We start from the raw sequence: 548,934 nt of genomic DNA, 5'->3' as shown, positions 1-548,934 counted from the left end.
GCTCCAGCCCCCCCAACCCCCCACTGGCCCCGACGTCAGCACAGAACTGGAGCGACAGCGGCTTTTGAGGCACTGCAGGCTTGAAGAACCGAAGTGCTGCCAAGAAGCCGCTCCTTTCCAATGAGGCGATGGCGAAGACTCGCGTTCGCTCAAGCCCAGGGCTTAAAGTCAGGGGGGGATCGCCCCCCCCCCCTTTTCCATTTTAAGGAGGGGCTGGTATGTGTGTATGTAGGTACGAGGGGCGTTCAATAAAGATTTCCCCTGACTCACTTCTATATATTGCAGGATGCTGAAACTGCGCATGTGTAATGACATAGCCTCATAGGTCACTGTAGGTTACGTGCCAATGTGCAACTCTAACTAATAACGGTCTATCTTTTAGAGGTGCTGAAGTAGTGTGAGGTGTGATAATGGATGCAGTGGAACACAGAGCAGCCTCTAACTTGTGGTGGTGTCGACGCTCAGCACCACCGCGGTTCGAGCACTGGGAGCTTCATGCAGGTTGCGCGTCCTCGTTCGTCCCGCGCCCGTGTACCGTTCGAACTGCTGCGCGCGAGAACTCGGCGTGTCACCGCGAAGGGACGGCGAGCCGTCGCGCGCAGCGAGGGAGACCCTAGGCGACACTCTCCAAATCAGTGATTTATTACGGGGGATTTTAATACAAGAGAACAATAATTCGTTACAACCAATCGCACGTAAGATAGTTACACAGGACACCAATCAGCTAATACAAATGTTTCCAAATTTGGCCGCGAATGGCACACCCACAAAACGAACAAAGAAAGAAAGAACCAGGTTTGGAGAGCCGACCTACCCTTCGGCCAGCGCTCCCGCGATCTCGCACCCCAGAGCAGAAGACACAGAACAGATAAAGCAACACTTAAAAGGAACATACGGTGCACGATCGCGAGGCGCTGCCTCGGGACTTCCCACGCGTACGGAGATTGCCCTAACCCTCGCGACCAGGCCCAGTGGTCATCGCGAGAGTGCGCAGCATAGCCGCGAGGGACCTTTTTCCCGAGCGGCGTGTCAAAGCTCGCCATTGCGAGCTGCGACGTGCTTCGCGGAACCCCTTTGTGTATTCCGTCCGCCTGCGGGGACCCTTTGCTCCCCGCGCCCCCGGGAGCGGACGCTGTACTGTGTGTGTTGGGGTGCCGCCGAAGGCAAATAAAGTGTTTGTGTGTGTGTTATCTCGAACGCTGTGTTTATGCCGCGCGGCGCTCGACGCCTTGCTAGCTGAGCGCGCGCGGAGCGGTGCGCTAAACTAAGCAGGCGACGGTAGACGCGGCCCTGTGGCTCGCTAAGCCTGAACCCGCGGTAGTCTTCGGCTCCGGTGAGCATCGAGGCTACCACACTGGCGCCCAACGTGGGGCGCCAGAATGTGGTGGTGTCGACGCTCAGCACCACCGCGGGTTCGAGCACTGGGAGCTTCATGCAGGTTGCCGCGTCCTCGTTCGTCCCGCGCCCGTGTACCGTTCGAACTGCTGCGCGCGAGAACTCGGCGTGTCACCGCGAAGGGACGGCGAGCCGTCGCGCGCAGCGAGGGAGACCCTAGGCGACACTCTCCAAATCAGTGATTTATTACGGGGGATTTTAATACAAGAGAACAATAATTCGTTACAACCAATCGCACGTAAGATAGTTACACAGGACACCAATCAGCTAATACAATTGTTACCAAATGTGGCCGCGAATGGCACACCCACAAGACGAACAAAGAAAGAAAGAACCAGGTTTGGAGAGCCGACCTACCCTTCGGCCAGCGCTCCCGCGATCTCGCACCCCAGAGCAGAAGACACAGAACAGATAAAGCAACACTTAAAAGGAACATACGGTGCACGATCGCGATGCGCTGCCTTGGGACTTCGAGACCGCGGAGGGTAGCGCGCGCCCGCTGAGGCCGGAGCCCCGACAAAACGACGTAACCGCCGGCCGGCGGCGAAGAACAAAGAACAAAGGATCGCCGCCGGCCGGAGCGGCCAAAACGCGTACGCACCCTTCGAGGTCCCCAAGTGGTCTCTCTCGAACCTCGGCGCTCGCCCGCCGCTTCTAGGCGAGCGCGAGCAAGGTCTAAATCCCGCCAAAATTGGGCCAATCGGCCACCGTGTTTAACCTTCGAGGGCAGGGTGTCAGCAAAGTGACAGCGATTTATGACTAGCTGCCACCCGTCCGGTCGAGAGGAGAGGGACACAAGATTTCTCCAAGGAAAGATGGCGTCGAGCCACTGGCGCGGACGCCTGAATTCCCACAAACTGTCTATCATTTAGAGGTGCTGAAGTAGTGTGAGGTGTGATAATGGATGCAGTGGAACACATAGCAGCCGTCATGTTCCTAAGGCCGCACTCCAAGGGAGACGTTCGATGATATAAAAGAGGTTTATGGGGAGGATTCCCCGACATATGATGTAGTCAAGAACTGGCATTGTCAATTCAAATACGGTAGGACTTCGGTGGAAACGGCTCTGCTTGCAGGGCTACCCCACTCCGCTATCGATTAACACACCATCCAGCAGGTGGAGACCGCCATTTTGGAAAATCGCCGCGTAACCGTTCGAGACCTAGCCCAAAATGTCAAGATTAGTGTGGGGTCCATGGCAAAAATCATTCAGGACCATCTTCATATGCGTAAGGTATCCGCACGCTGGGTTCCCCGGCTACTCACACCTTTCCAAAAGCAGGAATGAGTCGAATGCTCCCAGGCTCTTTTGACCACGTGCCATGGAAACCAGCAGGACTTTTTCAACAGACTGATTACACAGGATGAATGCTGTGTCCATCACTGTGATCCGGAGACTAAAGTCCAGCCGATGCAATGGAAGCGCTTGGAGTCACCGCCTCCAAAGAAGACACGCAACCAGCCCTCAGCGGGCAACGTCATGCTCACAGTCATTTAAGACCATCACGGAGTAGTGTTGATGGATTTCCTAGGAAAGGGTGCCACGATTACTGGGGCATACTATGCTTCACTGCTGCGGAAATTGCGGGAGGCCATCAAAAGCAAGAGACGTCGCATGCTCACCAAAGGTGTGCGCCTTCTGCAAGACAATGGCCCAGTTCACAACTCACATGTTGCCCAGATCTTTATTGAACGCCCCTCGTATAAAGGTCCCCGCCCACTGAGGGCCCCCCTCCAATGAAGGTAGACTTTAAGCCCATCTGCACTGGACTGCAGATGACTGGCAAAATGTTGTGTTCACGGACGAATCCACGTTTTGCACTCAGTGGAGCCAAATGCAGAAGGTCTGCCGACCACACCTCATGAGATGCGTATTCATAGGCGTGCGCAGGGTTCCCCATCAGGGGGGGGGGCAAAGGTTCATCGCCGCCCCCCCCCACCCTACTAAGTCAATGTCCGGGGCAGATTTTGCGCCCCCCCCTTCTTAGGTGACCAGAAGGGTCAATGTACGTGGGGCAGATTTTGCGCCCCCCCCCCCTCTCAGGTGATTAGGGGGGGCGCCCCCCCCCCGCCCCCCCTGTGCGCACGCCTATGTGCGTATTACAGCTAAGTTTTTATCGGACATTATTCCCGACGTTGTCCCATTTTTCTCACTGTATGTTTTCAGTGGTCTGTTAATTTTAAATGAGATATACACACGCACGTGCATCGAAAACTACCACCATGCTTTATCGAAGTAATCGCTCTGATGTTTTCCAGGTACGACTTCCTCTGCGTTCAGCAAGTGAGGACCAGTGGGCGCAAGAGCGTGAATGTTTGGGGCGTGGTAATCAAGGATGGCCTTGGATCTCTGCGAAGGATTGACGGAGGAATGTGCAGTGAAGCATATATAGAAATAATAAATCAAGTTCTTCTTCCCTCTGAGCTAAATGGTCCTTCCGGCTAGATACTGGCTGCAGCATGACTTGTCGCACGCCGTGCGAGCGCACCTGGAAGAACTCGGCGTCATGACACTATAGATTGGCCACCATTAGGAGCAGATGTTAATATTATTGAGGACATTTGGGGTATCACGAAATTCAGTCTATCAAAGAAGCAGCTCCACTGCGCTAGTTGTGATGGATTATGGGCAGCCGTTTAAGAACCATGCATGGGTAACCCTGAAAACTGAACCTGACATTGTTCAAGCACTGGCGCCCTGCCGCGTCGTCTCTCAGAGGTTGTCGCATCTGTTGAAGGTTTTGTTCATCATACTGTGACCATAAAGACCACAGAGGGAAACATTCTCTAAGTTCTTTTTTTTTTTCGGTAAACAACAGAATAAAGTAGTATTTGTCACGACAGAAGTGTCTTCATCAATACTTCTTCGCTTAGAAAAAGCGAAATCGTACATTTTCAAGATCAACTGAGGTGCGCTATTACGTCCATATTCTTCGTGGAAACAAGCATAACTAAATAAATTGAACAAACAACGCAAGGGATAAAAAAGTTTAATGAGCTCTGTGGGCGCCTGTCGACACCTCGAGGCTGCTCATGGCTTTAGGCGTTCAGAGAAACAAGCCTGAAGGAAGAGTGCAGCTGGGTGGCCTTCTTTGCTTCTCTTTATTTTTCTTTCATCTTATAAATGCGAAGAATTTCTTGGCGAACCAAAGGCACACTTTGAGCGTTTCTATCTATCTATCTATCTATCTATCTATCTATCTATCTATCTATCTATCTATCTATCTATCTATCTATCTATCTATCTATCTATCTATCTATCTATCTATCTATCTATCTATCTATCTATCTATCTATCTATCTATCTATCTATCATCCATCCATCCATCCATCCATCCATCCATCCATCCATCCATCCATCATCCATCCATCATCATCTATCTATCTATCTATCTATCTATCTATCTATCTATCTATCTATCTATCTATCTATCTATCTATCTATCTATCTATCTATCTATCTATCTATCTATCTATCTAGATACGCAGATTAGGGTGGCATTCTAGCCACCCTACGCAGATAGAAACGCTCAAAGTGCCAAAGGTTCGCTAAGAAATGCTTCGCATTTAAAAATCACGATTTAACGAGGAATCAAACTCAAGCATTCTGCGCGGCATTCTATGCCTGTCGGTGCAACGTCATTTATGGTTACGGTGCTGGCTATCTAATTTTATAAGCATTACATATGTACAACTATGATACAGGCGTCATGTCGGGTTAACGTCAATAGTGGTTCCAGTGTTGGCTCCGCTTTCATAGCAGTCTAATAAACATTACATTTGTATTACTATGATTCAGCAAGCTATATTCAAGCGTTGTTCGACCCCGGAGGAACACGGTAACGAAAGTTACGCATGATATTCACACCTTCGCACCGTAAAGTGCACTTCGTTTCGATAATACTGACGCTTGTGCTTTAACGCGAGTGCTGACGTTACGTCGGACCATAAGTTACCCTTTAAACGCAAGTGTTGGCGACATTCCTGGTAAGCCAAAAACACGTCGAGCCACCTCGTAACGCTTGGCTCAAAGCCAAAAAATGCAGCATAGGCAATTATTTACTCGCCGACCGCTTCGCATGAAACCGATTCCCACGAGGCGTGGGATCAGCCGAACTTTTTTCTTTCTCTCTGTTTCTTTTATGGATTTTTTGTATCTGGTCTCTTTCTATTTCTCTCCATCTATTTCTCTTTCTTGCTCTTCCTTTCTTTCTCTTTCTGTCTTGCTCTCTGTTTTTTTTTTTCTGTCTCTTTCGTTTCTGAATCCGTCTCTTTCTATGCACTTCTATCTTTTTATGTTTTCGTTCTCTTGCCCCTGTACGGAAAGCTGGGGAGTCGTTTTCGACAGTCTTCTTCGTGTTTCGGGCGAAAAGTACAGTACATCGCAGTAAGCCCATTTCGTTGCTCTAAAGGACCCTTTGCAGAAAAGCCATGTGTGTGTCACGGATTGCCATTTTTGCGACCCGGCGCCACGCCGATTAACGGACGCCGCGCTGCCCCGCTGACCGGCGCGACCGCTGGACCATGAGAGGGTTGTCTTTAGAGCCGAAGGGGTATTCTTCTTCGCACGTTCGCCACTGCTGCGCCGTGCTCCCGACTGGGCTGCAGAAATAAGCGTCTCTTCCTCTACATAACCACAAACAACAACAACAACGTTCGCCACTGACGTTTGATCCTTTGTACCTGTACCGGCGGCGACGGCAGGGTCGTTGAAGGCCGCGATGTACCCCGAACCAGGCATAGACTGCAAGACGCACCGGCTGAGAGCCAAGGAAACGGACCATTCTCACGGTGAAAACTGCAGGTGGGCAAGCCGTATGCGATCGCCTTAGCAGGTTGTCACTCTCGCTCATTTGAGTAGCCCCCATAATTAAAAAGGGACGCGGTCAATATATTTTAGGGCCGAGTTGGTAACAATAAAACGCGCATGATTGGACCCATATGGAGTTCCCTCTTGCTCCAGTAAGAGAAGCGGGGGACACGAAGGGATATCGCCCTGCTAATCAGTCTAGTTGCTTGTGCAGAAACTTGGTGCAGAAGCAAATCAGCAAATATCCCTTCTGGTAGTTTTTAGTGTGGCTCTGTATCGGCTGGCCACCTAAACTTAGCCGTTCATCTAGTTGATACGCGTAATTAATACCTGCAACGTAGGCATAGGAACTGCAATCTCAAGTTAGCTCAACTTGCTTGAGATCACTTTCAAGCACCAGCCCCCGGAAAGATCAACGTTGAAACTCCGCCGACATCGCAATCGTGCCAGACCTCTCTGTGGACTGTGCCTTCTCTCATCCGATCGTCGGGGACTCAACGCTTCCGGTCATCGCACGTATGCCTCCATCTGTTTATACTTTCCAACTTTCACATCTTTAGCTACTGTTAACTCAATTAACGCCCGCAGTTAACCTAGATGTACAGCCTGCGTTGATATCTACTGTTAATTGTGATACTTGCCTCTTGTAAGCTGATTGATCGATTTTATACGTTTGTTAGTTATGTTGGGTTTTATGGCTCAAAAATACGTATGTTAGTTTGCTTTAAGTGTTGTACTGCTGAAATTACTTGAGCTGCGATATCGCTAGATTGAAGTTGTTCTTTAGTCTTCCAAACACATCTCTGATCTGTTCGCTATGTTTGCTTGCGTACGGAACGACCTAACCTACCGACTTTGCGCTGGCGACGCTAGAGTGGCAACTTGTAACAGTGATCACTGCACATTAAGGACTTTCCGGAAGATGTCCCCTCACGTAAAGCACTTTAGAGTGCCCTTGTGTCAGGGCTATAAAACGATGAAATCGCCGTGTGCCGCGCGGGCTGGGAACGAAGAAAGCACTCCATTGAGTCCATTTCCATGAGAAAATCGCAGGTGCAGGATGTACACATCTCTTTGGATGCAAAAATGTTTTAAAATACGGGTGAATTCATTATTGTAAAATGTTCACTCCAATTTAACAAAACAATTATTAACAAAATGACATGGACTTTTCGACACACATGCACCCATGCACACGCCTGCAGAGGACATAGCTTCGACTCAAACGATGCGACGACGTTAGCTCGGGAACGAAAGTGGGGCAAAGGAAAACTACTGGAATCGTGGTTCATTCGTCTTAAACCATCGGCTTGCAACTAAAGCCCCTTTGCAACAACAGCGGCGCCCCCCTATTGGACGTTTACAAGGACGTATGCGACACTGGTCGATTTCCACTCAATACCACCTGCACAGGTGGCGAAACTAGACTCCCGAGAAAAACTGCTCTGCAATGCCATCCGCCGCAAGAACCCTCGCAAGCACTCTTGCAGACTGCTCGACTCCTTGGCGCGTCGCACGCTAGCTTTTGTTTACTTTCGAACTTGTGTGATAGTTAGCCACGGTTAAGCATATGGTTTTGAACTGTTAGCGAATTGCGACTCGAGCACGCACACACGCATTCTCTCCCCATATATGTATATATATATATATATATATATATATATATATATATATATATATTGACATGCCAGCCCCCCCCCCCCCCCCCCCCCCCCCGCTCGAAAAAAATTTCTGGCTACGCCACTGCCGCGGAGATAACTCGTATGTTGAAGGGATGCCTGCCCAAACGAAACCATCGAAGCCACCGGACAGGCGCCACTGCAGCCCCCACGCCCACTGCGTTTCGGTCCTCTTCCCCGCTATCCACGCAACCGGGTGTCAAAAGACAGATTTGTCGATAGCTGCCGGTGGCATGCACGAGATATTAAGGGACGATCGAGCCAGCCGCTAAAGACCATGCGACGAGAGAAACATTCCCAGGAACTGGGCCGAAGCTTCGCAGTCAGCAGCGCGCGAACATAAAACCAATAAAACGTCGCAAGAGTACGCTGCACGCGGCAAGGCGCTGACTCCCAAGGGGTAGGTAGAACCACGTGTAACATCGCCACCGTTACGTTGGGGCCGAAGACCATTCATGCGCAGTGGGAGGTCACCGCGCGGGATTTCAGTGGTTAGCACGTCGGTGCTTCACTCATCTTCTGCGGCCTTTGGCGTTTTGGTTGGCTCTGTCCCATGCGCGTCAAACACCAGATTCACGACGATGATTCGCGCCGTTCTAAAACTCCGCGGAACCACGCGTAGGCGCCTCGACTACCGTAAGTCGGCTCCCACACTTTTCCCTATGCCGACAAGGCCACGGGGCCGCGCAGCAGAACCGCCCGAATACGCAGCCCCCCCCCCCTCCCCCCACGCACACACAAAAAAAAAGCTACTTTCGAGTTGGCCGAATAAAATAGTCACCGAAGTAAAAAAATTGTGTGCCCTTTCCTGGCGGCAGCCTCACAATGGGGTTGTGACAGGCGAGCGGTAGATTCTTGCGCCTCACGCGGTCGCTCATCCACCCTGTTCTGCATGATGTTCTGTGTGTGGGCGCCTGTTCAATGCCGAGGAACGTTTACAGAAGGAACGCCGTTCACTATGCCGTTCCTACGTAAACGTAACGAGTTACCGTTACAGTTCCACCACCGATCCTCAATGGAACGGTGTCGTTCCTCCAAAAAGGAACTAGTTCCTAGAACGCCGTTCCGTACAACTGCCTCTCGTCTTCGTCCTGTTCTAGAGCTGTTTCTTCGTTCAAAATCAGTATGTACCAACAAGCCCAATTCAAGAAGCTACCACGATATGATTATGAGGGACGCCGTAGTGGAGGGTTCCGGAAGGTACACGGGCCTAAAGAATTTTCGCCTCCACCGAAAATGCGGCCGCCGCGACCTTCGGCTCAGCAGTCTATGGCACCATAGCAGGCAAGCGAACGAGTTCTTTGCACTTTCGAGTTTAACAAAGGAACGGAGAAGCACTATACACCAAACGCAAATAAGCGGCCCAATTCGATATTTGAGACGATTTGCTGTTTTTCCTGACCATATTCTGCTGCGACGGGGCTTTTTTTTTTTTAAATTCGTCACGTGGTGTTATGGTCTGACGTAACACAACTGCCCACATACTGCGCCGTTGGTGCACTTAGTTTCGGTATCGCCTAGATCGGGGTCTTGAATTTCAATCATTATCTGAAATTACGTGTGCTTTAAAGAAAAAAGTGCATGCCTTAAATTTTCACGTCCTACAACTCTTCCATATAAACAACGGCCTCAAAGATAATAATTTAAAAACTTAATAATTAACGAGTTTTTGTTAATATACTATAGTCGGATACAACTTTAGAAGGCAGCGGCATTTCCTCCTCAAAGGCGGATGAACACAAGCCTGCACTAATGGGCGCGCACTCGGGACTGACGTCATGAGCGGGACGGCCGGGGGCTACGCCTTCGGAGAACATCGGCGCGTGCATGAGCGGGACTATTTCTTTAGCCGCGGAGGCGATCGGCTGCCGCACTTCGGTCGTCTGGGCGGGGCCTCCTCGGCATAGAGTTCGTTTAATACAACAGGGGCCTGGCTGCCATAGCATTTTTATTAAAAATCTATTGTCTATAAATTTCTGACCGCTCCGATCAGCGTGAAATTATCATCTTTAGCTGGTGCTCACTTGTGAAATTCATGACTCAATCATCGAAATGCACTCCACTTTCTACCCTTTCAACGCGAAAAGAAGAAAGAAAGAATGACACAAGGCTTTCTTCCCCCTTCCCCCTCTCGACTTATGTGGTTTGGAGGTGAGTGTACGATGCATACACATACGTGCCACACGAATACAACTTATGAAGTCCGGAGAGGCCCCGCCCAGACGACCGAAGCGCGGCAGCCGATCGCCTACGCCACTAAAGAATCAGTGCCGCTCATGCACTCCGCAATGTTCTCCGAAAGCGGCGTCACCGGCCGTCCGGCTCATGACGTCAGTCAGGAGCGCGCGCCCATTGGTGGAGGCTTGTGTGCATCCGCCTTTGAGGAGAAAATGCCGCGGAATTCTGAAGTTGTATCCGACTTAAAGTAACGTTGCGCTAAAGTAGGCATTCGCTGCCTTGAGGAAGGCAAGACCGCTTGTCAAAACGCTGGCTCCAGCGACACCGCCTGTTCCAAGGATTTTTCATCACTTTCCCCCAGGGGCGTAGCCAGAAATTTTTTTCGGGGGGGGGGGGGGGGGGGGTTCAACCATGCTTTATGTATGTTCGTGCGTGCGTTTGTATGTGTGCGTGTATATATACGCAAGCAAAATTGAAAAATTTCGGGGGGGGGGGGGTTGAACCCCCTTAATCCCCCCTCCTGGCTACGCCCCTGCTTTCCCCGGACAGCATAGGGTGAGCAGTTTCCACTTGGGCATGTTAGTACAACCACAGCCGCTACATAAAAAAAAAAAAAAAACGAATGTAGCGGCCATGGTACAACATGGTGAATGACCTTATGCCTTTCCATCGTCCTCGTCAGTATCTGCGCTGTTCCTTTCACTAAGCATAGGGTGAGGGGCACGTTTTCTTTCCCATCCGCCGGCTTCTTCGTTTGTTCATCCCTCGGTCAGCGCGCCTACTCATCGTACTTGCGGTAGAACGTGTTGTTGGGCGAGTTGGTGCTTGCTGAATGACATAATGCAGCGCTAAAAACACACACCACAAAGTAAGGAACGCGCCTGTCCCGTCAGCGCCTGTCCCGTCAGTTTGTGTTCCTTACTTTGTGGTGTGTGTTTTTAGCGCTGCATTATGTCAGTGTCGTACTTGCGGTACCCTGCACTTGTGCCTATTCCGTGCCTTGTGATGCATCGATCCGTAAGAAGCACACCGGCTCTCAAATGAGTGCGCCGGCATGCCGTGCGGTCAGGGGCGGATAGAGGATTTTTCCGAGGAAGAGGGGGGAGGGGTGGTTATTCAATGTGCATGGAATACAAAAACTGACACTCGGATGCTTGAGTTTCGGCGGGAAATTCAAATATGGAGATTTGACCGCTTACTTTTCCGATGATGAACCCATCATTGCGGAATTAATCGCATTTAATAGAGTTGTCAAAAAAAAAGCTTTATCAGTTCTGACTAATTTGGTGTGTCACTGTGTGCGTGAGAAGTTTCATGTGGATCTTTCAAGATTTCACAGTGGATGCCAAAAGATCGTGCTTGAAATATTTGCATTCTTGGTCATGCACAGTTGCAGACAGCTTCCTAAGAGCATCAGTAACGCAATTTCGGAGCCACTCGCAAAATACGATAATTAAGTTTCCTTTACATAAAGCTTTATTGGCTGCTATTTACAAAAATAAGTTCACAGGGAAGAAGAGATCACATGGCCACCCCTAGATCACAGACCCTTGAACACTTTGTTCCATGTGGCTGGCACAAATGCACAGAATCACTTCAGTCTCGGGAAACATAAGAAAAATTCACATAATGCACTGCTAAAGTCAGATCAAAATGAGTACAGTCACTCTCTTATGAACTTTACAACCAGGGGCGTAGGCATACATTTTTTCGGCTTAAAATAACAGAGAGCTGAGCTAGTTGGTAAGTATTCATGTTAAAGAGACAGGGCATGCAAACACGGACACAAGAGAGAAGTCAAGACACCCCAAACACCGCGTTTGTGGCGTCTTGACTTCTCTCTTGTGTCTGTTTGCATGCCCTGTCTCTTTAACATGAAATTTTTTCGGGGAGGGAGGATGGATTCAGCGCCATTTACGTATGTTTACGTATGTGCTTGTATGTGTGTGTGTATATAAATACACATGCCAAATTGAAAATTTTCGGGGGCTTTGAACACCCATGGCTATGCCAGCGTTTACAACATATGCTCACATAGCAAGGGCCAAAATGAGAATGTCTGAATAATAAATAATAATAAACAATTAAAACGGTGCCGAATGAGTCAGCACTTCTCTTGCAGGCAAGCAGATTTAGCTTGCCATGATGCTCCTCACCACCCAACCCACTAGCATTTAATGAAGAAAACTAGATATTGACTCAACAAGCCAATATGATGCAAGTTTACCAGGTTCACGTCGAGTTTCTAAAAAAAGCGTCAGACACTCACAGGTCATCGGCTTTCTGTTCACATAAATGTTTACAAAGGAGTGTGTGCCATGCCTTCTTGCATGCGCTGCAGCTGAAGGATCATTCACCAGTGTGGATTCTCTCGAACTCCTCCACACTAGCTTGCCCCTGTAAGGCCTTGGGGCAGTATTGACACCGGTAACTTCAAACAGCGTGGTGGGATTTAAGGTGCTTTGAAAGCCAACCTTTGCTCCTAAATGTGGCATCACATTGTGGGCACCTATGAACTGGTTCCTCGCCGTGGATTTGTAAATGACTTATAAGCTGTTCCTCTAACGGAAACCTGTGAAAGGAGGACAAGAGAGAAAAAGATTTAAACTCAAGCATCAAGACAAACAAGGGATAACACATGCAAAAACACGTGACATCGACCGGGTTAGTTGTCATAGTATATACATACATACACACACGGAGCAATACTACTTTTATCACAGAGTTTCATAATAGTACACTAGGGGGAAATGTGGCATCTATGGGAGCTGCAACACATGGCGCTTCAGCCAGCATGGGAACAATGGGTAGTACATGGATTTGCCTAAGCTTCGTTCTTTCTGCTCTGTATTGCCTGCAGCCGCTTTGTCGCAAGACGAAGTTCGGCAAAAGTTCAGCAGTCCCACTTCACCACCTTGACCCTTTTAGGCTCACCAATTCAAATCAGCTTTTATGCCTGCCCTATTTGCAGAAGCTTTCACAGAAAGAGATAGAAGAAAGGTTAACCACATTAACAGCCCAGCTGCATACTCTGCACTTCTCAGCTTTAGAAAAAAAGAAGACATACTAGCACGTTCAGAGCAGTTCGGGCTGACGACGGCTGGGGCCTGGACGTAAGAATTCTAGTACACATAAAGGGATGGTTGTCAACCCTGTCTAGTTAGGTATCAAGGGCCTTTCTTTGCACACCGATGCGGTGCCAGTAAGAGAGAAGATGTGTGTTGCTTGCTTGGGGAACAACAAAAACTCAACACACTCTTTTTTGCAGTCCTTTGCACTGATGCTGACTGCAAGTCTTCGCAGTAGCTTCATCTTTCCCTGTGGTAACACCTCCGCCTCAACAGCAAATTTTGACAACTGGGGCAAGCAACAGTTATGAAAAAGCAATTCATCTAGCAGTAAACCTGGTCATGGCAAGAGACATTATTATATGGGATAGTATAGAAGTCACTGCACAAAGCTGGCAAAAGTCACATAATATGCTTGATAGAATTCAGTTAAGTCTATGCTTAGGTGGAATAATCTGCTGCAGAGCAAGCTGTAATGCAATGACTAGTGGGAAACAAACTTTCTCTATTGGAGGAGGACAACCTTTCTAGTCTGACAATCGACATTGAGAAAGTAAAACAGAATTCTTCAGTGCATCACTATGGGAGCACACTGACCACAGGTGAACTGGTAAAATATACATCAAGCACGTATTGCTTCATTTGAAATGGTCAAATTCAGAGCAAGTATAAAAACAAGCTGAGGCAGAAGTATCACTGTCAATTGCACACAACTGCACTGTTATGTGTAATAAAGTAGAGGCCAGATTTTTAGGCACTAAAAGAGCTGGTTTTAGGCGCCAAAAATAGACAGGCAAAACAATGTTTTAGGCTTCCAAAATCGTAAATATAGGCACAATAAATTTTCACATAAATGCAGATAATTTCAAACGTATACGTGCGTGACCTCTATCTATGACATGAAAACAAAAATGTTATTGCTTGAACATAGCCTGCTTTGTCCCACGCGGTTCGCACTCCCGTGTTCTGCAGAGTGAGTCAAGTGTCCACTGACTCACTCCTGAGTCAACACACTCCTGAGTGTCTTTCCGGCATGACTGAGAAGTGCAGAGCAGGAGAAGACAGCCAGATTGCTAAAAGACTAGAAGGGAAGGATTCCTCCTATTGGCGGGTCGAATCGCATAGAGCGAATCTCTCCCCTGGAAGTGAACCACTGGCGTAGATAGGTGGGGGGTGGTGTTTCAACCCCCCTCCCCTAAACTATTCAGTTTTGAGTGTGTGTGTATATACACGCACACATACAAACGCATGCACGAACATATATAAAGTATGGTTGTCGCCCCGTCCCCCCTGCAAAAGATTTCTGTCTACGCTACTGCAGTGAACACCCTAAAAGTACCATGGCCAGCGTGTCCCGCTTCACTGCTGCTAGCGGTTGTTGGTTGGTTGAACTAGAAGACTAGGTTGAACCCACTGAAACCTAGTGGAGATCAGTGGTTGAACCCCATAATTCCCAACAGTCAATCTTACGCGGTAACATGAATAAGTCTCAAACAGCACCCGGGAGCGAAACTTGAGGCTAAATATAGCGTTCATATAAGCGCCAATTTTGAAAATAGGCATTTATAGGCATTTGTAAGCATTTAAGCACGAACGCCAAAAATAAGCATTTATAGGCACTATAAGAACACTATAAAAGCCCTTCTTAACCTCTAATTCATGCTCATATATCAAAATGGCGCAACAGGAGTGCAAGGAACAAAATAGGCATTTGCCTAAAATCCGGTCTCTAGTAATAAGTTGTTTTTGTTGCATCGATGCAGCAGTCACCTTAGTTGTTACATTTAGCAATGTCAATAACCGCATCATCGCAGTGCGAAGAGAAAGATACCCACAACACCGGTGGGCTTACATGTCCTACGGTGAAGGGAAGTTAGAGGTTGGTTGTGCTATGCACTTTACTCAGGCATAGTGTTGCCACATGATAATTGGTGTAGGATACTGTGCACCATACAAGCATGAGTGGTGGCATCTGCACCTGCATTTCAGTAGTAGCAGTGGAACAATACAGTAGCAGATGAAAACATTATTGTGCATCCCAAAGAAATTATCTTCATAACATGGCAGCATACACTGCAAGTCTGCTACTGTCAAGCTAAATTAGCTTAGAGCTCGTTAAGATTTGGCCTCAGAGGTAAGCAAGCAATCATGAATAACCCCCTTTCGCCTGGGATGCACACATTCGCAGCCCTAATTAGAAAATGCTCTCAGTTCTAGGCAGGTGGTATACAACTGGAATGAACCTTGCATAAATAACCTTTCAAGTTGTTATCACAATAATGACAATGCCAATGGCACACCCATGCTGATGCCCAAGCCTCTAATGAACACAATGGTACCAAGGTCTGCATCAAGTGTAGAAGAGAGAGGCTTCATAGATGTGTTTACAATGAGAATTCTGCATAGACATTGACGTAATTGGTGCTACATTTGTGCACCACAGATGTAAACGTAAAAAAAAAAGCCTCATTTAACATGCATTCATACACACTTGTGCATTCTGACAAATGAAAAAAAAAATGGCTTAAACACTAAGCCAGTGGTGCTGCCAATTTGGAGCTGTTCTACCGTCTACCTACCGCTCATGTAAGTGAGCATGGCACTGATATGGTCTGCTTCACTTTCATGTTTGTTGTGAGATTTGCATATCATTTGAAAAAATTTATAATTTTCAGTATGCTTTATATGTCTGTTGGCTTCTTTTGGTTGGCACAGTTACACGCAAGTGAAGCTGCTTGGTTACCTTTAGAAGACCAAAGCATGCCACACATATGCCTTCCTAGCGGCTCTAAAATTTTTCAGACAATTTATTTACACAGTACCGCTAGCTTCCAGATGAGGCTGTAAGCAGAAGCGGTTGGTATAAAGTACTAATGTATAGCAAAAAACCAAGATATAACAAGCGTGTCAATGGTTCAACCATACTTGGAAATGTGAAAATCGGTGAAAAATCACAATGCAATAAGCAAGAAGAAAATGAAAGGTTTACCTTTGCTAGTTTCCATCTTAGTTGTATACCAGTAAACTAAATTCTGGTGTTCTATTGTGTTTTACATGTCCAAATTGCAATCTGTTAACAAGGCAAGTCACAGTGGAGAATTTCACGTTAATTTTCACCATCTGGGGTTCTTTAGCATGTACCTAAATGCAAGTACAAGGCTGTCTTTTGCACTGCACTTTCGTTGAATTGCAGCTCCTTCAGCCAGGAATTGAACCAGTGTCCTCGAGTTCAGCAATGCCACACCATGGCCATGGTGGCTGTATATAATGATAATATCTGAGGCTTTACGTGCCAAAACCATGATATCATTATGAGGCATGCCGTAGTGGAGGGGTGCGGAAATTTTGACCATATGGTGTTCATTAATGCGCACTGACATTGCACAGTACACGGGGCTTCTAGCATTTCGCCTTCATCGAAATGTGACTGCCGTGGCTGGAATCAAACCTGCGATTTTCGGGTCAGCAGCCCAGCACTGTAACCACTATACCACCAAAGTAGACACGGTTGTACATAGCAAGTACTCCCCTTGTCAGTAGGATCCTCATACAAAGATTGCCTGCTGCATCACTCCTTCTATAACAGGGTATAAATGTAGACAAGTATGAAAGACACACAACTCACACCATAGGGCACAAGTGGCAGTCGAACGAAGGCTGGCCATAGTGTTCCAGAATGTGTAGCCGGAACATTGTCTCATTCAGGCACAACATGCCGCACCTCACGCACTGGTGCACCTCCTTGTCGGTGTGTGTGCCCTCGTGCTTCTCCTTGTCTTCCCGGCGCGCAAACACTGCTCCGCAATTTGAACACATGAACGGAACCTCCTTGTAGTGCACAACGGAATGCTGAAGGAGGTGCAGGCACGTGTTGAAGATCTTGTGACAGATGTCGCATTCGTGCTCGTGACCGTCTACTGTTGTGCAGGTGTCACAGCAGCCACTGACAGACGAATCATCTGCAGTGTCCAGAGGTTCAGTCTTGACGACAACGTCTGTAAACACAGGCTTAATGCACACTTGAGGTTCGTTGATGACATCTACGGTTGCAGGCCGTTTGCTTCCTGCAAAAAGGAAAAAAAAAAAAAAAGATGTTAGAAGTTTGCTTAACTTACAAATGATAGACATCAACAGAACATCGGTTGAAGGAACAATTGCCGCAAAAAAAAAGAATGACAAGCCCACAGTCATTGTAAAATAAACAAATTGTTTAACCATTTCCTTTTGCTTCAACTCGGGAAAACAATACAGATTGGTACGGGTTTTAAGCAAAAAGTTCCTAAAGGATTCTAAGAAATCTAACTTCACATGCAAGAAAAGTGTAGAATAATTTAGAAAATTTTGCAATGGCAAACATTTTTGGGAGTAGTAACAGATATTTTGGCATGTTTCGATGAGCACTGATGAATAATTTGATGTATGACAGTGGGTGACAGCAAACAAGTAGAACCATAATGCCAGGCAAATACGGTTTTTTAATAATAATAATATCTGGGGTTTAACGTCCCAAAACCACGCTATGATTATGAGAGACGCCGTAGTGGAGGGGCTCCGGAAATTTCGACCACCTGGGGTTCTTTAACGTGCACCTAAATCTAAGTACACGGGCCTCAAACATTTTCGCCTCCATCGAAAATGCAGCCGCCGCGGCCGGGATTCGATCCCGCGACCTTCGGGTCAGCAGTCGAGCGCCATAACCACTAGACCACCGTGGCGGGGCCAAATACGGTTTTTTTCACAAAGCACAGGAATGTCAACATGCCAAACTGCCACAGTTAACTGTTATCCACACCTTGTAACTTCCACAATTCAGGGAACTCAATATCGATAATTCCAAGAATGTGCATGCTTTTTTTTTTTTTTACAAAGTAAGGGCACAGTCACGTCACGTGAGCAATAAATGACGTCGATCAGGCTGTAGCACACAAAAAAAGAAAAGAAACGTTTGTCGAGCGATATCTCGGTCATGCTTGCTTCGTGAAAGTGACATATTCGCTCGCACTAGGTTGCGGCGTCGTCACCTCGTCGTTCGGCGGCGAGATTGGCGCGCCTGCGAGCGTGGTAACTTCGCCGACCGGCCGCTAGTCTCGCTTCTCGTTCTTGTGGCGTTTCGGCAGCGATCTTCACGCGCATCCTCTCCCTGTTCTTCGCGAGTCGCATGTCTCGTCGAGCTCTGTCGGCGGGATGATCCGATTGGGCTTGCAGTTTCCGACGTTCCCGGCAGTACTCGTTGTGAGCCTCGCGACGGCTCGATGGAGTCGCTGCTCGACCTTTTTTTTCCTCCATGCCTGGGTCTGGCCTTTTTGTAGCGGCAACTACCGCATCTACAACCCTACAACTGCGTCACAAAACGCACGGGTAGGGTGGCTAGCACGGGCACTGCTCAGCGCGAACGCGCAGCGATCTAAGGATGGATTGATGCTATGATGAGTTTTGTTTCTCTATGCTATTTGCGTGAAATTGTATGCAGTCGGCGCCTCTGGCGGTGGCGACGCAAAGGACTGACCTTCGTCGCCTTCGTGTCGTTCTCACTCAACGAATGTCACAGTTTGACCTTGGCTGAGCTTGAAGGTCACATTTACGAAACCAGGCGTTTTCTGGGTTTGTACCTGTAGTAGCGTGCGTTACCAGCGCTTGTACTTTTTCTCGTGTATTACGCTGTTGAACGCTGCCCAAGAATGGATAAAAAAAAAAAAAAAACCGAGCGTTCGCACCTCCCATAGATCTACGGGCACGTCGTCGTTCGCGTAGGGCTTCCGTCGCTTCGGGGTCTTCTCGCAGCCGACGTTGCCTTTCCCGTTCTCTGGCATTCTCTCGTTGTACGTACTCGGGGTTTTCGGCCCGCCGTCGTCGCTTTGCAGCCATTTCTTGGGCTAACCGCGCCGGATCCGCTCGTCGTCGGCGCTGCCGTTCTCGGTCGGCAGCGCGCCGCGCTTCTCGGTAAGCAGCCTCTTCCTCGGCAGTGCGGACTTTCTTCGGTCTTCCCATGGCTGTGCCTAGCCTAGCGCACCGCTACCCCGCGCACAGGCGGCACAGGCCGCCTACGAAACGGGAGAGGAGGAGCGCATGCGTAGTATAGTAGCTTCTGACGACACGACAATCGGAGAATAGCTGTTGAGCGCAGTGTCGAGGTTGGTGGGCGGAGTCACGCACGGCGCCTCGCGTTGGCTAGCAATGCGACGCGCTCCGAGGCGGTTTTCTGCGGACACCAAAGCTTTAACGGTCGGCTTAACTTCGCTGTCAAAATTTCGGAAGTGGGGAGGGGTGACTTTGTCGTCGCGCTCACCACTGATCTCGTACAAATTGTTGCTAAACCACAGTATTTCACAGACTTTGCAACTACCAAACTCCACATCGAGAATCTCGCGTTGAAACCTTCCGTCAGCATCTTCAGTTCTGATCCGTTGACGTCGCTGGAAGTTTTCCATCACAGACATTCCGGGATCGGCGAGTCTTTGCTGTCGCTGGGAATTTCGAACTTCATATCAATGTCCTTCATGCTACCTCCATGTCAACGCCCATTCCCTTGCGAGAGACACAGGATCTTCCTTTCTTCGCCGACGCTTGGTCTCCACCTCTCTCGCTCAACCATCGGCAGCTTTGTTTCTTCACCGACATTGAATCTCGGTCTCCCTCCCTCGAACCTTTGGATCCTCTCTTCTGCGACGTCTGGCTTCCGCTTCTGTTGCCCATTGCTCAGCATCAGCTCTCCGTTGTCTAGCGCGCTCACAAGCCGCTTCTCTACGGCATTCCAACCAGGCAGCTTCTTCTATGGAAGTTCTAGCGGTCATCTTCGCCACTGCACTCTGTTGAGAACTGGCGACATATGAGGAATGAAAGTGAGCGCAAACCTGAGCGTGGAATCGGTGTTTTTCAAGGTGTTTGCTGGCAGCGGTCACACGAGTACGGCAACTGCGTCAATCAGGTGACGGTCTAGACATTCTTGAAAGAGGCTCACCGATGCGACAGCACACTTTTTATCGACAAGTACTGACGTCATTACTATCATCAAACCATGTGCGATCAGCGCAGCTTCCCATTGGCCCCTCTCTTGACCATCCCTACCTGCTCACCTGCTTTGCTATGCTGCGAAAAACAATGCTATACTGTACACACACTTTAATCCTCTGTAAAAAAGCTGCCCGCATCTGCAATCCTCGCGGATTGAAGCACAATATCAAAGCTTTTTGTATAAAATGACTGGTATGCACAACTGCTCGAGATCACCACGTCATGTCACTACGAATTTGGCCACTACAGATAAGGTTGGCTGTGGTGTAAATGTTCGAGTCGAAATTACACCGACATGACTCGAACTGAAGGCGATGGAAACAAAATTACGTGCATTACTTCACTCTGAATTGTTGCATTTCAATCCGTGAGTACTGCACATCACTTTTCTGAAAGCATGTGTCTTCGATGCAGTGCACACCATCGTGTGATGTATATGCGACAGACTTCCCAGCAGCGCTTTTAGATCCTTTGCTACCGTGCAAGATTATAGACATAATGAAATCAACAGGTGTGGCCAAAGCCATAAATAAATAAATAAATGTAAAGAGCGAGATGACGCCAACCACACACACAAAATGCCTGCGGTTTAGCTCGGCGAACGCTGGCTTGGCTAGGCCTGGTTAGGCAACTGAAAGCTAAGCAGTTTGCCAACTGAACGATATGGCTAGTCGAACGTTCCGTATACACTGAGCACTCACTAGTCCTTTCGTCAGTTCCCAAAGCTGTCTTCGGAGGCGAGGCGTCCGCTGCTGCCTCTAAAGCTCATCGCTGTCATCTCTCTGCATCCTTCTCTCGACGTTAAGCTCGCCGAAGTTCCTGTTCTTCACTTGTTTTAGCCTGCCACTGTGCGTGCTCATACTCACGTTTCCACTTTAGCTCATTAGCAAGTTGAGTGACATCTCGAGGATGGTCCGACGCAGCTTGCCGCTGGGACCGCGCAGACAACTACGGCACAGATGCACCAGCGCACTGACTCCCTCCTTCCATCGCACAACAGCTGAACTGTGCTGAGAGGCACCGCATCCTATACTCACTGAAGCATGTGATGACATGCACTCTAGTGACACCTGCACTTTGAAATAACCTTCTTTCTTTTTATGGCGATCATAACAGTGGCTGTGAAAGCATTCGCAGAAAAAGGTTCGCTCAATAAAACGTCACTGTCCTACAGAAAATCAAAGGATTTTAACCTTTGATTTGAGCCAATGATTTGATGCCGCACTTACAGGAGAAAGCAGATTACAGCAAAGACATCTGAAGTATTGCAATGTTTAACAATGGATGAACGAAGTTCACCTGATTCACCGAAAAACTTCAGAGGCTGCTAGAAAGAAATGTCGGGAATTACCAGTCCTGCAAGATAGTTTTGAATTGATAGTGCGCACTACTCATTCGGACCCAGCGATGGCTACAGCTACGCAGTGCCTACTTATTTGATGCAGCGATACTGGGCTTGTACTAAACCCTCACGGAAAGTCCATCATTGTGGAACGATGGCGAAGGCAATGAAAACGCAAAGCATGGACTATGGTTTTTTAAGAGGCACGGGGAAAGAATGCTGCTTTTCAGAACAAGGACAGTTGAAAACATGCAAGCAGCACAATTCTAACATGCAGACATAAAACATAGAAAGAGCACAAAGAAATTTCATGATGCAAGTGTACACATTTGAGAAAGCATGGCTGCATGCTTGTTCAAATGTATGCAACCGCATTCACATGGAAACCACATGACCCTTAAAGAATCTATCACGTGTCAGCGAGCGCCAATGATTTGAGACCACGAGTGTTAGCTGCGTAGTTAACAGCTACTTTTTTTTTTTCTGCACAGCTTGTTCAATCACAGCCTATGAAATCACCACATAGCTGAGCAATGCAAGAACGCCAGCTTCTTGGTGTCACAGAAAGAACACAGGCTCTTTATCCATGAGAGGCTGCATATCTGTGATGAAGAAACACTTATCACTAAAATGGCATGACGGCATGCAGAGATCCAGAGACCTGGTCCACTTACTGCCAATCATGTCATTATGACATCTTGGTTCTAATGAAAAGTTCTAGTACAGTGCGATAAGATAAATGATGCACGAGCGCCAGTGATTGTACAATGTCCTTTAGGGCAAGCCTGATTAAGCTGTGTTATTGTGCAGTGCTATTTTGGAATTGCATATGTGTGAAGCACTGCAAGACTTTATCCTCTCAATCTGCATCTCTAATTTCTTTCCAAGTTTTTAAAATACAAATATACAACACCAAAATTAATATAGTATAGAAGATTGTTCGGTCAATCAGAAATTCTGACACAATGATAATGTGTTTCGGAAACAATGAAGGATAAGCAAAGTGTATACTGCTTATTGCTATGCCAACATGGCTGCTCCCACAAAAAAAAGGATGCATTAATGCTCACGTGCAAAGTTCAGATGACAAAAAACAGCCATCTGGTGCTTTTGTAGCCAGAACCAATGCGCGAGAAAACTTTCATGGGAATCGTACAATTACATGACATGTGTCAATGAGAGTGCCCTTACTTAAGTGACCTATAAGCACATGAGCACTGTGTGCTGCAATAGCTTTTTGCATGCCCATTCGCAAATCACAAGTACAATCTGCTGCTGGCAAAACAGTTGTGCCACTTCCTGAACAACCTGTAGTGGTTCCAACAATTTCTCGGCCTATATTGCATTAGATTTAGTGCTGTACAGTGCAGTTTACTGTTAAAAGGGACATGCTAATGCGCAGCTCCCACTTTACTGGCGTTCTGGCAGGAAGTGACAGCCAAATCTATGCAAATGAACTGCACAGGCGTGCAGAAAGGTGCAAGGGCCACCAACCAGAGGTTATGAAAGGGAAATTGACAACCACCCATTTGTAGCACGAAGCCACACAGAAATTCATACAGATTTCTCAGAAATAAAGCCTCTTAGCTGCCAAAAAATTCGTCCTGGTCCGGGGACCAAACCTGGCACCAACGCCTTTCCGAGGCGGTTGCTCTAACAAGTGAACTAGCCAGGAAGCTAGCAATTGGCAGCGCGAGGGCGAATACATCTAGAACTCGAAGCACATGGGCACATATTGCAAATCAGTTCTTCGGAATCCAGCAAGGTGGCGGAAGGGTTAAGAAATGGAAATTGACAACCACCCTGGGTGTTTGTAGAACGAAGCCACAGAGAAATCCATACGAATTTTTCAGAAATAAAGGCTTTATGCTACAATTAAGCGGTTGTCAATTTCCCTCTCTTAACCCTGCCACCACATTGCGGGATTTCACAGAAGTGATTTGCACCAGAATTTATCTGCTGCAAAACCATGGCAATCGTACACTTAGAAATGTGCGTGTTTAAGCTATTTGGTAGTCCATGATTAGCACAAAAAACATTAACAAGGGACGAAATGAACGTGACAGACACAATGTGCGCGTAGTCGTAGCATCATTTTGTTCCTTGTTAAGCTTGGCTAAGAAGAAAAGTATGCTTATCAAAGGGTCACACATGGAGATGCTCTACGCTCGTGTTGCCTTTAGCAGGGGACCCCACTGTAGATAATACTAATATAAACCAATGTTCATAGTTCCGCAGACATAATTCCTGGACACACAATCTATATGTAATCTGTTGAAGTACTACTCATGGCAGAACTAGCCACAAGCATTTACTTGCATTCATATCAGAAGGGCGGACCGTGCTGACATCTGAAGTAACAGCAGTCGCGTGATATAATAGCAAGAGAATTTTCTCCCATTGTTAAAGGTGGCACTCACTCTGTGCACAGATTATTTAGTGAGAGAAGCCTGAAGGCATGACATGGCAATTCCTCTTACAACCTCAGAATGCTTCAACGAGAAGATAGTGGTTTTGAAGATACAGCAGAATACTGCCAGATCACGCGGTATGCATCATAGGCAATTCTTCATAGTAAAGTTCAGCCCTCCTCAACTTAATTCAAATTGTTCGGTCCTGAGGTAACCATGGATTCAAATTCGTCACCACTACAAAAGATCAAGTAATCGTCCACGTAACGAAAAACATTAATGTTACTTAAGCCGTTCACTAAGCGCCCTTGTCCGATATTTGCAGCCATATGATCACACACACGCACAACAAAAAGAAAAGGCTGAAGCCTGTCGATGCCCTCAGATTATTTTCGTTTGTGTGATATGTTTATTATCTCGAAGCTTATTTATCTGGCAATCACAATGAGGTAAATTGTGTCATATACACGATGCAGAGGATTACCTGACCGGCATAAATTGAATTCTACTAAGTTTTGCTGGTTCGCGTGTTACCTCAACACGCCACGAGCATGCGGCTGTGAAAACTCCTCGTGTCATGTGCAAGCTCACCTGAGACTTTTCGGATGACCGCACATCGAAATTCGCTTACCCATTCTTTCGGAAAGCACGCATATTCACCCCGAAAATGATGCGCGCGCCTCAGAATGTCGCGCGTTCCACGAAGCTGTGACCGCTAGATAAACTTGTGACGAGCCATCGAAGCAATCTTCATATTTCGCGCTGCCGCCGCTGCCATTTTTTTCTGACACCACCAAAACGCATGCGCGACTGCACTATCGCGCGCGCGTGTAGGCTTCCTACCAAAATCTCGCACTATTATTAAATTCTAACTAAGAAGTTATGCTAGACGTTCCCCCGTTTTCTGTACACAAGTCGTCTCTTGCTTAGCCTGTTCAGGCGCTGTCAGAACGCGGCGCATCGGCGGAAACGCCAAGGATACCGTCATCGCCTGATCTACGCGTTGTTGTTCGTTGTTCCTTCTGGAGTTTTGTGCTGTGGGTCGACGTTGCAGCGCAGGGCCGTAGCATCTTCTTAAAGAAGGCGGCGCTAAATACACAGGCGAAGTTAACGAAACAAACAGAAATAGCACCGTTTCTTTGTGTTTTCATGCCTTCGTTTGTGTATTTTACGCTGCCTCCTTCACCCTTCCGATGTGGCATCTTTGTTCAAACATGCCGAATGTGAACGCAGTGAACGTGCGCGCACGTTTTGCACCCTGCAGCGTCGTTTGTTTGGCGTTGTGGCAGCTGCGACCACCGAGATTCCAGTGCGCTGCGCTTGAGGAGTACAAAGATCCACCGAGGAGTCCACCGCTCGGAGCGCGCACCACATCCTTTGTCGCGGTGAACGGTCTGATCTTGACACTTAAGCAATATCCACACTCTACGACCTGTAATTTTTGAGGTAAGCGCGTTCCGGGGAGTATGCGCCGAGAAATTCCCAGGTGAGAGCTCTTTTGACGCGGTGGAGGTGTCGGCCTTGCCGCTGGTTTCAGCGTCTTGAAGCCCGTACCACACAACCCGCTACCTCGCTGGTGTAGAACTTGGCTGAAAAGTTAATCAGCAGTGCCCATTCAACGCCGGTCCATACTCGGGCTTGTCCAGTTAAAACTGTATCTCACGTACGAAACCCGATTTCACGAAGTTCCCGATATAACGAAGGAATTTCCATTCCCGGCAGCTTGATGATGATGATGATGTTGGTGGTCTCGCCCTTTTTAACGGGTCGCCGTAGTTTGGTGTCCAAAACCGGCGTGACCAAGGAAAAAACACGCGCACACACACAAAAAAAAAGGGTCGCTAAACTGGCTAACAAGCTGCCACTAAGCATGTAGTGCTCCGCGCCGCCACCAGTACTCAAGGCACCTCTTCGTCACTTCCACCACCTTCCGCAGCTCTCCGCCCTCTACACCGAAGCCAAGCGCGATGGGCAGCGCCGCTGTGCCGGCCGGCGGATGAATCTCGCAGCACTCGAGGACGACATGGCCGAGCGTTTTGTCCGATCCCTCACAGAGGGCGCATGTTTTCGTGAGACCCTCTGTGAATCGCACTCTCCAGAGTCGCGTCCGCAGCACACCCGCCCTCGCCTCTGCCAGCAAAGCACTTCCCTTCGAGTTGTCGTATATCCTTTCTGTGCTTATTTCAGGTTTGTCGCGGCCGAGTCCCGCCATGCGGTGGTTTCTACCTCGCGGACTTTGAGCCGCACTCCCTCTCTGGGTTTAGTCTTCCCCTCCTCGTTTGCTCTCTCCAAACACACTGCCGGCAACCCGAAACGTCGGCGTAGAGCAGCTGTGCGTCTGGTCCATCTCGTAGACCTACCGGCGAAGATGGTGTGGACGAGCATCCTGCGGGCCACATTCTGTTCAGGGAGCCTCACCAGCCGGTTCTCACACCCTGCCTTGGCCACTGCCTCCCTCGCCGTGAAGGAAGACCAGCCCATCTCCCCTTGTATGGCCTCCACTGGTGTGTGCTTGTGTACGCCCAGTGCTAGCCTTCCTATTTCTCTCTGGCGCCTCTCCAAAAACTCCCGAACGCCAGTGGAGAGGCAGAGCACAGCATTCGCGTACGTGAGGCCCGGCACTGCCACCATCTTCCATAGCGCTCGCATGACTTCATACCGGTTGTACGATCACAGCGCTCTCCGGCACAGAATCCCCTTGTATCGGGCCGCTCTCGCCCTCAGCTCCTTCTCATGTGCAGAGATGTAGTCTGCACCCGCTGTCAGCCGAACACCCAGGTATTTAGTCGCGGCGCTTCTATGGATGTCGTTGTCCTGTAGTCTCCACGTTGTGCCCTGCCCATATGGTGCAATGCAGTGTTGCCAGGACCCGCGAAGCGGCAGTCAAAATTGGGAGGTTTTGTAGCCGAAACATAGCCAAAGCTGAAAGAGGCGCGGAAAATTTTGTAACCAAATATAGCCGTTTTCATATTGCCCCCCAAAGAATGTACGGCATTAATTTTGCGCAAGCAATCATTGCAGTGTATGTATGACTAAAGCACTACTGCGTCCATCTAATATTACATTTTTAGTGTTCTTCAGTAAATGCTCATGTGTAGTTACGTCCCGTTGGCTTTTTAGGGAGACAAAAGCAGTGATAGGGAAACACCGCCATCACATTGGATTCACGCATTTCTCGCTGCCCAAAGAAAATGTTGCACTTGCTTTTAATACTCATTAGAGCACACGAGTTTCTTACTATGTGAAAGTCTGTGTATGGAAAGTTCACCGGAAAAAACCAGTAAGCCAGAAACCCAAGCTGGGACTGCGTCTTAGCTACATCATGATCCAGTTGTCTACCTACAGATTTGTTATACCCTTAATTTGTTGCATGTAAATACAAAAGCTCGCTATCACCTGTCACAACACCATACAGGAAGGAGCCAGAATCATGTGCACATTTATTCTGCTTTCCTTACTGAGTAGCATGTGTCACAAAAGCCATGCTCTGCACCCCTTCCCTACTACGTATCGCCAACACCACCACGCGCATGTGATGATAGTTTTTTCGCTGGCAAAATAGCCGGCAACTGATAGTTCGTCCATCGTGATGTTGCAAACGAGTTTTATGCCAGCATACTGACCGCGGCTGACAGCTCTTCACCTTCAGCAGCTTCCACCACGTTTCACTTTCATGATGTTGCATGCACATTGCATCAGGTTAAAGCACAGCTGCCAAGTGCCGGTTCTGCATGTTGCCAAAACCGTGGTCACTAACTGACGAAGATAGCGATGCGGACAGCAATGCCTCGTTTCGGTACCATGCGAACGCTGTTTTCGCCCATTTGTGGCGCTTTGCGCTTGGCACGCTTCGAGGATCATCCGTATTAACCAGGCTGCGGCCAAATGTGACCGAATTAACGAGAGTTTGATGTTATTACACAATGCTTATGCTGGCCGGGACCAGGGAACGCGTCCGGATTTTCCGAATTAACAAGGGTCGAATTAACGAGCATTTACTCTACCTATTTATCCTGAAGTCATTCATGCTCTGCTTTTGCATAAATAGAATGAATTCTCAGGCTAGAAATGTAGTGCAATTTCACTTATGTTCACTTTGAGCAAGCAAATATGGTACCTTTCACACAGCTCGTGGAAAGCAGCACATTGAACGACTCGTCAAACATGGTAGTGCCTTCAGCAAAGTGACCACGTGCAGCAATACACAGGAAAATGAAGTTAAATGGAGACACACTTATTAAGCAGGAGGTTCCGTGCATCCAAAACTTAATGTATGTTCTTAGCCACCAGTCGACACTGTTGGCAAAAAGAAGTCGTGTAGACAATTGTGTACAAAGTGCATTGAAGGGTTGAACAGCTTTTTGACAGGAAAATTTAAATCAACTAAGTGAGTGTGCTTGTTCTTGGAACAAGACATGCATGAACTTCAGAGTTCTTAATTAGATTCAACATGCTCCGTGTTCTTTTGCTTCTTCCTGCCAAAAATGCTGTTGAAGGTGGAATGCATATTTTCATCTCCTACGTCAACTGCAAAACATGCATAACAGACCTATGTCACTTTGTAAACATCGCTAAGTTGCTTGAAACAATAAAAGTGCCGGAAAAGAAGGTAGCCTTAAAGCAAGAGTTGCTAGTTTGTGAAGTGTTGTATTTGTTAGAGTATGAGCATCGTGTGTGAATTCTTGTGTATCTTTTTAACAATGCATTGTTTTGTGTTCCCAAATTGGCATGCAGACACTGAAGCATTGTTATCTTTCCTCCCCCCCCTCCCCTCCTTACCCCATAATTTCTTGTGCTTGTATTCTCAAATAGTTGAAGGTCAGTACTATCTTTTGTCATTTTGTGGCATCCTATTTCTCGCAATGTTCTAAGCGTTAATTTTGAAAGTTTCACTCGTGATTGAATGCACTGAACTTGCTAACTGGCTCTGCAGTTTTTTTTTTCTCGTCTTTGTTTTCTATGCCGTGTAACTGTGACTTCATGCACGACATGTGTGGCATGCATTTAGGAATGGTGGGTGAAAGAGCCCGTACAGGCTGATGTAGTTTATCTATTTTTTTCTCTGTCTTTAGCATAAACAATCTTTTTTAAAAGGACCTAGTGTACCTTTTTTCATGCCCAGCTTTTTCCACATTATTGCCCTGTACTGTGAAACATCTGCATAACGAATGCAGATATAACAAATTATCGGTTATAAATAGGGCTCTGTGTTTTCAGTTTTTTTTTTTAATTTGGACGGTGTTTTTCGGAGTTTATTTTTTTAGTGGAAATTCACCATTTGAGTTCATTTTTCATAAATCCCCAATTCTACGAAATTTGGAGTTTAATTTTGCGTTATTTTAAATACCTGAATGTCTTAAATGAAGCGATATCTGAACACGAAAACATCACACCACACGAAGCGTATTTTGGTTGTCTGGAAGTTTGAATGCACGAACACATACTCACACCAGCACAAATACTTGAATGCAAAACACCTACATTTGCATGTATTACAACCTGAAAGCTTGTTGTAATAGACGCATGCATGCTGTACAAGGTCCGACGGATATTTGATGTCGTCTGTCACGCTCCCGAGGGCCCTACATAAAACAACATCTCTCGCTTCATGAGCGACTAGCCCTTTGTTAAATGTACGATGGCTGTGGTCTACGAGATACTTTTGACGTGAGGTAAAGTTTATATCGGCCAAACCGGCCGTTGTATCAGTGACTGCTTTGAACATTCATTTTCGATAAAGAACGGAACAGGGTCATATTGGCCATTAAAATGGCAGCTTATCGCATAAATCCGAATTGTCAAAAATTTTACCGGCGAGTCTTTATCGAATTTCTTCGGATTTATCTGAAAACACGGAGCCCTATTTATAACGAAGCGAGTGAAGAATAGGATTGCCATTGATACACTGTTCTGAATATACGTTTATAACCAATATTCGGATATAACGAAGCCATTTTCATATCAAATGCGACTTTGTTATAATGAGGTTTCACTATGTGAGGCCTTTCGTTGACCTCATGCTGACATTTAGGTATTCTATGCCCTGCAGGTTCTGCCGACCGTGGCCGCGAGAAGAGCATTGTCCTCCTCTCGCGCATTTTTCCAAGATGACAGCACTCCCAAGCCTGTTACTGTCTATGAAGACCGATTGTGTGCATGTGCAAACAGGATGCATTTTGCGATCATAACCCCTGGCCAGCTTGTTGCTGTAGGCTCTACAGGCAGTGCTAGCAGTAGTCTCTCCTAGCAACGAGGTTTACGTCGCTCTGGCTCCTTATCGTCATTGAGGAAATCCTTTGATTGCCTTTGGCAAGCGTGTCATCTATACTTTTCTTTATTCTGTGTGCGTGTGTGTGCATACATCTGAATATTTTCCTTGTCCATTTTGCAGCTATGAGATGATCATAGTCTTAACTATCGGGATTTTGCGTTGAAGCTTCGCTGTGGGTTGGTTATGGTGCTCGCATAATAGTGCCGCAGTTGCTTTCCTGTCATGTTTTCTGTTAAATAAATCTGGGCTCAGCGCGGTGAAGCCAGATTTGGGAACTGCATGGACATTGTGCCACAAAGGATTAATCGGTGTGTGAATATATACTCTCAGTAAGCCCGGCGCAATGCGTGACGTGTGACTCCAGTCTGGGAACGAAAACAGGGGAAAGGCTCGAGGGGCTTGTTTCTTCACGAAACCAACAAACAGTGAAGCCAAGAAAAGCATTGGAGACATTATTTGTTTTAGCTGTAGTGTAATAATTGTGGCATAAATGGAAATGCATTAAAGTTGATGAAACATTCAAATTATGCTTCAAATTACCCATGTTTTTTTTAAAAACTTAATTCATTCTAAAAACTAATAATAACATCCCCAAGCTTCCTTTGGCTTCATTGTTTGTTGCCTTCATTAAGTCTGGGAATTGTTATTTTGTGAAAGTCGTTCAACCACTGCTTTGTAAATTTTGTCGTTTCTCATATTACTTGTGTAAACGTGTTGCAATTTTGTTGTTAAACTTTATTTGGGCTTTTGTTTCATTTAGCCGACGTTTACTGCTCAGTACAAGTTTTAAATGTGTGTGGTATTTTGCCTAATCCATAGCATACTTTTCCGGCTCTTAGAGGGACACTAAAGCGAAACAGCGAATCAATATAGACTGGTAAATTATTTTTTGAAAACTCTACTGTCATTGATTTCATTATCGTAGGTTTGTTCATAGAAGAGAAAACGAAGGTCAAAGATAAATTTCTAAATTTGGTGCCGAAGTCTTTGCATGTGATTGTCATTAGGACGTCACGGAATACAGCAGTACTTTCTCATATTTTGGCCAAATTGACTCTACAAAGTTTGCTGAAACTTAGTATGTTAGGTCTGTGGTCCCTTCAGAGCAAAATGCACTTCATGTTTACCGATTAAGAGCTGTCTAGTCCCTAGCAGACGCTGTCAAAATCTGCGACATCACAGTGAGTTGGTGCGTGAACTGTAAGGGGCCTTGCCACTTGCGTTTTACTTTTCCGCGTTTTCTCGCTTACCAGGCATCTTCCAGTGGCAAAGGAAGATGCTTTTGATATTGTGATAGGGTAATTTGCTAGCACAATAATAATTTTTCAGCTCTTTCAGAAAGGGGAATGCTTGGGGAAGATTTAGATGCTGCTAACAGTTGTAGCTGGGTTCTCAAATGACACGTGTTAATAAGATTTGAAGGGGTGCTTCCAACGTGCTCCACACGTACAGCCCCTCTTGTATGCATTGTTTCTTGCAGCCTGTTAAGGTACTGTTATTCCGCTACTAAACTTTTTTGGAGTGCCAACAAATGTGAAATTTAGGAATGCAAAATATTGCTGCGTTATAACCTTTCTTCCTATTTGTAGTTGTATCTGCATGTGTGCTTGAGTTCATGGTCTGGCTTGCGGTACAAAAATGAATGCATGCTAACTTGTCCTACTGTTTGTACTGGTTCTACACCATTCCATTCCAGAAGTTGATTCTTTTGTTTTTTTGTGGCAACCACGAGATAACATGTGAAGTATCTTTACTCCAGTTTGATGCTTTTGTGCTATTCAATGAACAAAGCATAAGTGGCTCACGAAAGTGTCTTTTATGCACTGTGCAAGGGTATTTGTATTGGCAGAGTGACTCTGCAAACTGCATTTGCGATGTCTTGTATCAATGTATTGCCACCTGTTAGTTTTGCATTGTGTGTTCTTGGCTTTACGTGCAGACTAAAAAGTGGCATTGAATGATTGTTACCCCTTTTGTAACTTGTGACTTTTTTATGAGAGTCACTACGTTTGAAAGAACATAGGCTGGTGACCACATGTTTGACAAGAGTGAGAAGTGTTTCTGTGTCGTCACTAAATTGATAAATCAAGTTTTTCTTGTATTGAAAGATAATGTAGGCAGCACTGATCGTTCAGTACAGTTAACGCAAAGGCATTTTAATTTCCCTGTAAGAGTGCTAATCACAGGGACGTAGCAGAAAATATGTGTTTAAGATTAACAAATAACAAATTCATAATGTTTGTCTTGTTTCATGTAGCTGTAACAGCTTTGCTGACTTTCGATAGTGGTTTTCTGACGGGACAGGGTGTCATTAAATGCATAAGTTATTCGCTTCAGTCTCTGTTCTTTTTCAATTGCAGGGCTTGAAGAACCTGAGATCATTTTGGTTAAGGAGGAGCCCCCATCCAGCTCTGACGAAGCATCCGCAACAGATACAGAAAGGGACGATACTGTTACAAACTGGCCTTCGAATGCCCGCAGAGAGGAGGTACATGAGAACTCTGGAGACATTCCCACTGAAGCGACAGACGTGCCACAGGATACAGAGGGCTCAGACGAAGACGGCGAATGGCAACAATGCAAACAGTGCCAGCAATACTTTGGCACGCTGGAAATCCTGCTTCAGCACTCCTGTCACGCACTCGCAGGACTTGCCGTTCTGGTGCGATAACTGTGGCGCCGCCTTCACGTGCCAGGGAGAGCTGACGGAGCACGAGAGTACGCACGTCGATAAGAATCGGTTCTGTTGCGCGCTGTGCAGCAAGATATTCATCAACAGCACCGTGCTTCGAGATCACACCGCGGTTCACCGCAGACATCCCGGATATCGCTGCCACCTGTGCCCCATGGTGTGAGTAGTCAGGCGGTGTCCCATTGACCTTGTTTATTTATTTCATTTATTTGTTTATAGGGTTTCTGCTGGCTTCGGAATAAAGCCCTAAGCAGGAGTGGGCAACGTACAAATATAGCACACTGAAAATTATGCAGTAAGTTACGCAAAGGAAAACTGGTATGCACAAAATGATAGACAGGGACACAATAAGACAGGGACATGGTAAGATGGTCGTCCATGTTTGTCTTACTGTGTCCCTGTCTATCGTTTTGTGCATACCAGTTTTCCTTGAAGTATGAACCAACTCGCCCAGCTACAAGTTTTATTGAAACGACGCAAATTATAATAATACAGTGAACGCACGATTTGGAACATGGTGAAAATACAAATAAAATTCTACAGTGCATGACATGTAATTGCACAAAGCATAACATATATGTGAATACCTGCTAACATCATATGAAAACAAACGAACAAGAAAAAAGAAAAAGGCAAGACATGCTACAGGCTCATTAGCTCGGCTAATAATAAGGGCACTCTCGCTGCATCCACAAGTTTGCCAGGTCTCACAGGAGCATAACGCTTATTTCCGCATCCCCTCAGCTTGTTTCTATTGACGTGGGATGCAACAGTAAGCGTTATAGTCCTGCGAAGGAGGTGATCATTTTGCTAAAGGAGCAGTACTGACATGACAGGCAATGTCTGCTTTTTCTTTTTTCTTTTTAAATTAAAGGGATACTCAACAAAAATTGGAAGAACTGAAGAAACTATCGAAATTCTACTTGGAAGACACGGCTGTTTCAGTAAACAGAGTTTGTTTCATGTATTTTTTAACAGTTGGCTGTATTTTTGGTGGATTGTCAGTGCGCGGCGGCTGCAAACAAGCGAAAGCTGTGACGTCACGTTCATAGAGGCGCATGCAGAGTGCACGTGTTCCTGTCCTTCTCTTCCCTTTCTCCACCTCCTTTCATCCCACTCTCCCCTTACACAAAAGCGCTGATGCTTTACCCCAGCCGGGAGCATCGTTCGCTGCCGGTGCTGTTCGTAGTGGTTCTGGAACCGTAGTGGGAGCTGAGTGGGTTGAGAGACGCGGGTGACAGCTGGCACTGTTATCATGCTCTTTTCCTGTGGATGAAACGTCACCAAATGTCACCTCGTCTAGTTCACAGCGCAGCCGCTAGATGCAGCACTTTGTGAAAAACACATTAAATTCGTTATTTTCCGCTAGTTCCTGCCTGAAATGAAGGTTGTGTCTATCGATTTGAGCGCCCAATCTTTCAATTTGGCTAAAAATCTTGGCAGCAAAAATTTTGTTCAGTATTCCTTTAAGGTATGGAATATCCAAGCTCTAGCAACAATGTTGGAAATCATTAGAGTCCCCTAACCCATTTACTTCAACCTCTTTTTCTATGAACCAATTTCGGTTTCGAAACTTGGATGTTGGATTAATCTTGACATCGTACTCATTCACTTCAACCTCTTTTTCTATGAACCAATTCCGGTTTCGAAACTTGGATGTTGGATGAATCTTGACGTCGTGCATCGTCTCGCCTAATTTCTCCATTTGGAGAGCGAAGCAAGAAAGAATGTTTCCAGCGCTTGTTTGGCTTTTTCGCAAGTGATGTGATCGTACGCAGCCTTGTGGCTATGTAACTTCAGCAGAAATGGCTCTCTATCATGACGTCTGCAAAATGTTGATGACACCGAGTGTGGTGTTTGCATGACAGTGAATGCTTCTCAACCTTCATAGCTGCCAGGTTTCATGCTATCTTGTGTTGGAAGCATGTGTCAGGGTTTCTGAAACATTGAAATGATGTGTTGGCACTGCTGTAGAATGGCGCCTGATTCGCTGTAGCTGTTGCGGCTTTTACCACCTTTGCTACATTTCGCAGTAGCAAGTTATCCTACGGCAATACTTGGAGGCTGGATTTAGGTGTACGAAAGCCTGTTGTGCACATAACTTTTTGTGCAAATAACAAACATATGTGCTGTGCCTGCATATTGCTGCGCTGCGTAGCTACCATGGCTGCCATGGGGTGCTGCCACACGCCACAATGAGCTTTGGCTGGGTCCTTTTGTCAGCTGATAACTGCAAATTCTGATTGATCTTTGTGGATGACATACCTCCAACCACATAGCAACGATATACAGCCGAAGTAGCCCTAGCGTTTCTAGAGAATTCAGCACACAGCTGGATTGGGAGTAGTGGCCAACACACAGAAAAAGAAGAAAAAAAAAATGCCCAAAGTCATGATGCATGCTGACATAATATTTAGGTCAGGGCCTTAACCTCTGACATAAATGTGACGTCATTTGATCAGATATTTTGCAAAACGATGCGACTTGCTGTCCCCCTGTGACTTAGACCAATGTCAGACTTTGTTGATGCGTCACTGTGAAACCACTGCCTCGATATTGAAGCCAAAAATGTTTTTCAAGGCAGCGGGATTTAAAATATATTTAGTGCGTTCTGGGGAACCACAATAGCATTTTTATTTAGAGCAACAATACGAAAATTTCTAAAATTCGTCTCAGTACTCCTTTAAAGAAGGAAAAACATCACATGGTTGAAAAATTCGTGAACACAGGGTGTTGCTGGAGCCGACTTTTCGACAAGTGGACTTGTCTTCTTCAAGGCTGCAATTGCTTTTTTGAAAGCAATTGCAGCCTTGAAAAACACAAGTCTGCGTGTTCAAATGTCGGCTTCAGCGACTCTCCGTGTCATCTCTTCAAGTTTCCATTTTCCCCTGAACGTCTGCCATGTTCAGATGGTTGAAAGCAATTCACAAGCTCCCTGTTAAGGCATCTATTATAGCCTCCATAATGGTTTCGGAGGTTAAACCTCATAATTGTTTTCTTTTTAAGCTTAGGCCCTAGGCTCCTCTGTATATTTCACATTCACCTACAAATTAAAGAACATTCTAACGATGTATTGAAATGACACTAGAAGAAAGCATTCTTGTGGTCGTTCCACCATCTTGGCTGTAGCTTCTTCTCCCAGTATATATTCCGTGCACAGTTCTCCTTAGCTTTTGCCTACTTCTATCCCCATGGCACTTTGCTCGACGTACTGGGTAAGGATAACTTTTGAAATCGCCACTGCTGTTATGGAAGCCAGTTCTTCCACTATTGGATGGAGCCACTATAGTTGGCCACTGTGAAGCTCTGTTGTATCGAGCTGATACCTTGCACCTCCCGACGACAAGCTAGAATAAGACGAATCGAAGAAGCTACAGCCAAAGATTGCTGATCAACAACAACGATAATCCTTCTGTGGTCATCATCTTCATCAAATTGCAGGCATGTTGAAGGATGTGCCGTGCTCGTGCATTCTTCAACGTGTGGGATGGCATGTTCTTCAATTTGTGGGAATGACTCGTAACAATATGCAGGATAACTTGGCTCAAGTAAAGGAGTAAGGACTCTTACGAAATGTCTAAACTGCAACAAGCACAGATGCCTCCTTGTCAACTTTACAAGAGGTCCAGCGTTTGTCTTGTTTCTGTGTCCACACTCCCAGGTATGCCACGCGTCAGCAGCTGTTAAAGCACCTGGACAGCCACAGTAAGCCTTACACCTGCAAAGTGTGCAACCTCAGTTTCTTCAGCAACAAGACCCTGACCGCTCACTGCGACCACCCACGCGGTCGCCCACGTGACCCCCCAGGTCAAATTTCAACACCGCCGCACTCTGCACTACAAGTGCCCGCACTGCCCCAGGACCTTCTATCACAGGGGACATCTGGTGGACCACGAGAGGTCCCACACCGGGGAGCGGCCCTTCAGCTGCGACATGTGCGAGAAAAGCTTTGCCCGACACCACAGCCTTCGTGTGCACAAGCGAGCGCATCATGCAAAGTAAGCTCATGAAGCACAGCCCTCGTAGGTCCCTCGCTTCGCCGTAGATTGGCCCCACCATGCCCCTTGGATATCTGCGAGAAGAAGCCAGTGACAGTTTTGCAGTGTTCTGCATGACCGGGAATTAACAGGCCTTGCTGGCTGAGCACTTGGTCGCAAGCAAGGTGCTGTGCTGGAGTGGAGATAGTGTTTGGTGGAGCCGGCTGTCGAAGTCTTATCATAGGAACAGATTCATGTTAGCCCATAGCGGAGAACAAAAAGTGTTATCTTCTTGCTTCCACCACCTTGCATACGCCAAATTTTGCTGGACAGCTCAACATGTATGCTTGTGTCACTGGTATTAGGACGAAACTTGAATGTCACGATAGTTTGCACGGAAGATTACGATATCAGTACTCAACCACTAATATTTTTCACGCAAAACAAGCATTTATTTTCCATTTAGTCTAGGGTTTACAATAACAAAGCAAGGGCACTTGAACTGTGACAGAACCTTTGGCTAGTTCGGCACTCTTTCGAGGCAGAAGTATAGTCAGATGCTGGCTTCCAGTGGGGTAAGGTTTAGTGAGGGCTGCCACTGCAGTTTTTTTTTTTTCAAGCTTCTTGGGTGCAGCCGCTCATTGCTGCTTGACTATTAGTTTGATTGCAGCCAAGCGTGTAGACTGTTGGTTGAACGACTAAGATGAGCAGACACTTGGTTGTACCCACTCCTTGCTGCGGGATTGTTCATTTAATTGCAGCAGAGGGTGTTTAATAGACCTTACTGGTCGGGCACCTTAGTGCGCAGGCACTTTGTTACAATCCCTTCATAGCTACCTGACCATTCATTTGGTTTCAACCAAAGGCATTTAGCTGCTATCAAATATTTTCTCAAACTACAGTGATTGCATTTACTTGCTTTTGTGTGCTTGTATGCATATGTGTGTAATTTTATAACATATTAATAGTTAATATTAGAAAGAAAAGTTAGCATGTGAGTGTAATTCTGAGAACAAGTAGGTCAGAAGAGATATTAAATAAAGAAATGAGCAACGTCTCAAGCTGCATCAATATGCCCGAGTTTGTCAGACATCATGTGTTACGCATTTTTAGTTTTCCTAGGTCATTAAAGCCGGATTTATACAGCTTGGAATTGTAAGTTGCTTGTGAAAAGATGATTAAATGTGAAACACCCTTGCTTAGTATAAAAGTAACATGTTACCACCAGACCTCCAATCAGTTATTTGCTAAAGTTATGCTTTTAGGAGTTGAGCGTGAAAGAACACAAGGACAAAAGAAGGAATGTAAACACACACTGGCACCAGTGTAGTGCATACATTCCTTCTTTTGTCCTTGTGTTCTTTTGCGCTCAACCCCTAAAAGCATGACAAACCAACAAGTCCGCATCACTGCCCTCCTCAGCTAAAGTTACTTTCTCAGCAAACATAGTTAGAAGCTTCCTAACGATAATACTCTGTTCAAGCAGTGTCGTGGCTGTTTTGTGCAGTGCAGCTGTACTTGAAGAATGCAACGTATCAGTTTAGGGGAAAGCATGTATGCCTTTGTTTCCGACATTCCGAGGTCGCATTGCATTCGGCGAAATCTGTAGCCCTCTCGGTTAAAACGATGTTGCTACCAACTTTACCAATTACATGCATAGTGACATGAGATCACATCCTCAAGTAATTGCAGTTATTCACTGTTCCACTTTAGAACTCCCCTGCTCGTAATTCGATGAATACAGCACAGTCACTGTCAGTCCTAAAGGGACAGACAACTGATTTTTTAAGGTGCTCATTTCTTGTGGCACAATGAAGAGCTTGTCCTTTAAGACGTTTGTACTTGCAGCGGTTACTTCTGAATATACATGTAAATTTAATAATCACAAATTTTAATCTGGGTGATCTAAAAAAAGAAAAACCTCCCAACTTAAGGGGAGATGTGGGTCTTGAAAAGTGTGTTTTTAATAGTTGGGTGAACGGAATGAAATTTAATACACTTACTCAGTTTTTTCTGCAGATTCCAAATCTCTGAGTAGATCTTTAATAGCTGCATTACAACAAAATATATGCAAGTTCTACAACGTTTTCTAGCACAATTCTTACGGGGATTTTTGGAAACTTTTTTTTCATCAAACACAAAAGCAAACTATGAGACCAGGTTGCCAGAAAGCTAGTCTAGCCGATGATGCTATTTATCTTCTGATAATGTTGTTTACCAAATGATAATTCTCTATAATCATAAAGTGTATGAAGCAAAAATTTTTCTCTCATATTTGCATCCATTTATTTTGTATTCGAAGTTTGATGAAAACAATCAAATTAGCATCGGCTAGACGAGCTCTCTGGCAGTCTTGCCACATATTTTGTTTTTGTGTTTGACAAAGCAAAGTTGCCAAAAAGTACCGTAAGAAATGTGCTCTCGGAAATTGCATATCTTTTGTTCTAATGCAGATGGTAAAAATGTACTTGAAGATTTGGAATCTGCAGAAAAAACTGAATAAGTGTACTAAATTTTATTCAGTTAACCCAACTAACAAAGTTTTCTCAAGACTCACGTCTCCCCTTAAGCAACACTGAGAAGTGGGAGCAACGCCTGATATCCCGTGGCACAAATTCAGAAAGCAGAGCAATAGATGGCTTTCACGTAACTGAATGCAACTATCATTAACTGTTCCCACCATCATCTTTTATGCCAGTGTTGCTGTAAGTGTGTGTGGCTGTAAGGACCTTTCTCATATATGTGTTTCCTTGTTTTCCTAAGAACTTGTTCTTCTAAGAGGCTAATTGTGAGCCCAAGTACAAGATTGCATGATTGCACGTCCAGTTTACGTGTGCTCATTTAGAGAGTTTGGGCAAAGTGTGTTTCTGTGTAAAAAGCTTGTTTACTTGTTAAACTTTATTTTGTTTATTTGTTCAAGTGATGAACCAGGAACGGTTTCCACACCCAAAAAATGACTCAGTTGACCATTCAGCGACTAGAAGCTAGCTTCGAAGCAATTGATAGCACTCAAAGTTATTAGACATAACATTGTTTTAAGTGGACACTATGCACTAAGTAAAGAGAAGTGTTAATGTAAAAAAATAGAAATGCGGATAAATGAAACACAAAATAGGACCAGCATTGTGACGAAAAGATAAGGAAATATGGTGCATTTCTTGTTCTTCGATGCTTATATCAGGTATTTGGTAGTGCTTGTTGCGGTGTTGGTGTTAAGACAATATACACTGTCTTTGTCTCAGCTGAAATGCTTGCTCTGTAAGTACTTGGAAGAGGCTTGAATTAAAGTTCATAGCCTAATTTGATCATGGATTTTTTGTTTTGTCCTTTCTTCAGCTCTAGTTTTTATGTGCTGAGCAATCTATGGAAACTAAACACGTTTTTTAGATGCGAAGCAGCTTTTGCGCTGGGCTGTGTCTGTAGTTCCATTGGCAACCGTCCGCTTTCTAAAACCTAGCATAGCCATCTGTAACATATTGAGCGCGCGCTCGCACCAAGGAGAAGTCTTCTTCGTCTTGTTCCTCGACCGCCTTGATGATGATACGTGCAGAGCACTTTAGGGTCCCGGGCTGCCATATGCTGTCCTAGCTTGGCGTAACGCAGACAAAACCACGTGTGCTGGCACGTGCTAGCGCGTTCGGGCCTGTGTAAGGGGCTGGGTAACATGCTGTGGCCTCTCCCCCTTACACTCTCTCAGCAATCGTGATGGTGTCGGGGGACGAGATTCTGCAGACACACGATGAATCAACGCGTTGCATCCTAGTCAGAAAGCGTGCTGGCATGCGCTAGCGCGTTCGGGCCTGTGTAAGGGGCTGGGTAAGACGCTGTGGCCTCTCCCCCTTACACTCTCTCAGCAATCACGTGATGGCATCGGGGAACGAGATTCTGCAGACGCGCGATGAATCCGCGTGGCTTACTCCAACAAGAGTTCGGGACGAGTAACAGCAACAGCAGCTACAGTGAATTCATAGTGTGCTCCACTTGCAAGGACGCGTTAACATCGGGCAAGGTGCCCATGATGAATGGAACATTAAGTCAACCCATGCGCTGCTTCGCATCCCCCCATGGTTCCCTTAAGTGGGAGATGGCGTAATTTTTTTCCTCCTTGTTTTATTTGTATTCACCAAATACTCGCGGACAACTTTTCTTGGCAATGAAGCGAAGGCTACAGAGCCAAATCGCGCGTATCGTACAGCCAATGAATGTAGTTCCACAATTGCGTCCATATTTTCTGTGTGTAATATAAAAAAAAGCTCTTTATTTTCTACATGTAACTCTTTGAGACAGGACGCAGCTCACACTAGTGAGATATTTGTATTTGTTTTACTTTATATGTTGTCGCTTTGCGGTTTTGCATGCATTGAGAGAGTCACGCCTTTTACATGTACCTCGAACACTAAGCGGCATCTGCATCAACATGAAACTCTGATCGCGCGCAGCCATCACTTTCCACAGCAGTGTAAAATGTGCACCATACCGGACTACTTCGCGTTGCAGTACATGTGCAGAAGCTCCACCCTCACAGCTTCCCCTTCATTGCCAAGAAAAGTTCTCCGCAAGTATATAGTAGCCAGTGCAGTGGGTTTTGATATCATTGAGTGCCTTGCCATTTCTGTCTCAGGGATTGTAACTTGCCCGCCGTACTCTCTTAAAGTTGTGATGCGCTGCTCAGCACAAGCCATGCTTGTTTCACAGCCATGGCAACCGCATTTCAATGGGGGCGAAATTGAAAAACACCCATGTGCTTTAATTTAGGTGCTAGTTAAAGAATTCCAAGTGGTCATAGAGCCTTTAATAAAGAGTCTTTACTGTGGAGGCTTTACTCTGGAGGCTTTACTGCAGAGTCTTTACTGTGGAGGCTTTACTGCAGAGTTTTTACTATGAAGTCTTCAGTATGGAGCCTCCACTACAGTGTGTCTTGTACTCATACAGTACCGCGATTTTGGCATTTCAAAAACCCGATTTTAATTTTTTGGATCATAGACTCCCACTGCTACTTCAAGTCATGTGTGAATGAAGAGACATTTTATGGAAGCACAAGTAATTTATACACATGAGTGTGCTGCAAACTTTGAGCGGCTTCCACAACGAATGTCCTTCTTGTCTACAACTGTTGGTGATGTTGGTGATGGCACTGGGAGCAGGAGCATGGTGCAGTCACTCACTCAAGCTCGGAGACTTGCCTCCTCTTAGTCTCACCACACACTAATGCCTATGTGCTCTTGCTTTTCTTATTGATAGCGTAGACAGTGGTTGCAGCACCACAAAGTTGAATCTTGCACATTGTAGCTATGATCCTTTGCGACATTGCAGAGTTGAAGACCCTTTTACGCTTTCGTTTACTAATGCCATTTTTAGCGTTGCTTGAATGTCTGCGCTCCTAAATTCTGCTTTTGTGTCCCGTTACTTAGCACTTTGGTTCTTGCAATACCTCTGATGCTAGTCATCACGTGCTTTTGAGGCTCTTACAAGGAAAAATATAATAAAAAGAGGAGCAGCTGAATATGCTTGTGACATATTTTGGAGATATAAATGCTGGAGAATTGTTTCGGAGAAGCTGGTAAGTAAGGTACACTGGCAGTTCTGATCCTCACAGAAGATTTCTATCTCTATTAAACTTCTCTAGAGGGACCGGCACCAAATGGCACTGAGCATTGATCATTGAAATCAAACACATTTGAAAGTGACGTGTGGCATCCTGTGGCATCCTGTAGTGATGCTCAGTCTGCACTGATTTCATAATCATTTACTCTACCATGCTTGAAAGTGCATGTGTGAGAAGAGCATCGGGCTGCAACTGCCCGGCTGGGACCGAGTTTTGTGCATTGCATATTTGCCTAATGGTTTCTTTGAGCTTGAGAACAATCAGTTCTTTTTTTTTTTTTTCATTCGCATGCGCATTATGGCTGAAGGGCTATTCTAGAATCTGATCTAAGTATATGTCACAGAATTTTTTTTAGTTGCACTACTATGTACTAGCACATCAGAGCCGCGTTGGTAGTGATTTGTGTGCAGTGGAGGCATTATTAGCCTTCCTTAGAGGCATGGGCACAGTGAGTTTTTGCGGTGTACTCTTGTGAGTGCTTCGCATTTGCTGTGCGTAAATGTGTCATTTCATTAGTCATTCCCATTATCTGGAACAGCATGCCATTTGCATAGCCATGCTGAGCATCTACCCCATTTATTCGAAAAAATATGTCCCTCTCCCTTCAACGATATGAATCTCTCTATTAAAACTTAGCCTTCGTCTAATGAGTCACATATAAGGAAACACGCCAATTATTGTGCTGATGAGGAATATCCTCAGTCAGCTGAGAAATAGTCAAGGCTAAGTATTAGAAATCATTATATGCTACAACTAAACCTAAAATTTGGATGGCCGTTCTTTCTTTCCACGAGTTCTAGCTAAACCAGTAATGCAAGATTCGTGACAGTATTTTTTTTTTTATTTGAACATACTGCAGGCTTTTCACGGCCCATGCAGGAGTGGATACAAGAATACAAACTAAACATCGAAAGAAAATACATAACGAAATAACAAGAAAGTGCAATGCCAACAGATCACAATTCAAACTCGACACACTGTGTATTATGTTCATAAAAGATTGAATGGTGTTACAGCACACAATATTGTTATCTAGTTGATTCCAATGATGGATAGCTGACAGAAAAAGGGAATGTTTGTGAGCGTTAACACGACTGAAAGGTTGGTGGATTGACTTGGAATGGTTCAGTCGCAATGAGTATTGGACAACTCGAGGGAGAGCTGAGTTGGGATGTGTGTGAATGTTTTGTGCCAACGGCTTGGCAGGCTCGCAGTTGGGTCGCCAGTTTGGTCTTATAACTTAGAATTGCTTACGTGCCATGTACTGACATGGCAGGCCTCCAAGTGAGCCTTTGCTGGCCTGCTACAGGCATCACATCTTGCTTCCTTGAACCCATTAGGAAAAAATATATATATTCATTATTATTAGATTGTAGCTAAGATCATTCATGTAACAAGCATGCTCTATCACTTAAATTGAATGACTAAAGCTTTTAATTTTTTAAGTGAAACCGTGACCACTGATCCCTTTTTAAAATTGTTGCTAGTGCTCATTACACCATACAATCGAATCTGATTGATTTTTTTTTTTTTTTCTAGAGAATGGTTTCATTTGAAACACTGTTGCGAACTGCTACATAAGCTGCGACTGCTTCAGCTACAAATTTTAGTGCTCCTGGAAAAGGGAAACATGGTCGCTTTTGAGTGATAGGCGCGACTTTGTGTTATGGTGGTCACATAAACATAGTAAAGGGGGTAGAAACATTGATTCAGCCATGGTAAATGCATTCATTCAGTGATATTTTTTTTTACAGTGTTCCGCAACAGAGTTGTGGAAAATGTTATCTTGCATAGCGCAGAAGAGGTGATCACTAAGGACGAGCCTGCGTGCGTAATCATCATGGGCACAAGAAGCACTGCCTCACAAGTGACAAGTGACCATTGTGACAAAGAAATTTTGGGCCAGGTGTGACTGCTTGCACCAGTACAGGCCCTGCTGTGACATCTTCACTCGCCATCATCGGCTTAGGCACCTCTGTGTGCACCTGTTCATGTGTGTGTTCCTGTGAAACAGTTGCGGAATTGTCTTTTCATGCCACAAGGATGCACCTCAACAGAAATATTCATACTCACCATCCAGAAGTCCAAAGTGTCACCATTCATAAATGTCAGGAGTTGCATGCGCACCAGCACTAAAACAGCCAGGCAATCCTTACTGTGAAGGCACGGAGTATCCTGTGTACTTTAGACAGACGTTTCTTATGCAAGCTTCTTCACGTTTGAACGTTGGGTTTAAAACACTGTCAGCTTATGCTTTTCACACTTGTTGATCCGGTATCATTTGGAAATACCAAGTTGTTTTTAGTAATTCTGATGTTTGTGAGGGTCCTTGCAATCTGTTCCAGATAGTAAAGTACATGAGGCACTTTACTATTCTCATTGTGTAGTGTTTTTAAAATGCATTTGCTTTGATGTCTGTGCTAGATCTGTTAATCAGCTTGCATTCTCTTGTTTGTGCATATCTGTGTTTTCTCACATGCTTCGTGTTCTGATTGCACACATAATGCTCGCCTGTGTAATCCCTACATTTGGAGTCATAGTTAAGACAAAGCCATAAAAGCAGAGCAAGAACTAGCACTGCTTTTGAGAACTAATGCTTAATTAAGGAGTGCCTGCACTGTCTCATCATCATCATGCAGAACAGCCAAATTTATGGGCTGTTTATTTTTCTTTTATCAGTCATGAAGTGAGAATTGGTCGCATACATCAAAGACAGTGCTAATTTGTTGTACTAGACAACAGACCCCTTTCACTATTGTGCATTAGAGGAATTTTCTTTTGGGTCAGTTGAATAACCATGTTTGGTAAGGTGCAAGTACAGAACACGAGACCACAATGAAGAGAATTTACACATGCAGTTTATCTCTTATATCAGCCAAAATGATAACTGACACCTGCTGTAAAAATGCTTATCGATCCAAGTGCAAGGCTTGAACCTAATTATCAAAGCATATACCCAGTGAAATAAGCTGAAAAGATCATGGCATCTTCATCAAATTGCACTGGTGCGCACTAGGGCACTCTGGTGCGCCGTTTCATCCAATCATCGTAGCACCTGGGCACCCCAGTGCGCACGTGTGCGATTTGTCGGAAATGGCAAAAATTAGAATTTCACATCTTCTAAACTTCATTGCATGGCGAAAACTGAGTTGACGAGCATGGCTCGTCTCTGGCAAGCTTTGAGAAGGAGCTGGGGCTTGTACAAGTACATGCTCGTCTTTAGACATATTTAGATGTCTTTAGGCGTAAACTGTCGAGACAATTACAGCTCAGGCTTGGCAGTTAACGGTTTAAAGGGTGGCCATCAACTTCCTTCGAGATCTCATCAGTACCCGTGTATACAAACTGTTGACTTCAGGTACATTGTTTAATTTCATGCTTCGTTGCATGTGTAGAACCAATAATTCCTTTTGCAATTATTCTCCTACCCTGCTAAAATTTGAATGCTCCCCAGCTTTGCTCTTGAAGCTGAAAACAAAGCAATGAAAGTGACCCAAGGAAATAAGATTTCGTTGTTTTTCACTCTGTGCTAAGTTGCACACTTGCAGTCTTTCTTCTTGCCAATGTGAATGCTATGGTATGTACTCCCAGGGACAAATGTTTCCAGGACACGGACTCTACGTGAAATGCGAAGTTTTACTATTTTAATGCATGACCCTTCTAATTTAATGCATGACTGTAGGTTGCAAGAGCTACTATTAGCTGAAGTGTTTAAATTGAGGCTACATTCCAAAGCTAAATGGCAGTTCAGCTTTTTTTTTTTTTTTGCCAAGCTTGTGCTCTATTAACTTTTGTCACCAACTGTATCTAAACTAACCTGGTTTTTGACATCCACATCCTTATTTCTGCAGGGCAAGGACAGCTCATGCTCAGAAACGTTCACGTTAAAGTTGAACCTCCAGACACCATTTGTGCGAACAAACGAAACGTTGTTGCGCCATCGGGAAGTCCCGTTTTTCGAGTGGAGACGATGGGCAAATGCGTGGAGTTCGGTGATCACCAGCACGACTGCAAGATCTGTGACACGACGTATGAGACGTGCCTACACTTGCTTCAGCACTCCATCGCGCACATCAATCAGTTGCCGTTCTGGTGCAGCAATTGCGGTGCAGCATTTGCGCACCAGGAAGACCTGGTTAAGCATGAGGCCCAGCACGTGAACAAACAAAAGCACCGGTGCGTCAGGTGCGACAAGGTCTTCGCCAACCGGACTCTGCTCTGGGAGCACATGCAGTCTCACTACGGCAATCCTGACTACAACTGCCACCTGTGTTCCACAGTGTGAGTCTTCCTTCCTACTTCTTCACTAAATAAGAGTTATGAAGTGTGTATTATACTCACCAGATTTGGATTTTATTGCAATAGCAATTATATGGACACTCTTGGCTGGTTTTAGCTGTTGCTGTCGCCGTCATGTCCTGGATATGTATATGTATGTATATATAAATAAAAGCCACAAAGAAAAATAAATCAAGAAAAAAATTTCCGAAGAGCACCACCGGGATTTGAACCTTTGACCCCTCGCTCTGCAGTGCGCTGCTTTAAATAACTCGGTCGCGCGCCACTGCCTGTTTAGCATAACAACGGCGAGCTATTTATATACACCATTTATCGCTAACGGCACGCAGAGCTCGGAGGTGCTCCAGTATGTGTAGTATCGCCCGCGATATTGCCCGAAGAGTGTGCTTTAAAGCAACGCTCCTACATTTTTTTTCAGACGCGCACTAAAACGTGGTCCATTTCTGTACCCACTGACGATGTGGAACGCTGAGTAAACGATGCGTCGAATGCCACCGCGCAGCAGGAGACGCGGAGCGGTCACTCCACATGCCGCAGTTTTAGAGAGAAAGAAGTCTAAGTGCGTTGGGTTGTCGTGTGCTGCTCAAACACAAAGAAGTAAATACCGTAACAGTTAGTTTGCGCTCGTCCTGTGTGTACCTGTGCGTTCTTTTCCTTCTGCTTGAGCAGTGCACTGCAAGTGTCAAGCTGTGACCATTGTTAGTTCGTGATCGTCCTGTGTGTGTTCTTTTCACCAGTCCTTTGCGCTCAAGCGGCGCGTTGCAAGTATCAAGCTGCTTGCCGTTCTTCGTGTGACATTCTAATTTGTTGCTATCGCATTCATTGCTTGGCCGTTGCGCCGAAACTGTGACTTTTTTTTATTACGACAGCAGCAGAGTTGCAAAAATTATTGTTACATGAAAGGACTTGGGCGAGAGGTTATATATGAGAGTATCTGCAAGCATATATTCGGGCACTTCACCATAAGGTGACAGTGCACGACTGCTTCAAATCGTTGTCTTCTTTACTCAGTTTCCTCATTCTCTATCCCTGGTACTGGCCCGCGGCACTGCCCTTAGCAGAAAAGCGCCACCCTGGAGCAGTAAAGGCAAGGATTCAAAGCAGTGTAGTAGGCCTATACGCTGTCAGGAGGAGGTCTTGAATTCTTGAAGAGATTAGGTTAAAATATTTACATAGTACAATCTGTCTTGGTCCTCAAGAAACCAAACTTCTCACATACAAAACTCTAATTCGTCCCATGCTCGAATGTGGTTGCACTGTGTGGAAACCCTATAGGAAATGCGATATCAAAAAACTAGAATCCGTTCAGAAAAGGGCTGCGAGTTTTGTATGCAAAAGATATGACAGGGATTTCTCTGCGTCGAATTTTCTTCCTCAGCTAGGTCTCGCTACACTCGCAAAGCGTTGGCACGTGGAATGCCTGAAATTTCTTTACACACTAATCAATTCTCCCCCCCTTGACACACTAGACACTTGTCTTGAGTTTTCCAGACTTTTATCTGTGAGGAGCGAACACGCCCTTAACATTGCAATCTTTTCCACCCGCACTGACATGTTCAAGTATCGTGTCTTTCCTTCAGCAATCGAAGCCTTGAAATTGTTGCCCGTAAGTGTCCGTTTGTACCACTTAAATTAAGAACTTCTGGAAGCCTGTTCACGAATGTTCATTTGTTGTTGATTTTCTTTCCCACTCCTGCATAGCCTCATTGGGACTGCGTGTAAAAATAAAGTAGAATAAAAATAAATGAAGACTGCAACAGGACCTCTTCAAAAAGTTAATATGACAAAACAAACAAGATGCTAATGTTAAACAAAACGTGAACAACAAGCAGGTAAAGGTTATGCCATGTAATTAGCAAAATTGGTTAAATAAGTACATATTGTTGGAACGTCAGAGCAGAGGTCGTAACACACATATTGAAAGAACAGCAGCAGTTCAGTTCTTTTAATACCACGTACCTCTTTGTCCTTTGTAACGTCTGTATAGAGCATATGTGTATTCGTGTTGTCATCTTTCTCGTAGCATGCACATGGTAATATGAACCATTGTTAAACACTTATTCAACTTATAGAGGGGCGAATATATTTCCCAACTGGTGTAAGTACGTTTGTCTAATATTCACATTAAATAGCAACTGTTTCTAGATCAAGAAAAGTTGGATTAGTTAGGTGATCTCAGTGACTGAATGACACATGAAAGAATGTTTACAATACCCCTGTCAACGTGAGGCATAGTAGTGCCATCTTGAGCGAGTAGTGCTCTTTGCCACTAGTGTCGCTGGCAGGCTGTCTCACGAGGATGTTTAGTGATACTTCCGAATGCACTCAAGCAAGTGCATTTGCAAAACTCACTTTGCTCCATTGAAGTGTGTAGCCTCGGTAGCAATGACTAAAAAATAAAACTCACAGGGTCCCTTACGCATTCACCTAACATGACTCGGAAGGTGAAAGCCATCTTCTTTTTCTTCTCACCCCCCTCCGAAAGTTTTCTGCACCGAACACGGTTTCGCACTGCCTCCAGGTTCGGAGGCATTGCAAGCCTTCTGCATCTCACCTGGTTTTGCACTGCCTCCACGAATCAGCCCACTTTGACCAAGCGACGATGTCATGTAATGACGTCATCATGTGACATTGTGATGTCACAAGTTTTGGCAGTCTGTGACATCATGATGGCGTCATACAGCGACGTCATCACATGATGATTTTTTGCACACTCATGTTGACAACACTGACAGTCAGTTTGCATGTTTGGTGAGATATCTAAGGCTTTTGCCTTTAAAGTGTACTGTTGATAGCAATGATGGTAGTCATTTTTAAACTTTCCTTTTTGTCGCTAGGAACAAGAAAAGTAATTCGCTATTCTCACTGCTCTGCCGTTTACAGCCGTGGTCGCAAGGAGGCCGTAACACCAGCCGTGTGGTATAGCATTGCAATGTTTACGCCAGAGCAGCGGCTGTAATTTGGACCATGATTCATGGCGATTAATGATGCTGATTTGATAGCGATGATTTTTTTCATTTACACCTCTGTTTATTTGAAGTGAAATGAAGAACTAGAGCATATTTCTCATTTGTGGGTCTGCCAATCTTTATGACTTACAACTGTGTTAGTACATTCTACTCCTTGCCTTACGTTTTTCTTTTATTATTAAAAAAAAACTTTTTTCTGCCATGCTTGTGTTTTTCACTAGGTGATAGATTTTATATTAGGTATATCATTTTCATTCAGTAAACCTTAGTTGAGTTAGCACACTGTCTTGTTTTATCCCTCTGTGGTCACCTTCAGCCCTGTTTCAAGGTGCAAAATAAGAAGTTGACTAAGTCGTGTACAAACCTGAAGGCAGGTGTTACTGTTTCATTTTACCAAACCAGTGTGCCCAGCAATCCCTACTTTACCTCTGTGTAACCTCCCTCCCCCCCCAGAACTTACGAGGTCTCCTAAATAAATATGGTTTCAGGATCAAGGACATTTTGTAGGCAAAAGAAATTCGTAGTTGCCTTTCCTGTCTATGCAGCTCTCCAATCTTCGTCTTTCTTGCATTCAGCCTTTCCCGTCTTCTATTCATTTTGTTTTGCTTCTGTTCTTGCAGGCAGTTAGAGTTAACTTTGTGTGACCACTCTAGGGTATATCATCGTTATCATAGATAGTATTATATCATAGTTGCACATAGTATTAATATTAACATGCTGTTCAAATACGTACAACTTTGCCAACACCAGCCGTGCATTTGAAATGATGCCCTTTTGTTGCACACTGCTATCCGGAATCCTGACATAAAACGGCCAAATTCTTTTTTATCTGTGGATCCCCTCTTGCCAACATGCTCTTTCTCCATCCAAACGAACTCTGTCCTGCTTTTGGTACCTAATGGGATGTGCACTGGCATCTACCAGAGCTTGGCAAAGCACTGAGATAAAGCCAGCCTGCCTGTAGTGGAGTGAGAACTGTGTAGTATGAGCTGGGCACCGTTGTCACCGTAAAAATGGGGTCAGCTTGCACTAGTTGTGCAAGGCTGGAGCCAACAGTGGAGCTTGTGATCACTTGGCTTCTTCCAGCTTTTATGTGGCTGAGCAAAACAGTGCTAACCAGGCGGTAACAATCTATCAGCGAAGTACCATGTGACCAGGCGAAGCGCATGCTTAATGCACTCGGACACAGTTTTCAGCCTAAGTAATTTTGGTTTAATTACAATCGGCTTAATTAGACATGGCTTAATTAGAATCGGCTTAATTATAGTGACTTAATTAGGCCTGGCTAAGCTTATCTTGGCATCAGGCACAGTTTTCTGTCCGCAACGCACCGCCTAACAAAAAGCTTAAACAGCTCCTCTGTTAAAATGCATGTATAAGTCCAGCTCATTCCTGGCACAAAGGGAGTTGAAAGATATCGAATTAGTGTCAAGTTTTTACGGAACCACTTTGGAACCAATTTAGCTAAACAAGACATTTCATTGAAATTAACCACAAGCTCTTTTTGTGCTCCAACCTGCATTTTCATTCTCCTTCCTTCTTTCCTGACCCTCCAGGTTTCCCCTGCAGCACCAGCTGTCCAAGCATTTGCGAACCCACGGCAACGACCTGCCTTTCGTTTGCGAGCAGTGCGACGCCAGATTTCTGTACAAGGAGTCGCTCTGCAGGCACAAGAAGGTCCACCAGGGTGACCGAAAGTATAAGTGCAGGCACTGCCCCAAGGCTTTCTTCCAGCGCGGCTATCTTGTGGAGCACGAAAGGATCCACACCGGGGAACGGCCGTTCGCCTGCCACATCTGTGATGAGAAGTTTGTGCAGCGAGGCCACTTGATCGTGCACAGACAGAAAACAGGCCATTAACTTGCGACTCTGTAGCCACTGTGTTTTTGTCCCTGTTTACCTACAAAATGTTCTCATATGGTAGAATTCACTGGGACATCGCCTGCACAAGAGTGTCACGATGCAATTGTGTGGCTAGTGGTGCATATATAAAAGTCGGCAACTGAAAAGGAGTTCTGGGGAGCTATTCTCGAACTGTCCATCTAATGGCCATGTCTATTTCGACGGAGCGCATTCAGTTACTCGAGAAAGAGGCAAGCCGTGACGTCTTCGCGCTCTTGACCACGTCGACACACTGCACCTGCATAGCACGCTCCCAGCATTAGAAGAAAGGAAGTGGATGAAATGTACAGTCACGGAACACTTAAGCAAATTTGACAATTGACAAGTCTGTCCTTGCATATTAGCGCATCCCAGATGCTTGTGGACAATGCAGGCAATGAGTCCCGACCTTCACAGGTTCGTTAAATGGGAGGCCACATTAAACCTAGTTCGAGGGCTAACGCGATCACAGAATCAGAGTTAATACATGGCCTCCAAGATTTGCACAGGCAAAAGTGAATCTCGGGAGCCTGCATTTGTTGCGTTAATGTGCATTCCGTTCCTTCCATTTGTGTCGAGAGTTGTGAAATCTCCACGACAACAAAATGATGTTGCGGAAATAGAACCGGAAACAAACGGCACGCTGCTCTCGTCAAGCTTCGGCCAAACAGCGGTGGCCGAAATGGACAGCCCTCTAAATAGACAGTTCGACAATAACTCCACTGTATTTTTCTTTTTAGTCTGAGTTCCTAACATACTGCCACTGGCTAACCCACCCTGATGAATTCACAGCTAAAGTGTTGTGCTTCTAAGAACAAGTGTGCGTGTTCTTAGACAAGTGTACACACCACTGTACACACCACCATTTAGGGCACTTGTTAAAGAACCCCCCAGGTGGTCAGAATTAACCCAGAGTCCACCACTGTGGCATGCCCAATAATTGCATCGTGAATTTGACACTAAAACCATGCAATCTTTTAACCTCCCGACTGATGATTTAAAGGCTTAGAACTCTGTACAGACTGGTAAACTAAATTGTGTAGTAGTGTCACTAGTGCAGTTTTCTTAGTTGTCTAAGAAAATAGTGGTTGCATCTCATCAACAGTGTCCGAGTGAGATTTCCCACAGAATGGAAACTATTGTTGAATTTCATTGGCGTATTCAGAGCAGCATGCCAACTCCACAAGCAAACGCGCAATCCGGTTTTTGGAACACAGCCTATGGCACTGGAGCGTGGTGCAAGAGCGAAATTACCATATTTGGTCTGGAATTACCCAGGGTACCCTGTGGGTGGTCATCCGCTTCCAACTCTTCTTCGACAATGCGGAGGACGCATTTTCGAATGCCCGCTTTTAAACAGCACCTTTGGTGTCTCTCTGTCTCTGTCCGATTCGCCGTACATATCGGAATCCGAGACATCGCTGCTGGCAACAACACCTGCAACGATGAGTTTCCCATGCCGGCCACCATTACTAAAAACTCAACACTGTTCCACGAAGTGAAATCTGAGGAAACAGCAGAGCTGTTGTCAATCCTTTAATGTTTTTCTGTGTTTTGCTGTGATTCTTGGGGTTTTGTTTCTGTGTTTTGGTGTGGTATGTGTGTTTTCCTGTGATCTGTGGTGTTGTTTCTAAGTTAACGCCTTGAATTGGGTTGGTTGGTTTCGCCGTGTTTGTGTCCTCTCGTCTTCGTCCTGTTCTTCGTTGTTTCTGTGGTTCTTGCGTTTTCCACTGTAGTGGACTTCATTCCCTTTGCCATTTCCTTTACACTTCCTTCTCTCGGGGTTGGTGGTTTCCTTCCACTACTGCTTGGCTTGCACGTCCTGCTCTCAGAGCTCATGGTTTGCTGCTCGACATCGGCGCTGCCACTCTTGTGCGAGCTCGTGCTGCGGCTCGAGCCCTGTGGAGTCCATTGCCCTTCCGCGGCATGCTCTCTGATTGGTTCGCTCCTCCCATGGAGCGCTAGTCATGTGACCTCCATGGTCACATGACCATCTCTATCTCCTGCTCAGATAGCCTCCTCTCCTGTTCACGTGACCTGGTTCTGCTCCTGCATCATAACCTCCTCTCCCCTACTCCTGGTCACGTGACGTGGCTCTGTTCTTGCATGATGTCGGATGGCGAAGGCTCGACCTAGAACATCTCCACTTTTAAAAGGCAATGACTGCCACGGGGCCACCATGTCCAGCTAGCAGTAAAAGCCATGCTCGAAGGAAATGCCTTGCATAGAGTTCCAATTCAGTGTAGTACTGACTTTCATGGAGCAACTTTGACAGCGCCATGAAGTGGTTGAGGCTCAGAATGTGCACTTGATCGTTTGTTAGAACACGTGACTCGCGTCCTAGTTTCATCGATGGAATGCAGCTGGTCCAAAAAGGAGCTAAAGAATTTGGGCTGACTCTACCCCTAGAATTCATCGTATGTGATTACAGACTGATGGATTTGATGTCTTGTGCTGACGATACATGGAGCTAGTCATTGACGACTGGTATGATGTGGTTCTGCTGTCTGATGCAGCTGTGTGTCGTGGTCAGTGCGAGCGCAATGAGGTCCTCAGTGTTCATTCACTCTCAGTATCATTTTCTTGTGTTCACCTGCACTTGCTCCTTGCTCTTAAGCACACATTACATGTAGTATATGCATTCTACAAGCAAATTACAAGGTATCAGTACGAAATTTCTTGATTGTTCAGAATGAACACATTGCAACTTGCGAAAGCTTGTTTGAATTTCGTTTGTGTTGGTTGTCAATTCCTGTGACGTTGCATTGTACTAAATGCTAGCTGTACCAAGCTAAGGGTTACCAAGGCATAGTTTGGACAAACATCTTTTCCTTTCAAACATAGCAACAAAAAAAATTACTTTTATCTGGAAATTGTAACTTCTTATAGCTTTCCAACAGCTTCATTGGTTTGACAGCATTGACTGTTGGGCAACATACGTGAGCCTCAGTATGTGCTATCGTCTACCAAAATTCTATTGATTTAAAAAAAAATTTAAGAACTCGGACATTAATACAGCTGTAGTAAGGAAAGCCGAGCTAGTTGGTATGAATGCATTATGGAATAGCGCAAAAACACACAGGGACACACGCAAGTCGTCTCCCTTGCCTGTGTCCCTGTGTGTTTTTGCGCTATTCCAAAATGAATTAATACAGCTGTTTACGTAGACTATATGGCATCCAAGTTTTTTATTATTATTATTATTATTGACAAAGTCCTCGTACATTGAATCACTGCATCTTTCATTTTCTCAGTTTGTAACAAGAACAGTTCAACGAGAAAAGTGTGAATGAAATGATGGCCAGTGAGCTCAGTCTCACAAATATGTATTGGCAAGGTTCCTTACGGGGTTCGTTGGTAAATGTGTAATGACAAAATTTAAATTGCTGCGCCTTGTTTCCTCAGACCCTGTGGTTTTCCTTGGACTACTAATCCACACAAACCTCACTTTAGCAAAATTCTCAATGGGACAAGCTTTTTTTCTTGTAAATGGTCCCATTAAAGAGAGCTCTCCCTTGGACTGCACCGCGCAACATGCTTGTAAATGCTGCTGCTCTGCTAGTGCTGCACAGTATGTGATACGCATCGCATTCTAACAGTGAGCAATACGTATGAAGAATGTTGATCAATGGTGCATTTGCTGTGATGCCATAAAAGTGTTGACACCATTATAACATTGACATCATTTGCGTACACAAATTCATGTCATGCCATACTTTTACTTTTTTTTCTTAAGTTGTTTTTTTATTGTGTTTTTATGCATTTACATTGCGTATATCTCTGATTATATCAGTGCAGTAGTTTATGCTACCATAAATAATCTTTTGTTACTGAAGCCTAGAGAATGTATTGATCATTCACTTGATGTTGTATGGTATTACATGGTGGCTTTTATGTGGCAACATGCGTCACGGGGTAGAAGATTTAGGTCTGAGGCAACTTCACTGATTTGTGTTGTGAAAAGAATATGTGCAGTTACGTTTTATGGAAGTGTTATATACACGTTTTATGGGAGTGTCACACACACACACAAAAAAAGCTGTGGAAGTCACCGCATGTAATTTGTGTACTGTTGTGATGATTCAAATTCTTGAATTGAACTTAGGCTATGTGTGCAAGTTTTGAATGTTTTTAGAGCAAAGAGCAGCGTGGGTTTTGTCAGTTTGATTTTAGTGCTGGAGCATTTGCACCACATTATTTGATCCTTTCGTAGAAATAAACAAGTTGGTATCTCTCTTTCTGCGTTTAAGTGTTTCGAGCGCTCGAGCCCTGTCGTAGCTTTACCGAGTCATTTAGCTCTAGCTCGCATGTGCAACAGCACCAGAATAGACTAAACATTTCCTTCTGTGTACGAAATGTTCCACCTACGATTTTCTACATTACTTACTGCCATGTTTTGGCCCACATTATTTCCGCACCTTGTTGTGCAAGATATAGTTTAATTGCTGTTTTGCTGTTAATGCCTCAAGTCATGGCATTAGTACCAAATTTTTATAAACAGTAAACGTCCTTGTTTATTGGTGCATATGGGATTGTTTGAAGTTCCTCTGTTTGCTCTGGATCAATCGCATTTCAAGAGTTTTAACAGTTTTATGCATGGGGCTGTTCGGTATTGCATGATGTAACTTGGTAGTAGCACTAAAAAAAGAAGGATAAGATGAAAAGCTAAATGAAATTAATAAGTGCTACAATGTTGTTTTTCTTTTGTTTGATCCTTTATTTTCACACTGCAAAGTTAGATATTGAAATTTTTTGTTGTGCTGTTTGTTTACGGAACAGAAAAAACTACCACAGTACCGTTGCTGTACCACGCTTGTGTGGATGCATGAACTGTGCTGCAGTCAAAGAAGCGGAGCGGTAAAATGACAAAGGCAGCCCCGCCACGGTGGTCTAGTGGTTATGGCGCTCGACTGCTGACCCGAAGGTCGCGGGATCGAATCCCGGCCGCGGCGGCTGCATTTTCGGTGGAGGCGAAAATGTTTGAGGCCCGTGTACTTAGATTTAGGTGCACGTTAAAGAACCCCAGGTGGTCGAAATTTCCGGAGCCCTCCACTACAGCGTCTCTCATAATCATATCGTGGTTTTGGGACGTTAAACCCCAGATATTATTATTATTATTAAAATGACAAAGGCACTGAAGACCCCACAGTATGTATAAGGCCAGGGCTCCTTTTAAGAGAACTTTCACGAGTAACTAGGTACCAGGCTTAAGGACATCTTTCGCCTTTAGAAAAATGGTGGGTTCATGGAAACACCAGGATTTCATCCAAGTGCCTCTCATGTCCAAGGCCACCACTCCTCCTCTAGGCCACCACTTCGGCAAAACATTTGTCTTGCAATTGAAACTTGTCACGCAGTGCTTCTAAACTATCATCCGTAAACTCCTTGGCTGTGGTTCTAGGCAACAAAGTTTGCCACTGTGTTAGCTGAAAAATAATAGAGATGGTATTTCTAGTGTATTTTTGACCATAGGTGAATCTCAAGGGAAAATAAATAATCCCTCATCCGCATTAGCACACAAGGACAATGGGATACAAGATAAAATAGAGCGTTTGAAGCCACATCTTCATCTTCACTCTGTGAATCATGCCATTATCACCTTGCATGCATTTGACAATTGGTCTATGTAAATTTTATGGTTGCTTTCAAAGGTCTTCAGGCTGGTCTGAGGGCAAACTATATTGTGTTGAAAACAAAAACAAACATACAACGTGAAATTCGTGGGCTTGTGTGCATATGCCATCTCTCCAGTGGTCAGTGGAACAGCACACAGCTCAGGAAAACACAGGTTGTCACTGCAAACACAAGCCGTAATGAGTGATTGTCAGCTGGAGGCCTTTATTGTGAACCGAGAGGCTAATTGCATCGGCAGGTTACACATGGAAGATCCCTACATAAAACATCCTTATGTCAAAGAAAGAGCTCATGCCAGTGCTGTCAAAAGCTTCGATCTTGCCTCTTTCATTATTGTGTTCTTTCCCGTATAACTAACTTTGCCCACTGTAAAGCTTGACCTGCTTTGAAGTTACAGGAGTTAATTCTGTTAATCCCACTGAGCATAACATTTCTCTTCAGTCTCTCTATAAAATAGTATGCGGATGACGCTGAAGAAAGCACGTTGACGACATCTTCCTTCGTCAATCTTGCAGGAGACAAGGACAATGAGTCCGCAAGTACTGTCGTTAAGAGCAAGCCTCCAGATAGCCTCCTCCAGCCATGAAACCCTACGTCACATCACTGTCACAGTGCCGGCGTCTGTCATGACAAGTCATTTTATTGCTTCTCTTTCAAACGTGGGATGTTAAAAGCAGCGGCTGGCATCACTGCAATACTACTTTCAAGAAGAAAGTAGCGCGGAAGTGCTGTGTCATGACTAATACCAGTGCCTTGACGGTGATGTTGTCAAGGCTATGTGAATCACACTTTACACATTCCTGCAATGGTAATTGGCTTCTATGGAATTGGGCTGCTATTTCATGAGGTCATGGGTTTGATTCCCGAGCAAGGCAACTGCATTTCGATGGTTTCAGAACACAGAAATACTTATGTTCCATGCATTGCGTGTGTTTTGGGAACATCAAGTTTGGGTTGTCACACTATGGTGTGCACTGAGCTCATATTGTGGTGCTGGCACATAAAACACCAGAATTTGGTGCACATTATTCAATATTTGATGCATGTGCACACTAACAGAGGTCAATATTAATGTTCAGCCTTCGATGATTGATTGTATTAATTACATGCTAAGTATATTTGCACTAGCCTAATAAAATGTTGGCAAATATTCTTCTAAATGACTTCAATCATACAATGCTCAGAACCAGTTCATATTTCTATTCCATGGTACATTGCACAAGTTATCATGTTTACCAAATTCTAACGTGTGCCCATTTTGCATCTATGAAAAATGAATGTGAAATCTTTCCTGCACTTTGCAATATGCGCTGTTCGAATAACATCCATCATCCGTTTACCTGTTGATGGGTAAAGACAGTACTTTGACAAATGTGTAACATCTAAAAGATAACATCAAAGTTGGCCCACTTGCTTTTGCTCTAGTAAATAGTGATAAAACACAGTAACGTTCATCATTCGTTTCAGTTTTATCCATTTCATGTATGAGCTAAGCATTATAGTCCCACATTAAAGGGATGCACAGCATTTGCAAATTACGTTTTCTGGCAAGTTTTACAGTCGGCACTGTGCCGTGCACCTGTGCAGTGTGCAGACACGGCTTCAGCCAGATATAGCATCAATGAACTGACCCCACTGCATAGTAGGGTGTTCCAGTTAGCAGATGGACTGCACTCCACACCAACTGTATCTGTGAAATCTTTGAAGTATCCTTCATTAACTTCATATGTTTACTAGAGCATATCTTGAAGTGCCCCCACCTCACCCCATAATTTTTTATCAATGAACAGTGGTATCTTCACTCTAAGAAAAGATCGAGTAAAAAGGGCGTCTTTTTGTCCCACAACAATAATCGTCATTTATTTTGCCTTCCTTTCCTTCCACTATCGCCGCGCGCCCGGCACTTTCTGGTCACGAACGACATGCGCGCTATCAGCGTGACATAGCATTCTTGGCAGGAAAGTGGCCAGCGCCAAGTTTTCAAGAAAGGAAACGCAAGCAAGCCAGATGACGATTATTGTTGTGGGACAAAAAGACGCCCTTTTTACTCGATCTTTTCTTAGAGTGTTGGCACCCACCTTATTTACTCTCATACTACCAGAACTGACTAATGTTGGCCAGTGTCGGCTAAGTAATGGCTAATGTCAGTGGGTGTTGACTAAATTGACTAAACATGGAGAAGTACTAGTTCATAATCTGAGCTTGCATTGCCTCCATGATGCTAAGTAGTGTCTGAACATTGCAACATTGTTGTTTGTATATACTGCTATAGCGATGATGTCTACATGCAACCTCAGTCTTGTAACCTTCTTTTTGTGTGTGCCCCCAGGCCTTCTTCGACCAGGAATGCTTAATTTACCACCTGAGATTGCACTCTGGCGAGTGGCCATTTGCCTGCAACATCTGCACGGAGTGTTTTGTGCAGCGGGCTCACATTATGACGCACCGACAAGGACATTTGAAGCCTGATACGTGAAACTGAAAAATTCTCGATACGAAACTGAAAAAATGCTTTAGTTTGTTTAGCGTTGTGGTGTGTTTTGTGTACGTTCTGTATCTCTATATGGCACTTCATTCTTCATCATAGCCATATGAAGTCGCACGCTAGGCATAATGTCAGGCAAACCTTTCCAGTGCTCAATAAGGAAGCTCTGTCTCTCTCTTTCTCACGTGCATTTCTTGTGGACCTTGACAGTACTACGGTAAACAGGGTGAACATAGTGTGCTATTTCAAGACATTGATTATTGTTGTTGTAGTTTACACATTTCTGTATTTAAAACGCTAGCATATCTTTCTTTGCCTTGCAAGTAAGTTCCGAGTTTTTTCCTTAGCCATATTCTGTGCCCTGTTGCCTGTTTTGTGTATCTTTACAATCGCCCCGGTCATCTCCTGATTGGAAAAGTGATCCTTGAATGATGATGAGCAAGTTGTTCCAGATCTTGGATATAGCACTTGCTGAGAACATCTGTGGGAAGGTGGAAATTGATAACTCACCAATTAAAGTTTAACCAGAATTTGGTGTCTTATCCAGCAGAGTGCAGTAAATTTGCGGAATATGCATGTTGCCTTCCAGGATAAGTGAGGCAGATCTACAGCGATTTTTCTTGTGGTTAGCGTTAGTTCCATCAGATGTACATGGGCTTTCAGCAGCTAAAATCCCTCTTTCGTGCACATGAGAGGCTTGGTGATCAAAAGTGCAGTAAATGAAAGCTCATTTAAACATCTTTAATACATGCATGCATGTATAAATACTTATTTCCCTGAGAGTCCACTATTGGTGGATATTAGCTTTATGTGTGGAATAAAAATCGCATTGCTTGAAACTTTGTTCACAGCTTTTAAGTGTATTCTGTGGCTATTTCTGTTGTGCTTATATTTCATTGATTTTTTTGCTACTTGTGGTCATTGTGTACCTTCTGATTGTATAATAATCACCTGTCCCGCTCTTGCATTTAATGCCCACTGAGCTTTTAGGGTATTGAAATAAATGAAATCATGCAGGGTATGGGGACCTCGGACACACAGGCATTGCCGTTAAAGTTGAACCTGCAGATGCTATTGGCGAGCAGCTTCACAAAGAGGCAGGTGTGTTATTCTAAGTTGGTTCAATTCTTTCGAGATAAGATGGTGACAGTATCGTTCACCGTCACCCTGGACTCACTACTGACACATCTTCAAAATTGCAGAGCACGAAGACGTGAGATCCACGAGCACTACCAGTGAGAGGGAGCCTCCAGATGTCATTGGTGAACAGAGTTGGGAAGCTCGTGCTGAAGGACCAGCAGAAAGTGCTACAGAAGATGTGGCCCCGTATCCAACAGGAGGCTATCTAGACTATGAGTCCTCGGAGGAAGCCACTCGTTGCGAGCTTTGCCAGCAACTCTTCAACACACGGCGTCGCCTGCTCCAGCACTCCGTCGTACACTCACAGGAGTTGCCATTGTGGTGCGACTACTGCGGTGCCGCTTTCGCACGCCAGGAGGACAAGGTGGAACACGAAGACGCGCATGTCGACAAGTGGCGGTACCGCTGCTTGCTGTGTCTCAAGTTGTGCGCCCGCCGGTCTGAGCTCAGAGAACATGTGCTTGTCCACTCTGGACAGGCTGGATATCAGTGCCCCACGTGCCCTTATGTGTGCGTAGTTTGAAATTTTTGTTGACTTCTTTTTAACAGCAGAGCTGTTTAAGCTTTTCATTCCACCGTTTCACGTGGCGAGAAAACTGAGCTGCGCCTAATGCGTGCAGCGCAATAATTTGGCCGGCACGCACTCTTTTTTCATCCTCTTCTTCATCCTTGGATTGACTACAAATAATGACAGTCTGCTCTTGGCGATGTACATTTCAGGAATGAGGTTATAGTACATTTTTCTGTAACGCCTAGTAATTTGGCATATAAGGTCTGTGGCCAGTGCACCCATTCATGTTGACACGATAGGTGTGCTATATAGGCATTTCTTCAATGGTGTGTCTTCTAAAGAAAACGAAAGAGAAGCACAGAACAGATAAACAGAAGAGAAAGAGAGAACTACACAGAGAGAAACAGACAAAGCGATGTCAGAGCATTAAGACCATGCTAATTAAGATCATACTAATTAGAACCATGTTAATTAAGACCTTATTGATTAAGATCGATCTAATTAAAACTAATTAATTGTTCACTTCACCTAACCACGACAACACTTCGCTAAGCAATATAGTTCTACGCTCCACATAGCCAAGCCTTGCAATGCCGAGCCAAACCTTGCAACAACTCAGTCAAGCTTGTAGAAGCCGACGGAAGCTAGGTCAGCCACAAGCTCCGCTGTTAGTCCAGCCTTGTGTCACTAGTGCAAGCTGCCCACATTTAAAAAAAAAAATATTTCAACTGAGAGTTAAACTTGTTAGGCCTGATTCACACAGCAGTCCAACGCATCATCTCATCACCGTTGCGACACTGGCCTCCATAAGAAGACAGTGATTTGCAGCAATTTATTCTCAAAAATGGCGTGTCAATGACGTTCGATGCTTTTAACATTGACAGCCTTCCGTTTTTGAGGCCAATTTTTCAGAAATACGCGATGGCTGAGAGCTAAACATGCTAGGCCTGATTACAGGCCTGATTCACACGGCCATGGAAAGCGCCATTCAGTCGCCTTCACACAGTTTTGTTATCGCCACGTTCGTCACCAGCAATTTCTTCCCAAAGTTGGCATGCCGACGATGTCGTTTGACGCTTTTATCGTTGCCATCCCTCCATGTTTGAGGCTCGAGAAACCACTGAGGAAGCGCTTTCTGATGATGGACACCAGTGTTGTGATGGTGACGGTATGGGACATTGATTGCTGTGTGAATTGGCCCTCACATTGTAGCACGAATGCAGCAGAAAGGCTGTATGTAGTGCAGTGGTGTAGTGCTACTGATTGAAGGATTTATCACGCGCGCAATACAGAGATACTTACATACAGCCACATGTGGCACGAAAAAAATGTGTCTGGTTTTCACAGCTGCCTACTAAGACTAAGACAGTAATTTGCTTTGTTTGCTGTGAACTCTTACATGTACCTGCCATGGTTATGAGGTGTTAGTGTGAACTCTTTAGGCCAGATTAACATAGCCATCGTACACTAGCTCAAGTCACTCTGACGGTGCCAGTTTATCATGACAAGGTGTTTTCTTGCTGCTTCTTTTAAGTGTGGAGCACTTTAGGGACCCGGGCTGTTGTATGCTGTCGTATGCTGTCATTGCTTGGCGTAACGCAGGCAAAACCATGTATAACATAGCCATCTGTAGCATAGCAAGTGCGCGCTCGCGCCAAGGAGAAGTCTTCTTCCTCTTGTTCTTTAAACGCCTTGATGATGATGTTAAGTGCGGAGCACTTTATAAGCCCGGGCTGTCGTATGCAGTCGTTGCTTGGCGTAACACAGGCAAAATCACGTATAAAAATAGAAAAAAAAGAGCAAGCGAGCGAGAAATAGAAAGAGAGAAAGCAAGGAGAAAATAGAAAAATAGAAATAAATAGAAATAAAGGGAGAAAAAAGACAAAAAACTGGAAAAGAGAAAAAGCATAAGCTTCGACTACCGATCGGCAGCGTTTTCTGACAATGCTGAAAAAGTGCTGCAGGGTCCCTTTAAATAAACCATGCTCCAAAGCAGTTCAGGTTTCTATTCCGTGAGACCTTATGGGTGCGTTTGCGTGCGTGCATGCATGTGTGTGCTTGCATGCCTGTGTTGCCAAGACATTTAGTTGCTTTGTCCCGTCTTTCCCTCTCAGGTTCCCCGTCCGGCAGCATCTGAACATGCACTTGCGCAGCCACAGCAATGAACGCCCCCATGTGTGCGACCAGTGTGGCGCCACCTTTGCCCACAGGGCATCGTTGGTGAGGCACATAAAGACGCACAAAGGCGAACCAGAGTTCAAGTGTGAGCTGTGCCCCAAGGCCTTCTTCCAGCGGGGCCCCTTAACCAACCACCAGAGGACGCACACTGGAGAGCGGCCATTCACCTGCGACATTTGCAGGAAGAGTTTCGTGCAGCAGGTTCACATGGTCATGCACCGGCGAAAACATTTGATACAGGTCACCCTCGAGCAGCTGAACAAGTAGGTCTAAGAAGCCCTTGCATGGGTGTGACTTACTCGAAAGATGGTTTTCTGAATGAATTGAATTAAAACTAAGGAATAGCTGCATTCTGACGTGGTCATCACTCTGCGAGCATTGCAGTTTCTCAGCACTCATCGTTGCTTTGCTACAGTAAAGCTGCGTAATGTGGTGAAGGATAGTAGTACCCGAAATATTATTAATGCTTTCTTTTTTCGTTGCACAGAGATTTGCTCGCTTTCGTTGCCTCAAGTGCAGCTTCAGTGAGTGCCACTTACTCTGCAAATGAGAACCATGCCGGGAATTCTGAAATTTCCAGTCTGGAAAAAAAAGAAATGTGTGTCCCGAAGAAAGAGGTCAAGGTTTTTTTTTTTTTGCAAAACAGGCACACTTGAAGTATACCAAGCTGTTACAAAGATATCCGCCCCACAAGCTGATAAACATTCCAAAAGAAAGACAATAAGAAAACAAGGTTTGACACATTGCGTTTACACATGATTACACATGACACAAGCACAATGATTATGTATAGCCCCTGGTGTTCTTTATGATGTAGCATTTTTGCTATATATTGGAAAAAGTATACATTTAGTAATATATGTAGAGTATAAATATAAGTGCAGTGTAATATATGTTTATGAATAGTATAGCATATGTATAGAGAAAAGTATATAACAGCTTCATCATACCACTACTTACCTACAGGCCAGAAACCTGGAGGCTTGCGAAGATAGTTTTACTTAAATTGGGGGTGACGCAGCGAGCCACGAAATGGAAAATGATAAGAGTAACCTTAAGGGACAAGAAGAGAGCAGAGTGGGTCAGGGAACAGACATGCGTTAAGGACATCTTAGTCGCAACCAAGAAGAAATGGGCACGGGCAGGATGTGTAGCGAGAAGTCAAGGTAGCTGTTGGTCATTAAGAATTACAGACTGGGCTCCAAGAGAAGGCAAGCGGGCGAGGAGGAGGGGCAGAAGGCTAGACAGGCGGATGAGATTAAGAAGTTCGTGGGGATAAAGACCGGGATAATTGGGAAAACATGGGAGAAGCCTGTGCCCTGCAGTGGGCGTAGTCAGGCTGATGGTGATGATATATGGGGCATCTTGTCCATTCTGGAAGCCAACGGGCAAGCTAAGTTCTGTACGTGATGAGAGAATCTCACTGTTTTATCTGCAGATCGCTTTGTAGTCAGTTTTCTCTGTAGTTATTAACTAATCGTGTTCACCTTTTGGCAAAGCTTGACCACGTGACCAAGTGAAGATTCTGTGTGGTGTTCAAGCCTTTTTGTTGTTGTTGTTGTTGTTTGTTTTTTTTTTTTTTTTTTTGCATAGTACTTTTTAAGGCACTGTGGATCGGAAAGCCATTGACATACTGGTCATAGTTCTATTGCAAGATAGGTGGCTGTGCCATATTGTAAGAAATGCCATGAAACGTACTGCTTGAGAGGACAAACAAAGACGAAAGATGCAATGCCAACATATGATCTGTGATAAAAATAGGTGGAGTGGTATGCACAAAGTGTGAAAAATTTATGTGCACACCAAGCTATGTTTTCTCCTGGTGCAGTTTATAAATAAGAGCTCTGGTTATGTGATGTCCTAAAGTTTCCTCAAAGTTCTTGGTTTGGTGTGACTATATTGTTCCTCGCTTTTCACGTAGGCCTGTATCGTGAAACGTGCTACCCCGCATGTGGGTTCATGTTTCTAAGCACGCCAGCTCCTTTGGTTGTTTAGAGTGGCGTAGGCCGAGACAGAGACCTCTGACAAATGTGCCACTTACAAGTCATGTGCTGTCGCATCAATATTTGTGACAAGGTGCTTACTGAGGTGACTCTATGAAAATGTAGAGCTGTCCAAATTGTTAATGACCTCATGGGAGCACCAGCAAATACAATGTTTTGTCATCTCATGGAGTGCGTGTGTTGAGGCACCGAGAGGAAGGTTCATGTGCGTAGAGAATCCACCAGTTCGAGCGTCGTCTGCTAGGTTATTCCATTTGGCCCAATTAGCCCTCTCTGTTTAAGAGATCTATATCTTGATATTTGTAAGCATTGCACGCCTGCCTAAGGAATGGTACATGATGTAGCTGCTTGGCGATTGCATCAAAGCATGTGTCTAGATTTTTGCATGCATGTTTTCAACAGAGCATGCACACAGTGAAAGAAAAAAGCCGAAGAGACGACACTTGGGCAAGTGTTTTGTATACGTTCGCTTGGCGACTGCTTTCACATGCATGCTCCGTGACCATTGTGCCGGCTACAAGGTTGTTAAGCATATTGAGAGCTATGCGCTAGCTTTGTTACTGAATTGTGATGCTACAAGGCAACATGCCACATATTTTGTCAGTTGAATACATCGACTGAATTGCCAGGGAGGCTTGTGAATCTCACGTGTTAGTTGCCATGTTCCTTGTGTCTTCATTGCTAGCACTGTGTTACATTGTATTGATTATTGACTCTGTGTGTACATGTGACAAACATTCATTATTATAGCCACCATGTTACCTTGCCATGCGATGCTGTGGACATGATGATTAGCCTCAGTTTACAGCGGACACCTACTTTGCTTTGCTAGTGCATTGTGCTACACTTGTAATCAAAACTGTTCCAATTAATCATTCCATAAGATTGCATGTAACTTCATTTTGAACAAAGGCAGTGCTATTTGTGCGAGACGTAGTTGTGACTGATATGAAAAGCTGTGTGCACATTCTTCAGTCTCTTCAACCACAATTTGTAAAAATTTATGAGGGTAGCTCAGACGTTGGACTTCAGTCATTCAGCTATCACGTGAGCCTGCTGTTTGAAGTTCGAAGCGAACCTATCACGTGAGCCTGTTTGAATTTAAGGTTCGAAGTGAATAGTGATTTGGTCGAATAATTTTGAATCGAATAGTTCGAATACTATTTACCGCATATTATTTTAAAAAATGAGCATTTTTGTCCTGACCCTTGCACAATATTTTTAAGGATTGGAACTAGGTATGAGTGAATGTCACCTTTTTTGGTTCGAAATGAAGCCGCCTTGAATAGTATCAAGATTTGAATAGGGTGCAAGTTATAAGTGGACGTTACAATTAAAAAATTACTATACTTAGCGCATATAAGCCCATATAACACGCTTTTAAACTTAAAAAAAAAAAAATAATGTACATTTAACCTTGAAGCGTGGCTTCGCGGCATTGCAGATTTCCCCTGGACAGGTCGCTTCACAGCACAGCAACTAGACGCTGCTGCGAAACAACCTTTACGGGGGGGGGGGGTTATGTGCGGTCAAATGTATACATGTATTCGTTCATTTCGAATACTTCGAAATTTCGAATAATCTAAATTTTTATCGAAGTGAATTCGAATACTGTAACGTTCATTTGCCCATTCCTACAATTAATATATGTTTTGATGTATGCGGTCTGTTTCAGTACTTTTTATTGGTGGGGAGGGGCAAGGGGGCAACGTGCTGAGGAAGAGGATTTGCTGCAAGCATAGAAAAAAATACAGTAGACTCCCGTTAAGACGAACTCGAAGGGACCGCGGTCATCTGTTCGTCTTATCAGGAGTTCGGCTTATCAGAAGTGCCCTCAAAAAGAGACATCTAACATGCCAAGTGCATCTAAATATGTTACTTGAGAACACTGAATGGAGTAGACTTACAATGGGGGCAGAAAGACAAGAAAAAGCATTTATTTGGCTCGTCTTGATAAAAACTATGCCTTCAAGCAGAGTATTTACACGAATCTTACAAGCACCCGATTTCGCGTGTTCAAAAATAAAAATGCCCATGAAGATATTTGCTACCACATTTTAATGATAAAACTGTAACACGCTCCTATGTTGACGATTAAAAAAAAAAAAACTAAGAGACAAGCACAATTTTCCTTCAAAGATTCTAAAATTTATTGCCCTGGCAGTTCCTTTTCTTCTGTGAGCCTGTTTTGCTGGCTCTAAGATCACTTCTGGATACGCCTCGGTCACGTGCTGTTGCCTTGACAAAGTCATTATATGCTGAGTTGCTTAAGAAAGTCTGCAAGGTTTTCTTCGAGGTCCGGATATTTTTCCCATTTTCGGCCCGTAGTAACTTTTCCTGATCGACGTGCAGCTGAAGATATCCCATCGGGCTACTCACAGTCACAAGCCTCGCCGCGAAAAAGACACAACGCAGCTATATTCACTGTGCAAAATAGCCTTCCTATATCGTGCGCTTCCATAATCAAAATGGCTCATCACAGTTTGCACCTTCACTGGGAACAGATACAACGCGCACAGGTCCTATGGACACGAACCAACACAAACTGACCACAAAATACATGTGCTCGGCCGCCATTGTGTGATGGCGATGACAATGCACCTGACCCCTCTGACACTTTCTTTTGTTTTTTGTTTCCCCCCCCCCCTCCCCCCCCCCCCCCCCGGACTCCCCTTACGGTGGAGGGGCCCCAAGCTCTTGTGTTCTTCTGTTCTCCTTTGTACTCCAGCTGGGAAACCGAGGAACAGGGGGGAATACAAAAGGACGCAGTGGCTTGGGGGTCCAAGTTGTAAATCCCCCTAGTCTTTTTGTTGCTTTCTTTCACCCACAGGCTGGGGGTGAGAGGTGAGAGGTGATTTGCTTCGCGTCTTTGCTCCAGAAAGCGCTTTTTTTTTTTTTCATCTTTTTTGCTTTTTCTCGGTCGCCCTGAATTCCCCACCAAGACTGCAGTGTTCGTTTCGCAGAATCGCTAGCGTTGTTGATCACCGCGAAAGTTCGTCTTAACAGAAGACTACAGTTAGGCGGTTCGTCTTAAGCGAATTTTTTTTTGCATTGAGTCTATGGGAAAACAAACAAATGGCTCCGTGTTGGTTGTTATAAGCGAGAATTCGTCTTAACCGAGTTCGTCTTAACGGGAGTTCACTGTATATGAAACTTAGGTGTTGATAAAGGTTCTAAAATGAAGTCAACGTTGTTAGACTGTTTAATTTCATGCTAGCATTCCATTCCTAGTGAAATGAAGGAACTGTACACATTTCTCTGCATCTTTCTCTGTGATTGAACAAACAGCCTGGCACTGTAAACATTAGCAGCTCATTAGAGACTATGATTTCATGCCACATATGATGGTTGTTCAAAAGACAGAAACATGAAGGGAAGAAAAGTTTCCATGTGATTCATTGGAAACAATATCTCAGCACCACTTAGGCACAGTGGTGCTATTCTAGTATACGGCATAAAGCTCAGTGACGGCCTTGGTAACAGTGCCATAATGACGTAGTTTTTATTATGCATTGCATTCACTTTCGCAGGCACAGCATGACGTTATGTTTCTGAACGCATGACCGGTGTATATAAACAAGCTGAATTTGTGTTACATTTGTTGTAAATGTTGCGCACTGATTTATTCAATAAAATGTTTTTTGTTTTTCAAAGTGCCGCATTCTTAACTGGGTGGACACAATGTGTGTATGGGGCCAGTGTGCGTTTACCTGTGCAAGATAATGCAGAATGCTGGACATTAGCTTCCTTCCATTGTTCCTCTTGGTTGGAAAAATATGCGAAAGGCAGCGAAAGGAGTGCTTATAAAACGAACTATATTTAAAAAATTCTGTATGAGTTATGGTAGTCCCACTTTAGAGAATACGTGCAAGTAAGCCATGCTGAATTCTCACTCTTTTAAATATTTTTTAAGGAAGCTTGTAGTGTTTTGCATAGTTTATTACCTGTCCTATGTTTGTGCACATTCGTGCAGCCTCATTAATCTCTCTGAGCAAGTTCTTTCCCGCAGGGGCGCCTGTGGTTTGCAGGCGTTTGGTGTGTTGCGACACCACGGACCCGAGCATGTGTGAGTGCCACCAGCCCACACCAGGCTTTTCAAAACCACCCGGTGGTTTTCAATGCCTTTAACCTGCTATGTGGTAAAAAGTATCACAATGGTAGAGCTTGCCGCCAAGTGCACTGACATTTTTAATGCACCTTGACACAGGCTGCACACCACTTTGGTTCTCGCTTCAATTAAAACTGCACTCCTGGTCTGACGTGACATGGCAGAAGACATTTGGTTCATTGGCATAGCCAGAAGTAGGGTTGGTGTGCAAACACTCCCAACAATTTTTACGGTTATCGCATCTGTATAAACTGTTCACACACACGCACGTAAATAAAGGAGTGAACATCCACTGCCCCACCTCCCAAAATAAAATACTGGCAGCACCCCTGATTTCGACCTCGGGCCTGAAGGCTCAAAGGCCCCTAACCATAAAGTGCAACCTGAAACTCCAGTCTTCATACCTACAGAGCAGGCATCCAGTTCCTCCACAGATGTAATGGATGCTTCCCCAAACACTTTTACAAGAGTGCTGAAGAAGCAGTGCACTCACTTAACACACATAGGAATACCAGCTAGAATCACTGTTCCTGCAAAAGGCACAGTTGCAAAGCATATTACATTTCTTCAACTGAGTACGCAACCGTCTGTAGGAATAATGGCTGCACAAATAACACGCTGGAATGATTTTTCTGCACGATTTAGATGGCAAAAAAAGATACAATGAAGTAGGATTTCAATGGTGAGAACTTCTGGGGACCTTTTAAATTATATCATCTGAAATTTATACGATCCATAGAAAAACTATTGCCACAGCACCAGGGTGAAAGTAATATGTTCTCATTTATTTGTGGCACTTACATTTGCTTGAGGAAATCATTGGTAGCCATAGAGTTTCATACAATACCCTAGAGAGGAAACTGGCGCTGCGATCGTTCAACCACCATGGGAATGATGGGAAGTACAGGCTTCGGATTGGATAGCGTTCGCTAGCGAACTGTCTACGGATCTTTTTCTACAGTTTCAGTTTCGTTCTTCAAGAGGCATGGGTAGTGGGGTGCGTTCCAAAGCATTCAAGAAGCGTCTTTGTTGTTCAAAGAGGCTGAAGACCGCTAGATCTCTTGGTTTGCTGCGACGCTGCGGCTTTACAGGTTGTATTTGACAGTTTTAGCAAAGCGTCGTGCACTCACCGCTGCGCACAGATGTAGCGTCCCATGTCAGTGCAGCAAACTGCGTCGAGTTCACGTTTTGTGATAAGCGCTACTTGTCAAAGCTGTTTCAAATCGACTGTAAAACGACGGCGAAGCTAAGTAGACGCACCGTCGCGCTCCTCTGACTCGACTTCACAACAAAACGAGAGATGCATTGGAGGCAGACCACTTGAACAGACGCACCTGGCATCGCAGCAGACGATACGTTAAGTGTTTCTCACTCCATACAGTACTGTTATTTCCATAAATAGATAATGCGTACTTTCGAGGGAAAAACAAGCGTGTTTCTTTTCAAGTGTTGTACAAAAATAATTCATTATTTGGTGATGCCAAATCTGGAACACAGTTGCAGAGTAATGCATACCCTGGTGGTTGAATTTGTTCAGGTTTCAGTTCCATCTCACGGTCACGCAAACTTTTTGCAATAAGTTTTACATACAAAAGAATTAAGCAAGTTTTAATTGGAGTGAACTTTATATCACTTTGTTTTACACTCGGCAGACAAGCGTTGCGAATCTCAAGAACCTAATCCATCCGAAGCAAATCCGAAGCCTGTACTTCCCATCATTCCCATGGTGGTTGAAGCGCGTCTCAAGGAGCCCGCGTAGACACTAGCGCCAGATTCCCCTCTAGGTATTATTGTAAGAAACTCTATGTTGGTAGCCTTCTGGACCATTTTTTTGCTGTGATTGTCAAGTAAATATTTCTCTTTACCGCCTGCTACTTTGTCCAGAGTGCAGAGGGAAGAACATTATCTTTCACCTAAAGCCACATCATGCCTCTGCTCTTTGCCTCTGCTCCTGCAATGCACACGTTGTGTGCAAGTGGCCCAAGACATTGTAGATAACACTTCTCATAAGTGTATCAACAGTGGAGCATTGACTTAACACAGCTTGTATTTCGAACCTTGGGATCAAACATGTAGGCACAATCACTGTGTAGAGTCTGGATCACGCGCATGCTGCCTGCAGGAAACGTTTGTAGCACAAGTACGATACCTCCTCGCAAAAAATAGCAATGGATGTGTTTGGCACACAGGTATCACCTAACCGGTATATCAGATCAACTTCAATAACTTCACAGGTCATTTGCTGGCAATTATAGACACCCGATAAACTGAAATGCACAAAGGCTTTTTTTTTCGTCTTGGTTTTGTTCTTTTTCTGTACTGTTTTCATTCTTGTTATTTTCTCACAGTGTGCATGAAGAAACTTCTGTTTTGGCTTATATGTATTCTTGGCTGTCAGTATAACCTGCCGTAAGTCAGCACTCATTATCTTGGCGTCTTCCTCTTGTCCTCACCTTGTGCACTTGTATACTTTAAGCTTTGAACAAAGACATACCATATATAAGAGCAAAATTTTGCCCAAATGAGGATTTTCAGGAGCAAACGTTAAGTTTACATTAGACAGGAAGATGTATTTAGCTAGCACAGGTATTCAAGACACCCCCATCACAAATGTCCAGACCCCTCTGCAGGGCTTGTTTTAGAAAGTATGGCACTGACTATACGTGGAAGAGGCCATGTAGGAGAGAGTTGGCTCATGGGCGAGCTTCACATGCAAAAATGGGTTCAAACATAAGTGTTTGCAATGTCTGTATTAATGCAGTAACTCTAGAGTTTGTTGAAAGATTTGATTTCACTTAGGTGCTTCGATGGTGTCCCACACATAGGACTGTCCTCTGCTATTTGTATGCCCTGATGCATGTAATGCACTGATTTACCTGCTCCTAAAATTCAAGAAGGCTAAGAAAACATAACAATGCAGGTCATATGCAAATTTAGTTTTTATTGCCGCCACTGTGCAGCTAATCATGTGGTTATGGGTTCGATTCCCAGCTAAGATGGTCATCCTCTGAAGAGCAAATACCACTTGTGCATTGCGCTATGGGTGCATGACAAGTAACCCCAGTTCATCAAAGCTAAGGCAGAGCCATGCCATATGTCATACAACAGCACAGCTTTGAGATAGTAAACTATACAATTTAATGCAGTTATTTCAAATTTATTGCTTGTGTAGAGCCACTAAAGCTTGACACACTTTCTGCAGTAACAAGACAGTCAACATGTGTTTGTTTGCCCTGCAGGTTTGCTATGAAGGAGAAGCTTTTTTGGCTCGTATGCAACCATGGCAAGTATACGATAACTGCTACCGGGCGGTGGCATTTTCAGAGTGGCGTTATATATGAAAGCAAGAGGATGTGCAAGAGAATCATAGAAGAGCACAAGTACCTTCACTGTTTCAGGTTCCCTGACAAATGGTTCATTCTCGTGGAGTTCGACGAGATATGCACAAAAAACCAAGCGTTGCTCTGCAACTTGTGTGGGAAGACTCTCATGTGCTGCGCTTAATTGGAAAAAGCAGAATTACTAATGCACCGAACATTTATATGTCCCATCGTCATCTTCATAGTTTCTAAGACTGCTGTGCATAATTTGCTAGACAGGCTTACTGGTAGACTGTGTGATAAGCAGGCAGACGAGTGCCACGTAGCTCAGTATTATGTTGTTCCTAGTCATGTATAGTGCAATATCCGTGCTCGTGTTGTGGACGGATTATGCACTTTCTATCCCCTTAACCATACTTTATGCCATGTCACTGGATTATTCTGTATTGTACCTACTGCAAGAAGCTCCTGAGTACCAGTTCTTCATGGGACCACCAACTGCTATGACAGAATGCACTTGTCTAAAAATATCAATCTTGTCCAGTGTTTGCCTGGCCATTGCATTTTAGGTTTAATGTGAGCTTAATCTGGAGGTCAGGTAACATACGCATGCATACTTAAACTGTTTTGGTTGTGAAATTTATTTCATGACCAATTTTTCTTAAAAACTTCACATCGGTCATTCATGTCTACTGAAGGGCTGAAATGACACTTTCCAGTGCCATTTCTATTTTCCCCACTACCCTTTGCACCATGAAGCATTTGCAATTTCTTCAACACATTTTTCTTTCCAAATTCGCCTGCGCCTTTAGTGTTAACCTTAACCATTCAGACATCCAAAGTTCCTCACTACAGCTTTACCAGTAACCAGCCACACCAAGATGCCGAATCATATGTTCAAAGATATCGTTCGGCTATGGCCTAGCTGTGCAGTTGTGTTTTATTAGTTCTTGGATTTGTTGATACTCAGAATGTATTTGTGCTTGTTACTGCACATTGTCCTTTGCTTTATTTACAGTGAAACCCTCGTGTGTATTGTGGTTAAAGGGTCCCTGCATCACTTTTTCAGCGTGGTCAGAAAACGCTGCAAATTGGTTGTCGAGGTTCCCGAGAACACGTGAGGCAAACATTATATAGCGCAGCACGTGGCCGGAGTTCACAATTAATTCTCAAAGTCAGCTGGAAATCGTTCCCTCTTTTCCCGACAAATGATACCATAAACCCAAATGACCCCACCTAAACCCAAAGTCCACGGCCGTTGGCTGATTTGAGCATTGTAGTAGTATAGTTACTGCGGCCGCCACGAGATGCCGCCACGTGCCCGCGCATGCGTTCGCGATCACACTGGAAGTAAGCCGCACATTTGAAGACAGAAAAAAAGTGCTCAAGTTGATGACGTGCACTGATAAAGGGATGCATCTTCTTGCCCCCATGTCATCCCCCTCCCTGCGTAGCTTGCAGCATGTCCGCTAGTATCAAAGAAGAGAGAAAGCGCTTGAAGCGTGCGACAAGTCCCTATAACTCCGCTCGTACCTGAAGGATTCTAAAAAATTTTTGCAGCAGTCGACTGAAGAGTCGATAAGCTCTTTTATGAAGCCATTCAATGATTACCTGGGAAAGTGTTGCAGAACCCCTTTAAGTCTAGAGTCTCACTCTGATCGTGTCTCTGAAGATTAGTGCTCAGTTTCTTCATTTATGATTAGGGCAAAAGCCTTAGAAGCCTCGCCAAATGTGAAAAGTGACCATCTCTGTCAGTGGCATTGGTTCCAATACGAATGATGCAAAAAGTCATGTGATTATGTTATCTTCGAATGTCATCATAACATGACGGATAGCCAAATTTGTGACATCACCATGACAGCATCACTACATCGTTGCATGGTCAAAAGTGGGCCGATTTCGGAGGAACTGGAAAACCTTGTGAGGTGCAGAAATCTTTCAAGAGGGGTGGGGGGGCGGGGTCAATACAGTTGACAGAGAAGAAAAAGAAGATGGCGTTTGCCTTTGCTTCGTCTTAGGTGAATACACAAGGGACTGTGTCACCATTCTCTCTTCCTCTAAAGAAGTGGTTGCCATTTCTTGCTCAATTTTCAGCTCCTTCATTTGTGTGTGTGTGCAGAACTGCCTTATGAGTGTTGGCTGTGCTTTTTACATGTGGTTATGGAAGTGTTCATGTGAAATGAATGTATATGTGCTTAATGGCTAAACTGAGAACATTTTGAGAACGGTTTCCATTTGATAGAACTTTCCTGGCTTACAGTGAAACTTGCAATAATCAAGAATGTCCCTGTAAAGTGCAATTTAGCTGATGGGTTGTTAATTTTTGGCTGCCCAGCAACTACAATTACCCTTATGACAGCATGTCATTTGTTCATGGTCTCTGCACATCTGATGATTAGAACATCTGGGTCATTTCTAGCAGTAGCACTAACAGTTATGCTTGACCCTCCTAACAGTGGTGTAGCCAGGATTTCATTTCATGGGAAGGGGTGTCCAACTCCTTTTTATGCATGTTCGTGCATATATTTATTTGTTTTTTGTGTATAAATATATACAAACGTAAAATTTCAGGGGGGTGGGGGCTCGAAGCACTCCATACCCCCTCTGACAATGCTTATGCCTCCTAACTAGCAGTTATCTTTGGAGGCATGCTTTTCGATGTCTTAAGTAGAGGTGACAAAACTGCGTTTGATGTATTTGATGATGGTGACAAAGCTGATGTATTTATATAAGTAATGTCAATAAATATTGCTGAACGTTTTATGACAAATATAAATCAATGAGAAGAGAAAAAAAAAACGATTTTGTGGCCTTCCAAGACAAAGTCAGAAATTAAGCACCTCAGTGATGCAAGCTGACGTAATTTTGCCGGCTAACAAGGAAATTGACTCTTCACTGGCCTCTCATGAAGATGACACCCAAGTGTTGTTAGACTGGCTGGTTTAGCTTTGCATTCTTTGCCACCAGTTTCAAGAGTCACTTGAATTTCATCTGTTATGCCACGTTTCCTGGAAATTATCGCAATTGGATAGTCTTGCTGCTTGCATGAATTGTCTGTGATCATGTTTGTTGCTCATTACTGCTTAATGCCTAAAGGAGGATGTTCAAGTCTCTCTTCGACTTCTTGGGGTGTGCAGATCCAGGATCTATGGACATCAAGGTGGAGCCTCCAAATTCAAGTGGGGATGAGTCTGAATCGTCAACCAAGAATGCCGTCTTACAGGCGACAGATGAGAAATTTGACTGCAAAGGAGAAGTCAAAGTGGAGTATCACTGCGAGCTCTGCAACGAGGGCTTTGACACATATAGGCGGTTACTCCAGCACTCCGTCGAGCACCGTTTGGAGTGGCCACACTGGTGTGGCCAGTGCGGAGCCAATTTTCCGCGTGACGAAGCTCTCAAAGAGCACGAGAACACGCATCCAAACAAACACGTGCGCTTTTGCGTGATCTGCAACAAGTCCTTCTGCTTCGAATTTCGGCTGAAAGCACATATGTGGACTCACGCCGTCCAACCAACGTTCCGCTGCCACCTTTGTCCTGATGCGTATGCAGTCCAATTTGTATTCTTTTGTGGTGCATTGCATTACCTGACCTCATGCAGAGGGGCATAGCTAGGATTCTGTCAGGGGAGGGGGTAGTCAGACACCATCACACGTGTGTGTGCGTACGTTCGTGCAGTATAACCTCATTGACACATTCCCTTTTCATGTGATTCCTCGGCGCGAACGTTTGCGATATCACTATCAAGCGAAACTGCGCTATGTTTTAGGGAACTAGGATTGTACGTTTTTCCTGCTTTATTTTTTATTAGATAAGCTGCGTAAGCCCAGAGAAGCCCCGTTAGTCGCGAGCAGAAATTGTCATCATCGTGAACCAGCACGCGTTCTCTTCATCCTCTTCTTCACTTTCTGCTTCACTCCCAGAATGCATGCGCCGGCGTGTCATGGTTGAGATGCATTAACTCTGATTGGCGAGAGAATGAGCAAGGAGAGGGAGAGAAAGAAAGAGAAACAGAGAAATTCTTGGCTAAAATTTTTTTTTGGTGAGGTGGGAGTCGAACCTGCGTACCTACAATCCGAAGACGTAACCACTCGGCCATCTAGGCACGCTAGCAAAGCATAGCATAGTATATTAGAGCGAGGGAGTGGGAAAGGGAAGTGAGGGTGAGGATGAGGGAAAAAAGGAGAGAACAGGGTAAAGCATAGCATAGTCTTGTATGGTACAGTATAGCAAGGAGTGGGAAAGGGAAGTTAGGGTGAGGAGGAGGGCCAGGTCACCTGCTCCGCTGTTTCCTCAGTCTTTGCACCACTAGAGTGTAGCTGCCCCATTTTTCTTTTTTCTTCAGAATCATTAAAAGGGCTCGACTGCATGTGTGTTTATATGCATGCATCCAAAGAGGGCATAATTTTAGGGGAAGATGGGGGCTTGGAGTGTTGAAAAATCCTTGAACATGGAATGTTTCCAGAGCCAACATTTTGGCAAGTCGACTTGCCTTTGTCAAGGCAGCAACTGCCTTCTTCAGTTGCGTGTTTGTGCACACCGTGCTCACTCTCCACAAACCTCAAAACTGGAGGAAGAAAAGAGAAAGCAAGCACATGAAGAACGATGTGCCTTTTTCCTTCTTCCATTACTGTGCAACACTTGAAAGTGGATAGATGTCAGAGATCCCTTTCATAACCCTTCTGCCACTTTGTGGGATTCCACACAACTCATTGGCAATATTCCGTGTCCGTGTGCTTCGAGTTGTTGATTAACTCGCGCTCACGTTGCCAATTGCTAGCATACTGGTTAGCTCAATTTGCAGAGTGACTGCCCCGAAAAGGCACTGGTTCCGGGTTCAATGCCCAGACCAGGATGAATTTCTCTTTCAACTAAGAAGCTTTGCACTTGATTTCCTTGGGGCTCTCCCCACGGAAGTTTTCAGTTTTGCATGTGTATATATACACGCACACATACAAACGCCTGCGTGATGTTGACCCCCCCCCCCCTCTGAAAAAATTTCTGGCTGCGTTACCTCACAAAGTAAATTACAAAAAGAAAAGCTACATGCACGTCACATTTTTCCTTCTTTTTTTTTTTTGCTTTGCACTCTCCTTCCCGCTGACTGCTCTCCACTATCTCGCATTAGCCAACTGCTCGCGCCATGTGTCTGCAGGAGCGACTGCTCGCTGGTGTGTTCCACTCTACTGCTGCTAGCAGTTGTTTCAGGGAGTTGGTTGAGCTAAGGAATTAGGTTGAACCCCATAGTTCCGAACAGGTAATATTGTGTGGTAATATGAATAACGGTCTCAAACTGCTCCCGGGAGTGAAACTTCAGGCTAAATAGTGTTAATATAAGCGCCAATTTTGAAAACAGGCATTTAGAGGCAGTTGTAAGCATTTAGGCACAAATGCCAAAAATGGACATTTATAGGCACTATAAAAATACTATAAAAGATCTTCTTAACCTCTAATTCATGCTCATATATCAAAGTGGCGCGATATGAGAGCAAGGAACAAAATAGGCATTTGCCTAAAATCCGGTCTCTAGTGATGAGCACTGACAGGTTAACGGCTACCTTTGCAGGAAACCTTTCACAGGACAATCTTGTGCCCTGTTAAATAAAATAGAACACAGCAGCAGTGATAATTAGTAGTAGTAATTAAAGCAGACTTGTACATAATAGTATATGTAATTGCTTACATGTAAACCCAGATAATCATACTTAATTCAGTGCCCCCCCATCACATAATTACCAAAAGCCAATACGTTGCTTTTGTCTGTAAAGCCTCGTGGTTCAGTAACGTTCAGATGCCATACACGCAACACAGTTTCTTTTATGAACAATCATTTTTGTGTTTTTCCTTAATATATAAGAAGGATGCACTGTGCGATAAGCACAAACACATGAAGCTAGGTAATTAATCGGCACCCTCTGTGTTGTCTTCTTTTACTTCAAGTTTTCGCACTTTTTCTTTCTCTTCAATGTAGGTCACTTTAATTCCCGTTGCAGATAGCGTGAAATCCAAAAGCTTGTTGTAGGATAAACAGGGCCTCAAGTAGAATGAAGGACAATATACCTGAAGAGCTCAAAACAGCACATTGCAACGCAGTTTATTCCAGCAAGAAGACAGAACTCTCATTCCATGTACCCACCATTGCCATCTTCATTTTTCTTTGCTTTTGTACAAGCTATATCTTTGCTCTTATTAACGGATAGGTCATTTCTCAAATTTTTCCCCAACTTTTGTACTGATGGCTTATTCATTAGGTAAGCCGATTAAAAGTTTGTAATTAAACTTATTAACCACATACATACTCATGTGGAATGAGAGAAATACTCATGACTAGCATGTACAGTGGGTGATTAACACGCAATGGTCACTGTTCACATAAAGCTCTTCATCATTTTTTAAAATTCTCGGCAACATCTAGTTGCAACAGCTCCTATGCGCCCATTGAAGATTAGCACACCTTCTGCGGTAACATACAAGTAACATGTGTTTCATCTACCTGCAGGTTTTGCAAAAAGCAGCAGCTTATAAAGCATCTGCGTAACCACGGCAACCATGCCAGCTTTGAGTGTGATCAGTGCGGGAACAGCTATGCCGACAATGTGTCACTCAAGAGGCACCGAAAGTATCATCGGGACGATCTCAAGCGCCACAAGTGCCATCACTGCTCGAAGGCCTTCTATCGACAGTCTGACTTGAACAACCACTTGAGAACTCACACGGGAGAGCGGCCATTTGTGTGCGACTTCTGTGGGAAGGCGTTCGTGCAGCGCGTTCATTTGCGAAACCACAGCCACATATGCAGTAAACAACCATCCTTGTAGACTGCAGGACCGCACCGTGGACATTCCGTTTCCTGCTTAGTGGTCGACATTTAGGGAACTAACACTAGTGCATAGTGTGGTCATCAATGTCTCGCTCTGGGCATCTCGCAGCGCAATTTTTGTGAAGCTTCGGTGCTTGCTGTTGAATTACCACTTTATATGTTGCAAAAACATGACAAGAGAAACCGTGTAATGATGATTGTCACAGTCGACGCATATATAGTATTCTTGTCAATGAAATGTGTTTTAATGTACTACTCTGCACCCACATGCACTCGAAGGGCAAGTTGACAACACCCCATCAGTTTTGTGAAAACATGCCAACCATATTTTTAAACCATCAGCGTTGTGGAAAACATGGGTGATTGCACATGGGATGTTCATGAAGGTGTTCTATTCCGCCTGATGAGGCATATGCCTGTGGCCAGGGCCGTACCCAGGAATTTTTTTCGGGGCGTATTTTTGCGTAGAACAGCCAACTTTGGCAACTGGTGGTCGCTGTGAAGGTGTGTAAATATTTAACTATCACCGGAAAAAAGAATGAAGAAATTTCGGGGGGTGTCAGAACCCCCTCAACCCCCCCTTAGTTACGGCCCTGCCTATGGCATAGTCTTTAGATATCACAAATGTTTATCATAAGGCTTTTGGAGGGAGCCCTTAGATAAAGCACAAAAGGGTTGCCTTTTTTTTATGGCATTGTACTAGCTCTGTACTACCTGCTTGTTTTTGACAATTTTTTTTTGGTCAACAAATATCTGTAGGCTGGCCCATATGCTTGTGCGCTTTCATTTCCACTTGTAACACACTTTTATGTCACAACATATAGCTTTATAGCTGCACCAGAAAGTCAAGAAACTCTGGTGAAGTTGTAGTCTGGGGCTTATGCAAATTTAGTTTTGCACGCTTGTATTGCTGTGATGCCACGCTGTGCTTAACAGTTTGACAGTGTAAACAGTTGTGGCCAGGGGTGTAGCCAGAAATATTTTTTGAAGCGGCGGTAGGGGGGTCCAACTCCCCTTTATGTATGTTCGTGCACGTTTTGTATGTGTGAACGTATATATACACATACAAAGTGTAAAAATTTCGGGGGGAATTTGAACCCCCTCCCCCCCTCCAAACCACCCCTCTGGCTACGCCACAAGTTGTGTTGTGGCTGAGCCTGCTAGAAAAATTAATCTCCGGGGCCCTGCTTCATGCTTTTAATTTTGCACAATCATTCCTTGGTGTTGCCGTGTGTGGTCATGTTCACGTGCTGTATGTTTTATTTTAGTTTTATCCCCTTTGGTGAGGGATTTAGTGAGAACTGCTGTTTGATAAGATAACCGAATGGATGAGAACAGAATATCTTAAGATGAAAGTTGCTTAAGACCTCTCTTGTATAGTTTCTTGTCCCTATAAGAAATGGTCATGGCTGATGCTTCTCTATTTTTCAATCCCCTGGCACTCATTACCTCTTGTTATTGAACACTTGCCCATTTGTACAACTATGTAAATTTTTTGTTTGTAATTTTTGAAAATTACCTTTAATGACATGAGTGAACTTTCCCTAAATTCATGATTTGTGTGCAAAGTGATAAAAGTAGGTTGGGCAAGAACTTTTTGACGCCTCAGCGGCATTAAATAATGTTATATACTTACTAGGGCACACTTCGTGTGTTTTTGAACACTTCTGTATATATGATCAGTCCATTGTATGTACAGAGCAGACTAGAATGATATGCAAGAAGGCTTAATAAACTATGTTCACGTTTCATCATTGTGCATGCCACTTTCTAAGCATTCTCCTTTGTGTTTGACATCTGTGCAAATCATCCAGGCTTACAAATGTATCTTGAATGGGTCTTTCTTGGCTTAATTTTCAAAAGGCATTCTTGTCTTTGAGCTTGATATTTTGCTGCTTGATTCATTGAGTGAGTTGTATAATGCATAGAATTCAGTGCAGGAGCCTGGGCTTCAGAGCCTAAGTGCAGAACCAAGGCCAGCTACTGATTTCAACTCCCAGCAACTTGCTGCAGATCTTTTATGGAATGATGTGCTGCACTCTTGCTCACGTTGTGCAGACCTTGTCGCTAATGCTTCTCTATTCCTTTTTAATTCCCTCTGTTTAACAAGTGATGCAGAATACTGAGATCTCTCTTGTGTTTATGTTTACATGCTGTAGTTTTGTCCATAATGGCTGCCTATGAACTAGCTCAACCTTTTGCCATTCTGAGTTGAAATCTCCTTTCTTGACACTTTCAGGATGTGCCGATCCAGGGTTCATTCACGCCAAGAAGGAGCTTCCAGATTCCTGTAGTGATGAGTCTGAAGCAGTGTCCACGGATGATGCCTTGCAGGTGACAGGTAGTCAGGAAGACAATGAACGCATCGGCGAAGGCGGTGTTCAGTACGAATGCGAACTCTGCAAAGAAGCCTTCGACACGCACGATGTCTTTCTCCAGCACTCCGTTGTGCACAGGAAGGAGTGGCCATTTTGGTGTAGCCTCTGCGGTGCCAATTTTCCGCGTCGTTTAGAGATGGTGGAGCACGAGAAGACACATCCGGACAAGCATCAGCGACGCTGCCTGGTCTGCAGCAAGGTCTTCGGCCATCGCACTCTGCTGCGAGATCATATGCGGAATCACAACACCAGATACACCAACTTGAACTGCAACCTGTGTCCCATGGAGTACGCAATCCAGTTTGTATTCTTTGCTCGTATTGATGATTTGACCTCTTGTTAATGTATATGATGGCACTAACATGTATATGTGCAGTTTGCTAACAACTTTGCATCGTAGGCATCGGCTAAGGTTATCTCTCTCCAACGCATGCCGGACACTTCTCGTAGTTTCTTTGATTACATCTGTTTTTTTTGCAATTTCATCTGCTCTCGATCTCTCTACCTTGACGCTTAAATATTTAGAACTAATGAAATGTTAACTAATTGCCTTAAAAAAATGTATTGGCAGTTTCTGAACTGGGCATCAAACAACGCGCACTTGTTTGCATTTGTGTAATATGATCTGTCTTTTCCCAGAGTTTCATGCATGATGTCGGGCATCCAATATATAGGTTTGTGCTGAAAGTTTACACAATTCACGGCATCAATGTGCGTCTTACCTGTGCGCAGGTTCAGCACAAAGCTGCAGCTTTCAAGGCATCTCGGCAGCCACAAGAGAAGCGTGCGCCTGCTGTGCCAACATTGCGGCGCTGCCTTCGTCCAGAAGGCGTCGCTCATTGAACACTGCAAAATTCACATCTCCAATGCTGTCGAGAACCACAAGTGTCCTCACTGCCCTGATACCTTCACGCTCCAGTGCGACCTGACCGAGCACCTGAAGACTCACACAGCAGAGCGGCCTTTCGTCTGTGACCTCTGCGGAAAGGGATTCGTGCAGCACTTTCAGTTGGTCACCCACAGCCGGAAATGCACAGAGCGGTCATACATTCCACCATCGCTACCGTAGGTGTGTGCCTTGAAACACACTTCCCATCAATGTGGCGGTAGAATAAAAAATGTGTGTAAGCGCATGGTGTTGCTGCTTGTTCGATATCTCTAATTGTGTCTTCAGGATGCAACCATATGAATCCTAAAGACAATTAGGCCAAGGAAAGCACAGGGGACGTTAATTGTTGTCTTTAGTTGTAGTGTAGTAATTGTGACTTAAATTGAAATGAATTAAAATGGATGAAAAATCGCCCTTTCCATCAGTGGGATCCGAACGCACAACCTTCGAAATACTTGTCCGACGCTCTACCAATTGAGCTACGACAGAAGGTGCTTCCCCATCCACTTCATTGGGTATTTCTGTGCATGTAATCCCTGCGAGTGTTAACCAGCACCGCTCATAGCCAAGGTGGCGAGTGAGCGTCAGGTTACATGTGATCTTTGCACAAGGAAGCCCTCGCCATGAACAAATGACACAATCGCTACACTACGATTAATGATGACAATTGTGCCTGTGTTCGTCTGTCCCTTTCTGTTGTCCTGTCTCGTTACGCTACTTACGATGGTATTTTATGTCCAAACACCAACTCGCCCAAGATTCAACTCTTTTCATATTAGTGTCCCTATGCTTTCCCTGGCCTAATTGTCTGTCGGATTCGCTTGGCTGTGGCTAACAAAGAAACAAGCCCCTGAAAAAAGAGTTCCCCTTCTTTCGTTCATCTCCAGGATGCTGTTTTGTATCGCCCATGTAGCATACGGAAGATGGCATCCCGTCCCTGCCAGCTGCATTTTGTCCAATTCATTTTTTTGCGGTGCTGGAAAAATCTGTATACTAGATAATTAAAAACATATTCTCAGGGTGACCTACCTAAATGACAGTACCATGAATATGTATAAAAAACACTGATGGACTGTTGCTTTAAAAGTTTAATGAATTCGATTTGGATACTTAGACAACAGGAATTGGCTTGACCAAATAAAGCGAAAGTGAGCATAGGAGAAATTAGTTGTGGCTTCAATGTAAAGGTAAAAAAGACATTCATCATGTGCATCAGTGTTCATTGAGTTTTTTCGTGGGTCAAAGTGGACTTCTCTGAGCAAACTGCTCCAATCTTTCGAGCCATTATGTTGTCAGCCTCACTGCATTTGCTATGATGTCTAAACATTAGGGGTGTGCGAATATTAGAAAACTTTGAATAACAAATCGAATATCGTTCTATTTGATTCAGTACTCGAATCAAATAGCGCATATTCGAACTGCCAAATATTTTTCGAATGCTTTTCAAATAATCAGAACCGACGGGAGAACCCCAAAGGAACAACACGTTGGAAGAACGAAGGATCGCCTTTGTTGTTGCAATTAGTGAGTTACCAAGATGCAAGCAGGTCAATTCTTTACTGGTCTATCGAAGCTTTACTCATCACCGGATGAAGGAATTTTTGCTTTAAACTTGTGTCGCCGTAGCGGATGTGTCTGCAATCCATTATCATGAGATTAATGATGTTAGTTCATGAATTATTTAACTTTTTGGTCTTTGTGTTAGTTAAAAGCTGGTGACAAAGTACCACTTCGAATACTGAAGTAACTGCTGCATTCACCCTAGTTAAAAAATACCTTGAAGGCTACATCTAGTCACTACTGTATATGAGCTTACCTCAGTTGACATAATTATGGTATCTTTTATTGCTTAATGTAACGGTAATGTTACTTTGTTAAAGTTTGTGAATATTTGTCTCAAATAAAAAGTTGTAGAATTCTAAGCCTGTCTGAAAAATAGTTGCCTTACTATTCAAAAACGATTCGAATAGTATTCGATATGTATTCGTATTCGATTCGGCATGATCACTGTTCGATTCGTATTCGATTCAGTTCTCAATTTCTCTATTCGCACACCCCTGCTGAACATGCAACTGCAAGCGTGCAATCTCTGCTGCCAGATTAAAACGATGGCTAGTACCCACTGTACCGCCTTCTTCGCATTTCGGCAAGTTTTAGAAGCTCGGGCCTTAGGAGCAACACCAGATGTTGACACAACGTTGCCGTCACATTGAGAAAGTTGCTTCAAAGTTGTGGCAACATTGCGTGCTACTAGGTCCTTCAACATGATCTCTATATTCAATAAAAAGGCATTCTTGCATTACACTGAAATGCGGCTATTGTAACTGACAATGAACATAAAATATTAACTGCACATGGCCATTGTGGCTTAGTGGCTTTAGGACAACATCGTGGAATCAAATCGCAATAATTTCTGGGTTTTTATATGCCAAAACTACAATTATCGCAAGGCAAGCCATGGTGGAGGCTCTGGATTAATTCTGACCACCTGGGGTACCTAAGTGCACAGGTGTTTTTGCAATTTGTACTTGTCGAAATGCAGCCACCATGTCTGGGAATCAAACTCTCAACTAAGCAGCCCAGCACCTTAGCCGCTAAGTTACCATGGCAGGTGTCAAATGAAATCCTGTCTAATGCAGTTACGTTCCAATGAAGCTTGTGTATCATGCATTAGGGGCACAGTGTGTGCTAAAAAATTATCCCCAGCCCATCTTTGACAGCATATACCTCATAATATCTTGGTATTGGCAAAACATTACAATTTAAACCAAAAACAATGTAGATATTCGCGCAAAAAAAAGGTTACGTTTTTGTTAATAAGGCAGCAGAATATTTTCATGGCCACTGAATATTAAAAACTATAAATGTTAAGCTATAAGTAATGTAATGGTAATGTAGAATATGTGGGAAACTTTCAGCTCCCCATATTGTGAATTTGTCAGAGACATTGCATGTAATTTTCTTCACTCGCTCTATTTCATGTGAGGGCTCTTTGAACAGATGGAGGTACTAAATGGACCGATGGGAGCTGTGGCTGGTAAGCGCGAGTTTTTAGTCTGAGGAGTTTAAGGGTTCTGCACTGTTGTTTTGTCATTGCTGAAAATTTCTGCAACAAGATTGCATTTCCTGTTTTGTGCTGTTCCGTAAAACATTTGGCATCACTGCTTGTCCGATTTTTCTGGACCTAATTAACTGCTAACTGGCGAAAAAGGCAAAGCCCATCTATGTTTCTACAATAATATCTCTTCCCCAATGGCAAAAGGAATCGTCAGTTAAAAAAAAATGACGCGGGGATGAGGCTGGGAAATGGCAATTTCCCTTCTCAAAGGACTACGGCGCGTCGGCGCGCACAAAGGGCGATGACATCACCCCCGGGGTCGTGTGTTCTATGTGAGACACAGAAAGCCTGCCGGGGCGCGTGGGGCTGTTCTGCCGGGGCGGCCGATGATATCGCTAAAGTGGAGAGGGAGAAAGGCGCCGGCAGTCTTTCTTCGCGCGAAACGCCCGTGGGCCCCGACGAGCGGCTCCCAAGTTCCAACTCCAGGTGCGCACTTTGAACCGCCGGGCGCGGCTGCGCGCCTTATCATAACAGGGGATCAGCAGAGACGGCTCGTAGCTTGCTTTGGCCGCAGTTTGCTTTTAAGCGTGCGTCGCTGCAGCGGCCGCGTTTTTTTACGTCCGCGTTTTATTGCGTGTACGCCAAACTAAACCGTAAAGGAGTTAAGCTGCTAGCCTGACAGTGCAAGTTGCTGTCGCATTAATTGCTTAATTCGGCCTTACGACGGAAGTGCGACATATTTCGGGGCATTTTATATTGGAAGAGCGGTCGCGGCGATTCACTCTCTCTATGATGACAGCAGTGTAGCAGTGCACAACGGCATTTTTTCCCATTGTTTGAACTATTCAACGAGCGATGTTTCGTCAAGCGCAACGTGCTGAACACCGCTTCATGAATGCACCGCTTCCGAGTTTGCCTGTGCAAGTTCGGTGCGCTACTTTGGGTCGGTGTGCTCAACAGCCTCACAGCGTGATGGCGCCTGAGCTGCTCTTCGGCCGTCGTGGATTTCCGTGCAGTGGTGCGAATCGTGCGATGGCTGTTAATGTAGTCCACCACGGCGAATGCCGTTTTAACTGCGCACAACGTGCGGTGAGATGCAAGGCGTACAAGGTACAGCGGACGCGCGAGCGCTGCCACCGCTGTCGGCGCTACGCAAGTTGTGGTGGCAACCGACAAGGCAAGCAAAGAAGACGCGGCAGTCCTCCTCTCCATAACCGGTTCTCCCTTCGCCTACTCTCTCACAACGCGGGGAAGGGAAAGGCGAGGAGAGCGGAGACAAGAATAAAGTAGCTGGGAGCAGGGGCGTAGGCAGAAATTTTTTTCGGGGGGGGGGCACCTCCTTGATCTGTAGTGGGGACGAGCAGGCAGATGTGATCGAGTGTCATTTTCTGCTCTGTATGCTATGGCAAAAAAAAATTTCGGGGGGGGGGCACGGGCCCGGGTGTGCCCTAACGTGGCTACGCCCCTGGCTGGGAGTTTCGATTCACGCCGTTCGGTTTGGTTGAGATCCCTACCGAACAGTGTAAATCGGGTGCGTAGAAATTTTCGGTGCACCGATTCACTCGACTAATTCAGCGTTTTGCCTCGAAAAAGTGGACATGGCATAAAAGTAACCAAAGGTTTATGTTTGTCGACGTAGCAGAACGACTGGAACAATTTTGTCTTATAGACCAAGACAATGCATAAAAAACAAACGTCATGCCATTTCTGTACTTGCGAAAGGACACAGTTTCGTACGCACTACAGGATTTCATTTTGAGACTGCCGTTGATGAGAAAATATGCATCATGCTCAGAATAAACACCGGGATCTTTGAGTGTACATCTTTTTATTTGCTCAACACAGTCAATAATGGTAATATATATATATACACTAGGCCCACTTCACAGTAGCGGAAGGGCTTTGAATTTCTTTTTTTTTCCAGGAAGTTCCTTGAATTTTACACTCTCGTCTTCACCGCAGGTTTTAATTGCTCGGCGTATCTTGTGTCGATTTGCAGGTTTCCCTTGTGGACGCAGCTGTTAAGGCACCTGTGCACCCACGAAAAGAGTGCACACTTTTAAGTGCGACAAGTGCAACGCCGCTTTTGTCTTCGAGGTAGAGCTGATGAGGCTCCGGTTGACACACGAGAAAGGCCAGCATTTCCAGTGCCCCGAGTGCCCCAGGGCCTTCATACTGAAGTGCCACCTCCAAGATCACCTAGTGGTACACACAGCCGAGCGGCCCTTCAGCTGCGGCCTAAGTGCCCATCTAAAACTAATGCCCAGCCACAACACTCAGAGGCATAGTTCTCTGCGTACACTGGGTGGACTTCTGAGTGTACGTTTCCATGGTTAAAAGTGTCCACTGGATATGTAATCTGCGTAAATTCACGTACTGGAAATAAATGCATTGGTTGCGGAATGATGGGTGAACGTGTCAGTGGGAACATAGCGCTTCCTTGAAGGGCCAGCCATTATCCAACAAGTCTTTACGATTGTAAGATTGCGGCTGTTCAGTGGAGTTATTAAACAGCAAGATACTTTTGAATTTCAAGGGCAGGGTGGTATGCGAGATAGCAGAGACATACTAAATCATGTGCCGTGTGCGCCCCACCTCTTTCCTAGTCCCTCATTTGAGCGCTGGAATTTCCATTATCCGAACTACACCGAAAAGGCAGATGTTGTGTGGCCATCTGCTCTGCTCCACATGTTGGGAATTGATTACCTCACCACATGACTCCATTATAACCGACAATTTCGTTATATCCATATTCATAATGTCAAGCTTTGACATAACCTTCCTTGCACAATGACTGCTCAGCCCACAACTGGAGCCTGTGAATGATGCATGATTATTGGCATTGGTGTTGCAACGTATCCTGTATTACTAACTTCAAAACTTATTGAACCACTACTTTTACTCAAAAGAATATTGAATGTCGAGATGTCATGTCAGAAGAGTAAAATAATAAGGCTGTCAAACACTTTCAAGCTTCAGCACTACTCACTGTACGAGCTTGCTTGCTTTGCCTGTCTCTCACACTGCTGCTCATTATGCCTTGCAAGAGCTCTGATCCCTGATTGTACTATAACCAAGTGTGAAGCAGCTTTTCCCCTTCAAGTGTTGCGGAGAGTGTGCCACATGCTTCCGAACTTTCTTTTCTTTAAGGAAATGATAGCTTCATTTACGACTTCAGTATGCTGTCGAAACTCACAATCACGAAACCACGCAGCAAAGAAATAATTTCCAGTCCCCGATGAACACCCATAGGATTCAATGCATCTCGTATTTCTCGACAACGAAGTGTTGCTAAACTCTAATCCCACAATAACAAAAATCAACAGGATGTCACCCCTCATGTTTTCTGGTCAGGCACGGTTGGCATACCCCAAAATGCACTCAAATGTCTTTGCGTCACACTCGGTGTTTTGCGGCAGCCGCGCAGCAACAGAGGAGCGATTGCCATGGCTTGATCAACACGTGGCTTAGACGCTTTCGAAACGATGTGGGCATTCCTCGGCACACACGGTGAGGATGTTGGATAACACAACATGCTGCACTGCGAAGGAACATCTGTATGTTGACTATATGGAAACAGTCGACAAGCCAAGTTAACAGAGTTTTGGCAATAAGTTTTCATTTTGCTGATCATTTCCCCATCTGTACTGGATTATTTCGCGATAGCGAAAATTTTCAGTTTCCCTACCAATTTCGTTATTGCGGGGTTCAACTGTAGTACGAACTACGAGCTTCAGCCAGCTTTTATTTTTCTGGAACTTTTCTCCTCTTGAGTGCAGTCCCTTAAGACTATTTGTTCTCGGTGAACGTGCCTCAGCACAAGTTTAAGAGTCTCACTATAATGATTGTAAAATTTTGTTTGCTTGGCAGACTGGTAAGCAATAACTGCATTTTATTTTTGTAAGACAATTTTTACACCTACTTACCTGCAGCCCTTGCTGGTTTGACTAATCACTTGTTGCAAGTCGTTTAAAACATTGATTATAAGAGGACGGTGTAATTTATGAATTATGGGCGTTGAACTTAACCGCTGCCCAGTAAGGGTAGAATTCACTATTTATGTCACCTTAACATTAAAAGAGTGTAGATATTAAAACCTTCCACAAGAATTTGGTTATTTTATGTGGAAGGCCATTTATTGGGGACCCTGATAATAACCAGCAACTGCACGATAGTCTCCATATATTTAATATCACACAATTTACAAGGCTCATTTCATGATTTCGAAAATCCCCACCAAGAGGGAGAAAACCTCTGAATGAGGAAGCAAATAAGTATTGCCTGATAGCAACATGATGCGCAGTACCAAACCGGTGACATTGGCAAGGCATCTGCTACATTTCGCACGTTCATCTCATCCTCGCAGAACCAGTGACACCAAAACGCACAGCTGGGTCTCCTGGCAACAAGATGCATGTCGTCGACACTGTCGTCATCAGACGAATCTGACCATACGTGTCTGCCTGCCTGGATGCGATCAAGTACAGGTACAAAATTGTTTTGTTTTTGATCCGCTGGCATCACCCTCATATTTGCTGTACACATCTCCAACATTGCACCTTTCACAGCTTTCTCCCGATGTCCATGCCGATGCTTGCCGCAGTGAGTCTGCAAAAGAAGCCATACTTCATTTATAGACATCAAAATTTAAGTGTTACTTTTAAACCGTTTGTTCTCTGTGAAAATTTGTCACAGCATTTCTTGTAAGCATGAAAAGCTCACAATGTAGTCAGTTGACTGCCCAATTTTGGTGTCTACGCTCCTTTAAAAAAAAAAAAAAAAACAACGTTCTGCAGGTCTGGAAAGCCCACTGAGGGAAGCAGCTTTACCGATGGATCATTCTTCCTACATGACATCTGTCAGATAAAATGTCAATGGTAGCACGACGGTGGCTTCTCTGTACACACGAAACACTGCGAGCAGCAATTCAGTTCTCTGAGAGTCCACAACAGGCTAGAGAATAAAAGGTTAATCAAAATTCGAAAATTTTTCATTCATCCATACCTTCGCCTCCCTCCCTCCCTGTCTGCCTGTATTTTGGGTATGAAGATCGACGAGTCAGGTACGATCGATGATTGAAGCAAAAGGATGCACGTAAGAAATGTGGTTTTATTAACGTTTTAGCTGGTGGGCCAGCCTCTATCATTGATTCTGACTAAGGCTGGCACACCTGCCAAAACGTTAATAAAACCATATTTTGCACATGCATCCTTCTCTTCAATCATACATACAGACATATATATATATATTTCTTGAGCAAAGTATGATGGCCAGTATAGTAGGGCTGTGCAAATATTAGAAAATTTTGAATAACTAATCGAATAACATTCTATTCGATTCACTACTCGACTCGAATAGAACATATTCGAAATGCCAAATATTTTTCTAATACTTTTCGAATAATCAGCACCGACCGGAGAACCCCAAAACAACGAAGCTTTCGAACATCTAAAGGCCATTTTTCTTCTTTTAATCACTGAATTACCAATGTGCATGCAGCGCGAGCTTTTACGAGACTGCCGAAGCTATACTGATTACCAGATGAAGGCGTTTTTTCTGAAAAGCCCGCTCTTACTAGGATTTTTCCATGCTGCAGCTGCATCGCAATAACCAGTTCCTGTCTTCATCTTGTAATAACCGAAGGCAGCTCATACGACTGCATTCAGCTTCATGAATAACAACAGAAGCAAGCATTGTGTGTTCGTAAACCTATCTCGTAGATTGACGTTTCAACACTGCTATTTACATGCTTTCGGTGCCGAGGTGCATGCTGTGACGGCAGATTTATCTGTTTCATTACATCTTTAGCTGTATTTGTGGTGTTCAGTTCAAAATTGTTTAGTTTTTATGTCTCGATTTTATTTAAATGCAGGCAACAACTGACTACTGTAGTCACTGCTGTATATGAGCTTACCTCAGCTATCATAATTGAGGTATCTTGAGTTGGTTAAAAGTAACCATAATGTTCTTCGGTGAAAGTTTGTGGATATTTGTTTCAAATAAAATTTTGTAGAGTTCTAGGACTGTTTTGAAAATGGTTGTCTTACTATTTGAAAACTATTCGAATAGTATTCGATTTGTATTTGATTCGGTGTGATCACTATTCGATTCATATTCGATTCCAAAATTCACTATTCGTACACCCCTACGGTATATTGCTACCACTAACATTAAAGAAAGACACAAGACACTTGTGAAAAAACTTGTGCAAATCTCACAGCTATTGCATAAAAAATTTCTTTCGATGCAAGCTCACATAAAATGACAAACACGTTGTCACTTACGCTGCTGTGCTTTTCACCGTAGGCTTGTATGATTTATAAGAGCGGTCATCTTTGTATGTCAGAGAATGCCGATTGATTGCAATGCCATTGAAGAACGTTGCTGCATCTCCTCCATAAGTCAAATATCGGGCAACTCCAAGTCTGTCTGGCATTCTGCAAAGCAAATAAGGCATACAGCAAATTCTGAGTTGCAATCGGCAGCAAAAAAACAAGAAAAGCTTTACTGTAGTAGATTATATGCAATAGTGTACTGGTAGAGTGAAGTCTAATCTTCTATAAAACTGTCACATAAAAGTATGCTTCTAAAAAAGAATTACCAATGATTACGATAATTCCTAATGCGAAATGTGAGCCCCACTGTATGCGCATGCTTTCACTTTGTCGGTCCCTTGGTGGAGGTAGCGATAAGCTTCAGTCCCGACGGCACAAATACTTTTGCTTCGCCAGCGCAGCTTGCAAGTACAATGGTGCCATCTCGTAGTCTTGTGCAACACTCTGCTTTCCTCCTCACTGTTTCGCCATTCTCTCCTAATTCGCTTTCATCTTTCGTTGTGTTAGTTCTCTCGGTTAGGACGGATGAGGCACGCCAATGTTTAACGGAACGAGCACCTAATAGTGGCACTCTAAAAATGTTTTAGTGCTTGAGCCACAGATTATCAGATCATAATTTTAATCCTTTTTCACATGGCTGACCGACTGTAACGTACGTTACACACCACAATATTTGCGAGGAGTGGTCTGCAAAAGGAACCTAATAAAAGTTAAGGCAAATGTATGAAAACAGACTAAAGACTGCAATGTCATTTACATCTATTTACATGCCAAGCTTGCAACAAACAAACATTTCTATCAAATGACATCAGCTGTCTCATTTTCAGAATTCCGCATCACCCTAGTAGCACGTATTGTTGCCATAAATGCATTGTTGCCGTAACGTAGCAACATTGCATCAAGAATTGATGCTGCTAAGCAACCTCGATAATTGATGTTGCCTTGCAAGTAAAATAACAGTGCGACATTTGTCTAGAATGGAATGCAACATTCTTTTCACCCTTCTTCAATTTGCTAAACTTGGCGGCTGCTTTACTGTGAACAATCTCTCTACATGTGTGATTAATGCCACATGCTGATGTATTTTTCGCACGGCCAAGGCAACAGGGTATGAACAATTAAGTGTCTGGTGACAACACAAAAAGCATGAATCATACTCACCCGAATTTTTCACTGGCCTCTTCGTTCGGACCCGTGTGGATCTTGTAAGGCGCCCAATATCCGCTTGGGTTGTTTTGACAGACACATACACGGTGCATTGGGTTTGGACATCGTTTCTTTCCACTGTGAAAAGAAGTCAAGCTCGATGTAAGTGAAATTTAGTGGATATTAACAGCAGAGCTGTTAAAGTCGGGCGTAAGGTGGGATCCGTGGACTGGAAAAACCAGTTGGCGGGTATGCATCACAGAAATTGGGCAAGCTCCACTACAGAGTACAAGCATTCATGGGAACCATATGAATGCGCTGCTGGTGGGGAAGGGGAGGGTGAGGAGGAGGGTGAAGCAAGGGCTCGAAAAGTGAAGTGAGGGGAAGGAGGAAGGAAAGGAGGGGAGAGCATGAAGCATAGCATATTGCACCGAGCGACGACGTCATTGCACGTTGCCATGGCAACCAGGTGCCGCCAATGAATACCCAATAAGTCATAAAAATGGCGCGAAACACATGGCTACGCTCGCTTGAGCTTCAAGCTTTCCTCCATTTAATACCGATCAATATCTAATTGATAGCCAATCAACACTGATCGATAACCAATCAATACATAATTTATGGAAATGTCGTGAAACATATCCCTGTGCTCACTTTAGATTGGATACACGTTTAATACCGATCAATGCCAATCGATACGGAATCAATACTGATCAGTAACCAATAAATACCCAATAATTCATAGAAAATGCTACGAAACGCATGGCTATGCACACTTAATAATACGGATTAATCGTGGTATAATATGGATCGATAGCCAATCGATCGCCAATCAATGCTGTTTGGTAACTAACCGGTGCCGATTACAACCTCAGTGAAACCAGATGAGCATTACTTGGCCGATTTGGACTTCATTGGGCCAACCCATACTGATCAATGACCAATCAATACCGATCTATAAGCAAAAGTAATCGAACACGATACGGATTACTCGCAGTATAATATGGATCGATAGCCAATTGATCACCAATCAATGCTGTTTGGTAATTAACCGGTGCTGATTACAACCTCAGTGAAACCAGATGAGCATTACTTGGCCGATTTGGACTTCATTGGGCCAATCCATAATGATCAATGACCAATCAATACCGATCGATAAGCAAAAGTAATCGAACACGATACCGACATAGCATAGCCATGTATAGTGCAGAATAGCAAGGGTGGGAAAGGGAAGTGAGGTTGAGAAGGAGGGGAGTGCCACCAGCTTCGCTCTTTTCTGTCCTTACACCACTAGTGCGTAGCTGCACCAATTTCTCTCTTTAACATGTTCACTGCGGCGTGGGTCACCAGTGGGTGAAAGCCTGTGCTCCTCCTATGTAGCCACGATGTTACGAGCATGCATCTGCTTACTGGTGCGATAACTTTATCCCACTTGAATGCAGAGGTACAATTCTCCTTGCAAGAGTTTATAAATAACCAGTAGAAGATTTTTCTGGTGTTAGATGCCGTGACCAACGATGCACTGAATGAAAACGTTTTCATGCTGCGTGCGGCATGACCCACCAGTGACCCACGCTCAAGAGCTCTCCGTCATGTGCTGCTGTCTAAGGTTTCAGAATGCAACCAATACGTATAATTTTATTGCATTTGACGTGGGCAGCGATGTTTTTAAGGAGCGGAGTGGCAGCCTATTTCTCTATTGCGTTGCTCACCACCATTTTGCCGCTGTTTTTGAAATACGTTTCACTCAACTAAGTATACATGCGTTCTTCCTGCTGCTCCCAAACGTTTTGGTGCGACTCATGGATCATCATGCCTTTTACGGACACAAAAGAAAGTACAACAAAGAGGAAACACGTGTGTTTGTGTTTTCTGGTACCAGACACTTTAGATTTCAGCATAGCTTTACACGAAAAATGCAAAAACTAGCTCCTGACTTTAAAAAAAATCACAGCATATCCACGTGGTGAATGATGATGAGTGGGGCGAAGCTCCGGAGGGAATCACCGGTAAACCGTGAATCTTCCGTGTAACGCATCGTGACTAGATTGTTTGAGAACCACAATCTGCAGCACACACCACAACTATGGGCGAAACTGTTGTCAAGGAAGTCCCGCTGGAAGCGCGCATCGGCGCCTTCGGGCAGAGCCCGCCTGATGCGTCTTGCAGCCACTTCACGTGCTCGCACAGCCTCGGGCTTTGCCTGCCGGTACGCGCGCTTTCTCGCCGCTTCACGGTCCCTCACATTTTGAATATCCGATTGGCGCCGCAGCCGTGCAGCTTCGGCCTCGCGGGCTCGAACGGCGGGGTCTTCGCGCCGCAGCCGTGTAGCTTCGACCTCGCGGGCTCGAACGGCGGGGTCTTCTCGCCGCCGCCGTGCAGCTTGTCGAGCAGCTTCGGCCTCGCGGGCTCGAACGGCGGGATCTGCTTCGCGCCGCAGCCGTGCAGCTTCGGCCTCGCGGGCTCGAACGGCGGGGTCTTCGCGCCGCAGCCGTGCAGCTTCGGCCTCGCGGGCTCGAACGGCGGGGTCTTCTCGCCGCAGCCGTGCAGCTTGTCGAGCAGCTTCGGCCTCGCGGGCTCGAACGGCGGGATCTTCGCGCCGCAGCCGTGCAGCTTGTCGAGCAGCTTCGGCCTCGCGGGCTTTCACCTCAGGTTTCTGTCTGCGAGCGCGCGCTGCCGCCGCCTTCCGTGCCCTCCGTTCCGCAGCCTTGTCTTCCATCTAGAGATGGGTCGCTTAGGAGCGAGCCGGCTCTTTTGAGCGGCTCTTTTTAAAGAGCGGGTGATCCGCGGCTCAATAAAAGTGAGGGCCGGCCCTACTGCGACCCTCGTGAAAATAGCGCTTCGTTATTCTGACCCGGGTCAAAATAAGGAAACGCTATTTTCACGCAACTTGGCTTGGATTTGTGAAAGATTGTGGCTTTTCGTTGAAAGTTTACATCGCCGGTTCAGGCGACCTGTGGGCGCTTGGGCATGTTTTCTTGCGTGTTTGTGATCGGTGCGGTGTTTGTGTGGTGGGCGCGGACGCTGTGATTGTGCTTGTCGTGAACCGGTACTGTGGTTTGCCTGAGCTTGCGTGGTCACTACGATGTCTAGGGCTCTCATGAGCCTGTTTCGGTGTTTTTTGCGATTCATATTTGATCTATTTTCGTGCGGTACGTGGACGGTGGTAGCATTGTGGTAGTCCGTAGTTGTGCACATTTCTAGGGAAGTTTGTTTTGTGCTTTGCACGGCCGTTCTTACCCGCTCGGCAACCTGCTTCGCGTTGTGCTTTTGCGCATATTCGTCGAAAGCTTAATTTTATGGGTCTAATTTCGATGTCGATCCAGTCCAAGTTTCCTAATCGCGATTTACTTATTTGCGCTAGATGCGGGTAAATCACGGTCCAGAATTTCGATTTCAATAGAAAGTGCCTATGTGACACCCGTATTGGTCACCGCATGCGCAAACCTCACTATTCGCATCCACGGCTACACGATCGATAGTTCTATGTGACAAAACGTTCGACTACGTCACCATCACGTTTCTCGTAAGAGCATGCGGCTCGCACCCCACGGGTTCTACGCACGGAGCAACGTGTGGTAGCGGGCTAGTTGGTATTCCATACTTAAAACTGCGCAGCGCGAAAGTAGACACAGCAACGCAGGTGAGACGAGGACTAGCGCTGACATGCAACTGAAATTTATCACAACTCACAAATATATTGCCTACACCCAAGATTAAAACAACATGCTTATGCTAAAAAAAAGAGGTCAAGCATGAAAGCACAGTGAGACTGTAGAAAAAACAACAACAAAGGCGGTACAGCACATGCTAATGAATCCAGACAAGCCAGTTCTTTATCAGATAAGAATAATGAAGGTTGCTGGTGCCATCATGAGGGTGAGCCACAAGAACTCATGTTTTCTCGAACAGAGCTTGGCAACCATATTTCTAATAATGAGAAGCCATAAAAACGTCTCTATCCATAACGTTGCTACCCACATTTTTTACTTTTTGCCACTGTAATCATATGCTTTGGAACCTGCCTGTTTGACCAAAGCACCGAATAAGCAATCTCAGGTATGTGTTCGAACTAGAGCCGTAGAAGGACCTTCGAGCCATTGCCAAGTTATGCACCGTAAAAAGTTTGTTGACTGCATAATAGGCGTCGTTTACAATATGCCTTTGTCCTGTGAACACAGCTACGTTGTTCAAAGAGGTAGATGCCTAAATATACCATTACAGAAACATTGTCAAAAAGTAAAAAACGTGGATAGGGATGGTTCTTTGGCTTCTCATTGTTCAGAATGTAGTTGCCAGTCTCTGTTTAAAAAAACAAGCTCTTGCAGCTCACCTTCATGATGGCAATGACGTTGTAAGAATAGCTAAAGGAAGCTGTGTCAGTAAACCTTCAATGTTCCTATCTGATAAAGAACTCGCTTACCTGGATTCATCATCATGTGGTATTCTGCCTTAGTTGTTTTTTTATAGTTTCACTGCACTATCATCCTTCACTTCATGTTATTTGTTTCTAGCATAAGCATCTCGTTCTTATCTTGGGTGTAGGCTATATATTGTGTTGTGTTAAATTTCAGTTAGAAGTCTGCGCTTGTCCTCGTGTCACCTGTGTTGCTTATCAACTGCCATGCTGAGCAGTTTTAAGTCTGCACATGGATGCATTTTATACATGTTAAAATGGACAGCATGAAAAAACGAGAACACAAGAAGAAGAAATACACACCACAGCACCATCTTGCAACCAACTTTATAAGAAAGCCCACCATTAGAAGCAAACCAGGAGTCTCAAACTCGCCTGAGCTAGCAGGCCGCAATCACAAAATTTAGTCCTGCAAAGGCCGGGCCAGTGCAGACATTCATTAACACAGACAATAAACACCGCTCTTCCTAATAGCCAACTAGTGGCAGTTATTTTTCTTGATTTAAAAAAGGCTTTCCACACCGTTGATCATGGCATCTCACACAATAAGTTGTGCTTATGGGTTTCGCAACAGTGAACTTGATTTTTTTCCCAGTTATTTTGATAATCGAAATCAAATCGTACATACAAACAACATAACGTCATGCCCTCAGCATCTTAGTGCAAGAGTACCGCAGGGTTCAGTACTTGGTCCCCTGTTTTTCACAGTTTATATAAATGACTTGCCCCAAACTTTACAATTCGCTGATATATCAATGTACGCTGATGACACCGCTTTGATAATTACAGGTGACAACATGAAGGAACTAGAGGAAGAAGCCCCAATCGAGCTTGCTATTGTTTCCGAATGGTTCGTTGCCAATAAACTAACCATTAATACTACAAAAACTAAATATACCGCTTTCCACTCACCTTCAAAAATTATCTGTAATGGCTCTGTCCCACTGAATATAAATCAATACCCACTCGAACGCACTTACTGATATACCTATCTTGGCGTTATTCTCGATCACCATCTAAATTGGCAGCGTCACATGAAAGCGCTTTGTTCAAAGTTGGCATCTGGTTGTTTTGCTCTGTCAGGCACGGGAACATTTTCCAAGAAACATTCTCCGCACCTTGTATTTTTCATTTTTCCAATCTCACCTGACGTATTGTATTGAGTCATGGGCATGCATACCTAGAACCTGTTCAACGTCTACAGAAACGGGCCATCCGATCTATTAATTTATCACCGCGGTCGCGGCACTTTCCGGTCACGAACGGCGCGCGCGTTATCAGCGTGACATAGCATTCTTGACAGGAAAGTGACGAGAGCTGGGTTTTCAAGAAAGGAAACGCGAGCAAGCCAGATGACGATTATTGTTGTGTGGCAGAAATACTCCCCAAATACTCGATTTTGGCTTAGAGTGTAGGGACGTAACTTACGAGCGTTGTGGCGCTAGTCAGCACCTGTTCGCTGACGTCAGCTTTAACACTCGTGGTGATGTTTCGCCAGCGCAGAGCGCTCATATTGTGTAATTATTATGCATAAATGCAAAATACTTCAGAAATAAAAATACGGAAAGTGAATTAGAACGTTTTTTAGGTGCGAAGCTCCTCTTAGTCTAACCTTGTCACGTCTCCGTTGTCTGGCGTAACCACCTTTGCAAACTGCCCACTACTTCGTCTTTGCAAACATCCCACTACGACCCATCACCGATCCTTTGCAAACTGCCCACTATGTCTTTGCAAACATCCCACTACGATCCATCACCGATCCATTACTTCACCGACCATAAAGCCGTTATAATGAAGGGGGAACGGAAGCCACGTCTAGCTACCACTTACGATTAATAAAGTTTCTGGTATAAATATATACAGTGTTTGTCACGTCTTTGATGATGTACTGGGCTATCGCTTTGATTACTGCTGGGCGAAACCACTGAAGATTTCACGGTGTAACCATGACTGCTTCAGGAGCTTCGCCCAAGCTCTTCATCATTCACCCGTGGATATGCTGTGAATTTTTTGCATTTAAAAGGGCACAGCCGTCCTACACTATGCAAGTCTATGGCTTCTCACGTTAGTCAACCAGTGCGCAGTAAATACTTTACCACACTGAATAGCTTACTTGACCCTCGGTCTAAGTTTGCAGAAACAGTCACATAATGCCACCTACGGCGAGCGTTTGAACGAGAGCGGGGACGCGCGCTCCCATAGGATCCTCACTATCTGGGCTGGTCAGGAGTACAGTAGGTCGTGGTCTCTACGACTCGACTGCTCTAGTCGTAGAACACCCAAGAGTAAAACAAAGCCAGTGATTAGAAAAAAACAAGGTTATTTATCTGACACATCAAGAAAAAGGAATGCCCAGGCAGCTCGAAAGGTTCACTGGTGACTGACATTTCTTGTAGTCCGCTGGGCTCTCCTCCTTGCACGACAAACACACTCCCACAAAAACAGCTAACGACAGTGGTGCATGTGCCCCCCACTTTATAGCCCAGTTCAGAGGAGATTACAGTAACAGTTTTAGTCAGGCGTGCTTTGAATGCTCAAAGGCCAAGAGGCACGGGGGCTGTATGCTAGATGCGTGGAACTTTCAAGAACTCAAAGAGCCAAAAAAAGAAAAAAGAAACACCTGTCCACAACATCCACCCTGATTTGGTCTTTTGCCCTGATGAGATACGCTGGCAGTATAAGCCAAGATCGCAAAAGGGTTTGCACAGCTATCAGTCTGGCAACTCTACACTTGTAGAAAACGGCATTGCTAATTCGTTTATCCAAACTGCCATTTCAAAATCTTGTGCAGGGAGACGGCCGCCCCCCCTAGTCACCTAAGAGGGGGGGGGACGCAAAGTCTGCCGCATATATTGACTTAATAGGGAGGGGGGAGGGCGCTGCGATGAACCTTCGCACCCCCTGAAGGGGAACCCTGCGCACACCTATGCCTGCATCTGATGATAAGAGACGGGTTACCCTGGTGCAGTAATAGTGGCTACAAGTGAACATGTGCCGATATATGTAGGAGCAGGTGGCAAGTTGGTGCCACTAGAAAGAAGTGAAGAAAGTAGGCCACTTTCAGTGATGCCATCAGTGATGCCATCACACCATGAACATGGTGTGATGGGACACACCATGTTCATGGTGTGTCCCATCATTACCAGTGGTGACTGCTATAATGTGAATGTGATTTTTCCCACCAAGAATAAGCTATAGGGGATTTGTGCAAGACTTCAGTATTGACAAAAAAAGAAAAGCAAGAGGGGAATGCACCGTGAAACACTGCCTTTGATTTGTGCCGTGCGTTAAGGGGGGTAGTATAACTGATTCTCTTTTCATGTGAAAAAGTTTACGTAGGCCAGACTGGCCACTGTATGAAAATTCGTCTGGCAAACACCGCACCTCTTTGAAATGTGCTCCGACATCAAATTTGACCTTACAGTGCAGTCACTGTGGATGCAAGCCGCTGTTTGAACTAGCCTCTGTTTTAATCCCTCACAGGGTACAAGTAACTCAACAAATAACTGAGACTTGCATCATCCAGAGGCAAGGCTCAGTGTGTCTGTAGACCTCTTTGATAAATAATTGTCATTCCTTAACATACCTGCCTAATGTTGCACTTTGTAAGTGCAATGCGTGCATGGTTCCATTTTGATGGTTTTCCTTATGATCGAGTTATTGTTGTGTATTTTTCGATATTGCATCTTTGGGTGTCATTGCAGGCGACGCATGCGGGATTCCTTGCTTGGTAGGGTCAGTTTTTTCCTTGATAGTGTAAAATGTTTTTTAGAACTGTCATTTATAAGCGCGATGCGCAAGATCTTCGTGATTAGGGTTAGTATATATTATTGCATGTTCCCAAATAAACATGGGTTGAAGTTCAGCGCTTGTTCTGTCTACGTCTTCTTTGCCTCTGTTGTTTATGCGCTACTCATTTGTAGTCATGCATCTTTACCGACCTGCCAAACTTGCCGCACTTTCGATCGGATGGAATTTCGTGACCGCAGTGCACTCCCTTCCGCATAAGGCAATCGCGATTAAGGAACTCGCACTCAATCGCGATCGAAATAGCATGGTGTGATGCCCGTATTCCTCAATCGAGACGGAAAAGCAGCTTCGCTGAGCCGACACAATCGCGCAGTTTGCCGAACGCTTTGTATGGTCATTCAAGTGAAAAACGTACTTTCCTAGAAACGCGCACAGTATAACTGGCACAACCAGTACAACGAACGGATGGCCACAAATCGACCACCGCACACGGACCACACAAAGGCACCACACAAAAGCCATACCATACCGAGCACAAATTACATAAGTGTGCAGCCGATAACACACGCATTCAAAGAACAACGATGCCATTATTCACTCCTCAACAAGCTCACGGGCAACGATAAATAGCCGCACACGAACATCGAGCACAAATTACGTAAGTGTGCAGTCGATAACACACACGCAAAAAATAAAAAAGTAAAACACATGCCTACTAGGAAAAAGCATAGCAAAAAGCGTACTGTAGGTTGCCTGAATCGTCGTCGTAAAGTTTAGGCAAATAGCCGCAATCTTTCACAGATCCAAGCCAAGTGGGGTGAAAATAGCGTTTCCTTATTTTGACCCGCGTCAGAATAACGAAGCGCTATTTTCAGGAGGGTCGGAATAGTCACTGCAAGTGAGCGGCGGTTCTTTGGGAAAGGGGGAAAGCCGGTTCTCGCTCGTTCAGTGAGCCGTGCTGAACCGATCTGCTCAGATGCTCAGAGAGCCGGGGATGTGCGGTGAGCCGGTGAGCGTATGAGCCGGGTCAAGGTGGCAGTACAGTAGTGCATTGTCGGTAGCCGGTTCTCTCTCGCTCAATGAGCCGTGTTGAACCCAAGGAGGTTTGGGTTGAACCAACGCCACTAGGTGTTGTTCGTTGAACCGGTCGAACCGCTTCGTTTGAGTACGCGTTCCTTGAGAGAGGTACGCTACGCTGGCTTTCACGCCATCTATTGGGGATGACAGAAAGCAACTGCCCTTTCGTCCTTGCTCACAAGAGTCGCAGCCATGGTCGCAGCCAACAACATTAGAGAAGAGACAATCAACGTAGTCGCAGCATCCTCGCCTTCGGCTTCCTCCGCGGGTGCCCACCACGATGCCCACCAGCCGCTCCATGTTGTTATCCAGAGGCGTGCACGGAAGTTTCGTCATTGGTTTCACTTTCGTTTACTGGCCGACGAGTGTTGGCCGCTGAGGGCAGACTTGCGCTACTTGCTCGCTGTGTGTGAAGCCCTGGCTTCAGCTGTGTGCGGTGCACGTGGCAGTTCATCGTGAGCTGGTGCAACTCGTCGAAGACCAACAGATGAACGTAGTTTACGTCCTGGTTTTAGTGTACCGTAAAATCCCGAGCAAGTACCCCCCTACGGTGAAGGATAATCCGACAAGATTCGGAGGGGAGGGGGGGCCCTTGCTCGGTCATGGATTAAAGTTTTTTCCTGGCTGGAAATAAGGTGCACCAGATTGAGCTGATAACATCATGGTGTACTTGCACTTGTAGAAAACAAGCACTCTTCAATGAATGAGAAAAAGCTTTTTGGAGTGGGTCACAGATGAACAAAGCGCTAATGCAGGCTGTATACAGGATCAAGCCTATTCAGGTGGTTGCCATTGCTGGCACCTTGCTTACCAGATGCTGCTATGTGCTCTGGTTCTGGAGCAAAGCAGCGTATGCTGACCATCCAGCACAGCACGGTATGACCCATTGCCATCAATTCTTTGCACCTGATGCTAGAGTTTTGCTTTTCAAAGGCTCCCTTGAGAGTTTCCTTATGAGTACAAGCGTGCTGCTACAGTGTATATTTTCATATCTGGCAAGGTTTTTGTAGGAGCTACATAAAATAACCCTATTAATGTTACTTGGCAAACTGTTGCAGAAGCCGCAAGCACTGAAAACACTGTTAGCAAACTAATCTGATGGGCAGTGCAAAAGTGTACATTTTTTGTGAACATCTGCTTAGTAGCTCAATCTGTTTGAACTGTAATGCATGTGTGTAAAAGAATGGATGAACACTGGTGCAGGATAGGAGCTGTTGCAAGTCCATGGAAGGGGCCTCTGTCCTACAGCGGGCGTCGACAAACGATAGTAATGACTAGACCACAGTGCACATTACTAAGTGTATTTTTAGCATGTCAAAGAAACAATGAACAAATTCAAGTGTAATTTATGTGCATTTTTTCGTCACTAACTGAAGCAATCCTCCAATTTTGTTTATATGTGCACAGTAATTTTTTTATAAGAGTGTGTTATTAGCATTAGGGTAACTATTGAAACCGACATAAAATTAAGCCAAGGAAAGCATAGGGGACATTATTTGTGGCTTCTGAACTGTATAGTATTGATTCTCACTTGAATTGAAAGAAATTAAAGTGGATGAAAAATTACCCTTTCTGTCAGTGGGATCTGAACACACAAGCTTCGAATCGTGTGTCCAATGCTCTACTATTTGCGCTACAATGGAGGGCACTTCCTCGTCCACTATTTTGTAGGGTATGTGCTTAATACCTGGGAGTGTTAGCCAGCAACACTCTTTTTTGGCAGCCTTCTTGCATAGCTCCGACAGAAAAGACGAGCCTCTTGGACAATTCTCCTACTTCAGTATTAGTGTATGCACACTGAACAAGTTCACTGAAATTTTGTGCCTTGGAGTGTGCTCATCCATTTTCTATAAACAGATAATTGAAAAATCTGGTAGGGTTATATTTTTTTAGAATTTCTTGTACTGCATAGGATAAATTTTGCAATTAATTTCTGTTTAAAAACAGTGCTTAAAGAGGCTCTGCAATACCTTTTGAACTACCTAAGTTAGGCTTGCCCAGGTGCAAGATAACGTAGTGCTGAGCATCTGACTCAAATATTAAATAGCTGTGTGCATTCCTCATACAACAATCAGACTGAGATAATCGCTGCAGTGAGGCTGTGTTCTTCGATTTTTGTTATGCCAGCCGTTTCCACGTCTCCCAGAGACTTTAATATTTACATCACGAGCTACAAGGCAGCTCACTTGTCATACACCTACCATCTGTATGTTCTTGTGTTTTATTTTCATGGATCTTATAGTGCGCTGCGCAGAGCCCTATAATTTATTCATACTGAAAGACCAAGTAAATGGGCTGTGTTTTCTGATTCAAAACCGGCGTTACAGTGCCTGCGGTCAGTTCTCCGACGAGGATGCCACGAACAGTTGACGTATGAAACCGTGAATCTTCACCACCACGTAATTCAAAAAGGCCACGATATTGACTTCCAGTGGTTACCTGGCCACTGTGGAATCAGTGGAAATGATTCCGCCGATCACGCTGCTCGCGCGTCACATCAGGAAGCAAACATTGTCCCAATTCCGCTATCAAGGACAGACGCTGCAAGGCAGATTCGACAACCGGCCCGCAGTCTCACACTTACGGAGTGGAATGCACCAAGCATCAGACATACCAGACTACATCAACTGAACCCTTCACTGCAACTCCAACCTCCATCCGGCCTTCATCGACGCGAAGCTTCGCTTCTCTATCGCCTTTGGTTGGGAGTTGCTTTTACGAAGGCATATACAACGTTAATCGGAATGACGGACAGCGCGGCGTGTGATGTTTGCGGCACCTGCATCGAACACCTGCTGTGCCACTGCCCTCGTTTTTCCTCGGAGATACAACTACTGTCCAACGCACTGTGGCGACTGGATGATCGGCCAATCTCCGTGCAAGTGCTACTACAGCACCGTCCACATCTCTCGACGGCCCACAAAGCAGTGAAAGCGCTCTTGTGTTTTTTGAGAACGACGGGCTTATGCGAACGCCTCTGACTTGTGGTGCAATCCCGCACGCTGTAGTGAATGCACTGCATCTCTTCTCTCTCTCTTTTTTTCCTCTTTCCTCCTCTCTATTTCTCGTCTTTCTATTCCCCTTCCCCGACCCCCCAGTGTAGGGTAGCCAACCGGAAGTGTTTCTGATTAACCTCCCTGCCTTCTCCTTTTTCTGTTTCCTTCCTTCCTTCATGGATCTTATAAACAGCTCGTCAGGGTATGAAAGTAGGCACCCTCACTTTCCTGAGGCACTGATGCAGGTTTTCTCAGAAATGCAACAACAGCGCAATGCGATCAGTTATGCCGCTTCCAAAGAGCACCAGGGCAACTGAATGACAACAATGTACCTCGGCTCGTCTCTACCTCTATACTCCGTTCCACATATCAGGTGCAACAATGTGGAGGCTAGCGAGACTTCTTGCAGTAGATGCGTTCACATCAGGAAATAGTTAAATGTTCTTACCATTTAATTAGAAGAGGATTTTCTATTAATTTTTATGGTGAGTGCTAACTGAAAATGTTTTGAATCTAACAAATAAGAAATGCTGTTGTACGTCTGTTATTACGTAGCTACATTGCTTAGCATGTAGTTGCTTTCATTCGCATCCCGTCCTGACGAGTCATGCACAGGCTTCTACTCGGCTTGCATGAGCGTTTGAGAACGTCAAAAGCCCCAGCATGAGATGCGTGAAGTTGTACATTCTGCTGACTGAACTTCTTGCATAGCTTCTACAGCTTTGCACCTGATGTGCAAAACGGAGTATAGCTCGTTTTCCCCAATAATAATAACTGTTGGTGTTTTACATCCCCAAACCACTATATGATTATGAGGGACGCTTTAATGGAGGGCTCTGGAAATTTTCACCATCTGGTGTTCTTTAACGTGCACCTAAATCTAAGCACATTCCGCCTCCATCGAAATGCGGCCATCGTGGCCGCTAATTTTCACCAGTCCACATTATTTGGACAAAGAGAAAATGTCCTTGCATGCCTTGCGGCAGGCATTCTGTGATTGCTTAGATAGGTGTTGCAGGGTTCCTTTTTACATTTAACTGACTGCATAGAAACAAACTTCATTGAAGCAGACAGCCTCAGGACTACAATACAACAGACACAGAGATTATATTAAACTAGCCATCTATGGAGCTACCACGGAAGAAGACAACTTACCACGTTGGGAATAGGCTGGCATTTTTTCCGCCAGCTTGGTCAGTGGGTCAGTGTCATCACTGTGGTTGGTCTTTCTCCAAATCCTGCACCAGTGATATACAGTGCCGGGTCGTGGATTGTAGGAACTGTTGGCAAGCAGGCTTACACCATTTTCTTGGTTGGCCAGCTTGCTCCTGTGAAAGTCTAGAGCAGCAGCTGGACCCAGGCCATTTCTGAAGTACTGAAAGAAAGTGGCCCGAGTGTCAGCTGTGCTTTTGAGGAGGCGGAGCCCATGAGCACTGTCAAGCACATGATTGTGGTTTTCATTCAGCTTGATGAGGGCAGTCAGGGGGACATCCCTCCTCAAGAAAGTGTCATTGCGCTTCGTGTGCTTGGTAACTTTCTTAATCTTCACGTCGACAAATGCTGGGCAGTTTGTGGAATTTCTTCCAACTGTTTTGTTGATGCTACTATGCTGACATCTCCATTTCTTGTGGAACACAAATCTGTTGAAAGGAAATATGCAAATGATATGTTAGTTCCAAAAATATTTCCAGAGTCTGACTTGAATCTGGAAATATAAGGTCAGTTTGTTGACTCAGAAGATTAACTTTACCTGACAAGCACCTAAATACAAGGTTATATTTTTTACGTGTGATTGTGGAGGGAGTGGCCCAGCCAGAGCCTCGTGCATCGATGACAAATGCTGTGCGCACGACGCACACTTTTTCATTACGTTGAATAATATCGCGATCGTGTAAACCGCGGATACGCTCGCCACACTGGAGTGAAGTCAACCAGGCGAACAAGGTTATCAAACTGTTCCCATATTGCAACACCTTATCTGGATCATGGTTTAACACGGATCAGGCTCCATTGCAATCCACATTACCTGTTAGATAAGCCCTTACTGCCGTTCGATACCCTTGAAGTCAGATTTTGTAGAGGCCTGGGCAATTAACAAACGCGCTTTACTGAACATTAAAGATTTTTGCTGCTCGCGCCGCAGTTTAAAGGGACACTAAAGGCAAATAAAAATTTATGTCAGAGCTCAATATATGACAACTTCTAAAATGGCAATATTATCGACAGTAGTGCCCTACTTACCGAGAAATTAAGCTAAATGTATCACATGATGAGCGCCACGAGTGGGACATTTTCGAAGTGATCCCGATGACGTATGAGAGTCTGCCTACAATAAATCACTAGTAACCAAACTAGCAGCAACAAAAAAAGAACCTTCCGTGCATCAAAACAGGTAATAAAATGCTGTTTGTTCGTTTCCATTTGATTCATGAAAAAAAGAACCTCTGTGGTGTTGCCATGGGGAACGGCGGGCGTGGTTCAAAGGTTCCATTTTCGCCGAACTGCGCTTCGCCCAGCGCCCTGCTTCGCTCACGCGGTCGCGTTTCAGTGGTAGTTTCGGGATCGCGTACTGCCGCGTGTGTGTTGCGCGCTCGTGAAAGTCGCTCTGACAGAAAGTCAGAGCTTCGATAGCCATTGTTGCTGCTGCGGGTCCCGCTACTTTCGCTCTGCTGCTACTAGTGTCGGCGGCCGCGCAGTAAAGGCGGGCAACGTTGGGCACGGCAGCAGTGACGTATGAAAGTCTGATTTCAGGCGGGTGATTTGAAGTGCGCTAACGCGACGCGGACCACTAAAACGTGATTTTATTTCAAAATAAGCACTTCCTTGGCATATAAGTAGCACTACGAGGTTTCTGGACCGCTATTTCAACAATCAACGTCGACTTAATATTTGCCTTTGAGTTTTCGTCTCGACTATCCAAGTCCATTGATTTTCGCTTAATCGGGCATATCGTGCCTAGAGCACTGCACGGGCCGATTTTTCCGGCCCGGGCCCGGCCCGGCCCGAAAACGCCATGCTCCGGCCCGCCTGAGCCCGGCCCGGTGTTCTTAAATGTGGCCCGTACCCGGCCCGGGCCCGAAAGGTTTGGGCCCGGCCCGGTCCGTTTCGGCTAGTTATGCCTTGAGCATAAAGGAGGCACTGTCCAACCTTCGGTTATTGTGAAGATACCTGCCGCACACAAGATATTTTCTAGAGATTGTTTTAGGAACTTTTTTCAGTGTCACGACTTTCACTGGTACTGTGTATACTTTCGGTGAATTACGCGCGTAACACTCTTGCGAAATGATTGCAGGGCAATATAAAATATAATTGGAGTCATAGCTGGCTCTTTCATGTACGCACGCCGTTCTAACCACGTAGTCTCATTTTTGCATTTAAAAGAACAACTACAAAATATAATACCTGCATAAAGTGGAGAAAAAAAAGCATGACATACATTTTTAGGTTGAGTCTACATCAACTGCATACGAGCTAGGGCTGTTGAGTAAAAGTAGCAAGTCTCCTACAAACTTCATCTATTGCACAATGTAATGGGGAAAAAAAACGTGCTCTAGCTGCTTCTGGGAGGAATATACCAGGCTGGGCAGCGTTACATAAATTAAAGCTGTCGTGTTGACTCCTCGACAGGCAACTGCACCCAACCTACACTATGTTTTCGTGTTCAAAACAACAAGGTTCTTTGTCCCACCCTTCTTTCCCGAGTCACCGCCACCGCAGTGCCATAGATCTGTCAAAGCGAGGCACACCCGTTAACGAGCGAGCCACCATCCTCGTGTCAGACGTGTGTACAGTAACGGTGTGTTGAATAAAGGGTGGTTTAAATAAAACTAATCAGTCTGTGTTGGGTATTCCCAGAATCCCGGATCGCTTCTCTAGCATCATCACTCCAGTTGTGAGCCACACTCGGGGAAACGAGTGTCTCTATCGTCTGGCGCCTCACCACTAGTAATGAAAAAATCAACAACGGCATTCGCCCTGTGATAAGAGTCGCTCTGCATCTTGCACTTAAAATGCATGAAAAACAGCTCCTGAGCTATTAATGACTCACAAGTCGCGTTGGCCAGTCTACGGGCATGTGAGCGTAGCTGCATACTCGAAATATTTCCCTAGATACAAACGCGCACATCTTATATACACTAATCTAGGCAGTTTACCGTTGCTTTCCTTACACGGTACCCAAGAACGTCTTTCACTCACTATAATGGCGGAAACTTATATTAGGCGTGTCTTGAAATCCCGTGTAGCATACCGTTGGAGCAAAATTGTAGACGTCTTGTACTATGCAATTTCTGTGCACGCCAATGCACTCCAGGTGGTTAAATTACCCGGAGCCCTCAACGACGACGTCTCATATAGCCTGGGTCGCTTCGGGAAGTTAAACACCACAAAACAACAAAAACAAAGCCACACAACGTACACACGCAATTATACATATACGTATGAGACTCGGGCCTAATACGGGCCTGGCTCAGGCCCGAGCCCGACCCTGAAGATCACGGGCCCGAGCCCGGCCCGGGCCGGGCCCGATCCAACAACCCCTTACCCGGCCCGGCCCGGGCTTTCGGGCCGGCCCGGGCCCGTGCAGGGCTCTAATCGTGCCTACGGCATTTCAGTCGCAAATGCACAAACCTGAACTGCGACTCGCGCGACTCCCTCCAGTATTGAAAGATGGGTGCACGCGTAACGAAAACAATTCTGCTCAAGAGCCTGGATGTCAGTCCCAAATAAGATTTCGTCTTGTGGCGTACCTTTTCGGGTCGGCGATTTCCCAATCGACAATCCAAGACGTTTTCGTCGCTTCGCTGTACTCGGTGAGCCATGCGTAAGCATCTCCGTCCGTGCCGAGGGCAACGCGAAGCACATCGACGTCCTCGTTGGAGGCTGCAGCATCTAACTCGGACGCGAAAGTTTTTTGGCTGCACGCCATAACTTGACAGTCTGTAGCGTCGCGCGCGTTCGTTTGGTACGACCAGTACGACAGGGTACGATACTTAACGATGTACAACGTGGGCTGTGTGCGCGTGGGCAACAGAGGGCTATGCAAGAGGTCGCAACAGTCGCGAACGTTCCCGGGGGTGCAGTCCAGCGGTGGAACAGCCGTCCACCGGTGCCGGTTTCCTCCTCGCGTGCGCGAAATCTCGAGGAAACAAACGCGACGTTGTTTTCACAACTCGCCCGTCTAGGGCGGGGCTTCTGCTCCGCGACGTCATTTGTCACGTGCGAGGCAGTTTCTTAGTCAACGTTACTAGAACAAACTCAGTTTAAAAGCTCCGCCGGAGAGGCGGTCCGCGTGGCGGTCGTGAGAACTAGTGGCGCTGCAGTCACGTCTAGCTCCAGCGGCTGGCGCTTGTTGTGATCGGCGCCGCCGATGTACGAGCGCACGTGGGTTACAGCGTCGTCTGCGCTTTGTTAGCTCATCATTTTTGCGACTGTTCTTGACCAGGCTTATAGCGTCTTGTACGAAGACACGTGCATGATGTACGAAGTGTAACGAGGGCGAACAGATTCTCAGTGCGGTATGCCGCCTTGCTTTGCGCCAGGCAGCAAGAGCGGCTACCGCAACGACTCCGCTTTCGGATCTCCAAAAGACCCCACGCCATTCAAGCTTCGCATGACAAAGATAGAAAGCTTACTGCGAAATGCAAGGTCTGTGACGTTCATTTCGAGAGTGACGACATTGTAAAGCACTATCGTCGTGTCGTTAGAATTGTTTTGATCCCACGTGAAAAGTGGGAACTCGCGCCCGGTGCCGTGCCGCGCTTGTTCCCAGCACTTCCACCCCACATTTCAAAGCCAAAATGTTCGGGGTTTAGGCGCAAATCCCCCCCAAAACGCACGGCGTCCCGCGAAAGCCCAGTGCCCAGTTTGGAGGAGCCGCCAGAAATAGAACAGCAAAACGAAAGGCAGGCGATTACCTATATACGCTACCGAGACTTAGAGTTGCATCACACTGACATTCGATCAGTTGTCAGCTGTCGCTATGCCTTCAAAGCAGTGGATTTTCGAGAGATTTTACGACGAGCTATCGAACAAGATGTGCCGAATATTTTACACTCGCCGGCTCGGGAACGGGCTGCTCAGCGCAAAAATTTTACACGGTACACATAGAAAAGACGAGGACCAGCGCTGGTCCTAGTCTTTTCTATGTGTACCGTGTCAAATTTTTTGCGCTGAGCAGTTTAATAATGAAATACCAACTAGGCCAATCCCACACTTTGCTTCGAAAACGGAGACTTAATTACTTGTGCAAAAGATAATTGTAGTTGACGAGCAGTTTAACTGCGTAGTGAACGGCTACAGCACGAAACGCAAACGGCTGTCGTACAGTGTAAGAAGTGCTGCGGGCATGAAACATCTGCTCGGTGAAGTTGAAAAACTGAAGTTGAATACTCACGACTCTTCTAGCGACAGAGTACGCGCGAATAACTAACTGCTCGGTGCTCACATCACGGCCGATCTGTTCGAATTGTTTAAGGCACCGTAGAAGGATGCGACGTAGAAAGATGAGACACCGAAAATACAACTATCCCCTGAAAACATTGCTCAGAGACGACATCTATTCGATATAAGCGCACACTGTGATTTCATTTACCGAGTTCTCGTAAAATTTTCCGATTTTGGGTCAGTATCCCTTTAACCGTCGCGAAAACTTGTCTTGTAAACATTGCAAAGAATTGGTGATGTTTTTCGAGAAAGTATTTTTCAATAAATTGTAGGCAACATGAGAACTGTTTTTCTAGAACGTTTTTGTATCTCGAGTAAGTACGCTTCTTTGTACACTATAAAGGCTTTTACAAACGTGTTGGGTTGTTCCTGGTCTAGATAAGACGGCAGCGGCTAAAATTGTGGTGGTAGTTATAAAAATTACGCTGAAAACCCTCATTCGCTTAGAAACTTCTATGCGTGGAAGTTAAGCGCAAAGTAGACAGCTCAAATATTGTTACAGGGTCGTGACGACGAAGGCAGCAGTCAGCTGCAGGTCCGAGATGAAACTCTTTATTTGGCCGAACTTGTGGCCCGGAAACTGAAAGTCAAACTACAGCAATACACTGATAGCGGCGAACAGAGCGTCGATCAACTGACAAGCGGTCAAGCGCGTCGGCTTTTATACAGGCGCTGTCGAACTTTCCAGCGATATCGCTGGTGGCGTCGTTATCTCTCGACAAAGCTGGAACATTCGTGTGCGGCGCGCAATCCTACCAAAACGATCTACTACAATCGCGAAGCTTCTCGAACACTGCTTCGCGGACAGCGTCGAGCGTTGATAACCGTCCTTGCTGGTCAAACCCGAATACATCAAAATAAAACAAGTGGGCGTGGCAATATAGACCGAACATCGATTCTTAGCCAATCAATGAACAACGCACGCGGGCCAATGCATACAGACGACCTTATGCATATCCAATTAAGTATCCACCTAACTAGTACAATAAGAAAGTTGCCGCGCGCGGCGGACCGCAGCGTTATGCCGTGGCAGCAGACGACGCGCCGATAGTGGCGCAAGACGGAACTGCAGCGCCGCTAGTTCTCGCGACCGCCGTTCGGACCACCCTCCTCCGCTGGCGGAGATACGGAGCTTTGAAACTGAGTTTGTTCTAGTAACGTTTCTTTTTCTCTGTCTCTTTTTTTTCTGTTTGGTTTGATGCGCGCATTACGCGGGCGCGGGTAGTACAGTCAGTACAGTCGTCCAATGTAGCGCGGGCAGTGCCGTTTGGCCACACTTCGTGTCTGCGTTGTCGGCGTACCCGCGCGTCTAGAGTTTCTACTAACTATATACGGACATATCTAGCGCGAAAAACGCACAAAGGACGAGGTAAACACGGCAGACAGGACGCAGCGCTAATCTGCCGTCTTTACCTCGTCCTTTGTGTTTTTCGCGCTAGTAGATATGTCCGCAGTTAATACGCACCAACTAGTCCAACTCGCTTCTCTGATTCAGCTACTACTTCGCGTACGCAGCTGCGAGAAACGGGGCAAATAAGGAATTAATGATACATGTAAGTGTGTTTAAAGCGGCTCTTAATTCGTCCCGGGTCAGACGTTGCAACCACTTATTACCCTGGTACTGCGTCTTTTCTGGTGTGTGTGTGTGTGTTTTACACACCATCATAAGGGGGGAAGGCCCGTTCCTAGGCGAAGCTATTTGTGTGCGTGTGTGCGCGCATGTGCGTGCGCGGCTGCTGCCCATTCTGGAAGTCATACAAGCATCCGCAAGAACATATGTAAAGAGGAGTCAGACAACCTTCCCACCCGGAATGAACTCCTGGAACTGCCGCTAGGCTTTTTTGTCTTTCCTTTTGCATGGTCGGCTCAGGATCTTGAGGTTATGTATCCATCCTGTAGAGGGCCGATTATATGATGCCTGTACTTCTCACAATTATATTCTGTGCTTGATAATACGCGCTCGTGTAGAATATGCAACCACTGGTGTTCATCGTAGCAGTGTTTGTAGATTTCGCAATTATTGATAATTTCCAAAGCTAACCAACCAGCTGAAATGCTGAACAGGAAATGAGTCTCAATTTATCAGCATTACGTACGTGCATTTCATATATACTCGGATTTGTATCTGTAGACTGTAGCCTAATGAATTTGAAGGCTACCAGCCATTAACGCATGCCCTAGCAAAAATGCCAATAGGATTTCCTATTGGTCCAATAGGAAATCACTATTGGTTCTATAGGACATCTATTGGAGCTGTATTGGTTGTATAAGACTTCTATGGGTACCAATAGACACCAACAGCCACCACCTATTGGTGTCTTATTAGACCAATAGAAGTTGTATTGGTCAAATAGGGGCTGCCTTTTGGTGTCTTATTGGACCAATAGGAGTTGTATTGGTCAAATCGGTGGTGCCTATCGGTGACTTATTGGGCCAATAGGAGTTGTATTGGTCAAATAAGTACTCCTATTGGTTTCTTAATGTACTAACAGAAGATGTATAAGGCCAACAGGAGTTTTATTGTTCAAACAGCTACCGCCTATTGGTAGCTGGTTATAACATCTTAAGACTGATTGAGCGCGTCGGACCCGATCTCGATCAAATTTCTTGATCATGATTGGCTATATTATACGCAAGCTGCAGACGGGATCAATTCACTTTTGATAAGTCTGATCCCGATTGAGCTAACTGCACACCGTGAGACACCGTGTGCAGTTAGCAACCCACGGCGGTACGGTGTCTCCGTACATGCCGTGCGGTAAACGGGCACTATAGACGAGTTGCAAAAAACAGCGCCATCTGTACATATGTGCAGGAAGCAGCCAATGGCCGCCATTGTGCATGAGCACTCCGGTGCGTTTGGCTGGACATGCATACCACCTGGATCACATAAAACGTTCACATCCAAGTGAAACGTTTATCTCACGTTCATACTTCTTTTCACTCGCGCGAGCGCCGCATTCTTGCGTGTTTTTTATTTGTTTTCATGCACAATGGCGGCTCCGTCCAGTGTTGCCTGTACACTTTGGGGCTTTTTACAGTGTTGCTGGTATTTATGCAACTCGTCTATAGTAAAACACGCTAAAGAAGAACTTGCGAAGGAATCGACAACACAGACACCACAGAATAATAATAAAGAAACCGCCATGAGATCACAACCGGCATAGAACCAGCCAGGTGACGAACAAAAAAAAAAAAGTGAGACGGTGCGCGGCGTGGCGACGCTGCATGTGTGAACATTTTTTTTTACACGTCATGTGCTAAGCTTTAAGATAAGCTTTGGATAATATGTAAAGTTTATAACTATTTATGCTAAGCAATATAAGTAGTGCTGTAAAGATACAGGAGAAAGAATTGTGGATCTGCAAACGCGACCGACCGTGCGTTTGGCGCGCCATCCGCGCTCGGCCGATACGAAGACAAGCCCAGCCTGCGGCCAAGCTAAGCCAAAACGTTGTGTCTGTCGCCATAGCGCGCGCTTTGTGTGATCTCGATGCTTCACGTAAGCCTGCTTACACGATGTTTGCTTTAGTGTGCTTCCGCGACGATAACGTGAAGACTGTGTTCAGCGTGCACCAGATGGAGACGTTCTGAGCCATAAATGTCTTGGATTTCGACCGATTTCGACTCTACAAAGTGGCACCAAGAATAATGGCAAGACGAGCAACAAGGCCCATGTGCTCCGATTGTTTGGTGAGTTGAGTGGGCATGGTAGTTACTCCTATTTAGTATTTATTTGATATCACCTTTTTTTTGTATTCAAACTTGGGACGAAGCTGAAAGGTCGGGAAAACAAGTCCCTCGTCCTTTGTCTCCGGTATTTGATGACAGCGAGACCAGCAACGCCTCGATTGCAAGTCCACACGCTCTCAGAAGTTGAATGATTGAGCGCATATATTATTGCAGTTTGTTTTTGTGTTTGTCAGTATGCACAAAAAAAACGTAGCATAGATTAGAGGTAAAGGACAGGCGCCCTGCTCGTGAGTGTAGTTGGAGTCTCGCAAGCCCTTTGTAAGTATTTACAACGTGCGTGTTAAGCCGAAAACGCGTTTATCGCCTCATAGTAAAACGCTCTAGTCGATGCTGGTTGTGTGTTGTAGTGCGCGCCAATCGGCTTATCATACTTGTTCGACATAATGTCACAAGAACCACAGAAGGCCACATGATAATTCATTATACAAAATGTGCATAGCATATGTACTGCACTGGTGCGATTTTTTATTTCATATTTTTTATTTTTACATACTGCAGCCCCATTATGGCTATCGCAGGAGTGGGTTTATTAATGTTGTTGGCTTAATTGCATAAGCACGTAACATGCAGCACGTGTGTTATATCCAACTCATTGCAGCCTGACTGCTGTGTTGGGCTTGCAACGATATGGAATCTAGGCTGCCTTTACTACTGTCTTACATATTACCGTTGCCTCATCGTGAATCTACCCTAGCTTAATTTATTTCATGCCATCTTTAAGTTGAGATTTAGTGGCATGCTCTAGTATGATAGTCGCACCACCACCGTGAAAAAGAGCACGTCACAGATAGTAAGTGATTATTGAGTTTGCTGTAATTTAAGGACGAGTTTGCAGTTCATTCTTGGGTACAGCTCAAAAAACACAGGACGCAAGCGTGTAAACGGGATAAGGTGCTGCTTAATTTTTAAAAAAATTTTGCCCCTTTTCCTTCCTTTTTTGCCGCAAAATTTTGCCGATATACTGTTTTCTTCCACGCAATAAGCCACATTTGGGTGTGTAATATTTCACTCAGTTTTTTGCTATAGTTCAGCTCCTGCAACATTGTGAACATGTGCAGTGAATTAAGGTCTAGATAATTTCTCACTGTGCCGTCTACTTTCTATACATTGCTTTGAAGGTAAACTTTAATTAAACATGTGTTACTGTTTTCTGATTTCATGGCTCTGTTTATTTACAGAATCTTTCAGGCACTTCCTCGAGTGCGGATGAGGCCCGCAAGATCGCCACATCATCAAGGGCCAGAAGAAGCACTTGTAGTTTTGATTATGAGAATATATTTGAACATATGTCTCATTCATCCACTGTGATTATCATTGCAGGGGCGCTGCCACAGTGTGGGCCTTCTGCATGACGACAAGACACCCATAAAACACTTGCTCAAGACTAAATATAATGGGGCTGAGAAGTGGGCAAATACAAAACTAATACAATGCCAGCAGGCAAATACAGAACCAATAGGCCAATATAATTCCAATTGGCTAATAGAGAACCAATACACCAATATAGGTCCAGTAGGCTGATATAGAACCAATAGACCAATAGCCAAATACAGTTCCAATAGACCTAAAGAACCAATAGACCAATAGGTGTCAATAACCCAATAGGCTATTGGTTTTTTATTGGGAATTTTTGCTAGGGTGAGAAGTAAGCATATGTCATTTGAGATTAGGTTGTTGGGCCTGCCTCCTCTAGCTTAATATCTACCAGTGTTGCGGAGTTGCCACTCCGGAATTGGAATGAATCCGGAATCATTCCGCATTTTCGCCGCGACCCTGTAATGGAATGGGAATGGCATGGGGACAACGCTTGGAGGAATGGAATGGGAATGGAATTACGTCTTTTTCCGTAAATAGAGCACGTTTTCGTCTATGCGCTGTTTTTCAAACTTCAAACATTAGTAAGTTAGAGCCTCGAATTTAGCAATAAAGCCGTATTTTTAAAATGGCTTGGCTGATAACAAGCACGGTACATTTATAAGCAACGCGCCTACTACAAACCGAGGCATAGGCAAACAAATGTATTATCCCAGCAGATACTCAAGGGAGAAACAAATTATCCCTGCGACTTGGTTCCCATTGATACCCCCACACGAAAGTAACAGATACTCTAAGCACAGCCTGATCTTTATCTCACGAGCACTTTAGTACCTGACACACGTGAATAACCTTTCCGATTTTAGGTATCCAGACCAAATGCCATCTTAATGCTTTAAAGGGGTACTGACACGAATATTTTCAGTTGTCGTTTTCTTGAGTCAAATGAAAGGTCAAACCCTCAAGTGCCTAGAAAAGGTAGCGCTAAGCGCGAGTGCGCCCTGAAAAAGTAATTACAGTATGTTTTTAAAAGCTAGTTTCGCTTCCTACTGTACCTTGACGTCGCAACACGGTATGAGCTTCTCGTCACGTGCTCGCACAATATGGAGTGACGTTTCCACGCACGAGCAGCCATTTTGGAAGTTTTGATGACGTACAAGCGGCCATCTTGGAAGTTTCGGTACCTAACGTCATCACAACAAGCCATACTGCTGCGAGAAGTCACCAGAATTTGTACTGTAGCCTGACGTCAAGCTAGTGTCGATGTCAGTAGGTGCGCCATCCAAAAATTGACTTTAATATCAAATTAAAATATCCTATCAACATTTGCTGAGCTTCACACTTGCTTAGAGCCGTCTCTGCATATAGGAGATATGTATGGCAGAGTAAACTCGCCCTTGAAAAAAGGTGTCAGTACCCCTTTAAGTCCTGCAAATGCCTTCTGAGAATAGGCTCTTGAACATCAACAGTACTGCTCATCGTCGACACGCAGATTCGCACTACGCTGAAAAGCTAACAGGACTCACGCAGCCTCATGAGTAGTGCTTTCGGAATCACTCGCGCCAAACCAGTCAAACTCGGTCGGACAGGGAGCCGGCGGCGAGCGCGTGCGCCTCCTACCCCCCCCCCCCCTGAAAAAAGAAGAAAAAAAGAAAAATAAACTGCCACACACATCTCCCTTCCGAGCCGTCCATCAGAGCGGTTTCCTCCTCGCAAACGGAGGAGTGCGAGGAGGAAACCGGTCTGCTGAACGTTCCTGGGGGTGCAGTCCGGCGGTGGAACAGCCGTCCGCCGGTGCCGGTTTCCTCCTCGCACTCCTTCGTTTTCTTTCTCGCGTGCGCGATCCCTCGAGGAAGCAAAATTACGCTGCCGGCGTGACGCGCCGTGACGTCATCGCTCGGCGAGGTTTTTCCAGTCCACGTACTGAGGAGAGCTACGGGCTAGTTGGTGTTTCATTAGAGAGAGAGAGTACGAAAAACAAAAATGACGAAGTTTCCACTGCCGCGCAAACCAACAGCAACAGCGGTCGATCCGAGGGCCTTATATACTGGCTGCGGCTAGGTTTTGCTTTGTTTATAGCTAGGTTTAAACTTGGCTGCTGCTTCTTGTTACACCGAACCGAGCTTAGCGCAGACAGGGTAGAGTAAAATCCAAAGCCTGTCGCAGATTCTACAAGAATGCCTAAACTCCAGTTCCAGAAACTCATGAGTAAACCTGGCCGTGGCTCCATTGGTAGTAGCACGGGTCTATCTCTGCTCGTACTCGGCTCGGGTCACTCCAGGCAGACTTCGATAGTTTGGCCCGCTTCCTCGCGGTATGCACTTCACGTTCTCGCCGAACGTACTCTGGGTCCATTCGTCGTTTACGCATACTGTTGGCTCGCGGCACGCCGAGCTTCGCGATGCGCGGCGTCTTCTTGGGCTGTACGCACCTAATTCTTCGATCGAGCCATATTGGCTCCCAAATGCGGAAAGCATAATCGCGGCCGAGGCGGCTGCTCCTCGGCGCGGCGGCGTCTTGGCTATAGTTTTAGCATAGTTGGCGCACAGCTGCGGCGGTTGCTATGGCAACAGAGCAGCAAGGTTCTTTTCAATAAGGTTGAGAGCTGGGCTAGTTGGTGACTGATCATTATGCCTATATGGCTAGGTAGCGCACTTTCGACGGGGACAAAAGAAACAGAAAGGACACGACACTCGCTACACTCGCAACTGAATTTATTTCAGGAAAAATACTTCAATATATATGCACCCAAGCACCCCCGAGTGACACAGAAATGAACCAACCCTCAATATCACCTGATTAAAGACAAAATTTTGCACACTCCTGTGAAAGGATAAGTTATGCACGTGTGAAGATAAACCGACAGTCAATGTATTCTTATCTAGGACCAAACTATCTGCGCACACTCAAGCGATACAAAAACCAAAAGTTAACGAAACACGAGCAGCATGTACACTATAAAAAACCATGCACAATCTCGGGTTATTGCAAGACGTTTCAACAAGAAATCAACACTCGCTTAAAACGGAAAATAGGAGCAAGAATGAGGGCGCAACAGAAGTGTAGCGCAACGAGTGTAGCGAGTGTCGTGTCCTTTCTGTTTCTTTTGTCCCCGTCGAAAGTGCGCTACCTAGCCATATAGGCATAATGATGAAGGTTCTTTTGTTAACGGACGTCTCACTGCCAGCTTTACAGCTTCGCTGTTAAAAATGTAGGACATACGACGTCGAGCGCTCGAGGTCATGTGTCCTGTATTTTTTAGTTCTCTACTGTGTCTCCGCACCTTTGAACTTGGGTGGGCTTTGGGTGCAGCCCGATCGATTCGCGTTCACGACATTCACACCCTGCACGAGGTGTTTTCATGTTAGCGAATCCTCAAGCCTGGCATACTTTTCATTTTAATCTGAAATAACGAATTTCCTTCGCCTTCTGAGAGTTACACGCCACTACGAACGAAAGCGTTGGGGAGGCAGAAGTCGCCAGCACCGCTTCGTTGGGTCCCGGGTTTTGGCGACGAAGCCACCTCACAAAACCGTGTTGCTATTGGCCTCGAGGCCCACCACTGGAAACGCCGGCGCTACCGTCGGCGTGACGTGCTTGGCAGGATCACGTGGTCCCAGCGGCCGCGTCGGCTGCTTGTGGAAAGCACTGCCGCGTGCTTTGAAAACGAGTTTCGAGTCCCACATGCGCTGCGGTCTGTTCAAATTCGGAAGTTTTCTCTCATTTTCTACTCAATTGAAACCATTGTAATAGAGTGGCTGCCTCCGAAGGCGACGAACATGGGGCTCTACCGCTCGGTGCCGCAGTGCCGCGCTTACGCAAAGGAGCCCAGTGTCAGCCTGCACTGGTAACCGCGGGACAAGAAACAGCTTGAAGCATGGGTTGTAAAGCTAAGAACCGGCAAGTAGCCATCCGCTACGAGTCTTGTGTGCAACAAGCACTTCCGCGACGAAGACTTTTGTTACTGCGTCGGGCCTGCGATGTTCGGTGAGTAGCAGAAAGCGCGCACTGAGACGATGACTCGCGCGCGCTTCCCGCCGGCAAATGATACTTATCTGCCACAGGATGGTAAAAGCGCTACCTTTTACCACGTGCGATGCCATCTCAGAACCCTCCAATGCGACCTCTTGATCTTCGGCCCCGTGCTCAGAGTCCACAAAATCGGCTGCAGATGCGCAAGTCATTGTTTAGATAATAATATAATAATATCTGGGGTTTAACGTCCAGAAACCACGATATGATTATGAGAGACGCCGTAGTGGAGGGCTCCGGAAATTTCGACTACCTGGGGTTCTTTAACGTGCACCTAAATCTAAGTACACGGGCCTCAAACATTTTCGCCTCCATCGAAAATGCAGCCGCCGCAGCCGGGATTCGATCCCGCGACCTTCGGGTCAGCAGTCGAGCGCCATAACCACTAGACCACCGTGGCGGGGCCATTGTTTAGATACGTTGAATAAAAAAACGCGCAGGGTCCCTTATGCATTCGTTAAAGATGACTAGAAGGCGAAAGCCATCTTCTTCTTGTCAGTCGTTGTACTGATTCTCCCGTGCCCCCCTCCAAAAGCGTTCTGCACCTAACGCGGTTTTGCACGGCCTCCGTGACCGATCACGGAGGCAATGCAAATCGACCATGACGTGTGAATACGTCATCATGTGACGTCACGTTACGTCATAATGACGCTACATATTTTGGCGATCTGTGACGTCATGGTGACGTCATATGGTGGCACCATCACGTAATGATTATTTTTTGCATCACCGACGCGGGACGCCGACGGGCAACCTTCCCATTTGATGAGGCATGCATTGTTTCATAAGCTACATAAATTTTGCATTGCCTCCGTGATCGGCCTACCGGCCAACCCCATGTATTTTCTTGGAGCCTCATTTATTTACGTGGGAAATATGCCACCCTGTTGGCGTTAGACACGACACTGCTGCCAAAATTGCTGGGGTACACGCCAAATAATTACTATCCTGTTTTGTGGCTGCTGGTAGCTGCAATACCTTCTATTTTATTCACCGCTATTTCAAGTTCATGTGGGTCCTAGTTCACAGCCGACGTTTGCAGAACAAGTCCGGCAAACGTTACTGTATTTTCTTTCTTTTCCTAGGCGTCGCATGCTACTACATGCATGCTCGGTCTCGTAGACTGGTTCTCCTTCCACCAGCAATCTCGAAGTGGTGAAGCTTTGGTCTATGAATTCGTTGATGACAGAGAGCGGCAAGTTCACTGGAATGCAAACGGAACGATAATTAAGGAGCATTAAAAAAAGGCGTCGCATTTGCTCACGTTTTGTGTGAGCACCAAACGAAACGAATGCGCTGAATAAAGAAACAGAAGCAGCGGCATTTGCCCGCTGAGAAGACCGATCAATATGCAGTGCGAGACAACTTGTCAAATGACATTGAAACGTACCCGAATTTAGACCGAAAAAGAAAAGAAAAACACTGAATCGTCGGGACGGCAGATCACAAAGTTGCCATGCGCACCGAAGCCGCAGTTGTAAGGAAATTGTTTTTGAACTGCTCTGATAGCGTCCGTGCAACAGTAGTTGTTTGTTTACTCACAAATTCTGATGTTTTGCGGCCTAAAGTTCACAGCGCGGTGCCAAAACGCGCTCGTAGCAAAAGCGAAACCATCAGTACGAACATATATACATGCAGACGCTCATACGCTCATACATGCAGAGGCACCGTCAGTCGTCGCGAACCCGTGCGATCGCTAGCTTGAGGCTTCTTTCTGTTATGCTCCGTTTGGTTATACAGGCAGTCTAACGAGATATTTCACATAGTTTGCACTCAGCGAGTGACTACCTTCCACGCAAGAAGCCGGTTCAGGGGGTCTCCAACGCGGTGACAGCGTGAAGCGGGTGCTCGGTTTTCTGCAAAGAGACAGCGACTGTACACTATCTTGTGCTTTCAGTTCGTCGAAAATTATTATTTTGACAGTAAAGAACACAGTTCATTTCGAAAGTACTGACAGAAATGCCCTGGAGGGCTTCCGCGAGGTGTTTTTGTAGAGCGCCGACCGCAAAACCTATGGGGAGCGCGCCGATACAGTTTCATGTAGGCCTCATAAAGCTAGCATGTGGGGTGAAAAATCTGAAAGGTAGGGGCAGCTCTTCATGAAGGCGATGTCACTTTATGGGCAAAAGGGTGGCTCTTATGCGGAAAAATAAAACGAGTGCTAGCGTAGAAATGGACTGAGGGCCCGACCATAACTGCCTTAATTTATTTTTTTCTGGATAAAACTTCTTATTCCTCCTAGTCTGCGAGTTGACTGTGGTGCAAATTATTGCTCCGTTAAGAGTCGTATTGACAGTTTATTTCATTGTTATTTTCGTTACTGCCGTAGCAATAACTTCTGTCAACGTTCGTGATTCTTTTTAGCAGCAGACCGAAAAAAGTCAGTTTCACCGCAAGGGCGAAGCAATGAATGCGAATATAGCAACAAATTGTAGTGTTATACGAAGTGAGGCTGCCAGCTAACTGTTTTGTATCCGATCTCGCGTAACTACAAAACGCTGGTGTAAGAGAATACGGCCGCTCCAGGGAGAGATGCTCTCCGCATAGTCACTTCGCGTTGAGAGCGCAGCACAATGCGGTAGTTTGGGCACGTCGGTAGTAGAGTTACTGTATATGCTACCAGACAGTAACTCCTAGTCGGTAGTCCATCTTGAAAAACTAAGAGCGCACGGAAAACACGGACGACAAAAGGTCACACATATATGCACACACGTAGGCGCCTACGTGTGTGCATGTGTGTGACTTTTTGTCGTCCGTGTTTCCCGTGCGCTCTTAGTTTTTTCAAAAAAAAAAAAAAGGTATACGAGCCGCCTGCTGTGATGGCTGTCGAGACAGTGCCCCCCCCCCCCCCCCCTCTCGCGTTTTTTTCATGCTCGTTAAAGACGGGCGGGTCGTTTCCTGTCTGCTTCGACGGCAGGCCTCCCGAGCGGGGTGATGTTATCGCATGCACCCTCCGATCGACGGAAATGGGCCCGCTCGTTTGATCTCTGCTTCGATCGGCCGCGTTCGTCGCCCCCCCGCGCGCGCTTTTCCTGAATATTCTTACACAGTGGTTCTGTGTGAGAGGCAAAGGGCGCGAGGCCAGCCGATGTCATCGCGGTTCAAGCGAAGAGGAGGAAACGCGCGCCGGCCGTCTTTCGTCGCGCGAAAGGCCCGATGGGCGAAGAGGGGGGGAGGAGGGCGGTCTATCGTTGTGCCGGCGTGCGTACTCCGAACGAACGAGCGCGGCCGCGCGCCTTATCATGTCGGGGGATCAGCAGGCGGCTCGTAACTTTGTGCGCTATATTTTCACCACACCCAAGCAGGAGCAGCAGGGAGCAGGCCCCGTGCAGTTTGCGTTTAAACGTCAGACAGCGCGGAGGTCGGTCGCGTCGCTCGATCGCTGCTGCGGCAGCGTTGTCAGTGTTCTGAGTGTCGTTGCGTTACGCCAAGTCGGACGTTAAAGGAGTCAAGCTGCTGTAGCCTGACAGTGCAATTTGTTGCTGTCAACTGCACTCATTGCTTCGCCCTCGCGACGAAACCGCGACATTTTTTTGGGCGCACTTTTCGAAGATGCGCGGCCGGTTCGATCTCTCTGTGAGCCAGTGGCGGCAGCAGTGCAGCACGGCGGCGGGATTTTTGTTTTCTTTATCATGCGTTGATCACCATTCATATGAACGATGTGTTGTCAAGGTCAACGTGCTGAACACCGTTTCACCAATGCACCGCTGCGAATCAGTTTGCCTGTGCAAGTTCGGTGCGCTGGTTCTTTGGGTCGGTGTGCTCATCAGCCTCACAGCGTGATGGCGCCTGAGCTGCTCCTCGGCCGTCGTGGATTTCTGTGCAGTGGCGTGAATTGTGCGATGGTTGCTGTGTAGCCCTCTACGGCGAATGTCGTTTTAACTGCGCTCAACGTACGATGAGATGCAAGGTACGGCGGACGCGCGAGCGAGCGCTGCCGCCGCCATCAGCGCTACGCAGGGTCCACGGTCATCGATCGCATCATGCGCCGCTCCAATGAGCGCGCGCGAGCAGCGTCAAGTGCGCCTCTGGTGACGAGCCTTCGTGCGATGTTTCGTGCTTATCTAATTCTTTCGCGCTGTAAGAAAACCGCAATTTCCACTTTTTTCCCCCCCCCCACTGTGCAGCGTAAAACTAAGGAGGCAGCTGTAGCCACTGTGGCGCTTCTTCTCGCAGACAGGTGAAACCGCAGATAAGCACCACACACCTAACGCAAAAATGCAATAATATAAGTGGCCCACTTGTGTATTTGAGACGACTTGCCGTTTTTCCTGACCAGATTCTGCTGCGACGCGCCTATATTCAAAGTTTGTAGAGCGGCATTTCCTGCACGCTTAGTTTCGGTACGCTGGGATCGGGGCCTTCAGTGTCGATGAGTAATATTTAATATTTAATATTACATGTTTTTTTGGGTGGGATTTAAAAAAAAAATATGGGTATGCCATAAATTGCCACGCCCTACAACTTTTTTTATATAAACAGCCGCATGTACTCATAATTGATGGGTTTTTGTTAATCATTTCAATGTCAATCATTTGAATGTTTTTGTGAATAATTGCAATGGAGCTTTAGGTGCGGCAAACTATTTCCGCACTCAACATAGAGTTCGTGTGCAGGTGCGCGACTGTTTAAGCATATTTATAAGAAATCTGTATCGCCGAAGAAAAAAGGTTATCCCGTGTATACAGACAAATGTTAACATATGCACAAACGATCAATGCATAGGACATACATATATAAATACAGTTTTTATGTTTTTACTCATTACGTACGAGTTTTTATGGGCACAATAAGTTATAAAGTGGTTGACGAGTAGTGTATTTGTCAACTTTATTTAGTGTATCAGCATGGCGCAGGACATGCGCCGTCCTGTATTGCTACCATGACATGTATTTATCTCTTCTTTTTTGAGCATTCCTGGTCGTTACTCATTTCCGTAATTTTTAGAACTGTATTGCAAGCATATTTTTGTAATTTGGTTGCATTTTTAAAAATTATTACCATTATGTACGTGAGGACTGCGCCTTTCTTGCTGTTCATTTTCTTGTGCACCTTGGACTGTTCAGTTTATTGTTTTGCAATTGTTGTTTGTTTTCCAATTTGGTATGTTTATGTAGATATATAACGCCCCCTTCACTCAGTGCTCCCAATGAAGCCTCTAAGGCATTTTGAAATAAAACTTTTATTTAAATAAATAAATCAGTTTTGGTGATTGAGGACAAATGTTTATAGTTGTAGTTGTTGGATCAACACATACACAATGCAAAAAAAAAAGTAATCGTGATACGATGGCAAAAAAAAAAAAAGCGGCCAATGACGGCAGGGACCAGCAAGCAGCCCGCTGTATAAAAAAAAAAAAAAACCGCCGGGCCAGTCTAAAACAGGGCATGTGGCAAAACCCTAATGAACTCACTGAACTGTTTTTGACAACCGCTTTGCAACTTCAGTACACTTGCACATTTGACATTTCGCTCAATTTAATAACCCATTTCCAGAGAGTGAATTGAGTATGCAGTTTCAGTTTCACCACTGAATTTGGTTGAACTTCATTACTTCACAATTATTACTAGAGGCCGCTTTTTCGAAATCTCAAAGCTGCAATGGGTTCTTTGCACGAAGGACTTCAATTCTCCCATTTAACATAACTGCCTAACTCCACTAATTAAAAAGTTACTTAATTTAACTTTCTTGATTACGGTCCCAAATGATGTTTTTAGCCATCTTAAGACACCTGCTGCTACAGAAGGAGTAATTCTGAAGGCATCGAGCCAATATCGCATTTCCCCTATTTTTGAGGATTTTGGACACATTTCCTGAAACACCCGGTATATAAGTACACACTAACAATAGCGCAGGTTATATGCATATGCCTATTGTATCTGTGTCCTACATGTTATTTTTGCCATTCTGAAGGAGGTGACTCATCTCTCATCTGAATTGCCAGGTGCAAGCTTAGATCTCTTTGTGGTTGCAAGCATGCTTCCATGAATGAGGGGTGTATGTGCTTATGCATGGTTTTACTAATTTGCCAATATTTGAAATGTTTGTGCACCACTGTAGTTCCTAACTGGCACAAATTGGCAGACTCACTCACATCATACTCATACTCACGCCTTTTAAGACGTGTGAGAAAGAGTGCAACTCAGTTACAGTGATAAACCCGTGGACATGATTATGAACATGAGTGGGGTCTGGTCAATTCATGTGTATGAGAGTTTCAACAGGAGTACTTGAGTTTCTGATGAATGAAATGAAAGAACGTGACGGTGATATCACAGTCGTTTCAGTGACTGTCAACAAGTCCTAGTGACATCAGTATATACATGCAAGTGGACACGAGCATGAGTGGGCATCCTTAAGTGTGCATAAAAGTGACTATGAATATGTGAGTGAGTACATAGCCTACAAAAATATTAGTGAGTATAAGTATGCACCTGTTCATCTGACTTACTGTGTGTAAAGTAGCTGTGTGTTTAGCACCAGTGTATCACTCAAAGTGATGTTTATGCTACACATATATATGAAATATTAGATGCAACTAAACTGTGTGCCTCAGATTGCCATCTCGTACAATGCTGTACGAATGCAAGCTTCATGGTAGTTGGTTATCTTAAATCCACAACATGTGAGCTAGTGGAAAACTGAGGCAGCATGACTTGTAATCACAAGCTGCAGCATGTGCTTTGCAGAGATTACAGCCTGAAAACTATGCGTGTGCTTATGTTGTTGCAGCCAGACAAATTATGCATCTTGCGCACCTTTTTGACACCCGCGGGCAGTACAGTAAAGTAAGACTTTGTAGCTATGACATTACTGGGCGAATTTGTTGTTAACTCTGCACACTAATGAGCGCTTAGCAATAATGCCATTATGCCTGATTACCATCAAATATCATCAGCATAAATCACACTGTGAACTGGAAGTCATTAAATGAAACGTCCGTTACTTGGAGTTGTGACATGTAATCGCTTAGTAGTACCATGTGTACATTTCAGAGTCCGAATTAATAACACATGCATGTGAAGCTGGGAAGAGAATAACACATTAGAGAATATGCTGACAATGCCTGCATAAGAGGTGATCAACAGCTGGTCAGACAAAGAGAGTCCCAGTTTAAAAGCAATATTTTGAAATGGGTGCTTGTCTTCATATTCTCATGCGGTTGTGATGGTGAAGAATATCAGAATGACAACAGCAATTCTGCTCTAGGCTGGGACTTGACTTCTTTGGCCACTATTGATAAACTTTTAACCTGCCTTTGTACCCTTTGTCCTGTCTGAATTTCATAAGACGTGAGACATGAATGGTGATGTTGAAAAACTTGCGCACAATGGCTTGTTTGCTTCACTTACAGAAACATATGAAAGCTACAGAAGGTGACCAGCACTTCAGCGTATGTGGCATCGTACCTGGGACCTCAATAGGAGCCTGGGTAGAACATCACCCGTGAAAGTCTGCATCAACTAGATAATGGACAACAAGATAACCTGTTCTAGAAAAGTGCACAAAATGAAAGTGCTGGAAAATTTTTTAACACGAATGCTATGAAGAGCCAGAGTTTATCTGCGTCTTTCGCACTATACTTCATAATCAGTGGCCTCGTTGCGGTATTTTGTGACTCACTTGCCCCTGCAAGGCTTTGTTCCAACCAAGAACTGTTGTCCTTAAACCCACATTTCTTTTTTTTTTTGCCTTAGAGGAGGGCATGAATACGATTGCATAGATTGGTGTTGTTTGCTGGAATGCTGCCTCAAACATATGCAAAATCTTTTTTTAATTTGTAATCCGAGAAACTGAGTCTTGCTAGCTTTCACTCTTGGACTCCTTTCCTGACGCACATCAATGATCTCTCTGTTTTATAAGCACGAACCATTCTCTCGCCTCTTTCTTCAGAGAAGGCAATAATTGTTGCAGGAGTTGATAAACTATTGACTAGCCAAAGCCACTAATTGAGACCAAAGGGCTTTCCACTATTGTTTTTACCAAGTAATTCAGAATTTGATCTCTGAAGAACGGCTCTCGGATGGAAAGAAACCTTCTACGAGGCAGCCACCTACCATATGCAAGCAAAGCGCCTATTAAAAGGTGCACTGCACAAGTGACAATCACAGAGACATCGTGCACATATCAATTCATGTCCTACAAGGCTGCGATCTCTTTCGTGGCATTTGTGTTCCACAACATCCTACAGGTAGTGGAGTGTTATTGTTGTCCATGCAACGTTAGGAATCGCATTCTTGCTCTTGCTATCTTCATCGTTGATTACGTGGCCATGTGCTGTCTATCACTGTATTATCGTACCATTTTTCATTACTACTGTGTAAAGAAGAATAGTGATTGCAATGTTACGGTCGCTTAACCTTTCTTTTTCCTTTTTTTACCAAAAAATGTAACCCGTATTGCTGTAAAATCCCGAGAAAGTGCCCCCCCACGGTGAAAGATAATCTGACAAGATTTGGAGGGGGGCCCTTGCTCGGTCAGAGCAAAATTCAAGATGACGGCGGAAGAGCTGTTTCACTGAAATGCTTTATTGAATACATATGCATTCACTGCCGTTTTTCGCCCTCGTCGGGCGAATAAAAACAGTGAATGAATCATTGAAAATGGCGGGAGGTAGTGGGGACGCTTGCTCAGTCATTGGTGGATATTTCAAATCTCCCGAAAAATGGAGGGGGCCGCTTGCTCGGGTTTTACGGTATATTCATACTCTGCTCGACAGTTAGGCATGCAGCATTCTGAATAAGGCTGCGATTTTTTTTCTTCTCTAATATGTTGTGTGAAAGTGCTTTCTGTATACGAAGACTGACTCTTGACGGTACCACATACAGTTCTGTATGTTTTTTACAAATGACCTCATGTATTTTGCATACTTTTCAAGTGTGAGACCAATCATATTAGAGGCAGCTGTTACATTTAAGCAGCAATTCCGTTTACTGACAGTCTACCGTATCTCTGTGTTGTATCGCTGATCTTTAAGTGACACTCTGTGTTAAAGGTATGGGCGACGATGTGCTCATTCACGGCCGCGCTGGAACGCAGAGGTAGAGTTCCCGTGCGGCTGTGGCCTATTTCACCTGCCTACTCGCCCAAACCACATATTACTATCATGGCTGCACTGGAACGCAAGCAGCGTTGCAAGCGCTGTTGCTGTGTATGACATGTTGCGTTACGCCAACGGGCAGTGAAGGGCAGACTAAGAACAGTTCGCTGTTAAAAAAAAAAACTTTTTTTTTCATTCTTGCAGGGTATTCAGACCAAGGGCTTATAACCCTCGTTAAGGAAGAGCCAATCGATGCACCAGTTGTCAATCACGAGTTTGACACGTTTGCTGGGAGCGACAGTTGGCAATCGACGAGCACTTGCCAAGACGTCGGTGCCGAGCAGCCACCGAGAGAAGTCCCAGTGCAGCCACTGAGAGAAGTCCCGGAGCAGCCACTGAGAGAGGTCTCAGAGCAACCACTGAGAGCAGTCGCCGAGCAACCAACAAGAGCAGTCGCGGAGACTTGCATCAGCGAAAGTCTCCGTCGGTTTGAATGCGAACTCTGCCACTTGGTCTTCAACACTGACCAACGCCTGCTCCAGCACTCCGTGGTGCACGCTCGGGAGTGGACGTTCTGGTGCAGGCAGTGCGGTGCTAGCTTTCCACGAAGCAAGAGCCTTGAGGAGCACGAGATGTCGCACATCGACAAGCAGCATTTCCGCTGCCTCATCTGCTACAAGCGCTTCGAGGACACGACCCTGCTTCATAGACACTTGTGGCATCACGTAAAGCAGCAGCGGACACACTACTGCCACATATGCTCCATGACGTAAGTTGTTTTGAGTGAAGTCCTTCCCTTTTTGTTTTATGCAGATGGCTGTGGCCTTGCACGTTGCAATTAGGCTAAGCGATGATAAACTTGTTTCAACAAACTCTTATTTTCTCAACTGTTCTGTTGAAAAAACTGCTTCTGATGAAGTAAAATTAAGGAATTAATGGTGACCACCAAAGGTCTTTAACATTACCAGGGATGTACAGGACTCTATTCCGGGGAAGGAGGGTGCGGCGGTCGACCACCATTCATGTTTGCTTGTGTGTACGTATACACAGAAACTTACCATTTCTGGGGAGTCTGAACCCCCCTAATTCCCCAGTCTGGCTTCACCTATGCTATATGCATAAATGAGAACAGATGGGTGTCAGTGGGGTAGCCCAAGGAGGAGAAGGGGCTTGGGGGGTTTCAAACCTCCCCTCCCCAAACCTTTACATTACATAGTATGTGTATGTATATGCGGCCACATACAAACGCATGAACACAATGGCGGGCTGGACCCCACCCCCACCTCGACAAAATTTCTGGCTACGCCTCTAATGGGTGTTGTATTTCACCCTCTTCAATATGCGACCATCGTGACAAGAAATCGAACCAGCACTTCCGCGCTGCTCAGTGCAATGCCGTAGCCGCTAGGCTATCGTATTGTGTGCTTTCGATTGTCCGGCTCAAGTTTATAGTGCCTAACGAATTGAAAACTTCGAAGTAAAGAGCTTGACGCTTGACTTACTATTCGATAGTCAAGAGTTCGACGGAAACCCGTCTGGCGAGAAAAGAACGTGGTGAAAAAAATGAGCACTTGCCGAGATCTAAAAATATAATGAGCTAAAAATGACGTTTTGAAACCCGTAGGGTTTTCGTGGTCACAGTAAAGGCAAACGCAATGGCTCTTGTTTAAATAGCAGAAAAATAATGGAGCGCACGTGCGTCGATTTCTGGCAGATTTACACGTGTCCTGTTTATTGCATGCTGTGCCTTCTGGATATGCAGCGATTCTAACAATAATCATGCTGGCAGCACTTTTTTCCTTCGCAATAATTTAAGCATTGCGTGTTGAAAAAAAAAAAAGGACATGGCGTAAAAGTAAAAATGAAAGTGGATGTTCATCGACTTGGCAGAATAAGGTGAACAATTTTGCCTTAAAGACAAGACCACTTGCATAAGAAACGAACGTCTTGCCATTTCCTTACTCTCGAAACGATGGGGTTTCTTATGTTCTACAGGCTTTCATTTCGAGACCGCCATTCATGAGATAATATGTGTCATGCTTAGAAAAAACACCGGGATCTTTGGCATGTGTGTCTTTATTTGCTCAATACAATCAATAACGATAAAAAATTTGGCAGATCCTACACATTGTGGTAAGAGGTTTGATGCGAACCAGTTAATAAAGATAATATATAAATTCACTGTAGCAATATTCGCTACATAATTGATGCAGCGCTAAAACACGAAGATATAAAGAACAGAGTGCAGAGGACGAGTGCTGTCTCGCAACTGAAAGATTTATTTAAAAGCTGAGCACGGCAGACATGCACATAAGTAAGAAAGTGAAACCAGTTATATAACATCAATACGTGCGCATCAGTAACAAAATCAAACTTGCCATTTAACATTACACATATGAAGCAGATATGCAAACTCCTTGTCTGTTAAGGAAATCGACGCATTGCTAACGCATGCGTCTCCCATCTTTCAGTGTGAAATGCTTCGATCACTTCACAGGTTAATTTGCAACTGTGCCTAGAAAGTACTTCCGCATCTACAAACACAGGAGAGCAGCCGCCATATATTGCAATGTGATGCAAGATGCAATGCATTAGGCTTTTTCAAAGACTGATTATGCTCCATTAAGCGAACGTTAATACATCTGGTGCCCTGTCCCATGTACAATTTACCGCAAGTAATGTTGAGTAATGTGAAGTGACAAGTTTGATTTTCTTACTGGTGCGCACGTGTTGATGTTATACGACTTGTTTGACTTTCTTACCTACACGCATGTCTGCCGCGCTAGGCTTTGTTCTCCCGAGTTTTTTTCTTTCGAAAGAGATATTTCACTTGCGAGACAGCGCTAGTCTTGTGTACTCTGTTCTTTACGTCTTTAAGTTTTAGTGCTGCATCAATTATGTGAGTATTCCAACTAGCCCAACTTTCCATTCTGCTGCAATATTCGCTACACCAGGCCCACTGCAGACACAGCTTCGGTGGTTTCCATGGTCACAGTAGTGGAAGGGCTCCGAGGCTTTTTCCACTCAGCTCCTCGAATTTTACGCTCTCGTCTTCACCGCAGGCTTTGCTTGGCGTATCGATTCGCAGGTTTCCCTTGCGGACGCAGCTGTCGAGGCACCTGCGCACCCACGAAAGGAGCGCACACTTTAGGTGTGACGTGTGCAATGCCGCTTTCGTCTTCGAGGTGGAGCTGACGAGGCATCGATTGACACACGAGAAAGGGCGGCGTTACCTGTGCCACGAGTGCCCCAAGGCCTTCCTGGTGAGCAGCCACCTCGAAAGTCACCTAGCGTCGCACTACGTGGAGCGGCGCTTCAGCTGTGACCTCTGCATGAAGAAGTTCTGGCGCAAGTGCGAATTAGCCAAGCACATGCCGAAGTGCCCGTTTAAAACTAACGCCCAGCCATCACACGCAGAGGCTTAGTTGTCTGCATATACTGGGCGGACTTTTGGGCAGCAGTTTCCGCAGTTAAAAGTGTCAGTCGGATATGTAATATGCGTGTATTCACCTAATGGAAATAAATTCATTCGTTGTGGAATGAAGGATGAATGTGTCCCTTGACGGGCCAGCCGTCATCGAAGTAGTACTTAAGATTGTAAGGATGCTGCTCTGGTCCTGTGGCTGTAAAAATGCTGCCAAGGAGAAAAAAATCACGCCATATCTACGAAGTGAATGACTGAGGAGCAGGCTCGGAGAAGATAGGGAAAACCCATGAATCTTCCGTACAAGTCCTCTACCATCATATGAAGACGTGACACACGTTGCTATATATATACATATATACACAATGTTTTATTAATTTACAATTTTTATGAACTATATACACATTGATGAAGTATATATACCGTACAAGAAATATCTAAGAGCATCTGATTCTCCATCGTTGACACTTGCAGATGCAACGCTCCTAATGTTCTTTCAATTTGAAAACTGCCCTCAAGACGCACATGACAAAGTGGCCCTAAACATAGCTGTCCAATGTTCGCCTGGCTTTCGACCGTGTTCCCCGCTCGCCCTGTGAGAATTAACGGCCAGGCTAGAGGGAAGACACGACGCACGTAGCGTTCCTCTTCACATTCCACGACGCTTTGAATGGATGGATGCAGGTTACGGCGCGGGACATCGCCCCAGCTTAAGAACCTGGCGAGCCAGCTCCTAAAAGAAAAGAGTGTATACATGTTGGTACTGTGAGCCATATATATTTATATTGCCGCGAGTCTTATATTTCATGAGTGTAAGCTTCACCCACAAAGACTGTGGGCAACGCGCTGCGCGGGCCTCGCCGTGATGTGTAGGAAGCCTCGCGATTGTTTTGGAACAATCTGTTAAGATTACGCGCCGCACGAGAATGTTCCAGCTTTGTCGAGAGATAACGCCGCCACCAGCGATATCGCTGGAAAGTTCGATAGCGCCTGTATAAAAGCCGACGCGCTTGACTGCTTGTCAGTTGATCGACGGACGACGCCCTGTTCGCCGCTATCATTGCACAGCGTGTATTGCTGTAGTTCTAGTTCTCATTTTCCCGGCCACAAGTTCGGCCAAATAAACAGTTTCATTCTGCAAACACCGACTGCTATCTTCGTCGACGTCACGACCACGTGACAATATATACAGGGTGTCCCAGCTATCGCGCAGCACTATTTAACAAATGAGGAACGGCGTTACGTGAAGCAAACCTATAGTGCATATTGTTCTCACTATACTGAAGTTGCCACTACTAATTTTTTGGTAATGAGGTTTAATTAATTAGTCATAATTATATTTGTAACTTGACAAGTACTCACCTAATTATCAAAATGTCAGTGAGGCATATGTAGGCACGTTGAAATGACATCTACCTGCGCTATTTTCAACAACATACTAATTGCGTGCTCATTTTTTTTAGGCTGATAAAGAAAGCCCGCGATATCTGAAACATGACACGTGACTAGACTAAAATGTGAATCAGGAAGCAGTGCCCATAAACAGGCTCACTGTGAGGTAGCCAGTATCAAGAAAAAAATGCAGAAAGAAAAAACTATGAATCGCCCTATCCCCCACTCTCCAGCCAAAGAAATGCATCGCTTTTGGTCTAAGAGGGTCGGCCGTAATCAGAACAGTGCCTCGGGTGCATTATCAATGAGAACAGTCGGCCTTGAGATGTGGATAATGATAGTGGTGCACAAATGAGCGGAAGGAATCCCTGCAAACTTGCGACGCATGTTGCTGGCACTCATCCTGTGCTCTTGACGAAGTGCAGAATGCTGTCTCTGGCAAAGGACAACAGGCAAAGCCATTGCTTGCAGTAAGCTTATTTGAGGATGCTTTCTTTTGTGGGTGGAAACGTAGTCGTGTTATTTTTCACATTTCGCGGGCTTTCTTCATTGGCCTGAAACAATGAGTGCGCAATTAGTACGTTGTTGAAAACAGCACAGCTAGATGTCATTTGAAGATGCCCATATATGCTTCATTGACATTTTGATAACTAGGTGAGTACTTGTCGAGTTACAAATGTAATTGTCTAATTAATTAAACCTCATTATCAGAAAATTAGTAGCAGCTACTCTAGTGTACTGGGAAAAATATGCACCAGGCGTGCTTCACGTAACTCCGTTCCTAATTTTTAAAATTGTGCTGCATGATAATTGGGACATATATTTATATAGACAATTATGGAGCAGCAAAGCATGATGGTGTGTACAACTGCCCATCGCTTGTTTTTTTTTTCTATTATAATTGAACTGGTCATGCTGAGACAGCGCTATCGCTCACATTAAAGAAAGACTCAAAACATTAGCGAAGAAACGCTAATGAAAATCTCACAGCCACTGCATTACTAGTTTCTTTCTACATAAGCTCATGTAAAATGACAAACACGCTGCCACTTACGCTGCTGTGCTTTTCAGCATAGGCTAGTATGCTTTATAACAGTGGTCATCTTTGTATGTCAGAGAATGCTGATTGCAGTGGCGTTGAGTAATGTTGTGGCATCTCCTCCATAAGTGAAATATCGAGCAACCCCAAGTCTGTCTGGCAATCTGCAAAGCAAATCGAGCATACAGTGAATTCTAAGTTGCTCTCAGCAGCAAAAACTACAAAACACTTTGCTGTAGGTAAATTATATGCAACAGTGTACCAGTAGAGCGAAGTCTAATCTTCTATAAAACTGTCACATAAAAGTGTGCTTTTCACTAAAAAGTTACTGATGATTACGTTACTTGGTAATGTGAAATTCGAGCCCAGCTGTATGCGTGTCTTTTCATTTCATGGGTCCCTTGGCAGCGCTGGCGAAAAGCTTCAGCCTCGATGGCGCGGATACCTTTGCTTCAGTGCAGATTGCAAGTACTACAATGGTGCCATCTTGTAGTCTCGTGCAACACTCTGCTTTCCTCCTCACTGTTTCGCCATTCTCTCCTAATTCACTTTCATCTTTCATTGTATTCATTCTATCTGTTAGGACAGATGAGGCACACTGATTCTCAATGCAGGAACGAGCACCTAAGAGCTGCGCTCTAAAAATTTTTTTTCCACAGGAGCCACGGATTATTTTTTCACATGACTGACCAACTGCGACGTGCATCACACTCCACAATATTTGCAAGGAGCTGCCTGGAAAAGGACCCTAATAAAAGTTGAGGCAAATGCATGAAAACTGCAGACCCAAGATTGGGATGTCATTTAGCATCATCCAAAGAGTGAGCACATCTGACTGCCAGTTCACCATAAATTATGTATCTTATTAAGCCATGCTCTCCACAGTAAAGGGTTGTTGTGGAAGCAAGAGTTTGCAATAGTAAATGTGTGGAAGTTTGGGTGGGTTTGTGAGACGTGATCAAACAGCTCTGCAGTGCGCTCATCCTGCCTGTCCTCATTCTTCAGCATTACACAGTTATTTCATTGTGTCTTACTAACATGCTTGAAGCACTTGTTCGTTCTGTTAAGTTTGTTCGTCTTCGTTCTTCAGCGCTGCATGGCTATTTCTTCAAGCTTGCGACAAACCAACATTTCTATCAAGTGACATTAGCAGTCTTATTTTCAGAATGCCACGTTCTTTTCACCCTCCTTCAATTTGCTAAACTTGGTGGCTGCTTTACTGGACACGATATCTCTACATGTGTGATTAATGCCACATGCTTGACATATTTTTCGCATGGCCAAGAGAAAAAAGGTGTCAACAATTAAATGCCTGGTGACAGCACAGAAAGCACGAATCATACTTGCCTGAATCTTTCACTGGCCTCTTCGTTCGGACCCATGTGCATCTTCTAAGGCACCCGATATTCACTTGGGTTGTCTTGACAGACACTTGCACGGTGCATTGCGTTTCAACATCTTTTCTTTCCCCTGTGAATGGAAGCCATGCTTCACTGAAGTGACATTTAGTATTTTTCTTTGAAAAAATGCGGCTATGGGTAGCTACAGCACAATAATATTGAGGGAGGTTTTGCTTTTTGTTTTTGTGTGTGTGTGTACAGTGAAACCTCGGTGATACGAATCTCACGGGACCACCAAAAATATTCGTATCATCCGAAATTCGTATCACCAGAAAGCATGGAAAATTAGCATGCGACAAAAGAAAGCTGGCGTACATTTTCATTTATTATTTGTCAAGGCAGCGGCAACGCCAGGGAAAAATCTTGAATGATTGTCAGTGAAGATTTTATATGTCGGCAATCATACCAGCACTCGTAAATATACGGCCCGTACGCACGCATTTAATTAGTGAACCAGGTGTGTTGTGACCCGCGACACTCGGAGGCCGTGACGCGTCTCTGAAGGTTTATTTTGACCGTAAGAAAAGCGTTTTTTTACACCGTGATTCTGATGATTTGTAGGTGCGGCGCGCATGCCCACTCTTGCGTTCCCGCGCTCGCACGTACTTGGCGCGTCTTGTGCGACAGCGCGGACAGCATCTCTTCGCACCTGGGTGGTACCGAACGTTCGTATCAAACGTCGCCGGGTGAAAATCAGTTCGCAACAACCGTACTCCATTACACTGCAGGCTAATGGGCCTTGGCCGGGACCAACGAAAAATTCGTATCACCACGAAATTCGTAGGAGCTGTGATCGTATCACCGAAGTTTTACTGTATAAGCAATTTGCATGTGTTTACTGCGTGCGGTTGACGCTCGCGCTATATAGTTAAAAATCGGAGAGGCTATACGTGCGTGCATGTACTGGGATTAGGGGTCGTGCTGCAGAATAGATAAAGTCACTCTAGTCCACGCAAGTGGAATGTGCGTTTCGAAATCAGGTCGTTGGCCTATGCACAACTGGCGTCATCAGATGGACGCTGCAAACGCACAGCGTGATCTTGTGTTTGCACTCACTGAAAAGTACCGCTGCTGGAAACAATTATCGCATCAACGATATCGACACTCAAAGACAAGCGCGCATTACATCATGTGGGATGCAAAACACTACTTGAAACATAAAAATTGGCGAAGCTTGCACTAAGCCGCGGAAGGCTTAAAGGCCAACTCCGGCGATTTTTCGAGGTCGATGGATCTCAATGAAATTCCCTGGGTACGTTCCTTTGCACGTTTCCGTCATTTATGCCAAATTACAGGCTTGAGACATGCGCAGATTGTTTGCAAATGAATTTTAAAGATTGTCTGCAAACGCCCTCCTGGCTTCCCACAATTATTGGCAACATTGCGTCTGTGACGTCAGTATTGGGAAGGCGGCGGAAGTGACGCAGCCGAGGGCACCGCTAACTTCGGCGATCGGCTGCTACAGCGAGCGTCTGCTGTGCACAAGGCGACAGACAGCGTTGGTTTGGCCGGCGCTTCGCTGGTCGTCCTGGCTGTCACAGTTTTCATACTCCACGCCGGCGTGACCGGCATGCCTTGCACGACTTCCGGTTCGTTCGTAACAATGCACTCTGTCACAGTTTTCATACTCCACGCCAGCGTGACCGGCATGCCTTGCACGACTTCCGGTTCGTTCGTAACAACGTCTACGTCATACGTAGATCAGTACACTCGGTGGGTTTCGGTTTCGGTGTTGCGCTTTTTGCTTATTTAAGATTATTCTCCAATTTGCCGAGTATTTCTGCTATCGGGCCCGTAAAAGGAGCGTCTCAGGAACATAAAAGCACCATTACTTTGACATGGCCAAAAAATCGCCGGAGTTGGCCTTTAAAGCAGTCAAACTGGATGATTTTGAAGACTAATTTGGTTGCTTCTAGGTCGTTGCTAGGCTTCAGCTAGGTGATGCTAAGCTGTTTCTACGTTGATTCTCAGCGCAGAGAGGTTTGTGTTGAACCACAGACAGTCACAGACGCGACACAGATGTCCAAACTCCAGCGACAGAAACTCGCGCTGAAATCAAGCGTTCGCACCTCTCATAGATCTACGGGCAGGTCGTCGTTGGCATAGGCCTTCCATCGCTTTGGGTTCTTCTCACAACCGCCGTTGCCTTTCCCGTTCCCTAGTGTTGGGCTAACTGTTGCCTTCTTCCTTTTTAGTGGACCAGTGGTAAGTAGTGGGATTTACCCAATTTCTGTGGCACATACCCGTTTATAATGATGATAGTTTTCTGATAGGCTGCAAATCCCACAGCGGAGCGATGGGAACAGCTGCTGGCCAGCAAGAACCTGCATGATCAGCTGAGTCTAATTGACCGGGCCCGTAGAGCGGCTGCTGCGAGCGGAGCCCTGGACTGAGGGCCCCCCCACCGCAAGTCAAGAACCTCCGCATATCCGGAGCTTCTCCGCAGAAATTCTGTCAATAAATGTTTTCACCACCACCACCACCAAATTTCTGTGGCACATACCGGTTTCCCGGTGTTGGGCTAACTGTTGCCTTCTTTTTTTAGTGGACCGCAGGTGGCGAGTAGTGGGATTTACCAAATTTCTGTGGCACATACCCGTTTATAATGATGATAGTTTTCTGATAGGCCGCATAAATTTCTGTGGCAAATGCCCACTTGTTGGGCTAACTGTTGCCCTCTTCATTTTTAGTGGACCAGTGGCGAGTAGTGGGATTGACCCAATATCTGTGGCACATACCTGATAGGCCGCGCAAATTACGGCTGCCTTAAACAGCTTCGCTGTTAAAATGCCACTTCAAGTGACCACTTACATTTTACATGGGTGTACGTCACGTCCACAGCTGCTGTGTTGAGTGAGTGGGTCAAAACTGCCAGCCCATTTTCGTTGTCCGACGACGGCTGCATGATAAAAGGAAAAGGCATTGTCACATACACTGCAGCAAGGTGCGGGAGTAGGCTAGCTGGTATTCCATAATGTTAAAACTTCAGCGCAAAAAGTGCACAGCAGACAAAGAAACGACGAGCACAAGCGCTAACTTCCAACTATCATTTATTAAAGCAACACACAAATAAATATACAGGGTGTTATTTTTTAGACAATACAGATTTTTTATTAAAAATCTGACAGGCACCTGTCTTTTTCGCACATGAACTTTATGTCGAGGCGGAAATATTTTCCCGCAGCTAAAATGATAACAAAAACTCGTTAATTAACTTTTCAGTTATTGACTTAAGGACAGTTGTTTATATTAGAAAGTTGGAGTGCACGATAATTCATGGCATACCCATTTTTTAGAAATCAGAAAAGTTGCATGTAGTTCGAGATATTCAGCGTCGAATTTCAAGGGCGAAATCGAAACTGACAGTGCCCGGGCCGGCACACACAAAGTGCTGGCGGAACACCGGAACGACACGTACGTGACAGGTAAGTGATGAATTTTGAATGAAGACGTACCCACGATTATAATTTTGGCCAAACGAGCACCGTGAGCGCTTCGCCAAACTGCTCGAGTTGATGAAAGTTGACGATTGGGCCAGCATGGCAATTCATGATTGATGTAACTGCGCGGTAGAGAACACGGACGACAAGTAGACTGGGTCCCCGTCTACTTGTCGTCATGCTCAAGTTGCTCGTAGCCGCCGCTAGTTTCGCGACGAACTTCTGGGCCGAAAGACGCGCGTCGCAAGCTTTCGCTGTGCTGTAAAGGCCGGTTACTATAGTTATTTTGCTGGCTTTAAAACATCGTTTGTGTTTTTAATAGCTTGTAGTGGCTGTCTATTAGCTTTGCCCACAAAAGTACATGTAACAGGCTCAATGAAGATTACCCACGCCGATTAGAAAAAAAACGGCGCGATAAGACTGACACAGGGTGCCAATCGCAAGGAACGCGCATGTATTATTTTTTTCGGAAGCGTGAAAATTTCTACCAGCGAGTGTAACGAGTAAAAAATATTTGGTTTTCACGTTATAGTATGCAGAGCTGGGCTTATGGACGTCGTTAATTTACGATTGTCTGGTGCTGCAACGAAATTTGACTGTTATGCACGGTCACTTGTGTGTGTGTGCGTGTGTGTGCCAACAGTAGTTTTGGGAAGGAATACTGTTCCTGCATATTTGTATACTAAATAATGGATATCCCCTCTGTATTGCAATGAGGAAGAAGAAATTTGTTTACTTGATTGTGAACATAGTGAAGATATAAAAAAGATATTTATTTCAAACGTGATTGATTTGGCGATGACGCATTAGTCACCGTAAGGTTTATGCGAACCAATCTGTATCCAGCAAAATAAAGAAATGAAACGGCAAACAAGTAAGGAATGAACAACGCGTTCAAAGTCACGTACACGTTCTGCAAGCGCAAATCCGTGCAAAAAGCCCGTTCTAAGCTATGGCAACTCTTCAGTGCTATCATAGCCTCCTCTATACTTTCTGTGCCCGTCAAACGCTCTCTCGGCGACCGTCGTCCTTCCCTCTCACCCACCGTGGTTTTACGCTGCATTCCACCGCGGCGCGGCGCTACCCACGTAGGGGTTATTTTTTGTGCCTTGTGGAGCTCCCGCCACTGTGTCGCATGCTGCTGCGCCTAAAAAATCGCGTGTTGCGACGTTTTCTTGCTGCGATTGTTTGCCGATATACCTGCAAGCGCTTGTAGCCATCGCACGAAGCAAAGGATAGCGTCGTTGACGTAGGACAGCCGATCAAAAAGTTGAATGCGACCTCCTTGCACCCGATGGCGTACTGCTGTGTGCCACATTGCCGGTCGGATGGGAAACAAAGGATTCCTGGTGTTTCTTTTCACGAAATTCCTGCGGAGGAGACAGCACGGCAGCAGTGGATAAAGGCTATACGAAGAGACGACTGGGTGCCCAACACGACGTCGAACTACTCCAGAGTGTGCAGCAAACACTTCAGGGAGACAGACTTCGCAGAGGGAAAACGGCGTCGCCTGAAAAAAGGCGTTATCCCCACCGTGTTTCCCGACTACCCATCGTACCTCAGACCACAACCGTTGAAGGAGAGGACCACTGAAAGCATCCAGAAACGATCGGCTTCACAATGTGAAGATAATGAAAACGTGCCGAAACGAAAACGGAATAGGCACCGAGAAGATACTCACGGTGAAGCGTCAACTTCGAATGGCATTGACTTTGAACTGCAAACATCAAAGTGCATGAACGACACTTCTCTGGATGGCCAGCAGCAAACAATGCACAGTGAAACGATCTTGGATGAGGCAACACCTTGTGCTCATGAAACAGTCACGGACCAAGCAACGCAAGTTGATGTAGGCCTGTCCAGCCTCTTAGCAGTTGAAAGAGCGAAATGGAAAAGAAAGGAGAGGGACTTGAAAAATCAGGTGGAAAGGTTTCGCCAAACAGCTGACCAATACAACGAGGAGCTTAAGAAATTAAAAGATGACTGCCATTTTGCCGACTTGGAGTACATCTGTGAGCAAGCGAAAGAGAAGGACCTCCCTGCTGTATTCCTATTGAACCAGATTACTAACTTCAGGCGCAAGAAACCAACCTGGACGGAGGATGTGGTGCGACACTGCGTAATACTCAGGCACCTGTCGACGAAGGCGTATGAGCATGCGAGAAAAGAAAGGCTGCTGAAGCTTCCATGCAGAAACACCCTTCAAAACTACATCGGGAGCAGTTCTGGAGAAACAGGAGTCAATGACTTGATACAAGGCCGCCTAAAAGCTGAACTTGACAAGCTTGAGGCACCTCAATCGAAGATGTGTACCCTTATCGTCGACGAAATGCGCATCAAGCCAAAGTTGCAATATAATAAGCAACAAGACTGTTTCGTCGGCCATGTAGACATGGGTGTAGCGAATGAGCCTGAAAGTGAGGCTGTGTTTGCCAATTCCTTGTTGTGCTTTGTGATCAACGGGCTCTCGACGTCTTACAGAATACCAGTATCGTACTTCTTTACGAAAGGTCTGAACGGCTCCCAACTCTCAAAGTTGATTCGGTATGTGATGGAAAAGGTTGAAGAAGCTGGTTTTAGAATAGTGCGTCCCGTGACTGACAATCACAAGGTGAACGTTAGTGCGATGAAGGACCCTTGTGGCGGATTCCTTACCTATAGGATTCAGCATCCGTGTGACGCTGATAGGCTTCTTTTTCTAAGTTTCGACTACTGTCATGTATTGAAGAACGTGCGATCACAGTTTCTTGCTCGGGACCTTGGCAATGGAGGGGAAGTGTCTGCAATATTTCTGAAGAAGCTGTACGAAATGCAGAAGGAATGGCTAGTAAAGCCAGTGAGATGCTTGAGCAGAAAGCATGTCTACCCTAACAACATCGAGAAGATGAATGTGCAAAAGGCGGTGGAAGTGCTTTCTCCGGACGTGACTTCGGCACTTGAATTTCTTAAAGAACAAGCTGGGCACAGTTGCCACCCTATTTTTGCCGCTGGAGGACCAACCATCGTGTTCATGAAAAACATATACCGATGGTTCATCTTGCACGACACGAGCAACAAACTTCAGCATGTTCATCAAAGGTTCCCCGATGTTCGGCATTACGATGACCCTGATGACCAGCGCCTTGAATGGCTGGAAATAACTTTTCCGGAGTACATGGAGAATCTCAAGAAGCAAGCAACGCATGCTCGTGGCTTCTTGACCACTGAAACCTACGAGGCACTTCTGCTGACAACGTATTCTACAGTTGCCTGCATTCGCTATTTGCTAAGAACAGAGAATTTTCTATTTGTTCTTACGCGGAAATTTAGCAGCGATCCGATTGAGTCGTTATTTGGAACACTCCGGCGATCACTGGGCTGCAATGACCAGCTGGATGCCCGATCTGCAGTGAGTGGCTTGCAAAAGCTCCTAAAAACGGGTATTGCAGCTGCATCAGAAAACAGTAACGTGCTTCGCAGTGAAGAAGCTGGACAAAACAACGGGGTTGTGGTTGCAAGGCAGCAGCAGACGCCAACGATTTCTGCCAAGCTGCCAGAGGAAGCTGTTCACGTGTTGGAGCGCTTGAAGCGGACAAATGTGCCAGCTAGACTTCCAACATTGCAGCTGTCAGCAGTTGTTTATGTTGGTGGCTACATCGCACGCGTTGTTATGGAGCACATGGATTGTGAAGATTGCTGTGCCGTTACAACGAAAGCTCTTTCCAACGAGCCACTCCAGCAGTTTGTTCGGCATCAAGACAGAGGCGGACTGCTCTATCCTTCGGACAAGCTGCTCTACGTCCTGGAAACCTTGCGGCAGTTTGTAGAAACGGCACTTCAAAAGGAGCCAAGGCTTCAAAAGCCCCTGAAAACACTGCTTGAAGCAGCTGTTCCAGCCGTGTCAAATTCAGCGCTACTGAAGTGCACTACGTCTGATAGCCAGCACCACAATGATCTAGCCGTGCTGGTTTGCACAAGATTCATCAGGCCACTCCTTGTCAACTATGCTTCTACAACCACGGATAAGAACGACGTTTATAAAACATTTTTCCAGAAGCCGCTATCACGAAAATATGTGAAATTGTAAGTCCGCAATCTCTCTGGGAATAAATTGAGTTCGTGCCCCCATTAGCTCGCACTTTCAAAAGCCTCTGAATCATTATTTTTCACGTGCGCTGTCATTTATATGAACGGTGTACTACATATGCCAGTTTAAATACAGTATGGAAATCGCATAACAGTACGCCGGTTTTGTCGATACTCAAATAAGCGTGAGGTGCGGTTGTGAACCAGCTTTAGGTATCGTTCAGGCTAGGTTCGCAGTAAGCATGCTTAGAACACGTACGTCTTGTGGTGCTTCAGACTGGAACACTCGATAAATGCAGAAAAACCACAAAAATACGCGTACCGCGATGCTCCCACGGCCGCACCCGCCGCACTTCCAGCTGACGTAGCCCACCCCCCTCCCCCTACGTGAGTGGCGCCACAAGCGTGTTTAGCGGCGGAGCCGTGCAACTCCGCCGACGGCGCTCTCCTATTGTTGTGCCGGCGGCTTGACGGGCACAGAAAGTATAGAGGAGGCTATGGTGCTATTCAAGACCTCTCTGGTGTACAGCACTACATCGCGAAGTTATTTCTCAAAAGTCAAAGACTTAACAAACACGCCATATCCACGAAGTCAATGATGTTAGCGGAGCTTGCTCAGAGATGGTCGGGTAACCCGTGAATCCACCGTACAAATTCCTCTACCGTTATATAAAGACATGACCACGTTGTTTATATACACATTATATACACAATGCTAATTAATTTACATTTTGATGCACTATATACACACCTTTACATTTTGATGGACTATATACACAATTTACAATTTGATGGGCTATATATACATTATATACACAAGTTTACCTACATTTTTACGAATTACAAGAAGGGTATCCGTCGAGAAGCTCAGGGACTCGTTTCCCTTTAAGGATGACTGCTTTGTGATCCGTAAAGTATGTGGCCAAGGGATCTTCGATGATCCCTTGACCACGACAGGAAACTCTCGTTGAAGAACCGCAATGGCGTTGGCGCGGTACTGCTCGTTGCGGTTGCTCGAGATGGTAGTGAGGTTATTGTCGAACCACAAGCGGTCACATACCTTACAGCTGTGGTCGAATGTGTGGTCGAGGAAATTGCGCTTGAAGCGCGCATCGGTGCCACCAACTTCAGGTAGCGACCGCTTTCAGCGCTTGGCCGCTGCATCCCGCGCCCGTACCTCTTCGAGGTTCGCTTGTCACCGCTTCCGCGCTGCTTCGGCTGCGCGAGCCGCCACCACCTCTGGATCAATGGTGGCTTTTGCTTGCTACCGGCACTGGCGTCTCTCTTCTGCTTTGCGGTGTCTCACCGCAGGGTCTTGGCGGCGAGCCCACGCTGCTGCTGCCTTGCGAGCTCTCACCGCCACTGCCTTGGCTTTTTGGGTGTTCATGCTGAGTAGCGGTAGCGAAGTGCACTGAGTGAGCACGTGCCGAGTGTGCGGAGCCGCCTGAGCGCGCTTGAATCACCGGAGAGTAGTGTGCGCGGAAAAAACGCGCATCAAGGTACCCTACCGGAAAGAGCACAGCTGCGCCTCTAGCGGGAGCAATGAGAACTAGCGGATACAGCGCAATGGACAAGGCGCGAGCATAAGAAGCTTGGCGAGCAAGCTCCTAAAATGCAGCTTAAATGCTTGCGACGCATGCTGGCTACATACTTTCAAATGCGCCAGAGCGGAGAAATGAGCCCACAGTACCCCTACTGCCACCTTGCGGAGAAGTGGCAGCAACTCGAACACTTTCGTGACACGTGCGGCGTATTGGAGAAGCGGTGCGTTTGACCACCTCTCCATTCTATCACAGTAGGCGCGCCGAAGCAGAATATGGTCAGAAAAATCGACAAGCATTCTGAAAAAAAATTGAAGGACATTGTAAATTCCAAAGTGCGTTTGGCGAAAGCCTGTGGCCATTCGACTGACTTCTCTGACCTTGGCGCACGGTGACGCGGCCACTCGCTGCTGCCGTCTACGCTCTGCTTCCCTGGCCTTGGCGCCTGGTGATGCGGCCGCTCGCTGCTGCCGTCTACGCTCCGCTTCCCTGGCCTTGGCGTCCGGTGATGCGGCCGCTCGCTGCTGCCGTCTACGCTCTGCTTCCCTGGCTTTGGTGCCCGGTGACGCGGCCGCTCGCTGCTGCCGCTTTCTTTCCGCTTCCTTGGCCTTGGCACTCGGTGACGCGGCCGCTCGCTGTAGTCTCTTCCGTTCCGCTTCCCTGGCCTTGGCGCCCGGTGACATGTTAGCCCGCCGCATGCGCATTCGCTCATTCTTCTTCTGGCGTTTGGTATCGGAGGGATCCATTCTTGGGGCGCTTCTCCGAACCGCTTGCCGTGGAATCATCACCGGGCCGCTTGGGAGCCATCCCATGCCATCCGATTAACTCGACTGGACGAAGGAGCGTCGGGAGCGTTGCCACGCGCGCCGCCGCTGCGCCATCACGCGATTGCTGAGAGTGTGAGGGGACACGGACGGACGGACGCCGCCTTTCTGCGCCGCCGCGCCAGTACGGTCCCTAGCTACCCCTAGCGCCAGGCTGGCCGCCGCTATGCCATCACGTGATTGCTGAGAGAGCGTAAGGGCAACGTAAGGGGGATGAGGCCGAGTGTTGCTCTAATAGCATATACAGTAACTCTAGGCGCAACTGTTGCTATGCACCATCATGCGATTGCTGAGAGGCCACAGCTGGCACCGTTCCAGGGCACGGGCGGACGGACTCCGCGAGTATGCACGAGTAGATAGATACATGGGCGTAGTAGGCAGGGGGGTGCAAAAGGGGCACTTGCCCCCCACCCAAGCTATGCCAGCCCTTCGTAGGAGCCCATTCTTTGCGTCCCGTGGCGTGCACAAAATTGACGCACTGCTGTTGTTGACAGCTATCGGCGGGAAACCTGTGCATCGGTCTGCCTTCGTACCGCTTCGAGAGGCAGAAGTCGACCACGCAAAAAGATAAAATGATCCCTGGCATTTTTTTCAAGGTACGTCTTCGAACAACGAGCAGGCCAATGAGGCCAATGATGCATGACGTCGCTGAGATGTGCGAGATGGACCCAGGGTTACCATATATGATGGTGCGAGCCTCAAACCGCCAAATTGGACTCCGAGGTAGCCCAAATATATATATATTGCCATTTTTTTTAACGCGAAAATTTGATGCATAAGTAGCTTTGTGTAAGCCAAAAATAGCCAAAATCGGCGAGCAAATGCCATTGTTTATGCGACATGAATCGGGGGACGTTGTATTGCGTAATATTTTTTGCTATTCAATCCACAATGATTGAGCGATGGCTGCAGAATCTAGAAAAAAATTTATTGCCACATGATAACATGCAAATGAATGGGATCACAAAGAAATATAGAAGCATATTTACAAAAAGTAGAAATAGATAAGGTTTGCAAAAAGTAGAGATATACAAAAACTCATGAAAAAGAGAATACGACAAAAGAGATGAAAGTGGAGAAGCGAAAGAACAACTTAGACATGATCACTTGATTTGCAGGCCGAGGCACTGCAAAGAAAACAAGCCCGCATTCAGTGGTGTAACTACAGAACACTGTAGGTGTAACCAAGGAAGCGGTGGGGGGGGGGGAGGGAGTCCGTTCGCCCCCTCATAGCCTCAGACCCGAAACGCAATTAAATTTAACTGGACGAAAGTGGCCGAAATTTAAGTAAATTTAAGTGGACGAAATGACAAACAGCCATCGGCAGGGTCACTGAGCCTGCAACCTTCGCGTGGGCGCTCCCTGCGTGTTACGCGAACTGCTAGCTTTCACAATCATGTGCCCCCTTCCCCTTTTCGGGAGACTTGAAAATATGCGCCAATGACTGACCAAGCGCCACCACTCGCCCCCCTCCCTCTCGACGTTTCTTCTTTTTTTTTTTTTCAACCTGTGCTCCGCCACATAATCCTGCAGCAGCGGTTTCCGAGTCTTTAGATATGTGCACGATTTCTTAGTACTTGTACAGTGTGATGTCTCCGGGTCGCATTCCGGGTTGTCGCAAATTGTAGTATTGAACGTCTTTCCACTCTTGTCATAACACGTGAAATGGTCGACGGACACCCACCGATCAGTAAAACTGTAAATGCATGCGTATTCAACAAAGCATTTCATAAGAAACACAGGTGTGCATTCTACTTAGAGACACTTCCGCTGTTATCTTGGATTTTGGTCTGGACTGGCAAGAGGGACCCCTCCACATCTTTCTTATTATCTTTCACTGTGTGGTGGGGGGAAGGGGGTGTGCTGTCAAGAAGTCTAGAGATACCGTGGAGCCATCAACACGGTTTCAACTGACGACACGTGAAGCTCTTTCTTGGGCTACGTCTCTATTTTTTCTAGGTGCTGGGATCGTTCAACACACTGAAATGTTTGAGGCGGGACCTATTAGCGGCATGCGCATGTAAGCCTTGGCGTTCTTTGTATAGAGCTTTAAAAGAGGAACGATCACCACCTTTCTTGGCTCTGCACGGGAGTACAAAGGTGACGTCGCGCCTCGGTACTGCATTTTTGGGAGGTCATGCCTGTTAACAACAGCCCAAGGGCTTATGGCGGCGGCCAGGGGGCTTCGTTGACGAGGTGCATTAGAGTTACTATAGAGAGTTTTAGTCCTGAGGCCCACAGACGATCGCGTACGCACGCTCCTGCTTTCCTTTGTATTCTCGTGGGTGCAGCTGCTGGGGGTCCCCGGCACTTGTAAGGCTGGAGGTACAAACGAACGCAAGAGCGTGCGTGCATAAGCCGTTTGGGGTCCCCGATACTAAAATTATCTACATTTTGTAGCTTTTTCGAATTCTTGGCTAGTCGACAGCAATGTAGCCCAAAAATAGCCACATAGCCAAAAATTCGACGCCAACTCGAACAAAAAGTAGCCCAATTTGGCTATTAATAGCCCAATCTGGTAACCCTGGATGGACCGCTAAAACTGGTGACGTACATTGTTTACGAAAGAATTCGCGCTGATGACAATACCACTAGGTGCTTCACTTTCGGAGTCGTCGCGTGCCCGCGTTTATGGTTATATTTACGACTGATACCCTACTGATGGCGCCTGTGTGCTCCTGGCAGCTAGATGTACCAGTCGTATTGTGTTCGAATTTTTGCGCCAGCACTCTTTTAAACGCAAACAATATTTAACACATTTTATACGGCTCCGATTTCGGACCTCTTCAAACGAAACCGAAACTTTCTGGCACAGCATAATATATTTGAGCGAGACAGCCATGTATTAAAATACTTCCATATATTTATAACTTTTAAAGCAATTACTACAAGGAAAAGAGATTAAATTGAACTACGAAACTAGCATGACGTTACCGCAAGTTGCGGCGGCTAAAACAGCAACCCCCCGAGTTGTCCGTGCTGGCACTACGGCCGTGTTGTAAGTTGAGTATTTCTTTCTATCCGCGTCAATTTAATTAGCTTGTTTCTCGCAAACTCGTGTCGCATGCTGACTGTTCGCACAGTTTTGTTCGCTCTCCACTGAACTCTTGTTTGTGCGCGCACGTCAAGCTAAAACTTGGCGGCTGTCGTTAGCGGCTAAGGGAGGGCTACGTCAGGCCTCCCTACGGCTAGCTGTCGTGGTCATTCAATCGTTTTGGGGCTGGTCCAGTTATTGCGTCACAACAGCGGCGTGTCGCTCACACCGTACATCACCTAACTGTTGATCTATCCGGGCAGCCGTGTTTAGTTTCCCTTTAGTCCGCCGTTACAGTATGCGTCGTCCGCTGAGGTGTACTGCCACAGCTGAGCTGTGACAGGTGTAAAAAGAGGGGGCCTACGTGCGGTAATTGCTCAAACTCGACCAGCAGGGGGTTCCGCGATTGCTGGCTCGTTTATGTTGAGGTTGTTGGCTAGTCATTCGTCACTACTCGTCGCTGCAAGAGCTATTGGAACGAGAAGCGCCCGTGGTTTCGCTCGTTTCCTCGAAAAATGAAACGAGAGCAGCGCGGCGTTACACCTCTCCTACTGCCCTCGGCCCTCTTATTAAAACCGCCGTGAGCTCTGAATCGAGACGGACCGGTGAAAGAAAAGGCCCGTTTCCGGTTGTTTCTCACGCGCGCACCGAGAGAGGGGACAAGAAAACGGCAAAAAAGTGTCGCGGTGTCCGCGCCTGCTCGTTCTCGCTTTGAATACCGATATCTTTTGGCAGCGCGCCCGATGTGTCGCCGTTCGCGTAACGCTTACTAATCACGAAGCTAGCGGGATGATCAGGGGGCTCTGTTTTGGCAGTGCTTCGTTTCAGGGTGGCGAAGAAACCCGTTGTAGGGCGAACGTTTAAGCTGGGCGTTCTTATCGCTTCGATAAGATTTTTTGTTCTTTTTGTCGGTCTCGAAGTCGTGACGTCTTGAGCGGCGCAGACGCTCTATTGACGTCATTTCTCAGGAAATGAGTTCTCGTCATCATCTCAATGTGCGTTAACTTTTGTTATTGTACTCTAAAAGTTACGCAGTAGTTCGCTCTTGATTGACAAGTGTCACTGAAGCGTCCCGCTGTCGAATCGCCGACTGAGATTGTTTAAAAATTAATGAATTGATCCGAGTAGTTTCAGTTCTTTCGAGTTTCGGAACGGGCACTGCGGGTCGGGATACGAACAAAAATCTGGCCGACGAAATAGTTGGTCGGTTCGGGTACTTCACAATTGTGAGCGCGAGGTTTCGTTTTAGGAACCTTTGACCGTTGTCGCTTGCTGGTGACTAGGAAGAGATGAGAAATAAACGCTGTGGCAAAGATACGGCCGCATTTCTGCGAGTTCGCGGTAAAAAAAAAAAAAACCGGCACCAAGATTGATAACTGCCAACTGATAGTAGTCGGACGCCGTCCGTAAAAATGTCGCGCACCGTTCGCGCTCGACTGTTATTGTAGCTCGACTTCCTTGTTTTTCAGCTTCTCAACCTCGAAAAGCCAATGACATCGCAAATATTCAAGCACGCGAAAACGATGCCCTGAGGTTTTAAAAATAAACACTGGACGACGGGACCTTTAAAAAAAAAACAAAAAAGTCGGGAACTGAAGGTTCTACGCGATCACGGGCGCAGCGCGATAAGCGGAAGTGTAATAAACCATTACGGCTCCGCTCAGCGCAGCGTAATCTCTCGGTGTGTGAGAGAGAACAAGGTTAAAAAAAAAAAAAAGTCCTTGCTCGCTCCGAAACAGATGCAGCGCGCGCGAAACGCGAGTGACGTTGCTGCCGCCGTACGACGTCGTGATGGTGGTGACGTCGATACCTCCCGGCTGTGTCTTTGTGCTGGTGATTGGTGTCTGGTTGTTTACTTTGCATTTCCGGCAAACTCGTGCGGCTGCTAACGCCCCAAACCTGCCACCTTTTTTGCCGCCGCCGCCCACCTCTGTTATTGTACCGGCTGGAATTCCTCGTGCGTGCCCTGTCATCCTTCCAACATCTCCCTTGACCTGTCAGTCCCCGCTGTCTCTAATGGATGCAGCTTTTGTAATGTTGTCGCGCTTGCAGCAGCGCCCTTTCCCGCGTGCCGTGCCGTGGTTCCTCCGGTGTAGCGGTTATAAATAGTGCAGCAAAGCACTTGTGGTACACCCACAGAAAATATATTCCACAGTTCTTCACCTTGCGGTGTTGACAGACGCCGAGCTTTGATGTGGTTAATGACCCTGCCCTTGATGTCACAACTCCAGAAGACGTCGTCGCTACTGCTCGTAGTTTCGTAGCAGGTTGAGAAATGTCGAACGCAACCTGAATTTATTGCTATACGTTGAGCATACCCTGTTATCATTCCAATGCATCACGAACGTCTGTCGCGACCTGTCGTCCCTGCTGCATAATGGGTACAGCTTTTCTAATGTCGCATGCATTACAGCGCTTTGCACACTTGACTGTTCCTCTCCGCTGCGTTATGGTGTCGTCCTAATGTGGTAGTCATGAATCGTCCTCTTGGCACACCCTGGAAAAGAACATTACGGTGCTTACGAGTAACTGTCTGGCGACCTTTCGGCTCGGGGCATTGACCGACGTGGAGATCTCTTTGACACGTTCGGTGACATATTTTTTGGAGAACAAGGTCTTAACCACGCATGGCATCACTTCCAACGAGATAGCCAGAAGAACAACACAACGCACTAGCTTGCACTGCATTTATTGAGGCACGTTTCTCAGCGGCCCGGTTGTACCATATGTTAGCGCTGCAGGTCGTAGAGGAGATCAGTCTTCAACTTGGCCGATACGACATAGTCTATGTTCGCTGGAATGACAATAACGTAAATCAGGTAGACAGGAACTACTGGTGTTGCAGTGCACGAGTTCAGAGGTGAAGGAATCGGTGAAGTCTGCTGTCTTTGTGACTCGCAGTCGTGGTAATAAAATGCGGGAAGAAGTGAATGCAGATATGTATTTACAAGTACTGTACATGCTACAGAGCTACCATTTGCATATCTGAGTGCACAGCCGTCTTTTGCACTCTGCCTTTGCTGCAAGGCTGATGGAACAAATGTAAATGTTGTATGTACAGATAAGAATTTCAAATCTGTGGGAGACATCAGGTTGCGTGCCATGCAGTGCATAGCTCCTTGCAGGCTACACAGGGGTATGTTTAGTGGCAGGTGAGGGCGGTGAATTTTCGCGAAGCTTTGGTGAGCGTGAGGATGTTACGCAGGAAGGTTCATGCAAATTGCTTGCGAATGAGCTCGTGCAAGATTTCCGTGTGTGTGCTTGGAGACTCTTGCCTTTAGCTTCAGTAGAAACTGCGGCTCTACTGCAGCTACAGTTGTGAGCGGATCCTGGGACCACAAATTCGTAGAAAAGCCTTTAACTTCTTAGAGTAGGCATGAAGGCTAAATTCAAGTGGTACAGTACGTACGCCTGTTCAGAGAGTGACATTCATTATGACGATTTCACATTGCTTTGACTGTATGGAGAAAACGCTGAAATTTTTTGCTGTTTCTGTAGTCTTTATAGACTGTTGCTCTTCTTTTTCATTGCCGCCAGTATGCCTTACAGCATAAATTAAATAAAAAGATATGTCTGTCTTTTGGATGAAGTCCAGGAGCAGTCGGTGCAGAGCCCCATTTTTAACTGTACCTTTTCTAGTAACCATTTGCATTGTTGGGCGTGATGCACTGTATTTGCTGTGCTTTGTTGTCAATGATAGTCTAGATTTCTTTCCTTCTTTTCAGTAGCTGTCTTATAAAACTCGTGTGTTCCTGTTAAACAAATTATGTGCAATGTCATCGCAGGCAGCTAGTCCCCACAGAGGCAGACCACCATGGCTAGTCCACGAACGAGAAGGGTCTTACAAGACCTGAAGCCCCGGGACTCGAATAACGTGAGTTGCAGCCTCTCTTGTTTTCACCTATCTGTACAATGTTTACTGAATTTGTACTTGTGTTACGATAAGATTATAGAAGACTTTGTAGTCTGTTCGCAATTAAACTTTGCCTTGCCGGCCTCCAAATGTTACATTGGCGCTCTAACCAACATAGCCTAGCCTAGCCTAGCCTACCTTAGTCTAACCTAACCTAAAGGACACTAAAGGAGTCGCTTGCTTCAAGCAAGTTTATGCCAACATTTTCCCGAAGCAAGAGAAATCTACAACGGCCAAAGTTGCTGCAGAAGTCTATGTGATCTGAAAATGGAGGTGTTGCTTGTCAGTATTTGCTGTGCTATGTTTTCTGTACCTTTTGTTGAGGCATACGTATTTAACGAAAACAATCGTGCCTACAGTAAGCCTTTTAAAAATATCTGCTGTGCCCTTTTCTCCCTCCTCAGTGCCATGTCTGCAGGATTTTACCAATTTTAAGATTTTAAGGTTCATGTCATCATTTCAGCTTTGATTGATGCACCAGCGGTCTGATTAATAGGGTTTTTAGGGTTCAGGGCAGGGAGTTATTGTTATAGTGGCACAGGGGATGGAGAGATTGTCAAAATCAGTTTCCTCAGTTTTAATGTACACCCACAGATAAAAAGTTTATGGGGCGCAAGAGTTGAGAAAAGGGAAAATTGCCGCTTAGCCTAGAAACATAGCTGTCAAATGATTGTTTGGCCCTCTTTAGTTTCTGTGACACACGCAGCGACCCATTAAGTTTGAAGCATCAATTTGCACTTGCCATGGAACTTGCATCCCGTAAACTTCTTTCTCCGGTTGTACCGCTTAGGTTGTCATACTGCTTTTACTAATCCCGAGGGCATTGCACTTATTTGAACCTCAGTGTTCCCGGCCAGCGACAAGGTTTCTTCCGCAGAATGCAGATATTGTTATCATCCATGCAAGCCAGGCATAGAGATGTGCACAGAAAAGGTGCTTTAAAAGTGTTTCAAAAGTTCACTGTCTGAAGTGTTTCAGGCATTTCCAGCTATAGTTGGATATAACTTTAGAAGTTTGTGGCATTTTCTTCCAAAAGCAGATGCACACAAGGCTGCACCAATGGGCGTACACACTCCACACTGACATCATGAGTTGGATGGTTGGTGACCCCTGCCTTTGGGGAACATTTCCGAGTGGAAATGAGTGCATGAGGAGGACTATTTCTTTAGTCACGGAGGTTATTGGCTGCCGCGCTTCAGTCTGGGTGGGGCTATTTGGATTTCGTTATATCTTACTGTAGTGCTTTTCTTGCATTGAGCGTTTCACATGCCCCTTGTCTAATTGTAACAGTGTCGTGCAGGCAGTGCTTGCTGCTTCAGCCCTTCATCTTTTCTGTTTCCCTTCTCTCCTACCTTTCTCTGTTCACATCCAGAAATGCTTTGAGTGTGGAGCGCACAACCCCCAGTGGGTCAGTGTCACCTATGGCATCTGGATCTGCCTGGAATGTTCGGGAAAGCACCGGGGCCTCGGTGTGCACCTCAGGTGAGATCCACAAATGTTATATATCGCTGTTCTTGCTTGTGTCGAAGGAATGCCGACACAAATTTTTGAAGTTGTAGAAACTCTGCCACATGCTTCTCGCATGGGAAAGAACCACACCTAGCAAGAGTGAATAAAGTGATGCACTTACAAGAGCCAAATCAGCTCTATCACAGCAGCCTGTAGCGTAGGTCATGTGTGCAAGTCGATTGAAAAGCCACCAATTGCGAATGGTCGCGTTGGTCGAAAAGCGACGGTTTTGGGTCACTCGTTCGCTGCCCTGTTTTTCAGTTGCATGCTGCACTTGCAAACATACTGAACCAATCAGTGGTGCAGTAGCGGGACATTTGCATGTGCTGATGCTTATCTTGCATGGCGATGGTGGGGAAAGTGGTGGCAAGGAGTAGACATGAATGACACCTATCATCAGAATGGAAAATTGGGCTAGTTGGTGAACATTCATTGTGGCTAGTAGGGCAATGAACGAAGACAGAGAAGAATCACATGGGACAAGTGCTAGATGGTGTTTTCTTTTTGTTATTGCGTGTGTGATTGCTGAGTTTGCTTTGTTTTATTAGTTTTCAAGGATCTGATTACCGTGAATCAAAATGGTTGAAGTTTAGCACTTGTCCCGTGTGGTTCTTCTCATGCCTTCATTCGTCACGCTGCTAGCCACAATACATCCATCGTAAGACGTTTCAATATGGTGATGGGCAGGATGCACTTGCCGGTGTAAACATCAGTCACCGTACGTTGATCCTTGATCGTCGGTCGCGCTCGGTGCACGACCTCAGTCACTTGCTGGTCTGTGTTAATTCTTGTTCTGTACTTCAGTTCTCGAAAGGAGCCCTCACTTCTTTCTGTGGTGTGCAGTTTCGTGCGGTCCATCACGATGGACAAGTGGAAAGACCTGGAGCTGGAGAAGATGCGTGTCGGTGGCAACGACAAGGCGCGTCGCTTTCTCGAGGCCCAGCTGGACTGGGACCCCACCGCACCCCTGGCCCAGCGCTACGACTCCAAGGCGGCTGCTCTCTACAGGGACAAGGTACGGCTCGTTGGGTGGTATGTGGGGTGCTATATCTGGAATGTCGCACACAGAATGAATAGCTGTTGAATGACGAAGTGATAGTGACGTCACCACGTTGTTGCACGTGTGTGTTCTTGGTGTGTGTATATATTCTTGCTCATGTCCTGTACTGTCGTCAATGTTTGCTTCACTCTGCCAGTATGCAGCACTGTTGATAAAACATTTCTTGGAATCCTCCCTCTGTGGATATAACAGCTGGGATGGTTGATGCCCTCTGCTTCGATATGTGCAGGTTTGACTGTACTTCCCTTTCTCCACCTCTCCTTGACATCCCACTTTCCCCCTTCCACAAAGGCACTGAGACGTGCCCCACCCGGGAGCATTGTTCGCTGCCGGTGCCGTTCGTACTCGTTCTAGGGACCGTAGTGAGAGCGGAGCGGTTTGAAAGACGCAGGCTGTTGCTGGCATGGTTGGCGCGCTGGTTTCCGATGGGTTAAGCATTGCATCTTCTAAGTCGCAGTGCGGCCACTGCAATTTGCGAAAAACGCATTGAACTCATTATTTTCTGCTGGTTTCTGCCTGAAAACAAGATTGTGTCAGCCCATTTCAGCGCCCAAGCGTTCAAATATGCTGAAAACCTCAGCAGCAAAAGCTTGTTCAGTATCCCTTTAATCTTGTGCATAATGCCTCCTGTGGCTTTGTCACATCTTTAGCTTTCTTGTGTTGCAAATGTCAATTATTTTTGCGCTCTTACTCACTCTAGACATTTGTATTTAACTTGTGCCTGCGCAAACTTGTTGACCTGCTGTATTCCGTAAACAAACATAATGATCTAACCTTCTGGTTCTCCTGCTTCCTTATTGGGCCGCAACACCTGTGCCACCGAAAAAAGGCAAACGTGCCGGGGAACATGAAAGCTTGAACTGAAGAAAAATTTGTGAACACAGGGTGTCCCTGGAGCTAATGTTTCGAGGAGCGGACTTGTCTTCTTCAAGGCTGCAACTGCAGTTGCTGCCTTGCAGACAGGACGACTTGTCGAAACGTGGGCTTCAACGACATCCCGTGTTCGCGAATTTTTCATCACTGTGGCACCAAGTCACGCGGAATCTTACGAGAGGGGCCGTATCTTGCAAACTGATGGTTCAAGGATTATACCGCCTTTGCTCTGCGTGGAAGTGCTTTGTGACCATGCCCGGTCTGCGTGCAGATTGCTACAGAGGCCCAGGGCAAGACGTGGTCGGCCGAGACGTCATCCGGCCGACACCACGTGACTCGCACCTTCCCCAAGAGCAGCTCGGGTCCCGAACTCAAGCAGAGCTTCGGCACGGGCTCGTCACGCTTCGACGACTCGGGCAGCCGGCCCGAGGACTGGAGCGGGGGCTACCAGAGGTGGGTCGAGGCTATGGCCGCCTTTTTTGCCACAGTTCAGTTCTCTCTCTTACAGATGTTGTGAAGGTGCTGAAATGCCCGTCAGAAGTTCAGTGGTCCTATTTACTGCCCTTGCTTCGTGGAGGACCATGAACAGACATTAGAGACGTTTAGATGAATGCCCACAAATAAGCTACATAATGAAATACCATTGTCCTTGCTGATGCTCCAAACTGTGTCAAGTTTTTTACATTTACGTGCATTATTTGGTGAACTTATAGCTAAAGCTCATGCCTCGTGTATGCTTGCCAAACGCACAAGCTTGCGTTTACACGCCTTGCGCCTACTGCACCTCTCGGTGAAGCGTCGCCCAATGAGAGTTGTCGTCGGGGCCTCGGTGATTGTCGCTACTTCAAGGAGAAAAAAAATTTAGGGATATACGTATTAGGCAGGCCGGGCCCTGTGCGAGGCTGCACGTTGCCCAGTAGTTCGCGATTCGAGACAGCTTGCAGTTGCGTCTAGCATGGCGTCGAGGAAGCGCAAGCCCTTGTCGATTAAGGAGAAGCTGAATATCTTAGCGGTTGTCGACGGGAACCCGAAGAGGAAGCGAGTCGACATAGCGAACGAACTTGGACTGCCAGCGTCTACTGTGAATACCGTGGTGTCGAAGCGGAAAGAGATCGAGACGAACGCTTTGGTATTCGGCGGTGCAACAAAGCAAGCCCGTGGAGCGCGCCATGGCGAGCTGGAGGAGGCGCTATTGAAGTGGTTTAAGCAAGCACGGGCCTCGGGAGTTAACTTTGATGGCAGCGTGCTTAAGGAGAAAGCACTCGATATTGCTGATGTTCTTGGCATCAATGACTTCACCGCCTCCAGCGGCTGGATAAGTCGCTTTTGAGCGAGGCATGGCATCGCCTACCGACAGGTGAATGGGGAGGCAGCAAGTGTGAATCCAGCCGACGTCGATAACCGGTTATCATTGCTCCCTACCATAATTAATTTCTATCATCCACGCGACGTTTACAACGCGGATGAACTAGGCCTTTTTTTTTCGTGTTCAACCTAGCAAATCGTTGAGCATGAAGGGCGAGTCCTGCCACGATGGAAAGGTCAGTAAAGACCGAGTAACTGTGTTGCTTTGTTGCAGTGAAGACGGCAGTGACATGATGAAGCCGTGGATGATTGGAAAATCCAAAAACCCGACGTGCCTGCGGAACATCCCTCGTCTACCTTGTATCTACAAGAATAACACGAAGGCGTGGATGACCTGCGAGATTTTTTAATACTTCCTGCGTTACCTCGACGGACGCCTGGGATGCAAGGGGCGCAGTGGCGTGCTGTTTTTGGACAACTGCGCTGCCCATCCGAAGGACACGTCATTCCTTTGCAACCTTCGTGTTGTGTTTCTACCTGCCAACACGACTAGCCACTTGCAATCCCTCGACGCTGGAATCATCAAGAATGTGAAACATTTTTATCGGAAACGTATTGTGCGACGCTTCCTTGCTCGCGTGTCACGTGGTGATGACCCCGGGAAGTTATCGCTTCTCGACGCGATGCACTACTTGAGCACTTCTTGGGACAGTGTGACGAGTGAAACGGTTAGCAACTGTTTCAGGAAGTGCGGTTTTCGGCGGCAGCTTGCATCGGAGGATACAGAGTGCAGCAAAGACGACCCTGTGGCGTGCGTGTCTGACATCGACGACGGCATCGATGAGGAATTCTCTCCACCGGCGCCGATGCACCCTTCGCCGAGTTCGTCTCGATAGACGACAATGTCCCAACTTGCGAGCCGCAAAGTGTCACCGAGATTGTCGCGAAGGTGGTGGGGGGCGACGCAGCGAAGGAGGTGGGGGACGAGGCACTGGAAGACGGCAAAGTTAGCCGACCGGCTAACTTCGCCGAAGCCCTTGCTGGACTAGAAGCTTTACAAAGCTTCTTTTGCACGAAAAACAACGAAAATGTGGACAAGGCTCTACAGTGTGTGCAGAAGGAGCTTTTCTTGTCCAAGGGTGAGAGGCAGCAGCAGAAAATTACAATGTTTTTTGAGAAATAAATGTTTTTTGCCCTTACACTTCTATATGGACTTGTCAGCCTCAATTTTTGCTGGATTCGGATCGCACGTTTTCCCGGATCGTGCATTTATCTTCCGCGTTTTTTTCGAAAACATATCAACGAGGTTCTACTGTATTAGCATGGTCGTGTGCATAGGAAACGATGTACATGCGAAGTGGCTGCAGGCGCATGGTGATGTGGCCCTGCTTGAGCACTTACCGTATTTACTCGAATCTAACGCGCACCTTTTTTTCGGCAAAACGAGTCGAAAAATCGCATGCGCGTTAGAATCGAGTACCGAAAAAAAAAAAACTCGGTTATCGTATTGCCATCGGCATTTCAAAATGGCCGCCTCCTACGCGCCTCGGCCATTTCTGTCATTGTTTCAGTTCGTACGTGTGCTGAGGAGTTTGTCATCCCGTTCTACATTCGCATCGGTGGCATGGAAGTGCCCACTCCAAATACTCGATGAATGCACCACGATGTCGCATTTCAAAGAAAAGTTATTACATGTGCAGAGACGGACGGAAATTGGGCCGCATCGCGGTCGTTCGAAGTTGCCGAAACGTGCGTGCGAGACTGGCGCAAACAGAAGCAGAAGATTGTTTTACAGCAAAGCTTCACGAAAAAGTTTCTGTGTACAAAAGCAGGGCCGGTTTGCCGAAATCGAAGAGCGTTGACAGCGACAAGGAGTTGTCCGACAGCGACGAAGACTGATCCATTATGCGACTCGTATCGCCACCGTAGTGGTGACAGTTTCAGCGGCAAGGCCCGCCGTTTGACTTTGTGTTTTCTTTTTTTGAAACTTTAGTTCTTTAAAAGCCAAATACTTGTTCTTCTGAATGTGCGAAGGTGGACTCCTACGGACTTCTTTTGTTCATTTCTCTCATGAAAAATGGGTGCGCGTTAGAATCGATGTTGTACTTTTTTTTTTTTTTTGGTCGCGGAAAACGGGTGTGCGTTACAATCGAGGGCGCGGTAGAATCGAGTAAATACGGTATACGAGTATCTGTCTTGAACAGATTACTACACTCGCATTGCAGTTTGAGGTGCATCAGTAGGCTCGCGCAAACTTGCTCAAACTTGCTTGTACATGCAAACTTTTAACTACACAAGTTTTCATGTAGTTGCAATGTTTTCGCATACAGGCAAAGAGGTGTGTGGTTCGGCCTTCAGAATGAGCATTGTCAAATGTGGCAGCATTGGCTCATGCTTCAGTGTGAATTGTCTGAATGATTGGCCCCATCGAAAAACAGTTATTGGTGAACTAAGCTTTCACTTTTCCAGCTTGCCTGAATAATGCTACTAGCGCACCTGGTTTTCTGAAGTTGTTGGGAAATTATGGAATTTGTAGACTTGATCAAAGGTGAGTACACAAAATTCAGGAAGCAGCAACACTAGTGAGAGGTGTTCTTGGTACAGGTTTGAGACAAAGCACCAGGCAGTGCCTTGCCTTGTAAAATCTTGAAACAGGCGCACTGGACAATCGTATAGTGTGCCTTTGCGTAACTTTCGTAAGATGTTTCAAAACTGTCTAAGCTGATGTACTCTCCTTCCTTTGTGTTCTTTCCGCACAGTTACAACTTCAACTCGGAGCAGATAGCGTCGCACCGGGACGATTTCTTCTCCCGGGTCCAAGCACAGAATGCCACACGGCCTGAGTGAGTGGCCAACTTTCTCATTTGCACCATCTTTTGTTGTAACAATCATTTGCAACAATCCTTTGTTGTATATTTGGATGATCGTTTGAGAGCGCTTTGGTCGTGTTGTAAAGGTGGTGAAAAACATCTTTAAAGCTGTGTTACAAGAAAGCCAGGCGTGGAGGTGATTAGTATCCTGTTTTGATTTCATAATACTGCTGGATCTTGCGCATGCTAAGTATAGCGCTTAGTTGTACCTCTGCGCGAACATTTAGAGGGCTCTCGCTCAACCACCGGAGTATACCATGAGTTTTAACGTAGATTTGGCTCAGTTATCTCATGCTAAGACTAAAAGTGACGTTCCCTAAGGCATTCTGGGGTGAAATTGTGCAAACATCTCGCTTTTCGAACATTCACTTGCGCTCTTGTGGTTCACCAAGCACCAATTTTTTTGTCAGCAAACAGTGACGCAGCAGGGCGAGGCTTGTTGTTCTGCGAATAACAATACAGTAAGTGAATGTTTGAAATGTGAGATGTTTGCATGATCTCGGCCATGAAATTGCAGCATTGATGTGGGGGGGCTAGTTCTTCCTTGGCTTGAATTTTTGACACTGCCACCTGTGTGACCGTGCAGGGACTTGCCACCTAGCCAAGGTGGGCGCTACAGTGGGTTTGGCAACACGGTCTCGGCGCCACCACGCAGCCAGTCGCAGGAGTTCTTCGACGGTGCCTGGTCTTCCTTCAGCACGGTGAGCTTGTCGCTCAACTTGGTGGTGTGCAGGTCAAGTTGGGGGACACTCGATCCTGGGTACAGTTTAAACTCTATTTAATGGAGTGATGACCAAGCCTAACTTATTTTGTCAAACGGGAACTTCGTAGAATCAAGAAAGAGATTTTACGATCCTTCTATATCTGAAATGGTAATGTAGCGACACGAAAAAGCTACCAGTGCATGTGAAAAACCCATGATGGCAGCCCAGACATGAAGACTCCCATATCCGGGCAAGACAGAGATGATCGGTGCTATCTGTTGCATAAACCATAAAATAGCGAAAGAAACTGCCGCTGCCCCTAGCCCCATTTGGTACATAAAGGAACTACCGATTGCAGAGTCTGTTTGGTGCATGGGGTGCGGTGCGCAGCCTCGTCAAAATAAAGCTAGGGCTGTGACTAGGGGGGTTAGATGTTTTAACGCGATAGCGTTTGGAGCACGTGCTCAAAGAAAAACTGTGTGTGAAAATTATGAGGAGGTCACCGCTTTTTCACCCAGTTACTTCAGGAAAAGCTTTGTTAATTTGGATTTGGTGGCCAAGTTAATTTGTTAATTTGGGTTGATGACAACATTGTACCCTATGGGTACCTGCTGGGGTATGAAAATTTTTTCATTACATTGGGAAATTCATAAAATCGAGTTTTGTTAGATCGAGCTTTAACTGTATATTGAAACTTCGTAGTACTTGGAACAGCAGGAAGTTGAGCTGGTTGGCAGGAAATTCTCGTAGAAAGTGGTGTCCATGCTTTTGCTCTCTAGCTCAATAGACTACCTTGCTGTGTAAGCAGTGCTGACTCACTCATTCACTCGCTCTTTATGGCCCTAGCTCGTAGCGACATTATGTTTCTCAAGGAACACACCAGAATCCGCCCCCAGCCAACCGGAAGTTGAGCGTTAGCTCAAGCGTTACATAACCTCAATAAAAAGTAAAAGCTTGTATGAAAAGGAGGTAACGGTTCAAGTTAAGAGTTGTATAGGATACATATTACACTCAAACCTCATTATAACAAAGTCGCATCTGCCACGAAAATAACTTCGTTATATCCGAAAATTCGTTATAAATGTGTATTTGTAACACTGTATCTATGACAAGACTATTCTTCATTTACTTCGTTATAACCGGTAATTCGTTATATTCGTGTTCGTTATAACGAGGTTTGAGTGTATATCAGAACATAAGTTTAGTAAAGATAAGGGCCAATTAACTGTCGGGAAAAGTATACAAAATTAATTGAGTGAGTTCACTGAAAGAGCAGACAGTTTTTTTCCTGTATGTGCCATCACGATGGCACATGCCCACTACAGAACTGTCGTTTTTCACTCATCAGTGCACTCATTAAAGTGGATGACAGCGAACAAGCCGGTCCTAGTGGACTGTGTGTGCGTACAAGGAAGTTATGCAGGTTGACGACCAAAAGTTGAACTAAAGTCTACCCACTTGAACCAAAAGTTCACCAAACGCCAGGGGCTAGCGCCATTAAACACACCTAAGCGGAAGATTAAGGTCGCCTAAAGTTTTTCCTCTACTGTCAACCTTCTGTGCGGCTTGTGTGAGTCGGCCTGTGATTTTTTTTCTGTACGTATGTTTATTCAGTGATGGTAATGACAGCGAAAACACAAGTGGTCATTGAGGTTGGAAGGTTATGTAAATGGCTAACAGTACTTAGGAGCCTGATTTAACATCTGATGTGGTGTGTAATTACATCTTGCGTATCTTGAAGGACGACTGTTCCAAGAGCTGCTCGTTGAAGAAAGGAATCAAACAAAACTCTGAACACAAGCTTTAGATACCTGGAAATGAAATTTGTGCAGCCCACGGTGCAATTTCTAAAAAAACAATTTTTCATGCAGGGGTTTGCCACGTTTGCAGCTGGGGCCACAAAGGTGGCATCAAAGGCATCGGAAAATGTAAGTGTACTCTTTGGGCTGCAGCACGCTGTTGTTGTCTTGTTGTTATTTGGGTTCCGTTCAAATGAGTTCACTTGCATTGTTTAATTAGAAGCATAATTTTTCTTTAAGAGAGCTTTAGGAACTTCAGAGAGCTGTCTGTTGATGTCGAATTAATTACGATAACTGATATTGGCCGCATTGTTAAGTTTTACAAGCACTATAATTTAGGACAGGTCTCTCTGTAACTCTTATTTTACTGCGTTCTTTCTTTGCACGCACTTTGGCATCTGCTCAAGTTTCATGTTCGCTAGTAGCATGTGCAGTAACATGTGTTCCGAGTTCCGAGGCATCGGCATACACGACACAGTTGCCTATTAAAAAAAGGGTTGCGGCTCTGGAATGTCCACGGCGAGACGCTATTTTAGATTGGGCGTCTATCTGTGTCCGTCATTCGCAATACCTTTTGCGCCTACGCTCCCTTAGTCTTCTTCATTGCTTCCAGTGTACGACTGTTGTAAAGTTGCTGTTTAGACCATTATCTGGGTGCTTTTGAAAGCGTTTTTCGCGGAGTTCACCCTCTCTTTATGTATCTTTTTTTTCTCTCCAATCGTTGCAGTCTTTCCCACGCACAGGGGCAATGTCTTGTAACAATGTCTATGACGAATGATTGTTAGTTTTTTTTGTGCTGTAACATCAAACACTGTGCCCGTGGAAATAGAAGTAACACGTAATTTTTTATCTTGGATGTAAACGCTTGTTCCTGTCAAGTGAAAGGTAATATCTCTTCCTTCGTGGATGAAAACGTCGATAGCATGAAACTTGCTCATGTTCATGTACAAAAACCTTGTTCCATGATTATCTATGTGTGTTGCTAACTTTTCTATGTTGAACCAGCCACTAGCCACGTAGGTGATTGGTCCAAATGTTTTCTACACAATTTCTTTACTTATATGAATAAAACCCATTTTAATTTGATTTGATACGCTGTCAATAGCACGGTGCCACCACTCTACATCAAAATCTCATTGTGCACGCCCTTCTCTAAAAACGCAGGCCGTCAAGATCGGCAGCATAGCAGCTCAGAAGGCGGCCGAGCTCTCTGGGGCCGTCAGTGAAAAGGTCAGTGATTAAAGAGGGGTCACGGCCTAGCCGCGGGGTCGTTGCCCTCTCTTGCTTGCCTCTTTTTGATCCCTGCTTCGGCCATCTGTGCCGCACATCTGCTTTCCTGTTTTGAAATATTGCCTGGAAGCATTTTTTTTTTGCATGATGGGCCAGTGCATTGCAGGTTGCCCACATGATCATTTGTGCGGTTATATCTATGTGGGATCTGTGCATGGGGGGCTTATGGCGATGTATTAGGAGTAAACTGTGTTCCACAAAGCTGTAAAGTAAGCTGAATTTAGGATATATGGCACCATGCTTCTTGTTTGTGAACACTGATGTGTGTGTATGCATTACAAAATTTTACCTATTGCCTTGCTAATTGTTGTCTAGTATTTTAGTTATTGTTAGTTGTTTTCGTTCAAATTAGGCAAAAAAGGTATTTTGCTGGCATGGCTTTCTGCTGTGTTTGGTGAAGGTTAATTATCTGGAGTAGAACTTGCAAGAGTGCCAGTTTTCGTGGTAAGGTTTGATGCTAGCAATGCAGGAAAGTTCGCTTCTGGGTGCATTGCAGATGCATTGCACATTGTCTTTTTTGTATCTCAGTTGTCAGCATGCTGCATGATGCGGTGCTGCATCGGAAGTATGCATTGCTGCTGACAATTCCATAAAAATAGAACGTGGAATCTGGAGAAACAAATACACAGCTGTCTGTCGCTGTAGCGGCAAAAAAATTGCACTCGCAGTGTTTTTGCCTATAGCCGCTGGATCAGCCCTAATGGTGCCAGACGGTGCCATTTTCTTACTGCAAATTTCACGCTTTTTGTTTCGTATCGCTGCAGTGTGATGCCTACTTTACCATGATAGATGAAACAGACAAGGCATGCACTTCTGTGAGGAAATTGAGCAAGAATTTGCCAGGCAATTCAGAAGTTTGACCGGTAGAGCCATGTGTGCCTGACTGGTGCTTTTGTTTGTGCAAGATTTCAAATACAGTAAAACCTCGTTAATTCGAAGGCCTCGGGACCGAGAAAAATATCCCAATTAAGGGGGGACGTGGCTTTCGGTACCAACTTTCTTATTTCTTCATGGATTTTGATGAAAATTGGTACACTTATTTGAAATGTTGTTTTAATGCTACTGTAGAAATTTCATGAATATATCTTTACAACTTTTTGATTTACAATATATTTCACCTTCTGCTCTTGTTCCGAGTCTGACTCGCTTAAAAAATGCGATAGGAAACTCGTTCAAAGTGCTATGCATTCTAAGATGTCTGATTGCGGGCGTGACATTCTTAGATTTTTTTATATGCAACAAAATTTTTTTTAGTTTTCATTTTTCATGAGGTGACTGCGCAACAGGCATCGAGACTTTGTGCAACTCGTCAAATAGCTAATTATCAAAACGCCATACTGAAAAAGCAAGAATGTCACGCCCTGAACTGTGCTTCAAGGAATATAGAACAAAAAACGGAACTGAAATAGACCCAGCGGTCAGTGAGAAATCAGCGGAACAAGAGAAGCAGGAAGCAAGAAAAGTCGTTTTGAGAAAACGGCTTTTAAAGTTGTACCAACGATATTACTTCATCAAAAGGCACTGGGGTCGTAATCTTTTGAGTCCTTCGTAATGTGCACTTTCTTGAGTGCCCTGTCTTTAGTTTGAGGTGCCTTGCTTCTCTAAAACACAAGAAGATTGTGATCTTTAAGGTGTTTTATAAGGTTGGACCTCCTGCACATGTGGCCTTTCATCTGTTGTGCCTTTGTTTTCTTTCTTTTTTCTTAAAATCCTTTTCTGATATGCAAAGAACATGTAGCATGACTTTTAAACGAAGTTATGAAATGGTGTAATAGACATGACAAAAACAAGATATTGTAATGCAAGTAGGTCATGTACTATGATGATTTGCCAGCTTTCTTTTATTCATGCTCTCATTAACATAATTAACAGTCTTGATTGCAATTGATCATTGAATCATTTTTATAGGATACTAAGAGCGGCTCTCATCATGACAACCTATCCCTTCCTCCTAAATAACAGGCAGTTATGGCCAAGACATTGGTGGAATAGGAATTCCTTAGCAGTTTATTCAAGACGCGAACTGGGCAGATATGAATTCATCTCCCTGTTTCACTCGTCAAGCTAATTTGTAAACCTCGCCTGCAATGCGCTTCATCATTCACCCGGTCGCGGGACACGGTTTCTGCGAGGCTTTTATTTTTTCAGATGATTCATGAGCGCTTACGGCGATACCACGCACGGCTCCAAGCGCGCCTAAATTGCATCAACAGTGCTTTATTTCACCTCTAAGTGCTCGGCCGCATAGTCCGGGAAGTCGGCACGCGATGTGCTGGGTGGCGGCATTCGGTGACGATGCGCAATATGCCTAGGTGCAGCGACGAAAAATAGGCGCGCAACGTGTTTGGCCTCGCCTTGCGGGACGCCGAGGCGCGCCCGCTGCGCGACGAGCTTGGCCGTGGGGTCCGCTGCCGATGCGTAAAATGACCATCCGCTGTACCGAGAAGCCGGCGGGGGAAGCGCTTCGTTCCTTGCGAAGAAGCACACTGCCGCGAATCCGCTAACGCGTTGCTCTTGCCCGCAAAGTTCGAGGTTCGTCTCGCGTGCCGACGCCGTGAGCGGAGTTAGGCCTAGTGACGACTCCGAGCAGTAGACGCGCCGGCCGCGGTGCCCGATGTTTCAAAGCACGTAATGCGTGGTCGCGAGTACAAAGAGTCGTCCTGCGATCATCTTCGTCACGACGTCCGAAGTGCGCATAAGCAGAACCTCCAACCGAGTCAACGCTAGAAAGTCGGTCCGAGACGCGCGTTTGCGATGTTCGTTACGAGTGCGGCGCGCCATCGTAATCCCACCGAGCTTCCGCTAGTAGCTCCAAACTAAAACGTAGTTCTTGTTCAATGTTATCGTCGAGCGGTGAACACAGAGCGATTGCGAACACGCAACGAAGTAGCGCGACTTTCGACAGCCGTGGGCTCGGAGACGCACGAGCTGCAGACGACGATCTCCCGGAGCGAGCATCGGACCAATGGCGAGGCGCGCTGGGGCAACATGGCGGACGCGGCCAATCGGAGGGCTCGAAACGACCTTCGAACATTTGCTTTTTGTGCGCTTGTTTTCGAAGGGAGGAGCCAGCTGCGGCGGGGAATTTGAAGACGGAGAAATGCGCTTTCCGATGAGCCCAAGATATCGGCGCCCGGTGGCGTCGTTGCGGAGCTATGATTTTTTGAAAATCAGTGTTTTTTTGCGATTTCCCCAATAATTTTCACCTCCTCGGCAGGCGCAACAATTTTTTTATAGCACTTCTACGCGGTTTTCGGTGAAGATATTTTGGAATCGGATATAAAAAGGGCTACAGAAACTGAAAATGTGATTTTCAAAAAATCGATTTTTTTGCCATTTTTCGCGATACGAAAGCCGCATCCCCCCTTAAGCGGGATTCCCAATTATCCGAAACAACGCGAAATCAAAGAAATCAGCCAGAAAACGTGATGTACGGAAGTCACACCTTTATTGTGGCAAGTCAGCCTACTTGGAGAAAAATTCCTCCATGCGTGACTGACGCGTTCGGTAGTTCCCAGCACTGAAAGTCATATTTTCCAGCCTGTCAATGAGGCGCAGCATCTCAGCCTCGCCGCCGTTGCACTCGACGAAGCTGCGCACAACACTCAAGGCATCGATGACATCCGCCAAAGGGGGTGCTCGAGAGGGCTCGTCATCGCTGTCAACATTAGAGGCCGAATCGGTCGATCTCGCAGCTATCTCGCTGTCAATGTCGGCGTAACACGTCTGCACTGTGCACTCGACATTTGCGTACTCGGAGAATCCGATTGGAGTGCACTCCTCGTCCGCGTGCAAAGCCTCATATCGAGCGCAGAAAGTCTCCCCTTCTTCATCAAACGGGCAAGTGACAGCGGTGACAGCAAACTCAGCGGAGGTTGCCTCTTCTTTCACAAAACCGGCGTGCTCAAAACACCGTCGAATAACGGTGGCCTCCACCTGCCTCCATGCGTGAACAATGAGGCAAATACCACCGAGGAGGTCAATGTTATACTCCTTTCCGTTGTCATAGCAAAGGAGCATTCGCTTCAACAGATTGTAGCGATATATTTTCCTGATATGGTGTATGACGCCCTGGTCCATCGGCTGCGATAGCGACGTCGTGTTCGGGGGTAGAAAGACCAGCCTGATTGCCTGCAGGTTCTGAATGTCGCCGTGAGCTGGGCAATTATCGACGACGAACAAAACGCTGCGCCCTGCGGCCGCAAACTTGCGGTCAAGGTGCCGCACGTATTCTTCAAAGAGTGCAGCCGTCATCCAAGCTTTCTTGTTGTTTTTATAGATCAGGTCATCCTTGGATGGCAGTCGTGCATTTTTGAAACAACGAGGCTTTTCTGTCTTCCCAATAACAAGCAGTGGCAGCTTGTGCTCACCGCACATGCTTGCACCAAACAAAACAGTGATTCTATCTTTGTTCTGTTTCCGCCCCTTAATGTCTGCCTCCTTCAAAGCGAACGTCTTCGTAGGCAACATTTTGTAGAACAGAGCAGCTTCATCAAGGTTGTAAACATCTGCTGCTTCGTACTTGGCGAGTAGTGGAGCCAAGGTGTGCTGCTTCCAGCCGTCGACAACAGACTGATCCGCGCTGCCACTCTCGCCACAAACAGTCACGAATGTCAGGTTGTTGCGCTCCTTAAATCGGCAAAACCATCCATTGCTGCATTTAAACTCAGAATGTCCAAGTTGCAGCGCCAGCTGGTTGGCCTTCTCACGCAATATGGTCCCATTCACAGGAAGGTGTGCTGCGTTGGCTTTCTGCAGCCAGTCGATCAGAGCTGCTTCAACGTCGGCGTACGTAGGCGGGCGTACTCGTGTACGCTTTGACGAGTGCGTCTTGCTGTAAGCATCGAGAATTTTCTCCTTATTCTTGATGATGTTGCACAGCGTTGACAGAGGCACGTGGTGCTTTTCGGCGAGAGCCGTTTTCGACGCCGTCGACTTGCTGGCCTCTTCAATTAAGCACACCTTTTCGTGCAGGGACAAGCTCTTGTACTTCGGCATCTTCCTTCCAAGCACACCTCAATCAACTAATTCACAGGGAAGACACTCAAGCGGAGACAGGAGACAAATGGAGCAGTCGCACCGAATCGCACAATGCTCGCCAGCCGACATCCAAATGGCACAAAGACTCCACAAAACATTCACTTCGCTAGAGTGGCTAACATCGCTGTTGAGATGATGATGATCATGATCGCAACCGCACGCATCGCCGCCTGGCAATTGCTAAAACATGGCGTCTACGACGTATTTCCGGTAAAAAAAAACATGGCCTTCGAGATCCGTACATCAAAAAAAAAAATGCATGTTTTAGTTACAGCCTCCGAGATTCGCAACACCCTTTGCATATCTTGGAAGTCGCGGCCAAGTGTGCCAATTAACCGGGAAGTCGCAGACTGGCCGCACCAATTATCCGGTTAAATTTACACGTAAAAATTTGGGACCGCGCAAATAATACAAATTATCCGGGATTCCCAATTAACCGAGTACAAATTACCGAGGTTTTACTGTAGTTAACAGGGTGACAAACTTGTCAGTAAGAAGATGCAAACTCTGGTAGGGCATGCAAATGTTGGCATAGTTACAGTACCCAGGGATTGAAACGCAAAATTTTTTTGGTATAACGACTTCTATGAACATTCGCTCGTGATAACCGCTTCATGTTGCTGCAGATGTGGCCGCTAAAGGTAGTGTTGACTCTGACGTAAGTACCCCGCCACGGTGGTCTAGTGGTTATGGCGCTCGACTGCTGACCTGAAGGTCGCGGGATTGAATCCCAGCCGCGGCGGCTGCATTTTCGATGGAGGCGAAAATGTTTGAGGCCCGTGTACTTAGATTTAGGTGCACGTTAAAGAACCCCAGGTGGTCAAAATTTCCGGAGCCCTCCGCTACGGCGTCTCTCATAATTATATCGTGGTTTTGGGACGTTAAACCCCAGATATTATGACTCTGACGTAAGTGTTCGAGTCAAAATTATGCCGATGTGTCACGAACTGCAGACGCTGGAAATGAAAGTGTGTGCATTACTTAGCCCTAAATTTTCGCTTTTCAATCTTTGAGTTCTGTACATGCCAGATTAGCTATCCACCATCACTAGCAATACGCCATCAGCTGCACTGGCATTTGTTTGATGTGCTGAAGAAAGCCATTGATGACATCCTGCGATGTCACACACTGACAGTAGCTATCTCAGATATGTTTAATCAAATAAGCTGCATGTACTGGGCACAGAAGAAACATTTGACTGCATTGTCTTCATCAAATCTGTAGATATATTGACGCACTGATGTTAGTCCTTCATGGCAGACATCAGGGTGGTGTTTGTAATTGTTATTGTTGTACACCCTTGTAATTTTTTAATAATATCGCGCAAGCGTTCACCCTAGGATACGGTAGTTTCTGGTATCGGCAAGAAGCAGTGAGATCAGCATTACAATGATAAGCATCATATCGGCTTTTTGAACACATGATTGCACAGATAAGACTGATATTGTGTGTGTATCTCTAAGCAAAGAGTATAGCGGAAGGCGCTCGCACACGAGTGTGCTCTCTGCTCTTGTGCATCGTGTAGGAAATCTTGTTACTTCTCACCTGTATTAGGACCTTACTTGTCCAGGGGGGTCAACGCTTGCACAATATTATTAAAAAAATGCCAGGCCTGCGCGGAACATGCAGCACAGTCACAGCAAAAGCTGGAGGAGTGGTGTTTCTAGAGCCCATTGTAACCTTTCTTCAATTGCAAGGGTGTACACATCTTAATTGCTTCTTTGTGAGCCTGATGCAGTATCCCCTAGGCTGCCTGGTTATTTTGTTATGATTTCGTTAGCAGTACTGTGCAGCATTTTATTGTTAGTGTAGTTTTTAAGTTGTCATCCTCCTCGTCCCCTGTTCTGTTCTTTTTTTCTCTCCCTCTTTTTTTTCTTCCCTATGTTTGGAACAACCCTGTCCCTCCTGCAAATGGATGTGCATGCGGTGTGTTGATGTGCACGCATGTGCACACGCCAGGTGAAAGACGGCACGCTCATCAACGATCTGCAGAGCCAGGTCACCACCATTAGCACCAAGGTGGGTTGGAATGCACAGTGCGCGATACACGTGTGCGGGCACCTCTGTTATGTCGCACGTCACTGGTGTTATTTTTTTCCCATTGTCACGTTTGTAATTGTGAATGGGTTCTTCTGTACTTGGGGTGTTACCTGTGTTCTGCTAAGCACACCTTGTTCTACCAGTCTTGGTGAAACGGTCCCGAAACTATTTCAATGCGTTTTCTGGTTTCCACTCTCACCTGCACTTGTAACTGTAGCCTACCGTATCTACACAATTGTAAGCCGACTCGAATGTAGGTCATATCCCCGAAATCTTGCGTCAAAATAAAATAAAATAACAATGAATGAATAATTAAAATGCACAAGTGCACTTTATAATGAACATTTACTTACATAGTCACTAGACTGACTATGTGTGCTCTATCACCATTGTCAATCCAGCTGCTTTCAAGAACGTCGATGCCCGGGCCATGCTTGCCTTGAAGTGCCCACGCGGCATTCCCGTTTCCGAAGCAAAGACACTGACTTCTTGTATGACCATTGCATAGTTCGTTCACGTGTGCCACAGGCACCGAAAAGCGTCCCGACTTCTGTCTGCGAAAACCCAGTGCTAGGCGTCACGTGCGGTGTAGTGTGGTAGCGGTGACTGCAGTCGCCGCTACCACACCATCTGTTGCAGAACTACAAACTTGTGTCCCACTGTGCAGTTGTTTGTTTTTTTCTGCATGGAGTATGGCATTGGCAGTCCTCTTTAATGCTTCTGTGAACAAGCGGTGCAATTTTTTTTGGCCTGGAGCACTTGTGACAACGAAACACTGTGATCAGTGCAACAGCGGCACGTGGCCCGAACCAAGTGCCAGTGAATATATGCATAGCTGCCTGGCCAACGCTCTCTTCCTCACGGTAGATAACAAAACTTTGGCCGGTGGCTCTAGCCACTCCGGCAGGCTCTGGTACACAAAGCTACCAGAAGTGCGCGGCGCATGCGGGTGCCGGGCAGTCTGGGGGAGGCCGTTGAGAAGAGAGGAGAGAGGGCTGGGAGCAGATATTAAGTCTCGTCCACTTGCCAAATGCGGTTCTCAAAAAAAAAGAAAAAAAAAAAGAAAAAAGAAAGAACCAGAAAAGAAACAGTGTCTAAAAGCCAGAAGAAGTTTTTCCGTCAACTACCGATCCCCCACAAAAATCGCCGCTGAGCTGCTGTTTGCCATAACGAGTACCACTGCTGATTGGGGCAGCAGCTCTTCTTTCAACGATCGACACTTCAAAAATGTCATGCAGGACTCTTGCAGGAGCTATGGGAGTGTCGATCATCGAGGGAAAAGCCGCTCTCCTAATCTGCAGCGGCACTTCTAACGTCAAGCAGTGGCTTGGTAAAAGCTGAAAAAAGAAAAGAAAGCTTTTTCTTATTTTCTAAACTGTCGGGCGGAATGATTATGTGCTATAAATGGAGCTGGAAAGCAAATGTAATGTTGCAGCCACACCACAGCATCCCTGATTTCTTGTTTGTCCCTCCGTTACTGGTGGTAGTACCAGATTCCATCGCAAGTCGACCCCCCGACATCGGATTCCAAATTTAGGCAAGACTTATAATAATGTAAATGCGGTAATTTCAACACCGAGATGCATGATTGGGACTACTCCACACTTGGAAGACAGCTGCAGAATGATTACACATAGTGCTGGCATGCAACAGTGGACAAAATGGCCTCCTGACGAGCCACTTCCTGCTCGCATTTCAGTTCACGCTAATGCTATATGAATGTAGAACATGTTTCATCAGACTATGGAACCATCTCAATGTGATTTGTTGCTATTCAATATGTCATACCCCGCAGTACCTTTAAATCAATGAAGCTTTCCTCAATTACGATAAAAGACTGTAGACATGCAAACGCAGACGCGAGAGAAGTTAGGAAAACACAAGCAGCATTTGCATTGTCCTGACTTCCATTAAAGCGAAAAGTATGCAATCGCTGCATACTGCCAGTTTTAATGTACGGGGCTGAAACGTGGAGGCTAACAGAGCAACTTGAGATAAAGTTGAGGACCACTCAGTGTGCACTGGAACATAGAATGATAAGAATAACATTAAGAGGTCGAAGGATGGCAGAATGGGTCAGGGAACAAATGGGGACTGCAAATGTCCTAGTCGACATCAAGCGAAAGAAATGTACCTGGGCTGGCCACATAGTGCATAGGACAGACAACAGTAAGAGCAACAGAATGGCTACCAAGGGATGGGAAACGTAGTTGAGGTAGGCAGAGAGTTCGATGGAGTGTCGAAATTGAGAAGTTCACAGGGATAGCATGGAATCAGCTCGCACAGGATAGGGTAAACTGGCGATCATTGGCAGACGCTTTCGTCCTGCAGTGGACTAAAGCAAACTGAGAATGATGACGATGATGACTTCTCTCTTGTGTCCGTTTTTGCACACCCACCATCTCGTATCATGAATCCCTACCAACCAGCTCAGCTTTCTATCATTCTAAGCTTTCCTCCCTTCGCTATCTCAGGTTCTTGTGCTCCTTCTTTTTCCATGTTGGGCATGTGTGCGTAGGTGGTGGACGTGAGTCGACGCGGAGTGCAAGACCTCTCGACGCTGTTCGCCCAGAAGGCCACCACATTGGAGACCGCCGAGGGCGCCCCTAACGAGAAATCTTCCCTACTCTTTGCCACATCTGTCCCCTCGTCACGAGACAGGTCTGTGCCATTATCACTTCCTCTTGATGTGCATGTCCGCGATCTGGTCATTGTCAAGCCAGATGGTGGAAGTGTGGGCGGCCTGGTTAGTTTGTATTTCTTTGCGACACGCATTAAGATAGACTGTCTATAAATGTGGGAAATTTACATAACTAGATGTCAAGTTTCTGGAGGCCCAATTTATAGTGAGTTGAAGTGTTAGAATGAATTCTATTGTATTTTATAGCAATTAATTACAATTACAGTGCAATTAACTTAATTATTGTAACGGTGATTGTGCTATATCTATTCATAAAACGAGTTCAACAACCCACCGAAATCACATGCAGTGGCTATCTGCTGGCGGCAAGCATTCCTAAAAGGCTAGGAGAAATATTTCAAAGTTCCTGCTCAACCGCCCCTCGTCCAACATCTCGTTAAAGGAGTGGTGACAGAAAAATTCGAACACAATTTGACTGTTGAATCACACTAATGGGTGCATATAGGTGCCATCTGTACAATATCAGCCACAAATACAGCCTAAAAGGTATTTTAATTGAGTTTTGAAGTTCGTGAAAGTGCCGGATCGGAAATAGAAGCAAAAGACGATGAGGTCACCGAGTGGATACCATGTACGTCACGAGTTCTGGCCGGGTTACCGGAGGCGTGTACGAGACCGACAAAGCTGGTAGTGACACCTGATGATGCGTAGCCTAACTAGAGACCTACAATATAACATCGCAGCGACTTACCCGCTTACTGATTCTATGTAAAGCATTTGCAGTGAGATAATTAGCAACTCACAGTATTCTCATTGCTTTTTTTCCCGACAAGAACTACAACGCGACGGAAAAAATCGAAAAAAAAATTATTGTAGCTGGACAAAACGCCACAAAATATCGCTACGGGCTCCGCAGTTCTACGCAGTTGCTGCTGCTGCTGCAGCCGTCGACAGCTCCGGTAACCAGGTAGTACCCGCAAACGATAGGAAGTCTACAGACGAACTAAGGCTCTCTGCTGCCGGGATCATATTGCGTAGTGGACAGATAACTGCTTCGACCCTCCGACGTGCGTACGTGGGATTGGTATGCCTTGAGAACGCGGCGTTGCCTGATATAAATATGAGTCAGTAAAGCGTACATCACGTCATTTGCATGTTTCGCATAAACACTGTTACAGAGTGCCAATGTTGTGATTTCAATGCTTCCTTCGTCACTTCTCATCCTGCTGCTTTACGAATGATCGGAGCGAAAATGTTTCAGCACGTCTAATGCTGCGGCTACTCCAAGCCTGGCGGAAAACGTCGCCTCAGTTGGACAACGGCTACAAGAACAAAATCACAGCTACCGGCGAGATTCGCAAAGTGAATCGAGCTTTTCTTACTGATTTTTACACTCCTGCCAGCTCTTTCGTCCATCACCGCACTAGATAAGCAACGTAGTTTGACAATCAAGGAAACAAGCACTCGCGACGCACAACACCTGCTCAACACAGCAAACGAAACAACAGCACTGACAACATAGCAGAAGCTGGCCAGTGATGTCACTGGTTCTTGCGGTCTTGTTTACCAAGTAGACCATCTACGTCACGGGGCTACTGAGTGCTCTTCGAAATCGAAACTGCCTCCGGTCATAACATACGAGCATATAATTAAACATTCGTCTCGCGCTGGGGCAAATGAGTTTCGTTGCCGCTATTATCGAGTCAGTAGCCATTGATTAAGAGCAAAAAACAGAGGTTCACAAATTTTCTGTCACCACTCCTTTAAACACAATCGCCAAAGCAGCCGTGTGCAGCAAAATATTTCACTTAGAAGTGATATAAAGCAACTATGGGTAACAAGAATGTTTAATTTACCATCAGCTTAGTTCATCGTCTCTTCCTTGTCGATAGTGCACAGAAATGGCAAAAGTAAGTTGCGTCTCCAAAAGAGGACGCTGTGTCGCAAAGCATAAAATAATAAACTGGAAGAGAGTGTTATGTCTCGCAGCCAAGCCGGCCAATAGGAGGCGCAGGGTGCTGACTTCCAGCTAGTTTTAGTAGCAGATTGCGTGAAGTACGTAGTCACACAAAAGCAACAATGATCTGAACACCATCATTTGGAAGAAGACTATCTGTAAAGTGGTTCTCTTTGCATTTTCCCCCGCATCGTTGACCCATCATGTGACCTCTGAAATACAGTGTACTATTAGCTGAGCATGTTTGTTCAGCTACAAAACCTGCGCTGCATGTGTGGTCTGACATGGCGATCATGTGCTGAGCCAATACTCTTTTTTTTTTTTCTTCAGTTGTGTGAATATTGTCAAAGCATTTTGAGTGCTATGCCAACAGCGATGCTAGTTATTGTAAGAAAAGAAAGCACTTGGAAGCTTTCAGGGTGGACTATGAATTATGTTGAGTTTTTCTGTACTCTGTAAATAATCTTCAGGCGTGAATTATGAGGAACTGTCTGCAAATGTGTCAAATTTGCACAGCATAATTCCAAAGCACTCGATACTACATTCCGTGGAAAAAAAAATGAAGTAATATGTTGTTTCGTGCGATTTTCATTTAATTAACACGTAATTAAGTGTTTATTATTCTGCAGTCTGTCATGTTCCATTCTTACATTACAAATATCGAACCATAGGCTCAAAGGCAATGCACAATTTGTTTTGGTTGTATTCATTTTACTTATGACATCGGTCGTGGATACTTTTGACATTGGTCCTGGAACGCAGCACAGGAGTGTTAATTAATACTTACTAATACGTTTTGATACATGAATGTCATTAACGTCATTCTTCTTCACTATTTTTTTTTGCTAGTCTTCTCACATGTGTGATCACTTTCATCTTTGTTTAGAGAGCTTTTAAAAGAAAAAACTGGTACGCACTTTTGGAGGTAGTAGAAACACTAATGTGTGCTCCTTGTTCTAAAAAGGATGACAGCATGTGTGTACCATCAACATATCACTTATCAGAGATGATGGCCCTTCCTTGCCGTGTGCGGCCGTAGGAAAAGCTGATGCACAGGGAAGCCGACGCCTAGAACCACGGCCGCTCATTTCGCCATGGTCAGCGTGCCGGTTGTTTCGCTCGAAGCATGTTTGAGAGCACTGCAGTATGGTTGCACAAAGTTCAGTCACGTGGTTTGATTTCACATTTCGCGGGCTTTCTTTAAACGGCGAAAAAATCACCACATAGCATACACATTGCCACAAATAATTAGATCGATCGTATTGGAATGCCCTCTACAGCGTAACGAAATGCACTTGTCCCTAAAGTGAATATTAAATGTTTTGAATAATTGATCTCAGTTAATGAACTAATTAAACACAATACAAAAACTCACTTACGATCGCCACATGCCCGCAAATATGTCGTTGGCTTCATTCAGTTGCGGTTGACTACTTTTTGAAAATATTTGGTTCTAGTTATGTAGAACACCCTGTGTTTGTGTGTGTGTGTGTGTGTGTGCGCGCGTGTGCATCCAGGCGTCGTGAACACCCCCATCAACATAAATAATATCCTGACTGCACCTTTGATCCCATGCCATGGCTGTAGGCCAGAGGTTCAGTCAAGTGACCGCACCCCAACCCCATCGACCCCCACGAGCAATGTCTGCGCCCCCCCCCCCTCCCCTAAATGTAGGCACGCCGCCGGAGGCGAGGGCCGAATGCCTGGGCGCGTCGCGTGCCCCGGTGGCCTGTCTGCGCGCGCTTCCATAGCCGCCACGCCGGTTCGTCCCCCCTTCCCCGGGAGCATTTTCCGGACAATTTATGCGCAGCCCGCTTATCTCCGCGCGTGCGTGGTTGTGTTTCCAGTTCCCGCTGTTTCGATGGCCCTCCTCCTCGTCTTCGTCGTGTGTGCGTAACGCTGATTCCTGTCAGTTAATTGCCTGGAACGCGGAGCGAGTGTCGGGTAGCGATGGGAGGACGATGCCGCGTGGCGGCAGTTAAGTCTGTCTGTGTGTGGATGGACCTCGTGGTTTGGGCGTTGAAGGGGTTACTGCTTGCGACCGGCGTTCCTTGCGCGAAGTATTCTGGCTGCCGATTCGACTCGCCGGCGACGGCGCTATTAAATCGAGAGGGAATAGCTGCAGGGGCCAGGGTTGCTTGTACTACAGTATAAGAAAAGAGAGAGAGAGATAGAGTGCCTGTTACTGTTTTTGGTGAGCCCTGCGCTTGCCGCGTGTATAACTCCCTTTGACGATGCACTTGAACTCTCTTTTCGAGAGTCGCGCCTGCCATGACTCTTCGAAGAGGGTGCAAATTAATGATCTCCAAAAGAGAGTTAACGTGAATCTTTAAAGGGAGTTGTATGTGTGGCAAGGAAGGAAAAAAGAGTAAGTGGTGGTCATTTTTTCTTGTAGTTTACGTTTGTAGTCGCCATGATGGCCCCTGCCGAATAGTTACCCGTTTCATTAAGTTCAGAGGTGTTTTTAGCATACCAGTAGCAAGCAGTGTGATTAAAACGTTAGGTTCATTTACGCAGTGTTCATTCTAGAAAAAGTCAGTTTCGCCGCAAGGGCGAAGCAATGAATGCGATTGCAAGAAATCGAAATGACCTATGAATTAAGGCTATAGCAGCTCCCATGCGACCAGGCGTAACCCAAACAAAACGCTGGCATAAGGAAATGCGTCCGCCGCAGCGAGCGAAGCGACCTTCGTTACGCCTATCGCTTCAACCCAAACTTTGCGATGGGAACACAACATATGCAAGGGTATGAACAGTTGGCTAATCTATGCAGATACGTCGCGCACGACCACTCGCGGCCGATCAAAAGTATACAAGTTAGCTGTCGGGGCAATGCAGCCCACGCACCACCGAGACTCCCCCCCTCCCCACCGGACTCTTGCACGCTTTCGCTCGCACAGGGAATGGAGTATTCATATAATTGCTCTCGCAATTAATAAATTCAACGCGGCAATTGGCATTGAAGGGATACTGAATTTTTGGTAAATATTCAATAAGGAAAGCGTCAGAATCACACTCAGGCAACTCGATTAGTGTGATATCAGGGGCGTAGCCAGGGGAATTGGGGGTGTCAACCCCCCCCCCCCCCCCGGAAAGTTTTCAATTTTGCTTGCGTATATATGCACGCACACATGCAAACGCGCGCACGAACATACATAAAGTATGGTTGAAACCCCCCGAAAAAAATTTCTGGCTACGCCCCTGTCTGATATGCAACGTTTATTTCACATAGTTTTTGAGACATGGGCGTATTTTTGGTAGTTTAAGCGCGCGCACTACCGACAGCATTCCTGCGGGAGTGGAGATGGCACGTGCCGACGGGCTTGACGTCATGCCTGCACGAGACGGCAATTTCTTGGAATTGTGAGCTTATTCTTTATATTAGACATCGTACGGCATTAAATACCGTAGGAACAAGCGACCAGACCTTATTTACTGCGATCACAACGTCATACATGGGGAGCCAATAGTGGCCGTATTTTACGAGGCGCGTGGTCTGCCAGCGATTCCGCAACGGCTTCCGCGTATTGTCAAGGAAGCGCGCCCCGCGGTATACCTTCCGGTCATGCAAAAATGTAGAGTCGAGTGACCCGACACACCAAATGAACAAACAAAAAAAAAAGAACATACAAAGCTAGAAGGCGTTTAGTTTTTCGCCTTATTTGTTCGGAGTGAGCGCAGGCGGCACCTGGGAGCTTCCGTCGGGCAGCTGGGACGCCACGACAGTTTCCGCAAGCCGCTTTGCACACATGCATGCTGCAGAGGCGCAGTTTTCTCTCGCTGTTTGCCTTTTATGTCCATGTATATGCGTATATAATTGCATTTAGCGTCCGTCGTCGTACGCGTTCGTATGTGCACTGACCACGCTCCCGAGACCCCGCGTGACAGAGAGCAGCTGCGCTCCTTGGCGGCGGGCACGTGGCGCGCAACCTAAAAGGACGCTTCCTAGGAACATGTGCGCTTTGTAGATGGGTGTCGATGTCGTGTGTGTGTGTGGTTGTGTGTGAGAGAGACAGAGAGCGCATCTACAATGAAGGCAGGTAAAAACTTGAAAGCAAGTTCGCAGCTGCAGGATTATGATAGCGTGTTGTGCTTCTTGAAAGCGAACAGATCGCGCTAATATGTACTTGATTTCATAAACAGTCTGCTTTGCCAAAAAAAGGAAAACATACGAGAGCAGATGTTCCCAACATGTTTAGACGTACGTACGTCTGTTTAAAAAAAAACATGGCTGATCCCTCCGTCATAGGAATCGGTATAACACGAAAGTGAAACGTGTCTTCACAGAAGTAGTGCTTATTGTGTAGTGATATATGAGAGCTTGTACAATGTCTATTCGTGTTTGGCAGTTATAACATCGTTTGACGTGGATGCAGCCATGTTGACAGCATGTCGTTATCGCGACGACTAACGCCCATGATCATGATTAGCCGTTGTGGTAGCTGACGGTGCGAACATATATTTGGACACAGCGAATCGTGAATACCGCGTAAGGATGATATCAACAAGCTCATAATCAACACTGGTACCCGGTATGCACTTCTTCAAAGCGTCGTCAATTGAGGAGAGAAACGGGACGGTGTGCGCTTTCTAGTAATGGGTAGCCGACGCCTGTGCTCATGCATACATAACACACACCGCGCTTCAGCAACACGGGAGGTAGAGGTTCGTAGCCTGAGCCGCAAACGCGTGCGTCCCGCTGGCCTCTGTCTCGCAGGCGCTGCTCTCGCTCCACCAGGGCACGACATTCGCCCGTCGAAATCGCGTCCTTTCTGCAACGCATATTGCAGCAGTTTTGTTAGTCGGTGCTCTCGCAATTGAAGCAGTCGGCGGCGGAGAAATCCCGTTGGTGCACGTGGAATCTGCACTACTCCGATGAGCCGACGCACGCTAACACGAAGCTAAAGGCAAAGAACGTAACTGCGTCAAGGGTGCCTCGGCGACGCCAGCGAGGCCACTCTGCTTCTCTGGTATCGAGACGCTTTAACCATGACCTCAGATATCGCGTGCAATCTCGGAGTAAGCGCTAGTAAAGTGTCGATTGTGAAGCATTACTTCTTTTCACCTCTCACAGACGGCGGCGAAAGCGAATGTGTGAAAGATATAAGGCGCGTTCGCGCCGTACCTAGCATCTCCCTAGTTAGCTTACTCGGTAGGGCGTCGGGCGCTTGCCATCGCGGCCACAACGTCGTGGGTTCGATTCCCAGCGGGGTACCTTTTTCTTTGTTTTTTTTCTTTCTCACCCGTTGGTGTTCATTTTATCAACGTCATATCCGTGACGGATGTACTTGGTGGACCCCGGCATAAAACACTTTCGTGTTAAAAAACGTTGTCGACGCGGCACATTGCAATGATATGATGCCAAGATATCGCCCAGCTGTGGCCGACTGGAACGTCCGTCTTTCAGCGTCGCAGCTGCGGCTCAAAGCTGGTGGGAGCATTATCTTAAATGAGCAGGTTGATAAGAATTGATAAGCAAATTATGTTTGGTGAAAAGAAAAAGTAGGGAAGAGGTCAAGACCTGGGCTATAGGCAATTTAACAGTGCGAACGTTTTAATGAACAGAAAGGAGGCAGATATAAAACCCCAGACTGCTGCAGATGTAGCGAGACACGATTCAACTTCGCGTGATTAGACATGATTAGCACAGCCAGGCTTAGGCGACAGTCTGTCGCCGTCCCGTTTCAAATACGATGCCATCAGATACATCATCATCCGCTCAAATCATCGTTGGGAGGGGCTTGTGCGCTTGTCTTCGTTAACTGTGTCAGACGCGGCTGACGCAAGCGTAGCGCTCACGCGTTCTGCTGCCTCTGTGTAATGGTTCTGTTCCGTTTCGTTATATACTGCGTACCGCGTGTGTACGTACGCGTGAGTGTTCTGAATGCCGACGGTTGCATCGAAGCTGGTCAGTAGGATAGGGCGTTCGAAGATCGAACACGACATTGTAAGTTCGTTTTGTTTTCTTTTTTTTTTGTTTCACTTCTGTAGTGGCTGCTCGTGAGTTGAGAGGAGGAAGAACGTCTCCGACGTGTTTCGCCAAAATGCCTTGCTCTGGTCAAGAAGGAAAAAAAAAAAAAATGAACGCAAAGAAAAACTGTGTCGCGTCTTTGCGCGTATATAATGTCCGTGTTGCGTGTGGCCTTCGCTTTGGTTCTGGCTTCATAGCCATTGTACCGCTCGTTTTTATTTACATACTTTTTCCCCAGCAGATTTCGTTTTCCTTAGCGGCTCCGCTATTCGACGTTTTCCGCCGCATATTCACGTGCTCGGAGCAGGCGCGTTAGCATCCGTGTTCCCTTTTTATTACTTATTTTCTGCCCTTCGCGCACAAAGGAGCTCGAAAGATACCCGATGTGTCCGAATTTCGCGCATCGTGTATGTATGGATATATATAACCTCAGTCAAATTCTCTTATACTTTCTTGCGGAGGTAGTTTTCCCGTAGGGGGTGACTCCCGCTTCTCTCTGCATTCATCTCTGAAGCTGAAGCGTTTTTCGGGGAGTCCCTTTCGATGGCCATTGTTTGCAGTTTGCGGCCGCGTTAATAATAGCGTTCGTTGTATTATGGACACACCGCGGCCGCCCGACCAGGTGCCTTTATGCACGCGTCGCCAATCGCGGTATAACAATGGTATTTGTCTTGCTTTTTCGCCTTCTGCTACTTGCGCTAGCAGACGACGCGCCGCGTACGAAACGTCCGTCTGCAGCGCGTTCTTCCGGTCAGACGACGGTTCTTCGCCACAGGCACGTATGCAAGCCGTCTGTCGTCTGCTTTGCCCTCATGAGAACAGACGCCCCCGCTGACCGCATCTTCAATAGCCTTTCCGGGACGCTCGCTCCTTTGCCTGTGCATCATAATGACTTCAACAATGGCTCGCTTCTACATGTGTACGGCGAAGTCCATTTCCTGCAGATCTGCTGCCTATGACGGTACGGCTGGCTTCCTGAGCAGCCGTTGAGCAGCTGTGTCCACAGTGTCGTAACGGCATGGTTGTGCTCGTGGACTGTGCATTTCCACGCGCACTATATGGGCACCTGGTATTTTTCCGTCTCACCTCGTTTGGCGCTTGTAGTTATGTTTAGCGTTTGATTACGTTTCGAGCCGGACAGGGTAGCGCTGTCTTTGTAAAAGTGTGTGCGAGCAGGACTTTCATCCGGCGTTTGAATACTCACGGAACCCATTTTGGCACAGTTGTGCGGATTACCTTTCCAAGTGGACGGCGGTTTGCTGCAGACGTCGCAAGATGTCGCATCCATTGTCTGTATTATTGCGATAGCTATGAGGTGCTTAAAGGCCAACTCCGGCGATTTTTCGAGGTCTATGGATCTCAATGAAATTCGCTGGGTACGTTCCTTTGCACGTTTCCGCCATTTATGCCAAATTACAGACATGCGCAGATTGTTTGCAAATGAATTTTAAAGATTGTCTGCAACCGCCCTCCTGGCTTCCCACAATTATTGGCAACATCGCGTCTGTGACGTCAGTATTGGGAAGGCGGCGGAAGTGACGCAGCCGATGGCACCGCTAACTTCGGCCGCTACAGCGAGCGTCTGCTGTGCCGGCCGAGACACTGTCAGTCGTCGACATTACAGCTGATGCGCGGCGTGCTCACCTCTACTGTGCGCCTGCTTGTCCCGGCTGTCACAGTTTTCATACTCCACGCCGGCGTGACCGGCATGCCTTGCACGACTTCCGGTTCGTTCGTTACAACGCCTACGTCATACGTAGACAGTACACTCGGTTGGGTTTCGGTGTTGCGCTTTTTTGCTTATTTAAAATTATTCTCCAATTTGCCGAGTATTTCTGTTATCGGGCCCGTAACAGTAGCGTCTCAGGAACATAAAAGCACGCCCCGCCACGGTGGTCTAGTGGTTATGGCGCTCGACTGCTGACACGAAGGTCGCGGGATCGAATCCCGGCCGCGGCGGCTGCATTTTCGATGGAGGCGAAAATGTTTGAGGCCCGTGTACTTAGATTTAGGTGCACGTTAAAGAACCCCAGGTGGTCAAAATTTCCGGAGCCCTCCACTACGGCGTCTCTCATAATCATAGCGTGGTTTTGGGACGTTAAACCCCAGATATTATTATTAAAAAGCACCATTACTTTTACATGGCCAAAAAATCGCCGGAGTTGGCCTTTAAGCGTGGCAGAGTCTTGTTCACTATCACCCGCAAGATGGCGCGAAGGGCACGCTTTAAAGGTCGTCGCCCCGCTGGTCTGTCGCCGGAGTTGGGATGCGCGCCTTCGCCCTATACTTTGAACTACAGGGAGTAGTCGCCCGTGCTAGCGCGTATCTCTTGACGGGGAGGTTTGTATGTTGTGCTTTCACCGCAAAGTCTGCGTTGAAACTGTAGACCGCACGGAGGTCACTTTGCTCGCTGCAGCGGCCATGTTTGCGAAAGCAGTGAACTGCTAGCCTTTCTCCGCATGGCATCCCAATTTGTTGCTATCGCATTCATTGATTCACCCTTGCGGCGAAACTGGCTTTTTACCAATCTGTAAACAGACGACAGCACCATTTGCACATGTCGAAACCGTCGTCTGTTTTACCAATTGACAGATGAGAACACAATTGGCCGTACGTCGCGACTGCCGTGATGTTCTAACAATGTATGAACTCAGCATTATGTCGCGACTGGCTCCCTATTTTATTTGTCTATAAACACACGGACAGCGTGACTGGCAATATGTAAACAGTACGGCTTCGCGGGCTGCGATCAGATTGCGTTTTGCAACGTAGTCGCTACCCCGTGTGTTGCCAATATTGTTCTGGGAAGAGCATTCCTTTGTTTTTCTTTTCTACCTCATTGTGTTTTCGAGAAGCGGTAGTGATCCCTTTCGTACGCTCTTATTTCAACGAAGCACACTTTCTGTATTCGTAGCTCTGTACCAGCAGCCATCTTTTTTGCCAACGCTTACAACACTCTGTTTGACACCTGTTTGCTGGCTCTCCGGCAGTCAACAGGTGTCATTTTTTTTCTGTAGTTTTATTTTCAACAATAAGGGTTCACGAACTGCTATCACTGAAACATATCACCTAATGTATTTCGAATAAGAACAATCTTATTGATGCAGTTTATTCGGTATCAGAGAGTTCGTTGCTTCGTTCTTGTTTATGTCGACATGCGCTTTCGCTCCACTAGGTAAGAGGTAAGATAACATAAATGGATAAAAAGAATTCATGGACAAGAGATTGTGCGTTTTTTAGTCGCCATCTGTTCCTCATGCGATTTCCGTTATAAATGGCGGCGACTTCAGACCGCGCTTTAAAAAAATAGTGTGTGTGTGTGGGGGGGGGGGGGGGGGGGGTATTCAGTACGCTATGTTGACGTACTTCGTTTGGCGGGCTTGAGAATTGCGTTTGTCTACTGACAGCTACTGTCCGGTCACAGTGCGCATTGTCTTCGCTGAATATTAACGCAAACTTCAACGCCGCGTGGTTGACCATATCCTTCTAATGTTTTGCGCTTTCAGGACAATCGCCATAGCCATGGTACCATTTGCGCATGCACTGGCGTCATCGAGGCAGCCATATTGTTGCAAAGCCACGCACAGTGAAAAGCTGCGCCGTATCTCTATTTTATCTACAGGAGAATGGCGGAAGCTGCGAATCGTACAACAAAATGGCGTGTGTTGACCTCGCGTGAATGCTCTTTCTATGCGCCGTCTTGATCTTTTTCGCTTTATTGTTTTCCGTGCTTCCCTTTGATATTTTGCATCAGTGAACGATTGGTTGGAATAAGTGAAATACGGATTTGTTTTTAAAACAGTTCTTTTTCACGATGAAGTCACCGGTTTCCGTCTTCGCATGAACATTATTGTTTGCAGAGCACAGGCAGCCTTTTCTGCCCACCGTCAATGTTTGTCATTTTCCTATCCGGCGGGGTTATTCTGAGAACACTCGAATCCCGCCATGTTGTGAAATTCGCCATCTTGTCAGTTCCGATTGGTCCAGAGGGCTGCTGCGGCCCCTTATTGGCTTAAATCGCGGAATTTGACTGTGTGCAGAACAGCACTTCGGATAAAATGCGCTTCCTTAAAAACCTAAATAAAAAAAGAGCGGCAGTTTTGTTATCCAGCAGGCATGTGTACACTATAGTGTGTATATTTATGGGGTGCTATTGGTCGACCCATTGCTGTCTACTTTAACCGGTAAAATTTGATTCAGTTCGTGCGATGGACGTCGGTAAGCGCGCATGCGCAGCCGAAGCATGCAGACGACGCGAGAAGCCGCTAAGTAGACGACCCGTCGCCTTGCCACAGAAGCGCGTGTAATCGACCTTAATAGGGCAGGATCCGCGTGAGGGCGCCTACTTTGCCCGGGGCATATATAATGTCGACCGTGACCACCACTCTCTGGCACTTGTGCGAGTCTCGTGTATCCTCGAAGGACGTACGGCAGCGTCGGCCGCGATAACCGATTTTGTCGCCCGCCGTTTCGAATGTGCGTGTAGTAGTACATGCCGCTAACCCATGATTGCAAAAAATAGAAAGAAAAATTCAGTGTGCGTGCCTTACCTTTCTTTCTTTCTTTCTTTCTTTCTTTCTTTCTTTCTTTCTTTCTTTCTTTCTTTCTTTCTTTCTTTCTTTCTTTCTTTCTTTCTGACTGACTGCGCAATGCTCCCTCCTGTTTCCTTCCTCCGTGCCGGGAATTGAACCGTCATCCACATGCTTAGCTGTGCCACGCCAGTTAGGCAACGACGACGACGAGCACGCGTTCACAGGCAAAAATGAAACGTGGAAACGTGAAATTGACAAGTGACCTCGACAAAAAGATCAGATTGTCGTATCAGAAACGGTTGATCTCCCACAAGTCGACTGTCGAGAGAGCGCCGCGGTTATTGGAAAACGGCGCACACAAATACGCTCGTAACCGGCGCACGCATTCGAGGGCCACATTTCTCTAAAAGCCCGAACACACGTACGTGTTGCAGCGCGTCAACGCGTGACTTTTTGAGGCGGCGTCGCGCTCTCTCCCTATGGGGAGAGAGGGCGCGCGGCTACGCGAAGCTGCACGCCCTCCCTCTCCATAGGGAGAGGGCGCGACGCCGCGTCAAAAAGTCACGCGTTGACGCGCTGCAACGCGTATGTGTGTTCGGGCCTTAACATTCGCCGGCGCCGGCTTTTTTCGCGTATACGACGCCGAAATCTTCATCATACCGTACAGATGAAGTAGCTAGCGCACATTGACGAGGACAAAATGGACTGTAGGAAGACACGGCACTCGCTACTTTTGTCCTTCGTCAAAGCGAGCTACTTTCACCTATATGGGATAATGATCAATCAGCAGCTAGCCCAGCTTTTAGTCGATATCTTTGAGTTATGAAAGGTTCGCTTAAAATCAAAAGTTGCAGCAACGGCCGAGTAGGCTTAGAGAGAGAGAGAAAGGGAGGGGAGAGCAAGCGAGGGAGGGAAGGGGCCGGTTTCCTTATAAGCGATCGTTCGTGCGTGTCGGAGATGTGTGGCGTATATAGTGTCCTTTGTCTTTTTGTTTACATTCTTATTGTCATTCGGCGAACTTGTTTTATTTTTGGCGCCGGAGAAAGAGAGACAGTGAGCGCGCGCGGTGAAGTCATCAGGGAAACGTGGGCGTAACCAGATCTGAAGGACGTGCAGTACGTATACGAGAGCACGGACGCCGCGGGCATGGGCCTTATAGCATAGAACGCGGATCCCATACGAGAGCATGCAGAGACGCCCTTTGCACGCGAGTTTGGTTCGACAGTCGCCTCGGGGTCCTTTCCGAAGCAAGAACGACAGTTGGCCGCCGTTGGGGCAGTTTTACTTTCTTTCCGACCTCGCCTTCCATTGTTGTACGAGACGGTTTCTTTGGTTCGTTCCCAAATGGTCGCCGTGCTTTTTTTTTTCTTTTTTCCCGAGGCCGTCGGTGGTCTGTGTGGTTCGCCCCCGCGAAGTGCTCCAAGATGGCAGAGAAAAAAGTGTGGCAGTCGTTCTCATGTAACGTTTCAATGACGTAAGATTTTTAGAAAAAAAGTGGGTGAAACAGCTTCACGTTTTCAAAAAATGGTTCCCTAGCTATCGATCCAGATGTCTATATAAGAAAGAAATAAAGGAAACATTTTCATTCATTCATTCAAAGGGCTAAAAATGTGGCGCCTTTTTTTTTCCGGGAGTACATTTTGGTAATATCTCTAATCGTCATTATTCGTAATTGTTTCTACGCTGATTTCATACAAGCGCCATTTTATATCCCCTCTTCCACGGGCTACGTTTTCTTGCGCTCGACCGATGCACCGACAAGCCCACATTGCTACCCTTTTAGGCACCCAAGTGCACTTTTACAACATTACACCCTTTAGAAGAGTACTCGTAATACAACTGCACATCCTTTATGGAGTATTCGTTGTTCTAGCTCAATCTTTTCAATATTGCACCCTTTAGAAAGAGAGTAATGGTTATTCTAGTTGCATCTTTACAATATTACTCCATTTCAAAAAAAAAAAGGACTGGCGATTAAATGGTACATCCTTCAAAAAGTATCGTTCTAGCTCATTTTCGATATTACACCCCTTAGAGAGTAATCGTCAGTCTAGTTACACCTTCGCACTATTACTCCCTTTAAAAGGAGTATTCGGCATTCAGCTGTACACCGTTTACACAGTAATCGTTCTAGCTGAACCTTTTTTTTTAATTTTACACCTTTTAGAAAGAAAGTAGGCGTCATTCTAGTTTGTTAGACGTATACATTATTACTCCTTTCGTTGAGCACCCGCCATTTTCGTGGGCTCTCTTGCATTGAGCGTCATTGGAATCCACGCTTACACCCATTACAGACTAAACATGGTTAATTTTTGTAGTCGGAGACGTTGCAACATTATACTCCCTTAAATGGTGATTCTCTGCAGCATTAATAACCGTTCTGCTTATGGAATTTTCCTTGGAACTACTTTCCTGTCAAAACATCGTGAAAAGTGCCCTGCGTACAGGGTTTGCATGAAACTACAAGGAAAACGAAGATGATTTTGCCCTAAACAACCGCCCGCAAGCACCGACCAACAACACAGGCAGGCGTGTCAATTGTGCTTTTATCGCGTGGTCACTGAAGATTGCGCGCGTTGGGTTCACTCTTCGTTGTGCCTGCCGTCTGGACTCTTTTAAAGAACAAACACAGTAGTGTTTGTATACTCAGTTTGAAGAAGGAAAAGCCCGACAGCGCAGCGTCTCTTGCCCCGTCGCCTTGAGACTTTGTCCAGCGGACTTCGCTCGACCACGAAGTGCTGCTCTTAGGGGTCGCGTTGTCCTCACATTTCTGAACAAATCTGCAGACGCTTCACCGCTGGAATGCGCTTGTCAACGCGACTTGTACATTGAAGCAGGAAGCTGTCTTTGGTTTCAAAAATAACGTGGGGTGAAGGACTTCCCAGCCGTATCTGTCGCCCTTTGTTTTTGCTTGCCGCTTTGACGCCTGTGTTTGGCAAGCTGCCTATGGCTTCCGACAACCCATCCCGGGCGTTGAAAACCGTGTCGAACATCAAAACGAGGAAAGTAAAAAAGATGCGTTCGTGCGGGGCGTTTTTAATAGCCGTGGCCGCTCGCATTACCTAATTAACGAGGGCCGCTGTCGCGAAGTGGGATGGATTGGACGGGTGCGCGTCGCCATCTTGTTTTCTCGACTGTCGTCTGCTTCTCGTCATTGAAGCAGACGACGCGGCGCGCTCTTCCGCAGCGCCTACCCAGACGTTGCCTGAAAAGCAATAACGAAACTATAACCCGGATCATTGTGATCTGGTTCTGTCAGGTTTGCACTGGTTTCGTTGCCGCGAAGTATAAGTCAGTTCTAACGTAGCTCTCATTTCTTTGCCGACGTCTTGTATCGAGGTACCGGCGTTCGCCACGATTCTGTCAAGAAAAAAGAAGAAAAAAAAAAGAGGGCACGCAGTGATCTGCCGGAGGAGACTTTGAGGAGTTGCGCCAAAGCAAAAAGAATCAAAGCGGGAGGAAATGCCTCTGTATATATTTTAGGAACGCGAACGGGTTGTTTCCCCTGGAGGTCTGACTGTCTCGTGTGGCTAGGCTGCGCGTCGTTAGCCTTCTTTTTGTTATTATTACTACTTGTTGTGCTCTTTAGTTTTCTCGGTCTTTCCTTTTCACTTGTTTCGCTTTGACCTCTGGCGACCGGTCGCGGAACTGCGCCGCTGAATCGCCGCTCGCTCGCTCGCCGGTCCCTCCTCGGCGCGTTATTTCTTGTTTTCGTTGCGCATTTCTCGAACGAACGTGTGTTCGTCCTTCCAGTCCTTCCCGGTTGTGGTACTTTTTACTTGTTCCCCGCGCGCGCTCTCTCTCGCTCACGTTGTGCTTTTATTTTCAACCGTCTACCTCGCCGCCCGCGTTCCCCTTCGCGTTTCTCTCTTGTTCGCTGGTGGCGGCGGCGGCGTGTAGGCGGGCGTTGGCCAAGATATGCGTCGTCGGCGCTCGCCTTTTGTCCAACTGTTCTTGAGTTTGCTCGCCGCCGGCTGACGCTCAACGCGCTGGTGTTGCCGGCGCTTCCCGCGTACGCTACGCCGAGACGTCCGCTAGTCTGCTGACGCACACGACGACAGCGCGTGTGCTGCTTCTGCCGGTTGGCGTTGCAGACGACGCGTGGATTTTTTTACCGGTGGGCGCGGCCATGTTGGAACAAGGACCGACTAGGAGGTGTTGTTTTTGACAGTAGGGCTTCCGGCGCGACAACGAGCATTGACGACGGAGTGCCAACCCTTCTTCTCGTTTGTGTTAGCCCGCTGCGTACTAGTAGCACCGTGCCTGTTTTGTGCCCTCGTGCTCTCTGTGTGGTGCCAGCCGGTCTCCATCAAAGTGGTAGCGAGGCAGAGTGTGTTTCACCGCTACCACCGACATCAAGTTGTGTCGTCTGCTTCTTCTTCTTCCGATCGTCTGCTATTTTTAGAAGGCGGGAATCGAAGCGAAGCGGATCTGCGTAGGATGTTCGCCGCCGCGGGGATAATCGCCCATCGATCCGCTGCGGCTCTCCGTCTAAACTGCGTCGTCGTCGTCTTCGGAAGGCTCATCCCTTCTTCTCGTGATCTTCTTCCTCCTCATCCTCCGTCGCATTATCCGTCGCTCTCGTGATTGTCGGGCCGGGTCCTCCCGATAACAGACGACCGCTGCTTCTTCGAGCACCGCGCGTCCCTCGTGTGCGCGATATATATCCGCTCCGGGCTGCCGTGTGCGTTTGTTGTCGTTGGCTGCTGCTGCTGTTGTCATCATAGCTGCGCCGCTGCGCATTTATCCCTTGGGAGGAGCGCCGCTGGGAAAACAGAGGCTGCGAAGAAGAGCGCGCGGCTTCGCTAGCAGACGCGCACACTCGGTAACAGCTGTCGGCCGCGAACGATGGAGTGGCTCTACAAGAATGCCGGCATCGGCCAGCACTCGCTGCTTCTACAGGAACCGACCAAGGCGGCAGCTGTGAAAAAAGGTTGCAGGGTAGCTCGCCACGCAAAGTGAGTCCCCCCTGCAGAAGTCTGCAGCAGTTGCTAGCACCTGTCGAGAAACATCCATCTTGAATACCCTGTACAAGCAGGAATACTGTGTATATATGTATATGTATAATGCAGTTGTGTGTAGTTGAGCCTCTGCGTCGATCAAAGGCAGCACTTGTTACGTTTTTTGAGAACGGCGTCATTGCCATTGTCGTTGAGTCGTCGTCTACTCAGGCTGACACCATGAGCACGTGAATGCCCGAAATGTTTTTCTGCGATCTGAACAATACCGTCTAACGATACCATATGCGACGCGTTTGTTTCGTCTTGCTTCTTTGCTGAGGCATTGTTTTTGGGCTTGAGGACTAGGTAGTGGGTTTCACTTATGGCTATGGAGGCCACATGCAATAATGCTTGTGTACTGTGCATTGGCTCCCCGTTAAGGAAGTCCATAGGTTGATAATTATTAAGGAACCTTCGATTAAGGCGACCCTCATAGCCCACTGAACAGCTTTGAGACGTTAACCATATTGCCTTTTGTATATTAATCTAGATCTAGTGATTAATCAGGATGATTGACACTTGTTGCAAGAGAGCTGTAGTGATGTCATCCTTGTTACATGCGAGGTAGATGTACCACATGTTACTGTAGGACAACACTTACGCAACAGTCACAATTTTCTGGTGCATTTAATGAGTGCATGGGTAGTGGACCAATTTTCCTTTAACTTAGGGCTAGCACACTTTGAAGGCAGTATTTGTTTAGACAGGAAGAAAATGCACAACGTACAGCCTAGGTTGAAATATTCATTGATGCATAATTCAACAGGCAGCGTTCAGAACATCACCTAGCAGGAACTGCAACAGCTGGCAAATGGTTCCCGGAAAGATAACGAACTCTCTTAAAGTTGTCTTTGATGGTAGAGCCCAAACGAAAGGGCATGTGAGGTGGAAAGAGCTGAAACAATTCTCACACTGTTACTCTGGGGGTTCGTGAGCATCATTAAAACTAGAGGTGACTGTAAAACCTGCATCACAGCTGTCCATACTTCAAGTTCTACTTAGCAGCTATTCCAACCATATTGTCAGGCTTGTCATCTATCAACAACAGCTGTTGTAGGCTGTGAACATTGTTCCGGCAGAATTTGTGCACCCAAGTACTGCTTACGGTTCCTAGTTGGTTTATTATAGGGGTGTGCGAATAGTGAATTCTGGAACCGAATCGAATACGAATCGAATAGTGATAACACCGAATCGAATACGAATACTAATCGAATACTCTTCGAATAGTTTTCGAATAGTAAGACAACTCCACGACATTTTCACTTAAACGAATATTCACAAACTTTCACCAAAGAAAATTACGGTTACTTATAAGCGACTCAAAATACTTAAGTTATGAAAACTCGGGTAAGCTCGTACACAGCAGCAACCTAAGCCTTCGAAATATCTTGTAAGTGTAGGTTGAAACGCAGCAGTGATACCGTAATCAAGGTTTGTCACCTGCTTTTAAATAAAATTAAGACACAAAAACTAATCAGTTTTTAACCGAACACCACGCATACAGCTAAGGTTGTAATAAAACGGATAAACCTGTCATTACAACATGGGGCTCGGCACCGAAAGCGTGTGAACATCACTGTTGAAAGCTGTATCTGCAAGAAATATTTATGCAAACACACCACTTGCGTCTGTTGTAATTCGTGGAGCTGAATGTAGCCGCAGTCCCCACCTTCAGTTATTACAAGACGAAGACACGAACTGGGTAATGCGATGCGGGTGCAGCATAGTAAAAATTGAGTAAGAGTGGAGTTTTCAGAAAAAACACCTTCATCCGGTAATCAATATAGCGTCGGTAGTCTCGTAAAATCTTGGGCTGCATGCATATTGGTAATTTAGTGATTAAAGAAGAAAAATGATCGTTGGCTGTTCCAAAATTTAGTTGTTTTCGCGTTCTCCCGTCGGCGCTGATTATTCGAAAGCTATTCAGAAAATATTCGGTATTTCGAATATGTACTATTCGATTCGAGTACTGAATCGAATAGAATGCTATTCGATTCGCTATTCGAAATTTTCGAATATTCGCACACCCCTAGTTTATTACAAATATCCAAACTGTCTGTGACGCCAACTTGCGATGTCTCTGCAGGCCTTCAGTGCCTTTGAATAATGTTTCAAATGTTTCTCAAGCTTTTCTTTAATCTACATGTTATGGTAATTTTTTCATGATTAAGACAGTGCTAGATGATCATACTCATTTCGTAACAGGAGCAGGGTGCCAACGCACGCATTAAGTGTCACTGTTACTTGGGCTTTGCGGTATCGATGTTCTCTTGGCAGTCTGGGTTGTGTCGACATTTTGACACATGGAAGTCTGCAGTCTTTGAGAATGCAATCACTTCGATAACTTGGTATTGCAACATTGCTTTATGTCCTGGTTTTAATACCAACATACCTAATTCGTTATTAAGACAGCTCAATACCTCTCACACACTCGTTAACAGCATTTCATGTCACCAGTATGCTTGTAATGGCATTTGTTCGTGCGTCTCTCATACACCCTTTTAAAAAGTCAGCTTAAAAATTCTTAGGAGCAGCGTCATCTTACTGGTATTAGGTAGCACTAATCAAACATTAGACTTCGATGTCACATATCTGTAGCTGGGCTATGAGGGAAGGGACTGCTTAGCGTCATTACTCAAGTTAATTTCAACCACCTGCAATTATTTGACACCCACTGCCTGCTCCTTGCATTCTACCAGCTTCATTACATAAGCTGTGGCAGCTGGGATTCAAGTGCATATGATGCATGTATGACTTGCTTGAATGTGAAATCGCGTATGCCACGTTAGTCAGACTTTTAAAAAAGGCGTGGTGACACATACCTACAAAGTGTTAGAAACTGTAGCACACACGTCGCATTCTAAAAAGATGACATTTAGCAAATCTTAGGACCGGCAGGCATATCTCTATACAATGGTAAAGTTGGACCCGAAGTTCCAGACCTGGCATTGTTGTCATTAGACATTATTACGACATTGCGACATGGTGCGGGACTTTGCAGGTGTGCGGCAGTAATAATGTTTATTGGAATGACGTTGCTCTTCTACATAGGAAGAGATAAGCAGGAGTGCCTGCCGCACACGTTTATTCTGGCTGCATTTGCATGTGTGGCAGCTGGAGTGATTGCGTAGACTGAACGAGCGAATGTGTCACGACATTCGGCACATCTAACCTTGTCTATACCGAAATCAAAAATAGGCAATGCAATATATTGTTTAGAGCATTGCTTTACTGCCAGTATTTTTTTCTAGGGTTTTGAAGGCACTTAAAAATATTGAAAACTTGGGCTTGTTGATTCAACATTGTGTAAGAAACAAGCGCACGATCACGATGTAGACAACTGTCGTGGTTCTTTGTTCATGCCGTGATTGTGCACTGGTTTGTTTCACGATTTAGAGGGCACCTTCTTCTCTAATTGCAAGAAACAAAACAACTTGGAAATATCATGCCATTGCTGTTTTAATTAAGACCCCCCCCCCCTCCTTGGCCACAGATAAGCCACGTGTTTGAGAGGCAATGTTGCGGTGTTTCGTTGTGTTGGTGGCATACCTGCAATGTGACCATGAAAACCTTCGTGTGTGTTCTAGCAACAACACTTATTCGGAACTCTTTTCTTCACTTAGTCTAGCCCATTATGCTCTGCATGAGTGGCTCCTTTGTTTGCCCTAGCAGTGGGGATAACGAGACGGCGGTTTGCTTGAAAGCGTCCACTTTGCGTCCATTGTCGTATTGAACAAACAGCATGATTCACAGTTTGATGCCCCCTTGCGCATAATCACAATGGATATGTTGTCCAAGGTACCTATATGCACTTCCTTTGGCTAAATAATCTCCGATGCAAGTTTGAGAGAATAAGAATGCATGGCTGAATAAAAAAAATAAGACTACTCGGTGAGACAAGATCAGAGTTTGTCATCAGACACAGTAGTCATTATGCTGAAACAATTTGGCAGGCTACTCATGGAATTACAGTGAAACCTCGGTGATACGAATCTCACAGGACCACCAAAAATATTCGTATCATCCGAAATTCGTATCACCAGAAAGCATGGGAAATTAGCATGTGACAACAGAAAGCTGGGTGTACATTTTCATTTATTGCTTTTCAGGGCTGCAGCAATGTCAGGAAGAACCCTGAATGCTTGTCAGTTAAGTTTTGAGATGTGGGCAATCATGCCAGCACTCATAAATATATGGCCTGTACGCACATATTTAATTAATGAACCAGGGGCGTTGTGACCCGCGACAGCAGTAGCCCCTTACAAATTTTAATATGCTTTTTTGCATGACACCGGAGTACTGCAGCAAAAGTAACGAAAGAAGCGCTTTGACGCGATGGATCAAGGCCACAAAATTACAAAACCATGGTCCTGTGTTATGATTTTGTTATCGCGGAGGTGTTGGGGATGTTTTTGGAAGAGTTACAGCCGTGCCCGCACAATGTTGATGTTCTGAGGCCTGACTCCTTCGCCAAGACCGTCCTCGCTTTCTTTCGGTCCTCGTCCATAGGATGTCTGATGCGCAAGGCAGGCACGTGTAAACACATTACAACGACAGCAGCCAGCGTCGACGCGTTAAAAAAAAGCATGGCGCTAATGTCCACTGTAATCTAAACGCGAAGGCACACGGAGGCACATGAGAGCCTCAAAGATTCGCGCACACAACCTCGAAGGCCGTGACGCGTCTCTGAAGGTTTATTCTGACCGTAAGAAAAGTGTTTTTCTTACACCGTGATTCTGACGATTTGGCGGGGCGGCGCACATTTCCACGCTTGCGTTCCTGCACTCGCACGTGCTTGGCGCGTCTTCCGCGACAGCGCGGACAGCACCTCTTCGTACCTGGGTGGTAGCTTACGTTCGTATCAAACGTCGCTGGGTGAAAATCGGTTCGCAACAACCATATATTCCATTACATCGCAGGCCAATGGGCCTTAGCCGAGACCAACGAAAAATTCGTATCACCCCGAAATTCGTATGACCTGTGATCGTATCACCGAGGTTTCACTGTAGTTTGTTTCTACAAAGTGTAACTCTGCAACTTCTCTGTGTTCATGCTACTCATTAACTTGCGCTTTGGCTTTTTAATTTTCTAAGCGATCATATTTTTGTAAATGCAGAAAAGCAACAAGTGTCTGTACAAAAGTCTAATCATCATGAATTGTTGCACTTCATGTGCAACATTTTGATGATAATGATAAGTTCGGAAAGTCCTGAAGCCATTTGTTGTTGGAAGGGTGAAGTTTAGGCAAATCTATGCCTTGTCCATCATTCCCGTGCTTGCACCTCTCGTAGACACTAGCGCCAGAGTTCACTCCTGGTGAGTTTTGTTTTAAACTTGGCGTGCAGATGGGTATGAGGCAGGCCCGTAGCCAGGGGGGGGCGTGCCCCCCCCTTCCGGAAATTTTTATGATACATGGTGTTTTACCGAAAATAAATAATGAAAATAGGCGTTTTTCTCAAGTAGTGAAGGCTTTCAGCAAGTGCCCCCCCCCCCCCCGAATAAAAATCCTGGCTACGGGCCTGGTATGAGGGAATCCATCGCCATTCCAGACCTAGCGAAAGTTCTCACCACAGATGTCATGCTGCATAGTCATTGCTCTCTTGGGTAAGGTTGATGTGGTCAAAAACAGTGAAGCATCTCAGGAAGGAAGTAAAGTACCGTGGGACAAGCGATGAAAAGGGGCACTGACTGCCATGTTTTGCAGATTTATGAAAGCTCGCAATCCATGCTGTGTGCTTTGTTAGTGGAAAGCGAAGTAGAATAGCTTTTGCAAGTAATTAGAGGGTACAGTCTTGCACCACTGCTTGTCTGGTTGCCAAAGTATAGGTCACACACTCGGTGTACAAGCTGAAATCATGCTGGCATCACATCGGTGAGAGCAGAAATGAAGTTAATACATTTCAGTTCACCTTAAAGGGGCCATGACACCCAATTTTCGATCATAATCTGTGTTATGTGGATTAGTCCTTGTGTGTTCGCAAACAAGCTAGCAAAATTTTAGCGCACTTCATTGAGCACCTAACTTATAACTAAATATTTTTATAAGCATACGAGTAGCCTGAGACTCGTGCAATGCTGGCGCACTAGCGAACCGTGACGTAACACGCTGCTTGCTGTGCAATTGTCTGCATTTCAGCAAGCAATCTAGTTTCATGCTCAGCTGCAATCGAGCTATTTCTGATTTGTACTGCTTGGAACTAAAATTGAATTATTTGCAACGGCTGAAACTTTGATCGTAGACGACAGCTGCGCTCTATGCAGCACATGACGTCACACATGCCATGGCAAAATAGTGGTCGCCGGTGATGTGAGGGGTTATAGCTGGCGACTACTAGGGCTTATTTTGCACTGAAGTATTAACTTACAGTCCATTTTTCATATATGTATAGGCACATGGACTCTTTGCTGCTATTTTTTGCTTAAGGTCGTAAATTGTTGGGTGGCCATGTCATGGCCCGTTGAACTTGTTTGCATTTGTACTGCATACAACAGTAAAGTGGTACTATTGTATATGACTTGTTCTTGCATACAATTGACTTGGAAGTTGACTGACCATCATAACATGCATTGTGGCGCCCTTTCTAAGTTCAGGGACACAGGTTCGATTCCCATTCACTGGAGCTGCATTTTGATATGGTAATAATTAGGGGTGTGCGAATATCAAATTTTTCGAATACGAATCGAATACGAATATCCACCTTCGAATATCGAATCGAATATCGAATATCAAAGGAAAAATCCCTCCACAGTAACGATATTTTATTTAACATGTAGCTATTTGAGAAAAAAAAAAAACATTAACAGCCTGACTGGCAACACAACATACACTGCTATCTCCAGAACATAATGTCCAGGCTGGCACAATGCACATCACAACGCAAGCAAATATCACGGCACAATGAAAGTAATGACTAGATGTTATCATGAAGAAATATGAGTTGCTCCACATGATCAGGCAGCAGGCACTCCCTTCTAACAGAGGACCCCCCCTGTCACTGAAAAGGCACGCTCGCTTGGAACAGAAGTGGCTGGTATAGGGAGGTACATGGGGCAAAGCTTTGCCAGACTAGGGTATCTGAAGGTGCCTACAGTCCGCCACCGTGTCACATGGGTCACTGTCTTTCTTCAGAAGTGGTCCCGCATAGTGAACGAGTGGTAGTGCGGCACGTTACGGCCGCATAATATTGAAAATGTACGGTTACATGATCGCCAATAGCGCTGCACGTGGGATATGCACCAGCAATAAATCATACGTATTGGGGCGCTCTACGCAGGCAGATATCGTGCCTCCGTGTACTTACGATGTGTATCGCTCCTCTCGGCAACGTTTTAGCGATACGAACGCAGCAGAAATGTGGAAGACGAGTTATTTTATGCATTATAATCGAATCGCATATTCGAATTTTTCGAATATTCGAAGTTATCGAATATTCGAAACTTTTCGAATACACGATTTTCGAATCGAATACGAATATTTCGAATGTAATATTCGACGAATATTCGAAACTTTCGAATATTCGCACACCCCTAGTAATAATGCAAAAAATGCTTGTGTACATAGATTTAGGCATGCGTGAAAGGACCCGAGCATTGTTCCGTAGTTTCTCACTATAGTGATTATATCATTGTTCTGGCACGTAAAAGCCCAGAATTTATTTTTTGTGTGTGGTATCGATATATTTGGGTTGTCCTGTAGTTGTCCTGCGAGTAAGCTACACGGTTAAGCTTTTTCAATTCTTTGTGATGTCCCTAACTGCAGCCTGCTGCTTCACTGCCTCCACTGTCCCTGTACTGTGGCTCTCGCGCGCTGCTCATCGTCTTCGATTTCTGTCCTTGTCCGTCTGCTGCATGTTGCGCGTCTCTTTGTGTCCCGTCTCCCGCAGGAGCCAGAATCCGGATTGCAGTGACACTCCGCTGCTGCAGCAGCACGACCGGCCGTTCAGTCCTGAACGCGAAGAGGACGGCTGGAACTGGTCGGACGGCAACAGTGGCTCTAGGTGCGGCGGCCATCTTGTGGCCCCTTCCTCGATTTCTCGCTGCGCATTGCGTGCCTTCTCTGTGTTGACGCCTGCATGTAAAAGCTTCCCGAGCTATTCACTACTCGCTGTTGTGCTTACTTGACTGTGCGCTGCGCCTAACTTTACGTGCATGTGTAAATGGCTGTTTGTTAACCGTGCGATGATGCGTCCCCAGAAGGGGTGATGTGTAGTCTAGATGACCACTGTACGTGTTGTGTATCTTCTGGCTGTAATATTGCTTTAATGGTTATGTGTATCTAACTTTTTAACTTTTGTCAGGCAGGAACACTTTGTAAGCTTCTCTATGGCATAAGTATCTTTATAACTAGGAAACTGCCACAAAGTAAGGCACATTTCTTGCATAGAAAAACATCTGCACTCAATTTCTGTGCATTCCATCTCCTATAGTCCTGCATAATGTTTAGCTTAGTTTCGATGCTGCTGTTTTCTTTTTAAAGCATTAATCGAGGTATTCGCTAGTTGGTAACAAACCAGGAATACAGCCGAACAGTGTCCCACAGTAGCGTGACTCTGTGCACCGCCTGCGAGATAGTTTCGTCGTGCATCCTCTATTTTTCAAAATACAGGTCATGCGCTATACGTGCAAACAGCCAAGGTCAGCACATGTTCGAAACAAGGGCAGCTAGTAGTAAATAAATAAAATGGGATAGTTTGAGAAAGACATTCGGAGAGATGTTGTCCTGACCTCCCATACAAAAAAAAAAAATGTTCTTTAGATATCTTCCCAGGAGCGTGAGTAGTAATGTGCATACTACAGCTTGTGGCGTATCAAGCGCTCAGTGTGGCTTTATCAGGTGGTGCTCGCATCGCAACTCTTGTGGTGTCTGAATAACTAAAAACACCTATTACTGCCACTGCATGCGCTCAATATGGGAAAGTTGAACATCAGACGTGCTGTTCCTGCAGCAAAATTAACTTTACGTCGTGCAACAGATTTCTGTATCCCTGAAAGTCAAGAAGTGGCTCCTCTGAAGGTAGCATTGATCTGTGGAGCTCCCTTTGAGGGCTGTTTGCTGTTGTGTCTATGACCTGTGAGTGGCCATAAGCCAATGTAGTGTGCCTTGCCCATTAAAGGCTTGTAGAGGCGATAATTCCAAATAAAAGATGCTGGGCACATGCTTTTCTAAACCAGCTAATGCTAGAGCTACTCATTGCTCTTTACTAGTGCTTCCAGCAAAGAGATCACACATTAAGTGGTTCAGCACGAGATTATTGCTGATATGCAGTGTTACTTAATGTTGAACGTAATGTACTGTGACCTAGTGGGCATTGTGTTTTGCTTGACACTATGGGTCTAGCCACTTGTGGTCTATCGCAAAGGGAGCTATTGACTCTGCACAGATAGGGGCTTTTTCTTCTTCGTGTTTGACAACAGCGCACTTGTGGGCTGCTTAGGCTGCCGTATATATCTCGTCCTAAATAAACTTGAGGGGAAACACTTCTAAATGCGACTAGAACGTAAACAAACCACAGTCTGGTGATCTTCAGTAGTAGTAAAAGCATTGCGCTCTTACAGATAGCACTGTAAGCAAACCAATGTTCAAGTGCTTCTGGCTTGCCTGTTGAAAACAAGGAGGCAAGATTCGCACACTGACACGTTTTTGGCCTTCGTATCTTGACCGGATCACGGGGGCATCGCGTTTCAGCACACGTGTGACACTCCGTGTCATGGGTCAGCAGCACCCGCACCAAACTGGTGGGATCTGGATTGGACTCAAAAGCTTGGCAGCTGAAGATGTCTTTGATTTGAGAATGTAAAGGGGTGTCAAATGGTGGGAAGCTGAGCGAACAGGGCCGTGATTGCGTAACACATTGCGTAACATTTTCAAAACAACTCTGTGTCCCATGATTTTCGTTTAGTTTTGCTTGCTTGTTGCCCCTTTAAAGGGGTACTGACACAAAAATTTTGGCCACGCGTTTTTTTGCTGCAATGTGTTGCGGGGGGCCTGTTAGTCATAGCACGGCACATCGTTTGCTGCAGCGCATGACGCATAATTAATTACAGGCTCCTCAGTACCTACCAGTGTCAGTTTCGGTTTCAAAAACGACAAGCCTCCGGGTGCAACTATCACCACCTAGCGGGTGCAGCTCTCGGTCACGTCAGCGCACAGCACTTCCGCACGGTTTGCGAGCAGCCGCCGAGAAGTAGGCTACTGGAGAAAATGTGGCAAAAAAACATGGCGACTAAGGCGTCATCATAACTTGTTGCAGCGTGGTCACGTGAGGGTAGCAGGGGGTGTCAGTAGCGCGAGGATGTCGATCGCTCAGTCAAACTTCAAAATTCATTTAAAATAGCTTCCAAGCTATATTCGCTGTTGGTATTTTGCAGATGATATACGTATGTTCACCGGAATCGATCCCGCAGACTATCTCTGCCGTGAAATATTTTGTCAGTACCCCTTCAATCCTTTGCGGTCCGAAACCTTTACCACCTTCCAACCATTCTAGTATGAAACTAAAGAAAGCAAAACGGAAGTAGAAGAGGTTTACTTACTCTTTTAAAAGATGGGGCATAATGCAGTGAGAAAACGTGTATGTGAATCAACCACGAAAGGGCTTGTCCTGCAGTGCCTGACAATGGACCACTGCAGCTTGTGTTGCATTGTCAGAAGGGGTACGACAGCGGAATGCAAAGGGTTAACTGTGTGAGCGCACAGTATGCTGTGACAGTGTGAACGAATCTCTTATGCCTCAAACCAGCATATTAAAGTTCTGTGGCTACCAGTGTTCTAGGCGTTACTGAAAAAAAGTAACTAAATACGTTACTCGTTACACTATAAAAAAAGGAACGCGTTACCGCCCTACGTTACTTACAAAAAAATGTAACGCGTTACCGTTACCGTTACCGAAAAAAAGTAACTGACGTTACCTCTGCCGTTACTCCGCAATCATAAATTTTAATCAATGTGTCTTTGCTGCAGGAACCCGCAATATGAATTTTTTTAAATCTCAAATTTACGTTTCACATAAAGCTTAGAACACAAACAACGATTATACCCAAAATGCTGATTTAACGAGAATTATTTGCACAAATGTACCGCACTTTAGCTACGTTATAGTGGCTTAAAGTTGCCTATAGAATTGCATGTGATGGCTTCTGACTCTGGCACATGGTGAAGCCATTTTTCTCAATGTGACATTATACACACTATGAGATTCAGTTATTAACGCTATCCGCAAAGAAAGCATCACTGAACTTTCAATACGTCTACAGTAATTCTGACGGCGTGCTTCTACTAGCAAAATAGATGCGCAAATTTTGTAGTAATAAAGGAATGATTTAATGGCCTAGTCACGGAAAAAAATATCTGTGAATATACCTTTTTGTTCACTTTAACCCATATAACCTCTTAACCTGTATAGAGTGTTTAAGATCAGCCTCGTTCGCTCAGGAGTTCAATAACCAGAAACTTAACTGTAGTTGGAGATAGAAAAAAGCAATATTCATTTTCAAAACAAAGTTAATAAACCTTATCAACGTTGTAGCAACTATTATGTAGCAACTATAAAAAATGTCGCATATTTAGACACTTTTCAAAAATAGTTTCCTTCGCTTTACAAGTTCCAAACAATGTTACTTTACTTTTTGCTGCGCATACATGTCCTACACAAAATGTCTTTGTAACGGTAATATTTGCGTTTTTCATCACTGTGAACGTTCGAGAACAACAGGAAATAAAATTGGTCCCTCTGTATTGAATATATTCGCTATTTTGTGCTCGTAAATTATGCAGCTAATAATAAAACTAGGTTCCTATTCAGGCTACTGTGTGGCATGTGCATAAAATACAAAATACTCAATTAAATCTAAAACATCCATTTTCGGATCCATGACGATCTCTTGTGGAATCACCCGTTTGCGGTAACCACCTGCCGTGTAGCTACCTGTAACCGTGGTTAGCCGTAACCCTAGTTAGCTTAACCGCGATTAAAGCTGTTCGTGTGACAGCAGTATTCATGGGTTTTGTTTGTACAGAGCGACGCCAACCAAGGTAGTGAGTAAGTTTTTTTTTTTTTTTCCGTTACAAGAAAAAGTAAGACGTTTCGCGTCCCGCTCGTTTTCTTTTTGAGGGTCTTCTTCTTGCCGTGGAGTCGCATCTATTCTCCATGATGTGCAGAATTCCGTTGAGGCAGACTTTCGATCGGCAGAGCACCTGTAGACCGGTTGACGTTACTGGCTGTCGCCTGGATGGGTCAGGATTCCACAAAAAGCCGCTTATAGTAATTGGCTTCTAGGTCAACGACGCGGGACTTGTTAAATTCGATGCGGTGGTCTTTCACCACGCTGTGATCGGCGAGTGCACTCCTTTGTCACTCGAACTTGCGGACGTCGTTTTTATGTTGCCTCTCGGGGAAGTTCTTTGTTTCCCCCGCGTACGAAGCCTCACGATCAGCACATGGTATGGAGTAAACTAGCCTTTGCGCTTCTTTCTTCGGGCGGCCTGTCTCTTGGGCACGAAAAGGCGCAGGTGCCAGCAATCCACCTGCTACAATCCACTTCCACGAAAAACATGTCCGTACAGTTTCTCATGGCGGATTCCGCGGCTTTTTACAAGCTTTGTGTGGCGATGGCCCAACTTTTTCCAAAGGTAGTCGGCGCGTCTTAGGAATTGGTCCCCGCATTTTCCTATTAACAAAAGTGATTCCGCCCGCACTTTCTTTGTTAATGCCTGGCAGTCCGACAGCATTCCGAGGCTGCGACAAAAGAATTCGTCGTGGCGAGCTCTGGGTAAAAGGCACCTACAGGATCAAAAAGTAACGAGTAACGTGACACCTCACATTACCGAAAAATGTTAACGTAAGTACGTTACCCGTTACAGTTCCGAAATAGTAACGAGTACGTTACTAAGTTACCGAAAAAAGTAACGCGTTACCGGTAACGCCGTTACTTGTAACGCGTTACCGACAACGCTGGTGGCTACCACGCTATAAAAGCACTGAAGTGGCTTAGATAAGTGTTTTTATTGGTTCTACATTTGAATGAAACAAATGTTCAACAACTTCATGTAGTGAGTTCTTGAATCAAATGTGAATTGTATAGCAGGTACTTCGACTCTATTCATATTCAAACATTCTCATATTCCCGGTAATTTTAGAACATTCTTGAGCTTTCTTTTGACGCAACAAACTCGGCTGTAATCTTTTTCTAATCAATACAAGTTGACTATGCATTGATGCTACGTTGGTTTGAACATGAAATAGGTAGGCTGATAATGATGTGTATTTTACTGTCCATGTTGACCCACTGGCAAAAGGGGTGAATTTCTGGTAGCTGACATGCATTGGCATCGCCAGGAAGGAGGAGGGGCTTCCCCCTCTCCCGAAATTGTTTTACAACCATCATATATACACATATATATATGCAGTGCAATTTCATTCATCGCTTTATTGAGAATGTAGGTGAAGCTGCTGCCATTGTGACAACCTGAAAAGCTGTGGCAGTGGTGTTGGATGATGATTGTTCTCAAGGAGTGCCAGATGTGCATACATGCACTCAAGCAGTTGCTATTACTTTTACACAACCTTAAAGTGATGCATAAAGGGGAAGGGGGGGCTTTACGAACTATAAAACTAAAGTTGTCATCGTTAACGTGGCTAGCAGCACGAGGCTGTTGCGCTTGCCAGCCATGATCCAAGACATTAGTGTCTTATACATTTCCTGGTTGTTTTTTCTCTCCAGTTCTCCTGCAAAGCCCAAGAACCATGAAAACAATGACAACTGGAACGACTGGGAGGCTGGGGATGCCGCCTGGGAGCCCGTGACAACTGCCTCCTCACCGGCACAGAAGTCGTCTTCGAAGGCCAAGGCATCCGCGTCCAAGAGTTCGTCCTCAACGAAGCAGGGCTCCAGCAAAGGCCCGTCAGCCAAGTCGCCCACGTCGAAGCTTTCACCAACGAAGTCTCTCTCGTCCAAAAAGAAGGGCGATGAGAAGCTCCTCATTGACTTCGGTGAAGAGTCGTCGGGTAAGGGCGGCGGCTCGTCGGCGAACCACGACTGGGACTCCGGATGGGACGACGACAATGGCTGGGAGCAGCTGGATTCGTCGTCAGGCTCCAAAGGGTACCAGCGCATCAGCACCAAAGCAGATTGATGGCGTGACTGTTGCACTAGTGTGTGGTGCGTCGTTGGCGGGGATGCGCTTGCCGACGATGGATGGTGAACAGGACTGTGGGGGTGTGTGCAAGTCGACGAAAACGAGCGACGACGCGATTGTCGTCGTGCCAGTGCGGTGGTGCTGTGCGGCAGTCCTCTCCGTGCTCTGAACACAACGATAGGAGTTGGGGTGGGGTTGAGGGCGATGCTGTCCTCCGCCAATGATGAGACGTCAGTTTTCATGGTTCAAGATCATGCGGTGGTTCCTCTTCACTGTAGTTGGTCTCTCTGCAACGTGGTTCCCGCCGAAACCGTTCGGCTCTAGTTCGCCTGTGTGGCTGTGCAGCGCAGGGCATTCGTTGGGCTGTGCAAGTAACGAGTGGGCCACTTTTATGCCTAGTAAACTCTGAATTGTGATGTCTCTTGCCTCGTGGCTAGGTTTTCCAAGTTTGCGACTGTGTGCAGTTGTATGAATGAGATGCTTTTGATTTCTGTTACGAGAAACCAGGGCCCATGCGAAGGGGAGAATTTGTGCCGTGATGGCGGTACACACTCACTGGAGCTGCCAAGATTCCATGCTTTTAAAATTGTGTGCGTTTGCTTGTTTTAAATTCTCGTCGCAAAGCAGTTACACTGCACGTCTGCGCTTGGCCCGACTTTCGGAGGTTTGGGAGCCTTCACTGTATGACAGCTAAAGGCTAGCTATTGCTGTCACTGATTTACCAACTGGACGACAAAGAATGTGGCAGATATGTGTACAGCACGAGCATGTCAAAATGATTACAACTTGATTTCAGTGCTTCTTGCTCTTGTAATGCATTTTGGGAAGTCCGCAGCATCTTTCTAGCTTCTCGAACTGCATCTAAAGCTTTTGTCACTTTAACATCAGTCATCTCATATGCCTTTCGTTTCATATGCCTCTTGGTTTACCAGCTCTTAATTTTCTGGCGTTTTGATTAAAAGTGAGCCATCTGCTATGAATGTGCTAATCGCATGCGCCAAGAACCTGACAGCTGTTGTTGATTGCATCAACCATTGTAACAAGCAGCTAACGTGCAATGCTATCCCGTGCTGGCATCAATACATACTACCAAGGGTCCATGAATTGTTCATGTAGCAAGGCAGCGTTCAGTAGTCTTATAAAAAAAATGCAAGTTTTCATAAAATGGTGCAAGAAGGGTGGGTAATCGCATGGCACTGGGTCTGAATTTCTGTGGATTAATGTGGAACAAGTAGGTGTGGCACTGCAATGCTGCATTTGTAGATCTAGTCCAGACAAAGATCTTGTCAAATGGCTAATTGCGATTCTGTGAAAACACATTGTTCAGATAGATTATACGTTGGCATGTTTGCACATTGCAGGAAACATCTTGCCTGATGCACAGCTGTGTGTGCTGTACGCACAGTAGCTTACATTCAGGCACATTAGATCTGCGATGACACTGAGCATTGCCTATAAAAAGTAGCTGATATAGAATGGCTTTCCTGGTGAAGATGTTAGTTCATTTACAGGTTTTGTGCAGAGATGGCATTTCACATTATTCCTCGTACAATATCGTGCTCGATTACACGTTTACACATTGCTGTTTTGTCCACAATATATTAACATTACAGTCCCGGAAAGTCTGGCAAAACGTACAGAATTTTGCCATTGGAAAAGATCAAGACGCCACCTATTGGTAGGACTGTGAAATAGCTTTGCATTATGTCTTCTACATGGCTTTGGTTTTTCCTTCGTGTGATGGGTGGCGCCACTAACACCAAACTGCATTTCTGATATAATCAAGCAACATATAGAGAATTAAGGCAGCGTGTCAAGCTTGCAGAGCCCGTTTGTCATTTTCTTCAGGTTGATGCTTGAATAATGTGATACAAGTATCAAAACTTAGAACTCTTAGTATTGCTTTTGATATGAGGGAAGTTCTTTCATTGAATAGCTCATCAAGTCAATTAATATTTAACTACTATAATATTAAACTTCAATTCAAGTGCCAGTTCATGTGACTTTTTGGCACAAATGCACTTTCCGTTGCCGAACATAAATGTGAACATGGTCCAGCTTTCCTGTTGTGGAGTGGTACTTCGGCTTTTTGGGGTTTAACGAATGCTTTGTAATCTAAACAAAGCATAAACACAATGCCAACTCTGTGCAAAGTTTGAGTCTATAATGGTGAGCAACTTCGCCAGGAGAACCATTTATGGCAGGTCCACTTCTAGGGAGAACTTTCAGTATTCATGGCCCTGGTGATGCTCCGGTGACAATGTTTTTAGGACCTCCCAGTGAGGAGTACTTGCAGTATTTGCTCTCGCTGCATAAACAACTAAAGACAGTGATTCCTCAAGACAATGCTGAATTCAGGGTCCGGTGATGACATTGCTTTTGTTTTTCAGAGGTTCACCTGTAGATTCATCCTTGTAATGTGAACCATTTCTAGTTCAGGATTGTGTTCTTCCCTACTAGCCTTGGTCTTCAACCATGTGATTCTGTTTGAGCTTGTGTGTGATGGTTACAGATGAATTGTTACCGGTTAGTAGTGCTTGGGGTTGTTTCACCCAAGCGCTCAGTTACTTTCATACTGAGTTTTCATTTTGAGTTTGCACACCTGTTGCCCCAAAAAACCTTGTCCTTTGAAGCAGTTTACTTTGACGGCATTTGGGATTGTGAAGCGATTTAGCTGTGAAAATGATCTGCGAGTTGATGTAAGTAGTGAAGACACTCGATAGATGTTGATTGTTGGTGTCTATTTGAGAGGTAGCCCTGTGCTTGCACGCTACAACTATTGCAGAAACTTGTTGGCGAGAAAAAAAGTTGGCGGATATATTTTATCTGCGGCAAATTTGGTGTAGCAGCATGGTGAGGCAGCTTCGGCTGGGAGCATGTACTCGATCCACATTTGAATGATCAGAGAGGTGTCTTTTCTTCCCATCTCGTCCTTGAATATCAAAGTTGTGGCCCAAACTGTACAGCTTGCAAGGGCCTCGATCGCCCGAGCACGTTCGTAACTGTGATCGTGCCAACTGTGAGGAGGCTTTTGTCTTGTCTTCTCTTTTTTTTTCCTTCTTCATGTGGACAGCTAATTGTAAATGTCTTCAGAAATAACTGCCTTCTCCCAGCATAGTGATAGAGCAGGAACACATGGCAACATCATATTTTTTTGCCCTTTTCACTTGTCCAATGAGGTAAGGTATTTCATGTCTTGTCAGAGCTTTTATGAAATGTTGCAGAGCATGTGGAACACCAGATCTTGTTGGGCATATCTTATTGAGGCTAGATCTCAATGTTTGAAACTGTTCACGGGGATCGCAGTGTGCAGTGAGAACTGGCCAACATGTGAAGGATTGAAAGTGTATGCTCGTGATACAGGCCAAAGTACCAAGCCCTTCGCGTCTAGCTCAGCACATTGAATCTGCTTTTCCAAGCTCAACTTGTCACGTTTATGGCCACTACAAGAGAAGTACTATGTTTAGGCTTGTCTATTTGAAAGTGATCACAAAATTTGCTCTGCCAGTTTCTCGGGAGGCTTTGCTATTGCCTGCATGCAACTGACAGCTAGCAGTGAATGGCACCACTATTTCCTGCGAGAAAAACCTTGCAACGAAGGCATTCAGTAGGCTTTTATTTTATTCCCTTTGCTAATTTCTCTAAAAATGCGGGACTAGCTGTGAGGTGGCGCAGTCTTCATCAAAAGTATGTAGACCACATTCGTATTGACTGTTGCTGGCACGAAAACGTGTGCCATGTTCCGTGCATTCTTACTAAAGTTTCTAGAGTGTACAGGTACTTCTTTGTCTTTACTCGGCACAATAATCTGAGCGCGGACTTCATCACTGTCTATGGACTGAAAGCTTCAGGTGTTGCCATGTTGGTCGCCTGATGCTTAAGGCTCTCTGCTGTACCACCAATAATGGATCAATTCAGTCTGTATTTAACGGTCATGTTCATATTACGACAGTGGATGGCAGTGCCCAAAAAGCCTTAGGAAGGTTCGTAGGCAGTGTGTTCCTCAGTACTATTGAAGACTGCTGCACTTCCTTGAGAGCTTGCGCTAGAGATAAGAAAAAAGTTCGCAGGATAATTGCAAGAGAGCATTGTAGATGTAGCACATGCATCAAGTAAAGACTACAGTAGGATGCTCATGACAAGGCAAAAAAAATCTAACTTTTCTGGGTTTGTTGGCGGCGTAAAGCAAAGCTTGCCCTGCCATGCCTTGGTACAGTTTTGAAACCGTGTTAATTTCCGACACCAACGAGAGAGCTTGCGTTTGGAGTATGGCGTAATTTTCTTTTTCTCAAGGAAATTGGAGTCTAGACCATCAATGCAAGTTGCATACGCAGCCATCTCTAAAGAGAGAAGATACTTCCATTTTTGTTTGTCGTTACTACGCTTTTATTGTCGGCCCGCACCGCGATTGCCGGGAAAGAGAGTGTGAACTTGGAGCATTTTTGTGTTTTGTTGCAAACTGATTAACTATGCGTCGTGGACTGTCGAAGCTCATTTAGGCCAACTGTTTTTTGTTTTAAGTCCTTCTTTTCTTCTGCTGCTGTTGGGCCACATCTTGTTTACTTTTTAGTCCTCCGCCCTGGCCGTCGACGTTTCACGAGCTTTGTAAGATCAGCGTTGTTTGCTGATCCTGTTGACGCCATAATAAAGTGAAAACGAATGCGTATATTATATATACACAAAGGACCACGTGTGGTTATTGCTGGTAGCTTGCCCTGTTTTCTTTAGATGGTGTTCTGCAAAGTTTCGAATTGCCGTAGACGGTACTACTACATTCCACTAGTCGTGTGATGCAAGTGAGGGGTTCATGAAACATTAGGCAGTTGGAATCAATGTGCCATCCAGTATAGTATATGTAACAGACTATGTGTTCAGACATAAGCACAAAAAGGACAAAGGACAAGGTGAAGGAAAACAGACAGGACGTGCTGCATCCTGCCTTCATCTTCTTTGTCCTTTTTGCGCTACTTTGTTATGTCTGAAGTTAGATTGTACCAACTAGCCCAACCCGCATCTCTAAGACCATGCGTTGTTTTCAGTCATTAAACGCCCGTATTTTAGGGGCGAAGTACCTTATTGTCTCGGCTTGTCGGCGTGGCGTGTCGTCAGGGTAAATCAAGTTGTCAAACTATGGTCAAAAACAAGCGTATAATTAGTCAAAACCGGTTCACAATAAACTGACTTGATGTAAACTAATTTAAAATAGAGGAATAATCGGGATTTAATTGCAGTAATTAACAAATTCGTTAAATTCAGTCTCGAAATTGGTTTCAAATGCCAAGTCTTCTCCTGTAAAGCATACTTCGTATAGCATGTTGCGGTGTGTAACACAAAGACAACTTACGGCAAGTCTGCCTCTCATTTAAATGAGTAAAACCGGTTCAACGCAAGAGAGGGTGTCACCACCTCAGCAAGGACACGATTGCTCCTCCCACCGGCAGTTCTCCGGTGCCCGATCAACACATGCTGTGTGGCGAGAGAGCGAACGGCACGCGTTGGCTCCAGAAACAATCTTTCTGCGATGGACTCTGAATTGTAAGCTCGCAAGGAGCGAGAAAGCGTGCTCGCCCGCGTAAGACTACGCCGACGCATGACCGATGAAGCTGAAACACCGGTGCACACTGCATGCTTCACCCCTCCCTAGGTTTCACGTTAGCGGAGCATTTGTCGTGAAATTTCTGGAGCTAGCATAAATTTCGATAAAAGCAGAGGATTCTGGCTGGGTCTGTGGGCTCTAACTCCCTCGGTGTTTGCAGATATTTTTTTTTTTTTTTGAAGTTGCTAGAGGTATTGTTAGAGAAGCCAACCATGTTGTATAGTCTAACCTTGTTGCAAGTCTCATTTGACACAAGATTCGTTATATTAGGTAGTTCGTTATATGCAATACTTCGTTATATCGTGTTTTGATATAAGCGAACGGCTCATTTAAAATACTACACCAATTTGAATGAAAAACAGCAGATAATGTCGTAACATGGACACTACCAGTGGTGAGGCTGTAGTGGAGTTTCTCGATTGCGATTCTCTTGGCTTTGAATAATTTTGTAAATGCTGGTGATGCCACCTATAAATGAATTTATATTACCTGCAGAATCTGCGCATTGGTGGGCGTTATAACCGAAATGAGAGAAGCGTTGTGACATGTAGTAAACAATTTGTGTTTTGTGTAATTTTTAGAGCTGTGCGAATAGCAAAATTTTAGGTGCGAAGCGAATTCGAATATTAAAGTGTGAGTGCGAATCGAATAGAATATTTTTCGAATATTTCTAGAATATTTTTCGAATACTTCGAAGCGAAATTCAGAAAAAAAGTTAGAGAGGATTCCTAAGCATATTCTTATGAGATAGCAACATCAAAGTGTTTCTTTTTGCTAGGTTGATGAAGCACTGGCAGGGTGGTGTTTCATAGTTGTGTTATCAAGAATGAGGCAATGTAGAGGCCGAATTGTATTTATGTACATGATTTGGGGCAACCAAGGTGTTGCTGACAACACTTTACACGCGACAGGCAAAGATGCCATTTCCTCAGCCTCACCTCCTCTTTCAACTTCTGTGGAAGCCCAACTGATGTGGCGGACAAAGGTGTGCTCCGTTCAAGTACGGAGTTCCAAATCTGCCTCGTAGACGTCAATATATAAGAACATCTGAAATTTTGGATGCTAAAAAGCTTCGGCGTCCGATTTTTCGGACTTCCTGCCCAAATTTCAGGTCCAAAACAGCATTAATTGAGCCCCCACCTCTGCCACATCTTTCATCTCCATGTTGGAAACAGCGTTTTCTTGAGTTTTCATTTGCGACCGTATTGGAGCTTGAAAGGCAGCTTTGCCGCAATACGGGGGTGTGATGAGGTGAAGCGTAATGAAAATCTAGGGACCACTTCCAATCTGTGGTGCGATCTTGTACGCGTTACAAAATAAACACGGAGGCGTGGCATGACAACCAGCCGCACGTGACCGCACGCGATTGGTCAATGCAGAGCCGTGACGTCTGTCGCGGTTCAAATGGGCCATTCGCGTGCGGCTGGATGTAACGCCATGCCTCCGTGTTTATTTGGAATGCGTACAAGATCGCACCACTGACGTCTCTTGGCCAAGTTCGACCGTAACGGAGCTTGAAAGGCAGATTTGCCGCAATACCGGGGTGTGATGAGGTGAAGCATATTGAAAATCTAGGGACCACTTCCAATCGGACGTTGACTGTGTCTTGCCAATGTTCGGCCGTAACGGAGCTTGAAAGGCAGCTTTGCCGCAATACTGGGGTGTGATAAGGTGAAGCATATTGAAAATCTAGGGACTACTTCCAATTGGACGTTGACTGTCTCTTGGCAAAATTTGACCGTAACGGAGCTTGAAAGGCAGCTTTGCCGCAATACGAGTGTAATGAGATGAAGCATATTGAAAATCTGAAGGGGTCATTTCAATCGGACGTTAACTGTATATGTTTTTGGGAAGTTCGAATAGGTCGAATAGTAAAATTCTAGTGCGAATCAAATCGAATAGCAAACACTATTCGAAAAATATTCGAAATTTCGAATATTCGTACACCCCTAGGTACTTTTCACTAGGTTTTAAAATTTTAATTTTGTCCCACTGAACCAAATGCATGAGGTTTTGTTTCCAGACACTGGTAGCCATGTTCCAATAAAGGTTGAGTAAAGGAATGACCGCGCAATTAAATTACAATGAAGCACCAAGGGGTGAAAATTATCCTGGTGTCCTCCACTTTTTTCGTACTCCTTGTGTTTGTTTGGCATGTTGACTCCTATGAATGAAATGAAACTGTTTTTAAACAGTAGAGTCAAAGTGAATGGAAAGGAACCGCAGAAGCATGCTCTAGAGGATGTTTCTCAAAAGAAGGGCAGCTTAAAATATATTCTCACACCTGTTTTCTGTCCAGAAAGGCATCTTCCATAAACTCTGATGGAGACTAGTAGTCCCTGCACAAGTATGCCCTATTCAACTGCCGATTGAAGAGATTAGAGCCCTGTTTTTTATTAATACGTCATTGGCATTAAGTTGGAAGGGAAACCGGCAAAGCCTAGTCCATCAAACGGTCCCCGCATCACTGGACATACCTGATAGGTTAACCTGATAGGACTACCTGATAGGTTAACTTATTTTTTGCTCAACACATCTAACAGTGTAAAAGCAGTGTATGACAGACAATGCTGCACCTCTTTTTCAGCGAACGGATCACCTATTAATCAGAACATATTTCCCTGTCCTTGATGTCCTGTTTAACGAGATTCTATGGTAGAAAATATACCAGGTGACAGTGAAAGCTTTGTTACTAACACAGCGGATTCCAGAAAAATGCTTAGCAGCCCTAGATTCAGTGATGTGGTAATAAACATAAGAATTTGTACAAAAACTGCAAGGGACCGGTAATTGGTTTTTGCTGATCAGCTTCATAAGAATGATCATTTGCTCACTTTGTGCCAAAGATCAGTTTTAGAAGTAGACTAAAGATGTGTTGTTTTCTCTTTTGAAGTGTTATTTAAAATAAAAAAAAAGCCAGTGCAATGAAAGTATATACTGTCTACAACTATTTGGACCAATTGCCATTAAAATCTGCAAGAGTCCAGCCATGCTTGTGTAGCAAAGCCAATGAACCTCTCATATCTTCAACTGACATGATGCTTAAAAAAAAAATTATGGATTAAATGAATCTTCACTCTCTTCAGGCCCTAGAAATAATACAGCCAGACATCGAGCGCCCAAAATAATTTACTGCAATACTTGTTACTGTTGACAAGTTGCTGAGCTGCAAACATGCTACGATCCGACCTCATTATAACAAAGTACCTCCGACATGAATATAGCTTCGTTATATCCGAAATTCATTATAAACGTATATTTGTAGCACCGTTTTCATGGCAAGACTATTCATTTACTTCATTATAACCGATAATTGCCTGGCAAGCTTATGTAGGCCTTTAAATCTCCACTGGGCCAGTGCGGTGCATTAGCCCAATTACAAATACTACTGAAGTAAGACGAAAAGGTGGGCTATTGTTCACTTTTAAATCTAAGAAATAACTACTACTACATTTTTTACCATTTACTGGGACAAAGAATGGTGGCAATACGCAGTCGGCATTGACCAGGTCGAATGCGGAAGTGTAGAAAAGTTAGTGCATTGTGACAGCCCTGCCCATTTTGTCAGTAGTTGGTGCAACTGGTGCAGTTAGTATTCTTCCACTCCTTCAACTGACTCTAGTCAACTTTGTGCTTTTTCAAAGGAAGTGTGTTATGAGTTACAGGTTTCAGCGGTGACATCGTACGCGAAAAACACTGAGAGTGTATGGAAATACTGCCCTCTAAGGTGTGTTCGTCACATGCGTATTTGTATGCGTAGTCTTTCAATAACTGATGCTCTCTAGATCGTGGGCTAGTTGGCGATTAGCTGTTTCCGATATGGCAATCGGATCTTTTATAGATTTCACTTCTCATTTCACATGCCCAGATTTCATTGTTGCCTGGATATCAACGCACGACCGTCGTTATTGCCTGTAGCAACAGAAGCATTGCGTTACTAAGCATGTGGATGAAGGTCAGATTCCCGGCATGGAGGAAGGAAGCAGTTAGGAGGGAGCATTACACAATGCAATAGAAAGAAAGAAAAGTATTAGGTCATCTCCATCATTGTAAAGTTCCATAACATTTTATAAAACCACTCAATTCATGGCCAATCCCCCACAGTGGGTGAGCCACAGTTAGAGGTAGCGGAAGGGCTCCTGAATTTTTTATGACATTGGTACATCACTTACTCTCTGCAAGGCATCATTTATTATAAGAGCAATAAAATCAAATTTAACATCATAGACACAAACTTCACTGCATTTTCACTTCAATCGTTTCATGTGGAACATGCCAACAAAAGTTTTTTTAAGAAGCTGTGCTATCCTTTAAATTATTCGCACATAATTACAGCATCAACCACCCATTTCTGAAGTCCACAACAATGTGTGGAGCTTGTATGCAATTGCAACACAGCACGGTCGCTGTCTTATGGTGTGACCTATTTGTGCTCCTAGAAGCGCAAAATTTCAAAGGACGTTTCTCATTTTGTGCTGGCAGCCAACGCATGCACGTGAATCATTGTGAATCTGCCAAGTTGGCAGGTTAAAGTAAGAATAACAAAGTGCTCTAAGTCGCGGCCAACGTTACTGGATGGGGACAGTTGGAAAACTCGCGCGAGGAGGCGGCCGCAGATCGTTGCTCATTCCAGGTGTCGCTGGCATCGCTTTGCGACCACGTCACGTGACCCTCTCCGCGGCGCAGCCGGCGTCGCGCGGAGCAGACGAACATGGAGGAATCCATGCAGCGAGGCGAAACACGTCACGTGAACAGGGCGCAAAACGCTCGCAGCGCCCCCACTTTTTGGGAGACAGCGAGCGGCCAAGCCGCTTCCATGGCGATCCTGTGCAGTTTTCCAACTGCCTCCATCTAGTAATGTTGGTCGCAGCACATGGAGAAGCTTACACAGGGCAGGCACACACAGACAACTTGCAATGCAAGGCACAGTGGCATATATTGTAGAATTTTCGTGTACAGCTATTTTGCTTTGCCAGCCTTGCGTACACAAGGTAGCATTACTATCACACAGGAGATAGAGATCGTAATGGCAGTGGTGTAGATGGACGCTAAAACGGCATAATGCGAGCCACCAAACAATATGGTAGCCATACTGTTGTGGTGTAACAGACACCGATTTTGAATCGCAATTTTTCTCCCCTTAACAGAGTGCCATTAGACTCTTGAGATAACAGACACTATGCACAACTGGCACAAGTCCTCATGAAAGTTCACGAGCAGTCTGTCGCATCATCAAGGTCACAGAGTCACTGAGCTTGAGTCACTGTTCACCAGTAGAGTGACTTGGTGATGAACGTGGCGGCCGATCCAAGCCAGCTGGTTGCAGAAGAGCTCTTCGACTTCTTTTGCCGCACAACAGCATCTGCTCGGATCGGGCTGTCCACCTCGGGAAGGTAGGCTGGCAGGTTTTCTCTATCGTCCTTTTTCTCGTCTTCCGTTTCCCGAGTAACCTCATCACCGACATCGAGTCTAGTGTCTTTGGCTGAAGGCTGTGTAGGCTGAAAAGTGCAGGCATGAGGCTATTGGTTTTATCGTCATCACCACATTTAAATAAAACAGTACCAGAAAAAATGCATCTGGAAACAGCGGAGCAGGGTAAGATGTCCATTTGGTGCTATCCTAAGCAGCCATTGTACAGAACTATAAATGTTGTGCAACTCTTTGAAGAAGAAAATATAAGAACATTCCTTTGTGATCAAACTGTGTAAATGTCACTGCAATGACAGTTTTGCATACTTTTAAACACTATTTAGTAACGGTTCACCAGCAAGTCTACTATGCCTACGTCATTGGGTATTCTACCATTAGTCTGCACCAGCGTCCGAAACAAAAGTATGTTTGTTACATTTCACATTTATAATAGTATATTCATCAGGTACTGGTTCTGATGACGAACATTTCTTAGATTTTTTATTGCACCGATGTTCAACTGACGAAGAAAGAACGAACCTTTGTTTTGTTACTGGTCGGTGTTTTTGGAATAGCGCTGTTGGCCACCTGCATCGCCGACATTGTTCCTGTAGACTTGATAGCTTGTATCAATATCTGGAAAATATGCAACAGGATTGCACTCACTTCAGTACTTCTAAGCTTCAAGAGAACGTAACATTTGGACACGGAGGGCACATATATTAACAGCAGCGTATGCTCAAACTCAACTCGCACTTGCATCATGCAATGGTGACGGAACCAAACATTGCCTTCGTGCTCACCCGTGGCGACAGATCCGACCTGACCCGAACGACGCACCGCCGCCTCTCGATGTCGAACGTGAAGCTGATGACACCTTGCACGGCGAGCAACTTCTCCTTGCACAGTTCTCTGTCGCTCTGTTAAGAAACATCAACAAAAAAACATCTTCCTGTCCATATATTCCAAAAGCACATGTAACGACTATTGCTGCTGTCAGATCTAACGAAACCAGATTTGAAGTACTTGCAAAATATTGTGTTCATACTAGGCTTGTGCGAATATTCTAGCAGTTCGAATATTCGAACGAATAATACAGTATTCGAATTCGCTTCAATTCGAATTTAAATTATTGAAAATTTCGAAGTATTCGAAACGAACGAATAGGTGTATATTAGTCCGCTTATAACCCCCCTGTAGAGGTGGTTTCACTGCGGTGGAGGGGTGCTGTACCGTGAATACACCTTTCCAGGGTAAATCCGCACTTCCGCTTGTAACCACCTGCAAAAGTGGTTTTGCTGCAGTGGAGGGGTGCTCTACAGTGAATACACCCTTCCAGGGAAAATCCGCATTGCCGCGAAGCCCCACTTCAAGGTTAAATGAACATATTACCGCCACATCGATTCATCATTTTTCAAGTTTAAAAACTTGTTATACCGGCTTACATGCTCCAAGTATAGTAAATTTTAAAACGTAACATATTTTACAGGTTATCATTTGCATTCTACCGAAAGCCAAATCCTGCTACTATTCAAAGTTGCTTCCACTTCCTTAGAACCAAGAAGAATGACATTTGAACATGCCTTGTTACAATTAAAAAAAAAAAAAAACGTTTTGCAGGTTGGTTGGGTCATGACAAATATGCTCATTTTTTTTTTTATAATATGTGATATATACTATTCGAATTCGATTCGAAATTATTCGACCAAAATCACTATTCGCTTCGAACCTAAAATTTACTATTCGCACAAGCCTAGTTCATAAGAATACGATGTGCACGGATAATAGTATGGAGCGAGACTGACGGAGCAAGTTAGAACAAGGCCCCTCAGCATTGTGACAAGTGTTCTCTTGCCGAAACACGATTGCTAGAGCCCACATGAATATGAATCACAGTAATGAGTTGCAGATTGCTCCATGCTAGAACGGTCTGAGATGAGCAGATTAGTTTGGAGTGTACAACAGTCGTGTGTGCTAAAGAAGCTGTGTTTGTGCCTTGAAGCAACTTGGATGCATATTCTGATGATGGGTAAGGCCGTTGCACTCTACATGTACAGAGTTCATGACCATTTATTACCTGCGTTAAAAAAAGAGGAGGAAGAAGCATTGCCACTGCTCAGACACCACTCAGACAGTTGAGTTTTTACTAGGGGTGTGCGAATATTCGAAATTTCGAATATTTTTCGAATAGTGATTGCTATTCGATTCGCACTGAAACTTTACTATTCGAACTTCCCAAAGACAAATGCAGTCAACGTCTGACTGGAAGTGGTCCCTAGATTTTCAATATGCTTCACCTCATCACACCCCCGTATTGCGGCAAAGCTGCCTTTCAAGCTTCGTTACGGTCGAACTTAGGCAAAAGACAGTCAACGTTTGATTGGAAGTGGTCACTAGATTTTCAATATGCTTCACCTCCTAACACCCCCGTATTGCGGCAAAGCTGCCTTTCAAGCTCCGTTACGGTCGAACTTAGCCAAGAGACTAAGTCCGGTTGAAAATGGTCTCTAGAGTTTCAATATGCTTCACCTCATTACACCCCCGTATTGCGGCAAAGCTGCCTTTCAAGGTCCGTTACGGTCGAACTTAGCCAAGAGACAGAACGTCCGTTTGGAAGTGGTCCCTAGATTTTCAATATGCTTCACCTCATCACACCCCCGTATTGCGGCAAAGCTGCCTTTCAAGCTCCGCTACGGTCGCAAGTGTATTAACTCAAGAAAACGCTGGTTTCGATATGGATATGAAAGATGTGGCAGAGTTGGGGGAGCAATTAATGCTGTTTTGGAGCTGAAATTTGGGCAGGAAGTCCGAAGAATCGGACGCCGAAGCTTTTTAGCATCCAAAATTTCAGATGTTCTTATATATCGACGTCTACGAGGCAGATTTGGAACTTCGGACTTGAAGGGAGCGCACCCTTGTCCGCCACATCAGTTGGCCTTCCACAGCAGTTGAAAGAGGAGGAGAGGCTGAGGAAATGGCATCTCTGCCTATCACGTGTAAACTGTTGTCGGCAACACATTGGTTGCACCAAATCATGTACATAAATACAATTCGGCCTCTACATTGCCTCACTCTTGATAAGAAAGACAACTATGAAATATGACCCCACCAGCACTTCATTAACCTAGCGAAAAGAAACACTTTCATGTTGCGATCTCACAAAAACATACTCAGGGATTCTCTGCAACTTTTTCTGTAATTTCACTTCGAATTATTCGAAAAATGTTTGAGAAATATTCGAAAATTATTCGAAATTATTCGATTCGATTCGCACTCAATCTTTATTATTCGAACTCGCTTCGCACCCAAAATTTTGCTATTCACACAGCTCTAGTTTTTACATAAGATGGACGTTATTATAATAAGTGTGAACACTGAAAAGCCATTGCAAGTGCAGCTTCAAATGGCAGAATCCAGTGAAGCTTTGCACGTAGTGTTACATGACACTCCTATGTAATTTGTTTTTCCCCGCAGAGCTTGCACAGCCCAATGGCAGCTGTCTTTGAACTTCTCTAGCCACATCACTCTCAATGTTGCATCATCCAATAAACCTGCCGTGCTGCTGCATACAAACATTGTTGCTGAAGGTGAGATGAACAAACAGACACACCACGCCTAAAGCTAACAAATGCTATTGAACCACTGCCCAACATCAACGTGCACTATCCAATATATTCGTATGCAGCTGTAATCAAAGCCTAATTCAGTCAGTAAGTGACAATGAAGATGGCTTTATCTGGCAGTACTACAGACAGTTGCGAAAAATCAAAACTGTGTCAAACATATAGAATTAACATTTTTATTCTTGCCAATGTTGTTGCCATTGGTGAAGTCGTTATTGTACCTTCAAGTATACCTCGTGCACCTTGTACAAACGAGCATACAACTTGACCTTAAAGGGGCCCTGCAACACTTTTTTAAGTAATCGTCAAATGGCTTCACCAAAAGAGCTTATTGCTTCACGAATCAACTGCCGCAAAAATTTTTAAAATCCGTCAAGTACGAGCGGAGTTACAGGAATTTGTCATCCACCTCAAACGCTTTCTCTCTCCTCTCGTACAAGTGAGCGCACTGAAAGCTACGCAGGGAGGGATGACAAGGGGGCAAGATGTGTCCCTTCGTCAGCACACGTCATGACCTTGAGCGCTTTCTTTTCTTTTTTTCTTCGAACGCGCGGCTTTTCTTTAGTGCGATTGCGAGCATGTCGTGGCATCCTGCCGCGGCCACGGTAGGTAAGCAGCTCAGGATGCTCAAATCAGCCATTGGCCATGGATTTCAATATATATGTCGCAGTAATTTGGGTATATGACATCATTTGTAGATAGAAGAGGGAGGGATTTCTAGCTGACTTTGAGAATTAATTGTAATTTCCAGGCCACGTGCTGTGCTATAATGTTTGGCTCGTATGTTCTCAGGAGCCTGGACTACCGATCGGCAGCATTTTCTGACAACGTTGAAGAGGTGTTGCAGGGCCCCTTTAACTTGTACCGGTGTCGCAAGGTGCGCTAATTGAAGATTGCGATTAAGCCAAATCGGGACAAAGTTCCCCCGCAGCGATTGGCTACCTTCTGCAGCTTGTGTAAAGGAGCCAATCATGACAAAGAAATCTGATCTGGATCAGGCCCAATTGTGATCAAAAGTGACCCTGTTTTAGCAATTAGGCTATTCACTGTGCAAAATGTGGCTGCCCATAGGTTTTTCAAGAGACCAGGGTTTAGCGCAGATACAAAGTTGAGACTGCATGTGACGTTTTCGAGGCGTTCGCAATGAATGCGGCATAGAGTTTCATACAATACCCTAGAGAGGAAACTGGCGCTGCGATCGTTCAACCACCATGGGAATTATGGGAAGTACAGGCTTCGGATTGGATAGCGTTAGCTAGCGAACTGTCTACGGATCTTTTTCTACAGTTTCAGTTTCGTTCTTCGCGAGGCGTGGGTAGTGGGGTGTGTTTCAAAGCACTCAAGCAGCGCCTTTGTTGTTCAAAGAGGCTGAAGACCGCTAGATCTCTTGGTTTGCTGCGACGCTGCAGCTTTACAGGTTGTATTTGACAGTTTTAGCAAAGCGTCGTGCACTCACCGCTGCGCACAGATGTAGCGTCCCATGTCAGTGCAGCAGACTGCATCGCGTTCACGTTTGTTTGATATGCGCGTCTTACCAAAACTCGTTCAAATCAGCTGCAAAACGACGGCGAAGCTAGGTAGACGCACCGTCGCGTTCCTCTGACTCGACTTCACAACAAAACGAAAGATGCGTTGGAGGCAGACCACTTGAACAAACGCACCTGGCATCGCAGCAAACGGTACGTTAAGTGTTTCTCACTCAATACAGTACTGTTATTTCCATAAATAGATATTGCGTACTTTCGAGGGAAAAACAAGCGTGTTTCTTTTCAAGTGCTGTACAAAAATAATTCATTATTTGGTGATGCCAAATCTGGAACACAATTGCAGAGCAATGCATACCCTGGTGGTTGAATTTGTCCAGGTTTCACTTCCATCTCACGGTCACGCAAACTTTTTGCAATAAGTTTTACATACAAAAGAATGAAGCAAGTTTTAATTGGAATTAACTTCATATCCCTTTGTTTTACACTCGGCAAACAAGCGTTGCGAATCTCAAGAACCTAATCCATCCGAAGCAAATCCGAAGCCTGTACTTCCCATCATTCCCATGGTGGTTGAAGCGCGTCTCAAGGAGCCCGCGTAGACACTAGCGCCAGATTCCCCTCTAGGTATTATTGTAAGAAACTCTATGGAATGCGGGACATGCTAGTAGTGTGCCTTCGATTAATCTGACTGACATGGAGTGTAGCTATCTCTGCAACAAATCTTTCGTTGACTAAGCAAGTTTTGTAACTCGACGCATGCACCGCTAGAAGTCCTGATAATTTCTCCCTTCCCTGTGTACCCCCTTTTAAGGTATATTAGCGTGTTTTCAGAAGAAACCAAAAGCAGTTGGCAGTCAGAGCTAGTCCTTTGTGTACTTGTCCATGTTTTATTCTGCACTGTTCTGACTATGGATACGTACCAAAAGTCTCGCATTCAGACGCTGTTAAGTATTGGCTTTGTGCTTGTCTACGAATAGCAAAACAGTGGCTATGATGTACTGACCTCAGAACAAAGGCCCTCAATGCGTAGTGAAACAACCTTTGCTGCCCCATTGTGCTGCCCGAGAAACGATGGACACTTGGCTGGAGACGGCATTGGTGCAATGAAGCTGCTGTCCTTCCTGAAATAAAAAATAAAGAAGGTGTTTAATGCGAAGGCCAAATCATTAAGAGCAATGTAAGAGTTTAAAAATGTGTTGAAGCTATGCAGACAGTGCTTTTATAGCGGGCGACATGTTGGTGCAATCGCTGCTATGTGAGGCAACTGCTCTTCTGCAGTTACATCACGTGGCGGTGTCCTTTTATTTCAATTCCAGAAAAAAAGAACTGCAATTTCCACTACATTTTGCAACGCTTCTGCTCACATTTCAGATGTCAAATTTTGCATAGAGGCTTCTCGACATCTACACTGTTTGAAACTAGGTTTTTTTTTTTATGCAGTCTAATACTCTGTTACAGTTGTCCCTTAAGCATAATGGGCCACAGTATAAATAGTAGCATGTAAGAATGTAAGACGCAGCAGCTAATTCTGTGTCTATACAGTAATGTTTGAAAAAGCTACATTTTCTTGGCGTCTTTGGGCCTTTTAACGCGATAGCATTAAAGAGCTCATTTCACAGAAATTCCGATGTCAGCGGTGGCGGCTTTGGTTGTCAGCAAAAAAGCAGCATTGGCAGGGAGCGAAAATTCAAGGTAGATGCAAATAAAGATAGGAGCCGGAGGGCATTCGCACATTGGCTTTCCTTGTGGCACAGTTTAGGTCTCCACCGAGAAGCGAAGGCAGGCTAGCGATTGGGAAGGCGATAGTGCATGTGTGTGTGTGTGCGAATGTCGCTATCGCTTGCAACTCTTAAAGGTGAAGCTTAAGGGTCCCCCAATTTTTACACTGCTTCATTGCACATGTGCATGCATACCCAGCACTGCGATGGTCCCGGAACGACAGCCGCATGTCGGCCAAGGCTGCTTCTTGTTGCTGCCTGGACAGCAGTGCCACCCTGGCTTCAAGCAGGCGCATCTTGAGCCTCAGTGCAGCTTCCTTGATGCCATAGTCGTGTGCCCTGCAGTGAAAAGTAGCTCTGACTGTCTTCCCCGATTGTTGTAACCTCTGGCAGCACACGCTTGAAGACCCATTATTAGCAGTTCATTCATTAATTCATTCGTTCATTTCAATATACCTTACAGAACCTATGCAGAGCTTTAACCCTTTGCGGTCTGTTGTCGGGCACTGCTGGATAAGCTCTTCTGTGTTTGATTCACACACGCGTTTTCTCACCGCATTATGCGTCATCTCTGCCAGAGTAAGTAAACGTCATTTATTTAAGCTTTGCTTTTCCTTAGCTTCAGAACAGAATGGGTGGAAGGTGAGTAAATGTTCTGGACCACAAAGGGTTAAGTAAGCAGGGAGTCGAAGAAAAAAAAAATACTCCACCTGAAGAAAATGTAGGCAGACAGAACCGTTTATCACAGGCAGTGTTTTCATGTCTGCATAAGTGAAAGCACTTGAGCATGAAAGCAGACAAGCAGATGCTTCAAATATCCACAGCGTGCATTTTTAAGAGTGCTCCAAGGATAGGACCTTACCCAGAACTCAGCAGCTCCAGTGAAGGCGAGAGGCCGAAGGTCTGAGAGACTGTCGCGCACCTGTCGTTGTCGGCGCACAGCGCAGCCAGAACCTGCCAGAACAGGAATGGGAAAATGATAGCAAAGAATCATAGGATTTCAGTTGAAATTTATTCTCTGAAATTTTAACAAGCAATCGCCAGTCTCCTACTACCCACTGCAAACAAAGAGTGGTTTGGTGCATAGACAAGAACTTGAGAGTGCAAGGAAACAGAGACAAGACATGCTAACTTGACAAAATGTGTTTCTTGTTCATTCGAGTGAGATATAAAAAAAGCACAAGCGTTAAACGCTGGAAGTCCTCTGTTTATGTTCTTAAGAAGGGAAATTTAAAGGCTCGTTTTTTTTGTTAGACACAACCTTATTAAAAACGAACAGACAACGACGCTTACTTGCAGTAATTAAATTATAAAAAAATGTCAGAAGAAATTAAAGTGGATGAAACGACACTTGCCTTCAACAAAAACCAAACCTCCAACCTTTGGATACCGTGTCCAATGCTCTACCAATTGAGCTACAGTGGCGCTACATGCAGCTGCCCTCCCATTCACTTTATCAAGTATTTGTTGAATCATGTAAAGTTTTCACTTCTTTACACCTTACTTGAAATAACACTAATACATTTGGCAATTTGCCTTGGTAAGTTGCCTTCAGAACATTAACAAACACACTCCAGATGTGATTACAAGAATGCTGTCGAGTGCTAGCGTGAAAAAGCAATGGGAGGCATATGTCTGCCTTCAGTGTGTCAGTGAGTATGTGCATATGGGCGAGCGTGTTCTTTCATACTCAGTGAAGGCAACTCATTAAAAAAAACAGAAATGCTGTTTCCCTCCACAATGTTCATATCTGTGCGGCCAGCTGTTCTTCTAACGTGAACTGCTCCCAACTTAACACCACTGTTCTAAGAATATTGGTGTTACCAGCTATATGGACACGAGCTGCCCACTGCGTACATCTTTATATCAAACATCCTGAAGAACAAAAACAATGTGGCGTGCACGTCCACACAGTAAGCATTCAAAAGGATGCTTGTCAGGTTATCTACAGCTCCACAAAAGATTATCCAGCAATGCACAAAGTGTCACTCATTGTATACACTCAATTGATATTTCATAATTCCTATTTAAGCATGGGAAACTTCATTCTCATAGCCTATGTGACAGTCTTTATGTATGATGAGGCGAGACTTCATTTATCGATCGATCAGAAATCTAATTACTAATGAGTCTTTAAATGACACCTCATTTTTTCCCCCATTACAAATGCATTCTCCGTCGCCAAAAACTAAGGTGAACAAGGAGTTCAATTTTTCCTTGATGTGGAGCTGCGTTTGATCATTGCGAAGTGATAACCAACAGGCAAACACAGAAAATGCTGACACTTCATAACAGTGATTATCGGATTACCTCGCTTAATAACAATGTTCAAAATAAAGTTTCTTCTCTGCGTGCGAACTTGCCTTGAGAGATAGCATCACAATATCCTCTGTCGTCTCCTGCAGAACGTAGACTAGAAAGTTGAGCAGCATCTGATCCTGCAACACGATGTGATCGAAGACTCTTTGAATCATCTCTCACCAACAATAACAATACAATACATTAAACGCTTATGACGGAGCACGAGGAAAGAAAGGAAGAGCTGTGCGTCCATCCTACCTCGCATAGCAAGTTGCGCTGCTCTTCTTCATCCATGAGCGTCTCGTAGAGCAGCAACAAGTCTTTAGTGGCTTCCAGATTTATAGAACTCCTGCGGGGAGAAAGACTTGTGTCAATCGCGTCGCCGGCAGGCGTCAATTCGCCGAAATCCTTACATGATCGGCGTCGATTATCCGCAATCCAGTTTCAAAACGAATGCCTTGTGCGGGCGAACAGCTAGTAAAACCCGATTCAAAACGTGCTGCGAAAATTTTAAACGCTGATGTTTTTGGTAAGAAAAGACGTGTTACCAAGCGGCTAATTGGCTGCTACTTCGACCTCACTTTTCTTTGTTTCGAAATGTTCGCGTGACCGATTTTGGAGGTTCGGCGCGCGCGGCGCATGTGGGCCTGCATCGACTTTTCTCGTTCTGTCCATCCGTCATCGAGTCGGGCGCCATGTTTTGAATCACTGGCGTTGTGTGATTAGGATGCTCGCGCATTTCGGTGGGGTTGAAGATCCTCATGCATTTTCGGAGTGAAATAGACGCGAAGGTTCAGCCGGACTCGGACGATCGTGCAAGTTGACCTCGCACGAGCGACGATTCAGCCAGGCGCTGCCTCTCCTTTTCATCGCAGCGACGCACGCGTTCTGCAAGGTAGGCAACGGCGCATTTCCCTTCAAAACGGCTTCGTTTTTGCGTGAACCGCAATAGGTTCCACGTATGCGTTTGTCACCTTGCTGACTCTTGTTTGTGGCAGTTGGTCGCGCTGCGTCTTATTTCACTTGTCGCACATGTCTTTCTTTTCGAACAGCGTTCTGACGCGTTCGAGTGTGTTTCCACAACACCGTGGTTAGAGAAACGGAGCGCTGAGTAGGTATTCATGTTAAAGAGACAGGGCGTGCGAACACGGGCACCAGAGAGAAGTCAAGACACCACACTGAACAGGCGCACAGCGGCGGAAAAGAAGGTAGACACAAAACTGACAAAAACTTATCTGCGCATGCCCGGGGAAGAGGCGATACGCGATACCTGTCAATCCGGCACGCGTGGTGCTCAACGTGAATGCCGCCGTGCAGAGAAAGGATGAGCGGGTAGTAAACAAGAAGTGGACTGACCAGAGATTAATGGAACACAAGAGATCGATAGCCGGAAGCTCACCATCTAATTTATCTTTACATTGTTGAGAGTGTGAGTGCAAGCCGAATTTCGACGAATGCGCAGTTTTGCGCAGGCACAGGAGTGAAGAAACGCGTCTAATGGTTGATGCATGGCATATCGATAAGTGGTAGCGGGCGCGCGTGAGCCTACCGTCGATTAACTTGCATAAAGAAGAAATCAAGTGCCTGAACAGTTCTCTCACGTTGACTCCCACGCGTGCCGGATTGATAGGTATCACCTCAAGCCCGGGCATGCACAGATAAGCTTTTTGTCTACTTTCTTTTCCGCCGCTGTGCGCCTTTTCAGTTGTTAGTCGGCATTCGTGGTGTCATGACTTCTCTTTTGTCCGCGTTTGCACGCCCTGTCTCTTTTAACATGAACCGTGGTTAGTGAACTAGTTCACTGTGCTGTGGTGATCACGTTGCTGAGCCAGGCACTCCGGCTAACGTTGGTTCCCAATGTCGAGCTGATTAATCTGAGATATCACTGTTTCTCCCGTCTTTTACAACCAGAATGTCGGGAAAGCGGAAGTCTCGGTACGAGACACTGCCCTACCGATGCCTTACGTGGATTTGCTCCAAGATGGACATCCTCTCTGTGAGTGCTGCTTCATCACTAAGCACCTTTCATTCACTCATTTCATTTATTTGCCACCCGTAAGTGAATGTGCTCATAAACTGCTGGGCTCGTAGCCAAAGGCTATGGGATGCCCACATTCCACACACTTATAGTATAAGCTACCTGAAAACAAGTGCAAACATACTGTTCACTGAATTAAATGCAATACGCCAACAGCACGATTGAAGTAAACGTTACGATATATATACGCACCCTACAGGCCTAATTTAGAGGTATAGTGGGGCGTGCATATACATATTATAAACGTGTAATTAATTGTCTAAACAATGAATTCTGGCATGACAACATTTCATATATTGACAAAAGCTGAATTATGCTTTAGATAAGTACCGCTTTTTAATGAAAATTTCTTCTCTAATTTCTACTTCAAGAGTTACTGAATTCCAAATTTCGGTGCCGCAATACTCGATTGCCTGCTTAAAAAAAATTCAGTTTACAAGACTATGTTTTCAAGCACATAGACTGAAAGTATACATAATTTAATTGAGGCCTGCTGTTAAACCTGCTATCTGGGACCTGTACAGCGCAGTGGAGCACAGCACCAGGATTAATTCTCTAGTATTAGCGTTGGTCTTCAGAGCATAGGGTCGTTGGTTAGACGTGGCAGTAGCTGCTTTTCGACGAAAATGAACAGCCAAGCACAGAGTTATAAACAACAAAGTGCTATCTTTGTACCAAAACTAGACTTCGCAGCTCTGCAAATTGCATTTGCTTGCATGATGGTATGTTTAGAATGGACTTTTATATACAATCAGTGGTATACACTAGAACCTTGTTGATATGTTCCCATTCTGTGCGATTTCCAGCCGCCAACGTTATCTGCGTTATCAAGCAAAACAGCACTATGTTTTAGTGAATTTGAATTCTACATTTTCCTGCTTTTTTCTTTCATTTTCAAAATGTATGAATGAGGTTCTGCTGTATTACACAACAGTGCATAATATGACGGTATCATGCCTGTTATATCACAGCAAGGGCATCATCTTTCTTTCATTTGGTTTTAAACTTGATCTGTAGGTTTTCATAATTTTGCTGCTTTTCAAGAAATGAACAAAAATTTGTGCCCTAGAGAAAAAGAAAATCGGCTTCTGGGACATTGTTTCTTTTGTTTTGTTTTAGAGGCAGCAAGGTCATTTGTCTGTTTTCATGCGTTTAGGTAGCAGCACCTGAAGTAAAATTTTTTTTTAATGCCATAGCTTGGCTCACTAAAGCCACGGGCACTGGGTTCTAGATACAGTACCATATGCGTGACCTGCCTTGTCATGTGACCTACTCACACAGGCGATTCACCTACTTGAGATGGGAAGAGCCAACTTACAATGTGGTGGGGACAGTGATCCCATTTTTAATCCGGAATTTCATTTCAGCCACAAAACAATGCCATGAATGAATTAGCTAGCGCTCTTGCAATGCTCATGGAGTGGTCTTTTGGAAGCTGGCAGAAGTTGAAGCACTTCAGAATGGTTCGTTTGCTTGTTTTGTGCATGTCTTACAGAAAATACAGAAAGGGAGCTTCATGCATGGTGTTTGTATTTTGGCAAAAGCCATTCAGGGAAGGTGTGATTGCATTAGGCTGCCTGTGTGTATGTTCACGATTTAGATAGAGGTGTCTACGTGGGATTCTGAGAGCTCTACACCAGCGCTATAGCTCAAACAAAGCTAACTTCTTCCTTTCATGGTCGTGTTCAAATAAATCGGACAATTTCACTATTGAAAAAAACCTCAACATAGTTCCAATTTGAACTGAAGGCCACCACCTTGGCTAAGTCAGAAATAATGCATGGAAAACTGTGCTTGCTCTTCACCTGCTGTCTGTAGCATTGCCATCCTTGTGGAACATGTCTTGAGCGTTCTTTGACGTTGTACTTGCCTCTACCCCCCACCAGCCATCAACGTCAACTGAGTCTGCCTCTGCGAGGCCTACCCCTGTTGACTTTGGCAGTGTCAGTCGACTGCAGTCGCCTGTAGCCAGGAGGGAAGGAGTCATGCTCAGGTGAGGGTGGCCAGCTTTCGTTTGAAATTCTTGCGTAACGTTATATTTGTACCTTCTGTGTGCAGACTTGCTCCTCACTAAAGAGACAAAAAGGAGAAGAGAAAACAGCTCGACTGCTGACGTGAAGGTCGCGGGATCAAATCCCAGCCACGGCAGCCACATCTCGATGGTAGAGGCCCCGTGTGCTTAGATTTGGGCACACGTAAAAAAAATCTGGGTCATCAAAATTTTCGGAGTCCTCCACAACTGTTGTCGCTCATATCATACTGTGGTTTTGTGACATAAAACCCCAACAATTATTATTATTAGAAGGGAAAACAAACTTAAAACTGCAACAGGAAGTGACAAACGAAAACTAGGGGGTTGATCTAGGTGCTTGTTCTTTTATTAGACACAACCACATGACACCAACAGATAACCAAGCCAAGGAAAGCATGTGAAGTGTTACTTGGGGTTCTCAACTGAAGTGTAGTGATTATAAGACAAACAGAAAGTTGACAAAAAAAAACAAGTTTCTAACTTTGGGAATCAAACCCACAACCTCCGCATTACACTGCTCTGCATTGCCAGTCATGTTACAACAGCTGCTCCCTTATCCACCTTTTCGGTGTTTACTGCATATCTGTAACCTTGTGAGTGGTTGCTTGCATTTACCCATAAGAATGAATGTGGAACATTCTTTTGACTCAGTCGGATTTCATAGCACAAGCACTTATATGAGAGAATAGCAAAAAGTGGATGACAGTGAAAGAAAGGGAACTTCATACAGGTAGCGTGATACGAGTATCACACCATGCTGTTTTCTAGTGTGCTATAAAGTTGGGTTGCGTGGGTAGGCGTGTGTGGGGTGCATAGCTCAGCAAAAAAGTTGGAGCTCACTCAGACTCACTCAAAAAATATATTCTGATCTGAGGGCTCACTCGGACTCACTCACCAAAATTGTCCTCAACAGAACTCACTCAGACTCGCTGAACTTTATCTCAACCGGACTCGCTGGGACTCAAACTGACCAACATATTACTCAGCTGGACTCACTCAGACTCAGACTCGCGGCTTGACTTGAGTCTGAGTGTGCCTGAGTGAGTCGACTCATGAGTCCGTGAGTGTAAAACTAGCTTTTTTCGATCTTGGTGTCAATGCTCTTTAATGCCAGTATCTCACATAATCGGTGCTCTACGATACGCCTCTTGATCCTATACCTTCAAGTACGAGTTATCAGTAATTCAGTAAGGACATTTTTATGAAATACCCGACTCACACCAGATATTTTTATCAAGAACTTTCCATGAGAGGGAGGTCATGGTACCCCTCCAATTCACGTCCCTGACCAATAAATATTGAGGTAGGCACGAACGTGGGTGCGTTGAGATATGTATGAATAGACGAGTATAAACGTAAGCCGATATAGGGCTGACAGCAGGGCTGGGCAAAGATACTTTGAAATTGTATCGCGATACGATACAAGATACTCAGGCAAGAAGTATTGCAGATACATATACAAGATACTGCCGCAATAAATGTATCCGATACGATACTTGGCAATTGTATCTTAAGATACTTCGATACATTCTCAGATTTGTTGTTATAGATCCGTATAATGTAGCAGCAAACGCCTATACACGAAAATGTCTGCTTGAAAATTTCTTAACTGTGACCAATTTTGTTTCACTTGAATGAAATGTCTGTTAGTATCTCAAAAGTTTTGCCCATCTTGCTCAAAGTGCATTAGTTTCCTTCCAAAACAACTTATTGGGGCTTGTTTTAGCTTCTTCACAGGGCAACTCTTTATACAATTCGCTGACAGTGGTTCTTGCTTGTCATTTTTGCAATTTATGGGAGTCGCTGCTCAGCTTGCAGCGGGTTGCCATATAATCTCAATAACGTCTTGAGAAGCCTTCGCACGACGGTGCAAATACCGCGGTGGACTTTCACCTTGTCCGTAAAAGACAGTGTGCACAATACCGTATATTCGGACAGGTATACAGCAGCAACAACGCTGGTAGCGACTTTTTTTTTTGGGGGGGGGGGGGACGAATGGTTTAAGACCGTTTGCTAGCAGCCCGGCCGGCACACATGACCGTCTCCGTCCCATTTGTTTTTATTTTCTAAATAAATATGTTCGTGAGCTACACAGACATGACTGGTCTCAAGCATTTCTTTCGTGAGGAACATGTGGTCCCCATGTGCTGAAACATAACTGTGGAAAAAAACTCTATATTTCAATCCGCGTCCAAATTTCACTCGTTGTGTACATCGGTAATCCCCTTCAGAAATGACCTATATATGAGATATGGGAAAGGCTTTCTTTCAAATGGCAACGTCATTTTGTTCAAACTCTCTCCGACCCCACCTACTTAACTGTCATGGCCCTTGGAGCTAAATTTTGCGACTGCGGCCCGCCGGCTATAAGCTGAGTTTGAGACCCCTGGTGTATACGTAGATGACGTAAAACTGCGATGTGTTTACATGTTCTACTTAGCTGCTGGCGTAAGGGATTCTTTGTTGATACACTCACTAACGTGCAATCTTTTCGCAATTTTCCTTCAACGAGAGAACATGTGCAACACAGAAATGTCTCAGACGTATTGTATAGTTGCACAAAGCGTCGCAGGACACTGCCGCTATTCGCGCTATTGCCGTTTATAGCTCCCTCCATTACGTGGCGATTAGTAATACGAAAAATATTTAAGAAGGCCTAAAACAGGAAAGCAAATATAAGTAAAATAGAAAGGTGGTGTATCAAACATTCACATTGAACGAGTACAGAAACACAATACAGACGGCGCCCTTAATAGCTATGAGCATGAAGTATCGTCAGCTTACCTCTTGAGAGAATAGAAAATTCAGTGCCCATGGAAAATTTCCTGAAACGGCTCGTTTGGAAGCTTATGAGTAAAACGGAGCATTCAGTAAAACAACGTTTCTCGAATGCCCTTCCTGACATCTTTAAGATGGCTCCTAATGATTTCCATTATTATAATGCAAACTCAATTTCGCTATTTTCTTAAGCTTTAAGCAGAATATTTTGCACTGTATACTCAAGGCACGCCCACATAATAATATATTTGTTTTCAAATCGCCTTGGCAACGTGTAAATGTGTAAAGATAATAATAATAATATCTGGTGTAAATGTGTAAAGAGTAGTAGAAAGAAAGCAGATAGGTTAGAAGAATAAAGCAGAAGTCTTATTTTGGGAGCCTGTTACAAAAGACATACTGCAGTGAGCAGACCGAAAAAAAAACAGTGCAGAGACCTAGGTAATGTATGTGATGCAAAATGACAGCTAAGAAGGCACTTGTGCTAATAATCAAATTATGATTTAATAAATTCTTTGAATAAATGTAGCGGGAAGTGAAAAATATGGTACGCCAAGATATTTTCTGTTAGGTAAACGGTTGCTCTATTAGATCTAGCATCAGTACCAGTGGTGCTAAAGTTGTTAGAACCTTATTTGCATATAAGTTAATTCATTGCATGCAAGTCAAACTTACATCCACGAGATCCTTCAAATCGCTGATATGTAAAACCCACGCGACGTAAAGCAACCCCATTCTTGCACGCATCACTTTTAGTTTTAGCAAGGCGCAAGAGAATCTTCAATAACGACACTGTAACAACATCAGAATTTGTGCGATAGACGCCGCACGTAGTGAAGTACGCGGCGCAAGACAGTGGCTGTGTCGCGGCATTGGCACGACTGAAAATAAAAGAAGTCAAGAAAACAAAAGGTACGTGGGCTGGGCGTAGACGTCCGCGTGCTTGTCTTCCTCGTCTTCTACCCGGACTGGGTGACTCCGACGTAAGAATAAAATAACGTCACTGCCCTTAGACTTATTCAGATGGCTTAGTGGCACCAGTACCAGCTTGAGAAGCGGAGCTTGGCTAGCGGTTATTGTTTCGCCCGGTTGTGTTGCGATAGAAGTATCTTGTATCTTAAGATACACGATACATTATCGAATGTATCGGAAATACAGATACAGATACTCGTCTTTCGAGACGTATCGCGATACAGATACAAGATACCCATAGAGTATCTAAGATAGTATCTAAGATACATGTATCTTCGATACTGCCCAGCACTGGCTGACAGTAATGCTGAAGATGAGTACACTCAAATCTCATTATAACAGTCACATCTGCCACGAAAATAACTTCGTTATATCTGAAAATTAGTTATAAAGGTTTATTTGTAACACTGTATCTATGACAACACTATTCTTCATTTACTTCGTTATAACCGATAATTTGTTATATCCATGTTCGTTATATTGAGGTTTGAGTGTAGATAGGACCACAGGTTGGCAATAAAAGGTGAAGCTCACTCAGACTCAGACTCGCCAATATTTTCCTCAGCCAGACTCACTCGGACCCGCTAAAAATTTGCTCAACCGGACCCACTCTGACTCAGACTTGAGTTTGCCGACCTATGGTGGGGTGAAATGCAAGAAACGCCAGTGTACTTGCATTTTGGGGCACATTAAAAAACGCCATGTGGTCAAGTTAATCCAGAGTCCCCAACTGAGGCATGCCTTATGATCATATTATGGTATTGGCACATAAAACCCCAGAATTTATTTAAATATAGAAAAAATAATGTTATTGTAGCTTTCTTTCAGTACTTGTCTAAACGTCATCAATCGTTCCATCAGTTTTCAGAGTTGCTTTTCGCGTAGCCAGAACAATAGCTTTTGCTAGTTGACTGATAAGCTGCTTTGTTCAACCACGTTGATTGAATAGGTGCATTGAAAGCTAAACTCGACTTCACAGGTGCTACAGGAGCAACTCTAGCATGAGGGGGAGCAGCCTGCGGCCCTTGGGGCGTTGCGGGTCACGCGCAAGCAGTGACACGGCCAGCCGTCAGTGCAGCCCTATCCCTGAGAGCTTGGAGAGCGACATCTCGCTCCTCAAGGAGGAAGTGGCGTCCCTGAAGAAACAGTTTGAGGAGCTGGTCATCTCGCAGAAAGGCAAGCGGTGTCTTCTTTCCTATTTTGGCCACATTGGCTCAGTAAAATTTTTCGGAACTTGCCACGTTAAATCAGTGGCCCCTTTGGAACATGGTCTGCTCCTTGGTTACCAATAATGATCTCTGCCCCAGCCACAGAGTAAGATAAGACAGGAGTGCCGACTCCGCCACCACGCATTGCATCACTCAGCACAGACTGCAACGTGTACGTGGGCATCTAGCTCATTCCTATGCTCTCTTCCTCCGCTCCTCTTCACGCTTTCTCCTTCCCTTGCGCTCCTCACAACACATAGCGCCATCTGTCGAGGTGCATGGAAATTATTCGACAGCCTGCTCTCGTGAGCGCCTGTGCTGACTTGGGGAGGCTGGCGGCAACGGAGACAGGAAGCACAAAGCAGGCAACAAAATGAATTGGCAAGCATACATGGGAACACGGAAAAGCGCATCTGTACGCTGTTGCTATGGCTACGAGGGAGAGACCCCCACCACCTGCGGCTATGCTGGAGGACTAGCGTCTCTCCTCCGCAGCTTTTCTTAAGTCGTAGTGCCACCTAACAAACACGAAGCTGTGAAGTGAGATCCGACGTTGCAGAATGTGTCCCTTCCAGATGAGCGGAGTCGGCGCACCTGTCTGATCTTACCCTAGCAAATGGCATCAAAGCCCAATGACACTGCAAGTTGGTGAGGGAACTTCCAGGCAGTGTTTTAGTTTTGCATATCTGTAATACACCGTGCACCTTCGATTGGCAAGAGTAATGCTTTTGGCATTGTGGAAGGGTAATTTGCCAACACGCGATTCGCACGATGGTTTTTCTAATTAGGATCCCTTTAGACTTCATGAGTCATGCGATTACTCAGTTCATTATGTTGCAGGTGCCGAGGTGCGCAGGAGCTACTCAGTAGCTTCTGCTCCCAGCGCAGTTACTCTGCCACCACCGTCTATGCCACCTCCTCCGCCTCCGCCACCACCGCCTCCAAACTTCTTTGCGCCCGCCCAGGTGGTTATCCGCAAGGTATGTGCTAAAGGGGTGCCAGACAAAAGAAAACATGAGCGCTCTGTGTCTCTAGCATGTCGTGCATGCTATCATTGTAGATTATGCACTAAATACAAGAGCATTGAATACTAACTAGCCTGTTGTAATGTTTCACCCATGTACAGGCTGTTTCACACTTAGGGGAAAACTTGGAGTGCATGGCGTCGCGATGCGGCGAGCACTGGAGTCGGGCAGTGGCAGCAGCTCACACATGCGCAAGCAGTCGAAAACAGAGTCTTAAGCCACGTAGTCTGCTACGGCGGCCTGCGCTGGCCTCATTTTCTGGAAGCGCACGTGCTACTCTCATGGACAGTGCGCGGATTTCATCATTACTGTAGGAATCTTTACCAAACGTGGTGCGATGCCAACCTCTGAGCCTTCATTGGCAAAAGTGGGGTTCTACAAACCTCTTTTGACAGCATGCTTCGTTTGTTTGCCCGAAAAGCCAGGTTACTGGAGCGTGCACGTATATTAACGCGATAGCGTTAGAGAGCTCGTGTTGCAGAAATTCCGGTGTCGGCGTCGGCACCGTTGGTTGTGAGCGAAAAATCATCCGTGAGCGAAAAATCGAGAAAGTAGCGAATAAAATAAACGATAAAATCTTCGGTCCCAATGAGGATCGAACCCGGGCCGTTCGCGTGGCAGGTAGGTGTCTTACCATAAAGCCACGATGTTACTTGCAGCTGCTTTGGAAAAAAACACTACATAAATGTCATGTAGTGAAAGGAGTCTCAACGCATTTTGATCGGCAGGTGTCACGACGAAAACGAGCCCATACGGGGATTTGTAGGCGCAATCGCGAGGCCATCAAACTACGTCGAAAAAGGCCGGGATAGTGCAGCCATCGCCGCTAAATACACACACGAACTTTCAAACAGCTCTAAAAACGGACAACTATGTCCATCTAGCGGAAAACATATCAAGCCAACGCAGCAAACACTAGATAATGTGCTGCCATCTGTGAGGCATTGTGAGAAATATGTCTCGACTTGGATGGCATCCGAGAGGGCGGGCGCGCGGCGTATATCTTGGAGGCCATGCGGCTCTTGCTTTAGATCGAAAGCCTGTACAATTCGTGCGCGTGCGTGCGTGTGTGTATAACAATACACATTAATAAGTATGCACTTAGTGGTTGATGTGCACACTGGGGGCCGGATTTCGCTATCGCGTTCAACTCTTAAAGGCGAAGCTTAAGGGTCCCCCAATTTTTTTCTTCACTGCGTGTGCTACCGTAATACGCCGCGACAAGAGGCACCAAAATGTGCACACAACGTGCTTGGTCTCCCAAGCGCTGCCCCTGAAAGTAGCACGCTTCCCGACAATGCGGTCAGTGCACGTCGCCATAGCTACGCATTTTGAGCGTCTGCACCTGCGCGAGCTCGAGCTGCTGCCGGCGCCCGACTGCAGTGCTCGCCGCATGGTGATACTATGCAATCCTAGAATTCCCCTATGTGTGAAACAGCCTGTACATTTCCCATTTTGACGGGCCCCTCTGTGTCCTTCATAAGGCTTGTGCTTTTTGTGTCCTTGCATGGTTTATCCTCAATGCTTTACTAAAAAAACAAAAAGTGCACTCTTAGGAAATAATGCTGCATGCCTTTTTATGCACGTGCACTACTGGGCCAAATGGCTTAAAAGTTTTTATGAAGCTGTCGCTGTGCTGCTGCATGCATTCTTCCGTATTTTTTATTTGCAGCAACGCCCCCGGGACCCAACGAGAGCGCAGGTGGAAAAGTCTCACGAGGCGATGCTCGCAGAAGTCCTCAAGGGTCTCAGCACGGTCAAGCTAAAGAAGGTCGAAAAGTGAGAGAACCGATGCTACCCTTATGACAGTGTTGTATCTTTCTGTGTGTATGTGTGTGTGTGTATGTATGTGTGTGCATCATACGATGCGACTCAACGGGTGGGCTCATCACGAACTTTGGAATGACAGAAAGCAGTGATTCCACTCCTGCGCCAAAGTGCACCATATTAGATTTACTGCGCCATCCTGATAATATTGACAGAAATTAAACAATACATATGCTTGCCGGGACCAGAGAACATGTCCGAATTATCCGATTTTATGGGTTGAAATTAACGAGCTTTCGCTGCACTATAAGAGCACATTTCGTTAAGTCATCCCAACCTGTCATCGATACAGCGGGTGTTGCACACAGTGTTGTGACACCGAAGCTAGAGTTTTACACTACCTAAGTACTACTACTTCATTATATTGAAGTTCACCATATCAAGAGTTGGCTGTACCGTATGTGTCTCTTTAGGCCATGCTTCACTTAGTACATAATTCTGCACTAATAAGCCATGAACATTGTTTGGCCATGTTCGATGCATTTTGCAGGTCACCAAGTGGCACTCCTCTGCGGAAGAGTGGAGAGCCAGACTCGTCCACGGCTACGGATCCGGCTGGCATGCTGGCTAACGCACTCAAGAAGCGCTTTGTGCACATCCACCCTCCAGACAGCTCAGACGACTCGGCCGCGGAGGCATGGAGTCCGTCCTCGCCAGATGTACAGGTCAAGCGCAGGGTCGGTGTGGGAACAATTTCAGTTGCTCTTAATTAAGCATTTAACCGGCCAAAGCTGGTCAGTGTCAGCATTCCGCTGCTGGCGTAACTACAGTACTCTCTCGGTAAACGGAAACCTCTTAAACAGAGCTGCTGCTTATACGTAACAACTGCCCCTATTATGATTGGTTTCAAACTTCTGCATCCCTGCTCCACCCTCAGTAAGTGGAACTCCTGTTAAACGGAACACCTCATCCTCGTCCCTTCAGGTTCTGTTTAACAAGAGTCCACTGTATTTTCATTCTGTAACTATCAGGTTCAAAACGAATAGTAAGTTGGTCGAAAAAATTCTAGTCGAATAGTTCGAATAGCATATATAACATACTATTAAGTAAAATTTGCATTTTTGTCATGACCCGACTGACTTGCGCAATATCTTTAAGAATTAAAAAAATTACAGCATATCCACGGGTGAATGATGAAAAGCTTGGGCAAAGCTCCTGAAGCAATCATGGTCTCGGGATTTGCTTCTCGTTGAGCCCGTTTCGCAGCGGCGTCCTTGGCGCGCACCATCACGGGATCCGCCTGGCTGCCGCAAGCGAGCGCCCACCGCTGCGCATCGTACGGCGACGTACGGTGACGATCCAGGAGAATGAGAGAGGAGCTCGCTCCCCGCGCATCCCGCGCAGCAGCCAATCGGAGAGCAGCGGCACTTCCAGCGCCATCTAGTGTCAATTAACACAAGCGCCATATTGCACACAATTCTATTGGACCAACGCCATCTAGGAATTGAGACGAGAAAAGGTGATGACGACACAGATTGTGTACAGCGCCATCTAGAATATCGTCCCTGAACTGCAGTTTGTATGTACTTCTATGAGACAGCGCCATCTATTGCATCAAACGGGAGATCCGTTTATGCCGGACAACGGAGACGTGACAAGGTTAGACTAAGAGGAGCTACGCCCCTAAAAATAAGTAATTGAGGTGAAGGTAGTATATACTTGAAGTGTAGCTTCGTGGCAGTGTGGATTTCCCCTGGACAGGTGGTTTCACGGCGTAGCACTTACACGCTGCAGTGAAACCACCTCTACAGGGCGATTACACACGTTCACATGTACAGGATCTGTCAAAAGTTCCCAGGCCACTATCCCATGTATTCCTATGCCAGCGTGGCCTGGGAACACTCGGCAGACCCTGTACATGCATTCGTTCATTTCGAACTATATAAATTTGTGTCGAAGCGAATTTGAATACTGTAATATTCGTTCGAATATTCGAAGCGCCCGAAAATTTGCCCATCCCTACTATTTATGTATCAAAATGGAGTCCATAGCAGCACTAAGGGGCTAGGACGGTAATAAGGGTTTATGTGTTAGAGATCATACTGGTTCTCCTGAGATGCTCCCAACATCATGAGTCGCCAACTTGCAGCATGGCGTGTCACTGCGGCCCCTGGAAACATACATTGCAAACATACATTGCAAGATTGTCCTCAGCATGCGGGTCAGTCGTTCAGAGAGGCCATTGTCTTGGGTGCTGGCAACATTGTGCTGAGTAGAGCACGATTGCAGAATGTCATCTATTACTCTGGACAGTTAGTGCGGGCCTCTGTTAGTAAGCAATTCTCCTGGAGTACCGCACTTCTAGATAAAGGAAATTGTCAACATCTGTTTTGCAGCTTAGTAACCCTCTACATCGACCAAATATGTTGCAAAGATATTTAATAAGCCTATTTACGCAAGAGTGGACAGAGAGGTCACACATCGGACAGAAGCCTTAACTACAGATGAGGCCTGTTTTCTGGCTTAGTATGCCCAAAAAGCATTGCCGGGTCGCACTAATGGGACCTCATAACGTGGTCTATTGCAGGTCTGTTTAAAAACCGTGGCGCCCCTCGTGTTAATTGGGAGGTGGATGGTGTCTCAAACTGTGACGGCTTGACACGGAATGCCGTTTTCACATCTTCGCAGGCAAACACAAGCAGGCGGCTCTCCGGCCATCGTAACCTGGAGATGTCCACCGTGCTGTCGCCAATGCAAGAAGTGGGCGCGTGAAACCAACAGGGCTTTCAGGCTGCACGTGGATAGTTCCGGCTGCATTCCCGGCCATTGTCTCGGCGTGGGCCTTCTCACGTGTCGTTAACACTGACCACACACTGACTGTGCACGAGTCACGGTCGTCGAACAGAATGAGACTGTCTGCGCCATTTTTGTACACCAAGATACGTGACATTTGTGTAAATTCACCAGCAGTGGAGCTGCAACATTCTTCAAGTGGTGTTCGTGATCCTATGATGTGCATGGAGAATGTTCATTTCTTTGTGTGAGAAATTAAAAAACAGAATAAAGCGATGCTTCCTTCAATCATGTGTAATGCACAAGTGTACATACTGGTCGTCTGCCAAATCGTGAAACAGTTTAGTACATATTTTTAATACTTTGTCCTTACCTGTTCATGTTTATTGTCAAAATGTATATATTCTGAATTGGGGTTGTTTTGATCATAGTGCTAGTGATTTTAAGCATTTACGTTTTAATGTCTTTTGACTGTTCATTTCAACCTTGTGTGCACGTATGTGTGCCGTTATTATCGGTTTTATTCATTTTTGTGACCGAAACACAATAAAATGCATCCTAAAGCCAGCAACGTCTCGAGCGTGCATTCAAATGTACCGCGCCTTGGCGCGTTAGTATAGTTCACGCTGCCGGGCCTCTTTACTGCACGGCAATAGTGCTTTACGAGGAAAATCGCGCTATCATCCGGCGTGGTTGACTTATAGGTAAGTGCGCTGTGAGCATGTTTCGCCTGTTTTTCTTCATGACCAGCTTAATGAGCAGTTTTTCTCGCATTTTTGCGGCCCGTTTAGGCCCGGCCTTTGGTTTCGTGCGGGTCGGCAATGGTGGCTTATAAAAGGCGCAACGCGGTACCTGTTGAACGTGTAGGTCCGGATCCCATGAGTTACCTCCCGGTAATGTTCAGTTGTCAGTAAATAGGAAACTATTGATTCATAACTCGATGGGAGAATTTGACCTCACACTTTTTGCATTTTTTTCGTATTTTTTTTTTCGAAGTTGTGAACATCAATATGACACGGCGCGCTTGTTTCAGCTTCCATATATTTGTGCTAGACTCCATTTTGTGACCATTTCCATCTTGCGCACGAATGAGGACGAAATGAATAACGACAGAACGGGCACTGACTTCCAACGTTTATTTCAACATCTGATATTTCGTATTATGATAAGTGCTTACCTGATGCGGAGGCATCAGGTAAGCACTGATCAGGTAAGGTGCACCGTGGGCATAAAACCATCAATTTTTATCAGTGTCGCGGTTTTCGCTTTTTAATGTAGTGTGCCAATCTTGCTGCCCCACATGGCAATTATGGCCTGGTGTTCCTTTCTTCATTCCTAGTAATCCTTGCTTTTCGAAATAAGCTTCAGTTGAGAGTCAACGCCTGTCTCGTGTGCGTCTTCAGTCCGTCGTCCTGCTCGTGAGCGCTGCACGATATTTATCTGAACACCAACCAACACGCTCAGCTTACAGAGGCATAAGTTACGTGGGCAGTGTGGTTGGAATGAACGTTGCACAAGTAAAAACATAAATTTGAAATTATGATTACGACAATGGCAGATTTATTTTTATCTTTCTTGACTTCCCCACCTAGCTGCCGCCCCTCACCTGAAGTATCAATGATGCGCACCGTAAAAAATGTTACACCAAAAAAAGAAAGCATGGTAATGTTTCACTCGTGTTCTCGCCAAAAGCAACGCCCCGCTAGCGACCCAGTCACACGAAGGCACGCAACATGGACGCAAATGGCATTAAAAGCTCCGTGAACGAAAATTGCAATAATTAGCCGGTTTCGAAAAAAAAAAAAAAGCAGGTCTCACCGAGATTTGAACTCGGATCGCTGGATTCAGAGTCCAGAGTGCTAACCATTACACCATGAGACCGAACTTTTCCGACGCCGGGAATCGAACCCGGGCCTTCTGGGTGAAAGCCAGATATCCTAGCCACTAGACCACGCCGGAGATGCTCTGCTCAGCGCTTAAACTTGAGGGCATTACACAGTCACACCACACTTAAGCCAGCGCCTGCTTAAGTGATACTACGGTCCCTGATACCATAGTCTGATACTAACGGGTACTTTTATTTATTTTTTTTAATCGTTTGCGAGTACTACAGTACCACGAAGTCAATGTTCGAAATTGTATGACAATCGGAAACTGCGTCTCATGCGAAGGAAGTTGCGAACGGCTGGGCTAGTCAACAGCTTTCCAGAGCAAGCTACGTCGGCTACGTGTTCTTTTGAGATGGCGTCGCCGTTTGAATATTCTGGAACATTTCCCAGAACGTTTGCGATATTCTAGTCACTACGTTATGTGTACGCTTGTCAGGTGGAGTTTGCGCAACCCAGCGTATGTCTAATGACAAACCGTTAACGATAAACCGTATTTAAAACGTCTAATGATAAACTGATACTACCGTGGGATCGATTACTGATACTGCTGCTAACTGCTGAAAGGACATCAGTAAACAGCATCGTGTTTTTGTCGTCCAGAGTCTGGTCGTACTTACGAAGGCACGAAAAAAAAAAAAAAGAAATACCGAAAAGGCATACCTACCGAAAAATGTATGGCACTTACGTGTTTTTAGAAAAATAAGTTAAGTAACGAAAAGCCTTTGCGCAAATAAACACTGTAACTGAAGCATTGATTTTATGTGCAAAAAAAAAAGTACAAAAAAATGTGGAACGCTTCACGATTTTGCGTGTCATCCTTGCGCAGGGGCCATGCTAATCTTCTCTGTATCGTTCCAATTTTAGTATATGTACTTTGGAAGTACACTGTATAACTATTCGTTCAATTATATATAGTCATGGATTCGACGGTACACACGACGCAGTCACGCCTCTTCAGTACTTCAAGATTTGACATCACAGCGGTTAGTAATCTACACATAGTGCAATTTTTTACAAGTATCGGGTTACTTAGCAAGGACTTTTTATATTACTGACTCTTTATTTGTTCGCATAGCGCTATTAAATAAAATAATCTCTCTTCAGAACAAGGCAAACGCATCCACTCAGTATCGCCCTCTGGTGGGTTATACGCACGTTAACAAATGAGGGCGCGTAAATTCAAAACAAGACTAACCTCGGTTAAATTCAAATTCAATAGCACTTGCGACTTGTACATTATACGAGTAACAGAAGCTACAGCTTATCAGGTAATTCAATGATAGAATATACTACTATTGTGAACGAATAAACTTTCAAGGCTGGTGACAAAAGCTGTTCAAAAGAGATGACAACAGGGCGAGTAGGAAGTTAATGTAAAAAATTTAGCGCGGCACCGACAGAAACGAACGAAAATTAAACGTGGGAAACCAGCCTTTTCTGAATCTCGAATACGATACTTTAAAAAAAAATAATGAAATGAATATCGCGTACTGCTGATGTAAGTTAAAGTGTGAGCAAACATGTTCCAGTCCTGAAATCACAAAAAAATGTGGAACGCTTCACGATTTTGCGTGTCATCCTTGCGCAGGGGCCATGCTAATCTTCTCTGTATCGTTCCAATTTTAGTATATGTACTTTGGAAGTACACCATGCTTCCTTTCGTTCGACTATATATAGTCAAGAATTTGACCGCAGCTAGGAAGCGGTGAAGCCTCTTCAATACTTAACGACTTTGAATTAGAGTGGCTAGTAATTTGTAGATTGGGCAATTGTGTACAAGTATTATGGTACTTAGCAAAGATCTATTATAATAATAACTGTTTATCTGAACGAGTAGACTTCCTACCTAAAATGATTTGTCTTCAGAACAAAACAAACGCGCATCTGCTCAGTCCCGCCCTCTCGTGGCTGATGTATGAGTTAACATAATCGGCGCGTATATTCAAAACAAGGGCTGACCCCCGTTGAATTCAAGTGCAAAAAGCATCGCCACCTACACTATGTACAAGATAAGGAAAGTTTACAGCTTTTAAGGTAACTCTATAATTGCATGTATGAATGATCGAACGCTTGCAGGTGAACACCGCAATTTTCTGTAAGCTGCGGGCACCGGGTTTGCCGTACAACTTCGCGGACTTCGCACACGGCGACGTTTCTATGATATTGTAAAAACACAAGTCGCTCGAAAGGCTGGTGATCGAATAGAACTTTAATGCGAATGAATAAGCTTTCTTAGGTTAGTGATAACAGCTGTTCAAAAGAGATCACAGCAAGGCGAGAAGGAACAGATTAATTGTAAACAAATTAGTGCAAGACCGAAAATGCGACGAAAAGATGTAAACGCCGCATAATCGATTCACAATAATAGTCTGTACACCCAGCTGCCTTTCGTCGAATGCGAAAGGTTAAAAAAAAGTACAGCGACGTGGCGTGCAAACGAGCTGCTGAGGTGACGAAAAAAATGTGGAACGCTTCACGATTTTGCGTGTCATCCTTGCGCAGGGGCCATGCTAATCTTCTCTGTATCGTTCCAATTTTAGTATATGTACTTTGGAAGTACACCCTACAAGCATTTGGTTCGGATATATATAGCCCTCACTTTAAGCTATACCACTGCTCCCCAGTGACGCAAATGTCATATAGCTAAATAATTTTGTACTCAAAGCAACTTTATACATATTATAGTACGTGAGGTTTAGGAATTATGTGCCCACAAAGTCCTGTTAATATATTTTTCGTATACATTAGATTACGATGTCAATGTTGCGTATTTTTGAAAACCAACTTTAGCAAACAGGAGCACATGTGGCGGCATCTAGTGGCTGTGACTATTATTATTATTAATTTTTTTTTTCACGTTAGCTTCAGACATCTCTGACGCAACTTTTCACCACTATTTGGTTCCGCACATCGATCTAAACATGGTGTTTGAAAATTTGACAACGTAAATGTCCTGTACGATCACTTTATATGCACAGTCAACTTGCTTCGACAGTGAAGCTTCGGAACGAGAGGTTCTTGATGGTCACGTGGCGGCTGACGTGAGGCAGCGAAATTTGAACTGTCAGTTTTTGAATTCTTTGTGGTCCATCATTTGCTCAGATTCCTTTTTGACGGTCTTCAACGCTTTCTTCCAGGCTTTGATCAATGCCTGGGGTGGGTCATCATCTGAACAGTCAAAATAAACAACAAATATTAAGGATACGCAGGGGAAGCAGGGCAAGCAGAGTTTATTTATTTAATGTGCAGCTATTACATCACTAAGTGCTGCGTGCATTGCAATTATTGAAAAATGAACGCACTCACCCGAAGATTCAATAGCCGGTTTGAAAACTAAGGCGTACAACAGAGCGATCAGACATACAATCACCATTATACACAGTATCCTTTTCAAGCAGAACCTGAAATAAAAAAATATATCGGCATGCATGCGTGTCTCCGATAAAAAGCAAAACCACTCACTCAGCCTCGTTGCAAATCATGTTGAACAAGCACATGGCCAGCTTCTACTGTGTGGTTAACATCCGATGATCATCCGATGAGCTCATGCAATGAATTGCCGTGCACGATATCTGTCAACGTCCTTATATGTGCGCGGGAAATCGCGTGCAGCCTTTATCTTTCTTGAAACGTTTCGTCAGTGGTAATTAGAGTTGCACTGAGGTGTAATTGTGGCTTTTCTACGATCAAAAGAAAGGCAAGGATAAATATTTGTGATGATCAGTGGACGCATCAAGTTATTCCGCACGCCGCACACTTTGATTTATAAATGACTTCTTGACTAGCTTTGCACCGGTGTAGACAGGGGGGGGGGGGGTGAAGCCCCCCCTTTCCCCACCCCCGGAATTTTAAAATTGGCAGAGACTGCTGCGCCGCGCGGCGCACGAGCCATGCCCACACAGAAACGGCTGCTGCGCCGCACGGATGTGACGTCATGCACTTTTCCGGTTCGGCGCTTCGTTTGAATAATAGTATATGGTTTGAATAGTCGGGAGTGTCTAACGTTACGTCTAGACGTAACAATAGAAGCTGTGAAAGTTACGTCCAGACGTAAAAATGAAAAATGTTAAAGTTACGTCCAGCGTGACTACAATACAAAACCGGCTTGTTAAACCCTCCGAACTGATCGGCAGCTGTGGCGTAGTTAGCTAGCGCAGCACATAAAGGACGGGTAAGGTCGCTGGTTCGAGCCCCTTCGCAGTTTGTTTTATTTACTTTTTTTTTTTGGTCGCGCTACTATTGTTTTTACATTTGCGCCTCCTCATCGGCCTCCCGTCAGCTTGACTTGCTGCTGGTGGTCCTGTCCACAGGCCCTTTGATGATGACCCTCGCAGAATTGGCTATATTTATTATGATAAAGTGTTTTGCGAATTAATGTTCTTAATCGGCGAGACGCAGGAGGACACGAAGAGTTCAAATGCAGCTGGCTGCATCAGTTTCTCCGGCACACGTGTCAGGAATGTTGATTTCCACGGTTTATCAAAGTTTTGATGACAAAAAGGCGGACTGCAACGTAGCCACGCCGAATATGCAACAGGAAACTTTTTTTATGTCGCTCAACATACCGTCACCACCTGACGAGGTAACCGGCAGGCCGCTTCAAAATACTGACGTGCCAAAGTAATGCTATAGGCGATTAGCACTTGATAAACGATACCCAAGGGCAAGTGCCAACTGCATTAGCCCATCTACCTACAAAACAGCTTCTCTGCCTTGCTGAATAACACGCACGGCCTGTGACAGCACGGGAGCATTTCCGTAGCAACGGATGAGAACGGCCGTACGTTTTCTCACTTAGCAAAACAGCCTGCAATGCAGTAGCTTTGGCCTTCGGAGATCACAGGCTTCGTAAGTACACTTCGCAGACGCAGTGGGGTTTCATGCATGTGCGTCCGGACATTCACACGCGAACTGTGCAAAAGCATTTATTTCATCGTCGACCTTGCCCTTCGCGACAAGCAAAACTCGGCGGCAAGGACACTTTCACCTTCCACAACAACACGCTTGGCATTGCAATCTAGAAAATGCAGTACGTCCAACAACAATAATACACACTTCACACTGAGAAACTTTATGGTGCACACACTCGGATGAAGCTACGGCGCGGTGGACGGCCGAGCTAGCTCCAACCTCCAGGATCAACTGGGCTTCCAGCAATCCCTTCAGGCAACGACGACACAGGGTCTTCGGTCCTCCTTGGGGGCGGCCTAGGCCCAGGCCACGAATTTGCCGGAGTTTTCAATAAGGTTGTTACCACCACCACACATCGCAGCTACCATCTCTGCCACTACCTTTCGCAGCCGCAGCGCCCATGGCGCCCCCTGTATTTAAAATGCTTGTGATATGTGCTTAATTAACAAATATAGGCTAACTGACTCCTGAAACACCTGTTTAGTAATATTTTTGTAAATTTAACGTACTATACAATAATAGTTTATACATTCAAATAGCTTTAAGTAATAATTTTTAAAGTGACGTCACTTCCGTGCGGCGCAGGAGCCACTTCTGTGTGGGGCTGGCTGCTGCGCCGCGCGGCGCAGGAGACGCTGCCTTTAAAATTTTGCATGTGTATATATACACGCACAAATGAAAACGCACGCACGATACATAAAATATATGGTTTAATCCCCCGAAAAATATTTCTGGCTACACCCCTGTGGCTTTCATAGTTTTTTTTCATTCGAAGGTGCGAGATTGTAGCCCAGTGGTGCGATCTTGTACGCGTTACAAAATAAACACGGAGGCGTGGCAGTACATCCAGCCGCACGTGACCGCACGCGAATGGCCCATTTGAACCGCGACAGACGTCACGGCTCTGCATTGACCAATCGCGTGCGGTCACGTGCGGCTGGTTGTCATACCACGCCTCCGTGTTTATTTTGTAACGCGTACAAGATCGCACCACAGAATACGTTCAGTGCCCGCAAGGCTCTTTGCAGCCGAAGTTATTTGACAAAGCGCTCGTAAATGTGAGGGTATGCGCGACACCACCGAAACCGAAACTACCAAGAAGGTTTGAGACGTCGACGGAGAGTTGTCCGCATAAGAAACTCTATGGTCCGCATCGCGGAGCAGTCGCCGGACGTTATTTTCACGGTCAGGGGGGTTTCTAAGGAGAAAATGGCGACCAGCTGGCCTGTTTCGGTGCGACTCCAGACCCTGATTCGGGTCGGGGGCCGCGGCCCGCTGTCTGCCTCTTGCCGTTACAATGCCGCGGCGGCGGGCGCACCGCCGGCGACCCCTCCTCCGCAGACGAAGACGAAATTCGGCCCGCTGAAGGACGAGGACCGCATCTTCCAGAACCTGTACGGTCGCCACGACTGGCGTTTGAAGGGCGCCATGAGCCGCGGGGACTGGTACAAGACCAAGGAGATCGTGCTCAAGGGACCCGACTGGATCATCGACGAGATCAAGAAGAGCGGTCTACGGGGCCGGGGAGGCGCCGGATTCCCATCGGGTTTAAAGTGGAGTTTCATGAACAAGCCCTCGGACGGCAGGCCAAAGTACCTGGTAGTCAACGCCGATGAAGGTGAACTGACCCCTTTTTTGTTTGTTTGGTTGCGTGTTTCGGAAATGACTGGTTATTGTCGATAACCGGCGCGTCCCGAAGGCGGCCAGTGATCGTTGCACCGGTTGTCACAGCGTATGTTAACGCGTTCGCTCACATGAGGCACGGTATCCGAAACAAGAAGGTCTCGTAACGTTTACAAGCTGGGACAGAAAAATGCCACAGGTCAACGTTTATGCGGCTGTGCTTAACGTCGTCCATGTCTATTCAACGCCGGGTTTTATTCGACTGCTCAACTGCAAGAAAGTATGCTTTGTAACCTTACGGTGTGAGCTAACACTCAAACGGTACTCGGGACTTGCCATTTGAACCACGTTTGTGAACCTGCTGAACATCCCCCGTCTCAGCCGCTGGAAAATCTTTTAGAGTTAGCGCATATAACGCCTTTTGCTGACTACGGTGCGTACTTGCAAGGAAGGAGAAAAAGAAATGAAGCAAAATATCCGTACGAACTTTGGCTGTGCGCTTCGCAGACATCACGGGCTTGTCACAGCAAGCTCTTGGCGTTCTTCCAGTTTGCGAAAGTAGAACCATCCGACTGCGTCGATCCCGGCTCCTTTAGCTGCTGTTCACAAAGTCTATAATTGTTTCAAAATAAGTGTTTAGCGCACGAACAAGGCTAAAGCGGTGCATTCCAGTGTTGAAGCAAAGTTCGCAGAATATCGATTTTTAGCGGTCGATCGTAACTGCGCAGTTGAACGGGCGTCGCGAACCACGAGTAAACAGTACCTCATTTCCTGTGTTTTGATATTTCTCGGCGTGTGTGTAGGGTGGTACCCTCTTGTTCGACTAGGATCTCGAGTTTATAGAACTTTTTGTGTATCTCCGGCTATGGTAATAATCAGTGAAAGCCAGGCATATAACACTCATATATGAAAAGCGACAGTGGTACATTGCGACCAATAGCATTGTTAAGATTTTCTGAAGTAATTGTGATTGACTTCCTTTTACTCAGGTAAACTCGACTAGTCTAACATATTAAGCAAACATAACATTTCTATTTAAATGTGTTTAAGTGTGAAAGCATCGTGCTTTTCCAATCTCTAGGGATAATTCAAGATTGTGCGTTTACCATAGTTCTTCATATCACTTTTTCTTCTTTTTCTTCATTTTAACCTATTTCAAGACATGGCAATCGTAGCCGATGATGGCACAGTGATGCCATAATGTGCCAATGATGGTGCATTATTTTTGCTGGTATCGTTCAGAACTCAAGTACACTACTGCTCATTCAAACTTAAAAGCCTCTAGCTTTAAATGGCTTTGACATATTGCAAATTCATCATGTTCAATAAAATAATCCATTACAAATACAGCCTCTACTTTAGTGTCTCTTAGGGTTAGGGATAGGTGTGTTGCAAGCAGGAAATCTTCCAAGGTTCCAGTCTTTTGAGGTTATTTGAGAAAAATGAGTCAGCATAAATTTTGGAGGGACATGGATCAGTGTGCAATGACACGTACTATGACTAATGGAGCAACTCTTCCTTGTGTAACTGGTTGAAGTAAAATATATTGTGAGCTGGTAAAAACGAGAACACTTTCAGCACAGAACAAGGTCTTCAAAGTAAACTTGATCAGTACCGTTAAAGGGAAACTAAAGTAAAACACTGAATCAGTTTAGGCTGATAAATTATCCTTTGAAAACACAATTGTCGTTAATTTGGCCATCGTAGGGTCATCATGAATGGAGAAAATTTGAATTTTGCACTGAAACTTGAAAGCCTGAATGTCAGTGTGACATCATGGATTTTAATGTCATATTTTTTTTTCACATTTTGGTGACATTAGCTCCAGAAAGTTTCCTGAAACTTGTACCTAACTTCCTTAGAATGCAATGCAAATAATTTTTAATGCTAATAGTTTTGCGTAGGCTCGGCAAGACGCTGTAAGAATCTGTGACTACACGGTGAGTTGTTGCGGGAACCTGAAAATGACATTGCCACCTGCACTTCCTTTTCTTCATGTTTCCAGGCTTACGAAGCATCTTCTTGTAGGAAGAGTGACATTTTTGGTATTGCAAAAGGGTAATTTAGTAAACGAAAGGAGTCATTTCGTCTCTTCAGTTCCCCTTTAAAAGGGTTGCTGTTTGGGCGAGTTGGTGTTGCATAACTTCAGCATGAATTAGCAGGGCACCGAAAAACTAGAAGAAGAAACATGACACACGTGAAAAGAAAAGAGGGCACTAAATTTTCCAATTGTTTGTCATGATTTCCACTCTGGCTCTTTTATACATACTGCAGGCACCAAGGAACACAACTCAACCTACTTACTCGTGCTGTTAAACCAAGATAAATCGCCTCCTTTCTTGTTCATGTCACTAGTTCGCTATGGACCGACTAGCGTGCAAGGAAGTCCTACTGCAACAAATATTGATGGCAAACTTGTGCACACACACGTGTCCCAATTCTCCTATTGCTTCAGTCTCTTCTCATTTCCCGTGCAAGCAACCTGTCGTGGTGGCCTAGTTGTTGCAGTGCTCGACTGCTGACCCGAAGGTCACGGGATCGAATCCCGACCAAGGCAGCCGCATTTTGATGGAGGAAGAATGCTAGAGACCTGTGTGCTTAGATTTATGTGTACGTTAAGGAACCTCGGGTGGCTGAAATTTCCGGAGCCCTCCACTATGGTGTCTCTCATAATCATATTGCGGTTTTGGGATGTAGAACCCCAACAGTTTATTATTATTATTTCCGTGTGAGCCGATTACGATAATGAGTTTTGAGTAGCTGGTCGAAGTAAAACCTTTTATGAAAACGAGTACAGTGGAGAAGGCTTGTGGCGCAGAGCGAGGTCTTCACTCGATTCATGCCGTCCCTGTGCAATAACGTGTTTTCTCTCGTGCCTTGTCAAAATGCAGGTGAGCCGGGGACGTGCAAGGACAGGGAGATCATGCGGCACGACCCGCACACACTCGTGGAAGGCTGCCTCATCGCCGGCCGTGCCATGGGCGCCTGCGCCGCCTACATCTACATCCGCGGCGAGTTCTACAACGAGGCGTCCAACCTGCAGATTGCCATCCGGGAGGCGTACCAGGCCGGCCTGATTGGCAAGAACGCTTGTGGCTCTGGCTACGACTTTGACGTGTTCGTGCACCGCGGTGCGGGAGCATACATCTGTGGGGAGGAGACGGCACTAATCGAGTCTATTGAAGGCAAGCAGGGCAAACCGAGGTAGGTGAACACATCTTTGCTGAAACACTTGTTAAGGCAAGCATTCTTTCTTTTTTGTACTGGGTAAACTGGGCCGGTCTCTGTGCTCGGGAGAAACGCCACATTCCAGTTCTAAAGGAAAGGCTTCTTTCTTTGCCTTGGGCCTAGTGTTCGAAGGCTCCTGTTGAGTAAACCATGCTGATTCTGGAAAGAGTGCAGTCAGAACTGTTCCCAACTCCCTAGACACCATAACGAACATTATACACCCTATCGCCATGACGCTTTTTTGCCACAGAGTTGGCCCACCGAGACACCACATTGAATTCTACTCTGTGCATGCTCTGGTGTGCCAATCCTAAGAGACTTCAGTTATGGCGTGGCCTCTTGCACCCCTTCCTCGGGCACCCCCCTCCCCCCCCCCCTGTTTTTCCGGACTTGTTTAGGGAGAGTGTGCAGTAGACTCTCGTTAAACAGTATCTGAAGGAACCACTAAAATATGCTGTGCTTAACAGGAGTTCCATTTACTGAGACGTGAGCAGCGGGCTAGGATTAAGGCACGAAACCAATCATATTAGGGGCAGTTGTTCCATTTAAGCAGCGACTCGTTTTTAAGAGATTTCCGTTTACTGAGAGTCTACCGTATGTTGCTAAAATTTACCATGTGTAATGACCATACATAAGGAATGAGCATCCTTAAACTTCCAAATAAAAAGTGAACAATTTCCGTCAGAAGGGGAAAGTCAAACCAGACTGTGTGAACTCTCCTCAGCTCCCTTCTCCCTCAGGCAATGCAGTCTCCACATGTCCCCTACCTACTCCACCCCGCCCCCTACATGAAGGTAAAGCCACGCCTGTGCCATGCCTTATAATTATATCGTTATTTTGGAATCCCGCAATTCTGTGTATGTGGTAGTTTCTGTTTGTTTCGCTGGTTGTCTGATTGGAGAGCTTCTGAGTGTTGAGTATGCTTGGATATGGTAACTGGAGGCAGGGGGTGGAGCTTCTTGTTAACATGAAAAGGGTTAGTTGTCACTTGCATTGCAATTCATGTTTGCTGCTTGCCACAGAGCTATGCTGGAAGATGTGAAAACATATTCTTTTTGCAGTCGCTATGCACTATACAATAGGAACACTATGCACTATACAATAGGATCGGTCATACGCAGTTGTGTTTCATCAGTGAACCCTTGACTGGAAGCACAGCACAAGGATCTGCTAATTTTGCCTTTGGTGTTCACAAGCACATCATGGTCTTTAAACAGTGAATGTGCTCGCAACATATTGACCTTAGCATTGAAGTAGGCAGGTATTGCCTTTTGCAAAAGCACCAATTTGATGTCATGTTTTCAGTTTTGGTAAAAGTCAGTTTTGTGTTGTGTTAAATAAAGGTCACAGTGGTTTACTTGATTGACTAAGGGACCCATAACGAACTGGTGTCGTGGAGGTGTAATTTGCGAATGTGAGTTGAAATAATTTTTCACTTTAGCGTCACTTTAAAGAGCCTTCCCTATGTTTTTGTGCGCTCATGACACAGACTGAAGCCGCCATTCCCGGCTGACGTGGGCGTGTTCGGCTGCCCCACGACCGTGACCAACGTTGAGACGGTGGCCGTGTCGCCGACCATCTGCCGGCGGGGTGGCGAGTGGTTTGCCTCCTTCGGCCGCACGCGGAACAGCGGCACCAAGCTGTTCAACATCTCGGGGCACGTGAACACTCCGTGCACCGTTGAGGAGGAGATGTCGATCCCGCTGAAGGAACTGATCGAGCGGCACGCGGGTGGTGTCATCGGCGGCTGGGACAACCTTCTTGGCATCATCCCGGGCGGCTCGTCGACGCCGGTCATCCCGAAGAGCGTCTGTGACGACGTGCTCATGGACTTCGACGCACTAGTCGCCGCGCAGACGGGTCTCGGCACCGCGGCCGTGATCGTGATGAACCGACAGACGGACATCATTCGCGCCATCGCGCGCCTCATCGAGTTCTACAAGCACGAGAGCTGCGGCCAGTGCACACCGTGCCGCGAGGGGGTCACCTGGCTCAACAAGATCATGCCGCGGTTCGTAAGCGGCGACGCCCGCGTCGAGGAGATCGACATGATCTACGAGCTCAGCAAGCAGATTGAGGGTCACACCATCTGCGCCCTGGGAGACGGCGCAGCCTGGCCTGTGCAGGGCCTCATCAGGCATTTCAGGCCAGTCATCGAGGAGCGAATCCAACAGTTCAAGGGCAAGTCGCGTGCTACGTCGTAGCGCTGATGCCGTTGTGCCGGCCGGCTTTTCCTCTGTAGTTGTTGAAATAAATTAAGGTATAAGTGATTCACGTGAACATTGTCAGTTTCCTTTGGCATCACCGTGTCGACGTTGGCTCTCAAATTTAGGTAAGCTCGCTAAGCTTCGCTTATGTCTCTTATCATTTGCACATTTTCTTTCCGGCGAAAACAGAGTGACCATACCTTAGACATGCCTCATTTGTAACCTAATAGCTGAATTTATTGTGCCCAATTCCTTTTCCTTTACATATCCCCTGTTACTGTCACAGGACATCACTGGCTTACTTCTATGTTGTATACCTTGTTCGCTTCACTGGTATACTAAACTGAAAATTTATTCTGCTTTCAAATCTGTCCTGATACTTTTCGCTGAGGCTGTAGTTGCTGCTCGTCAGTGTATTAAATCCTGCTACCTCCTTTGTCGAAGGTTGCAATTAAATTTTATATTCTTATCATCTCGTATATTGGACAGTACTAGTGGTGTCTTCCCTTGACTGATGTACACCTAAACGTAAACTGCAAAGTTCCCTTGTCTTTGTATACAAACTGGCAGCAAAGAATAGCTCGAAAACTGGCGAGCAAGATATACCACTCATCCAAAGAAAACACTTTATTCATACATTCAGTCAACAGTATGTACAAATCTTGTTCAACATTTCATTATAGAGTGCATCTTGAGATGCTTTGCAAATTAGGAGCATTGTTGTATCACAGGAGTGTGTCAGGGTTATAAAACAGGGGTAAGCTATTATGTGTGCTCCCATATTGCAGTTGTCAAACATAAGTGCACACACCATAAGTGTCATCATGGTGCATTCACATAACACGCAGTTTTATTCCTAAAAATGACATCCTTGATGCATTTTTATTAGGGGTGTGCGAATATTCGAAATTTCGAATATTTTTCGAATAGTGTTTGCTATTCGATTCGCAATGGAATTTTACTATTTGAACTATTTGAACTTCCCAAAAACAAATACAGTCAACGTACGATTGAAAGCGACACCTTCAGATTTTCAATCTACTTCACCTCGTTACACTCGCGTATTGCGGAAAAGCTGCCTTTCAAGCTTCGTTACGGTCGAACTTTGCCAAGACACAGTCAACGTCCAATATGAAGTGGCCCCTAGATTTTCAATATGCTTCACCTCATCACACCCCGGTATTGCGGCAAAGCTGCCTTTCAAGCTCCGTTACGGTCGAACTTTGACAAGACACAACGTCCGATTGGAAGTAGTCTCTAGATTTTCAATATGCTTCACCTCATCGCACCCCGGCATTGCGGCAAAGCTGCCTTTCAAGCTCTGCTACGGTCTCAAATGTATTAACTCAAGAAAACGCTGGTTCCAACATGGAGATGAAAGATGTGGCAGTGGTGGGGGCTCAAGTAATGCTGTTTTGGACCTGAAATTTGGGCAGGAAGTCCGAAAAATCGGACACCGAAGCTTTTTAGCATCCAAAATTTCAGATGTTCTCATACATCGACGTCTACGAGTCAGATTTGGAACTCCAGACTTGAAGGGAGCACAGTCTCGTCCGCCACGTCAGTTGGGCTTCCACAGAAGTTGAAAGAGGAGGAGAGGCTGAGGAAATGGCATCTTTGCCGATCACGTGTAAAGTGTTGTCAGCAGCACTTTGGTTGCACCAAATCATGTACATAAATAGAAATCGGCCTCTACATTGCCTCATTCTTGATAAGACAACTATGAAACACCACCCCGCCAGTGCTTCATCAACCTAGCGAAGAGAAACACTTTCATGTTGCTATCTCATAAGAATGTGCTTAGGAATCCTCTCTAACTTTTTCTTCTGCAATTTCGCTTCGAAGTATTAGAAAAATATTCGAGAAATATTCGAGAAATATTCGATTTGATTCGCACTCACACGTCAATATTCGAATTCGCTTCGCACCCAAAATTTTGCTATTTGCACAGCTCTAATTTTTATGAATAACATCTTTTTGATGAAATGAATGGTACTTTCCTGTACTTTCATGACAAAAGAGTTCATTTGCCCCAGCGGAATTTCTGTGGCGAATGTCTCCAAGGTCACTTGTGCAGTGAAAGAATTTAGGAAAAAAATCCAAAAATACAGTTGGCACTGTTAAAGAGGCAAGAAAGCGAAAAATTTAGTTACCAACTCTCATGTCAGTAGTGTTGCAAGTTCGCAACAGTGCCACTAATGTCTGAGCAGCTTTCATGATCGAGCAAATGACGTACCTGTGCAAAAGTGGCAGTCCTATGGTTTTAGAAGCATTCTGGACACAATGTCTATGTTCACATAGGGCATCACATAATAACTGCTGCAAATTTGGCTTTTAAGTGCAAGCGTACATTCCCTGTCTGTGAAATTGCTGAGACTATGTCAGAGGCTGCGAGAGAATGGTTCATACCCACCATGGGTGGACTGATATGCCGCATCTATGAAATTGGCAAGACTATGTCGTCGGCTGTGAGAGAAGCAGCTAACGCCAGAGGAGGAGGAGGTTGCCTCCATACACCTTTTTGCTGCCAGGTGCACCTTAAGCAAGCATTACATAGAGTCACTGTATATGCTACCTTTAGGTAGCAGAGTTGCGCATAGGTCTGGCTAGCAACCACAGCTATGCGGCGAAGCTGCACTCTCTTTTTGTAGGGGACATGCCCGCCGTGTCGCCGATCGACACGCTAGGCGTGTCGAAGACCGGTGATTAACTTGACTGTCGATGACTAGTGCCAATCCAGTTCACTGCGTCGTCGTCGTCAAAAAATGCAAAAATTGAGCGTCAGCTCCTCTGCAATGCATGGTTGCTCGTGGCGTTTGGAAGACAGATGTGCAACTCTGCTACCTAAAGGTAGCATATACAGTAACTCTAGCATTACATTTTTTACAGCGTTGACAATAGAGCTTGATTCAGAACATGACATGCAGTACTCTTATCTTTAATTTCTTCACCATGCTTCATTACTCTGGTTTGGCACGGCCTGCCTGCCCTTGCACCTAATTTACCTCACTGCACAGCCAAGTCAATTGCTTATGTATGAATGGCATTACAAGTTTCTTTACGAGTTTAGGGCAACAGAACGTCTTGCATGTAACTGAAAAGAAGCCTCGACTGGGTTGTGTTTGATTACTAATTTAGTCACTGATTATAGTTAAAATATCACTCATCCTTCTGCAAAGGCAGACGCAGTGAAATGTGCATAACTCCACTTCTTTGCAGCGCTGCACAGATTTTGAGCTTCAAGCTTTAACTCTGAAACAATTGAAACAAAGGCAACATGCCAGTGTCCGCCAGGACAGATGCCAATGCATGTGGCACGATGGAGCCCTGCTGTCCTGGGCGTGTTCCAACGTAATGTGCACTGAAATGCACAACTCGCCAGTCTTGTCCTCGCAGAATGTTTCTCCGAGCCAGCACGTCACGTTTGTACGCAGCCAATCACAATGAGCTAGGCGTCTAGTCCTAGTGCCGTTAGGAGGTCATCGACGAGCTTGAGCTTTTCGTTGGCGTTCACGATCTCCGCAGTGCTACGCGCATTGGCGCTGATGTAGTAGCGGATGTCATCGATGACGGTGATGGAGTCTGTCTCCTGTCGTAGTTTCACCTCCTTTGCATCCTCCCTGACGACCTCATGGAATTCTGGGAGCTCAACGACCTGAAACGTGCAGATCACAGTTCGAAAACAAGAGCAAACTAGCAGGCTGGAAATATCTTGGTGTTATATTGATGTTATCTGCGTCTATCTTTTCCCCTTGCCTTTTGTTTCATTGTGGATACACCATTATTTGTTAAGACATAACATGTGTTTACATATCAGTTCTGTGAAATCCTGCAAGGTAGAGGAAAGTTATGAAGGGGAAATTGTGGTAAAATGCAAAAGGAAAACTGTGCGGAAATCCGTATCGATTCCATACGGAAATCCATATAAACTTCATACGGAAAGCCATATGGAATCCATAAAAAGCCATATGGAGCCCATACGGGTTTTTGAGAGATCCGTATGGATTTCCTAGCACCTTTGTGTACAAACAGGCAAATGCCAATTTTTTCCCTTTCATGACCATATGTGTTTTAATAGCTGTAACATTGTACTATTATGATTGCCATGTAAAAAGCAACAGTGTTACAGTTACAAGCTACTTGAATGAAAGAGTAATGAGCTACAGTAATACTAAGTTACTTGAAACCGTAACTATAGTCCATAAGAAAGCATTACTAATAACTTAGTTACTGTCCATGACTGGCTATTGGCTACAACTATAGTCCATAAGAAAGCATTACTAATAACTTAGTTACTGTCCATGACTGGCTATTGGCTACTGTTATGCCCACCTTGGCGAGATGCTTGGCCATGAACTCGATGCACTGGTTTTCTAGCCTTGGCAAGCGGAAGAGGCGGGACGCCCGCAGGGTGCTGCAGACAGTTTCCACTTCAAGCATGCGTGCTATTGACGCGCCGCACTGCCGCTTCAGGTCTGGCAGCAGGTATACGTCCGCGGCACACAGCACGTCCCAGACGTTGTCAGCGCTGAGCTGCAGTTAAGAAAGTTGTGCATCTTCAGTGTTACCCACTCACATGAAGCAGCGTCTACACATTGGCCATCAGTAACAACAGAAGCACTAATGTTTGTAGGTGTAAAAATACTTGCTGCAGCTTACTGTTACTGCTTTCTTAGTAACACTCACGAACAGTGAGCTTATGTTTGCAGCGAAAGTCTGTTCGATGTTTGAAATGCAGGAAAGTTATTGCGTGCGAAACCGAGGAGCATGTTTCATATTTTCTTCCTGCTCTCTCGGCAGCAAATCAACAATTAAGTGCTTTGGTAGCACAGTTGAACCCAGATAATGAAATCTGGGTATGCTGACTTGTTATGGAATAGTAAAATTCCCTTGGAAGCTCTATGTGAAAGCACAGCACTGCACTATGCTTATAGGAGCGCAAAGCACCCTCCCACCCTCTCACCCCTACTATTCAGTCAAACATCGAATGCCTCACCAATCTTCCACTGCTCACCCTGTCGTCCATGTCGCTGTAAACATGGTGGAGAATGCAACCAAACACGTCGGGCGTGACCTGTTGCAGTTCGATCACCGGTAGCTGCCGGCCACTGCTCGGCAGACTTGCCTCGGTGAAGTGGTCCTCTATGAGGGCACGGAAGTACTCACTACGGTTGCAGAGAAACACCTGTGAACAAGAAATATACGAATACATATGAAGCGTGTTTTCATTCTGGCCAGCATTTTAGATGGTCACTGAAACGGATAATTGGGCTAGCTGGTATTTGTGCATATAGTACTGACTAAAATGGTGAGAGTGAAACAAGAGAGCCTTCGTGATAGAATGGCAGAAAATTGGTTTATTACCCAGAGAATAGATGAGCAGCACCCATTGTGGTTATCGAGACCAGTCGCGGAAAGAAACGAAGCCGCGAGGGGACCGCTTGTGCTGACACGCTAGTTTGCGTTGTCTCCTTCCTTTAATATTTAATGGCAGCGGTGTAACACAGAATTGCTGTCATTTCCTTTGTAGTTTCACGTTACAGGCAAGTTGCCAGTAATTATTTCTGTCACAAGTGTTTCCACCTTCTAAGTTTTCGTAGAACTGATTTGCTATATAACAGAATTTACATGCATACCGAACAAAGTCCAAGTAATGAAGAGTGCAGACAGTGTTCGTCGCGTGGCAATAACGGTCGCATGTGTCGATGTTCACTCTGTGCACTGGTTCAAACCTCCTATCTCCGTTATATTCTTTCATTCCACTACTCCCTTCCCTGTGATGCTGAGCTGTGCTCCTCTATGGACTGAAGGACGTACTGTCACAATTCTTCGTCTAAAAACTCGGAGGACGCTTGAGCTTCACCTTCAAGAGCAGAACGCGATAGCGTAACTGGGTCCCATTCACATCGTCTTCTCAACTGCTAGCCTGGTTTCGCTTCTTGTTGGACTCTTCAACCGTGCCACGAGCAAAAGAATGTCTCTGTGTGTAAAACTGGCCGTTTGAAACCATCCTAGAATGCCTACTGCAAGTGCCCACTATGCCATAATTCTTCCTTTGGCAAATTGCCAAAGTACCCACTATGCATCTGTAAGGCGACAGGCACACCTGCACACTTTGTTGATGCTCTTGCTGGTAATGATGATTACTATGCCTGTGTGCTTTGTAATGGGTGGGCCTTTAAACCAACCACTAGTTGTGCAATTCATGCGTTTGGATGACAGGCGCGATTCTACGCTGCTGCCACGCAATATTAGTACTTGCGTTATGGACACATCTTGTACTACATGACATTTGTATAGTTTTTTTTCCTGAAACAGTTCCAAGCACGGGCGTGGCTCTGTGGTGGAACACCTGCTTGTCATGCAGAAGTTCTGGGTTTGATTCCCGTTCGAACTGAAAATTTTTATTTCTTTATTTGCATCTATTTTGAATTTTCGCTCACGAACAACGCTGATTTTTCGCTCACAACCAATGACACCGACGCTGACACCAACGGCGACACTGGAATTTCTGTGAAACGAGCTCTTTAATGCTATTGCATTAATAATATGCACTTGCCACGCCCTCAAGGATGTGGGCAAGCATGTGCAGGGTTGACAAACATTATCGATGCACGTGATGGAAACAGTGTACTATAGCAGTGATGGTTACTCTGGTGAGTGGTTACTCGGAAGAAAATTGATCAAAGTGAAAGCATCAACCCTCATGAACTGCTTCTCACACACAAGAAACCATGCTGTAGAGTAAGAAGCTGCAAGGTCACCTTGTGGCAAAGGAAGTGCCTGCCACGCACGCTGAAGCAGATGTCGGCATGGTTGCCGTCTTCAGAAAGGAATGACATGTCACCGGGAGTCACCTGGAACGAGAAGAAGGTGTGCTTGCTCGTTAAACTGGCAGGAGCAGTTAGCTGTTGTGGTAATGGTAGCCGTTATGGTTATATTTGCTCTTTCAGAGTATAGAGTTTGGGCTGGATAGTTTGCATTCAATGTCACAAGCAATACAGACAACAATCCTGTATTTGTTTCTACTGCAGATGTATTTTCTGACGTACGCATCCTAGGCCTTTCATCTCCCTTCACTCAATCAATCAATCAATCAATCAATCAATCAATCAATCAATCAATCAATCAATCAGTCGGTCGGTCGATCGATCAATCAATCAATCAATCAATCAATCAATCAATCAATCAATCAATCAGAGCAACTTTTATTTCCTCGTGAGAAATATGGGGCTGACAGAAAAAAAAGAAAGTCGCGAAACTGCAGCTTGACAAAGCTCCGGGCCCCTACAGAGGCCCCGAGCTTTGTCAAGCTGCAGTTTCGGGCCCCTACAGAGGCACGCGGTCTTTTCGTGGTATGATACGCCTCCATGCCTGAAGCCTTTCTTTGTTAGCTGGCAGCGTGAAAAGCGTGTACTTCTCTTTGCAAGATCTGTAGCCACTTTTGCAAAAGGGCACAAAGCACTTGCCCATTCTTCCGCAGCGCAAAAACACTTGAACACTATGACATTTTCAAAAACGAGCTCAAAAAGCAACGGCAGCAACAAGAAAAAGTGCGTGCACTGCATGGCTAACATAGCACGTGGACAGAGAAGGCCAAACCCCATATGCGCGAAAATGCACTGCACAGCGATGAGCAACGAAACGGGACGTTTGCGCGACGTGTCGGGTGGTCGATATCGCGCGATAACTCGGTTTTTCAGATTTGGAAACAGTCGCCCATGTGCCGGAGGTGCTTTGTGGAATTTGCCAGCAGCCTGCCACGGTCCTCAGTCCGGCGCGCCATCTCTTGACACGTGGAAAACGAGAGCATTAACCGTCTCTCCCCAACAAGGGCTCCCTTCGCGTCGTTCGCTCACCTAAGTATTTCTTGAACCGTGGTCACAGGACAAAATAATGATTGCCCAGGAAATAACAATTATGAGTTTAGTTCCCTTGAACGCATATTTGCTACACTTTAATGTAAACCTAAATATTATGCTATCTATGTTTTTTTTTTACTTCATATTGTTGCGTCAAACAAAAACTAATAATGTACCCCTCGATCAATCCCCTTTGTTTTGTATCATTGCTATTTGTTCAGCATTGCTCAATTTTCTAATACTAAAGCACACAATCATTCCCAAGGTTTTTTTTTATTGTGCTGCATTTGTGCTCCTGCTAGTAAAAATGCTTTTAGCCAAAAAAAAAAAAAGAAAGCTACCAAAACACTTGGCACATTACCTCCGATGCAAGCTCAAAAGGTAACGTGGCAAAGTCTCTCTGCAGTTGCTCGCGGTAATGAGTTGGTTCGAGCAGGATCGCCTCACTCTCTGCTGAATGTTGGTTCCTGTGGCTTCCTGCGTAGAATTCAATGTCAGTGCAGTGCTCCAAAAGCGAGATGATCAATTAATTGAAAGTTTTCTTGTGTGTGAAACATGCATACAAAAATTAAATGAGCTTGACTGAGATCAAAGTCGGGTTTGGACTGGTGCATGTAAGCGTTGCCTCTAGGTGCTTTGCAGCAAGGCTGATCACACTGCTAGAACAGGTGCAGTCATAGTATATACAGGCCTGTCACTGTTTTCCGCACAGAGTAAATAGTAGGGATGTGCGAATATTCGAAATTTCGAATATTTTTCGAATAGTGTTTGCTATTCGATTCGATTCGCACTGAAATTTTACTATTCGAACTTCCCAAAGACAAATGCAGTCAACGTCCGGTTGAAAGTGACCCCTTCAGATTTTCAATATGCTTCACCTCGTTACATTCTCGTATTGCGGCAAAGCTGCTTTCAAGCTCCGTTACGGTCGAACTTAGCCAAGAGACAAAGTCCGATTGGAAACGGTCCCTAGATTTTCAATATGCTTCACCTCATCACACTCCCGTATTGCGGCAAAGCTGCCTTTCAAGCTCCGTTACAGTCGAACTTAGCCAAGAGACAGTCAACGTCTGATTGGAAGTGGTCCCTAGATTTTCAATATGCTTCACCTCCTCACACCCCCGTATTGCGGCAAAGCTGCCTTTCAAGGTCCGTTACGGTCGAACTTAGCCAAGAGACAGAACGTCCGTTTGGAAGTGGTCCCTAGATTTTCAATATGCTTCACCTCATCACACCCCCGTATTGCGGCAAAGCTGCCTTTCAAGCTCCGGTACGGTCGCAAATGTATTAACTCAAGAAAACGCTGGTTTCGATATGGATATGAAAGATGTGGCAGAGTTGGGGGAGCAATTAATGCTGTTTTGGAGCTGAAATTTGGGCAGGAAGTCCGAAGAATCGGACGCCGAAGCTTTTTAGCATCCAAAATTTCAGATGTTCTTATATATCGACGTCTACGAGGCAGATTTGGAACTCCGGACTTGAAGGGAGCACACCCTTGTCCGCCACATCAGTTGGCCTTCCACAGCAGTTGAAAGAGAAGGAGAGGCTGAGGGAATGGCATCTCTGCCTATCACCAAACCATGTACATAAATACAATTCGGCCTCTACATTGCCTCACTCTTGATAAGAAAGACAACTATGAAATATGACCCCACCAGCGCTTCATCAACCTAGCGAAAAGGAACTTTCATGTTGCGATCTCACAAGAACATACTTAGGGATTCTCTGCAACTTTTTCTGTAATTTCACTTCGAATTATTCGAAAAATGTTTGAGAAATATTCGAAAATTATTTGAAATTATTCGATTCGATTCGCACTCAATCTTTATTATTCGAATTCGCTTCGCACCCAAAATTTTGCTATTCGCACAGCTCTAGTAAATAGGCTTGATTCACACACACAGCCATGGCTGCAAAACAATGGAGAAAAGATGGCACACAGATGGCACAACAGCAGATGATAGTAGGCGACGCTGTTTTACCGTAATGCCTATAGATTTGTAAACATATGAAGCCTTTGTGAACAACTTATTTGTTTGCAACGTGTGTGTTTCTTATTTGTTCCGAATGATGTACTCAACGTTTTGACGAACACACCACAAAGCATAACGCTGGTTGCTAACGTGAGTGTATCAAAGATGTGAACACAATTTTACATTAGTAGTAAAAGCAGCTTTTCACCCTTCCAAGCACATTCGAAAAGTTTGATTAGATTGCTTTTGTTTCTGGCATTCTCTGATTCATATTCCAATCGGTCTCAGAAATTACTATTTACATGCTTTTGGCAAGCCCGTAGTAGCAACCTCTCTAGCTCCCTTTATTGCCAGGATATCACACTGCCCTGTGCAGCAAGGAATGTAGACAGCAAGCTAATCAGTATTCTAAGGGCTCTAGCTGTAGCAACCAACATAATAACATGGAACATTGTACACATGTGGCAAGCAATGATAACCAAAATGTTGAGATCTGTCTGAATGTAACATGAACTATTAGATATCTGAGTTTTAGTCATCGTAAGTTTACTGTATTAGGTGTAACCAGCACAAAACAACAACAATACTGCAGCCCAAGCAGGAAACTCTAGCAATGACGCCTGGCTATGTGTGTTGCATCAGCTTGCTCCCTATAAGTGGCAGTTAGCAACTGAAAGTGAGACATTGTTTCCTTTTTTGAGGAGGGCTGCCTTACAGCATTCTGTGCAATATGTAAGGCCACTAATTATTATTGCGATAGCAATTATATGGACAAGCTCGACAGGTTGTTGCCGTTGGCATCGCCGTCATGTTCTGTATAAAGTCCAACTCGATAACATCCCCCTTTGCATTGTATGTTCTACCCGCGGGTAAAAGCGTGCGAGCGGGGGCGACACACGTGGCTGAAACAGAGATCAAACGAACCGGCCCATCTCCGTTGCTCGGAAGGCACATGCGATAACATCACCTGTGTGCGAGGCCTGCCGTTGAGTGTTGCTCACGGAGAGAGGAAACGCCCCGCCTGTCTTGAACGAGCATGAAGGTGAGGGGGGGGGGAGGTGTCACTTGAGCAGCAACTGTGAACTTTGATTCTAAGGGTGCAGTTGCGATCGTTGGCGTAAAGAGACTGTGCGAAATCCGCTTCTCTCCCTGGAGCGGCCGTATTCTCTAACACCAGCGTTTTGTAGAGTTACGCAAGACTGGATCTAAAAGAGTTAGCTCCCAGCCTTACTTTGAATAACATTACAATTTGTTGCTATCGCATTCATTGCTTCGCCCTAATAGTGAAACTGCGATTTTTTTCTCACCCTGATTCAGCACTTGTATTAGCTCATCCTTGACGTCAGTGATGAGGTCCGCCAGCCTGCACCGCGATGCCAGGTCAGCAAAACTGTCAAACTGCTTGGCTTGCATCTCGAGTCGACCTGAAAGTGACGCAGCAATGGCTCAATGCAAGCCACGAGTATTCAATGCACTTTGGGATGTCGTGGCACGTGAGGTTGTAATGACCAACAGAAGGCTTGGCCGTATTTTGCTGCAGCCTCAGCTGAAATGGCAACTGCAGTGATATTTCGGACACCATGCAGAAGGCAAAGTTTCAGGTAGTTTAGATATAGGCCAGCTACCATCAAAACTTTTCGCTTAGAGTACGAGTGAATGCATCATAAGAAGCACACAATGGTAGGCATTCATAATAGTATCGGAACAAAAGAAATGATACCATTAGCGCTCACTAGAAGTAAAGCATGACTGAGAAAACTAGACTCCTTGCACTGAGAGTAGGCACTTCCCGAAGCTTGGCATCATGCTGAAAAAAACTCTTGGCGATGATATGCCGGGACCTACATCATGGCTGCCAATCACCAGGTGCATGCATTGTGGGTCCAGGTGCTGTTTAATGGCTGCTAATAACAAAATTAGATGGTTACCAGATCCGTAGCTTTTCCAAAACTGTTTCAGTAGCGTGTGCATATCACTCAAAACTAGCCAAGTTTAGCCAAAGCAAAATGAAGTTGAAGTGGGTCTTTTAAGCTTCAGTGTGATTATAATAATAACTGCTGTTGGTGTTTTCATGCATGAGAATGCAAACTGCTACGAATGCGCCACGGTGAACTGCTCGCCACATTAGTTGCACGAGATACTTGCCTGTGTACAGGTACTGCATCACGATTCGAAAGACTGAAGCGTCCACCTGAAAAGAAGAGTGACAGGGTGTTACTAATTATGCCACAAGCCTTGCCTGCAAGTCATATTCAGTGAAAGAGTGAAAATACTAATAATACCTAAATATGTTAGCTGGGATTTTTGCTAAATTTGTGAAGCCCATTAATGTGACAAGCATCAAGCGATGGTGCAACTATCCCATGCAGCTTCACGCTAGCCGCACAGTCCTTCGGAATTCTCTGCATCCTTCACGTTTGCTGATTTTATCTTCCTCTAGATGAACCACGAGCAGACAGTGTATCAAGTTTCAACATTTTTATTACAGCGGTAAGCATCTTTCACCTAAAATCTTAGGAAAAAAAATTTGAGTGGGTTTAAGAGACTTAATACCGTAAACACCAAGGAACAGCGGAGCTAAGGGGAAGCCTCAGCAATGGAGTGCAAAGTAATGCAAAGCTAGGATGTCATCATTAAAGTCACATCACCTGCATTTGGCCTGACTGCACATTGCCTTCTCCCATGCCCGACTCCGCCCTACCGCCTGCGCCGCTGCTCCACATCTCCGCTCACCCCCTCCTCCTCTCCGCTTGACCACCTGCATGTCTCCAACCTCCAACTCGCCTCTGCTGAACAGTGCTATACCCTCCCTCCTCCTCACTTTTCTTTCCCATTCCTTGCTATACACTCAAACCTCGTCATAAAAAGTCACATCTGTCACGAAAATAACTTCGTTATATCCGAAAATTCGTTATAAATGTTTATTTGTAGCACTGTATCTATGACAAGACTATTCTTCGTTTACTTCGTTATAACCGATAATTCGTTATATCGAGGTTTGAGTGTTGTACTATACTATATACGGCTATGCCATGCTTCACCCTTTCCCTTCCTCCTTTCCCTCCTCAAAGCACTCCTCCACACCCTCAATTCCCTTTCCCGCCCCCTTGCCAAACTATAATATACATGGTAATGCTATGATTTACCCTCCTCCTCACTTCCTTCCCACCCCTTGCTATACTATACATGGCTATGCTATGCTCTACCCTATCCCCCTCTTTCTTCCATCCTCCTTACCCACACATCCCTTCTCACCCTCACTTTCCTTTCCCACCCCTTGCTATACTATACTGTACATGGCTATGCCATGCTGCCACTTCGCTTTGTAGAGTTGCACTGAGTTTTGAGCGGTAGCCGGCCACGGCTGGAACACAAGCTTAAACAGCTCCGCTGTTTTAAACGATTTTGCACTTACCGCTGCTCTGTCCTTGTGCAAATTTCACAGAAAGCTCTCATTTAATTGTCTATATTTTTCTATGAAACATACGATATCAGTCTTAAAGAAAAATACAAACTACGAAGAAACCATCTGCTTCCAAAACAGCACTCACATTGTGTCGCCACCTACATTGTGTCGCCACCTGGTGGCAGCTGCAAAAGGCAATTGCTATGAAAGGTTTCCAGAATATGCAAAGTGGCTGATGCTGTTTCATCTGCCTTCCCTTACGAGTTCAACATTTACTAACAGAAAAATAATAACGAAACACTACACACCATCTCGCTTTCTCAGTAAGTGGACAAAACAGGATCTTCAAAACAATTGCTTTGCCTACGCCACAACCCTTTCATAGCAGCAGCTTTCTGTAGCTGCCACTAGGCGGCGACACAGATTCGTGCGAGTTAAAGCCCCTTGATGTTGGAAAGTAGCGGCGCTCTTTTATCCACCCCGTCACACCCTCGCCGCACCGTCAACCTCTTTTTTTACCCTCTCTTTGGCGCAGCCGGTGCATTCGCAACGCTGAATGGCTGCAATGCGCTATACCTCCCAGTCAGGTGACCCTGGCATCAGGAAAAGCGCACACAAGCAAACTTCGCGTGCTTTTAGTTGCTCACGCACATGTGTGTTGTGTACGGGTGTGTGCGTGTTTGTATGTGTGCATGTATGTGCCTGCATTTGTATACGCATGTGCGCACGTGTTTGCATGTGTGTGAGTGCATGTGCGCGCATGTGTATGCGTGAACGTGTATGTGTGCATGTATGCATCTGAGCGTGTTTGTGCATGTCTGTATCGAAGAGTGTGTATGTACGTCTACGTGCATGCGTGCGTATGTGTATATCACGTGTGTATGTATGTGGTTCGTGCCTGTATGCGCGTGTGTATGTGTGTCTGTATTGCGCATGCGTGTATGTGCGTGCCTGTCTATATCGTGCGTGCACATGTATGTGCATGTGTGCATGTCTGTATCGCTTGTGTATGTACGTGTGTCTGTATCACATTTGTATGTGTGTGTGTGTGTGCATGTATCGTGTGTGTATGTGCGTGCTTGTCTGTATCACGTGCGTATGTGTGCGTGCACACGTGTCTGACAGTGGCATTGGAACAAAAAGGCTTCGAGCCCACTCATTTCAGCCAATTCAATTTAAGTAAACCACCACATTCCTTCTTGGCTACCTTCCTTGAGCTCATCAAGACCACAATTATGAAAGAAATTCTTGTCTATACTTTATGTTGCTAACATTATATGTGCTTGATATACTTCCGCATTACGAACAACCGAAGCGGTGACGGAGAGGTAAACTGCTCAGCCACCAGTTGGTACACTAATTTTGTTTAGGGCACTTCCATTTGTATTTATCGAAGCGTCTTAAAAAAATATATTTCTCACTTTGTTCTGTCGGAAGTAGGCTTGTGCGAATATTCGAGCTCTTCGAATATTCGAACGAATATTACAGTATTCGAATTCGCTTCGATTCGAATTTAAATTATTGGAAATTTCGAAGTATTCGAAATGAACGAATAGGTGTATATTAATCCGCATGTAGCCCCCCTGTAAAGGTGGTTTCACTGCAGTGGAGGAGTGCTATGCCGTGAATGCACCTTTCCAGGAAGAATCCGCACTGCCGCGAAGCCCCCTTTCAAGGTTAAATGAACAGATTACCCTCACATCGATTCATCATTTTTTAAGTTTAAAAGCTTGTTATACCAGCTTATATGCTCCAAGTATAGTAAATTTTAAAACGTCACATATTTTACAGGTTATCACCTGCATTCTACCGAAAGCCAAATCCTGCTACTATTCAAGGTTGCTTCCACTTCCTTTGAACCAAAAAGAATGACATTAGAACATGCCTTGTTACAATTTTAAAACATTGTGCCGGTTGGTTGGGTCATGACAAATATGGTCATTTTTCTTTATAATATGTGACATATACTATTCGAATTCGATTCGAAATTATTGGACTAAAATCACTATTTGCTTCGAAATTGCTTCGAACCTAAAATTTGCTATTCGCACAAGCCTAGTCGGAAGCCCACTTTTGTCACGACTATTTCTTAAGAGATAGGTTCTCATTTACTGCTTCAAGGGGCTGATTAAACAAGGGCGCACAGTGATTCTAATGCAGCTGCAGTGAGCCGGTGGAGGGTTCAGTGTGCCGTGCACACCGCGCCGGCCAGGGGAGGGCAGAAATCCGAGAATTGAGGAGGAAAATGCGTGCGCAGAGGAGAGTGTCGCTACTTTCAAGATCAAGGGGTTTTAATGCGAGTACCGTTTTTGAAGCAGATATTTCTTTTTTTTTATTGACTAATGCAAGTTAACATTTCTGCAGAAAAACTAGGCAAGAGAGTGTGCCGAGTGTTACACTGAATGATATAGACAATAAAATGACATTTTCCCACAATATTTGCATGCGAACAGAGCAGTGGCAACCATGAAGCCCTTTTTTCTGAGCTCTTGCTCGAATGATGCACGTGCCATGCGGTACCGACAAGGCTACAGTAAAGTCTGCAGGTTCGTGTCAAGGGGCATCACCCAACGTGTTTTTGAATTAAGCGCAACGCACGAGACACAGGGCTGCGACTACACTCACAGATTGGTGAGTCACCGGCACCAGCTGCCGTCCTGCCCACTTCTCCACCAGGGAACGCCGGAAAATCTCGCATCGTGCCGCCAAGACACAGCGGTGAGCGGGGACCGCTTCGCCCAGGACTCTGAATGTGACGTCGCAGTGCTCAACATCCTCCAGGCACCTGAAAGCACATGCACCCCACGGTCAGGTTTCGATACAGTTGAACCACAGTAGTATAATGAATGCAGATACAGTTGAATGTTGATGTGACGAACATGAATGTTGAGATTAATCAGTTACAACAAACGAAAGAGGGGGGATTGATCGAGGGCTTGTTTCTTTTGTTAGACATAACATATTGAAACCACATTACTTGTATGTTTTAACTGTACTATAATGATAAATATGACGTAAATAGAAAAAAATTTAAGCGGATGAAAGTCAAACTTCCGCAGGTAGGGACTAAACCTACAACTGTTGGATAATGCGTCTGATGCTCTACCTAATGAGCTACAGTGGCGGTTGCTTTCCCATCCACTTTATTGGTTACTTATGCTTGTGTAATCCTGTGAGTGTTAGCGAGCACCACTTGCAGCCATGACGAGGAGGGTGGAACACTCTTTCTTGTTGCCAGCTGGCGTCACAAAACATGCGACCTTATTACGAGTTGGAAGCTGACTGATAAATCCTCGTATTGGCCTCGAGGAGTTACGGAGTCGCCCTCTATCGGACGCGCCTCGATTGCGTGCTAGGCAGGATACCGCCGGCGCGCTCCCCATAGGTTTTGCTGTCGGCGCTCTACAAAAACACCTCGCGGAATCCTCCAGGGCATTTCTGTAAGTACTTTCGAAATGAGCTGTGTTCTTTACTGTCAAAATAATCATTTTCTACGAACTGAAAGCACAAGATAGTCTACAGTCGCTGTCTCTTTGCAGAAAACCGAGCACCCGCTTCACGCTGTCACCGCGTTGGAGACCCCTGAACCGGCTTCTTGCGTGAAAGGTTGTCACTCGCTGAGTGCAAACTATGTGAAATATCTCGTTAGAGTAGACTGCCTGTATAACCAAACGGAGCATAACAGAAAGAAGCGTCAAGCCAGCGATCGCACGGGTTTGCGACGAGCTGATGGTGCCATATGTATGAGCGTCTGCATGTATGTTCGTACTGATGGTTTCGCTTTTGCTACGAGCGCGTTTTGGCAGCGCGCTGTGAACTTTAGGCCGCAAAATATGAGAATTTGTGAGTAAACAAACAACTACTGTTGCGCGGACGCTATCAGAGCAGTTCAAAAACAATTTTCTTACAACTGCGGCTTCGGTGCGCATGGCAACTTTGTGATCTGCCGTCCTGACGATTCAGTGTTTTTTTTTTTTTCTTTTTCGGTCTAAACTCGGGTACGTTTCAATGTCATTTGGCAAGTTGTCTCGCACTGCGTATTGATCGGTCTTCTCAGCGGGCAAATGCCGCTGCTTCTGTTTCTTTATTCAGCTCATTCGTTTCGTTTGGTGCTCACACAAAACGTGAGCAAATGCGACGCCTCTTTTCAATGCTCCTGAATTATCGTTCCGTTTGCATTCCAGTGAACTCGCCGCTCTCTGTCATCAACAAATTCATAGACCAAAGCTTCACCACTTCGAGATTGCTGGTGGAAGAAGAACCAGTCTACGAGACCGAGCATGTAGCAGCATGCGACGCCTAGAAAAAGAAAGAAAATACAGTAACGTTTGCCGGACTTGTTCTGCAAACGTCGGCTGGGAACTAGGACTCACATGAACTTGAAATAACGGTGAATAAAATAGAAGTTATTGCAGCAACCAGAAGCCGCAAAACAGGATAGTAATTATTTGGCGTGTACCCCAGCAATTTTGGCAGCAGTGTCGTGTCTAACGCTAACAGGGTGGCATCTTTTCCACGTAAATAAATAAGGCGCCAAGAAAATACATGGGGTTGGCCGGTGGGCCGATCACGTAGGCAATGCAAAATTTATGTAGCTTGTGAAGCAATGCATGCCTCATCAAATGGGAAGGTTGTCCGTCGGCGTCCCGCGTCGGCGGCGTCAAAACTAGTGATGTAAAAAATAATCGTCACGTGATGGTGTCACCATATGACGTCATGATGACGTCACATATCGCCAAAATATGTAGCGTCATTATGACGTCACATAATGTGACATCACATGATGACGTATTCACACGTCATGGTCGCTTTACATTGCCTCCGTTATCGGTCACGGAGGCCGTGCAAAACCGCGTTAGGTGCAGAACGCTTTTGGAGGGGGGCGCGGGAGAATCAGTACATCGACTGGCAAGAAGAAGATGGCTTTCGCCGTCTAGTCATCTTTAACGAATGCGTAAGGGACCCTGTGCGTTTTTTTTTAATTTAACGTATCTAAACAATGACTTGCGCATCTGCAGCCGATTTTGTGGACGCTGAGCACGGCGCCGACGATCAAGAGGTCGCATTGGAGGGTTCTGAGATGGCACCGCACGTGGTAAACGGTAGCGCTTTTACCATCCTGTGGCAGATAAGCATCATTTGCCGGCGGGAAGCGCGCGCGAGCCATCGTCTCAGTGCGCGCTGTGTGCTACTCACCGAACATCGCAGGCCCGACGCAGTAACAAAAGTCTTCGTCGCGGAAGTGCTTGTTGCACACAAAACTCGTAGCGGATGGCTACTTGCCGGTTCTTAGCTTTACAACCCATGCTTCACGCTGTTTCTTGTCCCGCGGTTACCAGTGCAGGCTGACACTGGGCTCCTTTGCGTAAGCGCGGCACTGCGGCACCGAGCGGTAGAGCCTCATGTTCGTCGCCTTCGGAGGCAGCCACTCTATTACAATGGTTTCAATTGAGTAGAAATGCGTGAAAACTTCCGTATTTGAACAGACCGCAGCGCATGTGCTACTTGAAGCTTGTTTTCAAAGCACGCGGCAGCGCTCCACAAGCAGCCGACGCGGCCGCTGAGACCACGTGATCCTGCCAAGCACGTCACGCCGACGGTGGCGCCGGCGTTTCCAGTGGTGGGCCTCGAGGCCAATACTAACCTAAGGCATCAAGTTTCCCGGAGTGAGATCCTCGCTATGAGTGAACATAGAGAGTCCCTACCTGTAACAAGTTCATTTTTCATCCACTTTAATTCCTTTCCATTTATGCCACAATTGCTAAACTACAATTAAAACATACGAGTAATATCCCCTGCACCATTCTTAGCTTCACTGTCTGTTGATATCATAACAAAGCAAGTCATAACAAAGCAAGTCTAAAGTTTCTCTCACCAACATCAGCATGCAATGAATACATGCTTATAAAGGTAATTGGATACTATAAGGGAGGTATTCTCGTACTGGATGCAACTTTGTTAAGCTGATGATTGAGTGTATAATGAAGTAAATCTAAAGTTTTTTTTTGATACCGCCATGTACTAAAGACGTGTTTATATGAACATTAACTTAATGGCAATAAGTTTCACGCAGCATGAAATATTCTGGAGGAAAAATAACTTTCTGAAGTATTCACAGACCATTTCTCTGCTAGCATACATACATTCTGACACCAACACAGCACAAGAATTTCATGAAGTATCATTACAGGCCATGACACACATTGCCAGTCGCAGGATCTCCTTAGTACAGATCATTATGGTCGGATACAACTCAAGAAGTCCCGAGGGGCCCTGCCCAGATGGCTAAAGCGTGGCAGCCGATCGCCTCCGCAGCTAAAGAAACAGTCCCGCTCATGCACTCGGCAATGTTCTCTGAAGGTGGGGTCACCGGTAGTACGGCTCATGACGTTAGTCTGAAGTGTGCGCACAATGGTGCAGGCTTTTTGTGTGCATCCGCCATTGAGGAGGAAATGCCGGGAACTTCTAAAGTTGTATAGAGGGCGGACGTACCTCCGCAGGAATTCATCGTAGGCATCTCGGCGCATGGTGCTTGACGTGATCACCTTCCGATCCCGCAAAAGGTTTCGGATCTCCATGTTCAAGGAGGCATAGAGGCAGCGTTCCCCATCGAACGTGTTGGCCACACAGCGTGCTCCTGAAATTAAGTTTCTGTGATGTGAAGAGGCATGGATTACATGGTAACGAGCACCCAAACTACACAAACCTTTAAATATATTACATCAGAGATGCACTGAACAGAGCATAGCGAAAGCGTACCTACTAAAGTCCTTGCAAGCGAGATGACTGTGCAATTGAGATTCAGCCCACACTGTTTACTTCAGTAACTCTTGCAATGCAAGTTGCTGCTGATGCAAACGGTCATCATCATCATTCTCAACCTGTTTTAGTTCATTGCAAGACGAAGGACTCTCCCAGTGATCTCCAGCCTACCCTATCCTGGGCGAGCTGATTCCATTTTATCCCTTTGTGCTTCCTAATTCTGTCACTCCATCTAACTCTCTGCTTCCTTGACAGCGTTTCCCATCCCTTCGTAGCCATTCTGTTGCTCTTACTGTCCACCGGCTGTCTGTCCTATGCATTACGTGGCCAGTCCAGGTCTATTGGTTTCGCCTGATGTCAACTAGGATATCTGCAACCCCTGTTTGTTCCCTGACCCATTCTGCCGTCCTCTGATCTCTTAATGTTATTCCTATCATTTTTCGTTCCATTGCACGCTGCATGGTCCTCAACTTTTTCTCTATTTGCTTTGTTATCCTCCATGTTTCAGCCCCATATGTTAGAACTGGCAGTATACAGTGATAGTATACTTTTCACTTTAATTGCAGTGGCAGATTTCCGGACATTATTTGAGCGCCTACGTATTCCAGCTTATTCATATTCTTTGGTCAATGCTAAAACAAAAAGTACTGGTTGCGATTCACATGTACGATTTATTCACACGTGATTTTAGTGAGTATAACTAATCGTGATGATGTTTACTATCAGTATGGATGCTACTGTTAGTGTTCGTAAACATGTATGTGTTGCGACAAACATGTGTGTGCTTACCTTGAGACAATAAATATTCAACGACGTCCTTGTGACCACAGAGACAGGCGTAGTAGCTGGAAACGAAATGGCCGGAACCAGCGCTTTTGCCTCAAATTTGCAAGATCTACTTGCGGCACCGCCAACATATGAATACAAACGCCGATAACGATTTCGTCGATACTTACAGCGGCGTACCGTCCCATCTGTCCCTGACATTGAGTTCGCTTTCCTGTTCTTCTACGAGGTATCTGTAGGTGGACAACAAAAAATACGTACAGTACATTTGACGAACCTGATCAGTGTCGTATCACAAGGAACTATTTTGCGGTGTGCTTAAGTTTACGTAACTACGTGGTCAGCGCAACAGACTGCATGCAGAAAGTGAAAGCAAAGTCAAACGGCGCTAACATAAGAAACAACGAAGGAAACTGACAAAGCTGTAGCGCAGTGTCCCATGTGTTAGCGATGTTTGATAGCTACCTCGAGCCATATCGAGCCCAATTTGCAGTCGTAGTTCAGAAAACGAGGAGTCAAAAAACGATGGCTTCTCATCTTTCCGTGTCTAACCTCTAATGCCCACGGTGCGTTGGGATTACGAATTTACGATTGTGTGATTGCAAGTGGTCGCAGTAACGAAAACTGCATGAGATCGCACGGATGCACTCACTTCACGCGAGCGAGGTCGCCTTTCCTGCAGCTCAGGAACAACTCTAAGGTGTTTCTGCGGAGTCCGTCGTGACTTTCGGCGATCAGGGCGTCCTTTTGCAGCCTCATGCCGGCAATGTCTCGGCGCAAATCGAGCGATTTTTCGGCGGCCCTGTGCTGCGCTGCGCAAGCAGACAGGCGATCGCCACGAGGTAGCGGATTAAGCCATTGTTTACGGTCTGCTTCGTATTAATTGACGCCACGCTTGACACTTATTACATTGAATTGTAATAAACTAAATAGTGTATATTTCGGTTACTATAGTAGCAAGTATGAATATAGCATGGAATGATTCTTGAACCCGAAAAATCGTTAGAATAACATTCTAGTGGCGCCGTCAACCATAAAGTACGGTGATATCTGAGTTGCAATCTGACCGCGCTTTTTCAAACGCGGGAAAGTCAGCCATAACTGCGAATTTGCGATAGCTGCACGGTAAATCAACTTCGAAGCGCGCAAAAACCTTACACGTCTCTTGAACTTGAACTAGAGTGCACTAGGGCGCTCGTGCGTGTGTGTTTGTTTGCTGAAGTGACTCGGGTAGACTGCAAAGACCTGTGCCAGGTGTGCTTGCGGAGCAGGCAACATCTGACAGCGCGGGAAGTTTATGGAACTATCCTCCTTGGTCATACCGTAAGTACCTGCGATGCTTAAACACATGGCACGCATTTTCACGACAAAACAAAGAAACATGCATGCGCCTCTAAATGCGTCACGTTGTAAACAGAATACCGTCGTTTCCTCTCTCTCTCTTTTTTTCTTTCACAGAAAGTTTTGCCAATTGCAGCTGCTCTAAGCTTGGTTGAGATGACCTGTCATCACTTTTGTCGCATCATCGAGTTTCATTATAGTTGCGTATCTGTGGCACATTTTTATTGCTGTACCAGTTATATGGACTCGAGGCGCGTTTTTTCGTCGCCTTCCCCACGAAACACAAAACCTCTAAAAAACTTCTTGAAACGACTAAAAAGGTATGCAGACATCTAGGTATATTATGCAACGTTGAATAAACGTTTTTCACAAGAAGTTTTTTAGAAGACGTTGAAAAAACGTTTTTTACAAGAAGTCTTTTTAAAACGTTTAGTGAACATTTTTTTCTAGAGCTTTTGCCATTAAAATGCGCACATATGAACTTCGGTCGCTCGTATACGTTCGTAATCGCAAATATTGGTCGCCTGAACCGCATGCGCAATAAAAAGAAAGGGTAGCGGGTTTATATTTCTCCCCATTTTAACATGTGAAGATCGGTAAACCAAATTTTCCCATCTTTTAGCCCACCATGCACGTGAAGGATACAAAATCATTCGCCGAACATCGATCACCATCGCTTAATTGATGAAATAAAATGTGATACAATGTATGGGCAGTATGGGGACCGAGAGTGCCCCCGGACCCTTCGAGCGTCATCTCCAGTTAGTTCGTTCGCGCGCAGACCATGCTTGCTGAGGCGCGCTCCTAGCGAGGGCGGAAGAAAAGCGTCTTTTCCTCTCCACAACCTCGCCTCACCTTCCCGCCGTCGAGAGGCGAGACATGGCCTCCGAGATAGCGGGCGCGTCCCCCCATCTCGGAGGCCATGGTTGAGACATGTCGCCACCCATGGTCGCCATTGGTCGCCACACACTTCGTCATTCTACGTCATCGTGTCGTGCCCTCTCATTGGCCGCCCGTGACGCCGCTCTGGCGCTCTCGCCGCTCTCGCTCTTATCTCGCTCCCTTTCCACCGAAGCCGCCGACGATAACTGCGCAGTATAGTTTCAAGCGTTTCAAGCGTTTCAAGTTGAATATCCTTTCTCCGTCTTTTCGGGATGTGCTTCTTGTTTGTCCTGCTATTTTTTCGTGTCAAAACTCCAGGACCTCATTGTCTTCCAGACACCCAACAGACGTAAGTGTCATTTTCAGCTTTCCGCGCGAAAGGGTCTGCCATGGAAAGAAAAAAAGAAAGCTATCGGCTCCCTATCGCGTCGGCAAAAACATCGCCGACTTCATGCTGCAGTTGAGCCGCTTTTTCGCCAGACCGCCTCGATGCAAAATAATGAAAGCTAGTAACTTTTCAGCACAAAACTCAACTACTGAAAGCGTAGATATAATGCCTGCCTGGTTACAATCTGTGTTGAGGGTTATGAATGTGGAAGTGCGTCACCTGAACCCGCCGACAGGTCACCTGAACGAATTATACATGAGAGCGCCAGCTCATGCCCGTGTTCAAGTAACTTTGCTGTGAGGCCTTAGAAGGATGTGCAGAAGGCGTCAAAACATATGCTTCGAAAATGTTCCGAATTGTCATAATTTTTGAAAGACATAGGGTAAGCTGTTGCACGCACATGCTTGGCTGACTTCATTGTGCCATTTGCGTGCAGGATGAAAATAAAGTTCTGAGTATTGCCGAAACCACGACACGATTATGATGGCCACCGTTGTGGAGGAACTCGTTGATTTTGCTTACCCGGGATTCTGAAACATAATATCAACTGTTCAGCTGCACTTTCCTTTGGCTGTTACTTTCTACTGTTAACTAGGTTTTGCTGTTGTGCTTGTGTGTATCTGTGGTTGAAATTTCTAAAGTATCTTGTTTTCTGTACTCATAAGTGACCTCAACACACTTGGTAAAAATTTTTAGCACATAAGCAACACAAAGCCGAAAAGGGACAATCTGTGCACTAACTTAAAAAAAAATGGTTTATTGCACACGAGGCACTTGTAGACAATGGGGTGGTGCCCTCAAGCTTAACCAAGGTGCCATGCAGAGAGATGTCTTCTTCCGCTTTATTTTAGCAAAATATACGGCATACTGATCACTTCGCGAACTACTCCATGTTCAAGAAAGTCAGTGCTTCATTCGAGAAGGACAGTCGAGGAGTGCTAACAAAATTGATACCCCCTATTGCAATTTTTGCAGCTTCTATTATCAACTTCGTTAGTTCAACTCTATTAGCTGATAAAACATTTGTGTTCTGAAAGAAAGGTTCCCACTCACATGCTCTACACTGTAACGCCAGACATCCATCGTGTTTACAAGATTACAATGCTGTCTTATAAATGCCATTGTATGTACCGTAACTAGGCAGGACAACAGAAAGGAACAGACGAACACTGTTGTCCTGTCTGGTTGCGCTACTTACGATGGTATTTACTATGTCGAGACACTAACTCACCCAACATTCGCTCGCCTCTTTTAAAAATGCTCTCTTAACCTATCATTCCTGCAGTGGCCCATTTCCCGGCATACTGCTTACCGCATGAAAGAGGTATCTGATAAATGACAGCTTCTCTGCATTCCAGAAACTGTGTCCTATGTTGTTTCTTGCAGGCAGTCGTCGTCTTTGGTGCTTGAGTGCTGATTCTGCGAATCGATTTCAGCTTGCATCGAGTTGAAAAACTACTTGCACATTAGCACGTGATGCCAACCTTTTTATTCCGTACTTGAATAGCGCAACAACTCAACGGAACACATAGCACATTGGAAAGATTCACACACAACACGTCACACAAACAAAGGTGTTAGTCGCAGAGGTCCCGATTAGGAAGTACCACTCCATTGCTCTAGTCTGCCATTCCAACAGTGATGTTGCTCAAAAAGGAATAGCTGTTGTGCCACACTTGCACGAAATCTTGCACTACATCATAAGGTTGATGTCACTTGCTAATGTACAAATAGTTTTTACGCTCCATGAAAGCTGAAATCGATTTGCAGAATTAGCAGCCAAGCATCGAAGAAGACAACTGCTTGCCAGAAACGACATAGAATGCGGTTTGTGGAATGTGGAGAAACTGTCGCTTATCAGATACCTCTTTCCTGCAGTAAGCAGTATGTCGTGTAAACAAGCAGCTGCATGAATGATAGGTTAATAGAGCATTGTAATCTTGTAAATAAAGCCAATGATGGGTGGCTTGCATTGTCCTGTAGAGCGTGTGGGTGTGAACCTTTCTAGCAGAACTCAAAGGTTTTATCAACCAATAGAGCTTAACTAACGAGATTGATAATACTATAAGCTGCCAAAATCGCAAATATCCGTATCACTTGTGTTAGTACTCTGTCCCTGTCCTTGTCAGATAAAGAATAGACTTTCTGGAATGTGCAGCAGTCTGTGAGTTTATGAGTGTTATGTATATCTAAAAATGAAATGGAAAAAGACAAATCTCGGTGCATTGCGTCTTGGTGCAGTGTGAGTGCCCCGGCATTGTGCAACCGTTTGCCTCGTGTGCAATAAACCATTCTACTGAAAGTTAGTGCACATGTTGTGTCTCCATTTTTGTTCTTGTGTTGGTTATGCGAAAAAATTCTTTGCATGTGCTACCATCTAGGGCGAATTTTTCCCTAAACCAATGTCGCCCTGTGCTACGGTGTTTGTTGTTGTTTAACCAAACTAGCTTCTTGTTTCGTTTTATTTATTTCTTGGTTATGCTGGTGTAGGTGCATGCTTGACTGAAACATGTTCCTGGCTCATCGTGCCTTTTGTGTGCAGGCTGAAATTAGAATTCCAGGTATTCCCAAAACCACGATATTATTGACACACACCATTGTAGAGGAACTCTAAATGTTGCCTACCCAAGATTCTTTAACATATCTAAATTTACTTCATTGAGACAAAATAAGCCATTGAACTGCTCCTATTGGCGTTTACAAATGTTCGATGATTTAGCAAAGTATTGCTGCTGTGCTCGTGTGTTTGCCAAGACAGCCTTCCGATTTTTGTTGTGCTGATACATGTCTGATGAGATTGAGACACGTTGTACTTTACTGTGCCTTTTGCGTGCAGGTTCTTGAACAAAGTCATCAATTCCATTGCTCCAGCCTATGTCAAGTGGCCAACATATTGTTTGGAATTGCTACAATAAAGGTTATGCATGATAACGACATTTGTTGGAATTTCGCATTTACTTTTGGAAGCGTGGTATAACGTATTCCATAAAACACAAGTAATGAAAATGGCCCGACATCAAAATGCTTAGATGTGTTGAGAACAATGAATTAAGGCAATGTCATGTCTGAATAAATAGGGCTAACCAATTCTTTGGCCAGAACACCAATTTTGCTGAGATAAAAAATTCTTGAACACAGGGTGTCGCCGGAGCCGCTTCGATTAAGCGGACTTTTCTTCAAGGCTGGAACTTGAAGACAAGTTAGTTTGTCAAAATGTTGGCTCCAGCAACACGCTAGTCAATTCGTTGTATCATGCCAGTGTTTTGCTATCACGTTTTAGCTGTTCACTGTCAAGCGTAATAGGTAAAGGGATGCCTGCGTAATATGGCGTCACATTAATTTCTGGAGCTACTCTAGCGAGCAGGATTGATAATTAAAAAAAGGCAGAAGTTGAGAGGAAGATGGAAGCTTGAAGAGATGAGAAATTCTTCGACAAGGTGTGTCGCTGGAGTCAGCGCTTCGACAAGCAAACTTGTCTTCTTCAAAGCTGTGAATTGACAAGTCTGCTTGTCGAAATGGCTCCAGCGACACCCCGTGTCGAAGAATTGGTCATCTCTTCAAGCTTCCATCTTCCCCTCAACTTCTGCCTTTTTTGAATTATCAATCCTGCTCGCTAGAGTAGCTCCAGAAATTAATGTGATGCCATATTACGCAGGCATCCCTTTACCTATTACGCTTGACAGTGAACAGCTAAAACGTGATTGCAAAAGGCTGCATGATGCAACGAATTGACTAGGGCAAGCTCCTCAACAAGCTGGTTTGCATGAAAAATAAATGTCTAAAAAAGCTCTTAAAAAGATCTAGCAAGAAGTTTTTTAGAATTCTTGCAAGCAGTTTTCTAGACTTCTAATAACGTGGCGTTAGCACAGCTACAGGAAGTTTTCAAGCTGCTTACGTCTAAATAACATCTCAACTAAACTTCTAATATACTTTTGGAGTTTCCTTTCTAGATGTTTAGTAGAAGTTTTCTAGCTTTTCTTGTGTTTCGTGGGTCGTGTTCCGTATAGTTAAGTCTAAATCGATGGTATCGCCCCACGCGTCGTATGTTCTATCCGCGAGCGAAAGCTTGCGGAGGCTACAGACGGGCGCGGCTAAGCAGAGGTGAAACGCGCCGGCCGGCTTCGTCGGGCGAAGAAGCATGAAGGGGTGCCGGCGGAAGGGGAGGGGGGAGCTACGTCGCTCGGGCAGCAAGTGCGAACTTTGATCAAACGGGCGTGCTATCTCGACTGAGATCAGCAGATGGTTCATACCCTTGTACTCTCTGTGCTCTCACCGCTTACTTCACATTGAAGTGGCAGACAGCACGAAAACCGCTTCGCGCCCTACAGCGGTCGTATTCTCTTATGCCAGCATTTTATAGAGTTGCGCCAGATCGAATCCTAATGGAGCGTGCTGCTAGCCCTACTTATTACACCCCGATTTGTTGCTGCCACATTCATTGCTTCGCTGCGACTTTTTTTGTTGGTAATGTATTTCTCGTGTTGGGTGAATTGAAGTCAGTGATGTTAATTTCAAGGCTTTCAATAAGAGCCATCACATAGCTGGTTGTATCTTAAGGGCAGCTTGAGCTTCGTTAAACACCGATGCACCATCCTCGCTATCTATAGTTCATGTTGGTGCTCGTTAGGGTTTCGCTACCCTTACATTGAGACCCACAGCTTGTGACATGGGCTCACATTGAGCCTGGGTTGAGCACATCACAATACTGTACAAAAAAAAAAATATTTCAAATTTTGCCCACACGATTTATTGCTGAAAAAGCTTGTGGTGTATTTGAAACTTACCTGATGCAGCTGTAGCAGTTATCCTGGGTGCGCGATCTGCGGTGTAATGTACCAGTACTTTCAGGTATTCTACCTTTCACAATTCGCATGCTGGAAACCGTGTAATCTCTCTCAACTTTAGTTTATAGGACTTTCACTACATGTAATTTGGTTGCTCCACTTTAGCATCCATGCATTTTTCAAGATTCAAGAATGCTTGCATGGCATCAGTGGTTTACGGAAGAAAAGAAAAAGGAAACACGGCACAAAGTATGTAACAAGACTAAACTCTTTATTGTTTAATTCAACAGTGCACTTGGATACTGATCTTGAAAATTTTGATGAGTCACCGTAGGGACTGAAAAACCTGTGTTTCACGAGCACAGCTCCGTTTTCCTTGAAGCTGCAGGCACCGAGAAAGAGGGCTTCAGATTTGGTACGCGGGCAAATTTTAACAGCTTGTTCTAGACAAAATTGTACACTGCACCGTACAAGATTATACAAAACAAAGGCCAGTTACCAGGCGCACAGTCAAAGCAAAAAATAAATAAGTAGGAGACAGACATGGCCACATGAGCCGTACAACACTTGCGGACATTACTCAATAGAACAGGCACTTAGTTACACCATGCAATTACGCTTAAATGTGGAGCATAAGAAGCAGCATGATCACACTGTGTGTGAGTGGGGTGAACTCGTTTTGTTTTCATAGGTTATGCTAATATGGCTGCATAAAGGCAGCATTTTTCGATGCATGTAGGGAAAGACTACATTCTGATTGATTTTCATCATGAAACATATCGTATGTGACTTCGTCATACACATACCTTTTCATGATACATCATGCAACATGTGCCTGATTATGCTTGCTTTAAGAAAGCAAATCTCTGCCTTCAGGTCAGTATGTATTTTCTTTGCCCATTGATACTTAATGAGTTCGAGAGCTGGGACTGTGAGAACAGTCCGGTTTAACTGGCTAATCGCATAAACAAGTACGTAACGATGCAGTTAACCTGGGCTGTTCAGCATATATGTGTCATTTTCAGGGTAAGGAGAAAACCTTCTCATTAGCCATATTCGTACCTGACTGCATGCTGTATATCGTACTTCACAGCTTCTGCTGGCAAAATATTGTGCTGGCCGAAAAAGCACGGGCCTGCAAGAGAGGCCCGCACTAGGGCTTTAGTTTCCGCTTAACTAATAGGTGTTCTTTCCTTTTCCTCCTGTTCCTATTAATTGTACATGCTTTAGGGTGTAGTTTAACCATTCGCACATTTATCATTTATAGTAATCGACCGCTTGTAGCCCTTCCCAGCAAAACACGATTCTGGCCATATTTCCCGTACCTTCAGGGTAACGAAAAGCATACAACTGCGGAATAGCAAAAAAATTTTCATTGTTGATCAAGTTATTATGTAAAAGTTTAACGAATATGGACTCAGTGGTGAGAACATTTAGCATCTCAAGTCTCATTCTTGATTTATGTTGCACCGCGCAAGTCTTCCGTCTTTTTTCCTAAGCCGATTTTCGCGCTGTTCACACTGCTGTCTTGTTCTATTGCAATCACTGATGACGTTACTGGTATACATTATGGTACCATAGGCATACTACATGGTATACCGGCGACATGATCACACGATGCTGTCACAGTTGTGCAGATTTGCGACTTTATTAAAGCGTCAAATGCCTATGAATATTACCAAGCTGATTTTCCTTTCATTTTCAAGTGAAGTAGCCAGAAATCGACGAGGTTCATACAAGTCATAGCTGAAATGGGTTCCTAGGAAAGCTGCCTCAGGAATTTGGAACTATCTTTTTGTGTTGTCTTTCTTTCTGCATTTCACATTCATTCAGTTGGCGTTATTAGTTGGCTACATTATATGCATCATCTATTTATCTTCTCAGTTATAATATTTAGCACCCTCTGTAAAAGTCATGCTTCTGCAATTCAATTAGCTTTGGTAGGAACACCGCATGCCAGTGGGCTCCGCTTTTAACCACTGCCACATGATACAGATTGTGTCACAAGCAATGTGCCTAAGGCTGCAAGCGACTGCTTTAGTGTTTCTCATGCTGCTTCTTGCTCCAACTAATGACCTGTCATAAGACCACGTACAATTTCCCAATGATACCAGTAGAAAAATGCAAGAAACCATTGCCAAGGCACAGTTTTCGGTTCCATCTATGCTCAAGTGTTCTTGCATGGGAAAGAACGTTTGACACATTCTTGGAACACAGAAAAAGCAAGGACTATGAGAAAAGGACAATACAGTATGCAGCACTGTCCTTAGAGCCCAGAGTGAAGGAACGAGCACAACATGCCTTGATGAAACCACCATCACCCTGTTGCACATGGGGACGAAAAAAGCTGAACTTGGTGTAACGAAATAAGAAAATCGGAGCAGGACTTGAGAGATCTGAGACGGCACTCAGGCTCTCAATTCAGTATACACTGCGAGAACTTGTCATAGCAACAAAAACCAGAGGCTTCAGAAGTGTTCTGCAAGTGGGGGCAGGGCGGGTGAGGGGCTGAAAGCATTTGCAGACGCGAGAGTTTTGGTTGGCTTCCCTGCGTGGTAATTTGCATCTTGTCAATCTCTCTTTAACAGTATGCCATGACTAAAAACAGCAGTGCAATGTAACATAATAAGATTAGCTAGCAGTTCAGACAAACGAAAATGCTGTTTTGACAACACTTCAGGAATGAAAAATGGATCCTACTGGAAGCGGGATTTCTAGGATTATGGCATAGTTGACCATAAAGAACCAGTGCATGCTCATGGCTCGCAAGTGACTGGTGTCTAGGTTAGGGGGCAGTGGAGAGGATCGCTGCATGGATTGGCATGGATTGTCATGGATATTGGGCTTGTCCTGCACAAGGATAACAGAAGCTGGAGGTAGTTGAAATAAGGAGAATAGGGGTGCAGGGGGGGTGTTCCCAACCCCCACCTTTCACTTCTGAAGCCCCCGACAAAAAATATGTACATAAACATATGCACTTCTCTCTTTCAAAAACATCTGACTTTTCTTTCGCATTTCTAACTGCAAAGTGTTACATGCTTTGCAGATTAATGCCTCAAACAAAAAAAGTAAAGTGTTTGAAAGAATGTTTATAAAGCTAATTGACATTGGTATGCACTTGTGTCACCTTATCTGTCCTCTCCTCTTTCAGAAACCCATGGTTAGGACAATATTTCAATCAAGATGAATGCTCTGTGGTGCGTTAATTAGCACCACCATACAAATGCTTATGAAAGCACATTGAAGGACTCGTGAGCTAACTTTTGACTTGTGCTTGATGAAAAAGCGTAAAAGCAAAAAAACATTCCTATTAGGTGCAACACACTCCTTTCCAAGTACAATGGTTTGCATGAACACACTTCGCTGGATGTCAACACACTGCTCGCCTATGATAGTGTTCGTTCGGGTGATATGTTAATGCATGGGCTTTCCCGCAGTACTGGGATAGTGACCGTGAGAGACTTGTTCAAGTGACTTTCAATCAAATGATGTTTCACTAAGCATGGGGAAATCAGAAGTTCTCTTAAATAAGTGATTTACAGGGAAATTTGGTTGGGTATACTAATGTCAAGCCTTGTGTAGGAAGTAAATTTGGGATTTCAGAAGCAGCTCCAAGTTGACATGAAGAAAACTAAAGTTCCATGCTAAAGATAGAACAAAGAAAAGGTCTAGTGGTGATAGGATATAAAAACTGATGTAAGCTATTATAATGACAAAATATACTAATTATTACTTAATCTTGATTAAAATAATAATTGTCAGGGGTTTTACGTCCCAAAACCGCGATATGATTGTGAGGGACACCAGTAGTGGAGGGCTCTGGAAAATTTTACCATCTGGTGTTCCTTAATGTGCACCAAATCTAAGTACATGGGCTTCTAGCATTTTGCCTCCATCGAAAACTTAATTTTGAAAAAAGTCATTTAGTTCAAGTAAAGCTTTCCACATATTAGCAGTAGTGGCTAGTACTGGTTAGCACTGCCTAACGCTGGCTGTTTGCTAATGTTGGTTACCCACTGTTATATTAATACAATGAAATAACACATGTTTAGTAGTTAGCCCTCTACTTCCCTCTATTATTCACTTTGCAAAGAAATTTGCCAGTTTCTAACATTTGAAAGATATGGTTCATGTATGGCAGTTCACCGTGGTTTCACATAAAACTTAAATTAAGCTGCAAGATGTCTGCTCCTTCACGTTAATTTCTGCCAGATGTATCATGTACATTATCGCTATGTATGTTATGTTCCAGTCCAGCAATACCCCGTGTTCACGAATGTTCCAGACCTGACATTCAAAACCGGTATGTTTCGCATATTTTATTTTAAAAAGTTTGCGGGCCATGGGGAAAGTTGTGCCTTCATAAGCTGTCGAAACTGAGCCTTCATTTTTGGGCAAAACATATGTTCAAATCGCTGACACGTATGCATCATGCAAGAGTGTTCGCATCTACAATGCGTAGCACTACTGAAGCAGGAATTGGGCCTGACATAAAGGTTGCTATGTTAACAACCTTTGTAAGTCCTCGACGTTCGTACTCTCCACACTAAAGCTTGTTATCTTGAACATGTAATGCAGCTCAGGTCGGAACGAAATTGCGGCATAACCACATAAAGGAACCTCGATTTGGCATGACACGACAGAGCAAACGCATTTGAACATCATGGAACATCATTCAAACAGTGAAACACTTTTAAGCCTTGGGCAGCAAAAACAAAACAGAAAGCAGGAAAGCATCTTCACTTTCATGGCTTAGAGTTCATCCTGACATTACAAAATGACTTTACACAGATGAAACTTCTTGAGAGGGACAGCATACGAGTGATGCATGCACATACATTATACACGTGTGCACCATTGACTCTGTTTTGCTTCGCAGTTATGCTTCACGTGAATGGCACCAGAACAGAAAACTGCTTAGCACGTTCACCGAAACTTGTCATTTAATGATCCGCCTTGCAACTTAAGATTTTGTAACGACTTGATGTAAGATAGTGTACACCTCTGCACTTATACAAATACCATGTGCCGACAAAAGTCGCAAAATGCGTGCAAAACTTCAATTGCACATACGCTGACTGTCACTTTGTGATATTATTGGACATGGCAGCTGAATTTAGATCGACATAGTTAGGTCTGCATCAACTCACTCAGCACCTGATGTGATACTTGGCTCATAACTTGAAAATGGCTAACTTTTTTGCAGCCCCACAAATATGAATGTGCAGTGATGACTTATAAGAACTGGCTGTGTCTAAAACACTGCTGCTTTTAACTTAATAAAGTGTGAATGGACATGCATCAAACATGGACCAGTGGCCATGACAAAATTACATACATATCGCAATAAAAAGAGTGAACATTGTACAAGGTTCGCAAACAAAGCAAATAAATTAATGAAGTTGAGTGGACACTAACTACAGTTTTGACTGAGCTTCTTCTCAAATTGTGTGCCATTTTTTTTGTTATATATATTTTTGCAAAACACTAATATCTGAAAAGATATGGCCATTAAAAAGTGAATTGCCATTCAAAGTGAGAAAAACATGGCACATAATAACACTGAATTCTAGTTTAATTTTCTTTTTTTGCGGACTGCTTTGCTAGTCACCTCACCGGGGCAGAGCAGCTCGCCAGTTGCTTATTACTTGATGATTAATTGATGATTTTTATCACAACAAAACTGTGGGATACTCTCCATGGTAAGACAACATATTTACGCAGGGCGTGGTGTAGCAGGCAAAAATCAATGGCAGAGGGAAGCAGGCTTGGAAGTTAATCTTGACTTCAACATTGTGCAAATGCTCTTAACACACTAGCAAAGCCTGGACTAGCTTCGGTTAAGTGAATAGGTATCAGATATTCGTAAAAATTGAAACAATTTTACATTTGTAGGTGCACACCACAAATGCTGTCCTTTGGAGAATAACATAAAACTTTAATTACTAGGGAACATGCTAACCTGTGAAATACTTTCAAGCTAGGCCTCTTAGCTTGGGGATGGAGCATGACAAAATAAATAATTTAGTTTTATATGTGTGCAGGGAAATACGGAGACAATACTTCAACATAATTGTGAAACGATTTCCTTTCGAAAAGACAGCATTCAAAATAAAGCTATAGACAAGTTGCTGTCCTTCCTGTCATATTTTTTTTTTATCACTACACTCAAAGTCGACAAATATAAAAGATTCTTTCTGCCATGTTTCTTTTGCCAGCAACACCCAAAATTAACAAACACACTATAGCAGTAACAACAACAACAACAACCCATTTCTTAAAAAAAAGAATGTTGTGTTTCGTATCTCATAAGGCACAGGTTAATCACCTCGTTTCAGTGTCATTAATTTTGAAACCCGCACGCCGCAAAGCAGCATGCAGATCCAAAAGAGTCGGACAATTTCTCTCAAAAACAACACTTCAAAGTTACTGTGCAAAAGACATTTGCACATGGCATACACGCACACATACACACACAAATAAAAATGCAGCAGCCGATTGCATGGCTGCTGTGGATGTCTTCAGAAGAAAAAGCCTCCAAGCCTTCAACGTGATTGCTCGCGCAAGGAAAAAGAAAAGGAGGCATCGTTGAAGGAGGCTTCTCGTCTAGCTGATTGCAATCAACTGCTTTTGGGCGCGAGTGGTGTCGCCGTCAGCTGCGCAGTCGGACAAGGCAAGCCTGTCTTTTTCTTTTTTCAGCGATGCATTGTTGCCAGTTGTCGTTGGGCTCACAACGCGGCGCCGGTAATCGAGACATTGCCGAAAGGCCAAAAGTTAGGATGCAGCAAACGTTGCTCCGGCACATCTTATCACGGTCATCAGGGCAGCGTACGAGACGTTCGATTAGGGGGCGCCGCGTGCAACAGTCGCGACTCTCCGTGTTTGAGGGTGAAGAATTCACGGGGCGATATGCCGTGTCGATCGAGACTTTCTCGTAGTTTCACCGGGGGGTCGAGGTAGTACTGCGAGAGAAAAAAAGAAATGGGAGGTGAAAATTGCACTGAGTTTGTAATTCGCTTCTAGCATCCGAGCAGGCGAAGTGTATCCAAAGCCGCCGCACTCAGTGGGTTTTATAGTGAGCTTAACATACAGTAAAACTCGGATGTACTATTCGCTTTGAAGGTGATCCCACACTAGTTTGATCTATTGTCAATCCGACAAGAAAAGCAGGCCACAGGAAGTATGCTTCATCACATTGTACGGCTGTGCCGCAGAGAAGCTTACTAATGTGAATCTTTCATTATGGTGTGCAGGCAAATACCCTTATCACTGCATATTTCGAAACCTACTCATTTTTTCTCCGTGGCATGTAATTCCCTTCAGATTTAATGCCTTGTTTGAGAGCACCACCGAAACAGTGCCAATTCATATGCACGAATATTTCCGAATATCGTGATATCACGTTAGCCATTATTGGGAAGTGCATTTGCAGTGCTGCAGCGTTTAATGTATTGAAAGTAGCGGAAAACGTCTTTGATGTACAAAAAGCAGTACCATACTTTTGTATGGGATTTCCCATGTTAGAACTGTTCAACATGGAGAACAATTCAATGTGACCAAGTTTGATGTATCCAGGTTTGACTGTACATTTTTATATGTCTTCTGCAATTCAAATATATGTGGATTTCCATCTCGTTGGTAAATACGTCATACTACTTGACACACAGAAAAGAAGTTGTAGTCAGCTAGATATATATTATGACTAATTGCCTTTTGAGGTATCGACTTTAGGATAATGCTCCCGTATTTTGATTGCATGAACAGCAAGTGTTACACATGCCCTCTTCATAAACTTTATATTTATAATAGGCACTTATGGCGGAATTTCATCCAGCCTTATGAGCTTTATTAGATTCTTTAGTGAGGCACAGAGAGGCAATTTATGGCATGAGGAAGTACTTCAAACAGCTAACACCTAAGCTAGAGCTGTAATTGCCCCCAAAATCTACCAGTATTGTCGCGGATGAGCACTATTCATCTGCGCTAAGGTTCCTATTGCTTTAACTGCCATGCGTCATCAAGTCGTGCGAATCGGCTCACTACACTGCCTAAAGCTGAACTTGTGAGCTCGTCTATAGTGACATGCATACACTGTTTCATCTTTTTTTGGGTGACTGTTTTTCACCAGCTAACCACTGCTACAATATGTTATTGCTCAGTGCATGACACACCTATACACATATATGCTTCTCTTATTAGGCTCCGAGTGCTGCTTGTTTTTCTGGGCAAAAGTTTGGTAACTAAAGAATTAAATTCATGACTGCGAGTTTTGGCACTGTGTACTGTCGCATGATTGTGACAATATCGCATTCTGATTTATTTGTTCTGCTGTCATGGATTGACAGAATATCATTGAAAACGTTTACGTACTATGAGACAAACTGTCTCTTTTTAAAACAGGAATCGTTATTCAATGTTTTTATTAGATACAAGAAATAGAGCACATGTTTATCAGGTTTTCCATAACACCACAGTATAAATCTTCTGAGCTGCTAAAGAAAATTCGGTAACATTTTTTTCTGCCTTCTAGGAAAGGATTCGACATTTAAGGGGTTAAAGTATTTGCGAACGCCCGATTATAACTAATGCATCACAGCTGCCATTTCTTTGTGCAGCCTCAGTGCAAGTATTGCAATCTGACTTAAAAATTCATTGTTCCTTAGACTGCCTCATTTTTTTTCTGCTACACTTCAGGTGTACTCACCTTTAAACTCACGGTTTCCGATATCACTAAATAGTATATATGTGGAGGCTTCGCGCTGAATCCTAGTAGTGCAGCCAGATTTCAATGCTTGCACTCCAAAAACTGTTCCTAGACTGCAGGTAAATGTTTACACTCAAACCTCATTATAACGAACACGGATATAACGAATTATCGGTTATAACGGAGTAAATGAAGTATACCCTTGGTAATAGCTGCAGTGGTCCGATTGTCGGATTTTCGGATTTCGGAACAAATTTTTGGATATAGCGAAGTTAATTTCGTGTCAAACATGACTTTGTTATAATGAGGTTTCAGTGTATCAAGTTTTCTTGCGCTGCTCGGAAGCTTTGTATGCAGCACGCTGCGAAGCGCATCTTACCTCATTCGCGAGTGTGAAGGTGCCCCAGTGCACTGCCAGCGAGGCACGGCTGCGAACATCCTTGTGAATGAGCACGGCTTCTTCTGGGTTCACATGCTGATACTTCATGAACCACCTAGAATGAATGCAGTGAGGCATGTCTGTTAACGTCAACGTTACTCTCACATGTCAGTTGTGACATACATTAGAGCCTTTTTTTTAATACATTTTACTTTGCTTCTCATTCACTGAGAAGCATTTAGCAGAGCTAGCTAATGAGAAATTTGTTGAAAACTGTTTCAACAATCAATTTTAACTCTAGTGAATGTTAATGCCCTGCACTGCAGCCACATGCCATTCTTCCACTGACGGTGGAGCTCATGGTTCTCCGCATTGCACAGTATTCTGTGCATGGGCAGTAATATGCTTCAGAAATTCTGAGAACAGAGTGTAGAATTGATGTCAACGAAATGGATTTTGAAAGAAAGCTTGCAAGCCAGTGCCTTTTTGTAGCCACGGAATAAATAATTTAAACGAATTACTAAACACATTGATTATAAAAGCATCAATTAGAAGGTACAGAATTCATTGAGAACACTCAACTAAGGTCTCTGCAAAGAATGCACTTTTTTTTAAATTCATTCTTCAGATCAGTAAAGTGGCATGCTGAAGTGCCATTACGTAAGGATTCCATTTGTTTGATTCTCTTCTATTCCTCTAATGTGCTGGGCTGGATTTGCTGATGAAGGTGTTAACATAAACTGAGCTGATTTGAACATGGAAATGTGGAGAGGGAAGAAAAATTGTAATCCGTTACCCTAGTATTATCCTGCTCGAGGAGATGATTACTTTACTGGCATAAAATGATCTTCAGGAGCAGTAGTAGCCTGTCAGAAATGCTTCATCCCCGCAACGGTGGTCTAGTGGTTATGGCGCTCGACTGCTGACCCAAAGGTTGTGGGACCGAATCCCGGCCGCGGCGGCTGCATTTTCGATGGAGGCGAAAATGTTTGAGGCCTGTGTACCTAGATTTAAGTGCCCGTTAAAGAACCCCAGGTGGTCGAAATTTCCGGAGATCTCCACTACGGCGTCTCTCATAATCATATCGTGGTTTTGGGACGTTAAATTCCCAGATATTATTATTATATTAGAAATGCTTCATTTACATATGTTTCGTGAGACTGCCAACAACATTGCAGTTGATGACTTGACTGACTAACAAGTTTTTTACTGCTTCCCAATCGTATGCGTAACACTGTGTGACTCAACGAAAGTTGACAGCTACGATGCATAGCCGGCAGTTGATTAGATGAGCTGACTAGTTGATTTCAATGGCACACAGTTCATATAATTATTCTTTGGGTATTGCCAAAGAGGTTTAACAAAAATGCTGGAGTGGAAGCTCTTGCATTGCCTAGCTCTTGCTTGTTGTTGACAATGGCGTAATTTTTTCCGCTGTTGTGGCAGCAGGAGCTTTAAAATACCCGAAAGAAAAGTTCGTCTAGCTCGCCTATGCGAACGTGCCGAAAGTGTGGGCGTGGAAACGAACTAACCGGAACTACGTCATCGTCGGTAGCTTTGGTGGAGCCGCGCAGCACTGTTGTATCTTTAATTGTGGCCTCTGTGACTAGTTCCATCTGCGCGTGTTGGTGGAACTAATCGCAGAGGCCATGCTTTAACAGTGCTGATGTTGCCGATGATGCGGCCCACCGAAGATGACGTCACCGTGTTCGCTGAGCATCTCAAGAAGGGGTACAGCTGCAGCCACTGTTTTTTGCGAAGAAATGCTATTTGTGTTCACTTCTGTGAACTCTACATTGGTTCTCGAATTCAGCAAGGATCAAACTACGATTACACACTCCAAGGTCATTTTTTTTAAAAAGTGCTTCAGCTTCCCTTTAATGTAAGTGCTAGGCTAATTATAAAATAAAAGGTCGTTGTTCCCCACAAAAGTAACATACCAAGATGAGTATTGATAATTTGCTCTCCAATAAAATTTGCCAAGACTTTGACGTTTCTTGAGGAAACCAGTAACACAAAGACACACACCGAACAGTATCAGTCCGGAAAAATTTAACTTGTAGGGCGTGGTTGGAGCACGCTCCCTTTTCTTTGCTAAACGCTGTCTTATCCTGCCCCTATTAAGATGGTGGCAGCTGCCGCCATCTTAGGGTGGGTACGGTTTCACTCCTGAGGCATAATTTCCACTCCAGCAGCTTTTTTTAACACCTTCTTGGGTATTGCAGGCATTAGCTTGGGGCACTCCGCATAGCTTCAGGACTTAAACTTCCTGTTGGGCTGGTTGGTGTAGTATGTTAGGTTAAAAAGAAATAAGCACGAATAATGTGGACAAGTGTTCGTCCTTGTCTGTTCCTTGCGTCTTTGTCCAGATTATTAGCACTTAGTTTTTTGCGGTTAACACACAGTAAAGCTTGTTGCGCTGCAATTTAATGAACCAGTACCAACTAGCCCCGTTCACTGTACTCTTAAAGTAAAGCTTAGCTGTGCAGTACCCTCACCTGGGTTCATAAGCTCCAATGGGAATGGCGGCCAGGTCAAAAGGTCCGTACGTCTGGCCAATCTGCTTGAACACGTCACAGTAGCCCGTGTCACCCGCAAAGTAGAATCGGTACTCTGGGCTGATCACACACCAACCTCCCCACAGCACCTGCAATTTCAGCATCAGGAAAACATGGCAATGCATTTATTACATTGTAGTGCTGAGTTAAGCCCTCATATCTCATAACAGATGCAGATACAATAAACAATAATAGCATCTAATGAAATAGATTAGAAATGTTCATTACCTAAATATCACTATTAAAATTTTTAAAGGAACACTAAAATGAAACACAATATAAGTTAGGACTGATACACTATTCTCTGAGAACCCTGTTGTCATCAATTTTCATATGACAATAGGATTCTCAGTCGCAGTAGAACAGCGCCGGCGAAAACAACAGACCAGACGAGGAGAAGGACACGTAACACAGTGCGCCTTGTGTTACGTGTCCTTCTCGTCTGGTCTGTTGTTTTCGCCGGCGCTGTTCTACTGCGATTATGAACCAACTAGCCCAAAAGTACATCTTGACAAGGGTTCTCAGAAGAGAAATTGCAGGTCAAAGTTTCACTTTTGAATTCCGCTCCGATTCTTCGACACCTGAATGTTGGTGCGACCTCACAGATTTAGAAGTGTTTTTCTGAGTTCTGGCCACGTTGGCTAAATAAAGTTTCCTGTAACTTCTTTGTTCTTTTAGAACATATTAAGGGGCACTTCTGTGGCTTCCTTAGAACAATGTAACTCATTTTATTGCGATAGCAATTATATGGACACTCACGGCTGGTTTTTGCCGTCGCTGTCATGTCTCGTATATGTATATGTGTTTATATACATATAAAAGCCACGAAGAAAAATAATTCAGAAATACTCAGACGCGCAGAATCGAATGGGCGACCTCTCGCTCCACAGCGCGCGGCGTTAGACGGCTAAGCCACGAGGAGCACCGTCTTTCAGCATGCTAACGGCGAAGTAGTTATATACACCATTTACTTCAGCCGCCAGCGTGCTTTCATGCTCACCAGTGAGATGGCACGAAGTGCGCGAGGGGCACGCTTTAAAGGTCATCACCCCGCTCGTAGCGTGCGTGCGCGCCTCTGTGCACTTCGCTCTACAGGGCGCGGTCGCCTGCGTGCGCGCTTGTCTCGTGGAGGGAGGAGGGGGGTTGTATGTCTTGTGATTTCACCGCGATGTCCGCGCTGAAGTTACAGAGCGTACGAAGGTCACTTCGCTCGCTGCAGCGGCCGCATATGGGAAACGAGCACGCTGTTCAAACAGAAATAAGTAACTGTGACACTTGATAGTTCGCGCTCGCCCTCTGTGTGTTCTTTTCGTGCGTCCTTTGCGCTTGAGCGACGCGCTGGAAATTTCGAGCTGCTTTCAGTTCTTCGCGTTACATTCAAATTTGTTGCTATTGCATTCACTGCTTCACCGCTGCGGCGAAACTGTGACGTTTTAATAAAAAACAATAGTGTAGGCTCTAGCAGGTCCCCTAAAAACGTGTGACATCACAGTAAGTTGGTGTGAGAACCTCAAAGCAGTGCTGCCACCTATATTTTTTTCTTGCATGTTTTCTCACTCACCAAGCATCTAATGTGGCAGGAGTGCTGTATATGGTATTGTGAAAAAGTAGTTTACTAATACAAGAAAACTTTTTCTTATTTGTGCCCCTTTACTGCCATATGCATCTTTACTGTAATGAGACTTGAGGGGAATTTTTTGTAACTGCTTCGTGAAGCTTTATAAGGAAAGAAAGGGCTGTGTATTAGCGAGAATACAGAGGCAGCTAATACTACAACTGCGATACAGAGGAATACTGTACATTTCAGCTATTTGAACAACCTGCTAAGTCATGTAGGCAATATTTCAGTAGGGATACAGCACATTACGGAAAAGTCACAATTTCGCCACAAGGGCGATGCAATGAATGCAGAGCAAAAAATACGAAGCAAAAATACGAATACAAAGTAAGGCTCAGCTAACTCTATTAGGATCCGATCTCTCATAACTTCACAAAACGCTGGCATGAGGGAATACTGCCGCTCCAGGGAGCAAAGCAGTTTTTGTGCTGTCTGTCGCTTCAACACAAAGCAGTGAAAGCACAGCATGCACATTGGTATGAGTCGTCTACTGATCTCAGCCATGATAGTGTGCGCACCCTTCTGATTGAAGTTCACAGTTGCTGCCCAACGACGCAGCCCCCCCCCCCCCCCTGGCACTCCATGTTCCTTTGCCCGATGAAACCGGCCGGTGTGTTTCATCCCTGCTTGAGCCGTGCCTGTCTGCAGCCTTCACAAGATTTCGCTTGCACATAGAACATATGACATGCAGGGTGATGCTATCGACTTGGACTTGGTAAGGAGCATGAAGGCGACGGAAAAAAATGCGTCTCGAGTGTCCATATAATTGCTATCGCACTAATATGTAAGAGCCATGCACATACAGAATATTCAATTACAACACAATGATAAATGGAGTTGGCCAGGCAATGTAATGCATGAAGTAGAAAGCCAGTTGTGCAGTTGGAACGGGTGCCATGAGAAAGAAGTTGCTCAGAGGTTGATAGAAAATGAGAGTGTGCTGTGAGGTTCAGTATACTCAAAGGCACAAAATAGATTCAGGCAATACCCGACAGAGGTAATGGGAGATTGTGGAGAAAAGCCTTCGCCCTGCAGTGTGCACATGCTGATTAAGGTCTGTGTCGAGTGTAGCATGTGCGATTTAAAATGACATTTTTAAGACATGAAGTCAGTTCCAGCCTGGCAGAGCATCCTCCGAAATGGCTCTTTTAAAGTTTCAGGGAAATATTGTTACTTAGCGGAAAAAATGAAAGCCAGTCTTCATTTTCGAACTTTTTGTTCAGATTGTGGTGTCGTTATTAGCTCAGTGCCATAACTATCAGTGCATCTTAACTGTCTTCATACAGCATTTCTTTCTGACGTTGCAAGATGGTGTCTGTATGTACTTTTGCTGCTGTGTTGACTGCAGTTAGGTTGCTCAGACGTCTGACACATTCTTGGGTCAATAAGAGACCCAGCCAGAACAGCTGTCCAAGTTCATCCCATTTGGAAACTACTTTTTGGAATGATGTAAAAGGCATTTCTCAAAAGTACAAAAACCACCACTGCTATATGTTCCCAAGTGGCACGACGGGCTCGTCCTTTGAAGTTTTGCTCGGCAAAGCCCCTGACCTTGTTGTCGTCACTGATGGTGCGCTTGCACCAGTGCTGTGCAGGCACGAAGACGAATGAGAGGTCGTTGTCCTCTGTGGCCAGGTGGCCCTCGTGCCACCAGTCGAGCTCCACCACATTCTCACAGCCCAGCTGCTCCATCCAGGTTGTCAGGCCTAGTGGCACAAACCACCGCAACGTTTCCTCAAACCTGCATCGTTTTCGTCATAAGTTAGTGCGGACCAAATGAAACCACATGAGGATGACTTTCCAGGTAAGCTATGAAAAATGTGATTGAGATATGACCATCTGTTCCCTACAATTGGGAAGCTATGTATTAGTATTTGCTGTCTCATTTTCCATCACACTGACCACCCTCAAAGTTCTTTTTTAACAGCATTATGTTAACAGCAAGTCATTATAGTAAACTTCACTGTTACACTGAAATGTAAGCAAATTTCTTTGCATCTTATATTCAGATGAATATGAAGGAATGCACGTCACCCCTTTTTTTAACCTTGTAATGACAAGTTAAGCCATATTAAGTGGTTTGATTCAAGATACTTAAACCTTCAATGAGCAGTAAGAATTATATTTTTCATCTGCTACGAGCATGTGAAAGGGCCATTGGATTCTATACAGCTCCACCACAGAACTGTCGAAATATTACAGAAGCTTCACAAAATATTTTAAGATACAATGGTAACCACCACTACTGCAAAAATTGTCCTGCGCTGTTTTTTTTTTTTGGTGCACTAACTGGGCAGTGTGGAAAATGTTTCTACCTTTGCAAGTATTACTCGTAAGAAATGTGAAATTTTCACACGAAACATTCATGAACGTGCGTCATAAAAAAAGTGTGTACACTCTGTTGCCGAAAAAGAAACTTCCACAGAGCTCTGCACATACTGGGACTATTGCAACGGTGCCACGATAGCATGTTAAATAAACCCAGGTGTTCGAATTATCCGACGCCCTTCACTACGGTCCCTCATAATTATGTCGTGGTTTGGGGACATTAAACCCTAACAATTATTATTAACGATGCCATGATCATTCTGTATCTAATGCGACTTCTGAATGTGTGTAAATGCTTTGAAAAATGTACCCCTAGCAACAATAAACGTGACTTATATAAAAAAAAATTTCTGTGTGAAGTAACTACATGACAGCTGTGCAGCATGAGTGTACGAGAAATAAGAGGGTGGTACATTTGCCATGGCAGCATGGCACTTTGTGAAGACCACTTTGTTGGGCAGAACGATGGAAAATGAAGAACAGTTCGTCAAATTTTTTTTTTCCTCTTGCTTTCCGAGTCACAGAAAGTCATCCAAATTGGTCTGTATAGTTTTTCCAGTGTAGTAGAAAATCGTAAAAAAATGTTTGCTTCAGCGCACTTACTGTGCCGTGAAAAAAATACTTCGTACCAGAGTACTTCCACAAGTGTTATGTACAAACATCTGAAGTTATACAGAGAAAATTCTTGACCATGTCTTGTGGAAAAATTATGTCAGTAGATCAAACATGTTGAGTGGTTCAGCGTGCAATAGTGCTGGTGTATGCCCATTCTTTTCCCTTGTCCTTGTTTGTTTTTCGCTCAACCACTCAACATGTTTAACATCTAACTTGCCCAAACGTTAGTCCTTCTATGTCAGTAGAGCCCAGTGATGTGTGTAGAAAAATTCGCCTGTATAAGGGCTAAAAGCAAAAAGCCTAACACATAGCCCACAGCAGGATTTCTGATATTTGGAATGATGTTTTAGTTGTGCATAGTTCAAACTACCAATTGTGAGTTAATAACTATACTAATTAACTTTTATCTCAAAGAATGTTTGTGCACTTGTGTATATATATATATATATGTTTGCATGACTGTAAATATATAAGGGAACAAGCTGTCCCAGCTTTTCTTTAATTTAGAACCATGAAAGGGATAATTGACAACCAGCCATTTATAGTACAAAGCCGCAAGAGAATCCATGAGGATTTCTCAGAAAGGAAAGCTCCTTAGTTGAAGAAAAGTGTGTCCTGGTCTGGGGATTGAAGCCAGGAACAACGCCTCTTTGGGGCGGTCCCTCTACCAATTGAGCTAATCAGGACGCTAGGAATTGGCAGCGCAAGGGTAAATTAGTCCCTTTCATAACCCTTCCGCCATCTTGCGAAACTCCGCAGAACTCATTTGCAATGTGGAATCATGTTAATGATTAGAGGGTCAACCTCTTTCAAGGGCAGACACCCCTCACCTGGCGTTGAGCTGGTGTACGGTGTTGAGGTCGAGGTGGTCGTAGTGGTTGTGGGAGATGACGACCGCGTCGATGCGAGGTAGGTCAGCGACCGTGCAGGGAGCCTCGCGGAAGCGCTTGGGCCCCAGTAGTTGGCTGGGCGAGGCGCGCTCGCTCAGCATGGGGTCTGTCAGTACGTTGACGCCCTTCATCTGCAGCAGCGCCGTAGAGTGGCCAAGCCACGTGATGCGCACTCCCTCTACGGGTGGATCCTGGAAGCGAGGCTTGAGCACTGGCAACACCAAGTCCAGCTCCTGTGAAGGAATTATCCCACCAGTTACATCACAATGAACACAGATGATCTGTTGCTCACTTGTGAAAAAAAAAGAAAAAATGTAGCAGATCCAATGCACCCTGTTTGCGTCTCCATACAGCAAAGCTTCCTTGCATATTCATTTTTCACCCAATGCTCAGACGCACTCAATGCAATGTCTGTTCATCACCCCATTGCCTTTCAGCCCCACAGTCTGCTCCCACAGAGAATGTGCAGGCTCAATTTTTTTTACCACAAAAGTGCTCACTGTTGGCACTTGTTATCCCACAGGATACACTACTTCGCCGCAATGTGCCTAGATGGTGCCACAATCGCCAAGATAACCAAAAGCATGGAAGCAAGAAATGTAGCTGGCACTGGCGTGAAAGGAATACTGTGTGGTGGTGGTGACCAAATGGTCAGAGCACCAGGATGCCGTGGCATTTGTGTCACACCAGCTGAACACAAGCTGCACACATAATTTGACTATCGGTTAAAGCTAGACAATTGACGGCCCTGCCACTTAAAGATTGCTTCAATAGCATGTGCACACCATACATCTATAAACAATTTAGCAAGAATAAAATTTTACTGCAGCTAGCAATCAGCATGAAGCCGTGGTAGTATAAAAGCAGAACTCAACGAGGATGAGCGGGAAATGACGAAGGCACCTGCTTTGGAGGCACATTGCTGTTGTCGCGTGACAGGCCAAACTTGAAGATGTTGGTGACGGTGGGAGGTCGCCACGTTGGCCACGGGTTCTGGAAGCGTCCATTCACGCAGACGGAGCGTTGTAGGTTGGCCTGGCCTTCAGGATGCAGCAGTGTGTTGCGTTTTATGGTATGAACACCTGGGAAGTCGCTTCCACTACTACGCCCGCTGGGCACCTGTGTAACGTGAAAAAAAAAGAAAGGTCAGCGAACATGTTATATCCAAACGCTTGATGAAAAAAGAGGTAACGAGAAACACTGCAGTAGTTGGATGACTTACTGGTACATGTGATGTGCATGGCAGAGTGGTATAAACAGTCAAAGCTGGTTAAATGTTTCACCGTTGTGCTATGGCAATAACTGTAGCAAGGAACTTTGGGTCTGATGGCTCAGCCATCTAGGGTTCTTTAAATGTTCACATAACGGGGTTGTAGACAAGTACTCTTGAGTATTCATTTTAAGCATTAAACGGAGGTATGAGACCTAAAGACCACAGAAAAAATACCGCCAAGGCTTGGAGTGCCTTAAATAATTTATTCAAACAGGCTTTCTTCGGTGAGTATTGGTCTTGTTACCAGAAATTATGCTGTGTCGTGACGACATGACTCAGAATGTGCTCATGTCGGAGCAATACAATGCAAGGCTCTAAAGGCTGCTCCAGCTTGCATGGTCATCCGTTATAATGCTACCTCCATCTAACCAATGAGTACCAATTTATTTTCTTGGTTTTGCAAGAGGGATTTTCTAAAAGCATGAAAATCTGTTGAATTACCAATATCTTATAGTTAAGATTTGTGTATATGCTCTACTTTGGTCAAGTAATGAGTCTCAAAGCCCCCGTGTTTGATAATCACAGACGGTCACTGCTTATGCATTTGTATAGGTCGACTGTACAGACAAGGAAAACAAAAACTGGAAGAAAAGGAGCAGCCAAGGCTCACTCTACTTCGATTCCTTTCCATCACGCAGCTTATGCATAAAGAGAACCAGATAATTTTGGCTGCGGACTTACAGGAGTCCTAACCCTGGGCGTTCCAGGGTCATTGGGATCAGCCCTGCTGTCGAACGTGAACTGATCCGACCCCGAGGAGCATATTAGAGAACAGCGGCGGATGACGGCGGGCCTCAGTTGCTGCTGTTGGAGGTCACCGCTGCCTAGCGACTGATCCGAGTGGTAGTCGGATGTGTCCGAAGGGCTTGTGGTGCCTGACTTGGGTTGCGGCGATGGTGGCTCGGACCGGCGTGGTTGTGCCTGGGGACGCCCACTCCGTGACCGCGAGCTCATTTCACGCATGTTGGAAGCGTGCGGTGACAGGGCGGTCACCTGCAAAGACGGGACAAACATCAAGTCAAATTTTATTCAAGTTGAGTGATGTGGAAATGTGTGCTCGCAATTATTAGTGTGCATTATAGGAGTTCCATATTTAAGGAGCATGAGGGGAACACAAAGAGTAACAGAATGTTGCCATAACAAGACCACAGAATCCAGTGATTCAAAACACAGCACTGAGGTTACATGAAGGGACCAAAAAGTACAAGGCAAGTGTTAATATTCAGTGCCACATAGCATAAAGACAAATTGCATCAGTAATAAATAAGCATCAACAAATTTATGTAATGAATGACAACATGCGCTATTATTTCAATCTTTGCCGTGTTTTATCTTGGAATGGCCAAATATGGCATCACATCAAAGAAAATTGGGACAACTAATTCATCTTTGTTTCTCGCCATGCAACAGGTTTCTTGCAGTCATAAAAAACATGCAAGAAAACCTTACTACAAAAAATGTGTGTTAGTCTTCAACAATTACTTATTTATTTATTATTTATTCATGCAACGTCCTCACAGGTTCTGAAGTGGACTATTGCATGAGAGGGGTTACAAAAGATTAAATAATGAAAAGGAGCACTTATAACATTATATACATAAATTCACTTGTATAGTAATGCAGATTATACAATAGTTTGGTAACGGTCATATCCACTGTATACAATTTTAGCTTGAGTAAGAAATTTGTAAATGTATGGGTAATACAATTTAAAATATGTTCACATGATATATTTGCATAATCAACCCAAAATCAATGAAAACATGCGCTTAAACTCGCGTTTAAAAGTCACAGGATTAACAATGTTGGTAATTGTGTCTGCGAGACCATTCCAATAGTTAATTGCCTGTGGCTGGGCTGATGAATTAAACATAATCTGCTGTCCGAACTGTCCACACTTGAAATGCAGTGTATTCAAAATGTAATTATGGCCATGTGTTACATTTATTGCACATTAGTATGAATCACATAAGTATGTATGAAGTGAAATATGTTGAGGTTACATGTACTCAGCAAGACCCAAAGCGTTGTTAGTCATACACCTATGAATGTTAATGAACACCGTCTGTGGTCATTTCCAGTTATCCAATTATTATTGTCTTTTGCACTTTCTAACTAATTTTCATTGCAATGTTTCACTGCTCTTTCTGTCACAATGACTTGTATTATGGCTTCACTCATTTACTAACAATAAAAAATTATGGACCTGGTATTTCTTCGCACTGTAGAAGCATTAATAATTAAGTAACACGTTCTAATTAAAGACAGGTATCTGTACGTGCTGCATATATATGTAGGCTGCCTGGCAGCAGGATTAGGTAGGTAAGTCTGTGCTGCTTAAGGCAAGTCATATATGTAATTACTGCTAAATAAAAGAAAGCAGTGCACACACAAAGGTATGTGGTCATGGATATAACTTTATTAATGGATATAAGTTTGAACAAACCTGTGAAACTGCCTAAATGAATGAATACCTAAACTTACTGCTTGGTTTGCATTAAAACTGCAGAGTTGGGTTTACATTAATTGACGCTGTTATTATCTATATACGATTGGGTGTACGTATCCAAATATTTGGCAATCTATTTGTCTGGGGATGGAGTTCCAATGACTAAAATTTATAATTCTTATGTGTCATGGTCACGGATCTTTGGTTTATGTGCATTAGTATGACAGTGCTACAAGTACAAAATTATTTTTATGTGCCGAATAATGACAATGATGTTGCTCGTAGCCCTTGGCAGGTTGTAGGGGAACATCGCGAAAGACTCGTACAGAAAAAAAAAACACATACAACCTTACTTAGCGCTGTTCAGTTTAACAGCATATATTCACTGCTACGTAGACACGCAAGGACAACAAAATGTGCGCAGATGTGACAAGAATGTAAAGGACCTGGCACTGTTGGCCCATTTGACATCTGTGGAAACCAACACCTAAGGCTTTCGGTTAGAGTGTTTGTCCCAAGTTGTAATAATGCTGCACTTAACATGAGCACACCAAAAATTTTCATGTTAATTACTGTTATTATTCCTGTTTACTAATGCAACAATTAAAGCCATGGAACTAGGTTTGCTTAGCTCTGAGTAAATTGAGTGGAAAGGTACTGAAAGCAAATACAGCAAAATCCTGTTGTCAAAGAAAACTTGCATATTTGTTGCCAAATGAAAGAGCTTGGTTTACCAGCTCAAGTGAAAAATTAAATGGATCATCTCCATTATGGTGCCTGCAAATGAACAGCCAACCATAAGAAAAAGCAAATAATATCAGCAATTTTATTTACTTTTGGTAGTGCTATGCAAGTAACAAGAGTTACTATATTAGCATCAATCAAAGGAGCTTTAAATCTCCACTTGGCCAATCTGAAAAAGTAAGAACAAGGCAGAATTCTACTATATAGTAAAGGTAAGCTTGAAGCCGTGGTGATATTTGTGAACACGTTCATAATGCATTGTTAATTTCTGTAGGAAAGAAGTGGAAGAGTATGGCGAACAAAATATTGGTAACTGAAAATGTGTGCCTAAAGTAGTAGTCACTGTCTGTCACATATACAGTGCCTTCAGGTGACTGCAGTTCCTAAATTTGAATGTGCCTAGCACTATTGCCGATTTCTACAAATCACGAAATGCAGCATGGCTTCCATCGATGTCTATGACACTGTCCAGTAGCACAGCCAGAATTTTTTTTGGGGTGGGAGGGGGGTTCAACCATACTTTATGTATGTTTGTGTATGTGTACATGTATATATACTCATGCAAAATTGAAAAATGTTGGGGTGGGGGGGATGGGAGGGAGGTTAAACCCCCTAACTTCCCCCCAGCTACACCATGGCCACTGTCAGAAAAATATAAAGCAACCACACGAATAGGGTGGTATTATCACTGTGGTATTAATAAGTATTACAAATCAATTCCTTGGAAACCTAAAATGATGGGAAAATATTGCCATTTACCAATTTGAAGCTTTAATTCCTTCTGAGAAATCCATATGGATTTTCTTTGTACATTCTTACGACAAACAGATGAATGACAATATTTTTTCCCCTTTCTAAACATACTATCACCCTCACTTTGTGCATAGCAGCCTTGTCTTTTAACTGATTACTGGGGCAGCTTCTCAAGTATTTGTGTGTTCTCCGTGGAAAACAGCCGTTCCCTACACAAATGTGTCGGTGCTGCCCGTGCATACATTGTCCCGTTGTTGCAATCTTGGATAAAAATAGCGTTTCCCTGCTCCTTTCAGCAAACCTGCTTAACAGCTGCTTAGGAACGACAAACTCAATTGAGGTGACCTCTATAGCTGAGTCATTTCCCCTGCACCCACTACTTTTGAACAACAGAGAACAGCACTTGTGTGAAAGTGCTAAAAATGCTTTTCGTTGAACAAGCAACAAAAGATGTTCCAGTAAGCCTTAGACTGAACCAAGCTGACACCAAAGTGTGGTCAGCACCAATTAGCCACTCCAACCCAATGACAAATGCTGAGCAATGGGTTTTGCCGAAGACGGATGTTGAGTAATGTTTCCGAGGAACGGTTTTGTGAAAACAAGGAAACTTAAACCGACTGCACGTCAACCCGTTCAAATCACCATGAGCCGGAAATTGTCGTTTGGGTTTCTGAGGTGAAACAAGAAGTATCTAAAACAGAATTGTGAGCTAGCTAGTGGTTACATAAATTGAGCTTGTACGAAAATAAGCAACTAGCCAGCACTGGGCTCAGTGCTGTAACGTCACTGAGCAGACAAATAGTTCCCATATACTGACATATGCAGACTGTTGGCAGTCTGCTACGGCATTTGTGGCGCTCATGTGCAGTGACACCTGGCCTACATAGTTGCCCACACATGAAAGCTGCAAATGTGTAACATTTCGAGAATCCAGGCCAGACAAATTTTTTTTTTTTCGATGGGTGCATTCATGTAAAAGCCTGTCATGCTGGCCTCTTAGTAATACACTCTCCGTGGATTATATTATTTAATGTCCAACACAGCCGCAGCTACTTCTATGGAGGCACGTTTCACTCATGTGTTATGAACAAATTCCCTTGAAAGAGGAACCAACAATTGAGTCACCAGGCCTGATATGTTACACAACTGTGAATCGACAAGAAGCCTTGTGAGGAATAGTTGGCTTTGAGATACACTGAAAACATTGTCAATCAAGTAAAATGTTATTTCCATTCATTTTCAATCATTGCTGTGTGAGCCTTCACTGCATACTTATGTGAATGAAACCATTACATGTAAAAAGATCAGCGTGCTAGTATTTTGTCATGGCAGCAAGAAACTTGCTTGCTCATATTAATTTTTTACTGTTAGTGAAGAGGTGCAGAAAGTCAGTGTGAAAACATTAAAAAATAAACGGCAGAAAATAGCTTGACCAAGAAAAAAAGTGGCCTATTAATTTATTTCTGTATGGTTTTAATGTATTAGCTGCTTCAAAACGTCTGCACAGCTCAATTCAGAATGTGAATTCCATAATTAAAAGTTCAACCACATTACAGATGTACAGAACGAGGTCCCATAGTAAAGAACTGTATTGGGACCTACTGCATGAAATAGCTATTTACCAATCGGACGGAAATGTATGGATTGGAATTGACAAGGAGTCTGTTGATCACTACCACAATGCAATTATAAATTATTGTTTATACATGTATATTTAATTGCTTCTTTACATGTACTCAATCTATCCCAGGTGAATATGAGTAACTGGGAATCTAACTGGTTCCATGTGGTGTTAACTAGGATCAACTGGTTCCAGCTGGAAATCAACCATAACCAGCTGTACTGGAAGTAACTGGACTTACTTGGGATATCCAACTGGAACCTTAACCAGCGACATAATAGCCACACGTATATAATATATGGTTTTGTAGTTAACAAATGAACACGTGGAGAGAAACGTTCATTCACTTTCACTACATCTGCAGTAAACTAACTACAAGTAAAGAAGGTTCATGCGGCATATCCCAGCTGTAGCGTGTACATCTGTTGTACTACCTGTACATGCATTCAACAGATGCGCGTCAAGGAACTCACATTAAGCTCCATGCATATATTGTTCCGTGACAACTAGACGATTTAAATAAAACGCGTGGCACATTCCTCCCGCGCTTCGTCACACTTTATCGCCGAAAGTTTCATACCTGTCGCAACGGGAGGACACCGCAGCGAAGCCGCGATAAGCTTATGGCGAATGCCGACATTTATCACCGCTGACGCGCGCACACGTTTCGAACCGATTGTAACAAATGAAAGCGCTGCCACAGCGAGCGACACTTTGAACTACAGCAGCGTTTATATATCGGCGGCGCTTATCGCGCGTCTGCAGACACCCCGCGCGTTGATCCAATCCAGCGCCGGACGGTCGGAAATCGAAGCCGCGCACGGCGTACTGCGCATACGACACACCACTGCACGCTTACCTCATCCGGATCGCGGCGCAATAAAATGCAAGTACGCCTCCTCTCTCCCCCTTCGGTCCAGCTACAGCGAAGGACGGCAGCTGAACACTCCGGAGTGCGCTTGGCTGGTTCGTACGACACCGATGACGAAGAGTCCACGTTGGGTTAAAGAAAAAAATGTCTCATCGTCCCGCAGATGTTTACCCACGATTTTTGCCACGGAAGACCCGGGTCTCGCCCCCACTTTTACGTCGCTTTCGACGTCGTAACATCTGCCATCGCGGGCGAGCTCCCCCTTTCCCTGTCTCCCTCGCATGCCGTTTTTGCTAGCGCTTTTTCGGTTTCGAAACTTGACGGGAGCGGCCCACGAGTCGAGCCTTTCAGCGGGCGCGTGGACGCTTTTGTTTAAACGTGGGCGTGCTGGTAACGCGAAGCCCTTTCTAACCAAGCGATATGTGAACCGGAGAGATAAGCGTCGCTTAAAATGTCGGGCAGCACGACACAGCGCGCGCGCCAGCGGAACGACGCCGAGCCGTGAGGTGAAGTAGGATGTACAGGGGGAAGGAAGGAGCCGGATCACGGACAAAATTCGAACGGTGCACGCGGGCGCGGACTCCGTGCCGCCTCGCTCGCGACGACCACACACAGTTTTTCACCTGGGAGAATTAGCGAAGTGGCGAAGTGATCGGGCAATCGACGTCGGCGCGCGTGGCATCGGGGTGGTCCGTGGTGGGTACGTGACGCCGCGCCGTTATTTGCACGAACCTCAGAGAAGACGACATTCTTCGGTGCGGCGGAGACGACGGCACTGCTGGCGATGGCAGCAGCTGAGGTAGGGCCCAACGCGGCCCGGCAGATGCGCACCGCATTTAGCATCGGCGGCTATGTTTAGGGCCCGAGAGGACACGGGGTCCGTACCCAGCGGCCGAGGAAGCGAAGCGGAGGGAAGAGCGAAACCCCGAATCTGTGGCGCCATCTTGGAGGTGGTTGCGGAAGCTTTGACGTCGAAGCGAGGCCTCCGCGATTGGCCCCTGCCGCGCAGCAAAGGCGCGCTGTTGGAACCGATCGCAGAGGCTGAGGCTCAAGCGTGACTGCATCGATGCGACGCGTTTGAGTAGTGATGCTCCTTTGAGAGCAGGCTCATTCAGCGTTTAACGTTTCCGAAGACTTTGTCGGTCAAGGCCGCGCAGCTTGGCGCTTCCGAACGATGCGTCAACCGATGCGTCAATGGGGATGATCTCAGCCTACAACGAAGGTGAAATTGGAACAGCCGGGATCATTGACGGTAATTCAGGGGCGGCGCCAGCGGGGGGCAGCTGCCGCCCAAAAATTTCCGCCTGCCCCCCCCCCCCCCATCCCCCCCCCCCCCCCAAGGAGCAAACATATTCAAAACACAACGCAGCCTTCCTGCCCCCCTGAAGGAACTCGCTTGTCGTGGGTGCCCCGACTCCCCACAATAAAAAAACCCTCGTGCCGCACCTGACGAAATTGATCATTGATGGAAACAATGGAAGCCTACGAACGTACAATGAAAGCAACAAATAAAAATATACTTAACGAATACGTTCCAACTCGACTGCAGAAATGAGGCTGCGAGGAGGTCCCAGGCTAGTTTCGCAAGGAATGCCTTTCTGAAAATTCTTAAATATAAGGTTTCTGAGGGGGAAAAAATTGAATGCGAATGGCCAATTGCAGTGGGCGTCCATATATGTTAAACTCACGCCAATTAATATTTAATAACTAATATCAATAATAATTAATTATTGAGATTAATTAATAATAACTAATATTTAATTACTTAAGATCTCAGTTCGTTACTTTTAATCGCACGCATTCTTCATCGGTAACAGTCACATCTGGAGTACCTCAGGGTTCAGTGCTTGGACCTCTGTTATTTGTCATTTTCATTAATGATGCGTGTTATTAATAACACCAACGTTAAGTTGCGTCTATATGCAGATGACTGTGTCCTCTACCGCACTGTTACTGATGCTAGTGATCAACAAGAATTAAACAAAGTATTTTCAATGTTCTGTGAATGGAGTGATAGGTGGCAAATGAAAATGAAAAAATTTTACCAAAACAGTTGCCATGACTTTCGGTAACAAAAAGAAGCCGCTGAATTACTCTTACAATGCCAATGGTAGTTACTTGTCGCAAGTTAGTGAGTTCAAATATCTGGGTGTCATTTTTTCACATAACCTCAAATGGCACGCCCATATCAATCATATCTCTGCAAAAGCGCTTCGAAAACTCGGTTACTTAAAGCGAACTTTAAAAAATGCAACGTTGGAATGTAAGCTGACTGCCTACAAATCACTAGTTCGTCCGATACTAGATTACGCCTCAACTGTATGGTCTCCTCACCTCACGTGTGACATAACGCAGCTAGAATCAATCCAGAAAAAAGCTATTAGATTCATCTTCGGTCGTTATGATCGCAGCTTCTCACCTTCATCACATGCTCACATCTTATCGTTGCAGACTTTGGAGCATAGGCGCAAACGCGAACGCGTAATTTTACTGCACAAGATCGTCCACACGCCATCCGGTATTCACGCACCCTTCTCTTTTGTACCCGCTAATACACGTGTCATTAGGCAAACCCACAGACTAAACATTATTCCTTTCAGGACACACATTGACTGTTTTAAATTTTCGTTTTTTCCGTTCACTGTTGAAATCTGGAACAACTTGGATGGTTCGCTTCGCGCATTGACTCATGATGAGTTCGTTGAGAAACTACGAATACACATCTAGTTTTAATCTGTTTGCATTGTCTTAGCGGTTGTCTTTTTCTGTTCTCCCATCAATGTTTGTACTCGCACCTGATGAAAGATTTTGTTGTACAGCTATGTAAATATCGTATCTTTATCTGTTTGTATAATCTTAGCGTTTCTTTAATTTGCTGTTTGTACTAATATATGTACCCACTCCTGCTATGTCTCGAAATCGAGACAGCAGTATTTATAAATAAATAAATAAATAAATAAATAAATAAATAAATAAATAAATAAATAAATAAATAAATAAATAAATAAATAAAGATGCGTATAGCCGGCGAATTTCTTCACACTGAAGGAACTTCCAGTGATGACACCAGTTTCGAGCTATTCATTCCCCAGGTATCCCACACAGTACCTGGGCGTTATAGTTACTTTGGTGCATCAGTTGTAGAAATGGTGGTTTGTGACAAAAATGATGCCTTGAAAACTCAACGGCTATACAATTCAATTGCAATATGCGCCGTGAAGTAAACTATTAAAACGTTATTTCGTAACTGTTATTTCACTGCTTTAATTAGTACGGTTACAACATTCGAACGTCCGCCGCACCTGAAAGTTTAAATTTGATTACATGATCTGTTTTTCTTCCCGGGAAACGCCACCCCTAAGAATTTTGGGGTAGTCTTCAGAAAAACACCGTACACTTTTCGTGAGAACTAACAGACAATAGTTCTCATTAATATTGTGTCTAACAAATAAAAACGAGCCCTTAAAAGTTATCTTCTTTCCTTCGTACACTTTTCGTGTAATTTTTGCAGTCAATGAAGGTCCGAAACTTCGCACTGATTCCCCCTCGAATCACCTTCCGTGTTTGTCCCCGGAAAGCCAGGGACCAAGGGTAGGCCATTGTGACAAGCATATGTCAGTGCTTTAATTTTTTCCTCAATTGTGAAGCATGCTGTCTTTTGTACTCGACCAAATGGGGGGAGGGGGGCGCTGCGACGAACCTTCGCCCCCCCCCCTCCTAATGGGGAACCATGCACACGCCCATGTTCTTCATCCCCTTCCTCCCATTGGTCGGACTTGTTAGGAGGCTCGGGGCAGCGCAAAGACACAAGGACAAGGAAAGACAAGCGCCACAGCGTCCGTGGCGTCTGCTGTGTTTCTTTTTTTTTTTTTTTGTCCTTGTGTCTTGCGCTGCCTCTTCCTAACAAGTCCGATAATGAACCAACTAGCCCAAACCAAAGTACTGCCATTGGTCGTCTCCGAAAGAAAAAAAAAACTTTCGCAGTGGATGCAAAACTGAAAATAAAGCGACGACGTGCTTCACACAACGGCCTGCCCTTGGTCCCCGGCTTTCCGTGTGGTAGGAGCAGGAGGAATAAACTTCATGGAATGTCCTGTACGGGGCTGGAGAGCCCGCCTAGCTAGCTCCCACACTGGAACCGGGAGGTCAAGCCTCCCGGCCCTATCATGGGGCGTACTGTACAGCTAGGACTTGCTCCTTGTGGTTTTGGGACCTCATCATGCTTGAGAACCTGTCACGAGTAATGCCAGGGCCAAGCGACCCACACTCCCGGAGCAAATGCTGTAATGTGCAATCATCTACCTTGCATGCTTTACATTTAGTATTCAGGTCTTGAATGTTATGCCAGTCCTTGTATTGTACAGGTGAGTAATATGGACGTGTTTGTAATTGTCTAAGTGTCACTGCTTGTGCCTTGTTAAATTTGACGTGTGGAGGAGGAAATAGTCGCCTGCTCATGTAATATCGCTTTGTAATTTCGTTGTGTGTCATGGGAGTATCTCTGAGTGTATTCTCAAATCCAGCAGAGTCGAGGCCATTTGTAAAAGCGACCTATCCAATGAGTTCACGGACAGCGCTGTTGGCTGACTCATTTAGACTCATGGGGCACTCTTCGATATTGCCCAAATGAGCTGGAGCCTGGAAACCATTAAACATATTTTAAGTCTTGTACCTTGATTTCTTTGATTATCCTGGCCGCCTGTGGGGCTATTTTTCCTCTACTGAAAGCTCTAATAGCGCTTTTAGAATCGCTATAAATTTAATTGAATGTTGTGTCTGCAATTGCCAGTGCTATGACAACTTCTTACTGACAACATGAAAACAATGATGGGAAATGTCACTCAGCTTACGGCAGACGTTTATCAGATACAAAGCTCACTCGACTTCCAGTTGGTAAAAACTGGTGAATGTGGGCAGTAGTTCTTTGAACGCAACATCAGGGGTGCTCGGCAGCCATCATGTTCGTCAAAAACCTGCGTGGTCATACAACCGTGCACTGTAATCTATATGACGGGACATGTCCTACCGAGCAAAGTTGGGGCAGATAGCGCCCTCCTTAGATGATTGGGGGGAGTGCACCCCTCCTTTTTGCAACTGGTGGTCAGAGCGACGGAATAGGTATCACAGGGCAGGAAACGCAGCCGACAGCGCCAGCGAGTCAGGTGGGGAGAAGTTTGCAGGCATGGGATGGAATCAGCTCGCGCAGGGTATATGGTAAAGATCATTATCTGTAGCAGGCGGATGATATGAGCCAAATTGTAGATACTCAATAAATGAAGTAGTTTCGATGCGTACAGCTGTATGAGAGTATGTACTATCGCGACGGAAAGAAATGCGAACAGTGCGCGGTATCTGCTCGCTCCGCTGCTTGCATTTCTTTGCAAGTGCTTGTAGCCTGGCTGGTAATAAAGACACTAGAGTGATCCATGATACATTCAAGGACGACTCTAGGTAAGAGCGGGATGAAAGCAAATGCAAACAGCGGAGCAATAACGCGCCACGTTCTTCTTGTTTATTTCCGTCGCCTCTGTACAAATGTGGTTAGGCGTGACGAACAAAGACGTCATTTCGCAGCTTGACTGGCCCTCATCTCACAGAAAACTAAAGAAAAAAAAATTGGAGGCGACCCTAATCATGGACTTAGATGGTCCGGCTGTGGCACGCCGCGGCGTTCGTGTACGGTCCCTAGAATATTCTAGGGACCGTAGTTCGTGTACCGTGGTGTATTCCTTGGGTTTGCGTTTCGTCGCGCTGCCGAAGCAGATCACGGAGGCCACGTAGAAAGAAGCGCGTGGTTGAGATCTGCTCCGCCAGGTGCCGTAGCCATATTAGCTGCTCACAAGAAAACCGTCTGGTCTTTAACGAACTAGTTCAATTAGATTTTATTAGTTATCCTGACATTTAATTAGCCATTATCTTAAAGGACCCCTGTTCCTCACCCCAAATCGCTCTGTGGTCGGGCTGCTGTCAAGGTTGTTTTGACTGCTTACGCTAGGAATGCCTTAGGCGACACGCTCTTAACAGGCTTAAAGGCCAACTCCGGCGATTTTTTGGCCATGTCAAAGTAATGGTGCTTTTATGTTCCTGAGACGCTCCTGTTACGGGCCCGATAGCAGAAATACTCGGCAAATTGGAGAATAATTTTAAATAAGCAAAAAAGCGCAACACCGAAACCGAAACCCAACCGAGTGTACTGTCTACGTATGACGTAGACGTTGTTACGAACGAACCGGAAGTCGTGCAAAGCATGCCGGTGACGCCGGCGCGGAGTATGAAAACTGTGAAAGCCGGGACGACCAGCGAAGCACCGGCCAAACCAACGCTGTCTGTCGCCTTGTGCACAGCAGACGCTCGCTGTAGCGGCCGAAGCGCCGAAGTTAGCGGTGCCCTCGGCTGCGTCACTTCCGGCGCCTTACCAATACTGACGTCACAGACGCAATGTTGCCAACAATTGTGGGTAGCCAGGAGGGCGTTTGCAGACAATCTTTAAAATTCATTTGCAAACAATCTGCGCATGTCTCAAGCCTGTAATTTGGCATAAATGACGGAAACATGCAAAGGAACGTACCCAGCGAATTTCATTGAGATCCATCGACCTCGAAAAATCGCCGGAGTTTCGTACCGAAGCACCCACATTGTTTCATGCTTTACCGCGCGCGGGGCACCGATTTGAAAAATGCGCCGTCAGCGTCGGCAAAGCTTGAGCGCACGTAGTCTCAGGCGCTCCCCCGCTGTGGGGCGCTAGTTACTTGCGATTTTAGGTGGGTGTTTTGAAGTGACGCTAAAATTGGTGACAATATTAATTATACGACACGTTGGAGCAGTGGTTCTCAGCCATGTATATTTTGGGGCCCCTTGTGGGACGGTGGAAGTGATGATGGACCCCTTCCAGTGAGAAAAGGGGTGGGGGGTGGGGGCTGGGGTCATAAGTTAACACAACATGCGGCGTGAAACAGGTGCCTTTTATTTCTCCCAGGCGAAGAATGGTGAAACTCAAGTGCCACGCCGTTTCGATATCAACAGCTTGCCAATAAGTTGTGCGGTCTGCATCAACGTTCAACCTGTTTCTAGCTATGTTTGCTCTTCAAATGTGCAAGCCAAGAGAAAGTATGTTTGCGTTCATATGTCGTAGAAAACTGCAACAAAAGCTCACGGAGAAGGGAAACATGAATTAGCTTGGCCGCAATACAAAGATGTTATGCGGTGAAGCATGCCAAAAATCAGAAGGGGCCGCTGTGTCACTGGACATATAGTATCAGTATGCCTCCAAAAAACGCGTTTTCTTTTTCCAGGATGGGTTTCGCGGACCCCCATTTGAGCTCTACTCTAGAGTGCTTATTTGGACCGGTTGGTACATGGTAAGCGAAACGAGCAAACGGGGCGAAACACAGGACAGTGAAAGCGCTTGGTCCGTCCTGAGTTTCGCGCTGTTTCAGGGGCGGCGCCAGTGGGGAGTACGGGGGGGGGGGGGGGGCTGGAGCCCCCCCTCCAAATTTTTGCCTGCCCCCCATTTGCCCCTTGAAGGAACTCGCTTGTCGTGGGTGCCCCCCCAGTAAAAAAATGGTGGCGCCGCCCCTGCGCTGTTTGCTCACCCCATTTGAGAACCACTACGTTAGAGCATTTATGATTAAATTTCAGCATTACCAGACACGAGGCTACAAATTACAGTAAAAAAGTCACAAACAAAAATTTCTCTGTCAGGGGTCCTTTAAGTGGTCATTACTAGGCTACCAATGATTGTATACGACTGTAGCCTAATAATTGCCACTTCAAGACACTTTTATACTACGATATCATATGTATCCAATATAACTCTTAACTTAAGCCGTAACAATCAATTTTATACCTTTTTCTTTTGTTAGAAAACGTTTTCTGTACATTAGCATAACAGGAAGTAAGTACTTGACCGGAAGCGCTTGGAAGAGAAACAATAGTGTTACTCGGTGCTTGTGCCACTTGAAATGAAAAAGAATAAATAAATAAATAAATAAATAAATAAATAAATAAATAAATAAATAAATAAATAAATAAAGCAAACAAGCACGCCCCGGCAGCGGGAAGCGACGCATGCGGCCTTCCACAGCAAACAATCACTAAATCAAGCGTTGACATATTAGAGATAACGCGCCATCTAATACACACGAAGGAAAGCAGAATGAAGCACCAACGTTAAGCGCCGACGACGTAAAATCTTATCAAATATAAGCCTCTTATCTAGCATAACAAAAGCGCGGAAAGGATGTGCCCTCGGACGGATCGGCCACGTGTCATTCTTCTTCCTTTTTATGCAACCTTGCCGCTTCACCTCGACAGCGAAAATAATCTCAGGCCGTGAGGGGACGAAGAGGAGGAACACGTTGCCCGAACGCAGCATCAAGCAAGCAAGCAAGCAAGCAAGCAAGCAAGCAAGCAAGCAAGCAGTGTATTGGGAACAGTGAAAGAGAGCAAATCCGTCCCGATTGTCGCTGGATTAAGCCCACGCGAGCAAGCCAGTGATCTTGGCAGAGCGCGTTCACTCGACATTGACCCAGTCGTCGTTCCCTTCTTCCTCCCGAGAAAGGTGGCGCGTCTTCTCTCTCTCTTTCATTTAGCATTTCGTTGCATATACAACTCCAACCACCGCTTCACACTGTACGCGTGCTATCTCGTCGGCGGTATATCTCGCTGGTACAAGCCAACTACGCGTGGGGGGTCCAATACTCTTTCCGTAATTATATAAGCCTCCCTTTTTACACCGAAGCTATATATGCCGAACCATAGGCGTGCGCACAGGGGGGAGGGGAGCAGCCCCCCCCCCCCAATCATATGAAGGGGGGCGCTAATTCTAAGTTACATACAAAGAACTGTTCACTTCGCACCTTTACACCGGAAAGCCGGGGAACAATTTCAGGCCTTTGAGAGGAGCACGCCATCGCATCATTTTCATTTTTGCATCCATTGTAGAGCTCGTTCTTGATCGGACTCGACCAATGAGGAGTGGGGGAGGGGGGTTGTGGTGAAACATGCACCCCCCCCCCCCTAATGGTGAACCGTGCGCACGCCTACGTGCCGCGGCGAAACGGATGCCCGTATGCAGGTTGTCCCTCGCGCAGGTGTGTGCCACGGAAATCGGACAAGCCTTACTACCCACCCCAGCTCCACCAAAAACGAAAAAGTGTCCCCGGGCAGTAACGTATGTGCCACCGAAATTGGGAGAATACCCCTATTCACCACTCGTGCACTAAAGTGTCGCGAAACTGAGAATGCAGCAAAAATACGCATGCTGCTCAAATAGACAACTATAAAGGAGCAGTCTGTACCTTTCTGAACCTCTCATGGAAATTATGTGCCTTTCTGTACCTTTCATCGAAATTCGGCGTGACCTCGGTGACGTGTGCTAAACATATTCGCTGGTAATCCATATTTCGCATAGCGGAATGGCTCCGTGATCAACCCGGCGATAAACACCGGGTCCACCTCATTCAGCTTGGCTGGTCAACCATCTTTACAGGGGTTAAGAGCGGCGATTGTAGGAGAGCAGTTTTTAACGCGATAGCGTTAGAGAGCTCGTTTTGCAGAAATTCCGGTGTCGGTGGCGTCTATGGTTGTGAGCGAAAATTCGAGGTAGATGCAAATAAAGATATGAGCCGGATGGAGTCCGCATTTTGGCTTTACCTTGCGGCACGGTTTAGGTCTCCACCGAGAAGCGAAGGCAGGATACCGAATGGGAAGGCGATACGAACACGGTCCGATTAGTCTATCGCGTTCTACCTTTACTATAGGTGTGTCGTGTGTGTGCGTGCGTGCGTGCGTGCGTGCGGATATCGCTACCGCGTTCAACTCTTAAAGGCGAAGCTTAAGGGTCCCCTAATATTTTCGTTATGTCTCCGGTCTTTCGTTACGTCTTCAGCAAAAAAGCTCATACGCTTGTGTATAACAGCGCGACAACATAAAATAAAGGAACCTCTGCTTGAGCATATCTTACCGCACTGCGAAATTGACAGTTATTCCAGAGCCATCAGTCACATGCCTTTCGTCTCAACAGTCGTTGAGACACGGCCGGGACAGAGCCTATGTCGTACCCACCGAGGCGGTCTTGTGGTTTTGGTGCTCGGCTGCTGACCTGAAGGTCGCGGGATCGAATCCTTGCCGCAGTGACCGCATTTCGTTCGAGGCGAAGCGCTAGAAGCACGTGTGCTTAGATTTAGGTGTACGTGAAAGGACCCCAGGGGGCCAAAATTTCCGGAACCCTCCATTACGGCGCCCCTCGTAATCACATTGTGGTTTTGGGACGTAAAACCCCAATAATCATTATTATTAACCGTGTCGTATATAGTGGCTACAGTGCAAAGATTTGCGAAAAATGAAAGTTTTGAGTGGTTTTTGTCGCGGCAACGGCAGCGTCAATCGCAGATCGCACAGCGCCAACGACATATTCGTGCTCGCGTCACTGTAACGAAGCAAGAAGCACCTCATGGATGTAGAGGCATCCGGCCTTATCGCTACGGGAGCGTCGCCTATAAATGCTGCGTCATGGTCCCGCTGCTCCGCTTGCGCTCGGCCATGCTCCACCGTATGGGAAGCGCGTGGAACATTCCAGTTATACAGAAAGAAGAGCGTCTCGGTCTTACTTGTAAAGAAGCGAAATGCCTGCTGCAGTCCGGTTCGCAGTGCGCCTTCATCGGGGGCCGTATATTACAAGACGATCGTTTTCGTCGACACTAAAATATACGAGATTCGGCCTCTGCCAGCGACAAGGTCTCTGGCCCAGTGTATCATCACCGTTGGCACCGTGCCAAACCGCTGTGACCAGTGCGTTCGGCGCCGCTACGTCTCGTCAAATCTCGGTAAAACCACGGTGTGGCAGAAAGTTGTCTCAGAATACAGCCCCTGCAGCTCTGTGCAGCAAACTCCTAGACATCGTACTATAGCCCGTTCCAAACGAATATGGACGATTGCAAATTGATGGTCGTGGCGATACGGAAGAAATGGAGTTGACCATGGCCTGCAAAACGGCTGTGCCCACGGCTTGAGCATCATTATTATTATTTTACAACCGGCATTGTTTCTTCAGTGAGCAGAGGCACCCTTGCGTCGGCACATTCTATCTCCGGCGTGGTCTAGTGGCTAGGATACCTGGCTTTCACCCAGGAGGCCCGGGTTCGATTCCCGGCGTCGGAAAGGTGTGGTCTCATGGTGTAACGGTTAGCACTCTGGACTCTGAATCCAGCGATCCGAGTTCAAATCTCGGTGAGACCTCTTCTTTTTTTTTTCCACGGTACACAACTGTTTTCAGTGAGCAGAAACTCGTCTGCATCAGTACCTCCCACCTCCGGCGTGGTCTAGTGGCTAGGATACCTGGCTTTCACCCAGGAGGCCCGGGTTCGATTCCCGGCGTCGGAATATGTGGTCTCATGGTGTAACGGTTAGCACTCTGGACTCTGAATCCAGCGATCCGAGTTCAAATCTCGGTGAGACCTCTTCTTTTTTTTTCCACGGTACACAACTGTTTTCAGTGAGCAGAAACTCGTCTGCATCAGTACCTCCCATCTCCGGCGTGGTCTAGTGGCTAGGATACCTGGCTTTCACCCAGGGGGCCCGGGTTCGATTCCCGGCGTCGGAATATGTGGTCTCATGGTGTAACGGTTAGCACTCTGGACTCTGAATCCAGCGATCCGAGTTCAAATCTCGGTGAGACCTCTTCCTTTTTTTTCCACGGTACACAACTGTTTTCAGTGAGCAGAAACTCGTCTGCATCAGTACCTCCCATCTCCGGCGTGGTCTAGTGGCTAGGATACCTGGCTTTCACCCAGGAGGCCCGGGTTCGATTCCCGGCGTCGGAATATGTGGTCTCGTGGTGTAATGGTTAGCACTCTGGACTCTGAATCAAGCGATCCGAGTTCAAATCTCGGTGAGACCTCTTCTTTTTTTTTTTTTTTCCCACGGGGGTACACAACTGTTTTCAGTGAGCAGAAACTCGTCTGCATCAGTAACTCCCATCTCCGGCGTAGTCTAGTGGCTAGGATACCTGGCTTTCACCCAGGAGGCCCGGGATCGATTGCCGTCGTCGAAAATATGGGGTTTAACGGCTAGCAGGCACTCAGCTGAATCCAAGAATCCGACTTTAAATCTCAGTGAGACTTTTTCTTTTTTCGAAAGGACATTTGGTTCTTTCAGCGAGCAGGGACACCGTTGCATGGGTGCATATGTCGGCAAAAAATGTGGAGCTCACTCATGAAATATGTTTTGCCCTTAGAGCTCACCCGGATTCAGACTCACGAAAATTTTCCTCAACCGGACTCACTCAGACTCAGATTCACTGAACTTTTTCTCAGCCGGACTCACTCGGAATCAAACTCACGAAATTATTACTCACTCGGACTCGCTCAGACTCAGACTCACGGCTCCGTCTGAGTCGGAGTGAGTCTCAGTGAGTCGACTCATGAGTCTGTTAGCGTGTAATTGGTTTTATCGACGATGGTGTCGATGCTCTTTCACACCAATGTCTCGCATAATTGGTGCTCTACTTGGCGCCTTTTGATCTCGTACCTTCAAATATGAGTTATCAGTGGTTGCAATCCAGTAAGGGCATTTTTATTGAAAGGGGTAACTCAGGCGAAATATTTAGCAAGAACATCCTGGGAAAGAGTGTTCGGGGGCAGGTCATGGCACCTCCCACCTCTGCAACTCACGCCTCTGATCAACAAATATTGAGCTGGCGCATGAACGCTAGGGCTTTTAAGTATGTGTGTATCGACGGGACTATAAACGTCAGCCGACATAAGGCTGACAGTAATGCTGAAGTGGTGTAGATAGAACGATAGGTCGGTGAAAAGGTGTTGAGATCCCTCAGACTCACTCAAGAAATATATTTTGTGCTTAGAGCTCAATCGGACTCAGACTCACCAAAGTTTTCCTCAGCCGGACTCACTGGGACTCAGACTCACTAAAAATTTTCTCAAACGGACTCACTCGGGCTCAAGCTCACCAAAATATTACTCACCCAGACTCACTCAGACTCAGACTCACGGCTCGATTTGAGTCTGAGTGAGTCTGAGTGAGTCTACTCATGAGTAAGTTTGCCGACCTATGCATGGGCGTATGCTTTCCTGTACTATTGTTTCCACTCTGTTACGCATGTTTGTGCGGCGCTCACGAAAGAACTATGTAAAAACAAGAAACACTAGGGTAAGCGAATGGGAAAACATCGCGTGGCGCCACCTACGTTGTGACGTCACTCATAGGATGCCGGGTTGTGTCGTCTGCTGGAGCACCGCATTTCCTGCGCTTTTGCCACGCGTTTTTGTTGTGGGCAACGCGCGTGCTTCCCTCTTGTTTTGAAGCTCATTACTTAAAGAAGCGGTATGAACTGATAATCAGGGCAAGCAAACCAGGTACAACTCGGTGCCCCCGGTGGTATCCGCGCGTCTAATTAGCATGCTACAATCATGACGTAAAGTAGTTACAGCTGACGTCATGAAGGACGATGCAAGTTATGTCGCGAAAGCTAAGCTGCTAATGCATTATGAAATACTTTCCCTGTAGGAATTCTCAGACTTTGTATAAAACGAAGGAGTGAAGTTGCAACGACGAGGGAAAACGTGCCACCAAACAGTAATGCCACCGCGCGTGCGGTGCACATGTACTACTGTCAACGAGCACGTGGGTATGGTGAGCGGAGTGCGTCGCTACACATGCTCAGTTGTGCTGGTGGAATCTGCAAAGCAATGGGCCGATTTCCCCTCCACTGCTCCTTTTAGTTGTACTCCGATTCGATTGAGGATCATTACCGTTTCGTTTTTTTTTACTAATGATACGTTTACTTTTCTCCTTGGCTTACATTTGTCGGCAACGTGTCGATGTTAGTTTTGAGCGCCTTCGATGCGGGTTTAAACGTGACAAAATGTTTACGTTTCGTAAGGAACTCGCCGTAAGAGGTATTCGAGACGCGGGCGCTTTTCTTTTTACTTATTTTCTTAATTTACAGTGAGCCTGTCGTTCACCAGCATCAATAAATTCAACTACAAACGCCAGCCATAAGCTGCCGGGAGCGCTCGCGAGCACAAGTCAGCTGTTACCGAACATCTTAGCTGCGGCGGCGTACACGAAATCCTCGTCACAAAAGTGCTTGCTGCAGACCCGCGAGTTAGCGTTGGCGTCTTTTCCCACTTTCGCTTTACCAGTCAAGCGTCGCGCTTTTTTTTCTCTCTGTTTTTTTTTTCTTTTTTCACATTTGGGGTAAACATGAAAACTTAGAGCGGGATCTGTCGCATACGTCTGCCACTGCGGCGCCGAACAGTACACCAACAAGCTAAAGCTGCTTGCACGGAACTTAGCACAGCTTACACGGCGATAATATCTCCAGCTGGCCTAATTAAGCTTCACACATTGAGAATTGATCCCAGCGCACCGCAAATTCACCCGATCGTCGCGTTTCACAACAACTACGCAGCAAGGCGATCAGGAGCATCCTATCTGTGACGTCAAAACGATCGCAGCGCCGGCCTCTCCAGTGGAGGACCTATGGCCGCGAGGTCCCGTCTGCTTCTTCTTCGTACATCGTTCTGTCTGTGAGCGTTGTGAACCACCCATTCGTAGCACGAAGCCGCAAGAAAATGCACACGGATTCACAGAAAGAAAGCTTCTCAGTTGATCAACACAATCGACTTTGAAGAAAAAGAAGATGGCTTTCGCCTTGGAGGAGGAGGTAAAACTTTATTTGACCAAGGGATTTGGGCACGTACGTCCCAGGGTCCCCGCACGACCCCACTGCGCTATGCGTTCATGAGTTCATGCAGTTCCATGAGTCGTCTTACGCAAATCCATGAGGGAACGTGTGACTTCTCGGTTGCTCTTATAAAGGCGTGTTGCGAGTTGAGCGCCGTGTTTTGTCGGGTTTGCCTCGGTGGTTTTGTGTATTGCAATTGCGCTGGCATTTAAATTATGCCCAATGAAACCAGCAAGCGCCTATGAAGAGATGGCCTATACGGTCAGCGTCAAGACAAAGGCGTGCAGCTGCCTCGTGAATGTGGGGCGTGTGTTGAGAACTACATTCATGGCTCGTGCTTTTGGGTATCGTATAGTTATACAGATCGCGCACGTGCCTACAAGCGAGCCTAATAGTATTCGTTCGGAATTTGTCCACAGTGTCGCTGATTAGCAGAATGGCTGACAAGACGTTCTCCGCCGATCCTCACGCCTAATCCTTCCCGCAATCTAACGGCTCGAGCACTTATTTCTTCCAAGAATACAGTGGATAGCCTTGGAGAGATTGTATCTCCACACCTGAACTCCCTCATTACAGTTGTTTCTTGTTTTCTAGTCAGAAATAATTATAGATTAACAGTCGCGGGGATGTTGTGGCAAGGTTCCAAACGGTTCATTTGCAAGGCCGCAGCAACAATGCGGTCACTGCGAGCCCACTACTAAATACATAATGGTACATAAGGGACAGATAAGATAGGGCAGCCGTCGCCCTGACCAAGCGATGCCCATTCCTTCGCGCAGTATTGGGGCCTCCTCTTTAGTATTCACGTCTATTTCTTGTTCTTTTTTTTTGCATGATAAACGAGTCGGCAGCGGTCGTTTTCTGGCTCTTATTGAAGTGGATCATTGGGCCGCCGTATCACCTACATCTGGTTTTACCGATCGAAGCAATGACAACTCGTCGATAGCGGCAAATGTTTTAATCGGCGGGATATTTCTTCCTTTTTGCGAATCCACGAAGCGCCCACTAGGCGTCCGTAAGGGAACACGCGAGCCTATACGCAGCTGCTCACTTTGTTGATGCTTTTGATGCTGCTGATGATTAAATATGTTTGACCACTTTGTAATGGGTGGGCCTTTCAAACACCCACTCGTTGAGTAGTTCACATGTTCTACGCTTCTGCCGCGCAATATTACCTGCGTTAAGAAGACTCCTCCCACTACGAGAGATTCCTGTAGGTTTGTTTTTTTCTTCGAAGCAGTTTCAGGTAACGGCGTGGCTGTGTGGTAGAACACCTGCTTGTCACGTAGAAGGCCTGGGTTCGATTCTAATGCGAACCGAATACTTTCATCGTTTATTTTATTTGTGTCTTTCTCGATTTTTCGTTCACAGACAACCTTGTTTTTTCGCTCGCAACCAACGACACCGACGCCGACACTGGAATTTCTGCGAAACGAGCTCTTTAACGCTGTCGCGTTAAAAAAAAAAAAGAAAAACAACAAACGTTCTGCGCATGTCATGTAGGCACCGCGCACGAGTAAACAGCACACTCTGAAACAGCAGTATAGGCTTTACGATACGCGCTCGTGCCTGGTGCCTCGTACCAGAAAAGCGACATGGCCAAGCCAAGACAACCCATTGGCAACCATGCATCCTGTCCTTTTTACGAGGACGCGTTTCCTTATAGGCCTGCGGACGCCGGAGTCGCGCAACGATCTCAGATGAGAAAACGTAACAGGCGGGTTTAGAGGAAGCGAAAGCTCATTTAAACACTTAGTTGTGGGGCGAGAGCGTAGCAATTAAATTCACGCTGGAAATGGGAGCCATGGATGTCGCCGTGTTCGACAACGCTACTTGTTTTAGATTGCGCAAACAATTACGTATAGACTAAAATCGCCCCGTGACGACGGCTTACGTAAACCGCAGAAACCAAAGATATTTCCTTTTGTGCGTAATGAGTTTAGGTTTGGTTGCAAAATTTATTCTGAAACTATAGTCTTAGCTTTTGCTGTATCCCTGTGCACGCACTGAAGTTTCCGTAGTATACCTGTATACTTTAGGCACTATAGTTACTGTTTGTAGGGGTACTGACACTATTTTTAGACATCGCAGATGGGGCAGTTTTCGTTTTCTTGGTATGCAGTGTTAACACTCTCCACTCATCGGGGCCAGGAAACATGTATAAAATATTTTAGTTTGATTTAAAGTTTGCGCCACTGAGCATGTGCAAGCCATCCTCACCGGAATAAACACTGTCACGACGAGTCAACACAGTCGCAATTAAAGCTGTGGCGTACTGCGTATCCGCGAAACCACTACGCGCGTTGTCGTGACGTCGCAAATCATACTAAAGACGACGTACGCGACAGAGCTGCTGTTCGTACGTCATGAATTAACGTCCCCACGTGACTTAGACCTACGTCAGACTGCGTTGACACGTCACTTTGGAACCGTCCCCTTGAAATCGACACCGACAGGGATTATATTCAATGCTCTCCGAGGCACCACGATACTCTCTTTAGGGTTCTCGACACCAGTGTTTTCATTTAGATCAACAACAGGAAAATTTATATAATTCGTGTCAGTGCTTCTTTAATGGACGCCGCGAGCAACGTCTCACGACGCAGTGTCTCATAGACGCGCTTTCTTGTTTATTGAGGGTTCCTTTATTAAAAAAAATACTGAAAAAGCAACTTGCTAGCGATTACGCTGCTAACGAAAAATTACACAAGTGACGAAGTGGAGTACACTTGGTTAACTTTAATATTTTAGTTTGATTTAAAGTTTGCGCCACTGAGCATGTGCAAGCCATCCTCACCGGAATAAACACTGTCACGATAAACTCAATAACAGCTGAATGTTTCTTTTTTTTTTTTTTTGTTCAGGCTGAACACCGCGCCACCAGATAGCGCCACCACGGACACCGTCGGCCGATGTTTACGCTCCCGGTAATCTGCCAGCGGTAAGCAGCCAGTATCACGAACGTGATACTTAAACTCTTTAGTGTCTATTGATAGCTTGCTCGTGACGTTATTATGGACACAGGTTCTTAACGCAATGGTACCGGTCCAACACTGCGGCTTTGACGACGCCAAGGCAGCATATATAATCAAGTGGCAGTTAACCTATTTCAATGTGATCACGAAGCTTCTGGAATGTTTTAGACGCTGTTCGGTTCATGAATAACAGCTTGTATAACCTGCATACATTACCATGTTAAAGATACCTTTAACGTCACATCACCAACGTCGCATCCCACCATGCTGGTACTCCAACATGGCGCTTTCAGTGACGTGAGCGCTAAAAATAGTAGATAAACTTTCAAACACTATATAAAGATATCGTGCGAGAGTGCTTCACACCTTCATGCTCAAACCCGGGAGCGGGGAGGTTCTCAATACGGGTAATCTTCAGCCTGCTTCTGTCCCGTCATCTGTGGGCAAACGTAATAGGGAAGGTATGGAGGCTGTGCTCTCGCTTGGCTCAGTGACGTTGGCAGTGGTGGAGAATAGGCAAATGGGTCGAACTGTTCGCTTCAGTAAGGAATGATGCGTTTTGAATACTTGTTTCAATGATGATGTTTAAAGTTGATTTAGTTGTTGACCCGCCACGGTGATCTAGTGGTTATGGTGCTCGACTGCTGACCCGAAGGTCGCGGGATCGAATCCCAGCCGCCGCATTTTCGATGGAGGCGAAAATGCTTGAGGCCCGTGTATACTTAGACTTCGGGGCACGTTAAGGAACCGCAGCTGGTCGAAATTTCCGGAGCCCTCCTCTACGGCGTCTCTCATAATCATGTCGTGGTTTTGGTACGTTAAGACCCAACTATTATTATTATTATTATTATTATTGTTTACTATTATTGATTTAGTTGTTGAATCACTTAATTATTGTGCGGGACTAGACTGTAGCCACACTGCCGGAGACAAAATTGTCCAGGGCATGGGCTGCAAGGCAAACGCTAATTCCTGCTGAGTGCAGAAATTGCCGCTAATAATTTAATAGGTAGCTGTGCAGGACGCCAAGAACTGCTACAGGCTGAAACGTTCAAGTACAGGCTATGTATTCTGAAACTAAGTGAGAATTCGGCTTTTCCACAAATCTTGATTTCTGAGCACAAGTTTTTAACCCCGATAGATTTAGCGGTAGTAACGATGGCTGTACGTGCGTAAGCTACATGTGGCCGTTGTTATGTATATGCTGTCGCATTTTGAGTCTAATCGTCAAGGCAACAGATTAGCGGCGGCAGATGCCGCCGCCATGGCCAGCAAATACCTGGAGAGTTCGTTCCTTGCTGGACAGTTCCTTGCAAAAGCTTTCCACTTAGAGGACACGTGCGCGTAAAACGGAGGTTGATAGATCTTCAATCATATAGTGGGCGCGCTGCACGCAATAAGGAAAACAAACTCCCCGTCAGGCCCATATAAAACCGTCGGGTGAGTGAGCAAGCTTCGTGTGAGGAGAAGGAGGGAAGGGAGTGGCCGAATGGCGTTCACCCGACGTTGATTCAGTCGCCGCTCACTCTCTCCATCTTTATACACGTACGCCGAGATGATTATCGTGTTTTTCTTTTTTTTTCTGGCTGTGGTACGTACGTTCCGCAACACGATTCTCCATTACATGATAACGATGTGAGCGGGAAGTGTATTCTGTTCTTAATTGCTGTACGCCTGAAGCTCCCACAGAACTTGCCAGAAGGAATTATATTCGCCCCGACATCTTTGAGTGGCGTCCTCTCGCGCGTGACGTCATACGGAGGACTCGGTGCCGCTCAGCGCGCGTGCGCTCGCTACGTGAACGCTGCTCGACGCTGCCGCCGGCCAATCTGTCTTGCTCGAGTTATTGAAACATTAGTGAGCAAGTTCATAAGACAATGAATTGTGTTATGAATGCCACATACAAATGGAGACATACCAAGGGCGGCGCCAGGATTTTTTCACTGGGGGCGCGCCCCAGTTCGGGGGGCCAAGGAGGCAAGGAACTTACGCGCTGTATTTTGAATATGTTTGCTCATAGGAAGGAGGGGGGGGGGGGCGGAAATGTTATGGGGGCAGCTGCCCCCCCCTCCCCCCTTCCCTGCTGGCGCCGCCCTATAAGCAAACTGGGCAGAAAGTACAAAATCTCCTCCGGCACGTTTTCTTCCCAGTGCGGGCGCAGAAAAACAAGGAGATCGCGCTGCAAGCGCGATGCACCTGCATCATATGTGAATCGCGTTTGCACAGCCGCGGCACCATCTGAGCTTTTGCTTCACCGGTTCCGTGCACCATGCCGGAATCGCACACACCTATACCAGTTGCGATGTCACGAGGTGCTGCTAGCGTATCCAGAAATCCTTTTTGGGTTGAAGGGGGGAGTTCAGCCATACTTCATGTATGCTCGTGCGTGCGTTTTCATGTGTGCGTGTGTACATGCAGATGCAAAATTGGAAAAAAATTTCGGTGGAGTTTAAGCCCCCAACCACAAACGACTCCCCCACCCTCCCCCTACCTCCTCGACTACGCCAGCGCTGCCAACCCAGCAGATGAGCAGCCACGATTGCATTTACAAAAAAAGTCAACGTTCGCCACCAATATTCGGTCAGTGGTGCCCACGTATGCAGGGCAATAAAAAAAACACAAACGTCTTGAGTTTGTAATTTTGATGTCAGGGATATGTGTGGGACGTTGGACAAAACAGAGACGTGGTGAAATCTCAGTGTTGGCCCCGCAGTAATCATGCACGCATATGAGTTAGTTGTTTTCGAAATCCGCATACAAGGAGTGTAAATAGAATATTAAAAAAAATACAATGTGCACCCACATATTGTGCACTCGACTTTACATTGTTGGCGGTAACGAGTTACAAGTAACGCCGTTACCAGTAACGCGTTACTTTTTTCGGTAATTTAGTAACGTACTCGCTACCATTTCGTAATTGTAACGGGTAACGTACTTGCGTTAACATTTTTCGGTAACGTGAGGCGTTACGTTGCTGGTTACTTTTTATTCCGATTTTCCAGGGAGTCTTACACAAAACTCCTTCGTCTCGTAGGCGTCACATTCCCAGAGCTATATAAGGACTTCTGTCGCAGCGCGGACCGCTATCGCCCTGCCAGGCGTTGACAGTAAGAGTATCATCGAATATGCGTCCGTCGACCACCTACCTATTTACCGTGCAGGTGCGGACGTATTCAATAAGAAGCGTACGTGGCAAGTCGTCCAACGACGGCTTTGAAATAAAGCTGTGGCTTAAATTCTTCAAGTTGTAGTTGTCAGAAGTTTGTCCCTGCAGTACTAATATAGCACTGTTTATCAGTTCTCATCCGCCACGGCGGTCTAGTGGTTAAGGTGCTCGACTGCTGACCCGCAGGTCGCGGAATCAAATCCCGGCCGCTGCGGCCGCATTTTCGATGGAGGCAAAAATGCTAGAGGTACGTGTATACTTAGACATAGGTGCACGTTAAAGAACCACAGGTGGTCAAAATTTCCGGAGCCCTCCACTACGGCGTCTCTCATAATACTATCGCGGTTTTGGGACGCTAAACCCCAACAATTATTATTATAGATATGTTTATCAGTTCTGTTTTCAAAATAAAATTTGATTCTATGTGCTTCCAAGTGCGGGTACACGTTTCTGGTTGTTGAATTCCTGAGCGAGCGAGACTGACCTTGAACGCCTTTGTATAAACACTCGCAATTTTCGCGGCAGTTTCACAGGATGGGCAATAACGCTGCAAATATGTTTTTGTTGGACTATGGAATTTAAGGATTTCTTTATTTTTTTGTTAGCGTAACGAGTAACGTATTTAGTTACTTTTTTTCGGTAACGCATACGACACTGAGGTCCGGACAGCACTCACCTTGTACTTTTGTCGTCGTCTAGTTCTTCGACCCATCGCTTGAAGCTCGGCGACCAATCCGCGTTGCAAGCAGCGGCGCAGTTGGACAAACAGGGTAGAAGTACGTCACGGAGCGATTGCTCGTTCCCTCTAAACGCACGGCTGTATCGATCCGTATAGTTCAATAGAAAGTTCCGACGAGTCTCTCCTCTTCGACGCTTCGACCGTTTCTATGTCCCTCCCTGGTTCCGTCACGGCCTTCCGGTTAGGCTCGTCAAAAGGTCACAAGGTGAATCCGGGTCTCTGTGTCCACCTGGCTGCCAAATGGTCTTCCCGCGGGCACTCAAACGCGCGTTGTCTTAATTCTCGGTCATCGCAGAAAACGCGCCCCTGGTATTTGCAGGATATCCACGACTGTAGACTCGACCATGCTCACCGCATTAGCGAAATCTCCGCGCACAGGACGCGGTAAACAGTGGCAAGCGGTTGTCGCTGTAATGAGCACGCGTACGCCGATCGCTTAGCGATAGGTAGCGTCGTCCTCCCCAAACACAGCACACACAGTGAACGTTCGAGGGGCGCGTATGATGACTATTTTCTTCGCTGCTACTTCGTCGTGTCGTGGATGATTGACTATCAGCTCTTCGTTGCTTCTTCGTCGCGCCGTGTCGCTATGTGAGCCAGGCGAATGAGCGCCACAGGTAGACACTCTCGCCGCTAGGTCCGAAAAAAGAAACGCCACTCGCGTGTGTCGCAGCCCAAGTGCATCGATTAAGTAACGGCGAAGCGGAATCTGGGTGAGGTGGTCCGTTTGGCTCCCTTTACCCCGTTTGCATAATCGACGCGCCGAATGTGTGGACGGCGATACGAGCGAGATGGGAGAGAAAACTTCGGCGAAGGTCACAACGACGTGCTGGCGCTGTAAATACAGCTGGAAGCTCGTTTGCGCCGTTTGTACTGAGGCAGTCCGTCTCGCGCGGCGCGCTCTATATTAGTGTTCTTGGTTTTAACGAAGAGCGCGAAAACGGAGCCCAGTAGGGCAAGGCCGAGTGCTATTTCGTGAGCGGGCGAAAGAAAGGCGTCGTATGTATGTGTGTAAGCTGTTTCTCACATGGCGCCGGTGCCAAGATACTGCTGGGGAAATACGTATCGGTATACTCTTTCCTGGGTTAATTGGCGTACTTATTTGTTTACGTCAGTGTACTTGGTTCATTTGCATAATCCTCTAAGATATCTAGTCAGTTAATTGTGCGAGAACTGATATTCGGCTTATGTAAGGATTCATAGATCACTGGCAGAGGCCTTGGTCCCGCAGTAGACATGCGATAGGATGATGATGATTATGATAATTATGTTAGAATTAGTACATGACTTGTGGCGGCGAAAACGAGGACACAAGAAGGAAAGCCAGACAGGACGAGCGCTGCTTCAAACTAAGTTTTGAAGTAATGCTGGTCCTGTATTTTTTTCGTACTTGCGTCTTCGTGTTTTTGCGCTTCAAGTCAAGTATGAATTAGTTATTCGAATATTACCGCTGTGCTATCCTTAGTATTTTTTCGAGGAGCAGGAATTCGTCATTATATGAGTCATCACTCCTTCGGCCAAACACGCATGGGAACATATTTCACTTGTGGTCTTCTAAAAAAAAAGAAAAGAAAAAGAGGAATTAGATGAGAAGATCGGCCCTAGGGGCGTGGCTCGATCAGGAGCTAAAAGTTTCTACTCCATGCGTGAGGAAGGTAAAGTAAGTTGGCACTGAGGTAACGTTGGCGGGAGGTAAGCTGCCCACTTGTGGTGCTCAAAAGGCAAAGTCACTTTTGATAGTACGTGACGATACAATGGTGCAGAGCACGTTCAAGTTGAGTGTCACAAATACTGACGGAAATAGTGCGCCTATAACGGCTTCTGTTCAGCTCCGCATACATCCGACTTAACACGCAGGACGAATATTTCACGTATAGCCACTTCCGAGTTAAACTTCCGAGGAACTGAGAGCAGTGTATTCAAATTTGTACGGTAGGACTGAGGAGATCAATAATTTGTTTCGCCTGTGACAAGCACATTCGATTTCATCTTACCATTTTTCAGTGCTCGTTTTCAAAAGGCGTTTCCCTCCATTTAAAGAAAGAAGGAACGACAAGCCTCTGTAAACTATATATAAACGCACTCAGAGACCTTTCTTTCTTTTTTTCTTTTTACTTATACGCAACTTCTTGACATGGAGCGTAATTATACGCATGACGTCATCATTTGGTGGCGAAATAGTGCCTACAAGGACCATCTATGATATCGTGGTCTTCGTGGACTGGAGGTTCACCGCATGTGACAATTCTACACACACACACACACACACACACACACACACACACACACACATATATATATATATATATATATATATATAAACAATAAAGTGCTAACAAAGGACCCGGAAGTAAAAGTTGAAAAAAAATCAAGCACGAAGGAAAAATTGTTCAGTAAAGGACTGACGTTTCGGCCGCGGGACCGGCCTTCGTCGGAGTATATATATATATATATATATATATATTAAGGCGAAAGCCTTAGATGCGTTATCAAACGCGAAAATTGACCTGCGTCCCGCGTCGGCGGCGTCAACACGAGTGATGCAAAATATCATCATCACGTGAGGACGTCACCATATGACTTCATCACATGACATCGTAGCTTTGTCAGCAGCGGGCCGATCGCGGAGGCAGTGCAAAACCGGGTGAGGTTCCTCCGATCACAGAGGCAGTGCAAAACCACGTTAGGCGCAGAAAGCTTTCGGAGTGTGGCGGGCCAGAATCAATACATCGACTGAAAAGAAAAAGAAGATGGCTTTCGCCTTCCAGTCGTCTTATGCGAGTACATAAGGGACCCTCTGAGCTTTTAATACTGTTATTATTGCTGCTGCTATAGCCATCAGTCACCGTCACAGGCGACGAGAGCTTTCTCTGATCTCATTTCAGGATAAAAAATATAGAAAAGGAACAGCGTTCTTTTACCTACGGATCACTTCCTGTTTCGCAAGATTTCTATGTGCAGCTAGAAGCTATCAATTTTGTTTGACAGTCGACACTAATGTTTGATTGATAGTGGTGACACGAGGCCAAAAGCTGTTCTACCTCATTGGCTCCTGCTTAATCTACGACCACACAACCACCCTCCGCTACATCCCTCCCACCCCTCTTATACTGTGGACCGCCGTGTTGCATGCATCGCCACAACTATGACCGCCGGCTCTTGATATCGTACAAGGACAGGATCCACTCTCTTTTGTCATTTATCTTTGAACGATTGCGTCGCGTATGCCGCAACACGCGTTCAGCTATGGTCTTTCGGTTTATGCGAACCGAGTCCGCATGCCTCCTTTAGCTTAGGGCTAAGCCATGGCGGCGTCTCAGAAACGTCTCAGAGACTCCCGACGCGGTAGCGATTGGGGTCACGTTCCGCAATGAGACAAGAATCGCCGCTGTAATCTTTGCGATCAGCCCGCAGGGCCTTCCTGCCGCAGTTCCGCAACCAATGCCAAGATCACGCGCTTGTCTGAGGGGCCTCAGCGGTGCGCCTTGACCAAGACCGGTGGAGGAGAGCGTGGTGGCGTAGACAACGAGCTTCCAAGGTCTTCCCTTGCCCCGTAGCATTGCGCGTGCCTCGTTACTCTGATTTCACCGCTAGGGAGGGTGCCACGGTATATCGTCGCCCCAGATCGATTCGTAATCGGCGGTGGCTGCCAAGTTCAAGCTCGACTGAGAGATAACACACGCGCTCGTTGCCTCGCGTGTAAATAAAGCGAATCGAGGGTTGACCTCATTTTGTTTTCAGTTCAATGTTACAGGCCGCGTCCGGCGGTCCCGTCGCCGGCTTCCGGCTCCCTTCAAATGCGAAGGATCAGGAACTGACGTTTCCACGCCATCAGTTCGAATGTGTCACCGCGTAACGTGCTCCCATCTGGAGGTGTTGGTTAAGCTACCTTTCTAAGATAAAACTTTAGGAGCCCGCTAGAAGAATCGCCCGGAGACGCGCCGTATTCTCGAAGCTTGTCGTTCGCACCCGCAGCGGTGGTCTCGTCGTTATGGCACTCGACTGCTGACCCGAAAGTCGCGGGGTCGAATCCCGACCGCGATGACCGCATTTCGATGGAGGCATAATGCTAGATGCTCGCGTGCTTAGATTTGGGTGCCCGTTGAACAACCCCAAATGTTCAAAATGTCCGGGGCCCTCCACTACGACGTGTCTTATAAGCACCTTGTCCTTTTGGGACGTAAAACCCCGACAACTATATTATTAAGCTTGTCGTTCGTAAACGCTGTTTCCCATTGGCTGATAGCAATGGGATGGGTGACAGCAATGGGAGGGGGGGGGGCAGGGCCGTACCCAGGAATTTTTTTCGGGGGGTGTTTGTGTGTAGAATGGCTAACTTTGGCAACTGGTGGTCGCTGTGTGGGCGTGCAAGTATTAGTGTCACCCGAAAAGTTAAAGCATCCAAAAATTTCGGGGGGTGTCAGAACCCCCTCAGCCTCCCCTTAGTTACGGCCCTGGAGGGGGGGGGGGGGCGTAAAGCTGGACTGACTGTGCCATGAGAGTGAGATATACGAAAGAAATCTGTCATTGCTGTGATACATATATGTGGAAGTCTGTGCAAGGTTAATTGTGGCATGCTGAATCTATAGAATGTCTAAAACAAAATGCAGGCGCTAACTAGGGCTGCGGCCTGGGCGAACGCGAGCCTTCCCCTTCCCCTTCCTCGTACGTAACTGAAGCGTCTGGTTGGATCACTACGGGCCGAACTCGATCTCCACAGAGTATACGCTGATGCGCTATCGAGGACGAAGAGAATAAGCATACGTTTCACGGTTATAGAACGGCTGATAAAAACAAAAGAAAAATTGAGGTCCCTTCCACTTTTGTGAAGAAGCCAGCGGAGCATAGAGTATGGTAGGTGTGGTATAACGAATATTTCTATATTGAATTTATGTGTTATCATTACTGACTGTATTCAGCGAATGAAGACACATACACTAAAAAATTCCGGTCTTAATTTTCTCTTGCGCATGACGTATGTTATCTCATCAACGGTAGTCTCAAAATGAAATCTGGTAGTACAAAGAAACCCCGTTGTTTCGAACTACAAAAATGACATCATGTTCGCGTCTTGTGCAAGTCGTCTTGTCTTTGAGGCAGAATTGTTTGCGTCATTCTGCCATGGTCGACTAAATCCTAAACATTTACGTTTACTTTTACGCCGCGTCAATTTTTTTCGATGCTAAAACGCTGGATTAGTCGTTGTGATCGGCTCGCCGAAAATTCTTGTTCTACGAGTCTTCTGTCCGCGGACGCGATCCTCCAGAACATGGCCATATACAGTGGAATCTCGTTGATACGATTCGGCGTAATACGTTTTTCGGCCTAATACGTTTTTCTTTTTTATTCCCGGCCAACGTCCCTCGCAAATAATTCATCTTTTCTCATGCGGTTAATACGGTGACATTTTTGCCCAAAATCGGATAATGCGATCGCGAAAGAGGGTCGATTCGATCGATACATCTCGAAACCTTACGTTTATTCTGCAGTATACTAGCTTCCTTTTTTTTTACTTTTCGGAGGAATTTACTCATAGACGCTGAAAATGAAAAGAAGAAAGAGCATGACGGAGTATGCATGTTTTACTCCTTTTTTAAACCTCTTTGGCTAATAGGATCTTTGCGTCATTCGTTATATTCAACGGTTCCCGTGAAAAAACGTATCAACGAGATTCCACTACACCTTCGCTGTAAAAACAGTTCGTCGACAGTTCACTCAAGACAATTCGACTTAATTTATATTTTCAGCCTAAGGTCTCTCCGAAACACACTATCAAGAGTGAAATCGCCGGCAGCTGGCGTCAAATGCTGTTTGCAGCTCACGAGCGCCGATGTTTCCGTAAGAAAGACAATTGAGTCATACATTCCAGCGGTTGCCTGGGGTGTTGGAAGAAGTCTCGCTGCTTGCTATCGAATATCATTACATATTTTATGCCATTGCACTGATTCCAGATCTTATCCATCTCTATTGGCGTGCACGCCAATTTTTTAATGAGGAACGCCGATTATACGCGTCCTTTAAGGAGACGCAAATTACATGTATCATACGTAACTTAACAAGAAGCCTAAAGGGTAAAATGAGCCTGAAAGGTTGTCGCCAGGCACAGCAATCAGACGACGCAGGAGATTATTGAGGCTTGTGAAATAAGTCGCGCGGGGGAAAATTGTGTTATCATGGCTTCCATGATGCTATCACAAAAGGAGATCATGTATTTCAATGAGGCTGCGTCGAATTGGGCTAGGTGATAGGTGTGTCTCTTGTTGGCGTATATCTCGGTGTTCCATGTCACCTTGCGTTTAGTATGATTTGCTAGTGACTGCAAGTATATTGGTTGTGCTGTGATGCTTTTTTTTAGATAAAAAGGTGCTTCTCATGCCACGTCACACGTACGCGTGTATAATGTGCTAGCTCAGACCAGTACCCTTCTAGGGTAAAATGATGTCTGCGTACAAATGAGTGTGGAGAAATGAGATGAGGGAAAAAAATTGATTAGAGAAAAACGCCTTTAATATTAGGCCTACTTTGCGAGTCTATAGTACGCACGCACCAAGGGTAACAGCGCCAGCGAAATGCACATTTTCACGGAATGCCAGGATCTCTATTTGTGGCTCTATTTCGGAGGTAAAGCAAAAGGTAGCGCTGGCCTTACATCGCCAGTAAAGTTACGGTATAGGCTCCCAAAGGGAGCCATAATCAGCAAAAGCGAGTCGCTGTAGACAGGGGCGTAGGCAGAAATTTTTTTCGGGGGGGGGGAGGGGGTCGGCATCACCTTGATTTGAAGTGGGGGCCGGGCAGGCAGATGTGGTCGAGTGTCAGGTTGTGCTCTGTGTGCCATGGCAAGAAAAAATTTCGGGGGGGGGGGGGGCACGGGCCCGGTGTGCACCCCCCCCCCTGGCTACGCCACTGCTGTAGATGGCTCCTGCACAGTAACTCTAATCGAAAGTGAGAGGCTACGGGAGCTCCCACTCCAGCAGTTTATTTTGTAAACCTCGATTTTCGGCTAAATATGAACAAAGCCTGTCAGAATAGATTGCAGTAGCGACATTGTGTTATACTATTGCCAGTATACCATCATACTAATATAATTACCAGTAGTAGTACGTTATACTATTGCCGGTAGTATTGCCAGCAAGTGCCAGTGAACTATTCTCGTTCCTTCTTCTTTTGTCTTATTAGCAACGCATATGGAGTGTTCTTATGGTGTATAAGAACACTCCATAAACACATGGTCTTGGACATTAACGCCAAGGGGTGAGCACTGCACTGAGTCAAATACTGCATCATTCTGCATCATGCACTGCGGTGTCATCAAACCTTGCAAAAAAGTTATGTAACGTCTTTGAAAGACAATTTGTTGCTCTAAATTCAGGAGCACATTATGGTTAAAGCAGCGCAAACAACACGGACGAAGAAGGACACAAAACGAGCGCGCCTTCTTCGTCCGTGTCTGCGCTGCTTTAACCATAATGGAACCTTACCAACTAGCCCAGTTGTCGACCTTGTAACAAGAGCCCACCACTGCCATTGCTGAAATATGATAGCAGGAATCCGAAAGTTCGAGGGGTGGGGGATTCCTTGAAATGCGGTGTCAACTGAAGGCCGAGGTTCGCAGGGCTTTTTGTAGGGCTTTTTGTAGGGCTTATCGAATGGGAGGTTCATTGTTTTCTCGCTGCACAAAGTAAAACACATGATCTAAAAAAAACATATGCACCAATTATTGGAAACAAGATAGATAATGTGTATTAAAATATAAACAAGGGTGATCACAACTTCACTCATGGACGTCCAATTAAGTGCACCCTACTACTCTAAAAATTCGTACCGCAAGTATTTGCAAATTTTCTCACACTGATTCGTCCAGTCGCATGTAAAAGCGTACTACGTAAAACAAAGTCCTGTCCACTAGATCATGCAAATAAAGCAAAACACTAGCACAACACAGGAACATACAGAGAAACGCGGTAGCGTACACATGAGCATACACATGGGCGTACACGGTAGCATACACAGGAGCACATTAGATTACATTGTGGCCTATACATTCCACATGCGCACTCGACGAAAGCAGCGCGTGTGTCGTTTAAAACAATTGTATCCAATTCCGTAGATCGGAGTCGGGCAGAGGCATAGCGCAGAGGCGACGATATCGCATATGTACTTACGCACGTAAGCCCGGCCATGCCCTGCAGGCCGATAAGCGAGATACAGCAGAACGTATTTCTTCTAACGGTGCCTCTATTGTTGTCTTGTTCACTAAGCTTTTGCACACTTTCTACCAGACCAGCCCTCTAATCGAGGTTCTTCAGTGCACCATGTCTCGGTCGGTATGGGTTTTCTTCGCGACTAAACAATCTGTCACCCCGCATTTAAATGTCACGATAATTACTGTTGTGTGGTCTGAGGCACGGCATTAAATATAACCTTAACAGACTAGTACCACTGCAGAGGAAAGCTGCGAGGCGTATTGCTGGCATTAACTATAGATCATACACTATCGATTTACTTTTTTAAGTGTAATATTATTGATATTACCATTACGCTGAAGCAACGGCCATCTTATTACATTACATTTTCAGCACAAGAAGTGACTAAGCTTCTGAAATTTATTGCTTTCATCAATATACACTACGTTATAGTCACTTCACTATTATCACTACACTATAGTACAAAATTATGCGTGCTAGATGAACTGAAATGTGGACAATTACTCGAACCAGAATAATTATGGCAATCAAATTTTGCACGTCCTCCTACCGGCTATGTTAAGTACATATGAACAATGCGAAAATTATTTCCCCATACACCTGAAAACGTTGAGCGATATTTTGAGACGCCCAGTAAGTGGGCCTCCTGTTCTATGCAAACTGTTCCCGAGGGATATCCGAAGTATTTCTCGTATTGAAACTCGTAGTTTGCGAGTTTTGATTGTTGCAGTACAATTTTCATGTGCTGAAAAATTTGAAACTACATATGTTAATGCTCATTCTTTCAATTGTTGTTTATTTGAGAGCAGTCTCGTATACATACGCATCATATTAATTCCTTCAATTGTAGACTGACTTTTGCTGCTCTGCCACCCATTAACCAACAGTCGCACCTCAGACGCACTCTGGTTACACCACTGTAGATTTTAGTGATTGGTCCTTTCTCGTATTTTGTTTTGGGAAAAGTAAAGTCAGCATTCAATCCGCGGCTTTCTCGTCTTTGACGTCACCAGATCCCAAACTCGCGCACTCCGCAGCCTTGTTCCTCTTCAAAAGCTCTTCCATCTCGGTGATTCCATCGGAGTCATCGGGGTCCCAGGAAACCATGAGGCCCGTCAGGGTGTAGTTCTTCCTTAGACCCTGCAGAATGGTCTCCACCTGTTCGGGCAAGATTCCCCAGTACTCGCAGACGGCAACGTCCTTCAGCGTGCTGTTCACAGCCAGCAACTCTGATAGGGACTTTACTATATCGGTACTTAGCAGCTCGGCGTACATCGTGAACGTCGTAACAGAGCTGTTCTCTTTCAAGGCTTCGAGAATGGCGACGAGTTGATGCTCTTTGCCCTGCTTCACATGCATGAGGTTGCAGATTTCTCGAAGCGTTGTCGTACGCTTCACTACGGACGCAATGCCGTCCGCCAGTGCGTCGAAGCTGTCCTCGCTGGGATAAAAGTGGAGCGTGCGAAGGGTCTTGTCCGCGGCCACTGCGTCGAAGAAATCCCGAAGAACTCCTTCTTCGACAGTGGAGGTGACGCTGACGGATAGGTCCGTATAACACGCTTCCTTGCGCAGAAGTGCGGTGAGCTCCGGCAGGAGCTCCTGGGGCCACAGTATCTTCAGCCTCTTGAAGACGCCCGCGCAAAGTTCCTGCTCTAACAAGGACGACAACTTGTCCTTTGGTGCGGGACACACGTCGAAGAGGTCCACCACCTCTAGCGTCGAGTTGGACGTCAGCATCCTCGCGAAACCGAGCAACGTGTCGGAAGACAACTCCATAGAGGACAGGGTGAACTTCTTGAGGGTGTCGTTTGCCGCCAGCGCTTCGATGAGAGCCGCGGCGCCTTCGTCACCACCGCAGGAGTTCCAGAGGCTCATTTCCCTCAACGACTTGTTGTGACGGATGTAATCTGCAATGTCCTTCGCGAATCCGCTCCCTGGGTTGTCGCAGCGCAGGTCTAAGGAATGCAGGCTTCCAAACACCCCGGAGTCGCTGATGCCCAAGTCCTTGCCTTCGCAGTCGATGAGAAGAAAGAGGACTTCTTTCAGCGAGGGGCATTCCTCGAGGTTTTGGAAGGCAACCCTGAAAGCGGCCAGCGAGATTTGCCACAGAGTCAGCTGTCTCACAGGTGGTCCCGTTCTCAGCATTCGCCGGAGCACGGCAGCGTCCTTCTCAGAAAGGTTGTCGGTGAACGTGAGCTCGGCACCTCGTTGCGTACTTCCACTGTTCAAGCCCGCAGGGTCTTTGTTCGGGTCGTCGTGGCGTATGTGCTGCTCAAGCCCTTTCCTGAAAAGGTCCATAACTTCGGTATCCTGGGCTTCAGCTTCATTCGTGACTCCGTCCGCCATGTTAGAAACCTTGATTCAGAGCTTTTATTTTGTACTTCGGCGGTGAGGATTGTGAAGTGTGTGCGCCAATTAAGGCAGCGAGAGAATGCTGAAGGAACGTTTGAAGGAACTGCGGTTATGAGTTAGAAATTTTTAGCCTGAAGTCGTCGTGGATACGTTTTTCCATAAACCTCGGCTTGGTGAGATGTCCTTATCTGGAACCGATGTTGCCTTGCGTCAGCAATTCGATGAATAATTTGTTGTCGACTCTACAGTAGGGGAACATACACGTCACGACGGAGCGTCACTAGTGTATACGTTGGCGGCTCGGTGACACCTAGAAATGAAAAAAAAAAAGGAAAGTATTATTAGAATGAGCAGTGCTCTCAACGAAATATGTTGTGGCGTAAAGGAACACAATACCAGGTAATAGAACAGAGTCTGCCAGATCTGACATCCGAAACGTCGCAAGGTATCGTTATGATTCTTATGTACAACGTACCCTAAGTTGCGCGCGTATCGCAAGTTACGGTACATATCTTGAAAGCCAACTGCAGCGAACAATGCACTTGTTTTTTTCTCAAAAAAGTAATCATACCGTCATCGAAACTACACAGGGGGCTCAGTGCAAAATTTTGTGCTCGTAATAGGAACAAGGTTGCGTCAGAATCAAAGCGCGAAAATCCATGTTTAACTCGTCGAAAGTGTAAAATATGCAGCCACTAATGTTTCCGAGATACGTTGAGTTGCTTAATTGTTCAGTGGTTCACGGGCACAGTGTGTCCTTCATGCAGTTGCACTTTTGAGACGTCTTCACGAACCTGGAAAAAGAAGCAAGTCGGATTGGTTTATTGTACTGGTGCGCTAGCCAGCAAGCAGGGTGTAAGTGGACAAGTTTTCAATCGTTCAAATTAAATTATATTCTGAGGTTTTGCGCGCCGATACTCCGACACAATTATGAGGCACGCCGTAATGGGAGACTAAGGGTTGATTTTGACTACCTGGGGTTCTTTACGGACCCTTAATCTAACTACACGGGTGTTCCTACATTTCGCCCCGCATTGGAATGCGGTCATCGTGGCCTGGAATCGAGCCCGCGTGCCCGAGATTAGCGGCACAACGCCTTATTTGCTAAGCATCCACGACGTTGCTTAGCAAATAAGGTGTTTTTATCAATCTTCAGCCAAATTAATTGCCGACGCCGCGGTGTTATGTCTTACGGGTCCGTGTTGGCAGTTGGGATGGCTGTTATTTTATTACCCTTGTGGCATTTTGTTTCTAATGGGACGAGCGACGAGTGAGATTATTGTTTATCTTCCAAGCACTTCCGGTCTAGCACTTACTTCCGGTTTCCCGAATATTCAAGACAAAGTTTTGTAAAAAATAAAACTGGTACGAAGTCGATGGTCCTGGTTCTTCAAGATGAAAGTTATGTTGGATATATATATATATATATATATATATATATATATATATATATATATATATATATATATATATATATATATATATATATATATATATATATTAAATAGGGGTGTTGTACGTAAGAAAGGGTCAGACGTTGCTTTGCGAAAGGCTCTTTATCAGGCAGGTCTGGCTACCGGCGAGCGCGTGCGCGAGCGACAACAACGGCCACCGATCGTCGTCGTCGTCTTCCGTAACAGCGTAGCGTCTGTCATTCATATTCAGTACAATTATTCCCCGCGAAATAAGGAGCCATCCTGGCGACCTAGGGACCAGTAAACACGGGAGGGTCGTAGCACTGCTTGATTCTAGACACGTGGACAATTTCCTGGCCACGGCGACGATGGTCAGGAGATGGTTCCATGGGCTCGATGAGGTAGTTCACCGGTGATGTTTTTTGGAGTATACGATATGGGCCGTGGTACTTGGGGACCAACTTGGTGGAAAGGCCAGGAGTAGCAGAAGGGACACGCAGCCAGACGAGCGAGCCTGGATCGTAGGATGGAGCGTCAGTGGATGCGTCGTGGTGGTGCTTCTGGCGCCCTTGGTCTTGTGTTGTGAATGACCGTGCCAGTTGGCGGCATTCTTCAGCGTATGTAGCGGCTTGGGATAGAGTCGTGGACTCGGAGGCGTCAGGTCTGTACAAAAGCATGGTGTCCATAGTGCAGGAAGGTTCGCGTCCGTAAAGGAGAAAAAAAGGGGAGAACCAGTAGTGCTTTGAATGGCGGTGTTATAGGCGAACGTAATAAACGGTAGTACTCGGTCCCAATTTGAGTGGTCTGACGAGATGTACATAGACAGCATGTCACCAAGGGTGCGGTTGAAGCGTTCTGTCATTCCATTGGTTTGGGGATGATAGGCGCTTGTGGTACGGTGGACGACGCGGCACTCACGCAGCAATGCTGTGATGACGTCGGAGAGGAACACGCGGCCACGATCACTTAGCAACTCTCGAGGTGCTCCATGACGAAGGACGAGATTGTGCAGAATGAAACTGGCAACGTCTTTTGCTGTAGATGAAGGAAGAGGTGAAGTTTCGGCGTACCGCGTGAGGTGGTCGACGGCAACGATGATCCAACGGTTACCGTCTGCAGTGCTCGGAAGGGGACCGTAGATGTCGATGCCGACGCGGTCGAACGGCCGGGAGGGGCATGGCAAAGGTAATAAGGGCCCGCCGGCGTGTTGAGGAGGAGTCTTACGTCTCTGGCATGTGGAACAAGCCCGAACGTACCGTTGAATAAAACGGTACATACCACGCCAGTAATATCGGAGCCTGATCCGAGAATACGTCTTGAGAAAACCTGCGTGGCCACATTGGGGGTCATCATGGAATGTGGAACAAATTTCGGACCGCAGGTGACGTGGAATGACGAGTAGCCACTGACGGCCACCGGGTGTGTAGTTTCGTCGGTAAAGCACGTCATCGCGAGTGGTGAAGTGCTCGACTTGACGACGCAACGTGCGAGTAGAGGGAGGAGCGGTCCGACCAGCCAGTATGTCCAGAATGGATGCAAGCCACGGGTCCTTGCGCTGCTCAGATGGCATGTCGGTGATGGTGAGGGCTGTGGTATCACAGAGAGGACTTGTGCAGCAGGCAGGGTCAGAAGAAAGGGGCGAACGGGAGAGGGCGTCGGCGTCCGAATGTTTGCGGCCGGAGCGATACACCACGCGGATATCGTACTCTTGTAGGCGTAACGCCCATCGGGCGAGGCGACCACTTGGATCCTTTAGTGACGACAACCAGCAAAGGGCGTGGTGGTCAGTCACGATGTCAAAAGGGCGTCCATACACGTAAGGCCGAAATTTCTCTATCGCCCAAATAATAGCCAGGCACTCCTTTTCGGTGACAGAATAGTTGCTTTCGGCTTTACTTAGAGTTCGGCTTGCGTAGGCAACGACGTACTCTGGAAAGCCGTCTTTCCGCTGCGCAAGAACAGCGCCCAGCCCGACACCGCTAGCGTCTGTGTGGATCTCCGTGGGTGCAGATGGGTCATAGTGTCGCAGAATTGGCGGCGACGTAAGGAGGCGGCGCAGTTCGTTGAAAGCATCGTCACAAGGGGGAGACCATGCCGAAAGATCACTAGAGCCGGCGAGGAGCTTGGTCAAAGGAGCGATGATGGTCGCGAAATTGCGAACGAAGCGCCGGAAATAAGAACAAAGACCAATGAAGCTTCGGAGCTGTTTCATGGTAGTCGGTTTGGGAAACGCTGAAACGGCTGTAAGTTTGGCTGGGTCAGGGAGAATGCCGTCCTTCGAAACCACGTGGCCTAGGATCGTAAGCTTTCGAGCGGCGAAGTGGCACTTCTTCAAGTTCAGTTGCAGTCCAGCGGCGGAGAGGCAAGCGAGAACTTGCTCGAGGCGGGTTAAATGGGTCGAAAAATCGGTTGAAAAGACGACAATGTCGTCTAAGTAACAAAGGCAAATATTCCACTTGAGGCCTCGAAGGATCGTGTCCATCATTCGCTCGAATGTAGCTGGCGCGTTGCACAGGTCAAAGGGCATGACTGTGAAATCATAGAGCCCGTCGGTCGTGACGAAAGGTGTTTTTTTCGCGACCGGCCTCCGCCATGCGTATCGGCCAGTATCCAGAGCGCAGATTTAAGGAAGAGAAGAATTCTGCTCCCTGTAGGCAGTCTAAGGCATCGTCAATGCGCGGCAGAGGATAGACATCCTTGCGGGTGATTCGGTTGAGACGCCGGTAATCCACGCAGAATCTGATGGATCCGTCCTTCTTCTTCACCAGCACAACTGGAGAGGCCCAGGGACTGCTGGATGGTTGGACTATGCCACGTTTGAGCATGTCATCGACCTGGTCACTGATGACACGGCGTTCGGCAGTTGACACACGGTATGGACGCTGCCGCAATGGTGCCTGTTGACCGGTATCAATACGGTGAACAACAGCTGACGCTCGACCTAAGGAAGGCTGGCCGTGGTCGAAGGAGGCTCGAAAACGCTGGAGGAGCTTGACCAGCTGTTCCTGCTGTCCAGGCGTGAGGTGGGAGTCGATAGATTTGCGGAACACGTCCATAGGAACTTCGGTGTCAGTTGCAGGTGTAATGGCACAAGTCGGTAGTGATGGCTTGTCTGGAAGCATTGGGTCTTCGAAAATGCAATCCAAGGTCTCAAGGGTCCCCAGACACTCGCCACGTAGTAGGATATACGGGCAAGCAGAGACGTTGCACGCGTAAAGTGCCGCGGAACCGTTGGAAAAATCGATGATGGCAAATGGGAGGAGGAAAGTTCGGTGGCGCGCACTAGTTATAGATGGTTGAAACAGTAGGGTCGAGTTAGTGGCAGCAGGGCAAAACACAGGCACTAGAACGGCGGACAAAGGCGCGATGTGGACGTCGGCTGCGGCGAATACTTTAGGCGCACTGCGGTCGTCGAGGTCAGGGCACGGAGTCGTCAATGTCAGTTCAGCACGAGCGCAGTCGACGAGGGCCTGATGGTTAGAAAGGAAATCCCAGCCTAGTATGACGTCGTAGGATGAGCGGGGAAGAACGACAAACTTGACGGCATACCAAACATCTTGAATAACAACGCGAGCTGTGCACTGAGCCGTCGGTGCAATGTAATGCGAGGTCGCCGTACGCAGGGCAAGATTGGTAAGCGGCGTTGTGACTTTTCTCAAATTGCGACACAGTTTTTCACTAATTACAGAAACGACAGCGCCTGTGTCGACAAGTGCACGTACGGCGACACCTTCTACTTCTATATCGATTTCGTTGGGCGGATAAAGAGGAGGTCTTGAAGAGTTCGACGACAACGCAGTTCTTGCCTCCGGAACTGCGGCTGTCAGTTTTCCTCTCGTGCGGGGCTAGGGCGGCGATGCATCGGGGAAACGGATCGGCGACGGGGCGGTGATGACCGGCGGGGGTCGAAAGGGCGTCGTGGGGAAAACGAGTCGGCGAGAGGAGAAGGAGGTCGTTGGGGACACGGAGCAGCTTGATTTGTGGAATTCCCACCGTCCTGAGACTGGAGGTTGCGACGGCGACAGTAGCGTGCTATATGCCCCACAAAACCGCACGCAAAACATATGGGCCGATTGTCGAAGGTACGCCATGGGCTAACAGCAGAAGGTCCGGTGGTCGATGTAGGAAGGGGTACCATGCGTGTGGGCGGCGTCGGAGTGTAGAAGGACCCGGTGTCCCGGTAGGTGCCAGAAACAGTTGGGGCCGGTGGTCTGGAAACGATGGCAGCGTACGTCAGCGGTGTGGTGACAGGCGGCGATGGCGGTAGTGCCTGCGCTACTTGTGTCTGAATGACCTGGCGCAGACGTGGGTCTAATGGTGTCACTGGCTCAGGTGTTCGGGCGACAAGGGAAAGTTGACGCGCAACTTCCTCACGGATAAACTGCTTTATATGTGGCAGTAAAATGGTATGATCAGCGGTGACGTCGTTGACAAGGGCGGAAACCTCGGCTGTATCATCGGCTGCACGTCGCGTCGAGATGCGCTGCTTTCGCAACTCGTCGTACGACTGACAGAGTTGGACCACGTCGGCGACAGTCTGAGGATTTCGAGCAACGAGCATCTGGAACGTATCGTCGTCGACGCCTTTCATGATGTGCTTGATTTTGTCGAGTTCGGGGAGAGATGGGTCGACGCGCTTGCAAAGAGACAAGACATCTTCGATGTAGCTTGTAAAGGTCTCGTCCCTGCGCTGGACTCGACTACGCAGACGCTGTTCCGCGCGAAGCCGGCGCACGGCGGGACGACCGAAGACCGCGGCGATGGTTGCCTTAAACGTCGACCAGGTGGTGATTTCACCTTCATGGTTTTTAAACCAGAGGCTAGCCACATCAGCGAGGTAAAAGCGCACGTTCGTGAGCTTGTCGCAGTCGTCCCATTTGTTGGAAGCGCTTACTATTTCGTACTCGACGAGCCAATCCTCCACGTCGTGCTCGTCGTCGCCGCGAAATACGGGTGGGTCGCGTTGCCGAGGCACACCAGTACAGAAGACTGTCGTGGTTGCGGTAGCTTGCGAAGGGCCGGGAGCAGTCATGGTGAAAGGCGATGGTAGCGTCCGATTGCGAAGTTCCAGGTTGACGGGAACCCCGGCTCCTCCACCACTTAAAATAGGGGTGTTGTACGTCAAGAAAGGGTCAGACGTTGCTTTGCGAAAGGCTCTTTATCAGGCAGGTCTGGCTACCGGCGAGCGCGTGCGCGAGCGACAACAACGGCCACCGATCGTCGTCGTTGTCTTCCGTAACAGCGTAGCGTCTGTCATTCATATTCAGTACAATATATATATATATATATATATATATATATATATATATATATATATATATATATATATATATATATATATATATATATATATATATATATATGATATAGCAGCGTACGTTAACTTAATATAAGGGCCAATTGAATGCCGTGATAATTAATGAAGTTTAATTGAGTGAGCAGGCGGTTTTCTTGTGAGCGGCAGGGTTTGTTGCAGCACCCGGCGGAGCGGATCTCGAGCCCGCGCTTCTTTTTCTGCTGCCTCTGAGATCCGTTTCGTCATAGCGACGAGACACAGTTAAGCCACGGAATACACCAGGGTTCACGAACGCCGACGTGTGAGTGCCACCACCGCACACCTACGCCAAGGATTAAAGTCGCCTCCTCGAGACTTTTTTATTCCTCCTACAAGAATACATGGCCACGAAAACCTTCGCAGTGCTTCGGAATGACTAACATGGAGGATTCATAGAGGCGTCAACAAATTTTAGGGCGGTTTCGGCGCTTCGACGAGGTGAGGTAAGCGTCAGAGTTAATCGTCATTTAGACTAAGCTTTAACTAAGTGTAGCTAACCGAGTCTAAATGTTACACAAAAATATTAACGAGTCGCTGCTGCTTGTGTGAGATAGAGCTTTTTTCTTTTCTTTTTTTTAAGTAACTGACTTCGAGTGTGAATTTGGGCGTGAGATGCACTGCGGCGTTGACGGTGCCCCGCTCACTCATGTACGGCGGATATACAAAAGAAAGACCTACTGGTCATATTTTGTGTCGTAAATTTAAAATAAATCATGTTCGAAGTCACTGAAACAGTCTTCGAAGATCACAAAAGGTGCCGAAAGCTGGTTTTATGGGTATGCCCGTGATGCCACAGTGTTTTCAAGCTAATTGAAGACGCTTTTTTTTTAAAGAGAACAACGAAAAAAAGAAAGGAAATCTGATAATAAATAAAATTGAGATAACTGAAAAATGACAGTTATCGTTTCTATTCCTCCTCGGTTTTCGAGCAATGGAGCGAGAGTCTGTCCCTCGTTGGCAGGCTCTCAATGATAAAAAATAAACGAATGATTTCTCGTGAAATAAAACACGAAGTATGTCACATATTTTTTTTTTGGAAACGTAAACCGGTAGCTCGGACGGTTTCGCTGTTTGTAAACAAACAGGCATGCGCCGAACGGCCTGCCCAAGAAAACTTCCGGTGCGCCACTTCCGGTAATACTTTTTCAACGGTCCCAGCGGCGTATTCCTGGTGTGTTTGAGTTTGTTGCTCTATTATTTCTGGCGCATTCCTGCAGATGTGCTTGGAGCGATGTCTAGGGAGTATATGAAGGGGCTCGACAACGTCGCACGGGGGAGGTACAAGTAGAGAGGTGCAGTGGAGAGAAGAGCTGCCTGATACACTGGATAGGGAAGTCGTGCAATTCAGCTTTTCTACTGGAGCTAGAAACCTGCTGTCTCCTATCACAGCCGCTTACATATTTATGTAGTTTGATCGAGGCACACAAGGTCACGATAAAGTTATTATTGCGCTTGTGTCACACCGGGCACTTTTGATAGAGGTCCGCGCCGATCGGAATCGATCGTGATCCATAGTGTTCGGTGCACTGAGAAAATATGAAACGTACTCATTATGTGATGATGTCAGGTGAGGCTGAGTCACGCGAACTACTATCGTTTACTCACGAGCACGGTATTCATCTATTAAGCTTTCAAGTTAACCCGCCTACATCTGCAGTCCACGCTCCAACCGAAAGATAAATTAGCTAGAGTGCAATGATGTCCATTGGCGGCAACACGACAGTCGATGAGTCATTTGCTGGCACCAATGAGAACCCACTCGCAGGCGTCGCTCTCATAAAAATCATATGCAACGGCGTCACTGCAATTGGCAACTAAACGTGGGCAGCGCGACGTGCACTGTGTGGCGATTCATGTTGAGCACGGCTGCTTTGGTGTCTCGAATGTTGCTTCGAACATTACACATCACTGATGAGGCTCCAACTAGAAGAAACACCTTTACGATGGATTTTCGTTGTTAGCCAGCTTTCACATTTTGCTATCCACATCAGGCGTCAGTGCAGCTATTTGTCATGGGTGGCAGACGACGGCGTCCGACGTGTTCCTTTAAATTGGGGGCGTTCGACTAACGTGTGAGCACTGTCTGAGTATGCATTGAACTTTACTTGCCTCTGATGAAGTGGGCAGAACAAATCTACGCGCTCTTTGTGGGAATTCAGTTTTTGTCGCCTGATCGCTGCAATCCAGGCGCTCTTTCTGCTTTCATCTGTCGGGAAACAGAACGTTTTGACTTGCGATAGCAAATTAGTTGTGGACCGCAGAATGCATCCTGGCGCTACACATGAGTGCCCGACTTGACAGCGCATCATCGGAATAATTTTATTCGCAGAAAACATGGAAACACAAGCAGCCACAGCCTGCAACGCAGGTTAAAACCACGCTAAAATAAGGTAAGCAGGAAGTTTTCTAGGGAGCGTTTCCGGTGAACGCACAAGATTGCCAGAGAACGGTAAGCGCTCGCGAAAATACACGCGCTCACAAATACGTAACGCCACCGACGCATATGCGTATTTTACCTAGATACACGCTTGCAAGTTGTGCGATAAAATAATTTAAACCTTGGCGGGCACAGTCTGAGCGGCAAATCTAGACACAGGAACCTGTGCCTCGTCACCGCGTTGTGGGTCATGGCCGCAATAAAACTCCTCCGTGCCTTTGCTGCCGCACATCAATGAAGGTGATTTAATTATGTCGTAATAGAATAGGCGTATAAGCGTGTGAAGCATGGTGCTGTGGACAAAAGGAGCTTTTTTCTTCCTCCATGCATGGCGCCATCTAAAATATAGTGTTGCATGCATAGAAATTTGATGGTTGCATGCATGTTGCACAGCACAGAGACTCCCTTTCCGGCTCGGATTTCTAATGCAGCGCCGCTGTCGACAGGGAGTCGAAGCTCGAGCGAAACCATCCCTGTCACGTGGCTATCGTTCGCTACTATGCGTCTTCTCACATCTATAGTGTTGCAGAATAGTTGCGCAACGCGCAACTGTCAAGCGACAGAATAGCTACACGCGGTGGGAGTTCCCAACATTTTGTACAACGAGACAAGTGGGAGGAGAACTTAATCTGTTAATAGTATCAACAATATCGAGGTTTTTGGCGAGCGCCGACTCGCCACTGGAGCGCGAGAACTGCGAGAAGCCGAGGTTACATACGAGCAGACGACACGACTGAAAGATGCAACGTGCGTCAACGTCAATGAAGACAGCGCCTCGGTGAAGAAAAGCTGGGGAAGTGAACGTGCGTGGTACTTACCAAAACTACGTACCACGGTTGCGAACGTATATCTTCAGACTCGCTGCGTTGTCCACCTGTAGTAAGAACGGCATTCGCAGTAAACGACTCCGGCACGTTCTCCTTCGCCGGCTTCGAGTGTGCTATCAACTCGTTGTCAGCGAAACGCCGATTATTTTGCACTCGGCCGGAAACTCGGGAATCGATAAGATAGTTGCCTCAAAATACGAATTGTTTCCTGGCGCACGCTACGGAGAGTACTCCCGATAAAGTGTTTATAGCTTGACGCATAGGTTTGACATGGGAGGTGCCTGCGCCGTCACGCGCCGTGGAAACTGGTGTTGCGAATGTTTAGTGGGGATAGCGTTCGACTCAACGCGCCTGTTTAGTTTGCCTCCTCAGCGAGCCGCTACGCGCAAGGGAGCGCTGGTGTAGCTTACGTAATTGTTCGATTTACCAGTCGCGAAACTCCGTTCCGCAATCCGGACCCAATACAGATGACTCTTCGGAGGTTAACGAACCCGTGCGCCACCTGGGAGTAACGGCAGAAAGTACAACGCATCGCTGCAGTTTCGTTGTCACTGAGCGAGTGACCGCGGAAAAAAAAGAAGAAGAAGAATTTAAAAAGTTCTGTTACCGGAGTATCATCTGCAAAAACGAGCTGCTAACACTGCTCGCTTCATCAAGATTTCTGTCTTATGCCACGTAGATACATTGGAAAGTGCCACTTCTTAGTTTGTTCCTCCAACAATAGGTGGTGCCACAATCTGCAAAACTCGGTGATGTTTACCACTGCCGCGTACGAATTCTAATGGGAGTCTCGCAACTCGTATGATTGAAGAGTGCAAGGTGATCAAACGGAGATCTTCCCGTCGTGCCAGGTGTGAACGTCTTGCAGCGTCGTGCTCACAACGATAACTACTCACATTGATGCCATTGACAAGGTTTCAGACTAACTCGTTCATTCTTGTGCTGTACATTAAATCACGTGGTGCTCACATGCCAACACATCACGTGACATGTCATAGTGGGGGAACTCGGGAGCAATTAGGGGTGTACCCCGGACGAGCGGTTTCCGCTTGACGGTGGCGTCCTTTGAGGTATAGTCACACGGCCGGTCGATAAACAAAAGAAAAAGAAAAAAAAACGAAAAGGTGCGGTCCACTGCGTGCCCAGAAAACAGCGGGATCTGCCTAGCTGTGATTGCCACTGTGGCACCACAAGAAGGGTCGCGCTAGAGTTACTGCAGTAACTCTAGCGCGACCCTTCTTGTGGTGCTATCTACCTTTAGGTAACTACCATATACATGTATATGGTAGTTGCTTAAATGTAGCATATACAGTAACTCTAGGTCACGCCAAAGTGATTTAAAGAACGCACGAGTATCTCTGTGTTGCGGGTTTTCTTGAGGAGCCTCGAACTCTTGGCAAATATTTTTGGGATCACGTCATGAACACTCCTTTGGATGCAGTATCTTCTTCGGAAACAACGATGTCTTATTTTATCACAAGGACTTTTAACGCCATTCAGTGTCAGACAGAAATTTGTGGTACCCGATGTTGACATATCCTTTATTGTCGTTCAAAGACACCATGAAACGCAGCGGCTCCCCTCCTCGGTATGCCCATATATGACGGGATACAACGTCTCGCGCACGCAACAACCCTGTTTTTTTTTTCTGTCTCTTTTTTGTTCTAGATGCGCGTGGCTCTGCGTCTACAAGCGCCAACGCGGACGGAACCGTTAACACAGCGTTCACGCTTGTGCCCGTGTGTTTCAGCGCGACGCAACAGGTCGAGGCCCCCTTCCCCCCTTTTATTTTTTTGGGGCGAAGCACATCTTAGGGTCTCGGCTTGTCGGCGTGTCATGACGTCGTCACGGTCCATCATAAACGGGTATGCGCCACAAAAATTGGGTAAATCCCACTACTCGCCACCGGTCCACTAAAAGTGGAGAAGACTGGAGAAGGCAACAGTTATCCCAACAAATAGCTGGCGACATATCAGGATTTAATTGTATTAATTAACAGAAATTTGTTAAATTCCGTCTCAAAATTGATTTCTATTGTAAAGCATACTTTGCAGCATGTTACGGTGTGTAACACGAATACAACTTACGGCAAAATCGCTGCTAATGGGCAATGAGAGGCAGAAGATGAAGAAGCGCCTTAGGGTAAGCTGTATTCCGACGCAGTTTCCCGACGACGTTAGTGGAGCTGAAACACCCTTCCCTACATGCCCAGTTTCAGGCTTGGCACCACCAGTGCCTCATCAAAGGAATCTCTCACAAAGCAATGGGGCGAATTACCTCGGCCAGGCCCTTCTTCTTCTTCTGTCGCCCATTGCCCATTAGCAGCGATTTTGCTGTGGCAAAACTCCGGCGCACACTGCATGCTTCGCCTATCCCCAGGATACTCAGGTTTCACGTTGGTGGACCTGAAACACCCTTCCCTATATGCTGCGCCCCTGCCCATTTTTCTTTCATCGAGCAACCGTGATAGCGAAAACCACAACTAGCGCCGTTCATAAATTTAAATCCATTCAGCCTAGGAGCCTGGAAATAACTAACAACTGAAAGGTAATCGCATCTGGTACGTCATGATGAATAATAGCAAAGGAACACCACACCACTAGATGCACGTCTTTATTGAACGATCCAACTGTAACCCTACAGTACATCGCTTTCACTGGAAGCTTACACGGTGACACTGTAGGCAAATAAATCCTACCACCACGCCGAGAGCAATGAAGTCGTATTATTTCACAGCGGACGGAGAACAGGTCTAAGTATATATCAGGCCTATTTATTTAACGTCAAATTTTGTAAGCAGATAGAAAGAGCATTACATGTTCGCATAATAAATTTTATAAATGAGAGATGATGCTTAGCCCACGTCAAATCGGCTTCAGACAGAGTTGTTTTCGTTATGGGAAGAGCGTATTACCCCGAGTGTCGTATACAACGGGCGCGGCGTCAAGGACAGCATGGAGCTTCAGTTACACTAGACATAACAAAAACATACCATAGTGTTGAACACGGGGTACTAGTCAGACGGATGAGAGGACTCAACTTCCCGAAATATTTACTAATCACGCAATTTTTAAGCAATAGGAAACTTTACTGCTTTCAGAGTACTTTATTATCGGGCACTTATAAACACGCAAAAGGAACTCCTCAAAGGCCAGCGCTGTCGCCTGAATTGTTTAATATTTTGCTAAGCTTCATTCAATGTCACGAGAATGTGCATACGTACGTATACGCAGATGACATAGCATTCTTTTCATCGGCTATTCACGCTCTCAATCAAAGCCTGCAAATATATTTATCTGCACTATAGAAATAGAAGTCTGCCTTAATTCCATTCATCTCTCTATAAACGTGAAACAAGTGCCCATTGCTAGTGTTCCCTTTGAAAGACCCGGTACATATATCTCTTTCGTACAAGTTTGACATCATCCCACAAGTACAGATATGTCATATATTTGGGAGTGATATATGACAGCTCTCTCTTATGGCGAAATCAAACAGGGTATATTACAGCAAAGGGTGTTCGGGCATATTACGGAGAATAAGAAACAAGAGACTAGGGATGCGTGGAGCCACATTATTATCAATGTAGCGCATACATGCATGTATGTACGACCGTTGCTAAAATGGGGGGGGGGGGGGGGGGGGTTGAGGTTATACTCTCGGGCATCTGCCTATAAACTTCGTCCACTTGATCGTCTTGAGAAGGACGCACTGAGAATGTGCTTAGGGCTGCCTAAATTTGTACCGAATAATGTTATGTGTCTGGAAGCAAGAATCCATTATCTTATTAAGAAGATTCACAATACTGGCTCTACAAACATAATGAGGCGTAGTCAAACAGTTTTTACTACGCAACCTGTTTTTTATGTGCTTTTTAAAGTTTACAGTCACCTAGATTCGACACATCTCACGTCAAGTTTGTGTAATCTCTTCTCGACCCACTGAAAGTTCAAATCGGGGCGGTGATTCCTATCTACAATGAGAGACATTGCCTCTTAATACAGTTTGATGATATTTTCCCTAATGATGCCAAACATCAGCCGAGCCGAATGTTAAGCGCTACTCTACAGGACTGCCTGTTAGGAATACAAGCAAATGCCGTCACTGAGACGGACGCATCGCGGGAAGAAGAAAAGTGTGGCATCCGTATATACTGCCCTATTCTCGAAGGGTCATTTTCTCTCCGCATTCTAGATTTTGCACACATCTTTATCGTTTAGTTTTAGCGACAGTAATGACCCTTCGTAAATTCACCATGTCAACAAGTTCTGTAGTGCTAATAAGAGACTCTTTATCATTAATTGTGCACTGCGCTCACGGCTTACGGTGCTCGGCTGCTCAATCGAAGCTCGCGGGTTTGATCCCGGCCGCGGCAGTCGCATTTCGGTGGAGGCGTAATGACAGAGGACCGCGTTCTGTGCGGTGTCAGTGCACGTTAAGAAAGCGCAAACCGTCGAAATTACGGTAGCAATCCACTGGGACTTGCCTCATAATCACATCGTGGTATTTGCACGTAAACCGCAGATATTATATCACTGCACTAACGGCATCTTCTGATTCGGAAGTTTTCCAGTGCTCAAATCACTATAGCACCTGAACACTTAGCATATATGTTCGCTTAGTATGGGTACCTGAGCATAGAGGCCTATCGATAATTGAATCGGCTGATGCACTGGCAAAAGCGTCAATCGACGGACCAGCTACTGATTTTCTCCAGGGCCTAAATCAGATTTTGTCGTAGCGGCTACATTTCGGAGGTAAATACTAGAATTCTCTGCACCATCTGTAAGAAATTCCCAGGATCTTAAACCTGTTCACTTCCTGAAAAAGTAAATTATGTAGAAGTCATGAAGTGGCAATTACTATAGGATACAGTGTCGTATAACATCATTAAATTTTTATTTTTACAGAGCTGGTCTGGCACCCTTCACACTTTCTTCTTATTGTAGGGAAGATGAATCAACAGAACACTCTCTGATATCTCGTCGAAAATATAGCGCATTAAAGGAGTACTGACACGATTTTAAGACATCGCAAAAGGGACATTTTTCGTTTCCTTGGTATGCAGTGTCAACGCTCTCCACACACCGGAGTCGGAGAACGCGTATAAAATATTTTAATTTGACTTTGAAGTCTTCGTCGCCGAGCATCTGCAAGCCAGCCCCACTGCAATGGACATTATCCCGACGAGTCAACACTAAAGTCCCTAGATTTTTCCCTGCTTTGAAAAATCTAGGGACTTTAGTCAACACCATATAGAGTTTCCTATTGATACACTAGAACTCTGGCGCTAGTGTCTATGGGAGCTTCAACGAATGGCGCTTCAGCCAGCATGGGAATGATGGGTAGTAGACGGATTTGTCTAAACTTCGTTCTTTCGGCTTCGTTTGGCTCCACGTCGGCTGCATCCGCTTTGTCGCAAAACGAAGTTCAGCAAAAGTGAGCAGTTCCACTTCACCACTTTAACCTTTTGAGTCTCACCAATTCAAATGTGGTCACGAAGTTCATAGCGGTCCGTTCTTTTATCCGAAATGAACTCCAAAACACAGCAATAAACAGAGCCACATGTGCGTTCGAAGACGTAAGCAGGAAAATTAGGCAAATCCGTGTACTAGCCATCATTCCCATGGTGGCTGAACGATCGCAGCGCCAGAGTTCCCTCTAGGTAATTGTAGCAAACTGTATGGTCAACACAGTCCCCCCGAGTTTGCGAGCTCTGCGTCCAGCATCCAGCCCAAATCGCAGAAATCACTGCCAGGGTCACTGGACGACAATTCACTCACCGTTGTTTATGTGCACCACGAGCAGATGACAGATTTGCCGCTAGTACGTCGCGAGTTTCTGTGTCACCGTGACGTCACACTGCTGTAAAACGTCACTGAGAAGCCGCCCCATCGATATCGAAACCGAAAGTGTTTTTTTAAGGTAGCGGTAATTAAAATATATTCGATGCATTCCTATACGCCACAATACTCGTCTTAGGTTTCTCGACACCGGTATTTTTATTTAGAGCAACAATCCGAACATTTTTAAAGTTCGTGTCAGTACTCCTTTAAGAAAGCTGTCTATCGAAACACCGTTCCGAATAATTGGGCTAGGTCTAGGTCCTTCAAATTTGCTATCCATAGGTACACTGACCCTTGGGCACAGAGACGCGAAGGTATGCGCGGCCGCTCAATATCTTATAGCACAGCCAATGAGATTTACACTATAATCACGGAATCAAAAGTTCAGTCTCAACCAAAGTAGTCTCGATAGCATTGTTTGTATTCTTAAATGACTTATTATTCTCAATGAACCAATTCGACCCCTACTTTTTTTTTCAGCCAGACATTGATTCTAGTAAAAAATCACAGCATATCCACGGAGTGAATGATGATGAGTGGGCGAAGCTGCGGAGGTTCATCGGTAAACCGTGAATCTTCCGTGAATTCTGCCCAGTACATCATCACCGACGTGAGATCGGGCGCGTTTATACTAAAGGTTCGATGAGTTTTGACGACTTGCAGCTCACTTTAATTTTATTTGTACGCTGTGAATTTTCATTGTTTAGAAAACCATTGCTTTAGAAAACATCTGGCGTCTTTCGTTAAGCAGCTGGCGTGTTTTCGTTTTGCTTTAGAAACATCTGGCGTTCTTTCGTTTTGCTTTTAGAAAACATCTGTCGTCTTTCGTTGGTTTATTTCATCAATCAACGGCGTTTTGAACAAAATTTTTATTGTTTAATCACGCACAGGAGAAATCTCACCAGGCACTACCTTGGAGGTAAACAATGGCTGCTAATGGAAATGAGAGACAGAAGAAGTCGGCTTTTAGCGAACACTTACACTTCTACTTCTACTAACGTTTCCTACTGGAACATGCCAATTGCTGCTAATGGGGAATGAGAGACAAAAGAATTCGGCTTTTAGTTAACGCGCACGCTGCGAATTTTTTATTGTTCAACAACGCACAGGAAAAAATCCGGCAGATCCCACGTACCGTGGGAGTCGATGTTATGCGAAGCATGCGGCGGGTAGGTGACTGTGGCGTAACTTTTTTTTTACTGAGCGACACGTTACAAAATGACGCTAAAGATTTGTATAAATTTTAAACGCACACATATATATGTTGAAGAGCCGCATATGTGTTATATAACCAGTTGTTTACGGTTGGGTAACGCTGCCAATGGCATCGTGCGTATCGCCAACACCAGAAGCGGTAAGCTGATATGTAGTGCTCATACGTGTCCCGAGAACGCACGCACGTTCACGAACCCGTGTGCATGTGTGCAAGAAGTTCTTCACAGCTCTTGAACAAGGGCACCATCACCGTGATCAGTGAGCACCAGCAGCTGGTCATGACTTGTTATAGGATCCGGTCGTGATCGTGGTGACGAGGGGTCCATGTGTAGTGAAGTATGTGGTATAGTAGAGCTGTGGAATTCGTGGATGCCTCGGCCATTTCGTCGACAAATTGTCTGTCGACCGAGCCGGCGACATGTCGGAACCTGAACCCACCCTTCGCGTTGGTGAGCTATACGCCGTCGAGGCTGGTAGGCCAGGATAGTGCTACGTAGACCCACATCAGTGGATGGTGTTTGTCGTATTCGTAGACTACCTGGGCGTATGCGGCCTACGTAGCCTAGTCTACAAAGCGGCTGTCAATCAATCTGACATCATCCTCGGTCAGCATGAGGCCATCGCCCACCCTCGTAAGAAATCAAGAGGACACTGCGTCGTTCTGGTGGACGAAGTGCACTTTACGTTGTGGTGACGTCGATATCATATGTAACTTTCGTTAATGTATTCCTCCAGGGTCGAGCAATGCTTCAATATAGCTTGCTGAATCATCGGAATACTAACGTAATGTTTATTAGACTGCTATAAAAGCGGAGCCAAGACTGGAACTAGAGATGTTATTCTGATATGACGCCTGTATCGTAGGAGTACACATCGTACACTGTAAACCACTTTGCACCCTTAAGGCTGTTTCAAGCAAGCAAAACACCCTTTTGCCTAACAAAATTAGCAATAATTAGGGTGTAAGGGTGTTTTCCTTCCCCAAAATAACCTTTAAGGGGTAATGCTCTAACTAAACACCCTTTAGGGGGTAAGGGTGTTATGGGTTATCGAAACACCCATGGCCCGTACCACAGCGTGCCAGATGATAACTGGGACTCGCTAATTGAAATGTCGTTGGATCTTAGGCGAGTTTAGATTAAAAGCCATGTCTCTTTTAGGGATATCTACAAGCGTACCATAAATGTACGCCTATTCTCTTAATGTTTAATGTTCATTTATACGGAACAGGAATATCTCCACCGGCACTGAACGGCGGCTTAAGATACTATGGCTATATATACCAGATGGTCAGTGTAAGGCTGTGTAGCACGAGCGCTCCGTCCATGTGGTATTTTACAATACGCTCTGTTGTGTGTGCGGTTTGGCGCGTGCGTGCACCTTCTGTGCTGATGTCATCTGTAATTGCGTGTCCCCTGACTGGTAGACTTCTTTTTTTCACATTTTTCAGTGATAAGGGTGTTTAGGCTATTGAAAACACCCTATGGTATGGGTGTTTTGATACGTGAAAACACCCTTTTCCTAGGGTGTAAGGGTGTTAGTTATAGACACGGTAAAACCCCCTTAAGGGTGTAAAGTGGTTTACTGTGTAGGAGCATCATGTAGTGTTTATTTCTTTCTTGTAAAATTAGATAGCCAGCACCACAACCACAATTGACGTGGCACCGATATTAGGCCTGCGTAGGCTGTTTTTCCAAACCAGTTTATAGACCTGGCGTGGCTCAGTGGTAGAATACCCGATTGCCACGCAGAATGCTTGGGTTCGATTCCTGCTGGGATCCTAATTTTCAATCTCTCCATTCGGCAAGTCAACGCTGCCGATGTTGGTTTTTCTTAACGCCCTCGCATTTAAGTTACCAATGTCTGTTCTCGCCGTTCCTGGGTAGATATAAACTGTCAATCACCTGTGGCGCATATCCGTACACCGCGGCCCATGCTAAACGGGTATGTGCCGCAGGTGTCGAGTGGAAAGGGTTTGACGACGTACGCGACAGGATTTTAACGTTATTCATGTCATGACCAGGCAATCATATTCGTCAAATCCTCTTACCCTCCCATGCAAGTTTTGGTCTACACAAAGTTAAGGAGGCGATCATGAGAGCACCCAGACGTAGGCGGCTAGATAGATAGATAGATAGATAGATAGATACGTAGATAGAAACGCTCAAAGTGCCGGAGGTTCGCTAAGAAATGCTTCGCATTTAAAAATATTCTTGTTAGGAAATAGAAGAAATTATTTTCTATATATTAAATATTATCATTTTTATTACCCTATTCTTGGCCAATTCTCCGGGGTGGATGTAAGCCGTCGATCTCAGGACCTACATCTACATCTACATTTGCATGTCTAATGAAGAGCACACACCGCGGCGAAGACCATCAGACAGGGATATATGATATATATTTTTAATATTTTTTGTGCATTGTATCGTTACGAGAGTTGATACTGTTGCTCTGGGCGAGGCTATATTTCTTGGATCTGTATACTTTGCGCCACTCTAAAGGTCAAAGTGAATGTGAATGAGTATGCAAAAACGAACGCAACTCCCTACCACGAAGTAAGTCCGAAATCGACTGAACTGTACACAAGAATTCTCCGCAAAGCTGCAGGAAACCATTTATTTACTCAGTTTACACAGCCATTGAATATGAAGCACTGGGCCAGGCGAGCTAGAAAATTGGATTTGTAACTTTAACACACAAAAGATATTATATACTAACGCTTCTTTTCCATCATTACACTCGAAGAAGGTGAGGACAGGTGTTGTTCTAGAGGATTCTCTCAAATTCCGTTAAAGCGGGCTAGCCAAACGTAGCAGGAACATCGACGATGCTTTTACAAATACGACCCGCTTCACTGTGTAGTGACGTTCACACAGGCAAGCGAGCTAAGGCCGACTGTATTTCTTGCAACACCTCCTCTGGTGTCTTGCCGATAAGCTCCTGCACCCTCTCCACAAGGGCAGCGCTTGCCTGCACTTTCTTCAGAGCGTCCACGCCTTCCTCGTCGCTGACGTCAGCGCCCGAAGCAACAAACTCCGCAGCCCTGTCCTTGAGACGAACGTTCCTCTCCAAAAGCGCTTTCACTTCGCGCATCTGGGGGTGGCGGTCGGCGTGGAATCCAAAATCGAGAGTGATCAAAGTGTAGTTCGTTTTCAAAGCCCGCAGGATGTCCCTCACCTGGCGAGGCAAACCACCGGCGGAATATAGGATGCACACGTAAACGAGCGTTTTGTTCACAGCCAGCAACTCGGCAAGCGACTTCGCCACTTCACCGGTCAGCATTTCAGCGTCCATTGTGACCCTCGCAACGGAGCGGTTCTGCTTCAGAGCATCGAGAATGCTGACAATATGGGACCGATCCGCGGGCATGCAGTTGTAGATTTCGCGGAGTGTTGTCGTGTGCTTCAATACCGAAGTGATGCATTCCGCTAGTGCGTTGAGCTTGTGCTTGAACTGTAGGAAAGTCTCCTCGAGGGGGAAAAAGTGGAGCTCAAGGAGCGTCTTGTGGGCGGCCACGGCGTCGAGGAACTCCCGAAGGGTGCCTCTGTCGACGAAGAAGCTGACGCTGACGTGCAACTTGGGATAGCATGCTTTCTTGCGGATAAGCTCGGTTAGTTCAGGGAGCAGCTGCTCGGGCCACTCGATACGAATCCTCTTGAAGACACCGGCGTGACGTTCCTCGGCCAACAACGAGGACACTATGTCCTTTTCGACGGGAAAGGCGTCTCTGACGTCCACCAGCTCCAGCGACGAGTTGGACGCCAGCATCTCCGCGAAGCCGATTAAGGCGCCCGAAGATAATTGCGGCGCGTCATTTCTGAACAGGTCCTGGGTAAGCGACCCCATGTTGAACAGGGCGAGCTCCTTGAGAGTGTCGTTTACCTTCAGGGCTTCGATAATAGCCGCGACACCTTCGTCACCGCCACAGGAAAGGTGGAGCCACAGTTCCTCCAGGGACTTGTTCTGTCGAATGTAGCTGGCAACCTCTTTCGCGAATCCGCTCCCCACGTTGACGCAGGACAAGTCCAGCGAGCGCACGTGTCGAAATACTTCGCACCGATCGATGCCCAAATCCCGACCTTCGCAATCAACGCGACGAAAAATAATTTCTCTCAGCGATGGGCATTCCCCCAGGCCGCCGAAAGCAATCCTGAAGGCGCCGTGCGAGATTTTTGTTATATAAAGACTCCTCACCGGTGGCCCTGTGCTGAAAAGTCGTCGGAGCGCGGCAGCATCCTCATCGGATAGCTTCTCTTCGTATGCGAGATAGCTGCCATATTGCGTCAACGCAGTGGTCAGTCGAGCTCCGTCCCATTCTTTGTACATTACTTGCAGACCTTTACGGAAAAGCTCCTCAGTATCAGCATTCTGGAAGCCAAATTGAGCCATTACACTGTCGACCATGTTTCCATACACAATAAGGCTTTAAAAAATCCTTCGTACTTTCGCACGGTGTGCGTTCGGTCTAATTCAGGTAGCAAGAAAAGCGAAGTTTCTCGAATCTCTCAAGTTACTAACGATGTTCAGCAGAGTATTATCGGCCGTAAGTATGGCCGTGGTTAAGAATGTCCGCAAACCAGGGCTTCGTGAGTCTCCGCTCGAAGCAACCGACGAAAGGCAACCGTGGTGTTTGTATGCACGTGTTCAGGTAGCGTCCCGTGTTGAAGTGTCCACGGCGCCTAGAAGTGAAGAAGAAAGCGTTGAAATATTATCAGCATTGGTAGTTCAATGCTTGGAACTCATTGTGGCACATAGTAAACGTGACAAAAGGCAAGATGACCACGCAGCACCCGCATGGCGTACCAAACATGGCAATCTAAACGTCTCGCTCAGTTAGCTTTATTAAGGCGAAAGCCTTAGATGCCTTCTCAAAGGCGGAAATTGACCGTCGGCGTAGGCGGCGTCAACACGAGTGACGCAAAAAAGCTCATCACGTGGTAGCGTGACCATATGAAGTCATCATGACGCCATGGACCACCAAAATATGTGACGTAATAGTGACATCACATAACATGGCTTCACATTATGACGTCATCCAGGGGTGAGACGGCTGAAATCGATTTGGGAGCAGTTTTGGGAGCAGCGAAATTTCAATTTAGGAGCAGGAGAACCTTGTTTGGGAGCAGTTAGTGGCATTTATTATGTCGTTTTTGGAGCTTGAAAAAAAAAACAAATTTGTAGCAACTTGGAGGAAGAAACGCACATTTTAATCGGCTTAGAATACACATAACGTTCAAAGAGCCTTTGGAGAAAGCTTTTTTTTAACATATTATTGCCAGGTATAAACTACACTACCTTTTTACAAACTACGCAATTTATATAACCCGGGTAACAACATATGAAATAGATGAAAAAAGTTTTTTAACTAGGTTCACTTTAAATTTGAAAATAAAAAAAGAAAAAACATCACATTTTTCAAATAATAAAAAAATCTGATTGCACAAGAATTGTAGTCACATAGCAGTAGGTCTTTGAACGGTCAATGAAGGATTCTTACTAGCACGCGATTGCGGCGACGCCTTCACGTGTAACATCAGGAAAGAACAAAAGCGGTATGGCGGCCACCGATGAACGCAGGGGGGGGGGGGGGGTCACATATATTTACAACCACTCAGAGGCGATTACCACAGCACTATGGAAGCCTCCATTACAAAGGCGCGTAGAAGGACGCGCTTGGGCGCGTTAACATGTTCTGCGAACGTATCCCTGGCGCTGCTTCTAAAGTTACGTATTTACTCGATTCTACCGCGCCCTCGATTGTAACGCGCACCCGTTTTCCGCGACCAAAAAAAAAAGTACAACATCGATTCTAACGCGCACCCATTTTTCGTGAGAGAAATGAACAAAAGAAGTCCGTAGGAGTCCACCTTCGCACATTCAGAAGAACAAGTATGTGGCTTTTAAAGAACTAAAGTTTAAAAGAAAAGAAAACACAAAGTCAAACGGCGGGCCTTGCCGCTGAAACTGTCACCACTGCGGCAGCGATACGAGTCGCATAATGGATCAGTCTTCGTCGCTATCGGACAACTCCTTGTCGCTGTCAACGCTCTTCGATTTCGGCAAACCGGCCCTGCTTTTGTCCACAGAAACGTTTTCGTGAAGCTTTGCTGTAAAACAATCTTCTGCTTCTGTTTGCGCCAGTCTCGCACGCACGTTTCGGCAACTCCGAACGACCGCGATGCGGCCCGATTTCCGTCCGTCTCTGCACATGTAATAACTTTTCTTTGAAATGCGACATCGTGGTGCACTCATCGAGTATTTGGAGTGGGCACTTCCATGCCACCGATGCAAATGTAGAACGGGATGACAAACTCCTCAGGATGACTGGCTCGAACTGATCGTCCGTGAAGCGTTCCTGAAAGATACAGACATCCTCCAATGTGCCCACTGTAATTTGCCTAACGAAATACGGCCGAAGTGCTCAAAACTACAACAAATAATAAAGCGCACCAAAGAGAAACATGCAGCAACTCTCATATAATAATTATTATTGAACACAGAGTATCAGTATCAATGAATCAGAAACACTGAGAAATGCCGATAAATTAAAAAAAAATATAAAAACCGACAACACAAAGAATGAAAACTTACACCTGCTTCAAATAAACATATAGTTCAGGGGAAAAAATTAGAGGGTTGGAGAACAAACATGCGCTTAAAATTATAGTTTCCATACGGGCAGCTTTGAAGCATATTGCTAAGTAAATTTTTTTCACGCTCAGCAAATTACGCTGATCAATCCATGCTACTTACTTGCCATGTCTCTTTCTTTATTGTACACATCTAATCACCACCCTCTATTTATGAGCGCTAAAGGAACAGCTCCGGTTTTCTCAGAGTAAGCTTTTTAACGACTTTTGGCAAATGAATTTTGTAAAATCTACGGGCCGCGCCAGTGTTGAGCGAGAAAACAGAGATCTTGCAAAGATATTGTTCTCAAACGTTGCAATAAATTTTCGCAGAACAATTATTTTTGCTGTAAATATAGTGTGCGAGAAAGCGTGGCCGATAATGTCACGCCGCTTTTTTTTTTGTCTAACTTAGGCATCAGCATCGAGCCTTAGCTCCATCTAAAGAGTTCGAATGGCAAATATACGCGAAAGGGTTTAGTAGTGGTCGATTTACCTCACAAGGCCTCCCGTCGTGGCAATCGAAATTCTTTCTCCCGATAAAATGGAGCCATATCGCTCGCCGTTTGAGGTTTTCCTTTCCACGAGGAACAAAAAAAAAAAAAAAAAAAAAAAAAAGCTTGACACCCTTGGCAATGCTGTTCGAGCAGCCAACAGTGCAACAAGTTGGCATCTGGCTGCAGCCGATGGCATCTTGCAAACTGTAAAGAGTTATAAGAAGCCCACGCTCGCGTGCACGTGCGGCGGTGTTTCTACGCCCAATAAAGGCGTCGTTTTTCGGCGTCAGAGCAAGAGGCGGAGGCGTCATCGGGAATAACTGGTCACGTGTCGAGCCTAGTTCAATAGGGAGGCACAAAAGGGCGAAGAAGAGAGGAGAGACGCAGAGGGCGGGGAGGAAATTCTCCCTTTCCTTTTACAGCGAAAGCTGTTATGAGATCATTTCACCGGCCGTTTTTGGTGCCGTAGTTGTCCGCCGCCGCCGCCGCCGCCGCCGCCGTCGCCGCCGGTGTCCGTAACCAGTATCGCTCGAAATAAGAAAAAAAAACTAAATAAGAAAAAAATTCCAGGATGGAACGAGGTTCGAACCTGGGCCCTCTGCGTGGGAGCCCAGTATTCAACCTCTGAGCCATGCCGGTGCTTGAAACTGCTTTGCAAAAAGGTCCTATACAGGCTTCACGTCGGGAAGGAACCACATTGGCATATGCAATATAGCGTGGTAAAAGAGAAGAATAAGCACCAAGCGTCGCACAACGCGAATTCTGTAACCAGGCGTCACACAATGCGAATTGTGCAACGAGTAGGTTGTTCAATGCTTCCAACCCCTTACAAAGAGCTCCGCCATAATTCTTCATCGTCATCACGCACAGCATCAACAAAGTGCGCATAATGCCTTACATGCGTTTAGCAGGTACCAACGCTCTCCGTAAAATGACGAAAAATGGCACAGTGCCTGCTGCCCTACTTCTAAAAAATTACAATGATTTACAGCGTAGTGGGTTCCTCGCAAGTGCACTTCTGTTGGTTGCCAAGGAAGCCCACAAGGCTCCCATGATCCATTTCCTCAGGGTCTCAATAAAGTCAATTCTCTCTCTCTCTCTCTCGCTCTACGTTTCTCCGGTTAACGTATGTTATAAAGCGTGGTGGGACAGTTAAATAACGACCGGGCGTCACACAATATACATTACGTAACTAGTGGGTCGTTTAAAGCTTCCAACCCATTACAAAGGCCGCAACCATGATTATTCATCGTCATCAACCGCCGCATCAACAAACTGCACATAATCGCTTACATATGGTACCTCGCTTCTCCGCAGAACAACGAATAATGTCGTGCTGGGTGCTTCCCAACTTCCCAAAAATTACGCTTTGTGGCGTAGTGGGTACGTTGCTAATGTACCTGTATTAGTAGCCACAGGAGAGTTTATAACGGGCTCTAGAAATGCCGCTCTTCCAGCTTTCGCTGTGACTGTGCTGCGCTTTCCGCGCAGGCCTGGCGTTTTTTGGACAATGGTTTGCGCTACCTTTGAAAAATACAGGGACCTTATGCCCGTCTAGAGTTACTGTATATGCTACCTTTAGGTAGCAGAGTTGCGCATCTGTTTTCCAACGCCGCTAGCAACCATGCATTGCGGAGAAGCTGACGCTCGGGCTAATTTTTGTATTTCTCGACGCCGCCGCTGCAGCTCACTCAATTAACACTAGTCATCGACAGCCAATGTTTATCGCCGGCCTTCGACACGCCAGACATGTTTATCGGCGACTCGGTAGGCATGTCGCCTGCAAAAATGGAGTGCGACTTCACCGCATAGCTGTGGTTGCTAGCCGGACCTATGCGCTACTCTGCTACCTAAAGGTAGCATATACAGTGACTCTATGCCCGTCGGGCTCCTAGCGCCATCTCGCTGGTAATGAAGAAACGCTTATTATCGCCTGCCGTCTCTGAGTCCGTCCAGCGGTAAAGGGTGCGTCCAGCGGTAAAGGATCTGCGTTTCGTGGCGTAGTGGCTAGCGCCACTCGCTGCGGAGCAAGAGGTCCCCGGTTCGATTCCGCGCTTCGGAAGCATTTTTCTGAATTTTTTCTTTGGGGCTTTTATATATATATACATACTTATACATATACGGTGCATGGCGACGGCGACGACAAATTCCAGCCGAGACTGTCCATATAATTGCTATCGCAATAAAACAAAATAAAAAAAAAATGCACACATGCACACTAGTGATGCAGAACTATCGGTAAATTGACTATCGATAGCATCGATAGCTTTTTTTACAGCGAAAGCTGTTATGAGATCATTTCACCGGCCGTTTTTGGTGCCGTAGTTGTCCGCCGCCGCCGCCGCCGCCGTCGCCGCCGGTGTCCGTAACCAGTATCGCTCGAAATAAGAAAAAAAACTAAATAAGAAAAAAATTCCAGGATGGAACGAGGTTCGAACCTGGGCCCTCTGCGTGGGAGCCCAGTATTCAACCTCTGAGCCATGCCGGTGCTTGAAACTGCTTTGCAAAAAGGTCCTATACAGGCTTCACGTCGGGAAGGAACCACATTGGCATATGCAATATAGCGTGGTAAAAGAGAAGAATAAGCACCAAGCGTCGCACAACGCGAATTCTGTAACCAGGCGTCACACAATGCGAATTGTGCAACGAGTAGGTTGTTCAATGCTTCCAACCCCTTACAAAGAGCTCCGCCATAATTCTTCATCGTCATCACGCACAGCATCAACAAAGTGCGCATAATGCCTTACATGCGTTTAGCAGGTACCAACGCTCTCCGTAAAATGACGAAAAATGGCACAGTGCCTGCTGCCCTACTTCTAAAAAATTACAATGATTTACAGCGTAGTGGGTTCCTCGCAAGTGCACTTCTGTTGGTTGCCAAGGAAGCCCACAAGGCTCCCATGATCCATTTCCTCAGGGTCTCAATAAGTCAATTCTCTCTCTCTCTCTCTCGCTCTACGTTTCTCCGGTTAACGTATGTTATAAAGCGTGGTGGGACAGTTAAATAACGACCGGGCGTCACACAATATACATTACGTAACTAGTGGGTCGTTTAAAGCTTCCAACCCATTACAAAGGCCGCAACCATGATTATTCATCGTCATCAAACCGCCGCATCAACAAACTGCACATAATCGCTTACATATGGTACCTCGCTTCTCCGCAGAACAACGAATAATGTCGTGCTGGGTGCTTCCCAACTTCCCAAAAATTACGCTTTGTGGCGTAGTGGGTACGTTGCTAATGTACCTGTATTAGTAGCCACAGGAGAGTTTATAACGGGCTCTAGAAATGCCGCTCTTCCAGCTTTCGCTGTGACTGTGCTGCGCTTTCCGCGCAGGCCTGGCGTTTTTTTTTTTTGAAATTATCGATAGTGTAGAGAAACTATCGATAGTGCAATCAGTAGTACCATGGTTAACATTACTGGCTATATGTTACTGCCACGCGTGTTTATTGCTTTGTTTTGATGTATTTGGGTTTCACCCACAAAGACTTGTGGTGCACGCTACGCTCGCGTCCCACAGACTTAGCAACGTTTGACGCAGACCGCGCCGGACTCGAATAGTCAAGTTTATTCGAGAGCTCATGCGTGCACCAGCGATAACGCTGGAAGGTTCGATGACTGACGTATAAAAGACGACGCTTTTCACCGATTATCAGATTACTCGATGGCCGACGACTGTTCTCGCCGCTATCAGTGCGCAGCAGCCTGTATCGCTTGTATATTGAGTTTTGATTTTCTGGGCATAAGATCACCCAAATAAAGAGCTCCGCATTTCCCAGTCTTGTGTCAGCATTCTTCACCGTCCCAACCACGTGACAAAACTATCAGTGGTGGTGTAAATAATGATGCTGTTGCGGGCCGGCCATAATGCCAAAATATTTGCGATAGTCTGCTATCAGCTTCGCTTAATTTATGAGCGATTCTTGGCAAAAGAAATAAAATATTTTCGCAGTGAAAATGGCGCAATATGTCTATCAATAAATCAATAAATTCACATCCAAAAGCAACCAGTTACACCTTCCAATTAAGAAACTTAGTTCACTATATTTTTTTTTTGTATTTTGAAATCATAAAATGCAATATAAATTTGAAGCCGCGCAGTTCTACTACATGTAACGCCGTCCTTCCCGCTACAGCTGAATAGTTTGACTTTATGATCATGTGTCAGCAAAGCACTCAGGTGAAGAACACATGCATGTCAACTTTCGTGCCCTTCACCCTGTTCTTCCGGCTCCCCTATGTACCACGCGCGCGGGGAACCAAGTTTATTCTGCAATGAGTTCGCGCTGTTGATTTTATACTATCGATAGTACCATCAAATTTTTTACTATCGATAGCGCTATCGATATTATTTTTTACCATCGATAGTTCGATAGTGACTCAACTATCGATAGTATCGACAGTACCATCGATAGTTCTGCATCACTAAGGCACACGCATGCGGGACGCATACATATGCATCAGGTGACGCGCAGAAAGCTTGCAAGGCCTCCCATCCTGGGGGCAGTGCGAAACCACGTTAGGTGCAGAAAGCTTTCGGAATGGGGGCGGGGCTGGATTAATACATCGACCGAGAAGAAAAAGAAGAGGAAGATGGCTTTTGCCTTCGAGTCGCCTTAGGCGAATGCATAAGGGACCCTGCGAGTTTTTGTGTCTTCTTCACCAGCCACAGCATCGCAAAAGACAATTGCAAAGAAATACAGCATTACGCAAACAAATATTGTGCTAGTCGTAGTGAAGATGCATGGAATTAAGGCTCGGTGAAACATTTTATGAGCTGAAGTTGCAGTGGAACTCAGAAAGCTGCCTTAACATTACGCCTACATCAAGTTTCCTTCAATTTGTACGACAGCTATTGTGCGTGCTGTCACTTTGTTAGCCTTGTCTCGTATGCCTTGCATTGCAATCACTAAATGCGGTACTCAGTTTTATCCAGCGGCATTAATAGAGTAGTGCGCCCGTCCTAGAAGATATGAACGGGAAAATGAAATCGACAGTTTCAACACGTCCTCTTAGCACAGTCTTAAGAGCTGAAACGTGTCACAATGTATGCTGCAATTACCTGCAATTACAAGTGTATACTCATCGGTGGTGGGTATACCCTCGGAATCTATCCGAGATTCCTCCTGCAGCATATTCCAGCCTGCTTAAAATTTGCGCGGCATACTTGTTCGAGTGCGCCTGAAAGGCGAAGAGCTCAAACCAGGATTCTCATGAATAATAAGCCTGCGAGGAACGAATCGCCTCGGCATAATTTCACAAAAGCTCAGGAAACAAGGAAATAAAGAAAGAAAGAAAGAAGGAAAGGAAGGAAGAAAGAAAGAAAGAAAGAGAGAAAGAAAGAAATAGAGAAAGAAAGAAAGAAAGAAAGAAAGAAAGAAAGAAAGAAAGAAAGAAAGAAAGAAAGAAAGAAAGAAAGAAAGAAAGAAAGAAAGAAAGAAAGAAAGAAAGAAAAGGGCGGTATAAGCGATCCGCACTAATAAAAACGCGCACGGAGTCTTATGCATTTGCCTAAGAGGACTCGGAAGGCGGAAAGCCATCTTCTTTTTCTAAGTTCTGTTGATCACCCAACTTCCTTCCCGAAAGCTTTCTGCACCCAACGTGCTTTTACACTGCCTCCGGCATCGTAAGCATAGGAAGCTTTCTGCATCTCACGTGGTATTGCAGTGCCCCCGGAATCGTCCCACCTTTGACCCAGCAACGATGTCACGTGATGATATTTTCAGTCCCTACCCAAGGCTGCAGGACAGAGTCATCCTATGGCACCGTTATACGATGATATGGTGAGGCATACACTTAAGCACACCGATCTAGAGAAGGAGCTCTGTGAAGCCATCCCTGATTTGGGACCCTTATTCCCCGCTGCTCTTCGTTATGAGCGAAAACTTCGTTAATACGCGGCAGCACCCCCTACACACAATGCACGTGAAGCATTCTGGGAAGGAAGGTTGCTGCAGGCTGAACCATGGCCCTGCTTTATTTTTGGCGAGCTGCATATTGCAATGGTGGCCTTTTTAAATTTCAAATACGCTTATATAGTTTTTCAGGCAGCCTCATGCATGTCGATGCCAAAAACACACACACACACACACACACACACACACACACACACACACACACACACACACACACACACACACACACACTGAACTAAAGTTATCCGTGGAGCCGATATATTCCGACATGATTAATCCAAATTCGATAAAACATATTCGGCCTATTACGTGAAATTACAGATTACATTGACTGAATTCTTTCTCTCCGACTTTTTAAACAAATTGCTTCTTTCATACATTACTTTGAGATAGGCCCCCGTTTCATTGATTTTAAATTGACTTAAAGCCATTACACCTCCTGGTGGTGTGGGCCACCCCAATTTTCCTTTCATTTATTTTTGCACAGAGGAAGAGAAGAAACCGCGCGCACGCACGCACGCCCGCACACACACGCGCACACGCACACACACACACACACACACGCGCACACACGCGCACACTCACACACACGCACACACACACACACAAATGCTGTTTTCTGATCGAGAAAAGCCGTGCACTGCGGAGGGCATGCAGTAAACACTGTGAGACGTTGTGTGGCAATGGTCCGTGAACTATTCACACGCATTCATTTCATTCTGTAACATACCAGTCACACCTTCTGTTGAAGCCGACTGCCCAAGCTTGTCTCGCTTCTATCTGCCGCGATCCTCATTTGGCAGAGTGAATGGATTATAGCGCATTAGAGATTACCTGCAGTTTCATTTCGAACAGCTAACCCTACTGTACGTATAGCAGCGGTATTGTTTGACATAAGCGCAGTTTCGCTTAAAGGAGTGCTGGTAGAATTTTGAGACATCGCAAAAGAAACATTTTTCGTTTCATCGGCATGCAGTGTTAACGCTATCCGCACGCCGGAGCCAGAAAGCACAAATAAAATATCTTAGTTTGATTTTAAAGTTTTCGTCGCCCGGCATCTGCAAGCTGCAACACCAGCACAACGGACATTACTATGACGAGTCAACACAGTTCTCTGAGATCGCGAACTATGCTTACAGCAGGCAGCCCAGATCGCTGTCGGTGTCGCTGGGCGGCAATTCGATTCACTCTGCTTCACCTGCAACTGACAGCAGACGGCAGAGCTGTGGCTGTAGCCACGTGACTTGTATGTTTACGTCAGACTGCGTGACACGTGATTCTGAAACCAGCTTCTCGATATCGAAACCGAAAGTGTTTTTTCAGGGTAGCGGCATTCAATGCGTTCCAAGGCAGAACGGCACTCTTTTTAGGGTTCACGTTCTTCTCTCATTCTTTTACATTCCCTTTTCCCCTTACCACGTACAGGGTATAGCAAACCGTAGGATTTCGCTGGTTAACCTCCCTGCCTTTCCTCTATCTCTCTCTCTCTCTCTCGACACCAGTGAAAAGGGTCTAAAATTCGTGTACTCCTTAAGGCAACGTATACGGCGCAAAGACCGAAGGCGCCATCTTGATCATGTGAGCGAACTTCACCTTGCCAGAAGGGTCAATACACGTGTGGCGTTTGGTTTCTCAACACGGGGAGGTGCCGCACGCGAGGGACAGTCGACACCGAAGCTAAACCATTCCTTCCGTGAAGCCAAACTGCATAGCTATACATATGTTAACGCAACCGCCACCTCAAGAACGGAAGTCTGGATCCGGTCCTGCAAGCATCTGATTCGAAAAACCCGCCATGAAGAGTTTGAAAAATTTTGTACAATGATATTGACGATATGAACAGGAATTATATAGTCGGTTACAACTTAAGATTAAATGTCAACTCCGCTCATCGCCCTCGCCGTCTATTCCCTGCACAGAGGATTCGCATAAATTATCCACCCAATAGCGTCTACTCCTTCTCGTGACGTCATACACTTCTGCTGGACTGTTTCGTATAGTTACTTAATATACACACAAACGTTTGTGTCGCTGGTTTTAGGTCGAGAACTTGAGCGTCCTGGTAAATTTCATCGCGGTTCAGCCAAACGCAGTGTTTTAGGTAATAAAGGCGAACCTTTAACTGTTAATATGCATGGCATATTTGCAATATACGAGAAAAAGTACTTACGGCTCGAGCAGAAACTGTTCTGCAGTGATACGCTGCAGAGTTGAATTGTAGAACTGGTTTAGTGAAAGCTCTAACGATAAATGGCTGGGCGACGCCCCATGCGTCATACCGCGATGCGAGTCGAACGTCCAATGCCCCGGTGGTTGGACTGGATCACGCGCCTCTCGGATACCTGAAGCCCAGGCCACCTGAGACCTGAGCCCGTAAGCGCCACTCTCTCCACAAGCGCCTCCTCTGTTTTTTCAATGCCGGCCAGATGCGCCCGATCCAGCCGTCCTTTCACCCTTTCCTACTCTACCCCTTCGGCTGGCCTTCACGCCTGCTTTGCTGTCATGGGGGAGAGGGGTGGTGCCTCACGACGGAGGTCAGATGAGGTAATTCTATCTATCTATCTATCTATCTATCTATCTATCTATCTATCTATCTATCTATCTATCTATCTATCTATCTATCTATCTATCTATCTATCTATCTATCTATCTATCTATCTATCTATCTATCTATATATATATATATAGATAGATAGATAGATAGATATATAGATAGATAGATAGATAGATAGATAGATAGATAGATAGATAGATAGATAGATAGATAGATAGATAGATAGATAGATAGATATGGTAGCAAATGGTAGCAACTAACGCTCTTAGCGTTGGACATTAACGGTAGTGCATGAAGAAAAAAAATGGCAACAACATGACAGCACACGTCGACGCTGGTTCCCTGCGCCTCTTATGAAGTCACCGTCGTGGTTGCAGCACTGTGGAAGCTACGGGGCTGATTAGCCAATAGGAAGAGCGAGCACTGAAGACGATGTATTCATCCGCTCCGCGTCGTCTGCTTGGCGCCCCATAGCGTCTGCGTTCACGCGTTCGGCGAATAGAGCGAGCCCACGGCAGCAACCAACGCTCTTAGCGCATGCGCAGTGGCCTCAACGCTATTTCTTTGGGGCCCCAAAACGATTGGGGCCCCTATTCGAGAACTCCCTAATAAGGACGAAACGTACCTGATACTTAGTCCTCAGCGTGAGATGACACAAATGATAGCCGATTCCACCGTTTATTCATTGTTGTCGGGCCAGTGGGCAAGTAGCAATCGCGAGTTCGGATCGAAGCGGGCGATCGCGTCTGCATGGTCGCTGCCACGTTGGTTCGTGATCACAGTTGTGAGCTGTTACTGATACAGTAATTAAATGCTTATGACCTACATGCTAATCGTGATTAGCGTATCACGTATTGCGGTGACGTAGCACGTGCCTTAACCTTCTCCCATTGCAATGCAATTACAAATAAAACTATGTTTTACTGCGCAAATGATTTGGTTTGTTTACACCTCACAGCAACCAGCTTGTGGATGGAGTATAAGAGATGCGGTGTTTTGAGATGGCGCGTCTCCGTTCGTGGCGCTACACGGGCAACCAACTGGGATGCGCCACTGCGACGCTGCTGGATCCACTGGCTTTAAAGGGACTGACAACCAATTTTTAGGGCACCTGTTTTCCTTATCGCATTGGAAGGCTAAGTGGTAAGAGTGTCCAGCCGCAGAATGGTAACGTGGAAAACGCCGTGAAACATTTTTAATCAGAATTTTTCTATCTGCGGCGAATATGAAGTCTTATACACACTTGACAACACATGCTGCAAACAGTGAGCGCGAGAGCTGTTCGTGTTCGAGCGCCTATCACATGGTGTGGGCATGCCCCTCCAATCCTGCCTACCCACCCCACTCCCACCCCACCCGAGAGGACTGGGAAGCTGTCCTGCTCACCTGCTCCGACCTCCAAGGCCAACAGGCATTGGTGGCTAGAGCCCGGGCCGCCGCGGCAGCTAGAGGGATAGCGGACTAGGGATCCCTCCTAGTGTTTGTGAAGGGCGGGCCCATCCGGCTCATCCCGTCCACACTTCTCGCTGTATATAGCGTAATAAATGTTTTCCACCACCACTCCGCGCACGTGCGCCGCGGCTCTACATGGGCCACTGGAAGCCGCGAAGGCAGCGCCGCTTCTCACCGTGCAACTCCTTTTACCTCGTACGCAACACAGAACGTACCAATTAACCTTGAGGACCAATTATGGCGTACATGACAGCATCAGAGTACGTACAGCTATGTGACCGTCTTCATAATCCTGCTTCAAGGCTCTCCCGCTAGGCTGCGGGACATAGCGGTTTTTGTTACGTTTAAGCACGAATTGAAAATATAAATCCTACTCACAACGCCAAAAGGATGCTAGAATCTGTCGCTATATTTCTTTTCATTTCTACCAGGATCTAACTTACACGCTATTTCCAATTGTCGGTCCCTTTAAGATGTACCACACGAGCGCTGTGAGGCGGCGGCGGCGGCATTGCTTTGAGCTACAAAGGACGGAACACGAATGAACAAATCTGACAGTCGCATGATAAAGGAGATGGACGGCGCGTCTACCGCATCTCCACGGGAACGCGCTCAGACGAACGCGTGACGCAAGCAGTCGTACCGTTTAGGTGGCGTCGCACCACAACCACTCCCTAAACTAAGGCGGACCAACGGTTCCCATTGAGGAGCAAGCGTTTGTACTGGCATTGCATAAAAATAGAGAATGCGTTGTATCCACTACGACCTCCTCTTTTATAGAGAAGGTCGTGGTCAAGGAGGTTTTGTCGTGGTCTCCACATACCATACCACGCATAGCAACCGTAGGACATCTTCGAGGCCGTCCGCTGTTGCTGTCGAGCATCAGAGATGACGCCTGTAAGCAGGCCGGAGTTTTAAGGGACTTTACGCCGGAGTAGTGACTCTACGCCGGAGTAAAGCCCCTTGATGTTGGAAAGTAGCGGCGCACCTTTATCCACACCGCCTCACCCTCGCCGCGCCGTCAACTTCCTCTTTCTTGACCTCTCTTTCGCGAAGCCAACGCATCCGCAACGCTGAGTGGCTGCGACGCATGATACCTCCCAGTCAGGTGACCCTGACGCGCGAAGCAAACTTCGCGCGTCAGGGTCACCGTGGCGTGCGTGAGAAGCTGGAAGCGCGCGAAGCAAACTTCGCGCGCTTCCAGCTTCTCACGCACGCCATGAACCCTCCAGCCGTCGACCCTCCAGGCGCGTGTGTACGGGTGTGTGCAGGTGTATGCGTGTTTGTATGTGTGCATATGTGCGCCTGCGTTTGTATGTGCGTGTGCGCACGTGTTAACGTGTGAGTGCATGCGCGTGCGTTTGTGTATGTGTCTTCACGGTGTTTGTGCGTGTACGCACGTATGTGTGTGTGTATGTGTGCGCCTGCGCGTGCGTGCGTTTGTGTTTTCGCGCGCGTGTGTGTATGTGCGTGCGTGCCTGTATCGCGTGTGTATGTATGTGCGTGTGTGCATGTATCGCGTGTGCATGCACTTGTGCACGTATGTGCGTGCGTGTCTATATCACTTGTGCATGCGCGTGCGCGTCTGTATCGCTATGTATGTGCGTGTGTGTCTGTATCGCGTGTGTATGTATGGGCGTGCGTGTCCGTATCGCGTGTTTATTTATATGCGCGCGTGTCTGCATCGCGTGTGTATGTTTGTATGTATGTATGTGCGTGCCATTATCGCGTATGTATGTATATGCGTGCGCGTCTGTATCACGTCTGTATGCGCGTGTATATGTATGTATGTGCGTGCGTGTCTATGCGCATGTGTGTAATTGCATGCGTGTCTGTTCGCATGTGCACGCACGTGTGTCTGTATCACGTGTGCACGCGCTAGTGTATGTATGCGCGTATCTATATTGCGTGCGTATGTGCGTGCGTGCCTGTATGGCGTGTGTATGATCGTGTGTATCTATGTGCGTGTGTGTCTGCATCGCGTGTGTATCTATGTGCGTGTTTTTATCACATGTGTATAAGCGTGTGTGTGTGCCTGCGTGCCTGTATCGTGTGCGTGCCTGCGTGTCTGACAGTGGCATTGACACAAAAAGGCTTCGGGCCCACTCATTTGGCCCAATTCAATTTAACTTAACCACCACATTCCTTCTTGGGTGCCTTCTTTGAGCTCATCAAGACCACAATTATGGAAAAAATTCTCACCTATACTTTACACTGGTTACATTATATGCGCTTGATACACCTCCGCGTTACGGACAGCCGAGGCGGCGACGGAGAGGTAAACCGCTCAGCCGCCGGTTGGTATACTCATTTTTTTCGAAGCGCTTATTTGTATTTATCGAAGCGTCTTAAAAAATATATGTGTCACTTTGTTCTATAGGAAGCCCACTTTCTTCATGATTATTGCTTAAGAGACAGGTTCTCATTTGTCTCCTTCCACCGGGTGGAAGGAGACGTTAGGTGGGCAAAGCGTTCGGTTCACCCATATAGCCGCTTAAAACCGGCTTGACTTGGCTTGAAGTGTATAAGTAGGTGGCGGCAGAGTAGCGTTCAGGCCCGTTTGTGTGGCTTGCGTGGTGAGTGTTGGCAGAGCAGGCGGCACACTACTGTTCTGATGTTGATATTGAGCGTGAACTGTGTGCATTAACGAGAACTGTGTGTGTTGTAGAAGTCGTAGCAAATCGTTGCCGCTTTTGTTGCGATGTCCTCCGGTTCAGTGGACCACTGCCAAATCTATAAGCAATGATAACGAGCTGTACGAGCATGAGATAAAGCCCATGTGTTACGTGATTTGTGAAATGTGTCTGTTTGACGCACAGCTTGTACTGTGGCGTACGTGTATGTGTGGTAAGTGCGTGCTGTACGTGGCCCGTTTGTGTGGCTTGCGTGGTGGGTGCTGGCAGGGGAGACACGGCACTACGCACTACTGTACTGGTGTTGATATTGAGCGTGAACTGTGCGCATTAACGAGAACCACCTCTGACCGTAGTGACGTGATCGCGTTGTGTATGTTGTAGAAGTCGTAGCAAGTCGTTGCCGCTTTCGTTCCTGCGATGTCCCCCTGTTCAGTGGACCATTGCCAAATCTATCAGATATAATAACGAGCTGTACGAGTATGAGATAAAGGCCATGAGTTACGTGATTTGTGAATGTCTGTCTGACGCACAGCTTGTACTGTGGCGGACATGTATGTGTGGTAAGTGCGTGCTTTGCGTGGATCGATCGCTTACAGTTGGAAAGTCATTTGGGCGAAGTGTACTTGAACCATCACTTTTATTTAACGGTGCGTCTAGGGTTACGTCCAGACGTAACTGTAGCCGTCGCTATCGTTACGCCCAGACGTAACTGTCCACGGGGTCCACGGTGCAATTCTGCCTCCGTGGTTACGCGTCCTATGCGCAGACTAAAACAACTCCTTGCTGTTTTTAATCTACTGTCCCTGAAAATATTTGACGTAAGTTAGGGGTGGTCACCTTGTGGTCGGTGTGAAAGGTTAGACGTTTACACCTATCCACTGTAACTGTAACGTTCAGCACGGCCGCTCGCTGAATTAAGCGGCCATACATTCAGTATCACTGTCGTATCACCGATTTACCAGCATCACTTATGTATTGAGACGTGCGTGGTTTGTTTTGCCGGACTGTTTCGCGTATCAGCAGCTCTGTTGTCGAGACAGACCAGCTGACGCACTTTAGGAAGACGTTAATTTCGGCCTCCGCCGGAGCCACGCTGCCTTCAGCCATCGTCTCGGGTGCTGCCTTTTCCTTAGCTTCGTTGAGGCGGTCAACCTCAGTTTGGGGCAATCACGGTTAGTGAAATAAAAGTGAAATAACTGCAGGTCTCCCTCGAACTTGATGTAAGTACGGTTTGCGTGCCCGTGTTGATGTATCACACGTCCACTAGGGTTACGTCCATACAATAACAATCGGTACAGCTGCCCCGCGTGTGTACACATAAATGTCGTCTTTAGAAAGCCTCCTTCCGTCCAGTTATGTTGGTGCAGCCTACTTGGCCTACTCGCAACACATTGTTGCGAGATTGGGCTCACCGTCGCGGCGTTAGCAGTGTAGTATGGATGGGCGGTCGGCGGCACATATCCAATTAAGTGTTGCACATATCCAAGAAAGCGCGTTGACTACAGCCCAGTGGTGGTATATACGCCCTCCATTGCCACATTAATGCACGAAGCCGTCCTAACGTTCCTATTACGTGCGTGAGAAGTGCAATCCGCCAATCAATGGGGTACTGGCCTTCGGCGACAGTCGTGTTTTCCACTGTGCTCGATGTTTTTTTTTTTTTCTTGCTTTATTTGTACGTGCTTAGGTTGTGTTCTGCCCATACTACAATATAAATGGTGTTGTGCGACTGAACCAATATACTTCTTGCTGTAGCGGCTACAAAAAAAAAGCCTGTATTTCTGTGTAATTATAGTTGAAGTGGAACTCTGTGCACTCTGCTTTTCTGTTTGCATGATTCCGTGTAGCTCTCTAGAAGTGCGTGACTTGAGGTCTTTTTTACTGCTAAGCGGCCTTTGCAGACTATAGTTCATGCTTGGTATCACAAGGATTTCTAAATCGCCAACACTTCACGAGATTGCGAACAGTCATTTACGAAAAGTCCTTAAAACACAGTTCTCTCCCGACTGACTGGAAAATGGCATCGGTTGCTCAATCTGGCCCGCGCAACGTTATCAATAACTACCGCCCCATTTCACTCACTTCTGTGTGCTGCAAAATTCTTGAACACGTTTTATATACCGCCATTGTTAAGCATATAGATAGTAATTCTTTATTGAACTCAAACCAGCACGGATTTAGACATGAACTATCGTGCGTCACACAACTGGTAGAGTTCACACATGTTTTAGCAGCAGCACTGGACGATAACTCTTCGGTTGATTGTATTTTCCTCGACTTTCAGAAGGCGTTCGACACCGTTTCGCACTACTTATTACTACAAAAACTGTCCAGCTTTGACATTAATCCCCAAGTTATTGCATGGGTTGCTGAATATTTACGTGAGAGGCGACAATGCGCAGTTGTAAACGGCGAACAGTATGCAATAACTGATGTTACGTCAGGGGTGCCTCAGGGATCAGTACTGGGACCCCTTCTTTTCTTACTTTATATCAATGGGATTAACGAAAACGTACAATATAATATTAGGCTATTTGCAGATGACTGCATATTATACCGCAAAATTACCTCTGAAACTGACTGATCTGTGACCCAAACCACTTATGTGCGATACACGCATGGTGTGAGCGATGGGAAATGAAACTGAAGCTTAAGAAAACGGTGTGCATGAGGTTCACCAGAAAAAAAAAAAGTCCAGGTGAATTCGAATACACAATAAACTGCTCACCGGTAAAAATGGTGTGCGAATACAAATACCTAGGCGTTTACTTTTGCCCCTCTTTATCATGGAGTCGGCATGTGGATTATACCGTAGGTAAAGCTTGTCGGAGTTTGGGATTTTTGCGACAAAATACACGTGCATTTCCACAGCAAACCCGGGAGTTATTATATAAAACATACGTAAGATCAGTGCTGGAATACGCGTGCTGCGTGTGGGACCCTTCAACAGCATCAAACAAAGAAAGATTAGAAAAAAGTTCAGTCCATGGCGGCAAGATATGTGCTTAATATACCCATGTATGACAGACAGTTTAGTTCAACGGAATCTAAGGCGATATTAAAATGGAAGTCTCTGCAGCATGCGAAGAGCGTCATTTTGACTGAAGCTATTACACAGCATATATCATTTTCATACTCGAATTCCCCGTGACGTATACATTAACCGGCCTCACTACACATCAGCACGCAAAGATCACGAACACAATTAAGATAAGAGAATATAAATGCAATACATCGTCCTTCAGCAACTCTTTTTTTCCCAGAACTATTAGTCAGTGGAATCGACTTCCTTCCACAATTGTAAGAATTTCGTCTAATGACGCATTCTTTTCTGCAATAAAAATGATTGAATCTTTTGACCACTGAGCCTTAAAAAGAAATCATGCGTACGCCTTGTAATCACCATGATCTATACTGTATCCCATTTGTAAACTGTGTTGTTTTCTTTTAGTGCTTCCTTTGCATCTTGTGCTGTACTATATATTTACCACTGCCGCGCTTTGTTGTAATTACTGTTCGCATTGCCATTAACTATTATCACTGTGCTTTCTGTTATTTTAGATTGTTTTCCCAATGTATACGACATTTTTGATGTAGCTGTGTTCGACGCAGCTGTGTACGTTTGTGTCGGCGTAGAATAATCTACATTTTCATTTGCACCTGCAACTTTCATGCTTGTTCTTCTTCTGTACCCCCCCCCCCCACTGTACGTAACGCCTGTATGGCCGCTATGGGTATTAAATAAATAAAATAAAATAATAATTGTGTCTCAAAAATTCTGCATTCACACCTCCATACCGACACGTGCATGCACTCACTTATTAAAAATATAAAACAGCGCTTTTTTAAACACAAGACGAAGGAAAGAAGAGACGTATGCGTCCCTCCATTCCTTCGTCTTGTGTTTAAAAAAGCGCTGCTTTATATTTTTACCATGGAACCTCACCAACTCGCCCAATTTGCGTGTCTTGCTCACTTATTAGTCTGCATACAATCCTTGGAAATTGAAATGCTTGTTATTATCGTGCAGACATACGTACAAGCATTTGATGCTGTGCTAACACAACGGAATAGGCTGCCCTCTGAGGACGCGCGCAGGACGTTCGCACACTAGCGAACACGGTGTGGCTAGCAGACGACGCAGGGAGCCATAATCAGCTGCTAAAGTTACGTCCACCGTGTGATTCACAATGCGCACTTATGTTTAATAATTATCTTGCCAGCCTCAGTGGTTGGCTCGTGTCACTGGGACGCTGTCGCTTCGCGGTGCGCCGTCGTTGCTCCACTATTTTGCTCGAGTGGCTCGTGTCACTACAGCAAGAGTACGGAGCGCCAACGACGTGGGCTGGGGCGTCCACCGCTGCCACCAAGGCGATTTCCTTAAACAAAAAATATTACGGCGCCGGTGGAGCACTTAATAAAAAAAAAAATAAAGAGAGAGAAGGACAACAGCGAGGTTCGAACCAACGTCCTCGCAGATCCGAGCACGACAAGTACTAGCCCGCTGCGCCACTAGAGCCGATCGGTTCGGTGCGCCTGATCTCACGCTGGACGTAACTTTAAGATTTGTTATTCTTACGTCCAGACGTAACTGCAACGGCTCCTATAGTTACGTCTAGACGTAACGCGCTAGACACTCCGTTCTTCCTTTCCATCAAGAACCACTACTATTACAGACATTCACAAATTGCATACACATGGCCTTTATCTCACGCTCGTTATCGTTGCTTATAGATTTGGCGGCGGTCCACTGAACACGGGGACATCGCAGAAACAAAAGCGGCAACGACTTGCACACGAATCACTTTCTACAACACTCTACACAACGCGACCACGTCCCACGGTTACACCACGGCCAGAGGCGGTTCTCGCGCAAACAGTTCACGCAGTTCACGCTCAAAACCAACACCAGTAGTGCCGTCTCTGCCAACACCCACCACACCACGCAGAAATAAACGGCGGCCTGAACGCTACTCTGCCGCCACCTACTTATACACTTCAAGCCAAGTCAAGCCGGTTTTAAGCGGCTATATGGGTGAACCGAACGCTTTACCCCACCTACCGTCTCCTGCCACCCGCGCGCAGGAGACGCGGCCAATAAACAAGCGCGAGCAGTGATGCTATAATGCGGCGAGCCAGTTGAGGGTTCAGCGTGCCGTGCGCAGCGCGCCGGCCAGGGGAGGGGAGAAATACGAGGATAATTAAGGAGGAAAACGCGCGCGCGGAGGACAGTGTCGCTATTTTCTAGATCAAGGGGCTTTAGTAGAGTGCCTCGATGTTAAATTCGAGATCACTTGTCACTTGGGTGGACAGTGAACTTCCTACGGTGGCCTGAGGTGGACAGTGATCTCGAATGCCTATTTGCCTTATAGACTATTTCATGTCCACTGGACATGAAATAGGCTATAAATATTAAAATTATGATGGCTTATTCAGGTGCACCTTTGCCTGTCTATCACCACGAAGTTTGAATTACTGATTAGTAACTCGATGATAACTATATCATGCTAATGTCGTGGGAGCGGCCCGCCGTGTGCTAAGGCCCCACGCCCCCGGAATTTGTTAATAAAGCTTTTCCAATCCAATCCAATGCAATCCAATGTTTCCCAACTCTACCCGGCATGTATCTTGCTTAGCAGTTAACTAGCTTCATCCGCTTCGAATATGAGTGGTCCTGCAAGTGGATGTCGACATTATGACATGCTCATTCACTCTGTCAATTTTACTGGCAGCAGACGCGTGGTTCATCATGTAGTGAATAACAACTCCGATATGTTTTCTTTTTTTTCTTTTTAAGCCAACGCAGCTCGGGTCTCAAGTGGCATAACACTGCCCCTTGTGTTATCATACAGATTTTGTCTCTTATTTCTTTCCTGCTCGTATTTGAAAGTCTCCATGGTCCTTTTCTTGCTTCCATTGATATTTTACGTCCAATTTGCCGTCCGACCGCTGTTGGCGCATTTTAGCGGATAAAGCACACTATTGTATTACTGCAGATACTTGTGCCATTTGCATGTATATAGTGTTACTGTATTACCGATTGATAACCAATTCCATACGCGGCACCTGTAATGTTAGCTTTTTTTTCTATACGTATTTGTTATCCACCATTTGATCGTCCCGTCAGTCGTAAGTGATCTGCGTATTTGTATGCAAACTACCGCCCATCTCGGTCCTCGGATGCTCACATGATGACAGTGCGATGAGAGCTTTCACGACGTCTATTGGAGCTTGGTACCCACGTTGACACCTAGTGGCACATCTCCGTCCCGATGACTAATCTTTACTTAACCTTTGTCGTAGCTGAAGTATATATAGTTAACATACACCCTGACACAGCATAGGGTGAATACCGCGCGAAGATGGCATCAACAAGCACATAGCAGTGGTACTGTCCGCCGCTGTGGAGCAGAGGTTATGGTGCTCGGCTGCTGACCCGAAGGTCCCGTGTTCGATCCTGGCTCCAAGCGGTCGCATTTCGATGGAGGCGAAATGCTAGACGCCCGTGTACTGTGCGATGTCAGTGCGCGTTAAAGAACACCAGACGGTCGAAATTTCCGGAGCCCTCCACTACGGCGTCCCTCATAATCATATCGTGGATTTGGGACGTAAAACCTCAGATATTATTACAGCACTGGTACTCGATATGCACTCATTCAAAGCTTAATCATTTGAGCAGAGAAACTCCAAGGTTCAAGCTTTTTTTTTCTAACGAAACACTGTCGTTTACAAGCGGCTTTTCTCGCTCTTTGTGTTTTTCCCTCCACCCTATTCCAGTGAAACTACGCGAACACACCAAAGGCCTTTCAAAAATAGCTACGGCTGTCGCGCCTCTTACTCCTCGGCGAACATCTGGTGACCGTTGAAACTGTCTTGATTGGGTGCACTTTCTCTGGAATGGTATGGTAGATACATAGCTCTGAAAGCCAACAAGGCCCGAGTTGGTGGATCACGTCGTCCGTAGGTTGTAGTTAGAAAATAATATGAAGTATTTTTTCCGGTGCGAAATTGTTTTACATCAAAAACAACTTCACTGCGACTCGTGGCCCGGTATCTGTGAAACGTCATCAAGGCTGTCATAGCGAAGGTCCTTGCAGCGAAATATCGAGGCGAATGTGATGAACCGAGCCGCTTGACACACAGATTACGACAACAGTTCTGGAAACATCAAGATGAAATATTGTATCATGTTTATATTATCGTTTTTTACCGGTAATGCACGTTGAACGTAACACACACGCTCTCGTATCTTCAGTTCTACGTCAGCTCTAGGAAATCGCCGCGCATAATTCGTGCATAGTGTAGCGAATGTGCCTAGAGAAAAGTTAAAATATTGTCGCGATGCACGTGGTTGAAAGGAGTTGTTTCAAACATGTAAGATGCAGTTATGAAGAACGATCGCGGGCAGCCCAAAAAAACCCAACGAACGATTTTACCGCGTGTTTTAAAAAAAAGCACGTTGCGCTAGCTCTTAATGTCAGTAGGACAGACAAAACCCGCAAATAAAAGGTCATATATATATATTGTACTGAATGCGAATGACAGATGCTCCGCTGTTATGAAAGAGGAAGACGACGATCGGTGACTGTGGTTGTCGCTCGCGCTCGTGCTCGCTAGTAGCCGGACCTGCCTCATAAAGAGCCTTTCACAAAGCAACGTCTGACCCTTTCTTCACGTACAACACCCCTATTTCAAGTGGTGGAGGAGCCGGGGTTCCCATCATCCTGGAACTTCGCAATCGGACGCTACCATCGCCTTTCAACATGACTGCACCTGGCCCTTCGCAAGCTGCTGCCGCCACAACGACAGTCTTCTGTGCTGGCGTGCAACGGCAACGCGACCCCCCCGTATTTCACGGCAATGACGAGCACGACGTCGAGGATTGGATCGTCGAGTACGAACTCGTAAGCGCTTCCAACAAATGGGACGACTGCGACAAGCTCACCAACGTGCGCTTTTACCTAGCTGATGTGGCCAGCCTCTGGTTTAAAAACCATGAGGCTGACATCACCACCTGGTCGACCTTTAAGGCAACCATCACCGAGGTCTTCGGTCGTCCCGCCGTGCGCCGGCTTCGCGCGGAACAGCGTTTGCGTAGCCGAGTCCAGCGCCGGGACGAGACGTTTACGAGCTATATCGAAGATGTCTTGTCCCTATGCAAGCGCGTCGACCCATCTCTCGCCGAAATGGACAAGATAAAGCACATCATGAAAGGAGTCGACGACGACACGTTTCAGATGCTCGTCGCTCGGAACCCTCAGACTGTCGCTGACGTGGTCCAACTCTGTCAGTCGTACGACGAGTTGCGAAAGCAGCGTGTCTCGACGCGCCACGCTGCCGAGGCTACAGCTGAGGTTTCCGCCCTTGTCGATGACGTCGCTGCTGATCACACCGTTTTACTGCCACAGATCAAGCAGTTCATCCGTGAGGAAGTTGCGCGTCAGCTTTCCCTTGTCGCCCAATTACCTGAACCAGTGACATCATTGGAACCACGTCTTCGTCAGGTCATTCAGGCGCAAGTCGCGCAGGCACTACCACCATCACCGCCTGCCACTACACCGCTGACTTATGCGGCCGTCGCTGCCAGACCACAGGCTCCATCTGTTTCTGGCACCTACCGGGCCACCGGGTCCTACACGACGCCGCCGCCGCCCACACGTACGGTGGTACCCCATCCTACTTCGCCCTCCGGACCTTCTGTCGTTAGCCCATGGCGCACCTTTGATAATCGGCCAATATGTTTCGCGTGCGGTTTGGCAGGGCATATAGCCCGCTACTGTCGACGTCGCAGCTTCCAGTCTCAGGACGGTGTGCCTTCCTCCAATTATCAGGCTGCCCAGCATTCCCAACGACTTTCTTCGGCTGTCGCTGACTCGTTTTCCCCTCGACGCCCTTTCGACTCACGCCGTTCGTCTTCGCCCCGTCGCCGATCCATCTCCCCGATGCTTCGACGACCTAGCCCCGCACGAGAGGAAAACTGACAGCCGCAGTTCCGGAGGCAAGAACTGCGTTGTCGTCGAACTCTCCAAGACCTCCTCTTTATCCGCCCAACGAAATTGATATAGTAGTAGAAGGTATCGCCGTACGTGCACTTGTCGACACAGGAGCCGTAGTTTCTGTCATTAGTGAGAAACTGTGCCGCAGTTTGAGAAAAGTGACCACACCGCTTACGAATCTTGCCCTGCGTACAGCGACATCGCATTACATCACGCCTTCGGCTCAGTGCACAGCTCGTGTTGTGATTCAAGATGTTCGGTATGCCGTCAAGTTTGTCGTTCTTCCGCGATCATCCTACGACGTCATTCTAGGCTGGGGTTTTCTTTCTACCCATCAGGCCCTCGTACACTGCGCTCGTGCTGAACTCATGTTGTCGAATCCGTGCCCTGACCTCGACGACCGCAGTCCCCCTAAAGTGTTTGCCGCAGCTGACGTCCACATCGCGCCTTTGTCCACCGTCATAGTGCCTGTGTTTTCGCCTGCTGCCACTAACTTTACTGTTTTGTTCCAGCCACCTGTAACGAGTCCGCGTCACCGAACCTTCATCCTCCCGTTTGCCGTCATCAAACTTTGCAATGGGTCTGCGGCACTTTATGCGTGCAACGTCTCTGCTGTCCCGTCTCTTGTACCATGCGGCGAATGTCTGGGGAGCCTCACTACTTTTGCTGACATTTTCGACAATACAACACTTGGAGACACGGCATCACTACTGCCTTGTGCCATCACTTCTGCAACTGACACAGCTGCTCCTATGGACGTATTCTGCAAAGCCATCGATTCCCACCTTACGCCTGTGCAGAGGAAACAGCTTGTCCAACTCCTCCAGCGTTTTCGAGCCTCCTTCGACCACGACCAGCCTTCTTTGGTCGAACGTCAGCAGTTGTCCACCGTATTGATAGCGGTCAACATGCACCACTGCCACAGCGTCCATACCGTGTGTCGATTTCCGAACACCCGTGTCATCGATCAACAGGTAGACGATATGCTCAAGCGTGGAATAATTCAGCCGACCAGCAGCCCATGGGCCTCTCCAGTTGTGCTGGTGAAGAAAAAGGACGGATCCATCAGGTTCTGCGTGGACTACCGCCGTCTCAACCGTATCACGTGCAAGGATGTCTATCCTCTACCACGCATCGACGATGCCCTGGACTGCCTACAGGGAGCGGAATTCTCTTCCTTAGATCTGCGCTCTGGCTACTGGCAGGCGCCCATGGCGGAGGCCGATCGCGAAAAAACTGCTTTTGTTACGCCCGACGGCCTTTACAAATTTACAGTCATGCCCTTTGGCCTCTGCAACGCGCTTGCCACTTTCGAGCATATGATGGACACGATCCTTCGAGGCCTCAAGTGGAATATTTGCCTTTGTTATTTAGACGACATTGTCATCTTTTCTACCGATTTCGCGACCCATTTAACCCGCCTCGAGCAAGTTCTTGCTTGCCTCTCCGCCGCGGGACTGCAACTGAACCTGAAGAAATGCCACTTTGCCGCTCGGCAGCTTACGATCCTAGGGCATGTGGTTTCGAAGGACGGTATTCTCCCTGATCCCACCAAACTAACAGCCGTTTCAGCGTTCCCAAAACCAACTACCCTGAAACAGCTTCGAAGCTTCATCGGCCTTTGTTCCTATTTCCGGCGCTTTGTCCGCAACTTCGCTACCATCATCGCTCCTTTGACCAAGCTCCTCGCTGGCTCTAGTGATCTTTCGGCGTGGTCTCCCCCTTGTGACGATGCTTTCGAGGAACTGCGCCGCATCCTCACGTCACCTCCTATTCTGCGACACTTCGACCCATCTGCACCCACTGAGATCCACACAGACGCTAGCGGTGTCGGGCTCGGCGCTATTCTTGCGCAACGGAAAGATGGCTTCCAAGAGTACGTCGTTGCCTACGCAAGCCGAAGTCTTACCAAAGCCGAAAGCAACTATTCTGTCACCGAAAAGGAATGCCTTGCCATTCTTTGGGCGATAGAGAAATTTCGGCCTTACGTGTACGGACGCCCATTTGACGTAGTGACTGACCACCATGCCCTGTGTTGGTTGTCGTCACTAAAAGATCCAAGTGGTCGCCTTGCCCGATGGGCGTTACGGCTCCAAGAATACGATATCCGCGTGGTGTATCGCTCTGGCCGCAAGCATTCAGACGCAGACGCCCTCTCCCGTTCGCCCCTGTCTCCTGACTCTGCCAGCTTCACACATACTACCTGCGATACCACCGCCCTCACCATCTCCGACATGCCCTCTGAGCAACGCAAGGATCCTTGGCTTGCTTCCATTCTAGACGTTCTGTCTGGTCGGACCCCTTCTCCATCTTCTCGGACATTGCGTCGGCAAGCCGAGCACTTCACCACTCGCGAAGACGTGCTGTACCGCCGAAATTACACACCCGGCGGCCGTAAGTGGTTACTCGTCATTCCGCGTCACCTCCGGTCCGAAATTTGTTCTACGTTCCACGACGACCCACAATGCGGCCACGCAGGTTTCCTTAAAACTTATTCTCGAATCAGGCTTCGATATTACTGGCGTGGCATGTACCGTTTCATTCGACAGTACGTTCGGGCATGTTCCACATGCCAGAGACGCAAGACTCCCCCTCAACACGCCGCCGGCGCCTTGTTCCCTTTGCCATGCCCTGCCCGACCATTCGACCGCGTCGGCATCGACATCTACGGTCCCCTTCCCAGCACTGCAGACGGTAACCGTTGGATCATCGTTGCCGTCGACCACCTCACACGGTACGCCGAAACTTCACCCCTTCCTTCTTCTACAGCAAAAGACGTGGCCACTTTTATTCTCCACAATCTCGTCCTTCGTCATGGCGCCCCCCGAGAGTTGCTGAGTGATCGCGGTCGTGTGTTTCTCTCGGACGTGATCACAGCATTGCTGCGTGAGTGCCGCGTCGTGCACCGCACCACAAGCGCCTATCAACCTCAAACCAATGGGATGACAGAACGCTTTAACCGTACTCTCGGTGACATGCTGTCTATGTACATCTCGTCAGACCACTCCAACTGGGATCGAGTACTACCGTTTATTACTTTCGCTTATAATACCGCCATTCAAAGCACTACTGGGTTCTCCCCATTTTTCCTCCTTTACGGACGCGAGCCTTCTTGTACTATGGACACTATTCTTTTGTACCGACCCGATGCCTCAGAGTCTACAACTCTATCCCAAGCAGCTACATATGCTGAAGAATGCCGCCAACTTGCACGCTCATTCACAACACAAGACCAGGGGCGCCAGAAGCACCACCACGACGCGTCCACTAGCACTACTTCCTACGATCCTGGCTCGCTCGTTTGGCTGCGTGTGCCGTCTACTACTCCTGGCCTTTCCACCAAGCTGGTCCCCAAGTACCACGGTCCATATAGTGTACTTCAGCAGACTTCGCCGGTGAACTACCTCATCGAGCCACTGGAACCGTCTTCTGACCATCGCCGCCGTGGCCAGGAAATCGTTCACGTGTCCAGACTCAAACAGTGCTACGATCCTCCTGTGTTTTCTGGCCCCTAGGTCGCCAGGATGGCTCCTTATTGCGCGGGGAATAATTGTACTGAATGCGAATGACAGATGCTCCGCTGTTATGAAAGAGGAAGACGACGATCGGTGACTGTGGTTGTCGCTCGCGCTCGTGCTCGCTAGTAGCCGGACCTGCCTCATAAAGAGCCTTTCACAAAGCAACGTCTGACCCTTTCTTCACGTACAACACCCCTATTTCAATATATATATATATATATATATATATATATATATATATATATATATATATATATATATATATATATATATATATATATATTATGGGTCATTCCATGCCAACTGTCCCAACCTTGGCGCTCGACCACCTGCGATTTGTTTGAAAAAAAAATTGAGGACTATCTATGTAAAGAGAAAAGTCTTCCACCTAGATATTTTTTGCGAAAAAAATTTTTCTGTATCGTAATGCTCATGTGAAGTTTTTGGAGAAGCTCGAAACTATGGCACGGAAAATAATTTATTAAAAATTTCGTTCTTTCTGAATTAGGCCGGGACACATTTTTTGCTGCAGAACGATGATAGACTTTACACTTTAAAAATGTTTCGTCAATTTTGACGCTACCGCGCTTTTTTTCTATGAGCTTTATTATGAGAAATATGGTCTATGTTGGGACTATTTTTCTGGAACGATTAAATTTAGTCAAAAGAGAAATTTTGCGTTGGATGATGGTCATGAAGTTGTACAATGCGGGAACCAGCGCTGGAGTTTTCGAGCCGCCCTGGCGGCCAAAGCGCGCACTTCTCAGCCGCTCCCGCGGACGACACGCACAAGGATGGCTACTAGCGAAGGCGGTGCGGGAACTGAACGCCGAGCAAAAAAGAAAAAAAAGAAGGTGGCCGACGGTACTACAGCGTATATAAGTGTCATAACTACGTAGGAATGAGACGTGATATATCTTTCTACGTCTTTCCTGCGAAACCATACGAGCAAGAACGGAGGCAACGTTGGATACAAGCTGTCAGGCGAGCGGGGTAAGTTCGGTCCTCTCTGGCGGCGTCGAGCTGGGGTCTAAAGCGAATTTTGCGTGTTTCATTGTTTTATACAACAGTGAAGACGGCCAGCTATGGGAGCACTTGCACGTCAGTTGACGACGTCGCATCGGCTAAGTTATTGAGCTCGACTGCTACCGCTGCGACGTGCTTGCAGGCGCCGTCGCTGCCGGCCTTGCATGAACAGGTGGCCCCACTTATCAGGCGCTGAGACGACAGCTAGAGGCGAACACATAAAAACTGCATTAAGTAAACGTGCACAAGTTTTCGTTCGAAATGAAAACATGTAGCCTCAACGCTGCGATCACGCACGGAAGTCAGCTCGCTGTACGATTAAACCAACTGTGCAATTTACTGCGTACAGCGTCACGCTTATTTTACACAACTACACGCGCCGTAAAGAAACAAGACAGGAACACGCGGTAATAACCGAGCGAGCATCAAATGCTCGCTTACCTGAAGTGTGACATCGTAGCTGGCTTGGTGTACTTGCGAGTGGCATTTCGCTGCAACTTGAGAATCGCTGTCACGGCACGACACCGTCTATTCCACATCGTACACGTATTTCGCCTTGCACAGCTTCGCCCCGTTTTCAAGTGCCTTTCTGCGGAAGTGGTCCTCAGGCCATGTTATTTCACTAAAACCATAGCGGAGCACAACTGGCGCCATAGCTGCCGACAACTTAAACAAGCACGGGACCGCGAACCCGGGAACCACGCACGCGGGTTTACGCACGCTAAACGCAAGCGCGCTCGCCGCGGCACACAGCGAAAAATATATAAAGCTTTGCAAATTTTCTTCAGTATTCTTTCGCTTGATGGCGCTAGCTGAATGAGTATTCGCAGAAGCTTGTTAATGTTTTATTTTCTTTCTCTCAGAAGCTTGAACCGAAGCGAAACGACGCGCACAGTCGAAACATATGCGAGCTGCAACAAATGTCGTCTCATCGAGCGGCGGACTTATGCCGCGACTTCCCGCCAGGCGCATTTTTTCGGCGCGCCACCTATCCAGCGCTGGTCTCCCATAGTGCGAAATAGTGCGTACAGCTGGCGGCAAACTTTCAAAAAAGTTAGTTTTGGCCAATGTTCAGTCGTAAATTGAACATTGAGGTGGTCCTAGTAAAAATGCTCCGAATAGCGCATTTATTAGCAACGTGCACTCCCCACAAAATGAGAAAGTTTTATCAAATTACTTTTTGTTTTAAGCAAGAAAAAAATTTTTGAAGTTGACTCCCACTTGTGCCTGCCCTTGTACACATTTTGTCCTCGCAGGAAAGCGTCCGTGCAGTAGCTAAGACTTGCGCGGGTGTGAGCCTTCCTGCGCTGATGGGCGTACATCTAGGCAACATAGTCAGCTTTTCTACGTGTTTATTGAAGTTATTTATTAGCCAGTATTAGAAACGAGGACACTACTAGACTGTATTTGATAGGATGCCAATGTCTGCCGACAACGTGCATAGCGTTCTCGCGCACCTCATTCAAGCGACACTGTTGTGTTCAATAGGCCGTTACCTGCGACAGGATTTAGTAATAGGGAAATACGCCGTCGTCATGAAAATCATCACAACCGGTCAGCTAATTAAATCATAGCGCAAAAGTGAACAAGCCAATAGCGCATCACTCCAAGTTCATCTGGGTGACAGTATTTCCACGCATTAAGATTTATATACAGAGCAGAACTGATAGCCGGACTAGTTGTTCTGTATTCATGTTTGATTCATTTTTGAGTGTTACTTCGCAGGCGGCTATCACTAGTAATGAAATCGGTAGCCTTAGTAAAGCTATAATAGATGGACTTTGCAGCTGTGACTTCCTGAAATGCTCACACTTAGCCGCTCCTACGCTTTATTTAAAACTCTTATTGCAGCCTCCTTAAAAACGCCACCCTTGCTTCATCCTCAAAGTTCTGCAAGAAGACCACCAGCGGATCCACAAATTTAACTATTGGCCTGGTTTGCGACCGTTGGCGGCTCGGCGAACGGCGCCTGTATGACGTCAGAGCGGTGATTCGCGCGCTTTCGTCTGCTACGTAGGCCCAGCGCCGTGTTGAAACCACCGTTGTGGTAAATCTCAACAAAAAAGCAGTTCAATTGGTTATCTTGCGTATGGTGCACATGGCTACTCACGCTGTTCAAACGACCGTTGGTCAGCTTTTAACTTTCATTTAGAACTACAGCCCTTTGTTTCGTTGAACTGCGGCCGCTTGTCCGCGGAACTTGCAAGCGGCCGTAGAACTGCGGCCGCTTGCAAGTTCAGAATGGGAAAGCGCCCCACGCCTTCATCGACCGTGTGCAGCAAGCACTTTGGGGACAGTGACTTCTGCTACCCACCGTATACGCGCCACTCTTCCGTAAGCTTGTGACCGCGTTTAAGCGCCTCGCCAATACTTAAGCCGTTTATAGGCGACGTACACCAGGTGCGGTGCCGTCCCACAACCTGCCTCGGAGGCCCCTAGAGAAGGAGCCGACGACGCGGCCTCCAAATCGCCTTGCAGGAAAGTGCGCCTCGTGAGCTCAGCTGAGCGGCGCAGGATATGAGACTACGGCTGCATTTGGATGGTGTACATACGTATTTTACTTATGAAGGCAAGCGCGCGCTTAGGGGACTGCCTATCATAAATTCATAAGCGAAACCTGTTGCCGCTGTTTAGTGTACATTCTCTAAAAATTTTCACCTGAGGCAGCACAGACACATTTAAAAGCGGAGCTCTTTAAGCTTTTCGTTAGTCTGCGTGGCGTGGAACTCGACCCAGCTTGCCTTTGCCACGTTAATTTCTGTGGCCCTGTGAGTGGTATAATCAGTGATTAACTATTTGTTATATTCTAATACCCATGCGACAGCCCTGTGCGGTGTTAATATGAACTACCACGTAATATCGTTCTCACTGAACTAACATTACGGGACAAACTGCGATCATGGGCATCGGCAAGGTGGTGTGCAGCAAGGCGGCTATTGCGCACTTGTTTGCAGGACGAGAGCTGCGACGGTGATGCGATCTCCGTTGCCAGCCTCGACCGTGCATTCAACAACGTGGCCGGCGTCGTACACCGCCTCGCCCTCGATGAGGCACCGCGACCTTTCACAAGCTTTATCTACATACTTGTAGATGCTGGATAATGGCACCCTTACTGAAATATCGAAAGAAACACCCAAACTAATTAGTATCGTACGGTGGAAACAAGATAACGAGCGAGAACACTCACATATAGTTTCACTTTCTTACCAGCAATGCGGTCGGTGGCATCGACGCACTCGTCGGCCATCCGGGGGATTTCTTGGCGCTGTCGATTGGGCCGCAACTAAAACAAGTTCAAGATTACACTCGAAAACATTCGTTGCAGGCGTTAGTTGACCATCGCGAGGCTGTTCGTTCGACAAAGTTCCCGCCTGAAGCAGACGATCCGCATACTGCAGCAGCGGCTGCTGCAGCGCATTTGAGAGCGCAGTCCCCGCTCTGACGTCACACGCGAGAGGGCGCCACTCCAAAATCTCGAGGCCAATACTCCTCTTTCGGCGCAAAATCTTGTCCGTCTTGGGAGCAAAGCAGCCACCACTTTACTGCTGATAGTTCACTATATCAGGCCGGTCTTCCCATTTCAGGTTTCAGTCATCCTCACTCGATCCTAGGGACTAACAAAGATAAGTGGATTAAGCTTTTCTCCTACTGGGTATGACTATAACAAAAGGAGGGAGTAAAGCAAAACGTATTTTTTTACCATCTTATTAAATGCAGTACATGGCATTTTAGCTTGCCGAAGCGCTTACAGGCAAATCGTCACGGCTTCTTTAACGCCATGGTCACCACGTTCGCTTGAACGCGATTGTGTTGGTAAACTTTGCAGCATATCCACCACCGTACGCGAGCGATGATTTTTACGACGGCGTATTTCCCTATTACTAAATCCTGTCGCAGGTAACGGCATATTGAACACAACAGTGTCGCTTGAATGAGGTGCGCGAGAACGCTATGCACGCTGTCAGCGGACAGTGACATCCCATCAAGCACACTCTAGTGTCCTCGTTCCTAATACTGGCTAATAAATAACTTCAATAAACACGTAGAAAAGCTGACTATGTTGCCTAGATGTACGCCCATCAGCGCAGGAAGGCTCACACCCGCGCAAGTATTAGCTACTGCACGGACGCTTTCCTGCGAGGACAAAATGTGTACAAGGGCAGGAACAAGTGGGAGTCGACTTCAAAAATTTTTTTCTTGCTTAAAACAAAAAGTAATTTGATAAAACTTTCTCATTTTGTGGGGAGTGCACGTTGCTAATAAATGCGCTATTTGGAGCATTTTTACTAGGACCACCTCAATATTCAATTTACGACTGAACATTGGCCAAAACTAACTTTTTTGAAAGTTTGCCGCCAGCTGTACGCACTATTTCGCACTATATGCGGCTGCAACTATTTTTCGCGCATTGTACAACTTCATGACCATCATCCAACGCAAAATTTCTCTTTTGACTAAATTTAATCGTTCCAGAAAAATAGTCCCAACATAGACCATATTTCTCATAATAAAGCTCATAGAAAAAAAGCGCGGTAGCGTCGAAATTGACGAAACATTTTTAAAGTGTAAAGTATCATCGTTCTGCAGCAAAAAATGTGTCCCGGCCTAATTCAGAAGGAACGAAATTTTTAATAAATTATTTTCCGTGCCATAGTTTCGAGCTTCTCCAAAAACTTCACATGAGCATTACGATACACAAAAATTTTTTTCGCAAAAAATATCTTGGTGGAAGACTTTTCTCTTTACATAGATAGTCCTCAATTTTTTTCAAACAAATCGCAGGTGGTCGAGCACCAAGGTTGGGACACTTGGCATGGAATGACCCATATATATGCAATAATTCAAAAGAAAGTTCTGAAGGTCCGGTGCACATATAGTTGAAGAAATGAAGGAGCACACTTACGAAAATTGCATATTTTTACTCATTTACGTTTCGGCCGTGGCACGGCCTTCGTCAGAATGCCGTGCCACGGCCGAAACGTAAATCAGTAAAAATATGCAATTTTCGTAAGTGTGCTCCTTTATTTCTTCAACTATATATATGTATATATATATATATATATATATATATATATATATATATATATATATATATATATATATATATATATATATATATATATATATATATATATGCTTTGCGAAGTAGAGGATGTGCAACACGAAAACTTTTTATTAATCCGACTTTTCAGCCGGGGAGCGGCCTTCGTCAGGGAACACATATACGCCGCCTTTCTGCGTGCCTCGTGCGAACGCACAGTCCTTGCTGATCATTCGTGCAAGGAGGCGGACTTTATCCACGTCCGGAAGTTCCTATGACGTTCATGTTCAACACAAGCATCTGGCGTTTCGGTACTGCGAGTGGACTAGAGGTATCGGTGAGGCGATGACGTGCTGTATGTATTCAAATATGCAGGGTCTCTACTTCAAGTAATGAGACTGCGTCCGGTGGAAAGAATTCTTTGATACGATCGGTGAATATCATTTAAATTCTTCAAACGTTTCCTTCGGTGTCGATAAACCAATTACAGCGCGCAAAGGCTCCCTGAAAAATCAGCTACTGTGACCTCCCTCAGCGACTCTGTGGCAGCCGGTTGGATGGCGAGAACACCGTCGAAACAGTGGCCTTTCTGGCTTCCCGTGAGCTTTGAAAACGGGAAGAAGTCTGCGAAGCTCACTTCAGGGATGTATGAGGACTGTGTCAACCCTGATGTGAGACCGGCAGACTTGTTCCTCTTACCAAAGCTCAGGAGAAGCCAAGAGGTCATTGCTACGATGGTGATCTCGCCATCCAACGGGCTCTCACAGAGTCTCTGAGGGAGATCGCAGCAGCTGACTTGCAGGGAGCCTTTGCAGCGTTGTAATCGGTGTACCGATGGCTCGAGGAAACTATTTTGAAGGATTTAAATAGTATGTACCGATCGGATAAAAAATCCTTTTTTACCTGACCCAGACTCATTACTTTACGGACAGACCCTGTATCTCCCCCTCTCCGACAGCCGGGATCACAGGGCTAAGCGAGCTATGGTTGACTATTTGTCTTGCCCGTAATCTCGTGCACTTTCTTTCAGAGCACCAATTCCTTCCTGATCGCTGGCCTCCTCGCCGGATATCACTAATTTGGCGTCCTTGTTTACAAGACGAGAGTTCCTGTCCAAAAGCGCCTACCTCTTGAGGTTTGTTACGGACTCATTTTCTTCCGAGGAAACGTTGAAATGAGTCAGGGTGGAGTTCTTTCGCAAACCCCGCCGGATAGTGTCTGCGTCGTTTGACGAGATTTCCTGAATAATGCACACCTGGACGTGAGTGAGCGTCTGGTTCACCGCAAGCAACTCCGACAGGGACGTCGCCATTTCGGGCGTCACCAACTCGGTAGATATGGCGAACTTTCTGATAGAACGGTTCTTCTTTACGGCGCCCAAGATGCCGACAAGCTGACGCTGGTTGTCATGCTTCACGCGCTTGTTGCTCGAGATGTCCCGGTGTATTCTCATGCGCTTCCCTGGAGCGATGCCGTCGCACAGCGCGTCGACTGTGTCCTCAATTGCGCCGTCTCGGTCCTCGCGTTCGTCGACTGCGTCATGACGTTTCTTGAGTGTGTCCTCAAGCGCGCTTCCTGTGCCATCGTCTGTGGCCTTGACGAAATAAACGCAAAGGTCACGAATTTTCGTGTCAGTGGCCACGGCTTCAGAAAACTTCCGAAGAGCTTCATCGTCGACAATGGAAGCGACGCTAACGGCCAACTCAGAGCAGCATGCTTGACTGCGGACGAGTACGGCGAGCTCCGGGAGAAGCTGCTCGGGCCACGTGATATCGAGTCTTTTAAAGACGTCAGCATAGCGGTTCCGTTGCAACAGCCACGACACTTTGTCCTTTTTCACGGAACACGCGGTTCTGACGTCCAGCTGCTTCAGGGTAGAGTTGGTTGCAAGCATCTCCGCGAAAGTTATTAACATGTCGGGAGATAACTCCATCTCGGCCAAGGTGAACTTTTTGAGGGTGCGGTTTTTCCTGAGGGCTTTGATGATGATGGCGGCGCCTTTGTCGCCTCCGCAGCTGTCCCAGATGACCATTTTTGTGAGCGACTCGCTCTCTTGGATGTATCTTGCAAGTTCCTTCGCGAATCCGCTCCCAACGTTGTGGCAACTCAGTTCCAACGACCACAGTCTTCCAAATGCCACGGAGAGATTTATGCTGAAATCCTCGCGTTGACAGTCAACACCGAAGTAGACGTTTTCCAGCTTAGAGGATACCTCAAGCTCGTCGAAAGCGGTCCTGAACGCGGCCAGGGACATTTTGCTTATATAGAGCTTTCTCACCGCTGGTCCTGTGCTCAACATTTGCCGGAGAACGGTGGCGTCCTCTTCTGAAATCTTTTCGTAATAAAGGGCGATGCCGTGTTTCGGGCAATCATGATCGTTCGGGGGAGATTGTTTGCGTGCTGCGTCGTCTTTTGGCAGACCTTTCCGGAAGAGCTCCTCGACTTCACTATACGTGGTGTCAAACTCACCAGTGCCTCCGTCCGCCATATTCATGTCACAGTTGTTTCTTTCCTTTCTTTCTTCTTTAAACTTTGTGAGTGACAACTGTGCCGTGTTCGCACTAATCATGCAGCGAGAGGGGCGAAGTTCTTAGAAACATTCACATCACTGCGGTGGTGCGTTCAAAGTTTGAGCTCGCAATAGTCGGGGGTATCATCTTTTTATGATTGTTTCCCTTGTGAAATGCCGTTGTCAAGAACCGATTAATCGAAACATTGATGTGTTTCTTCTTCAATCGGTGAAGTCCTTGTACCCGACTTCCTTGTTGGGAAGGCACGTCTTGAGGTAGCCTCTCTTCCACGCGTTGGATGCTCGTTGATGCCTGAAAGTGATAAATGAAAACAATTGAAGCTTATCCGGAAATGTACTTGAATTATGCAAAGTCATTGTGACAGATGATAAACATTGTTACGAGGCGCTATGGATGAGCACGCCATTGAAGACTACCCAGCAACGAAGAGAAAGGAGATGGCATGGCGCACGTGATGCTATCGGCCATTCTGTGCCAAATCTCAAGGTAAATTTTGTAATGTGATCGTTTCTGTCTCTGCTGTGTGTTCGTGATCCCCGCGATAGTAAAGAAATGGCCAGCTGAGTGGATGCCATTCTGCATGGCGTTCAAGGTCTATCGTATCAGTCGGGGGAATAAGTTACCCTTAGTACATTTTACGTGCATGAGTACTTGGCTCCGCAGCCACCATAGTCCTCCATAAAGAACGCAGCAAAATTCCAATAAAGAATTCTGTAAGGCAGGGAGACGTGTGTACCATCTTCCCACTGCTATTCACCATGTGCGTACAGGACGTTTTCATGGTCCTAGATTGGGAAGAGTTAGGGGATACGATTTAATGGAGGGTACCTCAGTAACCTGCAATTCGCTGATGACATTGCATTGGTGAGTAACTCAGGGGACGAATCGCAACTCATGATTACTGAATTTGACAAGGAATGCAGAACGGTATGTCTGAAAATTCATATTCAGAAAACTAAATAATGTGCAAGGGTCTGGGAAGAGAACAGCGCTTTGTGACAGCGAGATACTGAAAGTGTTAAGGTAATACGATTACTTAGTAAAGCTAGGGACCGCGGAGTCGAACCACAATAGTTAAAGGGACCGAGAACTGCCCACAATATGAAATGAGTTGACTCCACTGATGTAAAGATTGTCCGTCGCACTGACTCAAACCAACCCTGTTTTTTTCGGGAGAGATGGATTTATATTTCTATTTCTTAATTGAAAGTCACGAAAAATGACCTGTGGCGCTTCTGGCGGCAAAAACATGAATGATCCGATGAAGACGGCCACGTGACCGTTGATTGCTGTACGCGGTCAACGATTTTTTTCTTAGTATTGAAATATTGTTCGTTTCTTTATATTAAAAGGTATTACTCCATAATAATGTACATATAGGCCTGCGTTAGTAGTATGCATTAAAGTGGCGCTGCCTTCGCGTGACGTAATGATACCATGCTCGTCAGCGCGTCTTGAGCAACTTTTCAGCGTGCTCATGCAACCGCGCACGCAGTTTCCAGGTCGCTAAGATTTTTGGAGCGACATAGTTTGGCTACCGACCTTCTCAGAAATGACGCGCGCTGCTACTCGGCGCGGCCGCGCATATGCGTAGTGACATTTTCGATGACTTGGCTTGGCTCGTGCATCGAGAGAGTAACGACGCCGGGACAAGCCATCCATCACACAGGCGCAGGCAACCTTGGGCGCAGGCGCACACAACGCTGTACAAATACCGGGAAAGTGTATAAAGCCACACATCTCATTTTAAGAGCTTGTTATTTTCAAAAATGGTTGGAAAGCTCAAAATAAAGGTGGTTAAGCATAGTTACAGTAACTCCTGCGAAAGCAGAACAACGACAGCTTTCACAAGGGCTAGCGGCATCGCTATCAATTCTCAGCGTTGCTGGAGCAAGCCTCCATGCGTGTTTGGAGCCTTTCAGATCGAAAAATACTGCTTATAAAATAACTATGTGCTTTTCGGATAAACCACTGCAGCTACAAACGCTACAAAGGGTGAGCTTCCTGTCGCGTCGTAAAAAACTGTGTCGAGAAAAATCAGTTGTCGGTCCCTTTAAGAGGATTCACCAGTGGGAGCGCCCATAGATAAGACATGCGCACTTTCAAAAGCTCTAGCGTGTCCAAATTTGGTCAGGTTTACACGGGGTTTTCGGCAGTGTATTCTTTCTTAGTATATGGAGGAAATTTTGCGGGTACATTTTCTACTCGGGCTTTCATTTTTTTTTTACAAACGAGAGCCAAATATCCTGACGAAGCCTACATTTTAACGTCTCGCCCTTTCTTGCCGTCTCCTGAGTTAATTATCTTATATTCGTCCGCAAAATCTCCTACCTTTTTCTTTTCTTGTTGTTACGGCTTAACTGTCAGGCGTATCAAGCATTTGGTTCGCATTTTCCAGGCTCCGAAAGTGTTGTGTACACTTTCAGCGTGGATTTAAAATTGGCGCCATATTTAACCGTCGCGACGTGATTCCACCTGGCGCGCCTATTCGGTGATCCCTACACTCTACCACCAACCTCTCATATGACGGTATTCGTGCACGCAGGGTTCCTCTCAGCCTCTTCTTAGCCCTCCTTTCCCCATGGTAGGTTGGACCCCACGGAGAAACCCTACCCATGGTTACTGAGAAAACTACAGGACGCGCTGACTGAGCTTGAACAATCTTGGGCTTTTTTTGTTTGTTTGCTTTTTGGGGGCTGTATCGCTTCTTTTACTCCCCTTTTTGCGCTGTCATGCCATCTCTCCAGCCTGTTCCAAGGAACCATAAAGTGGAATGCGAGGTTAAAAGGACACTAAAAGGGAAATAAAAATTTTCGTCAGAGCGAAAGGTCAAGGTTTAAGAACGGCTAAAACGTTAATATTATCAATAGCAGTGCTCTAGTAATCGAGAAGTTAAGGTAAATATAGGACACTATATGCGCCACCAGTGGGATGTTTTGGAACGAGCCCGATGACGTCAAAAGTCCCGAGTGCAAATTATCATTAGCATTCAAGCTACATTATGATAAAAAAGATGCCCCCACCTCCCCGAAGGGAATCGTGAGGAAATGCGAATACATTTCTTGCGCCGAGAGTACACGGCGTAGTAATTTTAATGGCGTAAAGCTGGACACATCGACGCGCTCAAGTGTCTCCCTTTTGGGCGCCTCTTTCAACGAACGCTTCCTACGTGCGCTCGTAATCACCTCAGGGATGTTGCCACCGCCTTCGATGCAGCACAAACGCGTTTAGAACGCGCTGTTTTCAGGCTGTGCCAAGGCAGCACAAACGCTACAAACGCGTTTCAAGCGCACTGCATTGAGGCGGTGGCGCAGGGAGGAGAGAGAGCGAACGGCGAGAGAAGGAGCGGCGAAGCACTGCACCTACCCTCTCCTACACTCTCTCCACACACGCCAGAGCGCGCTCCTCCTCTCCACTCACTCTCCGCTACTCCGCCCGCACCACCTGCTCCGGTTGCTAGGGGCGAGGATAAGCGCGCGCGCCCGCAGCTGTTGCTATGGGAGAGGGAGTGAGAGCGGAGAGGCGCGCGGACAACGCCGGATGCCTTACATAGCCCGACTAAGAAATGCATTCGCATTTATAAAGAACATCCGGAGCATTGCAAGACGGAATAAAATGCTAATTGTGCGTTCCTCTTTGATTCATGGAAAAAAAAACTTGACGTTACAGTGGAGAGCGGCGTGGGTTATGCAAAAGTTCCGTTTTCGCAGTGCTGCGCTCCGCTCACGCGGGCGCGTCTCGGTGGTAGTTTCGTTATCGCGTACTGTTTCTTGTGCCTTGCACGCTCATGAATGTCGCTCTAACGGAAAGTTCGACAAAATGCTGTGTCCATGTGATGTGTAATGTATCCTTCTGAGCAGAACCCACAGCGTCGGCTGCCGGGCAGTATAGGCGGGCAACGTTGGGCAAGGCAAATTCTACGTGGAGGCCTTTACAGGCGCGCGATTTGAAGCAGTGTGTCGGAACGGAAGGAAAACCAAAAACGAAAAAGAAAACGATATTTTTGACCGGAACGAAAATGTAACCAAAACTTTTATCTATTATTTCGGTCCGGAGTGAAACCGAAATTTTTTCAATCGTTTTTCGGTTCACGAGAACACCTTGCAATCAGGAACAGCTGAGTTCATGCAACGTGAGCAATTATGCATATCTCAGGGTAGAGTACTAGCGCGTACCTGAGGCAGGAATTCCAAAGCAAAGATATGTTAAAATTGTGCGAAAAACGAGAACAGTGGGAACCAGAGATGTTTATATTAACGCAAGTGGACCTTTGCGCACCTCTCACGCAGGCCAGCGTGGAGAGGGCATTGTCGGCGCTGAAGTTTGTTACAGCGAAAGCTGTTAGGAGATCACAACAGCTCATTTTGGCGCCATAGTTGTCCGCCGCCGCCAGTGTCCGTAACCCCTATTGCGCGAGATAGGAAAAAATGAAATGAGAAACAAATTTCTAGGATCTAGGAGGTTGAAATGGCTCGAGCCAAGTTTATAGAGAGCCCGACGTTTCGGGACCGATTCGGTCCCTTCCTCAGGGTCCCTGAGGAAGGAACCCAATCGGTCCCTAAACGTCGGGCTCTCTATAAACTTGGCTGGGGCCATTTCAACCTCCTAAATCTTCCACCCAGCCACAGATTTTTGTCAAAATGTTTACATTTAAATTTCTATGATCGGATGGGATTTTAACCGGCGCCCTCTGCGTGGCAGTCGAGTATTCCACCGCAGTGCCACGCTGGTGCTTGTAACTCCTTCGCAAAAATACTCTATACAGGCGTCATGGCGGGCAAGGAATCGTGTTTACGTATGCAATATAGTGGGACAGAAGAGTAAAATAGCGACCAGTCATCACACAATGCTAACTGCGCAACGAGTGTGTGGTTTAATGCTTCCCACTTACTGCAAAGTGCTCAGCCATAATTCTTCATCGTCATCAGACACAGCACAAAGTGCACATAATGCCTTAGTGTAGCAGATGCCACGATTCCACGAAGAATGACGAAAATTGGCATGCATAGTGGGAGAGTGAAACTTCGCTACTTCAGAAAAAAATACGATGATTTATGGCGTAGTGGGTACCTTGCATGTTTACTTGTATTAGTTGCCCCAAGAGACTCTACGATGGGCTCTACAAAGCCCGCTCTTCCAGCTTCCGCTGTGACTGTGCTACGTGTTCCGCGCAGGCCTGGCGAATTTTCTGTATCAGAACAGCGGTCTCGCACATGAGAGAGTACACTCAGTGACGTGCTGCTTCTGAGATCGTCCTCACTCCTTTGACAAAAGCATTGAGCCCGCTAAAAAATCTTAATTGACTTTTGAGTAAATAAATGCTATGACTTTGAAGGGTATACTGGTTTGCGCTAGTTGGTTGGAATTCGTGGTACAGTTACTTCGGCTCCTCTGAAGAACGTGGGAAGAACGTGTGTTGCCCCTGTACCACATTCTTAAAAGGAGGCCGAGTAACTATATCACAAATCAAATGTTTTTTTTGTGATTACCTTAACTTCAAATTTTTGCATAAAAAAACGCTACGAACCGTTACGGAACATTGTTTTTCGTTCCGTAACAGAAACGGAACGGAACTTTTTACGGTGGAACGCAACTAAAACCGATACGAAAAACATTTCGTTCCGACACCCTGATTTGAAGTGCGGTAACGCTGTGCGGACCACTAAAATGTGATTTTCATTCCAAAAAATTACACCATTTCCCGCTAAAAGGGACAATGAGGCGATGCGAAGCCGGAGCACTTGCGCGATCGCGTTCCGTTGGCGTTCATTGGGCATGCTACCGACCTCGCGTCGTGGAACGCGAAGAGGAACGCTACGCGCGTCGTGTGTTCCCTCTAGCCTGGCCGTTAGTTCTCACAGGGCAAGTGGGGAACGCGATCGACAGGCGCGCGAGAGGGGGGCAGCGTAGGAGAGGAGAGGGGGAGGGGACGCGCATGCGCCGGCGCTCATCACGGCTTAGCGCAGGAGAGAATTTCGGCATGTCTAGCCCGCGTTTCAGAGGAGGAGTGGAGAGGGGAAGGGGAAGTGGAGAGGGGAGCAGAGAAAATGAGTGGAGGGGGGAGGGAAGAGGGGAAGTCGAGAGGGGGAGGGGAGATGGTGAGTGAAGAGGGGAAAAGGGGAGTGACAGGAGGAGTGGTGAGGGTTTGCGCATGCGCAGTAAGGGTGGTCACGCCGCACACCACCACCACCACCACCGGTATGAACTCCGCCATAAGATGCTTCGCATCTAAGCGTTTCCTCGGCACGAAACAAGCATTACGAGGTTTTTGGAACGCTATTTCAACAGTCAACGTCGGCTTAACATTTGCCTTTAGTGTCCCTTTAAAGGGACACTAAAGAGCAAAACGATTTTTCTCGCCTTAGTAAAGTAGTCTTCCACGATACCAAAAACACCACGCTTTGTGCGCGAAGACGCTTAATAAGCGAGAAAACGCGCAGAAAGAAAATATAGGTGGCGACGCCACCTTGGAATTCCCGCACCATTTGCCGTGACGTCACATATTTTTGACGGCGCCTGCTTTGGCCTACGTAGTTCCTAATCGAATAAATCGAAGTACATTGTCCTCTGAGGGGGCCAGAGATTTGACATATTGAGTTTGTGGAAATTTCGTCGAGCCAGTGGCGCCAAAATACGTTAAATGCTCTTTGAAATCTTTTACGTCACGAATTACAAAGTTCGGCGCGAAATCTAAAAATGAAATTTTGAACTTCGTTTTCTCCTCTAATAATAAACCTATGGTGGTGAAATAAACTACGAAAGAGTTCTCCGAGCACACTTTATCAATCTAAACCAATTCATTGTTTATCTTTAGTGTCCCTTTAATGCAGGGGTGCAGTCCGAAGACATATGTATGTTTCTGTGGCGTCGCGACAGCATTGGCGTGCGACAGCACTGTCTCCAAACAGGGTGTGGAGAGCATAGAGTTTCCTACAATACTTACTAGAGGGAACTCTGGCGCTAGTGTCTATGGGAGCTGCAACGCATGACGCTTCAGCCAGCATGGGAATGATGGGTAGTACACAAATTTGTCTAAACTTCGTACTTTCGGCTCCGTTTGGCTCCGCGTCGGCTGCATCCGCTTTGTCGAAAAACGAAGTTCAGCAAAAGTCAGCAGTTTCACTTCGCCGCTTTAACTTCTTTAGGCTCAGAAATTCAAATCTGGTCACGAAGTTCACAACGATCCATTCTTTTATCCGAAAGAAAACCAAGACATGGCAATAAACAAAGCCACAAGTACGTTTGAAGCCGCAAGCACGAAGACTAGGCAAATTTGTGTACTACCCACCATTCCCATGGTAGCTGAACGATCGCAGCGCCAGAGTCCCCTCTAGTTAATTTTAGGAAACTCTATGGTGGAGAGATCATGGCTGTTGAAAGAATTATCCTCTGTCCATAGCTAATCGTCACTCCGACATCGGGCTACAAGTGGCAGCACCGTCGCCGCGTCAGTGTGGATAGGCAGCCTGCGGCGCGCATACAAATGTACACAGCGGCGCTTCGTTGTGGGCGGTGTGAGCCCATCGTCGGCGAATATAACGCGTTGACTGCAGCTTAATGGTAATGTGTACAGTCGCGCTCAATATCACTTGCAACACGGGAGCGCGTGGCCTCACGAGTTCAAAGACTGCGCGCGCCTTCCACTAGCCTTTATTTCGATAACTAAACGCTGTTCTCGCACTTGGGTATGATCCCAAATAGGAAAATATCATTTAGTCGTTGAAATTAAAACAAGTTGAAGTCATGCGCAATGTTTGCACGCGCTCCCGTGCTGCAAGTCATATTGAGCGCGACTCTACATTCTCCATTGCCGAATCGATGCACGAAGCCCGCCGACCGTTAATATTACTTTTGTGAGAAGCGCAACCTGCCAATGAACGAGATTGCTCGCCCTTGGCGACAAGTCCGTGTTATTGCACTATATGGCGTTTTTGTTTCTGTTTTATTTGAACGTTCCGCCTACTACGCAGTGATGTTGCGCGACTGAGCTAATTACGTATTCACTTCTTGCATATCTGGCTACCGAATATCACTTTGTGTGCTGTGTGCACGAATACACACCCGTATTTTTTTTCTTATTCAGCATGGACATTTTCTTCGCCAGTTTCCGATTAAAAATGGCATGGCGAAACAATTCGAGTTATAAATTAATATAATAGGTACTAACTACAATTTTAGATTAGGTAGTTAACAGTCGGGTAGCAAAAGTGTAGTAACGGTCCAAGAAAGTTAGTAACGGCTGCCGTTACTCCCTATTTGCTTCCAATTACTAACTGTTTACTAGCGTGGGTAGTAAACAGGCAGTGAAAGGTTAGTAACGGTCCAAGAAAGTCAGTAACCGCTGCAGTTACTACCTATGTGCTTGCAGTTGCTACCTTTTTACTAACTTTTTTTTAAAGAATGCAATCGTAATGTTCCTTTGTTATCGGAATATTTGTTTCAAATAAAACATTGCAGAATTCTTGGGCTCTTTTTTAAAAATTGTCACCTTACCAGAATAGGGCGGCTTTGAAAATTGTTGCCTTATACTATTCGAAAACTATTCGAATAGTATTCAAGTCGTATTCGATTCGGTGTCATCACAATTCGATTCGTATTCGATTCGGTTCTAAAATTCACGATTAGCTCACCCCTACTGTTTTGCAAAGGGTCGAAGCGAAAATGACTCGCGACGTCGCGAATCGCGGCAATTCCAAGTTCCAGAATGCCGTCTTCGAGACTATGCGACACTTTTGACGGCGACGACGGCGATGATGGTGACAAGGCATGACTGAACGTGCGCGCCTAGCAGACGAAAGGTTAGCTGAGCAGCTCAGCCTCACGTCACTCCTTTCTGTGGACAAGTGGTCAACTGGGGCGCGGTCTGGAGGTGACCGCGAGGAAGCGCTGCCGGCGCTAAAAAAAGCGTACTTGCCAGGCGCTTTGAATCGTGCTAGACACCGGAGATATAAATCAATAAAACAGACAGTTATTCGTCCCTCAGTTGCCTATTGGGTCGCGAATCGCTACTAGGGGGTCGACAACTGCTCGTGGATGCAAAAATATTGACATGGGTAAATTTGATGTCAGTGCTCCTTCAAGCCCTCCCTACAGGAATTTCTAACCCGCCATTGTTAAGTTTGTGCTTCCTCTGGCAACCATTATTCAGCAAAACGTCTTCGCTAGGCTTGTGCGAATATTCGAGCACTTCGAATATTCGAACGAATAATACAGTATTTGAATTCGCTTCGATTTGAATTTAAATTATTGAAAGTTTCGAAGTATTCGAAGTGAACGAATAGGTGTATATTAGTCCGCTTGTAACACCCCTGTAAAGAGGGTTTCACTGCAGTGAAGGAATGCTATACCGTGAATACATTATTCCAAGAAAAATCTGCAATGTCCGTATGTAACTTTTTGTAAAGGTGGTTTCACTGCAATAGAAGAGTGCTATACCGTGAATACACCTTTTCAAAAAAAAAAAGAAGATTCACATTGCCGCGAAGCCCCACTTTAAGGTTAAAGGAACATATTACCCTCACATCGGTTGATCATTTTTTATAGTTTAAAAACTTGCTATACCAGCTTATATGCTCCAAGTATAGTAAATTTTAAAACGTAACATATCTTACAGGTTATTACTTGCATTCTACCAAAAGCCAAATCCTGCCACTATTCAAAGTTGCTTCCACTTTGAACCAAAAAGAGTGACATTTGCACATGCCTTGTTACAATTAAAAAAACATTGTGCAGGTTGGTTGGGTCATGACAAATATGCTCATTTTTCTTCATAACATATGATATATACAGGGTGTTTCAAGAAATGTGTCCAACCTTCTCAAAAAATCAGGAAAATGCGATATTTGCTCGGGGCTTTCAGAATTACCTTTTCTGTAGCGGCAGGAATCTTAAGGTAGTTAAGGCCATCATTTAGAACAGTAATTAAGAAATTTACATTAATTAAGCTTTTAATTTAGATTTTAATTAAAAAGCACGTGTGTGTGCTGCAAGCTTCTTGAGCATATAATATCAAAGTCAATCTATAGTTACCTTGAAGACAAGAAGGCTTTCTTTTCTCATCAACACGGTTTTCGACGAAACCTATCCACCGTTACACAATTGGTAGAAACAATTAATGACTTTTCAACTGCACTGAATAACAGAAAACAGATAGACGCTCTATGTTTAGATTTCTCCAAGGCCTTTGACCGGGTCGTGCATATGAAATTAATAGATAAGCTAATAGAAATGAATATAAGTTATGAATATGAAGAAATGAATATAAGTTACACAATACGTCAAGATAAATGGTAGCAAATCCAATCTGTTAAAAGTAACCTCAGGCGTACCACAGGGATCCGTCTTAGGACCCCTTCTTTTCTTGGTTTATATAAACGATATTGCTCATGACATAGGCGACGACATAACTGTTAGGTTATTCGCAGATGATTGCCTAATATATCGAGAAATTAATAATCATAATGATCAGGCGTCACTCAAGCGAGCTCTTATAGCAGTAGAAGGTTGGGCCGCTAAATGGGAAATGAAAATCAATGAATCTAAATCAGTCATGCTCAGGCTTACCAAGCGAAAAAAGCACGTTATTAAAGGTAATTACGAAATGAATTCCACCACTCTCACCGAAGCGGACACGGTAAAATACTTAGGCCTAACAATTTCAAATGACTTAAAGGACCCCTGACACCAAAATTGAAACCTCGAGACAGGCACGTCGCCAGGATTTTTTTTCGGGGGGGGGGGGGGGCAAGGCCTAATTATTCGAAAGAAACTCTTTTCATGGTAAAAAGAAAAAAAAGTTGCCCGGGAATGTAAAAGGCTGGACGAATTTCGGGGGACCCCCCCACCCCCTTGCCTACGTGCCTGCCTCGAGATGTTTTTGTTGTTTGACTTTCCTGTATACGGGGACACATCTGACTGATTATTAGTGACGAACGTTGCCTTTAAGATATCTTAATTTTGTTTTAAAAGTAAGCGTGAGTGCTCATTTGAGTTGGCTGCACCTCGCGACATCCTGGTATGACGTAGATAGAGGCCCCGTGTGACGTTCCACGAGTAAAGCAAGTATTGTGGACGTCACGGAAGGTTTGCGGGATGCACGTGCACAATACGACGACTGGCACCCGGCGAGGCCTATTGTTCCGCACCCCTCTCGCTTTGTTATCGGGCTGCTCTTGAGGTAGTTTTCGTGAGGGGACACGCGCTTAACAGGTTTAACCCATACCGAGGCACCCACATACTCTCAATCTCTACCGCGCGCGGTACCCTAGTAGAGATACCAGATTCAACTTCACCACAGCTTGAGTGCACGTGGTCTCTGACGCTCCCCCGCATGGGGCGCTAGTTTCTTGTGGTTTTTAGGCGGGCGTTTTGAAGTGACGCTAAAATGGTCACAATTAACTACGCTAGAATTAGTTATACGATACGCTAGAGCATTTACGATTTAACTTAAGGATTGCCAGACACAAAGCTACAAATTACCCTAAAAAGGTCACCAACAAAAATTTTGCTGTCAGGGGCCCTTTAAGTTGGAAACCACACGTAAACCAGATTTGTACAGCTGCAGAAAAAAAAGTTATGGTTCCTTCGCCGCAAACTAAAGCTAGCAGCACCATCCGTTAAGCTGCTTGCATATTTGACCTACGTAAGACCAACGCTAGAGTACGCCAGTGCAGTATGGGATCTGTTCCCATCGGGTTGACAAATCGCATGGAAAAAATACAGAGAGAAGCCGCTAGGCTGATTTTATCCCGGTATTCTCGAAATGACTCCGTTTCTGGAATGCTTCGATTGCTTGAGTTGCCTACGCTGGCTCAACGCCGGAAACTTGCTAGACTTAAATTTCTTTTTATGTTATCAAAAGGACACTTTAATATTGAAACTAAGCCTTATCTTGTTTCCAGGCAAACCAGCAACGTCAGATCAAGCAATCAATTTTTCTTCTCGGTTCCAAAATGCTGTCTTGATGTGTACGCGTATTCTTTTTTTCCTCGAACGATAAAAGAGTGGAACGAGTTGCCAGTGTCTGTATTGACTTCAACGAGCATTGAAAGTTTTGAAGAGCGAATTAAAAGTCTGTTACAAAAATGATTATTGCTAGTGTTGTACGTACATTGTCATGAGTTCTCATGACGTTCGAAATTCTGTGGTTTTCTTTTTTCATATTGCATACTGTAACATCGTCACAATGTCTGTCTATATGATTTTTTGCATACAGTTTCTTACTGGTTTTTGAAAAATATTTATTCTTTTCTACAGTTTTGTTTTCATTATACTATGTTCTACTTACTATATTCTGTGTTATCATTAAAATCACTGTACCCACCCTGTTACGGCCATGACGGCCAACAGTATTTGGAAATAAAATAAATAATTAGTGGAGTTAGGTGATTGTGTCAAATGGGAGAATTGAAGTTCTTCGTGCGAGAAACCCATCCGAGCTTTGAGATTTCGAAATGGAGTCCTCTAGTAATTGTTGTAGCGTAATTAAATTCAACGAAATGCAACGGCTTTCAACAGCGAAAGCCATCGAATTCGGTTGAATTTCATTACTTCGTAATTATTACTAGAGACCACTTTTACGAAATCTCAATGTAGGGGTGGGTTTCTGGCACGAAGAACTTCAATTCTCCCATTTGACACAACCACCTAACTCCACTAATTAAAAAGTTAATTAATTTAACTTTTTTAGTTACAGTCCCAAATAATGTCTTTAACCATTTTGAAATCCCTGCCACTACAGAAAAACCAATTCTGAAGGCAGCAATCAAATATCACATTTTCCCGAGTTTTTTGAGAAGGTTGGACACATTTCTTGAAACACCCTGTATATACTATTCGAATTCGATTCGAAATTATTCGACCAAAATCTCTATTTGCTTCCAATTCGCTTCGAACCTAAAATTTACTATTCGCACACGCCTAGTCTTCGCTTCCAGAACACGTGCGCAGATTTGTCCGGCCTGGGATGCAATAACTCTAATGGACGAGAGAACAAGCACAGAGAGAGAGAGAGAGAGAGAGAGAGAGAGAGAGAGAGAGAGAGAGAGAGAGAGAGAGAAAGAAATGGAAGAAAGACTGAAAAGATAGAAAGACAGAGAAAGAAATAAACGGAGAGAGATATATGTAGAAAGAAACAGACACAGAAACAGAAAAACCGGGTCCTTTATACATTGACCTAACACGACTGGAACTTGAAAGCCATCTTCTTTTTCCTCCCAGTCGATGTATTGAACACCCCCCGCCCCCCTCCGTGACATTTCTGCACCTGACGTGCTTTTCTTACTGCCTCAAGGACCGGAGCATTCGGAAGCACTGCAAGCTTTGTGCAGCTCAGTTGGTTACGCATTGTCTCCGTGATCGGGCCACCTTTGACCAAGCCAAGATGTGATGTCGCGTTAAGCGACGTCGCGATAACGACATGATGGCGCCACAAACTGGCTATCCCGTGATTATGATTTCTAGCATCACTCGTGTTAACGCCGCCGATGCGGGACGTCGCCGTTCAATTTTCGCGGTTGATGAAGCACATAAGGCTTTCGCCTTGAAGCGAGCGATAACGAGAGAAACATACTGCAGCCTCAATGAGGCTCCTCTTCTTTGTCCTTTTGATTGTTTCATTCTTTCAGCGTTATACACCAACTGACCCAAACTTCAGCCTTACTGATACGGTATAGATATTAGTGATGCAGAACTATCGGTAGATTGACTATCGATAGCATCGATAGTTTTTTTTTTTTGAAACTATCGATAGTGTAGACAAACTATCGATAGTGCAATCGGTAGTACCATGATTATTAATACAAGCGATATTACTGCCACGCGTGTTTATTGCTTTGTTTTGATGTATTTGGATTTCACCCACAAAGACTGTTAGCAACGTTTGACGCAGACCGCACCGTAACGTTTGAGAAGCTTCACGATTCTTTTGAGATCATTTCTTAAGATTACGTGCACGACGCGAATAGGGAAGCTTATTCGAGAGTTAACGCGACCACCAGCGATAACGCTGGCAGGTTCGATGACTGATGTATAAAAGACGAAGCGTCCCACCGATCATCAGATTACTCGACGGCCGACGACTGTTCTCGCCGCTATCAGTGCGCAGCGTGTATCGCTTGTGTATTGAGTTTTGATGTTCTGGGCACAAGTTCGCCCAAATAAAGAGCTCCGTATTTCCAAGTCTTGCATTCTTCACCGCAACAACCACGTGACAATACTATCGGCGGACATAACCGCAGTTAGTCTCCTAACCGTGGTTATTGCAAATGAGTGACTCCGAAAATATATATTTTAGATTTTATTGAGTATTTGATATTTTATACACGTACAACCCAGTAGCCCTAAAAGGAACTTAGTTTTCTTATTACCTGCATAATTTACGAGGGAAAAAATATCGAACATATTCAATACGGAAGGACCAATTTCATTACCTGTCGTTCTCGAAAGTTTCCGACGTTGAAGAACACAAATATTACCGTTATAAGGAAGACATTTTGTGTATGAAATGTGTGCGCAACAAAGAGTAAAGTAACATTGTTTGATACTTGTAGAGTAAAGGAAACTTTTGGAAAAATTGCTAAATATGCGACATTTTATTATAGTCGCTACAAAGTTGATAAAGCTTATCAACGTCGTTTTGAAAATAAGTTTTGCTTCTTTTTATCTGCAACTGCAGCGAAGTTTCTGGTTATTGAACTCCTGAGCGAGCGAGGCTGATCCTGAACACCCTCACATAAACGCTCGCCATTTCTGCGGTAATTAAGGAGGTTAAAAGTGAACAAGAAATGTTTATGCACAGATATTTGTTTTTCCATGACTAGCACATTAAAGCATTTCTTTACTACTACGAAATTCGCGCATTTATTTTACTAATGGAAGCACGCCATACGAATTATTGTAAATTTCTTGAGAGTTCATTGATGCTTTCTTTGCGAATAGCGTTGATTATTGAATCTCATATTCTGTATAATGCCACATTGAGAAAAACGGCTTCACCATGTGCCAGATTCAGAAGCCATCACCTGTAACTCTACAGGTAACTTTAAGCCACTATAACATTGCTAAGGTTCGGTACATTTGTGCAAATATTACTCGTTAAATCAGTATTTTCGGTATATTCTTTGTTTGGGCTAGAAGTTTTATGTGAAACATAAATTTCAGATTTAGAATGTTCTTATTGTGGGTTCCTGCAGCAAAGACACATTGATTAAAATTTATGATTGCGGAGTAACGGCAGAGGTAACGTCCGTTACTTTTCTTCGGTAACGGTAACGCGTTACATTTTGTTGTAGGTATACCAGGGCGGTAACGCGTTCCTTTTTTTTATAGTGTAACGAGTAACGTATTAAATTACTTTTTTTCAGTAACGCCTACAACACTGGTTCTGCATCACTGATAGATATGCCTAGTTTACAATAACTTGCGTTACCATTCATATCCAGCAGCGACATTGCCAATTGTACATTGGTTGCTATGTTACAACGTCTATCAATCCCCCGTCCCCCCACTAAGTGCAGCTAGAGCCAACTATTCTTTTAGCTTGTACGTATACTTTTTAACGTTACCGTGTTACCGGAATACCGGATTGCGTTTACCTTGTTACCGGAACGCATGTTTTAGAAAAGTTTTAGCTCGCCATACGTAAACGTTTACGTACGTACGTAAACGTATACCCTTACGTTTGCGCAAACCACTAAATCGTGATGATAAGTGCATTTAAACTACATTTAATTTAGATAATATTCAATTACCGCTGCGGCAAAATCATAAGAGAAGTTTTTAGCGTGTGCACTTTCCCGGTATAAGCAAATGAGTGTAGCAATACCGGGTTACCGGACGATGGTGTCGACATCTTGTGACGCTTCGTGCAACCACAGTCATGGACACGTTTGTTTTCGCTTAGTCTTTTTGAGGGGAAAAATGATTATCATTCGTAATTATGTCGCTGCAAGGCATTTACATTGGAAGTAGAATGCCCAATGTTTCTGCAAAGACAATTTTGTGCTTGCCTGGTTCACCTTGGCCTCGCTAGATGGCGCCACCTATCTAGCCTGTCAGGGGCTTTAGGCTTCTTACGTTTAGGGATTCGCTATTCTAGGCCGCTCTAACCTCGGTAATCCGGCTGAAACAAGGTGAAGTGGCGCTCGCACTTCGGCTTATTTTGACTCGGCGGCTGCAGTCTACGCAAAGCGGATATGGTGAGTAGCCACAAACAAAGGTGGATTGGAAACGTAAAGCCTATCCAGCGAGTAGTTTACGTTCCGTAAAGGTTCGCGCATGCGCAGATTCCATCCGGTATCCGGTAACACGGTAACGTAAAGAAGGATACGTACAAGCTAAAAGTCCCTATTGGCACTCCCTCTTGCAGGTCGGGGCATATCCTAGCCCAGCACTATCCCGAAATTCAGACGTCGAACTCTTGCACGCTTTCCTCAGACTTTGACATCTTAGAACACATGCTCCGGCGGTGCCCCGCGTTATACGGGGTCACGAAAACTTTACGTCTTCCAAGTGGGATGCTGCCCTACGCAGCCCGAATTTCAAAGCACAACTATGGGCAGTCCAACGGGCCCGCGACGTGGCGGAGATTCTAGGTCTATCTGTCCCGACGTGCGAGCCGCGCGCTACGTGCTACTTCACGCCTCGAAGGACCCAAATAAAGCTATTCCATTTCATTCCATCCGCGAAATCTCGGTAAGTAGGGTCAGAGTCCTTCGGTGCTCTAATAGGGCAGAAGGTCTTTCGCACTAGAAAAGGAGCACGTGCGCTTGGTGCCCCACGAAGGCAACCTTTAAACAGGGGTGAGCAACCTTTTGCGGCGGAGGGCCTAAAGTCCCTAGATTTTGCCCTTGAGGGAAAATCTAGCGACTTTAGGAGGGGAGTGGCATGAAGCCGCCACGGCGGGGGTACGGCAAAGCGGGGGGGGGGGGGGGTTGCTTTGCGGGCAAAGAGAAAAAATTCAGCGTAGCCTACAAACCTGCAATCATGTTTAGTTTCAGCACGCATGTCAACGGTTGCCGTTTCCGAACATTGGCTACAAGCGAAAGAAAAAAAAAAACTCTTTCAATGCGACTTTTGCTTCTCAACGTTCTTAGCGAACACGCAAATATCTGCATCAAGGTTCCTCACCGACACATCCAGAAATTCGTGCAGGTGTTCGTCGGTTAGTCGGGAAGGCAAGTTGGATTTGATGAACTTCATTATCGAGAAAGTCTTTTCGCAGACGTATATACTACCGAACGCTGTTATATCATGACTGCTGCTAGTTTCTTCAAACTCGAAAACTTCGAGTTTGTGAGGCCAGCGTAAAAAAAAAAAAAGACTTCACAGTGCCTTTCGCATCAAATGTTTCTTTGAGCTCATCGTCTATCTGCAGATCAGCCAGGTCCAACTGTCACACATTCCCACGTTAAAAGGATTCCAAAAAAAAAAATTCGGACGCTACTGGAATGTTTTAGAAAATTAGAGAACCTAACTTCGAGCTCCCTCTTTAAATCCCGTAATATTCGACAGAGGTTTTCTGTTGGAAGCGGTGTGCTGGTATCTCCTACAAAACTTTTGCAGCAGGGGAAGTGACAAATCTTGAAAAGGTTGAGTTTCAGCTCAAAGGCGTTAACGTGCGCGAGCATGCCACACACGAGATTTTCTTTTCCTAGAATGAAGGTTCTTCCCAGCTGTTATTTCCAGAAAGAATGTTTCTTCCCCACCTTTTTCTGGACTGCGCAGAAAAGGAAGTGAGGACGTTATCTGGCTAAGTCCGAAGATGGGGACAATGCTAACTGGATGCGATCTTTCTTTATTCCTATCTAAACGCATTTGAGGTCAAAACTGCCATGTGGACCTTCAGATAGGAAGTGACAACGGGAGGAGGTGGGGGGCGGGGTTCTAACTCTTGATGTAAAACATACGCGTGCCTAGTTACTGCTTTCAAATGTGTTCTTTACTACCAAGCTTACAGATTGCGTCCTATTGTAGTTATGGAAAGTGGGTATCTATCCACGCATCTTATGTGACAATTTCGTCGACTGACTGTTCAGGCATTACTAACGTCCCTTTTGTCTCTTATGATACTGAAAATCATTTGTTATCTCGGCCCATCTGTCAATGTGTCGTGACGTAATCTTTGACACAACGTCGCTTTGACGCAGCAGGTTTCAATCAAAATATAACCGAGCGGGGAAGAGGGGGGGGGGGACGTTGGCGCTCTCGGCGTGGCCGGTAGCAAACGTACTGTGTGGGTTAGGAATTATGAATATGCATTCCTATAACACGCATTCTGGGTTTGACACAACGCACAAAACCATCAGGCCCATTCCTAGACAAGCGGTAAGCAAGACTCTCCAGCTAGGCCTAAAAAGACCAATCACGGCTTGTGAACCGGACGCGGCGGTCCGAGCCTACTGCTTGACTTCTGGAATGAGGCTACTCGCCGGCGAACGAAGAGAGCCAACGGACTGTCTCTCTCTACTCTATTTTTACCAAATAAAGAATTGAAAGCCGGTGGTAATACTCAACGGAACAGAGTTGGAGGCGCTTATTTACCCGTAAAAGACTGAAAGCCGCTTTGAACGACCAAGCGTGCACATTACACCCGGACTGCATTAATCGACACATTACAAAAAAAGGCAACAGGATCAAGAAACGGGAAATTACATAGCATGTACTCACAAAGCAGCCGTCACGTTCAGAGGAGAGTTGGCACGCAGTTCATCGGTGAGTAGCGACAGTTCACTGGGCACGACGACGCACAAGGAGCCGACCTTCCAAGACGAGGATGGAAAACGACAAGGGGCCTTGTGGACACAGACGACACTTTCGGGCACGAGAGGGTGGAGACGGAATGCGCGGGGTGTAAGGGTGGGGGAGAGAGGGGGAGAGAAGGGGCGGAGGGCATGGCGGGACAGAATGCAGGGAAAAGAGCTGATCTATAGCTGATCGCTGCGTTTCTTCCTCCCAAAGTAGACGGACCCCTTTTGAAGCTGTCACGCGAACGTAGTGTAGGGTTTCGGAGAAAAGAACAAAAAAAAAAAAAAAAGCCAAGGAGTTCCTTGCGCCCAAGCGCATGCTACTAGTGATGCAGAACTATCGATGGTACTATCGATACTATCGATAGCTGAGTCACTATCGATGGTGAGAAAAAACTTTAGATAGCGCTATTGATAGTAACTTCGATAGCACTATCGATAGTATACAATCAACCGCGCGAACTCGTTGAAGCGTCAACTCGGTTCCCCGAGCGCGTGGTATATAGTTGAGCAGGAGGCTGAAGGGCAAGAAAGTAGACATGTTTGTGTTGTGTTACCTGAATGCTTGGCTGACATATGATAATTAGTTTAAAACCGTTCAGCTGTAGCGGAAAGGAAGCCGTTACATGTGGCGGAACTGCGGTGCTTCAAATTTATATTGCCTTTTATGATTTCAAAATGAAAAAAAAATAATCAAGAACTAAGTTTGTTAGTTGTAAGGTGTGACTGGTTGCTATTTAATATGAATTTATTGATCCACATATTCCGCCATTTTCGCTCCGAAATAATTTATTTCTCTCGCAAAAATTGCTCATAAATTAAGCGAACTGAGTATTTCTGATAGTACCGATAGTAGGCTATCGCAAATGTTTTGGCAATATCACCGGCCAGGAACAACATTATTCATACCACTATCGATGGCACAGTGTCAGAAAAGAAAGGCAGGCATATTCACTAACAAAACACTAACAGTAAGATGCAGTTTAGCGAAATTCGCTACCTTGTCAGTAAGTGAATTGTACTAACTCGAATGGTTAGTGCGTTACTAAATTGTTAGTAACCGCACCAGCAACTTAGTTACCGATACTAACTCTAGCGGACTACACAGCCGCGGCGGCTACATTTTCGATGGAGGCGAAAATATTTGAGGCCCGTGTACATAGATTTAGGTGCACGTTAATTAACTCCAGGTGGTCGAAATTTCCGGAGCCCTACACTACGGCGTCCCTCATAATCATATCGTCGTTCTGGGACGTTAAACCCCAGATATTATTATTATTATTATTATTATTATTATTATTATTATTATTATTATTATTATTATTATTATTATTATTATTATTATTATTATTATTATTATTATCTAGCGGACTACAATTATCCAACTAGAGGTTTAGGCCTATTCGTGCGCGTTGCCATATCGAGTTGATTGTACCGCAGCAGCACGTATAAAGGGAAATAAAAAAATGGCACAGATTGTTGCACCAATTAACAATCGCTAATTTATTTAATTAATTACCTCTGCTAGTATGCATCACAACAGCGTAGATTGAAGCATGAAGAGATTGTGAGCGAGAACACACAGAAGCGCACATAGAATATCAATGCTTCTACGCACGCGCCATGTACTCGAAGAGCTGCTTGACGGCTATTTATCTACCTATTTGGGAATAGCACAAGCTATACCGGTTAGCATTCATAGATTTGGAGAGATAATCGATTATTTTTACCCAGTGTCTTGTGTCTTACTGTTTGTACGTATGTATGCCATCACGTATCCCGATTCTGCAGAAGAGTGGTAAGTTGGGCGAGTTGGTAATGATCCATTATGTAACTGCGCAAAAAAAAAAAGAAAAAAAAAACGGACGGTGACACAAGAGGAGAGGAAAGCACAAACAGGCGCAGACTATCAACTGAAGCTTTATTGCACGATCAAGGCAATATAAAGGACAGGATAAAAGCAAGAAATGGCAAGGGGGGGGGGGGGGAGGAAAAGCCAAGAGGGACCCATATCAACAAAAACCCACGGCACATCAACCATAGCACGCCCGTCATACAGGACCAAGATAACATAACTCTTTTTCTTGTACAGCAACAGAGGGAACACTGACGCAAGACTGTTCTAACGTCTTGTTATTCTGTTATTCTAACGTAACTAAGAAAATTGAAGTTTTGCCTAAATTTTCCATAAGAGTGTCACAATTACGGCGTAATAAACTATGGCATCTACAAAGCATTTGGCAGCATAGGTATTTTAGTAGCATAGTTAAAACACTCAGAAAGGCTCCCCGGTTAGTAATGGCAAAATTTACCGGCTTTACTATCTGCTGGCTATAGTAAACGGACGTCGCGAAGGCTGTAAGATACGCTGGAAACTAGTGAATGCATGCATGTTCTAACTGTTTACTGACTTTTTTCTAAGAGTGCATCATCGCTAGTAATATTACCGATGGCACTATTGATTGGACTATCGATAGTTTATCGAAAGTAGTACTATCGATATTTTGTCTACACCATCGATAGTTTCAAATAAACTATTGATCCTATCGATAGTCAATTTACCGATAGTTCTGCATGACTACGTGCTACCCTTTTGGGACGTTAGACCCCAGATATTATTATTATTATTATTATTATTATTATTATTATTATTATTATTATTATTATTATTATTATTATTATTATTATTATTATTACATGCTACCCCATCAAAGTACTGAGAGGCCGACACTTCGACACTGAAGAAAAGGATTAAGCGACAAAGAAACGTTCTTGAACGTGGAGCTTGCGGGGTCCATGAGCCGTGAAAAAAAAATAATAACGCACGAATCAACCTTAAACTTGGCTTCGCTTCGAACTGTAAAGAAAAAACACACGTGTTCAGGCTCATCTGACAACTGCATCCAACGCAGGGATATGAACAACGAAACAATTATCAGCATGTCAAAGCGATTGGATTCACATTAATGCTCAGTAGCTACCGTCTGTTTCTATTTTATTGAAAATGTCAATAATGTCACATCTAAAATTTCGGTAATTATGATAGTTAATGTCACAATAAAATACCTTGCTTTCTCAAACTTGATCGGTTTGCAAGAAAGATCTGCGTGTGGTCCGGCAAGGTGGCCGAAGGCGTTGGTTCCGGGTTTGATCCCAGGACCAGGACGAATTTTTGGGGAACTAAGAAGCTTTCATTATCAGAAATTCGTATGGATTTCCTTTTGGCTTCGTGCTCCAAACGGGTGGGTGTCAGTTTATCTTTCTTAACGCTTCCGCCACCTTGCGGGATTCCCCAGAACTGACTTGCAGTATTTAAGGAAGTTACTAACATATCTCCTTTTTTTTTTTCATTGAACCTCAATATTGTGTCATCATTGTGCTACGTTCTGTTACACACGATGCACCGATATGTGTTGCTATGCCTTTAGAGCAGACATTCTGGCATTTATTCGCGTTCATCGCAGGTTCCATTTTTGTTCCTCCCAAATATCGCTTGTATTTAAAACCAACGTACTGCTAGAGATGTTGAACACGCAGATTCAGCGCACTTCGCTGTAACCGCAATGGTTTGGCAGCGCATGTTCAGATCCAAGCTATCTTGTGCTTAGCCTTAACTACGGAGATGTCCAATGCAGTCAAAGTCATGGTGCTCGATGCTCCAGGCATGCTCGTTGACCACTGCTTGAAGGTCTTGTGGATCTTACGCCAAGCTATATAGCTTGAAACTGCTTCGGAAAAGAAAAACACCATATGAGTGTCATGTAGTGGAAGGAGTCTCCTTACCGCATGTAATACTGTGTGGCAAAAGCGTAGAATCGCGTCAGGCGTCATAACATGTGAATTGCGCAATGAGCGGGCGTTTCAAAGGCCCACCCATTACAAAGCGCTCAGACATATTTAATCATCATCAGCTGCAAAATCATCAACAAAGTGAAAAGCTGCGTAGGTTCGCGTGTTGCCTTACGGACGCGTAGTGGGTCCTTCGCTGATTAGCACAAGGAAGAATTATGGCGTAGTGGGCACTTAACAACTGTACTTGCCGTAGGCATTCTTAACTGATGCTCTGCCGATCATGGGCGTGTAGGCGATCGACCGTTTCTGATATGGCAACCTGATCTTTTATCGAGATGACCTGTCATTTCAAGTTGCCAATTTTCCTTCCGCCACAGGAGGAAGGAAAATTTTAGCAGGGAGCGTTGCGTAACGCGTTACAAATAAAGAAAGTGGGGTAGGTCAGGCACGCACACGCTGAGCTTCGCTTACCCGCCCCCATTTCCCCTGTAGGAAAAGGGCTCGTAATTCTTTTTATCTGCCCCTTTTGCTACCTCATCCCGGGACGTACGAAAAGCCACTGAAGACGGTAATCATAAATGCATTGATCATCGATGTTTGACAAAGGATGGGATGCGTGTAGGGAGCCTTGTGCCACTCACAATATCGAGAGATTGGTCAAGAGTCTTATCTGCCATTGTTGTTACGCCAGCGGGCGTATGCGAGACCATAGGCTTCGAGGTTCTTCTCGTACCGTCGTTCACTGTTCAGGCTGAGGATGAACGACTTGTCAGTGACGTCGTTGCACTATAGAGGCACTGTCAGAGACAGTTTTCGGCTATGACTCGAGAAACTCGGGGAGAAGAAATAGCGGATTTACATACAACAATGTTTCCAGGCTAAAGCTTATGTATAGCAGGTTTACAAAAGTTGTAACCATCTACGTTGGCAAACATCCAGGCAGTTCTGGCGGCAGACGCGAGAACTGCCTGCGGATTGCTCAGCTCAGAGCGGAACGAAAAGATAGTTACGCGCCCCGCTTTGAAACACTCGAAGGCTGCCCAACTTCTTTCTTCGAATCACGTGGTCTGCACCGACCCCTGTTAGCGCATGTCCCGTGAAGGTGTATCCAGGCGACGCGCCTCGTCCGACAAGTTTCTGCATCGTGAAAAGGTCAGCGCACTGACGTCGAAGAAACGGTGTCTTCTCCCATTTAACGACAGTGCCGATGGAATGGCCGTCCTCGCCTCTACCTCCTCCCCGCCAACCCCCGACGTCATCTTGCGTCATCACGCTCTATACGGGGAACACTCGGCCCCACAGCACGATGGTACATTGTCCCAGGGGCGTAGCCAGAGCTTTTTTTTTTTTTGGGGGGGGGGTGTTCAGCCATACCTTATGTATGTTCGTGCGTGCGTTTGTATGTGTGCCTGTATATATACACATGCAAAATTGAAAAATTTCGGGGGGGGGGGTTCAACCCCCCAGCCCCCGGCTACGCCCCTGCATTGTCCATACACATCTCCAACCGCGAGACCCCCGCAACCCCACCGCCTTCTTTGCTTTTTTTCGACATGGTGGCGTACAGGGTCACCGCCCCGTTATAAAGGGGACGCTCATAGCATCCATCCATCCATCCATCCATCCATCCATCCATCCATCCATCCATCCATCCACTCACTCACTCACTCACTCACTCACTCACTCACTCACTCACTCACTCACTCACTCACTCACTCACTCACTCACTCACTCACTCACTCACTCACTCACTCACTCACTCACTCACTCACTCACTCACTCACTCACTCACTCACTCACTCACTCACTCACTCACTCACTCACTCACTCACTCACTCACTCACTCACTCACTCACTCACTCACTCACTCACTCACTCACTCACTCACTCACTCACTCACTCACTCACTCACTCACTCACTCACTCACATGTCTCATTTGCTACCGCATCCCGGGACATATGAAACGCCACTGTTGCCGTTAACAGTGAAAGCATTGTTCATCGCTCTTTGAGAAAGGATAAGGTGCGAGAAGTGAGCCTTGTGGCAGACACCATATCGGGCATGTGGTCAAGAGTTCTTTACCTGTCATTGTGGCAACGTCAGTGAACGTGTAGGAGATCCCAAAGAAGTTTGGGGATAGAAAATCTATGGTTCTTACTTCTTCGTATCTTCGTTTACAGTTGAACCCGAAGATGAACGACAGGTCGGGGATGTCGCTGCGCCAGAGGCGCACCGTCGGAGACAGACATTTGCTGGTTATGGATCGAGAAACTTGGAGAGATTAAAAATAGCAGATTTACATGTACCAATGCTTACAAGCTAGAACATATATACAGCAGGTTTACAGAAGTTGTAACCGTCTACCTCGGACAACTTCCGACCGCGGGAGACACGACACGCGAGGACTGCCTTGCAGTTTGCTCACCTCAGAGCGGAACGAAAAACCTGGTTTCGCTTCCCGCTTTGAACGGTCCGCACGTGCCCCGTGAAGGTGCGCCCACGTGACGCGCCTCGTTCGACAAGTTTCTCCATCGCGAAAAGGTCAGAGTACTGACTTCCAGCGAACAGTGGCTTCTCCCTGCACGAACGACTCGCGACAGTGCTAACAGTGCCGATGGAATGGATCTACCCCCTCCCCGCCCCCCTCTGCCTTTCGTCCTTCTCCTGCCAACCAACTCCCGACGTCATCGCGCTCCGTATGGGTAAAGTCCCTAGATTTTTCCCTGTTCTTTCTGGGGAACGCTCGGCACCACCGCGCGACGGGTACTTTGTCCACACGGGAGCGATTAAAAAGCCACCAAAACATGCCCGCGTTGCCAGACCACTTTTTGGTGCTGTCCCTAGGAAATTCCAAGCGAGATGTACCTAGCCTAGGAGTAGGCCCGTGTGTGCGAGACGTACGTGTGTGCGAGACGGTGATCATGCGATTTAACCATGAAAATGCAGGTGGCTTGATTTAATGGACGCACGAATAAAGGTGCATACTTGCTGCTTTCTTTGGTAAGGGCCACTTTTTGACTAAGGGGCAAGCAGTTCGCAAGGAGGGGGAATCAGTTTTGTTTCAGCTCAATGAGATCAATTATGCACTCTGCGAGTGCAGGCGTAGCCGCACAGTGCATTATAGGTTTCATTCTTGTGTTAACCTTGCTGGCGTATCAAGCGCATTAGTTGCGAAGCTGATTCTTTTTGGACGACGAAGTTTGAGACATGATCGGAACAGCTAGCATGCTATATATTCATATGAGCTGCTGTTTGGGCCTTGTCTTGTAGTTCCAGAAAAGCCAGCTTTTCCCAAAGGTACCTTGGAAAAACGTTTAGCTCGAATAATCCGTGATAGTCACCAAATGATCATTATTATTGCTTGTTTTAAACAAATGCTTGTGGCGATCGAGACACCACGCGAACGAGCGTCACGCCGAAGCTGGCCTCTCTACTCAATTGGAGCACAGCATGTGTGTATTAGGAGGCGCAGCGATGCAGATTGCTTATTTCCTCATCAGATCAGTGTAGTTCCCGTTCTAGGCCATCCTCAACCGGTATATATCGCATATGCATATATATGTCTCCCATCGCGTGCGGAAAATCAATGCTCCTCACCACATAATGCTTCGCTGAACCAACCGATATGTTACGAATGCACACTGTCGGATAAGTGTATATACAATAAAACTCGCATACATCGGAATCAAAGGGCATCGCTAAATAGTTCGATATACTCGTAATTAAAAATGCATAAAATTCCTGTCTGGAGCTTAAATATTCATTCTAGAAGGATCCGTTGATGGGCGTCTCGGGCTGTCCCTCGAGACAATTCGTTCTAAAGCTGTTGTGAAGCCGTTAAAGTTTTCCTATTACTTATTTTTCATCAACCTGGTCGTGTGAAACGTGTACGTATATCGGACCAGAGAACACTTTGCGCCACTGAAGCAACCTGGCGATACTCTTTCGGGCAACTAATTGCAGCCACAGGTAGCAAGCTTCACAGCGTAGCACTTAGTTTTCGTTGCATTACACCCCTGTGTAGAGGTAAAACTTGCAAAGCAATTCCTTCATTGCGGAGCGCAAAGAAATCTGTGCTGCACACGCCGCCCATATTTTGACGCGTACCCTGCTTGTTTACGCCATGCTTGCACTGCCCCTTGGATTCAATGCACTATATATTTACATTATATATACGTGCTACAAGATGACAGATTCACTATAGTCAGCTTTATGGCATTGCAGCTGTGTTATGCCACAAAGCATGTACTGTGCATTACGGCATCGACGATTCGCTGTGCAGCGAAGCCCACCAGCAGGGAAAATCGTAACTGCCACATACGTTACCTGATGCTTTGTCTTCTTTAATTACAAAATAGCGCCCACGCAGTCTCCAGTCACCGTACAAGCACCCAAACGTCTAATAAATGCGCAAGTGCACAGCAAAGGTTTCTTCAATTCTTCTACCTGCAACACAAACGAATTAGCTGCAACCCTCTTCATTAGAGAACAGACCAAGCCACTTCTTGGAATAGTGTCATGGAGGAACTTAATTATGCCAACAGAGATTATTACAAGATACCAATGAATCAGGTGGCCTGAAGCATATCGCATAGTGAACTTGCTGCACAATTGCGACGAGCCGCTGCGGATGTCTACTTCAAACGCCAGCTGCTACATTTCAGGTCAAATAATAAATGCGCAGATGATGGATTTCTTAGCGCAGCTCATAGTCTTAACACTCTGTATCAATTCAAGCGAACACTCGCGATATAACATAAAGCAGGACATATAACTTTTAACGCAGCGCACGCTCTCGAGTGCCTCAAGTTTCACCTCACTTGGCGACTTCACTAGGGAATTTCTGGGTACACGAAGGCGCTAGTTTCGCTCGGTGGCACAGGGTAGCCAACATTAAATGTGCTTACACCGCTAACATTGGGCAATGTTTTGGTGGCTTTTTAGTCTCGTGCTGTCCACACCACGGAGCAAGAAACATTGTCAACACATGTCCAACCACGTGATCCCACCGTCCCCACCGCCTTTCTTTGCACGGTTCCTTGGCCCTCACGGTGTGAGAAGCCAGTTCGCTCTTGTGCGAGAGCTGGCGCCACCCTCTTGATGATGATGATTTGTGGCTTTGCCCTTTGTAGCGGGTGGACACATATGGTGTGTTCTAGCCTAGGTATGAAGAAAAAAAAAGAAAGGAAAGAAAAAGACCGACAAAAAGAAACAAAAAAAAACGAAGGCACGAAAGAGTTCACTTCTGGCACCACTTCCACCACTGTTGGAGCCTTGTCTTTGTGGTGGCAACGGCTCCACTGTCTCTTGTTCTGCTCCACACGCTCTACATATAGTTGAATCGATGTTCGGGTCGAAGCGGCTGCGAGATGCCAGCGTGCGAAGCGCTCCCGCGCGCGCCTCGAACAGTAGCCCACTTCCACCACTGTTATCGTACAAAGGTTCCGGGGCAATGGCCTCTTTGTATGTTCGGTACAGCTGGAGTGTACTCTTTTGCTGCAGCGACATTTGCCATTGTGCGCTCTCCTCTTCGCGTATCCGTTTCCGAACTGCCGCGGTAAACTTGCGCTCCGTGTTCTCGAGTGTTGTGCGGTCTAACATTCCGTACTTGCGTCGGAGAAAGTAGACTCTGTTTAACCACTGCGTTCTGAGCCCCACGAAGTGCAGGTGGCGGAACATGCGACGGGCCCACCGGTGATCATTCATGAAGCGTAGGCGTCCTTCATAAGCGATCTTGCTCGTGGCTTCCCTTGCCTCGAACGTTGACCAACCTACGTCCCCCTGAATGGCCTCCACTGCGACCCTTCCATGGCAGCCTAGTGCCAAACGACCCACCTCCCTTTGGCCTCGCTCCAGCCACTCACGGGTCTTGCTTGACAGGCATATAATGGCATTCGCAAAGGTAAGACATGGGACATGGACCGACTTCTACAGCTCTCGCACCAATACATATCTGTTGCAACCCCAGAGGCTTCTCCGGCGCAGAATGCAGCTCGCGCGCTGGGAGGTCTGTCGCAATCGATCCTCGTGCCTCAAGAATTGGCCTTCCTCCATGCCGATGGTCACACCCAGATACCGGTATTCTGTTGAGAATGGCACTTTGTCTCAATTCGGAAGTTACAACGGGAGGTTTGTATCCACTTCTCCGGCAAATTGGACAACAGAGCAGCCGACTTCTGAGGGTTGAACCGAAGGCCTAAGCCTGCCAAATGGTCAGCTGATATTGTCACCAGCTGCTGGAGCTGATGTCGGTCTTCCGCAAGAACAACAATATCATCTGCAAACACCAGCCCCGGTAGTGTCCATGCTTCGGGCTGTCCTTCTGACAGGAATTTCATCTTGATCCCAATGTTTGATTGGATGAGGGCACTTTCTAAGCCTGATGCATACAGCATGTATAGCAGGGGCGAGAGTGGGCACCCCTGCCTGAGTCCTCTGCTGACCGTTACTGGCTCAGAGGACGTATCTGCCAAGCGTGCTACCACCGAGCTATCGGCATAGAGGCGACGTAGGAGGTCTGTCCATTCTTGTGGCATGCCCAGCTCGGTCATGCGCCGCAGCATTAGGTCGCGTGGAACGCTGTCGTATGCCTTCGCAACATCTAGGAAGCATGTGAGCAGACCGCGGGATTGTTTACGTGCCACCTCAATGCATTGGGTAACCACGAAAAGATTGTCCTCCAGGCGTCGGTTTGGGCGGAAGCCATTTTGGAGTTCCGTGAGGTGCCCGCTGCTTTCGGCCCAGCCACTCATCCACGTTTTAAAACCACTTGTGCAAATAACCTGTATAGCACACTGGTCACAGTTATGGGCCTGTAGCTGCTGATGTAACCGCTGTCAGCGCCTTTCTTGGGAACTAGGCATATGCGGCTTCGTAGCCAGTCTGCGGGAATGGGGTTTCCCTCTATAATACCAATGAAAATAGCAGCGAGATGTTCTCTCGCTATCTTTCCCAGGCGCTTCACCAGACCCGCGGGTATACCATCCAGTCCCTGTGCTGTCTGTGATGCGATTCGCTCTAGGGCACGTTCTAGCGCTACTCGTGAGACCTTCCATTCACAATCCTTCGCTTGTGAATCTCCTGGGGCTGGTGTTATATGTGTCACGTTCTCCGCAGCTGCTACAGGAGCCGGGGTCCCAAAAACGTCCTGGATGTAATCGGTTATCTGCTTTTTGACATCGGAGGCCGGTTCTCCTGTCGCCTCTTCTCGGAGGGTTGGTCGTGACGGGCTCTTTCTGTCTAATGCCGATATATAGCTCCAAAAGTTCTGGATTCCAATGCGACCTGGCGTTGTGAGCTCCTTGAGTTTCTTGTGGTCACTTTTCGCACTCTTGCGTTGCACTAGTTGTTGCATGTGCCGCTTTAGCTCCAGGTATTTGTACCACGCCTGCTCGCAGTCTTCAGCTGAGAGGTGCCGAAGGGCGCTCCGGTGCTCTCGGTTTGCTGCACGTCTGGCTTTCAGACGAGAACCACGCACCTCGTTTCTGAAAACAGCACCATGCAGGATCGTGGACGAGTGCACCGTGTTCGTGACCACCCTATCGCGGGCGCCAACTGGCGACCGACGCGGTTTGTTGACGAAGTGCCCAGATCGCGTCGTTGCGTTCTCTGCCGCATGATACCGATACAACACACAGCTAACTCCGAAAGCGCCGGAGCGAGTTGTCCCTTCGATTAAGAAGCTTTCGACGAAGCGGAATGCGTTCGCCATGACCTGCCCACCAGGAAAGCGGACACGATGAAGGTGAGAAAACGATTTCTGTCGTTGTTTAGAAAAAAATGTTCTTTGCATGTGCGCTCGAGAGGGCTCAGCAGCTCCAAAGCGACTCATGTTTCACCTTCTTGTGTAGAAGGACGCACATTTGGGCGAGTTGGTGATCATACTTCTTGTGGAGGAACAGCGCAGATTTAAAACCAAGGTATATGCAAACTGGTAGCGCAGTTTCCATAGAAGCCCATTAAGTAGCTGGCGGCTCGTTGCCACCGTCACCATCTACGTATCGCGGGGACAACTAGCAGCAAGCAAAAGATAAAAAAGTAAAATATGACGGCACAACCGGAAGTGGTAGCAACGTCGCGCATTTGCAGTAAAAGGCGCGAAATTGAAAATTTTCTTAATTGCTGACCCTTTACATGCTTTTGATAACTAACTACGCCGATTTCATTGCGTCTTTATGACTCACGAATTGCGTGTGCGAGAGAAAAGGAAGATCAACAAGAAAGATTGTGGAAGCAAGCTTGTTTTATTAGCCAAATAGTGTACTTGCAATACACCAGCATATACACCATGCCAGTAAACAACACATAAGCAAATAAATAACCTACGGATGATACGAAACCACCGCTCAGAAGTGGGCGATGCCTCGTTGACCCGGCAATGCGCCTAACTAAACACGAGCCCACATTCCACATAGCAGACAGCGAAAGGTCAAATTATATCGGTCGCGAAACTTGGAACGAAAAGTGGTCGAAAACATAATGCCACAGACGTCAACGTCCGCCGTACGATTGAAGCGCGACTAGGTGAGGAAGGTACAAATAACGGAAACCAAGAACTCAGTGGAATTGTTTTTCAAAGTATAATTTATCAGTCTAAACTGATGCATTGTTTCATTTTAGTGTCCCTTTAACTCTTAATATGCGCAGTATTTGCATTAGCCGAGAAAAAGTAGTAACGGTTCGAGCGGAAACCAACTATCACGACTATCTTTCGCAGGTGAAGAGCAGGTGTTTCGCGGTTCTGTGGGCGGAGCTATATTTATTTCAAGTTGTAATCGAGTGTAAGAGATTACGGTGATCTGATAAACAGCTTGTGTTCTTTTTTTCCTGTTTGACATGAAGTTTCATTGCTGGAACGAAGCCTACGGGTGCCTTTGCGAGGGTCCTATGAAAACCATGCTGAGACACTACGAGAAGGAGTGCGCGTTTCACACCGCGGAATGTTCGAGATGCGGCGAGGGAGTCCTGCATAGGGACCCGTCGATGCACTGGCTGGCCGGTTGCGGTATCGCTGTCTCTCCAGCACGCGCTGAGACCGCCTCCTCGGAATCGAAAGCACTGACACTTCAAGACCTCGGTGCTGCGCTTGAAGAAGTCGAGACACCGTTTAGGGACGACGACTAGCCTGCTATTCCGAGGAAAGCTAATGCGCCCGCAGAACATCTGGGGAACCAGGGATCTTCGTTGGCTGCGACTCCTCGCGAGGTCGGAGAATCTGAGGAGAACTCGAAAGAAGTGGCGACTGGAGCAGCGGCCGCGACTTCCTGGTAGTGATGCAGAACTATCGGTAAATTAACTATCGATAGTATCGATAGTTTCTTTCAAATTATCGATAGTGTAAACAAACTATCAATAGTACTACTATCGATAAACTATCGATAGTCAACTCGGTAGTACCATCGGTAATATTACTAGCGATAATACTGCCACGCGTGTTTATTGCTTTGTTTTGATGTATTCGGGTTTCACATACAGACTGTTAGCTGTGTTTGACGCAGACCGCGTCGCAATGTTTGAGAAGCTTCGCGATTGTATGACATTTTAAAATTACGCGCCGGATGCGAATATTCAAGTTTATTCGACAGCTTACGTGAGCACCAACGATAACGCTGGAATATTTGATGACTGATGTATAAAAGACGAAGCGTTCCACCGGTTATCAGATTACTCGACGGCCGGCGACTGTTCTCACCGCAATCAGTGTGCAGCGTGTATCGCTGGTATTCTGAGTATTGATTTTCTGGGCACAAGTTCGACCAAAAAAAGAGCTTCGTATTTCGCAGTCTTGCTGCAGAATTCTCCACTGTCACAACCACGTGACAAACTATCCATAGTGGTGCGAATAACGATGGTGTTGCTGGCTGGCCAAATTGCCAAAATATTTGTGATAGCCTACTATCAGCTTCGCATAATTTATGAGGAAATTTTTATAGAGAGAAATTATTTGCGCAGTGAAAATGGCGGCATATGTCCATCAATAAATAATATTTAAAAGCAGCCAGTTACATCTTACAGTTAACAAACTTAGTTCTTGAGAATTTTTTTTATTTTTAAATCATCAAATGCAATACAAAACTCAAGCCGCGCAGTTCTACCCCATGTAACGGCTTCCTTTCCCCTACAGCCTACTCCTCCGGCTCCACTACGTACAACGCGCGCGTGGAACCAAATTTACTAGATGCGAAGCAGCTTTTGCTCGGGGCTGTGTCCGTAGGTCCGTAGTCCCATTGGTGACCGTCCGCTTTCTACCACCTAGCATAGCCATCTGAGCGCGCGCTTGCCCCAAGGAGAAGTCTTCCTCCTCTTGTTCTTCGACCGTCTTGACGATGATACGTGCAGAGCACTTTAGGGGCCCGGGTTGCCGTATGCTGTCCTAGCTTGGCGTAACGCAGACAAAACCATGTCTGATGGCACGCGCTAGCGCGTTCGGGCCTGTGTAAGGGGCTATGTAAGACGCTGCGGCCTCTCCTCCTTACACTCTCTCAGCAATCATGTGATGGTGTCGGGGAACGAGATTCTGCGATGAACCCGCGTGGCGTACTTCAACAAGAGTTCGGGAGGAGTAACAGCAACAACAGTGATTTCATGGTGTGCTCCACTTGCAAGGACGCGTTAACATCGGGCAAGGTGCCCGTGATGAACGGAACTTTAAGTCGACCCATGCGCTGCTTCGCATCCCCACATGGTTCCCTTTAGTGGGAGATGATGTAATTTTTTTCTACAATGAGTTCGCGCTGTTGATTTTAAACTATCCATAGTACTTACTATCGATAGCACTATCGATAGTATCTTTAACTATCGATAGTTCGATAGCGGCTCAACTATCGATACTATCGATAGTACCATCGATAGTTCTGCATCACTACTTCCTGGACGTCTTTGAGAGAGCCTACTTCTCGGCAAACTCCGACTGAGGAGGCTGAGAATTCGTTTTCGTCGCGGTCTTGCTCGGAGAAGCAGATAGCTCGAAAGCCGGATTACTTCGCCCACATGCCTGCGGGCGCTGTAAACGACATACAAAAAATTTCCTGGCAGTACTTACCGGCACAATTTGTTACTCCCTGCAGACCTGCGAGTGTTAAATGTCAGTTGGGCTTAATCTGCGATCCGTCGGAGACAAGATATACATGGAGGGAAGCACTGTCAAACGGGCGGTATGTGTTGCTCCTCGACAACATTCGCGAGAACGTGCCATCGCGGGGAGAGGAGGGCACAAGGCTTTGTAAGGTAATAGTTGCGCACACGAGGGATTCGTGCCTTAACCTAGAAGTCTCTCAGGATGTGAACTTTATCTGCCTGCGTATCGAGTTTTGCGGCATACTGGAGGGCTCTCCATGTCCGGCGCCTTCTTTCGAAGTCATGTCATACGATGCGATGCGACGGCACCCGTTCTCACTCGATTCAGTTGAAGAACCGTGCCACTGCGAGCGTGAAGAAGAGTCTACCCTGCATTTCCATCGCCTGTTCCGTGCAAGACATGGCACTCTGAAAGGTGACCATTTTTCCGGGTCGTTGCAGTTCTCTATCTACTACAGTTCATATATATAAAGAAAATGCGCGTGCCGAACAACCGAGCACCTGTCACTGCACTTATCTCTTCGAGTGTATGCTGTCTCTTTATCTGCCACAACGCAATATAACGATGAAGCCGAGAAATCGTCAGCAGTGAACTGTTACGATCGGCCCCCGCGCCGACTAGGAAGCGGCGTCCCCTGTTCTTCGAACCGGGCGCCGAAGCTCAGCTTGCCTTTACAATGGTTCAAGCGCTTGAATTGTCCTCCCGAGATGGGACGTGAGGCGCCGTGCGGTCTGGCCCATCCTGGTACGGCGAGACGACCGTAATGGTTTCCTGTCGCCAAATCTACCTTGACGAGACAGCGGCGACCGCGCGGATGACAACCAGCCCCTATTTGATCGACAAGGTGCTTCGGAGCTGCAGACCTTTTGTGTCCGAGCGTGGGACCCATCGCCCTACAGCCTTCACATGGCGTGGACCACATGTTGCAACCTTTGGTGCAACTGCAGCAGAGTGCGGTGGCCACACCCCAGTCGACGACGCTGACCTGGGCGAGTGTGGGTGGCACCCTCTTTAGTGTTGTGTGGGACGCGATTGGACCGTCCCAACTTGCAGAAATTCCCCCATCTAGGGATCTGGGGAAAGAGACCCTTTAAAACGAGCCCCCGCGGACTCATTCGAGGCGCAATCGTCGTCATGTAGACACGAAATCCTCGTCCTGTAGGACGAAATCGTCATGTAGAAACAAACTGCTCGCCCATGTAAATAAAACCTCTGTTAAGTTTGCCTTCCTCCAGCCTCTTCCTCCGGAGTCTCTGGCGCCTCCAAAGGCCGGTCGCAACAGAACCTACCATTTCAATAAACACAATTTGTCATTTGAAAAAAGTTTCTCTCTTTTCCCCCTGTACACTGTTATAACCTACTTCCCACTTTATGAATGAACTTGACTTCATATCCGCGATGTTATGATTGAAATTTTGACTACCGTGCGAAGTAATCGCTGCGAAATTTTTCTTCCCGATATTCTTGGCTAGTTCGTCGAATATTTCGCGCTATTCTTACAACATTCTTCGCCCGTACTTTCTATACTTTCTAGGCACGTTGGTTTATTGATTTATTGCGTTTCTAAACTAATCCTTTGAATTTCGAGGTCACCTGGTTGGCAGGTATGCCTTGCAGCAGCTAAGGATTTCATGAGTTGTCGAAACACTAGCTCGCGACCCATCCGACAATGTCTCAGCTGATAATTCGAATCCTCCCATTTAAGAGGAATTGAATATGCATTGATGCCTGAAGGACAGATATGTCTGCTTAATGGCTGCCTACAGGCCTAACATAAGATTGCATGTATTCTGTGAATGTTCATTGTTTAAATACGCGGAATACGAACACTGCCACCAGCAAGTTGGCAGGTCAGAATTTTTGGGCTATACAGGGTGTGTCAAGAGATGTACCGAAAATCCTAATAAATAAGGAAAGTAAGATATTTTCACGCTGCCTTCGTAATTACTTTTTCTGTGGTGGCAGGCATCATAAGCTGAGTAGAGGCATCAATTCCGACAGGAATAAAGAAATTAGGTTCATTAACTCTTTAATTAGTGGAGACAGGTGGTCGGGTCAAATAGCAAAAATTGCAGCCCTTCCTGCGAAGAGCCTGTTGCCGCTTTCAGATTACACAAAAGCAGCCGCTGGCAATTATTAGCGAGTAATGAAATATGACAAATCTCCTCGGCGAAACTGGAACCAAAACTTGGAAGAGCGCAAGTGCCATACTGTTGTACCAAGCCAACCATCGAGTGACTTTGCTTCGTGGTTGTGCGGGTTTCGTTTGCGCTTAGAGCACGAATGGCACTCGCACGTTAGCATATGCAGGAGAACTTACGAAACTGCAATCCCCGTCGTGACCAATGACGTCATCCTGGTCGTCTGCTAGCTGCGCTTATCGGAGCTTCGGTTTAGGTGTCCCCGGTGAAATAGTTCGAATTTTATTGCTCCGCAATAATTACCAGAGGCCGATTTCTCAAAATATCAAAGCGGCAATGACCTTTTCCCTGGAAGGACAGTAATTCTCCCTTTGACCCTGCCACCTGTATCCGCTAATTAGAAAGACAATTATTTATTTTGTTTATTTAATGTTGTAACTGCTGTGTCTAGTCATCTTAAGATGCCTCCCACTACAAAAAAAGTAATTATCAAGACAGCGCGCAAATAATCTATTTCCTTTATTTTTGACGATTTTCGGACACATTTCTATCCTTCCACGATGGTATTCTATCTTTCGACGCTAGTGCTTCTTGAAGTGTTCTCTGACTGGCTGCATCTGTTTTCCTTTTTTTTCGGTGATAAGGATGTTTAGTTGAATGAAAGTTCCCCATAATATTACTGTTCTGATTCGGGATAATACCGTTTTCTCTGGCGTGCAAGGGTGTTAATTACCGACACGGTATAACCCCCTCAAGGCCGTATATAGTGCTTCACCGTGTAGAGTAATTGCTGTGGTATTTTGTGTTGCACACGCGCGACTTTATAAAAAACAAATATTCTTTTGATCTGCGAGTGTTTGCTGCCGACTGGAGGCGTAGCGTGCGACGAGGCTTTGACTGATGCCGATGTATTAAGAGGCGACGGGCTTGTGTGACCACTGCCTATCACACTTGCTCGCGGCCGCTGATTCCTTCGTTCTGCGTGCAGAATCTGTCAGTCGTTATGTTGCCTAGAAGTGACACATTCGCTGTCAGCATGTTTGAGGGCGCTAGCGACGCGGCATTTCTTTCGAAATCTGGTGAACTTTGGCCTTCTGGCCGCGAATAGTCGCCATGTCGGCGTGAAATTATTTCGACATTTGTCGGTATAGGCTCTACAACCTTCTATTCCGAACTATACAAGAGGACAGTGAATACAGTGTGTGTTGCATTCTGGCAACACACACGTGAACTTTTTAAAGCTTTGACACGTACGCTCAAGTTTACACCCACGTTATACAATATACAATACTGCATTCGTTACGGATCACAGTTCTTCGAAACCTGTCCAGTATTCGGACAAAACGAGCCAGTATTAATGTTATTAAGACAGGTGGAAAAGGGGCGCTTGAAGCACCAATTAACAGCATTAGTGAGGCATCTTACGCTTTTCCGTCGCACCAGCTCGCGCAGTAACAGGTACACTATGGAAGAATGGCGTTTGATGGACTACGGCCGCACTGGATCGAACACAGCGTTCTATCTAGCGCGGCTGTGTATGAGGCTTAGCGTATACCTTACAGCAACTGGTCGTATTGCAGGCATTCTTGACTTTCCGATCTACTAGCAGTACTTTCAAGGAATCAAAGCTCGCACAACGCTCAATGTGCGTTATGTTGCGGCATGAATAAAAGTAAGAGCCAAGCTCACGTTCTTTTTTTTTTTACGGCGTCATTCGCCTAGATGCCTGATAGAAATAGATAGCGCGTTCGCGCACACAACCTGTCGAAGACGGTTGCTTGAGGATTTCTGGGAGACGCCAGGCTATGTCTTCCCACTGGTCAGGACGCCGGAACGTGCCGCTTGATTGTACCTTGTCTGGCATGGAAACATGGCCTTTCAATGTGGAGTACACACGACTTGCATCGGGTTCACTATTGCTGTCTGCGTCGAACGCCACTGCAGCCGCCATGGGCTCTTTTTCGCTGCTCATGCAGAGAACCGACAAAGGCGACGCGGCAGCCGTGAATCTGACGCGCACGAGACAGCAATGACAACAACGGAAGGCACGCGATGGTAGTGAAGAAATAGAAAACGCACACGCGCTCGACGCCGGCACGTTTACTTATCGCTTTCGATAGCATGGCGTTGTGAGAGCAGCTCCGAACTGCCCGGTGAACTCGAGGAAAAGAAAAAAAAATGGAGGCCAAAACAAGAAAAAACAGAGGTTGTACGGTGGCGAAATAAAGCAACGCTCGTGCGCAAAATTGTGCATGTTAATTTGCTGAGCTAGACTGGTGCCTTTACTTTAGCTAGATTTCGGCGCGAAACCAATGCTAAAGAGGTATTGGCACACAAAGGACGGGCGCTTGCGCTCTTCTCTTCGGCGTTCTACCTAATCCGATAATGCTGGAATCTCCGATGCCACATGTTGGCACATCTCTATATCTCTCACAGAATAATTTATGACCCACGACGCTCCTTTTCGCCAATGTCCACTGTACTTAATTGTTTCTGTTGTCTCTTTCGTCATTACAAATCTTAACGCGTGTCGCTTATATTCTTGTCCTCGCCCCTTTCTGATATTTCAGTTTGCTTGTTTTTGCGTGCTCCTCTATAGTTGCTTAGAAGTGTCTTCGGTTTACGCCGATTGATATACAGATATACACGCAGTGAAAGCAGCTGCCAGGCGGCAGAAGCTTTGGATTATATTGCCGCTTTATAAGTCGGAGGTTTACTTGTGTTGTTGGCTATTTTTATCGGGGTTCCCGCCCTCTTCTTGTTATCTCATTTCCGTTTTTGTCTTCTCGTTTCCTGTTGCCTGCGCTGTTAATTCGGCTGAAGCTTTTGCGCATTGGCGTGTACTGCCACAGCACGTAAACTAGTAAGTGATGCATGCGTTGGGGGGGGGGGGGGGGAGGGGTACGTGACAGGGCTTATTTACAGCGTCAGAGAAGTTACACCACCAAAGAAGCGCAGACCGGGCACGGATATAAAAAAGGCGCAAACACGCTGTGTTATACACACTCAGACGCTTATTCAAATAGCACACTCTATCAACCGTGTTGCTCATTTATACACTCCATCCATCAGCGTAATCTGAGTTATACAGGTTTTTCTTTCTTTTTAGGGGCGAAGCTCCTTATGCCGTGGGTCTGACCATCCTCCGTTTGTTTGTTTGTAGTAGCCACCTCTAGTTCGCGAGAAGCGCGCGTTCTGGTACGCAGTAGAAGAAGAAGACGACGTTGACGAGTGAGACTCTCGTGCGTGTTCGCCTGTGTGGCGTTCTTTCTTCTTTACTACGTGTCGTGTTTTCAATGACGCCCGAAGACAACATTTCAGAAGTAACGCGCCATGAGGCTCCCTCTTGGCGCGCTTTCTCTTTCGCTCGGAGTCGCCGGATGGAATACAAGGCTACAGAGACGCACCCACGAGATAGCCGTTAACTTTGCAGTGGTCGAACGTCTTGGCAAAAGAATGCCGTTCTTTTATGTTTTCTTTACTTGTTGTTGCCTTCTGTAGTTTCCCGCCTACCATGTAAGCCTAGCTGGTTTTATGTCAAGCTTGTAGACGATGTGGAACGGGACCCCATACTTACTGCGGTGGACGTTCTCTGTCTCACCGAGACGTGGAACGCCAAAAGACCGTATATCAAAGGATACGTTCCAGTCGTGTGCATCGATGATGCAGAGCGTCCTGCAGGAGGTGTGGCCGTATACGTCAAACAAACAGAAAAGGCACAGATCTGAAACTACTACCAACGACACAGAGCCACAACGGTGAATGTGCTGCCATCGATTTTGATGGATGCATCACCATGACCATGTACCTTGCACCCAATTTGTCGAGTGGGAATATCAATACATTCATTGACATGGCATTGCGTAATTGTGACAAGTACAAGAATAGGCCATTTGTGTTAGTTGGTGACCTGAATGTCGAGATTACCGAAAAGAACAATGAGTGGTTATAACGCGTCATTTCCAGAATAAACTCTAGTACTCGCGTTGCGCGCTCAAGCTTATCAAAACACTCTAAAATTATCGGGAATGTTCGACATTCCGGCGCGGCACGAAGTGGTTACACGTGTAACGGGTCGGTTACATTAAAACAGAAAAAGAAGCGCGCGTGGCATTACCGCAAGTCCGATCGCGCTCGGTTATCTAGCTTGATTACCGTGCCAATTATCGGTATGGGAGGTGTACAGCGAACAGAAGACGCCGGAAATCAGGCGGAGCAAGTATAACAAACATTACTCGAGTACGGCTAAATCGAGACATCAGTTGTCTTGTGCTGCTCTGTAGTATTCTAACACCGCAATGTTCACCTGCTGGCGGTGAAATGCTCGTAATGAAGCGCTAAAGTGCATGTCATTAGGGCTAAGCATTTTGTTCACTCTTTCATTTCGGCATGTAGTTCAAGAGATGAGAGCAATTATAGGCTTCTTCCTCTTCATGGAAATGTGTGTAGCCAATTTAAAATGCTGTTGCTCTTCCAATATCTGTCACGGCAACACATGTAATGTACTCAACGTATTGCAAGACACAAAATACATGCGCCGTCATAACAGACGGGATAGAATCGAGTACCGTGTGGTCATGCTCGCGATTGTTAATAGATTGTTAATAATTTTCGTATTTGTTCGGAAATTTTACTTGTGGAAATTGATTTCACAGATTGGCCCTATCGCGCTTCTTGGATGTCGCTCTTCTTCCAGTAGGAACTGTGCGAATAAAAACAAAAAAAGCGCTCAAATTTTACTTGCGTTGAGTTTCGGCTGACTGAGAAAGCGGTCATCTCTAGTTGATCCAATTCGTAACACACGAGCGTGAATGGTTAGCGAAAATTGCAAAATAGTGTGAGTTCCCCCGGGCGTACACATTGCATGCACCTGTAAGTTGGCTTTCCAGCAAGTTATCTTCCCACAAGACCTCTCGTTTCCAGACTGCTGTTCTCGCTCTAAGCGTATTCACCCTTCCACATCCCAGCTAAGCTGCGGGCTCAGCCGCTCAGCACCAAGCCTTTTCAAGACACACTGCAGGAATGTCGCGCAGGGGCAAACCAAAGAAAGGAAAGGCAGGGATTCGTGGCGAATAGAAAAAAAAATAGTTTGCCTGCTAGTCTGTGGTCCAGGTTTTCGTGTAGAAGACAAGCTTGCTCGCGCATGCGCAGTAACTATATTGCAAGCTCTCAGTGAATTCCGCTCGCATGTGAAGATGGAAAGGAGGGTTTTCCCTCTATCATCTGTCCTCGTCAGTGACGTCATCGTTTATCTTTTGTGAATTATTTCCAGTTGGATACTCGGCCCCTTCCACTACTGGCAGCTGCCATCGCATTTCGGCACACGGTGTTGCTTTCAAAACTGGCAAATCACTCGCAAGTTATCTTTTCGTCCACTTTTCTTTCTTCACATTTTACCTTCCATTTAGTACTAATAACATCCCCTATACTTCCTTGGCATTATTGTCTGTTAGTGCTTATTAATATTGCGTATAACAAAGAAAAACGAGCCCTTGAAATTAACACTTCTTTCCTGCAAACAGGTGAGGTAAAATAGGTTTACAAAGAGCCAAAATCCTGCAGCGCGAGAGCACAGTATATAGGGAGCCAATTTTCTTTCCGCTGGAGTGCCACTTTTTTATTTATTTATTTATTTTGCATTTGTTGACGCTGTAAAGCGCCGGGGTAGTGAGAGACGTGAGTTGGGCTAATTGGTGCGTATTAACTGCAGACATATTAACTGCAGACGTATTAACTGCGCTATTCAGTCATGTCCGCCGGGGTAGGGGACGGCGCCACCGCTGCCTGATGCTGCGACCACGTGACTGCCGAGCATGAAATTTTCCCTCCCCGCCTTCAGCCACTTGCTCGCAGTCGCACTGCTGATACGCTCGTATTTTACGTCTGGCTGCGGAGTGTTGTAGACGTCCTGCTCAGATAACGAGAACATCGCGTCGTAGACCATGCCTGGTAGCGTTCGCCATCGTCGTTACCGAGCGAGGAAGAACATCGTTTTCGGGCCCAATAATTACGCTACTTCCGTGGATAACGATGTGAGCCTTTTGCTATACGCCCATCCCGACGGATGCCCGTACGAGAGCTTGTATTTTGAGCAGGCACTTGAAGAACGCGGACTTCTCCCTCACGTCGATTACGTCGTACGGAAAGAGAAACCGAACGTGTTTGCGTTGGTGCTGAAGACGGTCGAGGATAAACGGATCGTGGCGGAGGTCCCGGCCCTGAGGGTGAAAGGACGATACTGCGCTGTCGTGGATCCCTGTCTGAAGGAGACGACGATAAAAGTACACTGGGTGCCGTTCAACGTGTCCGATGAAACTCTGAGGGAAGAGTTTAAACGGTATGGCGTTGTGAAGGAAGTGATCCGCGAGAAGTGCATCGAAAAGGGATTCGAAGACACGGAATCTACCACAAGGCACATCAGCATCTTCCTCGAGCGCGAAGTTTTGAAGCACCGCATACCACACCTGCGGAGTATCTGTGGAACGAGAGTTAACATTTTCATCCCGGGGCGGCAGCCGAAGTGCTCGCGATGCCTAAAGATGCGCCATGGCCGATATTCATCCAAAGGAGAGCGATGCCCCACTTGTGGAACCTACAACCACCTGTCCTAGAGGAACGCAGTTTCCAGGAGACCGAAATCTGGCGCTGTATAAAGTCAAAAGACATGAACGACTCAAGCTCATCCAGGTATCGGAGTTCGGACGTGAAGATGCCGAGTGGTTTTCAAGGAGGTGGGGAACAGTAGCCATCCTACCTTGAAGCAACTGCTGAAGACACCGCCCGAGTCTCGGCTGACGCAGAAGCTGGGATCGATAATACAAGCAGCGCCAACGGGAACGTCACCTCTGACGGTGAGGGAACTGCTTCTATAAATTGATCCCGGCGCGTAGTTTCCCACTGTTGGAGTGAAACAAAGCCTTCGCACTCTGGACCGTCAGGTCTGCGTTGACGACGCCGGGAGTCGCCGGTGTTCGTGAAAGCCGCAACGTTACCGATTGCTTGACTGGACACCGAGGGGTAGTCAGCAGCCGAAGAACTTTTTTTCGTTCGCACGCTGGAGACTCCTGGCGAAAACGTGATTTCGCCGGGGTTATTTGTGGATTTTGTGGTCGACAGCGAGTTACCTACAGAGAAGTGCTGAGACATTTCGCTACAAAGTTCAACGACAGCACCAGATGAACTGCTCGAAGATTAAGGGGTGTTTGCCTAACTCTTATTTTTCAGTAGCGTTAGTGGTTCAGGGTATTGAACTGTACGTGACTGTTTTCATGCGTGCCGTCAAGGTCAGGACGTTTTGAAAAATATCGTCATTAATTTATAAGCATGCTTGCGATGTTTGTAGATGGTATTATCGATAAGTGTTGTGCCTCATGCATATATCTGCACGGCATGCTGCTCGGCATTTTGTGTACTTATGACGTTTCTTCCTTATCTGTACTCTTTCATTCAGACCGGGTGAACTACTGAGATGCTTTTTTTGTAGCATTTTGAATTCCAATAAGATTAGACCTTTAAATAATGCGTTGTGTTCTGTCTCACACGAACTAGGTTCGAGTAATTATATTGGGGCGTTATTAGTACGAGTTGAGAAGCCTGGCCGACTCATTATTTTCTGAGGTGTTATAGTTTATCCTTTGAAGGGTGTGTCTAAGCGGATTAAAGAAATTCCTGCGCCGTGGATTGTGAATTGTGCATAGGCTCCACACAAGAACATACTTTGCTGAGACTTGGAAGGGGATCACATTATTCTAGTTTAAGTCCGTGGTACGGCCTTCGGCCCTAATGCTTGTTTCTTTTTTTGAACTCGAGAGGCCTTCCTTTTTTTATAGTTGTGTTCGGAGAAGCAGAACTAGTGTGGAGTACCAATGGTTTACCGTTTCGTTGAGTTCGCTTGTAAGTCACGCGATGTTTGTGAACGTTTTCACTCTTGAGTATGTTGTACGATTTGGAAGTTTTGTTCAAAAAAAAAAAAAAGCAATTAAAGTGAACTGTCCCGTCACGAAGGACAGATGTTAAAAATGCACGTTGTGATTGTGGCAGTTTTGTACCTGTCGTGGTTCAAATAAAAGAAACTAAAAGCAGATATCTTGCGTATTTTCGTGCCTTCTTAATGCATTAACTCGTATCCCTGTGAACCGAAATTCTGAGCCCTCAAAGTCCTTTATAAGTTCTTGATTCCGACGTCATCGCGAGAATAGAAATTCAAAGGGGTCATGAACCACCCCTCGGGCTTGGTGAAAAAAAAAAAAACATCCTGCGTATAGCAGACACTGCTAAGAACATCTTAACCAAATCTTGTCGTGCGCGGCCAGGAGAGCCTACAAGCGGAGCGTGAAGATGCCATTTTCTCAGGCATACAGAGGCCCGTCCGCACCCGCTTCGAAGCTGCCAGCGTCCGCATGTTGACGCCGAACAGAAGGTAGGATGCTGTGGGCCAACAGCCGGCATAAATCAAGAGCGGAGTTTGGATCAGATGCGCCTCTTGCCACGGGGTGCCGGCACGGCGCTGCATAGTCGGCTAACATCAGATAACGCCAGATAATCAAGGGAAAAATGCGTTTTGAAGGGGTACTGACACAAAAATTTTTGCCTCGCGTTCTTTTTTTGCTGCAATGTGTTGCTGGGGGCCTGTTAGTCATAAGCTAGAGACCGGATTTTAGGCAAATGCCTATTTTGTTCCTTGGGTTCCTATTGTGCCACTGATATATGATCATGAATTAGAGGTTAAGCAGGGCTTTTATAGTGCCTATAAATGCCTATTTTTGGGGTTCGTTCCTAAATGCCTACAAGTCACAAGTGCCTATAAATGCCTATTTTAAAAAAAAAACGGCGCCTATATGAGCACTATTTAACCTCAAGTTCCGTGTTCGAGTGCATTTTGAAACCGTCGTTAATGTTACCGGGCAATATTGACCTTTTAAATATCTATGGGGTTCAACCTAGCCCTCTAGTTTAACCACCTCCCGGAAAAAGAACCGCTAGCAGCAGTGAACCGGAATGGAAGTCCGTCTCAGCGTCTGCAGGGGAATGGGGAGAGGGAAATAAAGATGGGAATCAGAAAGAAGAGGAGAGTGGCGTCCATTGCTGAGGACGTGGCGGCAGGCTTGTACAGCCGGTTGTCCAGTCCAGTGTCCCCAAGGAACCATAATATTTAAAGCAGCGCAAATTAGAGGGCAAGAAGTCATCGTAAAAGGCATAGTTCCTCGACTTCACCCCATTGCGAGCGCGCATAGCATCCCGCCAAATCTGTGCTTCTTGCCGCTAGGGACGCCTTCGCTCGGGTAGCGGAGTTACATCTGCACGAAGCCTATAGTCCAAGTGTATCTCGAATCGAATTCGAACCGAATAGTGCCGAATAGTGGACAAAAATGTCGAATTGAATATTAAATACTAAAGATTGTATTGAAAATTGAAAGCAAGGACGAACAAATGAAATCTTCTCATGTCCTCGAGCCCCCAACGCTGTGAGTGACTGCTACCGAAAGATTACCTGGCTTCTGGCTATCTCGCCGTGATATTACGGTATTTACGGTTCATATGACAGTGGTAATATTGTGCTTCATCGTCATTATTGCTCAAATGTTAGGGCGCACTTCTACAGCAGCGTTTTAACTGCTCGCCGGCACGATGGGCGTTTCTGAACGAGTGTTGCGATGCGGCAGTGGCGACTGTTGAGCGTGAACAAGTTTTCACAAGAGAAGCCAATCACCGAGGCTATCGCCCGCCAAAGTCGGGACGTTTGGCGGCGCTTACGGCGTACGCGACCTAAGTACGCATGAAGTCCGTGCCTTCGTTGCGGAAACGAAGTTGTGAAGGGCGTGACAATTTTATCATATGTTTTTTTACGTGCGGAAATAACATAACCTCCTTTAAAATAAACATGCCCTCGCTTCTGAACCAAGATATTGGCGAAAGCTTTAACGAAAGGTCTACTGTAACGACATTAGCATTAGATTTTTTATTCACCACACCTTAAGTTGCACCTTTACCCTTTGTCCCGTTTTAGATATTCGATCATCTTGTCGAATTATTGGAAACTTCAAATACAAGCTATTCGAAAGTTGAATCGAATTATAAGGTTAGGTATTATTCGATTCGATTTCGAAACTCGAATATTCGCACACCTCTACTTAAGGGAGTACTCACACGATTTTGAGACATCGCAAAATTGGCATTTTTTCGTTTCCTCGGTATGCAGTGTTGACGCTCACCACACACCGGAGTAGGACAACATGTATAAAATATTTCACTATGATTTTAAAGTTTTCGTCGCTGAGCATCCGCAAGCCAGCAGTTAAATTTGGGTCGATGGAGGTGATCCCGATGGTTCGGATGATCGTGACGACACGTTGAAGGACTGGACAGGCCCGGTTGTTCAGATCCTGGCAAACTTGAGTTTATTTACACACTTTTACACTGTAAGACAAAACAAAGGCCGGGGCGGCCACTGAACAGCTCTCGCGACAACAACTGGGCTGGGCCCGCACCAAGCGTTCAAGCCCTTAAGAGAATATCTCTAAGTCCTTCGTCCCTGGATCAGAGTCGGCGCCAAGCACGACCTCTGTCCCCTCCGCAATGTCTCCGTCGAGCCCCAAGCTCTCTCCTCTTCTCCTATTTCTTCCCTTAAATCCACCCTGTCTCGTCTGAGACCGCCTTACGGGACCAACCCTTTTCGATACTCCACCAATGAAGCAGAGAACTTTGTTTCTCTCAGAGACGTGTCTCCGCCTCCACGTTCCCACGCTTTGCTGCCCTCACTATATGCGGCAAGCCAACTAAAACGCCATCAATCACATACACAGTCAATGTACACTGAAATACACCACACCAACGTGTCCAGTTTACAATGCCGTCTCGAACCTTGTCTGCGACAAGGTGCCGCCGCCTGTTGCAATTACTGCAAAACCACGTCGGTGCTCATTCAGTGAGGACCGTCGCGGCGGCGACACATTGTTTACGTTGTCAGTCTCCGTGGGATCGCTTCCGCCGCACGGGTGACTCCGCACTCCGCCGCGAAAGGAGCGGTCGACAAAAGTGTTGCAAAAGGTCGCGGGGTTCGGCTACAAAGGCGCAGGTAGAGGCTAACGGCCTAATGGCCCTTCTGAGCGTACGCTTTTCATCAAAGCGCCCCTTTTCCGCCGGGCGCCGTCTGCCGATTAGTCACCGTTGATCCGCACTGGTGAAATCTTCCCCCGAACATAACTCCAGCCCCACCGCAATGGACATTATCCCGACAAATAAACGCACTTCCACTGAGTTTGCGAACTCTGTGTCCTGCATGCAGCCTAAATCGCAGAAATCACTGTCAGGGTCGCAATTCACTTATCGTCTGCGTGCACCACGAACACATGAAAGGTCTGCCGCTAGAACGTCGCGAGTTTCCCCGTGGCGTCACACCATGATGACATGTCACTGAGAGGCCGCTCCCTCGATACCGAAACCAAAAGAGTTTCTTTCTTTTTGTCTTTTTTTAAGGTAGCGGCATTAAAAATATATTCGATGCATTCCCAGCCACCGCAATAATCTTTATAGGGTTCATCGACACCAGTGTCTTTATTATTGATCAAATAATAATAATAATAATAATAATAATAATAATAATAATAATAATAATAATAATAATAATAATAATAATAATAATAATAATAATAATAATGTTTATTTTCATCAATACATTGAAGAATAGCAAAAGCTGCCCTCCGAAGAGGCACCTTTACAAGGCCCAACAGCTACGGCAACAGTCCGCAGTATTAACTCAAATAGAACGCAACAAAGCACACATTCAAAGAGAAAAAAATAATAATTACAGTAACGCAATTGCGGAAAACAATCAAAAACTTAACATATGTATTTGGCGCAACTGGGTCTGAGTACAGTGCAGGAAATCTATGCCAGCTTTCACATATTTGTTAAGTAGAGTAGGAACTATGTAGGTTAATTTATTCTATGCAATTCGAATATAAGAAAGGGAGCAACATTTCGAAAATATTTAAAATTCGTGTCGGTACTCTTTAACCGTGATATCAGCGGCTTAGGTCATAGGGAAGCATGTAGAGGCCTGACTAATGCGCATGCTCTTGCTACAGAAGGCTCTCTTAGAAGGTGAGTGTATGGCCCCAGATTTCTAAACCACAACGATACGGCGGGAAACGTTCAGAAGCATAGGTGGAAAAGTAGCATGTGTCATGTTAAAAATAAACTAGGAGACACAACCTGAAAGCGGGACGCTCCAATGTCCAACCGTAATGACGAGAATATAGAACCGGAGGTACGAACCAAGCTCATGCATTGTCACGGGGGATTTTAGTCGAAGCTTTTGCAACACATAGATTTCAGTGGCGGCGGCGTCGTGGCCAAAAACCCGGCGCTGGCGTATTCGCGTGCGCCGTGTTCTAATAATGGATGTTCTCTCGATCGTGGGCTTGACGACCATCGGCTGTTTCTGATATGCCAATGGGATCTATTCTCGAGGTCACTGGTCATTTCATGTTGCCACATTTCATTGTCGCCTGGATATGAACGCACGACCGTCGTTATTGCGTGTGTACCAACTGAAACAGCTTGCAAGATTGGGCTAGTTGGTTTAACTTCATTGTTTAAACGGCGCAAAAGAGGAAGACACGAGAAGGAGAACTACACAGGACAGGCGCTGGACTAACAACTGTTGGGTTTATTGAGCAGAAAGGAATAAATACACGTGATCCGACTGCGCGCGCATCATCACATTACAGATAATTGTCACTTCTTTCAAGCAGGCTAAATTCGCAATCATGCAGATAGATAGATGGGGTGGAGATGCAAACATCATTGTTGCACTTAGAGAGAGAATAAGAATAAAAAGAAAGGCGGGGAGTTTAACCAGGGCTGAGCCCGGTAGGCTACCCTGCACTGGGGAAGGGGGGAGGGGGAAGGAAAGGTAGAGGGGAGGAGAGAAATGTCACTCAGCCGGCGTAAGAGTTCTGCGTTTGACATCACAAACGGCGAATCAATCGGGTGTCCTTGAGAAAACGCAACAGCGCTTTCGTTGCCTTTCGGAACTGTGATGGGCAGCCCCATGGTCCCAATATTTTCGCGACAGTGAAAGCGCTTCCGTCCATTTGATTTAGTGCAGTGCTGAGGTGAAGCCTCTCGTTTGCGTATGTCGGGCAGTAACACAGAAGGTGCTCAATAGTTCACTTAATGTGAAAAGCCTCTATGGTCTCACTTTTCTATTTTTGCGCTGTTTAAAACAATGTACCAACTGAAATGTGGCGCTGCTAAGCACTTCAATGAAGTTCCAATCAACGGCATGGAGGAAGGAAAGAGTTAGGAGGGAATATTGCGCAATGCGGTGGGAAGAAAGAAAGAAGGAAAGAAAGAAAGAAGAGAAGAAAGAAAGAAGGAAATAAAGAAAGAAAGAAAGAAGGAAGTTGTAGGTCAGGAACGTACACGCCAAGATTCGCTTGCCCCATTTTCCTGGCAGGAGAAGGGTACCTGAATTTACTATTTCACACAACACGAAATACATAGTCTGAGTACATATGTATACATTTATACATACTTGCGCGCTCGCGTGTGAAAGGTAAAAAGGCATATTACTGAGGCCCGGTATGTGTGATTAACACCACCGCAGGCATACACACTCAATTCGTACGCTCAAGAAGTATTTATTGCTGTTACAAGAATCAACAAATATTCACTGAAGAAACATTGCCGTTGCCACCTATATTTGCAGATGTCATCACTTAGTCTCTTTTTATCAAATGGGGCCTAACTGTTGGTCCATGAAGCTAGACAGGCTGTTTTTCTGTGCTATAGGTATATCCTGAGTGAATTGTATACAGGTACGCATGCATTGATCGCATTGTAAGAACAGGTCGACACCACTCACCCTTCTGTAAATTTTGGTGGCTAACAATTTCAAAACAACTGTCGCGTATATTGTCGTCAGAGTGGTTCGGCTCGAGAGAATGCTGTAGCCGTACTCACAAATTTAAGCGCGCTAAAATTGACTGTATTTCTTGTAACGCCGCCTCTGTCGTTTTGCCGGTAAACTTCCGCGCCCTCTCCACGAGCCCAGCGCTTGCGCGCACTTTCTTCAGAGCATCCGCGCCTGCCTCGTCGCTGACGTCAGCGCCGGAAACCACGAACTCCGCGGCCTGGTTCCTGAGGCAAACGTTCCTCTCCAGTATCTCCTCCACCTGCCTGCTTTCCTCGGATCCGTTGGAGTCGTCGGAAAGCTCGAGCTCGGTCAAGGTGTAGTTGGTCCTCAGACCATATAGGATTGTTTCCACCTCAGCGGTCGATATCTCGCAACCAATGCCACAGACGTCAACGGTAGTAAGCGTGTTGTTCATTTCAAAGAGTTGCGAGAGGGACACCGCAATTTCGGGCGTCACCAATTCAGCGTACATGGTGAACTTCTTGACGGTACGGTTCCTCTTCAAGGCGTCCAGGACGACTAGAAGCTGATGCTCGTCACCGCGACTTACGTGCTTGAAGTTCTCGATTTTCTGTAGCCTTCTCTTACGCTTCAGTACAAAAGCGATGCCCTCCGCGAGCACGTCGAATGTGTCGTCCAAGCAGACGGAGTAAAACCGAAGCCCTTCGAGCGTGTTGTGGAAGGCCACGAAGTAAAAAAAGTCACGAAGAAGTGCCTCGTCGACCGAGGAGGTGATCCTAACGGACAGTACGGGACAGCACGCATCTTCTCGGATGAGCGCCTTTAGCTCCGGTAGAAGCTCCTCGGGCCACTCGATGTCGAGCCTTTCGAAGACGCGAGCGTACCGTTCCTGCGCCAAGAGCCAGCAGACTTTGTCCTTTTCCACTGCACGAACGCCCATGAGACTCACCAACTTCAACGTGGAGTTGGTTGCGAGCATCTTTGCAAAGCCGATTAATGTGTCTGAAGGTAACTCCATATCGACTAAGGCGAACTTATCGAGCGTGTCGTTTACAGTCAGGGCTTCGATGAGAGCTGCGGCGCCTTCGTTACCGCCAGAGGAGTTCCATAGCACTACGTTCCTCAATGACTTGTTCTGCCGGATATAGTCTGCAACAGTGTTGTACACGTTGCTCTAAAACAGGAACCGTTCCTCGTTCCTTCCCAATCTTGGAACGAGTTCCCGTTACAAGTTCCTTCAACGCGAAAGGAATGCGTTCCAGTACTTTCGAAAATTGGAACGTGTCGTTACTTTTACGTTACATTTGAATTTTATTGCGAGAGCAATTATATATGGACAGCCTCGGCTGATTTTTGCCGTCACCGTCGCCGCCGTCATGCTGCGTATATGTATAAGTATGTATATATATATATATAAAAGTGACAAAGAAAAATAATTCCGAAAAACGCTTCCGAAGCGCGGAATCGAACCAGCGACTTCTCAACCCGCAGCGCGTGTCTCTAACAACATAGCGCAGATCGTCCAGATGACTAACGGCGCGGCGAGCGTTATATACACACCCTTGATGTACACACCCTGGATGTACGCGTATCGTTTATTGCATGACAGACGTTATCGGTGCGGCGGCTGTCGAACTGCACTATAATAAAAGTTGCACGTCGGTGCTTCACTCATTTTCTGCGGCCTCTGGCGTTGTGATTGGCTCCTCTGTCCCATACGCGTCAAACACCAGATTCGCGACGATGATTCGCGCCGTTCGAAAACTCCGCGGAACCACGCGTAGGCGCCTCGACTACGGCAAGTCGGCTCCCTCACTTTTCCCTATGCTGACAAGGCCATGGGGACGCGCAGCAGAACCGTCCGAATACGCAGCCCCCACTGGTCTGCAACATCCCTCGCGAATCCGGTCCCGGTGTTTTCGCAGCGCAACTCCAGCGTGTTTAGGCTTCTAAACGTCAAGGACAGTGTTGTTCTGATATCCTCGCCTTGGCAGTCAACGTGTAAGTAAACTGTTTTCAGAGAAGCGCATTCCTCAAGCTCGTTGAAGGCAACTTTGAACGCGGCCATGGAGATATTGTGTATAGAAAGCTCTCTCACCGGTGGTCCTGTGCTCAACATTCGCCAAAGCACTGCAGCGTCTTTCTTCGAAATATCTGCGTAATGGAGGTCCGCGCCATGTTTCAAGTACGCGATGGTCAGGCAATGTGCGTTGCATCTTGAGCACGCTGGTCCCAAACCCATCTGGAAAAGCTTTTCGACTTCCTTTGTGTCGAAGTGAGCAGTACTCGCGTCTGCCATGTTGAAGCCACAGTATAGTGCGTGTGTCGTTAACGCTGCGCCAAGTTGCAGTAAATTGTGCCGGTTTGCTCTAATCGGGCAGCGAGAGAAGGGAACGTTCAGAATCTGCGTTACTACTACGGTGGTCGGTTGAAAATTTCTGCCGTGCGTTAGTCGTGCACGTAATCTTCCATAACTGTCGGGCTTTGTGAAACGCCGTTACCGTGAACCAATGAATGGGATGATTGGTGAGTCTTTTCGCCTGCGATCGGCGATATCCTCGCAACCGACTCTGCGTTGAGGATACGCGTATTGAGAGAACCTGACTTCTGCACGCTGCAGTGTCGATGAGCCCTAAATGTAAAAAAAAAAAGAAAACAAAGAAAGATTGTCATTATTTATAGTTCAAGTCATAAGACTTTTCTATTAAAGAGGATCTCTCCCTCTTTTTTTTCACAACTTTTTATTACTTCGAAGGCAAGGTCTTTTATGGCACGCATCAGAGCAACACAACGGATATTACAAGAAAACTTGGCAATGACACGTGTCAAGAAGTCTTGTCAAGATTGACAAGAAATATTTTCATCGCAAGATTTCTTCTAATCAGATTTCGTTGCTCTGATGCGTGGCCGAAACAAACAACCTTGCCTTCGTAGCTATAAGATAGTTGCGAATCAGTGTTGTATCTGTGCGTATTTCTGTGAGTCCTGTTTTTTGCCGTCCTGTCTAGAGGCATCGTGCTGGTCCCTAAAGCCAGTTTCGCGTGCCTGCATGATTAATTCGGTAGGGAAGACGGCCAGCAGTATGCGCCAGGCCTAAATAGCAGAATCTGTAGCCGGCCTTTTGCCGGGAATGAAACGAGCGTATTATGGAGCATACGATATGCAACAGATTTTTAATGGGACCACCACCGCCAAGCCCCATTGAAGCCACCGCGTCGAGTGACGGATACGGTAGGGAGGTATTCTTGTTATTTGCAAACACTCATGTGGAACGAAAGCTGCCTTTTCTCACGAGATGTGTGCGGGAGCACGCGCGACTACGATGGATGGATGGATGCTATGAGCGTCCCCTTTATAACGGGGCGGTGACAAATGTGCCACCAGGCTCGAAAAAGAAAAAAAAAAAAACCTTTACTCTTTTTTTTTTTTAGCGTTGGCCTAGTGTCTTTACTTCAATTAAAACTATTTTACTCCAGAAGAAAAAAAAAACGTTAAGTTTTCAGCTCCGTTCTGTGCCCTTTACGGCAGAAGGTCCTTATTTTTTTCCCATTATTTATTTTTGTCCTTTCTCTCTAGTTTTCTGCCACCAATACTCTAACCGTCTCTTACTTATTTCAATCACCTTATGCAAAATTGCTGCCATCTGTCGGAGGTTTGACGAAGCTACCGATTCGACGCCATGTTGGAGGCTTGTGTCCGATTTGTATTGCTGTCGCTGCTATGACTTCTTGATTGCATCTGCTTTAATAGTAATCAATCGGGGCATAAAAACCTCAGGCGACTGTGTAAGAGCATGTACACGTTGCCGGAATTTCTTAGTCACTGCGTTGACAGTTATTACGTGTAAAGAACTGCTCACAACGAGAAGAACGTACAAGTTTGTCACCGAGCCACATGTATGTCTGTCGTCGTTGACGATGAAGCTATGCGCTAGATTATAAATTTTGTCTGCCTGTATTGAGCGTAGTGACTAAAGCGTTGTTAGCTATCTGAGCATCATGCGTGTCGTGTAGGATGGTTTTGAGACGAGGCTTTAGCGCGTGACACGCTTAGGCACAGCGATGACGGTAAGAAAGTGCGGTTGACCCATTTCAAAGCGTATTTTATAAGGTATTGCCTATGTTGACCTGATGTGTTGTAGTCTAATTTTAAATAAAACGTTGTCTTCTTTTTTGTTGTTTTTGCAATAAAAATATTTAGCCGCTGTAGTCTCCGACGTATGTTACGTATACATAGAATTACCGCACGATTAAAATGTAAAAAAAATTGGGAGAACCTCATGTGGGCTCTTCCTAGCGTATAGGTTCAAAAAAGAATAGTAAGGGGCGGTCAGGAAATCCCGGCCGCCCTCTCAGTTTGGCAGTGATAGCACATGAAATGCTTGAAAAATACGCAAAGTGTAGCAATACGCGCACGAGCTACCTGTCTAACATCGGTAGTCGTTATCGCAATGTAATAAAGTAATGTTGTCAGCAGCAGCGCAGGCATGCGACAGAAGGATCTGCCGCTTCTCGTCGGCCGCGAGGATATCTAATAATATTGAGGTTAGTTTCCTGCAAACCTTTTTTCAGCATCACAGTTTCCTCAATCTGAGCAACACGGCGCACGAAAATATGTCGGCAATGGCATTCGAATCAGCCGCCACACGTTGATACGTACGCTCCGTGTGTGCATATGCAGAGCGCGCTTATATAGCCTTCAACATGGCGGAAATGCGCACGGCGGCCGCTAGATGGCAGCTGATTTTGAATAAGGTCTATAAAGGAAGCCGATGGAGACTCAATGCTGAGATGCCTCCGTTAAACTTAATTTACGCGGAACATGGAGTTCTTGTAACGAATCAAGCAGGGGACTACCCGATGCTTATCTTGCTGGAGCCAGCTGAAGCGGCAAAGCTTTAATCTAGGAGTGTGCGAATAGCGAAATTTAACCTCGAGTCGAATTCGAATCGTATAGTGCCGAATAGTGGCGAAAAATGTCGAATATCGAATCGAATATCGAATAAAAAGATTTTATTGAAAATTGAAAGAAGGAAGCACGGTAATGCTGTGCTTCATCATCATGAATGCTCCAGGCCGAAAAATGTTCGGCCGCCCGTTCACTGCAGCGCTTTAACTGCGCGCCGGAACTATGGGAGTTTATGAACGAGTGGTGCATTGCGACAGTGGCGACTGCACAGCGTGAACAAATTTTCACATGTCAATCCAATCACCGAGGGTTTCGAAGGCCAAATTCGAGACATTTCACTGCGCTTGCGGCATACGCGACCGAACTACGCAAGAACTACCTTCCTTCGTTTCGGAAGCGAAGTTATGAAGGGCTTGATAGTTCTCTCGGGTGTTCTTTTGGCTTACGGAAATGACATAATCTCCTTGAAAATAAACATGTGGTCGCTTTTAGCCACGATATCGGTGAAAGTTTTAACGAAAGGCGTACTGTAACGATGTTAGCGCTAGTTTTAACCACCACACCTTACCAAGTTGTACCGTTGGCCTTTGTCGCGTTTTAGATATTCGTCATGTCGAATTATTCGAAACTTCGAATACTAGCTATTCGAAAGTCGAATCGAATTATTCGATTCGAATTCTAAACTCGAATATTCGCACACCCCTACTTTAATCTGCATTGGCTGCGGTGGCGAGGTGACATCGGAATTCATACCTTGCTAGAGAGCTACGTGTCAAATATCTTTGATTTTTACGCGTCGTTTAGCTCGCCTAACGCATTGCTTCGCTTTTTTTTTCTTTGGCCTACCTGTGTCTGCTTAGAAATAAGGTGCTTGATCAGCCCCAATAATTGCTGGGGTTTTGCCTACGTTAAAAACCAAGATATTATTACGAGGCATGTCGTAGCGGGGAACAACGGATTAATTTTCACTGTCTGGGCTTCCTTAACGTGCACGTAATTCTAACCACTCGTGTGTTCTTTGGGTTTCACATCCGTCCAAATGCGGTCACCGTGGCCGGGAATCTAGCTCGTGCCCTGGAGCTTTCAGCGCGGCAACCTACGCGCTAAGCGGGCTACCACGGCGGGTTTCTTGATCAACCTCCGCATGCATACTTACCACGGACTGCTGAACTCTCGGGGAAGCTTTTTTCTTTCAAAACCATAGCGCACCAATGACTGGCGTCATGGCTGCTCGAGCTGCTTTTGCCAAAGACAAACACGGGAACGGCGCACGCGCGTGCCCTCGCCGCGGTACTCGGCGGCTGGTCGTCTGAGCCAGCGGCTGAGTTATGCCGCGTTTCCCCGCCAGGCGTTCCTTTTCGGCGTGTGACCCATCCAACGAGGGTTTCGTCTACGACATGTGTCATAATCACATCGTGGCTTTGGCACGTATAATCCGAGCGATTCATTTGCATCCCAGAAGGCAGCCAATTTGAAATGCGCGCTGCAAGCCACCGTTTAACATGTGACTAGCTTCCCGACGCGCAGTTTGAAAGTCAATCGCTTTTTTTTTTTTTTCAGTCGACTGTCCAAGGGATAAGTAAGCACACCTTTCACGGTACGGTTTAAGTATTGCGGCGTGCAACGCACGCGATAGCTCTTGTACTACAGTGTACTAGAAGGGAGTGTGCCCTCTGCCCTATGCTACACAGGTGGCGCTCTGAAGCCGCTCATGTGGATATAAACAGGAAGGTGCACAGCAGTGGCGTAGCCAGGAATTTTGTTCGGGGGGGGGGGGGGGCTCAAGTTGAAGCGCGACCTCCTCATTGAATTTTTCGAACGATTAAGTATATGAATAACATGTATTACCAGTGAAAATTTGTATTAGATGCTGCAAATAACTTCTTAAATGCTGCGCGCACTGTCAAGAACGAGTAAGACATGTGTTTTTTAATAAAAATATTATGTTGACATGCCCGGAAAATCTTTCCAGGAATAACTGTCTTCAATCTTTTCAATTTTTTTTTATTTCTTTTGTGTACGAGGTACGGCAAATACCACGTAAACTTTGGAACTGCATCAGTTTTAAACTGAAGAAGCGCCTGATAACGAAAAAAATAACCAGGATGAGATCAAATATTTTAATGGAGATTGTTTACGCAAAATGTTCATCTTTTTGCACAAATGATGCGGCTAGGGAAACACAAGCGTGTGAAAGTACACCTCGAATACGGGCGAAACACAAGTCACCGGAAACAGTGCGCAGTATGCTTACACAAAACATCACAAATGTACATTTAAATATGCAATCAATATACGGAACTAAGCAATGATCACTATACATAATGTTCAAAATAAGGCAAAAGAACATGCTGCACAATCACAGAAACTGATATGTCCTTGGACTAAGCTGCTGTCTCGGACGCACCATGTGGAAAGAACTATATAGGAAGAGCGCAGAAATAACGAAAGAAACTATTTCAAAACTGTTTTAAAAGTGCGAACCACTATTTCGCACTCAATATAAAAGGAGGGTTGTCGTTTCTAGTTCAAAAAGCAATGAAGAACGAAAAGGATAAATGACTGTAACAAACAATGCCGCTGGTACGGCTTCCCAATAGCTGAATTTGTTTGGTAACGCCGCGTATGCCGACCTCTCAATGAACAAGGTGAAGCTGTCGATTGGACGCTAATGTCCACCTGATGCCCGTATTCGTATGTTTATATTGGGTCACGATGTTACCTGCTAAAAGGTACAAAATCCTCACGGCTTTAACAGGTGGTGAACAATAATGTTGCGTCAGAATTATGGGCTCATTGACCTGAACTCTGGAACAGCAGTGCCTTTTCCTTTCTTTCGCGCTGATTTTTGTCCTGCTCGGTATCAAAGGACAAAGTTGAGCCGGCGAGGAAGCTTAGCGAAGCGGTCAATGACTTCCGACACGCTGATGCCGACATTTCTGTGGGCGTACGAAGTGCCAGGCCAACCATGCGTTCCTCAGACATCGTGGAGCGTAAGTAGTTCTTAAGTAACCTCATGCTTGAAATCGGCAGTGGTCACTGAAAGGGTGACTAGAATGTGGAGTAGCTTGTACACATTCGGATAGAACCTGCTGTCGCAATGAGATAGGACATCGGTTCCTGTTATGGGGCGCTGGTTTGCTGCTTTGTTTGCCCACTTTGTCCACCATAGTCGCAGTTCTCCCAAAGCAGCCCTCATTTCGACGTCATGCGCAAAAACGGTGAGGAGATTTTCTGCTCTCCTCTCCCGATCATCTTGCATTGGTGGTATTGTGGATGGTCCAATTACTGAAAAGTCCTTTAGAAACGCCCTGTGCTTTTCTAACGCATAACTGGGCTAGTACGTGGCCCATGAACGGAATGAACAGGGTTCTGCGAAAATATTATTCCGCGCTTCGAATGCATTGCTCCCAAGGTTTCGCTTCCGGACACCGGCTCGACGGCTGGTGATCTCCACTTTCAGCTTTTCTGACAATGCCTGCACTTGTGCAAATATTTTTGAGGCAGACGCATACGCGTTCTTGCGGTCATTTTCAATTGTCTGCTGTACAGCTTCTATGTCGTCAATGGCAGCGCTCATGTCGATACTCCTAGTCCGCAGCTTATTTGACAGTGGCAAAGTCAGTGCTATAGCGCGTGCTCCGCCACACGCAGGCTTAACAGGAACGCTGGTGACAAGAGTGCCAACATTAGACTGTGTGCCTGCACTGGACTTTCGCCATTTCCGTTAAACTTAATCTACTCTAGTGTTGCGATCAACGGCTCAAAGAGCTCACAAATGAAAGCACTGAATCGTGCTTCTCGCCCCAGCGCGTTTCGCATAGTCCCAAAAGGCGCTGCCTTGTAGACTCCGGGCAGCTCAAACTTATCATTTTTCGCAAAACGTGTGAGCACCTGGAAGATTTACGGAAAAAGACTGACGTCGCCTTTAGAGTCCCAAAACAGTTTCGGATGTCTGTTATGGAGCATGCCGTACACAGAACTAGATTAAGGGAGTGACTGGCGCAGTGAGTGTAGAGTGCGGCTGGATATTTATCATGAACAGCAGCTTGAACACCACTCGTTCTGCCGGCCATCGAGCTTGCACCATTGTAGCCTTGACCGCGGAGATGCTGGATGTTAATTCCCATGTCTATAAGGAACCTTATGATGGTGTCGGCAAGGGCCCGGCCACTTTGGTCGTGAATTGGCACAAAGGCTATGAACACTTCTTCGATTTCGTTCGCATCCTTATTAAGGTACCTTGCACAAACAGTTAGCTGCTCGATACCAGCAATATCCATCGTTTCATCAGCAAGTATGGAGAAGCATCCTGCATCGTTTACCTTTGCGACTAGGCTTTCCTTGATGATTGCAGCAGAGATTTCTATAATCTGGTTTTGTACATCTGGAGTTAAATACGAGGCATTATTTGGGCAACTTTCCAAATGCTTTTTTAGATCTGTGTCGCCACAATCCGCTCGCATGCGAAGCAGTGCCCTGAATTTGCCTGTATTTGTAGAGGAGGCTGTGCTTGAATTCATGGGACCACTGTCTTTATGGCCACGGAGAGCCAGACCTTCCCGTACGCAAAAGAGAACTGTCTCAACAATAGGCTGTAACTTCCTTCGGTTCTCTCCTGTCATGGTCCAGTTGATAAACAACGCTGGGCACACATCGAGAAGGTTTGAAGAAAATTATCGGCTACCAGCTGAGCGTCAGTGTGATATTTAGTGGCTTCATGTGCACCAAAGACTTTGAGGACGCGCTTCCACTTTTGAAATGGCTTGGATACGAGGGCCCCAGTGCGCGCATGCTGGCCCTTGCCAACCTCACTTCTGCTAAAAAGGACACACACTCGGCAAAACGCACCCTCTTGAAGCTCTGAGTAGCTAAGCCATCGGTACCTATCCAGCCAAGCCACCTGAAACCTTTGTTTCTGCTTCAAATCTTTCATAGACTTAAACATGTAGCCTGGTGGAGGAATCCAAGGAGAAGTTAGCTGTAGATGTTTTGTATGATGTAAGTAACTGCATCGAGAGTAACTGTCATACCCGGGGACGTTAGTCCTAAAAAAATTAATGTACTTAAACGTGCGTCGCCTTGTCGACCTTCTAGGTTAGGAAGAACACAATGGAAGACGCCGGCTGCGTGAAAGTAAGGTAAAAATAGGAATAATCTGACCAGAGTCAATTTTCTTTTTATTGTTCAAAAAAGAAAAAAAAAGAGTGATACCCTGTTTCACAAACTGCATGGTTCAAAAAAATCTTGCTGAAAAGCCACCACCCAGAACCTTTCAACTGTCCATGGCATTGTCGTGCTCGAAAAAAAAAAATCATTTTAGACGACATCCTGGGTGGTTTTCGGTGAAGGTGGTTATTTCGGACGGCGGTGTATCATAGAACGAAAAAAAAAATTCAAGGAGGGCACAATAAATAAAAATTTCAAGCCCAATAAATCCCCGCCCCCCCGGGTGACGCCCCTGGTCGGTGGTGTATGAGAGCACGAAAAATTTCGGGGGGGGGGGGCTGAAGCCCCATAGGCCCCCCCCCTGGCTACGCCCCTGGTGCACAGGTGGGGCGGTTTCCAAAGAGACAGAATTCACTTCGATAAGAGGCTTGGTCATGAGGTGGGCTGGCGACTGGCCGGACGCGCAGTAGCTTTTTTGGGGGGCACGCGGGCTCTTCGGAGTCCGGGGTAGCTAGTAACAGGGAAAACAACCAGGACTCTTTGACAGGTAGTATTGGGAAAAACCAGAAAAAAGGTAAAAGAAAAAGGGATAAGGCGCATGTTGCAATTAGTTACATAAACATGCAGGGTGGCAGAAACAAGGCAAAATGGTTAGAGATTGAGGAGCAGTTAAACAAAGAACAGATAGGCGTTTATGCGGTTACAGAAACACACCTTAGAGACTTGGAAGAGCCACCACATATTGAAAGTTATGTTTGGGAAGGGTGCAACAGGATCATATCAGAAAGGAAAGGTGGGGGTGTAGGAATGCTAATTCACCGCGGCGCCAAATGGGGTAGAGTGAAACAGACGTGTTCAGAGCACCTCTGGGTTTTGGGCACAGTAGGTGGAAAGAAAACGTGGCTAGGGGTTGCCTACTTGTGGACGGGAAATAACTGCAGAGAAAAGAATCAGGAGATAGTGGATTGCATAAGTGAGGATATTAAGGAATTTGGTAAGGGGACCGAAATCATCCTTCTAGGGGACATGAATGCCCACATACACGACCTTGACGGATATTAAGACACCAATGGGAAGTTATTACTAGATCTCTGCGAGCAACATAGTGTGGAGATAGTTAACACGGGGCCTAAATGTGACGGCCAGATCACGTGGGAAGTCGGAAACAAACAGTCAAGTATTGATTATTGTCTCATGTCTGAAGGAATTTATCACAAACTGAGAGAAATGAGAATAGACGAGGAAGGGATTAAAAGCTTGGGTAGTGATCATAAACGAATAACAATACAAATGGGATATAAAACTGGAAATTAGAGCATAGAATCAAAGTCTGGCACCTCGTATTTAAATGACAAACAAATAATAAATATAGCCACAAGAGTCGAGGAAGAAGTAGGCAAAATACCAGGCAAGGACTAGGAGTACAGCGAGCTATTAGATCTAATGACGAAAGAGATAGGGAGAGAGAAGAAAACTATTTGCTGGAAAGGAAAGAGGAAGCCAAAAAGTTGGTGGAACAAGGAAATCCGGGAAGCGATCGAGAAGCGGCGTGAAGCATCACGGAATCATAGAAGGGCAAAAAAGGACAAGCGACCGCAGGACGAAGTCAACGAAATATGGGAAATATATCTAGAGAAAAAATCCATTGTACAGAAATTGGTCGAGGCAAAAATTAAAGGCGAAAGTGAACGCTGAGTGACAGAGATACACGAAAAAAAGGAGGCCGCACCTATATTTTGGAGCCACATAAAGGCGCTAGGTAGGAAGTCTGTCACAACGCAACAACATATTCTCGATGAAGGAGGAAATCAATTGGAAGGATACGAAGCGCTAGGTTACATTCGAAAGGTAACAGCCGATTCGTTTAAAAAGAGCGTCCAGGGGATTTCCCCGGTGAGTAAAAGTGTGGCGGAGAGAGCAACCGAGGAAGAGCTAGTGCTGGAGAATTTCAATTGGAAAAAGGCTGAAGGAAAAATTCCAAAGCGCACTGCCGCGGGTTTAGATGGGATTCCCGTTAGCCTCATTAACGAACTAGGAAATAGCACTAAAGAAGCACTGTTGAAAGCTGTAGAAAAATGCTTAAAGGACAGGCAAATACCGGATAGTTGGCGAAAAGGTAGAATGAACTTAATCTGTAAAGGCAAGGGAGAGAAGGATAACATTCGCTCGTATAGACCACTAACCATTACATCGGTACGATACAGGTTGGCGATGCAAGCAGTAAAAATGAAAATAGAAAAGTGGGCAGAACACAACGATATATTGGGACAACTCCAGAATGGATTTCGAGTCGACAGGTGGTTAGACGATAACCTGTTTGTTCTCACTCAGTGTATAGAAATATCTAAAATAGAAAATAGGCCCTTGTACATGGCTTTTCTAGACATCACTGGGGCGTACGACAACGTTAATCAGGAAATTTTGTGGGATATATTGAAAGGAATGGGCATAGGCGACGACTGTATACAGCTTTTGAGGGAGATATACCGAGAAAATACAGTTTGCATAGAATGGGAAGGAATGAGTAGCAAAGAGAACTTTGAGATTAGCAAGGGGTTGAGACAGGGATGTCATTTGTCCCCGCTGTTATTCATGCTGTACATGGTGAATATGGAAAAAGAGCTAAGAGGTAGCAACTTTGGTTTTAATCTGTCACACAAACAGGGCGGCGTGATGATTGAGCAGAAGCTTCCAGGATTATTTTATGCTGACGATATTGTCTTATTTGCTGACAGTCGAGAGGATATATACAGCAGCTGGCGGGCATATGCGGAAGGGAAGGGGAAGCTCTGGGACTAGGATTTAGTGTAACAAAATGTGGATTGATGGTATTCAATGACCCTTGTGATCAGGCGGTGTTAATACAGGGCCAAGAAATACCGAGGGTGAGCGAATACAAGTACCTCGGAGTATGGGTAAATGAGGGTGACAGGTACATGGAGGTACAGGAAAAAGCCTCAGCAGCAAAAGGAAAGAGGAATGCTGTAATAATGAAGCACAGAGCATTGTGGGGATACAATAGGTACGAGGTGCTTCGAGGTCTGTGGAAAGGTGTAATGGTTCCGGGGCTCACTTTTGGGAACTCAGTGGTGTGCATGAGGGCAGAGGTGCAATCGGGAATGGATATAAATCAAAGGACTGTGGGACGCCTCGCGTTGGGCGCTCACGGGAAGACGACAAATGAGGCTGTAAAGGGCGATATGGGATGGGCAGGTTTTGAGGCGAGGGAGGCTTAAAGCAAAATAAGGTTCGAAGAAAGGCTAAGGAATATGAAGGAGAGTAGATGGGCAGAGAAGGTGTTCCGTTACTTGTATAGGAAGATCGTGGACACACAGTGGAGAAAAAGAACTAGGAGGCTCACTAGTAAATATACGGCTGGTAGTGTAAGCAGTATGTCAACAAAGAGTGTTAAGCGAAAAGTCAGAGAGGCGGAGAGGATTTACTGGACGGCAGCTATGGAGAAAAAACCGGCTTTGAGTAACTACCGAAAGGGCAAAAATGAAATAAAGAGGGAGGCATTTTACGACAATTCAATGGGAAGCGCTTTACTGTTTGAAGCGAGATCGGGTTGCCTTAGAACGGGTAGTTATAAAGCGAGATTCAGTAAAGAAGAAGAACAATGCACGTGCTGCGGGGAAGATCAGGAAACGGCGGAGCATGTTCTGATTGAATGTGGAGACATCCACCCAGGTGTACGTTTGGGCACGAGCCTACATGACGCCTTGGGTTTTAGAGACAATTGAAAGCTGAACGCACCCGCGATTGAAATAAGTAAGAGACGGTTAGAGTATTGGTGGCAGAAAACTAGAGAGAAAGGACAAAAATAAATATTGGGGGAAAAAAATAAGGACATTCTGCCGTAAAGGGCACAGAACGGAGCTGAAAACTTAAGTTTTTTTTTTCTGGAGTAAAATAGTTTTAATTGAAGTAAAGACACTAGGCCAACGCTAAGAAAAAAAAGAGTAAACTTTTTTTTTTTTTCGAGCCTGGTGGCACACTTGTCACCGCCCCGTTATAAAGGGGACGCTCATAGCATCCATCCATCCATCCATGTCGCCGGCACGTTACAACGTGCTCTGTGTTGACGTGAGCTGAGCGACAGTGCTTATCTCGAGGTTTCTTTTTTGGACAAAATGAATTGCCCTAGCCGTGTTGTGTACCGCATATCTAGCAATTGGTGACTTGTAGCTGCGACATCGTGCAATGTTTGTGAGACATATGGCGAGCGGAATCCCTTCAGCTCGTCGCTGCAATGAGCGTCGCGCTCTCGCTATCCTTTCAACGCCACGCTCCACATGTCTGCGGCTGTAACTTCATCCCTGAAGACACAACCACATTGCCAGGGTTTACGCTTATCGGTGATCGTTCTCGAACTCTTTTTATTTGTCCGCATGCTTTTGCAGGTTGTCGCCGTACAGGAGAATAAAATAAGATCGAGTTAGAGTGCCTCGATGTCTTCCTCCCCCACGGCGGGCGAGGAGGACATCGAGGCACTCTAGATCGAGTGGTAGTGTGGCGGCACCTGTCGGAGCAAATATTAGCCACCCCGCGAGCGGCGTGCTGCCGGGCGCACTGGGCCTCCGAGATTGCGCGCAATCTGTCGGCGCGCAGTATCGGAGGCCATGAATGGGCGAAGCTCAAGCCAACGTTGGCTCAAACCGTCGAGTGCGCTTATGACAGCGCTGCAATCGCCGGCGATGCCAGAGTGTCTGTGAGTTGAGGGCATGGTTGAGGGTGCAAGGCAGGGTGAGGAGGACACGGTGCGTCGCTTAATTTCTGGTGCGAATGATTTAGGGATGCTCTTGCCCAAACGCTGACAAAACTTCAAAAAACCGTTTCAGGGTCCCTTTAACACTGCTGTAAGCATTAGCACATATATCAGATACACTTCTTCATCCGTTCGAACATCGAATAGTCAGTGCTGTTACAACACTCGTACTTGAACATGCCATCAGTAACTATTAGCATCATGGTTCACTACACGCTTGTCCTCGTCGTTTGTATGTGTACCGTCAAAAATTTTTGCGCTGAGCAGTTTAATAATGGAATACCAACTAGCCCAATCCTACACTTTACTTCACTACACGGACGTCCAAGCGAGCCGCTATGAGGGCGTTCCTGCGGTTTCTTAGAGAAACACGACTGAACTACACGTTGTGACAGTTCAGTGACTACGTTCATGTGTTGCTTTTTGACAGCGCTATTGTCATGGCTTTGTAGTGTAGATACACAGACTCTCTCCTTCTCTTTCATTCTTAGCACCCCCTTTCCCCTTCCCCAGTACAGAGTAGTCAATCGGATCTCCGCTACCTTTCTCTCTCTCGGGTTCACTCGTGCATTTCGTATTTGTTTGTATTATTTCCTTTTTCGTAACATTTTCTTCATCCCCTTCTGGAACCTTTCTGTCCCAATATTCCCATCGCCACAAAGAGCAGCATCCCAGCGGTTATATACACACCTTGCAAAAGTATATGTTTTGTTTTTATGACGAGTCTCTCTCTCACACACACAAAAAAGCAATCACGTTGTCATGTTTATTTTCATGCGTCAATACTTTGTCTTCTTTTGATCAAAAGGGGACCACAGATTGCTCAAGTCAGGATCCCAACACAAAGAAAAGCGGTCTTTTTAGGGGCGAAGCTCTTAAAGCCGTGGGTTTGTCCCTCCTAGCTCGTACGTGACCGCCTATGCCGCGCGTATGTGCCAGTGGTAATGGCAACGAAGCAGCGCGAGTGTTCTTGGCCCAGCGCAGGGACGAAGAAGACGTTGCAGCTCTTTCTGTGATCGATAAAGCGTGTTTTTTTGTCGTGCTCCGCGTCCTCGTCGATCCCACGTCGTTACACTGGTGGAGGTGCGGGGTTAGCTTCATGCTTGGCACTCCATCGCGGGGCCGACAATCGAGCCCAGAATCGCCACCACGCGTAGAAACACCGGTCCACCGATTCAGTCGCCGTCATGACCGTGTACCTCGCACCCAACCTGTCTATCGGGGACGTCAAGTCGCTTATAGACGCTGCGTTACGTGACTACGACAAGTACAAGAACCGTCCGTTTGTGCTGGTTGGGGACTTCAACGTGGACCTCATTGCCAATGACTGGATCGTGCCAGCACATGCTTTCCAAATACGCACTCAGATGTATCCATATGCAACCTACCACGATCCGAGGGACGTGCATAGACTTAGTGTTTACAAACTTCCCACTGCAGCCAGTACACAAGAACCTCTCTCGCTTCATTTCACGGACCATAAAGCCGTCATAATGAAGGGACCTCGCAATCCAGCCGCCATGACAACGACGAAATGAAAAGAACAAACGAAGAAACGAAACAACAAACGAACAAGAACAAAATAAAAGTTGATTTTGTATAATATACGCACTGTCTTACGTCTTTCTAATGATGTAATAGGCTAACTTTCACGGGAGAGTTACGTTTACCGATGATCTCCCCCTCTCGAGCTTCGCCCACTTATCATCATTCATTCCTTGGATATGGCGTGATTTTTTTTGTTCTGTATATAGGTGTACATTCCTCGATGAACACATTGCAGGGGGGGGGGGAGGGGTGAGTGTCAGATTTAGTGGCGATCAGGCTCCACAAAAAATATGTAGTATTTTGTCAAAGCGAGTCCCAGTTAAGTGCGTCTTCTTTTTTTCCGCGATCTCACGTTTAAGCGAGCTAAAGCTGACTGTATCTCTTGTAGAGACGCCTCTGTTGTCTTGCCGGTGCGCTCCTGAACCTCCTTCACGAGACGATCGCTTATGGTGTGCAGTTTCCTGAAAGCACCAGCGCCTTCCTCATCGTGGTCCTGAGCGCCAGAAACTACGAATTCGGCAGCCTTGATTAAGAGCCAAATGTTCCTCTTCAAAAGGCAAATTATCTTGCACATTCCCCTGGGTTCATCGGTGTCCCAGTTAACAACGAGGCGAGTCAGGGTGTAATTAGTCCTCAAACCACCCAGAATGGTTTCTCCCTCATTGGGCGAGATTTCCCAAAAATTGCTCACGTCAATCTCATTCAAGGTGTTGTTCACCGCAAGCAACTCCGAGAGGGACGTCGCTAATTCGGGCGTCACCATCTCAACCCACATGGTGAACTTCTTGATGGAACAGTTCTTCTTCAAGGCATCGAGGATGCTGATGAGGTGGTTCTCTTTACCACCGTTCACGCCCATGTTCCTCCATATTTCCCTGAGTGTTCTGTTGCGCTCCTCGAAAGCATTGACGTCAGCGTTTGCGTTGAATGTCTCCTCAAGTGCATCGACTATTGCCTTGTTCGAGTGAACTGTAAGTTCACGAAGTGTCGTGTCTGCGGCCAAGGTGTCAGAGAACTCTCCAAGAACTGTCTCGTCGACCGACGAAGCGACGCTGACGCACAACGCGGTGCAGCATGCTTGTCTGCGGATGAGCCCGTTGAGCTCCGGTAGAAGCTCCTCGGGCCACACGACATCAAGCCGCTTGAAGACACCGGCATAGATTCTCATAGCCAACAGCGAGCACACTTTCTCCTTTTCCACGGGACACACGTATCTCAATTTGACGATCTCCAGCGTCGAGTTGGTTGCGAGCATATTGGCGAAGCCGATTAATACGTCGGAAGATAACTCCAACTCAGACAATGCGAACTCCCTGAGGGTGTCGTTTACCATTAGGGCTTCGACGAGAGCTCCGGCGCCTTCGTCGCCTCCGCAAGAATCCCAGATGACGATCGCTCTCACCGACTTGTTCTGTCGGATGTAGCTCGCAACCTCGTTCGCGAACCCGGTCCCGCTGTTTTCGCAGCGCAACTCTAAAATCTCCAGGTCTCTAAACGGCACCGATAGGTTCGTGCCCAAGTCCTTGCCTTCGCAGTCAATATGGAGGTAGGCTCTTCTCAGCCAAGGGCATTCCTCAAGTTCGTCGAAAGCAGCCTTGAACGCGCCCAGAGTGATCGAGCATAAAGTAAGCGTCGTCACGGGTGGTCCTGTGCGCAGTATTCGCCGGAGAATGGTAGCGTCCTTCTCTGAAATATTTTCGTACTTGAGGTCAGATCCATATTCCATGTTCTTCCAGCGATTTGGATTCCGCACTAAGTACTCTTCTTGACCTTTCTCGAAAAACACCTTGACGTCACTATACTTAGCGTCAAATTCATTAGTGCCTCCTTCGGCCATGTTCGCGTCACAGTAAAGTTTTTTTTTTTCAGTTTTAAACTTTGGTGCTGTGCTAGCTCCAATCGGGTAGCAAGAGGATCGAAAGTTTGTAGAACCTGCGAAATTACTGCGGCGGTCAACGGAAATTTTCAGTCTCCATTAGTCTTGGATCTAATCCTTCGTAAGTGCGAGATTTTGTGAAACCGGCCGTTCTTGTGAACCGACGAATGGAAACATCGATGTGCGCTTTTTGTCTGCAATCGTTGAAGTCCTTGTACCCGGCTTTGATGCTCGGAAGGCACGTCTTGAGCAAGCCTGACTTCTTGTGTTTTCGTCTCAGTAAAGCCTAAACGTGAAAAAAGAAAGCAAAGATAGCTTGTCACTATACTTCAGTAAATGAACTTTTTATGACATGATGGAGTCAACAAAAGGCATATAAGTGGACGCCACCCTGCGTGGCATTCGAGATATATAATTTGAGAGGACTGAGTAAGTTACCCACTATTGTACTTTATGTACTGCTCGAGTCTTGCACAGTCATTTGTAAACCCCGTCCATTGTGCACGCCTATGTGTGTGTGTTTTTTTTTACTATGCCAAGTTATGAAATATTTTGGGCCATGAGATGAGCATTTTCACCTTTTCTTCATGTGTGAAATACCACGCAGATGAACTGGCCAGCGTAGAACTGCGGCCTTCCAAAAGTTCAATGCCTGATACTTGTAATCTTTCGAATACAATAAAAACTCTACCCATCTAGAAACACGAAAGATGTGCCCTTCCAAGTCTGAAGTTCTTGTCGTGCGCAGGAATGCTGTGCATAATGTGACTAACTTGATGGAACAAGTGCATATATACGATTTATTGTAATTCATAGAATACGTTGTGCAGAGTAGCTTATTAGCTGTTTTCAAGTATACATTATCTACACGAAAGGAAGTGCTCATACAGCTGGCTAGCCAATATGTTTGGAGTGAAATTATTTAACATTTGCATTTTTTGTAGGTGGCTTTATGAGCCGTTCTTACCTCCCTTCACTTCAATACTTCTAGTCGAGCACTTAGTGTACGGTGCATTAGTGAATTGCAAAGAAACTATGCAGTAGTAATTACGGGCTTAATCTGTCTCTCAATAATGTCGACATTCGAGGATGATTGTCTAATTACTGTTAGATGGTGTAAAGGTCGCCCATGCATCGGTTATCTTGAGATTCTTTTCACTAGACGGACTTGCTTGCACGGAACGAAGAATGTCATTGAGCTATCGCACGCTTTGGAATAAGTTGAACGTGGCTTGGTTGTCTGCCATTCACGTATGAACAGTTCGGCTTGTGAATGTACAGCTATGCTTTCAACGCATCGATAATGGCATAGAATAACATAAACAGGTGGCCGGTATACCTATATTTCATTCGAATGGAAACTCGGAAGGTAGACGCAGCAAGAAGGCTTGTGTTTCCCTCTATTATTCCGGGGGTTAGTGCAGACGCTATTTATTCAGCGAGACAGTAGTTTCACTGGAGTGCGCACTCTAGCTTTACTGTGAGGGTAGAGTCGCGGTCGCTCGGAATCCGCTCTCTATTTTTGATATCCCCCTGCCTCGGTTAAAACGACCGCGTTCCATTAGGATAGGCGCCGGGCATTTCATACAAAATTTGATCAGATTACTCTAGACGGCGCTGTTGTCTTGGACAAAGAAAACAATCACCGTTGGCCGCTCTTCGGAGACCTGGTACATTAAGCTGGCGCCGGGCAACATCGGTCGTCAGGCATGTCTTATGCCAAGACGCAGAAGAGACGATCCGGCATATCGTCGTTCTAGAATGTACTGGCCAGCATCCTGCGCTGCCTGGCACGCTAGGGACTCTACAGCAGCGCGCTGTCAACTGCACTCGGCTTCCTTGGAACCGGCGAGCCGCCCAGCTGTGAAGGCAACGTAGCGGCGGCTACGCAGCCTCCGCAGCGTAACAGGCAGAGCAAACGCTAGCACCGCAGTGGTAGCAGCGGATGTGATGCGCAAACGAGGGTGCATGGAAATGGACTCATCTCCCCACCCCCTTTTTTTACTTTCCTCTTAATTTGCTAAAATTGTATTCTTTTTTTTAACACGAAGGTGTTTTATGACTGCATCCACCTAGACGTCACTGACATCACTTCCGTCACGGACATGATGTCGGTAAAATGCACACGAACAGAAAAGAAAACTAGAAGAAAAATTTTCGCTGATTTGGATGACCTGGGAGTCGGACCGGCGATCTCTCGTCGGCGACGCTATGGGGCGGTCAGTGTTTCGAACCGAACATGCAGCGCCACCGCAGCGACTGCCGGCAAAGAATCTTCGTTGCCCCCTAATAGCAGCGCTAGATTGACAATGGCCTCTAGCAACACGAACGTGTGTATACGGCGAAAAAAAGTGTATTTCTACCATTCTGCTGCATGTGTGGGTGCTTTAACAGTTACTAGAACGCAACGTGGAAGCTGCCGATAGTGGAACCTAAGAAAACGAAGGGACCGCACGAAGGGTCCGTTCCGTGCCGTTTTTTTTTTGTCGTATGGTCTACGTGTGGAACATATGTCGAATTAGCGCATTTGGTAGTATGTGGTTGCCGATTACGCTTTGACGTATATGCACATGTACTTCCTCTTACATGGAGTATACCATGCATTCACTTTGTCCTATATCAGAAAACGTCTTTTACATTGTGCCGAATAATCAAGGATCTACGACGCCGTAACCCATCTATTTCAGAGCGGTATTTTTAAAAATCATGTTTGCTTAGAATGGCCTCTGAATGCTTTTTTTCAAAAACAGATTTAAACCCTCGGTTTGATCTGCCAGAGGCACGTCATCACTTTTCAGAGATAGCTGCAGTTGCCATTTAGCTATAAAAAAAATTAAAGGAGTACTGATACAAAATATCGCGGCTGAGATAAGCCTACGGGATCGATTCTCGTATACCATCTACCAAATATCAACAGCGAGTATAACTCGGAAGGTAATTTATATGACTTTTGAAGTTCGCGTGCCCAATACAACGCACCTCGTGACGTAAAACACAATCGAAATGCTACCCTCACCTTCAGCGACATCACCACTGCAGCCAAGCTGTGAGCTGGTGCAGCTAGAATTGATCGCATCATAGCTGCCGTTGCCCTCTTGCCACGCTTGCACAAGCGGACTAATTCGGCGGCTGCTCGCGAGTCCGTACTTGCGAGGAAGACGTGGAAAATGTGAAAGCCTAAAGAAAGGTCGTCACGGTGAATATGATGACGGCATCAATGATGGTGACGTCATCGGGCAGCACGTGCGGCTGGCGAAAAAACGTGCGCAGACGATGCAGGCAGCGCAGAAGTGCGTCACAGTTTTGTGCGCTGACGTGGTCGAGTTTGCATAACACGTTGCTCACGCTAGGTGGCATTAGTTGCACCCGGCGGCTTGTCGTTCTCGAAGCTCTCCCGAACTGAAACTGGAACGGGTCGGTAATAAACGGACTAATTCATTATCTGTGGCGATGTGTTGTCTTATGACTAACAGGCCTCTAACAACATATTACAACAAAAATACGGCCATTTTTGTGTCAGTACCCCTTTAAGTCAATTGAGTAGTAATCACCTGAGCAAACGATTGAGTCCTGCGAAATGTGTCTTTCTAAAGGCTCATTCACACGGTGTTCCAGTGGTTACGGTGCTCAGCTGCTGAGCCGAGGTCGCGGGATTGAATCCAAGCCGGGGAGGTCGCATTTCGATGGAGGCGGAATGCTAAAGGCCCGTGTACTTAGATTTAAGTGCACGTTAAAGAACACCAGGTGGACGAAATTTCCGGAGCCCTCCACGACGGCGTCCCTCATGCATAATCATATCGTGGTTTTGGGACGTAGAGCCCCAACAATTATTACAAAGGCTCATTCACGCCTGAGACCTGCACCGGTCGCGCGACCATTTGCGACTGGCGACCAAAAAGCGGCTCAAGGCGAATGCTGTTCACATCTGCATGTGTGCGACTTGTACCCGTTGCCACACAGAATTCACGTCTGCTCGCATATGACTCACATTGTTATCACCCCGCAAAGTAAGCTGAGGTCCTGTTCCTGCGCATCGTATTGGTTCGGAGGTTTGCGACTGCAGTTGCTCCAATGAAAAATCGAGCAGCGAGCAAATGGACGCTTCGGTCGCTTTGCGATCGAAGCGTCCATTTGTGACTAACTCGGTCGCGCGACTTGTGCCAGTCGCGGGTTTGAATTACCCGTAACGACATGACCGTACTAATAACGGTGTTGCTAAATTGACAGGCAACCCGTAATAAGTTCATACCTTTACTGATGAGGGTCTCCTTTTGATTTTCAGGCGCTGTCGCTGCGACGATGCACTGTCAGGTGTGTCTGCACTCCAACTGTTACGAATTGAACGATCTTTTGTTGCCCGTCACCACAGATGGTCCAGCGTGCAGGTCATGTCTGCTTCGCACATGCGATAGGGTTTTATCACTTTACGTTGACACCATATCATATTGCAAATTAAGCTTTCACCGCAGTCGGTAACATAGTGCTCGTATATGGCGTGCCTTGTAATTTTGCCACATGTCCGTCATCATTTACTGTTGAAACGATATATTACTGTTGTATACCGCCCGCGCATGTCCAGAGGCAAATCGGACTCGAACGTATGCGCGCATATTAGGCGCATCGTTACGGCACATGCGTGCACGTGCATGGGGACCAAGTAACGGCTGCTGCAAACATACATCTGTCGTGCTCGTTCGCATTGGCGTCCTGACATATGCGTACACGCGTTGCCATTTCGCGGACTCTCTGTACCAAGAACCTTTGATGGCGGCTAGTCTGCACCACACAACTGGTGAGTGTTGATGTGAGCACTGCGTTTAGAACTTATTCTTCGTCGTTTTTAAAAGCCGCGTCATGGCCATGTGCATGTAATAGGCGAGTTGCATAAATACCAGCAACAATGTAAAAAGCCCCAAAGTGTTCAGGCAACACTGGACTGAGCCGCCATTGTGCATGAAAACAAATTTAAGAAAAAACGCGCAAGAACGCGGCGCTCGTGCGAGTGAAAAGAAGCGTGAACGTGAGATAAACGTTTCACTTGGATGTGAACGTTTTGTGCGATCCAGGCGGTATGCATGTCCAGCCAAACGCACGGGACTGCTCATGCACAATGGTGGTCGTTGGATGCTTCCTGTACATATGTACAGATGGCGCTGTTTTTTTCAACTCGTCTATAGTCGACAGTTTTAGGCGGGCGCGCAGAAAGTCTATCGAAGACGAAAGGTTAGGCGACCTTAATATCCCATTTAAGTGTCTTTAATGGCGTTCGCCCGTAGCGCTTCGCTCGCTTCCCTGGCTCATACCTTCATATCCAATGCTGGTATGAGCCACACAGTAACGCGATAGCGTTAAAAAGCTCGCATCGCAGAAATTCCGGTGTCGGCGTCGTTGGTTGTGAGCGAAGAATCGTCATTGTCCGTAACCGAAAAAACGAAATAGATGCACATAAATAAACAATAAAAAATGATCAGCCCGAGTGGGAATCGAACCCAGGCCTTCTGCGTGGCAAGCAGGTGTTCTACCACAGGGCCACGCCCATGCTCGAAATTCTCTGAAACAAAAAGCACTACATGAATGTTATAATTAGTGCGAGAAGCGTCATTAAGACATGTAATATTGTGTGGCAGAAGCCTAAATTTCACCTGGCGCCAAAACGTATATGAGTGGCAGAACGAGTGGGTGATTTGAAGATCTACCCATGACAAAGTACTCGGGCATAATTAATCATCAACAACAGCACCAACAAAGCGGGCAGATGCGCAAGTGCTCGTTTTGCCTTACGGACGCGCAGTGGGTGCTTTGCGAAATGGTAAAAGGAAGACTTATGGCGTCTTGGCAATGAAGGAAAGGCTACGGGGGCGGAGCTACTGCACATGTACTCCTACGCGAAGGAGTCCGGTTCGGCGCGCGTTTCCAATTTAGTTTGGTTTGTGAATCTTCCGCATCTCCTGTGACGGCCGTTTGATTATTCGAGCGGCCGTCACAGGCTTAGGCAGCCATTTGTTATTGAAATTCACCACAAGCTCCTTCGGCGAGTCGTCGGAAAAGCTGGAGGGTGATGAGAGCTCACCTGCAGAAGACACCACATTGACTGTGAGGTGCACGTAGAAGGTGCGACGTTTTTACACACGCAAAAACGCGAAATGAAACTGCATAAAGTAAAACAAATACAAATATCCCCTTGGTGTGCGCTGACCCTCTTTTCAAACAGCGGCCGCTAGAAAATATTTTTTTTTTATTCTCACGCAGAAAACACCGACGCACTTGTGGGACTATATTCTTCAGCGGTAGCACACGCGTAGTTCGGCTGTGTAGCCTTACCTTCATTGCCAAGAAAAGTTGTCATCGAGTATATACATGTAGCGTGCGCGAGAACACTGCACTATAAGTCAAGATTCAATCACGCACTTTTTTATCGAACGAGATCGATCAACGTAATTAAAGCTTCTGTACATTACATACCAGAGCGAATAACGATAAACTGCCATCAAAAACAGTAGTAACAACCGACGCTACTACTGCAGAAGCAATGTCAAATGGACCGCAGAGCAATGACATCCGAGCAGCGTCTCTGCTATGCGGTCCATTTGACATTGTCTTTGCAGTAAAATCGTGAGCTGTAACAGAAACTGGGTATACCTTTGGCAATATCCGCGCAGGCGTCGTTGCCAGCACCCTTTTCCTTCGTCTTAAAACGGCGTCAGCTTTAAAGATTTCCTGACAAGAATTTCGAATATTTTCTGATTGTACCTCGATAAAAAACACCGGTGTCGAGAACTCTAAAGAGAGCATCGTGGTGACTGGGATTGCGTTGAATGTTTTTTTTTTTAGTATACCGCTACTTGAGAAAAAACATTTTCGGTTTCGATATCGAGGAGCGGCTTCGCTGTTACGTGTATAAACAGTATGACGTCACGTAAAAGCAGCAACTCGTGACGTACTGGCAGTAACTCTGTGATCCGCTGTCAGTCACACAGGTGGTGCACGTAAACAATGATCAGTAAATTGCCGTCCAACGACTTCGACAGGGATTTCGGAAGTTAGGTTGCATGCAGGGCGCAGAGTATACGCAAGCACCATGAACTTTGACTCGTAGTGATAATGTCCATAGCTGTGGTGTTGGCTCGCAGATGCTGGGCGACGAAAACATTAAATTCAAAAGTAGGGCACTTTATATGCGTTGTCTGGCTGCCGTGTGTGGAGAGCGTTAACAGTGTACACCAAGGAAACGAAATATGTCCCATTCGGGATGCCTCAAAATTGTCAGTGCTCTTATAATTGCGAAAGAAAAACAATTGGTGAAGTTAGCGCTATTGGTGCGAAGCCTGAGAAAGCAGCGGGGCTGGTGGCGTTGCCCTCCTCCTTTCCCTCCTCCTCACTTCCCTTTCCCACCTTCTTTACTATACTATACTATGCTATGCCTCTCACCTTCTCTATTCCCTCTTCCTCACTTCCCTTTCCCACCATTTGCCTATATTACACATGGCTATGCTTGCTCTCTCTTCTTTCTGTATCTTTTTGTCTGTTATCTATTTCTTTCAATGTCTTTCTCTCTTTGTGTACTGCTTTCTCTGTATATATTTCTATCTTTTTTCTCTTCCCTTTCTTTCTAATTCTCTTTCTCTCTGTCTGTACTCGCTCTCTCGCCCATCAGAGTTATTGCATCCCACGCCGGACGAATCGGCGCACGTGTTCTAGGAGCGAAGCAGAAGACGGAGAGCGCATGCCGGTTCATGATGATGGTAGTCTTCTGATATCTTCATGATACGACGTAAAGAAAAGCTCAAAGGTTCCGCTGTGAAAGCTCCGCCATTTTGTTTGTGGAGCGCATTAAAGGGACACTAAAGAGCAAAACGATTTTTCTCATGTTAGTGAAGTACTCTTTCGCGATACCAAAAACACAAGCTTGCTGCGAGAAGACGCTTAGTAAGCGTGAAAACGCGCAAAAGACAAAATGGCATACAATCAGCCGTATCGACGCGGTGCAGGCTTGCCTACAGACTACCACGCATCCGATCCCCACGCATTTTTCATCGGCATATTTCCCTTGCAAGAAGGTGACATGTTTTTCTGAGAACCCCGTTTGTGCTCTTGGCCATCGTGAGCGCGAAGAAGGCAAACAAAAGCCCCTCTGCCTACTTGGCAGCTGTTGGCAGGGCTTTCACGTGGATAGCCACGTGAAAGCGCGGCAGCGTCTGCTAATTCTCCTCGTGGCGTTTGTCTCTCTATTCGCCGTGTGGCGCTACCGCCTACGGACAGTGCGAATGCCGGCATGTTCATGCCCGACGATTCACTGCATATGGTGCTCCGGAATGGCGAGCCACCACTGCAACCGGATGCCCTGCCAGCACGCATGTTCTTTCGCCCGTGTATGGCATAGCATACTGAGCAACTAAAGGCACGTTCACATCGAGCACGGATCCGAAAAGCGGACGCGGATTATCCGCAAAAGCGGAAAAATCCGCGGCCGCTTCCCCGGATCGCGCCCGGACCGATATTCTCCGCGCGGAATAGTTGGCCGCTTTGGCCGCAGCCATTCAGGGCCGAGACGCGCGCGCCCAGTATTGCGTAGTGCCGCAACCCGCAAGATGGCGACATGTCCACCGTCGATTGGTGAATTGCTCCGCCCGCGCGGCGAATGTGCAGAAGGCAACGCGGTCGGTCTGAACAGCCGCGCGCCCTCGCTGCCTCTCCGCTTTGAAAATCCGTTTGCCCGCCTGCGTGCGTTGCGTTCAGTGTGAACGTGCCATGAAAAGAGCGACTGTGTTACTGAGTGATTTCACACGGTCGAACATCTAGCTGTATTAGCGTTTTTGAATCAACCGTCACGCCACCTGACAGGCGCACTTTTTGTACGACGTAATGACGATAAACCAGTATATATTAGTTTTTTTTTTTTATACTCCGTTCAGTGTTTCCGGGCCGCCATGGTGGGACTTTAAAATCAAGGGACTTTAATAACAACTGTATACAGTTGTTATTAAAGTCCCTTGATTTTTTCACTTTTACCTAAATAGCGACAAGTGCCTCCTCCCCCGACCTTCTCTCACGCGCAGCCGACGTCTGCTGCCCTGTTCTTCCTAACCTAGAAAACCTAGAAGATTTTACAAATTTAATAAGCCACATACGTTTAAAGGGGAACTCCGGTGCATTTTCGACCATATTGAGATAATGCCGTTTTCAAATAGTATAAACAGTCCTGTAACAGCAAGGGTGGTTGATTTTGCTGAAAAGACTCGTCAATAATTTTAAATAAGCGATAAACGAGGAGTCGAAAACCGAAAACAGGAAGCTGAGCTGCTCCGTGCTGGGCATGCGATGACGTCACGAAGTGCGCTACACGCCGCCACGGCTGGCCAGGTGTAAACATAGCACACGTGCTTCCTCTATCGCGCGAAAAGCAAGTTGGCGATGTCATCTACGCGGAATGAAGCTATGCCAGCCTGTCTCAACTTACCAGTGAAGAGTTCAGCGATGATTGCAGCTACTATATGAGCGCGGAAGCATCGCCTTTTGATTTCGACCTGACGGCGCGTGAAGTAGCTGACGTGCCCCGCATCGATCTCCTCGTTGCTCTGTATTGTGCGTGCTTACTGTAAAACCCGATGTCAACGACGACTAAGACGCTAGCAGCTAACAAAAACCGAACAAAATTTACTCGCGTCGTCGCGCGCCTCGTAGAAGAAAAGCGCGCGCTGCAACCGTCTGTTGGGCGAGGCGGGGGTTCGAAAAAGAGCAGGCACGCTACGCCACACACACAGGGTGGCCCGCGTTAACAGGCGTGATTCCGGGATTGGCTGCCAATTTTAAAATTCGTTTTCTAAGAAACTGAACGACTTACGCTTGTATAATTTGGCACATATCATCAGGGTACTGAAGAGAACATATGTTTAAAGTTTAATTCAAATCGGTGAATATCGAAAAATCCCCGGAGTTCCCCTTTAAGTACATTAGCCACGCGCCTTTCAGCGGACAATATGCGAACACGAAAAGCGTTAGGAAGAACATGCATGGCTACCGAAAACGAGCGTTACCCAATGAGATTCGTCGGCGGCGCTTGAATGGTTGTTGTCGCTACTTAACAACGAAGTGAAAGAAATCTAGGGACTTTAGTTCTTGTGATGCTCCTGCTGACCCGAACGTCACGGTTTCGATTCCGGCCGCGGTGGTCGCATATCGCTGGAGGCGATAATGCTAGCGGCCCATGTACTTCGATTTAGGTATACACGTTGAAGAAATGGTCTTAATTTCCGGAGCCCTCCACCACGGCGTGCCTCACAATCATATCGTGGTTTCCCGCGTAAACCCCAGCAATTATTATTACATTAGTACTGTTCAGCGTTTCCTGGTGTGAATTATGTCAGAGACTGACAATAACGAAAGAAAACGTTTGTAGCCTAACCGGTAAGTCAATTGCCTTCTGAGCGTAAGAACTTACCTTCGAAAACAAGCGACGCTTAAGAATTTCGTTTTGTTCTATATATACATCTACCTATTTCTAGGGATTCGTCTGTCGTGACAGAGGGGTGAAAAGGCGCACATAGGTTTCTCCTCGAGTCGCCATAGCAATGCTTGTGCATTTAAAATAGCGGAAACTTATTGAGTGCCCTTGAATGGGACAACATTCTGGCCGTTATCTGCGTAACTGTCCTTCTCCTAAGCTTTATTAACTGAACTGCGCTTTAGCTTTATAAAATGGCCTTTAATAACTGAACTACCGGTATACTGATAAATACTCTTTGATCTCCGTTTTTCACGTTTAGGCGTTATCGAGTCCGCAACGCACAGAAGGGAGCATCCCTGAAGGCCTGTGGTCCTGAACTGCAGATTCCGTGCAAGGACTTCACCGACAGGACGCAAGGACACGTCGAATGTTCCTGTTCCTCGGCTCCATACAGCGGCACTTCATAAACCGGACACTTTTGGAAAATTATATCCACAACTATTCGCAAGCTCACCTCACTGCGTCGATTTCCGGTGTTCTGCAAGCCTCGCTTACCTCGCAGCCTAAATGGCGTGAACGCAGCGCAATTCGCACTGCAAAGCGTAAAGAAACATGCAGAATCATGACGTGAGCATGGACGACGTGGCCGCTCAAAACGATGATCTTCAGGAGTTTTACAGGAAAGGGTTTGAAAGGTACCAAGAGTTAGAAGGGTACAAGTCACAAAGTCGCGTTGACGAGACCAGCGCGGTCGCACAGTATAATGCCACACTCGCATACGAAGAGATTTCAGAGAAGGATGCGACCGTTCTCCGCCGAATGTTGAGATCAGGACCACCAGTCAGTAGGCTTTATCTGCACGATATTTCTCTGGCTGCGTTCAAGGTTGCCTTCGACGATCTCGAGGAATCCCCTTCGCTGAGACATGTGTATTTTCATATCGACCTTAAAGGCGAGAAGCTGGGTACAAGTTTTTCAGGGGTATTTAGAGGCCTGTACTCTTTGGAGCTCAGCTGCGACAACACAGGGAGCGAATTCGCGAATGAGATTGCAAGCTGCATCCAACAGAACAAGTCGCTGAGGGAACTTCGCCTTACCAACTCCTGTGGCGGTGACGAAGGTGCCGCTATTCTCATAGAAGCCCTCGTGGGAAACGATACTCTCAAGGTATTCGCCTTAAACTACATCAAGTCGTCCTCCGACACCTTCATCAGCTTTGCAAAGATGCTTGTAACCAACCGGGCGCTGGAGATGGTGAGCCTGGGTGAGGTGTGTTGCGTGGAATTCGACAAAGTGTGGTCGCTGTTGGCAGAGGAACGCTATGCCAGCGTCTTCCAGAGGCTTGAGATCGTGTGGCCCGATGAGCTTCTATCGGTGCTCACCGTACTCATCCGTAGAGAAGCATGCTCACCCACATTGTCCGTCAGGATCAGTTCCTCGATCGACGAGGGAGTTCTTCGGGAGTTTTTTGCAGCCGTGGCCACAAACAAGACACTTCGTCGACTACACTTCGAATCGGACGTATTCGACGCACTCGCGAACGGAATAGCTTCCGTAGTGAAGAGTACCGGGACTGTCCGGGAAATCTGGAGCGTGACGGAGGGACAGACTTGTACTCAGCACCAACTGATAACCATACTCAATGCCCTGAAAGAGAACAGCTCCATTACGGACTTCATAATGCACACCGAAACGGTGACGCCCGAAGTAGCGATGTCCCTTTCAGAGTTGCTCGCCGCGAACAAGGCGCTAAGAGAACTTCACTTGTGCGAGGAATCAGATATCTCGGCCAGAGCAGGGCAAACCATCCTGCAGGGCTTATGGGCTAACTACACCCTGACTGAACTCACGGTTTGCTCGGAGTTCGATGCAAACGACATAACACGCGACATTGAAGCAATCTTGAATAGGAACTCGAGGATCCTCAGAAAGGCTGTGCACTTTGTGATTTCTGGTGGTGACGTGAGTGACCAGGTGGGCCCGTATGCTTTGAAGAAAGTGCACTCAAGCGCTGGCTTTATAGAGATGTTGAAGTCCAGAACAAAGAAGACAACACAGGAGACACTAGAAGACATCAGGGCAGTTCTAGCTCGCATGACTGCGTGATTTCCGCGTTCCAAGAGACCACTGATTTTGATTTTTATTTAGATAACACTACTGTCGCACTCAGTATTTTTTGTGTGTGTCAAAATCAGATTGATGTGCCTGCACTGAAGATACGACGCGTGTAAGTATGTATATGTACTGTGAAAAATACCTGAGTACTTGGGGTCATAAATTTATTAGATACTGTATTTTACGTAGTTCCGTAAAATACAAAAGTGTCGACACTCCCTGACTCTATAATAATTTCAGTGGTGTGTTTTCTGATGAAAGCATCTCTTACACAGTGAAGTCACTTGACCTTCCGAATGCCCACAAGCATTTTTCAGCAACAGATAAGTTTATTTATTTTTTATTTATCTATTTATTTATTTATTTGTTTATTTATTGATACCCTAAAAGCCCTCCGTTGGAGGGTATTAGCTATGGGAGTATGGAACGTCGTCAAAAGCAACATTACAGTATACACGGTAATCAAAAATGCAGAACAAGGCAATGGTTATGCAATACAATACACTAAAATTTAGCACCACGGAACAGTTCCTTTTCACTTTTAAGTAAATATAAAAACAGAAAAGAAAGGGAGAGCAATAAAAAGAGACGAGCACGTTTGATTAGTATTCATGACATAAGATACGACCGAACGAGTTTGTGCAACTGATTACACTTGAGTTCTGTTGCGATTTCTGATAGCAGATTATTCCACTCAGTTGGGCGGAATAATCTAGATCTATCTATCTATCTATCTATCTATCTATCTATCTATCTATCTATCTATCTATCTATCTATCTATCTATCTATCTATCTATCTATCTATCTATCTATCTATCTATCTGTCTGTCTGTCTGTCTGTCTGTCTGTCTGTCTGTCTGTCTGTCTTGCCGCCTACGACTTTGTGCTCTCCTGGCCGTTTCGTTAATGGGATGTATACCAAAGTTGATATGGCATAACATGACTGCATGACGAACATAAATGACTGGTCATAACATGAAAATCATGACATGAATGTCATCAACGGCATGATTTACATGCAATGGTGTTGGTGCTCTTGCGGCCGTTTGTTTAACTTGATATATACCAAAAGTGCCATGGCGTGACAAGACTGTATGACAAACATAAGCGACAGGTCCTATCGTGCAAATCATGACACACACGTCAGGTACAGTATGATTTACATGAGATGGTCTCGGGACGTTCGCGGCCGTTTAATTAGGTGGATATATACCAAAATTGGCACGACGAGACATTTCTGTATGACAAACATAAATGACAAGTGGTAACGTAAAATCATGACATGCATGTCATGTACGCGATGACATACATGCCCCACTCATGGTGTGCTTGCGGCCGTTTCGCTATCTTGACATATAGCAAATTTCGTATTGCATGATGTGACTGTATGAAGAACATAGATCACAAGTGGTAACATGAAAATCATGACATGCATGTCATGTACCTCATTCAAGTCATTCAAGTTTAAAAACTAACATAATTCCTTTACCACATTACAGCCTGAAGCGATTTGTTTTTTGCGAGTGACGAAGCGTCGTGTATGGGCGGTGATTTTATTCCGAGGCCTGTCTTTCTTGAAAACTGTCTGTCACACCTTTCAAGACACAATGTGGGCGAGCTACATCACAGTATACTTGAAGCAATGCCGCCGCTGTTTAATTGTTAAGTAACGGCGTGACAGCAGCCGACGGTGTCGTCGCCACAGTTACTTATGGGAAATTCTAAGTGGGCATCTGCGCACACGAGCGGGTCAATGCAGTGGAGAACGCAGAGGCGCTCGATGCTCGCAAATCGTGCTGAGCCAGCTTCTCAGTCTACAAATATGTACTCATTTCCGCCCGTTATGTACATTATTGTAATCCACTTCAATGTGGATCACGATGTCGCGTAATTAAAGCGGCATGGTGTAGTACACTTGATAAAATGGGTTCCACAAAGGCGAAACCATGATATCTCGTAAAGGAACCACCCGTAAACAACGCAAACAAATAATGCCAATATGGTGTATTACGTACCAAAACCACGATGGTCACGAGACACACTGTACAATAATTTTGACCGCCTGGCATTCCTTAACGTGCTGCCGCGTCTAATCACATGAATATTCTCGCTGTTCACCCTCGTCGTAATGCAGCTGCCGTGGCCGACAATCGAACCCCTCCTCGAGGTTAGCAGAGCGACAGAACAACAAACCTGATCAAAGTGTGTACGACAGAGAGCGGGCACCGTTCCCTATTGTGCAAAAAAAAAATGCATAGTCTTTTTATTGTTTTACTAGGAACATTATTGATACTGTTTTCGTCATTCATCTGAATCTTGAGACAAGCAAAAAGGGAACGCGAACAGCAGAACAGCGTACGAAGCGAGCGCATATTATGTAGGGGCGCCACGGGGGGCGTCCAAAGTCCGTGCCGTGACGTCTCCAGGCCTCCCGACAGGCGGTGCCACCCCATCTTCTCGGAGTTCCAGAGAAAGACCAAGGGCGCGTCACGTCCATGCGTCGTGACGTATGCGTAACGTCTAATGGGCGTGTGTCACGTGATCCTCCGATACGGGAGAATGCTGGTAGGGTGGCTAAATGGGGAGGTATGAAAAGCGAACCGTGTTTCCCTTGCCCAGAGGTGTCGCTTTGCGCAATCCCTCCGCTAGGTGGAGATATAGCGCGACAGTCGGAGGTGCTGCCTGCTAGCGTGGGGGAGACGGCAGTGTAGGCCATACGACGGAAGCTTGTCGGCATCGCTGGCGTTCCACGTAGTTTTACGAGTTCCTTGCGTCAGTGTCTTGAGAGGAGTTGCGTCAACAAAATATTTCAACCGGCTCCGCTTCGCGGACCGCGATGAAACAACGACGCTGGTGGCGTTCCCTTCGTCAGGCTAACGCATTTCTATGTTTTGCAAGTCTTTCAGATATGTCGTATCTCTGCTCTTTATTAAATACTCTCTCTTAAGCTTTGAGGTCGTAGTATAGTTTTATTGCATCTTGACCACACAACCCTACACGGTTTTACAAAGAAGCCTTCGCTTAAGATGCTCCGATGTGTTTTACCACTGCTCTTTTTTAAAGGGGCACTGACATAAAATATCAAGCTCGAGATGTGTCCTTCATTCGATTGTTCGGTATGCATAAGTATTTTTGACCAAGTTTGAATGGTGTCCGTCACCTGGAAGTTATTTTATTTCGAGGGCAAAGAGCGTACGAAAGTCTCAAAGGGGCTTTCATCATCCTGCGACATCGACACTACTGTGCCGTGTTTGGTGTGGCGCATACTATCCTGAGTGACGATGCACTAGTAGCGATGACGTCGACAATTCGAGTGTTTTATTGCGACGCCGACGCCTAGAAACGCTCTCACTCTTGATCATAGAGTTAATATACTGACTCTAGAGGAAAAGCTGGGCCGTGAGACCGCTAACCACAAGAACGCTGACATCTTGGAACGTTGTCATTCTTGCCATCACATATCAATCCTAAAGAAGCATTTGCACAATTAAAAACGTGCGGATATTGTTTTGTGTTCATTTGGGATACTTTTACGAAAGAATACGACGGATATTTATGAAATTTACTGTGCGCGGAAAGGAACGTTTGCAGGCTGGTTTACTAGAGGGCGCCACCATATCAACACCAACACTCGAGAGTGCGCTCGCGGCCGATTGCGCCGGTTTCTGCGTCGTGTTAAAGACCCTAAAACTTCGTTTACGTCGTGTATCTCGTAGCTGTCATAGTGTCCCATTGTGTGCGTTTTCTGTTGCCACGTACCAATCGGCTTCATGTGACAGCTCTTTTTTCTTTCAAGCTGAAACCTGAATGCAAACCAGGACAGACGGCAAAGAAGAGATGAGACAAGCACTGAAAGTTATGTAACTAGGCGCAACCGAAGTTTTTTTAGTCTTTTTAACGGCGATAATATTTCGTGTGCCGTCTATCTTTAGTTTTGATTGAAGCTTTCGGGTGACGTCTCACTCACATTCGCCGCTGCATGCTGCAATCGACATTGTTCTGCTTTATGGCTCTCTGCGCTGAAGTAGGGCAGCAATGAGCTGAAAAAGAGCGTGGATACAGGTGTCTCGTCATTGCAAGTCGAAGAACCACGCGGCCGCGGCCTACGCACTTTGCATCGAGCTGCAGATCTGTCGAGTGACCCTTGCACCAGCGAACGGAGAAATTTTATTCGTTATGCATTACTGGCAGTGTTGGCGGTAACGCGTTACAATTAACGGCTTATACCGGTAACGCGTTACCTTTTTCGGTAACTTAGTAATGTACTCGTTACCATTTCGGAACTGCGACGGGTAACGTACTTACGTTAACATTTTTCGGTAACGTGAGGTGTCGCGTTACTCGTTACATTTCTCCCAATTATCCCAAGAGTTTTACACAAAACTCCTGGGCGCCACTATTGCAGAGCTGACCCGACTTTCGTTTGTGGCAGCGGCCGACTGCTCTCGGCCCGCCAGGTGTTAGCGTCCGTCGAGCGCCTATTTAGCGTAGGTGCGGACGTATTCACTACGAAGCGAGGCAATCTTTTCTATCGGCAACTGCGGGTACACGTTTCTAGAGTTATTAAAATTTTCCACAAACGAGGCTGACCTTCAACACCTACACACAAACGCTTGCAATTTTTGCGGCAATTATACAAGTTAAAGGGGGAAAATTATACCTGTGTAATCATTTCTTCCCCTGAACTAAGCCGTTTAAGAATTTCTTTGTGACTATTTGAGCATCTGTCTTGTTAGCAGAAGCACACCGTCAGAATTAATGTATATTTGCTGAGAGTTGGGTCGTTTTCTTTCATTTCATTTTGATGTTTTTGTGTTGTTTTCTTCAATTTGTGTTTTCTTTCAAATCTCATCTTGTGTTTGATGTCACACTGAGAAAAATGGCTTTACCATGTGCTGCACAGCTTGAAGCCACCACATGTAACTGTAGAGGCGACTTTAGGTCACTATACTCTTGCGAATGTACACACATTTGTGAAACTTATTCTCATTAAATCAGTACATTATTCAGTAAAATTGTAGCTTTATAAGACTGTTATTTGGGATTCCTGCTGCGAAAATGCGGTTATTAAAAATTCTGACTAATGAGTAACGGCAGGAGTAACGCCCGTTACTTTTTTCGGTAACTGTAACGGTAACGCTTTACCTTTTTTAAGAGGTAACGTAGGGCGGTAACGCGTTCCTTTTTTGTTAGCGTAACGAGTAACGTATTTAGTTACTTTTTTTTTCGGTGACGCCTACAACACTGCACCAAACTGCGCCGAGGCAAGCGCCGCCGCCTGCCTCTTTCCGCTTCTCCTTTACCAGTCTACATTCGAGTAATGCGCGAAGCCCATACGGGTGCGAGCCGCCCGGAGCACCCCATTGGGAATGCATGGGCTACCGGTGAACAGCTTCACATTACAAAACTGGGGCAGCTATACGCGCTAATGGTGCGAAAAGTGAGGAAACCGTGGGTCTGGTGGCCTGCCCCTCCTTCTTTCCCTCCTCCTCACCCTCACTTCCCTCTCCCACACTTTGCTATACTACACTATACAATATTATACTAAGCTTTAAAAGAGTTGACTATTGGACGAGTTGGTGTTTGCACATAAAGCGCTTCTGTTCGTCATTTTCTTTCTGTTGTCCTCTCTCGTTACGCTGCTTACCATAGTAACTATGCTATGCTTTACTCTCTCACTCTTCTTTTTTCCTCCTCATCACCCACACATCACTCCTTCTCACCCTTACTTCCCTTTCCCACCCATTGCTATACTATACCATACGTACCTTTTGGAATTCCAAAAGATATCAATAATATTAACGTTATTTTCCCAGGTAACCCGTCGCGTGGCCTCACAACTGAGGTTGCGGCTGTCCTAGTTCTATCAAAGAACGCACCTGCCTACCGGCCTTTGGGCTCAAAGGCCCTGAGGAAGCATTCGTGCTATTGAAGATATCTCACCTGTACAAATCATCCTCACTGGTCATTCATCCCACACCTATAGATCACATCTCGCGTCACTGCCATAATTTCATGCTATATACACATCTTTTACGCTTCTATACAGCACGTGATTTTAGGCCTCTTAGAGCCGTAATACATCTTAACATCGAAACTCGCTAGTCAACGCTAACACCACATCATCAGTCATGACACTCTTTGGCCACCCATTACCCTTGAGCCACAAAAACCCACTAATCATTATCATTATACGTGGCTATGTTATGCCTCACCCTCCTCTTCACCCTCGCTTTCTTTTTCTACCCCTTGCTATACAAGACTGTGCTATGCTTTACTCTGTACCCCCTCCATCAACTTTTCCTCCCTCCAGTTGTTCCTACTATGTGAGCCCTTTTTTCTTTGATTAAACTTCATTTTGATTTCATTTCATTAGGGTGTAAATAATGAGACACAGCTAGATGTACATATGGCGTTATGACCCTTAAGTACATAACCAGAGTCGTGAACATGTGACCTGAAGCAAAGCGCATGGCTCTGGCCAGGTGGTGGATCCGAATTTTTCAAGAGAATCAGTCTCCGGTGGGTACGTGATTCTAGCGTACCCGTTGGCGAGTGCGTTCTCCAGGTTGGGATTCGCTAGCCGGTGGGAGGGTGGTGCGCATCCTCGGCCGCACACGTGACCGAAGCGCATTGTCTCGGGCCAGGTCTGCTAGACAGCTTGGCTTTGTTCCAGCCCCATTCAAATGACCGACCAGAGGCCTAATACGGCTTAGTGACTTGATGAATGAGGGCTGGTGTCCCATTGACATTTGTGTCTTTATTTGCATCACACTCATTCATCGCAGAGAACACCATATGTGGTGCTTAATGCGTCCAATGAATGAAAGAGGTGGGATTGATCGAGGGCTTGTTTCTTTTAAGTGCTGAGCACTTTAGGAATTCAAGCTATCGTATGATGTTGTCGTCTCACGTAGATTGGCGTAACGCTGGCAAAACGACATATAGAACAACCATCTGTAACATATCGAGCGCGTGCTCGCGCCAAGGAGAAGTCTTCTTGCTCTTGTTCCGATGATGATACCAAGTGCTGAGTATTTTAGGGGCCCGGCCTGTCGTAGAGAAGTAGAACCCACGTATAAATATAAAAAAAGAGGAAGCAAGCGAGAAATTGAAAGGGAAAAATACGAAGAAAAATAGAAATGAAGAGAGAGAAAAAGGCAGGAAAAAGACAAAAAGAAAGAAAGAGAGGATGAAAGAGGAAAACCGAAGAGAAACAAAGAAGGCTGCCCAGCTCCGCACTTCCTTCAGGCTCGGCACCACTAGTGCGAAGGTGCCTTAATATTTTGTGAGACACAACCTAACAAACCCAACAGACGATGAACCTAAGAAAGGAATAGGGGACATTACTCGCATGTTGTAACTTTAGTACAGTAATTATGACAGTAGGTACCGTTAGAATAATGCACCCAAATAACTCTTGCACGGTTGCTCACCCCTCGCACCACTTTTGCTGATCTTTACAGCAGTGAATTTACTGGACGAAGTTTTCCTTAGTCGTCGGTGGCATACATTATTGCAAGAACAGGTAAACTTTGAACCCTGTTATAATGCTAACAGAGAATAGCATGCATCAATTATTGGATGCCTCGGGCCGCTTTGCCGGACCTTGTCAAAGCTGATTTGGCAACCCACCCACAAGTCACATCGCACCCACTACCGCATTTTCCTGAGGACGCTCAAGGACAGATGCTGCGGGAAAAAGAAAGCCTCCGACGTACCACACGAGCTCTTATACTTCCGTGTGGATCAGACCTCCCTGGTGGTTTAACCCGCCGAGAGGAGGTTACGTTGCGGAGGCTTCGTGTTGGGGTTGCGCTTACCGCATCCGTGACCACCCTTTGGGCGCAAAAGTACCGCGGCCCGTATGGTACATCGTACCCATTTTGCGAGGCCCCAATCAGCGATGTAACTGTCACACACTTATTGTGGACATGCACGGGTCTACAATTAAGCCGTCGTCGTCACCTACGTGCAACAGGCCTCAGGCCTGGCCGACCACCCGACCTTGACCGCTGGATTAGTGGACCTCACCACCGCTCGTTACTGGTCTTCATACACGAAGCAAATTTGTACGTGTATTTCTGAATCAATAATTATTATGCCTAAGGGCACACTTTCGAAAAAAAAATTATTGGACTGCCACCTTGGTGGGCGGTTATTATTTATCTAAAAACACGACTTGAAAATGATCATTATCATTCTGATATGTCCCTCTTTTAAAAGCATTAAACTTGAAATATTAACGAGCTTTTAGCAAGATACAAGAATAAGTGAGTGCTTTAAGGAAATCCCTAAAGTTATAAAATCACTAACCCAGAATGATTAAAACTGCAAGAGCATTTCGTCGTGTCGACCTCAGATGAGTAGATGCGAAGGATAGGGAATGGAGTTGATGCTGCAACCGGGACTGTTTATGCCTTGAAAAACTTGAGAATGAGCACGAGGAACAGTGCCTCAGGGCCATACCGTTTTTTTTTTCTTTTATTCACACCTGATGGACGGATATGAATAGAGATGTTCTAATGTTGTTCACGTATAGCGCGATAATTAAAGAGAAAGAAAGGAAAAAAAAATGGGGCAGATACACAGTGGTTCGAAGCAGTGTTGCGGAGTTGCCACTCCGGAATTGGAATGACTCCGGAATCATTCCACATTTTCGCGACCCCGGAATCGAATGGGAATGGAATTGCGTCTTTTTCATAATATAGAGCACGTTTTCGTCTATGCGCTGTATTTCAAGCTTCAAACATTAGTAAGTCAGAGCCTCGAATTTAACAATAAAGCAGTATTTTCAAAATGGCTTGGCTGATTACAAGCACTGTACATTTATAAGCAACGCGCCTACCATAATTCTGTCCTTATATAGACTGTGTTGCTCCGAAGTTTGTCTGTTCTTCGCGTAACCGCAGTTCTGTCCCCCCCCCCCCTCTTATGCCTTGTGAGTTTTTTTAGGGGCGGAGCTCCTTAGGGTGTGGGTCGTTCCCTCCTCTGTAGTAGTAGTAGTATGTATGTAGCCAGCTCTAGTTTAATGAATTGCTCACTAGACGGCGTTTCATGGAACAACAAGGAACAAGGAAGTTTTTTTTTCTTTTTTCTTCGAGCATGGTGGCAGACATGTCACCGCCCCGTTATAAAGGGGACGCTCATAGCATCCATCCATCCATCCATCCAGAGGTACGAGGTACAATAGGTACGAGGTGCTTCGAGGTCTGTGGAAAGGTGTAATGGTTCCGTGGCTTACTTTTGGGAACTCAGTGGTGTGCATGAGGGCAGAGGTGTAATCGGGAATAAATGTAATCAAAGGACTGTGGGACGCCTCGAGTTGGGTGCCCACGGGAAGACGACAAATGAGGCTGTTAAGGGCGATATGGGATGGGCAGGTTTTGAGGCGAGGGAAGCTCAGAGCAATATAAGGTTCGAAGTAATGCCAAGAAATATGAAGGAGAGTAGATGGGCAGAGAAGGTGCTCCGTTATTTGTATAGGAAGAGTGGCGACACACAGTGGAGAAAAATAACTAGGAGGGTCACTAGTAAATATACGGCTGGCAGTGTAAGCAATATGTCAACAAAGAGCGTTAGGCGAAAAGTTAGAGAGGCGGAGAGGATTTACTGGACGGAAGCTACGGAGAAAAAAAACCGGCTTTGAGCAACTTCCGAAAGGGCAAAAGTGAAAGAAGGCGGGAGACATTTTATGATAATTCAAGGGGAAGCGCTTTACTGTTCGAAGCGAGATCGGGTTGCCTTAGAACGCGTAGTTATAAAGCGAGATTCAGTAAAGAACAAGAACAATGCATATGCTGCGGGGAAGATAAGGAAACGGCGGAGCATGTTCTGATTGAATCTGGAGATATCCACCCAGGTGTACGTTTGGGCACGAGCCTACATAAAGCCTTGGGATTTAGGGACAACAATGGAAAGCTGAACACACCCACTATTCAAATAAGTAAGATATGGCTAGAGTATTGGTGGCAGAAAATAAGAGAGAAAGGACAAAAATAAATAAATATTGGGAAATAAGGACAGTCTGCCGTAAAGGGCAGAGAACTGGGTTGAGAATTTACGTTTCTTTTTCCTGTAGTAAGATAGGTTTTATCGAAGTAGAGGCATTAAGCCAAGAATGAAAAAAAAAAGACCTAGTGAGTTAAGACCACAAGACCCGGCTCAGCAGCTGTCCCGCACATCCTCCTTTGGCCCTTCCCGTGGGAACTAAAATCGTTGTTTTGCGTCCTTGATATTTTTATGTTATCAATATACACTGGCGTAGCGCTATCTCCTGATACAACATTCCGTGTTGGAACGTTCTTTTCTTTTTGCTACGTTATCACGCTGCTACATGCTGTCCTGTAAGCCTGTGCTGCCTGTGCCACCTTGGTGGCACAGCTGTCAATGCCATGCTGCTTGTGCTGCCTATGCTTATGCCAGCTGTCTATGCCTGCGCCACCTTGGTTGCCCAGACAGAGGCGTTTGTTTCATTATTCTTTTCCTTGCTTCGCCATACTTTTTGTCATGTAAGCTAGAATAGTTTTGGGGGATGGGGGTTTAAAGAAAACAGCATTGTTCTTGTCGTCCTGATTTCATTCAGCTAAACACATATCACGACGGCCTGCTACAGCATTCGTGGTCATTTCGAACTGAGTTAGCCCACGACTGCTGTCATTATGCAGCGGGAACCTGAAATACAGCTAATTCTCAAGAGCTCATCTTGACCGATGCAACCTCGGCGGGATTTGACATGACTTTCCACCCTAGCTGGCAGACTTGCTCCGCTGTTGCGCAAACTTACGCAATTTTCGAGGTAAACATTACCAGTGCCAGTGGCAGTAACGCGCCCATCGTCTTTTGTTTTTTAAGTAGGACAGTACCTTATGCCGCGTTCTATATCCTTTTCGTCACTTGCATAACCTGCATAAGACAGCATGCTTTGTTGCTTTCAAAAACAAAACAGTAAAAAACGCGTAAGCAATTTTGAGTATTACGTACCAAAGAGCAATGGGGGATGATTTATAATGCTGTGTACTCCACTCTGGGAGAGTGGTGAAGTGCCATTTTTCAACCCAGTGTTTAGAAAAATCATTCGTGTGTCCGCTAAAATCATATCGGGAAAGATTACCAGTGATGGTGTATTCGCATTTCTAATCATCCTTTCTGTATATTTTATGCATTGTAATTGTCATGTTATGCAATAATAAAACTGATTGATTGATTGATTGATTGATTGATTGATTGATTGATTGATTCATTCATTCATTCATTCATTCATTCATTCATTCATTCATTCATTCATTGATATAGACACCTCCCCGCTGGTTACTCACGCGTGAGCGACTTCAGACTGGGAATTTCTTCCTAGGACTCGGGGACTTTGCCCGTATTCTCTGCTTTTGCGCGGGCCTGCCTGCGCTTTCTATGCTCGCGTTGCTGCTGTCGACGCCTCTCCGTTGGCTACTCCGGCCTGAGCGCGCAGCACCGTATCGCTACCTCCGGTTTCTCGCAATGCTCTACGTCATACTACAGCAGCGCCACCACACCATGTGTTGGCGGTAACGCGTTACAAGTAACGTCGTTACCTTTTTCGGTAACTTAGTAACGTACTCATTACCATTTCGGAACTGTGTAACGTACTTATGTTAACATTTTTCGGTAACGTGAGGTGTCGCGTTACTTGTTACATTTTTTCCCAATTATCCCAGGAGTTTTACACAAAACTCCTGGGCGCCACCATTGCAGAGCTGGCCCGACTTTCGTTTGTCGCAGCGGCGGACTGCTCTCGGCTCACCAGGTGTTAGCGTCCGTCGAGCGCTTATTTAGCGTAGGTGCGGACGTATTCACTAGGAAGCGAAACAATCTTTTCTATCAGCAACTGCGGGAACACGTTTCTAGAGTTATTAGAATTTTCAACACACGAGGCTGACCTTCAACACCTTCACATAAACGCTTGCAATTTTTGGGGCAATTATACAGGTTAAAGGGGGCAAATTGTATATCTGTGTAATCATTTCTTCCGCTGAACTAAGCCGTTTAAGAATTTCTTTGTGACTATTTCATCTGTCTTGTTAGCAGAAGCACACCGTCAGGATTACTGTAAATTTCCTGAGAGTTGGGCTGTTTTCTTTCATTTGATTTTGCTGTTATCTATCTAGCCGCCTACGACTTCGTGCTCTCCTGGTCGCTTGGTTAATCGAATGTACACCAAAGTTGGTACGGCGTAACATGACTGTGTGTCGAACATAAATGACAAGTCATAAGATGAAAATCATGACACGCATGTCATGTACAGCATGATTTACATGCCACGCTCATGGTGCGCTGGCGGCCGTTTCGCTAGCTTGATATACTCCAAAATTGGTATCGCGCGACGTGACTGTGTGGCGAACACAAATAACAGGTGGTAACATGAAAATCATGACACACATGTCATACACAATATGACTTACGTGCCACGCTCATGGCGCGCTGGCGGCCGTTTCGCTAGCTTGATATACACCAAAATTGGTATGGCGCGACGTGACTGCGTGACCAACATAAATAACAGGTGGTAACCTGATGACACGCATATCATGCACAGTATGACTTAGGGGCCACGCTCATGGTGCCCTGGCGGCCGTTTCGCTAGCTTGATATACACCAAAATTGGTATGGCGCGACGTGACTGTGTGACGAACACAAATAACAGGTGGTACCATGAAAATCATGACACGCATGTCATGCACAGCATGACTTAGGGGCCACGCTCATGGCGCGCTGACGGCCGTTTCGCTAGCTTGATATTGTTACGGGGAAAAGGCATCTGAGAAATATGTTTACTATCGATAAAACAGGCAGGCATACAAGATGGAACCCAGTCTGCACGAGAGCTCAGACATCGTCTTCTTCCCTATCGAGTTTCGAGTTATCTGTGGCGCCACATAGCATCACCCCCGGCGGCGAAGGCACCGTCTCGGTGCTCGATTGGTCCGAGTGGTATCGTTTCAGCCGAGAGACGTGGACAACGTCAGAACACGTGCGCGCGCTGGTGCTGTGAAGTGGTTCAATTTCATAGGTCACGTCGGTAACTTGGCGCACGACACGGTACGGACCCGAGTATGGCGAAGTCAGCTTTTCGCACAGGCCAACTCGCCGTGATGGCGTGCTGAGAAGGACCGTGTCACCACGCTGGAAGTTGACATCGCGGTGGCGGGCATTGTAGAGCAGTCGTTGGTGGTCTTGCGAATCACTAAGACGCAGGCGAGCAATTTCACGTGCCTGTAGAGCTCTAGAGATAACATCGCGGGCGTAGTCCGATGTGTGGGTAACGGTAGGAAGGAGCGTGTCAAAAGGTAGCGTGGGTTCTCGTCCATACATGAGAAAAAAAAGGCGAGAAACCTGCAGTATCATGTCGGGACGTATTATAGGCAAATGTCACAAATGGCAGTATCGCGTCCCAGTCACGATGGTCGGGGGAAACGTACATGGCGAGCATTTATGTGATAGTTCGATTTAGCCGTTCTGTGAGCCCGTTGGTTTGAGGGTGATAGGCTGTTGTGAACTTGTGTCTTGTAGCGCAAGAATGCAATATGTCTTGTATAACCTGGGATAGGAAGTAGCGACCCCGATCGGTAAGTAGTTGTCGAGGGGCGCCGTGATGTAGGATGACGTCTTCTAGGAGAAAGTCGGCGACGTCGGTTGCACAACTGGTAGGAAGGGCCCGCGTGATGGCATACCGAGTGGTGTAGTCCGTGGCGACTGCTATCCACTTGTTCCCACTGACCGATAAAGGGAAAGGTTCAAGTAGGTCAAGACCTACCCTATAAAATGGTTCCCATGGTATCTGAATGGGCTGAAGGCGTCCCGCTGGAAGGGTTGTTGGCTTTTTTCGGTGCTGACAGGATTTACAAGAAGCGACGTAACGGTGGACGGATCGGTACATACCAGGCCAAAAGAAGCGACGTCGAACACGGTCATAAGTTCGTGAGACCCCCAAGTGACCAGCCATTGGGATGTCATGTAACTGTGCGAGGACAGTCTGACGCATATGTTGGGGTATGACCAGTAGCAGCTCAGGTCCGTCGGATGCATGCTGTAGCGATATAATACGCCGTCTCGGAGCAGGAACATACGGAGAGACGGAGGAGTTGTGGGACCAGTCAGCCGAAGGATGATATCTCTCAAGTGAGGATCACGACGTTGCTCATCTCCGATGTTGCCGAAGGCAGACAGTGCCAACACGCAAGTAGACTCGCCGCTCTCAGAAACGTCCGGTGGGTCGGCTGGATGACGTGACAAGGAGTCGGCATTTTCATGGTGGCGGCCCGATTTGTAAACGACTGTGTACGAATATTCTTGTAGCCGTAGAGCCCACCGGCCGAGACGTCCACTAGGATCTTTTAAGGACGACAGCCAGCATAAGGCGTGATGGTCAGTTACAACTGTGAATGGCCGTCCATACAAATATGGCCGAAATTCACCCACTGCCCAGACGAGCGCAAGGCATTCGCGTTCAGTGATTGAGTAATTTCGTTCCGCTGGCGATAAGAGGCGGCTAGCGTATGCGATGACGCGCTCGCAGCCATGCTGTCTTTGTGCCAAAACTGCTCCGATTCCATGGCCACTTGCGTCGGTGCGCACTTCGGTTGGAGCGGACATATCAAAGTGGCCGAGAATCGGTGGCGTCGTAAGTCTGGTGGTCAGTTCAGCGAATGCTCTGGCTTGTTCAGGTCCCCACACAAAAGTCACATCTTTCTTCAGTAGTTCCGTGAGTGGGCGCGCGACGTGAGCGAAATTCTGCACAAATCTGCGAAAGTAGGAGCAGAGGCCCAGAAAGCTCCGAACGTCGTTCGCGGAGGTCGGCAGAGGGAAATTTTTGACTGCGCGGATTTTCTCAGGGTCGGGACGAACACCAGAAGAATCGACAAGGTGACCGAGGACAGTGAGTTGGCGGCGGCCGAAGTGACATTTCGACGAGTTTAACTGAAGCCCTGCCTTGCGGAAAACAGAAAGAATGGTCGAGAGACGCTCGAGGTGGGTTTCGAAAGTCGGTGAGAAGACAATGACGTCATCAAGGTAACACAAGCAGATTGACCATTTAAAACCGTGAAGGAGAGCGTCCATCATTCGTTCGAATGTAGCTGGGGCATTGCATAACCCGAACGGCATTACTTTAAACTGATAGAGTCCGTCGGGAGTTATGAACGCTGTCTTTTCACGGTCCATGTCATCAACTGCTATCTGCCAGTAGTCGGAACGGAGGTCGATGGAAGAAAAATAATTTGCTCCACTAAGGCAGTCAAGGGCGTCATCTATCCGTGGCAGGGGATACACGTCTTTTTTCGTTACCTTGTTAGGATTCCGGTAGTCGACACAGAAACGCCAGCTGTTATCTTTCTTTTTGACGAGGACGACAGGCGAAGCCCAGGGGCTTGAAGAAGGCTCAATGATGTTCCGAGCAAGCATCTTGTCGACTTCTTGCTGGATCACGTGGCGTTCAGTGGAGGATATCCGATAGGGCCGCCGATGTACCGGATTTGCATCGCCGGTGTTAATCCGATGCTTTACGACGGTCGTTTGGCCAGTGGTCGGTCGTGGATATCAAAGATGTCTTGATACGACGCAAGAAGGCCACGAAGCGCGTGCACATGCTCGGCAGGGAGATCAGATGCGATCATTTTCGTTATGCCATCTCGTGTAGTGCCCAACTCAAGACTGGCAGGTGACGGTGTATCCTCTGTTAAGGCGGAAATTTGGTAGTCGCCGGCCGGGGCAAGTGTTGCAAGGCATATTCCTCGGGGCAGTACTTGCGAGCAAAGTCCAAAGTTCACAATAGGGAGACGTGCCACGTTGTCCTTCATAGTGATAATCGTGTGCGGGAACGTTGCATTGAACGAAGAAAGGACGGTAGCGTTAGGTGACACGACATAATCTCCGTCGGCCACAGGCGGATCGGAAGAGACGTCCATATACGTCACAGCTCGACAGAATAGGCGAATGTACTCGACGGAGCATAGCCTTGGCGGCGCAGGAGCAGGAGGCTCAACGGCGTGTGGTAGAGCGAGTTGAACAACACCAGCCGAACAGTCAATTAGGGCGGAATGCTCCGACAGAAAATCTAATCCCAGAATGATTTCATGTGGGCAGTGGTCCAGGACGTAAAACAGAACAGAAGTATGACATCCAGCCACAGTGACGCGGGCGGCACACATCCCAGTGACAGCTGACGTTGCTCCATCGGCTACTCGGACCACAGTGATAGGAGCAGGCGTAAGCACTTTCTTTAGCCGAGCTCGAAGACTACAGAGTTCATTACTGATATGTGAGCGCCAGTGTCAATGAGTGCTATTGCAGGTGTGCCGTCTACATTTACGTTGATCAAGTTCTTGTGTCTGGGTAGCGTGTGCAGAGGAATTTCGGGTCGGGTCGTCAAGGCAGGCTCACCTCTAGGAGCTGCGCCCGTTAGTTTTCCGAGGACTGGTGGAGGTATAGGAGGGAGAGGGAGAGCGGCGACGGTTAGGTTAGCGGGGCAGGCGTCCGGATGGCGACGGCGAGCGGTTTGGTCGAGCGGGCATGGGTAGCGAAGCATTGTCGTGGTCAACGTGTATTGGCATGCGGGAACCAGTAGGTGGGCGCCGGGTGTTGGCGTAGTGCGGCCATGGCTGCCAATTCCAGGAATTACGGCAATGACGTGAAATGTGGCCGACTCGTCCGCAGCAGAAGCAGGTAGGTCTGTCATCGGAGGTTCGCCATTCAGCCGAGTTCCGGTAACGTGGACGGTTGTACGGACCGCGGGACACATCAGATACACTAGGTAATTGGTCGGGTCTGTTAATTGGGCAGAGCGTCTGTAGTCCGGCGTTGGCTAGTTCCTGGCGCACAACGGTCTGTATTAAAGAAATCGTTGCACGAGAATCGTCAGTGGCGCGGGCATGATCAACAATAGGAGATGCTGCCTCGATTTCACGGCGGACGATGCGCACAATATTGTCGGAAGTAGCAGCGGCTGAAGGGAGACGGGCGTCTTCGCAGGTAGATGTGGCAGCCGTGTTGGGAAGACGCGAAAATTGGGGAGTAATACGACGACTTTTCGCTTCTTCAAAGCGTCGGCATTCGTTAATGACGTCGTCCACTGTTGAAGAGTTGCGGAACACGAGGAGAGTGAAGGCATCATCCGCGATTCCTTTGAGGATGTGCGCGACCTTTTCGGATTCCGGCATTTTGTCGTCAACCGTGCGGCAGAGGGCGAGCACATCCTGAATATATGTCACGTATGACTCGGTGCAGGACTGCAGTCGGCACGCGAGTTCTTTCTGCGCCGAACGACGACGTCCAATGGGCTTGCCAAAGAGGTCGATGAGTTTGTGTTTGCAAATATCCCAACTCGTGATTTCTTCCTCGTGGTTGGAAAACCAGACTTTGGCCGTGCCCTCAAGGTAAAGCCCGAACCGCACGTACGCTCCTAAACGCGCACGGGGCGCGCGTCATCGCGCGCAGCCCGGGCGTCTCCGGCGAGTTATGGCGGTTTCCACCCACACACTACGCGCGAAGGCGCACGCGAAGCGCGCGCTTCCTCATACGTGCAAGACATCGTTTCGTACAAAATTACTGATAGTTCATCAGAATACTTACAAAACCTCCTTCTGTTACCTTTTTTATTGTTAGATGCATGCAAAAGTAAATAAGAACTAAAATTTTTCACATGATGTGGATCATCATCCGTCGGTCAAGCCGGTGCTGGTAACAGACAGGCCACAGTGGCGTATTTGCAGGGCTCCAGGCGCTTCCGAGCGCGCGCCGTCTCAAGGTCGATATCAGTCGCCGCGAACACTCGCGTACCGCGCGCGTTTTGCCGCGCTTGCTTCGTCTGCGCATGCGCGGCCTCCGGAGCGCGTACAGCCAACGTACAGCGCGCGCTCGGCCAGCGTACGTGTGGTTCGGGCTTAAAATAGAATATTGGCCAACATGAGCGTCGGGTCCCAGTTGTATAGTGCGCTCACCCGTTCGTATAGCTGAAGCCATTTTTCGACATCCTTGTCGTCGTTGCCGGAAAAGGTGCCTGGGTCATGTGGCGTCGTCAGAACGACGGTGCGGTTCGTGACGGCTGGATGCGACGCTGTCGGACGCTGCGCGGTTGGACGAGGCACGGTTGAGGAAGGTACCGACGAACCCTCGTTCTCGTCGTGATCAGCCATCAGGCAGCCAAGGAACGTCCGCTGCGTAGAATCGTCGTGGATGTTGATTCTGGGAGGACCCGCACTCTCGACCAAAATGTTACGGGGAAAAGGCGTCTGAGAAATATGTTTACTATCGATAAAACAGGCAGGCATACAAGATGGAACCCAGTCTGCACGAGAGCTCAGACATCGTCTTCTTCCCTATCGAGTTTCGAGTTATCTGTGGCGCCACGTAGCAATATAAACCAAAATTAGTATCGCGCGATGTGACTGTGTGATGAACACAAATAAAGGGTATTAACAGGAAAATCATGACACGCATGTCATGCACAGCATGACTTACGTGCCACGCTCACGGCGCGCTGGCGGCCGTTTTGCTAGCTTGATATACACCAAAATTGGTATGGCGCGACGTGACTGTGTGACGAGCACAAATAACAGGTGGTAACATGAAAATCATGACACGAATGTCATGGACACTATGACTTAGGGGCCACGCTCATGGTGCGCTGGCGGCCGTTTCGCTGGCTTAATATTCACCAAAATTGGTATCACGCGACGTCACTGTGTGATGAACACAAATAACAGGTAGTAGCATGAAAATCATGACACGCGTGTCATGCACAACATTACTTAAGTGCCACACTCATGGAGCGCTGGCGGCCGTTTCGCTAGCTTGATATACACCAAAATTGCTATCGTGCGACGTGACTGTGTGACGAACACAAATAACAAGAGTTAACATGAAAATCATGACACGCATGTCATGCACAGCATGACTTACATGTCACGGTCATGGCGCGCTGGCGGCCGTTTCGCTAGCTTGATATACACCCCTATTGGTATCGCGTGGCGTGACTGTGACGAACATAAATAACAGGTGGTAACACGAAAATCGTGATATGCATGTCATGTAGGGTATGATTTGGATGCCACGCTCATGACACTCCCGGCCATATTGTTTACTGGATATATACCTAAATTATTATGGCATGACGAGAGTGCGTGACGAACATAAAGAGCAGGTCACGCATCGTATATATGTAGCACAATATATGTTTCATTAGCATGGCATATACCACGTTATACACACATGCATGCATGACAATCTCGCGATATATAGCGAGCTAGATGTCACGACATGAATGACTTCATAAGCCTCAATCACAAACAAGACAATGTATGCAGCTCTTTGCTGGCTGCTTCGCCTTACCTCGATTCCCACACTGCGTGGGATCTGCTAATTTTTGTGTTGTTTTCTTCGATTTGTGTTTTCTTTCTAATCTCATCTTGTGTTTATGTCACACTGAGATAAATGGCTTTACCATGTAGTTAAATTTGCGTCGATGGAGGTGATCCCGATGGTTCGGATGATCGTAGCGACACGTTGAAGGACTGGACAGGCCCGGTTGTTCAGATCCTGGCAAACTTGAGTTTATTTACACATTTTTGCACTGTATGACAAAACAAAGGCCGGGGCGGCCACTGAACAGCTCTCGCGACAACAACTGGGCTGGGCCCGCACCAAGCGTTCAAGCCCTTAAGAGAATATCTCTAAGTCCTTCGTCCCTGGATCAGAGTCGGCGCCAAGTACGACCTCTGTCCCCTCCGCAATCTCTCCGTCGAGCACCAAGCTCTCTCCTCTCCTCTCCTATTTCTTCCTTTAAATCCACCCTGTCTCGTCTGAGACCGCCTTACGGGACCAACCCTTTTCGGTACTCCACCAATGAAGCAGAGAACTTTGTTTCTCTCAGAGACGTGTCCGCTTCCGCGTTCCCACGCTTTGCTGCCCTCACTATGCGGCAAACCAACTAAAACGCCATCACATACACAGTCAATGTACACTGAAATGAACCACACCAACGTGCCCAGTTTACTATGCCGTCTCGAACCTTGTCTGCGACAGGATGCCGCCGCCTGTTGCAATTACTGCAAAACCACGTCGGTGCCCCTTCAGTGAGGACCTTCGCGACGGCGACACATTGTTTACGTTGTCAGTCTCCGTGAGATCGCTTCCGCCGTAGGGGTGACTCCGCCGCGAAAGGAGCGGTCGACAAAAGGTCGCGGGGTTCGGCTACAAAGGCGCGGGTAGAGGCGAACGGCCTAATGGCCCTTCCGAGCGCCCCTTTTCCGTCACGCGCCGTCCGCGATTAGTCACCGTTGATCCGTACTGGGGAAATCGTCCCCCGAACATAACTCCTTCCAACCCAAGAATGTTGTATGTACGCTTGTTGTACATTCAACTTCAAAATTCCATGCGGGGGCGGGGAGGGGGGGTATTCACGCTCAAGGGCGCTGACAACGTTTCGGGATTGTGGTCCAGTTTCATCACCACTTAGGCAAGTAAGCAAATAACATCGCACAAAGACAAACACTAAACACGTTATAAAAGATTCCCCAACATCACTACCGAGCGTCATGCCGGATGCACCCCTTCCCAAATGTTTGTGTTCAGTCCAATGCATGAAGTCACGCATAATCGCACGAGGGGGGTTGTTACATGCACACGCACACACACACACACACACACACACACACACACACACACACACACACCAAAATGCACTCAAGCAGGCACACCCGCGTCTGGAACGTCCCTCGCAGGTTGGACCCTGTACTGTACATTCCTTGAAGCACCATGACAATTAGTCAACATTTAGGCACAATGCTCTTGCTGTCTGGCTAATCTAAAAAAAACAACTAACATACTCTTATTTCACAACGGGATCCGTGTTAAAGTACTGGCCAAAAACAAAATTTACATTAACGGCCTCCCCTCCAGTCACAGCTTCCATTAGCAATCCCCGCTGTCCAACCGCGACAAGGCGTCGACTCACTTATTAAGTGATTGGCCTTCGGTCGGCCACCTTTCTACTCACGAATTTCTGGCAGGTAAGGTAAGGTTGACAATGCTTTTTGTTGTCCGCCGCCATTGTTGGCCAAAAGAATGTACTACGAACGCGCCCTTTCGTTTTCTGTTCTGAAAAATGCCCACCGCAAGGTGCATCATGAGCGGGCGCCAGCATTGCTTTGCGACGTGTTTCAGGTAAGACAAATTGATAACATTGCCTCGCATTCAAGAGTTCCCGGTGGAACAATAACCCATCCATGAACATCCCGTGTGTACCCTCACGCGTCTGCCCCCATGGCAATAGCAGGAAGCTGTCCTCCCGTTGCTCTTTTGTCAACATCTCATTACCCGCTTCCTTCGCCGTTACGTGTCTTTCTGTCGAAGACCCTCTTCGTGATCCTCTTCGTCAGATTGGTGCTCCGGCGTCTCCTGAACACCAATCTGACATTCGCGATCGACTTCCTCAGCAGCATTCTGCTCCGCTGTCACTATGTGAACCGCCAATTCCCGCGCTTCTCTTTGCGTTTGTTTAAGCTTTTCCAGCGTGTCTGGCGTTAATAGGGCATCTACTCCCTCCGCGAGTCTCTCGGTAACCGCGCACAGTTCCATAAGCTCCGGAGTAGTGCCTCCCTCTGGGATATGCAGTGCCAAAGGGACGTACATCAGGTCGACGGGGACAGCCTGCCCAAATGCCCCGCTCAAGCTCACTTTGCCTACTCCCTGTAGTTTTGCCCCTTCCGGAACTAACGCTTTCCTGATCACTGTTATGTCTGATCCTGAATCTAAGCACGCGGTGAACTTGCGCCCCGCACTTGTCAAGTCGATCCATGTTAATCTTGACACACCGGCATAACACCTTTCGGGGATTATGCTCTCCACTGCCGGTTCACACACTACCCTCGCGGCGAGTCTTTCCGTAGGGAAACGGTCTTGTCCCTGTTCCGCGGGTGGAGGTGTCGTTTGCGAGCATTGCCACCGATAGTGTCCGCTCTCGCCGCATGCATAGCATCGGATACCCGTTCTTTCGTTTCCCTGCGATAGCCTGTCTGTCGTGCGGCGATCGAACCTTTCACCATTCTTCGAACTACCGTTGGCTGTTTTACCTGAATTTCGATTACTCGTGCTCTCGTCATATTTCTGCGCCAGTTTCGCCAGGTCATGAGGTCTAAGCCATACCGCCGTCTCGTGCTGTAGCACGTATGTGCGCATGTCTTCGCGCATCAGCTGCTTGACCCGGTCTGAAATGATCAATGCCCGCAGCTCCTGAACATTACTGACCTCTCTACTACGGAGATAATAATCAAGCGAAATCTCGAGCCTAGTGGCGAACTGTCCCCACGTCTCATCTCCTTTCCGGCAGGCATAAAGGCGGCGTTTGTACTCCTCAGGGGTGAGCTTTAGTTCATGCAGGACGAGGTCGCGAACCTCCTGGTACGAAAGTACTCGGTCCTCAGCTCGATTTGCCACCAATGTTCGGCTATTTTCATTCATAAATGGCACTATGATAGCGCCTTGTACCTCGTCAGGGATCTCGCAGCTTCTGAGCATGTTTTCAGCGCTCCGGAACCACGCCGGCACCAGCTCATCGGAAACTGGCATTGGCGGAAGAACTGCTCGCAACTGATCCGCATACCTCGCCAAACCGCACCTGTCGCTCCGCCCCACTTCATTGCTCGCGTGCGATTGAAGCTTCAATTTTTGCAGCTCGATTTGGAGCTTTAGCGCTTCTATTTCCAGCTCCTTTACACAAACTTGTACAGCTGGATCGGCGCTTTCTACAACACGCACGTCTGCGCTATCAGTATCTACCGATGCCTCATCACGATCTAGCTCGTGGTTCTCACTAGTCCGATCTGCCCTCTGACTTCTGGTCACCCTAGTCGCCATGGTGCTCCCGGAGAAAACAGAACAGGGACCCACCTGCGATTTCTGTCGGTAGCTGCGTCGCCACGCTGGCTCCTCGTCGAGGCCTCAGTCAGCAGATCATGGGAGCCGCTTTCTGATGTACTTGGACGGATTCACACCGTTCAGTCTCTGCCTCCTTGGTTGGGACGGCGGGCCGGTCGTGCAATGACTCGCGGTACTCGTCGCTCCAGCAGTCGCCAGCCGCTCCGGGTGAGATGCCGATGTCCGGGGAGAGGACGCTGCTGATCTTGATTGCAGCTCAGTTGACTGCCGCACTCGGTGTTGTCGCAAATTCAGCCTTCTCGAGCTGCATACTTGCATGCGCCGTTCCGAGGTACCTTTTTTTTTTCTTCGCCCCACCTCTCTTTGCTAAGGTTTATGTGTGTGTACACAGGACTGTGGGATGTCTCATTGTCCTCCAGGAAGCCGCCACGTCATCCTGTCGACTGCGCCAGTTAAATTTGCGTCGATGGAGGTGATTCCGATGGTTCGGATGATCGTGGCGACACGTTGAAGGACTGGACAGGCCCGGTTGTTCAGATCCTGGCAAACTTGAGTTTATTTACACATTTTTACACTGTATGACAAAACAAAGGCCGGGGCGGCCACTGAACAGCTCTCGCGACAACAACTGGGCTGGGCCCGCACCAAGCGTTCAAGCCCTTAAGAGAATATCTCTTAAGTCCTTCGTCCCTGGATCAGAGTCGGCGCCAAGCACGACCTCTGTCCCCTCCGCAATCTCTCCGTCGAGCACCAAGCTCTCTCCTCTCCTCTCCTATTTCTTCCTTTAAATCCACCCTGTCTCGTCTGAGACCGCCTTACGGGACCAACCCTTTTCGGTACTCCACCAATGAAGCAGAGAACTTTGTTTCTCTCAGAGACGTGTCTCCGCTTCCGCGTTCCCACGCTTTGCTGCCCTCACTATGCGGCAAGCCAACTAAAACGCCATCAATCACATACACAGTCAATGTACACTGAAATGAACCACACCAACGTGCCCAGTTTACTATGCCGTCTCGAACCTTGTCTGCGACAAGATGCCGCCGCCTGTTGCAATTACTGCAAAACCACGTCGGTGCTCCTTCAGTGAGGACCGTCGCGACGGCGACACATTGTTTACGTTGTCAGTCTCCGTGAGATCGCTTCCGCCGTAAGGGTGACTCCGCCGCGAAAGGAGCGGTCGACAAAAGGTCGCGGGGTTCGGCTACAAAGGCGCGGGTAGAGGCGAACGGCCTAATGGCCCTTCCGAGCGCCCCTTTTCCGTCACGCGCCGTCCGCGATTAGTCACCGTTGATCCGTACTGGGGAAATCGTCCCCCGAACATAACTCATGTGCTACAGAGTTTGAAGCCACCACATGTAACTGTGGAGACGACTTTAGGTCACTATACTCTTGCGAATGTACACACATTTGTGAAACTTATTCTCATTAAATCAGTACATTATTCAGTAAAATTGTAGCTTTATAAGACTGTTATTTGGGATTCCTGCTGCAAAAACGCGGTTAATAAAATTTCTGACTATTGAGTAACCGCAGAAGTAACGTCCGTCACTCTTTTCGGTAACTGTAACGGTAACGCGTTACCTTTTACAGCGAAAGCTGTTATGAGGTCATTTCACCGGCCGTTTTACAGCGAAAGCTGTTATGAGATCATTTCACCGGCCGTTTTTGGTGCCGTAGTTGTCCGCCGCCGCCGCCGCCGGTGTCCGTAACCAGTATCGCTCGAAATAAGAAAAAAAAAACTAAATAAGAAAAAAATTCCAGAATGGAACGAGGTTCGAACCTGGGCCCTCTGCGTGGGAGCCCAGTATTCAACCTCTGAGCCATGCCGGTGCTTGAAACTGCTTCGCAAAAAGGTCCTATACACGCTTCATGTCGGGAAGGAACCACATTAGCATATGCAATATAGCGTGGTAAAAGAGTAGAATAAGCACCAAGCGTCGCACAACGCGAATTCTGTAACCAGGCGTCACACAATGCGAATTGCGCAACGAGTAGGTTGTTTAATGCTTCCAACCCATTACAAAGAGCTCTGCCATAATTCTTCATCGTCATCACGCACAGCATCAACAAAGTGCGCATAATGCCTTACATGCGTTTAGCAGGTACCACGGCTGTCTGTAGAATGACGAAAAATGGCACAGTGCCTACTGCCCTACTTCTCAAAAATTACAATGATTTATAGCGTAGTGGGTTCCTCGCAGGTGCACTTCTGTTGGTTGCCAAGGAAGGCCATAATACCCCTGTCACACGGCAAATATAATGTCATTTACAACAAATGACATTAGGTGAACTTAATGTCATTTTACCTGCCTGCTGTCACACGACGAAAACAAATGACATTTTAAAATGATGACCATGACCTTAGCACTCCGGAGCCGTGACGTTGGGAGAAATAAAAATCTATTAAAACTTGCATCTCACATGCGTGTATCCTAGAAAATAATTTTCTATCACTAAAAAGCTGCTCGAAGCCGTTTTACACAACTTGCCACAGCTGTACGACACAAACGAAGTCAAGCCAAGAACCAATCGAAAACCAACATGGCCGACGATATGACCGGGCGTGCGTACAGTGAACTAAAGCGTGCGAGCACGACTGACACTCCGGCTGCAGAAATGAGACAGCGGCAGCTAATTCGTGTAGTCACCACCTTGATCACCAAAACACGTGCAATCGGATGATCAACACCCGCGATACGGGCAACAGCAAGAGAGCACAAATGAAACATGGCCGGCGTCCAGCCGCTGTAGTTGAGAGTAGCTTTCTTTTAGAAACTTTCGCGCGTGCTGTTACGTGATCAAACCAGTAATAAGTTAATCTAGTAAAGAATAAGATATTTACGAATTACAAAAGTTACGCATACATAAGTCAACAGTTATCTCCCTAAAAGGTCCCTGGTGTCGAGACTACGCATTCGGTCCAAAATCGAATGCGAATGTGTTTCGGGAACTCATTCGACTGGAAATGTCATTTTCATCGAATGGCATTAGTTTCATCGTGTGACAGCAAACAAATGACATTACAAACGAATGACATTAGCTGTAAATGACATTAGATTTGCCGTGTGACAGGGGTATAAGGCTCCCATAATCCATTTCCTCAGGGTCTCAATAAAGTCAATTCTCTCTCTCTCTCTCTCTCGCTCTACGTTTCTCCGGTTAAAGTGTGTTATAAAGCGTGGTGGGACAGTTAAATAACGACCGGGCGTCACACAATATGCATTACGTAACTAGTGGGTCGTTTAAAGCTTCCAACCCATTACAAAGGGCGCAACCATAATTATTCATCGTCATCAACCGCCGCATCAACAAACTGCACATAATCGCTTACATATGGTACCTCGCTTCTCCGCAGAACAACGAATAATGTCGTGCTGGGTGCTTCCCAACTTCCCAAAAATTACGCTTTGTTGAGTAGTGGGTACGTTGCTAATGTACCTGTATTAGTAGCCACAGGAACGGGCTCTAGAAATGCCGCTCTTCCAGCTTTCGCTGTGACTGTGCTGCGCTTTCCGCGCAGGCCTGGCGTTTTTTTGGTGCCGTAGTTGTCCGCCGCCGCCGCCACCGCCGGTGTCCGTAACCAGTATCGCTCGAAATAAGAAAAAAAAACTAAATAAGAAAAAAATTCCAGGATGGAACGAGGTTCGAACCTGGGCCCTCTGCGTGGGAGCCCAGTATTCAACCTCTGAGCCATGCCGGTGCTTGAAACTGCTTTGCAAAAAGGTCCTATACAGGCTTCATGTCGGGAAGGAACCACATTAGCATATGCAATATAGCGTGGTAAAAGAGTAGAATAAGCACCAAGCGTCGCACAACGCGAATTCTGTAACCAGGCGTCACACAATGCGAATTGCGGAACGAGTAGGTTGTTGAATGCTTCCAACCCATTACAAAGGACTCTGCCATAATTCTTCATCGTCATCAGGCACAGCATCAACAAAGTGCGCATAATGCCTTACATGCGTTTAGCAGGTACCACGGCTGTCTCTAGAATGACGAAAAATGGCACAGTGCCTACTGCCCTACTTCTCAAAAATTACAATGATTTATAGCGTAGTGGGTTCCTCGCAGGTGCACTTCTGTTGGTTGCCAAGGAAGCCCATAAGGCTCCCATGATCCATTTCCTCAGGGTCTCAATAAAGTCAACTCTCTCTCTCTCTCTTGCTCTACGTTTCTCCGGTTAAAGTGTGTTATAAAGCGTGGTGGGACAGTTAAATAACGACCGGGCGTGACACAATATGCATTACGTAACTAGTGGGTCGTTTAAAGCTTCCAACCCATTACAAAGGGCGCAACCATAATTATTCATCGTCATCAACCGCCGCATCAACAAAGTGCACATAATCGCTTACATATGGTACCTCGCTTCTCCGCAGAACAACGAATAATGTCGTGCTGGGTGCTTCTCAACTTCCCAAAAATTACGCTTTGTTGCGTAGTGGGTACGTTGCTAATGTACCTGTATTAGTAGCCACAGGAGAGTTTATAACGGGCTCTAGAAATGCCGCTCTTCCAGCTTTCGCTGTGACTGTGCTGCGCTTTCTGCGCAGGCCTGGCGTTTTTTTAAGAGGTAACGTAGGGCGGTAACGCGTTCCTTTTTGTCAGCGTAACGAGTAACGTATTTAGTTACTTTTTTTCGGCGGAACCCATGCGGTTATAGGTTTCAATGCATGGGCCCTATGGGGAGCTTTTCCTCTAGAGTCAGTATATTAACTCTATGCTCTTGATGCCTGGTCTTCGCCGCGCCGCTTTGAATAATTTCATGAAATTACAAGACGAAAACCATCAAGAAAAGACAGGCGAAAGGAAAGAGCATGATTCGACGTGTGTTCGTCAGTCAGCACGTCGGGGAATTGCGTTGTTGGAAGCGCGGGAAAAGCGGAATGAGTGTTTCGTTTCATTACACGTGAGGTACACGCCGACACTACGACAAGCTATCAAAGTGGAGTAGCGTATAGATAAATATCATCGCTAACAAGTAACACGCAGGTAGCGTTAATAGTGAATTTTAGTTCGTCCGCCGAATTCGTTGCGTAACCGTGAGAGGCCGGATAGGTGAGGCCATCTGGCGGCGCAAAGAAAAACTTTGCAAGCACAGAATTGCTATTGTAGAAACCTAACGTATTCTATTTCTCCGCTGGTATGCATTCTCTATACCGATATTCCATAGACGCCTTTGCGTATACCGGAATTCCGTGCACGCTAAAATTCTCTAATATAGCTAAATGAGACACACCAGCGAGCATGGCCCGAGCGTGCGTCCCCGGGCACCTCGTTGCTGCTTGGAACGGCGTCCATTTTTGAAGCGCTGTTTTGCAAAGCGTCTAAGCGAAAATGATTCGCGACGTCGCGAATCGCGGTGATTCCAAGTTCCAGAATGTCGTCTTCAGCACTAGTCGACATTTTTGACGGCGATGCTGGTGACAAGGCATGACTGAACGTGTGTGCCTAGCAGACGAAATGTTAGCTGAGCATCACGTCACTCCTTTCTGTAGACAAGTGGTCAGCAGGGGCGCGGTCTGGAGGTGGCGCTGCCGGCGCTAAAAAATGGCGGGCTTGCCGGCCATTTTGAATCGTACTAGATACCGGTGATCTAAATCAATAAAACAGGGAGTTATTCGTCCCTCAGTGGCATTTTTGTGTCGCGAATCGCTACTAGGGGGTCGATAACTACTCGTGGATGCAAAAATCTTGACAAGCGTAAATTTGATGTCCGTGCTCCTTTAAACATTCTTTGTTAATCTTTGAGCTGGTAGTATAGCCACCGCCTTTTATAATAACAAGGTATCACGTGACAGTGGTGTGACTGTGGTAACGTGCACGCCATTTGTTGGGCTAACTGTTGCCTTCTTCCTTTTTAGTGGTAGTTGTCCGTAGTGGGATTCACCGAATTTCTGTGGCACATACGTGTTTATGATGATGACAGTTTTCTGACAGGCCGCGCAGATTCCTGTGGCACATACCCGCTTGTTGGGATAACTGTTGCTTTCATTTTTAGTGGACCAGCGGTGAGTGTAGTGGGATTTACCCAGTGTCTGTGGCGCATACCCGCTTATGATGCCCACAAGCATTACCACGGATCCCGGACATGAAAGGTTCGACCAAGAAGAGCTTCGGTGTTAAAAAGAAGAAAACTCAGCGAACGTGTTTTGTGCCAGTGAGACATTCGGGGTACAGAACATGCGCGAAAATGCGTGGCTTTTCCGTACGCCGACATGCAAACAGATTTGTAGTTTGGGAGCGGGCCATCCAAAGGGCCGACAGAGCTATACAGCTGAATTTGGCCGTCTGTGACGCAAGCGAAATGTACTGAACCCGTCCAAGTGCTGCAAAGGTATTTGCGGGCGTGTGTGACAAGCATGGGCAAGGGGGGTTATTAAACGATTTGTGGCGCTCCTCAAAACACCATCAATTGCTTTTAGATCAATGCGTTTATCTGAACATTTTATTTTCTTGTTCAGGTTTATTCTATTTTAGCACCGCAGAGATAATCACCTTGTGTATTATATTGCGGGCTACGTAGCTACAGAGCGCATTCTGCCATCTGGCTGCACACATTGCAAAAATGCCTGCGTCCTACATTGAGAGCACCGCCGGACAGCTGAAAAGTGCGTCAGATAACTAGAGGCTGGGATCTTGGAGGGTTGATATACCCATCTGAGTCACACAGCCCATCTGAAGCATGCTAACACATGTGTTCACCACAATGCGCTTGCGTTCAAACATAGTAAAGCAGATTGTCTTGTCTGTAAGCTGCGTGTTGCAGTAATTGGCAGCGTCGGGCATGCAAGTTATTGACAGAATCAATGGTAACATTCTTTTGCACCTCGGGGGTTAATTCTCTTATTTTCCTTTGAAGGGGCTCAACCAGGCAGAAAGCTATAACAAATTACAGTAATACAAGCCATGCATAATTTAAAAGAGCACCGTATTGTTGATAATTAAGGTTACGTTGAAGCCATGAGACTAGGTAGTGTCTCAATTTCTGTACAACATTGAGCATACTGGCTCCGTGACGGCGCGACCCCAAGGCGTGATATAGGGGAGGCGCAGTGTATGTATATAGTGTTGTCAGCAGGCACGTAGGCAAGGGGGGGGGCAGGGCCCCCCCCCTGAAATTTGTCCAGCCTTCTATATTCCCGGGCAACCTTTTTTTCTTTTTGCCATGGAAAGACTTTCTTTAGGACAATTAGGCCTTGGGAACCCCCTTCCCCCCCACCCTAAAAAAAATCCTGGCTACGTGCCTGGTTGTCAGCATCCTGCCCGCCGGAAAGGCAGCATTCAGTCAATGCAATAATGGACACTTGGCAACTCGAACTATCAAGGCATATTTGGTAGTACGAGTGATTGCAGTGTATCGAAGGTTAGCGCGCGATAATGTAGTTAGAAAACGTCGTCAGAAATGTAACGATCCTTCTGGAACAAGCGTTTTTTTTTTCACTCCGTAAATGCGCTGACAAATCTTATGAAGATCAAGCTCACTTTGCCTTCACAAGACATATGTCAACAGTGGTGCATTCGAAATAGCACCTGATCAAAGAATGTTTTATATGGAAGCTTGAATTATTATGTCAGGGTCATTCGACTTATTAACTGGTGAAAGGTTCGGAATAATGCCGTGATTCGTAGTGAGACATTGTTAATTCGCAAAACGGCTGTCTAATGTTCACGTTGATGAAGCTTTTTCGCTGGCAACAATACCGTGCTCTTTCACCGTACCACCAGAATGGGAGCCAGCTTGGAGCGGCCGGTTTTCACAGGTAACGCAGGTGTGGAAACGCAACCACCCTAAGCAGGCAAGAAGAGCAGCTTGGGCTTGTTGGTACATAGCGTAAGTAGAATAGCGCACACTTAGGCAGGGACGGAGTAAGCAGGTCATTCTGTGTGTGCCGCACCTCTCCTTTGTCCTTTTGACAGGTTCGTCCTTTTAGCATTCTTTCAGCATTCTATCTCCACTCATAATACCAATTTGAAAAATTCTTGCGGTAACAACTTCCAGTGCATAACTGGACTTTGCTATGTGGCCTGGCAAGGAGCCCTTTGATATACTCGTACAAGGAACAAAGTATCAGCTAAGATTTTCGCGATGGCCTTAACTTAATCGCGACCGGGCTGGATGGAACGTTGCTTTGAGGGCCTGTTCGATGAAAGTAGAGTCCCTGTATATGCTAACTTTAGGTATCCGAGTTGCGCGTAGGTACCGTACGGCTAGCAACCACAGCTATGCGGCGAAGCCGCACTCTCTTTTTGCAGGCAACATGCTTAAACGTGTTGCCGATCGACGTGCCTGTCGGGTCACCGACCGTCGATGAAATACAAGAAAGGAGATAACGCTGTAGTACGGGATAACAAAGGCTGACGTCGCAGTCTCGGCTGTGCATTTTGGGGGGTTCAGGCCTATTTAGAACAGCCCCAAGAAAATTTTAGCGGTGCCAGGGAGCCTTCTGTGCAGAGGTAATCCTGTTCGCTGCGGCGGCGAGCAGTGGAATAGTTGACCTGAGTTTCAGTTTCTCCTTAATGCACGGTGGCTAGCGGCGTTTGGAAAAGGGACGTGGAAATTTTCTACCTAAAGATAGCATATACTGTAGTATATTGCAGCCTTCTGTGACATCTCTTAGCAAGAAAAAGGAGGTGGAAGTTTAACAAAGCCTCTTGGCGGCGTTGGGAGCAGAAGCTGCATTTCATGCATTGGTGACATCTCGTAGCCAGCCTAGGCTCTGGCAAAACAAAGCCTGTCCGAACAGGACTGTTGTCGTCAATGGGACCTGAACTCTTTCTTCATTAGCGTTGTTCACGCCCCTACTGGAACTCCCAGTGGATCGGCACCAACGCTCGACACGAAGTTGCCCTTCCGAGAACTGCAAAGGTCCGTGATTCTGGCAACGATGGGGTGGAGAAAAAAGCAGTCCTTAGAAAACCGCTCTGTGAACGAGAGTTCAGGTTGAAACAAAAAAAAAAAAAAACTTTGAGGAAAGCCTACTCGTACATTTTTGAAAATCGTCGATTGAAAGCATAAGGCATCATATCCTCTTTTGTGTCGCCGGTTTAAATGAATAACAAAGTGTTTCTTGAAACCCCGCTTGCTAAACTTGGGCACAACTCAGCGTCGGAAATACCGCGTTGATGTGTAAGAGCACGGCGGAAGCCGTGCTCTTACCCCTCAACTGAGCAATGCAGCAGTCTTCAAGGTTTTCGCAGTTTGGTCTGGGCGAGTACAATGGCGGGAGAGTGCCAGTGAAAGCGGTGGAGGTCACGCGTTGAACTTTTGGAAGGGGAGGGGAAAGATGGCGAGAAGGAATCGCGTGTCGGAGATTGAGGCCCGTATTCTGAAACGCTCTAGTAAGGTCAACTTGTTGGCTAGTTGGTAAAGCATGATGAAACGGGAAACAGCGCGGTAAACGACGACAAAGAAGGAACACGTGTGGTGTGGTGTGTGTGTTCCTTCTTTGTCGTCGTTTACCGCGCTGTTTCCCGTTTCATCTGAAACGCTCCTTACCTCAGTGAGGGGGCTATAACTGCTTGAGGACGCCTTATCACGTATTCTGGAACGCTCCTTACTAAGGTTCCCTCACTGAGGCCCTCCTTGGTGCTCCTTCAAGTTAAGGTAGCTCTAGGGCTACCTTCAGGCCTCCTACCTTGCTACTTGCACTGAAAGGGCGCTTTTCTGCAGTACTTTGTCAGTCACAGTGTGTCCGATTTCTTATTTTCGATCGATGCCTTGCACTTCTGCACAAGCTTGCTCTAATTGTATCCTCGTCATTTTTGGAAAATTGCTTGCCAGGCGTGTTTTTGAGCGTGCGGCCGAACGGCTGTCAACATTTTTCGTTAAGATTGCGCAGCGCGAAGAGGACAAGGCATTTTAGAGGAATAGAGAAAACAAGAAGAGAGACAAGGAACGCGAAACGGTAGGCCCCCTCATCGCACACCGTTCGTGCGGCCGTATTGCAGGAATGGCAGTTCTTGTTTGGATTAGGCTAACAATGGCATTCTTCACATGCCATGCGGGCTGCTTCCACAATGAGACAGGTGCGGTCGTCCGGGTAAGAGAAATCACATTGGTCTCAGCGAACACAGGGGTGCAGCCGCATGCGCTACAATGTATGCCCAGAAAACCCTCCTTTCCTTTTCTGCGAATTATCTCAGCCACTGAGATTAACAGGCGAGTGAGCTGTGCCTGAAAGCTGGCGCCTACTCTGAGGCAGCATGACTATTTTAATGCGCTGTAGAAGCAAGCCCGAACAATAAACATTTTGACAAGCTTACTGTGCGGAGTTGAGCTTGCACGAGCCTAGCTCATATGTCCAGCAAACATGATCACGGGTGAAATCGAGCTTAAGGTCAAGGAACCCGACAGAATCCTAGAAGGGAATACCACGTGTTATGACGACGGGCGACATTCTTCAACTCAGAATGCAACTCCAAGGCACTACACTGTAAGACTACTAAGAAATAGTGCACATATATCTGAATACTATCAGGACTTGGATTCCTGGGAACCGCTGCTGTAAGATTTCCTCGTTATTAAAAAAAAACAAAAAAACAGGTAAATCCACGAAGGCGCGATGCACGACCCAATAGACGCTCCCTTGTTTCGAATGTAAACATAATAATTTACTTGGACATAAGTACATTCGAGTTAAATTTTGCACCAAAGTGAGGAGATTTCACAAGCTTAACTCTGCTCGGTTATGAAAATCAATTTCACCCACGCCTTCAATTCTTGAAACGATCTTTATTACTCGCTCCCACATAACAGGCCGTCGAAATGCATCAATGAACGCAATGAGCTCCAAAGTTGCTCGACCATCCTGCTTTTGTCGTCTGCAACAGGCGAAACTTAAGTAAATGGAAAAGGCTGTGCACCCATATCGCGAAAAAGCAGTGTACACATTCATCATTATGCACAAAAAATGTTCCTTAATTCTTGCTTGAAAACGGACGTTTAGTCAGTACATCGCACAAAAGCAGTGTACACGTTATTATTCATCGTTATGCCTAAAAAATATTCCTTATTCTTGCTTGAAGACTGACGTTTAGTCTGTATTTCACACGCACTCTCGATCCCAGACTTGTGAAACACGCGCCTTACCTTACTGAGGCGGCCCTTAGGAAAGGAAGGTTGAAGGAAGCTTTTAAAATACGCTGGCTCCCTCAAGGAGCTCCTTAAAGGGCCCCTAAACCCCCTCCGACATTTTCCCAAACATATCAAGTAAACAAGCGCATCGCGTGCAGAATGCCGTCGCGATCAACGATGCCACACGCCGCAGCGCTACAGGTCGCGTGCGCGCCACAATTTCGAAAAAACAATAGCTTCTCCTTTCCGATCCCCGCCATTCCCGCCACTGACATGTGTGACATCACCAGTGAAACTCGATGACGTTATCACTTTCGATGCTTGCGATTGGCCGAACGACAACCGATGACTTCCGGTTACTCTGCAAACAGCTGTTCGCGCACCTTGCTGTTCTTGGTCGTGTTGCCGCTTGCGAATCGACATCTGCGGCCCGCTTGCCGCAACGGCGCGGTGCCGCAGAACGTCCGCCGTCGCCGCACGCGCGAGAGCTGTCCTACTTGCACGGCAAGCTTCGCCGGCGAGCCTCCGAAAAACATGGCCGCACTGCCAAAAGCGGTTGTCGTCCACCTCGAATCTATCCAGTGGCCGCCGTGCGCTCTGTAGTGTGTAAGCTCCGAACTGATGCTTCCATTTGCTTTAGATTCGTGTCCTTAAGCTTCGACGGCGAAGTATTCGTGCCGATTCGGCCTCGTTTATGAGAGCCATACACAAATAATCGATGCTGTAGGCTTAGCGAGTCGAGATGAGCGCATCCGAATGCTCGGAGGACATAGATTACGCGTTTGTTAGTTGTTTCTAATCGTCCATAGCTGGCGCCACTTGACCTGGCGCCAGCTTGGGGACAATTTATTTGGTTGTACGCGACGCTTTTTTTAATGCCGGACAGACTAAAACGCTCTAGTGACTGCTGGAACCATGCCTGGCAACGACACGAACCACATCTGCCAGGGGCGTAGCCAAGGGGGGGGGGGGGTGTTGGGGGGGTTCAAACCCCCTCGAAATTTTTCAATTTTGCTTGCGTATATATACACGCACACATACAAACGCACGCACGAACAAACATAAAGTATGGTTGAACCCCCCCGCCCCCCCCCGCCCCCCGAAAAAAATTTCTGGCTACGCCCCTGACATCCGCACTTCTAGCGTGAACAACGCGGAGCAGAAAGCAAGCAGCTCGAAGCGTCCAGCGGCAGACGCACAGGACGCGGAAAGCCGAAAGCAGACGACGCAGCACCGTAGTCATGGCAACCGCTCTCCTGTCGCTGATTGGCCATGTCGCTCTGCGGCAGACTGAGGACGGCGAGAAAATCAGTCCATTATTAAACTTAGCGCAAAATAACACGGACAAAGTGAAGTGGTAACATACACAGCGCAGACTATCAACTGAAATTTATTGAAGAGCATTCACACATATATACACAATGAACAAGACACGGGATGAAAGAATAAAAACGAGTTCTAGTGACTAGCACTCAAGTAATCTATTTCGATAGGGTGCAACACTATCGATGGCCTCGCGACACATGCCTCACCACATCTGTAGATACAAAACGCTTCCTCAATTTCTCGCTCCGTTTTTCCGTGTTTTTCCGTGTCCGTGTTATTTTGCGCTAAGTTTAATAATGGAATATTACCAACTCGCCCAGCAAAACGTCCTTCTGGAGAAAATCAGATGTGCGCGAACGAAATCGCTTGCGCACGGCAGCCTGAGAACGTCAAACGGCAAACGGCGAGCTGCCGTGCCGCCAGCGTGAGCGGGCGCCAAGTCGCTAGCGTAATTACATATCCACGCCTTGCGGTTTGATGAGCTCCGTGAACTCAAGCTCGGCTCCTCATCTCGAGCCGAGGTGTTCTGGCACGGCGTGTCCCCGTACGGGTCCATCACGTTGGCGATCCTTTGAAGGCGTGCGCGCAACACGGGGTCCATACCGGCACGATTCGTATAGGGGCACGGGAATGATAACGAGGAGGCGGTTGCGCATACACAGGTTTATGCGCAACATCTTGGTAGCTCTGTCGGGTTATTGGCGTAAGCTGAAAGATCGAAAAAAAAGAAAGAAATAGATAGGCTTATACAGAAGGGAGAAAAAGATCAATCGAAACATGCTTCTGTACGCTCAAACACGGACTCTGATTATGGAAAGGCATTTGAAAAAGCTTTAATGACGCAGCGGAATAGGCAGATGAGCTCACCCAACGTCATACAAAAACTTGTGTCCAAATCTGACTAGAAATGCACAATCTGCCAACGCTTCCCTTTCGTTCTGGTTGTTCTGACAGAACAACCAGCGAGAAAGGGAAGATGAAAAGAAGCGGCTTCTGAGGAGGTAGTCTTTTCTTTCCTTGCACTTCATTCACTGCACTTTCCCTCCCGCTAAGGAGCACTACTACTTGTCAATGCACTCCCCTCACTCTTTCCTTCTTTCCTTCGCGCCTCTTTGAAAGCTTCTCTGGCGTGCGCAGAAGCCAATCATAACACGTGCTGGCAAAAGACGTGTCCTTCTCCACAAGTGTTGACGAACTGACGGCTGGTGCGCGCCCACATTCACCGCGTTTCATTGAGATTGTGTATAGGGTATGGAACCGTGCGTTGTGCTTTCGAAGACTCGCTGCACCAGGAACCCGTGAAGGCGGCTTGCTTCAGGAGCACGCAACTGGTGAGTGTTGCTTTGAGCACCCACTTCGACTGCATTTTTCTTTCTTTTAGAATTATTTAGGTACATGACACTTCAGACCGTTGTACTCCAGACTGAGGATGTGGAGGCCATTTTATCGCCTTACTTGACGCATATGTCATGAATCGTTTTACTGTTCTCGTTCTTCTATGTGAACCTGTGATTCACACGGATCGCAGTGTTTTATTGTTTTATGTAACTATATTCCATGTCGAATGAATCCAACGGATAATTAGGTCAAGGAAAGCACAGGGGACTACAATAGTTGTCTTCGATTCCAGTGTAGTGAATATGACGTCGATTGAAATGAATCACAGTGGAAGAAAAATCACCCTTGTCATCGGTAGGATCCGAACCTACAACCTTTTGCATTCGGATACCACCGATGTACTGGGTGAAACGGTGATCGAGAATACGTGCTCTAGCTTAACATTCTACGAAGTTTCCTAATCATTATACAGCGTGTCTTGAGAGGTAGAAAAATGTTTTATTGATGTGCTGGGCTTGGCTAGAGCTTGCGGAGAATGTCCGTAGAATGTGACTCATTCAAATTTCCTACGCTTTCTCGTGAGTAATCTCTTTTCATAATCATATCAGCCGCAAGATGAGCGATAAGTTCGTGTGGACGTCAGTGCCGTTGTCTAGAACATTGAACTCTGTGAGATAGTTTCCATACGAACACGCTCAGCCAAACTGATGCGCCGATGCCCTAATATTTCTCGTCTTACTGGCCACCACTGTGCTGATAGCGATGGGCGTTGAACTTACTAGTTTAACATGCCGCTCACAGTTCTTTGTGCTTCGATAGAAACGACATTTTCTAAGCCCAAAGAGGGGTATCCTCGTGGACTCGATAAATATTATAGGTGCTTTAAAAAGTTTTGCACCCATGCATCCATTATAAAGGTCAGAATTCTCGTGTCAAAAGCAGAGCAATTCTTTCCTGTGCACTTGTATAACAGAGCATCCAAAATATTCACTCGAAATAAAAAGTATTGTAAAAAAATATTACATTTTCACTAGACGTGTTTCACATGCATTAGAGAAGGCAGTAGGACATTTGCTTCAAAAGACGACACCCGGTCCAGTCGTTTCGTGGAAGCTGACGGCACTTGAGAGCGCGTTATGTCTATGTTTGACATGAATTACGGCCTTTATCGAAATGTCGGGCATGGCATGGAAATGACATCTTCCGAAGATAGGTGGTAGCTCTTGCATATTAGTGTACGAGTGTGTAATCCCGTTCGCCACAGCCATGGGGGCCAGGACGCAGTTATTTTTTGAAGGTCCCTTCTGTTCGGTAGAGGGCAATGAAGCCTTCAGCACAGCTAAAGTTGGCCAAGCAAGCTCCGCGTGAACCCTCAAGAATGTTTCTTTGTACGTTAATCCTTTTCTTAGATGTCGACGGGTCTGCGACTCGGTATTTGCAAGGGGTAGGCCAGTTCTCAGTATGTGCGTGTGCTTTGGGGCTTCTCGGTTCCAGAAGTTTTCTCTAAGCTCACAGTTCGTAAAATTTTAGCCTGTCACTGCAAGTCTGTCTGCATTGTGGAGAAACTCCTCATCCTCTACCAGGCAACTTCTGAAAACCCACCCCTCCCGAGATACCGCACTTTCCAGACCAGAACCTGATCGAGCGGATTTTCTAAGCCGCTCGTTTGGGTTCCCGTGTTGCAGTTTGATCATGTTGCGGGGGCGGGAGGGAGGCGTCTCGTTTCCCGTTCTAAGCCGCTCGACACGGTAGACCGGGCGCTTCTCTCCCGCCTCCGTTCCAATCACTACCTCATCCTCTTCTCTCTTTCTACCGCTTTCATCCCCCCCCCCCCCCACGAGTGTTTTGGTTGAGGTGTCCTACACAGCGACAGATCGAGCACTCTTTCCCCATTTTCCCTCCTTTTCCTCTCTCATACCCCCATACCAAGAATAATAAAGAATCACATCTCCGTCCCCGCAGTCGAAATTTTCGAGGAGGGTCTCTTCCAACGCCTCTTTCTGTCCATGTCCTTCCTGGCTCCCGACCTGTCTCCCTTCTTTTGCATTCGTCCTATTTTTACAGGTATGTTTCCGCCTCACAAGATCTACTCTTTAAGTTAAGCATATATTTATTCCTGCCCCATTCACATATGACAGCTGTTCAGGTGTCAGGTGTTCCAGATAGACAGTTACAACGGCACCATCAGTCAAAATATTCCATCTGCTTCCCTCGTTTTGCATATATTTTTCCGAATAAACAACCAGTTACTTACTACATTTTGTGCGTCGTCACGATGAATGAACTCTTTCTATGCTCACTGTTCTGAACTCTGTCCGCGGCAGGTATGTGGCGCGCGAAATAAACCGATTGATATTAGCAAAGGCTGAGACAGGGATATCCTTTGTCCCCGCTGTTATTCATGCTGTACATGGTGAATATGGAAAAAGCGCTAGAAGGTAGCAACATTAGTTTTAATCTGTCACACAAACAGGGCGGCGTGATGATTGAGCAGAAGCTTCCAGGAATAATTTATGCTGACGATATCGTCTTGTTTGCTGACAGTCGAGATGATATACAGCGGCTGGCGGATATATGCGGAAGGGAAGGTGAAGCTCTGGGACTAGGATTTAGTGTAAGAAATTGTGGATTGATCCTTGTGATCAGGCGGTGTCAATACGAGGCCAAGAAATACCGAGGGTGAGCAAATACAAGTACCACGGAGTATGGGTAAATGAGGGTGACAGGTACATGGAGGTACAGGAAAAAGCCTCGGCAGCAAAATAAAAGAGGAACGCTGCAATTATGAAGCACAGAACGTTGTGGGGATACGATAGGTACGAGGTGCTTCGAGGTCTGTGGAAGGGTGTGATGGTTCCGGGGCTTGCTTTTGGGTACTCAGTGCTGTACATGAGGGCAGAGGTGCGATAGGGAATGGTTGTAAACCAAAGGACCGTGGGACGCCTCGCGTTGGTGCTCACGGGAAGACGACAAGTCAGGCTGTAAAGGGCAATATGGAATGGGTAGGTTTTGAGGCGAGGGAAGCTCAAAGGTTCGAAGAGAGGCTAAGGAATATGAAGGAGAGTAGATGGGCAGAGGTGTTCCGTTATTTGTATAGGAAGAGCGCGGACACACAGTGGAGAAAAGGAACTGTTCTGTGGCTATTAAGGAAAGGAAACAGGCACCTAATTTTTGTCTGCCTATAGGCGACACGGCGCAGTGCCTTGTCGGGGTGGGGTAAGGTGGGAATAAAAGAAAAGTAGGAAAATAGAAAGAAAAGTGATAGGAGCACATCCATCCAACGAAGAGAAAAGAGGACAGGAAAAATGGGGGAAACGGTCACGGGAGTTCAGGTACTGTAGTTCAGGGACGGGTCCGCGAAACACAGCTAGAGGCACGGCGCACAACATCGGCGAAGCGGCGAAGGCCCCGTCGATGAGGGAGTCCGTCACGGGGCGCCGATCAGCGAGAGGTACGAGGAGTAATCCAGGACATCGCGGCCGGCACGTCCGTCTTGCTTGAAATCCAGCGCGCGAATCTCCAAAAAAAAAAAAAAAAAGAACTAGGAGGCTCACAATATACGGCTGGTAGTGTAAGCAATATGCCAACAAAGAGCTTTAAGCGAAAAGTCAGAGAGGTGGAGAGGATTTACTGGACGGCAGCTATGGAGAAAAAACCGGCTTGGAGTAACTAACGAAAGGGCAAAAATGAAATAAAGAGGGAGGCATTTTACGATGATTCAAGGTGATATAATAATAATATCTGGCGTTTAACGTCCCAAAACCACAATATGATTATGAGAGACGCCGTAGTGGAGGGCTGCGGAAATTTCGACTACCTGGGGTTCTTTAACGTGCACCTACCGGTTATGCCAAACTGGTTAACATCCCTGTCTTTCTTCTCTCCCGTTTTTCTTCCTTCCTAAATCTAAGTACACGGGCCTCAAACATTTTCGCCTCCACCGAGAATGCAGCCGCCGCAGCCGGGATTCGCTCCCACGACCTTCGGGTCAGCAGTCGAGCGCCATAACCACTAGACCACCGTGGCGGGGCATGATTCAAGGTGATTCAAGGGGAAGCGCTTTACTGTTGAAGCGAGATCGGGTTGCCTTAGAACGCGTAGTTATAAAGCGAGATTCAGTAAAGAAGAAGAATGCACGTGCTGCAGAGAAGATAAGGAAACGGCGGAGAATGTAAAGCTGATCACGCCCGCGATAGAAATAAGTAAGAGATGGTTAGAGTATTTGTGGCAGAAAATTAGAGAGAAAGGACAAAAATAAGTAGTGGGAAAAATAAGGACATTCTGCCGTAAAGGGTAGAGAACTGGGCTGTGAATTTACGTTTTTTTTTTGCCGTAGTAAGATAAATTTGATGGAAGTAGAGGCATTAGGCCAACATGAAAAAAAGGAAAACGTTTTTTTATTTCTCGAGCCTGGTGGCGCACTTGCCACCGCCCCGTTACAAAGGGGACGCTCATAGCATCCATCCATCCTTCCATGGCAGTCCGGTGGAGGATAGCGAGCGAATATGAGGGCGTGGAAGCGTGTTGTAGAGCACGTTTTGACACATGTGCGACACCATGCCACTTTGATTAGGCGCCATCGTGATCCGTATTGAAATTGACTACAATTGTTTACATAATCAGGGGGAAATGAGTACAAATTTGTAGCACCACCATGAAGCGGTGGCGAAGACGGAGAAGCTACCACAGCACGATTTGCGACACACTTTGTGTATACGACGTAATGACAATAAACTAACATATATTAGTATGTTTTTTATACTCTGTTCAGTGTTTCCGGGCCGTGATGGTGGTACAGCTTTTATTAAGTTCCTTGATTTCTCACTTTTACCTAAATAGCAAACTCCGGCTCCTCTCCCGACCTCTCACGCGGAGCCGACGTCTGCTGCCATGTTCTTCCTAACCTAGAAGATCTACAAAGCCACGTACGTTTCAGTACATTAGCCACGCACCTTTCAGCGGACAATATGCGAACACGAAAAGCGCTAGCAAGAACATGGCTACCGAAAACGAGCGTTACCCAATGAGATTCGTCGGCGGCGCTTCAACGGTTGTGGTCGCTACTTAACAACGAAGTGAAGAAAACCTATGGACTTTAATTGTTATGGTGCTCCCACTGACCCGAAGGTCGCGGTTTCGATTCCGGCTGCGGAGGTCGCATATCGATGGAGGCGATAATGCTAGCGGCCCATGTACTTCGATTTAGGTACACGTTGAAGAAATCCTGGTGGTCTTAATTTCCGGAGCCCTCCACCACGGCGTGCCTCATAATCATATCGTGCTTTCCCACGTAAAACCCCAGCAATTATTATTACATTAATAGTGTTCAGCGTTTCCTGGTGTGAAATATGTCAGAGACTGACAATAACGAAAGAAAAGGTTTGTAGCCCAATCGGCAAGTCAATTGCCTTCTGAGCGTAAGAACTTACCTTCGAAAACAAGCGCCGCTAAAGAATTTCGTTTTGTTCTATACATCTACCTATTTTTAGGGCTTCGTCTGTCGTGACAGAGGGTGGAAAGGCGCACATAGTTTTCTCCTTGAGTCGCCAAAGCAATGTTGTGCATTTAAAATAGCGGTAACTTATTGAGTGCCCTTGCATAGGACGACATTCTGGGCGTTATCTGCTTAACTGTCCTTCTGTTAAGCTTTATTAACTGAACTGCACTTTAGCTTTATTAAATGACCTTTATTAACTGAACTACCGGTATACTGATAAATATTCTTTGATCTCTGTTTTTCACGTTTAGGCGTTATCGAGCCCGCAGCGTATAGAAGGGAGCATCGCTGAAGCCATGTGTCCTGAACTGGAGATTCCGTGCAAAGACTTCACCGACAGGACGCAAGGACACGTCGAATGTTCCTGTTCCTCGGCTCCATGCAGCGGCACTTCACAAACCGGACACTTTTAGAAAATTATATCCACAACGATTCGCAAGCTCACCCCACTGCGTCGATTTCCGGTGTTCTGCAAGCCTCGCTTACCTCGCAGCCTAAATGGCGTGATGGCGACGCAATTCGCACCGCCAAGCGTAGAAAAACATGCAGAAGATCATGACGTGAGCATGGACGACGTGACCGCTGAGCATGTTCACACTCAAAACGCTGAGCTTCAGGAGCTTTACAGGAAAGGGCTAGAAAGGTACCAAGAAATTTACAAGTCACAACGTCGCGTTGACAAGACCAGCGCGGTCGCACAGTATGGTGCCACACTCGCATACGAACAGATTTCAGAGAAGGATGCGGCCGTTCTCCGCCGAATGTTGAGATCAGGACCGCCAGTCAGTAGGCTTTATCTGCAAGATATTTCTCTGGGTGCGTTCAAGGTTGCCTTCGACGATCTCGAGGAATCCCGTTCGCTGAGACGTGTGTATTTTCATATCGACCTTAAAGGCGAGAAGCTGGGCACAAGTTTTTCAGAGGTATTTAGAAGCCTGTATTCATTGGAGATCAACTGCGACAACGCAGGAAGCGGATTCGCAAATGAGATTGCAAGCTGCATTCAACAGAACAAGTCGCTGAGGGAACTTCGCCTTACCAACTCCTGTGGCGGTGACGAAGGTGCCGCTATTCTCATCGAAGCCCTCGTGGGAAACGATACCCTCAAGATATTCGCCTTAAACTACATCAAGTCGTCCTCCGACACCTTAATCGGCTTTGCGAAGATGCTTGCAACCAACCGGGCGCTGGAGTTGGTGCGCCTGGGTGAGGTGTGTTGCGTGGAACTCGACAAAGTGTGGTCGCTGTTGGCAGAGGAACGCTATGCCAGCGTCTTCCAGAGGCTTGAGATCGTGTGGCCCGACGAGCTTCTATCGGTGCTCACCGTACTCATCCGCAGAGAAGCATGCTCATCCACATTGTCCGTCAGGATCACTTCCTCGATCGACGAGGGAGTTCTTCGGGAGTTTTTTGAAGCCGTGGCCACAAACAAGACGCTTCGAATACTATACTTCGAATTGGACGTATTCGACGCACTCGCGAGCGGAATAGCTTCCGTAGTGAAGAGTACCGGGACTGTCCGGGAAATCTGGAGCGTGACGGAGGGACAGACTTGTACTCGGCACCAACTGATAACCATACTCAATGCCCTGAAAGAGAACAGCTCCATTACGGACTTCATAATGCACACCGAAACGGTGACGCCCGAAGTAGCGATGTCCCTTTCAGAGTTGCTCGCCGCGAACACGGCGCTAAGAGAACTTCACTTGTGCGAGGAATCAGATATCTCGGCCAGAGCAGGGGAAATCATCCTGCAGGGCTTATGGGCTAACTACACCCTGACTGAACTCACGGTTTGCTCGGAGTTCGATGCAAACGACATAACACGCGACATTGAAGCAATCTTGAATAGGAACTCGAGGATCCTCAGAAAGGCTGTGCACTTTGTGATTTCTGGTGGTGACGTGAGTGACCAGGTGGGCCCGTATGCTTTGAAGAAAGTGCACTCAAGCGCTGGCTTTATAGAGATGTTGAAGTCCAGAACAAAGAAGACAACACAGGAGACACTAGAAGACATCAGGGCAGTTCTAGCTCGCATGACTGCGTGATTTCCGCGTTCCAAGAGACCACTGATTTTGATTTTTATTTAGATAACACTACTGTCGCACTCAGTATTTTTTGTGTGTGTCAAAATCAGATTGATGTGCCTGTACTGAAGATACGACGCGTGTAAGTATGTATATGTACTGTGAAAAATACCTGAGTACTTGGGGTCATAAATTTATTAGATACTGTATTTTACGTAGTTCCGTAAAATACAAAAGTGTCGACACTCCCTGACTCTATAATAATTTCAGTGGTGTGTTTTCTGATGAAAGCGTCTCTTACACAGTGAAGTCACGTGACCTTCCGAATGCCCACAAGCATTTTTCAGCAACAGATAAGTTTATTTATTTATTTATTTATTTATTTATTTATTTATTTATTTATTTATTTATTTATTGATACCCTAAAAGCCCTCCGTTGGAGGGTATTAGCTAGGGGAGTATGGAACGTCGTCAAAAGCGACATTACAGTATACACGGTAATCAAAAATGCAGAACAAGGCAATGGTTATGCAATACAATACACTAAAATTTAGCACCACGGAACAGTTCCTTTTCACTTTTAAGTAAATATAAAAACAGAGAAAAGAAAGGGAGTGCAATAAAAAGAGACGAGCACGTTTGATTAGTATTCATGACATAAGATACGACGAAACGAGTTTGTGAAACTGATTACACTTGAGTTCTGTTGCGATTTCGGATAGCAGATTATTCCACTCAGTTGGGCGTATCGCGATGTGGGGCAAGTAATGCGTTTAAGCTTGAAAGGATAACGAGGGAGCATGGCGAAGTTCGAGTCGAGACTGTAAATTAAAAAAAAAAAACTGAGTGAACCATCCAACCGTCTCTTATTTCTATTGCAGACATGATCAGCTTTCCATTGTTGTCCCTAAAAACCAAGACTTCATGTAGGTTAGTGTCCAAATGTACACCAGTGTGCGTATCTCCACAATCAATTAAAACATGCTGCGCCATTTTCTTAGCTTCCCCACAGAATGTACATTTTAAATGCGAAGCATTTCTTAGCGAACTTTAGCGAATTTGAGCGTATCTATCTATCTATCTATCTATCTATCTATCTATCTATCTATCTATCTATCTATCTATCTATCTATCTATCTATCTATCTATCTATCTATCTATCTATCTATCTATCTATCTATCTATCTATCTATCTATCTATCTATCTGTCTGTCTGTCTGTCTGTCTGTCTGTCTGTCTGTCTGTCTGTCTGTCTGTCTGTCTGTCTTGCCGCCTACGACTTTGTGCTCTCCTGGCCGTTTCGTTAATGGGATGTATACCAAAGTTGATATGGCATAATATGACTGCATGACGAACATAAATGACTGGTCATAACATGAAAATCGTGGCATGAATGTCATCAACGGCATGATTTACATGCAATGGTGTTGGTGCTCTTACGGCCGTTTGTTTAACTTGATAGATACCAAAAGTGCCATGGCGTGACAAGACTGTATGACAAACATAAGCGACAGGTCCTATCGTGCAAATCATGACACGCACGTCAGGTACAGTATGATTTACATGAGATGGTCTCGGGACGTTCGCGGCCGTTTAATTAGGTGGATATATACCAAAATTGGCACGACGAGACATTTCTGTATGGCGAACATAAATGACAAGTGGTAACATAAAATCATGACATGCATGTCATGTACGCGATGACATACATGCCCCACTCATGGTGCGCTTGCGGCCGTTTCGCTATCTTGACATATAGCAAATTTCGTATTGCATGATGTGACTGTATGAAGAACATAGATCGCAAGTGGTAACATGAAAATCATGACATGCATGTCATGTACCTCATTCAAGTCATTCAAGTTTAAAAACTAACATAATTCCTTTACCACATTACAGCCTGAAGCAATTTGTTTTTTGCGAGTGACGAAGCGTCGTGTATGGGCGGTGATTTTATTCTGAGGCCTGTCTTTCTTGAAAACTGTCACACCTTTCAAGACACAATGTGGGCGAGCTACATCACAGTACACTTGAAGCAATGCCGCCGCTGTTTAATTGTTAAGTAACGGCGTGACAGCAGCCGACGGTGTCGTCGCCACAGTTACTTATGGGAAATTCGAAGCGGGCATCTGCGCACACGAGCGGGTCAATGCAGTGGAGAACGCAGAGGCGCTCGATGCTCGCAAATCGTGCTGAGCCAGCTTCTCAGTCTACAAATATGTACTCATTTCCGCCCGTTATGTACATTATTGTAATCCACTTCAATGTGGATCACGATGTCGCGTAATTAAAGCGGCATGGTGTAGTACACTTGATAAAATGGGTTCCACAAAGGCGAAACCATGATATCTCGTAAAGGAACCACCCGTAAACAACGCAAACGAATAATGCCAATATGGTGTATTACGTACCAAAACCACGATGGTCACGAGACACACTGTACAATAATTTTGACCGCCTGGCATTCCTTAACGTGCTGCCGCGTCTAATCACATGAATATTCTCGCTGTTCACCCTCGTCGTAATGCAGCTGCCGTGGCCGACAATCGAACCCCTCCTCGAGGTTAGCAGAGCGACAGAACAACAAACCTGATCAAAGTGTGTACGACAGAGAGCGGGCACCGTTCCTTATTGTGCAAAAAAAAAAATGCATAGTCTTTTTATTGTTTTACTAGGAACATTATTGATACTGTTTTCGTCATTCATCTGAATCTTGAGACAAGCAAAAAGGGAACGCAAACAGCAGAACAGCGTACGAAGCGAGCGCATATTATGTAGGGGCGCCACGGGGGGCGTCCAAAGTCCGTGCCGTGACGTCTCCAGGCCTCCCGACAGGCGGCGCCACCCCATCTTCTCGGAGTTCCAGAGAAAGACCAAGGGCGCGTCACGTCCATGCGTCGTGACGTATGCGTAACGTCTAATGGGCGTGTGTCACGTGATCCTCCGATACGGGAGAATGCTGGTAGGGTGGCTAAATGGGGAGGTATGAAAAGCGAACCGTGTTTCCCTTGCCCAGAGGTGTCGCTTTGCGCAATCCCTCCGCTAGGTGGAGATATAGCGCGACAGTCGGAGGTGCTGCCTGCTAGCGTGGGGGAGACGGCAGTGTAGGCCATACGACGGAAGCTTGTCGGCATCGCTGGCGTTCCACGTAGTTTTACGAGTTCCTTGCGTCAGAGTGTCTTGAGAGGAGTTGCGTCAACAAAATATTTCAACCAGCTCCGCTTCGCGGACCGCGATGAAACAACGACGCTGGTGGCGTTCCCTTCGTCAGGCTAACGCATTTCTATGTTTTGCAAGTCTTTCAGATATGTCGTATCTCTGCTCTTTATTAAATACTCTCTCTTAAGCTTTGAGGTCGTAGTATAGTTTTATTGCATCTTGACCACACAACTCCCCTACACGGTTTTACAAAGAAGCCTTCGCTTAAGATGCTCCGATGTGTTTTACCACTGCTCTTTTTTAAAGGGGCACTGACATAAAATATCAAGCTCGAGATGTGTCCTTCATTCGATTGTTCGGTATGCATAAATATTTTTGACCAAGTTTGAATGGTGTCCGTCACCTGGAAGTTATTTTATTTCGAGGGCAAAGAGCGTACGAAAGCTCAAAGGGGCTTTCATCATCCTGCGACATCGACACTACTGTGACGTGTTTGGTGTGGCGCATACTATCCTGAGTGACGATGCACTAGTAGCAATGACGTCGACGATTCGAGTATTTTTATCGCGGCGCTGACGCCTAGAAACGCTCTCACTCTTGATCATAGAGTTAATATACTGACTCTAGAGGAAAAGCTGGGCCGCGAGACCGCTAACCACAAGAACGCTGACATCTTGGAACGTTGTCATTCTTGCCATCACTTATCAATCCTAAATGAGCATTTGCACAATTAAAAACGCGCGGATATTGTTTTGTGTTTATTTTGAATACTTTTACGAACGAATACGACGGATATTTATGCAATTTACTGTGCGCGGAAAGGAACGTTTGCAGGCTGGTTTACTAGATGGCGCCACCATATCAACACCAACACTCGAGAGTGCGCTCGCGGCCGATTGCGCCGGTTTCTGCGTCGTGTTAAAGCCCCTAAAACTTCGTTTACGTCGTGTATCTCGTAGCTGTCATAGTGTCCCATTGTGTGCGTTTTCTGTTGCCACGTACTCGGCTTCATGTGACAGCCCTTTTTTCTTTCAAGCGGAAACCTGAATGCAAACCAGGACGGACGGCAGGGGCGTAGCCAGAAATTTTTTTCGGGGGGGGGGGGGGGTTCAACCATACTTTCTGTATGTTCGTGCGTGCGTTTGTATGTGTGCGTGCATATATACGCAAGCAAAACTGAAAAATTTCGGGGGGGGAGGGGGTTGAACCCCCCCCCCCCCCCTTGGCTACGCCCTTCACGGACGGCAAAGAAGAGATGAGACAAACACTGAAAGTTATGCAACTAGGCGCAACCAAAGTTTTTTAGTCTTTTTAACGGCGATAATATTTCGTGTGCCGTGTATCTTTAGTTTTGATTGAAGCTTTCGGGTGACGTCTCACTAACATTCGCCACTGCATGCTGCAATCGACATTGTTCTGCTTTATGGCACTCTGCGCTGAAGTACGGCAGCAATGAGCTGAAAAAGAACGTGGATACAGGTGTCTCGTCATTGCAAGTCGAAGAACCGCGCGACCGCGGCCTACGCACTTTGCTTCGAGCTGCGAATCTGTCGAGTGACCCAATTGTGCCAGCGAACAGAGGAACTTTATTCGTTATTCATCATTGGTAAGGCGTGCCTAGTAAAAACCATGCACAAACAGGTGGAAATGTTCACTGTTTTAAATCGGGCCAGTTGCGCAGACAGCGCTACACTAAAACATGGCTTCACGCATCAAAGCACAGCTGATGTTCCCTGAACATACCTGAACAGCGCGTAGCTGGCTTAGGTTGGTAGATTAAACCTGATTACTAGCGTCCAGTGTTGGCGGTAACGCGTTACCTTTTTCGGTAACTTAGTAACGTACTCGTTACCATTTCGGAACCGTAACTGGTAACGTCCTTACGTTAACAATTTTCGGTAACGAGAGATGTCGCGTTACTCGTTACATTTTTTCCCAATTATCCCAGGAGTTTTACACAAAACGCCTGGGCGCCACCATTGCAGAGCTGGCCCGACTTTCGTTTGTCGCAGCGGCGGACTGCTCTCGGCCCGCCAGCTGTTAGCGTCCGTCGAGTGCTTATTTAGCGTATGTCCGGACGTATTCACTAGGAAGCGATGCAATCTTTTCTATCGGCAACTGCGGGTACACGTTTCTAGAGTTATTAGAATTTTCCACAAACGAGGCTGACCTTCAACACCTTCACATAAACGCTTGCAATTTTTGCGGCGATTATACAGGTTAAAGGGGGGAAATTGTATATCTGTGTAATCATTTCTTTCCCTGAACTAAGCCGTTTAAGAATTTCTTTGTGACTATTTGAGCATCTGTCTTGTTAGCAGAAGCACACCGTCAGAATTAGTGTAAATTTGCTGAGAGTTGGGTTGTTTTCTTTCATTTCATTTTGATGTTTTTGTGTTGTTTTCTTCAATTTGTGTTTTCTTTCAGATCTCATCTTGTGTTTAATGTCACACTGAGAAAAATGGCTTTACCATGTGCTGCAGAGCTTGAAGCCACCACACGTAACTGTAGAGACGACTTTAGGTCACTATACTCTTGCGAATGTACACACATTTGTGAAACTTATTCTCATTAAATCAGTACATTATTCAGTAAAATTGTAGCTTTATAAGAGTGTTATTTGGGATTGCTGCTGCGAAAATGCGGTTATTAAAAATTCTGACTAATGAGTAACCGCAGAAGTAACTTCCGTTACTTTTTTCGATAACTGTAACGGTAACGCGTTACCTTTTTTAAGAGGTAACGTAGGGCGGTAACGCGTTCCTTTTTTGTTAGCGTAACGAGTAACGTATTTAGTTACTTTTTTTCGGTAACGCCTACAACACAGCACCACACTGCTCCGAGGCAAGCGCCGCCGCCAGCCTTTTTCCGCTTCTCCTTTACCAGTCTACATTCGAGTAATGCGCGAAGACCATACGGATGCGAGCCGCCCGGAGTACCCCATTGGGAATGCATGGGCTACAGCTTCACATTACAAAACTGGGGCAGCTATACGCGCTAATGGTGCGAAGAGTGAGGAAACCGCGGGTCTGGTGGCCTTCCCCTCCTTCTTTCCCTCCTCCTCACCTCACTTCCCTCTCCCACACTTTGCTATACTACACTATACAAGATTGTACTAAGCTTTAAGAGTTGAATATCGGACGAGTTGGTGTTTGCACATAAAGCGCTTGTGTTCGTCATTTCCTTTCTGTTGTCCTCTCTCGTTACGCCGCTTACCGTAGTAACTATGCTATGCTTTACTCTCTCACTCTTCTTTTTTCCTCCTCGTCACCCTCACACCACTCCTTCTCACCCTTACTTCCCTTTCCCACCCATTGCTATACTATACCATAGGTACCTTTTGGAACTCCAAAAGATATCAATAATATTAACGTTATTTTCCTATAGGTAACCCGTCGCGCGGCCTCACAACTGAGGTTGCAGCTGTCCTAGTTCTGTCAAAGAAAGCACCTGCCTCCCGGCCTTTGGGCTCAAAGGCCCTGAGGAAGCATTCGTGCTATTGAAGATATCTCACCTGTACAAATCATCCTCACTGGTCATTTATCCCACACCTATAGATTACATCCCGCGTCACTGCCATAGTTTTATGCTATATACATATCTTCTACGCTTCTATGCAACGCGTGATTTTAGGCCTCTTTAGAGCCGTAATACATCTTAACATCGAAACTCACTAGTCAACGCTAACACCACATCATCAGTCATGACACTCTTTGGCCACCCATTACCCTTGAGCCACAAAAACCCACTAATCATTATCATTATACGTGGCTATGTTATGCCTCACCCTCCTCTTCACCCTCGCTTTCTTTTTCTACCCCTTGCTATACAAGACTGTGCTATGCTTTACTCTGTACCCCCTCCATCAACTTTTCCTCCCTCCAGTTGTTCCTACTATGTGAGCCCTTTTTTCTTTGATTAAACTTCATTTTGATTTCATTTCATTAGGGTGTAAATAATGAGACACAGCTAGATGTACATATGGCGTTATGACCCTTAAGTACATAACTAGAGTCGTGAACATGTGACCTGAAGCAAAGCGCATGGCTCTGGCCAGGTGGTGGATCCGAATTCTTCAAGAGAATCAGCCTCCGGTGGGTACGTGATTCTAGCGTACCCGTTGGCGAGTGCGTTCTCCAGGTTGGGATTCGCTAGCCGGTGGGAGGGTGGTGCGCATCCTCGGCCGCACACGTGACCGAAGCGCATTGTCTCGGGCCAGGTCTGCTAGACAGCTTGGCTTTGTTCCAGCCCCATTCAAATGACCGACCAGAGGCCTAATACGGCTTTGTGACTTGATGAATGAGGGCTGGTGTCCCATTGACATTTGTGTCTTTATTTGCATCACACTGATTCATCGCAGAGAACACCATATGTGGTGCTTAATGCGTCCAATGAATGAAAGAGGTGGGATTGATCGAGGGCTTGTATCTTTTAAAGGGGGCCTCCAACACTTTTGAAGCACATATTTTTTGTTTGTGTTTTGCGTAGACCGATGGCTGGGGATAATTTTAGCATAGGTCTAAGCACCGACATCAAATTATTTAGTATTTTAATCATGCAATGAAGTCAGCACATCGCTGCCGACCGTATCGGCGCATAGTGGCGCTCGCCAGTACTATGTGGGCGGAAATGACGAAGATTGGCGCAGCCTATCAGAGGACGAATGTGACGTTAGAAGCAATCGTGGCGTAGCATCAAAATTTTGATTATTACTGAGCTTAATTTTACTTTTCCGAGCTTTTCATTGGTCCTCAAACAGACGCCATTGCAAAAACGAAGACCACTACAGCCACCACTACAAAGCGGCTTCCATCTCGCCTCTGTATCCAGCAAGCTGCATCACCGTCCGGGGGTGGGCTTCCAGGCGGCGACGGCGATGCCGTACGGTCGTCGTCAACATCTCTCGCTGGTGTGGAATGCGAGTCCGAGGAGTTTGATTGCTGCCTTGGTGTGTCGTTTGCTGCCTTGGAGCGCCATTTTTTTTCCGCCTTTTCAAGGCGCCCCCGTGCATGCGCTCTCCCCTAGCGGAAAAGTCGCGAAACGTCTCATCATCTCGGAGGCTTTGCTTCTGGCAATACCGGTTGTCCCGACCCCTACCAAACCCCTACCAAAACGGCAGAGGGCAGCACAGAAAAATGAAAGAGGCGGATTCTGTCAAGTCTGGGAAGCTCATTTCTACCAGCCTCACCCAGCTGTTCGACCGTGTAAACAAAACGGCGTGGTCAGGCACCACGCTGCTTGTTGCTATAGCAACAGCGTCATCAATACATTCGACTCAACAGGCAACAATGGTGTGCGAGCTTCCCCTACGTAAGAGCTTTCAACCCATTTCATTGGAGCTCCATCCGACATCACAGCAGAGAGTGAAATGTGGTCACGTGAGCCCGCGAAAATTGAGTAGAGGGTAGGCATTTTCTTTCTTGTATTTTGAATTTTCTAAATTGAATAACTTCGTACAGCGTACCGCTATTGCTGCCATTCTTGCTGCACTACTTTGTCCGTACGCAATCCACCAGTAAAAAATGCGGGGTTGAAGAGTGTTAGAGGGCCGCTTTAAGTGCTAAGTACTTTAGGGATTCAAGCCAGGGGCGTAGCCAAGGGGGGGGTTGGGGGGGTTCAAACCCCCCCCCCGAAATTTTTCAGTTTTGCTTGCGTATATAGGCACGCACACATACAAACGCACGCACGAACATACATAAAGTATGGTTGAACCCCCCCCGAAAAAAATTTCTGGCTACGCCCCTGATTCAAGCTATCGTATGATGTCGTCCACCTAGTCTTTAGGAACCTTTAAAGAGGTCCCACACCTCTCTTTGTAAATAAATGCTTTTCACCACCACCACCACCGTCTCACGTAGATTGGCGTAACACTGGCAAAAACCACATACAGAACAGTCATCTATCTGTAACATATCGAGCGCGTGCTCGCGCCAAGAAGTCTTCTTGCCCTTGTTCTGATGATGATACCAAGTGCTGAGCACTTTACGGGCCCGGCCTGTCGTAGAGAAATAGAACCCACGTATAAATATAGAAAAAAAAGAGGAAGCAAGCGAGAAATAGAAAGAGAAAGAAAGGGAAAAATACGACGAAAAATAGAAATAAAGAGAGAGAAAAAGGCAGGAAAAATACAAAAAGAAAGAAAGAGAGGAGGAAAGAAAGAGAAAATCGAAGAGAAACAAAGAAGGCTGCCCAGCTCCGCACTTCCTTCAGGCTTGGCACCAGTGCACAGCTGCCTTACTTTTTTTTGAGACACAACCTAACGAACCCAACAGACGATGAAGCTAAGAAAAGAATAGGGGACATTACTCGCATTAGAGGTGTGCACGGGCTCCGGGTAGCCCTAAAGCCCGAGCCCGACCCGGCCCGCGGGCCGGGCTCGGGCGGGCCGACGCATTTCCACCTCGGGCCCGGGCCGGGCTCGGGCTACTTGGAGTTTTATCGGGCCGGGCTCGGGCCCAGCGCAAAGCCCGACTCAAGCCCGAAATATAGAAAATGAGCGGCAATTGTTTTCCAGCACGCATACAGCGCCTTTTCCGCGATCGCCCTTTACCGCTTTTCCTTTCCATTCGCTACTTTAAACAAAAGGGGAGCTCTCCGATTATCTCAATATGGAATCGTCCGCCTGTCCATCTGAAGTTTTAGTCTTCTGGAAAAACAAGCAGCAGAGATATCACAAGCTTGCCAGGCTGGCAAAAAAGATATTAGCAATTTCGGCGACGAGTGCAAGCAGTGAACGCAACTTCAGTTCGGCGGGCTACATAAAGCAAAAGCGCCGCACTTCGTTGAAGCCGGAATTGTGGGACTGCTTGCTGTTTTGCACGACAGTCTGTAATCTGTGTAATAGAGACTGTTCGTCGTGTGTCGTTTGTTCATATTCGATATGCTCAATAAAATGCCAAATTACCGGAAAACGATGTTTTGTTTTCGCAGCGAACCTTCAAAAAGCCGGGCCGGGCCGGGCCGGGCCCGGGATTGTGTTTTCGTACGTCGGGCCGGGCCGGGCGGGCTCGCAGCCCTTTGCCGTCGGGCTCGGGCGGGCCTTCGACAAAGTCAGCGGGCCCGGGCCGGGCTCGGGCTCGGAAATACGGCCCGTGCACTGCTCTAACTCGCATGTTGTAACTTTAGTACAGTAATTATGACAGTTGGTACCTTTAGGTTAATGCAACCAAATAACTCTTGCACGGTTGCTCACCCCTCACACCACATTTGCTGATCTTTACAACAGTGAATTTACTGGACGAAGTTTTCCTTAGCCGTCGGTGGCGTACATTTTGCAAGAACAGGTAAACTTTGAACCCTGTTATAATGCTAACAGAGAATAGCATGCATAAATTATTGGACTGCCCCCTCGGTGGGCGATTATTTATCTAAAAGCATGACTTGAAAATGATCATTATCATTGTGATATGTGCCTCTTTTAAAAGCATTGGACTTGAAATATTAACGAGCTTTTAGCAAGATACAAGAATAATGAGTGCTTTAAGGAAATTCCTAAAGTTATAAAATCACTAACACAGAATGATTAAAACTGCAAGAGCATTTCGTCGTGTCGACCTCACATGCGTAGATGCGAAGGATAGGAAATTGACTTGATGCTGCAAACGGACAATTTATGCCTTGAAAAACTTGAGAATGAACACGAGGAACAGTGCCTCGGGGTCATACCGTTTTTTTTTTCTTTTATTCACACCTGACGGACGGATATGAATAGAGATGTTCTAATGTTGTTCATGTGTAACGCTATAATTACAGAAGAAGAAAGGAAAAAAAAATGGGGCAGATACACAGTGGTTCGAAGCAGTGTTGCGGAGTTGCCACTCCGGAATTGGAATGACTCCGGAATCATTCCACATTTTCGCGACCCCGGAATGGAATGGGTATGGAATTACGTCTTTTTCGTAATATACAGCACGTTTTCATCTATGCGCTGTTTTTCAAGCTTCAAACGTTAGTAATTCAGAGTCTTGAATTTAACAATAAAGCAGTATTTTCAAAATGGCTTGGCTGATTACAAGCACTGTACATTTATAAGCAACGCGCCTACCACAATTATGTCCTTATATAGACTGTGTTGCTCCGAACTTTGTCTCTATTCTTCGCGTAACCACGGTTCTATGCCCCCCCCCCCTCTTATGCATTGTGAGTTTTTTTATGGGCGGAGCTGCTTAGGGTGTGGGTTGTTCCCTCCTCTGTAGTAGTAGTATGTATGTATGTAGCCAGCTCTAGTTTAATGAATTGCTCACTACATGGCGTTTCATGTATTTCTTAGAGGTACGAGGTACAATAGGTACGAGGTGCTTCGAGGTCTGTGGAAAGGTGTAATGGTTTCGGGGCTTACTTTTGGGTACTCAGTGCTGCGCATGAGGGCAGAGGTGCAATAGGGAATGGATGTAAACCAAAGGACTGTGGGACGACTCGCGTTGTGTGCTCACGGGAAGACAACAAATGAGGCTGTAAAGGGGGATATGGGATGGGCAGATTTTGAGGCGAGGGAAGCTCAGAGCAAAATAAGGTTCGAAGAGAGGCTAAGAAATATGAAGGAGAGTAGGTGGACGGAGAAAGTGTTCCGTTATTTGTATAGGAAGAGCGTGGACACACAGTGGAGAAAAAGAACTTGGAGCCTCAATAGTAAATATACGGCTGGTAGTGTAAGCAATATGTCAACAAAGAGCGTTAAGCGAAAAGTCAGAGAGGCGGATAGCATTTACTGGACGGAAGCTATGGAGAAAAAAAAACCGGCTTTGAGTAACTACCGAAAGGGCAAAAGTGAAATAAGGCGGGAGACATTTTACGATAATTCAAGGGGAAGCGCTTTACTGTTCGAAGCGAGATCGGGTTGCCTTAGAACGCGTAGTTATAAAGCCAGATTCAGTAAAGAAGAAGAACAATGTACATGCTGCAGGGAAGTTAAGGAAACGGCGGAGCATGTTCTGATTGAATGTGGAGATAGGTGTACGTTTGGGCACGAGCCTACATAAAGCCTTGGGATTTAGGGACAACAATGGAAAGCTGAACACACCCGCTATTGAAATAAGAGACGGCTAGAGTATCGGTGGCAGAAAATTAGAAAGGACAAAAATAAATAAATATTGGGAAATAAGGACAGTCTGCCGTAAAGGGCAGAGAACTGGGCTGAGAATTTACGTTTTTTTTCCTGTAGTAAGATAGATTTTATCGACGTAGAGGCATTAGGCCAACAATAAAAAAAAAAAAAGACCTGGTGAGTTAAGACCACAAGACCCGGCTCAGCATCTGTCCCGCACATCCTCCTTTAGCCCTTCCCCTGGAAACTAAAATCGTTGTTTTGCGTCCTTCATATTTTTATGTTATCAATATACACTGGCGTAGCGCTATCTCATGATACAACATTCTGAGTTGCAACGTTCTTTTTTTTTTGCTACGTTATTACGCTGTTACATGCTGTTTTGTAAGCCTGTGCTGCTTGTGCTGCCGATGCTTATGCCAGCTGCCTATGCCTGTGCCACCTTGGTTGCCCAGACAGAGGCGTTTGTTTCATTATTCTTTTACTTGCTTCGCCATAATTTTAGATGCGAAGTATCTTATGGCGGAATTCAATCGGTGTTGGTGGTGGTGGTGGTGTGTGGCGTGACCACCCTTACTGCGCATGCGCATACCCTCTCCACTCACCCTCTCCCCTACCCCTCTCCACTTCCCCTTCTCCCCTTTCCCCATCTCTCCCTCGCCCATTTCCCTCTCCCCTCCCCCTTTCCACTCTTTCTCTTCGTGGCAGCAGTGGCAGTAGTGCTTGCGCACTGGCTTACGCATTCTTCTTACCTGTACAGAACTTGGAGCATCCGCTGGTTAACCCACACGTGTCGACCATCGGGCTATCTTGTCAAGCGAAGCAAGATCTACTCTCAAGGCCACCAGACGGCGCTGGGTTGTCCCGGCGTCGCTACTTAAAGGGAGCCTTCACCTACCATTGACCATTCGTGGCAGCAGTGGCAGTAGTGCTTGCGCACTGGCTTACGCATTCTTCTTACCTGTACAGGTTGGTTTCGACGGCTTCTGTCGTTTCATTTATTATCCGATTTCTGTCACTGCTGCCAAGAACAGTTCTTAGCTGCTACTTGTACCTGTGTCTTGTATCTACAGGGCTTTGTATAGTTTCGTGCTGCTAAGATGCCTACCTGTGCTGAACTTGCTAAGAGGATTGATGAACTGGAGTCGAGGCTGCTCAGCGAATCTGATCGTATGACCGATCGCATCGTTGACAAGATCGCTGTGAAAATGAAGTCCTCGGGGGTGGATGTGCTAGAGCTAAAGAAGCACGTGGACAGCCTTGAGTCCAGTTTAAAATTCTTGAATGATCTGGTTGACAAATTAAACAACGAAAGGGCCTCACTGGTAGCCGAAAACAAAGCCCTTAAAGATGAAAATTGTTCACTGTCTCGCAAGGTCTCACAGCTCGAGCAATACTCGCGCATGAATAACGTCGAGATAAGGGGCATCCCCTGCACTCAGGGTGAAGGCTGCGTGGCCGTAGTCGAAAAAATTGCCAAGATAATTGAATGTCCAGTTACTCCCTCAGATCTCCACGTTGTTCATCGAGTTTCTACTAAAGATAAGGGAAAGAAGAACTTAATCGCGAGATTTTGCTCTCGGGCAAAAAAGAATGATTTCGTCAGCAAGGCACGAAAAGCAAGGCTCTGTCTCAGTGACATCGGCATGTCTAACGGCACCCACCCTATTTTCGTTAACGACCACTTGACACCTCAGAATAAGGCATTATTTTCTAGGGCACTGGCATTAAAGAAAGCGAACAACTGGAAGCACCTGTGGACTGATAATTGCCAGATTAAGGCTAGAAAAACTAATGAGAGCCGTGTCTGTCGCATTGCTGATGATTCTGACCTTTCCGTTTTCAACTGATAGCTTCTATCACAGGCATAAATTCAGTCGTCACCAACCATGGCGTCTTATCTGACACCATCTGCGCTGAATAAATTCATGGTGTGCGACTGTCATTCAGTAATTCACTTGAACGCTAGAAGTCTTCGCAAGCACCATGATGAATTTGATAACCTTTTTTCGACACTTAATAAGGCCTTTTCATTAATTTGTGTCTCCGAAACATGGCTTGGTCATGAAGATAAGGACCTATATTGTTTTAACTCTTACCGCTCTGAATACTCCCATCGAGTGACGAGTGCTCACGGTGGTGCGGCTATTTTTGTTTCACCTACTTTTCCGTATAAACGTCGTCATGACTTTCAACTTAATATTCCCAACTGTGAATCGGTTTTTATTGAGTTCGATTCTCTTGTCTTCAACATTGACAGCAAGAACTTACTGGTGGGCTGTATTTACCGCTCGCCTTCTTCATCAATATCTGAGTTCTGTAGTGCTCTCGATCATGTTATGGAAGAAATATTGCATGCTAAATGCAATGTATTATTATTAGGTGACATCAACCTCTTAGATACTGCGTCACCTAATTCTGCTAATTATTCTAGTACTTTTCATAGTTATGGTTACGAATCTTTGATTACTCTCCCTACGCGCTGTCCAATCAATAATGATGGCAGCTTGATTGATCATGCATTATCTAATTTACTTGACCAACCTGATGCAAGAATTGTTACTGCTGATATAACCGATCATTACCCTATCGTTTTACGCTTCCAGAATCTATCACCTTCAAAGAACATTACGTATTACAGATTTACACTTGATAAACCAAAGCTTATTGATAACCTGGCTAAAACTGAGTGGTCGGAAGTTCTATCGTGCATTGACCCGCAGAAAGCTTTCTCACAGTTTTTAGCTACACTATCATTGCATTTCAACTCGCATACTCATAAGCAAAAGTGCAGAAAAAAGATTGCATCCCCGCAAAACCCTTGGCTTACAGATAAGCTTCTGAAAGCTATGCGGTCTCGGGAAAATATGTATAAAAAAACAAAAAAACAACCTTTCAATACCAAATTACTTGCCCGTTATAGGAAATTTTCTAACTCGCTTTCCGCTCAGCTGAGGAATGCGAAGAGGCTTTATAACGAGGGAAAGATTGCTGAGTGTGGTAATAATGCTAAAAAGAAATGGGAAATTGTGAACGCTTATCTTAACCGCAGTAACCAGAACTCTATATCGAGGATTGTGCATAACAGCGTGATATACAGTAATTCATTGGATATTGCAGATGCCTTTTGTGATGCTTTTTTTAATAGTGCCTCTGGTTCCGCTTCATGTTGTGAAATGTCTTTGAACCGCCTACCTCATTCATTCTTCCTTTTCCCGACTACTCCTGATGAAGTGATTTCAATTATTAAGGCCCTTAAACCCTGGAGTGCTGGCCTTGATAATATTAAAGCTCATGATATTAAAATGATTGCTGAACACATTGCCCACGTTCTTTCATCAATCATCAACCTCGTTTTTAAATCTGGTATTTTTCCTCGTGAACTCAAACGCGGACGCGTCATTCCTGTTTTCAAAAAAGGCGATCGTACTTTGTTGCAGAATTATAGACCTATTTGCGTTCTCCCATTTCTAAGTAAAGTTATCGAAAAAATAATCGAGACACGCATTACAAAATATTTACATAAATTCAGTATTCTTTCCCCCCATCAATTCGGCTTTCGCTCCGGCTTTTCGACAAATCTAGCGCTTATAACACTTACCGATTACCTCAAAAAAGCGATTGATAGAGGTGAATTTGCAGCATCGATATTTATAGACTTATCTAAGGCCTTCGACTCTATTAATCACCCCAGTCTTTTTGCTAAATTAGAAGCTATTGGAATAACCGGTGCGCCTTTGCTTCTAATCAAAAGTTATCTTCAGGACAGAAAACAAATAGTTGACATTTCTGGATCTTATTCCAAAGAAGCAACAACTAACATAGGTGTACCGCAGGGGTCTATCTTAGGTCCCCTACTCTTTTTAATTTATATCAATGACTTGCCGACTAGCCTTTCCTCATCTAAGTGTATTCTATACGCGGACGACACGACAATATTTAATTCTAACGGCTGCCTATCCACACTAACTAGTATGCTTAATGAAGATCTTTTGAAAATCTGCTCGTGGTGTACACAGAACAAACTGCAAATCAACCATACTAAAACCAATTTTGTCATTTTTACATCACGCCTACGTCCGTCCGATCCTTTTCAATCCATTTCCATCAACAGTCACCTTATCACCCTAGTTGATCACTGTACTTTTTTAGGTGTGGAACTTGACTGCCACCTTAAATTTCATCTTCACGTGTCTAATGTAAAAAAGAAAATGGCTCACGGTATACGCGTTCTTATCAAAGCGCGATTGCATTTCTCCTTTTCTACTCTCTTATCCCTTTATTACGCTTTTGTTCATTCTCACCTTAACTACAACATTGAATCATGGGGTAATACATACAACAGTCACCTAGCATCATTGCAGACTATTGAAAACCGGGCCATTCGTCTAATAACGTTTTCATCGCGCTCTGTTAACGCAAATCAGTTATTGCATTCCTACAATATTTTAAGTGTGTCCGAACTTACTAAATATAATCTAGCCATTTTTGTTTTTAGGGCACTGCAGAACGACATTCCGGTGTTCATAATACCAAGGGCATCCCTCGTTAATACTAACAATACTAGATTTGCTGGAAACAATAATTTCATATTACCCATAGTTCGCACGAATTACGGCAAGCAGTCGCTACATTTCTCAGCACTTGCTTTTTGGAATTCGCTACCATCTACTCTAAAATCACTAAATGCTCATAGGTTCCGAATTGAACTTAAGCATTTTCTGCGTGATTATTCTGATTCCGGTTCTTCACTGCTTTAGGTGTTCTCGTTCAGTAGCTTTTTTTTTTCTATCTTCTCATCTTTCCTCATTCTTGTATCCCTTTTCTGTGATTTCCCTTATTTGTTTTTATAATTTGGTTATTGGTTTGAGCTTTACTATGTTTTATACTGCATTTCTGTTTATTCCTTTTGAAATGTCTGCCACTGTCCTTACTCTCATTGACTATGGCTCATTACTTGTTCAATGCTTTTTGTGAAAGCTGTTTATCAGTTATTTTCTTACTTTATTCGCATTAGTCATTATTAATATTATTATTAAGTCCATGAACTGCCAATTTACTTGTGTTATTCATTATGTTATCATGTACAGGAGGTCCCAATTCAGTTTGTAACTCTGGGACCTCCTTCTGTATATACTAATCATGTATTCTCTCCTTTGTTTGACGTGAAAAATAAAATGATTCTGATTCTGATTCTGAAAAGCGGGCTAGACATGCCGAAATTCTCTCCTGCGCAACGCCGCGATGAGCACCACCGCATGCGCGACCTCTCCCCCTCTCTCTCCTCTCCCACGCTGCCCCCCTCTCGCACGCCTGCCGACTGCGTTCCCCGCTCGTCCTGTGAAAATTAACGGCCAGGCTAGAGGGAAGACAAGACGCGCGTAGCGTTCCTCTTGGCGTTCCACGACGCGAGGTCGGTAGCATGCCCAAAGAACGCCAACGGAACGCGATCGTGCAAGTGCTCCGGCTTCGCATCGCCTCATAGTCCCCTTTAGCGGGAAATGGTGTAATTTTTGTCTTGTAAGCTAGCATAGTTTCGGGGGATGGGTGTTTAAAGAAAACAGCATTGGTCCTGTCGTCTTAATTTCATTCAGCTAAACTCACATCACGACGGCCTGCTACAGCATTCGTGGTCATTTCGAACCGATTTAGCACACGACTGCTGACATTATGCAGCGAGGACCTGAAATACAGCTAATTCTCAACAGCTCATCTTTACCGATGCAACCTCGACGGGATTTGACATGACTTTCCACCCTAGCTGGCAGACTTGCTCCGCTGTTGCGCAAACTTACGCAGCTTTCGAGGTAAACATCACCAGTGCCAGTGGTAGTATCGTGCCTATCGTCTTTTGTTTTTTAAGTACGACAGTACCTTATGCCGCGTTCTATGTCCTTTTCGTCACTTGCATAACCTGCATAAGAGAGCATGCTTTGTTGCTTTCAAAAACAAAACAATAAAAAATGCGTAAGCAGTTTTGAGTATTGCGTACCAAAGAGCAAAGGTGGACGAATTATAATGCTGTGTACTCCACTCTGGGAGAGTGGTGAAGTGCCATTTTTCAACTCAGTGTTTAGAAAAATCATTCGTTTGTCCGCAAAAATCATATGGGGAAAGATTACCAGTGATGGTGTATTCGGGTTTCTAATCGTCGTTTCTGTATATTTTATGCATTGTAATTGTCATGTTATGCAATAATAAAACTGATTGATTAATTGAGTGATTGATTGTTTGATTGACTGATTGATTGATTGATCCATTCATTCATTGATATAGACACCTCCCCGCTGGTTACTCACGCGTGAGCGACTTCAGACTGGGAATTTCTTCCTAGGACTCAGGGACTTTGCCGATATTCTCTTCTTTTGCACGGGCCTGCCTGCGCTTTCTATGCTCGCGTTGCTGCTGTCGACGCCTCTCCGTTGGTTACTCCGGCCTGAGCGCGCAGCACCGTCTCGCTACCTCCGGTTTCTCGCAATGCTCTACGTCATACTACAGCAGCGCCACCACACCATGTGTTGGCGGTAACGCGTTACAAGTAACGTCGTTACCTTTTTCGGTAACTTAGTAGCAAACTCATTACCATTTCGGAACTGTAACGGGTAACGTACTTATGTTAACATTTTTCGGTAACGTGAAGTGTCGCGTTACTCGTTACATTTTTTGCCAATTATCCCAGGAGTTTTACACAAGACTCCTGGGCGCCACCATTGCAGAGCTGGCCCGACTTTCGTTTGTCGCAGCGGCGGACTGCTCTCGGCCCGCCAGGTGTTAGCGTCCGTCGAGCGCCTATTTAGCGTAGGTGCGGACGTATTCACTAGGAAGCGAGGCAATCTTTTCTATCGGCAACTGCGGGTACACGTTTCTAGAGTTATTAGAATTTTCCACAAACGAGGCTGACCTTCAACACCTTCACATAAACGCTTGCAATTTTTGCGGCAATTATACAGGTCAAAGGGGGGAAATTGTATATCTGTGTAATCATTTCTTCCGCTGAACTAAGCCGTTTAAGAATTTCTTTGGGACTATTTGAGCATCTGTCTTGTTAGCAGAAGCACACCGTCAGGATTAGTGTAAATTTGCTGAGAGTTGGGTTGTTTTCTTTCATTTGATTTTGCTGTTATCTATCTAGCCGCCTACGACTTTGTGCTCTCCTGGTCGCTTGGTTAATCGAATGTACACCAAAGTTGGTACGGCGTAACATGACTGTGTGTCGAACATAAATGACAAGTCATAAGATGAAAATCATGACACGCATGTCATGTACAGCATGATTTACATGCCACGCTCATGGTGCGCTGGCGGCCGTTTCGCTAGCTTGATATACTCCAAAATTGGTATTTTGCGACGTGACTGTGTGACGAGCATAAATAACACGAGTTAATATGAAAATCATGACACGCATGTCATGTACAGCATGACTTACGTGCCACGCTCATGGTGCGCTGGCAGCCGTTTCGCTGGCTTGATATACACCAAAATTGGTATCGCGCGACGTGACTGTGTGGCGAACACAAATAACAGGTGGTAACATGAAAATCATGACACACATGTCATGCGCAGTATGACTTACCTGCCACGCTCATGGCGCGCTGGCCGCCGTTTCGCTAGCTTGATATACACCAAAATTGGTATCTCGCGACGTGACTGTGTGACGAACACAAATAACAGGTGGTAACATGAAAATCATGACACGCATGTCATGCACAGCATGACTTACATGTCACGGTCATGGCGCGCTGGCGGCCGTTTCGCGAGCTTGATATACACCCCTATTGGTATCGCGTGGCGTGACTATGTGACAAACATAAATAACAGGTGGTAACACGAAAATCGTGATATGCATGTCATGTAGGGTATGATTTGGATGCCACGCTCATGACACTCCCGGCCATATTGTTTACTGGATATATACCTAAATTATTATGGCATGACGAGAGTGCGTGACGAACATAAAGAGCAGGTCACGCATCGTATATATGTAGCAAAATATATGTTTCATTAGCATGGCATATACCACGTTATACACACATGCATGCATGACAATCTCGCGATATATAGCGAGCTAGATGTCACATGAATGACTTCATAAGCCTCAATCACAAACAAGACAATGTATGCAGCTCTTTGCTGGCTGCTTCGCCTTACCTCGATTCCCGCACTGCGTGGGATCTGCTAATTTTTGTGTTGTTTTCTTCAATTTGTGTTTTCTTTCAAATCTCATCTTGTGTTTATGTCACACTGAGAAAAATGGCTTTACCATGTGCTACAGAGTTTGAAGCCACCACATGTAACTGTGGAGACGACTTTAGGTCACTATACTCTTGCGAATGTACACACATTTGTGAAACTTATTCTCATTAAATCAGTACATTATTCAGTAAAATTGTAGCTTTATAAGACTGTTATTTGGGATTGCTGCTGCGAAAATGCGGTTATTAAAAATTCTGACTAATGAGTAACCGCAGAAGTAACTTCCGTTACTTTTTTCGATAACTGTAACGGTAACGCGTTACCTTTTTTAAGAGGTAACGTAGGGCGGTAACGCGTTCCTTTTTGTCAGCGTAACGAGTAACGTATTTAGTTACTTTTTTTCGGTAACGCCTACAACACTGCTACCGTCAAATATAGCGAGCATTTCGGGGTCTCGCAACGTTTGTTTTGTTCCATCATGGCGGAACCCATGCGGTTATAGGTTTCAATGCATGGGCCCTATGGGGAGCTTTTCCTCTAAAGTCAGTATATTAACTCTATGCTCTTGATGCCTGGTCTTCGTCGCGCCGCTTTGAGTAATTTCATGAAATTACAAGACGAAAACCATCAAGAAAAGACAGGCGAAAGGAAAGAGCATGATTCGACGTGTGTTCGTCAGTCAGCACGTCGGGGAATTGCGTTGTTGGAAGCGCGGAAAAAGCGGAATGAGTGTTTCGTTTCATTACACGTGAGGTACACGCCGACACTACGACAAGCTATCAAAGTGGAGTAGCGTATAGATAAATATCATCGCTAACAAGTAACACGCAGGTAGCGTTAATAGTGAATTTTAGTTCGTCCGCTGAATTCGTTGCGTAACCGTGAGAGGCCAGATAGGTGGGGCCATCTGGCGGCGCAAAGAAAAACTTTACAAGCACAGAATTGCTATTGTAGAAACCTAACGTATTCTATTTCTCCGCTGGTATGCATTCTCTATACCGATATTCCATAGACGCCTTTGCGTATACGGGAATTCCGTGCACGCTAAAATTCTCTAATATAGCTAATTGAGACAAACACCAGCGAGCATGGCCCAAGCGTGCGTCCCCGGGCACCTCGTTGCTGCTTGGAACGGCGTCCATTTTTGAATCGCTGTTTTGCAAAACGTCTAAGCGAAAATGATTCGCGACGTCGCGAATCGGGGTGATTCCAAGTTCCAGAATGTCGTCTTCAGCACTAGTCGACATTTTTGACGGCGATGCTGGTGACAAGGCATGACTGAACGTGTGCGCCTAGCAGACGAAATGTTAGCTGAGCATCACGTCACTCCTTTCTGTAGACAAGTGGTCAGCTGGGGCGCGGTCTGGAGGTGGCGCTGCCGGCGCTAAAAAATGGCGGGCTTGCCGGCCATTTTGAATCGTGCTAGATACCGGTGATCTAAATCAATAAAACAGGGAGTTATTCGTCCCTCAGTGGCATTTTTGTGTCGCGAATCGCTACTAGGGGGTCGATAACTACTCGTGGATGCAAAAATCTTGACAAGCGTAAATTTGATGTCCGTGCTCCTTTAAACATTCTTTGTTAATCTTTGAGCTGGTAGTATAGCCGCCGCCTTTTATAATAACAAAGTATCACGTGACAGTGGTGTGACTGTGGTAACGCGCACGCCATTTGTTGGGCTAACTGTTGCCTTCTTCCTTTTTAGTGGAAGTTGTGCGCAGTCGGATTTATCGAATTTCAGTGGCACATGCGCGTTTATGATGACGACAGTTTCCTGATAGGCCGCACAGATTTCGGTGGCACATACCCGTTTGTTGGGATAACTGTTGCTTTCATTTTTAGTGGACCAGCGGTGAGTGTAGTGGGATTTACCCAGTGTCTGTGGCGCATACCCGCTTATGATGCCCACAAGCATTACCACGGATCCCGGACATGAAAGGTTCGACCAAGAAAAGCTTCGGTGTTAAAAAGAAGAAAACTCAGCGAACGTGTTTTGTGCCAGTGAGACATTCGGGGTACAGAACATGCGCGAAAATGCGTGGTTTTTCCGTACGCCGACGTGCAAACAGATTTGTAGTTTGGGAGCGGGCCATCCAAAGGGCCGACAGAGCTATACAGCTGAATTTGGCCGTCTGTGACGCAAGCGAAATGTACTGAACCCGTCCAAGTGCTGCAAAGGTATTTGCGGGCGTGTGTGACAAGCATGGGCAAGGGGGGTTATTAAACGATTTGTGGCGCTCCTCAAAACACCATCAATTGCTTTTAGATTAATGCGTTTATCTGAACGTTTTATTTTCTTGTTCAGGTTTATTCTATTTTAGCACCGCAGAGATAATCACCTTGTGTATTATATTGCGGGCTACGTAGCTACAGAGCGCATTCTGCCATCTGGCTGCACATATTGCAAAAATGCCTGCGTCCTACATAGAAAGCACCGCCGGACAGCTGAAAAGTGCGTCAGATAACTAGAGGCTGGGATCTTGGAGGGTTGATATACCCATCTGAGTCACACAGCCCATCTGAAGCATGCTAACACATGTGTTCACCACAATGCGCTTGCGTTCAAACATAGTAAAGCAGATTGTCTTGTCTGTAAGCTGCGTGTTGCAGTAATTGGCAGCGTTGGGCATGCAAGTTATTGACATAATCAATGGTAACATTCTTTTGCACCTCGGGGGTTAATTATCTTATTTTCCTTTGAAGGGGCTCAACCAGGCAGAAAGCGATAGCAAATTACAGTAATACAAGCCATGCATAATTTAAAAGAGCACCGTATTGTTGATAATTAAGGTTACTGCTAATAGGTTACGTTGAAGCCATGAGACTAGGTAGTGTCTCAATTTCTGTACAACATTGAGCATACTGGCTCCGTGACGGCGCGACCCCAAGGCGTGATATAGGGGAGGCGCAGTGTATGTATATAGTGTTGCCAGCAGGCACGTAGGCAAGGGGGGGGGCAGCCCCCCCCCCTGAAATTTCTCCAGCCTTCTATATTCCCGGGCAACCTTTTTTTCTTTTTGCCATGGAAAGACTTTCTTTAGGACAATTAGGCCTTGGGAACCCCCTTCCCCCCTCCCCCCCCCCCGCACCCGAAAAAAAATCCTGGCTACGTGCCTGGTTGTCAGCATCCTGCCCGCCGGAAAGGCAGCATTCAGTCAATGCAATAATGGACACTTGGCAACTCGAACTATCAAGGCATATTTGGTAGTACGAGTGATTGCAGTGTATCGAAGGTTAGCGCGCGATAATGTAGTTAGAAAACGTCGTCAGAAATGTAACGATCCTTCTGGAACAAGCGTTTTTTTTTCACTCCGTAAATGCGCTGACAAATCTTATGAAGATCAAGCTCACTTTGCCTTCACAAGACATATGTCAACAGTGGTGCATTCGAAATAGCACCTGATCAAAGAATGTTTTATATGGAAGCTTGAATTATTATGTCAGGGTCATTCGACTTATTAACTGGTGAAAGGTTCGGAATAATGCCGTGATTCGCCAGTGAGACATTGTTAATTCGCAAAACGGCTGTCTAATGTTCACGTTGATGAAGCTTTTTCGCTGGCAACAATGCCGTGCTCTTTCACCGTACCACCAGAATGGGAGCCAGTTTGGAGCGGCCGGTTTTCACAGGTAACGCAGGTGTGGAAACGCAACCACCCTAAGCAGGCAAGAAGAGCAGCTTGGGCTTGTTGGTACATAGCGTAAGTAGAATAGCGCACACTTAGGCAGGGACGGAGTAAGCAGGTCATTCTGTGTGTGCCGCACCTCTCCTTTGTCCTTTTGACAGGTTCGTCCTTTTAGCATTCTTTCAGCATTCTATCTCCACTCGTAATACCAATTTGAAAAATTCTTGCGGTAACAACTTCCAGTGCATACCTGAACTTTGCTATGTGCCCTGGCAAGGAGCCCTTTGATATACAAGGAACAAAGTATCAGCTACGATTTTCGCGATGGCCATAACTTAATCGCGACCGGGCTGGATGGAACGTTGCTTTGAGGGCCTGTTCGATGAAAGTAGAGTCCCTGTATATGCTAACTTTAGGTATCCGAGTTGCGCGTAGGTACCGTACGGCTAGCAACCACAGCTATGCGGCGAAGCCGCACTCTCTTTTTGCAGGCAACATGCTTAAACGTGTCGCCGATCGAAGTGCCTGTCGGGTCACCGACCGTCGATGAAATACAAGAACGGAGATAACGCTGTAGTACGGGATAACAAAGGCTGACGTCGCAGTCTCGGCTGTGCATTTTTGGGGGTTCAGGCCTATTTAGAACAGCCCCAAGAAAATTTTAGCGGTGCCAGGGAGCCTTCTGTGAAGAGGTAATCCTGTTCGCTGCGGCGGCGAGCAGTGGAATAGTTGACCTGAGTTTCAGTTTCTCCGCAATGCACGGTGGCTAGCGGCGTTTGGAAAAGGGACGTGGAAATTTTCTACCTAAAGATAGCATATACTGTAGTATATTGCAGCCTTCTGTGACATCTCTTAGCAAGAAAAAGGAGGTGGAAGTTTAACAAAGCCTCTTGGCGGCGTTGGGAGCAGAAGCTGCATTTCATGCATTGGTGACATCTCGTAGCCAGCCTAGGCTCTGGCAAAACAAAGCCTGTCCGAACAGGACTGTTGTCGTCAATGGGACCTGAACTCTTTCTTCATTAGCGTTGTTCACGCCCTTACTGGAACTCCCAGTGTCTCGGCACCAACGCTCGACACGAAGTTGCCCCTCCGAGAACTCTAAAGGTGCGTGATTCTGGCAACGATGGGGTGGGGGGAAAAGCAGTCCGTAGAAAGCCGCTCTGTGAACGAGAGTTCAGGTTGAAACAAAACAAAAAATTTTGAGGAAAGCCGACTCGTGCATTTTTGAAAATCATCAATTGGAAGCACAAGGCACTATATCCTCTTTTGTGTCGCCGGTTTAAATGAATAACAAAATGTTTCTTGAAATCCCACTAGCTAAACTTGGCCACAACTCAGCGTCGGAAATGATATTGACTTCAGTTGTCTTGGCATAGGTTTGAGTTACAGAGTCGTCTTTGCGGCATTCTTATTTTCAGCAAACAAGAAAACGCATGCTTACTAGTTCTCTAAATATT

At 46.1% G+C, this 548,934-nt stretch overlaps 17 protein-coding genes, 2 long non-coding RNA genes and 13 other non-coding genes across 44 annotated transcripts in view; 18 read left to right on the top strand and 14 right to left on the bottom strand.

Annotated features, from left to right (window-relative positions):
• The window catches only part of LOC119406453 (oocyte zinc finger protein XlCOF19-like), a 17,111-nt gene extending 10,975 nt beyond the window's left edge, over positions 1-6,136 (bottom strand). Inside the window, exon 1 of the mRNA XM_049420103.1 lies at positions 6,079-6,136. Coding sequence (XP_049276060.1) covers positions 6,079-6,136 — 58 coding nt within the window. The remainder of the gene's footprint in view (positions 1-6,078) is intronic.
• Positions 6,137-12,051: 5,915 nt separating this feature from the next.
• LOC119372029 (zinc finger and BTB domain-containing protein 24) lies at positions 12,052-19,146 on the bottom strand. Its single transcript, XM_037642471.2, has 3 exons — positions 18,845-19,146; positions 16,756-17,194; positions 12,052-12,634 (listed from the first exon to the last, which is right to left on the bottom strand). The coding sequence occupies exons 1-3, from the start codon at positions 19,116-19,118 to the stop codon at positions 12,496-12,498; spliced, it is 852 nt and encodes a 283-aa protein (XP_037498399.1). The 5' UTR covers positions 19,119-19,146; the 3' UTR covers positions 12,052-12,495.
• Positions 19,147-31,942: 12,796 nt separating this feature from the next.
• Positions 31,943-38,762, top strand: LOC119372028 (zinc finger protein 649). The gene is made up of 2 exons (XM_037642470.2): positions 31,943-33,016; positions 36,519-38,762. Exons 1-2 carry the CDS (start codon positions 32,481-32,483, stop codon positions 36,865-36,867), a joined length of 885 nt encoding a protein of 294 aa, XP_037498398.1. The 5' UTR covers positions 31,943-32,480; the 3' UTR covers positions 36,868-38,762.
• Positions 38,763-46,253: 7,491 nt separating this feature from the next.
• LOC119372025 (putative zinc finger protein 702) lies at positions 46,254-51,613 on the top strand. Its single transcript, XM_037642467.2, has 2 exons — positions 46,254-46,720; positions 51,264-51,613. Exons 1-2 carry the CDS (start codon positions 46,305-46,307, stop codon positions 51,565-51,567), a joined length of 720 nt encoding a protein of 239 aa, XP_037498395.1. The 5' UTR covers positions 46,254-46,304; the 3' UTR covers positions 51,568-51,613.
• A 24,454-nt stretch (positions 51,614-76,067) lies between these two features.
• Positions 76,068-82,301, top strand: LOC125756108 (zinc finger protein with KRAB and SCAN domains 7-like). The gene is made up of 4 exons (XM_049420102.1): positions 76,068-76,324; positions 79,469-79,767; positions 82,029-82,130; positions 82,246-82,301. Exons 1-4 carry the CDS (start codon positions 76,068-76,070, stop codon positions 82,299-82,301), a joined length of 714 nt encoding a protein of 237 aa, XP_049276059.1.
• LOC119372026 (zinc finger protein 623) lies at positions 79,179-83,260 on the top strand. Its single transcript, XM_049419933.1, has 2 exons — positions 79,179-82,455; positions 82,900-83,260. Exons 1-2 carry the CDS (start codon positions 82,304-82,306, stop codon positions 83,234-83,236), a joined length of 489 nt encoding a protein of 162 aa, XP_049275890.1. The 5' UTR covers positions 79,179-82,303; the 3' UTR covers positions 83,237-83,260.
• Positions 83,261-89,957: 6,697 nt separating this feature from the next.
• LOC119372024 (ion-translocating oxidoreductase complex subunit C) lies at positions 89,958-147,647 on the bottom strand. 3 transcript variants are annotated; one of them, XM_049419932.1, is made up of 5 exons: positions 147,100-147,647; positions 140,485-140,572; positions 93,611-93,733; positions 92,399-92,551; positions 89,958-90,722 (listed from the first exon to the last, which is right to left on the bottom strand). In XM_049419932.1, the coding sequence occupies exons 1-4, from the start codon at positions 147,529-147,531 to the stop codon at positions 92,517-92,519; spliced, it is 678 nt and encodes a 225-aa protein (XP_049275889.1). In that variant the 5' UTR covers positions 147,532-147,647; the 3' UTR covers positions 89,958-90,722; positions 92,399-92,516. The 3 variants fall into 3 exon arrangements, with proteins under 3 accessions (XP_049275889.1, XP_037498393.1, XP_049275888.1); XM_037642465.2 differs by lacking the exons at positions 140,485-140,572; positions 147,100-147,647 and adding exons at positions 106,991-107,475; positions 110,584-110,881; XM_049419931.1 differs by lacking the exons at positions 140,485-140,572; positions 147,100-147,647 and adding an exon at positions 95,675-96,410.
• Positions 130,517-134,933, top strand: LOC119372022 (zinc finger protein 397). The gene is made up of 2 exons (XM_037642462.2): positions 130,517-131,187; positions 133,507-134,933. Exons 1-2 carry the CDS (start codon positions 130,532-130,534, stop codon positions 133,841-133,843), a joined length of 993 nt encoding a protein of 330 aa, XP_037498390.1. The 5' UTR covers positions 130,517-130,531; the 3' UTR covers positions 133,844-134,933.
• Positions 147,648-150,445: 2,798 nt separating the features above from the next.
• LOC119372019 (ADP-ribosylation factor GTPase-activating protein 1) lies at positions 150,446-211,898 on the top strand. Of its 4 annotated transcripts, XM_037642457.2 has the most exons (13): positions 150,446-150,541; positions 154,363-154,451; positions 155,863-155,972; positions 156,843-157,014; positions 158,204-158,385; positions 161,997-162,080; positions 162,694-162,808; positions 164,683-164,739; positions 165,775-165,840; positions 172,900-172,959; positions 175,499-175,641; positions 200,965-201,078; positions 206,801-211,898. In XM_037642457.2, exons 2-13 carry the CDS (start codon positions 154,392-154,394, stop codon positions 207,210-207,212), a joined length of 1,575 nt encoding a protein of 524 aa, XP_037498385.1. In that variant the 5' UTR covers positions 150,446-150,541; positions 154,363-154,391; the 3' UTR covers positions 207,213-211,898. The 4 variants fall into 4 exon arrangements, with proteins under 4 accessions (XP_037498385.1, XP_037498387.1, XP_037498388.1 ...); XM_037642459.2 differs by lacking the exon at positions 172,900-172,959; XM_037642460.2 differs by lacking the exon at positions 200,965-201,078.
• A 5,782-nt stretch (positions 211,899-217,680) lies between these two features.
• LOC119372020 (armadillo repeat-containing protein 1) lies at positions 217,681-226,015 on the bottom strand. Its single transcript, XM_037642461.2, has 6 exons — positions 225,911-226,015; positions 225,244-225,387; positions 224,334-224,451; positions 219,024-219,140; positions 218,761-218,856; positions 217,681-218,309 (listed from the first exon to the last, which is right to left on the bottom strand). Exons 2-6 carry the CDS (start codon positions 225,342-225,344, stop codon positions 218,079-218,081), a joined length of 663 nt encoding a protein of 220 aa, XP_037498389.2. The 5' UTR covers positions 225,345-225,387; positions 225,911-226,015; the 3' UTR covers positions 217,681-218,078.
• A 1,375-nt stretch (positions 226,016-227,390) lies between these two features.
• LOC125760166 (uncharacterized) lies at positions 227,391-227,809 on the bottom strand. Its single transcript, XR_007417805.1, has 3 exons — positions 227,763-227,809; positions 227,608-227,698; positions 227,391-227,486 (listed from the first exon to the last, which is right to left on the bottom strand). It is a non-coding gene; the product is annotated as an uncharacterized LOC125760166 (long non-coding RNA).
• Positions 227,810-228,032: 223 nt separating this feature from the next.
• Positions 228,033-236,990, top strand: LOC119372018 (uncharacterized). Its single transcript, XM_049420101.1, has 6 exons — positions 228,033-228,244; positions 229,261-229,345; positions 230,755-230,850; positions 231,274-231,380; positions 236,149-236,345; positions 236,953-236,990. Exons 2-6 carry the CDS (start codon positions 229,262-229,264, stop codon positions 236,988-236,990), a joined length of 522 nt encoding a protein of 173 aa, XP_049276058.1. The 5' UTR covers positions 228,033-228,244; position 229,261.
• Positions 236,991-237,221: 231 nt separating this feature from the next.
• On the top strand, positions 237,222-242,168 carry LOC125760218 (mitochondrial fission regulator 2-like). Of its 3 annotated transcripts, none has more exons than XM_049420005.1 (4): positions 237,222-237,357; positions 239,075-239,181; positions 239,720-239,894; positions 241,858-242,168. In XM_049420005.1, exons 1-4 carry the CDS (start codon positions 237,286-237,288, stop codon positions 241,939-241,941), a joined length of 438 nt encoding a protein of 145 aa, XP_049275962.1. In that variant the 5' UTR covers positions 237,222-237,285; the 3' UTR covers positions 241,942-242,168. The 3 variants fall into 3 exon arrangements, with proteins under 3 accessions (XP_049275962.1, XP_049275961.1, XP_049275963.1); XM_049420004.1 differs by having other exon boundaries at positions 239,720-239,906; XM_049420006.1 differs by having other exon boundaries at positions 239,720-239,910.
• A 1,603-nt stretch (positions 242,169-243,771) lies between these two features.
• Positions 243,772-243,843, bottom strand: Trnaq-cug (transfer RNA glutamine (anticodon CUG)). Its single transcript has one exon. It is a non-coding gene; the product is annotated as a tRNA-Gln (tRNA).
• A 6-nt stretch (positions 243,844-243,849) lies between these two features.
• On the bottom strand, positions 243,850-243,921 carry Trnae-uuc (transfer RNA glutamic acid (anticodon UUC)). The gene has a single exon. It is a non-coding gene; the product is annotated as a tRNA-Glu (tRNA).
• Positions 243,922-244,632: 711 nt separating this feature from the next.
• Positions 244,633-244,735, bottom strand: LOC119372829 (U6 spliceosomal RNA). The gene has a single exon (XR_005179719.1). It is a non-coding gene; the product is annotated as a U6 spliceosomal RNA (small nuclear RNA).
• A 659-nt stretch (positions 244,736-245,394) lies between these two features.
• Positions 245,395-245,497, bottom strand: LOC119372828 (U6 spliceosomal RNA). Its single transcript, XR_005179718.1, has one exon. It is a non-coding gene; the product is annotated as a U6 spliceosomal RNA (small nuclear RNA).
• An 811-nt stretch (positions 245,498-246,308) lies between these two features.
• LOC119372826 (U6 spliceosomal RNA) lies at positions 246,309-246,411 on the bottom strand. The gene has a single exon (XR_005179717.1). It is a non-coding gene; the product is annotated as a U6 spliceosomal RNA (small nuclear RNA).
• Positions 246,412-249,950: 3,539 nt separating this feature from the next.
• LOC119372016 (NADH dehydrogenase [ubiquinone] flavoprotein 1, mitochondrial) lies at positions 249,951-255,883 on the top strand. The gene is made up of 3 exons (XM_037642450.2): positions 249,951-250,380; positions 253,277-253,589; positions 255,103-255,883. Exons 1-3 carry the CDS (start codon positions 249,972-249,974, stop codon positions 255,815-255,817), a joined length of 1,437 nt encoding a protein of 478 aa, XP_037498378.1. The 5' UTR covers positions 249,951-249,971; the 3' UTR covers positions 255,818-255,883.
• Positions 255,884-256,432: 549 nt separating this feature from the next.
• Positions 256,433-277,483, bottom strand: LOC119372017 (ankyrin repeat and BTB/POZ domain-containing protein 1). The gene is made up of 12 exons (XM_037642451.2): positions 277,262-277,483; positions 276,780-276,842; positions 276,613-276,668; positions 275,554-275,698; positions 271,687-271,846; positions 267,801-267,846; positions 266,963-267,079; positions 264,044-264,159; positions 262,585-262,677; positions 260,835-261,005; positions 260,153-260,353; positions 256,433-259,475 (listed from the first exon to the last, which is right to left on the bottom strand). Exons 1-12 carry the CDS (start codon positions 277,366-277,368, stop codon positions 259,269-259,271), a joined length of 1,482 nt encoding a protein of 493 aa, XP_037498379.1. The 5' UTR covers positions 277,369-277,483; the 3' UTR covers positions 256,433-259,268.
• Positions 277,484-279,066: 1,583 nt separating this feature from the next.
• On the top strand, positions 279,067-282,156 carry LOC125760047 (uncharacterized). Its single transcript, XR_007417713.1, has 2 exons — positions 279,067-279,181; positions 282,057-282,156. It is a non-coding gene; the product is annotated as an uncharacterized LOC125760047 (long non-coding RNA).
• Positions 282,157-284,258: 2,102 nt separating this feature from the next.
• LOC119372014 (N-acyl-phosphatidylethanolamine-hydrolyzing phospholipase D) lies at positions 284,259-309,700 on the bottom strand. Of its 5 annotated transcripts, none has more exons than XM_037642445.2 (8): positions 309,540-309,700; positions 303,051-303,362; positions 302,000-302,215; positions 301,037-301,329; positions 298,815-299,004; positions 295,586-295,734; positions 293,088-293,202; positions 284,259-290,966 (listed from the first exon to the last, which is right to left on the bottom strand). In XM_037642445.2, exons 1-8 carry the CDS (start codon positions 309,648-309,650, stop codon positions 290,823-290,825), a joined length of 1,530 nt encoding a protein of 509 aa, XP_037498373.1. In that variant the 5' UTR covers positions 309,651-309,700; the 3' UTR covers positions 284,259-290,822. The 5 variants fall into 5 exon arrangements, with proteins under 5 accessions (XP_037498373.1, XP_037498374.1, XP_037498376.1 ...); XM_037642446.2 differs by having other exon boundaries at positions 303,063-303,362; XM_037642448.2 differs by having other exon boundaries at positions 309,431-309,568.
• A 10,195-nt stretch (positions 309,701-319,895) lies between these two features.
• Trnae-uuc (transfer RNA glutamic acid (anticodon UUC)) lies at positions 319,896-319,967 on the top strand. Its single transcript has one exon. It is a non-coding gene; the product is annotated as a tRNA-Glu (tRNA).
• A 6-nt stretch (positions 319,968-319,973) lies between these two features.
• Positions 319,974-320,045, top strand: Trnaq-cug (transfer RNA glutamine (anticodon CUG)). The gene has a single exon. It is a non-coding gene; the product is annotated as a tRNA-Gln (tRNA).
• A 72-nt stretch (positions 320,046-320,117) lies between these two features.
• Positions 320,118-320,189, top strand: Trnae-uuc (transfer RNA glutamic acid (anticodon UUC)). The gene has a single exon. It is a non-coding gene; the product is annotated as a tRNA-Glu (tRNA).
• Positions 320,190-320,194: 5 nt separating this feature from the next.
• Trnaq-cug (transfer RNA glutamine (anticodon CUG)) lies at positions 320,195-320,266 on the top strand. The gene has a single exon. It is a non-coding gene; the product is annotated as a tRNA-Gln (tRNA).
• Positions 320,267-320,337: 71 nt separating this feature from the next.
• Positions 320,338-320,409, top strand: Trnae-uuc (transfer RNA glutamic acid (anticodon UUC)). The gene has a single exon. It is a non-coding gene; the product is annotated as a tRNA-Glu (tRNA).
• Positions 320,410-320,414: 5 nt separating this feature from the next.
• Positions 320,415-320,486, top strand: Trnaq-cug (transfer RNA glutamine (anticodon CUG)). Its single transcript has one exon. It is a non-coding gene; the product is annotated as a tRNA-Gln (tRNA).
• A 71-nt stretch (positions 320,487-320,557) lies between these two features.
• On the top strand, positions 320,558-320,629 carry Trnae-uuc (transfer RNA glutamic acid (anticodon UUC)). The gene has a single exon. It is a non-coding gene; the product is annotated as a tRNA-Glu (tRNA).
• A 5-nt stretch (positions 320,630-320,634) lies between these two features.
• Positions 320,635-320,706, top strand: Trnaq-cug (transfer RNA glutamine (anticodon CUG)). Its single transcript has one exon. It is a non-coding gene; the product is annotated as a tRNA-Gln (tRNA).
• An 18,668-nt stretch (positions 320,707-339,374) lies between these two features.
• LOC119372013 (protein NLRC3) lies at positions 339,375-351,247 on the bottom strand. 2 transcript variants are annotated; one of them, XM_037642443.2, is made up of 2 exons: positions 350,956-351,247; positions 339,375-341,260 (listed from the first exon to the last, which is right to left on the bottom strand). In XM_037642443.2, the coding sequence occupies exon 2, from the start codon at positions 340,942-340,944 to the stop codon at positions 339,577-339,579; it is 1,368 nt and encodes a 455-aa protein (XP_037498371.1). In that variant the 5' UTR covers positions 340,945-341,260; positions 350,956-351,247; the 3' UTR covers positions 339,375-339,576. The 2 variants fall into 2 exon arrangements, with proteins under 2 accessions (XP_037498371.1, XP_037498372.1); XM_037642444.2 differs by having other exon boundaries at positions 350,969-351,247.
• A 9,644-nt stretch (positions 351,248-360,891) lies between these two features.
• LOC119372012 (uncharacterized) lies at positions 360,892-362,446 on the bottom strand. Its single transcript, XM_037642442.2, has one exon. The coding sequence runs from the start codon at positions 362,430-362,432 to the stop codon at positions 360,897-360,899; it is 1,536 nt and encodes a 511-aa protein (XP_037498370.1). The 5' UTR covers positions 362,433-362,446; the 3' UTR covers positions 360,892-360,896.
• Positions 362,447-548,934: the final 186,488 nt, after the last annotated feature.

The sequence above is a fragment of the Rhipicephalus sanguineus genome, chromosome 10 (genome assembly GCF_013339695.2).
Source record: "Rhipicephalus sanguineus isolate Rsan-2018 chromosome 10, BIME_Rsan_1.4, whole genome shotgun sequence".
Classification (NCBI taxonomy): domain Eukaryota; kingdom Metazoa; phylum Arthropoda; class Arachnida; order Ixodida; family Ixodidae; genus Rhipicephalus; species Rhipicephalus sanguineus.
The sequence above is the reverse complement of the archived record's forward strand: the minus strand, read 5'-3'. Positions and strand labels throughout refer to the sequence as shown.

Excerpts from the sequence above, each read along its gene's own strand:
- LOC119372025 (XM_037642467.2), top strand. The coding sequence starts at position 46,305 with ATGCTCAGAAACGTTCACGTTAAAGTTGAACCTCCAGACACCATTTGT. Across the intron at positions 46,721-51,263 it reads TGCCACCTGTGTTCCACAGT|GTTTCCCCTGCAGCACCAGC; the intron begins GTGAGTCTTCCT and ends CTGACCCTCCAG.
- LOC119372024 (XM_037642465.2), bottom strand. The coding sequence starts at position 110,762 with ATGGCGTGCAGCCAAAAAACTTTCGCGTCCGAGTTAGATGCTGCAGCC. Across the intron at positions 107,476-110,583 it reads GAAATCGCCGACCCGAAAAG|ATTTGTGTTCCACAAGAAAT; the intron begins GTACGCCACAAG and ends TCCTTTCAACAG. Across the intron at positions 92,552-93,610 it reads GAGGCCAGTGAAAAATTCGG|AATGCCAGACAGACTTGGAG; the intron begins GTGAGTATGATT and ends TTTGCTTTGCAG.
- LOC119372029 (XM_037642471.2), bottom strand. The coding sequence starts at position 19,118 with ATGGGAAGACCGAAGAAAGTCCGCACTGCCGAGGAAGAGGCTGCTTAC. Across the intron at positions 17,195-18,844 it reads TGCCCGTAGATCTATGGGAG|GAAGCAAACGGCCTGCAACC; the intron begins GTGCGAACGCTC and ends TCCTTTTTGCAG. Across the intron at positions 12,635-16,755 it reads TGCCACTTGTGCCCTATGGT|GTTTCCGTTAGAGGAACAGC; the intron begins GTGAGTTGTGTG and ends CTCCTTTCACAG.
- LOC119372018 (XM_049420101.1), top strand. The coding sequence starts at position 229,262 with ATGTCGGGAAAGCGGAAGTCTCGGTACGAGACACTGCCCTACCGATGC. Across the intron at positions 231,381-236,148 it reads AGGGAAGGAGTCATGCTCAG|GTGCTACAGGAGCAACTCTA; the intron begins GTGAGGGTGGCC and ends TCGACTTCACAG. Across the intron at positions 236,346-236,952 it reads GCTGGTCATCTCGCAGAAAG|ATGAGCGGAGTCGGCGCACC; the intron begins GCAAGCGGTGTC and ends TGTCCCTTCCAG.
- LOC119372020 (XM_037642461.2), bottom strand. The coding sequence starts at position 225,344 with ATGCGCCTGCTTGAAGCCAGGGTGGCACTGCTGTCCAGGCAGCAACAA. Across the intron at positions 224,452-225,243 it reads CGGGACCATCGCAGTGCTGG|GAAGGACAGCAGCTTCATTG; the intron begins GTATGCATGCAC and ends TTTTTATTTCAG. Across the intron at positions 218,857-219,023 it reads GGTCGGATCTGTCGCCACGG|ATATTGATACAAGCTATCAA; the intron begins GTGAGCACGAAG and ends CATATTTTCCAG.
- LOC119372017 (XM_037642451.2), bottom strand. The coding sequence starts at position 277,368 with ATGAGGCTGCAAAAGGACGCCCTGATCGCCGAAAGTCACGACGGACTC. Across the intron at positions 276,843-277,261 it reads GGCGACCTCGCTCGCGTGAA|ATACCTCGTAGAAGAACAGG; the intron begins GTGAGTGCATCC and ends GTCCACCTACAG. Across the intron at positions 261,006-262,584 it reads GGCACTTCCTTTGCCACAAG|GTGTTTCTCTGCAACCGTAG; the intron begins GTGACCTTGCAG and ends TCTTGTTCACAG.
- LOC119372019 (XM_037642457.2), top strand. The coding sequence starts at position 154,392 with ATGGCTAGTCCACGAACGAGAAGGGTCTTACAAGACCTGAAGCCCCGG. Across the intron at positions 165,841-172,899 it reads CTGGGGCCGTCAGTGAAAAG|GTGAAAGACGGCACGCTCAT; the intron begins GTCAGTGATTAA and ends TGCACACGCCAG. Across the intron at positions 175,642-200,964 it reads GTCCCCTCGTCACGAGACAG|GAGCCAGAATCCGGATTGCA; the intron begins GTCTGTGCCATT and ends CGTCTCCCGCAG.
- LOC125756108 (XM_049420102.1), top strand. The coding sequence starts at position 76,068 with ATGTTCAAGTCTCTCTTCGACTTCTTGGGGTGTGCAGATCCAGGATCT. Across the intron at positions 79,768-82,028 it reads AAACCACAGCCACATATGCA|GATGTGCCGATCCAGGGTTC; the intron begins GTAAACAACCAT and ends TGACACTTTCAG. Across the intron at positions 82,131-82,245 it reads TGATGCCTTGCAGGTGACAG|GAAGGAGTGGCCATTTTGGT; the intron begins GTAGTCAGGAAG and ends CGTTGTGCACAG.
- LOC119372028 (XM_037642470.2), top strand. The coding sequence starts at position 32,481 with ATGCATAAGTTATTCGCTTCAGTCTCTGTTCTTTTTCAATTGCAGGGC. Across the intron at positions 33,017-36,518 it reads TGCCACCTGTGCCCCATGGT|GTATGCCACGCGTCAGCAGC; the intron begins GTGAGTAGTCAG and ends CCACACTCCCAG.
- LOC119372014 (XM_037642445.2), bottom strand. The coding sequence starts at position 309,650 with ATGCTAAATGCGGTGCGCATCTGCCGGGCCGCGTTGGGCCCTACCTCA. Across the intron at positions 301,330-301,999 it reads GCAATGTGCCTCCAAAGCAG|GAGCTGGACTTGGTGTTGCC; the intron begins GTGCCTTCGTCA and ends ATTCCTTCACAG. Across the intron at positions 295,735-298,814 it reads CCATCAGTGACGACAACAAG|GTGCTGTGGGGAGGTTGGTG; the intron begins GTCAGGGGCTTT and ends CTGAAATTGCAG.
- LOC119372012 (XM_037642442.2), bottom strand. The coding sequence starts at position 362,432 with ATGGTCGACAGTGTAATGGCTCAATTTGGCTTCCAGAATGCTGATACT.
- LOC119372013 (XM_037642443.2), bottom strand. The coding sequence starts at position 340,944 with ATGGCGGACGGAGTCACGAATGAAGCTGAAGCCCAGGATACCGAAGTT.
- LOC119372022 (XM_037642462.2), top strand. The coding sequence starts at position 130,532 with ATGACATGTTGCGTTACGCCAACGGGCAGTGAAGGGCAGACTAAGAAC. Across the intron at positions 131,188-133,506 it reads TGCCACATATGCTCCATGAC|GTTTCCCTTGCGGACGCAGC; the intron begins GTAAGTTGTTTT and ends ATCGATTCGCAG.
- LOC119372026 (XM_049419933.1), top strand. The coding sequence starts at position 82,304 with ATGGTGGAGCACGAGAAGACACATCCGGACAAGCATCAGCGACGCTGC. Across the intron at positions 82,456-82,899 it reads TGCAACCTGTGTCCCATGGA|GTTCAGCACAAAGCTGCAGC; the intron begins GTACGCAATCCA and ends ACCTGTGCGCAG.
- LOC125760218 (XM_049420004.1), top strand. The coding sequence starts at position 237,286 with ATGCCACCTCCTCCGCCTCCGCCACCACCGCCTCCAAACTTCTTTGCG. Across the intron at positions 239,182-239,719 it reads AAGCTAAAGAAGGTCGAAAA|GTCACCAAGTGGCACTCCTC; the intron begins GTGAGAGAACCG and ends TGCATTTTGCAG. Across the intron at positions 239,907-241,857 it reads ATGTACAGGTCAAGCGCAGG|GCAAACACAAGCAGGCGGCT; the intron begins GTCGGTGTGGGA and ends ACATCTTCGCAG.
- LOC119372016 (XM_037642450.2), top strand. The coding sequence starts at position 249,972 with ATGGCGACCAGCTGGCCTGTTTCGGTGCGACTCCAGACCCTGATTCGG. Across the intron at positions 250,381-253,276 it reads GGTAGTCAACGCCGATGAAG|GTGAGCCGGGGACGTGCAAG; the intron begins GTGAACTGACCC and ends GTCAAAATGCAG. Across the intron at positions 253,590-255,102 it reads GGCAAGCAGGGCAAACCGAG|ACTGAAGCCGCCATTCCCGG; the intron begins GTAGGTGAACAC and ends CTCATGACACAG.